General features: G+C 45.7%; 1 protein-coding gene across 2 annotated transcripts; it reads left to right on the top strand.

Moving 5' to 3' along the window:
* Positions 1–106,424: 106,424 nt before the first annotated feature.
* MKNK1 (MAPK interacting serine/threonine kinase 1) lies at positions 106,425–360,672 on the top strand. Of its 2 annotated transcripts, XM_069642263.1 has the most exons (13): positions 106,425–106,653; positions 200,395–200,483; positions 208,653–208,751; positions 213,917–214,014; positions 217,123–217,202; positions 234,521–234,594; positions 247,268–247,372; positions 253,561–253,616; positions 268,218–268,313; positions 302,246–302,440; positions 344,898–345,062; positions 359,103–359,146; positions 359,289–360,672. In XM_069642263.1, exons 2-13 carry the CDS (start codon positions 200,468–200,470, stop codon positions 359,509–359,511), a joined length of 1,251 nt encoding a protein of 416 aa, XP_069498364.1. In that variant the 5' UTR covers positions 106,425–106,653; positions 200,395–200,467; the 3' UTR covers positions 359,512–360,672. The 2 variants fall into 2 exon arrangements, with proteins under 2 accessions (XP_069498364.1, XP_069498365.1); XM_069642264.1 differs by lacking the exon at positions 200,395–200,483 and having other exon boundaries at positions 106,447–106,653.
* Positions 360,673–576,716: the final 216,044 nt, after the last annotated feature.

The raw sequence follows: 576,716 nt of genomic DNA, 5'->3' as shown, positions 1-576,716 counted from the left end.
GCCGCCTGGTACCTGCAGCGGTCTGCCACCACTAACTCTGTCTCATGGGCTGAGAAGTGGCATGGAAACGCCTCGAAGCTGTTGAGCACCAATACCTTCTTCAGCACCAGGTACGTTGAGATTCTGCCCCCCTGGTCCTTCTCCAAAGGTCACTAGAGACAGTTACAACCCTTTGCCCCTTTGTTGTTTAAACCAAATAACCTTGAACAGTAAGACAGATTGCTTTACCAACTACCTCATGTACCTCATGTACCCGAATGGACAAGGAGGGGGTAAATGTCGAGGGCGACCGCATAAGCAGTGTTTCTCTCCAATTATCCCACCGGGGAACAAGTGTGGTTTCTCAACACTCGAGAGAGTCAGTGAGGACTGGAGCTAGTGCGGCATCCCCCAGGTCCCAGGCCTCAGCACAGTCTCTAAGTGGCCCAGTAATTGTTCCGACTGTTAATGAGGTAGCGGCTGGAGAGCTCCTGCTCGAGGAGAGGAGGCTAGCGCTAGAGGAACAGAAACAGCAGGACAAGGTCACCATAGAGCTGTGCAAGCCGGTGCTTGAAGAGCAGAAAGTGGCTAATAGGTCTGCCTCCAGCGAGAACAGTAGTAGTGGCTCAAATCAGATTGCCCTGGAAAAGCCCCGATGACACATCGCCAAAGATTTAGTACAGGCTTATGAGGTGGGAAGGATATTTTTGACTGGTTTGATGTGCTTGTGCTGGCATTCAAGCTGCAGGAGGTAGATGACGTACTGTGGGGTGCAGCCCTGATGAGTCACTTACCGACAACAGGGACTGATGCAATTCTTCAGTTAACTCCTGAGGAAAGGCCTGTTTATGAGAGCATAAGGCAGCCATCCTCAGGAAGTTCTGTAAAGCCCCATAACAGTATCTAAAGAACTCCAGAGAGATTGGAAATGAAAGTGGGCAGACATTTGAAGCGTCCACACACTTGTCATTGAAATATCTGAGCGGGTAGGTACTGGTAACAAAGTTATCACATTTAAAGGGATGATTGCGTGTGAGCATGTGTTGAGATATTGTGAGGTTTACCTACACCAGAATCTAGTGGATAAGACTATCACAGACCCTAGGGAGCTTGCAAAGGCTGCCAACAGGTATGTGAGTACTCAAGTCCAGAAAAAGGCTTAGGTGAGCACACCCAAACCGGAAGAGAAATCAGCAGACAAAAAAGTAAACAAGGATGGGAAGGACAAAGGTCCAACCCAATCCTATTCAAAGTCAGATCCCCAAAAGAGCAAAGGGAAACCCCCAAACTCCAGTTCAGCCATGCACACCGCAAAGAAGAGTGCAGGCACCCCTAACACTGGGACACTTGCGCTCTCACCACCCAAAGGTTGTTTCGTGTGTAAGGAGCTGGGCCATATGAAAGGGGATCCTGCGTACAAGAGCTTACCCAAGCAAGCCATAGTGAATGTTGGACTCATGGAAGAGGCCATCATTAGTGTGGGCCTCTCAGAGGAGGATTTGCCACTAGGCCAGGGAGTGGCCGAATGTGGATTGGTTATACTGAGTGGGAACGGTACCAGATCTCCAGAAGAGGCCCCAGTTCCCAATAATACTGAACTCTATTTACAGCACGTATTCATCAATGGACACAAAACTTCTGCGGTCCAAGACACTGTGGCTAGTGTCGCCTCTGTCACCCGGCAGTGGGTACAGCCAGGCCACTATATTTAAGGGCCTGAATTGTGCGTAAGTGGATTTGATGGTAAGAGTATGTGCCCCTTGGCGATAGTAGAGCTCAGCTGGTGAGATGTAATGACCCAGCACCGAATAATGGTGAAAGCCTCCATCCCTGTTCCATGTCTGTTAGGTAATGATCTTCCTGATCCTGAAATAGTGGCACTGGCTACACGCTCAATGGCCAAAATGATCGCCAGAATGAATGCCAGATTGAACGATCTAAAATCCTTAAGGTCTGGAGTGCTTCCAGTGGGCTTGTTGGAAGGATCGGCGTGGAGATAAGCATACCATTCCATCCACGTTACCGAAATTGGACAAGGAGGTCTTATAATTTACTTGTATTGCAATCCGTTTGGATTCCTTTTGGTGTACTAGAGGTGTGGGGTTGATTTATGGTTTAGAAACCGACATTCATCCCTGGACCACTTGTGCCCTCGAAGTTGATTCATCACAGTTACACTGCCTTCCTTTTGTGTTTTCTGCATTGAGCAATCAGCCAGGCTCTGACCATAACCTGACTCCACATGAGCTGGTGATGAGACGCCAAATACACAAGCTCCTTGCTCCTCCCATTCAAGCTCAGACTGATGCAGAGAATGCTGCTATTGTGTTAGGGAAAGAAATGCACGATTATTTGACAGCTATGACGGAATCTCTTACATGTATGTCTTGACAGGTACAGATGAGGCAGGGTGGTTTGACAAAGACTGATGAAGCACATGAACAAACTGATCCAAAATTTAAGTTGAGACCATTAGGATTATTTCCTGGTGTGAGAAACATAAAGGTATCTCACCCGCTAGTCCCCAGAGATCTGTCATCCAGGTGGCCAGAACACAGCTATCGCTATTGGATCCAGTTCATGGGGGTCGACCAGTGGGGGAGGATCACCTGGATGGGGGGTCTTCGGGATGTGGAAGTGAGACACCGAAGGGTGAGACACAGTACCCCTTCCTTCGAACACCTTTTCCCAATCCCACCCCTTAGGATACTTAGAAGCTCTACCCCCTTTCAAACATGAACACTTTCTTACACCATGAAAGACAACAGACTAACACCAGAGCTGCTTACTTGACATGTCCTAACACAAGGGTTAGGCAGAGTGAGGCAATTAACCATAAGTATACACACCTGACAGCCCTTTCCCTTCCCCACAAGGATCAAAGGCAGAGCATGAGAGCACACTTTGCGCATGGACAAACGCACGAGGAAGCAGCTATTTCAGGACAGCAGTTCAAACAGAGAAGGAAGGCGATGAGACAGGGAAGGATCACAAGGAGAGAAGTTCCCTTGCTCTTTTCGACCAAAACCCGCAAAGCTTCTGTGAAAGGAATTATAAGACCGGGAACCATAGTTGACGTCTGGTGGAACAGATGTAAACGGTGCACACGACCCTCCCACACTGATAACTGAGGCATGGAGGCATGCTTGCTACCGTGGTACTGTCCTTGACTACAGAGATAAGAACCGACAAGGAGGTCAGCACAGCCGGTGAGTCGGAGGGAGAACCGAGAGTAAACCGGGCAGTGTTGGGAGAAGATTACAAATGGCAATTTGTTATGAACAAAGAACTTGTGTACTTCTAAACTTTTATATCTTAGGGAAAGACCAGTTGCAGAGTGGTCCGGCACCACATGGGCGTCCAGTCGAAAGATCGAAAGACTCGGGCTGGTCCCCTTTTCCGGCAAATAATATAGTAACAAGAGACCATAGGAAAGGCTGACATACATAGTTAAGGTGGTCATACAAGGGTTGAGCCAAAACCCCTTGTACAGTCGAAAGTCCTTAACCCATTACCAAAGTTGTGACAGTGTGAAACAAGCGTGTGCGACCGGCTGAAGGAAAACACTGTAGGAATGATAAATGTGGAAAGGCTGAGTGGGGGCTTAAGAGAAAGCCTGACTGTGGACTTGAAAAGCTACGGGAAGTGAATCCTGCAAGGTATTACAAATAAGTGAACTGTGTGAAACTGGCTAATGTGAACCCGACAGAGGGAAGCCAAGGTTACAAAAGAATAAGAGCCTGCATGAGGGGGTCCACGGGTGAAAGGAAATCACCCAATGCGAAGATTACTGAAAATAACTTTATGTGTGTTGTTAATAGTACATCAGATCCTCTGAGGCAAGATACTTGGCCACAGAAGGTCCTGATATTTTGGAACCGAACAGTAAACTCATGCTGAAGAAGCCCAGGAGTAGCCCAGGAGTGTACTGTGCTTGAGAGTCCTGCCTTGTCCCATGCTAAAAACGTGTGGAAGGGAGACCCCAATTATACCATCCTGACTTGTCATTTTGTGAACACTTCTGTTAAGGATTCCAATCAGCATCACATACTGGACCAAGACACTTGGTCTTGGCCTGGGATGTGGTGCTCAATAGGAATGCTTGTACTTTAATTTCATTTAATTCAAATTGAGCCGATAGCCAACCAGTCTCACACCCCCTTTTACAAATATCCCGGGTCACAATGGATCATGAACCAGGCCGGTTGGTGAAATACAATATTTATTTATTCTTAGAATTTACAAAAATCACACACATTTACATATTGAGCAGCAATGACCATTGGGGTGATATTTACAATGGAAATGGAGCAATGCACTTGGTTAACCTTCTAGTACAACATATCCAAAGCACAATTTAATAGGACCACTTTTTGAATTCGGATAGATAGCACTCAAGTTAAGGTTTCCCCCTGCAATGTTCCCTCAACCCACAAATAATCAAATCCTGAGTGGATAGAATGAAGCAGCAGGTAGTCAGAGATAAGAAACAGAATCAAAATCTGACCTTCCTTCACAAAATAAGAGGGAATTTAAACCCTTTCTAATAGCATGAAATGACACTCGGAAACTGACAAATAAATAATGAATGTGCGGTTAAATCTTTGAGACAAACATGAGACAAGTTTTTGCAAAGTCCTGTGGCAAAGGGAAAAGTCTTACAAGTTTTATTCATAAAATAGTCTTTGGAAACAAATGTTCAGTATTGTTTCCCATATACAGGCATAGCTTCCAAGCTACCCCCTCAATCTAGGGTTGTCACAGAGATTTCCTTTGAAGCTTCCTGTAGAAGTCACGAGTAGGTGTGATTTTTCACTTTGAACATCCGTGTCCTGGAAGTTCCACTGTGAGATGGCTCAGCCCAGACCCAAGTCTGATTAGTATGGGAAGTTTATTTGTCTTGGTCAGTCAAAGTTTTCCAACCTAGAAATTATCACTTTCATGTCCTGGAGGTTTATGGTGGTTCCCTTTTGGGGGAAGCATTAGCTCTGCCAACAGGAATAGCCTGTTTTGGGAACTTGCAAAATCCAGCCCATGCAGTTTAACAGTTTTATTTTTATTTTCTTTTGTCCTGAATCAAAACAAGCCTGTTGAATAAAACAGTCCATATATGTTTCCCCAGCAACAAACCCCTTTACATTGCTAGGCACGGACAAGCTTTCATTCAACATTGTACTTTTTAAAAGAGGCATTTATTTTCTCTGGTTTGTAAAAAGCCCATTTTGACACATCTGGTGCAAGCTGCTAGCATTTTCCTTTCAAATTTTTTTTTCCATCTGACTTCCCAATATTGTTTCGCAGCCATTGTTAGTTTCTTGTAGGCAGCAGTCTGTACAAGGCAAAGGTCTCCATGAAATTGATACATGCACAGCAAACTAAAAAAAAAATTGAAGCAGTGATTTTTGACATTTTTGTAGCAAAGGTTTAAGCGTTTTTCTGTGCAGCTGAGTAAAGCTTTTGTTGATTTTCAGGAATAAAGATCTTTTCTGATGGCGCACAATGTGAATATGATTTGGCATGACAGGGTCTTTTTGATAAAAGTAGTGTGATGAAGAACAGGGACAAATAGCATCAGAGTGGCATCATTTTAAAGGTGAAATATTCCCTTTTTCAATGGGAATGTTGGGCTTGCAGCAAAACAGCACTTTTTACTCCTTTTATTTAAGACAATCAAGAACACACCCTAGTAGCAGTTCTCGGGGTGCTCCCTTTTCCATCTTGCCCAATGGCACGTTTCAAAACAGTGCAGCCATCCTTGTGTCACTGCAAAATACAGTTTGGGTGCAATGGTGCTAACAGGATCCAGCACATGTGAGTGGGTAAATATATCCTACACTTCTTTCTTTTCTGATGAACATTATCCCACACTATTTTGTAACTTAGCGGTAATATTGGCCATAGTTTTTCCTTTTTACTATAGGCCCTTTTTAATTGTCAAGATGCTACTAGGACTGCCTAATTATTATTTGATGGTGTAGCTTCCTCCCATCTTAGATTTAGGTATAGATTAAGTGTTTTTTCTCACCCATGTATACAGTTTAATAAACACCCTTAAACTGAAATCACTTGTGTCTGTCTTTACTGTTGCCACCATGAGTTCCTTACACTGGGGACAAGATCCTGTGCCGGAACTATACAAGTAAGTAGCACAAACCATGCTTCGAGAGACCTTAATTAGTGCAGTAAAGATCCAAGGAAGGTGCGCCTGTATCAATCTCAGCGACAACAAACTCTACAGAGGAGAGACCCCCCCTGCCCATCACCATTGAGCCTGAAGGTGAAGAAGAAGTTAGAAAACCCCAAACAAGGTCGATGACGGGGGCCAATCAGACCAAATAAGAATAAAAGACACATAGTTTTGTATATAAACAGACAGTTGGTCCAAAGGTTTTTGACCGCGCTTGCCTAAGCTCCAGTGTAACCCATCCTAAGTAAAAGAGAAATAACAGCGTTTCCTATAGCAATACTATTCTTTCTGATCTTGTCCTTTTTATGAACACTAACCCTTTCTAGGAGCCTGGAACGTTTGTCTGGCCGCATTGTTGATTAATTTAAAAGTATACATTATTGTAGAAAGACATTTGCTTTCAATACTAACACATTTTTTTCTGTGAATTTTGCCTCCTTAAGGCAGAAAAAAGGGAAACTTTCCCCTGACTAAAAGAGGAGTTCCTTCAATAGAATACAATATAGATTTTTAGTGCCCAGAAGGGCAAATGCCCTCACCTATTTGCAAAAGAGAGATATTGTAGCCATGTTGATAGGAGCAGCCTTTTCCTCCCTTGTTTGTTTATATCTTCTTTACTGTTTTGTAGTAGAACACTATAGCACCTATCGTCTGATGAGACCATCGTTTACTATTCCCTATAAATGTGTCCCGGGAGGATAGCGCAGCGGCAGCGCGCGCGTCTTGGAAGCAAGACGACACGAAGCAACAACAGATTCGATCCCCGGGTCCGCGCTTAGAAACCTCTGGGTGTTTAAGCACGTTATAAATACGTAACTAAGACAAAAAAACACACAATTACGCAACTAAGAAAAACAAACAATTCCTGTAACAGCGCCTTGATGCCTGCGGGCTGTGTGAGCGCTTTATAAATGTAAAATAAAACACAGGCATCTGAGTGAATATATTGATAATTCTGCTCATGTTTTGAATAACGTGTGGTTCATGAGCAGAGTGGCAAGAGAAATGTCTGGTAGGATTTGTTTTGTGTGTTCCCTCATTCCCTACGCCATGAGTGCCTCCAAAATATTTATAGCCACAGAAGTACCCGCAAACACAGCACATTGCCTCACGCACTTTGCACTATGTATGACCTAAGGACAAATCCAGGGGCAGACAGCCTCCATAAAGTGGGTGACAAAAGCAAATTCACAACAGGGGGATCATTTTACATAAAGCAACATAACACCATGATAAATGCTAATAGACAACACAAAGTAATTGAATAGCTGGCATGGACATGAGTGGGGGAGGGATTAAAATGGAAGATCACAAAATGCTGCTGGGTAATGATTTGCAAAGAAAATAAATACCTGGGACAGTTACACATAAAGGGAAACATACTTATAACAGAAGGATGAGGGGCAGAGGTGAAGCCAGGATTGTTTAGCAAGTGAGGCCTGAAGCTAATGTAGTTGGGCCCACCACATGGACATTAACATCTGTAAATACCCGCACAGCGCTGTTGAGTGGGCATTTACAGATTTTGGGTGGTTCTTGCCCGCTAAGGCCCTATCCTGTCTCCGCACCTGATGAGAGGATGGATAAATAAGGTACAAAGCATTAGCACTCTTTGAGCAGACTGAAGAGCTTGTACAAAATGTGAAAAAAGTATGCCTTGAGGAAAGGCCCAAATATACCAAATTACTCACCTGGGTAGATGAAAGAGGAGCAGTACCCATAATACATTTGAAAGATGCTACCCTGTGCTTCAGAAATAATGGCACAGTGTGTGTTGGAACAAACCTAAAGTGCAGCAGTATTTTTGACATACCATGCATGAAAGTAGGCACAGCTGTATTGATAGACCACTACTGGGCTTGTGGTTCAAAAGCCTATATGCAACTCCCTCAAATTTGGGATGCCTGTACTGCCTGGTAATAATGCGTGCCTCAGTAGTGCCCCAAAGTGAGGTGGAGATTGGTGTTTTCCCCCAGGATGAATGCACGCATAAGACCTAAAACATCTCTTACTCTTAAGGATACAAATGTAGGACATTATGATTTGACAAAAATGGCAAAGGCATATGACGAAATACCAGATGAGTATAAATTGTTCAGGAGAACAGAGATGCTCTTCACATCCTTCTTTACTCCCGGGTTCCAAGCCAACATGAATGCTAAATAGCTGTAAATAACCCAGTGGGAACTGCTGCATGCAATCAATACAACTATGAAGGATTGTAATGCCATAAGGGAAGAGCTGAGTGCAATAAGGCTCATGTCACTTCAAAATAGATATGTCTTCGATCTGATAACTGTCATGGAGGGGGGCATGTGCGCGAAAAAGTGGACCTTCTTGCTGCATGTACATACACAGCCAGGATGGAACCCTCACAGAGACCATAGCCACCTTGAGAAATACACACAAAAATGGTGGAAAAGGTGGAAGATATTATTGATTATGACTGGTTTAACTACCTGATTTTATGGATACTCATCTGGTTGGCTAATGCATTCAAAATACTAGTGGCCATCCTGGTACTAGTACTAGCAGCCTTCTGTGTTCTGAGAATAGCAATAAGCCAATGTAAAAAGACTGCTAAGAAGGCAGTAGGGATGAAAACAGTAATACGCGTGGCTACTCACATGCATGAGTATACGCAATCAAAAGAATTTCCCTATACTCAAACAATGGACAGCCTTATCGCCCCGCCAGGATCACAAATATTTTCTCCTAAGGACCCTCACAACTACAATGAGCACTGGGTATGTTGTGATTCCAGTGGGGAATGTTGCTATATGGCATGGAGTGGGGATGAACATGTCAAACATGCAGGCAGCGTAAGGCTGGTGACTAAGTTGTGGACATCCAAAGAGACCTATATGGGGGAGAAAAGAAAGGAGAGTGTGGTGGAGGACTTGACCACAGGAGGGAAGGTTGGGAGGAAGATGAATACATCATCCATAGCTTCTGTCCCTCCCCCAGCCAAATACCACACAGATGAGAAACGTTACTCACTAAGGCAACCGTACTGCCCTTATCCTATGCAAATACGGCAGAATATGGACACAATCTAAGATGAAGATGGCATAATAATCATGGGAACGTTGTAACAATACATGGGTATGCACTAGACAGCAAGCAAATGTGCACACAGCATGACAAACACATACATTGGGTAATATGTGCACTTATACATGAATAACATGCCTGGTCACATCCCTTCTGCTCGAGACCACAGGTATCCCCAGACATGTTTTGGCCTTAGGCCTCATCTGTGAGGAGTAGCTTGGGTCTCTAGGCCCAGCAGGCACAGGACCCACATCTGGGCATAACCGTCACACGCAGGGTGAGTAAGCAAAACAAAAGAGCTGATGACTGGAAGGGAAGGTTTAGAATGGATCTTAACCTCTGGCATTGCTCTGGGCAACCCTCCAGACCATCGTTCTTCACCTGTAAAGCCATTACTAAAGGGGAATGACCATATGCAAATCAGGCTTGGTCCTACCCAAAAAAGGGCAGTTCAAACCGAACAGCTTGGTCACATCCCTTCTGCATGAGACCACAGGCATCCCCAAACATATTTCAGGCTCATTGGGCCTCATCAGTGAGGAGTACATTGGTTCTCTAGGCCTTCCAGCCGTCAACTCTTTGTTTTTGCTTTGTCATCATGAGGGTGGCGGGAATACCCAGACATGGGTCCCATGCCTGACATTCATAAAAACTCTTTTAAGTCATGTAATTCTGTGGCCTGCTGAAACCTGCCTTTAACAATGTTATCATTTTTACGAATTGACATTCATTTAAAAACTTTATTGTGTGATTTAAAAAAATGTACAGCCTAGAAAGGCCTCTTTTCATTTTCAGTATTACAATAAAAAAAGAAAACAACATAGTTGGTGACTGAATGCAATCGTTCGTGTATATGTCAATAAGCACAGAGCGTCATTGAATAGGAACATTCAGAGATAGAAGAAGAAGAATTTTTCATTTTGACCTCCCATTGAAATGGTGTCGCCATCATAGCTTATTAAGTGGAAATCAATTGATGTTGCTATCTTTCATTAAAGCTAGTGATGAAATTGAAGCATACCAGTTGAAATAAATGGCTGTTGCTTTCTCACATTAGCATCCTGGCGGGGGGAGCCAGCCAAGCAGGTGGTTAGGAACGTGCGCTTGAACTGCTGATGCAAGCCTGCATTCCATGCGGCCTAATGGCCGGAACCCCCCACGACCACCTTCCCCCCACCCTCTGTTCACTTATTTTTTTTATTTGTTATCCATGTCCCACCCCCACTTACCAGTTTGTTGTGGCGGCACAGGCCGCCGCTGCAGCTGCTGCCCCACTTCTCCGGACACCATGGAAAGGGAAGAGGGGCTTAATAGGAAAAGAGCCCCGCCGTCCATTTGCATGGGGCCATCTTGGAAAAGGATTTCATTCATTGAACGGGACGCCTCGTGAGTCCCATTCAATGAATGACATCCTTTTCTTTTTTTGCACCCCGGGTTCCCACTTTGGTAACCTGTGGTGCTCATGGTGTTGTAAACGTCCCGGGTTCCTCGTTAAAAGCCCTTGTTTCGCTCAGGCTTTTAACTTGCGACGCTGGGCCGTCAACACCGGTTCCAGCCACTGGAACAGGTGCTTAACGCCACATTCAACCAAATGTTCTCCTTAAAACCTAGTAAACAAAATCATTTCTGCAGCTGTCTTTCTTTGAAAGTAATGTTCCTATTAAAGCATAGTAGTATAAATAATGTGTGTTGCTATCTTTCATTGAAGGTAATGTTGCCATTATTAACTCTTAGCTGACGTTTATTTCTAGTATGTGGAAATTTGAGACAAAATTGAGAAAATAGGATAGGCTGGTAGGAGACACGTGATGTCATGAGAACTGTCTAAAGCCTTTAAAGTAGACAGATTGTTGGAAGGAGTTAGAAGATGGGGCCAAGCGATCAATATCCGTGTTAAAGCTGGAATGCATCGGTCAAGAACATCAGAGAACAAGCAACCAACTCGATGGCAAGATGATTGATAGAGAGAAGCAATCATCTCCAAGGTCATTTTGTGTTTTTATATTTTCTCATTTTTTTATTTTAATTCTTTCTTGTAGGATTTTGGAGTCGATGTTCTGCATTCACACTTGTATACCATATTGTTACTCACAGAAGCACCCGTTCTCTGAATGGGTTCTGTAGACAGACATGACAACACTGACCCTGTAGGTCGCTGCTCCGATTCGCTTCTCGCTTGATGTGCTTTGCACCCTGAAGTAAACTGCACTGAGCATGGATGTGTGTGACTGGCTGACATACCCCGGAGCAGACATTCGGGGCGGTGCATTGCAGTGCAAATATCTTGGAATCCGTTCATCCTAGGACCTGGAACTCAAGCTTTGTTTCTCATGTTGGGACTGGTAGAGAAACAACATTTTTTGTTTCCCTTCCCGGTGAACATGGTTTACGGCTTCATCAGCAGGCACCATCTTGCAAAAATCCTCAGTTATTTCACCTGATGCAGCAAACAATGTGGAAACCTCTGGAATGCTACCTGTCTTCACCTTCGCCTCTCAGGTCTATTCTCCTCTCATACATTTTTTGTTTCCCTTCCCAGTGAACATGATTTCCGACTTTGTTGGCAGGCCACAAACCCATAAACTAATTTTTACTTTTGTTGAAATATGGGGGAAAGGATAGGGTGTCCAGTTTTCATGTAGCCAGTAATGACCATAGGGTCTTAAAAGTTAAGCATGCAAAATGTGGTGCAGATTGGTGGAATGGTGTGGATTTGTATAAGGAACAATGCTTTGATAAGCCACAAACCCACACATTTGGACTTTTGGCGTAATCCGGGGAAAGGAGTGGGGTGCCCACATTTCATTTAGACCGTATCGTCCAGAGGGTCCTAACAGGTAATTATGCAAAATTTGGCGCTGATTGGTGAAACAGTGTGGAATTGTATAAGGAACAACTCTTAGCCAAGCCACAAACCCACATACCCACAAATCTTGCCCCAGACCCACAGACACATTTTTACTTTTATATATAGGTTTTCATATGGTCTGGGGTATTGTCTAGCTCAGTCTCTCTCTAGCTAAGACTGCTCCAGCAAGGCTCAAAGGGCAAAGGAGATGGGGGAGTTGCTGGTTTGGAAGTGGCGTATGATGCTCTGGCTAAGGCACCTAACAAGCACAACATCTTTCAACATTCTGTTGCCATCAATATTAATACATTGGAAAGCAAGGTGAGAGACTTAAAATATATACAATGCAGCAAGCCTCAAGCTCTTGCAGAGGCCATAGCCGATACACTATTTTCGTGAGCTTCACCATCACAGATGCCAGGGTAACAATTATACATAAAATGGTGAGTGCAATGCAATATAAGAGTGACACAATGTTTCATAAAGCAATTGAATATAAACAGGTCACAAACTCTCGTTAAAACACTCATAACACAGTGATAAGACAGGTGCTAAGATTAAACTCCCAGAAAAGTAACGTGTCTAAAGTTGAGGTCATGAAGACCTAGAAGTGGAAATATATTTATATGTCCAGTGCCGGTGAGGGTTTCATGAAAAGAAATAGGGCCTATTATTAATAAAAGAACCAACGCAACTATGTGCAGCCTCATGCTGAGAAAACAACCAAGTGTCAGAACAAATAGCAGTGGCCAAGCGGAATGGCAAAAAGCAGGCTGTGTGGCTGATAAAATGCCTCTGTAAGAGATTCTGCACTTGTGAAGAGCTGGCACATAAAGGAAATAATGTTCCAAGTCTTCTAGAAATGAAATTGCCATTTTTTATGACACAGCACATTACTGTCTCTGATTTCTTTCACATCCTAGCTAGGGCATGTGCAACAGCTATTTCTGCTTTCATTTGAAGTGGCACAAACCCCACACGTGCTATTTCTCCTAATCATAGGAGTGGGATGAGTGCAATTGCATGCCCTTTGACCCCCTGATGACATCCCAGAGAGATACTGAAAGGAAAGAAGATTCAGCCTAGGAATCCTCCCATCCCCTGCACACGTTCAAATTGTTTGGGGAAAACCCACTGCTATTTTCATTAGTATAAAGCAAAGTAAATATGTATTGATAACAAAAGCTAGATAGACAAAATGATTCAAGGAACAAAAGTACAATACAGCATCAAAACAGACTCCATCCTCTTTTAATTCTTTGATGTTTTTGTTGATGCTATATTGTATCTTCCTTTGTAAACAAAAATTCCTTTTTTTTATTAAACCGTATTTACAAAATACTTTTGTTCCTTGAATCATTTTGTCTATCTAGCTTTTGTTATCAATACATATTTACTTTGCTTTATACTCAATAAAATAGAAGTGGATTTTCCCCAAACAATTTGAACGTGTGCAGGGGACTGGAGGATCCTTTTTGATGCTATGTTGTATCTTCCTTTGTAAACAAAAATTCCTTCTTTTTTTTAATTACACCGTATTTACAAAATACTTTTGTTCCTTGAATCATTTTGTCTATCTAGCTTTTGTTATTAATACATATTTACTTTGCTTTATACTAAAAAAAAAATAGCAGTGGGTTTTCCCCAAACAATTTGAACGTGTGCAGGGGACGGGAGGATTCCTAGGCTGAATCTTCTTTCCTTTTGTTTAGTGTAGGGGTTTTGTGCCAAGACCCCAGTTCCTCCCACGCACCTGAAGACTTAATAACACTTACTGAAATATCAATCAATTCAATACAAAGTAGGTGTGCACCTTTGCCCAACCTTATCCCAGAGAGATACACCACACAGCTTGTGATTAATGGGCGTCAATTCACAGAGCTTTTTTCCAGGAGTAGATGTCTCTTATACCTGAAAAAAAGCATAACTTCTACCAACTTAAGGTACATGCGATGCACAAAAAGTGCACGCCTGATTCACAAAAGGATTTCCATTTTTGTGTGGGTTGGAACAAAGACCCAGTCCTTGTCTTGGAGACCACCAGAGGGTTCACTCAAGGGAGTGAGTGCGTCCCAGAGCTAGTGGATGACTGTTCTGAGGACCGTATGAGTAGGATCCCCTGGCCACCCTCCCTTGGTCTTCATCAGGAATCAGGGAACAGGCACATGCAGGACTCCTATGGCACTCCCAACCCAATTGATAGGATCTGAAAGCCTATGTATGCAAACAGATGACCCAAGAGGGAGACACCACACATGATCATTAATGCACAACCATAGTGTGGGGTTTAATCAAAGGCCCCAACAAACAGAACTGAAAGGTCCACAGGAAAAATTACCGGCCAGCTTTCATAAAAAGACCTTCACACAGAAAATGGCCCAATTAAGGCAGACTGTGGGGGGTTCTATGTAAAAATGCCCTATCCGTCATTACAAAAGGAAAAATCCACCTTTTAATTCCCAGTGGCAGAAGAAATTCAAAGGCCCCTTTCACATGAAAAGCAGCATTTGCAAACACTGACACGAAAATGAGTTTACATGTGTGTTTACAGTTTTAAAGCAAGACATGGGACAAATGTTCCCCTTGCTAACATAAAGATGTCAGGAAAAAGACTCAGGGCCTCATTACGAGTTAGCCGGTAATTTGCAAATGTGTCCGTGTTGCACTGCTGCCGGAATAAACAGTTGATTCCGAGACAGCGTGCACGCTCATTCCGTCATGTCGGAAACGGCTGCACCGGCATGCAGGTAATGCCCTCCAAACCCCTGATAGCGGCATCATCGATGCCACCGGCACCGGCATCCTAGATGCCGTAAGAAACGGTACCAGAAATACTGGTACCGGAAATACTGGTACCAAAAGCAATTTCACCGCACCCGAATGGGAAATGCTCTGGTGGCCATCTTAACAAACACAATCCATTGCAATCCTCTGCCTACAGCACCTGGACCAGAGAACTGTGCAGTGTGTCAGCAAGCTGAGGCCCATGGCTACAAGGAAAAGCACAGTGCGGCTGCGAAAGCCACGTTTCCGCGATGAGGAACTGAACATGCTCACGGACACAATGGTGGAGCACGCTGCCATAGTTATCTGTGCAGACCTGCTCCGGGCGGCTCAAGTCCGCAAGAAAAATATATGGGAGGAGGTGGCGCAAAAGGTCTTTGCGGCGGGGACAACACCACGCACCGTACGTGACTGCAGGAAATGCTGTGACAGCGGATGCGTGTCCGCAACATCCTCTCTGTGAATCGCAGCCAGGGCCTGGCCACAGGTAGAGGAGCACCACCCCCAATTAAGCTTGCACGATGGGAGGAGATGTGCAGCACAGTCATGGATATGGAATCCATCGAGGGTGTTGGCCATGCAGAGATGGGAGTCTCTTCATCGGCCCATGATGGTGTGTGACTGTTAGCATAAGGCAAAAGTCACAACACACACACCTAGTACCCCAAGTACAATGGCAGAGTCCAAATACAAGTAGATGAGAGCAAATACATGGCCCATCACCTCCCACCTAAAGTCAGCCCCTACAAAACTGCAAAGTCCCTGCCATGAAAACACCCAACAAACCCCACTGACACAAACCACATGAGTTCCCAATTACAAACACATGCACCATCTGCATGCGCACACACACATACACATAACCGTACAGATGCAGGCCTGACCACTGTGCCATCCCATTGCGCGCACATCACCACTGCCAATTGCACACTTGACCCACCCACCATGACCATGCACACAGTGTAAACACCAATGCAACTACGCACACAGTGCAAGCACACTGACCCACATCTAAACAACACATGGCACACAGCCCCTGAGGCATGGCTACAACACGCAAGCCACGATACACCTGTAGGCCACCCAGCAGACACCATGCACAACATGGCTGCACCAGAAGGATGGCCAAGCACTGCACCCCCCTAACTCCTATAAGCACCATGGCTGCCCCTCCAACATGTCCACGAGAATGCACAGGACTCTAAATGTACTACCCTCAATGTATGTAGGATGTGCGTTGACCCACGACTGATGCCCTGCCTCACTGTCCCCCACAGGCACAGGATCAGACAGCGAGGCGGAACACACCGCGACACCCAAGAAAGCACCTGCACGCCTGAGCCGAGGGGACGACGACGCCTCCAGGCCTTCAACATTGCGGGCTGGCCAGAAGCATCCCACAGCTCACTAGCCACAGCCCCCAGCCAACAGGGTGCACAGGCTGGAGAACAAGCGGAGCAGCAACCACCGACACCCAGAAAGGAGCACCAGCAAAGACACACTGCTGGCATCAAGGGACACCTGCCAAAAGGCACCCCTGCCACAAAAGTCCCAACCCAAAAAACAACATCTGGGCCACAGGAAACACCTCAGGTGGAAGAGGTGGGATCCCCAGTGGCCAGTGACATGGAGGGGCCACAATCAACGGCTACCAGTGATCTGGGTGAGGCGGCACAATCTGTGCAACACAGTGCGGAGGAGTAGGAGAAAGTGGGGGAAGTACCCATGCTGCCTACCCCACATTTCTCACCGGAACCTGGCTCAGGTGGACACAGCTCTGTGGATGACATGGTCATAGTTGCATGCAGCCATGGAAGCACACACATACCACCTCCCGTGAAACCACCAGCTGCACAATCCATCAGGGACCTGGAGGGGCAGCTGACCCGAATGGAGGAGCGCCAGCAGGCCATGCATGACAATGTCAGGTACTATGTGGCAGAAGGTGAAGCCACATGCTGGGCCATGCAAGAGAATTCCAGGACAGTCAGCCATGATGTGTAGCGTGTGGCCTGGCACATGCAGGAAGGAATTGCAGCCATGACACAGGCCGTCACCCAGTTGGTTACCACCATGGCCCAACAGCGGAATGCAGAGACCGACCCCCAACCCGCACCATCAACCAGCACAACCCCAGCAAGTTCAACACAGACAAACCCGGTGCGGAGGTCACTGTGTAGTATGCGCCTCACAGACCAACAACCCCCTCCACCTAAAAGGGGGCATCAGTAGCCTGACACACATGTACATGTAATGAGGGAGTCAAATTGAACTTTCAGTGGGGGCAGTGGGGGGGGTGTTGCGGTGTGGAGGGTGGGAGGTGTCAGGGGATGGGGCGTCGGTGTGTGGGGCTGTTGGTGTGTGGGGGGCTGTTGGGGTGTGGGGGGCGTGGGTGTGTGAGGGTTTTGGGGGTGGGGTTGGGGGTGTGGGTGTGTGGGGGTGTTGGGGGGTGGGGATAGTTTGTTGTATATTCAAGGATAGAGGTCCACGTTGCTTCATGTTCAATGTACATAGTTCTCATTTAATTAATACACTTAGTGTGCATAAGAAAAACACATGACTGGACATTGCTTTTTGAGTGTGTGTCAATTTATTTCTTTACAGTGCCCAGTGCCCAGTGTCCCCAATTCCCAGTGCCTTGTTTTTACCCAGTCCATCAAAAGTATTGTGCAATCAACGTTTGGCGTGCAGCACGTCCTTCATTCACATTGTGCCGTGGCCGCTGTGCAGCATCTTCACCATCATCCTCCTCATCCTCATCTTCAGGTGGAATCAGGTCCATGTCAGGGCAGGGGTACATTGCGCCGGGTGCATATATTGTGCAGCATGGCACATGCCATCACTATCTTGCCCCCCTTCTCAGGCCTGTATATGAGTGCCCTACCCGACCTGCTGAGGCAGCGGAAACAGTCCTTCAACAGGCCAAAAGTCTGCTCAATCGTGACACGAGTGCATGCATGTGCATGGTTGTAGTCCTCTTTGTGCCTGTTGAGTGGTTGATGATGGGGGACAGGACCCATGGCTTCAAGGGATACCCAGCATCACCTGCACAGGAGCAATGGAAAGTGTATTTGTGAACATTGTTGTCATTCATTGTGTGCACTGCCTGTACAGTGGTCATGGTGACATGCCACAGATTCTTCATGACTGCACTTGACATTTCCTTATAGTAAGGCCCAGGTAAGTGTACTGAGGGATGGCCCATGGTTGGGGAGTATGTGTGCCATTCACGTCTTAGGGACCTTTCCATCAGATACAGCACTCACACAAATGAGGTGAGAAGGTCCATGAAGTGTTGACATCTATTGGGTATGTTGCATTGGAAAAATGTACAGTACATGTGGAGTGTATCATGACACATTTGCTTGATGTGCTTCATGATACACAGTGGTTTGCTATTTGTGCTTTCGACTACTTGATGTCACCAAGTTACTTGTCCATCAACGCCTTCCCCCATATGACCAAGGCCCAATGGCATTGGTGGTATGGTCCTCCAGTGAAGACAAACGTTTCTGTGATGGTGCTGGGTGTGTACTGGGATGGTGGAGCGTAGGTACTGTGGATGGGTCCTGCACCACTCGGTCATATGTTAGTTGTGGTAACTGATTGATGATTACAATAGTTTCCTTGCTTGCACCATTGCATTTGGAAATTTCCCTTAAGGTGCCTGCGGTGTACCTGTGGGGTGGGTGCAGTGACAGAGATTTCCATGTGTGGGAGTTGTATTTGGCTTAGACATGGCTGCATGCCCTGTGATGTACTTTGCTGCGCTCATGTATTTCATGCATTGTGCCTGCAGGCTGGTGCATCGTGGTACCTGTGGTTCATGTCTGATGGTGTTCCAGTTGCATGTGCTGGGATGGGTGCTGTGTATGTTGATTACATTTACTCACAGCTGTGTAGACATGCCACATCTGCAACCATTGGTTGTGTCCAATATACTGTTGAGGTAATTGGGGTCACTGTTTTTGCCACCCACGTCGTTGTGTTCCCCCCCAAACAACACCATACCCCAGCCAGCAGACAGGTGGCCTATGCTTGTGGTCCCTGCCCAGACAACACCCCTCATTGCCCTGTCATTAGACTTACCCAGCATCCAGGTACATTTGGTATGCCTGCCAGTGCATGAAATGCTATTTTGGAAGCATTCTCCTCCTCCGTTTGTGGTAAATATATGTGGTCCCTTCCATGTTTCAGGATGGCATCTAGCACCTGATTGAGCACACGGGAGAAACATGGTTGTGAGATGCCATGCAGCTGCCCCACTGTGTGCTGGTAGGTGCATGTGGCAAGGAAGTGTAGCACAGACACTACCTTCAGCAAGGGGGGATGCGGTCGTCATGGATGAGGTCCACTATTGTGCATATGGTGTCCCTGTCCAGGCGGTACAGGGTATGGATGTGTGCAGGGGTTAGGTCAAATGGACTGGCCTTAGGTGAGGGATTGGTGGCTGCCTGGGGGGTACAACTGCCTGCACTGGTGGTATGTGCTGGCCCTGTCTCATCCTCCTTCTCCTCCACTGCATTCCCTGGTTCAATGCCTGCTGGAGTAGCAGCAGTGCAGTCATGTCCTCCAGCCCCAGTATTGCACCTGCTAATGGTAGCATTTTGGGTTTGGAAGGGGTGTGGTGTGTGCTCCTTTTGTGCTGTGCCAGACTCCATTACATCCACCTGTGCTGATTGTGTGCACCTGCGGCAGGTTTCAACACAGAAGATTGCTATTAACGGCTGGCCCGGGATGCCAGCGTTGACAGCATCAAGGTAACCGTTCTTACCGGCATCTGGATGCCGGTAAGTGCATGTCCATGAACCTCATAATGTGCACTTCCTTGTGGCATGCTGATGTTACTGGCACGGCTGCCGCATGCCCGTGCTCATTCCAGGAAGGTGGTACCCACTCACAATTGCTCCCTGCAGATGCCGGTAGCACCGGCATCGCGCGTCGTAATGCACCAGTGCGGTAGACGATGCTTGTATTGTAAGTGATTTCAATCCGGCACACAGCCAAGTCAAAGCCGAGCATGTACTGCACAACTGAAATCCTTATTTATTTGTGTCTAAAAGTTATTTTATTCTGAACGCTGTACTAATATCACACCCCTCTCCTGGAACGCCCCCAGTCACACTGAACCAGGAATCAGGCTGGTTTGCAAAGTTAAACTATATATTTATGTAGTTACAATTCAATCACACTGTTTTAATGGGTACACAATGATCACCAATGGGGTGATTTAACGCTTGTGGGATGCTTGAACCCACTAGTCCAGTCCCTGCAACATTACTGTGTATTGCTTGCAGCAGAAACATCAGAATGGACGCCAGAAAGCATGCTGCTCGCTAAAAACCACCAGAAAGTGCACAGTAAAAATCTGAAAAATAGGCCGCCATCCACTTTTTCCTATGTCAGTGGTAACACAGGAGACCACTGCCAAAACCCATCATTTGGCTGCCCACAGAGCAAAATCATTGCAAAAGAAACACAGAGCTGTTTTAAAAATAAGTTTTTCCCCGGCTGTCAAATTTGCAAAACTCATGGCTCACCAACCACCCAAAAAGATCCAACCTCCTTGCTGGGTGGTGAACATCATTCTACTTCAAGAATCCACATAAATATAATGTCAGCAGGATTATATGTCATCAGAACAAAGTCCACTTTTGAAGATGGTTGCTGGAATAAATCTGTCATAAATGGGTGTAATACCGTTACTCACCTCTGTCAGAAGCTGGCGATTTTAAATCTGTCATGTCTAAAGTTGTACATTGACTCAAACTATGCCAAAGAAAGACTTGCTATCAAAAGCCTAAGAGGTGGATACAATTCAAAACTATATTTTAAAAAGGCTTGAAGTAAGAAATTGGTTGATGTATTTGTTAAAAATGTAAGCTATATTTTAGGACAAGACAATTTCAGACATTGGGCCTCATTACACGTTGTCCGTTAAAAGTCAACATTTACCGGCATGGCGCTATTAACGTGTCCGCCTTGGCAAGAGGGCGCTAATAGCGTACCAATACGAGTACGCGGACACGAGCATAGCGCCATGCCGGTGAAGACCCTACTGCCATGCCGCTAAAGACCCCAAAAAGTCCCTTACCGGCTTCGACGAAAGTGCAGATAGCACCTCTGCCCTCACTCTACATGCAAATAGCGGTCACCTCTATTAGCGATCACCGCTATTAGCGGTCACCGTTAAATTGCGCAACCGGAAATAGCGTCATCGCACAGGAACGGGAAGGAGCACGGCGGCCATCTTTAAAAACACAATCCATTGCCATCCTCTGCATCCAGGACCTCTTTCCACGAGACTCCAACACAAAATCATCCAGGATAGCGTGAAGATGCCCAAGGCCGTCAAGAAAGGTGCTGATCACCAGCGAAAAGAAAAATTCAGCGATGAGGAGCTGATTATGCTTACTGAGACACTTGCGGCCAATGCCAATGTAGTATTTACAAATGACATGCAGCGGGAGACCCTCGTCAACAAAAAGGCCATCTGGGCAGAGGTTGCCCACAAAGTCAGTGCGTTGGGCACCACCACCCGCACTGTCAAGGACTGCCGAAAGCAGTGGAACGACCTACGGGTCCGTGTACGAAACATCCTGTCCGTGAACCGCAAGCTGGCATTGGCCACAGGAGGTGGTGCTGATTCCCCTATAAAACTCCGGGAGTGGGAGGAGACCTGCACCGCCACAATTGGTGTGGAATCGATCGAGGGTGTTGGAGACATGGAGCATGGTGCGCCCACTTCATCATATGGAGATGAGTGTATACATCAAACAATGCACAGTGAAGGGTGATGGGCCCCCCAAATATGAGTCCATAACCAGGCCATCGATCCAGCCACAAACCTACGTGCACGCATCACCACATGCACGTGCAACACAGACCCATTCATGCATGACCCACCCTACATCCCCATTACCGGAATCAAAAATAAAGAGGTTCCAATGCATAGAGCAGCATGACGTAAACATTCTGCATAAGGCACGTAGAACCATAAACAATGACATTCCCTATTTTTGTCCCCTACAGGGTCACAGACAGACACCGATGAACCGGGCACTGTGACACCTGCTCCACCAGCTAAGAAAAAGCCCAGGACACATGACAGAGGGGACACCGCCACCACCTCAAGGGGAACTGGGAGGAGTGATCAGCAGCAGAGGGGCAAAGGCAGCAAGAGCACCAGTTCTACACAGCCTGAGGCCACAGCTGCTGCAATTGTTCCACCCACGGCAGTGCAGCCCATGACATTGGAAACCAGCGTGGAGGGCCGGCACTCTGCTGCCACCAGTTCCACTGGTGAGGCAGCATCCACCGCCCGCTTTCGGACGTGGAGGAGGCAATTGACGTCCAGAATCAAAGCCAGACCCCCAGCCCACCACTGTCCATTGAGCCAAGCTCAAGGCCATTATCATGATCAGGTAGCCATGTAGAATCAGGCGACGAAACTGTGGAAGGGCGATGGAGCCCTCAGGTGTCCTCACCTGATGCCAGAGGCATGGAACAGGGCGCAGCAGCCACCCCAACAGCTGGACCCAGTCAACATGACCTTGCAACCATCAGCCAGATGCAGGTTGAAATCACTGCGCTGGTTGGCCAGCATGTGGCAGAGGCAGCCCGTCTGAGGGATGACCTTAGGTCGTATGCAAGCCAGACAAGGGAGGGCATGGAGGCCTGCACGAACAGGATTTGTGAGGAAATGGCCCAACTTAGGCAGGCCCTCACACATATTGCGGACGCCATGGAGCGACAATACCCCCCCCACCACAGGATCAACCGGGCACCTCCTCCTCTGCGAGTTCCCGACAAACAAGCCCCCGGCGCCGCTCTCTGCGCACCATGAGGCACACGCCCTCCCAACCACCCAATGGCGGAGGAGCCCATGAGAATTAGGGCCAGCAAGAACTTGCTGGCACATGTCGAGCAGGGCACCTACACACTATGAACCTCACATGGGGGTGTTGTGGGGGGAGGGGGGAAATGGTGTTTTTGGGAGTGTTGTGGGGGAGGTGGAAAAGGGTGTTTTTGGGAGTGTTGTGGGGGCAGGGGGGAAAGGGTGTTTTTGGGAGTGTTGTGGGGGGAGGGGGAATGGGTGTTTTTGGGAGTGTTGTGGGGGGAGGGGGGAAAGGGTGTTTTTGGGAGTGTTTTGGGGGGAGGGGGGAAAGGGTGTTTTTGGGAGTGTTGTGGGGGAGGGGTGAAAGGGTGTTTGCACAGTTGGGGCCATGCACTTTTTGTTCACATTTTGATCACAATACACTGTTGAAAATTTGGAACACAGGCTTGGTCTTCATCATTGTGTATGTGTACTTCATTGGGGACAGCGTCCTCACCACATACATCAGGGCAACAATACCCATCTCCATCCATAATAGTTCTCCCTTGTATCTCATAACATTTGATACATCAGATGCTGACGCTCATTGTCTCCCTCCTGGCCATCGCCTCTTGCATGTCCTGGCAGACCATTTCACCCATCCTCATCCCCATCAACGTCATCCTCATCTGGTGGTTGCATGTCAATGTCAGGTGGCATAGGCACATTCCGTCTGATGCACATTTTGTGCTGCATTACACATGCCATGGTTATCTCCGGCACTTTGTCATGGCCGTACAGGAGAGCCTCACCCGGCCCGCTTAGGCACCAGAGCTGTGTCTTCGAGAGGCCAAATGCCTGCTCTATCACGACGCGGGTACGGGTATGTGCACGATTGTAGTCCTCTTCCTGCCGGTTCTGTGGGTTCCATACAGGGGTTAGGAGCCACCTCTTCAGGGGATAGCCGGCGTCACCTGTATGGGCTGAAGCATGGGTACCTGTTACCGTTCACCTCAGGTGCGGCCTGTACATGTCACACGAATCGACTTTGCATTGTGATTCAAAATCACAACTACCAGCATGCATGCAGACGATCTGCGTGACTGCAATGTGCAAAGGTGAGCTTGACCCTGCAAGTTGACATGCCCGAATCATGCTTCCGACAGCAAATGACATGTCCTGGGTGAGGCCAGGTTTTAGGTGTCCCTGGGCCCAGGCAAATTTGGTACCACACTGCCAGTGTACTGCCATTCCGACATCAATGTTGCCATGCTGTGTGGCATCACTTCAGTGGTGCTATAGGTGTGTGGTTCAATGGTATGGCTAGGGGTGTTACCTTTGCATGCATTCAAGGGCACATCGCTGTCTTGATGTTGTGCAGTGCTGATTCTGTAGTACCATCTTGACGCCATGTTGCTGATTTGTGTGGTATGTGGTGTGGCATGATGTGCAATGTGGATGTGGATGGATGTGCAATATTCGGAAACCTGGATTGTACTCTATGTTGTGCAGCTCATAACTGCATGTGGGTTCTCCTCAAGGACATTGCAGCCTTCCCAGATGGACATTGGCCTACATCTTTATGTCCATTTGCCCTACAGACGACAGTCAACACTAAGTAGGAGTATGTATCTCTCCCCACCACATCACACTGTCATGTGCTTGCCCTGCTACTCACCAAGTAGCCAGGAATGTTGACCGGCTTGTCGCTCCATGTAGCGTGGCATGTTTGAGTTACGCAGGGCCATAGAATCATGGGTTGATCTGGGAAATCGGGCACAACAATGTGTGATTATCTTCTTAGCGTCAGATACCATTTGCACTTTGATGGAGTGGAATTTCTTTGTGTTTTGGTAGACTACTTCATTGTGATGTGGGACCACCAATTCCACATGGGTAGAGTCGCTGGTCCCTTTGCAACTTGGGATGCCTGCCAGTGAATAGAAGCCAACTTTGGTGTTTGCGATCTCCTGGGCAGTCTGTTGCAGGGATATGTGTTCCCGTGCATGCTTCAGGAGGGCATTGAGTACCTGGTTCAGCGTGCGTGAGGATACTGGTTGTGAGATGCCATGCATCTGCCCCACTGTATGCTGGTAGGTGCCTGTGGCCAGGAAATGGAGCACAGTCACCACCTTCAGTAGAGGAGGGAATGGCAGTTCTGATGTCTATGAGGCTGACAATGTCGTCATGTGTCATGTACATGATGCTGGTGATGGTATCCCGGTCCAGACAGTTCAGGGTGTGCCTCTGCTCAGGGGTTAGGTTTAATGGACTGGCTCGGATCCTGGGGATTGGTGGCTGTCTCTGTGGTATGGCTAGGTGCCCTGGTGGTGCTTGCTGTGCCTGTCTTGCCATCCTCCTCCTTCTCCTCCTGCGTCTCCTTTGTGCTGCCTGTTGTTGTTGCTGCTGCACTGCAATCATGTCCTCCAGCCCATATAATTCTGCTAGTATTGGAACCATCTTGGTGTGGGAATAGGTGTGTGAAGGGGTGTGGTGTGCTCCTTTTGTGCTGCCACAGTCTCCATTGCCTCCACCTGTGCTGATTTTGTCCACCTGTGGCAGGTGGGAACACTGCTAGGTTCTGATAACGGGTGGTTCGCGAAGCCGGTATTTGCGCCATGCTGGTAAGGGGTTTTGGGGGCTTTTCCATGCCGCTATTAGCATGTCCGCCTGGCTTTTGATGATGTGATATTAGCGGCATGGCGTTATTTACGAAATTGAAGGTCGCTCGCCCGCGGACTAGCCGCTATTAGTGGCACCGTACTTAGCGGTGCCGCAAATAGCGGTGAGCCGGGTCGTAATTGGCAGGGGGATTTAACGGTACCGGTATTCCCTTACCGGTAACGTTAAATCCCTACCGCACAATGTTTAATGAGGCCCACTGTGTTTTAAAGTTAAGGTTTCCCACACTGAGCTTCAAAGACATTCCACACCTTCTACCCAACACAGGAATCCTTCCCCCTGCTCTCTGCTAAGAAACTGGCAGGCTGGTGTGAAAGGAACTGGGTGGGGCACTCTGGCATGTTGCTCTGAGTGGAGACAATGGAGTCCTTGAGCTGAATGGAAATGCTAATTCGGGTGTGACTGACAACAACTGCTCTAGCAGGAAGACAAGCCATGTGACTCTCTGACTCAGCCAAGATCTTGGGGGCGGGCCAGACTGGAAATGTGGATTGAAACTGGAGCTATTTCTTGTTTTCAACTTCTGAATTTCGTTTTCCATCTGCTAACCATTCAACAATCATTGCTAGTGCTTCCCTGAACTTATCCAAAGCAACTCTCACTTGTTCTGAATCTCATTTAGTGAATTAAAATTATTTTAGCCTTTTTCCCATCCAATTCATATTATATTTAAAAGCAATTGACCTGTTTTAAAAACATTCCTGTTCTCTCTAAGCTTGCTGGGGGAATCGGGATTGAAATTGCAATTGTTGATTGTTCTACCTGATACCTGTGTGTCCTCATTCATCTCATCATATTGCATATTGGGGGGAGTGAGTAACAACAGGTGGAAGGAGTGATTATATTGTCTTTGGTTGAACTCATATCAAGTTTCTTCTGTGTTTCATTCCTTACTATCATTGCATTTCCTTGAACCACACAAATTATTCTCTGCTACATTATTATGCCTATTCCTACTCCTAATTGATTAAAGAGATTGTTGATATTGTCAGATTACCCATTGCTGATCATTGTTCATATTCATAAGTGTTATATTCAGATATTATCCATATTTATAAAAGTGTGATATATATATATTGTTCAATTCTTCAAATAAATCTTTTAATTTCCAAAACAAACCTATTTCTTGGTTCAGTGAGACCGGGAGAATTCAAAGAGAGGGGCGTTATATAAGGGTAAATCATCCAGAATTACAAGAACTTTTGACATAATAATATATAACTAAGGGTTCCCATTGGGCATCCCATACTAGGCATTGACTTAGTTGGAGTGCTGGATTTAAATCACTTACAGATTGGGGGCTCGTGGCCAGGATTTCTGGATTAGATCTACCACTTGTGCAGCTTAATACAGTGTGCTAACTGACAAGATACATACATCCTGTTGGGCTACTACACTGTGTTACACTGTAAAAGCACCCCTCAAAAGGGAACACTCTAAGGAAACGGTCTGTTTTGCAAAATAAAATAAAAAAAACTTCTGTAAATCAGGAAGGAAATCAATATTTCCGAAATGGCGACATTGGTAGACATCAAGATAACTAGAGAACACATTTTACATAAGTTATTTGTGAGAGGTGAGTGGACTGAGCAGGACCAGAATGTGTGGTTGCAGGCAATCACACAACAGATCACTGCAACAGGGTTAGATATTGCAGAGATCAGTGTCCCTTAAATGTGGCCCTGAGTGAACTATATGTGGCCCCTAAGGCCAAGGATTGGCAAAATAAGATTGCCAAGATGGCGGCATATCTATATTTATCTATTGGAGCCATACAGGATAAATATGCTGAAGGTCAAGATCTGGCATGTAGGCAACTGATGGCATTAGAAAGGGCCCAATCTGATCTGGACTCTTCTGTAAAGGATTACCGGCATCGCTTACCGATCCGCACGATTAGGACACGCCAACCCGCTATTAGCGGCACCGTAGTTAACGGTGCCGCTAATAGCGACATGAGCGTGGGCACACGACCCATCATGGCGGCAATACTGGCATGGCACAAACATGGGAACATCACAAGTCAGGCGGACTTGCAAATAACGCCCTAGTGAAGGCTGAAAAGTACCTTACCGCCATGGTGCAAATACCGGCATCGCGGACCACCCACAAACGGCCATGTGCAGTGTTCCCAACTGCCACAGGTGCACACAATCATCACAGGTGGAGGCAATACAGACTAGGCCAGCACAAAAGGAGCACACCAAAATGGATCTAATACTACTAGCAATGCTGGGACTGGAGGACATGATTGCACTGGAACTGCTGCAACAACAACTACAACAACAGGCAGCACAGAGGAGACGCAGGAGGAGATGGAGGGTGAGGCAGGCCCAGCATGCCCCACTTGTGCAGCCTGTGGCACCACGCAGGCAGCCCCCAATCCCTTGCATCAGAGCCAGTCCATTCAACCTAGCCCCTGAGCAGATCACACCCTGTACCGTCTGGACCGGGACACCATCACCACCATTGTCGACATGATACATGACGACATTGTCAGCCTGATTGAAACACGCACCGCCATCCCACCCCTATTAAAGGTAGTGTCTGTGCTCCACTTCCTGGCCACAGGCACCTACCAGCACGCAGTGTGGCACATGCATGGCATATCTCAACCATTATTCTCACGTACGCTGAACCAAGTGCTTGATGCCCTCCTGAAGCACACAGGCGACCACTTTTACTTACCAAGTACTGCCTAGGAGATTTCATACACCAAAGTTGGTTTCCATTTCACTGGCCGGCATCCCTGGTTGCATTGGCACCATCGACTGCACCCATGTGGAATTGGTGGTCCCACATGCCATGGAGGTAGCGTACCGCAACCGTAAACTATACCACTCAATCAACGTACAAATGGTATGTGACTCAAACAAGATCATCACACATTGTTGTGTCAGATACCCCAGATCAACCCATGATTCAATGGCCCTGCGAAACTCCACAATACCACGCTACATGGAGCAACATGCAGGGCACAGATCCTGGCTTCTTGGTGAGTTGCCGGTAAGGCTTATGGAAATGCGATGCGGGTAGGTGATTTGGGGAGAGATGCATACTTCACCTGGCTGAGTTTGGGGGGGTGGGAGGGATGCATACTTCACCTGGCTGAGTTGGGGGGGGGGTGCATACTATACTTCACCTGGCTGAGTTGGTGGGGGGGAGATGCATATTTCACATGGCTGAGTTGGGGGGAGAGATGCATACTTCACCTTGCTGAGTTGGAGGGGAAGAGATTCATACTTCAGCTGGCTGAGTTGGGGGGGGGATGCATACTTCACCTGGCTGCGAGTGCCGGAGAGAATGGACCATGCTCATACCCCAAAGCAGCCCAGACGGGACCTGACACCTGACCACATAATGCAAGATGTAAGCAGCCCTACCATGTGAATGATGCTGTGTCACAGCCATTCCATAGCCATCTACATGTGCACTGTACCTAATCAGACTGTATCCCCCTCAACATAATGCAGCTACAAGCAATTACTATGGCCAATACACAGCACCAAATACCATCAACTGAAAGGACAGTCCTCCATTACTGCGTACAAAGGAGTCACATGAGGGTCCAATACATTAATACACCACTACATTGACACAGAGGTCCAACAGAATTGCATGTCACCATTTGTTGTGCATAGTGAGATCATCATGAGGCTGACATCAACGGTGCCAGGATGAAAGCATACAAATTACCGGACATCAGCCAGATCATGGAATCAACCGCCGTGGACTAACACAGTGCATGAGCACTCACAAGGAACTGGACCCCCCTGCGCCCACTAGTTAATGGCACACACACCAGTCCATAAGAGGAATACACACATAGCAGTCACATCGTGTGTCTCCATTCATGCATGGGAATGTGGTTGCAATCAGGAAATAAATGCATGCTATGGTGTCATTGATCGAGGTCCCATATGATGGGATGACTTACACATATACATTGTTGCCCACATGCACGTGATGCAGGCTTACCCCAGTCCGGAACCCACACAACAGGCACAAGGAGGACTACAATTGTGCACATACACGCACCCGTGTGGTGATTGAGCAGACATTTGGCCTCTTGAAGGCACGGTTTCGCTGCCTCAGCAGGTCTGGTGGGGTACTCCTGTACCGCCATGAGAAGGTGGCCAGGATTGTCATGGCATGTGTCATGCTACACAATATGTGCATCAGACGGAATGTGCCCCTGCCCCCTGATGCTGAACTGCAACCACCTGAGGATGAGGATGAGGAGGTCTAGCACACATGGATGGAGAGTGTGACATGGAGGTGGCACTCGGGGCACTGGGTGTGTCAGGGACATGGACACTGTAGACCGTTCACCAATAAAGCACACGTACGCAATAAGCAATGTCCACACATGCGAATCATGAGTCACCAAAATGTGTATTAAAGAATTATGAAAAAGTGAACAAGCCCTCCACCCCACACACCCTCTCCCTCCTCCCCCCTCAACTCCCCCACACACCCTCTCCACCCTCCCCCCTCATCTCCCCCACACACCCTCTCCCCCCTCCCCCCTTGACTTCCCAACACATGGTGTGCAGTAGCGCGCACCAGTAGTCCACATGGCACTAGTGTGCATGTATGTGCCTACTGCCCTCCCCCTCTTCCAGCACCAGGTGCCCCCCTGTCTGATCTGCGCAGGTTCCTGCCAGAGCGACGCACAGGGCTGGTCCTAGTAGACCTGGCAGTTTATGATGGTCCTGATTGTCCGGGCAACTGTGGTGGATGCATGCCCCGCATTGCTGCCACCATTTCTGAGAGGACATGGCGCACTGCTGCAAGTTCCGCACAAATGTCCTTTGAGGTGGACTCGATGGCTGTTTTTATCGATGCAGCACTGTCCCTGATGTCATCCCGTGCACAGGTACATTCGGTAATATGCTGCGTCAGCAGCGCTGTGAGTTCCTCCTGGCGCCTCTGTATAGCCAGGATCCCCTCTTGGGTGGTTGTAACTAGGGCGGAAGTGTGAGGCGTTTCAACCATGATTTGGTCATCAGGCACAGTTGGTGTGGTGCTGAAACTTGCTGGCCATGAATCTGCAGGTGACAGCCCGTGCATGCTGCTGTCCACCACGCTGCATGGGGATAGGTGTGGTGAGTGGAGGGGGCCTGTGGCGGGTGTTGGGCCATGCAGATGTACGTCGCCCTCGTCATCATATATGGCTGCTGTGGCAGCCGTCTCACCGACTGTGCTGCTGCCAGCCGATGGTGTGCCCTCTGCCAATGCCTCCTGGGTGATGGTGGCTGCTGTGGGTGTTGTTGTGGGGGCCGTGGTACACATTGGTGCTGTGGCCTCTGTGTTTTTCATGTCCTTCCGAGGTGGTCTAAGTTGGCCTCTGCCCCTTGAGGTTGAGGGGCGGTGTTCACCCTCCTCTGCCCTGGCCTTCTTCTGTGGTGTGGCACCAGTGTCCTCATCACCACTGTCAGAATGTGTGCCTGTGGGAACCAAAGGAGGGAGAGGGTTAGTGATGGGTCTACGGGCATCGGGCATGCATTCGGGTGGCTGCATTGATATGGAATGGTATATGATTACCATTGCGGGAGTGACATACAGGTTGCCTCACCTTTGACCCAGGTCGGCATGGCCTTGTGTGAAAAATGTTAAATTAATTGCTGGAGTTGATGTGGAGTGGAAGGGAGTCCGGGTCCACGTGTACTGCTGCCCCCCGAAGGTAAAGGACAGCTTGTATTTGTCCTCCCTATTGACAGGTACAGTCCAGTACCCATTGGTCAGGTCAATGGCAGTGAATACCTTTGACCCCTGGATCTGGGCCAGCCCTTGGTCAATGTAGGGAATAGGCCATCAGGAAGTATGGACCCGTTTGTTAAGCTGTCTTAGGTCTTAGGTCCACTGGCCATTTGGTTTCAAAATTCCCTGCACCGGATTATTGAAGTTGCTGTGGACCGGACGAATTATCCCACGGGACTCAAAGTTCTTAATTATTTCAGTAAGGTACTCCATTGATGCGAGAGGCAAGCAATATTGCTTCACAAACACTGGAGTCATGCCAGGGTCTGTGGGAATAGTTGTTGTGTGGATGTCGGTGCGACCACAGTCATATGAGTTCACCGCAAAGAGATCTTGAAAATCTAAGAAAACTTGTTTCAATTTTTGCTTCTGCTCCAGAGTCTCACAGGCATCAGCTAGGTTGACTCTCTCTTCAATCATCTACCTGAAGCCTGGAAAGACTTCCAGTTTGGCTCTCTCAGCGGCCTCCTTCAGCTGGGTGGAGAAGTCCCTGGTCAAAGTGCTGATTTGGACTGATGGCTTCAGATGGGGAAGGCAGTCCTCGTGGACTTGAAAGATCACCTCATCCCTCCTGAAGTCACAGGTCACATCTTCCTTACCATAAGGGCAGGAAGAGTACACCAGGAAGTTCCCCCCCATGCCGGGTGAAGATCCTGTCTGGTGTTGCGTCATCGTCGCTATCACTGTCAAAACAGTCCTTGGGGATTGGTCCTAACAATTCATTACCTAAATCTATGGAAAAATGTCAGTTATCAAACTCCATTCCAATAATGGTGCCTGCGGCCAGAGTGATACTCTAGGTCGCTGTTATCCACATCTATTGGAATGGTGTTGTGTTCTATGTTGACTAGTAGTGTTGGGTTTACCTCCAAACCAAACCTTGCTGTTGGAATTGAGCATTGAGATGGACATAGGCGTCAGGGTTTTTCAGTTTCTGTCCTCTTTTCATTTTTACTTCCAGTGAGAATTGTCGGGTCTGTTCTGGGATGGTGACTTCTTCTCCAATCTGAATTTCAACTGCACATGGCAGCAGCTGTGCTGACCAAAATGCTTTCTCTGAGTCATCAAAGTCCATGGGATTACCCGCTAATCGGGACCAAGCTTTGAAGTTTATTAGGTCCAAACTAATGGCAAAGCGATTGAGAATGTCACTTCCTAAATAAAATGGAGCAGGGACATCTCGCACGACCCAACAATTATGGACTATGCTTTTGTTGCCTATGGACATTTTGAGCATACACCTGCTAGGCAGGAGATGTTTGGAATTGGGTGTTTCCATGTCCATTTCCCATTTGTCTAACAGTTTAAATGTGGGAATGGCTGGATCTTTTGGGAGTTTGTGGAACATGGCCTCACTGATGAAGCTCTTACCGTTGTTCACACACAATCGGGCGAGGACAGAGTCCTTCCCCTCATTTAACTGAATAGGTATGAACAGCTGCTCTCCAATTTTCTTAATAACAGCCAAGCTTTGAGCTGATTTCTCATCTTTTTGGACTATAGGAATGCGAATTTCTGATTGTGAATTGGTATAGAATTTAAGAGTGTTTCCTTCCAGTGTGGAATGCCACCTTAGACTGTAAGTAAGGTTGATTTTCAGAAATAGAGAGGACTCCCCATCACCAGTTTGTTGTCCTACTGCAATTACTGTCACGTCTGAGATTTGATTATTCTGGAAGTGAAATTCTATTTGGTCATGTTTTTGTTCAACCATGTGGCATGTGCCGTTTAAACTAACATGGTTGACACTATGTTTCAATTTTATTGGTTGGCTACTCTGGGTCCAGAGGACCTTGTTTACGCAAGCTATGAGGGGAGACAACCTACGCAAGATGTCATTGCCTAGTAAACAAGGTGTGCCCTCTGAAGTCACAAATATGACCGGGTGCTTCATCTTGTGTCACACAATTTTAATGTCCAAATCTGCAGTCCCCTCAACTGGAATTTCCTTCCCGTCGAAGTTCTGAAGTTGCCCAGGAAGAAGGGTGAGAGGAATTTGGTATTTCTCTCCCCTTCCCGAATTCAGTTGATCAAAGGCCCTTTTTGACAGAAGGGTAGCTTGGGATCCAGTATCCACCAGTTCCAAAATTGTACATTGCCTCTGTATTTGGACCGGGATATAAAATCTTCCCTCCTTTTACTCAAGGGGGCAAAGATAATGCACATTTTCGGCCAACTGGTGGGATAGTTTCTTGGCTTTGGATTCTGACAGAGAGGTGATATGGGCAGGATTCTGTTTGGGCTCTTGGGAATCTGCAAGAAAAAGGTGACAGCTAGATATGGGGGAAGTTTTGGGTTCCCCTGGCTCTGATTCTGGGCTGCCCCCCACCCTAACATTTGAAGATGGCCCTAGCATTTGGGAACCTATACATAGATGCCCGCCCATCCGTTTCTGGGAGGCGCTGACCTATTAGCCCCATATTCCCCATTGGGATGAAGTCCGCCATCCCCATGGCCCATGGCTCATGAAAGCCAGTGGACATGGGGGTGGCAGAGTCCATGGAATTGAAGAGAATGAGGTTTCTGGTGCCAGGGTTCCTGAGGTTATGCTCAGGGGTTTCCCGTCCCATCTGACCTCATCTCTCTCAGCCTCTACTCCCTGTTGGCCTGCACAAATATGACCCTTTTGTTCTTCTATTAAGGCCTTGCTGGTCTCTATTAATTGTTCCTGCATGGCTACCTATCTATGGAGCCTGTCATTTTTCTCACAGAGAGCCTCATTGTCTCTCTGTGCTTCCTGTCTAATTTTGGAGTATCGTGCCAATATTTGCTGCAGGAGGGTCACCTCCTGAGTCTGATCCTTCCTAGCCTGATAATTCTTTGCTAGAGCATCTTCCACCCTCCTGGTGTGCTCTAACTGTTTTTCATAGTCCATTTTGAGCTCACCCAGTCCCTGAAGTGCCAGGTGATTTTCTTCCATCTTGGTTTTTAAATAACTGACTTCCTGGCATAAGGTGTCCCTTTCCTGAATTAGAGTACCCCTCTGTGCAGCAAGGTCGTCCCTTTGTTTTTTGAATGCACCAGCTTTCTGGCGCTCTTCATCAAATTCTGTTTGGGATTCAAGGTCTTTAAGAATTAATTTATTATTTTCTTCTTTTATCTCATCAATCTGATTTTCCAGGGCGATTATCTGCCCTGAGCAGGCCCTATTATAAAATAATTGCTGTTCCAGCTTTTGTTGGCTCTGTAGTAGAGAGTCCAATCTTTCCAGACACTCTTTTTGCAGTGTCAGTAATTTGGTGTAATGCTCTACCCTCTCTTGCTGTAGGAGATCCAGATCTTCTTTTACTTTTGTCAGGTACTGTCTGGTTTCATTCTCTGATTCTTGGCTCTTTTGTAGCCTTTGCTCTGCAGAGGCCAGATCAGTTTGGGTCTTTACTAGGGATTGTACTTGCCTTTTTGCCAGATCTAGGTTTTCAGCATATTGGTCCTGTATTTCTCCAATGTGGAGGTACAGGTATGCCGCTATTTTGGCAATTTTACATTGCTCTTGTTTTACCCTTCGAGCCATATACAGTTCACTGAGTGCCTGGAGTAATAGACCCTGGTCCTGCCATATATCTAATCCTGTGGCAGTGGTTTGTTGTTTGATTTCCATCAGCCAAACATTCTGATCCTGCTCAACCCATTCACCCCTGACAAACAATTTGTGCAGTGGGTGTTCTTTTGCCATATTAATTTCCACTGGGGTTGCCATTCCGGAAATATTAATTTCCTTCTGACTTATCTCAGGGTTACTTTTACCTTTTCAAAACAGGCCAAACTTCTTTGAGTATTTCTATTGAAGGGTGTTTTTACAGTGTAGCACAGTGTGGTAGCCCAACAAGGTGTATGTACCCCATCAGTTAGCACGGTGTGTTAGACTGTCACAAGTGGTATGACTAATTCAGGATCTTGTGACGAGACCCCAATCTGTGCACACACCCAAGTCAAAGCCTACTGTGTAATGCACAACTGAAATCTTATTTATTTGTGTCTAAAAGTTATTTTATTCTGAACGATGTTCCACTAATATCACACCCCTCTCCTGGAACCCCCCGGTCACACTGAACCAGGAATCAGGCTGGTTTGCAAAGTTAAAATATTTATTTATGTGGTTACAATTCAATCACACTATGTTTTAATAGGTACACAATGATCACCAATGGGGTGATGTAACACCAAATAATCTCTTTAATACACAAGGAGTAATAGTGAGCAAAACAATTCAGCACAGAAATAATACTTTCGTGGGTATGTTCAGAACAGATAGCAGTGTGGTTACTATTTTCCCCTGCACACCACTCAACCCCCCAATAGGCAAAGTGAAGAGATAGGAGGAGATAGATAACAGGTTTCAGGAATGGCAGAATTCAAACACAATAACAATCCCACTTTCCCCCCAGCAGCACAAGAGAGAAACGGAATTGATTGGCAAGCGGTCAAACTGGTTTTAAAGTTATCTGAGAATGGAAGGTGCAAAAACACTAAATATGGTTTAAATTGCTGAAATTGTTTAAATTCTTATGGGAGCCGCTTTAGATAGTTGCAGACAAACTCTAGCAATGATTTAATACTAAGAAGTTATGTGAAATCTTAAAACTGAGGTCGGAAGCAATCAAAAACTGTTTTACACGTGTCAGAATTTCCCTAAAACAAAATTCTCTGCAAACTTTTCAGTGCGCGATACCTGCGATTACGTGAGAACCGTATGGATTTGGGATGTGGTTTAAAGCTGTGGATGTTAGCTACAAACAGACGTTTCTAGCACAAAAATTGAGGAAGTTATGAACGTTTTAGCGGAGGTTGTTTTTCTGAGACAGGCACAAGAATGGAAAACAGGAATGCACTTTTAAAATGACAAAAAGGATTTCTTACACTAGGTTAAAGACTACCAAAAAGTATAATGCCACACAGGAAGGTCATTCACGGCCGCTCATAACAGTTCAGGTGTGATACTCTACTTTCTGTTTGGGAATTACTTTCTTAATCAATCAATAGGAAGTTAGGGTTTAGGAATACAGATGAGAGAAAAGTCCATGCAAATATAGTTCTAACAAAACTGGCTTGGAAAGAAAGAGAGGATGGGTTTAAGATAGGGATTAACTAAGCAAGGTACGTAGGCTAGTGACACAGTTCTAGCTATAGATACTCACTGTATGTGTTTCAAACGGAACCTCAGGATTCTGGTCAGGGATTCTGGTCAGGGATTCTGGTCGGAGATTCTGGTCAGGGATTAGCAGCGTCAAGGCGCTATGGACACCGCACGGCACAACTGGACTGGATCTGATCTGCAATGTCTCTGGTCACAGCTCGGCACAGGACTAGATTGGGTCTCTTGGTTCTGATGATAATTCATTTAGCAGGCAACCAGTACAGCAAAGCCCGGCTGTCTATTTCCCCTTTGGTTTCTGGGGTTCTGGTTCTGGAATTTTAAGGCCTAGCTGAGAATGGTTCAGATATCTGATTGGCCTTTCTGCTTCCCAAGTTCTGGAGTATGGAGCAAGGAAGATGGATGGTTCTGCTCGGTTAGTGGGTGAAACTGTGTGTCTTTCTGAGTGTTTAGCTGTCTCTATTTATGCTTATGATAAAGGGGTGTGTGTGCTGGTTTATCTTAAGCACACCCCCTTTCCAGGGATTGGTCAGGGTCTCCTCTCCTCCTTGATAGGAGGAGAAGAACAGGGTGTCACCATGATGATGTGGGTTTATGAGGCCTAGAGTCCACCCCTAACACCAAATCTCCTTTTGGTACAATACATATTTCCATGTGTGAAATCTCTATAACAATCATATATACAGTTTACATATTTTGTGTATCAGGTACTCCTCCAAACCCCGTCGCTGTAAGATCTTGTGTCTGCTTTTTGCAGAATTTGCCCTTTTTGTCCAGAACACAATGTCCAATTTCATAGCAAATTTCTACAAATGTGTGCATTAAACATGGGCATAGGTTTATGAAGTTTCATGCTTCTATCAAAAATACATTTTGTGTAATGTCACATTTTCTGCCGTTTCTTCCTAGAACATGTCACAGAGTTCTGGTGCCTTTTAAAATGTGCAGTCAATATTTACATTAACAATGCTGTTATTTTTGTGTTTTTAACAATTTTACACAGTAAGTTATCTGTCTTTTTTAAAATGTGTCTTTGGTCCTTGTTAAGCAACAACTGGTTGTTTGTCTCCGCCTCCTTCTTCTCCCTGCAGCTCAGAAGCAGTCTCCTCCCAGTTCCTCATGGGCCCAGGCCATTTTACGACCCTTCACACTTAGCCTTCCTTTGACTGGAGGAAGTCCATTGTCTTCTTCCCCACTGAAGACCAAATTCTCCTCCCACCCTATAATCATCACTTAGGTGTGATTCCTTGGTGGAGGGAAGCAGAAGGGAGAGGCCCTGTCTCTGTGGGGGAAGCTGTTATACTGGTTTGGTTGCTTTTAGTCAGGCTTAAATTCAAGTGTTAATTCTGTTGCAATTTTTCTTTTCTTAAAAGAAACTTGTAATTTCAAAACTTGCAGCTAGAGCACTGATTCCAGATACTAAACCATAGGATTAAACAGTTACAACATAGGTTACTCACTGTGACAGGCCACTTAGATTTCAGACATTAGATTTCAGTTGTACAAGTTTCCAGTTTTAATGCAGGCTTCTGACAGCCTTCATTCAGGCGGCCGAGGGTACTGCACCCAGATTGTGACAGATTCCACAGGCAGACAACTTTTGCTGTGGATGTTTTTATGACAAATTCAGCTTTTCAGGACATTATAAGTTCAGAATGATTTCTTGAATTAAGTGAATTGTAGCACCCAGCTGGAATGTTGGATGTTTATGGATCTTTTGTACCAGCATTCTGCAGTTTCAGCAACCAAACAAAAAGGATTTAAAAGCATGATTTTGGATTTCTTTTAGCAAAGCACTGCTTTTCCCTTTGTGCTCAATTTTTACTTGTTGTGAAGCCCAGAGACATGTTTCAGGAGTGAGATCTCTGTTCCACCAATGACAACATGCATGGTAGATTTGGCAGCCATCGTTTTGTGTTGCAAAGCACGATTTCCCAAGGTTTTGGCTCGCACAAGGGTTTTGTGGCCATTACGGCACCATCAGAACACAGGGATGCCACATGGCAGAGCAAAAGTGGGTCAAGACATCCCACAGTATTCCAGTACCAGTATCATTATTACCAGACCGCTTGTAATGAGGCCCATAGTGTGTGTTTACAAAATGTAATGTATATTATGGTTCCCACGTGAAGTACTGACAACAATTGAATAGAAAAGGCCACATTGTTCCCATGGGTTACATGTAAATTTCACCTATGCACAAGGCAGACCCTTTTGCCTGTTGCTGGGCAGAATTTGCAAAAGGCTTCCCCCACTGCCAGGCACTTGCATCAGAGGTTTTTATGACAGCAATATAGTGTGGCCTGTGCTTAATGGTGTTCAAAGCAATCTTTCCCCGTCCCCAGATGGTTTGTCTCTGAAGGCTCATTTCTGTGAATGGCAAAATACAAGAAAATAGAAGCTTTTTCAGATCGGAATGGTGGTCCACTTTAGATAACAGGATAGGATGCCAGATGGCAGAAGGACCTCGTGACATCACAGGGCCAGTTTAGCTCATTGTCTGTCGTGGGAGACTTCTGTGTAGCTGATGTCTCCCAAGCATTTACGACCAGCAGCCTACCAACTGCAAACAACAAAGAGCCTAATAAAAACACAGTCCAGTGAACACTAGTCACATGCTGGGCAGGAATGGCAAATGGCCTCGGGTAAGTGGAACTCACATTTAAATAATATGAAGATTTTCTATTAGTTTAAAAGGACTATCATAACATATGCATTTTCCTCAGCAACCAAAAGTTGTACTGCATTCATTTATGTGTAATTTGTAGCATATATTCCAGGCAATTTTGTTGAAATAACATGCATCCACCTGCGATTTAGGGAATTGTAATGGCAAGCTAAAATGTGCTCCTGGCTGCTCTAAATATGTCCCGCACTACACTTGTGTACACTTGTGTACGAGCGCGATATAAATAAAATATAATTTCATTTCATTTCATTTCAAGTTGCACTACTAAAAAAACCTATGAAATTCAATGGAAAAATGTTGCTAAGGGGACCTTATGGTTACAGGTAAAACTGAAAACCCCCAGAAATTCACCAGTTATGGTAAGGTACGCAACCATAACTCACGCACTGCAAGGACTAACACCCATGACTGAAATATGACATCACAAATGTCATTGATGGGGATGATAGCAAGTGAGGAAAATGGAGGAGTCGTACGACTGCCGAACATGGCTGCCCTATGTGCAATCACAATGAAAGCATCCATAGGACGCCAGTACAGGCTGCATGACTGCATGCACAGAACCACCTGTAAACAGTTGCAGGACCTTACGTTTCTCGGTCGCACAACTGCGCACATGTGTATCTTGTCCTGTGACGCCTGGTAACACAGTCCCTGGTCATGATATGCGAAGAAACGTGTGATGTAGTTGTAGTAGGTGGAAGCGCGCACTCACGTCGGGTAAACATTCCATCTACTGTATCGTGCTCACACCAAGCTTATGTACAAATGTTCAGTGCACATGTGCCGTACAGTTAAGTAGTCCAGGGATGGCAAGAGTATCTGTAGGAGAGCTATGCACGTGTCCACAAAGTATTACAGCCAATATACGTCCCGCACACAGGCATCCAAATGGAGAACAATGGCGATGTCACCATGGTAATGGAACAACGCTGCAGCCATGGCATCGCCTCCATGCGGCAGCGCCTGAAAGCGAACCACCAGACAGCTGTTCGGAGGGTTGTCCCCTTCCAAGCAGGCAGTAGGTTATTTTCCTCTACAGCATCATGCTCATCTGCTCCTGCCAACACTGGGGACACTCCAGTGGGCCATCGAGTACTGCAAGAAGCCTTGGAGGACATACACCCTGCAACAGACCTGTACCTATCAAAGGTCACTGTACTGTGCATACACTGCGAAGCGGTACTGTGTAGGGGGCACCATTTTTGAAGTGCTTTTGAGGCTTCCGTCCAGGATCATGACAAAGAGTGCTCTCTACCCAAGTGAGGTGAACCCCACATCTTCTACGCTCCACGTACAATTTCTTACCCCTGTGATTGGTACCCTCTGCCAAATCTCCCTTCCATTGCTGGCTTTTGTGGCGTGTCTTATAACAACAAAAAAAATGCTACAGAACCAGAAGGGGGCAGGTGGAAACAAAAAGGCTCTTGAGCCACCTTGCACCGTTGAAAAATAGAAGTTGAAAGAAAGCATGCAGGCGGTGGCGCAGCCTATGAGCGTTGCGTACAGAGATGGTAACAATGGGCAGCGGGACTCTGGCAAAAGCATTGTACACATTCGCAAAACGATGTGGTGGCTCTGAAAAGAGCCTTTTTGTGCTGTTTGTGTTTGCAACGTTGGAAGTGGTGAACAATCACATGGAAAGTGCTTGCTAGACTTGCAGTAAGCACTGCACTGCATTTTGGATATTATGCAGAGTCAGCTAATTGCCAGCATCAGTCAGATGAACTCCATCGGAACGAGAAATGTTGGTACATCGAAACGTAATGTTTTCTTTGTGGAAGGAGAACATACCAAAGTTGTGCAAAAAAGCGCAAACAGCCTTGTTCACATTGCGCCGCGATTTCTCCATTTGTGGCCCACAGGAGGAAGAATGCAGCCACTTCTGTCTCTGGGCAATGTGAGAAAAAATGACATGTGAATTAGTCCCATTTCCATGACAAGCACATTAAGAAGGACAGCATGCAGCACGTGCGCTTTGCCCAACCACTATGAGGGCCATGCCCCAGGAAAGCAGGGCCAGTCCTTCTTGCCTTTCCTGTACTCTTTAACCAGCACTCCCTAATTGGCTACTGTTAAACGATTACTTACGCATCCACCAATTACATCCAAGAATTGTGCGTGTAATGGTAGCACATCTATTGAACAGTCCATACCAACCATTAAACACGCAGAGGTCAAATGTCCTGTAAATCAAAAGCACCTGCACGGGAAAGTACTGTAAAACGATCTACGAGTTCTGCACCTACATACATCGGCATTGCTACCCATCACCAGGCCGAGTAGGTATTACTATTTTTTGTACAGTAAAGTAGCAACTGTATTATAAGTTTACAGGAACAAGATACCTAGTAGTGAATCTCCATATAGAACTCAAAATTCGTAATGTTATTAATCTCATCACCTACTATTAACTGGCTCCTACAGTGGTAGGTGGTGGCAAAGCCATTTGGGCATAAAAGCCATTGGTATATGGAAATGGTTACTCTGTTCTTTTATTCCGTCAATTTCACAATGCTTTCTCCGATTAAAGCACCTCCTATGAAATTTGCAAAAATCACACACAAAATGATCATGCAGTCTTTCCCACCAAACTAAGCCAAGTGCATACATTGCAAGCATAGCACCTGCCGCACATCATAGATAACAACAGTAGTTAAGCAATAAAAAAATGTATGTGTGCATTTACAACAGTAACATTCATAAATATGTGTAAGGAAATTAAAGCCCAAAAGCAATGCCTGAATTCATGAAGCAAGCATACATATGCAGAGAAGTACATGCAAATGCACACACAGAAACATTCTGCTTTGCACTCTGTACATCTTTCTGCAACTTTTTATCATCCTTCCACAATGCGAAGTACTGCATTTTGAAAGTAAATAGGCTTCTAATACACACACGTTTCATAACAAGTCATACAATACACTTCCAAATAACCCACCTACCCCCTTAGCAAACATGTTATGCTCCCAAGTCCCCATTCATATCGTAAGCCTTCCATTTAAACACACACACTTGCTGTCAAAACATCCCCTATAGTTTTGAAGAATGTATTGCAGAAATGTAAGCATTATGCCATTAGCCAACATATTTTGTTACCATCTTCTGTACAGGTGCAGTACCCACCTCTCTCCGGAAAGTATCTGGAGTGTGCAGTTCAAAATACAGTCTGCAATAAACCTACTCTCAGCAAGCAACAAAGTAAGTACAATAACATCATACTGTTGTATGTCTTACTAGAGTGCACTATTGTTGAATTGTAGCACATAGATGTGCGGCCATCCTCCAGATTGTACTTCATTGTTACTCATGACATCTCTACAGGTGTTGTTATGTCACCACCATTAGACTAATCCCCACATAGAAAGATACTGTCCCCAACTGAAAGTTAAACACCACTGCACAGTGACACAATTTCAGTTAAATGCCTACCTTCCTATTGACCCACTCATGCACATTGCACACATATACATTTCAATTTTTGCACACCCACACTTCCCTTTCTTCGCCAACAGCTACTACATAATGCCTACCAAACTGCAACTCTGTAGAAAGCAACGCAGAAAGAGAGCCACACAACCTAAAAAGACAGAAAGTAGCCATGCACTGCAAGCTGAACGTGAACAGAAAGTTGAAGAAGAGGTAATTCAGTCATTAAGGAAAACGGATGTATCTACCAGTAAAGACAGTGTAGTTGATCTGTCCAAATGTGAGAATGAAAAGAAAACCCCTAAGTACTGTGCAATGCACACTACTGCTAAGAGAGCACATACAAATGGCAATGTAACCACAAGCAAGCATTCTAAAAAAGTAATTTTACAAGAAATGTTCCACCATAGAGTCCTTCAGTACCTTATAAATAGAGGGCAGAAATCATGCTCAACCCTTAAAACCTACCGCATAAAAGTCATCCAAGAAGCTTTTGCAGACAGTACAATGAGCGTGAAACGGAAATTGTATATAGTAATTTTGAACAGAATGAAACCACTAACAAGATTAATTGGTAAATTGCAAGCACTACTTCGAAACAAACGCAATGTCAGCACAGATACCTTTGGCCACATCTATACAGGTGAGTGGAGTCACACCAACAACACAGAGCCATACTTCAATGAAGAATCATACAAACAAGAACAAACAAACCAAATTGCCTTACATTGGAGTGGACGAGGCTATGAAAAGATACACAATACCATAATGGAAGAGGAAACATTGCTTTCAGAAATATCCCCATCAAACTTAGAAGTCACTCTCCATTCCACCAAAGCAACATGTCTCACCTACAAAGGGCCTTGCACATCAATGTGTAACGTTCGTCAATGCTTAATCAAATTATTGCACCAATTCCTCAATCAGTATGTCAAAGCCAACGACAAAATAAAAATAGAAATACTACCAACTATGGACTTCTGTCCAGTGCGCAACTACACTAGAATACGAGGGCATTCCTTAGCCGGTATTTCTGGACCTGCTTGCAAAAGCACCTTCCACTGTATCAAAATGTTAGCAACCCATCATTCAACAGTCAGAAATCTAGTTTACAAACTGTACTATGCAAAATGTCCAGCTTTAGCACTCCAACATTTACTAGATATTCTCCTACACGGTACAGCCAAACAAGTACTCGATGAAATTGAGCACATCCAAAGGAAATATTGTGGAACTGAAGAGCATTTACAAACTCCAGCATTTTCAGACAACAGTACTGACAACAGTGCAGCTATCAACTTTTTATATCAAACATAGAGAAAAGAAATACAAAAGTTCAAATGCATATCTGCTGAAATGCCAAACCAAGTATTTGTGTGTTGTCGTAGAACTTTATATAGAAAGAGTACCAAAACTATAGATATAATACAAAAAATAGAAGGCAATGAGGAATCCCAATGGTTTCAATTAGCTCTGTACCTTATAGCTAAATACAAATACGAAATTACAAACACCTCCATACTGTGCACATACTGCACTGCAACACTTGACAATAACCAAAGGCCTTCACGGGCAATTAGTAATAATTTAGAACTCTTTCTAATGCCAGATGCACTGCAGCAGCTTTATTTGTATAAGACCATTATAATCCAAACAGTGCACCCTTTTCAAGCAATAATACGACTTCAGCCGAAAACTGCCAAATTGCCTCCCACCGAATTACTGAGAGGTATTCGTGGTAAAGTAGTTTATTTACTATTAGATTTCAAAGAAAATGTAGACACTCTACGAGTATACAGGAGGTGTCATGACCCCGATCGTGCTCTTTTTCACCTCTTCCATTTTGTCAGGCCCCCCTGGACAGTCTGAGGTCCTTTATTGCTCTCTGGAACCCTCTCAGAAGCTTTCTGGGCCTCTCTTGCGTTCTCTGGAGCTCTCCGATCTGACCAGACAGCAGGCAAGGAGACAGAGTTAAGTTCATCAAGTTTTATTTCATGACAAGCTGACACAGAGCACAAAACAGCATCGTTGTAAAGTACACAAACTCCTTTCCCTAGCTAAAAACGGAGCTCCCTTTATATCTTGTCAGAGAAAAAGAGGATTCAGCCCCCACCCTTTCTAAACATGTCCAGGCAAACTCTTCGTTGAACATTCGTGCACCGGGCAATTACTTATCTATTTATACCTTCAAAAATGAAATACATTCTGGCACACATCCTGGCTTTTTCCCGGTGCTCTGCCCCAAATATGGTTATGCAGCTGCTTCCTTTGGCTAAGTTTCCAAACACAGCCCAATTAACTGTCTGGTTTTAGTGCATTTGTCTGTATTCTGAAGGCACGGTAGCCTCCCGCTAACACGCTGTGCAGCATTTCCTCATTTCACTCATTTTAGCAGCATTGTCAATTACAGGAAATTCCAGTAAAAGGCATTGTCAGAGTTCTTTTCTGTCTCTGTATAGGAAAAACTTAATATGCATTCTGTACCTTGCCTACTTATTAACCCATGATAAATGCATTTTCAATTTTATAAACATGACGCCCTTTAGAATACTAATATCCCTTACCAATATGAATACTATTTTCACATAATTACAATACTAAATCAGTCTATACGAATTCTCTGCTTAGCTTTAAGTGGGAGACCTGCCCCCTACTGCATTCAGTTGTTGGTACCTTATTGTCATCTCAGCACCTCCATTACACTTCCCCATCTTTAAAGTTCCTTGTTTGTTAAAACAATAACTTTCAACCACATCCATGTCCACCCTCCTCGATATTTATCAAAAACATCCTATCCCAATCCTACAATTTATCACATACTAATGTATTGTTATTCTCAAAACAAAACATGTGTGTGCCATCTTCTTCCATTTAAGCCCCACTCCCTGTAATCATTTGCTTTAAACTAACGGTATGCCTTAGATAATTTCACAGCCATTGTGAGACTCGAGAGGTTGGTCAAGCTTTGAGGTAACCCATTAGCCCATTGTCTCTTTGTATTTCATATCTTGTCTGCAACTCCCACCCCAACAAAATACAATCTCTCCTTGATCTTCTTCTTCTGCCCATGCATATATATATATATATATATATATATATATATATATATATATATATATATATATATATATATATATATCATTCTCACTGTGTCTTTCCCTCTTGTTCCACTCTTTCTTCTTCTGTATCTTCCACTTTACTCATCTTTAGTTTGGCATTTGTGGACCGTCTGTGTCCTGTCGCCTTTGTCCTTTCTTTGAGCTGTTTTCACAGTCAGTCTCCCAGGTTCCTTTGATGCTTAGACCAGGAGTCCATTGTCTCTTTTTCCTTTTTCACAAGGAGTTCATTTTTACTCAAGTGTCTCTCTTCCAATAAATTCATTGTTCAATGAGTCCAAAAGAGGGTATGTTTCAGCATGGGGAAACAGGGTTGGGGGAGTCTTTTGCAGACACAATTCAGCGTCAGGCTTTCACTGGGTTTCTCTATGACCTCCCTCTTTTCTCACGCAGTTCAACATTAATTTCCCAAGGCATACAGTCCCTCGAGGTATACCTGTAATATAAAATGGAATGAGTTTCTTTTGTAAAATAAACATGTCTCTTCTATTTAACACATTTCCTACCAAACCATTTCCTTAAACCCTCTTCTTTTCATTGGCTCTCATACCATAATTCCTAAAAAATCACAAGACATTCCCTCTTATTGGACACCTCTGCCTCCTAGACAAAGCTACACGATATTTTCACTTAACATTTCATTTTTATGGGTCATTCTTTCATTACAAACAAAATACCCCCCATCCCTAGCTTTGTGTCAGCTGGCTAGAGCCTGATTTTGTTTTCAATAATATGCAATACATATTGTCCTTCATGGGGCACACTTCTTTCCTTGCAGGTGACACATGCAACCCTAAGGAGACAACAAAATCAATTAAGGAAAGACGTCTTCTTCTTTTCTGGTCTTCTAAGTACGTCCGTAGCAGATGATGGAAACGTCCTTGGGGATCCCCGTCGTCTGTAGAAAGTCAAAATAGGGACAAAAGTCATTCGGGCACTGGCAAGGGGTCAGGTTTTCTTCCCAACTTCAACCCTTTCCTCCTTTTCTGCTAACAAAACGACTTTCTGGATCATTCTCCCCTATTTGTTGGTGCACATAAACAACTATTTTCCAACCACCCTGCAGGATACTTGGCTTACAGACAAAACAGAGGTGTTTCGCTGCACACCATCCCTGCCTAACTTAATCTAGTCTACCCCTCTTTATCGAGACTATGGCACCAATTCTTACTATGTGCCTCCATTTTTTATTGTACCCAACAATGTTTGCCTCTTCTAATAATTGCATACCCCTATCACATCTACCTTTTTTGACATTATGAACATGAAAATAATTACTCACCTTCAATTTAACTTCTGTTTTCCGTGATTGTCTGAAATGGCCATGTTGTCATCTATTTTCTGCTCTTTCTACGCCTAATTGACCTATCTTGGGAACAACAGCTAAACACTTTAAGACATTGTGTCTCTTACTACCTCTTTCCTGTTACTCACCTGGATCCTCTTACTTTTAGTGCTGACCAAGTGTGTGTCCACACCCCTTTAGCGTGAACTAGTACTTACCTTTTTCTTTTTCTCCCTAATTTAAGGCCATGCAGACGTTTCTCGTGCTTCCACGCAAAAGGTCCATAACTTTTATCTGTAAAATAAACCAAAATCGTTACAAGCACTCAAAAAAGTTGTTCTTTACTTACCTCACTATATTTTCTTATAATGGCTTGTATATTTTTCCTTTGTTTAACTGACCCAATTTTTTGTCAGCCATACTCCTTTTCTTGGTCTTCATGGTCACTGATGCTTTTTATTGCCCTACGCTCCTTTTTATTTTGCTGTTGGCCAGGAAACCTCATAAGTGCTATTTGTTTTCCAATATTTCGTTTTTTTGTCCATTTTATGCCTTTGTGTTTATTCCCTATCAGTTTGTTCATTATTTCAATTGTTCCCTTCCTTAATTTTTCTTTTATTCATTTTTTATTCAAGATAATCAATCATTTTCATCTTTTCTTGATTTATTTATTTATATATTTAGTTATTTATTTCCTGTTCCTGTGTAACAGAGACCTAAAGTCTCCATAATGTTTTTAATCATTTATTCTAATCATCTTTTATTTATGTTGGGCATTTAGTTCATTATTATTTTATTTTTCATACATACTAAAACACACTTCCTTCCTTTTTCTGTGTGTTTCTGTGAGGAAAGTACCACTTCATACTCCATTAAGCCCTATTTGGCTGCACTGTCATCTATGATGTTGTGTAACCTAAATCTTTTTATCTGAACCATTACCGTCCTTCATGATTCTTATTTCATTTTGTTTGTTCCTTAATCATTTGCCATGTTTCCCTACATTATGCCTGCCTCTAATTTCCTGGAGGTCATCTGTCTGTTCCTCTTGTTCGCAAATGTTTACAAATATTCGTGGCCTGCGCCTGAATTTATAAAATATTTTCACTATTTCTCCAGCAGGTCATACAGCTGGCTAAATTTTACCACGCTGCCACAAAAATAAAATCTTTTAATTTTCACCCAAACAATCTCATTGGCCATCTGCCGCTTTCATGCCTTCAAAATTGTGCTTGTGTCTAAATGGGGCATGTCCCAATAAACAAGCATGCTTTCCTTGGTAACCTAAACATCATCATCATGCTTTCATGTTTTGTCATTCACTCCTTTCTTCATCCATCTAAATCCTATAACACCAGAATCTCAACTGATCGTCCTAAATCAAAAAGGTTTTTCACTATTAAAAAAAAAAAAAAATGTACTCCACGCCCGCCTCCAAGGCCTTGAAAATTGTAAAATACCACCCCTGGTGTAGCACCATTCAAACTGTCATATCACTCACGGTGGAGCTCCTGATAAAAGGACCTTTAGGGTCACCCCAAAAACCCCCCTTCAATACATTTCTGCTATCCTCGAATTTCTTCAAAAGCAGGTCAGAGAGGACCCAGTAACCCCATTCAACTTCAGAGAGCATTCTAAGTCAAAAATAATAAAAAACATAAATGACATTGGACCATTCAGCCACAAGGTGATGCCTGCCCCTGCCTGTTTATGAGTTTAAAAACCCTGTGTAAATCCTCTTGCTCCACATCTCATGACTCTCACCAATACCTCCTTCAATCCCAACACTATTTCTGCAGCTGTGAAACAACCCTTAGGAGTGTTCCTCCACTCACCCGTGTCCATGTCATGCCAGGTCACATGCTACAGTCTGTTCTATTACACTTATAATTTGAATGCCATTGCTTCTGCTTCACTACCACATTCACTAATGCCACCGGTCCTTTCCTTTCCCCACAATACCTGCTCATTCATTTCCTGAGTCATTATCAGTGTTAAATTGGATTACTACACAGCCATCCTTGCAGGCATCTTTAAAAAAATCTTCACAGGCTCTAAAAGTACGCAGTGGTACTGCGTGCAACTCTCAGTATTCTTCAAAAGAATATACATTACTCACGCCATGGGGGCTGCTCACTGGCTACCCATGAAGGAACGGTTGATTTCAAAATCATAAAGGTATGTCTCACACAGCACCAGTATATCTAACTGATGCTGTTAGATGCTGTCAGTTCAGCCTGACCCAAAAGAAGTCACCATGTCACTCAACTACAAGTCCCATTAACCAAAAGAGCTAATGCCAGAGGGCTAAGCTTCTCCATCTTGTTCCCAAACCATGGAATGCTTCCTCTAGCGAACTTAGAGCAGAAACATCCCTCCTCAATAAATAAATAATGGGTTCTTTCATGCATTCAAACCTTTCCTTTCTACTAGGAATCGCTCATTCTTTGCCAAACTACAATAGGCACTACTATTGGATCAATACAATGCATGCCCTTCTCTGGGCACTCATGGACAACTCCTCAATAGAATATAAATATGTATCACACAGAATAATGCCTTTAAGCAATACTGAATATTCCCATACGGAAGCTTCTCATAAGCCAGGAGAAAAGTGCACTGGCTATCAATAAACAAATGCATTCCTTTATTAATCACATGGGCAACACACAAAAGATGCCTTTTTGTCCACTCCCTTTCATACTTATCAGAGTGAATCACTCTTGTTAGTCCATCAGACCCTCTTGGTCAATCCAATATATATATACATATATGCCTTTAAAAATCTACAACTGGGGCCCCAGCTCTGGGCATCCGGCTCCTGAAAACTGGAATGCCCACCCACCAGCACTAAAAAATGAAAGAATCTTGCATTGCTTTCCTCAACGTGCTGGAAGCTTTAATGTGCAATCAAGCCCCTTCCTAATCTCATCATGATAAATAGCTAGGCTGGCTACGATAATGCACATATAAGAACAGAGGCAAATACTAAACTAAATGCTGCTTTGGTTGCCCTAGACCAGTTTCAACAACAGGCCAAGTAAACAGCTTCATGTCTTCGGTTCAACACAGTCTGAAAGGAAAATCAACTAAGAACGCATAAAAAGGAGCGAAGCATCAAGGTGCATCAATGATTACAATGCAATTATTGCCCTCCTATGGAATGCCAATGTTGATGTACAGTACATTGCAGAACATTACACTGCAGTTGCAAGATATGTCAACACCGACTTAACCAAAGCAGAGAAAACAGAGCTCAAAGACCTCTGGGATGACATATCCTCTGACAAAACATTGGCACAGAAATTGCACAACTTTGTCATTAAAATGCTGTCCCATAGAGAATGTGGCAGCTACGAAGCCGCTGACCATTTAACTGGCACCGCCTTATATGGGAAATCTGCCAACATAGTGTGGCTAAGCCTTGGCCCTGCTGCATCCTGAAAAAGAGTACTTAAATTGTACGAAGACATACAAACAATAGCTAAAAGCGATCCCAACAGCCAGGTCATTTTGAAGAACAATTTATTGGACACATACTACCAGAACAGGAGTATTACTTTAGAAGCCTTGTGCCTGTACCACATAGCCCAAAACTTTGCATACAAAAACATCATTAAACCAAATGAGGAAAATGTAGATACAGAGTTGAAAGTTGTGAAGGCAGCCTGTTACCAAACGCAGCCTAATTAATCATATCAAGTTGTCATTAAAAACTCCTCAACACAAAGAACTGTACTACATGGCTCTACTGCAACTTTTCAAACCATGGAGAAAAGAAGAAGATTTATTAGCCACCTACAACTCCTATGAAGATGCTTTCAATGCCAGTGAAAGTACAAATACAGATGAAAACTTTACACGGTACAAAACCATATTGGACAATGAACGCCAACAAGAAGAAGCACCTCAAGCACAACTAGATGTAGACACTTCTGAGAGCAGTGAACCTACTCAAACAGGTAGCTAAGGACCACTTGGACAGCCACTCATAGCAAATAAGGCAGAATTAACCATGACAGAAGTAACCCCACTATGCCTCAGTATGAGCACTGTGCAGAAGAGTTGGCAGTACTGAAATCCAAAATAAACAATGAACAGCGTACCATTTTTGTCAAACATGGTATACAGCACGAAAGTAAAACATGCACCTGTGACAACTACAAACCTGTACTGCTGTATGTAAGTGGAGAAACTGGGTCAGGTAAAACATTCTTAATAAAAATGATCAGTAAATACCTCCAACAATTAACAAACAACAACCTTTCTGCTGTTGTAATTGCCCCTAAAGATTTGGCTGCCTACAACATAGGTGGAGTCAGAGTACATCAATCGCTACTTCTTCCAGTAGAACACCAAAAACAAATTAGAGTACTATAATATATTTCAGCAGAATCTACTATGGAGCTACGCAGAGTTCTGAAACAAATGAAAATGCTCCTAATAGATGAGGTGAGCATGGTCTCCAACCTAATGTTCGCTTTGATTCACCTCAGATTGCAAGAGGTCCTCAAAACAGACTACGAAGAACTCTTTGGAGGAAAACATGTGATTGTTTTCGGAGATCTCCTTCAATTAACACTAGTCAAAGGGGAACCTATCTTCAAAACCTTAGGACACAAAGAGTGCCGTAAAATTCTTGGAAGCATCGGGAATGTAAATCTCTGGCAACATTTCCAATACAGAGAACTAACTCAAAATATGCACCAGTCTGCAGACCTCACCTACGCCAACATTTTTAAAAACATACAGATTGGTGTACTATCAAAGGGGGCGCAGTCTACCCTCAATACTAGACACATCCATGAGCTGTACGGGCATAACACATGTGCTGCTGATGTCAGGGAACAATTAGCTCAGAAAACTATCAGCTGCATGTCCTTAAAGCCAACTGTAGCAAGTTGTGCAAAATGTTATGCAACAATGCTGCAAAAACAAAAACAACCACAAGTGGAAAAGCATGCCAAAGACAAACTGGGCGTACACAGTATGACAATACCTATGTGTCAACAAGGCATAGCGCGACTACAAACCTTAGAGAACTCTGGTTTTGAGAACATTTTAACATTATGTGTCAACTGTAGCGTTATGTTAAAGCATAACATAGACGTAGAGCAAGGTTTAGTTAATGGAGCACATGGTACAGTTGTTGGCTTCCAGACATACCCAGGGGACAACAGCATTCAGTTTGTAAACATAAAGTTTGACAACCTGTCAGAAGTCAAAAATATAGTACGCACAACAGCGCAATTCCTTCTTTTCAAAGACATGTATGTATGCAGAGAACAGTTTTCTCTGTCGCTAGCTTACGCAGTAACTATTCGTAAATCACAAGGTCTAACCTTAGATCAAGCATTGATTGATATTGGCAGCACAGTCTTTAAAGAAGGCATGAGTTACATAGCACTGTCACGGCTACGTACACTGGAAGGACTGTATCTAGTGAATTTTGATGCAACTGTAGTCAGTGCAGACATTCCTTTCATCATAGAGTACAATAGACTATGTGCACTGTACACACCCCATCTGAAAGTGTACCCTATTCCTCAGACACCAAAAGGTTTGAAAAGAAGGTTCATTCAATCAGAGGTTGCAAATGATTTGGCAACAATACCATCAAAGAAATTGAAAGCAACTCATACTACATCAACTACCAAAAGCACATACAAAAGGAGTCAAAAAGACAAACGATGCCCAAATCCACCCACAAATAAAAAATGCCTCTGCAAAGAAACCACATACCCTTCTATCAAAGTGCTCAGACATAGAAGTACCTGGCCCATTCAAATGTTCCAATATAACAGGTGTTAATTGCTATGCAAACGTAACAATGAATGTTCTATTTCAAAAGCCAGCAATTGTGGAAAACATGTATTTAAATGGCGTAGATAAGTTGTGTTTGCAAATGCTCGTCCTTCACAGAAATGCAATAAGTAATCCTGACACCATTTACAGTGTCTCAGGAATAAGGCAAGAATTGGACTACAGTGCTGGAATGGTGAAATTCACCTTATACTGACAAGAAGATCCACAGGAATTTATAATGTTCTTACTATAAATACTAGAAAGGAAAAACATACTCATGAATGAAATCTTTCACATTTCCTACATGTGGAAACATACATGCACTCTGTGCAACCATGTCATTCAGGAACAAGTCCCTGACTAATGCTTTGTGTATGTATCAATAACTAACTGTGAATCCATTCCATTTCAACAACAGGTGCAAAATGCAAACCATAGCATGTTGTGTACGTCGTGCAATACTGATATTCGTTTGATGCTACATATACACTCACATAGTCCATAAGTGATATTAATGCTCCTAAGATACAATGCTGACGGAACAAAAAAAACTGCAAACGTACTGCCTTCACAAACGGACAGGAATCACTTGGCAAGAAAACCTGTAAAGGAGGTCCCAGACATGACCTGCACCCCTGCTCCTCCTTTCGAGGTACCAGGAAGGTACTCGCCAAGGTACGTGACATATGAAGAGCAAATGAACCAACAGAGAGTTGCACTGGGACTCTGCCCAGTGTACATTAGAAGATCTGTACCTGTTGAAGCGCCCATAACCAGACAACCCTGGGTGGCACGGTACCCTATCAGACAGCCATACCAGCCGATGATACGAAATGAGGAGTACCTACATACAGTCCATGAAGAAACCCCAAGAGCCTTAATGGAGGGCCATTGGAAATGACAATGGCCCGAACCAGCATGCGAGTAAGCAAGTCAGCTATTGAAAATGACATGTTAGAACAAGCTGTTATGCAAATCAATGTAACGAACACAGGACAATGCTAAAAAATAAGGAAACGTGTTACTAGACATGATGAGAACAACCGGCCTGTCAAACGTGTGTAAATAAGCTTGGAACGCAAGAAGCTAAGAAAACGATACTGCTTGCAATGCTTAGTAGAATATTAGAAGCGGCATGTGCCAACTATTTAACTACCTCAAAAGCACGGCTAGACGAGTGCAACTCCATTTTGTAAAGCGGAAATGGGCCCAGGCTGCCAGAGGCCTGGCAGGCCAAGTTTCACAACTCAGCCAGAACAGAGAGGAAGAGCGGAATCGAAACTCAACAGAGAGCGGCTCATGCGGGGGAAATCGAGGTCACCCAGAAAATGGGAGGAGAGCAACTCGCAAGAATCAAACTTTGTAGCATACCAGCTTGTCCGTGAAGGTCAAGATAAGAGAGGCCCAGGCAGGTGGCTGGGCTAAAGCAGAATTAAATACAATAAAAGCTGGAAACTGAAGCAGATCCATGGTGAACAGACACGTGACCAGCCAGGCGCGAAGAGGTACCATCACCTGATGCCATCCAGAACCCGAGGATGCCATACCAAGCCAACTAATTGACACATAGCCCTAAGATACTGATTGATGCAAGGGAGGCAGGGTGAAACTTGGGACACTAGGCACATGGGTGTCCGTTCTGCATGCTGCTAATTAAAATGGGGATTTATGTCTAGGGGTGTAACCTGCCCAATCACAATGAACTAAGTTATCTGGAGTCCTATAGATACTAGAACCAATGAGATGTCGTACTTGAGATGACGTCAATCACGTGTGATGTAGTGAGATGGGCCTAGACGCCCACCCAATAAGAGTTATCCAATCCGCATGCCCTATTATCATATACAGATATAGCACCTATACTTAAGTTACCTTTCCTAACCAATTATATTGCATGTCGAGTTTTTGTAAAGTTAGACGTCAATGATGACGAATATTGCCTATAAGAGTTGCAGTTCAACTGAAGTTCGAGGAAGTCGGAGCGAGACAGGTGATCGCAATGATGATGATTCCCATTTGTTTCCCTGTTTGATGTAGTTGTCATTAAACTGACTTCCCTTTGCCAAACTACTGAGTCCTCGTTTTTGAGTCGTGTCGGAGTAAGTGAATCCTACACCCCCAGCCCTCACATGGTGCAGCTATCTTGTCTTACAAGTTCTAGAGGGTGAACGCTGACCTATGGGCCTGTCAGTGAATTCCTCTCCTCCAGAACACTTGGTAGCATGAGGATGGTTTCGGCCATCGATTATAGATTATCGATTGATATAGTTATAAGACACCTTTAGACCGAAGGCACGAAGTAACTCTAGGCATTGGGTAATATCACGAGTCCTTTCGCCATTCTGGCTGAGTAGACTGAGAAGCTCCCCGTGGACAATGATAGAGTAAAATTTCAAAATTCTGCAGTGGGTCTGAAGGAACCCGCCTTTCCAAGCATAACCCTTCTCATTCCCACGGGCAGCGGATTGGACGAACACCTTAAAAGCAGGAAGAGGAAGGGGCAGTGATCCCGAAGTTCCAGAGAGGAAACGATGCGATCGGTGAGTGAAGCAATAAAACTTGTTACTTTGGCAAATGTCGTGTAGGCATTAGAGCTAGTAAGGGAAAGGTAACGGTGGGCAGTGGAGAAAAAATAAAATAGTTAGAAGTAGAAAAGACTGTATATATATATAGGGGGTTAATGACTCAAGCATAAGAAATAAGAGTGGATACCGGGGGGCACCTGAGACAAAAATGTAAGGATTCGCCTTGTTCCTTGCGCTTTAAAGAGTGGTCAGAAGGAACGTGAACCCATATCCCACAGTGGGGGGCCAATTTAGGCTACGGTGACGATTAAAGACACCATCAAAGGGGTTAGTTCACATCCCATGACGGGGTATTGATTAGAAGGCAGGTATACATATGACAAGCTGGTGTCTGTCTAGTCTGTCAAATGTCTGTCATATGTGTCCTGTTTATGTGAAATAATTGTATTGTTAATTGTTTGAAATGCATTTTGGCTTCACGCAATTCTGTAACTAAGAGGGAATCGCCCTTGAATTGATGAGTTTTGAATAAAGTGTTGGTATAAAGTTTTGGCGGGAAAAGATTGGATTGGAGCTTGCGTACTTGGTGCTCGCTCATACTATTGAGAGTTCAAAGAATTATATAAAAACTGGTGGTGACGAAATTAAGAATGGAGGAAGTTACCCCGCTTGCGCATTTGTGCAAGCAGCTGCCCAAGCACGCACCAAAGCTGAAAAAATACAGCCAGGAGTGGGTTAAGGGTACCGCCAATAAAATGTTTATGCCGTGGCCCCAGAACGGGTCACTCTCTAAGGCTGTTTTACAGCATATGACTACCTTCCTACATGCAACATATAAAGGCAAGAAGCTAGAGAAACGTCTTGCTGTTCTGGAATTGTGGAAAATGTTTGAAGAAACGAAGGTGGAAGAACCACCCGCAGACTGGATATTAAATGTATGTGGGGGTGAGATGCCTACCGCGCCACCTGCCCCACCTGAGCCAGTGATCGAAGGGAGTAAGTCAGAGGGTATTTACCCACTAAGGGAACTTAAGGCAGCCACGGGGTACAGCAACCCGGCATATGAGTCACCTACATACAGTATTGACGAAATTAAAGAAAAAGAGCAGGAAAGTAATCTTGCCTCCGCAGTTCCGAGGGACAAGGAGAGACGCAGTGATGAAGGAAAGGAACAGGCACAGAGTAGTGCATCTCATGAGAAAGAGAGAGAGGGAAAGAAGCAGAAAGGAGGTGATGAGGTAGCATTCCCAAAAGATGAATGGATGGGAGGACAGATACTATTGAAATTAGATGGAAAAGGAAGTGATGATGTGAGGCCGAGGGAACTGGCTGATGAGATGCAGAGAAATGAAAAAGAGAAAGAAAAGGAAATGAGAGGCGAAAGGGTAAGAAAGATAGGTTAAGGCGAGAACAACTATATCACGAAGAGCAAGGAATGCCACTCAGTCGCACACAGTGCGCAGCCTATGAAAAGTACAGGCAGAACATGCTAAAGTTAGAGGAAGAAAGGAGAGTGCACGAAAGGAAAGTAAAGAAGCGAGAAGATGACAAAAATAGAAGGGCAAGGGAACGTAGAAATGAATGGATGAGGGAAGTATATAAGGCTAGAGAAGAATGTTGGGTGTCCTGACCCACGTTTGAGCTATCATGCTGCAACATTTGGTGCTGTGGGCTTAGAAAATCCAAGATGGCCAAAAAGCCCACATGTGCGCCAGAACCCAGGAGAACCACGCAGTTTGTGCGTACACCAAAATGGCTGCCTAACTTGCCACCCACCAATGCGAGCATGATGGGCCAGGGTGCCATGAGTGGAATGGTTGCCAAAGGTAAAACAGCAGCGCCTGTTAGCTCAAAAACGCTTTAAAATTACCTTTGGTTTCTCTGAATGCCAGCTCAAAATGCCTATTTTCAAACATTGCAACACATCCAAAAATCTCACTGAACACCAGCGGACATCTGGCAGAATGAAGGATGTGTGCATACAAAATCTGGGAAGATGAAGAGCCCAAAACAATGTTCATAACAAAACTGGCTGAGCTATGCATGTCAGCAGCCTAACTGAAACTGGATTAAAACCACCAAAATCGAAATGTTTAAATTAACTGCATGACCTACCTTTGAGTGTCACATAGTTTGTAACTGTTAAAATGTCATAGTTTTGAACTTAGAATCAGCATTCTAGCTGCATATGTAAAAATTGTATTGGCTTAAACTGGGGAACAAAAAGTGACATTTTAGCTGAAACCTGGCTTAATGAAATTGAATTATGCCTGACATCTACCCTCACAGGAGTTAAAACCTCATCAGCCACTCTTCCCCTTGCCAAAAGGAGTTGTCACCTCTCTGATTAGATTAGGGGTGGAGCAGCTGGGGACTACAGGGAGGTGAACAAAGGCCTGTCCTGGACTCAGGCAAATGTTATATTGGGGGTGTCGTAAAAGTGGCTTCCTCTTGGGAGAAGTGGGAGGAGAAGTGCCTCTGGGAGCCACCCGAGCTGGAGGCGGAGACAGGCAGAAGCTTTCCCCATGTGCTTTGGAACCTAAACCACACCAATCTGGGCCAGAGCATAATTTTAAAAAGATAGATAACTCATAGTGCGGACTTGTCAGAATTATATAAGTAATATCATTATTTTTGTGATTTTTCTGTGAATATTTTGAGATGCGTTAGGACCCTGTGGTGTATTCTGGGGGTTGCTAGCGGAAAATAGGGTCTCACTCCAAATGTCTGCATGTTAAAAATCTGACACTTCATCAATTCATGTCCATACTCCTTGCGCACATGTGTGTAAATTTGGGTAAATGTCCGATATTGCAAAACAAGTTAAAAAGCGCAAAATGTTGTTATTTTTGAATGCAAGCCCCCAGGAAGATCAGAGGCGGACAAGCATGGACCATAAGGAATATATAATGTGCACATGTAATTTCAACAAATTGTATATCTGGGAAGGATGTATTTGAATCAAATATAGATTTGTGGGCAAACTGACCAGGGGAGGATCCTCTGACCCACAAAACCTACAGCATCACTCTGACTCACATTTCCTTCCCCCAATCATGGGAGAGGGGAGAATTGGGCCAATGACAAGTAGAGAGGGGCAGGCTTAGCTAGGCCCAGGCACACACCCATTTTCAAAACACATAAAAAGAGACTGCTGGGACAGGTAGAGACATTCAAATCCAGTTGCTGCGGAGCGTTTTGCCGGACCACACAACATCCAGAAGATACCAGTTCCAGACTGACTCCAGCTACATACTCCAGAACCTAGAACTTATACTTTAGAACCTAAATCAGAGGCCTAAAACCACAAGCTGAGTTCTCTGCAGCAGGCCTCAAATCACTGCAAGCTACTCACAGCCGGGTGAGCTGCTTGAATCAATTGCCAAGAACTTTTGCCAGGACCAGTGCAGAGATCCAGGAGCCGTGCAGAGACCGCTGTATCCGGACAGATCAGACCAGTGCCAGACCCGACCAGCCCAGACCGTGCAGAACCGCAAACCCAGAGTCCAGATCGCTGTGAAGTGCCGCTAACCTGATTGATCAGATCCATGACGAGACCCCGTCCTTCCAAATATATTGTGAGTACAGCTAGGACGGGGCAAAACCAAATCTCTTAGTTTAAAGTAATATAATTCAATCTATTTAACCTAAGTAGAACTGCCTCCTAACTGTCACCTGTCATTTGGAAAGCTGCACCACTGTCATTTGTCAATTCTGCAGCTGCAAAGCTGTCACCTGTCATTTTGAGTTTACTTTAAATCCGAAAAACGACCTTTACAGAATCGTTCATATCTCTGGAACCGTTTGGGCTACGAACTTTGTTTAACTTTCCTCTGAAAGCTTAGAATCCTTATACTTTTTCTGAAATCACGATTCACGCACTCGCAAATTTTACTGCGCTTTGCGATTTGGTTAAAAATCCAGCCACATGTAACCATCAGCAGTCATTTCTTTCCTTGTTAAAAATTCGTTTGCCTATTAATCACCATCTCTGAACCATTGCTAAAGTGAGCCTGAACTCATCCCAAGTATCTCTCACTCACCCTGAACCTCCTAAAGGGAAATAAAAGCATTTTCAGCATATTTCTCACTTCATTGCCACCACATTCAAAGCACTTGGGCCTGTGTTTTAAAACTCATACCTGTTTTCTCTAAGCTTGCTGGGGGGGAACTGAATTTCGTATTGTATTTGATTGCATTCCTGAGAACTGTGTGCTCCTCTTTCCATCTACTTCCATGTCTTACATTGCATCGGGGAGGGGGGTGAATTGCCAGAGAAAAAGTGATTATATTATCTTATGCTAAAATCATCTCAAGTATTTCTGTACTGACTTTTATTCCGCATTGCTTTTCCCTTGAAATCATAAAAGTATTTTTGCTACTTGATCCATCCTATACTAACTCCTCATTGATTATAAAGAAGTGTGCTAGTGTCAGATTACCCATTGTTGATTAACATTATACTTATAAGGGCGATATCGATTATTAATTTATTATGAAAGCGTGGTATCTATATTTTGTCTTATTTCTCAAATAAACCTTTTAAACTTGCAAACCAGAACTACTTCTTGGCTCAGTGGTGTCAGGGGGATTCTAAGAGAGGGGTGTTATATAGGGGTAGTCATCCAGAACTCATGAACTGGACATAAAGATATATCAATAAGGGTTTCCATTCAGTATCCCAGACTAGGCATTGACTTAGCTGTAGTGTTGAATTGAATCTTCTTACAAGAAGCAAAGAAGCGAAAAGAAATAGATGAGGAAGCAGAACGTAAGCGCAGACAGAGGGCACGAGATCTAGAATATTTGCAACGGGAAGTTAAAAAACCCGATCCTGTTGTAGAATGGGAAGACATAGAAACATGATTTCCTGCAAGCGATGCTGTACCAGGTACAAGCGGGACAAATATTGAGGATGACTTCGACACCAGAAGCATCGGGGAAACGATTGATAAAATCTATGACGAGATGGGGTTGGAACTAATTTACCAAGGGGGAAGGGAAGAAGAGCGCTTAGAAAGCACTCAGCTATATGACACTGAGGATGTCACCCGAAGTAGTGGGAGTAGGGGACTGTCCCTAGACAGGCTGGAGATTGGGCAGAACGAAGAAGATGCAAGAAGTTGTGTAAACTGAGAGTATTCAGGATCTGACTCCGGTGGGGAAACAGAGGATGGGGCACATGAAGAAGGGAGACGATGCGAAAAACGGCTCCCACAGGACCGAGAGGTACGATGGTCAGACGCTAGCGAGTCCACAAGTAGGGCACCGAAGTCTGCCGGACAGTCCAGCCGACATAAAGAAACACCCCACGGTCAGAGGGGTGCATCAGCACATGCCTATGCAGACAAGGTTAGGGCATTGCCAGATAGACGGCAAGGCAGGAATTCCACCCCGGTGATAGACCAGAGAGCTATGAGGAAAGAGAAGGAGGACTGTGCATTCCAATTCCCGTTACTAGAAAAGGGGGGAGCAAGACCCCAATATATTCCATGGCCACGCATGGACCGAGAGAACCTTAAAAATAAGCTTCCAATGCTGGCATCGGGAGCCGGAAAGTGGATACATGAGTTAGAGAAAATGACTGGGGGTGCCACCTGAGCTACAGGGGACATTAAGGGCCTCCTAATTGCCATAGTTGGTGAAAGAGCGGATGACGTATGGAAGCGGGCAGGCTACCCTAGAGTAACCTTAGCTGATACCTCCCATGATGGAGCGCCATTTAATAACTGTAGAGCAGCAGTGTGGAAAGCGCTGCGTGCGCTATATCCAGACACTTCTGATGTGGGAGCTATAATGACTCGAAAAATGAAAGAGTCAGAAGATCTGTTGATTTATGTCCACAATTTTCAAGACGCATGGGTGCTCGAAACGCATGAGTCTTGGACGAAATCTATCCCAGTATTCTACCATATATTGTGCCAAGGGTTACCAGAGCCGGTGCAAAAACAGCTTAAGAAATTGGTAGGAATAGAAGCTAAACAACGGACCGAAATACAGTTGACAATTGCACACTATTGTAGATTGTTGCAAGAAAAGAATCAGAAAAAGGAGGCAACTCGTAAGGGAGAGGAGGCGAAGCTGGTGCAAAGAAAACTCTCAAAGTATGTTCTCGAGGGAGCCATGCTGACAAGCCCAGCTGAGCCAAGCACGCAGCAGGCGAATAACCCATCACAGAATAATCAAGGTAACATGGGATTTTACCCAAGGGGAAGGGTTTCTGGAGGAAGATAATGGCAGAGTAATCAGGGAGGGTTCCGAGGTAACCAAGGATGTGTTCAGAATGTTCAAGGGGGCTTCCAGAATGCACAGATGGGCAGTCCAGCTACTCCAGATGGGCAGATAGCCCGACCACCGCCAGTGTGTTGGCTGTGTGGAGTGACAGGACACGTGGCGCGCATGTGCAGAAGCCAAGGCATGTGGCAAAATATCCAAGGAATGGGGGCAGGCACGCAGCAAGGTGCACAGCAAGTGGTTCAACCACCGAACATGGGGAATTTGCCACATGGACAACCCCAGCAGGCACCGCCACAAATGGCTCAGGGCACTAATCCCTGAGGGGGAATTAACCCTGAAAATGGGCGAAACCCACAAGTGTACGGTGGACCGAACCTGTATATGAAATAGGACAGCTCACGGGGAACTCTGATGTGCTCTATCCTATCGGTGACACCAGACCCTAATAGGGAACCTAGGGTGAAGGTCACCATAGGGGGGAAAGAACATTCCTTCTTAGTTGACACAGGTGCAACAAGCTTGTGCATATGAGAGGGCACATTTTCCTTGTCCGGCGAGGCTATAGACATCCAGAGTTTCACTGGAGCTCCTATTAGAGTTCCCATTATAGATGCACGCCCAGTCTCAGTGGGAGAGCGCAAAATGAATGTACCTCTATTATATTCACGTTAGACCCCAGTAAATATTCTGGGTCGGGACCTGATGACTAAATTGAATATGACCATCTCATTTACCAAGAATGGTATAGTGTGCTCCACCCCAGGAATGCATTATTCAAACATGTGCAAAATGATCAGAGAATACTCAGGACGCATAGCCATGAGAGCTGTACTGTTGGAACCGGAAGTCTTTGCATATGGTGTGTGGGTGCTCATGGCGGGATTGCCAGGCCTCGCAAACAAACCTATGAGAACCCCTGATGAGTTTCTATTCAGACCAAGAATACCCATGCACGAAGAGGAGGAACAAATATTTCCCTTAATGATACAATCTGCTGCAGTGCGAGGGAAAGTGGTATTGGTTGAAGGATATGACGATGAAGGCAGACAATGGTGTGCGATTATCGCCATCGAAGAAGGGTATCGAGTGACTGACATCACCGATGACGATCTGTTTGAAGAACACCCTGACCTAGAAGAGACAAGGGTGGAAGTGAGTCTCATATTTTGGGTCAAAATGATCAAACGAGAGGTGCAACAGAGAATGATGTTGGCACTAATACGTCCAGAATACTTTGAGGACGACATGGCCCAAGTGCCTGCCGCAGTATGGACTACAGGGCCCTATGATGTAGGTCTCCTGAAAGGGGCAGGTGAAGTGAAAATCAAGCTGAAACCGGGAGCAATTTTACTGCGTGCTCGACAATATCCCATGTCCAGAGAGGCTGATGAAGGGATTGCGAAGTCAATTTCCGCCATGATGGAGCAGGGCATCCTAGTGACATCAGAATCACCTTGCAACACAGTGATTTACCCTGTCAAGAAATCAAAGGGTGGGTCTTGGCGTTTAATCCAAGATTTAAGAGCATTAAACGATATTGTTGAAGCCGAGTTCCCTCTAGTCCCGAACCCTTCTACAATTCTATTCAATATACCAACTGAGGCAAAATATTTCATAGTTATCGATTTGAAAAATGCGTTTTTCTCAATTTTGTTGCACCGTGACTCACAAGACCTGACGTCATTCAGTTTCAGACAAATGCGCCTGAAAAGCACGAGGTTGCCACAGGGGTACTGTGAGGCCCCGTCTATTTTCAACAGAGTCCTGCAAATGGACCTAAGCAATATTCCGGTGGACAGTGTTGTGTTGCAGTATGTGGATGACATTCTGATCTGTAGCACTACTAAAGAGCAATGCAGGCGCGATTCAGTCCAGCTATTGACTATACTGGCTGAGAAGGGATACAAAGTTGACAAGGATAAGTTGCAATACTGTCAACAGGAGGTGTTGTACATAGGGCAACTGATCTCACATGAGGGGAAAAAGGTAACCCCAGAGAGGGCTGAAGCTATCATGAACAAGGCCAAGCCGCGCACGATAAAACAAATGCAAAGCTTCTTAGGCCTGTGCAATTATGTCAGGGCATGGGTCTTTGACTACAGCTCGTATACCAAGCCCTTGCTTCAGGCCCTAAAAAAGGCCCAGGCGACAAGGGAAGATATCAAATGGACTGAGGCAATGGAAAAAGGGTTTGCAGAACTTAAAGGGCAATTTGTAAAGCCCCAGTTCTCGGGATTCCTAATTATGCAGAGGAATTCTACCTGTTCTCACACTCCGATGGCAATTTTATGACGGCAGTGCTCGCACAGCGAACCTCGCTGGGGTACAAGCCCCTAGCATATTACAGCGGGAGTCTGGACCCTGTCATGACGGGCCACTTCCCATGCGAACAAAACCTGGATACTGCCGCATTCGCTATCGTAAAGGCGTCATCCATTGTGATGGGGTGCTCCATGACATTGTATGTTGAGCACTCGCTGTTCGCCATACTAGAGAAGCCAAAGGTCACACTGATATCTCAGAGAGCATCCGCCTATGAGGTGATCATCTCTAATCCATCGATCAAAGTAGTGCGATGTAAAACCGTAAATCCTGCCACGTTCATAGCTGAGCCGGTCACAGAGGGAGAACCTATACACGACTGTGAGAACTATGAGGAATTCTATGATGAGATCCCCAGGGTAAAGGAAAATGCCCTGGCGAGTGGAGAGATCGTCTTCATTGACGGGTCTTCGAGAATAGACCAAGAACACGGACAAAGGTATACAGGCGTGTCCGTGGTAAAACACCTAGCGAATGGGGAGTTTCGGGTACTCGTTAGTGCTCTAATACCATCTCACTATTTGGCACAGGCTGCAGAACTATTGACATTGATACTCGCCATTGAGAATCATGCAGACCAGGAAGTAACGGTGTACAGTGACTCTGCCTATGTGACGTCCACAGTGCATGCAGGACTGGCGTGCTGGAAAAGGAGGGGCTACCTCCGAGAAGACGGCACGCCAGTGCGGCACGCAGCCTTATTGAACAGGCTGATAAAAGCACTACAGCTACCAGTGGGAATAGCGGTCATGAAATGCACCGCTCATACCAAGGGGACAGATTTCGTGTCTCGTGGAAATCATGAAGCAGACACGGAAGCCAAGCGCATGGCATCCAAAACTGAAACAATCATGGATGTGGAGGTGGCACGTACCCATGAAAGGATGATGGTAGGGCGAGCTACACCAGAAGCCTATAGCAATATGGTGCAGACTCAGCAAACAGAGCTCCAGTGGGAGGCACCTCAGGAGGAGAAAAACATATGGAAGCGTCGAGGGTGTTCTTTAAACCCCTCTGACGGATTATGGAGGCAAGACAGCACTGGTAAACCAGTAATGCCTGTCGCCCTCCTAAAAGTAGCATTAGAACAACTACACTACCCCATCCATATGACAAAAGAAAATCTTGCTGCAACCCTCGCAGAAGACTGGTTCACACCGAATTTAGCAGAGCATGTTGCATTTTTCATGGTGAACTGCATTATCTGCCAGCAATTTACTGCTGGGCACACATTAAGAGTAGTGAGAGGAATCATTCCCAGACCAAATGGACCATTCCAGCACTTGCATATCGACTATGTCGACATGATTCAAGTGTGCAACGGGTACAGGTATTTAATTGTAGTGGTGTGACCATTCTCTAGATGGATAGAAGCAGGCCCCTGTACACACCCCAACGCTACCTGTGATGCCAAGTTCCTGGTAAGGGAAGTGTTCCCTAGATGGGGGGGTGTGAGGTAATGAGATCAGATAATGGGGCTCACTTTGTAAATTCAGTCTTCGAACAGATTAGTTTGTTGCTTGGTATAAAGCACAGGTTCTCGTCGGCGTATCATCCTGAGGGGAATGGGATATGTGAATGGATCAACGGCTTGCTTAAGGAGAGGATAGCCAAGTTGAAGCTCACATTAAAGAAGGGATGGCTGCACTGTCTACCATTGGCATTGTATCCACTTCGGAACCCACAAGGCTCCGACCATCATCTCACACCACACAAGATAGTTACAGGCAGAAGGATGAGGACCCCTCTTACCCCCAGAGATAGAGCTAGTTGTGTTGCCCAGCTGACTAGAGAGGTTATGGGAACAGAGATGCAAAAGTACCTCAACTGTATGACATCCAGTGCTTCTATCATTACAGGCCAGCTACAGCGACGGCGAAAAGGGGACAGTGCAGCACGAAAAACACAGCAGGAAATGCTGAAGCAGACAACGAGCAAGGTGTATATGCGCCCCTCGTCTTCCCTGGGGACAGCGTGCTTGTGAAGAACTTTACCAGGAAAAGGTGGCACGAGCCAAGATTTAATGGCCCTTTCATCGTAGAGGACTGCACCCCCTCCGCTGTCAAGCTCCAGGGCAGAAGGGCATGGATCTTCATAAATGACATTAAACACTATATAGGAGAGAGCCCTCCTGCTGCATCCAACTGCAAAGAAACCACAGACAACGGGGAAGAACCCCAGCACATGCAGACAAGATCCATGGCGAGGAAGAAGGACGCATGAGCAACAAAACAATGGCAAAAAGAATCCAGTAAATCGAAAACAAGACATTTCCTCAAACCAAGTGAAGGGTGATAAAAGGACAATAATATGGACATTCTGTGCAGTCAAGGTTGCAGAGTAAAAAAGAGATTTGCACATCCAGAGCTGCAGTGATGCTACTCATATGAACATTTAAAGCCGCACAAATCATTGAAAAGGTCCTAAAGCTCTGTTAAGCAGAAAATAAGACATTCATGAGAACCAAAAAACGATATCCTTAAGCAACCAGTACCAAGACTTTGTTCATAGAACTTATGGTATCCCCCAGTAGAAACATCACAGAGGATGTGTTTTCCTGTTTCCAGCTAGTATTAGAGAGATATCCATCACTTGTAGGGAAAGTTACCAGTATCACAGACTTTATTCAAGATCTGGCAAACAAGAAAACAATCTGGCAACTGCTGACTGTCACCACGGAAGCCTTCATTGTACTGCCTTAGTACGGTGATAAGGGTACAGATGCTTCCACCACAAGTGATCATTGACAAACTGACATATACTCTGTTTTTCCACATCATAGAGAAATACCCAGGACTCGTCGGGAGAATCACAGATACCTTATCCTTTATCAGAGACCCAAGAAACAACGAATTCTTGAACCAAGTGTAGTACAAACTGAACTACGTGGTCGCAATCCATGCAGCAGGAAAGTGTAAAGACTGTTCACGTCACAAAAAAGGCCTATGATCTAGAGACCAGAAAATCAGAACGAATGTCGTTGTCACCAGAAGACAGCAGATATGCATACCATGTCTTCTTTCTCCTCATTGAGAACTTTCCAGAACTAGTGGGTGGACCAAATAATGTTGACGTACCCGCATTCCTCAGAGACCCAGTAAAGAACGTGCAATTAAACAAGCTCCTGAGAGCCATCATAGCGCAACTGAGAAGTAATCATGGTTATCCACTGCTGAGGAAAGCCTTAGAAGGAGGAGATCCACAATAAGGCTTTCCGCCGAGGATTATGACATCTTGTCCCCAGGTGATTTTTACTTTTCTTCCATTTTGTATCCTTTTTGTCATCTTTCCGCCGTGGAGCAGATCAAGGAGAAAGACACTGTTCTTCAACTTTCCGCCGAGAGACCGAGCGAAAAGAGCAGACACAAGAACTTCACCATCTTATATTCCTTTTTCTTCACTTTTCTCATTTTTCCCTATTTTTTCATATGTTCACTCTTATTTTTATTTTTGTTTTTATTTTTACATTTTATTTTTGTGTGATTTTTAATAGTTCCATCTTTTTTCTTTCGCATTGTGCAAGTTCCAGCATGTCATCAGGACTAAAGCAAATTCGAGGCTTGCATTGATACTTCGCCTATTATCGATATGCATAGATGAATGTGATGTACCAAAGTTGATAGTCTAACCTTTTTCCATAGTCTAGCACAGGAACTGTACTGTGTACCCTGAGACTACCTTCATCTCCCGCAAGAGGAGGGACACTTGAAAAGCACTCAACACTTTAGTAATAATAACTTTAGAAGCTACGAGATCAGAGCAAGAAAAGAATAAATAATTGACTATGGACTTGGTCACCATGGGGGCCCAGAACAGTAACTTAGTTTTACCCCCAACAGAAGGGCACCTCCATTTCCCTGGAAGAAAATTCTGCCAGATGTCCTACAAATCTATCATGTGTATATGCTTGGTAATTATCATTGTCTTTCTGTCATTGACTATCAGAACTGCTTTCTTCATTGGTGCACGAAGCGTCCCAATTTCAGTGCACCCACCAGATAAAGTACATACGAGTCCCGCGAAAGCACCTGGGCCATATATAGTTATCCCAGTTCCAAGAAAACCTGATGGTAAAGTTAACAAACCAAATTTGAATGTAATTAGCAGTGACACATACGCATATGAGGTGACAAATTAAGAGAAAATCTGGAGACAGGGTCAGCACGGAATGAATGATAATGTAGCACTGACCGCGGCACGCACCCATACACAGAATGCACACAAACAAGGGCAAGTGTCAATGGCTGCAAGGCCTCCAACGAAGGCAGCAGAGAAGAAGAGACTGCCTGCCGAACATTCAATTCCAGAGAATATTGGAAGTGACCAAGAAAGGCAAAGTGAAATACCAAAGACGGAGGGAATAGCACAATCCCTCAAAAGAACAGAAGTGGCCACGAAAGAATTCATAGAGAAGGCACAAATGCTAATAGATTATTTGTTCCCCTTCATAGTCAGAGCAAAGAAGTTGCATGCAGAACTGAAAGACAGGACTATAGAGACTATAAGAGCAAGCACACCGCTCAACCACAAGGAACAAGCACCAGACCTACGACACAACTACAACTCTATGACAAGATACAAAGGGTAAGGAAAGGAAACACAACCCCCTCTCCTACCACAGCGATGCAGTCGAGGCAGCAAGCTCCACCGAGATACCCAGAGAGGAAGAGCAGCACAGACGCATTTAGCGACATAGTCATAGCTAACTACAGAAGAATGCTGAGAATCAAGAGAAGCCCATATGAAGATAACAATGAACTTAATGACTACCTGGACAGCACAGCCCATCTCGGAAACAACATATGGTACCAACACATGAAGGAAGTAGGACGAAGAAAGTCAGAAGGAGAATGCTTTGTCTGTGTGCTCCTACCATACAGTATGGGAAAATCTAAGATCTTTGTGGCTGTAGAAATTGATGTCCAGACAGCACACTGTATGTCACACGTAGCAATGTGCAAGACCAGAGGCCAGTTCATGGGCAGTGATGCCTCCCTGAAATGGGCAACTGAAGCAACCGATCCTGATGAGGATGATTATGTTCAAGACATAAAGACAAGAAACAGAGCTCACACCAAGATCAGGTATGAGAACCCTGACATAAAAGGGGCAGGAATTAGATGGGATGCAAGCCATTATGGCCAAAACTTGCAAAATTACTCACATGGGTCAAAGACAGAGGAGGGCCCCTGCAGATAGTACCACTGGAGAACCCAAAACTATGCTTCAGAAACAATGGTACGAGGAAGATGGGAGAGAATCAGAACTGTGGACGAGTCTTCGATGCCCCAGGGATGGTACATGGAACCACAGTGATTATGGATCACTACTGGGTGTGTGGATCCAAGGCATACATAAGACTGCCGAGAAACTGGGGAGGCATATGCACAATAGTGAATGTCCATTTTCCTGCACTAGTGATCCCCAAGAATGACCTGAATTTGGACGGTTTCCCGAAAGCAGATGCTCATCTAAGGGGAAGGAGATCTGCGGAACTAGTATCCAGGATGAAAAGAGAAAATTACTTTTCTGCCAAATAAGAAGAGGCATTTCATGCAATCCCCTATGAACACAGACTATTCAGCCTCACCTCAACAGTATTCACAACATTGCTCCTGCCCCACATCCAAGTTGGAGTGAATGCTAAATGGTTACAGATAATCAGATGGGAATTATTGCAGACCATCAATACCACTATAAAAGGATTCAACGCGATCAAAGAAGAACTGAGAGCAATCAGACTGATGACCCGCCAAAACAGATATGTGCTTGACATGATCACAGCAATGGATGGAGGTGTTTGTGCAAAAATCAGAGAATCATGTTGCACATTTGTACCATCACATGATGAAGAAAACGGAACCCTAACAGAGGCCAAAAGCATGTTGGCAAGCCTGAAAAACCAGATGATTGATGAAAGTGATGAAGTGGACTATGACAGCTGGTTTGGAGACCTATTCTCGTGGGTCCCACAAAGGATGGCAGATATATTCAAGTTTCTGGAAGCTCTACTCGCAATGGTATTGCTAGGATTCTCTGTAATCAAGATAATCATTACACAGTGCCAGAAAACTGCGAAGAAAGCCATAGGGATGAAAATAATGGTCAATGTTGAACCCGGATGCAAGCCGAGAGACCTGACTGATGAAGAAATAAGAGACTTTGTGATGGCCAGCAAATTGGCGCCAGAAGGAACAAAGTTCACATACCCTATGAAACGAAGAAGGTATGAAGGAAAATGGATCTACTGCAGCCCAAATGGACAATGCCAGCTAATGACCTGGAACAAGGATGAACATGTGAAAACAGCAGGGAGTTTGAAAGGCGTGATAAAAATATGGACTCCAAGGATGCACATGTTCACACCAGCATGTGCCAACCCTGAAGACGATGAACAAAACACTGAAGAATCAAAAGAAATAGAGACGAAAAATGAAGCAGAAGTGGTCGATGAACTGACCAGAGGGGGGAGTGTAAAGGAGGTCCCATACATGACCTGCACCCCTGCCCCTCCTTTCGAGGTACCAGGAAGGTACTCGCCAAGGTACGTTGTGGGATGTTTTTATCCACGCATCCAAGCCCTACCTCAAAACTGTGCAGTACTGACATGGAAAACATCATGATGGCCAGAGCTTCCCAGAAAATGCACAGGGAAATGCATGAAGAATAGGCTGCCACTCATTTTTGCCGATGTTATGGGCACAGAAGGGCACTGCCTAAAAACCCCATTGGACTACCCACACAGTAGCCTGAAACCATTGGGAATGGCAATGCTGATTGCCAAAAGCAAACCCATAACTGTTGGGAATTCATTTTTCTTGAATGTCAAATATGGCAAAATCATGGGCACAGAATTACTTTACTTCAGAGACACACCAATGCCATGTCCTGAACATGGACAATATACTCCATGTAATATCACTTGCTGAAATGAATCAATCTAAAAAAAATCCCAAGGATGGATGCAGTAACCACAAAATCCTGAGGGTGGCGCTAGTGGTCTAAACTCTGACAGGAGAACTGTCTTGCAAAACTGTCTAGTGCAAAGAAAGGGGTCTTATTCAATTAAAGGTTCAAAGGGGTTGCCTGTCTTGAGAACTCTTGACACTTCAGAACTCAACACAAGAAGCCAGGAAATCACAGGGTTCTGTTAATTAAATGCAAAGTGGCTCCCTGGCCTCCTGATCTCAGCTTCCCAGAGACCACACAATGGCCCCTTTCCTCTGAAAGGAATATGTTGATTTTGACTGTTTACTGTCAACAAAGGCCTGCCTGCCAGAGGACACATGTGACTGACCCACCCAAGTCTTGGAGGCGGACTCCAACACTCTGAGAACTGAATTGAAAGAAAAATATATATTTTACAAAAACACTGATAACTCTTTGTAATCAAATGACAGAAATGTATAACTTTGAGAGCCTTAATTTAAAAAATGTACCTTCAATTCAAGCCCAAACTCCAGTTTGTGTGATGTTCTGGGGCAAAACCCTGCTAATTGTTAATATTACAGACACTCTGTTTAAGTTAGACAAATGAAAATTCATTGGTATAAGTATGGACAGTCTGTGTACATTTGTATGAAGTTGGAAGAAAAATCTGATGTTGCAAAACCACTAAAAAGGTGCAAATATTGCCATTTCTGAATGAAAGCCCCCAGGAAGAGCAGATTTGGACAGGGTATATCTCCTGTGATATGTGATGTGTGTATGTCATTTTAAACAAATGTGTACCTGTGCAAATATGTCTTTTTTTATCAAATATAGATTGTGTGCAATTTGACAGGGGAGTGTCCTCTCTGCAAGCCATAAAATGACATCACGCTGACACACACTTCAGTTTCCCAATCAAGTGAGGGATGGAAATTTGACCAATTAGAAGCTGAGAGAGAGGTAGGGTCTAGTGATGCTGCACACACACCCATTTTAAAAACAGATAAAAGCAGACAGACAGGACAGATAGGGACATTCATTTTCCACTTGCAGCTGGAAGCTCTGCCAAAATTCCATACCTTACCTCCATCAAACCTCCAGAGAGCCAAACTAGAGACTTCAATCTATCCAGAACTAGAGACCCAGACCAGACCAGCAGAGCAGAGCTGACCCAGATCACTGTGAAGTGCCGAGACCGAGACCGGAGTCCAGTCCAGAACCTGACCAGATCCGTGGCGAGGCATATTTTAAAAAATATATTGTGAGTACCTAGCAGACTGTGCAGAACCAATCTCTTAGTTAAAATAATATAATTCAATCCTATTTTAATCTAAGTAGAACTGTCTCCTAACTGTCACCTGTCATTTGTAAAGCTGTCACTTGTCATTTTCTAGTTGCAAGCTGCACTTGTCTTTTTGAACTTTAAAATTTCAAATCTGAAAAACGACCTTTATTTAATCGCTCATATCTCCGTGACCGTTTGTGCTAGAGACTTGCAGTAACTTTCCTCAGAAAGCTTAGAATCGTGGCTTTTCTGCGAACCTAGAACCGCATTCCTACCCCCTATAGTTTTGCCGCAATCGCGGAAAACGCACTCGCGAATTTACCGCGATTTGCAAATTTCTCAACGTGTGAAAACAGCAGTTTTCTTGCTTTCATTTGCCAAAAATTCGTTTAACCTACCAATTACTCCTAGATCCTTGCTAAAGTGAGCCTGGACTAATATTAACTTGATTTCACTCACCCTGAACCTCCTAGAGGGAATTAAAAGCATTTTAGTATATTTTTCACTTCATTGCCAGCACATATAAAAGCATTTTGGGTTTGTGTTTAAAACTACGATCTGTAACCTAAGCTTGCTGGGGTGAACTGAATTACATTTGATTGCATTTCTGAGAACTGTGTGCTTTCCTTCCATTTCCCTGGATTGCATAAAGGGGAAAGGGGATTGCCAGAGAAAAGTGATTACATTGTTTTGTTGAAATCATATTGAGTATTTTCTGTATTACATTTTTCAATCACCATTACATCCATCTGAACTTATATAAAGTATTCTCTACCACCTTATTCTTCTGTTCCTATTTACAAGTGTGCTAGTGCCAGACTATCCATTATTGATTACTGATCAGAAGAAGTGTGAAGAAGTGTGATATTCAATTATTAATTTATTATAATTAATTTAATTAAATTATAATTTATTATAAAGTGTGATATATATCTATATTGTTTAAATTCTCAAATATACCTTTTAACTTGCAAAACAGAACTACTTCTTGGCTCAGTGGGGTCAGGGGGATTCCAAGGGAGGGGTGTTATATAGGGGTAGTCATCCAGAATGCATGAACTGGACATAAAGATATATCAATAAGGGTTTCCATTCAGTATCCCAGACTAGGCATTGACTTAGCTGTAGTGTTGAATTGAATCCTCTTACAAATTGGGGGCTCGTGCCGGACGTTTGAGTTAGATCTATCACTTGTGCAGATTAATACAGTGTGACAGCTGACCAGGTACACATATCCGGTCGGATCACCACGCTGTGTTACGCTGTAAAGCACTCCTCAAAGGAACGCTCTAAGGAAAAGGTCTGTTTTGCAAGAATAAAATACTAACGCTTGCAAGTCAGGAAGGAGATCAATCTCCAGAATGACGACACTCGTAGATATGAAAATAGCCAGAGAGCACCTCTTACATAAACTATTTGTGAGAGGTGAATGGACTGAACAGGGCCAGGATGCCTGGTTGCAGGCCATCACGCGACAGGTCACTGAAACAGGGTCAGACCTATGGAGAGATCAGGGTCCATTACATGTGGCCCTGAGTGAACTATATATGGCTCCTAAAGCCAAAGATGAACACAATAAGATTGCCAGGATAGCAGCATACCTGTACCTATATATGGGAGACATGCAGGATAAATGCACTGAAAGCCAAGATCTGGCAAATAGGCAACAGATGGCAGTAGAGAAGGCCCGATCTGATCTGGCCTCTTCTGAGCAGAGGCTGCAGAGGAGCCAGGAGTCAGAAAATGATAGTAGGCAATATATCATTAAAATAAAAGAGGATATGGGCATCCTACAACAGGAAAAGACAGACCAGGATACCAGATTTCTGGCCCTGCAGAAGGAGCACCAAGACAGTTTGGACTCCTTACTGCAGAACCAGAAAAAGTTGGAGCAACAGATCAATTTCAACAGGGCATGCGCGTAGCAGGTAGTCACCCTGCAAAGCCAGCTAGATAGAGAGAAAGAGGAGAGCAATAAACTGATTCTGAAAGACCTGGATACCCAGGCAGAGTTTGATGAGGAGCGCCAAAAAGCTGGTGCCTTTCAACGACAGAGGGACGACCTGGCAGCACAGATGCAGGCTCTCAGTCAGGAAAGAGACACTGTAGGCCAGGAAGTCTGCCACTTAAAAAAGGAAATTGAAGAAAATCACCTGGCCCTCCAGGGGCTGGGTGACCTCCAAAAAGAAAACTAGAACTTGGTAGAGCACACCAGAAGGGTGGAAGATGCTCTGGCAAGAAAGGAGCAGGCCAGTAGGGATGGGACTCAGGAGGTAAACCTCCTGCAGCAAAGACTGGCCCAGTTCTCCAGGACCTACCAGGAAGCACAGAGGGAAAATGAGGCCCTCTGTCAACACAATGATAGGCTCCAACAACAGGTAGCGATGCAGGAGAGACTGATAGAGTCTAGTAAGGCCTTGACTGAGGAACTGAAAGCACAAATGCAGGCTCTTGCATTGCAACAGGGAGCAGGGGCGGATAGAGATGAGGTCCGCTGGGAAAGAGAGACTCCTGACCATAACCTCAGGAGCCCTAACACCAGGGGCCTTCATATCTCCCAGTCCCTGGACTCTACCACCCCCAAGTCCCCTGGCGCACATGAGCACAGGGCCACAGGGATGGCAGATTACTATCCAGCTAAAAGTATGGGGCTCATAGGCCAGTACCACTCAGGAATGGAGGGGTGGGCATCCGGGTATGGGCACCCAAGTACAGTACAGTTCAGGGGGGGACCCCAGGAGAGTAGGCCCCTTAAGGGCATCCTGAAAACCTCTGCCCAGTTAGGTCAGTGGGGGGGTACCCAGCAAATCCTGGCAGCAAGGAGGGATCTGAGGACTCCTCTGAGCACCACAGGAAACAGGAGACCAGGTCCCCACATTCTGCCAGCCATTCCCAGGCTCGCAGAATCCGGGAAAACCTGGAAGAACAGACAGGAACCTCTGGGAGCAGTGCCTCTGAGTCAGAGGATGAATGGACAAGGGTTACCCGAACCAAAAAGGCCAATAAGGCAAAAAGGGCCTTGCTTAAGGACCCCTTAAAGTAGATTAAGGCGATCAGGAGCGTCATCACGCCTTACCATAAGAACGCTAAGTATTCTGTTTGGGAGCACTTAGAGTTGTTTGAGCAAATGATGGAGATTTTCCATTTGAAGGACAGCCAAAGCTGTATTCAATATGTAAAGTGGACCTTCTCCCCGGAATACTCCAGTTTCTTTGCGGGGCTGGAGGACCAAAATCATTTAAGATGGTCCACCTATAAGGCGGCCCTCTTGAAACATTTTTCTACTCATAGAAATCCTCAAGAGGCTCGCAAGGCAGCCTACTATTTGCAGTGTGGGGAGGATCAGGCCCCACAAGAGTTTGTGCAAGAACTGAAACGTGCCTTTGCGCAGACCACCAGAAGGGTGCGCACAGACAGCAGAGAATTTGTTAAGACTTTTTTCCATGCCTTGCCCAAATATATAATGACCCAGCTCGTGAGGGATTTTCACGAGAAAAGATCTTTAGACTGGGTCATTGAACAGGCTACCCGGATCTATGAGGTGCAGAAACCGGTAGATAGCAAAAGTAATGACCAGAAAAACCCCAAAGCCAACAGCACCCCTGATACTGCCAAGGTGGCAGAGGTAAAGGTTACCCCCGTTTTGGATTTGGAGATGGGGGGGCCTAAAAACCTACCTGCACCTAATAATGCTAGGCCCAGAAGGTCCTCAGGCCAGTCACAGACAGGGAGGCAGGGAGGCAACCCCACAAAAGGGGTCCCTCGCTCTCCTGATTATGTAAGTCCCCGTTACAAGGGAAATCGACCCATCCTGGGTTATGTGTGGACTCCTCCAGCCCAAGGGGGGGATCCAGCCAAGCACCTAACCCAGGGAACTTCCCTCCTAACTTCCCACCGGAGGGCAGAAATTCTCCAAATCCTGGGCAGAACTTTTTCCCCAGGTATCCACCCAATTTCCAACCCCAAAATCATCCATCCTTCTTTCCCCAATTCCCTGAGCCCAGACAACCTAATCCGGGAGAGGGGAGGCCAAGGGTGGAGGGGTACCCAAATCTTCCCAACCAGGGGTACTACCAAAGAAGGGATAGCTACCCTTCCCGGGATCAGCCCAGGGGAGAAAACAGGGCCCCGTATCAGCCTGAGCGGGTTTCCCAGTTAGAGCGCCAGGTTCAAAACATGACGCGGGATCTGGGTCACATACTGAGGGCTCAGCAGAACCCTCAGATCGGCATGCCGGCGCAGAACGCACCCAACTCTGGACCTGGTGCTCCAGAACAATGACGGGGGCAGCACCCCGATAACTCACCGGTTCCCAGGGAGGAAGCACAAAGGGAAGGGGGGTGTAAAGCCTTGGAGGAAGCTTCCTTCCTCACTTGTAAACAGCCCCTGGAAACCCAGGAACCGGAAACAAAATCTCTTGCCCCTGAAAGTCTGCCTCCTAAGGAGCAGAGGGGGGGTAGGAGAAACAAAAGACCCAAACAGACACAGTTTGAGGAGGAGGTACAGATCTTCCAATTTGAGGGAGAGGGATCCTCAGAGGATCCTGGGAAAAGGATCTTCTCCTTCAGAGAGGGGGGAACTCCTCCCAAAGAAAAATGGGTCCCTAGGGATGCAAATCCAGACTGGGGAGATGAGGAGACTGAGCTACGGCCGCCCACCATCTCTTCCCAGAACCAACAGCAAGAAAATCCCTTGGTTCAAACCCATCCTGGTGACTGCCTCCAAAAAGGGGGGCGGCCCAGAACCGGAGCCAGGGGAACCCACAATGGCTCTGATCTCCAGTTGCCAACTTTTTATTTCAGATTCCCAAGACTCTCCACAGAATTCTGCCCAAATCTCTTCTCTCGCCATGTCCAAAACCAGAAAATTAGCCCACCAGTTGTCCAAAAATGTGCATTATCTGTGCCCCCTTGAGGAGAAGGAGGGAAGATATTATGCCCCGGTACAAGTACAGGGGCAGGGTACAATCTCAGCGCTGGTGGACACTGGATCTCAAGCTACCCTTCTGTCCAGAAGGGCCTTTGATGAACTGAATGCAGGAAGGGGAGAGAATTACCAAATTCCTCTCACCTCTCTTCCTGGACAACTGCAGAACTTTGACGGGAAGGAAATTCCCGTCGAGGGGACGGCAGATTTGGACATTAAAATTGGGTGACACAAGTTGAAACACCCGGTCATAATAGTGACCCCAGAGGGCACCCCTTGTTTACTAGGGAATGACCTCCTGAGAAGGTTGTCACCCCTAATAGATTGTGTAAACAAGGTCCTCTGGACCCAGACTAGCCGACCAATAAAATTAAAACAGAGTGTCAACCATGTTAGTTTAAACGGCACCTGCCACATGGTTGAACAAAAATCTGACCAAGTAGAATTTCACTTCCAGAATAGCCAAATTCCAGACGTGACAGTAATAGCAGTAGGACAACAGACTGGTGATGGGGGGTCCTCTCTATTTCTGAAAATCAACCTTCCTTCCAGTTTAAGGTGGTATTCCACACTGGAAGGAAACACCCTGAAATTCTTTACCAATCCACAATCAGAAACTCCCACTCCTATAGTCCAGAAGGATGTGAAATCAGCTCAGAGCCTGGCTGATATTCAGCAAATTGGAGAGCAGTTGTTCATCCCTGTTCAGTTAAATGAGGGGAAGGACTCTGTTCTCGCTCGAGTGTGTGTGAGCAACGGTAAGAGCTTCATCAGCGAAGCCATGTTCCGCCAACTCCCAAAAGATCCAGCCATTCCCACCTTCAAACTGATAGACAAAGGGGAAATGGACCTGGAAGCACCTAATTCCAAACATCTCCTGCCAAGCAGGTGTATGCTCAAAATCTCCATTGGCAACAAGAGCATAGTCCACAATTGTTGGGTCGTGCGAGACGTCCCTGCCGCCTTTTACTTAGGCAGTGACATTCTCAATCGCTTTGCCATTAGTTTGGACCTAATAAACTTCAAAGCTTGGTCCCAATTAGCGGATAATCCCATGGGCTTTGATGATCCAGAAAAAGCATTTAGGTCAGCTCAATTGCTACCTTATGCAGTTGAAATTCAGATCAAAGAGGAGGTCACCATCCCAGAAAGGACCCGACAATTCTCCCTGGAAGTGAAAGTTAAAAGGGGACAAGAGTTGAAAAACCCTGATGCTTACATACATCTAAATGCTTCTCTCCAACAGCAAGGGTTGGGGGTAAACCCAACACCATTAGTCAACATAGAACATGACACCATTCCAATAGAGGTGGATAACAGCGACTTAAAGAGTATTACTCTAGCCGCAGGCACCATTATTGGAATGGCGGTTGATGACCGACATTTTTCCATAGATTTAGGTAATGAACTGTTAGGGCCAATCCCCAAGGACTGCTTTGACAGTGACAGTGATGACAATACAACACCGGACAGGATTTTTACCCGGCATGGGGGGAACTTCCTGGTGTACACTTCTTGCCCTTATGGTAAGGGAGATGTGACTTGTGACTTCAGGAGGGATGAGGTGATTTTCCAGGTCCATGAGGGCTGCCTTTCCCACCTGAAGCCCCCAGTCCAAATCAGCACTCTGACCAGGGACTTCTCCACCCAGCTGGAGGAGGCCGCTGAAATAGCCAAACCAGAAGTCTTTCCAGGCTTCAGGCAGATGGTGGAAGAGAGAGTCAACCTAGCTGATGCCTGTGTGACTCTGGAACAAAAGCAAAAGTTGAAACAAGTTTTCTTGGATTCCCAAGATCTCTTTGCGGTAGACTCATATGACTGTGGCCGTACCGACATCCACACAACAACAATCCCCACGGACCCTGGCATGACTCCTGTGTTTGTGAAGCAATATCGCTTGCCTCTCGCATCAATGGAGTCCCTTACTGAAATAATTAAGAACCTTGAGTCCCGGGGAATAATCCTTCCAGTCCACAGCACCTTCAATAATCCGGTGGTGGGAATATTGAAGCCAAACGGCCAGTGGAGACTCTGTGCCGACCTTAGGGAGCTCAACAAACGGGTCCATACTTCCCGATGGCCTCTGCCCTACATTGACCAAGGGCTGGCCCAGATCCAGGGGTCACAGGTATTCACTGCAATAGACCTGACCAATGGATACTGGACCGTGCCTGTCAGTAGGGAGGACCAATACAAGCTGGCTTTTACCTTTGGGGGCCAGCAGTATACATGGAACAGGACTCCCTTTGGATACCTCAACTCCGGCAATGAATTCAACATTTTTCTACACAAGGCCATGCCCGACTTGGGTGCGAGGGGTAACCTGGCTTATGTAGATGATGTCCTCATCAAAATCTCAACTGTGGAGGAACACATAGCGGAGATCCGTTATGTTCTGACACAGTTGAGGGCCGCCGGAGCAAAACTTTCGTTTCAGAAAGCACAGTGTTGTAGAACCCGTGTTAATTTCTTGGGGCATGAGATTACTGCTCAGGGCCTCTGTCCCCAGGAAAAGAAAGTGGAAGCACTTCAGAAACTGAAAGACCCCACAACTCTGCGGGAACTAAGGAGCCTCCTTGGACTGACTAATTACAGCAGAAAGTTCATTGAGGGCTACGCAGAGATCACCAGACCCCTGATTCATCTCCGGAAGGGGGGGTCAAGTGGGAATGGGGTCCAGAACAAGCCGAGGCAGTAAGACAACTCAAAAGAAGCCTCTCACAAGCGCCTTGCCTAGCTTACCCTGTCAGAAACAAGGAGTTCTTCCTGGAGACGGGGTTCTCTAATACGTGCTTGACGGCAGTATTATACCAAAAGCATGACAAGGTCAATAAAGTAATCTCTTATGCGAGCAAAACTTTATCCTCTGTGGAGGAAAAATTCAACGATTGTGAGAAGGCACTCCTGGCAACGGTGTGGGCATTGAAGAATTACCGCCCGTTTATCCATGGGGAACACATCATAGTGGAGACTCCACACCAGCCTCTGCAATATCTCCAAAGTGACAGAATCCGGGCCGGAAATGTGAGTAATTCCCAAATTACTTCCTGGATTCTGTCAATGCAAGGCTTTCCTGTGGAGGTCAGATATGGCCAAAACAAGAAGAGTCCCCTCGCGCAAGGTCTGGCTGACTTGCATGATTGTGCCAGAGAAAACTGTCTCGAGGACAAAAGTCTAAAAATAAAGGACAACATGGAGGCATACCTTAATTCCCCACACAAAGTCTTTGAAGAAGACAAGTGTGAGGGAATGCCCACTGTGTATGTGGATGGATGCTCTTACCATGTTGACTACGACGGGGAGAAATAACTGGTGGCTGGCGTAGGGAATGCATGGGTGAAGGAGTTCCCAGAACCCTCCGCTGGATACAAAATTGGTCCCCGAAGTAGTCAGGTGGCAGAATTGATGGCTGTGCATCAGGCCATCCTCACTGCTGTCCAGCATCAACTCCACGAACTGGTCATAATCACAGACTCGGATTATGTACGGAACGGGTTCGTGGAGCACCTGGTTAATTGGAAAACCAGAGGCATGTTATGTGCTAACAACAAACCCTTGAAACATGGGAAGTTGATCCAAAACATTGATGATCTGGTCACATCGAATGGGATGACCATCTACTGGAAAAAGATCAAGGGTCATTCCAAAGTAGAGGGACCAGACAAAACTGGAAATGACTTAGCTGATCAGCTGGCCAAAACCGGGGCCATCCAAGGGGATCTAATTGAGATTGAGTCCCTGTTGGGGGAAATCCAGGTCACTGCCATCACCAAGTCCCAGACAAATGCTCACAACGACCTTTCAATTGCACAATGGAGTAAGGAGACCCCTGATGCTGATTTGATTACCGCTCAGAAGGGGGATCCAATAATTGGTAAATTTTACCAGCACATTGAGGACCCTGAGAACTTTCCCCTGACGGATACCGATTACATTGGGAAAGAGGACCTAAGAGTGTTGATGAAATGTCCAAAAATGTTCCGAATCCAAGACGGTTTGCTGGTAAGGAAATCCAAAGCTGGCCACGATCAGTGGATGGTTCCTACCTCATTCCGAAGCCTGATGTTAAGTCACGCCCATGATGTGGCCACCGCCGGTCATAGGGGGTTTCACACAACACTGGAAATCTTAAGAGAGGTTGCATACTGGCCACACATGGGGCAGGACCTCGACCAATACTTGAAGGGGTGTCTTGTGTGTGCACAATTTCAGCCATCATCCCTCACGCACCGTGCGCCTCTCCAAAAGAGGGGGATGACACTGCCATGGTCAGATTTACAAATCGACTTTGTAGGCCCCGTGATTCGCTCTGCTAGGGGGAATAAGTACATGTTGACTGTGACATGCTTGTTTACCAAGTGGGTGGAATGTCTCCCAGCCCCAAACTGCAAGGCAGAAACGGCAGCTGCCCTGATGATTAACCACATCTTTTCCCGTTTCGGTCTACCTCAAAGGATTGAGTCAGACAGGGGTAGCCACTTCACCAGTGAAGTAATGACAAAGATGTGGGAGATACTGGGGGTCAAAAGGAAGTTACATATTGCTTACAGGCCAGCTTCTTCTGGGGCAGTAGAGAGATATAACCGGACAATTGTGAGCATCTTAAAAAAGTTTGTGGCAGATTCTGGGCCAAGTTGGGATATCCGATTACCTCTGGTCCTAATGGCCATCAGATCTACCCCTTCATCTGCAACCAAAATGTCACCATTTGAGTTGATGACTGGGCGGAAGATGGTGCTTCCTCAGCATTTGCTCTACAGGACCCACGAGCAGACACTAATAAATACCTCCACAACTCATGAGTATGTGGAGAATTTAAGGAAACACCTTCAACATGCTTTTGCTTATGCTCAGCGGAATCTAGAAAGATCAGATGATAGCATGAAGACCCACTATGACCTGAAAACTTCCAGGAAGGAATATCAGGTGGGGGACCGGCTCTATCTATACAATTTCCAAAGGAACCAGGCCAAACAGCGCAAATTTTTGCCTACATGGAAGGGACCCTTTGAGATTATAGACAAAATCTCCCCTGTGGCCTACAAAATCCACATCCCCAAAGGTCCTTTGGCAGCGGGGGAAGACAAGTGGGTCCACATAAACCAGTTGAAATGTTGCCATCCCAGGCACACTCTGCAACAACTGGAGGAATCCTCTGGAATCCTAGCGGGTACTGTCTCAGACTAATTCAGTTCCAACCATAAAACATACCACATCTAGTCTCTAAAATATTGTGATTTGCATGAAACTGTCTCTTAGTTATACTGTTTTATTTCAAAATAAGTATGTAATGTTTCGTTATGATGAAATGCATATGCTTCCCCACTATCTCAACAGTGGTGGAAAAACGTCTATGAGTAGGTATTGCCGCTTTTGCTTTATCATCCTAGGAGAGATGAAACCATGGAGAATGACCAAGGAGGATGACCCAGGGACCGGGAACGAAGATCCAATGGGCCCGGGGTACCGCCCAATATTCCCATCAGGACCGGGGAGGATGACCGATCGATCCACCGGATGGAGAAAAAGATGCTGAACTGTGCCATCTATTGGAAGAAGATGAGGAAACATCCCAGGTCTTGCGAGTCCCATTAGTGAAATAGAATGGCCATCGCAAGAGGGGGGCTTGTGGGATGTTTTTATCCACGCATCCAAGCCCTACCTCAAAACTGTGCAGTACTGACATGGAAAACATCATGATGGCCAGAGCTTCCCAGAAAATGCACAGGGAAATGCATGAAGAATAGGCTGCCACTCATTTTTGCCGATGTTATGGGCACAGAAGGGCACTGCCTAAAAACCCCATTGGACTACCCACACAGTAGCCTGAAACCATTGGGAATGGCAATGCTGATTGCCAAAAGCAAACCCATAACTGTTGGGAATTCATTTTTCTTGAATGTCAAATATGGCAAAATCATGGGCACAGAATTACTTTACTTCAGAAACACACCAATGCCATGTCCTGAACATGGACAATATACTCCATGTAATATCACTTGCTGAAATGAATCAATCTAAAAAAAATCCCAAGGATGGATGCAGTAAGCACAAAATCCTGAGGGTGGCGCTAGTGGTCTAAACTCTGACAGGGGAGCTGTCTTGCAAAACTGTCTAGTTCAAAGAAAGGGGTCTTATTCAATTAAAAGTTCAAAGGGGTTGCCTGCCCTGAGAACTCTTGACACTTCAGAACTCAACACAAGAAGCCAGGAAATCACAGGGTTCTGTTAATTAAATGCAAAGTGGCTCCCTGGCCTCCTGATCTCAGCTTCCCAGAGACCACACAATGGCCCCTTTCCTCTGAAAGGAATATGTTGATTTTGACTGTTTACTGTCAACAAAGGCCTGCCTGCCAGAGGACACATGTGACTGACCCACCCAAGTCTTGGAGGCGGACTCCAACACTCTGAGAACTGAATTGAAAGAAAAATATATATTTTACAAAAACACTGATAACTCTTTGTAATCAAATGACAGAAATGTATAACTTTGAGAGCCTTAATTTAAAAAATGTACCTTCAATTAAAGCCCAAACTCCAGTTTGTGTGATGTTCTGGGGCAAAACCCTGCTAATTGTTAATATTACAGACACTGTGTTTAAGTTAGACAAATGAAAATTCATTGGTATGAGTATGGACAGGCTGTGTACATTTGTATGAAGTTGGAAGAAAAATCTGATGTTGCAAAACCACTAAAAAGGTGCAAATATTTCCATTTCTGAATGCAAGCCCCCAGGAAGAGCAGATTTGGACAGGGTATATCTCCTGTGATATGTGATGTGTGTATGTCATTTTAAACAAATGTGTACCTGTGTAAATATGTCTTTTTTTATCAAATATAGATTGTGTGCAATTTGACAGGGGAGTGTCCTCTCTGCAAGCCATAAAATGACATCACGCTGACACACACTTCAGTTTCCCAATCAAGTGAGGGATGGAAATTTGACCAATTAGAAGCTGAGAGAGAGGTAGGGTCTAGTGATGCTGCACACACACCCATTTTAAAAACAGATAAAAGCAGACAGACAGGACAGATAGAGACATTCATTTTCCACTTGCAGCTGGAAGCTCTGCCAAAATTCCATACCTTACCTCCATCAAACCTCCAGAGAGCCAAACTAGGGACTTCAATCTATCCAGAACTAGAGACCCAGACCAGACCAGCAGAGCAGAGCTGACCTAGATCACTGTGAAGTGCCGAGACCGAGACCGGAGTCCAGTCCAGAACCTGACCAGATCCGTGGCGAGGCATATTTTAAAAAATATATTGTGAGTACCTAGCAGACTGTGCAGAACCAATCTCTTAGTTAAAATAATATAATTCAATCCTATTTTAATCTAAGTAGAACTGTCTCCTAACTGTCACCTGTCATTTGTAAAGCTGTCACTTGTCATTTTCTAGTTGCAAGCTGCACTTGACTTTTTGAACTTTAAAATTTCAAATCTGAAAAACGACCTTTATTTAATCGCTCATATCTCCGTGACCGTTTGTGCTAGAGACTTGCAGTAACTTTCCTCAGAAAGCTTAGAATCGTGGCTTTTCTGCGACCTAGAACCGCATTCCTACCCCCTATAGTTTTGCCGCAATCGTGGAAAACGCACTCGCGAATTTACCGCGATTTGCAAATTTCTCAACGTGTGAAAACAGCAGTTTTCTTGCTTTCATTTGCCAAAAATTCGTTTAACCTACCAATTACTCCTAGATCCTTGCTAAAGTGAGCCTGGACTAATATTAACTTGATTTCACTCACCCTGAACCTCCTAGAGGGAATTAAAAGCATTTTAGTATATTTTTCACTTCATTGCCAGCACATATAAAAGCATTTTGGGCTTGTGTTTAAAACTCCGATCTGTAACCTAAGCTTGCTGGGGTGAACTGAATTACATTTGATTGCATTTCTGAGAACTGTGTGCTTTCCTTCCATTTCCCTGCATTGCATAAAGGGGGAAGGGGATTGCCAGAGAAAAGTGATTACATTGTTTTGTTGAAATCATATTGAGTATTTTCTGTATTACATTTTTCATTCAACATTACATCCATCTGAACTTATATAAAGTATTCTCTACCACCTTATTCTTCTGTTCCTATTTACAAGTGTGCTAGTGCCAGACTATCCATTATTGATTACTGATCAGATTAAGTGTGATATTCAATTATTAATTTATTATAAAGTGTGATATATATCTATATTGTTTAAATTCTCAAATATACCTTTTAACTTGCAAAACAGAACTACTTCTTGGCTCAGTGGGGTCAGGGGGATTCCAGGGGAGGGGTGTTATATAGGGGTAGTCATCCAGAACGCATGAACTGGACATAAAGATATATCAATAAGGGTTTCCCTTCAGTATCCCAGACTAGGCATTGACTTAGCTGTAGTGTTGAATTGAATCCTCTTACAACGTGACTTATGGAGAGCAAATGAACCAACAGAGTATTGCACTGGTACTCTGCCCAGTGTATATTAGAAGATCTGTACCTGTTGAAGCGCCCATAACCAGACAACCCTGGGCAGTTATCAGACAGCCATACCAGCCGATGGTACAAAATGAGGAGTAACTAGATACAGTCCACGAAGAACCCCAAGAGCCTTAATGGAGGGCAAATGTAAATCACAATGGCCCGAACCAGCACGCGAGTAAGCAAGTCAGCTATTGAAAATGACACGTTAGAACAAGCTGTTATGCAAATCAATGTAACAAACACAGGAAGGAGACGATGCTAGAAAATAAGGAAACGTGTTACTAGACATGATGAGAACAATCGACCTGTCAAACATGTGTAAATAAGCTTGGAACGCAAGAAGCTAAGAAAACGATACTGCTTGCAATGCTTAGTAGAATATTAGAAGTGGCATGCTCCAACTATATAACTACCTCAAAAGCACGCTATACGAGTGCGACTCCATTTTGTAAAGCAGAAATGGGCCCAGGCTGCCAGAGACCTGGCAGGCCAAGTTTCACAACTCAGCCAGAACAGAGTGGAAGAGCGGAATCGAAACTCAACAGAGAGCGGCTCATGCCGGGGAAATTGAGGTCACCCAGAAAATGGGAGGAGAGCGTCAGATTGCAAGAATCAAACTTCGTAGCATACCAGCTCGTCCGTGAAGGTCAAGATAAGAATGGCCCAGGCAGGTGGCTGGGCCAAAGCAGAATTAAATACAATAAAAGCTGGAAACTGAAGCAGATCCATGGTGAACCGACATGTGACCAGCCAGGCACGAAGAGGTACCATCGCCTGATGTCATCCAGAACCCGAGGATAACATAAGTTTTCCTGATAAGAGGCTACAGATCCAAGGCCATACCCAGCCAACTAATTGACACAAAGCCCTATGCAAGGGAGGCAGGGTGAAACTTGGGACACTAGGCACCTGGGTGTCCATTCTGCATGCTGCTAATTAAAATGGGGATTTATGTCTAGAGGTGTAACCTGCCCAATCACAATGGACCAAGTTATCTGGAGTCCTATAGATAGTAGAACCAATGAGACGTCGTACTTGAGATGACGTCAATCACGTGTGATGTAGTGGGATGGGCGTAGACGCCCACCTGATATGAGTTATCCAATCCACATGCCCTATTATCATATACAGATATAGCATCTATACTTAAGTTACCTTTCCGAACCAATTATATTGCATGTCGAGTTTTTGTAGAGTTAGACATCAATGATGATGAATATTGCCTACAAGAGTTGCTGTTCAACTGAAGTTCGAGGAAGTCGGAGCGAGACAGGTGATCGCAATGATGATGATTCCAATTTGTTTCCCTGTTTGATGTATTTGTCATTAAATTGACTTCCCTTTGCCAAACTACTGAGTCCTCGTTTTTGAGTCGTATCGGAGTAAGTGAATCCTGCACCCCAACCCTCACATGGTGCAGCTATCTTGTCTTACAAGTTCTAGAGGGTGAGCGCTGACCTATGGGCCTGAACAAACCTTCACAACCGTAGCCATGATCTACCACACAGGCGACTCAACCAGTGGAGGCCACTATACTGCATACATTAGAAAGCAATGGTCATGGTGGGAATGCAATGATACTTCCATCGTCCAAAGCAGAGATTACCTGAAAATCTTGCAAATGCCTTCTTTAATCTAAAATGTACTCACTGATGTACAAACCTACTATACCTTACTCTCCAGCACCAACCAGTACCTTTGTAAGTGGACAAAACATTTTTTTTCTTACACACTGATGACCTAAAGCAATTTAGCATACTGCACGCATTGACGAAATGCACTGAATTGTGTGTTGGACATTTCTATCCCCAATGAACCCAAAGAATACACTCACACAAACAATACATGTACACAATTCACAGTAGCAGTATTTTCCACCGGATACGTGGGAAGGAAAGTGCTAAGTATGAGGGTTCAAAACTATCCTCAGTAACCTCTGAAACCACCACGTAGGCAAATCAGTCACCAGCTCTCCAAAAACAGTCATACAACTCCAAGACATATGGACCTATCATCACGTTACTCCATAATGGTACACTAGCACTGCAGAATGTACACATATGTCAAAGTAGCAACAGGAATGCACAGCTTTCTAAATGTACCCTTTACGAATGGGACACTATAAACAGTTAGAATACGCCATTTGGTATCTAACTGCAACCAGAATACGACAATGTTACTTGCAGCATTCAAACGACCCAAATCAACCTTCAACAACTACTGTGCTACAAACATATTGTAAAACACTTCCAAACTATGAGCAGTTCAGTACGCCAACAGGTATGTAACTACCATCAGAATTCTGCCCTAGCATAGTATAATGCCACAATACTTACAAACCACCAAAAGCAACCAAACGCATAAAGAAACAGTGGTACAAAAAGGAAGCAGGTAAACATTTACAAAATACCACCTGCTATACAATGCCACCCATCCTACCAACATGTATAGGCCACAAATCGTAAACCCTTACATTTCCTCCTACTTCAAGTAACCACTCCAAAAGTGACTATCATTCATTGTGCACCATAGTAGCAAAGAAATTTGACGTTTTATTTTTTAATCCAGCATGCATTTTTTTACCCCACAGACCCAATGTTTATGCAAAGGAACACAGGAACGGTGCCCATTGCACAGTACACTGGTTCAAAGCATAGTACTTAGGTAGTACTAGTTATGAGGGTCCACAAAGTAAAAAATGTATCCTATGTAGTGGACTGCAAACTAACGAAATACCTGTTCTAGCATGTTCTGTTCTCTTTTCCCACAGATAATGCAGCAACCAGGACCACAACATTTCACACTCAATACACAAAACACAGTACAGGCCCTTCTCAATCCAAACAGTAAGGCTGCAACGATTGCTATTATTCTTCTCTACAGTGCAATGTGTGCACTTATTTCTGCTATACACATAGCAATGATATGATTTGCAATGCGCACCAATATTACACTACGTAGTTTGCGCCTATGCCTTACACGCTTCACTACACCCTGTACAGTGTATGGCCTCCAGCCATGCACTCAACATTCTACACCCTGCCCACAATTGTCGCTGCACTGTACAACTATGCATACACACATCTATCTACGTACCACTAACCCCATACATAACACACCCACCTACCTCTTAGCCACTGCAGTTGACATTGGCTGCCATTTCTTCCACATAATACATAACCTGGTTCCTATGTACACTGGTCACCTAAGCCTATAATTAGTGGACACACAGAATGCACAACACCACAGTAACCTACCTGACAATCTGCACAATCACAACCATACAACTTGATGAATGCATCCATACATCTTACAAAACTGTGGTAACTGATGCAATATTTGGCTCCTTGCTTTCCACTGGCACCGTGTAGGCCATTAGGTCATTTTCATTGTTATGTACGCCATTTAAAAAAAATGTATTCAACACATAATTCAGTGCAGCGCATGGGTCATAGCTTGGCAGCCATATTGCAACCACTGCATTACTGCTTACGTTTTCAAACTTCTGTTTCCCTTACTTACTATGTAAAGGAAACACCATTGAACACCATAACCCCCTTACACTGTTTGACGACCGTACACCCTAACTTCTTTTCTTTTTCTGAACATCAGCCCCAAACAAGTGCATGCTGCATGACACCAAACTGTGTACGATGGGCCACCCACCCACCTCTTCTAAGGGAGCGAACACACAGTCTTCCATCTTCCAACGTTGCCTCATAACACACTGGTGATATAACTGGTCCTTAGGAACTCTAAAGCACATTTAATGTATTTTGCCATCTGTGCACTCAATGCACCATGTGTACTGCACCATCATATCTACTTGTATGTCGTACTACCTTCACTGTAATGACACTGCCAACATTCGTACATGCATGCTACAATCAAAACCCGTTGCCGGCTGATTCCATTTTTTTCCCAGCATCATCTCCAGAAAAAAGCGAAACCCAACATACATCTCCTTGAACAGGACACAAACTCATTGTATAACAGCCTTGAGGGGGAAAGCATGTTTAGCTCCAAGGTCACACATTGTATGGAAGTATAGCAAGAAAGGATATATAACTTACACTGCAGTTGCCCTGCCCATGTGCCCCAAAGGTAGTCTGCAATTATCCCATACGGCGTACACTGCCATTTCTCACCCATCCAATACAAGCATGGAATTTTCTGAAGTTATGTAAGTACAACTTTACATCACATGTGTATTACGAATAAAAAGTATTAAGCTGCTCTTCTGTATGTATATTTTTAAATTTACTCTACCGCACTCTTTCTCTCTACACATTGTACAGAGCTTTCTGACAGCAGTAAGGATGCGCCGGTACAGTGCCATGTGTTCACCATTCCCCGTAAATTGCAACTGTGATATGACTTCCTTTTTCTACCATTCTTCCCCACCCCCTGTAAATACAGACATAAAGGGAAGCCGAAAAGGGAACGCAAGTCGTGCACTAAAACAACACACCTTCTGCTCACTCATGCAGTGCTACATTCCCTATTTTGCCCTTTCTATGCCCTTTTACACAATTACTAGGTAAACGCACCCTCAGTGTACTGAACCTTATAACGGCCACAGCTGCATGCAGCGGTCAACCGGCACACAAACATCGACAGCTCACATTTCATTGATGCACTTCTTAGCAAAGCAGCTCCTCCATTCTCCAGCAATCCGAGGTGACCCCCATGAGAGTTCTTGTATTCTTACTTTCTTTGCAGACAGACAGACACATTTTTCCGTGGGTCAAACAACACTCGCTACCACTGTCATGTTTTGTAAAAAAGGAAACACAGGAAAAGAGTGTCTGGTGGCAACGTTTCCAAGACATTTTGCTTGTGTGGAGCCGTACAATCACTGTATCACCTACAAAAAAGAGAAAAAAAGAGAGCAATACAGTGGGGTAACATATGACGCTACTCACTAAAACACAGTACATGGTCCATGAGGCAGACAGCTATCACGACATCCTTCCCAAAAAGTCTTGTCCTGTACGCTGCCACTAATACCAGCTACTTACATCTACTCTTACTCCTCTTTCTTCTCAGATATCTTGCACCTTACTGCACGTGCCACTCCTTCCACATTACAATTGAAGGGTGGTGGACCAAGCACTGGAAGATTACCATAAGCGATTTATTTTCCGTCATTATTATCTGGCCCAACCGATATGGGCCGGTATGTCCATTTGCGGTTCCGACAAAATGAACCAAACTGCAAACCTTTATGCTGTAAGGCATCCCAGAGGCATCAGCTGCTACCTTGTCTACCTTTCAAAGAAAATGTGTTGTTCCACACGGCCCACCACGCACCTCTAAGTACTCCTTTTCCCACTTTGCTAGATGAGAACAGAAGTACAGAAGTGCACAGACGGCATTGGTCACTGAATTTTGTTTGCGAAATAATAAAGGGGTGAATGCAGCCAACGTACACATTGTCATTAACATTCTGTAGAAAAATAAAGCACTTCCAACAATTCACTGTTGGGTTACTAATGCTTATTAACAAGTGTCATGTCGCAATATCTTCTTTCACTCTCAAAGCACAGGGAATTAGGAGAGGCACACCGTACGAAACATAAATGGTGGTATCTCTGTCCCTGAATGGCATCCTGGCCAATGCTGCACACCATATGCAAGTCCAGGCACTTCACGCTACCTCTACTAGTGTACCAAATGCAAAATGTTCTCCACAACCATTCTGTAACAGTGAGCACCCACCGCAGACATAACTATGGGAATGTTCAGGAACCGTATGCTCTGTGTGCGCATGACTGCTTTTGCTTTTGTTTATGTCGTTCCTTTCCAGAGCTAGGTGCTCACATGACAGAGTGTGCTACGCTTGGCATGCACATAAAGAAAACGCCTGGAGTACACGCTGTGAGGAACGACTGTCTACAAGTAAAGTCAGTGACGCCAGTGACTGCTGCAATGGTCTATGCCACACATACGTATAGATAATGGGAGCGATGCACACATTACAATCTCACACAGTAGAAGCGCCAACCGCGTTCTTTGGCCATCTCAACAAATACGCAAAACAAAGCTAACAGTCAGATGGCCCACCGTCCTGTATTTGGCTGCACATAACGGCGTTGATAATGTTATCGGCTGCAAATGTATGTGGGTTGGTCTGTACATTATCCATACTTTACATGTATAATGCTTATTAACAAGTGTCATGTCGCAATATCTTCTTTCACTCTTAAAACACAGGGTATTATGAGAGGCACACCGTAAGAAACATAAATGGTGGTATCTCAGTCCCTGAATGGCAACCTGGCCAATGACGCACACCATATGCAAGTGCAGGTACTTCACGCTACCTCTACTGGTGTACCAAATGCAAAATGTCCTCCACAACCATTCTGTAACAGTGAGCACCCACCGCAGACATACATATTTCCAAAAGTGTATGCTGGAGTTACATATCAGCATAAGGACGGACCCAAAGAAGTCAACATTCTGAAACCTACTTCCAACCACCGGCCAACCTGTTAGGTCCAAGGGCCCCAGCCATGCACACAAGCCAGTAGGGTTTTTGGAGGCACAACACAACATAGCGCACCGACTGGAAATATCCTCATCTTGTCTGCAATGCACTCCCCAAACCAAATGGAGTCTGCCTGCACTCACCAAAAAAAGATAGTCGCCTCTACAGCTACCCGCCAATGAAGTGTATGTGGGTAGCTGCGTAAAAGGTCCATATTGTAAAACTGTAATGGTAAAAAATCCTTCCATGTGACAATGTTTTACTGCCCTCCCTGAAGCAAGGCTGTGAGCCCTAGCCTCTTGGGTACATGCAGTGGCCTATGGCCTCCGCCTATGCCTCCAAGAGCCTAGACCTAGTAAACACCCACTGCAAGGCAATAGAGGCATGCATGGGAACATGTGGCCATGGACCTTTCCTGACTACAAGCACTTATGGGTACACTAACAGACCCAAACAAGACAACATTCTTACACCTACTTCCAACCAGTGCCCACACTGTTAGGGCCAAGGGCCATAGCCATGCACATTAGGCAGTAGGGGCTTTGCAGTCACAACACAACATAGTAAACCAACAGCAAATATCCTCATATTATCGTCCATGCACTCCCCATCCCCAATGCAGTCTCCCTGCACTGGACAAAATATGATAGTTCCCTGTGCACCTAACCACCAATGCAGTATATGTCAGTAGCTGCATGAATGGTCCATATGGCAAAAGTGTGCTGGTAAAAAATCCTTCCATGTCTCAATGTCATAATGGCCTTCCTTGAAGCAAGAGTGTGAGCAAGCCCTAGCCTCTTGGGTACATGCAGAGGCCGACGGCCTCTGCCGATGTACCCAAAACATAGTCCTTGCACATCCACTAGAAGGCAATCGGCCTCATTACGAGTCAGGCGTTAAGGGTTAACGCCGTCGTTAACCCTTAACGCCTGATTCCAATTTTAACGGCTGCTTTTAGCAGCCGTTAAAATCCATGGCGCTAAACCTCCTTGGTGCTAATCACGGCACTGTAATTTACGGTGCCGTAATTAGCGCCTTCCCCACTCCCATTATGCCCTATGGGGCAAAAATGGGAATGGGGAAGGGTAAATGGGAAATGGGGATTTACCGCCCCACTCACCTTGGAATGGGGTAGTAAATCCGCCATCCACCATGGTGTAAACGTAGTTTACACCATGATGGTAAAGTTGGTGTACTTACCGCCTGGGTCGTAATAACCCCCAATAGTACGTACACTAATGGGCCCACACATGGCAACTTCCTCACACCTACTTCCAACCACTGCCCACTGTTAGGTGCAAGGCCCCTAACCATGCACGCAAGCCAGTAGGGACTTTGCAGGCACAACATAGCACACCAACTGGAAGTATCCTCATAGTATATCCAATGCACTCCCCATCCCCACTGCAGCCTGCCTGCACTGACCAAAATATGATAGTTGCCTGTGTAGATACCCGCCAATAAAGTATATGCGAGTAGCTGCGTGCATGGAAGCATTGCATTGCGGTGGTGGAGCCCAAGCCCTAGGCTAATGGGTACAAGTGGAGCCCTGCTGCCTCTGCCCATGCACTGTAAAGCCTACACCTTACCCACAGCCACTACAAGACAAGGCAGCCAAGCATGGGAACATTTCGCCACAAACCCACCACCGTAAAACAATGCACATGCACAAAGTCAACGTAACCACCGGCAGCCCTAGGCTACAGCACAACACATGGGCAATTCCTTCGCTTCGCCCTCTTTCACCCACCCGAGCCTGCAAACCATGTTTTGCAACCCCATCCGCCGCAGCATTATCCTCCGATACGCCATGGCAGTGTTTCCCAAAACCTTTGACACACAGCACGCTTCCCTCCAACCAACCAACGGCCGTGTCCAATGTTCGCCGGCAGCACGGCATACCGCAGACCAATGAGACTTCGGTCCGCGGAGCGAACAGGGAAATGGGTCCACGCAGCGGACCCAGATATCACAAATGTTTTGGGACGTACATTTCAGATCTTTGCAACAAAAGTACTGGTCCGATTTCCACCAAACACACAAAAGCACACTTTCTGACCCAAGCCCCTGCTCTTGTTGCAAATTTGGTGCAAATCCGTCCAGCCGTTCGGGCTGTAGCCGTGCCCAAAATTTTGGCCCATTCAGTCTATGATAGAAATAAAATATGTTGGGACCCCCCCTATAAGTTTTCCCCCCCTGCACGAAACCTCACCCAACTTGGTGAAAACATTCAGAGCCGGCCATATAGTTTAAAAAAAAAAGTTTGGTGAGTTACTGGCTCACTAAAGTTATAAGCCGCCAAAAAAGTGCTCTTCATATGAGTTTACCAACTTAACCATAACTACACGACCGCTACCACGGGCCGTGTAATATATATATAATATATATATATATTATTGCAGTTACTAGTAAATTATGGGTTTTTGCCACATAACTACTTTTTGCCAAAAAGTTAACATGAAAAAAAAGGGGATTCCAAATCGGAGTTGGCGTATTTCTGCTCTAGACTCCTAAACCAATCCGTAGAAAGAGATTGGACATGGGGGGAGAGAGAGAGGAAACTGTCCAATCCTGGTTGCAAAAATTCTTGCAGGGCACCGCCCAATGTTCAAATGTTGATAGTGTCATCACTGGTATATAAAGTGGGTGCACTATGAGAGAGGGAGAGAGTTGCTAGATATTACCATCTGACAGGCGCAAAGAAACACCAAAAGAAGATTTGCAGAAATTGCATCTTTGTGGAGCTGCCTATTGCTGGGGGGGCCTAAAAGCTGACTCAGCTCTATGGTGAAGATCTGGGGACTATTCTTGTGATTGGAGTGACCAGAGCCCTGCAATGTCCACCAAGAGGGTCCTCAAATGCAGCTGGCTTTCCTGAACGTTAAACAGAGGTTCTCAATGTAAGTAGAATTGAGACATTGTAAACCAAAAAGTGACGGAATCTGCCTGCCTTAAATCCTTCCACTTTACAGTGGGGTGGAAGGGCAACACTGTGTAGATCCTTAGCCTATTTAACTAATAATATCAGGGGGTGACTTTTGCTCAAATTTGAGATGAACAAAAATCATTCTCAGTGTGCGCTGACAACTATAGACTGTAATGTAATTGGGGAAACTTATTTTTCCTGTGAAACCTGTTGGAGTGGCTGATAAGGGTCCCACTGGTACAGAGAAGTTTGAATTGCGCATGCCATATTTGTGGCTGGGGTGACGGTGATGTTGACATAATGTGGCAATTTAGTATGAATCTAGTGTAGCTAATGAGAATGAGATATGCATTATTTTTAGTGTTGTTTGTGTTTTAGTTAATACATCATTTTTTAATTGCATGTGCACAGCAAGATAAGTGTCAAAACTGCTGATATAATCTAAACACAATACAGGTGTGTCATGACACATAGTGCTTAACAATCAGGCAGTGTGGCGCTCTACCTGTGCATGCAAGGTAAGAGATTGGCAATGGGAAAATCAGTGTGAGGAGATGCAGTAGTCCTGAACCTTCATGTATGGGTACACATGCATGGGGGTCTCTAGAGATATAGATTTTGGGCAGTATCAATATACAGATTTGTTTTGCCGCAGAATTCTCTGACAAGTTAGGAATTGCATTGGCTAAAAACCTGGGTTGGGCAATTGAACTCTGTGTGAGTGAAAAACTAGTTTTACAATGTTGGAAAAAGACAGCAGCAGTTGCAATGAATATCAGATGATCAGTTTCGGGCAGGTCTTTTTTATGGTCTATTTGCATTGTGAAGGGGAGATGCAATCTCTGAAAGTATATAGGAATCTGTCATTGAATTATCCGGCCATCTGTTTGGGCCGGCAATTAAACCTTATGCGGGCTGCTTGTGGGGAAAGGAGCCCAATAGATCATGGATTTTCAATCGAATTGTCAAGATGTGGGTTGGGCCCATGTGGGCTGGAATGGTAAGTTGCATAGTTTAGAATGAAATGTGGATACCGACATGTTTGTGCAATGAAACCAGCAACAATAGATCAAAAGGAAATTTGTTCGCTCTCCTCTTCTTTTACATCAATGGAATTTGCATAGAATAGCCATGTGCATCACAAGTAGGGATAAAGGTTTCTAACCAGATGGAACCTGTGATTATTGAAATTATTCGTAAGTTGTTGCTCAGGAGATGGGACTATGAGCAAACATGGAAAGGCCCCTGAGAGGGGTGTAGTGTAAATATGAAACATTCAATTATGAGTTAAAGAGGATGGTGCTTAGAGTAATGAAGTGTGGGAACTAAAGGGAATATGGTTACATTGTATAGGTTTCACCAATCGTGTGGGGGATTGACTCTGTAACCAAACCTTTGGGAGTGTTTTAAGTGTTGCAAATTGTATACAATGCATGTTCTTTCTGTAGTTCAGGAAGACAGGTAAGTTTTTGGCTCTTTGATGTCATCTAAGCCCTCCCGGCCGTTTTTACAATAGACTTGCTTTACGGACAAACCGTTTATGTACACTTTAAGGGTGAGCCTGCTTTTGGTTACAGTGATCAAAGTCCCAATCCTGCAACCTTGATTAGGAAGAGGGGTGTTGTTGTCCCTAAACTAAAACTAAAAAAATAACTCCCCATTTTTCAGCCGTTTATCCAAAAAGCATAATAGTTATGAACATGCAATTTACTCTCCAAGTGCCTAATTGTACCCTCCACCAGTTCGCCAACTCTTCCATTTGGGACATGTTCAGAGCAGCCAGTAACACATTTTAGCTTCCCTTTACACTTCCCTAAGTTGCAGGTGGATGCATATGTTTTCAACAAAATCGCCTGGAATCTTTAAAATCTTTAAAATCTTTAAAATGACACATACATGAATGCAGTATGACTTTTGGTTGCTGGGTAAAATGCATAAGTTATGATAGTCCTTTCAAACTAATCGGAAATATTAATAGTATGCAAATGTCAGCTCCCCCTCCTCCAGGCCATTTGCCTTTTCTGGCCAGCATGTAACCAGAATTTCCTGAACTGTGTTTTTATTAGCCTCTTTGTAGTTTGAAGTTGGTAGCTGCCGGTTGTAAATGCTTGGGAAACATCAGCAACACAGAGAGCTCCCACTGCAGGTTATGAGCTAAGCCGGACCTATGATGTCATAAGGCTCCGCTGCAATCTGGCATCCTGTCCTGCTGTCTGAAGTGGACCACCATTTCGATCTCAAAAACTTTTTTTCTTGTATTTCTTCAGCTTCCCTTGATTGCAGCTCCTCCCACTTCCAGTCATGCACTGGCCTTGGCATTCATAGAAATGACCCTTCAGAAACAACCGGTCTGTGGACAGGGAAGGTTTGCTTTAAGAGCAGGCCACACTTTATTGCAGTCATAAACAGCTGGGATTTAAAAGCCAGACTTGTAGTGGGGGAAGCCTTTTGCAAATTCTGCCCAACAAAAGCAAATGGGTCGCCTCAGGCCTAAGTCAAATTTACATGTGACCCATGGAAACAAAGTGTCCTTTTCTTTTCAATTGTTGCCGGTATTTTGCATGTGAAGCATAATATACATCACATCTTGTCAACACAAACCAAGTCTTTTCCCTAACATCTTTATGTTAGCAGGGTAACATGTGTCTCATGTCTTGCTTTAAAACTGTAAATGCACATGTAAAGCCATGTTTGCAAATCCTGCTTTTCATGTGAAAGGGGACGTTAAATTTCTTCTGCCACTGTGAATTGAAAGGCTGATTTTCCTTTTGTAATAATAGATAGGCCTTTTTCAAATAGCACTTCCTTGTGTTAATTGCAGAAGCCCCCACAGTCTCCGTTATTAGGCCATTTTCCATGTGAAGGTATTTTAATGAAGGCTGGCCAGCCATTTTTCCAGTGGGCCTTTCAGTTCTGTTTGTTGCGGCCTTCAATTAAACCTGACATTCTCCCTCCCTGTTCTTCCATGATTCTTTCGTGGGGAAGAGCAAGGCAGAGTGGGGTTTTCATCCGAAGTCCCTTTTTCTTGTCTCTTATTTTTCTTTCTGTTGGAGCCCGTCCGGCTCAATTACCTTCATTAGGGAGTTTGTACTCCAGCCTCCCATTCTGTCTTTGGGTTGGGGGGTGTAGCACAGCACCCCCTTTCCTCTTTCATTAGCGAGGGGTTATTCAAGCCTCCCCTTCCGTCTTTGGGTTGGGCAGTGTAGCATGGCATCCCCTTTCTTCCATCTTTCCGTGGTCCCTGGGGTACTCCCCAGACTCCTCTCTTGCCTCCAAGCTGGAAGTGAATGAAGTTAATTATCTAGCAATAGAGAAAAGAGAGGTTCAGTAGTTTTTACACTACATATTTCCCTCTTCAATCAGTCGTAAAGCTTGTCTGGGATGACACCTTTTCAACTGATTGATGTGGACCCATTTTTCTTCTGTCTGTTCTAATTTTGGGATGTGGATCTTGTGGGCAACAGGTGATATTGTATCTACATTGTCAAAGGCACCATGCCAAAACCAAAGTAACTTCCATTCCTTGGTCTTATTCCTTTGAAAATTGTACAGGTAAACCTTTGCGCCTACCTCATACTCTTTCTTGGTGGTCGTTAAATCATAATAGGTCTTCATTCCTTCAGATGACTTTTTCGAATTGCGCTGAGCATAAGCAAAAGCATGCTGGAGGTGCTTCATTACGTTAATTTACTCATGAGTAGTGGACACATTTATCAGTGTCTGCTCCTGAGTTCTGTTGAGCATATGCTAAGATAACACCATTTTTGTGTCTGGTCATAAGCTCAAATGGAGACATCTTTGTTGCAGAAGATGGTGTTCACCTAATAGCCATCAGGACAAGCTGTAATCAGATGTCCCAACTGGGTTCAGAGTCCAACCCAAACTTCTTTAAGATACTCACAATTGTCTTGTTTTATTTGTCTACCCCACTGCTTGAGTCCAAGTGGTAGGCAATGTGGAGTTGTCTTTTTACCCCTAGAATCTCCCACATCTTTGCCATTACCTCACTGGTAAAATAGCTTCCTCGGTCTGACTCAAACCTTTGTGGGAGGCCAAAACGAGAGAAGATGTGGTTGATCATTAGTGCAGCAGTGGTCTTCGCCTTACAATTCGGGGCTGGAGGACACTCTACCCACTTTGTGAACAAGCATGTCATAGTCAACTTGTACTCATTTACTCTAGAGGAGCGAATCAATGGCCCAATAAAGTCCACTTGCAAATCTGACCAAGGCAGTGTCATTCCCCTTTTTTTTTTACCATGAATGGTCAGTAGACAACCTTGTGCACAATTTCTAATGTCGTGTTAAACCCCCTATGACCAGCAATGCCCATGTAATGGCCGTATTTGAACATCAGGCTCCAGAATGAGGTAGATACCACCCACTGGTCACAGCCAGATAGGACTCTCCTTACTAACAAACCGTTTTTCTATCCAGATCTTGGAGAACTTCGTCAATGCCCAGAGATCCTCTTTACCGGTATAATGTGACTCTGTTAGAGGAAAACTCAAAGGGTCTTCAATGTGTTGATAAAATGTTCCAATGATCGTGTCCACTTTGTGTGCAGAGATCAAATCTGCATAAGGGGTATCTTTACTCCACTTGGCAGTTGAGAGTTCACTATTCGCATAGGTTTGTAACATGGTGACAGGGGCAACTTGGATTTCCCCCAGCAGGGATTCCGTTTCTATGAAATCGCCCCGCAGGGCTCTGGTTTTAGCCAGCTGGTTAGCCAGGTAATCCCCAGTTTTATCTGGACCCACTGTTTTGGAATGACCTGTTATCTTCTTCCAATAGATGGTCGTCTCATTGGAGGTCACCAGATTGTGAAATGACGGGATCCGTTTGGCATGCTTTAAGGGTTTATTGTTGGCACAGATCATGCCTTGATTCTTCCAGATAATCAGGTGCTGCAAAAACCCATTCCTGACACAATCAGAGTCAGTGATTATGACCAGTTAATTGAGTTGGTGGTGCACTGCAGTGAGGATGGCTTGATGAACGGCCATCGACTCTGGATCCTGACTACTTTGGGGTCTTATTTTGTAACCAGCAGAGTGATCCACGGTATCATCCAGCCAGGCATTCCCAATGTCAGCCACTAGTTCCTTTTCCCTTTTGTTATCAACATGGTAGGAGCACCCATCCACATAATCTGTGGGTATAACCTGACACGTGTCTTCTTCATAGACTTTGTGTGGGGTAGTTAAGTATGCCTCCATGTTGTTGTTGGTCATTACACCATCATCCTTGAGACAGTTTTCTTAAGAACAATCATGCAAGTCCGCCAACCCTTTCACCAGGGGAATCTCCTTGTTTTGTATCTGACCTCCACCTTGCGTGGACAGAATCTAGGAAGTAATTGTTGAATAATTAACGTTCCCCACCCAGATTCTGTCACTTTGGAGATATTGCTAGGGCTGGTGAGGAGTCTCGACAATGATATGGTGATTTAGAGGGATTAACAAAATCAAAGATTCAATACCAGTCATGTTTGAACCCTGCAGTTGTACTTATGCGACCACTCTAATTTTCTAGTGGCAGCTTCCCTTGCCTTTTCTTGCAGAGTGCATTCATCCAAGTCTGCAGTACCTGGTTCCTCAACCTGCTGATTCCCTACAGCTGCGCCACATGATCACTTTGCTTTTTCAATGATAGTGCCATCAGAACTTCTCTTAATGCTGTACTTTTTTGTACATGAGCCTTCGGTGATTCTTTCAGTTGTGCTTGCAGTGTCCAACTCACTCGCCATCAACTGTGGCAATAAATATGTACTGGCCCTTAATACTTTTGCTGGATACATTTCACATATGTTCCCAGTCTCAGAATCTGTCATGCTCACCTGGGTCAGTATATCTGCCCTGGCTTTTCCGGTCTTCCCTTGGTATAGTCCTCGATAACTGCCTCCTGAGATCATTTCTCCTAACTGTGGGTTCTCTGAATCACTCATCATGACCTGGGGCAATATATCTGCAACACCAACAAGGTAAAACAAAATAAATACAATGTCAATGTATCAGCAGACCGATGTTGGCTATTGACGAAGAAAACACACTCAGTGAAACCTCTTGTAAAATAAAAACATTAGTAAAATCGTAAAATTGTAATTTAAAAACAAAAAGAGGATAGCGGGCAAGTTTGAATCACAATAGGCATGGCCGTTTGTTTCTGTCTGAAGAAAAGTTATTACTATTAGATAGGGCAAAGCATAACTGTGCTTAGAGGCGGGAACATCAAGATAATAGTGCAGCCTGGCATAGATTAAAATGAATCCTCTATATTAAAACAAATCGCACTAAATAGAGCAGGACTGACTTTACGAAAATTACAAGGAAAAAGTAAATCAAAATGAATAAAGTGAAAAAGGATACACTGAAACAAAACCAAATTTCAAAAACACTTATACCAAAATGTCAGAGAAAAAAACAAAGTTTCCTTGTTACTTGTTGATATTGCAGAGTTCCTAGGCATTTGTGTGACAAACTTATCCATGTAAAGCTCACTAAGAAAAAAGCAAAAGCAGACATATGAAGCACTGATTCTCTAGTGTGGGCTATTAAAAACCATGATTCCCCAAGTACGGCTCATTGGAGCACCTGAGCTTCTAATCAGTCAAAAGTGTTGAGTTTATATGGGACCACCAAATAGAGGTCCCACCTAAAGCACAATCTGGTCCACAGTCCTACCCAGAGCCCATCCCACAACTCAACCCAGCCCATAGCACTGCCTATGGCTTAGCTCAGCCCCGCCTAGATCCCAACACACCCAAAGGCCAGTCATGCATGAGCATGTAACAGCAATAGCTGGCTAATGTTGAATTCTTTATACAAATGGCTATGGAAATGCCGTGGCAATTGGCTTTGATCACTAATATTGAATTGTAAGCTTTAAAAGCACCTGCTAGTTAGGCAGATATTTCTATTTTTGGATGTGAGGTGTGCTATGAAATGTGCACAACCCGTAAACGGGTGATTCACAGAATCATTCATGAACAGTTGGTGCCCTGCCTCAGATGCCATTCAACAGGCTATGTGGTTGTCCTTTTTTGGAAGCTGAAGCAGCTCTGCGTCTAGTTGGTTATCATCTGTGGGGCACACTCCCTCTGCATTCTCACTAGCCTCGGCCCTGCTTCCTCCACTGGTTGGGGACTAGCATCTGGTCTGTATAGTGCTGTTCGCACCCCTCAAAAAGTGATATTCTTGTTAACGTATGGCACTTAAACACATATTTTGAGACTTGCTTTGTTGCTCACTAGTGTAGAATTTTGCTAGACTGACATTATTGGTCAGTTCAAAAGTATCTTCAGTTCTTAGGGTCACACACACACACACACACACACACATTTATGTGGTACACATATTGGCTATCTGGGACTTCAATATTACTATCTTACAGTGATTACTTGCAAAACACACACATCACATGGTAAAGCAACCTAGCAACATGTAAATCCTTAAAGAAACATGTCATTGTTTATTTGTAAAGCGCTTATACACAAGTGAAGTGCTTCAAAGCACTTCAAGGCAGGAAGGGACCAAGGGAATACAGTCGACATTTTTAGGCCTTGAAGATTCCATATGATCAAACAAAAATAGCAAGCATACTAGGCCAGAGGCAAATCTACTCGTGAAGTGCTTAATAAAGAGTGAGGGGAGAAAAGGGAGGAGAGGGAGAGGAACACACAAATCAATAATCTACAATCCTGGCCTGGTGACATTTCAGATTGCCTGGTGGTTGGTCATCCAATACGTCTATGCAGGAGTATTTCAAGCAATACCAAACTAGGGAGGGGAGACAGCGGGAGGACCGGACAGACAGACTTGCAAGGCCTAGAACATCCAGGTCAAGATTATGTATGTGCGCAGAACTGGAGGTGCGTGGGAGGAGGAGGGGGACAAGTGCGCCACAGCCAGCATGTGGAGCCAAAACAATATTATTGCTTTATTTCCACAACCCGAATGGAAAACTACAAGCTCGGAATGCAAAACAGTGCAAGTGTTTAACACACACTAAATTAAATTGTAGTAAGGTACCATAGTCATAGAGTTTATTTCTCATAACTTTGAAAGGTGCTTTATCAGTTCTCCAAAGAAGAAAATTCACTGTGTAAGAGGTTGCTGAAGACGTGGATATATGGCATTTTTCCTAATAATAGCAATTGTAATGTTATGGAAGCAACACTTGGGATCTATGGAATAATCAGGTTCTGTATGGCCAACAAGGAACAGGAGGCCTGTGGCAGGTGTTGCATAGTGCGTTGTCACCAGTGGCGTACCGAGCATTGGGCAGTTAGGACAAGCTGCCCCAACACAGGCTCTTTTGAGAGCCCGGCCGGGATTTTTGTCAGCGGGACACTTCTTGTGTTAAGCACCTCAATGAGGGTGCCCAACGGGAAAGGTGTCCCGTTGGGAGGACAATGTGTGCTGAGCAATTCTTGCTCAGCATGCTCATTGTCCTAGCAGCAGGACACCTTACCCTTTCTGAACGGGAGAGGTGTCCTGCTGCCAGGACAATGTCCCAAGGAGCTCCGGGCAGCAGAGGGGCTCTCACGTTGCTCTGTGTCAACAGAGCATTTCAATGTCAGCCATTAGGCACTAATGGGAGGGAGGACTATTAGTAGGGACGTTTGTCCCTTTAGAAATGTGCATGGGAGGGAATGAGCAGCAGTGAGAAGAAAAGGGTGCATAATGTTGCATGCTTTATTTATTTATTTGTGTTTTTTTTATAACGTGCTTAATACATGAGTAAAATAATGACTATGGCTTTGCCCAAGGGGGATTTGTTAAGCTCACATTAACCTGCATGAAGCTATTGTGACTTTGCATGCAGGATGCGGAGAATAACATTAAAGCCATACTCTTATTGCTCAACATATTTCTATGATGATATATATATATATATATAATATAAAGCCAATTATGAAAGGCATTGTTACAAATAAAGTATTATTTAAGCACATGAAATGCAAAGGGAAACCTTAATATAAATATCTATATCAACTAAACCTGTGACGATGTGGTCAGTTGCTTAAATTGTCAACATCCCAATTCCACCATTTAACCAAAGTTATCCTGGGAAGATCTGAAGCTCTGTTAGTGTTTTACTCTGTAAGTGTTTTACTTCAGAGCATATGTTATTTTAGCTTTTATTTTCCACTAGACTTACTTATGGCAACTTATTCAGAAGTCACTTCCATGGTGCCTCCAAGTATCAAAGATTGATGTGAAGTTCATTTCTGTGAAGTCACTTCTGTTGGTGCAATCCATATGTAAATTGGTAAGTTTGTATGTATTTTGCACAGAGCTCTAATAGAGTTCCCTGCATCTGTAATGATTTTCAGTTTTATTTGTTTTGTTTGTGTTAAAATGCCATCTGCCACTAAAGTTACCAAAGAGGTAGATTGGGGCCGGGGTAGGCGGTTTGTGGGCGCGAATGACACCATAGGGAACTGCATGCACTGCATTTGGGGGGGAAGTAGTAGGACTTTTTTCATGTTTCGCTTCCCCCCCATGCTGGATACTCCTCTGGTTGTCACATGGTAAGCTCTAAATATTAATATATAAATATATATCAGAATTTATTTTAAATTTGAAAAAGTGGCCAACCAGTCACTTTCTCTGGCCACTTTTTCAAATTTAAAATACATTTGCGAAATATATATATATTATGGATATGCGAAGTTTCAGGAGAGAAAAATAGACATTTACCAGCTGTTGAGTCCTTGTCAGTTAACGGAACGCATCCAGCTTTTAAAGCACGGTTGAAGAGAGTCACTGACTTGAGCAGTAGTCAGGGTACAACGAACCCAGAAGGAGAGCTCTTCAAAGGCAGCGCCAGCCAACAGGTGTTCTTGACTGGAAAGCAGCAGGCTGGGGAAGTGTCCCTGCAGCATGGCTGGGGCAGGGTACTTAAGCGTTTGGGCAGGCTGCAGTCACTTCAGCAGGGTCTATGGGCATGGGATGACAAGCGTAGAAGGAGAATTCAAATGCAGCAGCAGCTGTGATCTGATCTAGAAGGCTGGTGCAGAGTCCTCCAAGCGTTCGCTCGGGCAGTAGTACAGTGAAACTGAAGCAGCAGGTCGGATCTGAGGTACTCACAGCCAGCACAAAGCTGAAGCTTAGAGAGACAAAATGCTTGCAGGATGTAGCATGCTTGCCTGGAGTGGCTCCTTTAAGGTAGGAGACTATCACTTTCCCGCAGCGCTAGATCGTTTAGTACGTCTGCGCAATAGTGCACCAGGGCCAGCACCTGCGCAGTAATGCAAGTCTTGTGAGGTGGGAGAAGCGGGTGAAACAAAGGAACTGGCGGATAGGCGAGTGTGTGGATGCTTTTGGTGGGTGACACCTGCCAAAAGCAGGTGTGTTGAGAGCTATGCTGAAGCACACTGCTCTTTTTGAGGAATCATTCTATCCTTCTGTATAAGATCCCGAACTGGCTAAAGATGTGTTCGAGAATGGTGGGGAACACTGAGGCATAGCTCTCAACCATTTGTCTCGCAAAGGCGGGTGAAATCTCCCGATTTTGTTTCTGGCGGGTGAGACACACATTGGAATGAATGGGCGTGCAGGAGGCTTGGCGGGTGAGTCAGCCCTTTGCAAGGCGGGTGACACCCGCCAAAAGCGGGTGAGTTGAGAGATATGACTGAGGACCAAATTCTGAAAAAGTAGCGCAAATGAAAGAAGCACAGAGAATGCATAGCTCTCAATCATTTGTGTCGCAAAGGCGGGTGAAATCACCTGATTTTGTTATTTGGCCGGTGAGAGCCTATTGGAATGAATGGGCGTGTAGGAGGCTTGGCGGGTGAGTCAGCCCTTTACATAGCTCTCAACCGTTTGGGTTGCAAAGGCGGGTGAAAACACACGATTTTATTTTTGGCGGGTGAGAGGCCCATTGAAACGAATGGGCTTGCAGGAGGCTTGGCGGGTGAGTCCGCTGTTTACAAGGCGGGTGACACCCGCCAAAAGCGTGTGAGTTGAGAGGTATGCCTTTACAAAGCGGGTGACACCTGCCAAAAGCGTGTGAGTTGAGAACTATGAGAATGTATGCTTGATGGTAGCAGGTGTGTGTACCTGAGAATCTAACGGCAGTGTCTGGCAACATGTTGGCTTTGCCAATGCTTGTTTAACAGGAATTCAGTACAAGGAACAGATATAAATCAAGTGGCTGAAGGCCCTTTTGGTTGGGACATTTTTATTACAGCAGTAGTGCATTTACTGCTGTAATTAATTACTTAGCTATCAGCAGACAACTTAGCAGAGAAATAACACTTGCAGAAAAAGGCTTCATGTTACTGCATGACAGCGTGAGCGCAAAGACATCCATAGAGGATATGTTTTTGACTGGGAACGGACTAGGCGTAAGTGGCATAGAAATTAAAATGGTAATGGACAGTAAAAAACTGGGTAAATAACCAAACACCACAAGATGTGCGTCGGCAACACATTCAACTCCCTTCTTCTATGTTCATCTCCCTGAGTGCTGTAATCCCGTGCATTAGTTTATTAGTTGGATGCTTTAGCCAAGTTGCAGCCAAAACTAAAAAGGAGATAGTGTTTGAGGTGCTAATGGTCCCGGGCTAATTGACTCTGTTTATTCGATTATCAAATGAGAGGAAGCACAAAACACAGATATTGACAGGGATTCAGAAACAGAACAAAAAACAAATATAAAATCCCATAATCTGCGATGTATGTTTTATGAATAATTCTTAAAAAGGTCCCATTCTGTCATTCTAATCAGAACGAGGCTTGAAACGCAACTCGTCCGCGTTCTCGCGCTATTTGAACGCTCCCTTCAAGAATGGCTCGCTTTCTGCACTTCCGGATTTCCCTGGCACTGTGTACCGCGCTCTCTCGCTCCCGCAGCCGGGCACCCCATCGCAAAAATCGAAATTTTGGGAGAGCCATCGCAACCGGCAGCGGAGGGTAACCTCGACCTAGAGCGCGGACCCCGCAAGTGCCTGGCGTTTCGCCACTCGAATACGGGTCCCCATTGCTTCAGGACGCGAAGTTGACAGTGAGTTGGCCAGAGCCTGGTTTTCTACTACAGCCTGGCGCTGCAGTGTGTACAGTGACTCTGCATGTATTCGCAACACCTGCACCCGCATGGTGTGCTATTTAGACGCCCGTGGAGGATCTAAAACCCTGCCCAGAGGAAATGGTCATGCTATCCCCATGATGTGCAGCGAGGCTTAATGGACTGTGGTTGCCAACTGCGTTGGAAGTTGGGATTGATGTGGCCGTTGGGTGTAAATGGCAGTGTCAACGACCCTGAACTTGCAGTGCTGTGCCATATACACTTGTGCTGCTGTGTAAGCTGGGTCTATTGGTTGAGCTGGTCATTGTGTTAATACAAATTGCCATTAAACTTTTTAGAGGAGCCTTTGAGGTAACTTTCAGTGTGCTTTGAAAATGTTTACAAGGGGAAATATACACGGCGCAGCTCGAAAGTAATTCCTATTTTTGGTCTCAAGACACCCATGCGTGCTGGTTACGGAGTGCTCCTCTCCCCTACGATGCCTTGGCTCTTAAATGTATTGCCCGAATTAAGACCATTTTCTTACATTGTTCTCTGCCTACTTCACACACTGAAAACCAATTTTACAGTGCATATACCTACGGATGAAATACTACCTTTTTCACATAATTTGTATTTGTTTATAATTCGTTTTGGGGTCTATTTTGTAGAATTATGTACGATGTTCAGATGGCCAGAGTTTGGGGAAAATGTTGTTTACCATAGTACATTTTTAATAAAGTGCGTATATAAAGTAAAGAAGTCCTCACTAAATTCTGTAGTTTCATTAATATTGTGGACACTTTTTTTTTTCTATTTTGCGGTTTTTCCCTCAGTTTGTTTTGTTGGTTAATCCATCCCAATCACTTAAACCTACGTTAAAGTGTGGCATCAAGAAGATTGATTATTTGTGTGGAGGAATTAAATGTATGTGTCTTAACCAGGCCATCATAGCAGGCAAAAAAACTACAAAATGTGTCATTTAAGCAGCATACGTTTTTTAAATGTCAATCTTGTGTTGGGCATGGTGCATAGTTCGAAAAAAGGGGCAGTGGGACCATTTTTAAAATTCCAGATATCCACCTTAGTTTTATGTAACCCTCTGACCCAGAATCCTCTTTACCACATCGTCTTTTTGGATTTGAATGGATGGTCTAACCAGCCCCGGGTCCTTTGATGTTGGGGCTTTAAAGTATTCTGCATAGCAAAACGGACATGGGTGTCTACCCAGACACGTTACAGCATAGTAGTGTGGGCTATTTGCAAAAAAAAAAAAAAACATTTACTGAAGTCATGCAGAGACCAATTTAAGAAACTATCCCGAATACTAAGCAGATGGAATGGAGGGTAGGATTAATGCATATGCAGGTGAGGATTGAGTTGGGTGGGATATATGACCAAATGATGGGGATGGATTAATGCGTAAGGGTACAGTGCAGGTGGAATTAATAGATTAGGTTTTGGGGCCTATGGCGTGAGGATGTATGGATGGATACATATGCAAGTGTGGTGGATTATCAGTTATTTAGTATCAAGCGTGTGGAGGAATGAGGACAGTAATATGAAAACCGCAGCATTGCGTGACCCCACCCAATGCTCACTTTGTAGCAGTTATCAAGTTGGAACATGTGCGACTTAGCATGGTATATGACTGATGGTGTATTTGCCAATTTATAGATTGAATGTGCTATTTAACTACTCATTTTACTAGCAGCTATGTCTTAGTATGTATGTATTATTGACAATGAAGATTGCCAAAGCGCCCAGCGCAGGAAGTCTTGATTCTATTAAAGACACGGAGGTGAGCATTATGCTGCTTCTTTATTACTGCCAAACACAGCAATTCAAATGTAATCCTTTTTTTATAAACTTCATTCTTTTTTTAGTAAAACAAACATTTTTGAAAAGAACATTTGAGTGAAAAATCTGTAACATGAGCTCTACTACAACTCCCATGAGGCTCTCTATCAGTAGTCCCTGCCTCAGTCTGGCCCTCCAATGAGAGCCCTCCTGCTCGTATAAGTCCCTCTTGAATCCAGTTACCTTCCTCTTTTTTTTACCTAAATTTTCTTGGAACTTGATGTAGATCTAAGCTGGCGCTGAAACTTCGCTGCCTGCCCTTTCCTGCTCCTGATATTCAGCCTTGCCTTCTCAATCTCTAGAGTTTTTCTGCTTCCCCCCCCCCCCCCCCCCCCTTGAATAAAAGGGAGATGACACATTAGGGAGGGGGAATTCGCTGCACTCATCATTCCTGTGCTTGAAAGAAAAGGTTAGATTCTCACATTACCATAGCGAATTCCCTCTGGGAGGGATAATGCTCACCTCCGTGTCTTTAATAGAATCAAAACTTCTGCACTGGGCGCTTTGGCAATCTTCATTCTATGACAAGACCGGAGGCGAGCATTATGGTTGTTCAAAGCTCTGAAACGCAGCACTGACAATGTTTTCCAATGGCTTGAAATAGAAAGTTCTGAAAACTGAGTCACTAGACCAATCTGCTGCTCTCAGAATTTCCTGCAGCGGAGCTCCGGCTGCAAAAGCTCCTGAAGCCATAGATCCTCTTGTCGAGTGTGCTGTGAAAACAGAAATGTCTATGCCCGCTTGCGCCATGACTTTTCATGCATCTAGCTATAGTAGCCGGGGCTACTGCTTTGAATGGCTTTCTGCATGCTATGAGCAATTGTTTCACGCTGCTGGCCTTACCACTGCGGTCGCTGCTTCATAACATTTGATGCATGTGGCAACACAAAGCTTACTGTTAGGAAAATACAGGTAAGATATGATTTTCGAATTGGTCTTGGTTCTCTGCGCTATATTAAATGCTATACCTTCCGGGTAGAACTTTCTATCAATCTCCAGAGCCTTTAGTCTCGTGTAGACGGGTTTCGGATGTAAACAGAGAAAGGTGGCTAACTTTCCAGACAATTGCTTCCCTTACAAAAGGTAATTCCTTGGCCACTGCTCGAATAGATGTAACGCCTTGTTGACATTCCACAGCACCGAGTACCTGGACTACGGGGGTTTCGTCATCTTCACTTCCTTGATCAGCCGAACTACCGCTGGATGTTCCCCGACTGGTTGCCCATTCATTAACTCGTGCCTTGCTGAAATCGCCGATCTGTTTACCCCAATTGTCCAAGCTTTCCCGCTCGTCGCCAGGGACGCTAGGAAATTCAAAATATGCTCTATAGGAGCTGAAAAGGGAGAAACACTCCTCCCCCTGCACCATAACTCCCAGGCTTGCCAAGCAGAATTATAGCTCCGGATTGTGGATGGCGCCCGCTACTATGAGCTCTGTAGCCTCTGAAAGGCCTGACAAACACCATCTGCGCCTGAAATTCTGCACGCTATTAGACTGAGATTGTTGTCCCGAATCAGAGGATGAGGCAAGCCTTTCGGATCCCCTAGGAGATCTGCTCTGTAGGCAATCTTCTGCGGGAAATCCGTGGAAAGTTCCATCAGAACTGGAAACCAAGCTTGCAATCTCCATCTGCTGTCACTAAAACCAGCTCCGCCTTGTTTCTGCGGACCTTCGCTAGTGTCCTCGCCAGCATCGCGAATGGCGGGGGAAAAGCATAATGGATGTTGCCCTTCCAGCAATGCAGGAAGGCGTCCGTCCCGGTGGCTCCCGGATCCAGTCTCCAGCTGAAATACTTGGGGAGTTTAGCCTCGACGCAAACAGATCTGTATCGAACAGACCCCACTTCCGCTGTAACCTCTTGAAGACTGATGTGTGCAACATCCAGTCGCTAGAGTCTGTCACGTACCAGGAGTTCCAGTCTGCAACTGCGTTTTTCATCCCCGGAAGATATTCCGCCTTGACCGCTATCTCCCTCTCTAGACAAGTGCCAGAAATCGTTGGCTAATTCTGCCAAAATCTTTGACTTCGTCCCTCCAAGTTTGTTGATATACCGAACTGCCGATATATTGTCCATTCTGAGAAGGTTACAACATTTCGCCTTCTCCTTGGAGAAAGCTTGAATTGCGAAGGAACCAGCTAGAAGTTCCAGGCAATTGATATGTAACGCCAGCTCCTCTTGATACCATTTTCCCTCGGTCTCCACTAGAACCCATCTCGCTCCCCAGCCTTATCTGCTGGCGTCTGATTCTATAATCCTCTCCGGTATCTCCCCGAATATGGTGCGCCCGTTCCAGGCCTCCATATTGCTGAGCCACTATTGGATCTCTGATCTAAGCTGACTAACTGGTGGTATCGCCACCCTCTGCGAAGATGTTATCTTGAGTCTCTGCAGGGCTCGATAGTGAAGGGGACCTGGAAAAATTGCTTGTATTGATGCGGCCAGTAACCCAACTATCCTGGCTAGACTCCGAAGCGATATAACCGTCTTCCTCAGGGTTGCTTTCAGATCTTTCTTTATTGATCTGATCTTTGCCATAGGCAGCTCTAAGGTAGCCTTCCTTGTGTCTATCATAAAGCCTAGGAATTCTATTCTTCTGCAGGGAGACAGCTCTGACTTTTCATAATTTATTCTGCTATGAGACGCATCGCCATTGCACTTGTTGTTGCAGTCTGTCTTCGGCCATGAATAAAATATCGTCTTCAGCCCCTCGTCTCAGGGCTGCTGCGAGGGGTCTTATCAGCTTGAAGACCCAGGGGGCTGATGCGAGGCTAAACGGTAGCGTCTTGAACTGCCACCTCTGGTCCTTACATATAAATTGTGCCGAAATTGAGGTGCTATACGGACTGTCACATACGCATCTTTTAGATCGAACCGCACTAGCCAATCTTCCTTTCTGAGCAGATCAGCCAGTAGATGGGAGTCCTTCCATCTTGAAATGCCTGTAGACTAGCCAGCCGTTCAGCTCTTTCAGGTTGATTACAGGTCGCACCTTCCCTTTCCTGTGCACTAAAAACATGTTGCTCAAGAAACCTCTTGAATGGGGTTGCGTGCCCTCTATTGCCCGCTTGTCGGCTAGCACCTGAATCTGTCTAATAGCTGCATCTCCTCCTCTGAACAGACGATGTGCAGTGTTTTTTTTTTCCTGAATGGGTATGCTTATGAAATCTAGGTGATAACCCTGCGCTGTCTGGAGGACCCACGCATCTGACTAAAGCTCTTGCCAATTGCGCATAAATAGCCCTGTCCTCACTCCTACTGGCGGGTGTATCGCTTTGCGCTCTCACCTGAGTTATTTTGATGTCTGCCTCTTCCTCTGAAGCTTCTACCCCGGTTCAGAAAGAACGTGTTCTGTTGGTGTCTCCCAGTATTGGGTTCTTGGTCCTTGGGGTCTTCTGTTCGTGTTGAAGCGACCGGCCCTGGCAAAAACTCGCCCGGGGAAAACTTTTTTAATGGAGGCCTTTGCTTTCTCCAGAGCTGCGTAGGTCCCCACAAACCTACTCTCTGCAAAGGTGTCCCCGAAGAGGAGTCCTTGGGCACCCTCTCCTGCCTCGTACAAGGCTAGATCGCCTAGCTCTGCGTCTATCTTAAGTAGCATGGACCTTCTCTCCACTGATACGGCCGCATTAGCGTTTCCAAGAATACAAACTGCATGTTGAGCCCAGCACGCTAGGATATTGGGGTCCACAGGCTCTCCTGTATCTCTGGCTCTTTCAGCCAAGTCCATAATTTTTGTTAATGGGCCAGATAGGTCCAGCACTTTGTCTTGACACGACCTCCAGGCCCCGTCCATACCCTTCCTGAGGCCTTTGCTCGCCTTGGAGACGAAAGACAGCATTTTGGGATCAAGCTCGGGAGTCTCCGATGCTTTACCGTTCAGCTCCAGCCTGGGGCACTCCGATCTAAGACGAAACCTCGTCTCTTTCTCTAACAGCTTCCTGATTTTCTGTGCCATGTAGATACCCACTCTAGGCGACTGGGTCCATTCGGAGGACCTCGGGTGATGGATTGTGTCTGTTTCAAACATATCGGAGATCATCCTCCGGGGTTCTCTACACTATGCTGGCTTGTGAGGTACCTATTACTCTGACATGTTCTGGTACCTTATCAATTCTTTGTATTTCGTCATCCTCCTGCTCAAACTCTTCAGATTGCGACCTAGCATCCCCTATATTTTCTTCCCCTGGGGTGGAGAGGGAGGCTGGGCATAGCTGATCTGGCCAACAAAGCGTCTTTTAACCTATGGAATGCATAAGCTGCCTCCAGGGGCTTCTGTCTTGTCCCCGTGATAGAGCCCGGGGGGGGGTAGAAGAGTGCTTCCTCTTCTGGGCCACCTTACGCCCCCTATTCGAGTCTTCCAGAGGCTTAGTGGAGGTCCCCTCATCAGGATCTTCTTGCAAGCCAGCCTTATTGCCCAATATATTTTCAAGAGCTAACAATCTCTCCTGAATGGGTTCCACTCTCTGAGCTACTGCTCTGGCAAGGGAGTCCCCTAGTACTTTTCTAAAACTGAGAGATAGATATATCTCTTCCTGCTGCAGCTCCTCTCCCTGCTCCTCATATTCCTCCCAGTATTCTCGGCTCTTGTCAGAAGCCATTCTAAGGATCCCTATGAGTGGCTTTGCACTGAGGGATGGAAAGAAGTCTTTAGAACCTGCTTAAAGCACAGCCTGTGAGAGTCTGGAATGGCACTCCACTTGGGCTGCTTTCTTGTTTAGTTGACTTTTTATTTTATATAAAGCCTATGGTAGGAGCGTGGATACTACGTGGGAGATTCCCAAGAGATGAGCTGCGACCGTTACGCTGGTCGAACTGTGTAAATAGTGAAATGGGCTCAGAGCGCTCGATCGCACATGCGCGCAGATCCTGTAAACACGCAGCGCCAAACGTGTTCAATTGTCGGCTTACCTCAAGCAGTCCACATATAGCGCATATCATGGAATCTGAGGGGGAAACGCGCCCAAACGCTAGTGATAACGCTCGCGGGCTGTTTCCGCACCAGCATGCCCAACAAAACAATCAAGCTCTTCACACGCGCCGACCCACACACGAAATAACAGTATTGTTAAATACTGGAAAGCTGCACGCACGCCCTCCTATGGTAACGCTGCTTACTTCATGAAAGTAAGCAAAACTATGAAGGAATATACTCTTACAGCTAAGTAACTATCGCTTATGAGGAATAAGACATGGGCTAATTGTGTCCAGCAGCAAAAAAGAGGAGGGCACTTGGATTCAAGAGGGACTTATACGAGCAGGAGGGCTCTCATTGGAGGGCCAGAGTGAGGCAGGGACTACTGATAGCAGAGAGCCTCATGGGAGTTGTAGTAGAGCTCATGTTAAAGACTTTTCACTCAAATGTTCTTTTCAAAAATGTTTGTTTTATCAAAAAAAATGGTTACATTTGAATTACTCCGTTTGGCAGTTATAAAGATGATGCATAATGGTCGCATCCGGTCTTGTCATAGAATATAAAATGCTAGGTCACCCACAGTATCCAGTTTAATGCATGGTTTTATGATGCATATGCTCACAAGGCATCCCAGCATTCGCGAAATAACTTGAGCATATTAACTCAGTCAATCACACTGCATAATTCAAAATACTAAGCAAACATAGAAAAAACACTCTTTTGTACTGGTAAGGGACAGCTTCTCTAAAGTGAAAAGTAGCCCTACCCTAAATACTACAATTCATAAATGCTACAATTCACAGCCTTAAAGTGGGAAATACGCAGGCTGAGATTCCATGGTATAGATGCACACTTCATGCTGAGGGAGTGAACCAAGATGGTCGTGAGAATGAATTGATGGGAATATTAATCCAATCAGTATAAATGTTTGATTCTGTCAAAACTGATTAGATGAATGCTTTACAGAAAACAAAAGCAAATATTGCCTAATCATTGATACATAATGGTGGACTGTCGAGTAGGAATATTACTACTGTAAAAGTTATTTAGAATGTCTCTCTACAACTAGATTTGATTGTGAAGATGAATGGTAGAATGGTGTTAGTGATATACACATAGAAGTGTTTACACAAATGCGCTATTTGCACAACCTTTTGTTAACAAAAATATGTTTGGAAATTAAACTGTTTTAGAATTGGTCAAAAATGATGTATTTTATGAAATTATAACAGAATAAAATATATTTTTAATAAGAACACACTCTGGTCCTCAGCATGCGCTTTCTGAAACACATGTGAATTTTTCAGCACATAGGGCATCCTCTGTTTAGTACGCCTAATCATTGAACACATTCTAAAGCTGTCATGATCTCTGCTTCCAAAAGATCAGGACTTGCCCGACTCCCTTGGAAGCAGACCCATAACCCCGGTTCGAGTGCCAGCCAGTCCCAATTGGGACCTTTTGGACCCTGTCCTGGCGCCAGTGGCACCAGGCTCATAAAGATGCCCAGTCCCAGCGCTGGAAGCGCCGGGCTCATAATGCTTGGGTGGACTTACCTGCAGCAGACCATGCTGCTTACTTACCTGCCAGTTGAACCCCTGATCCTCTTCTGTTTGGGACTACTTTTCCTGTTGGGTGGGGCAGGAGCCACTCCCTAGGTTCAGAACACTGGAACTCTTCTGGAAAGCAGGAACTCTTTTCTTAGGCGTGGCTGTGGAAGGAGACACCTAAGCACTACAGGAGGCTATTTAAACCACACCCGATGGATGAATCTTGCTTTGCGTTATTCTGCATTCTCTGCAGCAGAACGCTCATCGTGTCTTCTGCTTCTGATCCTGGGCCTAAGGGAACAAAGGCTTACCATCCTGGAATCCAGTCTTCAGCAGCACCTGTAAAGACAAAGAAAGAACAGGTTAGCACTACGGTCTTCAGTGGCAGCGCATCTCTTACCTGGTCCATCGGCTGTCGCCAACGCCTCATGCTGCATTCCGGCATCTGAAAGACAAAGGCTTACCTACTCTTCGCATGCTCCGGAGGTCTTCGAACTGCATTCCGGCATCTGAAAGACAAAAGCTTACCAGCTCTTCGCACGCTCCGGAGGCCTTCGGCGCTGCATCCCGCATCTGAAAGACAAAAGAAGGTGCGTTTAAAGACATTGGGCAACTTTATTACTCACGTGCCATTACTCCTTCCCACGCCGAATCCAGTGGGTATTCCAGCACCCTTCAGCTTCTCTAAAGCTCCGAACTTGTACCTGCAAGATAAAAGGGACAGTTAGTGCGCATCGTGAAGCAGGCTACAAGCGCTTACTTACGTGCTTCCAGGCGCTTCTATTCCTCACGTGGGTTCGATCCTCAACTCTCATCAGCCCGCCATCGCCGGAACCCTGCAAAACAAGAGATATCATTACAAAAGACTTTTAAGACATTTGAAGTGCCCAGAACTTACCGTTCGTGCAGTTAACGACGGACAGCAGTCCTCTGAGGTCAAGAGGCCTGCACCCTTATCCAGTGAAGAAACTGGTTACGGCACCCTGCCCCGAGGCAGATGGAGAGCTCGGCGTTCACTTACCTAAGGTGAGGGCGTTAACCTTTGGGGTTCTACAGGAGAAGAGAAAGGGAAGAGGAGAGAGGCACCCAATAACCCCAGTTCATTAATCCCATATTTTCTATCTGCGGACATCTTACTCTTCGAGTCAGACATACAGTGCACAGAGGTCCAGCCCAAAGAGCCAACCGTGTGTTACACATCACCTTTGAAGATACGGCATTCACCCAGTCAAGACGGGCGCCTCTGCGGGAATCAGGTGAGCGTTACAAAAGCACACAATATTTGGGAATATTAAGTTGGTTTTAACTTTAAATGTAAAACTAAAAGGAGGCATGTATTCTAAGTTTTAGAAACTGTTTTTTGTGCCACTGTTATGTCCCTATTGTATGACTTTGTAAGTCCATTATCTTGTACTTGGATCCAATAAAAGTAATTCTCAGATGACCTTTAATCCGTGTAAAGGGACCAGCCTAAACAGTACTCCGCTGCCCTCTTAAGCGTAGGCGAAAAACCTTTTAGAGATTGTCAATGAGACTGCCATGGTGTATAATGCGTTTTGTGTATAAACTGAATTGGAATTACGTTGGGGTAGCGTTTTCCCTGCACGCATACCTGCATAGCCTTTATGCTGACTTATTTAGTGTTGATGATCGCGCTCAACAGTCGACTAAAAGCCATGTTGGCTAAAAAAATGTTAGTGCATCGCAAGTGCACACTTTTATTTTGGAATGTCTTTGGCCCCTGCTAGAAATTCACTATTAAAACACCCTTATTCCTATATATTGTAGACTAAAAATTAGATTACCACTGTGGTACTGTTCTCCAGCCTTTCAATTTTGTCAAATTGATTTTGTCTTTGGCGGAAAGATATGTGCGCCAGGAATTAGGACTGGAGGGGTTGACTGCAGAGGAAAAAGGAAGAAGTTCTGACGTTAATTTAAGATATTATCTGGTTTACTTCCACAATTCAGCAGGCTGTGAGACCATCAACAATCTATTCTAGCTGAAAATTGGTCATATTCCCTTGCTCCACAAAAATCGAAGGGTCCTAATCTGGTGTTTCTAGACCTGTCCCAGTAAAGTTTCTCAATAGTTCTAGCAATTGTTGATGGTTAAAAAATGTCTTGAGGGAATTCCCACGTGTTTTATTGCCGCTGCTTCTAGACAGCCTCAAAACATGTTCATGCCACTTTCATTTATGAAAGCACTGCTCTCTATTTCGAATTCAATGGAAATTGTAACATTGCAGTAATTTAGTGCTGTAAATTGCCATGTTCCGTGTCCTAAAGGAATGGTCCATCCCCTTCATGTTTTCTCGATGATTCAATGCATTATAACTGTTTTATTAAGAAATATTTTTTTATTAGTAATTTAGCTGATTATCAACCTTAAGACTTAGGGCAATTATCAAAAAATAAATGAATACATTCCCTTTTGTTAATGTACATAGACTTAGCAAGTACGAATAGTCGCATCTGTGACTTGTATAAAAACATGGTTACATAAAGATAGTGTTCCAGATATGCTGTATTACATCATACCTTAAACAGTGCTTCCAAAATCCTTGTTCTTTCATTAAGACAGTCCACTTGGACACATCTGATCTCTTTTGTGCAGCTTCGTCAAGACTGTAAATTAAGTCTCCCACCAAGATTGTGCTGGTCACTTGTGTATCAAGAGCGATTTCATCCAGCATATTTGTCAGATCTTGATAAAACTTGGATTCAGATATGCCAGAAGGATTTCTATAGATATTTAACAACGCTATCACTTGTTCATGCTGAAAAGCTTGACCAGCTGGATATAGTTATTGGCTGTCAACCATGGTTGCAAAATAATCCTGTACTGGTTTTAGTCGCCACCATTCGTCCCGATGTGGGTCGGCCTTTGCTGGCAGGAGTTGCAGGAAGTAGCAAAATGTTGTCATTCCACACTGGGTCATTTATTAACCATGTTTCTTGAGTGCGATTATGTCAAAGCCTTTCAATTTACTACCCAAGGATTTGGTGAAGTGGGAATGTCCACGGGTGTTCAGCTGGCTGAACTGGTCTGTTTCAATCTGATATCCTTGTCCTGATCACTTAGTTGAGATGCGAGTTCCCCCTCTCTAGCACTGATGTATTTTTCTGTTGACAGTCTCACCATGTTTAAAGGCTCATAGCCTTGGTTATCTTGCAAGATGATAAAGCCCAATTCAAACAATTCGGGATTCGCATTCCAAATTGCCTGAGCCACCATACCTGATGCAATCCACAACCTAACAGTCTCTGGTTTGTATGGGTTTGGGAATTCTACTTGCGCAATATCAACTGAAGCAATGGTAGAAGTGTCCTTAAAGATGTTTAAAATATTAGCACAACGCAGCGTGAATTATTTAGAGGGTGCTAGACGACACTTCATAAACAATGTGTGGGCCGGTTTGGTTTTAGTATTTGTATGGTTGATTTTCTGATTTCCAGCAAGACCACTAGTGAGTCTTTGCTTATACGAGTCGGTCACTGTTTTCGGAGGTATGTTTTGCCGTCCTTCATGCTGCAGTTGACTATATGCTTGACTCGGCTGGTTTGCCTGTTGGCAGCTACATTTCGAAGCTTGCTCGACGATGACACTTGGAGCATTGATAGTACTGCAACATTGAAGCTCGTTATTAGGTTTAGTTGTCAGCGGTATAACTGATGGATTGTTTTTATCCTTTGGCTATCACTGATTGCAGGGTTGATCCCCTTGCTGTTTGTCATTACAACCACATTCTGAATGCTGAGGGTTGTTGGCACGGACTGACATATTACTTTTGGGCTGAATCCTCTGTTGGATATGTTCATTTCTTTGGGAGCTTAGATATGCGTCAACCGCCTCTCTTCTTTCCTTCGGGATTCATTGCCAGCCTGTCAAGTTCTTTACTGTCAATTTGATCAGTTTGTTTTCCCTTTCGTACATTAGTTGGCTCAGATCTAGCTTCCTGTGCAGCGTCATGTTTAGATATTTCGTCAACCAGTTGGTTTAGCGGCTCGTGTGTAGAAACTCGAGTCAACACTGAGCCTTCCAGTTCTATTTCCCTATTTTTCCGTATATTTTTGTATTTGTTTATAACGGCCAAACTGGTATTCTGTTTTTGAGCTAAAACGATTTTCTTTATGAACTGCTTTGCTGCTGCTTGACTCAGTTTTGACGTTTTTTATATTCTTGGTTTTATTTCCACTTGTGAATTTTTTTTTTTATAGATCCTTTAGAGGCATGTATGGGCTGTTTCATTCACTCACAACTAGTGGGCTCTTTTTTTTCCCAATGGCAGTTCCAGTGGTCTGCTCTACAACTGGTCAATTATTGTATTGAAAATTGGTGAAACTGGAACCAAAGTTATGTCACTCTTCAACTCCTGCACTGGAGCACTGCCCATTCTTCCACACAGCTTTTATCTGATGTGAGTGGATGTACTTCAGTTTCCTTTGTATATTTTTCCCTTATTCAGTGATTTTATCTATTTGCATGGTTTGATGCATGATTTTTGCGTCCATGATTTTAAATAGTCGCCCCCAACTCACTAAGGCATTGTTAATCGCCGTGAGGGTGATTTCAAACAGCGGCTGTTGGGGATTCGTCTCCCTTTGTAGGGGCAATGTTGTAGGACTTCTCGGAGTGGGGGCGACGAATGGGAATCTCTTGTCTGATTCGAGATGAACTTAATGCATCCTGCTCCTGCAAGGGTTCCGAAAAGCTTGCATGTAATGACAAATCGGATAGTGTTGTCTGGGCTAAGTCAATCGTGGGAAACACGTGGATGTCCGTGATGAGCTAGCCTCTATGGTATCTTCCAATGAATGAGGTTCGCATAGAGAGGTTTCAGGTTTATCCAGGAAGGCTCTTTTTATTCCCTCTTGTTCTAGAATGGTTAGGTGGGGAGCTTTGTGGTCTTGGTACGAAATGTTCTCCTTTTTCTGTTTCGCTCCCACATGTCTTCTGCTCCAAGTCTATTGTGATTGGTATCTGTGCCATGTTTGCTTGTTCCGCTATGCGTTTGCAGTTTTGTGTTCGGTTTTGCTATTTTTTTTGTACACTTAAACCAACGCAGTGTTTTCGAATGTCACTCATAACAAGGGCTTTCTGGTTTACCGGTGTTAACGTGATAGCTTTTTTTTGGACACCTTTTTTAGTGTGTGGGGACTAGGTTTGGTTGCCAGAAATGACGCTGTAGCCATTGCAGGCATGTTCATTTTAAGGGTATAGGGTATATTGGCCATAGGTAACCGTTTCGACAGCGAGATGAACACAAGAGATGTGCCAAAATTAGTCACGCAGTTATCCATCAAACACTGAAAACTGTGTGGCTAAAAACTCACTTGTAACAAGCAAGCAATCGTTTTATAGTTCTCAATAGGCATGTGTAATTAACTCATACTCGTGGAGTCATTCTAAAAAATAAAACAAAGGCAGTAAAAATGAGCAGAGACCAAAGGACTTTGCAAAAAAGTTCCAAGTATTTTATCTTTCTCTTTCCAGTGATGTTGTAGCAGCTTTCTCAGCAGGTAGAAATCCACGACCAGCGTCCCCAGCTGTAGACGGCCCTTACTAAACAGCACTTCCTTTTAAAAGCGTGCACTAGGATATTCTACTCGGATGCCTTTTTTAACAAGAACTCAATTTCCACTTGCCAGTAGCCATCGATCAGTGATTGACTCTCGTAGATAAAGAAACGGTGTGCTGTGTGCAAATATATAGAACTGATGAGTGGGCAACTTTTATGCCTGGACAACTTAATTTGAAGTTTGCACCCGTGCTTAACACTTCGACATCACCTTTGTTCGCCACCACAGCAAGTTAATCTCGACTTCTCTTGTGGAACAAGCTGGATCATGCGCCCTTCCTGGTGGTGCCCACATCAGTTGGAGAAACAAGTACTGAACACATTACCAACACGTGTCGCGAAAACTCTGGTCTGCGATGCATATGAACACAGCCTATGAACACAGCCTTTTGCGTTTCTTAAATTCTTTTTTCCGTCCCGAAGATGACATTTCGCAAAGAAAGCAGTACAGTGTTTAAGGCATTTGTATTAAAATAGCCACATTTGGTTATCTAACACAGGACAGATATAAAAGCATGATGTAACTTCTTGATAGTTGACAAACCCGTTTAATAGCAGTCTAAAGGAAAGCCTGTGGTGTTCATGGGTCCCAAATTGTCCAACTTTTTATAAGTTGGCTATGTTGGTATTCGTCATGGCTTTTCGGTGTAAGACAAATGTGGTTAGCTGGAAAAGCATTTTCGTTTCTTACTCAGACAATGACTTATTTAATTTGTTTCCCGTTGGCGAATTCATTTCACAGTTGCTTTTGGATGGTGTTTAAAATCACTAGTAGACAAACCTGCGATTATCTGTCTGGACACTCAAGATGAGAAATTGACCATTTGGAAGTACCATTACTAATGGGTTTTTGACGTTTGTCAATTGGTCGTCGGTCCATGACACGCGTGTCTGCCCAGTACCCATCAATGACCCTTTTTTATTTGCAAATTTGAAATTTACTGTAAATAAAGCTTATCCATAAATATCACGAACTTCAAATGAAGCTTATCAAGGGACATGATCCCTTTAATGTCAGATATGACACCCATAAGTGCATGTAACTGTTTTGCAGTAGGTGCTGTATAAAATGAAGCATTGCAGCAGTTGGCCTTTAAGATCTGGAAACACTCCCTACCATTACACCCCTTGGAGAAAGAAAACCACTTGTCCCAGGTACATTTTAAAAAAAAAAAGTTTTCAGAACATTTTTCCACAAATCATTTGGAAAAAGTGCCGCCACACAACACATCGTTCTGTGAACGACTAGTTATCGGTTCCAATTTGTGTTTCTAAGTGCCACCTCAGTGTTCAAGGATGAAGCAGAAATGTTACTGTTGTAAAGGAAACCAACATGAACGTAAGCAAGAGATTCTTTGTGTGTAGGATCACAACTTTCTTGCATTTTTCACCTTGGACTTTCATTAGCTAGGTGGATGGACTGTAGACCTTACCTAGGTAAGGTACCGTTGGAGGTAATGTCCAGACATTAACTCTTCCGTCGAATATAACATCTTTGGAGAAAATGTAAAGATTCACTAGTGAACAGCGATTAATGGAAATAACACCTTGTATAGTGCAACTGTTTTTTAGCGCTCTTCATACTAAAAATAGTTTAGTTTGATCTTATGTTCTCTGTATTGTGGATGTACAAGGTACAGCTTTATCCCCTGTTAACCAGCACAGGTACATGCATCTCAATTCCTTTTTTGTTCTTTGATCTCGTACATCTTGCACTGTCACAAACAATAACACCTAGCGAGAGCGGGATCATCTGCCGAGTGTGTTCGCTCATGGCTCTGGTTCCCACTCCACTTCCAGTAGCATTATTGCCCTGCATGCCGCTGCCCTATAACGCATGCACGTCTTTGGTGGTATCAAAAGTTCATTTATATAGGAAGCAAAATGAGTCGGTTGATTCATGAGTTTTTTTCTGAAGCACTAAATCATTTTGCGGGCTACCAATTTTGAGATTTAGGAAATGGCAATTTCGCTAGGTTCGAAGTCGGGAGATTAAATTAGGTACCCAGGATCGGACTGTTAAACATTTGAAGCTGGGCTTTTGTCTTATGTTCTTAACCATATTGTCTCCCAGTTTAATTACAGTAAATTCCATGTATTTGTGAATTGATATTTTATTTGTATCACGCTCATACACATTTCAGAATGCAACGAGGCAAGGGGAACAAGGGAGAATAGACAACAATCTTACTAGGCCCAGTGACATTGAGAACTCGCAAGTGCGGAGGAGAGGGAAAGTGCAGGAGGGGAGTGGAGGGAGTGTAAAGTGCTGAGCATAGGAATGAAAAACAAATGGTAGTGTAGGCAGCAAGAAGCAAGTGCTGGGTTAAAGGTTCAGACCAGGGGTGTCTAAAGTGAAGGAAAAAAGGTTGGACTGTAGGGTTACAGATGCAGACCCCAAAGTGCAAGGGTTGCCAGGAGGCAGCTCAGGTGTGTGGCAGGGTGGGCAGGTACCTGGGCCTGAAATCGGAGGGTCACCAGGTGCACGATGCCTAAGCAGAACAGATCAACGGGGGAGAGGAGGAGAGCAGGCAGAAGCAAAAGGGAGGTCTTGAGGTGCTACCTGAACCGGACATGGTTCCAAGTTTGAGTGATGGGTAGACTATTCCAGAGGGAGGCCCAGCCGAAGACAGATCTACCCATAGCACATTTCTTTGAAAAACGACTGACCCTGAGGGAGTTGGAGGCGGAGGAGCGAAGCACTCAAGAGGGAAGGTATTTTGAACCCAGGCCCCAGAAAGCCTTGTGGACAATGCAGAGGGTCTTGAATTTAATCCTTGCGGCCACAGGGGGCTAATATAGAGATTTCAGGACTGGAGAGATCAATACCCGGGCTTGAGGCCCAGGACCAGTCTCGCAGACCTGTTCTGGATGAGTTGCAAAGGGTGGAGAGTAGAAGAAGGTAGATTTAGAAAGAGGCTGTTAAAGTAATCCAGCCTAGAGAGAACCAGGGCTCGAAGATGGTGAGCTTCTGGGGAAGGAGAGGCAAGGCTGAATACCTCTTAGGAGGTGCAATAGGATGTGACTTTTTAGAGACACCAGAGTCGAAGATGACCCTGGGGTTCTTAGCTTCACAAGTGGGGGGTGGTGGGGATGGGAGGAGGGCCAAGGGAGGCCGACCAGAGAGTGATAGTAGAAACAGACAGCGCCATGGGAGAGGTAGAGAGAAAGGGGGGGGCAGCATTTAAGAGAAGAACAGTCCAGTTCCAGTCACTGGGCCAGTAGATGACATAAAAAAATCATACAATACAAGCAAATGGCACAGCAAGTTTTCAAAACACAGCTAGATATTTAAATTAAGGTAAATGCGAAACACAGCAAGATTTGGAATGGCAACTGATCAGATGCTACAGTGGGTGCAAAACGCAATGCAATCAATGGTGGGAGATGAGCAGAGGAGGGTGAGAGTCGATGGAGGGTAGGAGTGTGACCTGAAGGAGGAAACTAACCCATAGTTAAGGAGATCTGCATGTCATGGTATTCCAGATTTCCCTGAGTGAGTTAGCAGCATCATGAAAGTTCAGGAGCAGGGTTGCAAGAATAACCCCATGCAGCGTCCTAGTAGCGGACAGGGGCCTCAAGTGACCAATGATCACAAAGGTAGAAGGGAGCGGCGGGCACTCAGGCAGCACTCACAATGAAGAAAAATCAGCAGCCATCTTAAAAAGCCGTGAGGTCGGGAAAAGGGACAAAAGTGCACATAGAATGCCTAGAAACACTGCAAGTGCAGCCACAGATGAGAACTATGCCGCAGCTCGGATGATGGACGGTGCGATGATGAAGCACACAATTTTCCCTTTCCACAAGAATAATTAAAGATTTTCTTTTTTACTTATTACATGAAATGGAGCAAGAACGGCAGGGAAACAAGGGGCTCCTACCTCAAGCTGAACGGAGATGAGGCACGGCGCCAGGCGTGCGATCCATCTGGCTAGGGGGTGGGGGGGTGTGAAGCTCTGGCGATGTTACGCAGATGGAAGGAATCTTGAATGTTTAACTTTGTTAACTAAACCTGTTTTGTGTACTTGGCGAGTACACGTCGCGGGACAATATTTTTCAAAACAAAAGCATAAAATTACAGAAACCTATTCGAGGAGTGGGGTGGAAGAGGGAGTGAGGAAATAAAGTTGCCAGTTTTCCGCACCTTCAATTCTCGGTGCGCACAGCAAGCCATTTCTTGGACTCCAGCAGTCCATTATTAGTCATTGGCGAGTGCATATTTTGGTCATGAACACGTTATGCAAAAATAGGAATGATCTTTGTTTTCTCAAAGTGCAGCACTAACGTACAAGACTACTTGAATTGAGCCTAAAATCAATCGGGATTTGAAATCTTTAGACTTGGTGATTATTATTCATGTGATAGATCAGAGTCTGCTCAGATGACTATTACAGCAGCGCAATTAACAATCCCGACACTAAAAAAAAAAAAAAATCTGAGTTAGCCAGCCATGTGGGGGACCCTTGCCACGTGTCCCTTCTGTGCTCACTGCCCCTTCCTCAGCCCAAATGTTTCCCAGCCCACCCTGTTAACTAATATAAAATCCACTGCTAGGCTTCACATGCATACAGATCAACCTGAATGTACCTAATTTATTTGATATTTTTGTTTAGTGTCGACCCTGCCCAGAGGGTCTTGGAATACACTACATAGCTTAAAGGTTAAAAAGGTGAGAGTTGAGAAAAGTCCAAATGTTTTCAGGATAGGATGATTAGGATAGACAGGTGATTGCAGTGGGGGACGGCAAAGTTGTGTGCAGGCTAACAGGTGAAAGATTAAAGATAGTGAGGCTTAATACCACATAATAAAAATATGCTAGTCGCAAGTCCACAGGTACAAGTACACTTTATTTAACAGAACAGCTGTCTGGCTCTCAACACCCGCAATGTGTACATGCAGACACCATGAGATGAGTGCTGGACATTTCTTTCCATAATCCTGGACACATCGTCCAGCCCCTCTTCGTGTCGTACATTTACCTAGGGTTCATAGTCTTTTCACATAACTAATACATGTTTAAACATTTCTTAATAGTTGGTGGTTTTCTGTGAGATTTCATATATTTTCCAAACATTGGACACAAAGGTAAGAGTCCTTGTTTCATTTACTTATATTTGTCTACCGCCGTTTGTTCTTGAATTTAAGTCGTCTTAGTTTCAAGGAGCGAAAACAAGGATTTCTGCAAAAGCACATGTTCAGCCATAAATCATTGTGTCTTGCTGTTTGAAGGGGGAAGACACTATTGGTACAGATGGCATCTAAATTACTGATTAGCATTTCCTTAGTGCAGGGAAAAACCATCCACCTTAGCAGCTTCAACATGCTTATCTACGTTGACACAGTACAAAGTTCATTTTGCTCTGCTTGAGCCGAAAACACAAATTCTAACATGGGACAGAAAGCAGGAATTGATCAAAATGGCGGCGTAGTCGGCCTGTTTCAGGGTCATTCAATGGGATTTAAAGTGTGATGCGAATGTGCTTAGGCCAATCTTTACTATGAGGTGGTATTTATGCAAAATAGACTTTACTTTTACACAGGTATGTTTTGTGGCCTCTTCTGAAACCTTTTTGAACTAGTCAGTAATATCCAATCAAACTTTATAGCGCGTGATCGATACTACACGATGTAAAAAATGCGACCCCAGTTGGGTTTAGTGAATGCCCACACTTTACAAGTGCATGCCTCAAACTTTGCTCTCTTCACTAGCTATTAGCTAGTGATATTGGCTCTTGCTGATTAAGAAGTGTCCTATGTTTTTGGTTTACTGACGGGGTGAGGAACTTTAGGCTTGGCTAGTATCTTGCAACCTGACTTGTACAGCGTACACAAGGCTTGACTAGTTGATTAGATAAAGCTTAAATTCATGCTTTTGAAAATGGCCAGATCAAAAGACCCCCACATGAGATGTTCCACTTAAATCACCTACTACGTTTGAAGACCATTTCCAACTTTACAGAACGTTATTCGTCTTAAACGATGTGGTGAAAGTTCACCTGGGTGTCTGTAGCTGGTTTAGTTACCATGACTAATAATACAAGGTATGTGAATTTTACGATTTTATGAAATTTAGTCAAATTTATATCAATTTTTTAGTTTTTGAGAGCCAATCCATATTGCAAACCGCCAACCCTGCTTTTTCCAGTGCCTCAGCTCTGTTCCGTTATAATTTCGGGAGATAATTTTTATCCAAGGAACCATGTCTTGGGTATCCTCTTGCAAATACAGTTGCTGTAGTCACACTTGCCCAGGGCTTAAGAGCATGTAATGGGCGCTTTATGGATTATCCTACGTAGCCTAAATCTAGATCCTGGCAAAGCCTTATTGATCCTTTTAATAAATGACCCAGAGCGTGATGAAGTGTAGAGCATTTGAAGAGTGACCATATTTATATAGCGCAACTGTCACCAGTCATGGCATCTTGGTGCTAAAACTGAGAGGAGAGCAGGTAAGCTACACACCACAGCCTGACTAAAATTCAGTTTTCAGCATCCAGATGAAAGGAGATTGTGCTCAACAGCCCACAGAGACATGGGTAATTGATTCCATAGCCTAGCTGAGGCCACAGAGAACGGTTTAGACCTAGTAAATCTAGGGACTTGGATCAGTAGTAGACGAACGAAGCGAGTGAACAGGTACTCTGGGCCAACCTGATGGAAGGCAGTGTACAAAACTGTGCCTTGCATACTACTAGTTTGACAACTGAAAGCCAGTATAGATGGCAAAGGAAGGTGAAATGCGGTTCAAGGTGGCAACTCTTGGAGCAGATGTTTAGAGTATGTGCATAAATGCAGTAAGTAGGCCGGTTGAGAGGGGGAGAAGCAGTTGCAACGATCCAGACTTCCAGACATGGAAGCAGAAAACACTGGTGCATGGAACTGACCAGGTATAGAGGGAAGAATTTTCTGCAGAAGTTTAGCCCCTTTGGCAGCTTACTTTTGCCATGATCTTTTGATTGAAAACTTTACTCTTGAAAGCCTTACTCTCGAAAGCAATATAGATGAGGGCACAGATTGGGCTCAGCCAACGGAACTGGAGGCCTCTTCCAATTGAATGCCTATTAAATTGCCCTCAATTAACAAACCATTGGTCCTTTCATCCATGTAAAGGTACTATCGCTTTTGGAAGACCATGCTTTAAATGGTGTCCAATTTTAATGACTTGCAGATGGTTGTGTCTTGTACAAGAGAAATATAATTTTAAAAAGTTGGTTTGACAGCAACTAATGGAAAGCCAAACAATTGCTATTCAATAATTAAAAAGCATAGACGCCAACTCTACAGTATGTAAAAGGGAACATTGCAAATACCTTGCCACTAGGGAGAAGGCAGAGCATTCCATGGCTCTTGAGGAATCAAACAATTCCAGAGACATCTGGTACTGAAATCAGTGAAGGTAGTAATCCGGGCAGGTGTTCAATGGCTTGAACATTTTCAGTTGTTATATTCCTCTAACTGGGAGATTGAATTGAGCATAGAAAAATCCTCACCTGTTTACGTTCCAACCCTTTAATATTTATAGCCTCGGGGCTTGCAAAATCTACTAGCCCACATTGGCGAATAGTTTTAATGCCGGCCGAGTACCGTTTGCTTGATACCTTGCTGGCAACTATGGGGTTGTTAGTAAATATTTTATCATTTAGTGTTTCACTTTACATGCTTGACAGCATTGCAGTAAATATGTAGTGTGCTTATGGTGAGATGCACCATTTTGCAGAAACACTGGTAAATGTCACCAGTCACCTTTGGGCAAGTGCATGTACTAAGGAACTCGCCCTGCAGGTCTAGTGGGATTTTTAAAGGATTTGCAACGCCTGAGCCTGTGGGGCCCAGAGTAGTATTGGCCCAGCATAGCAAGGCTGCTGGTCCGGCTAACCTTCCAGAAAACCTAGTCCAGAGCAACCTATCATTTGGACACCTTTTTTGGATAGTCTTTGCAGGCCTCCAGATAAGGTGCGTACTAGACCTTTTTACACACGGAAATCTTGTAAACACGACAGCTTTATTTTCCTGTGTACATTTAAGCACACTTTTAGAGCAAAGTGCAGTGCAAAGGTCAGCTTACTTCCAGAACACTTGATTATTATCTACATGGATGTAATTGCAAGCAATGGATAACCTCTAAAACATAATGGATTTCTCTGAAGCATTTAAAAATAGAAACTGCACACTTCTGCATGTTTATTTTCCTATCATTTTAGGATTGTATAATAAGATGGACAACTAAGTTGCAATTGAGATTCATCTTTTGTAAAGTATGCTTTTTTCCAGTGAAAGCAAACCAATATTGCACAATTGTATTTTTCAGAGTTCCCTGTGCTGTGTTCATATTCATGGTTGGAGGCAGATAAATTATTTATAATTTATATTAACACTCAAATTATAAATGCTGTGTAAAATTGAGAATGCACGGTCTAGTTTACCTTCACTATGTAATTGGCTAGGTTTTTGTGTATTCAACATTAAAATATATACAGGAGAGATCAAATGGCCAGACCTTGGTGAAATAATGAAAGGTGTATTTTGTTACAATGCAGAAAGCTGCAGCATAGTAATGATTCCATGCAGTTTTGGCACATGTAGGCTGGATGTCCCATACCTTGTACTATCTTGCAAAGGAGAAGTCATTTTTACTCTCTTGAAATCACATTTACACTCAGTTTAATGGGGATTAAAATACTGGCACCTCCCAAATCTTATCTGGGGCACCGAACAGAGGAAGACATGCTAGTTCAAAGCAGAGGGCCAGTATTTCCCCACCCTTCTGTGGTTGTTCAGCCATTGGTTTATCCTTCGCTTTAGGCAATACATTCCTCAAAGTGATTGCTTTTCTCAGGCACTGAAATGTTCAGTGATCTTGGATGAGGTGTGATACTCTAAGGTATACACGCACAGCTATCGTTGATAAGTCTCATGCTGGGGCCTGCATCAAAGTTTAGAATTTGTATTGCAGACCGCTTTGCCAGCTGACTGTTGGGTAGCCTTCCAGTATATCCTTGGAAAAGTAATTGAACAGTTGTTGGAGAAATTGTCAAGATCCCATGGCTTAGATGGAAGTTTCATGATTCAGAGAATCAAACGCCCATAAGCAGCACCTAGAATACTCTGAACCGGAACCAAGTATTGAAGAAGCTGACAGCATTAGTTTGGCACTACATTCCAGGGGGTTTCTTGATTGGTCTTTTAGTTTTGTTTCAGAGTTAACCAATGGAGGACCAACTGAAGCCCTTGTGCCTGCCTAGATTTCCCTGGCCATCCTAGTTGGTTTGGAATAGTTTCAACTTTATTCATAGTTGACTGGAGCTATCTGAATTGGGTATTTGAGGCCGTGGAACCCTGGTCGGCAACAGCTTGCAAGCAGGCTGCTGAGAACTGTCAAGGAGAAACTGTTGATGGATGAGACCTAGTTTGCTCACTGCCTCCCTTGGAAGTAGATCACCTGCTTTTGTCCCTCAACATGAATTCTTGTCGCGATGACCCGAGAATCCTACTGGATACAGTCTGTTATGTCCTTGGAGCATTCTTGCTTTTTTGGTCAAAGGCTAATTCAAAAGGTATGTAATTTTCTTGAAATATCTAATTACACTTTCCAAAACTGTGCTGCTTTATATTTCATTTCACTTGCTGATATATATAAATTTTGCTTGTCTAATTCCATTTCATGAGCTTGGCCTCCCGATCTCATTGATTTGGTCGTATTAATTGACTCGGAATCCTTCATTGTGGGTGAAGTAGGCGAACTACATCTCCCAGTAGTATTGTAGTCAACCCCCCCCCCCCCCCCCCCGTGCCCCCTTGACTGACGGACACGTCAGCGGTGATGAGTCTAAGCTGGTTTGTGGCAGTGCTAGACTACACTTGTAGCAGCATCAGCTCTGAGTCACTCAGTAAGTACAGATACTTGTGGTTTTATTAAAAAAAGGCCACCATGTATACTGATAATGGTATGTCTCGTGACTTCTGTATGAGAATACAGCACAATCATAAAGTTGGGAGCCCAAGAACGAGATGGCATATATGAAATCTCAACACTAACTCGCAATGTCATCTGTCCCAATGTGAACAATCGCATCACCATAAATGGTGACAAAGTACCATCTAATATTGAGGGACTACCTGACACAGAGCAGGCATACTGACCATGTCAACATACGCCTGCTGTCCTCAAGAAAATGCTGTTGCATTCGATCACTGGTATGTCATGCTGCTGTAGTGACTTTATTTCTTTGGTAAATTGGAGCTTGCTATACTGACAAACATGGCTACATTAAGCCAATTTGCAATTAACTACACCCCTGGTTATAAGGCCATGCATATAGACCGAATGGGACAGAGGGAAGGGGCCATAATTTCCAGGGAATGTCAACCTTCTCTAGCCCCAGTACTTCATGCCTGTGAGGCTATGTTGGTGAAACTCGCCCTGAATTCCACTTATACAATTGGTATTCTTTTGTACTGCCTTCCCATTTCTATCCTACTTTTTGATTAGCAACTAATCACTTTTTTTAGGATCCCACACTAAGATTCATGCTCTATTAGTGCTTAACAATTTGAACTTGCGGGCATCCAACCCTATGGATACATGTTAAAACATCTTCCCAGTATCGAATTAAAGCAACATGTAACTGTGCCAGCTCACCAAGGGGGTTATACATTAGACTGGATACTATCCAGAAACCGAACCCTTTTGATAAGTACTCGTAATATATCTCACGAGGCATTTGAAACAAATATACACCACTGACTAGCCGCTCTGGATGATCAAGGCTCTCTAGCATTATTTTGCACAGCTCTGTACCATTCTTGAATGACACCTTTTTGAGAAACTAGCTCCCTCAAGGTTAACTCTTAACCCAAACCAGTAATAAATAGGTTTTACCCCAGGAAGCTATTGCAGCCAGAAAACTCAAGCGTATGGCGGAGAGAAGTTGGAGGTATAATCCCTCACTCATCTCTTGCAATTAAGACCTCAAACAACTAGTCTTGAAGCTAAAAAAGATACATTAGAGGAACAGATCATGGGAGAAAAATCCAGATCCAGAGAGTTGTTCCCAATTGGAAACTAACTTAATGGCATCGTTCCCAACCCCTGTTACCATTGATGACTGGTGTCAATACACATAATGCATCAGAATCGGGATGCAAGTTAAAACCTTTTAACCAAGGTAGACCCTACTGTTGACACGTTCGCCTTGCACTTTGTAACATTTAACAAAGTCTCAGAAATCGTGGCCAAAATGAAACCCACGTCCTGCAAGGGAGATCTTCCCAGCCTTATATTTTTAAAGAATATTTCTCCACTATTGGCCCATTGGTCACAACATTCATTAATGGATCCTTCCAGGAAGGATCCATTCCAGACTGCATCAAAGATGCATGGATTTCCACTCTGTTGAATCCAAACGACCTTGCCAATTCTAGGCTGATCACAAATGTGCTTTAAAGGTCCTTGATAAATTTTCATGCACTCAGTATGACACTTTAGAACAGGGTTGGGGGGGGGGGGGCGTCCTGTTCAAAGGCTTCAGGAAAAAGCATGGAACTGAAACCGCATTGTTGGACGTTAAGTCGCATATAGCTCACATGGCCATAATATTACTAGACCCTTCTGCCGCCTTTGATTTGGTGAATCGCAACATAATGGCAGATGGGCTAGCTAACTTAAGCAACTGCTTGTTTAGCTGTGAATTGGTTTAAATCCTTCTCGAGACCAAGAAGGGCAAGCATTGCTAAGGAGAACTTCAAATCCCAGCAAGTTCAACTCTGTTGTGACATCCCTCCAGGGTCTCGTCTGTTGCTTTGCTATACAATATATACGCCAAACCACTGTTCTTCTGGATAGCCTAGGAGTGAAGTACGCAAACTATGTGGACGACATCCTTGAGTTCTGGATCTTGAGGATCTATCCATGGTAAGGGAGATCTTTGCTGCCATCAAAAAATTGATGACGGAGAATTTGCACTGAAGGACAGCAAGACTGGAATCTTGATTCTTGGCCCAGATGCAAACTAAAAGTTGGATGCACAATACAAAGCGTTCTCTATTGGAGGTGTTACAATACCGGTCACCAACCACGTGAAAACTGTTGGTCATTTTTTTTTTTTACCTAAACCTGATTTTTAAAAAACGCATCTTATCTAAACTCCCCCTGTGATTATATCGCCCACCTCCTCTGACATATGTCCATATTTGTCAGAGGGAAACGGAGCATTAAACGTAGCAGCCACTATGGATTCTAGGCTTGATTATTGCAACAGTTTTTGGTCGGAACTGCACAAAAAAAGTAACTACTCAACTATCCAGAAAGACTTGGTTGGAGCCGTATGTGGCTTGAAGTGTCGACCATATCACTCTTGAGCACAGGGAGCTGCATGGCTTCCTGTCCGCAAGATGATCAGTTTCAAGGCATTAAACCTGGTCTTTAAATGCTTGGCTTACCTTAGTTCACGGATCAGGAGTCTGCCCTTTTGACGTACACTGTGGTCCAATAAGACCACCTTACTGACCCAGCCATACTTCAGATTGCAAAGGTTTAGAGTCTCTAGTTTTAATTCATCGGCTCCAAGGGTTTGGAATGCCCCATCACAGCCACTCGGACAGCTTCCATCAGTCTCACAGTTTAAGAAAGCGCTGAAGACCTTTCTCTTCGATGGAGGAGTTGTCGAGGATTGAAGCAACCATATCACCTTGTTCTATCTTTGTGTTCTAAGTTTGTCTGTTACATGAATGCCCTGAGGCCTGTGGGCATGACATGTTGGCGCTATACAAAAACCCAATCGAATAGACATGCCAGTCTGGTGAACACATGTTCATTGATTTCATTGACCTTTTATTTGAATTATTTTTAAAACCCCTTTCTCCTTTCGTGCCTAAAGCCCATAATGTCCTACCAACATCTACTGTAAATTCATGAACTCTATTGCCTCACTTGTACATCAAAAAGGTGTCTGTTTGGGAGCACACTGGCCAAAAGAAAAAATCGAAGGGATACCATTGTGGTATTTTGTTTTGCCTCTCAGGATCCACCCCGCTGTTTGGTTGTGGTTGCTTTACCAGCACATCTATTGTAGTCACTAGACTGGATCAGATCCACAGTCTATGTGGAGCTCACAATAGGTCCGAGGCCCTTGGCAAAACGCACGTCGCTGACCTCCTGGCGATTCCAGGATTGAATTCCTTACAAACTATACAGTTCCCTATCTACTTGCCTGTTCCTGGAGGCTTGGTATAAACCATTGTTCCTGGAGCAATTTGTCGTCTAGGTGTGCAATGGGAAATGTAGTTGCTGTAGAGCGACAAGTAGCATTACTACCTTCCCCGTCTGCTCCTGTCTCCACAGCAAATTTGTGGGCAATAGCACATCCTTTGCCTGAAGCTCCTCTTTCAGTGATTTTCCTTGCATCTCGGATTTGAAGCACTGGTACTGCAGTATATGGGGCTGACGACTGTACCTGCTGGGACACTGGTTCTGTTTTATGGGAATCTGTAAAAGGCAAATATGCAGCCTCTCTTGCTGCCCTGTCGGTGGCTGCATTTCCAAGTGCTATGAAATTAGTACGATTAGTATGCGCAGCACACCTAACTAGGCCTACCTCTGTGGACAAGGTTAAAGCTTCGATTAGTCGTGATAGCTGCGCAGCATTGCTGGAAAGGGGTCGCGAAGAAAGGAGACAAGAGTGCAGTTTTCTCTGCAGTTTGCCGCGGGAGAAACTAACAAGCTGGTAAGCTGGTAAGCGTCTTGTATTCAACTACTGAAATCAGTAAATGGACACTGAGACCATGCATCCAGGACAAATGGCTTGAAACTACCCATTCTTAATCCGCCTGTCACTTCAAGTGTGCTTTTAATCAAGCGAAAATGGCAATGGTTATCAGCAAAATGCTTCTCTTGTGATGTCGCAATTAATCCAAATTCGAATGAGGACACATGAACAAACGCACTTTTCCATTCCTCCCATGCCATGTGGGAGCAGTGGAAGTATTTTGTTGTGTTCTCATTCGAACTTGGATTATCTGCGACATTGCGAGAGAAGCATTTTCTCAATACTCGTAAGTGCCAGCCAATTAACATCAAACTCCCGTCTGACCACCCCCCCGGCTAGGGCCGACTGACCTCGGTCTCCTCCACCTACCTTCAACTCCGACTTCAACCAAGTTCCAAAGTAAAGTGTAGGCACTGCAGCTGGCCCTGTGACTGCATGCAGTGCGATATTGTGCCAGCAATGGTGTTTAGGCCGCTTGGCCCACACGTGCGCAAAGTGAGGTCATGTGCAAAAATTCCAAAATGTCACTGCTCAATCAATGCGCTGGTGTGGGCCAAGGCTGTGCAATCCAGCAGCCTTGCTGCATGTGTTGCTCTGCATTCTTACTTTCATGACAAACGCCTTGTACCCATTAGTGCTGCTTATTGTTTGGTACAGCACAGTGACAAAGTACGGAAGCTCTTCCTTAAAGACATCAGTAAACCCCAAAAGTGTGCCTTTCCTCTGCGCCCAAAATCTGCTACGCTTATTCTCATTGTAAATGCATACGCATAGCCAACTGCAAATTTCAAAATAGACTGCACATTTCATATAGAATGCGAGACTCTTCAGCACCACAAGTCTCGGAGTCTTAGAAAAACATGAACTCTTCTAGGGCGCCCGGGATGTCGCAGTGTTCTGGCGATACTGTGCGTGTGGGTGAACTAAAATGTGGTGACAGTGTGCGTGTGGGGCGAAATAAAAACTAACTACGTGGCCGTGTGGTTGTAAAGCACAAAGAACATTGACAGGCCTGATTACACACACATTCAGACTTGTCCAGAGATGGAAGCACTGTAGAGCGTCATTCCACCTGGCACTGTTCAAGCTCCGCACCACAAGGTGCCTTGCCAATCAATCGAAAGACAAGTGATTAGCGAATCCCCTCAGCGATGGAAAGCGGGTCCTAAGCAAAAAAAGCACTGGCAATATGAACAGTTTGGGCTTTTGTGCAGGCATGGAAAAGCATTTGCCAGGCACTGCTGTAGAGGTATTAAATGGCTATTGGGTGCAAAATGGTACGAGTACATTGGTATCTATTAGCACACCTATATGCCTCCCTATACTAAGCTGGTGACCACTGTGCATGCGGCCTGCAGTGTATAGTTTTCATTTCATTCATAAACTAAACCAAAAAACTGTACACAAGCGACTCTTGGTCAGAGCAGAGGCCTCCTTTCTAGGGGGCCCAGAGTAGTTTCTTGGGGGAGTGGAGAGGGAGAGTTCCCCCCCCCCCCTTGCTGGAGCCAGGCCTGCCCTGTGGTGACAAGTCTCACTGACACCTGTGACACAGTTCACTTTGTCAGTAACAAAATGGCGGACCAACCCTGTGCCTGTGGCTGCCATTTTGACTACCTCTCTCAGCAACTTTCTCAACGGCTGGCACTGAGGGGCCTCTTTTTGAGGCTCGGCAGCCTTTTCCACATTATGTGGATAAGAAACTGTTCTGTGGGATGTATTGACCCACTCAGCTATCTTATGCGGCATCACTCTGATAGTTATGGTGCAAGAAACAGCAACAATGGCGGCAAAACTCTTGTGCGTGCCAAAAACCTCCAACTGCAACGCACAACAAGATGGATGCACAACCTTCCACCCATGGTGCTTATGTGGTGGGGTAGAGCACACACTGCAGAACATGTGCCAGTGGGCTCCATGACCAGCAAACAGAGTGCAGAGAGAAGCAGCGCTTTGCAAATGAAACTCCAAAATGTGCCTATAAATACATTTGCCTTGTTGCTAAAAACTTGCCTATACACACTTCTCAACATTCAAAATCTTGCTTGCTAAAGTGTAAAGAGCAAAACATTTCCTCAGACAAACTGGATTGTCTGTAAATTGGCAGCCCCTGTCAAAATCTGGTTGCAGTACCCTGGGCTAGCTGTGAAGGACAGCTGTAAGATTAGCTCCTGATGAAACTTCAAAGTATCTAAACTAAAAGTCTTGTCGGGTTAGCAAACATAAGAGGATTGTTGCTAAAAGGATTACAGATCTAAACTGTTTTTGATCCCACAGATGTAAACCTAAGAAAGTAATGTATTTGTTTGATGCAACAAATTTAGTTTCTGCTGGACCTTCAGAACCTAAGAATAAATTAGCCTGGCTGAGCTGCAAGGAGTGGAAAAACAGGTTTCTCCCAAGGGGAGGTAAACACTCTCAGCAGAAAAATAACTGATAAATAATTGTGGGTTAGGCCAGACTCTTGTCTACAGAAAGAGAATGAACAATGGCAGATCCTCCAGCCCAGGAAACGAAGGTGTGAAAGGGTCGTACTGCTCCTGGAAGGAATTCCCCAAAGTAGGGGGCTACTCCTGGACTCCAGGGGGAGACAAAGCGGTGGACCATTTGTTAAGAATGAACCATTTTTAGAGACTCCTAACTTGTGATTTAAAGTGGTGAAAAAATATACAAAGGACAGATCTGTTAGTCAATTATTTGCCTGTACTTTTCGAAGCAGTAGAACTGTACCATGTGCTACACAGGAATGGCAATATACGTGGTTTTAATTGAACTGTGTACAATGCTAGAATTGTACAACTTTACATACACATACCTATGGTAAGCACACATTTGTGGAAATTTGCAGACCATTTGGAAAATGTGTTCAAGGCGGAAAGGACACAATTCTGTAGAATGGTGAAACATGATCCCACAGCTGCGGGATTTTGATGAACAGATGCTACATAAAATATGGAATCTTTGTGTGTGATTTGTATAAAGGTGACCAATGTAGAAATATGTATTTAGGAAAAAATCTGATTTTGACACTAGTGGCTGAGGGGAGGTTTCTAAGGACTGTAAAGCTAAAACATAAATGTGACATGATCCGGCCTTCACCCAGTCTCTCAGATGCAAGGCGGAGATGAGGTCCTGATCCAATCCCAGTTCACAGGGGGAAGCTTAGTTAGCTGGCCATACACCCATTTGTGATGTCATTTGAAAGGATAAATAGACAGCTGACAACACATAGGGACTCACTGATTCACTCACTTTCCTGATTCCGGCGAAGCACTCTGATCCACCATTCTACATCTAGCTTTAACATCCTTCCAGATCCAGATGCCAAGGCTCTTGCCAAGCAGTAGAGAACTATTGACTTTCAGCAAGGTCTAAATCCTCAAACTTATTCTCACAACCCAGTGGAGAGCTGTGGTGCGAGAACGACTTCTGAACTAGTATCCTGAAACACTCTGGCTTGCTACCACAAGGCGTGCCTGAGGAACTCGCTATCCAGCTGATTTGAAATGCCCACAAACAAGAAGGGCAGGTCCTGTGCAAATCCAGTGACCGGCCGAGCGGATCCAGTCCTGCGCCTGATTTACTGTCCTTCCTTGACAGACCCAATGCATGACCAGAACTAACGGTCCAATTTAATAACTTAAGAACAGTGACCCATAATATATCTGCATTGTATGATCCCAATCTCAAACCCATCCATTGTTAATTCAGAACCATAGTATTGTTAGAACTATCTTTGCGATGACTTTTCTCTCACCTGTTACTAAACCCTAACTTATTGATTTGATTAAGAAAAGTAATTCCCAAACAAACTAGTATCACACATGAATGGTTATGAGCGGCCGTGAATGACTGATCCCTGTGTGGCATTCTTTTTTGTAGTCCTTTAACATAGTATAAGAAAACTCATCTTTAAACCCGAATTTGTTTTCCATTCTCGCGCCTATTTTGCAAAAACTACTTTTTACGAAAACCTTACTCCCTCAGTTTTTATGATAGAAGCGAAATTTACAACTTGTAAGTGTACCTAACATCCTTAGCTATCCATAGAACCCTAACAGTGTGATTGGCCCGTTACAGCGAAAATCGCATAAGGAAAAGTTTGCAGCGATTTGACTGTCCGAACGGTTTTACACATGTGAATTAGCTTTAAATTATTTTCCACTTGGACTTGAGATTTGAAATGAAATGTTTTCTTCTGACTGAATCATTGCTTGTGATTGTTTCTGTGCAAAGCGGCTCCCATAAAGTATTTTTGACCCATTTGGTGTTTTGCTCAGTTAATTCCAAAGACAATTTCAAAGCCATTCTGACAGTTAAAGTCCATTCCGTTTTTCTCTTGTGTTTGAAGGGGGAAGGTGGGAGTGATATTCTGTGTGATTTGTGTTATTCCCGACTGCTCTCCTCACATCTATTTAAATTGCCTATTGGAGGGGTGAGGTGTTGCAGGGGGAACCCCTAACCATAGTGCCAACTGTTCCAAACCAACACAAGTATATTTTTTGTGCTGCATTTCTTCTTGTGCTCATTACTTGATTCATAGTGCATTAAAGATATTACTCGGTGTTCTGTCACCCCATTGGTGATTGTTGTTGCCTATTGAAATATATTGTGATTTGAATTCTAAATACATAAATATTTACCTTTGCAAACTAGCCTGATTCCTGGTTGTGTGACTGGAGGGGGGGGTCGGGGGGGGGTGTGTGTCTCGAGAAGGGTGTGATGTATATCGGTCAAAATATTGAACTTGTAGATAAAAATCAATAAGGGTTTCATTTGCGCACCAAATGCTGGGCGTGATTAGGGTGTGTGCCAGATTGAAATCACTTGCACTCCGCCCTCCAATGGATTGATGTGCTGTTTCCGCTGCCACAGTCTTGATCCCTCCTCTGTCCGCTCCCTTGATAGATGTGGATCCAGTTGGAGGGCCATGCTGGCAACCATCCTCTTTGCAATCCTGGGGATATGCCCCTTCAGAGCAGCCTATACCCACTTCAGTGCCTAGGCCTTCTGAGGATGCATTTTTTTGCATTTTTCATACACTTATGCACTCTGAGCCTATGAAGTCCTACTTTAAGGATCTATTCAAGGAATTGTATCCTAAGCCACCTGAACCGCAACCTGCTCTGGCAATTAATTCCTCTGCAGGTCCTGGTAGTGCCACCTCATTCCCCACTTTCAGTTGGGCCTCTACATCCACTTTCACCTGTGCGAAAGAATCGCATTGCGCTGTCCAGTCTGCCCACGGGGCCTGAGGTGCCATGTGCTGCGGATCAGGACTCTGTTCCCGCCGCACTGGATGAAGATCAAGCGGACCAGGATGGCGACGACCTGGCAGAGTTATTCCAATACCCGAACCTACGGCTCCACAAGACTGTGTACTTGGTATAGCCTTTACTCTTGTCGTCACAGGAGCACACCAGCCTTTTCATTAAGTAGGATGTCCTGGCTGAAGCCTGCAAGATCTGGGGGGTAAAAACCTCATTCCGGGCAGCACAAACAAGAAAATTGATGCTCGCTACACATGTTTGAAGACACATCCTTGATTGCATGCCCACTTCCTTCATCAGTGGTGGCAGCAGCTACACTCCAGTCTAAGCCATCCTCCACGGCAGCATCCCAAGTCCTTTCCCAGGAGGACAAAGGACAAGCTTCTTGACACCATTGAGTGGGGGGGAGGGGGAGTAAGTGTTTTCCATCTCGGCCCTTCAGCTGCGACAGGTTAATAATGTCATCCTGGCGACTGCTAATCTCCAGCTGTGGAAGGAGCCTGCCAAGTCCTCCTGTCAGGCTCCAAGATCCTAAGGGCAGCTTGGCCAATGCCAAAGATCTCGCTCGCGGCCTACTGAAGGCCGCGTCTGATCATGTCAACAACGTTGCTTGGGGGCCTTATGGTTGGAATAAGCCTCTCCCTGCTGTGCGTGGATGCATGCTACGGAGTTCTCGAAGGAGGTTCAGGACAAAGCCTTCGCTTCAAAGCTAACTATTCCACTCCTCCACTAATGAGGAACTCGCCAAAACAAAGGCAAGCACATTAACAGCCATATCTCTGTCCTTGCCAAACCCCAACTAAAGCAGCTTATACTTGGAGGGGGGGTTGGAGTTCTCAAACAAGGTCCTTCATGATGTTTAGTCCTGTGAGACCAATGTCTCACGGGACTCTGGTGGGAGGATGTATATGGGAGGTGTGGTAGATCACAGAAGATCAAATGAGACCACAAAGACTGGCTCCCCATCTAGGGGCTAAGATTAAGCCCAACGCTTCTGGTCCTGCTTCAACCTGGGTGATTTCTGAGGTTTCTCAATCTGGGACTAAAAGTACCAAGCCTAGTCTTAAGGTTTCCCATCAAGTGACTGAAGATAAAACTCTGAGGATCCCAGATTCCTAATCGGTGCTTTATCATAGACCAGCGGGATCGAGGAGCTCCTTTTAGGAGCTCTTGCTACCGGGCGTGACCCCTAAGCTTTACCACAAACAATCTTGTGGTCATACTGGTCCTGCTGAGGGGCCAAAGAAAGAGGGGAAAAGGCCGAATCTTCAAGCACTGGGCTTGCCGAGGTTTCTACAATTCTTTTAGAAACCGAAAGGGCTGAAAAGCGCTCTGGGTCTGCCGAGGTGCCCTGTCGCCGAAAACTGATGCAAAAGCCCCTACAATCCCTGTAGTGACAATGAGCTCACTAAAATCTGTCGCCCCATACGGTCTAAAGCAGCCCTTTTGACTAGCTCTTCTACACAGCTTTCTCAATGGCTGGTACAGCAGGGGCCTATCTTTTGGGGTCCATGCCAGTCTTCCTAGCGGACAGAATTGCAGATTTATCAACCACATGCTTTTCCTGAATGCCTCCTCAGGTCAGCATGGTGCTTCCAGTCTCCTGGGCCTGACGGCTTAATGTGTCCTAGCCTTATCTCTTGCAGGACTGAAGATTAGGTGCTTGTGCTGCAGAGCTGCGGGTCCTAAGCTTTAGACCCAGACTCCAAAGGATACCGATACCATCCTTGATGACGGCAGATCTTCAGTGGTGGTCAACCTCCAGCAACTTTTCAGTGGGAACCTCCCTTCCTGGAGCCCTTCCCACAGGTTATAGTTATAATACGCTCCTCTAGGGTGGGGAGCGATGTTGGGTCACCTCAGTGTATGATCTGTGGACCCTCAGGACAGAAGGTTTCATGTCGATTAAATGGAACTCCTGGCATTGAAAGCTTTCCAGCCTTCTGTCGTCAACAGGTGCAAATGACCGTTCTAGAGCTTGTTCCATGTCAACCAGGGGGTGGGGGGACCAGAGCACCTGCTCTGGTTCATCTAGCTATCCGGATTTGGAATTGGGCAGTACAACACAATGTTTGGGGCTGCTTCAACCAGTGTTATTCCCCAGTTTTCCCAGTCTGGGCCTAAATGTACCGAGCTTAGTCTAGTTTTCCTGTGAAGTAACTAAAGGTAACTGGGCTAATCCTGAGAATCCCCAAACGGGGATCAAAACCAGCAGGACCATAAATCCCCATTTAGAGGCTCTGGCTTCTGGATGTGACCCTAGGCTTTCCCACAATCAATCTTAACCAGGTCCTGCTGAGTGGGGGGAAAAGCAGGGTAAGGGCCCTACTTTTTCAAGCAGCGGCTCCTGCCGAGGTGCCTTCGCTTAGGGCGATTTCTTCTGCAGAAACTAAAGGGGCTAAAAAGTTCCCCAAGTATGCTCGTACCGGCTCTGCCAAGGTTCCCTGTCATAGGGCTAAAATTCATTACAAAGCCCCTACAATCCCTCTGGTGATCATGGCCTCACTAAAACCTGTGATGCACATCACTTCAGGAGGTGACAAAATGGCGATTCAATCCATTCGGTCATAATGCAGCAGGTGCAAAAGCCCTCTACAGGAGCGCAGTACAAAAGTAAATGGCTTTCTGTTGACCGTATCTCGTCTATCTGAACATCTGTCAGAGAAAAAGAGCAATTCTCTGAAATGGCTGACACAGTAATCAAGATGCATTTTGCTGGCTGACCCAAAATGGGATCAAAACGTGGGCCCTACCGCTTTGGGTCACAAGCCATTTGTACCAATGGCCACTACAGAGCACAGGTTTCTCTCTTGGAATGTGGCCTTCTTCATTGCAGTAATATCTGCAAGAAGAAAAAGCCAACTTCAAGCTCTGTTGCACATCTGGTCTAATTTTCCACAAGGATAAGGTCGTGCAACGCACTCCTCCTCCTTCTTTCAGAAACAAGTTTGGGAAGGAATTCCATTTAAACCTGTCAATATCTTTACCGGTTTTCTTTACAAATCCGGGCTCCGGTGCCGAGAGGGTTTTACACAACCTTGACGTCTGACATGCTCTTAAGTTTTAACTCGACAATGTGCGAAATTAGAAATTCTTAAACCACTTACGTTTGGTGACCAAAAGGGAAACTAGCTTCAAGTGTCCATCTCTCATTGTATAGCGTCATGCATTTCCGAGGCCTACAAAACTTGGACATCTGGTCTGTGGAAAAGCAGCTATTGCCTTCCAAAAATACGGCTCTTGTAGTCCATAGCCAAGGCTGCTACATGGGGTTCCCCTTTGGCTCTTTGCAGACATTGTCTTGACATGTGCTCCCGTGCTGATGCTCAATTTGGCCATGCAGTTCTTCCAATAAGGGAAATTTCCATCCACCCAGGTTTACTTTGGTCAGTGCTTGGGGAATCTCCCACAAGTATGGAGGAAAGGGGACGGGATGTAAGAGTGACAGTCACCGTAGTGACTACCTTGCTCCTAGTGCATTGTCCCCTTTACTCCATACGTGTGCACGCTGTGGCCCTCTAGTTATTTTGCTAAAGGTCCTTCGAATTTTGCGATAGAAAAGGACTGAAGGGTAATGCGCGCGGCAAAGCTCAAAGGCTGGGCTACAGTCACATGTGCTGGTCCTGCGCACAAATAAAAGGACAAGGTTATTCTTGATGCTTCAAAGGTGCTCATGTCCCGATGGACAATGTCCCACAAGTATGGAGGAAGGGGGACTAAGGTAGTCTCTACAGTGTAACTGTCATTCCCTGTGCCAAGTAGTCAAACCCACTCCATCCACATTTGCAGCATTAGTCAATCTATGCAAACCCAAATCATCCAGACAGGTTAATCATTTACCACCATCAATCTATTTATCCATCCTGCCCTTTGCAAATGGTATTACAAATTGCGGGGGCCGCAGCTTCCAATTCCCAAATCACTTCCAACTTGCATAAGAGAAGAACAGTCTCCCACTATTATCACAACAATTGGAGTGTAGTCCCCACCAGCCTGGAAAAACCTACAAATCCCTGAGTGCCAATAAACATTGCAGAACATAGTTTTTCAGAGCTCCTCACTCGCAGGCTCGACTCCAAGCGCTCTCTAATATGCTTTTTAGTACTAGTTTTCAAGTTATTCCCCCCTCTGGGTTTTAGACCAGTTACTTGGTCTACCTATAAGCCAATATTCCTGCAAACAGACCAAGACATTTCTCAACCATCTCCCCACTTTAGGATTACAGAATAGAAAAGCCTCTTTAGGTCCATGAGGTTAACTTAAAGGAGGTTGATACTGGAGGCGCTTTACAAAAGGCTCCGTGGACCTAGGTCGATTTTCAGTAGCAACTCATCAACCACTCTTGATCCATAAACGGCACCTTATCTGTTTTTGTGGTCAATGAACAACTCTCTCAATATCTTGTGTGGGGATTACACTTACGGTTTGAACTTCAGAAAACATTAGAATCATTTAAACCAAAATGTGAAATAGGTTGAGTGTCACATTGGTATGTTTCCTTTCCTTCATCTCTTATATGGTACTTTAAATCTTGCCCCTTCAAATCCGAGAAGGTATTAGTTGATGTTTTAAAATGAAGACTGATCACTAGCCGTTGTTGCTCCTCTTGAACACAACTTCTCATACACATAGGTTGCCCAAGTCTATTTGGTGATGTTAATTCAAATCTTGATAGAGCATTAGGCACGAAGTGCCAATTCGGGGCAATGTGCGGCAGAGGTCTTTTTGCTAAAAATGAAATGCCCCTCCTCATTACCCATCGGTCACACTGAGGGCAGTTATATCCTTTGTCCTCCTGAAATTTCACTATGGAAGACTACTTTACGCAAGGAGATGTCTGAGCTACTTGAGGCCACTTGCCTTATCTCCAGTATTAATGATCCTGAATTTCCCACACTTTGCATGGGTTGAGCATAATGAGTTCCATGAGTCGTAATAAGCAGAGCACCCAATGTTAACAGACCAAACTAGATGAATAAAGTTTGCTTCATGTATTTATGCGTCACTCGCACGTGGTTCTATAGTGCCATTTAACAGGTCATATCTTTGCTTGAACCTTGCTGCTCCATAATATGGAGCTCATCCTCGGAAAAATGATCAATAATGACCATAGGCATGTTAACCTTACCCTTCTTTCACTATTTTCATGCTGTTTTTTTTCTTAATGACTAATTGTACGTTTTATTTCCGAGACTAAGTTTCCTCTTCACATTTTGAATTTTTCATGTTTTTTACCCTGCTGGCCAAAGTTTTTTTTGCACTTTTCTGGGGAAAATGATAGGTTTAAATTGGCCAGTAAATGGTGGATCCTTGGCTCCCTCAGTAGTTGAATTTTGTAGAACTCAAGACTGATTTGTTCTGTCTCAAGCTTTAGCTCATTTTTTTTCATTGTGGCTGTGTCATTTGTATTCGAGTTGGCGATGCTGAATTTTGGAGCATGAGGATTGCTTGTGTAAAGTCTGATCTTGCTTTGGCTGGACTAATTTGTAATTTTATGAACTCTGCTTTATTATTTCTAGTATTCAGCTTTTACATTTTTTTTTTACTAGAGGCCACAATAATGGCTTGCATCCTTGCCTCTGTCTTCATATAGGGAAGCAAAAGCCGGAATGAGCGCTTTTGGAGCAGACCGCGCATTTGCGTCTGGTCAGTGCGTAAGCTATTCGGTGCCAGTTGCGGAAAACATAGCTCTTGGAACCGGCATGGTGTGGGGTTTAGACATACAACATTAATAGCCCCTTCATAGTCATCTGTATAAAAGGAAAGGCAGAATTGCGCATCTTGAATCTTTTCTGCTTCAATTATTTCAACAGACTTTAGCATTTGTCAACCCCAAAGGATGCCGCACCTGGGTCAAATGCTGAGCAGTGGCATCGGAGATCACTTCAGTGTACGATACATAATTGGAGGGTTTGTTCTCTTGGCCGTCTTGATTTTTCTCACGAAGACTGCAGCCAGTTGCGCAAGTTGTAGGCAAGCTGGTAATGGTAACTCCCTAGCCATTTCCAACATTTGGTCCTGCAACATCAATTCAGGTTTTGTGAGGATTTGCAAGGCATACATTTCCAATGAGAACCAAACTTAGTCAGTCTCTTATCCACACTTTCCCAATGGGAACCTGGTAGCATCAATTGCTGGTAAACCTTAAATAAAGCGTCACCGCTGCAAGCTACTGGCAACCAGTACTCTGCGCACTGTGTGGGGTTATATGCAGTGCTGAAAATACCGGCAGTAAGGCTCCTCCTTCGAGCAACTGTTCTGTGAAGTAAAACCACAGTGAACCACTCTCTGCAATATTAGTTGTCCAGGTTCACATTGACCTCTTTGAACAATGTATCCATCCTTATAAGAACTTGCCCATGCCTCCAGCTTCCTTCCTCTACAGCAAAAATATACCAAAAACTTTCGCGTTTAGGGAAGTAACAATTCCTGAAGTCCTATTGATCATGAAGTAGGGGTGTCACGGTATTAGTTTTATGGCGGTACGATAAACTTGTTGCCAAATGACGGTATATTGTGGTTATCGCAGTATAGCAGGTGGAGTTAACAAATATTTTCTTAAAAGGTCATCAATTGTCAAATTTACCATCGCAAACACAACCAGTCACCCAGGGCCAGAATTTGCCTTTTCAACATACTTTCCACTGAATTGCCACTCCTTGCTTCCACCAAACACGTGTGGAGAAGAGGGGGCAAGGGGGGAGAGCCCTGCTGCGACTGGCAAAGCAAACCTAATGGCTAGTGGTCATTTAGGCGTTTAGCTCCCCCCTGGCTACTGGTGAAGATGAACATGTTGCCATCTTGATGATCTGCATGCCACAGATCAATGGAGGCTGATGGTAGTGTGCGCATACACACTCTTTACGTTAGTCTTTTGTTTAATTGCAGGCCGAAAGGTGTTCAGTAATCACGGACATGTTTACTTTTGGTATGGCAGCAGGGAATACCCGCAGAGATGAGTGAATTTTGCGGTGTGACTATATCTAAATTCAATGATAGAACCAGGGAAATCCCCCATTGTCATATGTTTAGAAAACATCCATTATAAATATATAAACCCCAAAGCCACCAACACAATGTAAATCCTTTTCCTTCTTGTCATTGTATTTATTCTTCCTATTGCTAACATATTGATTTAGTGTCGAGCACGTGTGGTTTATAGAATGGCATTAAAAACTGCTCCAACTGAAACTACTAGTACCATTTTTGCATTTGAAGTTCTTTAACTTACTATTAAGTCAATGCTTTTTAGTTAACTTACAAATATGCAGGCAGGATATTCCAGCTGGAGCAAGGTAGCGTTTTGAAACTTGCCTCTGCACATATTTAGCTGATCCTCCAGGAATCCAAGGAGGCTGCAGAAATGGTCTTTCATGGCGCTCACGCGATCATCTTGAATGAAAGAGTGACTAGTGGGAGTGATGATGCACATTTTGAGCAATGAGCTTGCTTCTCAGTCACAGGTCATCGCTTTGAAAATTGGCCCCGACTTGGAACCACTTGGCATGGGCATCATGACCCCTCGCTGAGACAGTTTGTTTTGACAACACTTTATTCCATTAAAGGGCGAAAAGTCACTCGTGTGTGGGCTGAACGCCCATGTCATTGTTTCTTTTTGTCAAAATGTCATAGTCAACAGACGCCGATGATGTCGGAGTCACCACTGACCATGTAATCCTAAAGGGACAGCGTCAGTATGGGTGCTGTTTCTTGATTCTTGCAATACATGTGCATTTACCTTCAGGATAGTGGCAAAAAAAAAAACTTTGAAAATGTCAAAGTTAAAAATACATATCGGCACAAATATGGCCTAGACCACCACCTCACCACAGCCCCATTATTACTGTTTCTCCCCAGGTCTGAGTGCATTACGACCCTTGTGATGGGCAGGGTGGTGTCACAAATTGAGACTAGACCTAAAAAATGTCACCCCCATTGCTCTGGATACTTCAAATTGAATATAGAATTTGTCCTGCCTGCTTGTGTCCAGTGCCATATGTAGAAGGCAGGTAGGTGAAGGATCAAGCGATGCAAAAACTGCAGTGCCAATCTACAGAGGACAGTGGGGCAGTTTATTTACTAGCAGAAAGCACTGATGGGCCCAGTGTTCACTCTACAGCAGGGTCGGACTGGGGCAAAACATTGTCTTGGGCACCAACATAAGTGGCCCACAGTTGCAAATGGGAATTCATTCCTTTTGGAACACTGTTTGAATGGTACCCAAGGGGGAGATTTTTGATAAAAGGTGATGCAAATTGTACATTTAAAAGAATATTTATTCAGCAACAGTGGTCAAAACTATTAGCCGCATAGTGAATTCACTCAAACTGGCACACTTTGGCCAAAACAGTGCCCCACTTGACCCAAAAAACGGGCCCACTGAAGCATTTCACGTTTTTGGTTCGGCCATGGGCCTATTGTCCTAAAGGCCAGTCCATGCTTGGTCTACAGAGCGAAGTTGTTTGTGGGCATGTATCAGAAGGGCATCAAGTTCATTCCCCCTTTGAATTCTGGGATGTGTAGTTCCCCATCTTTCAAATTGGTGGGAAAACTACAAATCCCAGAATTCTAAGCTAAAACAGAACTGGATGGCTATCTGATTCATGGCCATGAGAAAGTTCCTTGAATCTAAACCTTGGGGAGAGTAATTCCACATGCATGAATTCACGATTTTTTTTTTTTAATTTACTTTTTTTACATTTGTTCCAATGTGTGTTTGCTCAGTGCAGTAGGACCTTAACTTCTCCAGCATGGGGTCTGGCATGGATTCGCATGCTCATGAATATTCCCCGTCAGGCTGGGAATCCTCTGTAAAGAAAAAAATCAGTATCAGTTTCGTTTCTGATCTCTTTCTTAGTAGTAACCAATCACTGATCTCTGGGTCATACTGCCCCAGCCAATGACTGCCCTCTCCCTAAGCCCCGCCTCCGGCAGCCATCAGATTTTTACCGCACGCTCAAGTTTTGGGAGTCCTCGTGTTTAGCTCGAGTTTTTTGCTGCGTTTTCTCGCTTTTTCAGGAGATTTCTCATTTTTTCAATTTAAATCGAGCCTCAAGCTCCACCGCTTCTACTTCCGATAACGGGGACCCGTTTTGGAATTCTTCTACGCCGCTCAAGGGTGAAGTTTTGGTCGAGTTTACACTTCTTGGCAGATTCCGGAAGATCTGTGGCCTACCTCAACGGACATGGCCCAGGACAAGGGGAGCTCGACGCCCGGATCCAAACTGTTAAGGAACTGCCCTGGATGCGGATTATATAATGTTTTCAAGGAGGACGAGCATTCGCGATGCCTCTACTGCCTCATGGGGATTTGACGCACGTGGAGAAGAACTGTGCGTTCTGCAAGAACCTTTCGGAACGGACCAAACAAGATCGTCGTTCCCGCCTAGACACCTGGCTGGAGAAAGGCACTCAAAGTCACTCTAAGATGCCCCGCTCTCTGCACGCAGCCTTTCGACAGCCTATCTGGCCCAACACCAAAGCCATACCTTTGATGGCTGACCGCTTTACAACACATTGGACCGTTTCACCTGTAGTTATTAGGTGAAAGGAGTACCTAGAGACCAGCCCAGTGTGGCGTATGGATCTCTAATACAGTGCCTATCAATTGCTACATAGCTTAGACGTCCTGTGTACAGAACCTTGTCCTGATGATGGCCGCCGTCCCAAAGATGAGGCTCATTTAGCCCAATGCTAAACGGCCGAAACACCTGGTGTAGACATACTACTCCCCGAATTCACAGCACATTGATTGCTGTTCACACATGAAAAATCTTATCTGTTGCCTCTTAGTTGTTTTACGTTGTCTTTAGAATTCCGCTTTCAATTGTTTCACAATTGAACTGTCTGTTTTGACAAACCTCCAGAGGTTGGGTTTGTTGCACACACAATTTTCAACTTTGTCCCAAGCATTCGTGGTAAATGGTGTTTTAAAGCATTTACGTTTATGTTCTGTTATGGTCCAACAAACCATTGATGTCGATTCTCTCTCTGTAAATTGTGTTGTTTGTTTGACTCATGCAATTACAACATGAAAAGTCCTCTAGAGATCTTTCTCTATGATAACAATTTCGAAGAGTCATTTTTTCAAACCAATTGTGGGAGCCCTTCGTGTATGAGTACCCTTGAACCTATTCATTGGTGTATTTTGTTTCTGGAGAAAGGCACAGCAACTGAGAAGGCGAAGAAGAAGTCTGAGCGGGCTTTTAAGTCCTTTGAGGGCGCCCCAGTGACGGGGGCCCAACAGAAGGCCAAGCACCGCGAGTCCGGGAGCACCGAAAGGTCGGGCTCTTCGGTTGCCAAGCAGGGTGCTACTTCGCCGGCACGTTCGACCACGAGCCAGCGCTCTGGTTCGGGCAAGAAGTCCGAGAACCCGGGTAGGCTGCTGGAGCGGACCCGGTCTATCTCGAAGGGGGATCGAGGTGCTGATCCTCTTCTCCCCCCCCCCCCCGGCGAAGGCCCAGGACGCACCTAAGGTGGTGAGGGCTTTGATCCACCCGGATAAGGCCTCTACCGAAGTGGTCGCTGCGACCCTGGCGGAGCCGGCTGAGACTACGGCAATGGAAACTGCCTCTGGGCCCAGAGTATCCCTTCCGCCTCAGAGGGAATCCTCTTTCCAGCCCATCGCTAAGACCCCCGTGAAGCCCCCGGCCGAAAAAGGGGGGGGCGGTGGCCATTACAGACTCTGAATCAGCTTCTGAGGAGGAACTGGTAGAGACAAAGCAGGGCCTCAACGAAAGGTCCATAGGCCTCAACGATCCCAGGGGACGGTCCCTGCTGACGTGATCGAAGATGGCGACGACGAACAGGGCCCAATGGAGCGGCCATCCTGTCCGTTGCAGCCATTGCCCGAGCCCCAGGATAGCTTGGCGGCCATTTTGTTGGCAATCCGATCCTTATGTACCGAGATGGACGAGATTACCACGCACCCCAACGGAGGAGCCAGAACCAGGCATGTCGGGAAGCCCTCCGAACAAGCGTAGGAGAAGTCCACCCTTCGTGCCTGCGAGACCGGTGGACCCCTCATCCCCCTCGCCGGGAGAGGATATGGCGACGGGAAGGGACGATGACGGCGGAGATGACACAGCAGACATCCCGCCGTCACCCCCCCCCCGCGGGCGTCCCCAGCCGTGGAGGTTGGCTCGTTGGCTCTTTCCACGCCATGATAACCAGGGCATCCGAGCTCTTCCAGCTCTGCCCTGAAGAACAGAAAAAGGAGGGGTTTCTGTACCAACGACGAGAGGCTAAGAGGAAGACGGCCCTCGCAGTGCCTTTACTCGACGACATCTGGGATGAGGGGCTTGCGATCCTCAAGAACCCTGCCACGACACCCACCAAGAGGGACAGGTACAAAAAGAACTACCGAGTACCCGATGCCCCCCCCCTGTGCCTCAAAGCCCAGCCCACGCCGGACTCGGTCGTCTCGGCAGTGGCTAAGAGGGCAGCGGGCACAGCGGCTTCAACTTCCACTTCCCCGCCGGACAGCGAGGGCAAGAAGTTGGACTCTATGGGACGAGTCATCTCGACGACGATTAAGGCGGCCAATGCCTTAACAATCGTGGCCAGCTACGACGGGGAGCTCTGGTTCAAAATAGCTCCCCTGCTAGACTTCCTGCCTGATGACAAAAGGGCGGAGGCCCTAGAAATTCGGCAGGAGGGCGAGGTGGCGTCGAATCACGCCATAACTGTGGCGACTGACATCGTCGATACCGGATTTTCGCGCACTAGGCAACAGTTTGCCTCTGACGACGGGGATGGCTCAAGGCGACAGACTTTCGCTTCGGACGTCCAGACCAGGGTGTTGGACATGCAGTTTGACGGCAACAACCTCTTTGGTAAGGCGGTGGATGAGTCTCTACAGGCCATCAAGACCGATTCGGAGACGGCCCGGGCCCTTGGGGTGCTTCAGCAGCGTCGGCCCTTTCAGAGCCCCAGAGGCTGACAGGGTGCCTCCAAAGGATCCAGTGGTGGCTCCTCCGCTTACTGCCAGGCGGCCCGCTCCTCTTCCCAGGAGGCCTAAGAGGTCGCGGCAAGCAAGGGGGGGGTTCCTGCTGTTGGCGGCAAGGCCTCCTCCAAACAAGACTGACCCAGCCCTGTCGTTGTGCCCCCACCGAAGCACCCCGGTGGGAGGCCGGCTGACTAAGTTCGTCAGCGTGTCGGAGTCCATCTCCACCGACCGTTGGGTGCTGGACACCCTGGCCAACGGGCACTCGCTGGAATTCCAAAAGAAGTGCCCTCGCATTCCTCCCGTGGCCAGGAAGGAGAGTCGCGTCCCTCCACTGCTGTTGGAAGTAAAGGCGCTGCTCAAAAAAGGTGCCATCGAGCTCGTCCCCAGGAGGCTCCGGGGCTCCGCGAGTGTACTCGAGGTACTTTGTCGTCAGACAGAAGACCAGCAGTTGGCGCCCCATCCTGGACTTGCGTCGGTTAAACAAATAAATCAAGGCTCAGAAATGCTGGATGGTCACCCTCAGCACGTGCTGGGACAGCTGGAGGAAGGTGACTTCCTATCGTCGTTGGACCGGGAGGATGCTTGCGTCCACATCCCCATTCTAAAAAGGCACAGGAAGTTCCTCAGGTTCGTGGTTCAGGGACGCCACTACCAATTCAGAGCCCTACCGTTCGGATTAAAGTCAGCACCCAGGGTTTCACCAAGTGCCTGGCACCAGTGGCGGCGCGGCTGCGCCTGCAGCGGATTCACGTCTACCCCTACCTGGACGACTGGCTAATCCGGGCAAGGTCAACGGAACCTGCCATAGATCATACGGCGAGGACCGCCCGGTTGCTCATGGAGCTGGGTTTTGCCATCAACTACCCCAAATCCCACCTGGTTCCATTGCAAGTAGCTCTGTTTATGGGGGAAAAGCTCGATACTGTGGAGCAATTGTCCTCCCCTTCAGAGGAGAGGACCAAGACCATCCTGGGCAAGGTGTGGCGCCTGTTAGCCACGGACTTGGCCAGGGTGAGGTCTATCAAGTCCCTTCTCGGGATGTCCTCATGTATCTACCTTGAGCCCCTGTGCAGACTTCGGATGCATCCGTTACAGGAGTTCTCGGCGCCCGCTGGTTTCAGGCGAGGGGTTGCTTCGAGGACAAGATCCTCCTCGACGAGGGGCGATCCTATGGTGGGGCACCCGGGCTCATCTCACGACTGGCACGGACTTTCAAACCCCGGCGTTTCAAGAGACTGTGACTACAGACGCTTCTCTGGAGGGTTGGGGGGGGGGGGCCCACACCAGAGATCTCCACGCAAGAGGCTTTTGGCTCCCGGAGGAGAGGTCTCTTCACATCAACATCTTGGAGCTCCGAGCAGTGTTCTGGGTGCTCAAGTCGTTCCTCCCGTCCCTCAAGGACAAAGTGGTGAGGATCTTCACAGACCCCACCACCACGATGTTCTACATACGGAAGCAGGGGGCACCAGATCCCCAGCCCTATCCAGGGAGGCTCAGGATCTGTGGCACTGGGCCGTCGCCCAGGGGATGTTTCTGGTTCCCTTCCACCTGGCAAGAATAAAAAACACCATCGCCGACTTACTCAGCAGGGAGCTGTGCGCCAGGATCAAGTGGATCGACTCTTCCAACGATGGGGCAAACCCCAGATCGACATGTTCGCGGCGGCGACAAACTCAAAGTGCCAGAGGTTCGCCAGCAGGTGCCCACAGCCGAGGAGCATGGGCGATGCAGTCTCGTTCCCTTGGGATGGCCTGTTTCTGTACGTGTTCCCTCCGTTGCTGTTCCGCCTCATCAACCAGCTCAAGAAGTCCAGGTGCAGGATGATCCTCGTCGCACCGGCGTGGCCGATCTGGTTCCCGGACCTTCTGGACTTGTCAACGTCCCCGCCAGTCAGGCTGCCGGGGGACGCGGATCTTCTCTCCAGAGGAGGAGGCGCCATTCTCCATCACGACCCACAGTCTCAACTTGCAAGCCTGGCTCCTGCAGCACTAGAGTTTGGAGGGTACGATATCCCGGCTGATTGCAGAGAGGTTCTTGCAAAGGCCAGGGCGTCCTAAGTGTTACGGTCATAAATGGAAGAGGTTCTTTGTCTGGTGCCGTGCACAGATTAACCCTCTGCGGATTACGGCCCCTCAAGTGCTGACGTACTTACTGTCGCTGGCCAAAGCTGGTCTGGCTCACGCCTAAATAAAAATACATCTGGCTGCCATCTCCCGATATACCAGAACTACGGGATGGGCGTCCTTGTGGTCTCATCGCCTGGTAAAGGAATTTATGAAGGGACTATTCCGATCATTCCTGCCGGTGAAGGCTCCTGCCCTGGCGTGGGAGCTTAATGTGGTGCTGACCAGGCTCATGGGACCCCCATTCGAGCCTATGCATTCGGTGCCTTTGAAATTCCTGTCATGGAAGACAGTGTTCCTCGTGGCCATCACCTCTGCACGACGAGTGGGAGATATTCAGGCCCTATCTTGCAAGCCTCCATACTTGACTTTTCATGACACAAGGGTGGTGCTAAGGACGCACCCCTCCTTCATGCCCAAGGTGCCGTCGGACTTCCACCTCAACGAGCCCTTGGTGTTACCAGTTTTCTTCCCGTCGCCTTTGACGCCGGCCGAGAGGACTTTGCACTCGCTGGATGTAGCTAGAGCGCTGAAGTTCTACGTGGACCGCACGAAGAGTTTTCGGAAGACGTCACAACTGTTTGTGAACTTTGGGTCTGTGAATCAAGGGAAGGCTCTATCGAAGACTTCCATTTCTAGATGGCTCTCCGGCTGCATCATGCATTGTCACCGGTTGGCAAGCCAACCGCTGCCCGGCCGTCCGACAGCCCATTCAACCAGAGCGATCGCTGCTACCACGGCGTTCCTGTCTGGTGTGCCCCTGCTGGACATCTGCAGGGCTGCTACGTGGAGGTCGACTCACACCTTCACAATTCTACTGCGTCCATCGGGATCCCAGGGAGGAGTCCAGGGTCGGCCAAGCAGTGCTGCGCAACCTGAGCCTGGTGAGGAGTTAGAGATGCTTAATGTTGAGTTGTTGTATTGCTTAATGTTGAGCCTGTTGCCACCTCCCGTGGTTGTGCATGTCTATACTGCTATGTATTCTTTTATTCATGAGCATGTGAATCCATGCCAGACCCCATGCTGGAGAAGGAACAAGTTACTTACCTGTAACTGTTCTCCAGCATGGGTCTGGCATGGATTCTCATGCGAGCCCTCCCGCCTACCCCTCTGCGGCTCTTCACTTGGTCATACTGCCACTTGGCGTGCTACCAAATCCGAGGATGGCTGCTGGAGGCGGGGCTTGGGGAGAGGGCAGTCATTGGCTGGGGGCAGTATGACCCAGAGATCAGTGATTGGTTACTACTAAGGACAGATCAGATCAGATCAGAAACGAAACTGATACTGATTTTTTTTTTCTTTACCGAGGATGCCCAGCCTGACGGGGGAATATTCATGGACATGTGAATCCATGCCAGACCCATGCTGGAGAACAGTTACAGGCAAGTAACTTGTTCCTTAATGAACTAATGGCACATGATGCAGGGCCAGGCTGAATGGATACATTTCTGCTCCTGCTGGCTGAGTGGTTGCTAAGCGAAGTGCTCCTACCGCCACTGTTTTGCAAGTCACTGAACGTTTTGTTACATTTGTTTACATACGAACAAAAGGAAAAATAAAATGCTTACTTTCAGTTAAGGCCCTCAGCTCACCCTTGTGAAGTCCCTGTGGTCTTGCTAATTGAAAATTGGGACTATCACCATAAAAGATCTGACCTGTAGTGCGGAGCAGCAGGACTGTGTGAAAACGTTTAAAAGCTGTCTGCTGCCTTTCAAATGATGACTGAAACAAAATAACTTTGTTCTAGTTTGCCCATGAAATCCAGGTCTGGCGGAGTCGATGAACTGGAGTGTCTGGTATGCTTATAGAGCCAGTCAATCAGCTCATCGTTACCAGCTTTGCATGTGGAACACAAAGCTTCAGGCACTGGGCAGCTTTCAACGCAATTTGCGCAAAGTCGGCTGTTCTTTTACCCAACTTCACTGATGGAGAGAGAGCGGTCACAGCACCAAAGCTGCATTTACTAACGTGGCCTCACTTTCCCTATGCCCTTGTCTGCCAAACACGACCCCCTTGGCAGACAGCACATCCAACATTGCAAGACCAAGAATGCACAGCACTTGCTTACTGCAGCCTTTCCAAATCAGATTGAAAAGCACACTTAACCGTCACGTTTATACCGGTATACTGTTATTATTGTTCAATTAAGTTGTTCCCGGTATATTTAACGGTATACCATTGCATCCCTATCGTGAAGCGTACCAAACCATTGCTATGTAAAGGAGACATATGCACAGCCAACCTAATCAAAGACTGCAACAGCCCTGGCCCCATTTGTCACTACCTTCATCAATGCTTCCTTCGCCAGTAGCACCGTCCCACTCACCCTTAAGGAAGCTTGGGTTCGGCCTCTTTTAAAGAAACCCACCCTTGATCCTGACTCCCCAAACTACCGTCCTGTCCCATTACCACCATGCCATTCCTGCTGAAAATTCTGGACAAGACTGCAGATCTACAGATTCGGTCTTACCTGGAAACTCGTCATTCTTGGTAAAAGGCAGTCTGGCTTCCGCCCTCGTCACGGCAGTCAGCCCTACTTGACCTTAAGAACAAACTACTCAAAGCCATGGACAAAGGCAAGTCCTCACTCCTCCTCGCTTCGATCTCTAGGCGGCCTTTGAATTGGTTGACCACGATCCTATGTAAACATCTCACTGACACTGCTCACTTCTCAGAAGAAGCCACCGCATGGATCACCTTCCTGGATGGTCGAGCTAGGAGTCTTTTCGGACCAGGCATCGGCCTCTCCATCCCCCATTTGGATGTGGAGTCCTGCACCTCCCCACTCTAATCTATTCACTCTCCTCCTATTCAGTGACCTAGAAGAGTTTGGCATAGCCTTTACGAACTATGCTGACCTACAAATTCTCCTCCCCCTAACGGGTAGCTATGAGCAAGACCTCCACACCCTCCAAGAGACCTAGGCGTGCATCCAGGCTTGGATGGCCGCCAATGGCCTGTCTAATTGGAGGGGAAAAAACAGAAATCCTACTGGTGGGCCCCAAAGAAACCCTAAAAGAAAAAACTAGACAAACAGCTCCTTCAGCTTTGAGAACACGGTTATTACAACTTACTGCAGTGAAAACCTTGTCTACTTGGACTACTCCACCTTTATCAATGGATAAAAAAGTCAGCGCCATATCAGCAACACTTACCTCTAAAATTATAAATGCTGTGAAACCACACCTGTCTCCAAAGAACTGCCTCAACATCGCTCTAGCCACAATTAGCGCAAAGCAGGATTACTGTAACATCCTACTCCGTGGCACGTCCGCAAATAACATCTAGAATGCAAATTGCCCAAAACGCCCTTAGAGCCGCACTCAGTATCCCCAGGAGAGAACACCTCTCCCAGACAAGAAAAGATGCACACTGGCTCCTGATCAAAGAATGCATAACCTTCAAGGCCCTCACAATCACACACAAATGCCTTGCCCTGACTGCCCCAGCCTACCTAGCGGAAAGAATACACCAGGTTCCTGCCCAGATGAAAATGTGATTAATACTCACACCTAGTCTCAGTCCCAGCATTCAATGGAGCCAAAGCAGGCAGCACCAGCTCTGAAGTACTAGCCCCTAAAGCTTGGAACGCGCTTCCGCTCTTCATTTAAGAAATGAAGAAACCCTCCCAATTTTCAGAAAGGTACTAAAAGCAGTTATTGAACTAAACCGCTACCCTACTGGACTGTCCAACATTGTTCCTCTGTAACCTCGGAAACCTGTTCAACACTGTCAATGAATATCCATATCTTAACATCTGTAACAGTGCCACGATGCCCCTGGGCCGCTCGGCGCTTTATAAATCCTTTGCCGGTCTATTCACTTCCTCCTGCGCTTCATTTCTCTGCCACTGTAACAGCACTACCTTTGTTCGCTAGTCACAGTGCTTTCATTTTCTTTTCCTGCTCCTGTCTGTCATTTGCAACCTATCCTTCATCCTAGCAGTAAATGGCATCGCCTTTCTCTCAACCCTTCATCTGCTCTTCTTGCTGTCCGCCTCACTTTTGTTCCTCCACCCTTAATATCTCTGCTAACTTAAGTCTGAGTAATTTCCACTCTCAATTCTCAATCTTTCTTCAGCCCTAACCATTAAAGGAGTTACCTTTCCACTTATCCCACTTTCTAGGCATTGCCTGCATCCGTCTCGCAACCACTGGAGAAAAGGAGGTTCAATCTCTGCTTCTGTATGTCCCTCTGTGGGTGACAAAGGACAGTACCCAAATACTGGAATTCCTCACACTCCAACTCTTCATCTGAGACTCCTGGGCCTTCCTGATTTTATTCATATTTTCATACACCCTCTTATTAACTACTTCTCTAACTTTGAGCTCCTGTGCCTTGTAGTTTAAAAGTGTGCAAGTTTTCCAATATCCCCTTATAGCTTCCCCAGTAGGCCAAGAATTGAGCATTCTATCCTTAGGTTCTCGCAGCCATTCCAGACTGTGTTTTAGACATAAATTATTCAACTGAGTTGAGTCTCCATATTCCAACCAAAAAACATTTCACAGAAAAGAACACCAAATCTCAACTTGGGGCACACCGGTTTCCATCCAAAGAACCCACCACAATCGCCCTTACTCGCTTATACCACAATCGCCTCGCTTAGCTATACATATACTTCTCACTTTTGTACCACCCAAGCCGGACAATATCTCAGATCTCTTCACTTGAGCATAGGAGCACAATGGTATCCACTACAACACTGCTGCTTTCACTCCATCACTAGTACGGTCTTCTCTACTACAATACGTCTTTCTCTGACCACAGGAAGTTTTCCCTTCACTACTTTGAATAACCAAGTAAAGCGAGGCAAGGGCTTTGCCCGCTCGGTCAATACAAAATGGGTATACTTCAGGAAGGTAGCTACAGGTAGACTTACATAAGATGCCACCTCATCTCTAGGTAAATTCTCCAGACAATCAAACGGGTGCATCAGGATAAACTTTGCAACAGACGTGCTGGGTAGGACAATGGCTCACATCTCTAAGATAACAAACAAGGTAAATGTATTCAGAGCACTTGCAACATAAAACAGTTCACTAACTCCTTTAAATCATTCACCCTTTCAAGACCCGTAACCTTGACTAATGCCACACATGCACTCTACCCTTACTAAAATCCTTGAATAAAAGAATCCAGTTTTCCCCAATTTCCCCTCTTGCTTCACCCCCTTCGCAACCCTCCCCCCGCCAAGTGCAGGGTAAGCGTGACAAGGCACTTGTGAGACTTTCTTTGAGCTGTTTTACTGCCTCGGCCCACTCCCTCTTGACCCCCCCCCCCTCCCACTTCAACAGATGTACCAGGGGTCTTGTGACCTGTGCGTAATGCTCAATGAACTTCCTACTGTAATTAGTCAGCCCAAGAAGTCTTTTTGAATCGCGCAAGAGTTGTGGGGTCTTTCAGTTTTAGTAGTGCTTCCACTTTCTTCGCCTGGGGACAGAGACCCTCAGGGGTTTCATGTACCAAGAAGTTTGACACAGGTCTTACATCACTCTGCTTTCTGGAAGGACCGTTTTGCTCCAGCAACCCTCAACTGGATCAGAACATAGTGGATTTCTGTTATGTGTTCCTCCACAGTTGGGCTTTTAATCAAGATATCATCCACTACCTCTTTCACCCAAGTCTGGCATGGCCTTGTGGAGACGGATATTGAATTAATTGCTGGAATTTATGTATCCGAAGGGTGTCGGGGGGGGGGGGGGGGTGTCTGTGTGTACTGCTGCCACCCGCCCCCCAAGGTAAAGCCAGCTTGAACTGGTCCTCCCTACTGACAGTCACGGTCCAGTATCCATTTGTCAGGGCAATGGTGGTGTACACCTTTTGACCCCTGTACCTGGGCCAGCCCTTGGTCAATGTAGGGAAGAGGCCATCGGGCCATGTGGACCAGTTTGATCAGCTCCCTAAGGTCTGCGCAGAGTCCATTGGCAATTTGGTTTTAAAATCCCCAGCACTGGATAATTAAAGGTGCTGTGGAGTAGAATAATTATCCCACAGGACTCTAGGTTTTTGATTTCTGTCAGGGACTACATAGATGCGAGAGGTAAGCGATATTGCTTCACAAATACAGGAGTCATTCCAGGGTCTGTGGGAATTGAGGTAGCATGTATCTCGGTGTGACCAGTCATTCGAGTGGACAGCAAAGACATCGAGTCTAAGAACACCTGTTTCGACTTTTGCTTTTGTTACTCTGTCTCAAAGGCATCAGTGCGGTTGACCCGCTCTTCAACCATTTGCCTGAAGCCTGGAAAGACTGGGTTTCACATTCTCAGTGGCCTCTTCCAGCTGTGTGGAGTGGTCTCTGGTTAGGGTGTTGACCTGGACAGATGCTTTCAGGTAGTCAGTCATTGAGCACCTGGAAGATCACCTCCTTCCTGATGTCACAGGTAACCCCCACCGCCCCCCCAATCCACCTGTAAGGGCAAGAAGAGTACACCAGGAAATCCCCACCCCCCTCTTTGCCGGGTGAAGATCCTTTCTGGTAGTATGGCATTGTCGTAGCAGTCTTTGGGGATTGGTCCTGTTCATTTCCCAAGTCCATGGAAAAATGCTAGTCATCAACCACCATTCCAATAATGGTGCCTGCGCCCGAGTGATATTCCTGAGGCCACTGTTATCCACCACTATTGGAATTATGTTAAACCCCAACCCCTGTTGGAGATGGGCATTGAGATGTACATATGCGTCTGGATTTTGCAGTTTCTGTTCTGTCAAGTGGGAATTGTCGGGTCCGTCCTGGGATGGTGACTTCCTCGCCAATTTGAACTTCGACTGCATAGGGCAGCAATTGAACTCACCAAAAATGCCTTTTCAGAATCATCAGAGCCCATGGGATTGCCCCCGAGGCGGGACAAGGCCTTGTAATTTATAATTGCAAACAGATTGCTGCATTTTATTCAGGCAGTGACATTCTCAGACATCTCACACGACCCAACAATTATGCTCTATGATTTTTATCACCTATAGACATTTTGAGCATACACCTGCTAGGCAGGAGATGTTTGGAATTGTCAGTTTCCAGGCCCATTTCCCACATATCAATTTAAATGTGGGAATGGTTGGATCTTTTGGGAGTTTCCTGAACATGGCTTTGCTGATGACGCTCTTTCCGTTCAGGCACACTCTAGCGAACATGCTCCTTCCCCCTCATTTAACTGAATAGGGAGGAACAGCTGAATGTCGGATACTCTGAGCTGGTTTCATCACTTTTTACTACAGAATTTGTTCTTTTCACATTGTGGAATTGGTATTTCAAAGTATTTCCTTCCAGTGTGGAATGCCACTTGAAAACTAGAAGGAAGGTAGATTTTCAGGAATGGAGAGTTCCCATCACCAGTTTGTTGTCCTACAGCAATTACTGTAATGTCAGGTATTTGATTATTTTGGAAATGAAACTCAATTTGATCAGATGTTTGTTCAACCATGTGGTATGTGCCATTTAAACTAACATGGTTGACGTTTTGTTTTAATTTCATTGGCTGGTTAGTCAGAGGACCTTATTTTCGCAGTCTACCCTGGGAGACAACCTCTGGAGGTGGTCATTACCTAATGGACATGGGGTCCCCTCTGGAGTCACAACTATAACTGGGTGTTTCACCTTATGTTGTCCAATTTTAATTTCCAGATCCAGTCCCCTCGACTGGAATTTCATTCCTGTAGAAGTTATGGAGTTGTCCAGGAAGAGGGGTGATGAGAGGGATCCGTTGTCTCTTCCTCCCCCTAGACCCCCTCCCTGAATTTAGCTGCTCAAATGCCCTTTTGACAGAAGAGTGGCTTGGGCTCCAGTGTCCACCAGTGCTAAAAAGGCACTTGCCCTTGCACTCAGAGGCGTAGAATCTATCTTTCTCCTCCAATGGGCAAGCTGGCTGGTCAATTTCATTTTGGACTCTGACACTGTGGAGTTTTGGACAGTATGCAGTGCCAGAGTCTGGGAATCTGTAACCAAAATTTGGCATCCTGAAATGTGGGATTTCTAAATCACCTTTTTACCTTAACTCTGTGCTGCCCCCTTTACCAGGTGGCAGTCGCTAGAACCATTTTGTGGGGAGGATCCCTCAATCACTATTTTGTTCTTTGGATGACAATTCTGGGCTTCAGGGATGGGCGATTCTGAATCTGTCCCCACACCGACCCAGTCTAAGTTCTGGTCTCAGTACCCATTTTTCTTTGGGAGTAATTCCCCCGTCCCTGAAGGAGAAGATTTTCTTCCCAGAATATTCCAAGGATTCTTACCCTTCAAACTGGAGGACACTGCCGTCATCCACAAAATGGGTCTTTTTGCTTTGTTTCTCCTACCCACCCTCTGTTCCCTGGGTTTCATTTTTTAGGGGGCAAGAGATTTTAGTTCTGGTTCTGGGGTGTCCAGGGACTTTTCACGGGTGAGGAAGGAATCTTGCTCTAGGGCTTTGCATCCCCCTTCCTCCCGTGCCGCCTCTGGAACCAGTGGGTTGTTGGGGTTCTCTCACTGTCATGTTCCGGGGTACCAAACCCTTGGTTTGAGGGGTTCTGAGCTGCCATGTTCATCTTCTGCTGAGCCCTCAACATGTGACTCAGATCCTGAGCGAGGTTCTGAACCTGGTGCTCCAGTTGGGACAACCGCTACGGCTGGTATGAGGTCTTTGATCAAACCTAGGTTGTTCTCGGGAAGGGTAACTATCCCTTCTCCCAGAGTACCCTGGGTACTGAGGTTTCCCTTGGTAACCCTCCACCCTTGGCCTCCCCTCTCCCGGATTGGGTGGTCTGGACTCCTGAAAGCGAGGAGAGAAAGAAAGGTTGTCCCACAGATTGGGGTTTCGAAGGTACCGGGGGGAGAAACTTAACCCAGGATTGGGAGGATTACTGCCCTTCTGAGGGAAGTTGGGAGGGAAGTTTCCTAGGGCAGTACTTGCCTTGTTGGATCCCCCACTTGAGCTGGGGGGGGGGGGGAGTCCATGCATATTCCAAGATGGGTCTATTGCCCTTATACCGGGGACTGATATAATTAGCCGAGTTAGAGGTCACATTGGTGGGATTTCCTACCGGACTACCACCTGCTGCTGATTGATCAGAAGGCCTTCTTTGCCTCTGATTAGAGTGGTTTTGAGAAGGTGTATTTTTAGGCCCCCAATTTCTAGATCCAAAATGGGGGTAGCCTTCACCTCTACCAACTTAGCAGCAGCGGGGTGTTGGTTGGCTTGGGGGCGGGGGGGCTTGTTTCGTTTTTGCTTTCTGCAGGTTTTTGGACCACACAGATCCTGGTAGTCTGCTCTATTAACCAGTTCAGGGTCCTGTGTCTTGAAAATCCCTTACCAGCTGTGTCCATATATTTTAGGAGCGCATGAAAATGGGTGGTTATACATTTTTCTATTAGTGCGTACCCGCCTGGTAGTTTGTGCAAAGGTGCATTTTAGCTCATGCACAAATTCTTGGGGCCTGATCCCCCTCTGCACTGCAGATTGTAGGCCACTTTGTGAGCCTCCTGGGGGTTTCTGTGGGCAGAAAAGTGCTTCAAGATGGTCATTCTGGTATTCCAGCTGGAGTACTCCGGAGGGAACTTCATTTGGCATAGTCTATGCAATTCTGACTATTAGGTCGTCATATGTTCATATAGCTCCAGATGCTCCCAGACAGAATATTTTGGCATTTTTGTGATCAAAGGTTATGCAATTTCTAATTGCCTTATCTGCTTAATGGGGTCTTCCAACAGAGCTACCTTTGTTTATTGGCCTTCTGTTGCTTCTTCACCCGAGTCCATTCACCCTCAGACTCGGAGCTGCTACGGTTTGAGGTCCCCTCATTATCTTCTAGATGCTCCCTGATTCTTTGAGATTGTGAGTTGATCTCAGAATGGTGGGGCTTAGTTTATTCTCCCCTGTTCCTTGGGCTCTGGGTCACTCCCCTTGAACTCCCTCCGTCGCACAGGAGTGGTTTTATGACTCCTCCCTGCCTCCAGGGTTGGTGGAGGATTTCCCCCCCCCCCTGCCCTGATCAGGTGGAGGTATTTAGAATGCTCTTTTGGGGCCGCAATTCACACTTTTTGTTCTGCAAAGCGAACCAAATGGTCTTTTTTAAAAATTTTTTTTTTTTTTTTTTTTGTAGATGCTTCTGCAGGTCTAGCTCCCTGAGATATATCGGCCATAACATTTTGGAATATGTGCAGGGACGCCCATCCATCAATCTATGGTGGGCGGCAGCCTGCCTGTGCAATCTTGCTGGGCCTACTGAGCTGCCTCATGATACCCAGTTCTTGTGAACTGGTGGACATGAAGTTCAAATTACCTGGTACATAGAAGGCGGTAAATAAGTTGTAGGCCCTTGGTACAGAGGGCATCACACTGAGGTCCAAGTTGGATTCAGCATAGCATACCCTTTTCTAACGGCTAAAGTTTCTCCCTGTTGGCCCTTATCTCCTGACGGTAGGCTGAGGCCTGAGCCTTTTGCTCTATCGCAGCTTGACTGACCTCTATTACCTGCTCTTGAGCCTCTACCTGGCTCTGGAATACCCTGTTCTCGTCGCAGAGGGCCTCATTGTCTTTTTGTGCTGCCTGTATGGCCTGGGAACACTGACCACATTTTTAGCTTGGGTGTTCTCTGCTAGAGCACCTTCCACTCATTGTGCCCTATCATTTTTCATATTCTACTTTTTTAGTTTGTTCAGTTTCTGGAGGTCTACCTCTTTTCTGTAGGTCTGGTTTAAGTTGCACACTTCTGACATACAGGGCGTCCCTCTGTTTAGCCAGGTCATCCCGCTGTTTAATAGTACTTAATGTCTGGTGTTCTTGACAAGTTCTGTTTGGAAGTGGAATTCTTTAATGGATTTATTACTCCTCTTCCAATTTCTCAACCTGAAGTGGTCATCTGCTCTGAACAGGCTGTTCTATTATAGTTAATTCAATTTCTGTTGGTTCTCCCAGAGTTAACCTTTTCCTGACACTCCACTTTTAATGCATCTAATTGGGCCTCTTGCTCTGAATTTTGTCTAACCAGGTCCCCTTTTAACTGATGTTTCCAAATTCTTCCTCAGAATCTTGGCTCTTTTGCAATTTCTCTTCTAGTGTTAATTCAGTTTGGATTTGGTTTAAGCGCTCAAGCTGGTTTTGCGCAAAGGTTCTATTTGCTTCATGTTTTTCTCCATAACCCCCATGTGGAGATAAATGTAGGCTTGAGTTGGGCCATTTTAATCTGCTGCTCTTTAATACTGAGTCATATACAATTCGCTCAAGGTTTGATGTTACGGGCCACCGTCCCGCGCCACATCCATGTTCATGGAGGTGACATGTTGCATCATGGACAGCCAGGCTCCCTGCTCTGCCCATAATTTGTGTGGAAGGTGCTGCCTAGCCATGTTGATCTCCACCGTAGTCATTATGTAGTGTTCTTCCTTTATTAAATTATTTATATACAGACAAATCTGTACTCTGTTGCTTTTTGTCTAGTTCAGGGTTGATTTTACTTTATTTTTACACACAGGCCTGATACACTGTAAAAGCCCCATCCCAAAAGTAACAGCTTTCTAATCACAAAGTACCACTACCTTTTTCTAGGTTAGCCTGCTGTGTTTAGCTGTCACATGTGGAAACACTATCTCAATCCCGGCAATAAGCCCCCACTGTGTCACGGATTTAAAGACACGGCACACTCCAGACCAGGACTCTTTCTACTGGCCATGGATGCAGTGCACAATAAAAACACTTGTAGGTTTATTACGTTCAGATTCTATTTTTGAGAAGGCAAGAAATCCCCCCCCCCCCACCCCCTTGACGTGCAACCTGTGGTGCAATGGACAATAGACCATGAACCAGGCCGGTGTCTAATGAAATATTTTATAAATTCAAATGAAAATCAAACCGACACCATTGTGGTGATAATTACACAGCAAAATGATAGCATGCACTAACTTTTTGACATCAGACAGTAATGCAAATATGAATGAAAACCAGATCACCTGAGTCTTTTAAATGGCACCACTGTTATACATTCCCCCTGCAACACTCCCTCAAACCCCTGTTAACCAAGCTTTGTGTGGGTGGAGAGGAGTAGGAAGAAGTCAGGTATACTAGGCAAAAATCGGTTTGGAAATCCGACATGCCCCCCTGAATGGGAGGCCAAATTTGGATTGTGCCCTTGAAAAATGAGCAAAATGGCACTCGGAATTCACTGAAGTTATTTTACATGTGCAGTTGAATGAGTAAGACCAGAATTTGTGTGGCTGTACTAAAAAAGCAAGAAAGCCTACAAGGTATGGTCCTAAACATGCATACAAGTGAGAATCGAACTTCGTAGAGGAAAAACAGTGCAGCAAGAATCGCACATAGCAAAATTGCAATTTCTTTTTTTCACAGGTTTAAAACGAGCAAAGAGCTTCAGAAATTAGCTAAACAATCGCAAATCTGTTACTGATGAGGTAGCAAGGCACATAACGGGTATGATTCTAAAGTGAAAAGGTGACTCTTGATGGGTGACAGTATGGGATTTTTTTATAGGAAGCAAAAATCTGATTTTAAACAAACTTTCACGGGCAGCACGGTTTTGTTAGAGAAAGGATTTATTCTACTGCTACTATATTTTAGTGGCTAAATATGAGAAGACCTGGTACGCAAAGTTAATTTACAAGGTTAATTCACGCCGCATTCATCTCTATGGGAAATGTATTAATTTAACAAAAATAGTACTAAGGACTTATACCACGGACTGAAATGATTTGGAAAGACTTGCACTAACACCGATCTCTTTTGATGACGGGATAAATGGAGGATTCTGACAATTTAAGAATTTATTAGGGTATTTATAGGATTTCTATGGGGTTGAACAGGATGAGAGTAAACGAGCCTTTTTGGTTACTTGGAAAGGGTGATACTTAAAGCACTTGAATTTAGTAGGTTTTCCAACTAACCGGGTCTCTGGACAGCGGGACAAGGGTTTGGTCACTGCGCAGCGGCGAGGCTTTCCTTTAAGGGAACAGTTCGGCAACCAGGGTGTGGTCATTGGACAGTGGCGTGCATCAGCTGGGCAAAGACTGGTCTAGTCACTGGATTCTCCGAAAGGGGTCAGCACTTTTCCCCCTTTCTCCCTGAATTACATGGGATTTCGTAGGGTTTACTTCTGGATAAGTGGTTCTGCCTAGATCTGTTATCTCTGGAGTCTTGCAGGGTGAATGTGGAATGTCTGGATCTCTTGAAGGTTGGATTTTGAATGTCCTACATCTCCCCATGCCTCCTCCTTTATATAGGAGGATGACATCAGAGGATTTTTACTATGTGGGAGGAAATAACATGGACATGCCTCTAAGATGGGATAGGCCAGGCTGTGGATGTCGCTGCCTCCCTGTAAGCAGATTGGACCCAGGGAAGTGACATCAGTTTTAGGGCGTTTTGTTTTTAGGTGCTTTGTTACACCAGTTTACTTTTGTCAAATCAGTTATAAAACAAAACCCTTATATTTACAATTGTTATCCTCATGAAAATTAGACAGGCAAATTCCATATTTTACAAGGAATATGCCATTCCAAACCCCCAGTTTATTTCAGGTTCTATGATGCTGTTTTGTCCTTCTGGCAAGCTTTCGCAATTTCTATGGGAAATATTTCTCTTTTCGAAAAATGGATACACACAAGCCTATCAATGTCGGGCATATTTGCATTAACTTTTTACATCTGTCATGTACGCTTTCCTCAAATGCCTCTTTAATGCCGTTCACGTCCCCCAAATGCTAGGATCACCCACATCAAATTTTAATTGTGCAAAAATTACATTAAAAACAATCACAATTTCTCATTACTGTGTTTTCAGATTGTGGAAATAAATGTCTTAATATAAAGTCTTTTAAATCAAATGGGCTGGCTTTCGTCCCAAAAATGGGCTGCCTTTCCAACCCCCCCCTATCCAAATGTTTTTCCTTGGTCAACCTTGTACAGAGGTTGCCATGGCTTCTCCTTTGAAGTCCTTCAATTTGAATGCATAGGATTTCACACTTCTGAGGGAAACGCATGAAATCTCCTTTTGTCTTTGAGAGCATCTCTGCCAAGCAGTCTGAGGCACTCCGTAATTATCACACTTCTACAGCATGGGGTCTGGCATGGATTCACATGCTCATGAATATTCCCCGTCAGGCTGGGAATCCACGGTAAAGTGAAAAATCAGTTTCAGTTTCGTTTCTGAACTGTCTTTCTACTAGTAACCCATCACTGGTCTCTGGGTCAAACTGCCCCCAGCCAATGACTGCTCTCTACATAAGCCCCTCTAGCAGCCATCTTCAGATTTTTACCGCACGTTCAAGTGTTGGAAGTCCTCGTGCTTTAGCTCTAAAGATTTTTGGAAAAACACAGTAAGAGTTTACTCTTATATTTTCGGTCCATCGAGCCTCAAGCTCCAGATCAACGGGGACCCGTTTTCGGACCTTTCTACGTCCCTCTAGGGCATCGTTTTTGTCGCGTTTCCACTTCTGACTATTCCAGAAGACCTTTCGAGGCCTACCCCGCTTGGTCATGGCCCAGGACAAAGGAAGCATGTCGCCTGTTGGACCCAAGCTGTTCAGGAGCTGCCTGGTGTCCTTTTTAGGACTTGCAGTACATGTAAATATATCTGGTGTTGATATGCTGAGCTTGGTAACTTTCATTCCTTTGTGCTTCATTTGTAGCACAATTAGAAATTGTAATAACCACATTTGTAGTTTTTCCTAGAATATACTAAAATGGATGGTTGGTAGGGTGGAGTGCCATTGTGAAGCTGGAGTTGCTGCACAGTTGCTTGCTACTGGTTTCTTATTTTGCAGACTTGCTGCCTGATCGCTGGGTGTAGTCCTTTGCTCAGCACTTTTAGCTTCTGTCAAATCTTACATCCGGTCGTTACTTTTTGGTGTGACACCCGTCTGTTCTGCAAATTTCTCAGCAACAATTTTACTCCTAACTTTTTCCGACATTCCTCTGAGCATGGTTAGGAGGAGCTACGACTAGAATAGTAGTCACTAAGTTTCATTGTCTGGTATGAATCTGTCCACCGTCACTCGCCTTTTCAAATCTTAGTTTGGTATGTTTGCCTAGTATTTTAATTGGCGTCTAAGCATTTGATGGCGGCGGCCATACAGCCTGCCGTTCATGGGTAGCATGCCTGATGGGGTGGTCTGTGTATTTGCTCTAACTCTGCTCATTCTTTGGTTGTTTTCGAACCGCTTTAATGACATTGGTGCACCATTACTGTCTCAGCTCCAGAAAATTCATTTTGAATGTTACATTTTGTTCAAATCCTTCAAAGCTCAGGGAAGGTAACATCAGGTCAAAATGCAGAGGAGCAAAATTCTGGATGGGAAGAGAATGGAGAAGGAAGTAAGGGAACACATCGCACAGCAGGATCTGTGGAAGTAGGAATCGAATGGGAGTCGTGAGCAACGCAAGACGAGGCAGCATTACCAAATAAGCAGAGTCAAGTATTACCAGGTAGCAGCCAAGCTTGGAGTCTATGGTTGACTCTGTTCCAAGATCAGGTGGGATGTTTGTTGATTCCCCTCCTCCCCCCGACCCCCAAAAAAGCAAGCAAATGGCCACCATGGCATGCGTAGATGGTTCTGCCAGGGCTATTTTTTAGTGTGGGTGTAGGGTAGTTGGAGCTTTAGTTGGGCTCTTGTAGATTGTTGCATAACTGGGCCATCTAAGGTTTTCAAGGGAAGTAGTTGTGTCTGGGTTCATAAAAAGAAATGGTGGTCACCTTTTTGTATTTTTTCCGGTGGAGTATTGATTCCCTGTTCAGACATGTAGTTTGAGGTTCATAGACTGAGAAAGTGCTGGAGCATGAGTAACATTCTTGTGGCAATGCAAGGAATAAACATCTATTTTATGCAGTTGTTTATTGAGCAGTCTGAATGAGATGGAATCCCGATTTCTAGCACACGTTGCCTTCGAGGTGAGCATTTTGGGGGGAAAAATGTGCTAATTTTAATTTGTTTTAGCAGAGTTAAGACACTTGTAAATATGCAGGAAAGCATTTTGAACTTGGAATTCTGTCACCAGGATTTGATGATCACTGGTGTAAATTGGGGATGGAAGAAATTAATCAAATTGATCTGGGGCTGACCTATATCTCGACAAGCTACAGAGCCTTGGAACACTGCAAGGAAATTGTCTGATTCGGGAGGCAAACCTCTTTGACAAACACTAAAACTGGTTACTAATCCCTGACTTGCCTTCAGAAGTGGTGTGGAGCTATATAAGGCTTGTAAAATCAAGAGTAAGATTTCTCAAAAGGTGACATGCGGGTTCTATGCCACCTGCAAGCAATATAACCAGGAACACGCCTACTGTGGTGGGGGGGGAGGGGAGAGACAGGTTCTAACTCATTATACAACATACAGTGTTGAATGCATTCCCTTTTTGCAATTGGTCTCTCTACACCCTGCTCCCTTTGCCCCTGCTCCCCATCCACTTGTGTAGGGGGTTGAATGGGAATTTCAATTTTTCTGCTGGCACAATTGATCTCCTCAAAATGGTTTTTCAGGTCCTACTCGTTGCCCTTGAGAGAGCATTGACAAATGTTCTGCCCTTGGTAGCGCTCTTCATGGTGAGGGGATATTCGTAATCCTTTACGTAGGCCAATCTGTTGCTCGGGACAAACAAATGGGTTTGAGTCTACTGGTCATAACAGAGCTAGGTCATCAAATGTCCCCCCAAACCCGCCCCCCCTGACTCTAAAACTATTTGGGGGAATGTTGAACAGGTCCAGTGTTTCTCCAAACATTGAAATGTAATGGCTTTTCTTGAAGCCAACCTTCTTGATACATAGCCTTCAACATTAACTGGAAAACTGCAAATATTGGGCATCTACAATTGCAAACTGTAGCAACCCCCACCCCTTTGGTGTATCAGCAATTAGCTTCAGAGGCATGGGCCTGGATCATTAGCATCATGGATTCAAGCCCCCAAAGTGTGGATCAAAGCTATTTTCTCACCATCAAATGGTTGTGGTTTGGAGGCCCACATTCATATATTTGATGGGAAACGTCCAGCCTCATTTGCCTCTCATACATAGCCTTGTACTGGTTCAAATGAAGGACTGGGTCCAACAGTGTTATGAATGTGACTCCTCAATTGGGAACTAAGCTAGAAAGTGCTTGGTCAGAAGCATTTTGCTTAAGCAAAAGGGCAAATGTCTACAGAAAACTCCTACACTTTCTCCTTGTCCCAGTCCTCCTGTTTTCCGTTTCCCTTAAAGAGACCTTTGACACCATGTTTAGCTAAGCAGATGGAGCACGCAGTTATCTAGGAGAGGTACAGCTGGAGACTGTGCCTCAACTTCTAAAACTAGTTATGTACTTAACTCATATAACCAAGCTTCCTAGTACGTTCACTATCCAGCTCCAAAACCACCATTTTCTTAACCACAATCGTAAATGGTACAAGAAATGGGGTTCCTGTTAATTGAGTTAACACGCTTTAAGATATCGAAGCTTTTATAGTTGCATTGCATTTGTGATATTTGGTGTTTATCAGTTCAGCTTTTTCTCATCTTTGAAGGACTTAGTTTATTTACTGAGCTTTTATTCTCTCCATTTCATTATGTACATCCCAGTTTGTTCCCTGCCTATTATCAATCTTTTGCAGGCAGCAATCCTTATCCTAAAGAATGTAAACTGGGATTGGTCGCTGAAGGTCAAATTCCATATCTGCTTGTAGCTGTAGCTAAAATGTCAACATAATTTAATTTGACCTAGCTTATGGTCCTCGGTATCTCTGGATTTTTGCTCTTCAGATGCTCTGAATTGGGTACACTCTGCACCTTCAGGAAGACGGACAAGATTTTAACAGAGTACAATTAAACCCCACATTCACTAAAGTATGCCTGACACTTGTTTACTTACACAGCATCCAGCAGTGCGGTCACAATACATTTCACATGGAATCCCGGCCCACAGACCAGTATGTGAATTTAAAATGGTTACTTGGCCAGCCTACGTTCAAATCAAAATCCACCCAGAGCACAATCCCTTCAGCCCAACTTGTTGGCACCGTTGTGAATACTGGAAATGTTTAAAGGTAATTGAGCCAGTGACTTGCGCAACATGGTGAGAATGCAAGGGCAATTTGCAGGGTTGTTTTGTGAATTATTTTAGAACCTTCGAGCTAATGTAGGTAAATGTGCTAGAAGCACATAGAGCCACGAATATTTGTGAGCACTCGATTGTACCTGTAAAGAAGTCTTGAAATGCTATCTAGCACTATCTGAATGAATCCAACACTTTTGTGACTAACAATATTGTGGCCCCAAATGCTGCACTTTCTTTTCTTCCTACTTGCTTTTTCTTTTATGGGCAGGTCTTGCTGCCCGAGCCTCGCACTTTCACCCTGCCACTCTTCCCATCCCGACATATCCTGCAGACCAGTTTACTCCCCACCAATATTGTATTTTGTATTTGTATTTTGTATTTTATTTATTTCTATAGCGCACCAGGCCCAGGGGCAACCGGGCGCTTAACTTAGTTACAACAAGATGAAAGCATGACAAGGCAATGTGACAGAGTATTACAGGAGAATTTACAGAATATACATTCAAGCGAATATCGATAAGGCAGTGATTTACAGGATAGTTAATAAGGGATGCAGAGTAGGTCAAAGTGCAAGTAGGGCAGTAAACTGGTGTTAGCTGTCTTGGGCGGATAGCCAAGCTTTGGTAAGGTGTTTGAATTTCAGGAAGGAAGGTTCTGCTCTAAGGTCATTGGGGAGTGAGTTCCAAAGTTTGGCTGCCAGGATGGGGAAGCTGGTTCCACCTGATCTTTGGAGATTAAAACGCGGGATGACAAGGCAGTTGGCTTGGGCCGCTCTGCGAGGTCTGGTGGAATTGTGGAAAGAGAATCTGTTTGCCAGGTAGCGAGGGGCTTGGTTGTGGAGGCATTTGTGTGTGAGAGCCAGGGACTTCAAGGAGATGCGATGTGGGATAGAGAGCCAGTGCAGGTTGCGCCTGGTGTCAGATATATGCTGGCGCCTAGGAATGTTAAGGGCCGCTCTGATCGCATTGTTTTGGACAATTTGTAGCTTGTTTAGATTGCGGAGATTAGTACCTAGATAGAGGGCATTACAGTAGTCGACCTTGGATAGTACGAGGGTCCTGGCCAAGGTTACGCAGTTGGCTGTGGTTAGGAACGGGCGACAGGCGGTGATGAGCTTGCAAGTATACGCTGCTGCAGATGAGACTGCGTTGGACTGTCTAGTCAAGGATAGGGTTGAGTCAATGTAAATCCCTAGGGTTTTCGTGTCCTTAGCAATAGGGATGGTGTTCCCATCAATGGTGAAAGACTTGAAAGCAGGGTCAAGTTTAGTGAGTTTTTGTGGTGAACCAAGAATGAGGAGCTCTGTCTTTTCATCATTTAGGCAGAGGCCGTGTTGGGCCATCCACGCTTGGATGACCTGGTAGATGGCGTTGATGGCGAGGGAGTCAGTTGTGTAGTCTCCTGTGATGGGGATTAGTATCTGGGTGTCGTCAGCGTAATTAGTATACGTGACGCCCAAATGGTCCAGAATATCAAAAAGGGGTTTGGTAAACACGTTATATAACGTGGGCGAGACACAAGACCCTTGAGGCACACCACAAGAGACCGGAGCGGGTGGTGCGGCCGCAAGTGGGGAAAACACGCGCATTGATCTATTATCAAGGAAGGATCTGATCCAAGTAGAGGCATTTTCTGAGAAATGTGCGGCTGATGTGAGGTGATGGCAGAGAATTTTGTGATTGACAAGATCAAAAGCAGCAGAGAGGTCCAGGAGAAGTAATAACGCCAGTTTGCCTTTGTCTTTGAGATCTTCGATCTGCGTTTTTAAATCGATAAGGGCGGTCTCAGTGCCATGGCGAGGCCGGAACCCTGAATGCCTGAGTCCCAGAAGTTTATTTGATTCAAGGTATTCCTGAATTTGTAGGTAGGCCGTGCGGTCAAGGATTTTTAGTAAAAAAGGTACAGTGGTAATTGGTCTGTAGTTTGTGGGTATGCTGGGATCCAGGGTAGGTTTTCAGAAGCGGGATGACCCACGCATCCTTAAGATTGTCCGGTACAATCCCAGAGCTAAAGGAGGAGTTGATGAGCGTAGTGATGAATGGTGCTAGGTCGTGAGCTGCTTCCTTAATAATAGGTGCAGGACAAAGGTCACCCTGACAATTGGACGGTTTAAGGCTAGTGATGATCTTTTCCACTTCGAGAGTGGAGAGAAGCTAAAAGGAGTCAGAGAGTCTGTGATAGAGAGGTTTATGGTAGGTATAGGGATCTGTAGAGGGTTAGATTGAAGGCTAGATTGTTTGTTGTTGATTTTAATTTGGAGAGTGGCAATCAGAGCTTCTTGGATTTTGGAGCACCAGGTGCTATCTTTGGTACAGGTGTCAGGTGGAGTAACAGGAGTTTCAAGTTCTTTTAGGATTTTAAACAATTCTTTGGTGTTAGATTTGGCTTGTTCGATGCGTTTGTTGTATGTCTTTTTTTGCCTGGAATATAGCTTCCTTGTAGTTAAGGGTGGCCAGGAGTACGCATGATTTGTTAGCTAGAGAGTGATTGCTTCTCCAGTGGGATTCTGCAATTCGTTTTTCTTTGCGTAGAGCTCTGAGATGGGGTGTAAACCAAGAGTTTAGGTGGGCTCGAGGTTTAGATTTTCTCAGTTTCGAGGGTGCAATGGTGTCGAAGGCTATAAGCATGGCCCGGTTGAATGTGTCGACCAGGGCCGTAGGGTCAGAGCATGAGGGATCCCGGTCATTGAGAGCTGGAAGGAGGAGGGGGAGGAGTCTATCGCAGGTAATGTTGCGTTTGTTACGGGTGGCCATAGCCGGGGCAATGTTGTGAGGGAGGCTGATAGGTTTGGACTCAATATTGAATGTAATTAAGTTGTGGTCTGTCCAGGCGCACTGTTGGTTAGAGGTGATGTTGATGGGACAGTTGAGGGCGGCTAGCCAGTCAAGGGTTCTGCCCTTGTTGTGGGTGGGTTGGTTTAGGAACTGAGTGAATCCAGCATTAGTGAGGATGTTGTCAATAGACGAAGCAGCAGTGTCCTTGGGGTCGTGGAGACCTAAGTTGAAATCCCCCAGTATCATGACCTGGGAGTTAGCTTTGGTGTTGTGTCTGAAGATGTTAGAGAGGTCCTCCGCGAAGGTGGATAGTGGGCCGGGTGGCCGGTAGAGTAGATGGAAGGTGATAGAATGGTTAGGTGTGACAGCTAGTTTAGCTGTCAGTGCTTCCAGAGTGGAGGAGTGATATGTGGCTGAGAAGTGGAAGTTCAGAGCGTTTTTGTGGATGATGGCGATGCCACCTCCTTTAGATTGGATGGAATTACGGTCATGTCTGATAATGTTGTAGCCTGGAGGGATAGCGAGGGAGAGAAGAGGACCTGAAGCTGGGTGGAGCCAGGTTTCAGTGATTGCTATAAAGTCGAGGTCAAGGTTGAGGATCAAGTCAGCTACTTCTAGGGCGTGAGCCGGGAGTGATCTGGCGTTGATTAGCGCGCCTTTGATATTGTTTGAGTTAGGGGAGTTGGAAGATGGTGGTAGATTAGGTGTAAGTGTGGGTGGTGACAAAGGGTGAGGCAGTTTGATGCGGTGAGCTAAATTATGGGAAGCGTGGGTAAGACGCGAGCCAAGTCTAGCATTTCTCAAGGAGATAGAGCAGGGTAGGTTAGGTAAAGGTCTGGTGGCGAAGTGCTGGATCCAGAGGGCTGGGTTGTTAAGGTAAGGGTTGGTGTGGTGAGCGTGGGATGGTATAGTTGAGGTGTGATGCAAGTAAGAGTGGCAGATAGGGGTGGTGGTATGGTATAGTGCAGTCCAGCCAGAGTGCAGTATAAGGAGGAGAAGGGTGGGCAGCAGTCTGGTAAGTAGGGTACTGAAAGAGTACAGAGGAGAGTTTGCAGTAGTTAGACTGTTGGTGGGGGGCATGTTGACCTAGTAGAGTCTAAGAGCGCGTGGTCTGGTAAAGATCGCGAGGGCGACCATATGACACTTACACAATTACAGTAGTCTGTTAGTGACCAAAAGCACAACACAATTAGAGTGGTCCGTTAGCGACCATAAGGCACAACACAATTGCAGTGGTCCGTTAGCGACCATAAGGCACAACACAATTACCTTGGTCCGTTAGCGACCATAAGGCACAACACAATTACAGTGGTCCGTTAGCGACCATAAGGCACAACACAATTACAGTGGTCCGTTAGCGACCATAAGGCACAACACAATTACAGTGGTCCGTTAGCGACCATAAGGCACAACACAATTACAGTGGTCCGTTAGCGACCATAAGGCACAACACAATTACAGTGGTCCGTAAGCGACCAAAGGGCACAGCCAATAGCAGTCATGAGGCATAAAGCACTAGGGGCTGACAATGACTGTACTATTAAGAGGTGGCAGCAGTAACGCATAGAGGCGGTGGAATTGGAGGCATAAGCGTATGCAGCAAACAGTTATCGAAGGTGAAAATAACCGAGTTCAAATGTTTATGATTGCGGAGTAGCAGAAGACATACCAGAAAGCACAATAGTGTAGACTGAGGGTATCCCCTCTACTCACAATGGATTAAAGGTCCGAGTAGACACTGGCTCCAAGGCTCCGGAGGCGAACAGGGGGCAAACAGGGGCCTTAGTGCGGGCCTTTGTTGAGAGGCCGGCGTTCCCGCCTGCCGGCGGAAGGGGATAATTATGAATGGGGAGGTCAACAGCTGATTCGTGCGGCCAGAGCCTCGCTCTGGTGCCGCGATGCGCCCGCCATTGCTGGGCCAGGCGGAAGAATCTGCCGAAGTCAGTCGATTCTCACGAAGCGTTGCGCTTCAGAACTCGTCGTGCAGCTGGAAATCAATAAATATGCACGATGGGCATACCTGACTGTGATATGATGGCAGCCCTCGCCCTTGAGGGAATTCGGTGAGGCAGGGTGATCTGAAGCACGGCCGAACCGTGTGTAGCTGAAGATGCTCCTCGGCTCAGGAGGCTAGGGCTCCTGCCCTCCTCCGTGGTGTGCTGCTGCGGCTGCAGTGAAGAGGGAGTAATTGTCTTAATCTATTACATATTTACAGACGTCAAGGTATTCGTCAGTGCTCCTGATAAGATTTTACCCTATTTTTAAACGTTGTGATTAAATGTGATATTAAGAGTAAAAATTACTTCTCCTTTGCAAAAGTAAAATGTATGTGACATCCAGCAGACGTGCGCAAAAACCATATGACAATTGTTACCATGCAGCAGCTTTCTGTAGTGTCACAGAAAAAGCCATTTGATATCTCCTGTATATATTTAAATGTTAAAATCAAACACAAATACTATTCCTGAGCACCTAATTCTGGCCCCCTTTTTTTTTCCTTTTTTCTTCTGTTATATGATGCTAGTGGTACCACCTTCTCCCCTTTCTCGGAGGCTTGCTACCATTCCATTTTCCTTAATATTCTCATAAGCCACACCCACAATTTCCGTCTTCACACTATTTACCCTGTAATCACTAGCAAGGCTATACTCAAGCACGTTCACCCGAACTGATCCATCACCAGGTTCCAATACCAGCCTGCAGTCTCCTAGGAGTCACGGCCCGCTCCAGAGCAGGCAGGAATGCTGCTGCAAAGACTGCTCCTGCACAGCCACTTGGAAGTATGCGTTTTTGTGGATGGTCACTCCGGGGGCATGGCCCCTTCTGAGAAGCTGCCTGAACCTCCGCAGGTACGGGGTGCTGGTATCACATCTGGGTCACCAAATTAAGGCACGCCCTTGAACGCTCACACCAGGAAAAAAAATACAACCTGCTGGGGGGGGAGGGGGGGGCAAGAGATTCTTGCAAGCATAAGTTATTATACAAAATAAAAAGTGCCAGCAAAGAACTGTGCTGCAAGGTACATTCTGAGCAAATAGGGTGCAAACAAGAGCTTAATGGGGGCGCAACGTCATCAGTGTACAGTAAAATTAATATATGGGAGATCAGAGGCCATTGGCCCCAACCCCATCCATCCCGCTGGGCTCATCTCCAGGGAACCAAGTTCAGGTTTGTAATTAGTTAAATATGAGACAACTACTCTATCATTATGGTGTGCACAACTTCTGGTTACACTTGCTAATCAAATAGGTTTGTTTGCTAATCAAGACAATTTTAATTGGTGAACACTGCTAAATAATTTGTCTTGGGTCAGTATGTAGGGCCTGCATGCCAATAAAGGGAACTCCGCCATAAGAGGCTGCGGTAAGACTGGGAAATGTAACAAACGCCTCAGCGTGCATGCATTCAATAGAAGTAACAAAGGGTGGGGGATGACTGTTGGGAAGGAAATTAACTTATCCCACCCCCCATGTGCTTTACGGTAAGGCGAATTCCCATGAAGACACCTGTGAAGTGCCAAGGGGTGTGCTATGAGAGCCTGCACACAATATTACGCAAACTGTAGCTGTATGGTCTTGGTGATAAACAGGCGTCTTTTTGTAGTTATGGTAGAAATGTGGGCCTGCATGGCAGCCTGGTAGACCCAGACTATAAACCTGAATAGGCCCAACTGCTGATGAGACCAGCACTCTTGGTATTCCACAAACATCCCTTTGCACAGGTTTTTGCTGTTTACTGATGATGCAGTACCCCTTTTTTAAAGCTCCTGCTGCCGCCTTTTTTAATCTGAACGTTCTTGGCAGCAGGGTTCTTTGTTGGTACATCTCTTTTGTATAATTAAAACTTGTTATCCTTGCAAGAATCTTTGGGCCCCCCCCCCAGTGTTTTTTCTTGGTGAGTTTTCAGGGGCGTGCCTTCAACTACACTGGATATATTGTCTTGGCCACCTACACATTTTACATTTTCACAGCTTCCTAAGCTTTAACGGCTGCAGATCTGTTATCTCAATAGTGAATTACATGTAATCGTCACACCCATGGAGGGATATTCTGCCACCTGCTCCAAAGATGACCCATCCAAAAAAACGTCTAGACGAACTTTCTTGTGATGGCTAAACATCTTTTAGTTTAAGGTTTTGTTTAAAGATATTGGTCAGCAACAGCTACTTGAGCTTGAAGCACAATTAACATTTTAGCTAAAAGAACATAATCTACCTAGGATCGCAAGGGTACTTATTCCCCTTCTATTTGACGGACACCCCCCCCCCCCAGGCGCAATTGCACATTTCTGCCCATTATTCAAGCAGCCCTGCCACACCTTTCTTGAAGTGAGTTTAAAGACCATTTCTCAGAACGACTAAAGCGTACTTATTTTATTGGGTATTGATAAGGCACAGACCACGAACAAAGCTGTTTTGTTGGTCCATAGCATAGGAAAAGCGAGGGGGGGATCTGACCCTTCACAGGCTCAAGGAACATTCAAGACAGTCATGCAGGGTGACTGGTAGTGGGGAAGCGCTTACAAAATGTACATTTGACAGAAGTATATTGTGCTTAGTACATATGCAAAAGTGTGCTTTCAGTATAGCACAATATATAATGGTGAGTGACAAGAGAAAGGTAATGGGATGTTTTTTGTTTAGTAGAGGAAGGTCAGTGATGGTATACAGATGGAGTTAATCAGCAATGTAAGTCAGTTTTTATAGAATAGGAAAGTATTCTTTCTGTCCGAGGTGGAGATTCTCTCCTTTTGATGCCCAGTCAGTGGGTAGTATCTTGAAGATGGCAGTAACTGTGTTTTGGCGCCTAGTATTTGAGCCTATGGCTTTCTAGTACAGTAAGGCAGTGCTTTTACACATTTTATTTACGGCACAGTGGGCCTTTTTGCAGCAGGATCTATGGATGAGTGTTGGGTAGAATTCTCATTTGTGTTAATTCCCTTCAACCTTGGGAGACCCCCAGCTCTTTTGCTGGACTTTAGGGCTTTTTAAGTTTAACCTTTTTTTTTTTCTTTTTTTTTTCTTTTTTTACTCTTGTGTTTTGACCCGATATGGATTCTGTTTCCACTGTTTTTGGAGTCTGACAAACTCCATAGTCGTCTACATTTTGTATGGTGACGCACAGCACCTTCAGTGCAGTGTCATAAAGAATTCCTTTGGCTTTCTCATAAGGTTTAACCTCTTAAGTGCCATGGAATCTTGTCCTTTTAGGCACTGTGTTTTAAGCGATCCCTGCAAAACAGTAATCCAACCCCTGGGCTTTGAGGGGGAGGTCCCTCCTCGCTGCCCAGGGGCTGGATACCTTCAGTTTCACGCCGACATGAAACACTGCGGCAGCCATTTACGGCTGCCGCGGTGAAAATACAAGGCGAGTGTCCCCCTTGCTCTGCCCTGATCTCTGGCAGTATTCCAAGCTGGAGATCAAGGCAGGTGTCGTTGGAAAGGGTTGTGAAAGCAATGCTGGTCACGAATGGGCGCAGATCGCTCGATCCGTGGTCAGCAAGGCCCACTAGATCACCAGGGATCCCTTTTGGATCCCTTACTAGGTAAGCAGTCCCCTTACTCCCCCTCCCTCCAAGGCCCCAATGCATGTGACCACAGGTATGAAGAACCCTGGGGGCAGATGGGTGATATGTCCCAGGGTAGTGGATAAATGAACAAAAAAACTAACCAAACAGGGATGGAGGGGGTGGGGGTGGATGTGTGGTCCCACTAGCCACCAGGTCTTTTTTTTTTTTATATATATGAAAGGGTGGCGGCACTCTCCCTCCCCTCCCATCCAATTGGAGGGGCCACCAGAAGAGTTTCGGCAGGCTCCCAAAGGATGGGGCATGTAGTTTAGGGCCCCCTGGGGCAGATGGGTGACCATCTGCCCACATATTCATAGGTGGCCCTCTTCTCCCCCTACCACAAATGGAGGGGGTGTACCTCAAGCAGCCGTTCTTAGGAGGCCCACAGAGGCCTGCTTGAGGTGCCTCCCACCCATTTGGGGTGAGGTGGGAGAGGTTCACAACAATGTCGGCAGGCCCCCAATGGGTGGGGCAGTAGGTTTTTGGAACCCTGGGGGCAGAATGGCACACTATTGTGCCCATTGGCACCAAGGGAGTTGGGTAAACAAAAGGAAAAAAGTGAAAATGGTACAGCTTTTTAGGGGGGGCTGTGGGGTACCCCAAACCGCTGGGGAATTTTGTAATTGGAAGGGGTGGTGGCCCTCTGCCCCCACCCAAAATGGAGTGGGGGGCCATGTCATGCAGCCCTCTCTGGGGGCAGATATCTGCTCCTAGGCTGGGCCGCCTCCATCTTTCCAGTGTTGCTCCAGCAAAGAATTGTTTTTGTTTCAAGAGTTTTAGACATTCATTGTTTGTCCATCCATCCATTTCTGAGTGTCAATTTAGCATTGCCAGGTTTTAAATCCGTTTTTCTCTTGGTTGGGGAGGGAAAGTCGGATTTCTAGTTGTCATTCCTGATTACCTGCTGATTCTGTTTATCCACTTAAAATTATTTGTGGTTTGAGGGAATGTTGCAGGGGGAAAATTCTAACTCCAGTGCTATCTTTCCAAAAAATCTAAACTATCTCTATTCCCCAGTGTTTTGTAGTTGTGTTAATAGAAGGTTACACTAAGTGCATTGCTTACATTCATATCACCCCGTTGGTGATTGCTGACTCATATATTAAAGTGCGATTATAATAAATATTACCTTTACCTACCAGCCTGGTTCCTGGTCCATTGTGACCCGGGGTATTTGGAAAGTGGGTGTGATAGGAGTGGTGTAGCTCTTAAATATTGAACCTATACATAACGATAAGCGTTTCAGTTGTGCGCTTCGTACTAGGCTGAGACCAGGGTGTATTGCCTGATTGAAATACTTAACGGACATGGAGGACCCGGCACTGGAAAAAAAGTCCTTTTTGATAGGTCTGCAATAGTGAACCAACCACTCCTAATAACCTGCTTGACTGGGTGGCAACTTGCAACATAGATGTCAAAATGGAAGGGACGACATATGTATATGGTCTGACCATTAGGTGACCTTCTCAATAATATCACAGGAACCAGTACCCAAAATAGTATTTTGAACAGGAACTTTGATGTATGGGATGTTATGGCACAAACAGATGCAGACCTATGAAAATATAGTCTCGACAAACGCACACTTGTCAATCGGGTTCCCCCAGCCAGTTGGAAATCAGTGAGGGCAAATGCAAAGCATCAAAAATGGTGTTAAACCCAGCTAGCCATTTTAAAGAGAAGAGGAGATTGGAATCCAGATGGTTAAAACAGCTATCTATTGACAATAAGAATAAATGGCAGGAAGTCGAGGTATGCCACAAACAAAATCAGTCTAATACTTTTTTATTCTCCAGCATGGGATCTGGCATGGATTCACATGCTCATGAATATTCCCCGTCAGGCTGGGAATCCTCGATAAAGAAAAAAATTCAGTTTGTTTCTGAACTGTCGTTCTACTAGTAACCAATCACTGGTCTCTGGGTCATACTGCCCCCCTGCCAATGACTGCCCTCTAACTAAGCTCCTCCTCTAGCAGCCATCTTCAAACTTTTACTGCACGTTCAAGTGTTGGGAGTCCTTGTGCTTTAACTCTCGAGCTTTTACTGCGTTTGCATTTTTCAAAGAGTTTACTCTTGTATTCGGTCAGGTGAGCCTCAAGCTCCACCAATTCTACTTCCGATCAGCGGGGACCTATTTTCAGAACTTTCTACGCCCCTCAAGGGCATCTTTTCGTCGAGTTTCCACTTCTCGGAGGATTCCAGAAGATCTTTGAGGCCTACCCCGCGTGGTCATGGCCCAGGACAAAGGAAGCATGACGCCTGTCGGACCCAAGCTGTTCAGGAGCTGCCCTGGATGTGGGCTACAGAAAGTCTTTGAGGATGAGCACTCTCGGTGCCTCTACTGCCTTCAGAATGACAAATCACACGTGGAGGACACTGCGTTTTTGTAAGAACTTGTCCGAACTGACTGAGGGAATAGTCGTACGCCACTCGCCAACTGGTTGGAGGGGAAGAGCTCAGCAGCAGTTAAGAGGAAGAAGTCGGAGCGGTCTTTTGACCTTTGAGGGTGCTCTGGCGACGGGGGCCCAACAAAAGGCAAAGCACTGGGAGCGCTGATCGGTTGGGCTCCTCAGCTGCAGGCAGGGCGCATTATCACCAACGCCATCAACCACAAGCCAACGCTCTCCCTCTGGGAAGAGGAAACCGGAGAACCCGGGTAAGCTTCGGGAGAAGTCTGGTCGATCCTGATGGAGACGGAAGAGGGGCAGCGAGGCAGTGACCCTCTTCCCAAGGTGAAGTCCTCGGGCGCGCCCAAAGTCACGAAGGCCCTGATTCACTCGGGTAAGGCCTCGATTGAGGGAGTTGTGGTGGCCCTGGCCAAACCTGCGGAGGCTATCCCAGTGGAGGTGACCTCTGGGCCTAGTTTCCCTGCCACTGCAGAGGGAATCCTCTTTTTCAGCCTTTCGATAAGACCCTGTGAAACCCCGGGTGGAGAAAGAGGGGGGCTGCGGATGGGGGCCCAGTAGCCATTACGGACAGATACCACCTCTGAAGATGAGTTGGCCGCGTTGCACAGATCCTGGACAAGAAGTTCAAGGAGATCCGGCCCTACGGAAGGGATCCTGACGAAGCAGAGTAAGAAAGCAACAGCGGTGCCATCGAGGAACCGCAGGCCGTGGAGGGGACAGAGCATCCTAATCCCCAATGTCGCTCCCGGTGTCTATGCCACAAGACAACTTGGGAGCGATCTTGATAGCTATTCAGGCCTTGTGTATGGAGATGAGGACGAGGTTGTGCTTACCCCAGCGGACGATCCAGCAGAGCCTGGACCATCGGCAAGTCTAGCGAGCAAGCAGAGAACTCATCCCCCTCCTTTACAGCCTTCACCACCTCGAGGGATGAGATGGGACTGGAGATGACGGTATGGATCTTCAATCACCACCTGCTCGGGCCTCCCCTCCTGACGAAATTGTCTCCTTCCACGCCATGATAGCCAGAGCAGCTGAGCTCTTCCAGCTCTGCCCCGAAGAGCAGAAGGTAGGTTTCCTCTACCAACAGCGGGAAGCCAAGAGGAAGACTCTCCTCAGTCCTGTTACTGGATGACATCGGGGCGAGGGGCTGGTGCTCCTGAAGAACCCATCCACAGCTCCTGCTAAGACGGGTACGAGAAGTACGGTGTCCCGGACTCTGCCCCGTTGTGCCTCAGGGCACAGCCATCCCCAGATTCAGTCTGTGGCGTCCAAGAAGGAAGCGGCGGGGCCGACTGCTTCAATTCCCTGCCGGACGGCGAGAGATAGACTGGACGCCGGTCATCACGTCGGCGCCGAATTTAAAGTGGCCAACGCCCTCGCGATTGTGGCACGCTACGACGGAGCTGTGGTTTAAGATCGCTCCCCTGCTGGACTTCCAGGCGACAAGAGGGCTGATGCCCTGGAAATCCTACAGGAAGGCGCAGTGACTTCGTACCACGCTGTTACGGTGGCCACGGACATCGCTGACAATGGCTTTTGCCAGATCGGCAATGGCGTTTGCCTTCGGCAGAGCGGCTGGCTCAAGACCACCGACTTCCGGCAGGACGTGCAGACCAGGGTTCTGGACTTGCCCTTTGACGGGAACAACCTGTTTGGCAAGACAATGGACGAGTCACTGCAGGCCTTCAAGGTGGACACAGACGGCTCGGGCCTTGGGTGTGAATTGACGGCCGTCCTTTTGGAACTCCGGAGGCAAGCAAGGTGCCTCCAAAGGATTCGGCGGTGGTTCTTCGTTGTACTGCCAAGCTGCCCACTCTTCATCGCAGGATACTTAGAGGTTGCGGCAAGACAGGAGGATCTCATCGTCATCGTGATGCTGGAAATGCACGGGAGGGACAGGCCCTCCGTATCCTTGTCCTTTACTGCTTTTTATCGTGTTCTGTTGGGTTTTCCGTGCAAGAGTTCATGTGGGACTCCTGGCGGTGCAGCTCTCTTGGTTTGGTGAACAGACCCATGGGATACCCTTATGGCACCCATGGGTGGGGGTGCAACCCTGTGCCCCTAGTGTGTTTTTGGGCACCTGTGTGACCCACAGAGCAGGGTATGGGCTGGTGGCAGCTCCGTGCTGAATTGACTGGTACCCTGAGCGTCTTCCATTTTGGGATGCCCAGGCCCTGTCATTGGAATCGGTAGATTCCTGATGGAGACAAAATGGCCTCGTATCGCCTGTTACCTTGATCTTCCTGAAGTCCCGGGAAGCCCTGACTCTGGCCCTTCCCCCCCTGACTAGCTGTTGGGTGGAAGTTCCATATATGGTAGTGTGGGGGAAGTGCTGACCAGAATGGCTGGAGCCTTCCCAACGACCGTATGTTGTGGGTATGCCTGTGGGTGGGTCCTGGGTGAATGGAGTGCGTGACGAATACACATTCTGTGTTGTGGGTGTCTCGTATCTGGTGGTTGACACAATGACTGAGACGGCCCTGCCCGAAACCGGTATGAATGCAGTGTGGAGTGTTGAATGGCTTGGTACTTGTCCCAATACACAACTTGTTGGTGTCTGGAGAGTGAATGGCCTAAATTCACTGTGTGCCTGATTGGCTGCCTGCCTGAATGCTTTTAGTCGTGATTGGATGCTTGAGTATGACCCAATAGAATGAATGGGAGATCAACAGTATATCTGGGGACCTCTCACTGCTAGGAATCGTGTTCAGAAGCTGAAGTCCACTACTAGTAACTGGAATAACTGAAGCTTGACCTTGAAGACCTGCTGGACGAGAAGAATTTCTGTTGCTCTCCTTCACGATCTGAAAGCTGCTGTGCCTCGAAGGACTGACCCAGAGAGGACCTGCTAAGGCGCCCTCTTTCCGAGCTACGAGGGACCATCGTGCACCAGCAGATCTTTGCCAAAGCTCCCTGGTAGGCGGACTTGCGACAGGCTGCCGACCTGAGACGGGGACCGCCGCAGAACCACAGAGGCGCCCGGACAGTTGTCTGCCACTGCCGATAACCGCCGACGCCGAGTGGAGGTGCCATACTCCTGTTTGCCTAAGAACTTCATTGATCAAAGGACGCTCTCCTGCTGGAGAAGGCCTGACCGTTGACGCTCTGAGGAGCATCCGCCCGTGGGTTTCCCGCCACCCAAAGACCATACGTCGACGACTTGACGCCCTTGCTGGGCCACAGTTCTTCAAACTCTTTGCGGTCCAGAATATCGAATCCGAGGTGCCCCGCATGCCTCTTCCTTGCAGGACGTTTATGCTTCCCCCGTCAACGAGCACCGCTAGGAACGAACCTGCCACTTCACTGTCGTAGCTCAACCTGTTCTCCGTCGGACGTTCGACCTGTGACTCCTGATTTAAAGGGAGGGCAATCAAGAAGGGCTGTCGATTCCCCAACTAGGAACGCTACAGCGCCAGGTACTTTTGGGTTGCAGAACTATTGGGAAGTCTAGTGTGAACAATATATGGACTGGGCTTGTATCTTTATTCTACAGGTTGCCCAGGTGGGTGGGGGGGGGATCTCCAACAGAGCTGTGTTTAACGGTAGTGACCAGTATATTGTTCAATCAGCTTGCTTTTCTTCTTTCCTTCCTCTCTACTGCTGGTTTCCTCTTTATTGATCTGTGTGACAATTTTGACTGTATACTTGATGCACTTTAATGAGATCTAATAATCGTTGTGGTACCACTTTAGAACTGTATATTTACCATTGTCGATTTTTCGAGCACACAGTGCGTTATCGTGATTTGTATAACTTTTATATTTATATAGACTGTTTTAACCGATAGTGTGCGGACATTCCTTTGTGGGTGCTGGGGGACTACACTGTACTTAAGAACCAGCCTGCATCACCTCCTGAGAAGCTAGGCCTTGATTGCTCGTCCATTGCTACCACAATAGAGGCTCTTGGCTGGGGTCCTCTGTCCCTCTCCTCTACCATATAGAGAGCGGAAGTACAGACACCCTCCCTCTGGCGGCGTCGTCAAGGAGGCAAGACTGTGGCCAAGCAGGACTGAACCGGCCATGGCGTCGGGGCTCCCCCAAGCACCCCGGTGGGAGGCTGCCTGGCAAAATTCATCAGCGTGTGGGAGTCGATCTCCACGGACCGTTGGGCGCTAGATGCCCTGGCCCGCGGGCACACCCTAGAATTTCAAAGGTGCCCCCGTATACCACCCGTGGCAAGGAAGGAAAACTACGTCCCACAACTACTTCTGCTAAGGAAGGGAACCATAGAACTCGTCCCAAAAAGGCACCAGGGCTCCGGTGTACTCGCGGTACTTTCTCGTCCGGAAGACGACTGGCGGTTGGCGACCCCTCCTGGCCCTTCATCGTCTAAACAAGTACATAAAGTATCATAAATTCCAGATGATCACCTTCCAGCACGTGCTGGGACAGCTAGCAGGAGGCGATTTCCTATCGTCGCTGGACTTGGAGGATGCCTACTTCCACATCACCATTCTAAAGGGACATCGCAAATTCCTATGATTCGTGGTCCAGGGGCGGCACTACCAGTTTAAAGCCCTTCCCTTCAGATTGAAGTCGGCGCCCAGGGTATTCACAATGTGCCTGGCACCAGTGGCGGCACGACTGCAGCGGATTCATGTCTACCCCTATCTGGATGACTGGCTCATCTGAGGAAAATCAAGCGAACTCTCCATCGATCAGCCCGTCCAATTGCTCACGGATCTGGGATTCTCGATCAACTTTGCGAAAATCCCACTTGGTACCGTCGCAAGTCGCCCTGTTCCTGGGAGCCAGACTCCACACAGTGGTGCGATTGGCCTTCCCGTCGGCGGAAAGGACGAAGTCCATCCTGGGCAAGGTACAACGGCTTTTGACCATGGAGGTCCATCAAGTCCCTACTTGGCATGATGTCATTGTGCATCTACCTTGTGCGCCTATGCAGGCTGCAGATGGGACCACTGCAGGAGTTCCTTGACACCCGTTGGATGCAAGCGGCAGGCAGTTTCGAGGACAGGATCTCACTCAACGAGACTTTCCGCCAAGCGATCCAGTGGTGGGGCACACGTGCGCATCTAGCTGCGGGCATGAACTTCAGACCCCGGCACATCAGGAAACTGACGACGGACCCCGAAGAGGGATGGGGAGCGCACATCGGAGAGCTCCACGCAAGAGGCCTTTGGCTCCTGGAGGAGAGGTCTCTGCACATCAATGTCCTGGAGCTCTGAGCTGTCTTCTGGGCCCTCGGGTTGTTCGTTCCGTCCCTCAAGGGCAAGGTGATGAGGATCTTTACCAACACCACCAAGATGTTATACATCCGGAAGCAGGGGGGCACCAGATCCCCAGGCCTATCCAAGGAAGCGCAGGATCTGTGGCACTGGGCCATTGCCCAAGGGATGTTTCTGGTACCCTTCCATCTGGCAGGAATAAAGAACACCATCGCCGACTCACTCAGCAGGGAGCTGCGCTTGTGCCACGAGTGGGAGCTGCAGCAGGAACAAGTGGATCTCCTATTCCGACGATGGGGCAATCCCCAGATCGACCGATTTGCGACGGTGACGAACGCCAAGTGCCGGAGGTTCGCCAGCAGGTTTCCCCAGCCGGGGAGCATGGGCAATGCCTTCCCAGTCCCCTGGGATGGCCTATTCCTGTATGCCTTCCCACCGTTGTAACAGTCAACTCAGACGGTCCTGGTGCAGGATGATCCTCGTCGCACCGGCGTGGCTGAGGCAGATTTGGTTCCTGAACCTTCTGGACATGTTAGGATCTCCCCAGTCAAACTGCCGATGGATGCGGATCTTCTTGCCAGAGAAGGCGCCATCCTCCACCACGACCCAGTCGCTGAACCTGCAGGCCTGGCTCCTGCAGCACTAGAGTTCGGAGGGTAAAAGATCCCGGTGGACTGCAAGGAGGTGCTTGCAAAGGCCAGGGCGTCTTCGACTCTAGTGCTATGGACCCAAATGGAAGAGGTTCTGTCTGGTGCCGTGCACAGACTATTTACCCTCTGCGGATTACGGCCCCTCAAGTGCTGCCGTACTTGCTATCGCTGGCGCATGCCTCTATGAAGATCCATCTGGCGGCTATCTCCCGCTACACCAGAACTATGGGGCGCTCGTCGCTATGGTCCCATCGCCTGGTGAAGGAGTTCATGAAAGGACTGTTCCGATCGTTCCCGCCGGTGAAGGCCCCAGCACGGGAACTTGACGTGGTGCTGACCAGGCTCATGGGGCCGCCATTTGAGCCGCTGCATTCGGCACCATTGAAGTTCCTGTTGTGGAAGACAGCGTTTCTGGCCATCACCTCCGCATGACAAATGGGAGAGATCAGGCCCTCTCCTGTAAACCCCCATACCTGACATTCCACGAGACGGGGTGGTGCTGAGGACGCACCCCTCCATGCCCAAGGTGCTGTCGTACTTCCATCTCAACAAGCCCTTGCTGTTGCCGGTTTTCTTCCCGTCGCCGGCTGGGAGGATTTGCACTCGCTGGATGTGGCTAGAGTGCTGAAGTTCTACGTGGACCGCACAAAGAGCCTTCAGAAGACATCACAACTGTTTGAACTTTGGACCTGTGAACCAAGGGAAGGCCCTCTCGAAGGCTTCCATTTCCAGATGGCTCTTCGGCTGCATCATGCACTCACTGGTTGGCAAACCGACGGTTGTCCGGCCGTCCTAGAGCCCATTTGACAGAGCGATCGCTGCTACCACAGCGTTCTTGTCTGGTGTGCCCCTGCTGGACATCTGCAGGGCTGCTACGTGGAGGTCGACGCATACCTTCACAAGATTCTACTGCGTCGACCAGGGAGGAATCAAGGGTCGTGCAGGTAGTGCTGCGCAACCTGTTCTCCTGAAGGTGGGCCTGGCAAGAGTTGCTTAATGTTGAGCCTTGCCACCTCCCGTGGTTGTGCATGTGTACTGCTATGTATTGTATTCATGAGCATGTGAATCCATGCCAGACCCCATGCTGGAGGAGGAACATGTTACTTACCTGTAACTGTTGTTCTCCAGCATAGGTCTGGCATAGATTCACATGCGAACCCTCCCTCCTACCCCTCTGCAGCTCCTATCTTGGTCCTGTTGCCACTTCACGTGCTACCAAATCTGAAGATGGCGGCTGGAGGAGGGGCTTAGGTAGAGGGCAGTCATTGGCTGGGGGCAGTATGACCCAGAGACCAGTGATTGGTGTTACTAATAGAAAGACAGTTCAGAAACTAAACAGATTTTTTTTTTTCTTTACCGAGGATTCCCAGCCTGACGACCGGGAATATTCATGAGCATGTGAATCCATGCCAGACACATGCTGCAGAACAGTAGTTACAGGTAAGTAACTTGTTCGTTATGAGCAAATAACCACAGCATCAAATTCCACAAGTAAACGCTTTGAGATCCTGAAATACCTTGATAAACCCCAGACCTTGTCCCCCACCCATCCCAACATCACAGGACGAGTGCGTAAAAGTACAGGAGGCTTTCACTGCTAAAATCTCGAAGGGACGAGAAGTAATTGGGGACCATGCAGGGCACAGCCCTGTTCAGCAAAACTTGCTGATAGATCCACAGGCGCATAGTGGCAGAGTAATGTTACTTCCTACCCATTACAATAGAGGACCTGTCTCTTTTGGCATTTGAGACCCATGTCGTGTGCAGAAAATATACTACCCCTGAGGATTGGTTTAGAACAGACATATTTACACCCTTTCTCACACGACTTGTAAATGCATCCTCTCATACCAGAGGCCATCAAAACAGTCCGCTAATTAAAAAGAAACAGGCTTGGACCAGCGGGAACCAAGTAATCTACGTCCAATTGTAATTTCCTACTGAAGATGCTTGATAAAGCAGCCGCACTGCAGCTGCAAGCATCTGGAAGATAATATCCTACATATACAGTCCGGTTTCAGAATGGCTCTTAGCACAAACCGCTATGCTAGATCCCCAGACACGCATGCTTGGTATTATGGACAGAGGCAGGTTAGGCATACTGGTGCTGCTCGACCTGTCTTCGTCCTTTGATTGGTTAGATCATGAACAACTCCAGTGGCACTGGAACATATGGGGGGTGGTTCGGCAAAGGCAACTAGATGGGTACTCTCCTTTCTGTCCAATCGAAGATCAAAAATACATTGATGGAGGAGGGACACTTGTCACCTTTGACACCCATTAATTGCTGAGTCTTGCAGGGGGTTAGCCGGTCCTCCTGCTTTTCAATCTATATCTCAGATGTCTCTGTACAGTGCTTGATGACACCGGAGCATTCTTTATGAACTATGCTGATGATACTCGGCTGATGATGGAGCTGAGTGGCAACTACAACATGCATGCCCGTAAACCTGAGACCATTTACAACATCATAGAGGCCTGGATAAAACCCAACTGGATGTGTCTAATTGGGAGTAAGACAGTTGATATTTGGATCACGACAGGCACTTGACAAATTGGGCAAGGAATATGACCTCTTTCAGATCAGAAACTCTCCCATACAGGTTCTTGAAAAAGCAAATGCCCTGGGAATTTTTCTAGTCATTAAGTGCTGAATCCCATATTGGTAACATAGAAGCTGATATTACTGTCACATATTACTATATTACTTGCCACAATAGCAAGGGCCACAATTCTATCTAGGCTGGATTATGAAAATGCTCTGATGATGGGAGCAAACTATGGGTGCAATACTCTGTTGGATTATTCAGAACGCTGTTAGAATTGTTCGATGAAAACCAGAAGGGAACATATTACATCAGCCCGGAAAGCCCTGCACTGGCTGACACTCAAAAGATCAGATCACGTTCAAGGCCATGCCCATAGTCCATCGATGCCCCTACCCACCTGAGGGAAGAGATATCCCCACCTGGCCGTTCCTTGAGATCCAAATCGTTGGGGCAGATTGTCTGCCCATCTTTCAAGCGATCAAACTGGTTAGGTAGATCATGCCCAATTAAAGCTGCTCAAACATTGAATGCCAAAGGCAGTCAGACTAGGCAGCAACTATCTAGCCGTCAAAGTACTGAAGACGGGTCAGCCATCTTTAAATAGCTAGGGTAGATGCTTAAATAGCACCTAGTTGTCTCAAACAATATGTTGTATTTTGTCTAATTGTATGTGCCTTGATGCTTGTGGGCTTTGACGCAATATAAATAAAATAGGCTGTGCATGAATGGGAGAAACATGATTTTAAAGGCGAGAGTTTTGGGACTACCAGCAGAGTCGACCACTGGAAACCAGATTAAAACTGTGAAAGAAGCTTGCTGCATCCTCCTGGACCTTTGAATAGCCCATTGAAGCCCTGCTGTGTGCTGAAAATCTTTTTTCTGATCGACAGAGAAGCTCTGGCAGGGACAACTTCTTCCCTTGTTAGTGGGACCTACTACTAATCCCGAGACTAACTCCACCGGACCATCTTCCCTGACTGACTGTACTTCTTTGCTGCAGCAGGAACAGAGTGCCAGGGGTTGAGAAATCCATAGTGGAGTGCAACATCTGCAATCAGGCCAGAAGCTCCCGGAGTCTTCGAAGGATCCTCTAGAAGCAGGAAGACCAGAATTCGAGTCTCACGACTGCAGGACTCGAGGAGTGAAGGACGCCCAACCAGTATCCAAGATCTGCAGTGGTGCTGTTTACCGCATGCTGAAACTGCAAAGTAACGCTGATCGTAAAAGAACCCATAGTTCCGACAGCCTCAATTGCTGCTGCAGGAGTCCACCAGATGTCCCCACGACTGAAGCTCAGGGACCCAGGATCTGCATCTCTGCAGCAAGACAGAATCCAGCAGGACCACTCTTCAAACCAGAGGTAATGTTCAGACTTTGGCTTACCTCCATGTCTTTAGCGTTGGTCTTCTCAGCTACTTTTGTTAGGGTTGATTTCAACTCTGCTTTCCACAAGTGTAACGGATTCTGACCCTACAAGTGATTTTTGCAAAACTCTTACTTTGCAAGACTTAACTACGAAGTGCCGCGGCTCCATACTGTGCTCCAATTGTCTTTGGCTGTCCTGGCTCCCTGCAGACTCTCTAGTCCATTGACTTTAATATTTTTTATCCCTCAGAGGTGATCACTTGTGTTTAGACTGTTATTGCTGGGAAAGGTATTGTCTAGACTTTATTGGAAGATTTAAGTATACTCAAATGCCCGGAGAACCTGAACCTTTTTCCTTTCTGCAACCTCATAATATGCAAAGTGTACTAGTGATATATAAATGCCATATCGTGAGACACAAGCCATGTTTCAAAAAATGACATGCTTGGGATAATGAGATGGCTAAAAAGAAAATGTGGTCAGAAAATGCAAGAACCTTTGCTTGGATGAAAGTGAGTGCTAAAACAAGAAAAGCAAAGGTACAAAATTTGGCTATTTAGCCACCGATCCATAATGATGTGATGCTGAACTAATGATGGAAACACTTGCCAAGAGAAACACTATTGCCTTTGGAGATATCTGAATGAGGTAACAACCCCACAAGGCGCACTCAGTGTCCGCAAGAGCTTGGGTCAAACATTATACATCCATATTCACAACCATAGATCCAAATGATATCAGTCAGCCACCATTGGAGAGCGAATGGGCAATCACAATCGAGAAAGATGACATTGTAAGAAACATTGAGACTTGGCTCCTCCAGAGCCCCTGGGCAACTTACTATCTGCTGAAACAACCGGAAATGTGGGCAAACTTTTGCCATGTTTGAATCAATCTCACAATCAAGAGACCCCAACATCCTGGAAGAGTGCAATCGTGGTACCCATCTTCAAGAAAGGCATTCTTTCTAAGCCTGAGAATTATCGCCCGATTGCGCTACTCGACGTGGTGGGCAAGATATTTGCCACACAAGCAAGTACACCTAAAGTGGATCCAAGAAGCCAAAAGATTTGATCTTCGTTGGGCAGGCTTCGTAAAGGAGTAGGATGTAGCTTAAACTTGACCATCTGAAACCTCCTGAAGATGGAAGCAATATGACAAAACAAGAAAATCTACACAACGTTTGTCGACCTTGTCCAACGTGTTTGCTTCTGTGGATCGAGAAGTACTATGGGCAAAGCTGACCAAATGGAAGTGCCCGGAAATGCTATTACAACAACTACATACAGAGACGGAAATCAAGATTAGACGAGACAACACTGGAATATTAAGCAAGCTAATAATGACTAATTGTGGGGTCAAGCAGGGATGCCCTTTAGCGGCTACCTTGTTTTGCTTATTTCTATCCGACATTGGCGAGACACTAGGTGGCGTAAGTTGTTTTCCACCAAAGATTAATGGCACCTTAATAAATTGGCTACTTTACGCGGACGATATCGTCCTGCTAGATCTGATGCCTATTGGATTGAAACGAAAATAGTAACAAAAATGATGCTCTGTAGGTCGGTAATGCTAAACAAATATGCATACTGGCATGTTAAGGGGCAGACTATATGGTAAATTCTCATTGAAGCCGGTAATTGCACACTACAACCAGAAAGCAGTACCGACACTAATTTATGGAGCACTCTACACTGTCGTTACAACTAAAGTATTTGAGACTTATACTGAATCTGCGGAAAAGTTGGAAAAACGTACCCCAATATCTGGTCAAAGCCCCAAACTTAAACCATCAGAAGACTATGTTGAAATTCCGGCTCAACTTATTCGACAAAAAAATAAGCCCAAAGCTCAGATTTAGAAAGGTGTCGCGGACCTGACTTGTTGATTTTGTGGGAAACATCCGGAGACTTTGAAGCATCTAACCTTGTACTGCCCTGGCTAAAGATCTTTGAACGCTGCATTTAGGCCATATAGTGACACAATTCGTCTCTAAGCGGAGCAGAACTGTGGTCTAAGTTGACCAATGCAAAAGATGAGGCTGCCGTTGCCTATGCCTTAGCAAACTTTTTGTGCAAAATTAATTCGATGTTAACAGACTTAAATGAATCTGAAAGCGAGAAAAGAGCAAACTTGATCAGTGCACATAAATCAAAAGCATAAACTAAGCGAAATAATAATGGATTGCAGATGTCAATGTGATACGGGGGAATAGAGAGGATATAAGTGGGCTATCTTTCTGCTTTTTTTTTAAAAAAGTTTGTAATAAACTATGAAATAAAATGCCATTAGTGTCTCCTCTGGAGATGCTTTTTACACACTTCCTACAACCAAAGAGTATCCACTAAACTTGTGCTTATTCTGGAGAAGTATTTTAAAGTATATTTGATACATATCTTGGCCTTTTTTAAAAATTGATATTAAATATACTTGGCTACTTTATTTGCGAATTTCATTGCTACAGCTTTTCAGCTCACATTTACCCCTCGTGATATAGGCCTGGCTGCTCAGTCACACTACCAACTTGTGTAGAATAGCCCTATAGCAAAAGTTGGGTTACCCAATACCAAGTAGACCAGTGTTGTGTAGTCTTGCTGTTACTACATCGATTCTTGTATAACAATGAGGCAGTACTTTGAATTCAATCTGTTCTGACTGGGGGCCAATGCAGAGAAAGTAGGGCAAGTGTGATGTGATCGGTGGATGCGGATGAATGGCAACTGCAAAGTCTCTAGGACTGGTTGCCCAGCAACCTGCAAGTCCCCGAGCTATGTGGCATGGGTTTTTTCCCTTTGTGGAGGTGGAGATGCCCCCTCTGGTAATGGGTGCAGCATTGCCCCAACAGGGCTAGGGCTCAAGGGCACCAAAGGGGAGGTGCTTAAGTCTCCACTGTGATGGCTACTTGCACATCCCACTTTGGTGAGCCAATTCAGGTGCCGGGGCATTAGAGGTCATTCAACAGATGTGTATAGGCGCGTTATGCCATATCCAGTATTTCAAGGCACGACGAGGCAAGGGAGATGGAACAGAGGGAAGACGGACAACAATCCTACTAGGTGAACAAAAGGAAAGCCCTATACACTGGGGAGGTCAAAAAGGGCATCAGACTAGTAAGTGGAGAACTGATCTACACACATGGGTGGAGGTGTGTAAAGTTTGGCTCCAAGAGCAATATATGTTGAACCCAGAAGATGCTCTCAATATATCAATGAATCTAGATCCTCGGCTGAACCAGTTGGAGACAGAAGCACCAATTGAGAGCGAGTGAGCAATAACTGACTACTTTATTGACTTGGTAGCCATTGTTTAATTTGAAATGTACTTTTTTTATGTAATACAATTTCAATTTCAGGTATTCACCAACAAATGGTGTACGTACATTGAAGTTCAAGCATTGATGAAAACAAACCAAGTGTGTCAAACTATCCCGAACATAACAAAAGTATTTGTACACAGAATTTGTTTCAAATATACAAAAACCACAGATCTAGAACGGCACCCTTTTTGTTCTGTGAACATTAAAGACAGTCTAATTCTGCCATACTCATGTGTGGTGTATGGAGACAAGTGAATTGGCCACCCATAGGAGTCCAGCCTCTTGAATGCTGGTATATAAGAAGTTCTTAATCTTGTAGCCTAAAAGTAAGCTATTTCTAAAGCTGAACCAGTTCAGAAAGAATTAGTTTCCTGGTGGACTCAAAGGTCAATTAATGAATACTGTGGGTGTGTAGACGAGTCATAGGTCAACGTCAGAAGATGTATTCCTGGTTTTTTGAGGTGGACCGCAATTCAATTGTGTCCAAAGACGTTTCGGGGAGCAGTAAAGGCTACCTGCATATGGACCTACAGATGTTGCTCTACAAAGGAAGAGCGTATAGTAAAATAATGGGTGTAAGATGAGGGAAACAAACCTACACTTGACCCAAAAGGGGTCATGTACTAAACAAAAAAGGGTTCATCTATAAATAGTTAAACATATTATTGCAAGTTGATGCCAGAGCTGCCCGCACCCACCTTGAAAAGGAGTGCTTCTGTAGTCACTGGAGAAAGTGAGCCCTTCGTGTAGAGCAATTGCATTGCAGAAAGCTTATGCAAGGCTTGCCGATTCCCAAATGGAGTTAGAAAATGTGGACTGAGGTTTCCAAGTTGAGTATGACCTGAAGGGGAAACGGGGAGAAGACAGCATAGTGCCTGGTTGACTTGGCGGTTCAAAGATGCCAGAATCCTAGGGGTTGTGGACAATGTGGGGGCCGGGCGGGGGAAGAAACGTGCAACATAGCACTTCTGACAAGAGGTCGCATACAAAGTGATCATTCTGTGCGGAGCAAAGTCCCAGGGATAGTCAAAGCCTTCCAGGCGGGTGCCAATAGTGTACTTTAGCCTCTGTGAAAGAAAGCGAAAAAGGCACCATAAGTTGGGGGAGCAGCTAGTAATTAAAGATCCTTCTAGGCCAGGTGTCATTCAGATCACGCAAGGGCAGGGGGAGGAGAAAGGGAAATGCAGTACATGAGATAATAAGAGTGAGCGGCCAGCAGGTGGCAAGTACAGGGTGCTGGTGGGGGACTGTAGGGATGCAGAAAACTGTCCAAAGGTGCTGGGGTTGCCGGGGAGGCAGTGCAGGCGTGCAACTGGCAGAGCTGGGCCCGAGATCAGATGGGTGGCCAGGTAACCAGTATAGTATCAGACAGGGCTTCAGCAGGGGAGAGGGAGAGAAAGCAGAAGCCAAGAGGAAGGTTTTAAGGTGCTTCCGGAACCGAAGATGGTTCTCCAAGTTTCAGAGATGAGATCTTTCACTCATCGCTCTAGATAATCTGCCAGACGGCCAGTACTTGCCTCCAGAGCCTCTCCTATTGGAGGTGGTACTGTATGCCAATGAATTGAGGGTTTATATTCCACTTCTTTCTGTTGCCAAAGAAAGACTGAGGTCGAAGTCCCTTCCTAGATCTGATGCTTCTGAACTTTTGCACTAGAACAAGCAGGTGGGGTTCAAAGTGGAACATGGCCACTTCAAATTAAAGGTCCTGCCATTGGGCTTTTCTTTGAAACTCTGATTTTAGCAAAGATTGTGGCAGTGGCTCACCTAAAGGGAGAGCATCCATGTGTTGTCCTATCTGGGCGACTGGCTTGTGTGCTTACGCCCCCTACCAGGCATCGGCATGCTTGTACTGCACATAAGCATATTGCATAGCTTGGGCTTCTTGAGCTTCAGAAAATCTAATTTTGCCGGCCCACAGATTCATCAGGCAGTGTTACACTGCCTAGGCTGGGCCTTCCTACCAAGGACTGAGTGACGAACATTTCCAAGATGGTTTGTCTTCCAGTCTTTGCAAAAAAAATGGTTTGCCTCAGCTTTTATGCACTTCCTGGATCCCAAGGCCTTCCTGGATCCCAAGGCCTCCTGCATCCCTGTAGTGGCAGAAGCTAGGTTGTATATGGAAGTCGCTTCAGAGTTGCCAATGGTCTCCTTTTCAGGGACAGACATCGGAGATTCAGTTTGGAGTGTCAAAAGACCTGGACTGGTGCCCCAGAAAGAAAACCTACTGAAGTCGTTCAGCAACCTTGGCCCCAATTGACTGTCAAAGATGTGTCCCTGTAGGGCTGGGCTGCTATACGCCAAGAATTAAGTGAGCAACCTGTGGATCACCATCAAGAGCTGGAGCACATGCATACATTGGCTGGAGTTGGTGATCCTGTGGGAACAGGTCGCTTTCATCCCCTCTGTACAGGGCAACACTGTTGGTTGTGTGGACAACATGGTAGCCATGCATTACTTCAAACTGGACGGTATGGGCTCCTTACCTCTGTGCAGAGAAGTAATGCAGTTTGGTTCTGGGCTCTGCAGAACAGTGCTTGACAGTGGATCCATTATCCATCAAGGAGATCATGTTGCAGGATGTGCTGAGCAGGCTGTCTTTGGCCTACCAGGAATGGTATCTCGGCCAAGTAGTCTGGAGCTTTTCTCCCGTTGGTGTACTCGAGTGATCATCTTTGCTTCTACTGTGAGCAGGAAGTGCTGATGGTTGTGCTCCCTGGACTTTCCTTTGGAGCTTTGTGAGACACCCTAATGGTGAGACTTTGACCTGCTCTGTGTTCCCAAGTCATACTGCTGGCTCTTGGGAGGCTCATTATTGGTCCCAGAGAACTTGGTGCCCATAGTTTCTGGACATGGCCATCTGCCAGCCTTGGTGCTTGCTGCAGTGGACTGACCAAGTCTCGAGTGGGTCCTGCACTCGTACCTCCACAGCCTGAACCTTCATGCTTGGCTGCTGAAAGGTTGAGGTTTAAGGTTGTATTTGTCGGAGCATGTTCCACCATGCTACACTTTCTCAAAGGCCTGCCACCAAATACATCTAGGCTTGTAGGTGGTGTACATTGTTTTGCTTGGTGCCAGGAGACGCATTGTGACCCTTTTTTCTTTGCTCCACATTGGTTTTGGATTTTCTGTCTTTGATCCAGCCGGGTTTGCAGATTGGCACTGAGGGGGTATCTTGCTGCCATTTTGTTCATCGAACTCTCAAAGCAGGCTTTTATTTTTGCGATGCAATTTCTGAGTGGTGATTGTAGTCTGTTCGAATGATCACTCATTGGATTTTCTTTTGCTAGCCTGGTGAATGAGCTCACGGCTTTCAGTTTAAACCTCTCGTTGGGTATTCTCCAAGTGAAGCTGATGTTGAGTGAGGCCGCCTTTCCTTCCCAAGGTGGTCTGATTTTCATCTCTCTCGAAATATAAATCTTACTGGCATTATTTTCCTCTCCTTCCAATTGGCTGGACGATGTTGGTCACTCAGCTACTACATGTTGGAGCATCCCAGAAAGATAACTGCCAACTTTTCTTTGGTTATGCTGATGCCCGTGCTGGCAGGGCTGTGACTAACCAGACCTTGTCAAGGTGAATTAGTCTCTGTATCCTGTAATACTATGATCTGACTAGTAAAGAGTTACACACGCCACCAGAAGACTGGCCACCATCTCTGCAATGTTTGAGTCCTGTTTCTGGGTATTTTTAAGCGGCTATGTGGGCTTCCTAGCACATGTTCACTTAACGTTACTGATTGAATGACAGCCCTACCAAAACAAGCATCTTGATCAGACAATCCAGAGTTTTCCAATTTGGGTGGTATCCTTGCTATTCTCGCTGCTCCAGCTAGAAGCACTGATTTGGGAGTCTTTGAAAGATGAGGAATCCGTGGGAGGAAAGAATGCATTAGACGTTCTTTCTGATGGCTGTTGCTCCCACATATTCTCCTAATCCTCCATCCCCACCCACCCTGCTAGCCGGATAGCTAGTACACCTTGTTCTGCAGTCCCTCAGCGTCTGGGGATAATGGGTGGAACCAAGGTCTCGGCGGAGTGAATCTATATATACACTGGTCTGTCTGGCACGGAGTACATAGGCATCTGGTGAAGCTGCACTTTCTGTTGGCAGAATGTTGCTGAAGAGCAGCTGTGCTGAAAGATGGATATCAAAGATGAGGAATCTGTGGAGGAACATCCATCCGAAAAAAAATTGAGTGGTAGTTCGTCACATCATCGCTTGTTTTGACCACCTATCACGTGACAGGAGGGAACCTAAGTGATTAAAGTGGATTGGCCCGTTTGAAAACATTCCAGCCAGGAATAACGTATGGTAATGTCTCCAAGCCCTGTGTGGAAAGCCAAATTGATACATGAAAACTAGCTTGAGCATTGCTTACTTGGTAGGCTACCAGAATGTACTGCTCTTAAGCCTTTGCTAGTAAATATATAATATCTTTCATATTTTGTTTCTAATGTAAATGCAGCATTATTAGTCTTGGTGATATCACCATTTCTCATCCAAACTGTCCTAAATGGTATCTGTATGAGTACATCGAAAGTGATTTGTCAATGGGTTGCAAATTAGTTTTTTTTATATGGTGACATTTCTCATGTCAAAACGATTGCATTGTCCAAATAAACATGGATTGGATTGCTTGGTCAAGATGTGGATCATTCTACAAAGTGTTCAATTCTGGCTCCAACAGCCTTCTAGTGTTTACTTTTTGTCCCAATGTTGATCTCTTCCACTAGCAATCCTGCTCGGGAAAAATAATGCTCTAGACAATATTTTCCCTGATTATGCCATTTGTCAGAGATTGCTTTTATATTTCTACTTCAGAACAAGAAAGATGTTAGATTAATCCTGAGGCGGCAGTTGAAATTTAAAATTAATAAATGTAAAATAATCTATTTTTGCTTTTTTTCCAGTTGAGGTCTGCATTGTGTAAGAAGACCTGGTCATTTTTTTACTCTCACGGCTGTCCCAATTTGTAAGACCTCCATGCAACAGAAACTAGGTATCCTTAATCTACTTCTCTTTATCAAGCCTTATCCTTGTTACTGCACTGCATTCATGTGATTGATTTACGCACTCGTGGGACAAAGTGGTGAATGGATACGCTAAGCAGCGTGCAACCTTTTCTTTTTTCCTTTTTTTGTGGTGGTGAGACAAAATGGGAATTGGTCTAGCCCCTTCTCAATCGCAACTAGCAGTTATGTAGGAATGCATTGGGAGCAATAACAGTTGAGCAAAGAGTGCATTTTTAAAGGCCCCGACACCTGCTCAATTTCCCTTCCTCGTAGCTGCTTCACCTGCCAGCTCTGACCCAACTGCGCCTAAAAATTGGTCTATGTACTATTGGCTACGACCATGGTTAATACTGGGATTGAATTGGCTAGCCACTGTTCGGGATAATTCAACAGCCCATCCCAAAAAACAATCTCAATCTCTTGTTTCTGGTTAACAGATGAGCAGCACCAGTTTACATAGTTCCAAAACATGACCACCTCTTCCCACTCCAGACAAAGCAATGTTTTGTAATATTTGCTGCAATTAAAGCATGCATAGATAGTATAACATGGGGCTAATTCACTGATGCACTATTTTATTCATTTTACATTTTTCTATAGCATAAAGCATTGGAGCGCTGTACATGACAGACTTTGAAAATAATCAATAATAAAGATTTACATGATGAAATTCATGGCGCATACAAATATGGTCCTACTGAACTAAAAGGCCAGAACCAAACATTCCTGAATTTATTATAATGCAGTCTGTCGGATATCTTTTGGGCGTAAGATCCACAGTTTAACAGCTGCCCCTGAGACCAGTCTGTTCTTAATGAACAAGCGATTTAAAAACCTAGACCATGGAGTAATGCACACTCCTGGCTCTGAATCCCTCCTCCACAGATTTTTAATATTTGGGTGGATATTGCTTTGTGCAAAATAATTAAGCTTACATTTCATCGTAAAATCAATGGGAAGCCAGTGCATTTGAATTAAAATGGGATCAAATTTGCGAGCCCCACAGACTAACCGGGCAGCTGCATTGAAAATGGATTTTAGAAGCTGCAGAGAATTATTAGGAAATCCAATCGAAAGTTGCCAGTATCAATTTGAGAAATGACCAAAGACTGGACTACTGTATGAAAAATAGACTGGGAAGAAAGGCTTCATTGCTCTTAATCCGAATATCTGAATTAGCAGGGATTACCAAGGCATTGATGGGAGTATTAAGAGATGAGTATCCAAGTAAAAACATAGAGGCAAACTCAGCAGGGGCACCTAAAATGTTTGCTTCCTGGAGCTTGGGGTCTGGTATAGTGTGAAAATAAATTCAGTTTTTAAGGATTAAGCTGAAACAAATCATCCATCCCTCGATATCCAGAAGGCATTTGGCCAATCTCTATTAAATTGTTTCTGATAGAGCTGGGTATCATCTGCACATTGGTGCATGCCAGCGCAGACTATGAGGTCCTCTAAAGCCTCCATTTAAAGGTGAACAAGAGTTGGATGGACTCCAAAAGGGACAGTCTGAAAAAGGATGTTCTTGATTGATAAAAATGTATTGGCGTATGAATCTTAAAGACTCGCTCCAATTAAGGACTGTACCCTTGATGCCCATACTTTTATTCAGTATATGAAGTAGAATGTCATATCGAATGTTGCTCTCAGATCTAATAACCAGCACAACATGCCCCTCATCTAAAATCTTCAATGTTGCGGTTTCTGTTTTATGTCATGGCCGAAAGACTGTTTGGGAAGTGGGTGTTAAATCCTGTGCTCTAATCCGTTGATATATTATTCATCACATCCGAAGTTAAATGGAAATACTCAAAATTCAATACATGTTTAATGTAGCTATTTGCCACTTTAAAATACTTGGATGTGTAGCCTGAGCATGTTTCGTATATTTTGTTGTAACCAAGCACTATACCAAAATTGAGCTACTTCAATACCAACTACTGCAGGCAGGTGTGACTCTTCAAAATGTTTCAGCACCCTTCACTTTTAAAATCCTATAGGTGAAGATCTAAATTTTCATATAATGGAGGAATTCAACAATTCTGCACTACTTTGCATATTAGACTATAACCATTAGTTGACCTGGTTTCTTGACCATGGCTAAAGGTAGAATGCCTTAACTCCTCTCATAGAGACTGCATTAATACTGACTAGATCAAAGAGAACTGTCCTGGATTTAACTTGAAGGCTGTATAGACTCCTTTTGTCAGTAGCCCGTTTTTGGCTTAATAGTGTGTGGTTTATCCAAGAGATTGGGCAATCCAATTAGACAAGCTAGTTTCTCAAATGCTTTTCCCAAGAAGGGGATTTGCCTCCATAGTTTTTCAGCACTTCATACCTAGAGAAATAAAAGTTGCTTAAGATTGGATGGCTGAGACTAATCCAGTATTGCAGTGATTTGGAACCAATCCTTTGACCATTAGCTGGTTTTCAAGTGTTTGCCAATTTAAAGTACTCCTGCACCATGACCTCTGAATATGAAGCAAGCTCTCATTTGGGCCATTAACCTGGCTGAGGATCTTTAGCCAAGTATACAGCGTTGCAAAATCACTTTGCATCTGGGAGTTCTAAAGCATGCAGAGATTTGATGTAGATTTGCACGAGGTATCGGTGTAGACTCAATTGCACTCTGTAGTCCTATATGTTTTGAATGGGAACAGAGGTGCTATTTCACTCTATGGAGGCTGTAGTTGAAACAAATCTAAGTCATCGCACTGCGTTCCGAAAAGTTTGAATTACAAAATAGCAAGGGCCACTTTGTTGCATTTTGCAATTTGAGCTTTTTGGAATTTGTGCATTTGCCCCTTTGCTTTCCCTATCATGAATGTAGGGCACACCTCAAACCTGAAACATACTGAACTGGGAATACCCCCACAACTCATACTCCCCCAGTTCAACATTTTCACATTTGTCATTTTTTTTACCTATGCCGAATGCAACAATCGTGCATTTGCCTTTAAAAAATAAACAAAAAAAAATTCTACTTTTTGGGGCAATTGCATTGAAACAAACACAATAGGACTCGGTTTAGCCCCTTTTTCATGGTTTACTGCTGGCTTCTTTCTCCCTCCTGAATTAGATGGGTCTATGCATATCTTAGATCAGCTGGTTTATGCACGAAAACTCGTACTCCAGTAAAATCCAGCCCAGCTAAGACAAAACCATCCACCCAATGGTACACCCCTGAGCTAGCCTCCAACAAATGCTCAATCGGAGCCCTAGAGAAATGGTGGTGCAAAAACCACAACTCTGGAGACCTCACCAACCGCAAGTCACCGCACAACTAAGGATTCTGATTACCGAGGCCAAAGCTGCTTACTACTCATTGCGGCAGCCTCTAACAGGAGCAAAGCCCTCTTTGAAGTAGTAAAACACTGTACCACATCCTCACCAAGGTACTAACAACCCATGAAAAATAGGACCACTCTTTTTATTGTAAAAAGATGATCCAAGAGACCATTGAATCAGCGCTCCTTGACTCCATAGGGAAATTGTTTGTGCCGGTCCTGTTAAGAGATCTAAGAACATGGGCTAATCGGAGTGGTATCCTCGACCCAAGACAGATTGCGTTTGTAAAGGGGGTGGGCACCACCCTCAACCTCCATTAAGATCCTTAAAGAGGGGGCGTTAGAAGCAGGAACCTCCCTATATTTAGCCTTTATGGATCTCAAACAGGCGTTCGATGGAGTCCTAATGGGGAAGCTTTGCACCATTTTGAGTGCGTGGAATTTCCCAGAGGATTTGGTAGAGGCCAGGGAGGCGCTCTATATGAATACCTCAGTAGGAATTACTCTCGGCTGGGGGTGGGGGGAGGGAGGGGTAGGCCATCTCTTGTCTGTATATTGCTGACTTTGTGATCTCGCAAAGGGAGGCTAAAGCAAGTCCCCCCACCTACTCCCCCAAAATCGATGGTATGGAAGTGCCTTGGAGGATTGCAGAATATGGTCGTCTTGGATTTAACACCAATTGGCCTCCAGCGGAGGATTAACATCTTTAATGCATATATAAGAGAATAGTATGGAGATCAATGTTACAAAATCCAGGGTACTGACAATGAAATCTGCCCAGAAGAACAAAAGGGATTCGCATGGAGAGTTGAAATAAGCTGCTTGAAAGAGTGGAATCCATGGTCTATCTGGGGATCCGGATAAATTGCAAAAGGAATGACTGGGCACACAGTACATGCACTTAAGATCTAGGTTGATCTTCCTAACCAATCGGGGAAGAGCATTCCATCAAGGTTTGGGAGATTTACAATGATCCCCATCTTTTACTTCTAAAAGCAGAAGATCCCCCCAAGTTTTAATGTATGGAGCCGAGGCCATCCTCTCTATCATGGAGGATAGTTTTGGCGGACAGTATTGAGACTCCCAAATACAGTGCCAATTGGTACAATTGGGCATGTGCTGAAACTCCATCACTGGAATCTCTGGTATTGTGGAAGTTGACTGTCATCTATGCATTTCCTATATAGCAAAGAGATATAGCTCCCTTTGCAGTTCTCGATCCGACCAGAGAAGGATAAACATTTATTGCAGTGGAGGCTAAAAGTGGAGAAAACCTTAGAGCAGAAGGGCATAAGATTGAGTGACCCATCAATAAATTCATCCAAGGTTAAGAAGACATTGCAAGTCCTGAATTGATAAAGTGGAACAATGCGATCATGATAAATTAAGTCATAGGAATGCTGCAGAAAGAAAAGGTTTGAACTCGCTTTTCAGGTACCTGTAGAAATTTCCATCGCAGCACTATCGTGACATGCTCTTACGGTGTAGGCTGAATACTTTATCAACAAAGTCCATGTGAGCAGGGATACAGTGGAGACAGTCATTGGGTTATTGATTGTGATTCCTTAAAGGACGTCATAAACCTCTCCTTGGATTGTGGGCTGGATAAAACTGAGTCCAAATGAATGGTGGGCTTGGGTTCTCATAGGAGATCCAACCAGCTTAGCGATTGCGGTATTGAAGATAATTGAACTTGTTTTGAAGATGAAAAATGAATTGATGAAGAATGCTTTTAGCTATGATGTACAGTGGAAAAAATGTCCCCCCTTTTCTTTGAATGTGCATTGGATTGTGTAGTGTTTGTTGCTGTAGCCACTGTGATGCTTTTCTTAAACCAATATTACATTTTAATGTAAGAAAAATGGAATCTGCTTACCTTGGCATCCCTGTCACACCCACTGCCCCTCAGGACCAAATTCTCTCCTTGCCCCAGATCTCCAAAAAATGATTGCCTCCCTCAAACATACTTCTTACTCTGACAATATTCTGACCTCCATTACTAAACCATTAACTAGCCTGGCGCTCCTCAACCTCATCAATGCCTCCTTCAGAGAAAGATCATTCCTGGACACCTTCAAGAAGGGTCTCAGACAACCTCTTTGGAAAACATCCCTGTATCCAGGCGACCTGGCCAACTATAGGGCATTACGAACCTCCCGTTTATTAGCAAAATCGCAAGAAAGTCATTGCTACACAACTACTCGCCAGAATCTAACAACTATTTGGAATTTAATATTCAGGGTTCCACCCAAAGTGTACCATCGATGCCAGCATCAAGGTGGTGGTTGATGCTCTCCTAATCCTGGATAAGGGTGATTCATGCCGCCGCCGCCTCCTCCTCCTCGACATCTCAGCTGCATTTGACAGTCAACCACTGCATTCTTCTCTACGTCCTTGCTGATGGGGTGGGAATCTCTGGCACTGTCCTGGATTGGTTAACCTCCTACCTTTCAGGCAGACACCATGCTGTTCAGATGAATGTGTTGCGTTCTGACTGTTCTGCGGAATCCCCCAAGGCTGCATCCCCCCCCTGCCAATCCTTTTTAACCTTCACTTGGAGCCTCTGGGCATTCTCCACAGATCCCAATATAGCCATTCACCAACATGCAGAGAATACTCGGTTGTAGGAGTAAATAGCAAGCAGGACATCAAACTCTGAGATTACCTAGCCATCATCCAGTCCTGGATGGCCACTGTCTTCCTAAACCTATCTAAGACTGAATTCCTCATAAACCTATGCAAGACTGAATTTGTCCGCCTGCTAAAGTGTCCTAAAATGGCTCAAAGATATGCTCCTAGAAGAATTTGATCCACAACTCTCGAACTCAGCAAAATCCTGAGGCTTCAACATTAACCACAATTTGTCCATCCAAAAATAAGAAGGTCCAAATATCTTCGCAAAATCAAACTTCCTCCCACTGCAGGACTTCAGACCGTAGACAAACTTGTGGTCTCAAACATCGATTGGGGGAGTAATGCTCTCCTGACAGGGCTCCCAGAGCACTTGGCTCCCCTGAAAGGTCCACCACAGTGCAGTCCGTCTTGATACAGGAGCATGGAAATTTGATTTAATTACCCCGCCCTAGATTGGCTTCCACTCTAAGCCAGAATACTGTTCAAGACTGCATGCATCTCCAAAGCACTCATGAGTAGCGCACCAGCATGCCTGGTGGCTAAGCTCCACACATCTGGTGGCACACGCTCCGCGCACAGCAAATCGCCCAATCAGCATGAATCTCAATTCTTCCGTGAAGGGAGGACCTGCAAACTATTCTTCTCTGGCCTCTGGCACTCTTACCTGGTGTCTGCTCTGAATGCACCCACAATTCTCCAATTTTTGCAAATCTCTCAGACCTGGCTCTTTCAACACCGCCTGACAGAGGACTAATACCAATGGATGCACAAACAGTCCTCCCAGTACTGTGCTACTGTTGAGATGCCAGCCCAAATGCTGGCTACCCACTCTGTACAGCGCTCTGCTGCTCTCAAACTAGGTCACCGCTTTAAACAATAAAATGAAGAGAAGAAAATGAGGACGCTTGATGCAGGTAGTACAACAGGCTCCAGTGTAATTGGATAGGATAGCCTTGTGGGGATGCTACAAAAAACAAAATGGTTGTGGCCATTTCATCTATTCCTAGCCTCGGCTGCAAACAACCTGCGTTGGGGGAAGTCTCGCCTATATTGGTATGGAAATTTGGCTTGGCAAGTGGAATTTAAATCAAGGGATAAACCTGCCTTTTGCCCACATTACCTGCAATTGGTTTGCCTGATCTTTCATAGAGCCCTGTCCCAGATTACTCCCTTCGGACTTTCCCCTTGCGTGTCTTTGGGACCATGCTATTTCGTCTCTGAATTCTCCTATTCCTGAGACTAGACCCCTTCCAGACTCTGGTCCATGTGCAAATGAACACTGCCCTTAGCCTAAGGTCTTATTCCTGCACTTGTATCCTTTATTTCGCTGTCTTGTTGTGTATTCTCCCTGCTCTTGTGTTTTGTGTGACTAAAATGATGGCCTTCAGTTAAGTTTCTTTTTTTTTTTGCAAATGCATTCTTTATAGAGACATTAGGCACTCAAAAAACCAAGGGCACAGTATAGAAATGAGTACAACCTTGAAAATCTAAGTCTCGCGCTCAATGGAATAAATTGGCTTCTCATCAAGGCCAGTAATTTCAAAATCAACAGGCCCTCTGCCAGCCACGGCAACAATTGCTGGGCATGGCAGATGCCTTCTCTCTGGGGTTGTGTTCTCCTGTGCCAAATACCTCCTTTCGTTTAATCTTAAACAGAATTTATAGCCTACAGGTTCACCAGCCGAATGTGCTTCTTTCTAAAATCTAATGTATATACTACTTCAGAACAGGATACCCACAGCCTTGCTGAGTCGTTTTGCAATTCAACTCTGGTTCCTGGGAAACGCACAATAGGTGGTGGTGGCAGTTTTAAATGTTTTCTGAGCAGAATTCTTCCACCAGCATATCTGTTTGTGTACTGCTTGATATGTCCAACAGCACAAGTGCAGATAAACCACCATACACCTTGGTCTAGGATATATATATAAAACGTACACGTTTCTAAAAGGCCATATCCCCACGGTTTCCGGCATGGTATTCCCAACCTAGGTCTTTGAAACTGCCTGCCGTGAACATTTTATTTGCTCCTCAGAGTGGGTGTTGCAAGCTTTTCAGTAAAATAGGAATTGAAATCTTTTCATTCCAGGTCTGGTTGGGCAGTCAGTTGATGCAAACTCATTTTCTGAAACATTTGCTGATAGCTGACCTAAATGAGTGATAAAAATGACTAGTTTGAATTAAGCTGGATTCTAGTCAACTCGGCAGGATGCTAATCTTACTGTGGTCTATTTTCAGAAATGGTCAGCAGTCAACCTATGCCAATACCAGATGCTGGCCAACGCAAAAAGAAGAAAAAGACTCGACCTGCAGATGACTGCACAGTAACGTTTTCAGGTTTGTAACACTTAATGCTGAGTGCAAGCTCTTCCATTAGCTAATTCATCCTAGAATGACTGCCTGGAGCTCTGTCTCTTTAATTGCTGTAATCTAAATCGTGGCTATGCAGGAGCTAAAGATATCACCGGGGAAAAGGAACTACTTGAGAATGCAGTGCTGGTGTTCCACTCCATACTATGTAGAACATCACCATGCTATTCCAACAGTACCACTTTTCCATCCAGTATTTGTGTTGAGACACCTAGGGAAAAATCTAATCCGAGCCATTTTTTTGAAATTGTGCATAGTAAAATAACTTGAATGGCTAGGCTTGGTGTTAACCTATAATCCACACTGACAGTTACTGTATATTCCAAAAAGAGAAAGTACTATTGTATACATTTGTATGGTTTGCAATCTGTAAAAAATGGGATTTAGGAGCTCCTCTAAACCACAAACCGTAGCCATATAGCTCAGTTAAGTGGTGTCTACGCACATGGGAAGTTGGGGACTCCAAAGTGGTAATTTTACAGGTAGTTTCCATAATTTTTGATCAATTTAAACTGAGCCAGACTCATTCTTCCGTTGTGCTCTGGCACCTCCCAACCAAATCCAATCTACTATGTCTCCCACCCATATGACTCTTGCTTGGCGACATCCACCGGTTGTTTTTCATAGCGATTCAGATCCGTGTTGTCCCATATTTCCACCATCATAATGGATCTAATCCCATAATAAAAAGCACTGCCCCAACACAACCAGAACTACCACTAGGGACAGCAGGTTTTGCAAAATCTACTTCACCACTAGGATGGGAGTCATTTTTTTTTAATTTACCATTTAGATGGTACTCTACTTTGTTGGCTCATACAACTATCGGATGTTTGCGTTTTATTTTACATTTACTACAGTTTGTAATAAATGTCATAGGTTTCTTTGTGGTTGACTAGCCTGCAGTGAGCCAAACATGAAGTGGGTTTGTGGTGACCTGCACCATTTTACAGAAGTCTGTCAACCATTGTACTGGGTAAAGTGCATTTTAAGTAGCTGAATTAAGTTACCCTGTAGGATTTTAAAGAACTTGCAAAGCCTGCATAGACATACTGTCCATAAACCTGACTTGAGTCCCTGCACACCCCCTGACCTAACCACACACTAGACAAGCCTCCTTGCACAAACCTGAAGTATATACGGTCAATGTTTAATTGGCTTTAGCAACGTGCATGTCCACTTTAGGGTACATCGGTCCTGTCTCAAAGGATGTTCAACCTTCGCCACATTTATAACAGTTCTGTTGTCCATTGTTGTTGGTTCACCTTGAGGTTGAAGGGCATTCTGCCAAATCGAACCAGCTGGTCACTGGTTCTCCAGCTCAGCCGAAAATGTAGGATATGGATTACACAATTGCAGTAAATATGGTTTCTTTATTTTTAATGCTTTGACTAGAGGTTTGTGACTTCATGTCTCAATGAATAGGGTTCCTGTCTCGCATTGACTATCAATTCACGACAGCTTTACTGTTTTGCACCAGTTAATCGTTTTGGATACCTATAGCCCTCCTAGCCGAATTCAGAAATTAGGTCTGATTCACAGCCAATTCCAACTATCTGCTCTTTTACGCTCACCCATCAACCCTCTTGGACTGTACCCTTTCTTCATTGTCTTTAGTTGCCTAGTTCTTCTACAAGCCATCATGTACCTTGAATTTGATCAATTTCTTATTGTACTCTTCTCCTTCCCTGGTAGCCTTCAGCCTCCTCCATCTAATTCTTCAACGATGAAAAGGAGCAGAGAGCAGGGTATGGTTGGGGTTGGGGGTTGGGGGGGGGGGGGGGGGGGGGGCTGTTTCCTAAATTGGGCCGCGGAACATGGAATGGGCTTCCTAGATGCTAACTATGCATTAATCTTTGTTTTTACTACCTGTACATGAACCCACGTTTATAATCTGTAAACCAAATGGGTCTAGGTCAAATCAGCTTAGCTGTTTACAAAAGGAATTTGCTGATGGATAGTGAGTTTCAGTTGAATCTTCTCTAAAACATTTTGGTTTTAGTGGGCGTCCTGTGGACTGAACAATGCCTTCCATGCTGTTACCTATTTTAACTGTTACAAATCTGGATGCTTGTTATCAAGAGCTATTCTGGCACCTTCTGGGTAGTTTTTATTGATGTCCTTACCGGACCTCTGCGATGTGGTGTCATTAAGGAATCTGCTCAAACCTAAACCACTGTAGCATGTCCTGTTTCCAGTGAGCATTTTCTTTGTTTTATATTGTCTGCTAATCTGGTGGTCCTGATTTTTAACCTACCCGGGTTCAGGAATGCCCCTGTCTCGGACAAGTACCTTGTTACTCCTGTTCAAGATCGCTGTCCTACATGAACTCTTATCTGCCTGCTTTTTGTGGTTGCTGCTTGTATCTGGATCTAATTGTCCCCACTACCATCTTGTTGCCTTCCAGATGTCCTTTCTCCCTACTGCTTGGGGTGTACCTACTTTGTACTTCTGTAAATCTTGTTTAACCTTCTTGGGTTGAACAGGCTGCTTTCCTCTAATCAGTGGCCCTTGTGCAAGTGGGATAGCTTAATGTGATTATGGATTTGTCATTCCATGTGCCATTGGGTGGTTGTCTGCCTTGCGGATGCAGTTCTGCTTACTGGCGTTAACCTTCACAAAAATGTCTCGACCAATCAGAAAACCAAACCAAGGAGCTGCTAACTATATACAACAAACATGCCCACAATTTGTATTTGAGTGCACATTCACACCCACAGTGGCATCATAGTATGAAGATGGCCCATGTCTGCTCAACGGTTACTGCTACGTTGGAGACCGCACAAGACCTGACAAGATGACCTGCCCAGAGTGGTAGTGATAGATTTTCCATCTCTTCCCCATACTGCTTATCCTTCATGACCAGATACTTAAGCCCAAGCAGAACAAACTCTGGAGAGTGCCCCCTACCCCTGATTGCAGTGATCTTATCTTTAAAGACACCCATAATTCAAGCAGTCCCTTGCTCGGCTTGCTTCATCATATAGCTACCAACTACACTAGGTATGCCATTAGCAGAAGTTTGTAACGGATCTCTGATCATAAGCATCCTGCCCACCCAAATAACTCAATCACCCTGTTACTTAAAGGGTTGACCCCCCCCCCCCACTAGCCTTGCAAATTTCTGCAAGATTTCCTGCCCCTCACCTGAAGCAAAACTGATAAGGCCACTATCTTTACAATAGCGGGCTTATTAGTGAACCGCCCCACCTTGAATGGAATGTGTTTTTAGACTGGACAGATGCTCTGGATGTCAAAGACCTAGTATAGAACCTTGAATTGAACCATCCGGTCCCCATTCTCCTGTTGCTCATAACAGTCGGTTACTACACTTTTGACCACAATACCCCACTGGTGCGACATGAATCTGTCATGAGAATTGGGAACCAATGCCAATGCCTGGATATACTGATGCCTATTCAGTTGCAGTGAAATTGTATTTTCAATAGTCTCTAGTTGACCTGCTGTGTAGATTCCCTCTAGGTTCTTCCCTGTTGCCAGTCTTCTTTGGCTAAAATCGCCCACTGGAAGATGTCATTGACCAGTGGCTTGACTTTTAATGTCTATACCCGTGACATCCAGCTCCGGATCTGAACTGTGAGCCTTTCCTGGAGGCAACTTAACACCCCACTGTCTGCTCTGCAGTTTAGGCCTGGAGAAATTACAGCTTAATATGAGGAAGACAGAAATGGGTGCGGCCCCAGCAGCAAACATTGTCAAAGTTTGGCCCTTGCACCTCATTCAATTGCGAAAATAAAGAACTGGAGCGTCTTTGGATCAAACTTTAATATAGCATGTGTATAGCGCTACAAACCCTCGGATATCTGAGCGCTGCTTATTACCCAAGGTGTGTGGTGCTTTCGAACTTGCATCCGCAGGCTCTGCACAGATGTCAAAGCGAGCGCTCTAATCGCTGTGCTATCGGACCTGCATCTAACATGCATTATCACCATGATAATATGAAAGATTCTCCCAAGATGAACATCACGATTCAACTGGGACTGATTTTGAGACTCTTGGACTACTGCAGCAGCTGGGTATCCCCACAAGATGTTGGCCGAATGTGTGGAATCCAAAGGCTGGTTGTGCTGCTACAATCGCATCACAGGAGCCCACAAAAGCCTGCCTTGGCTTCCAATAAAGTACTGTAGTTGAATGTTAAGATGGGGGGGGGGGGGTCTGTAAATGGGGTAAGAACTGAAGAGCCCGACTAAGCACTTAACCGAAAAACGGATCTAACACTGCCCCATAAATGTTCCAATGCTCTACACACCCATCTCCGACTTGAACAGACCAGCCTCCAATTAGAAAGGTGTTTTTAAAAAGAAAAAATCAAACCTGAAGTACCTGGACCCACTAAGCATACACACCTGCGCAACTTTTTAACTTTGCTCTAATCAACTACAACCTGTAGATGCGTTGTCTGGCCCTGTGAAGAAGCTGCTCTTTTTCCTCCTGTTTCCTTCCCTTGGGATCTGTGCTGGGGTGGATGGGGACCTTTCACTTACAGAGATGTAATTCTCTGCAGCCTACTGAATTGTTGCAGAGGCTAGCACCATTCATTCTTGGTATACCCCTGGATCCGTGCTCAGCTTGAGGTACTATTCAAGTTTCAGACCATTCCTGATTTCTGTTGGTCTAGAACATCATATTGCACGGCATTAATGCTAGCCTTGCTTCTGTATGATAAACCTGGTCTTTTGGCCCACAAAACCCTTATGTAACGTGGGCACACTAAGCATTGCTGTAAACATTTAAGATTGTTAATTTACGGTTTTCAAACTGCAAACATCAAGAAGGTAAACTAGGAAATTGCTTCTGAAAGCTGAAAAATACAGCCTTTTAAGACGTTCAGAAGTAGGGCAGACTGAGCACTTTAAGTGCCTTTGTTACCGATTGCAATTCCTGTTTCTGATTACCTCCGCTTTGATTGGAAATGTAGCTCGAGAACCAATCTTCTTACATTTTGAGATGTGTTTTCCCGACCTAGAAAATGACCTACATTTAACTTGTGCAGCAATTTTGTCTACTGTTAGCCTTGACCTAATGAAAATGTGATGTTTGGCGTGGCGTTGCTATTTGGACTGCACGTGCCCAATGTGTGCATCACTATTCTGTATTTATTTTGACAGGCCTTTACAAGATGACAAATGAGCTCCTTGGCGAGGGCGCATATGCCAAGGTCCAAGGTTGCGTCAGTTTAAAGAGTGGCAAAGATTATGCAGTTAAGGTAAGAAAAGAGGCATTTAACAATCTTGGTCAACCGACTGCAATTTTGTATTCCTATGGTGTCTAATCCATGGGAAAAGAGGCCCGAGTAGTTTGTCTCCCATGGTTACTGGGCATTGGGTGACCTGATTTTCTTTATGGGGTTTGTCTTTCTGCCCTACCTTTTTAACGACGCAAATGGGAGTTTCCTGCATCGGAAGTTGCTCAAAGCATTTTTGACGATGGCTGCTTCAGACACTGGCTCGCCACTATTTTCAGCCTTCACCCATAGAACGTTATCACCTTTTTGTAGTTCTATTCCGAGGTACGCACTATGTGCCCTTGGCCTCCCCTATTTGTCGAGTCACTAAAGCAGAATTTGTTTTGTTTTTTTCTGTTTATTTGGCACTGCTTCAGATTAGACTATCTGCTTCCTCACTCAAGTGACTGGCATCCAGTAATATAATTGCCACATTGTTTTAATTTATTTCCCCTCCCGTCCCTCTGCCATTGCTTTCCCCTCCTTGTGAAGGACTGCCTGATTTCCCTCAACCATTTGCTTGCATGTAGAATTATGGTTTCCAAAATGCCTAACTTCCAAGTGGCATTCCATTCTCATTACTGTAACCCTACAACAAGAGCTTTGACTCCAGAAATGGCCCTAGAGGAAGTAGATTTGGGGGGGATGGGGAGGGGAGTGACGTACCCTGAAGGAACATTCCGACATCCTTGCATAGGAGGACACTGTTCATTGGGAGCAGAACCTACCAAATCTGGGATTGGTATAGTGGGACCATGTTCGCCCATACAATGTCTTCCTCAAGTGAATCTGTCCATCAAAATGCTTCAGTGATGCGCATAACGTGTGCAGAAAAAACGGACATATTAATGGCAGATATTGTGCAATGGGGCAATCTATCGAATTTTCACTCCCCTCATTCAACTTTAGTTTCCTGTGTTTTAGAATGGCCCGATTTAGCATGCTGGGTAGTGGTCCCCCTCTATTACCATTAACCACTCCCTTCACTGCACCTCCTACAGATGGTGAAGCAAACCTTGTTCCAGTTCACTTTGCTTCGTTGGTGAGCTTGTCTGGGACTTAATCTCTAGTTTCCCCCCAGTTTCTTACTCTGATGTACTACTTCTGTTAGCTAAAGATCATCCTACCGCTACTCCCACTGAATTAATACCATCTGCTCTCATTCCTATAATGTATCCCCTTCTCGTACATCTTGGTTATTTCTTCAATATCTGTGTCAATACTTCGTCTTTCCCACAGCCTTCAAACATGCAACAATTATTCCCATTCTTCAAGCCCACCCTCGTATTGTCTCCAATTACTTGCCTCTTTCCAAACTCCTTGAACGTCTTGTCTATTCTCAGATTTAATACTTTGTCACTGAGCTCTTTCAGTCTGGTTTTCATCCCTGTCACTCCACTGAGACTGCCATGATCTGTGTACTTGACTCTCTTCTCTCAGCTTGCTACTCTAAACACTCCTTTTCTCATCTTGCTCGACTTATTTGCTGCTTTTGACACTGTGGATCTCTCTGCTCTTGGAATTTCTCTTCTGGTTTTAGGTAGACAACCAGGAAAGAACAGCACCCCTATCTTTCGAATTAAACCTTTTCCTTTTCCGGGGCTGGTCAGACCTCTCTACCCTTTCCCCTTGATCAGTGTTCTCCAATGATCAGTCTTGGGTCCTTTTTTTCTTCTCTCTTTACACTTCTGAACCCCCTCAGCCATCCTTCTTCTTTTGGTCTTTCATCACTTTTATGCCGATTATACACGTTTTCTATCATTCTCGTCTTTCACTGAAGAAATTCACCACACCCTTACAGCCTGTCTTTCTGCTATCAAATGTTGGATGGATTTCCATTTTCTCACCTTAAATGCAGGGAAGACTGAGGGACTATTATTCCCTGCTAATACTATTCTGCCTCATTTCCGCCTCACTCACCACCTCCTTATATCGTTTCCAACTGCTAGTCTTAATATTTCTCCCACAGCTCGAATCTTGGCCCTTTTCTTACTTTTGGCCACCAAACTACTTCTCTTCCATCTTTTCACGACTCCTCTACTGCTCCAATATTCTCATCGGTCTCCCGAGTTCTCATCTTGCTTTCTTGAAACCGATCTTTAATTCCTCTGTTCGCCTACTTTGCCTTCTTTCCTATCATGACTCCCATTTCTTCACTTGTATCACTTGGCTGGCTACCATTTCATTCTATTACCATTTTATAAATTTTTCTACCACCTTGCACCTGACTATCTTGTTTCACTTCTATTCTTCTGTAGTTGATCTCGCCCCTTGCGTTCTTCCAGTTTCTTCAGATTGAATGTTCCATGGCCACCATATGTGTGCAGTCCTGCTTCCGGTCCTTTCAGCTCCTTGCCCCCTACATTGGAATGTCCCTCCTGTGGCTCTTCGGTCTATCACAGACTACTCTATTTGCCGCTCTTCTTTGAAATATCATCTTTTACATTGTTTTTCATTGTCTGCTACCAGCATTAAAGTCCTGGTGTTTATTTACCATTACAATTGTACCGTACTTTGTTTAAATTGTACAGCGCTTTGGGTTAAAGCACTATATAACACAATACACATACCTCTAGGTTTACTGGCTCTAAATCGAGAAAGGGCTTCACTTGGCCATGTTTCATGACTTCCAAGACAAGAGTGCATGAAAAGTACAGCAGTGAATAGTTGGCCACAGGTCTATTGAATATCTGTTCTAAATAGCTGCATCAGACTTGGCATAGAGTGTACAGTTATGGATTGACAATGGCCAGTGTTTTTGTAGTGCTTAAATGGCATTGCACAATTAACTCAATGGTACAAGAACAAGTGCAATCTTGAAGGTCTGTCTCTGACCAAAATAACCTGCTGATAACATCCAGGTGTTGCCCGAGTTGGAAAGCTTGCTGCTGAACTTTAATGTTGTCCTGTTGAACAAAATGAATTACGTCAATACCTGTTAATGGTTCTCTGAGCAGATTGCTGCCATCTACGCAGAATTTGCTTCTGCTGATGACTTTTATAGTCTAAAGAGTGTCTGCTTAAATTGTCTCTTCACTACAATCTCTCCAACACAAAGCATTTCTTAAACAATCTTGTTTTATTAAACAGATCATTGAGAAACAAGTTGGCCACAGCAGGAGCAGAGTTTTTCGTGAAGTAGAAACACTGTACCAGTGCCAAGGTAACAGGTAAGTGTTTTGTCTTGACTTGGGCTCCTGGTTTGCCATGGATTGGGCTGATCCAATGTAATTTCTTGAACATTCTGGAATTCTTCCCATTCGTACCCGGCGAGGGCCAATGAGCTTGATACAAGCCAGCTCATTGGCCCTCACCAGGCCATTACCCAGCCGACAAGGCTCCCTCACGGCTGGGGTTACTTCCACGACTGGCCGCTATGGAAAGGGAGGAGGGACTACATGTAGTTCCTTCCTGTTCCATGGTGGCCATCTTTTTGTATTGGTTTCAATGACTGCGATTGAAAAGAAGGGACTATTTGTAGTCCCGATACCAGTGGCCATGTTTTTGCTTTTGTTTCTCAAGGGGGGGGGGATCCCATTACCAGTCAGCTAAAGCCCTCTCTTCCCTCAGACTTCGGCCAACTCAGCCTTTCATCCATTTAAGTCCGATAAAGGAGTACCAACTTCATTCTATGTACAGAGCTTTGCCAAAAGCTATACATAATTAACCATGTCACCATGTGACCATGAGATTAGGTATAGAATTTATAATTGAGTACTTGCCTCTCTGCACTGTTGTATCATAACATTGGCATGCCATTAGGTAGTAATAGCTCCAGGAAATGAGGACTTAAACATCAAAACACAATTCTGCTATCGAACTTCAAAACAATGTTTGCTTTACTATGTAATCGACTAGGTTTGTGTGAAAATATAAATGTTACACACACACGGCCAGACCTTGGAGAAATAATGAAAGGTGTATTCTGTCAAAATGCAGAAAGCTGCTGCATGGTCATGATTTTCATGCAGTTTTTCCACATGTCAGCTGGAAGTCGCATACATTTTACTATTGCAAAGAAGTCATTTTTACTCTTGAAATCACATGTACTCTCAAAGTTTAAAAATAGGGAGTAAAGTACTCCCGCCTCAATCTCTGGAGCACTGGGTGGAGGACGAGGTAAGTTTCAGGTCTGAAGGGCCTGCCCAAGCTGGATGAATTTGCATCAGGTGGGGCCATTGCCCAACCATTAATGGCGCTCCGCCATGCATATTGCCCATTATAAGCCGATGTTGCCTAACTTGCATGTGCTAATGTTAAAGATGTTTGCATGTAAATTTGCCCTGTCAGTTTGGCCTGAATACATGTGAGGTGGGACTTTTTTTTTTTTTGTCATTTGTTTGTGGGCACTAAAGTTTCCATGCGACTGTGCACAACTAAATTGGAATGACCTCTGCTCGTTATCTGACTTTTATCTTTAAAATGCGCAGACCACCGGCAATGTCTTGGTCACTCCCAAGTGACCTGCTAAAGGAATTTGGTGAGCCAGATCCAAAAGGAATTTTCTGTGGCAATGTGGAATCGCCAACCTCCTGGTGCGCTCACCCTTTTGGCTCACTACATAAGTCCATCCTCTAAACAGTCCAGGGGCCTCGCCCTTAGCCTACTCCTCTGCCCAAGTAGTCTTTAAAATTTGAGACTATACCTGCGCTAGGAAAATATGCACAGTGCTCGTTTGCTCCAATATCACAGTATACCGTTTTTTTAAGGACTCAGAGAAATGCATTCTGTTTCAGAGGCTTTTCTCCATGGCTTGCAATTACATCCATCTAGAGAACCAAAAGAAGCCGTCTGGTTTCTGTCAAGTAACCTGACATTTGCACTGCCCTCTGCTCTAAACCTGTGCGTAAATGTACACAGGTAAAAAGAGCTGTCGTATTTACAAGATTTTCATGCGTAAAAAGGCTTGATATGCACCTTATCTGCAGGCCTGCCTCCACCTCTGGTTGCTGCACCAGGCAACTCGGACGCCTGTCGCCTGCTGCCAGTAGGGTTCTCAGTGGCTACTACCCCATCTGCACACAAGCGCTCTGGAAGTACTCCACGCCCTAAGGCTAAGTCTTCAATCTGGCAGCCTGTTTGGCCCTTGATCTGGTACTGCCACAACTAGATTGGGGTCAGGAATTCCTTTAACCAACAGACATGTGGCAGGGATTGTCTTTCACTGATGCACAGCGCTGGGTCATTTCACCTCGCCAACTGAACTCTATCGCCAAGGGCACTTACTCTTGCCATCAAAACCACTGACAGTACAATTGGGCCCAATAATTTACTGGCCCGGCTGCACCCACTGCAGTGTGACAGCAGCGAGGGGTTCACCTCTGTGTCTCTGGCCACACAATTGTGTCCCTTGATTTACACATGCTCTAAAAACAGTTGAGCATTATTGGGAACTGGGATCTCTTCTGGAGACCCGGTACCACTCCCACGCAGTGTAACCAATCCAACCAGCCACTTCTTGGTCTAGTGGGAAGTCCTCTAGAAGGCTTATACTAAAGATGGCCTCCATGAGTCCAACATTCACTATGGCCTGATTGGGTAAGCCCTTGCAAGCAGGATCCCCTTTTCCTTGGCCCAGCTCCTTGAACACAAAACAACCTTTGGGTGGTGAGACCATAGGTTTCGGGTTCAGATACCTGGCACTTCCTACCCAGGAAGTTTGCTGTAGGGCATGCATGTGCTGGTTGGGTATTGGTTCTGGAGCAGTTAGTGTGCCCTCTGGATTTGGTATATGTTCCCTGGGAGATTTTTAGGGAGGGATCTTGCTTCCGTCATTGGAGGTCCTGGCCTGCCTTCACGTGTGAAATGTGTAAGGCAGACTACCTTTAGTCAGGGTCCATTGAGGAGTGCTTGATATGTGGCATTTATAACGCGCCTATTCAAGGCGCGATGAGGCAAGGGAGGGGGAAACGGAGGGAAGACGGACAACGATCTTACTAGGCCAGGTGTCATTGAGATCACACGTGCAGGGGAAAGGGAAAAGTGCAGGGGTGAAGGAGGGAACAGTGCTGTACATGGGAACGACAATAAATGGAATAAATAACAGCAATAAATAAAGGTGCGGCCGAACAGGTGGCAGGACTAAGTGTAGACATCAGGTGTGAAGTGCTGGTAGGGGACTGTGGGGATACAGAAATGCAGTCCCCAAGTGCGGGGGTTGCCAGGAAGGCAGTGCAGGTATGCAACTGGTGGGGGAGGGCACCTAGGCCTGAGATCAGAGGGTGGGCAGGAACCAGTGTAGTTTCAGCAGAGCAGAGCAGAGAAGGCAGAAACAAAGGGAAGGTTTTGAGGTGCTTCCCGAAATCGGAGGTGGTTCTCAAGTATAAGGGAGGCTGTACCAGAGGGAGGCCCCAGTCGAAGAAAGATCTACCACCAGCTTGTTGCTTGGAGAAGCGACTAACCCTGGGGGAGTTGGAGGTGGATGAGCGAAGAGCTTGAGAAGGAAGTTATTTAGGAAGAGTTGAAGGTGTTGAGGCCCCAGAAGGCTTTGTGGACAATAACTTGATCCCCGCAGCCACTGGGAGCCAGTGCAGAGATCCTTTAAGTTTATTAATTTGTATTGCGCGCCAGACCCGAGAGTATGAGGGTGCATGAGCAGCAGATTATTCAAAGCTTGGTTACAGGTTGCTTATACATATCTTATACATATCTTATACATATCACTTACAGTGTTACAGTGAAGTAGCTTATACTTATCACTTACGCCTTTGCACTGGCGATGCGATCCTTGGGTTTTAAGCCATGGACCAGTCTCGCAGTCCTGTTCTGGATGAGTTGCAGAGGGCTGAGTAGAAGCAGGCAGATTTAGAAAGAGGCTGTTGCAGTAGTCCAGCCTAGAGAGAACCAGAGCTCTGGAGACAGTAAGTTTCTGGGGGAAGGAGAGGAAAGGAATACCTGAGGTGCAGCTGGTAGTATGACTTCTTAGGGATGTCAGAGATGTGAGGAGAGAAGAGTGTGGAGTCGAAGATGACCCAAAGGTGTTTAGCCTCACTGGTGGGAGCAGGAAGAGGGCCCAGAGAGCCTGGCCAGAGTGATGGGGAAAGGAGGGGGCGGGTGTGCCGGTGTGAATCTGTCTTGCTGGCATTAAGGCAGAGATCATTGCTGGCACACCACCCCTGGATAGCATTCAGAGATGAGAAGAGGTGGCTAAAGGTTGCCTGAAAATGAGATGTGGCATCCGCATAGCACTGGAAGTTGGGGCAGAGAGCAGCAATGAGGTGGGCAAGAAGTGCCAGGTATTGGTTGAACTGCCAGGGAGAGAGGTTAGACCCCTGGGGAACACCACAGGTAGAGCTAGAGGAGAGGAAGGACACAAGTTGGACCTTGGAGGGTCGATCAGAGAAGAAAGTCGGCCAAGCCGGGGCCTGATCAGTGATGGCCAGGTTATCACAGACCGTCGAGTAGGATGGCATGGTTGACCGTATCAAAGGCAGAAGAGTTCAAGTAAGATGAGGACACGGGGGGTGTTGGAATCGTGGTTGGAGAGCAGGTCTTCACAGATGTTCTGGAGAGCAGTTTCCGTGCTTCTGGCAGCTCTGAAGCCAGACTGATAGTCATGAAGACCACCAACAGATTCAGTGTGAAGATTAAGCTGGGAGATGGCCATCTTTTCTGGGTATTTGCCCAGGAAGGAGTGATGGAGATTGGGCGATAGTTAGCCGGGCAGGGTGGGTCTGCAGAGGGTTTCTTAAGAAGATGCACAAGGGAGTGCTTCAGAGGGGAAGGGAAGACTCCAGTGGCGAAGGAGTGGTTGCAGAAGTCAGCCAGGGAGTCCATGTGGTCCTTGATGGTTTTGGAGGAACCGGGATCAACCTGCGTTGACAACTTTCATAGATCGGACTTATCTAGAAATCTCGTCTGGGGAGAGCAGGGGAAAGGGAGAGGGGGAGGAGAGGTGGCTGAAGGGCAGACTAAGAGCAGGGAGTAGAAGGAGAGGGGGGGGAAGAGAGATGGGACCAGATGTCCTGAGTTTGAAATGAGAAGCCAGGGCCTGGGAGGGGTCAGAGGTAGACTGCAGCAGGATTGGCCAGCTCCTTGCAGATTTTAGAGTTTGACCGAGTTGTTAGATGCCGCAGAGACGCAGGCTTGGATGGGAGTTCTTTTCTTGGTGCGGCCAGTGAGCCGGTATTGCCTTTGGCGCAGGCAGCTGGCCAGTTTGTCAGAGGATGTACTAGAAGCATGCCATTTCCTCTCGGCCACCCTGCACTTGTGTTTGAGGGTGACAAGGTCTGAGTCTTATCAAGAGTTGCACTTTGCTACAAGCAGAGCCTCATGACCGGGGCAAGAACATAGAGAGTATCAGATATAGCAGAGTGGAGCATGGAAAGGGATGTGTCCAGGTGTGAATCGGACATAAGGGAGGGGGGGGGGGGTGGTGAGAAGGTGGCGGTGAAAGCGTCCACTGACACATGCTTCATGGGTCGGATAACAGAAGGTGGGTAGCAGTGTTGGAGTTGGCTTGGCCTGAGGGGTAGAGAGGGTGAGCTGGGAGGAAAGTGATCACTCCAGGAGAGTGGTCAGAGGATAGAAAGCAGGTCTGAAGAGATGAGAACATCCATAGTGTGCCCTACAGAGTGAGTCGGGCCAGAGGGTGGAATGGAGAGCCGCAGAGGTCGCGAAAGAGTCTTGAGGGACGGGAAGCATCCAGGTGGATGTTAGTCTCCGAGAAGGAGGAGTTGAGTGGTTGAGACCAGGAGGAAGGAGGAGAGGTCCACCTACTAAGAGGAAGATCTGACCAGGTGGCTGATAGATAGTAGCCACAGTAAGGAAATGGCTCGGATAGGGAGCCTGCAGACGAGGCATTCGAAAGTGTAGGCCTGCGTAGGAATGAGGTGGCAGGGATCCACTCCGGGTAGATGAGGGCTACACCCCCTCCGGATTGGTTGGAGATTGAGAAGATCTTGTAGCCATCAGAGAGGAGTGTCAAAGTTTGTGACCGATCTGGTCATGTGACCCAGGAAAGGTCAAGTTCTTGAGACGGCAGATGTCATGACAGCAGAGCGAGAGTTGAGTCGTAATATGGACAAGGTTGCCATCTTTGAAAGACTTCCAGGGAGGGGTACAAATCAGAGGTGCACCCTGCAGAGGTGTAGAAGAAGCCAGGGAGTGGGGGGGGGGGCAGAAGAGGAAGGAGAGGGCACAGCAGCCAAGGGTAGATAGTAGAGGGAGGCAGGGAAACTCTGCGGTGGGAGGGTGGATGGAGAAGAAATTGATTGGCATGGGAAGCTTATCAATCAAAGAAGGTTGGCCGGAGGGCCTTGGACCAAGACTGTTATACATTGATGATGACCTTAGAGGAGAGGAAGGGGGCCAGGAGTGCCTCCCACCGTGTGCTGCCATTAATGGGAGAACACCAGGGGGGGACACATGGAGTGCAAGCAGACGAGACAATGGGACAAGACACTGCACTACTTGCAAAGTCTTTTGGTCTGCCAAAAGAGGAGCACTGACTTCTTTTAAAGCCAAGTAGGCCACAGTAATTGGTGTAGGTTAAACCTACCTTCTTGTGGTCCCTACCAACAATCTCCTGTACACATGAAGTCCTAGCCAGAGTGCTTTGTAACAGTCAAGGCAAAGAGGTGAAAACATTTAAGTCCCACACAATCTCATAGTCTGTTGTGGTTCAAAGGGTCTCTCTGGTTAATTAATCTGATTGCTGATTAAAGAGGCAGGTCTCCCTTGAAGCTGCGGTGAGAACAGACTCTCTGGCAAACCACATTCTCTTACCGTCTAAATGGGGTACCCCTGTGGGGTGGACTACTTTAAACATGCAGTCCCAGACATGACAGTTCACTGTCAGCGATGGCAGGAGCTGGTTTCAGGTTGACAGTTGCATCCATGCCCCCTGTGGGCCTGCTTGAAGTACTCATAGTATGGTAATTGCTGCCAACAAGAGTGGGATGGACCCTCTTAGGCTGGTGATGGCAGGGGGACGTTTTGGTCCTCCCCCTTTCTGGTGACATGTACTCCTAGCTGTCATAGCCCAACTAAATATAACCGGGCTGACTGTACCTGTACTCTGGGTGGGCACAGCCTACATGGGTCTATGCATTTGTTGTGGCGTGAGCCTAGGAAAATGTGTAGATTAGCCCCAGCTTCCTGAGGTTGTGTTGGGGAGAATTCTCAATGTACCATTTCCTCCCACCTTAAAGCCCTCCAGCTCTTTTGCTAAACTTTGGGACTTAGAACTTTTTATTTCTGTTTTCTGTGTTTATTTCTTTTGGTTATGGAGTTTGACAACTCCATAGGCATCGTCTTTTTGTGTCACACAGCACCCTCAGTACAGTGACACATGGAAGCCTTTTGGACTGTCCCAAGGTTTAAATATCTTCTCTGGGATAAACTGTTTCCCCAGAGAAAGTAAAGTGAAATTGACTCTACTAGTTTTCAAATAAATTCCTAGACCCAGCACACACTATCTTACAATGGAGTGCTGGATGGGTTACTTAGTATCCCCTATGGCTAGAAACTCATGTAGCCGTCAAGTGCTACCCTTTTCGCGTGAAATGGCTGGTGGTAGTGGTTTTACAACAAACTACCATGATTTTTCCCAACACTGAACACCGGCAGCATTCAGTCGCAGGAGCCATTTTTTTCAAGATACCAATTTCATTAAACCGGTCACGGTCTTATTTCTTTTTGGAAAGTTCCTTCTAGAGTCTCTGCGCGCCAAACAAGGTTTGGTCCTACCCATTTCAGGACTGAAGCCCGCCAAAGTCTAATGGCTGTCTCCCGAAGTGCAAATCTCACTGTCTGGGAACAATTTGGGTGGTCTCTAACCTGAAGGCAGTTTTCAATCAGAATAGGTGCCTTTCAGACATTCAAGGTCTACATTCCACACTCCTTCCCCTGTGAATGGGTCCTTTTCCTCCTTTTTGTAACTTTTCCTCCCAATCTCAACTTCACCCCTAATCTCTCCCTCAGATGCTCCCCTCTCCTTGCTCTACCACCTACTTCCTCCCCAGCATCCTATCTTTATCCTACAGCTCACTCTCCTACTTCCCCTCTTACCACTACTTCTTCACTCTCCACTTTCCTACTCCTTCCACGCTCCATTATACCTTATTTCCCAGTCTCGTAGTCCTGCACCATCCTTCCTACAATCTAGTCTGTGTGCTGTCTCCTTCCTCGTCCTCCCCTGAACAGTCAACTTCCTGCTTCATGTTCCTCCTTATAGCCTTGCCTGCATTGACTACCTCCTTCACCTGGTTACCCAGGCCAACCGCTGGCTTTTCTTCACCCCTGGAGGTGTTACATGTAGGTAAAGGCATACATGGTGGCTTAAGCCTTGCCCCTTTCATTTCCTTTAGCCTGCCAGTTCACCTCTGGACAAATATGGTTCTGTCAACTGTCCCATGGAATCTCTGGTGTCTCATGCAGGCTAGTACTGCAAACTGTTTAGCAAAGGGGCCGATTTCCCCCATCCCCCTCACCCCGCATCCTTGCATGCCATGCTGCCAGAGATGACTGCCTCTGTCGGACCCTGTGGACACAGATGTAGAGGCAAGGTGGTTGTGGTGCCCAATGGCAGGGAGGAGAGAATGGCTGCCGGGGAGGATATGTGTCTGTGGGTCTAGTAAGATCGTTGTTTTGGTCCCCTCACTTTCCTTGTCGCTTTGTGAAAAACTTGTATATGAGCGCAATAGAATTTCAATTCTGGAGGCCTGGCTGGTGAGAGGTGCTGCTTTGAGATTGTTGGTGTAAAATGCAGTGCCCCTGCATATACTGCCTGTTTTTTTTTTTTTTTAAAACCCATGCACAAGGCCATCTGAAATGGGGCTCAATGGATGTCATCTTGGCTGATCTGTGATCTTGCTTAAGTGTTCAATGTACACTCTGCACATTCATGATCATCTAAGGTAACCATAGGAGCTTTCTGGCCCAAGCACCTTTCACTCACCTTACACCCAAATGTTGTTGACCCAAATGAAGCAAATTCCAACTTGAATCTTCATGTGTGCCCCATCAGGCTGTTGCCATATAGTAACAAAACTGCACCCTATATCTGCACCTGTTGCTAGCATGTATCTTGATCTGGCTGATGATACAATGCAGTGATTTGTAGCTTTATGTGCATGAACTTGTGTGTAGGGTCTTTGTGTGAAAAGTGGAGGATGCAGCAACATATAAAGCAGCATGTCTGTATCGGGCGGGTGCACTCCTGAGGAAAGTAAACTCCTGTACATATGCTGGGCCACCGAATGTATGATCTGGAATTATTACAGTAGGACTGCTGCAGAAGATGAACGCTTGCCTGATACCTGACTGAAATTGTGGTGCCCTTTTCTAAGATCTCAAACACTGGTATGGCTCATCCAATGGCCACGTTCAAGGCTAGCTACATCTTGTGTACCAGCCCCACTAAAGTGTGGTCTGTCCCACTCAAGAGTCTTCTAAAAGTCTTTCATGGTAGATATGGCCTATGGCCTTTTGAATTGCTCCATTGACTGGTTCCGCACTAAATAATGGGCCCATATTCAATCCCATATCTCTTGATCCACAAACACTGCAGAACTCTTCAAAATCTTCAAGGAACTTGCCGATCCTAATGCAGTCTCCGCTTCCTTCTCAGGCCCTCTGCACGGCACTGGCTGCTCATTTCACAACAAAGGCTCTGGATATCCTGTAACCCCCCGCCCCTCACCCCCACTCACCCCCCCCTTCCCTCTCCTACACATTCACTCCCCTTTACACTGCCACCACCTACTCTCCTCACCCATTGCACCAGATGAGATTACCAAGACAGTCCGCTCTGACAGGCTCTTCCAAATGGGTGCTTTTCCCTCTCTTGAGCTATCGAGGACAACATTGCCTTTCTTGCTCCCTCCTTGACCGAGTTCTGTAACTACTCCTTTGCCACTGGCTCCTTCCTTCACTCCTCAAGCACTCCCTTGTGCTGCCCTTCCTAAATAAATGTGCGAACCCTTCCTGCCCTTCTAACTACTGCCCTATCTTCGCTACCCCCTTCTGGGGAAAACTCCTGGAGAAGTTGTCATATCCCAACTAATTCATCACACTAAATCTGTTGGCTGCCTTCATGACCACCAGTCTGGCGTCGGAGCAGCCAGAGGCACGGAAACTGCACTCCTGAGCACCCGTGATGACCTGTTCTCAATTCCCAACTCCCCTTCCGCCCTCGTTCTCCTCGATCTGTTCTCTGCCTTTGACATGGTCAACATTCCATCCTCAAACAGGTTCTGTGAGATCCTTGGCATCACGGACCAGGCACTGGATTGGTTAACCTTTCCTCTCACATTGGCCCTAAAGTTCAACTGGGACCCTTTTTCTATTCTACCCCACTCTCTACTGCAGCGTCCCTCTGCACTCTTATCTTCTCGCTGTGGCTTTTCAACATATACCTTGCCCCACTTGATCTCCTCCTCTCCTCATTTCTAGTGTTATGCTCATGACACACAGCTTTCCTTTAAGCGTCCGTCCCTCCACTCTCATCCTGGACTGACTGCTATTCAGGCATGATGTGCTGCTAATGATCTCTGCCTTAATGCCAGTAAGACTGAAATCCTTCTCATTGGGACCCATACTCCCTCTTTCTGTCTTCTTCGACTCCTCTCTCCTGCTAACCTCATATCGCTGACTTTGCCAAGAAGGACCACTGTCAGCTTCACCTCGGAGGCTTTCTCCCTTTCCTCACCTTCCCCAGAAACTCAATGTCGCCAGAGCTTTGGTTCTCTCAAGGCTTCACTATTGCATCAGCCTCTTCCTTAATATGCCTCTCTCCGCCATCTTCAATTATTCCAGAATATGGCTGCAAGCCTTATCCTTGGCCTCAAGCCCAGGGACTGCATCACTCCAGCCCTAACATCTCTTCACTGGCTCCCGGTGGCTGCGAGTATCAAATTCAAGACCTGGGACAATTTCCCTAAATACCTCCCAGCTGGAGTCCTTCGGTCCTATAGCTCCAGCTCTCTGCAGAACAGATGTTTCCCCAAGAAGAGTGGGGCATAGATCGCTCTTCAGCAGGAGCATCTCTGGGGAGGGCCTCCCTAGCCCCTCCCTTATGAGTCACCAGGGTCAGATCAGCCTATGTTCAGGCTCCCCTGCCTACCAACACGTGCCCTTGGCACCCTTCCTTGATCAGTCTTCCAAGGCTAGTCTTCCCCCTACCACCATACCCCTAATTTTCTCTGACACTAACCATCCTGGGCACCCCTTAGCACTTGTCTACCCCCCCCCCCCCGGGCCACCTCTCTAGTGCATTCCCCTCCCACTGTCTATCCCTTACCTACCTGTCCCCTCCCCTTCTTGTTACTGCACTTGCACGATGACCGTTATTTTTCATATCCACCCCCACCCTTTTTGTCGTGTGGCGCCTGGAAACACTTTCTGCTGTATAGGCGCCATACGAATGTTCAATAAAATAAATTGCCTTGGCCACATATAAAGATTTTGGATATCCGAGGTCTAAAGACTGGATTAGACCAGTTTCATAATGTTGAGGCCATGGAATGTCTGAAGTTGTTACTTTACATAGTAGTGGTAGTTCTCGAAGACTGTTGCCCCCACTTTGGTCCGAGGTTCTCAATGTCTGTGTACATGGCCCAAAAATACTGCAAGGGAAAATAATGATTTTCTTCAGAAATGGCTATCCCCGTCTTGCAATGATTTGAGGCCACCCTCCACAGTTCCTTCCCTCCCCACACGAGGTCACGCAACAAACGGTTTAATGGATTCTTTTATTCAGCTCCAATTCTTCTAATTCCCGATGGATCTTTTTCCCTGAGCTACCAATGAGCCAAAAACCAAGCCGGTGTACAGGAAATTTATTTGGATCACGAGTTGGCTCTCATTGAAAACACCACTTTATCGGGGGTGCAACACGAACAACACAAGTGAGTTAAAAAAACAAATCAAAATTCTTTACCTTCTACAAATTTCACTTAAAGAAATTAGCGCTGTCAGTTAACTCCATTTACAAAAATAGTGCTGTGCAATTTGAATTTTCCTGTGCGCTTAAATGGCTAGCAGTTTTGGACAAATGCATATGGCAATTATGCCACCCATACGTTTGGTTTAAAATGAAGGCAGGGTGTTTTAGCGGTTTGTTTTTTAGAACCCCTTCCACCAGTTTTGGTCAGTGTTTGGGAAGTTGAACAGAAAAAATTGATTTTGGAATTTTGGATTTCAGACCCCTTCCGCTGAAAGGCCTCTGTTGGGGAACGTTGGACAAAAAGATTGGACTGATTTGAGAACAGACACCCCTCTTACAAAAGTCTTGGCCAACATGACAATGGATTACCCAATTCATATTATAGGCTGTTTTTCAGCACACACTGGGAAGGTGATCTTTCAACCGCCCTGTAGTGTTCAGCCAAAGCAATTTAATTGCATGCCTATATTTTTTAGTTAAATAGGTTAAGTATCTACAGTTTTGCCCCGCCAGCTACAAAGGGAAAGGATTTCAAGCCTGCAAATTACCCTGCCTTTTGGGCTTATTTACATGGAAAGCATCTGTTTAAATTTCAGGAAAACCAGCTGCATGTCGGGACCCTGTGGAAAGAAAGGTCATGGGTCTTGGTCACTCCACTCTAAAGGACAGTCCCCAGCCCGTCAGCTTTTAGGCCTTCCCACAGGTTCGACCAGATGCACTCTCAGCCATCTCCTTTGGTGTTTACTTGCAGCTGTTGGTAAGTTTCAGCAGCTCTCCTGATGGTAAATTTCTGAAGCTCGGTCCCTTCTTCATAGTGCATCCTACCTTTATGTAACAGTGATGGCACCATAATCTTTACAATCTTGTGAAGTACCCTGAAAGAGTTCTCTAATTTCAGACCATCTCTACAGATTGGTAAGAGTCTGGAGCAGACATATGGCAGCTTTCTTTTGCAATCCCTATTTGATCTCTTGTCAAATTTTGGCAGTAATCTAGTTGTGTGGCAATATTTCATAATTGTACGCGCAACTGCCATAACATATATTATCTGATTCGGCGTCTCATGGGGAATTAAATAAGACAGCCATGTGTGCACCATTTTGCATGGTCATGTGGCAATTTTCTGCCCTTTTCACTAAAAGCATAACTGTCATGGTCATGAAGTCAGGGGCACAGGCATGCGGCGGTCGCATGCACAGGAGAACTGGGTGGACACTGTGCTGGTGTCTTTAGCACCAGGCTCATAAACAAAAGTAACTAGAACATCCATTTAATACCAAAAAGCTTTTATTATGGACAGAGTACTTCAGATGCATTAACGTTGAACATTCCATCCATTAAGCAGTCCCAAGTGTATTCTTGGGTGTGGCTGCTAATGGACTGCCTTTGCACGGTCTCACTCTGAGTGGCAAGGTGTGGCTGTTAAGCCGGCCCTAATGGGCGTACCCATGGCCTCAGCTATATAAGCAGCCCAGATCCTCAAGACAGATGCTTTGCGTTATTCTGCACTTGCAAGCACAGTCGCCTGATATCCTGCTTCCTGCCAGCATACTTACCAACTGGGGGGGGAAGCTGTTCTTACCTGTACATCTCTTTGGTGAACCAAGTGTTCATGTTTACACTTTCCGGAACGCTGAAACCTTCATCTTGGCGCCGCCGCAGCAGAAGACAAGCTTAGACATCAGTTTAAGGTTGCGGTTCGCCATACTTCACGCTTTCCTTAAACCATCACCTGCTGTCAAACATTGCAGTAGCATCCATCTTCCATCCATCCGGCCCCGTCTCACAGCTTCATTGAGGCCGCATTTCTATCTAGGGGAAGAAAACAGAAGTCATTATTGCGGGCTTAAATAGGAGTAACATATGAAGACATTAAACATAACGAACAGCATCACAAGAGCTCAAAGATTTACCAATCATAAGGAGAAGCATAGTTGCAGCTGGACTAATCCTGATCAGGGATCGGTGAAGGTACTATATCCCATTCGACGCGCCCCTGCCAGAAGTAGCAGTACGGAGAGCTTATCTTCCATAATTCACAGGTGAGCTTTATGGGCCGGCGTATGCTCACAAACAGTACTTTGGGGTGAGGGGTTCGAGAGGTACAACAATCAGATTGATGCACTCACACTATCTCCACGCAGGAGCAGTATCACCACACACCACCGCTCACAGCTTTTCTGAGGGAAGTTCTGAAGGGGGTGATTCAAGTTCAGGGAGGACTGCAACCGTGCCCCAATGCCTCCGCAGAGACCAGGTGAGCGTAACAATAACTGTTAGGATCATGCAATGTATTATCTGTATTCCTAATTTCACCCTCCACCTGTTCACCAGCTCTTAATTAGGAAAATGTTCAGAGCAGCCAGAAACCAGTTTTAGATGGCCATTATAGTTACCGCGGTCGTAGGTGGATGAATTATAGATTTCCAAAATCGCCAGAAAAGTACCTAAAATAGACGCATGTAAAGAAAATGGGACTTATGGTTGCTGAGGAAAAATGGCTAAAAGAGAATTGTTTTTAAAAAAAATTAATAGTAAATGTTTGTTGGACAAATGGAAACTTCCCTGCCTCCAGCCATTTGTTCTCACGGGTCCAGCCAGATACGAGGGTTTTTGTATTGTTTGAAGCTTGCTCTTTGAAGTTGAGTTTCAGCCTCCCTTAATTGTAGCCCCGTTTTCACACCACCTGCTTGCATTTGGTTCATGCATCAGCCAAAGGAAATTGTCCTGCGGGGACAGCCCAGTCTCAGACCACACCTTTCAGGCAGGCCACATTTAATTGCAGTTGTAAAATGGCTTTGGGAGGGAGTGTGTAAACTTGTTCCATTGCAAGCAAAGGGTTTGCCTCGGGCCTACAGATACTTTTTCATGAAAAGTGGGCTTTTTTCTCCAATTTTGCATGCAAAACCTAATATACCTTACTTTGTGTCAACACGCACCATGTCTTTTCCCTGACCTTTTAATGAAAGCAGTAAATCTTTCACATTTAAACTAATTTAACTTGCAAACACACATCCAAAGCTGTAATAAGTGGCAGTGTTTAACAATGTTTCACGTGAAAGACCTTTTGAATTTCTTCCTTTGTAGATTAAAATGCTGCTTTTCCTTTGGTTATGACATTTGGGCCTTTCACATGGACCTTCAGTTTGGGGCCTTTGATTATACCCCACAGTCTGTTCGCTCTTGACACAGCGAGCCCATAGCTCAGGCAATGGAAATCCCTCAACCAATGGTTGCTTGTTCTGCTACGCGATGGGTTTTTGGCATCCTGAAAATGTAGTATCCTGTCCTTCTGAAGAGTATTACTTGCACACATTATGATCAAATGTGGCTTTCAGTAAATTGTTCAAGGTCCATCTATTTCATCAAAGGTTTGATCAATTGGACGATCCAGTCTTGCTAGTCAAACCATTTACTTTGCCTTGCCAAACACACAAATACAGATTTGAATTCACATCAATCCTTAATCTGCTGTGCCAACGCATGATTACATTTTTTTTTCTCCAAGCCTTAATTATAACATCTGCTTAATAAAGAATGAAACCAGCATTATTTCTGAGATCCAATATTCATGTTAAACGGTATAGGGAAAGACGGGTAATGGTTACGATTGCTCAGCTTTGTCAACACTGGTCATTGCCCCAGATGGTGCTATGCTGCCTTTCTCCAGATAGGACTGTGCACCACCACACCCACCATGTCTCCAATGTTGTAGTGTGTGTGGCAGGCTTTGTCGAACTGGTCCGGCACTTAGTATAATACATTTGCACATGGGACTTCAAAGACATACAGACTCTCTAGCTGTTTACTAACTGCTGCCGTATGCACATCAGTGTCTTTTATTGCATGCTACACCTGCCAATGCAAGAGCCGCAGCGCTGTCTTTCACAGGAAATCTGAAATCTGTCAAATGTGCTGACCATTGTGTTTTAGGCATTGAAGGCACATCCCTGAACGCTCACATCAGAGACTACAACACGCTAGGGATGAAAGGTCCAAGTCGATCAGTTTTAATCTCACACGCAAATGAGAGCAACAGCAAAAACTTTGCTGATAAGAACGTTCTGACAAAGTAGTACAAGCAGAATCTTACGAAGAAAAAAATGGCATACATGACACAATACAATAAATTCCTTTGTGGCTGGTTGGTGTGCGCCTATACAGGATCTGCCTGTCCCATAAGGGATGACAGGCCATTGGTTCCAGGCATATCCATATGTCATGTGGGTGCTGCAGTGATCTTCTCACGTCGAAGAATAATTTAATTCACCACTTATACTGTGCACTTGTCAGTGCTTCATACAGGTGCAAAGGTTCTGGGGCACTCTAACCGTCACACAGTGCACTTCCTTCTACTCCATCTGGCTCCAAGGTCTCCGCCCTCGTTTTGAACTATAATTTATCCCTTCCAGCACCTCGCAATACAATCATGATTGTCCCGTCAGCGATGTGCCTGGTTTGCCTTTGTTGAATGAGGACTTGGGTTGGTGGTCAAAGGGCTCCTGGTGCCATGGAATTCCTGGGTCTTACGTTTTAGTCAGTTATATGGGCTATCACTCGTGGTGGCATGGGGATGGGCTGGGGTCATGCTTAGGCCTGTGTGAGAACCTGCACACCTGACGCCAGTCTGTGATCACTGCCTTGTACGGCACATTTCTCTCGCACATCTCTCGCTGTGCCCCCTCACCCCTGGCCCATCATAGTGCTTCAAATGCATCTCGCCTCACTTTAAAGCACCCAGGGGGTGGGCCGGGGCTTCCCCCATCAGCACCGGTCTTGCACTTACATATATTGTCTCCCCTACTTGCTGGGACATTAGTAAAGATGAAGGGTCACTTGTGTATACGTGGATGCTGACTTTTTGTGTGCGTGCCCTGCTTTGAAAGCTGCTGCTTGTAAACCTACCACTGGAACCACTTGCTTAGCGGTGCCTGCAATCGCCTAAAACAGCAGTACCTTACTGTTGTGAAGATGACAATACAGCAATAATACATCAAGTTTTTTGAAGCTTCAGTTTTTTTATTTTGGATCCTTGGCGTGCTGCAAACGTTTCAGTGTATGGGCATTACCCAGGGTGCAAAATTTGTACTAGCCACTGTCTAGTGGTGATTTACTTTTGGCAAGTAAGAAATGGTGCGCTGTTTGTATGGAATTGAGGTGGTGAGTAACTTCTTTTTTTTTAATTCTTTTTTTAAGGCTTTCAGTTTGCATCTTTTCTCCCCCGCCTCCCCGGGCATTACCCTATATTTTCTTTCTAGCATTTGAGGACCGATGCAATTTTCTCTGCTTTATGTAGTCGCTTGTCTTAAGGTGATTATGGGTAGTCTATAAAGGTAAGTTAGTGTGCCATTTAATGCATTATAGGCAAACCAGCACAAAGCACTGAATCTAAGTATTTTTTTGTCTCTTGTGTTGCAAGACTAATCATGTTTTCTGTTTTTGTAGATAAGACTAAACATGGTGACATGTTCAGTTTGTTGTCCTTCATTGTTACGCTTTGTAGAATGCATCCTCCTATAGAAAAGCCTTAATAGTTAGTTCATTTGTAAATGTTTGGTTGCAGACACGCATACAAGTTATATTTATTTTTATCCATTTTAGGAATATTTTGGAGTTGATAGAATTTTTTGAAGATGAGAACTGCTTTTATCTCGTATTTGAGAAGTTGCGAGGAGGTACAGTATACATTAAAAATGCTATGCTATCATTTTTTGTTTTCTTCTGCTCAGAGCCCCTACCTTGATTGGGTGGCTAGGCAAAGGGCACAACTGCGTGGTCTTTTGTGTTAAAGTGCTTGTTTATGGAAAAATATTTCGTGATTTGAATACTTAAGATTAAATCAAATTCCTGCAGGACCATTCCCTACATTTTATTTCTATGCTCATTCTCCAGCATGAGGTCTGCCATGGATTCACATGCTCATGAATTTTCCCTGTCAGGCTGGGAATAAGTTTCACTGACTTATAAACTGTCTTTCTCTTATAACCCAATTGCTGAGCTTTAGGTCATACTGCTCCCAGCCAATGACTGCTCTCTACCTAAGCCCCTCCTCTGACAGCCATTTTCAGATTTTTACTGCACATCCAAGTGTTGGGAGTCCCTGTGTTTCGCTCTTGGAGCTTTTGTGTTCATGCTTTTTGCTAGGATTCTTTCATTTCTTCATCCACCCAACGGAGATCCGTTAGTCGACACCTTCTTTGCCCCTTGAGAGCAGAATCAACGTGTTTTTCTTCAGATTCTAGAAGGCCATAAGGACTATGGCCTTCTAGAATCTGAAGAAAAGGGAGGGTACCCCTGTCCTTTTCCTGGAAAAGGGAGGGTACCCCTGTCCTTTTCCTCTGCATGCTGAACCATGTTGGAGGTAAAGGACAGGGGTACCCTCTTCACGCTCTGCACCAGCTGCGGTTGTTCCAGGTAGACAAGCGTTCCCACAGCGTTTATCTTCACCCGTGTGTTTACCAAGCGCACCATCAAGGATCGGCACAGCAGATTGGCAGCGTGGCTGAATGCCATGGCCCCTTTCCCATGTGGCTGACAGGAGCATGCCTCATCCAGATCCGGCCAGTCAGAGCGGGCGTCTAAGTCCTATGAGGGCGCCCCATCCATGGGGGTAAGACTAGGCCAAGCTCTGCGCCAGTTTACATGAGGCTCGCCGCACAAGCGGGTCCTGCGACGAGCATGGTGCAATCATCTTCTCAATCGACCTCAGTCAGCCATCGATTCAGCTTTGTTGAAGAGGAAGTCAGTTACCTCAGGGAAGTTGCTGGAAAAACCAAAGAACCAAGCCACAGGGTAAGGTGTCTGACCTGCCCGTGAATGCCCAGGTGATCCAGGCTAAATCTTCCTTTCAAGTTGGTAGCGGCTGCCCTTAGAAGACGCTGATCCGGTCCAGGGTGCCCAGACAGCGGCAACAGAGTGGCTCTTCCTCCCAGATGGGACGCTTCAGGCGACACACTCCTTGGTCTCAGCCTAGGTCTTATATCTAGTGCACAACTGATATGCCTTTCTCCTTATTTTATGCAAATTCTATTTGAGATGGTACACCACTCGTATCACACCTTTTTCAAATTCCCCAGGTCACAATGGACCATGAACCAGGCCAGTTGTTGAAAATACAGTATCTTATTTTAAAAATTTAATGAAATCATACAATTTTAATATGGGCAGCAATCGCCAATGGGGTGATAATTACAATGAAAATGTAAGCAATGCACTTGACCTTCTCTTAGAACATGTACAAAGCACAAGTCTTTTAGAATTAGAATAGATGGCAACCAAGTTGGATTTCCCCCTGCAATGTTCCCTCAACCCACAATTAACAAAATTCTGAGTGGATAGAATCAGCAGGTAGTCTGGAATAAGAGGCGGTAAACAGAATCCCGATCCAACCTTCCCTCATTAAACCCTTTTGCAATAGCATGAAAGGACACTCGGAAATGGCAAATTAGCGGTTTAAAACTTTGAGGTAAATGATTTCTCACAAAGGCAGTAATATATAAACACTAGCAATCACAAGGCAATGGATCGATCACCAAGAGCATACAATTCGAAAACGAGTGGGAAGTTTAAAATCTGCTGCAGCCAAATGAAACGTTGAAAAACTTGCAATTTACCTTCCTGTTTTTTAAAATGCCATAAACTGTTTCTATGAAAAACGGATGAAATACTGATTGCAATGCCTTATCACCCCAGTGTCCAACCCTAAGCGGAAACTAGTCTGATCACTCAAAATGACTAGGGGCTAAGGATTTACACAAGACAAAATTAATAGAGCTGGCGCTAGCCCTTTAGAAAGTCAAGGATTGGTACACAGATAATTCTAACAGTTTCATCAAGTTACCAGGGTATAAATAGGATAGGTTGGTGTAATACAGACAAAAGGGACAAGATGGGGTAGACTATGGGTTATGGGATGCAGGATACTCGGTCCACTTTTGAATGGTCACCACACGGCGGGTGCCTCTTTACAGCAAACAGCTGGGGAGTTCTGGTCAACGGATGGAAAGACAGCTCAGCATGCAGGTAGTGGCCAGCAAGCCGGTCTGATTTCAGGATGAAAAAAATTTACCACCGCTTCTCGTTAATGGGATATTGGTGTTTTTTTTCTGGATCAATGGCCTTGCTGGAGTAGGAATCGGCTATGCTTGGGTTTTTCAGTGTGCTCTGGAGTAGGGTCAGCAATGCTTTGGCCTTGTAGGGAAAATCTGGAATCTGCAAGATGAATGGAGATAGGGAACGCAGCGCAGGAATTCAGGAGCGGGTGTCTGTCTAGAGTCCTTTCATGGACTCTTATTTATAATGCATAGTGACATCATGGAAGTATATGGCTGGGCAGGTTTAGCTAAACACACCTCTAAACCACTGTATTGGTCAGGGGTGCTAGTCCTCGCCTCGCTCTCAGCTAGTAGGATCTAAAGGGCTGGATGGCAGATTCATGTGAGTTTTACAATGTTCAAAAACCTCCCACAGTTCCTTTAGCTAAAATCTGATTTTTGTACAAATGGTTCATTTATACAGTTTAAGTCTCTTGGCAAATTACATTAACAGGTTACATATTTTATGCAGGCCATTGCAGTCCAACTCTTCAATCTGAGACATTGTTTTGTATGTTTAATAATCTTTGGTCATTTTCAGTGTGAAAAATTCTGTACGTTTACACGTGCATACATGCTATCATAGGGCCTATTTCTGTTAATTTTTAACGTTCCATCATATGACCTTTCCCCATGATTCACATTCTTCTGGCATTCGTGTCCCATACATGCTATTGACCACCAGGACCTCTTATTTGAAAGCCACAAAAATCACATTTAAACCGCTAAATTTTCTTTTTTTTTTGCAAAGTCTTGCTGCAAAGATAAGTCTTTAAAGAAACAGATTAGCGGTCCTTTGTCCTCCCCTGGACCATTTTCTCCTAGTTTGCTACCACCAACAGTTATTTTCTCCAGAGTAAGGTGGGCGTTTCGCAGCTTGATTGGTTTATTGCCCCTTCTCCACACTTGTGTCCTGGAAATTCCATTGTAGAGGGCTCAGCCCAGACCAGATTCTGTCCAACCTAGTAATTATCACTGGAGTGTTGGTATCTACTGAGATTGCCCCTTTTGTTTGTCATCCTCACAGCAGAAACTGGTTTTTGGTTGACGCCCCCTCCCCTGCAGCCACTGAAGTTTGATTTAATTGGGTTTTTTTTGTTCTGAATTGGAAGATAACCTGCTGAATAGAATCATTTCATACATTGTATTTTCACAGTACAATTCCCCTTTCACATTGCTAGGCATGGTTTTTGTTCAACATGGTACTCTCAAACTAGCATTTTTCTTCATTAGTTTGCAAAGCCCATTTTTACACGTGGTGCAAGCTGCAAGCACTCTGCTTTCAAATTTGGTTTTTGACTTTCCATCTGGATTCCCACACTGTTTTGCAGCCATAGTTATTTTCTTGTAGGCAGTAGTTTATTGGAACCACCTATGCACTGAAATTGACATATCCCAGAGCTGGAGTTTCTTTGAATTACTGATCATTGACTCTTTGTAACTTAAAGTGAAGCTTTTCCTGTGCAGCGGAAAATGAAGTTTCTTTGATTTTTCTCAGATTTGGTTTGATGGAGCCTGTCATTCAGGGGGTCATACTTGATTTTGCTGAAGCACAATGGGGACATACATGGGCAGGGCCTTATTAATAGTTTGAGGAAGAACAGATAAAAATGGTGTCAGAGCAGCATTATTATAATGTAAAATACCCCCTTTTCAATGGGGACTTTGGGGTTGGCAGCAGAGCAGCGCTGCTTTTTCACTTTCTTTGTATATGTAAGAACACACTGGCAAGCTCCCTCAGTGTGCCCCCTTGATCCATCCTAACCCATATGTGCTTGGCAAGATGATGCAGCCATAGTTTTGTCGCTGCAAAATGCAGTTTTGAGGCCATGGTGATCACAGGAGCCAGCGCAGCCATTTTGCTTGTGACTGCAGATGCGCGCAGCTTGGTGATGTGGGAGGGAGGGGGGGTGGGGGGGAAAGTGCTGCTGAGTGGGTGAATATGTCCCACAACACCAGAAAAGAGGATGCTGTCCCCAAGCCCGATACTGACCCTTTGGGACACAAAAAGGGGGAGACCAAGTGCTCCAGGGCATAGATATTTCTCCCGACGAAGAGGACATGGTTTCCGTCCATACGGTCCAGGAGGATGTTGGGCCGACAGGAACATCGACTACAACTAGGAAGGAGACAATGTAGGTGCTGGGCCGAGCAAGCCTGCTCCCCCAACACCACCAAGAGATTTCTCAGAACATTCTTTCGACTCTCCACATGCTTGTCGGAGATACAGAAGAGATGCCGATGGCAGCACCAGTGCCCGCCCAGTTGACACCGGGCCCACCACCGCCTAAGAAAAGGAAGCAGCACCCTATTCCTCACCAACCTCCCCGCGCGTGCTCCCTCACCCGACACATGGGATACAGATACAGGGACGGACACGGTGACGACAGCAACATTACTCCTCCACCAAGACCGCCCACATCCCTCGCAGATGAAGTGTGTTCATTCCACTCCATGGTTGCCTGCGTGTCTGAACCCTTCCAGCTCAAACCGGAGGAGAGAAAGGAGGGTTTTCTGTATCCACACCAGGAGGTGAAAAGGAAGACATTCTGGCGGTGCTGCACGTGGACGACGTCTGGGATGAGGGCCTGGCGCTACTGAAAAACCCCACCCAGGAAAAAGACCGGCTGGAGAAGAAATACCAGGTTCCAGTCTGCACCCAAGTCTCTGGTCTCGGCGGCTGCACAGCAGAAGTCATCCTTTGCCTCCATTCCCCCAGACAGCAAGGGGAAGAAGTTGGACGCCATGGGTAGAAAGGTAATCTACTCGGCGGCTGTCACGGTCAAGGCAGCTAACGCTTTAGCGATCCTGGCCCGGTACGACCAGGAGTTATGGTACAAGATGGAGATCCTTCAGGAGGGTGAGGTTGCGTCGGGTACGGCATCATCGTGGACTCGGACATTGCAGATACGGGATTTCACCAAATGAAGCTGGGACTGCCTCTGTCGTCATGGCTGGCTGAAGGCAACCAACCTTAGGCAGCAAGTTCAGACAAGCGTCCTGGACATGCTGTTCGACTGGGACAATCATTTTTCGGAACGGCCATCGATGAATTGCTGCAGGCCATAAAGACTAACAGACGGCCCGTGCCCTGGGCATGCTGCAACAGCACTGTCCTTTCCTCAGGAGGGAAGTCGGGCAGATCATCGTAAGGTTTTGGCAGAGGATCATCCTCATACTGCCAACCCTCCCGTTAACAACCCAGGAGGCTTAGTGTTGTTCCAAGGCCTTCGGAGGTGGCCGCCGTCAAGGCCCTGCACCCCAGTGGGAGGCCGGCTAGCAAACTGGATCAGTGCGCTGTAAAAACATATCCACTGAGTGCTGGTGCTAGATGCTCTGGGCAACAGGCACACTTTGGAGTTTCAAGTGTCCACCGATAACACCGGTGGCTTGGCAGGAACGCATCACTCAGCTGCGGCTGGAGGTGTAGGCCATGTTAAAGGAGCGATAGAGCAGGTTCCAAAGCGGCTCCGGAGTTTACTCCAGTTACTACTTGGTAAAAAGACTGGGGGCTGGAGGCCCATTCTCTATCTACTATGACTCTTCAAGTGCATAAAGTCCCAAAAATTCAGGATGGTCACGTTGCAGCACGTGCTCTGCCAACTGGAGGCGGGACTTCCTGTCGTTGCTGGATCTAGAGGACTCGTACTTCCATGTCCCCCATTCACGAAAAACATTGCAAGTTCCTGCGCTTCGTCGTACAGGGGAAGCACTACCAGTTCAAGGCCCTGCCCTTTGGACTGAGTCGGTCCCCAGAGTCCTTACGAAGTGCCTGGCACCAGTGGCGGCTCATCTGCACCTGCAAGGAATAAATGGGCACCCATACCTAGACGACTGGCTCATCTGTGCCAAGTAAAGGAGAGCAGTGTCTATCACATGCAGAATAGTCCGGCTGCTGACGGATCTGGGCTACTCGGTAAACTATGCAAAATCCTGCTTGATTCAATCGCAAGACGCTCTGTTCCTGGGATCCAGGCTCAACACTGTCTCCTGCCTGGCGGCTCCCTTGGAAGACCTCTGTTCTGGGCAAGTTGCGACGGCTGTTTGCACTGAAGATCGCCATGGTGAGGACCATCAAGTTGCTGCTCGGCATCATGTCGTGCATCTACCTGATCAGACTCTGCAGGTTGTGGATGCGACCCCTTTCAGGAGTTCCTGTGCTCTCGTTGCATACAGGTGTCCAGAAGCTTCACTGACCAGATTGTCGTCGTCGACAAGGAGTTCTTTCGAGTGATATGGTGGTGGGGCATGCACAGGATTTGTGGCACTAGGCCGTCGCCCAAGGGATGTTACTCATTCCTTTCCACCTGGTGGATTCGAGATTTGCCTACTCTCAGCAGGGAACTACGCTCTTGCCCGGAGTGGGAGCTTCAGCAGGATCAAGTGGACAGTCTCTTCCTCAAGTGGGGCAGGCTCCGAATTGACCTATTTGCAACGAACTCCAGTGCCAGAGGTTCATCAGCAGGTTGCACCAGCCGAAGAGCATGGGTATGCATTCTCCTTCCCGTGGGAAGGCCTGCTCTGTACGAGTTTCCTACGTAGCCCCTCCTGCTGCAAGTCAATCATTCGACTCAAACGGTGCAGGTGCAAGATGATCCTCGTCGCTCCGGCGTGGCAGAGGCAAACTTGGTAACTGGACCTTCTCAGCCTGTCTGTGACGCAACCAATAAAACTGCCAGTGGTCGTGGACCTGCTCACCAGAGAAGGAGGCGCAATCCTACATCAAGACCCAGGGTCGATGAACCTGAAGGCTTGGCTCTTGCTGCATTAGAGTTTGGTGGGTACGAGCTTCCGGCAGACTGCACAGGTCCTTGCTAGAGCATTGTTGACTCTTACGGGCACCAGTGGAAGCGCTTCACGATTCAGTGTCGGACACAGAAGATCAACCCTAAGATTGTCACGGCCCCACAGGTCCTTCCATACTTATTTTGGCCCGAACAGGACTGGCTCACGCCTCCAAGGTGCATCTGGTGGTTATCTCCCACTACACCAGGTTTCCGGGACAGTTGGTAAAGGAGTTCTTAAGACTGTTCCAATCGTTCCCGGCGGGGTAGGTGCCCACCCTAATGTGGGATCTCGCCGTGGTTCTGACAAGCGTCATCGGAACGGGGGGTTGGAGGGCCGGGTTCCTTCGAGCCTATGCATCAAGCCCCTCTCATACCTTTCATGGAAGACTGCGTTGCTCATGGCTATTCTGCCAGGAGGGTAGGTGAGATCCAGGCTGTATCCTGCAAACAGCCTTACTCGACTTTTCACGATAAGTGTTGTGCTGCAGACTCACCACCTTCATGCTGAAGGTACCGTCGGAATTCCATCTCAAACCTTTGTTGCCAGCTCAAGACTTTGCACTTGCTGGATGTGGCTCATGCTCTGAAGTTCTGGGCTCGCACAAAGAGTTTCTGGAAGACTTCTCAGCTTTTATTTGTGCACTTTGGATCCTGTGACCCATGGGAAGGCCTTGTCCAAGGCTTCCATGTCCAGGTGGCTCTCTGGCTGTATAACTCATTGTCACCGGTTGGCAAATCCACCGCTGCCTGGCCGTCCGAGAACCCATTCTACTGAGTGATCGCTGCAACAACTGTGTTCCTGTTTGGTGTGAAGGTCTGCTACGTGGAGGTATGCACTTGTACACATACACAACCAGTTTGCTTCAAAGGGAACCTGTTGAGCCTTGCCACCTCCTGTGGTTGTGTATGTACTGCTATGTATTCTTTATTCAGGAAAATGTGAATCTATGCCAGACCCCATACTGGAGAAGGAGCAAGTTACTTACCTGTAACTGTTCTCCAGCATGGGTCTGGCATGGATTCACCCATGAACTCTCCCTCCTGCGGCTCTTCTTGGTCATACTGCCACTTTACGTGCCACCACATCTGAAGATGGCTGCCAGAGGAGGGGCTTAGGGAAAGGGCAGTCATTGGCTGGGGTCAGTATGACCCAGAGTTCAGTGATTGGCTTATAGGAGAAAGACAGTTTGAAAGTGAACAATTTTCTTTTACTGAGGATTCCCGGCCTGACTACTGGGGAATCCATGCCAGACCCATACTGGAGAACATTTACAGATGAGTAATAGTCATTAATGCCAATTAAGGAACAGTCTCCCTATGACCCCCATCACACTGGCTATTTGTTTACAGACACTCTGATACAGTTGGCATGACATTGATGAAACTCCCAAGCGCTAGGGTAATGTGGGCCTCTTGTGGATGCATATGTACAACACTGGATAACAATGTTGCAGGGTTGCTTTTGTTTCAGAATTTTTTATTTTACTAACTGTTTAGCCACAAAATATGGCTTTGTTGGTCCACTAGATCAGTGATCTGCTGACTGTAGGGCTTGCTAAAGGATGGCTAAGGGCGTTGAGGCTCCGCAAAGAGTCAGTACTGCGACTGATTTTAATGGAAAATATGAGCAGATGAGATCTGGGGGGGTGGCAACACTACGTTTCTGCAAGGGAGGCTCAGCAAATAAAATTCACTCGGGTGGGGCTCAGCATAATGTTTTGAATACCACTGAGCTATGCATGTATATTTTACTTCTGTATGCAATTGCTTAGGCCTCCTTTTGAAGTGACTAGTGGCTTGAAATTGTTACCCAGTTATATTACTACTTTAATATCTAGATGAACTACTATTGGAACGTATCAAATACCTTACCTGTTGCACTGGATCCATATCCTGTTAAAGAAATGTTGAGGCAGTCTGATTCTTAAATCCCTCTATCGTAAATATTGAGAATTCCACTGCAAGGAAATAAACATTCTTTTCCATATCTAGCTATGGCCGATGAGTGTTTCGTTGGCAATATGCTACCTACCACTTGAGCCACCAAGGTATTCGACCGTGGTTCTTAACCCTTCATGAGTGTAGATTACAGTACTGAAGTCACGTCTGATACTAAGCTGTGATGTATTTTGGCCTATTGGGCACGACTGACAAATCATTCAGATGAATATAGAAATAACTTTATAATACGTGTGTACTAAACATATGTCTGAATCCCATTTCTGACATTGTGCACCTGTAAATTATGTAACCAAGCTGAAGGGCAGAGACCACCTAGCCGTAGCTAAATTAGTCTCAGGCTTTGTATTTCAAGTGATGGTTGCATAGAATTTGAATTAAACTGTGTTGCTCTTTTGCAAGTACAGGTATTTGGGTTTGCAGAGCTTGTCTTGATACTAGGCGCCCTGATTTATGATCTCCTTATGCATGTCCTACTGAAATGCTACCTCACATTTAAAGAGGTCTTCAGAACCGGTGTTCAGCAGCAAATGTCCTCATCACTGAAATGCAATGTGCATTAAAGAATGCAATAAAGTAGTGTTGGACAGTTTCATAGGCTTTTTGATAAAGTGAAGAGCAAAATATTGTTCCCAAAGATTGGCATCGAAATTGGAGATCAGTATTGATAGTGAGGTCATTTAAATGATTTTGAAGAGTGAAGTATCACTGATGAGTAAAGCTTTAGTCACATTATGAAATACCAGACCAGAATAAATTCTGTTTGAGAATTGAAGTTTATCCAATTTGACCCAAGTGGGTTACAATGATCAAAAAAATTGATAAGCAGGAGCTTAAAATATATCCTGTATGTAGGACCCCCAGAGAGTAAATGCTAGGTCTGCAGCAGAAGGCGCCGTAACATGTAGTGCAGCAAATCTAGCACCCTGACCTAAGTCTGTTTGTGAAGTTTAATAAAGCTGACGCCAAGTTCTACGGGACCGCGTCAGTTTATTTTGATTCCTAGATTCCTTTTGCATTTATGTAGGTTGGATTGTGCATGATATGATATAAGGCATTTGTAACGCGCCTATACACAAGTGTTTCAAGGCGCGACTAGGCAGGGAGGGGGGAACAAGGGGAAGACTGACAACGATCCTACTAGGCCAGGTGTCATTCAGATCGCGCAGGTGCAGGGGAAGGTGGAGGGGGGGGTGGTTTGGGAGTGCACTACAAGTAAGAATAAAATAAATAGGGCCAGCTGGTGGCAAGTGCAAGGTAAGTGCAGACAAGTGCTGGGAAGGGAGGGGGGCTGTAGGTATACAGAGACAGTCCCGCAGTGCAGGGGTTGCCAGGGAGGCAGTGCAAGTGGATAGTGGCTGGGCCCAGGACCGAGGTCGGTGAGTGGCCCAGTTGCAGATTCAGTGCAGTTTCAGTGAAGAATTTAGCAGGGGAGAGGGAGAGAGAAAGCAGAAGCAAAGAGGAAGGTTTTGAGGTGCTTCCGGAACCGGAGATGGTTCTCTTCAAGTTTAAGGGCTCGCAGGAAGGCTGTTCCAGAGGGAGGCCCCTGCCGTGGAGAGATCTACCCCCAGCTCGTTGCTTCGAGAAGCGGCTGACCCTGAAGGAGTTGGAGACGGATGAGCGAAGGGCTCGGGAAGGAAGATATTTAGGAAGAAAGAGTTGAAGGTATTTAGGCCCCAGGCCCCAGAAGGCCTTGTGGACAATGCAGAGGGTTTTGAACGTTATCCTCGCAGCCACTGGGAGCCAGTGTAGAGATTTCAGTCCTGGAGAGATACAGTCCCTGGGGTTGAGGCCAAGGACAAGTCTCACAGTTCTGTTCTGGATGAGTTGCAGAGGGCGGAGAGTGGAGGCAGGCAGATTAAGATGGAGGCTGTTACAGTAGTCCAGCTTCCAGTGAGCTTCTGGGGGAAGGGAAGAATACCAAGACGGTCCCATTAGCGTAGACATTAATGATGGCCTTAGAGGAGTGGAAGGAGGCCAAGAGGACATCCCAACGGGTGCCACCATTAATGGGAGAAGAGGAGAAAGGAAGCACAGAGACCATATGAAGGGTCCATAGGTCAGGCGAAGGCACGAAAAAGAGGATGTCGGTGAGTTTCCTTGGAGCAGGCACTAGTGTAGGTGTCAGCGATAGGGAGGTTTTGGTTGGAGACCAGGATGTCCTTTTTAAACTTTTTCCTACCAGATTTAGTGAGGAGAGCAGGATAGTCAATGGAGAAGCAGTTAGAGAAGATAGGCGAGATGGAGGGCACCATGGAGTGAGGGGGAGACAGACGATACGAGAGCACGCAGGCGGGAAGTGAGCGGCAAGCCCAAGTTTACCACATTTCAGAACAGTAAATGCATATTGGGTACAGAGGCCACCTAAGTGTGAGAATCCTGCGAGGGGAGAAACGACCCTAGTTTAACACAACTGTGGAACACAGTGAGGTGAAGACACCATGCGAATGAAGTGACCAGGTGGGGTGGGCCTGGAGAAGGTGGAGATAGCAAAGTGGGACTGGTGCCTGGTGTCCCCTGCGGACTCCTGCAGACAGAGGGAGCCGCAGCTGTAGGAGCCGCCCTTTGCCGGAGGGTCAGTAGATGAGGGGGGGTGGGCAGGCAGGCAGGCAGGCAGGCAGGCTGGAGGAGGGCACCAGGAAGAGGCTGCAAGGGGAGGGGGGGAGAGAAAACACAAACCACACGCTTGGAGCGCGAACAAAGTAAAAAACACAATTGCAACAAGATAATCTCACTTCTGGCCCAGATGGAACCAGCAGGATTTCAATCCTGAAACTGGGCTGCCCGGCGAGCTGCTCTCACCCCTGGAACTGTGCAAAGAGGTGAGCGGGGGAGAGCAGCCGTCAGGTAGTCCAGAGGGACACTCGAAGGAGGCGGGCTGGAGGAGGGCACCAGGAAGTTGCTGCAAGGAGAGGGAGAAAACGCACAAACCCCGCGCTCGGAGCGCGAACAAAGTAAAAAACAGATGCACAGGCTACAAATGGGCAGATGTTTTGCCGCAAGTGTGAAATTAGGTAAGAGCCTGGTACAGCATGCATGTAGAACCTATTCCAATCTAGAAGATTGGAGAAGTGAGTGAGACTGCTTTGCATCTGCTCTACTTTTTTAGAGGGTGCAGTATCTATGCAAGGGGCCTCTTTGTCTTAAATGTGTTGGAATTCTAACTTGAACGAAATTAGTAAAACACTGCAGGTCTTGTATGCATGAATATTTACCAATCCTACTTGGGCAGTAGGGTGATGTGACCTTTCTTTTTGAGAGCCATGAACCTACTTTAAAGCAATGCATATCTTCTACATTTTCAAGAAAGCAATGCAGTTAACCATTTTGTGCAACTGTTGTACTCGTCGGAGCTTGTTTGCAATAACTGAAGTACAACATTGCAGTGACAGCTGGAAGGAAATTGTGTGCAGATCCAAAGACCAGATTCAGAATATTGAGTCTTGCGACTAGGATCCTTTTTCATAGTTGTAAGTTGAGTGAATAATTGGATGTTTCTCTTTCCATAGGTTCCATCCTGAGCCACATTCAAAGGCGAAAGCACTTTAATGAAAAAGAGGCCAGCAAAGTGGTAAAAGACATTGCCACTGCCCTGAATTTCCTCCATACAAAGGGTGAGGTGACTCAACAGTCTTCAAGAAATAATTCTTGAGTTGTGGTGTAAAGCTTTTTTTCCATGTGTAAAATTGACTATGCATAAAGTCAGGGCATTTACATAAATGTTGCTCCTCTGCACTGGTTTTCTTGAGTTTGCTTGCTAAAGTTAAGTTACAAAATTAATATTTATTGTGAATGTCAATTAGCTTAAGTGTTGGTTGTAGAACCTGTAATTCAACCTTGAGAACTTTAATAATAATAACTTTGAATCTTTGCAAACAATGCCTATGTAAAGGTGTTAGAATCCTAGGTGGGATATGGATAGCCCAAGAGGCTGCCTCGAAAGCAGCCGAGCATATTTTTGAATCGCAGTACAGCAGATTCACTAGAGGTCTTAATGCTATGGAGTTGCATCAATTAGTTCTGTGAGTTCTGACTGTATATCCTATGGCTATTTCAAGGTATTTTGTTATGTTGTTTTGCATTTATATAGCGCCTTATGTACCATTGGTATGATCTCAAAGCTCTGGTAGGTTGAACGTCATCGGGAACCGTGGTTCAAGTCAGTAGAGAGACATAAGGTGTGTGTACAGCAGATATGTGCGCAGCAGGTGTGCCACTCGTATGATAGCTGCTTCTTAGCAGTAGGTGTGGTGGTTGGGATATCAGGAGTAGGTCTTCGTTCTGGCAGGGTGATACCAGACTGATTCTGGCTGCGTTAGGCCTGAGGAGAACGCCTAGGCTGACGGGTGTGCAACCAGCTGTGTTTAGTTTGGATGATGGGGAGAATGTGGCAGGTGTTGGTATGAGAACGGCTATACCGAATGTGTCATAGTATCGCTGTGTTCTAGTTGAGTGGTGGTGTATAGAAGAGAGTAGGTGTGGTGATGTGATATGGTGGTTTTCAGGAGGTGCTTCAGATTGAGCGTCTTCATGCTCCATGAATTCCATGCACTCTGATCATTCTATGCCCTCTATCTGTTCCGTTCCATCCGTCGCATTTGTACTCCTTTAGTTGTATGCACTCCATCTGTTCAATCGGTTCCATGCATTCCGTCCATGCCACCCACTCCATACGCTCCACACTCTAGTATTACATAATTATGGAATTCCTGTCAGGAGTGGTGTACATACGATTCATTACAGATGGCATGGGCAATATCCAGGTAGCATCCTTTTTAAAATGGACAGTGGTGGTCTGGATAAATGTATAGTAGGTGATGGTGTAGCATGAGAGCCGGAGGACAGTGACTATGGAACACACCCAAAAGAATGGAAGGGCCTAGTGTCAGATTTTCAGCAGGACATCAAGCCAAAGGCTCAGTCTTCCATTGGACCCCTTTTTGAACATATGCTCAATACTAAATGGGTCATAGTTTGTCAAATTGCGTTCTTAACGCTAATCCTTTGTGCTATGCTGTTTGGAAGGGACGTATATGCCTACCATTGTGCGGTGTTTTACTTGTCCAGGTTCATATTCTCCAGCTCAGAGCGGGCTGGCTCATCCCACATTGGTGTAGGTTTACTAGAGACATGGTTGCATTTTATTGTGAGCCTTGGCAGGCTGACGCCCAACGCTGTTCCCGTTAAAGCTTTTACTTTTCTGCTTGTGGATTAGTATCCGATATGACCGTAGCTATGGACCTGATACAAATGTGTACTGTTATTGAATTAAGTGGCATAAAGGTTGGCAATGTAACAGTTTCAGAGTAGGTTATTACTGAAGTATAGGCACAGAAATAATCCCTTTTGTCTAGAGCAGAACCAGAGACTGTGACTGGTATGGCAATCGAGGGGTTTACTGCTGCGTAGAGTAATTTTTCAATTCAGGTCTAGACCACGTGCTGCATAATAAACTATATTTTACGACTGCTTTGTACAGATTCTAGTGGGCAGATGCCTTCCATTGTAAATGATACATTGATCAAGTGAGCACTAGACATGTAGTTTGGTCATGCAGAAGGAAGATATTGCAGTCGAGGCCATGCATTAATTGATATGAAAGTTCCAGAATATTAAACGTAATTTCTAGTAACTGATTTAGTGACCCCATTTTCCATTTCGCAGTTCAAGAATACATGCAACACCTATGGCTTTAAATGTGTTGAGGTTGAACCTACGTTTGTAGGCAACGAAAGAGGTATAGAATTGTGAACGTCGCAAACTACCGTACGTAAATGACTTGAAACGTTAAATGGGCATTTGCAAGGATAGACAGACTGGCTAGCTGGGGCATTCGGTTTCGATATTTTACTGTAATTGTATTAATGAACTGATGCAATGTGACCGTGAAATGGGTTGGGGCTGTCCGACTTGGAGAAGTAGGTTTAGAGAACTCGGAACACTGAAGAATATTTCCATTGTCCAGAATTGTTTAAAATCTGTACTGGACAATTAATAACCAATAGTATACACACCACTGATGGCTCGAGCGTGCTGGATGCGTATTTTAAAAACTAGAAAATATATACATTTAAGCAATGTATACGCTTTTTTGCTTTACAGAAACCTGTTCACATTCAATGTTTTATTTGACCTGGTGCTCGGGATACAGCCTTGCATACTCTACCTGCTGTGCATCCACTGTGACAGTAGCTCCAGTCTGAGCTGTAACTTGACTTGGCTGCTTTTGATATAGGTCAAACTTGGTCATAACGATACATGGTCGTACCATGTGAAGCTGCGAATGTGATTGATATTCTGCAGCTGTGCTTGGCTTTCCTGTTTCAATCGCCAGGGACCGCACGTCCCAGATTCCGTTTTCATATAGCTGTGCTAAGCTTGTAAACCGATGTAGTCTGCTGGCCGCAAACAAGGCGTTGTGATCTGCTTCACCCCGATCATGCTTGATGCCTTGTCTGGATATACCGGGTATAAATACAGGGTTGGCTTATAAATCCACAGGATGGCGACTTCTGCAAAAACTGTGGGAAACAGGTTAGCCAAGTTATTGCCAACACAATTCAGTGCTCTGAATTACCTCATTTGTTTGGGAAATTGGTCCGAATAGAGGGACATCGCACGTGAGCAGATGCTGGCAATTTTGTATTGATTTCAGGCTTGGGGTTATCTGCTTGGGAGTGGCACGGTTTAGGGCGAGTGGTTGCAACACTTAGTTTATGGAAAGGGGTGTTTCAGCTTTCAACAAAGAATTTGTCTGAGAGCTGTGAAGTCGATCAATCTTATTTCCTAGTTTGTCAGTATTTGCTTTAGCTAATCGTACCTTATTTGTATTCTTGTCTGCTTCTGAGTAAGTGTGATAAGCTTGCAAAGTTTTTTTTTTTTTCCTTCCAAATCGGGTGGCTTTATCAAGAAAATCCATTTCGGCTTCCAGAAACCTGAACTGTAGTTTACACATTTTGGAGTTTTCCAGAGAATGGTTACCAACTCCAGATGGAAGTGACTGTCAGCATGGCATTTCTCTAGAATTGTAGTATTTATTTTTTCCTCCCTTTAATGTGGCCTCCTGTGTAAGGCATGGAGAGCAAAGCAGAGTGCTTGAACTCTTTGCCTCATGGTCAGCTAGTTAAGCATGGAGAGTGCTTAAGTGATTTGGTAGTCCAGTCGCAGTGTAGCCTCATCCTTGTATTCTTATATTCTGTAACTTGACACCACACCAAGTAGCTGATGGTGCATTAATTCAGCCTTGAAGGGATACAATATTGTATAGTTTCTTTAAGGGAAGGTGAGGAAAGGCAGAATAATTCGGCACTTGGTTGAAAAAGCACTTCTTTACTAGTGGTGGTTTGAGGCTCCAGGGTTGATCCGGTCTGTCCTGAAGTCCCTCCCCTTAGGTTTTTACAACTTTAGGATTTTATGAACACCTTATTTCAATTTTTTTGTTTAGCGCTTGCCCTACTAAGTTGGTCTCGGAGCGCATACATGGTTCAAATATTGATAAAATGGGAGTCGAAGAAAGCTGTTTTCACGAAAGGATAGGACAATTAGACTAGTGGATGAGGGCAGGGTTATGTGTGGAGAAACAGGCATGTTTTGAGGCTTTCTGAAAGTAGTGATGGTGGGTACAGTGCATATGTGTAGTTAATTGACTGACTCGGGTGCTTTGGCGGTTGACTTGGTGGGGGGGCAGGTCATGATTTCAGATTTGTTGATGTTTCTTGGTGTTTTACATTTTGTCCTTGACAAACTGTAAAACCAATTGAACTAGGGGGATTGGTTAGGCAAAAATATATACCTATAGCTTAAGTAGGTGTTTTCATTGCTGACCCTTATAAAGTAAGAACGCCTAAAACTTCCTCCAGCGTATAATACAAATAATGGCAGAATAACGGCAACCGATTGCAACAATGTATAATCCATTACATAGGCCCTCCTGATTGGCATTCTCTCCCAACCTTGGACATTCAGCTTGTAAGCAGCACGTAAGCAAAATGAAATCCAGGTGCGGGGAACGTCCGACAACTGCCCACTTGGCCAATAAGCCTACCATCGCTCCGTCAGGCCTTAAGCCAAAGCATCTTTGTAGTGGACATTGGAGGTACATTGCCATCTTCGTCTGAAGCGTTCTGAATAGGCCTAGTTTCCCACGTGGGAGTAGACAGCAATTTTGTCCATTCTGACCTTAGTTCTATTTAATTCAGTTATACTGGGTGCTATTAGAGTAGGTTGCACTGTCTTGCACATGATTTCTGCATATTTAATTGTGCAATACTTGGCATTTGACAGTGTTCATTCCTTTACTTAAATGAAATGTCCTATGTACATGATTTATCTTCTCTTGCCTTGCAATTGGTTCTTAAGTCATCCCTGATCCTAAGCCAAGCAAATATTTGTTCTTGTACAGGACTATTGAGATGCATGATCTCTCAATTATTGAATACTTAAATTAGAAGGCTCGAACTGGAGAAGAGTCGTCGGTCTCCCGAGTTTGCTGCCACACTTGCAATTAGTTATGAACTTGGCATAACTTCATTAAAAGCAAGAGCTTTCTGGAGATATTGATCACTGTATGGGAAGATGCTGGCTCCTCCAGAGAATTCCCTCGTGATTTTGGGAAGGCTTGGAGGCTTGTGAGCCTTGTCTGAATTAAGGGGACTTGCCTTGTTGTTGGCGGAGACTGGATGTACCCCACTTTACCTGATCCACACAAGGTAAAGAAGGCTCTTTGCAGCAGACTGGGGTAACGGTGACTGAATTTCATTCATACTCTTCCTTAAGTCACTTAAGTTCATAAAAGCAAGCACACTAGCCCCATACTTATCAATTTATCCAGGTAAATATGGTCGTTCTAGGTTTGTGATTCTGTTGAACCTGTTGCATACGAAGGCCTCTCAGTTAAGATATGGCCTAGTCAACGAGGACGCTGTATTTTGTAGGTTTTGTAAGGATGTGAAACGGCTGTACGCATACTATTAAAGTGTGAATCCTTGAAGTAGTTAAAGGAGCCTTTCACAAGTTCATAAATTATGCTAGCACTTTATCAACACTATGTGGAACGACTTCTATTGTGAATGCGGTCACCTTTTTTTGGCACATTAGATGTAGACTCTGAAAATATTCAACAAAATATATTCAAATAGTATTTACTTTGTTTGTGCTTCTAGTGCTACTATTCCTCCCTTTTCTGCTTTATCGTGACTAATTCTAATGTTTGGTGTAATTTGTTTATGTTAAATTCGCAATGGATAAACGTGTAACCAATGCACAATAACATAACCGTCTGTAAAATAAGTTTCACCAGAGTGTGTACAGGTCATTCCAGGTGGTGCTGTTTTATTAATTTTCTGCTCAAACACTTATTCCAATCAAGGACGTTTTTTTGGAGAAAAATGTATGCTGGGTGTTCCCAAGAGTTTTTGTTTGGTTGGATACAGTTGCATGTTTTGTTAGGTGTTCTACCTAGTATTTTCAAATGCAGTTTACTGCTCAAATGCATAGATCGCATTGTATTATCTGCTATTCTATGCTTTTAACTGGTGCCTGTAATGCAATTGGTGGTTTTTGATTTGTTAAACTAGATCTCTAGTGTTATACATTCTTGGCAATAGATAATGCCAATATCACATTTACCCTGTTGGACCCTTATTTTTGTGAATGATAGTTTTGATCAGTGCATAGCATTTTAAAGTATGCACGTGGTTTGGTGTCTCCAACCACGTTTTGACAATTCTTAATATTACAAAAATGTTGCATATCATTTCTGTTGGGGAGCAAGACATTTTCTAATGGACTTTTGTATTCCCAGGTATTGCTCACCGAGACCTGAAGCCTGAAAACATCCTATGCGAATTTGAGGATCAGGTGCTTTTCACATTTTAATATTTCTTCATAAAGAATTCCTTTTGTATGTTCTCACACATTGGCATGTGTAGGCAGGGCTCAGTCTAACAGCCCACTCCCATTGGGTAGGAGATTTTATGAAGTTAGGGGTAACATACCCATACTTGCCAGCAAGGAGTATCGGGTTATGTTTTGAGCTCATTTGCGAAGTACATGACAAATACTTTTCTGTGCATGTCTGGCCTTTTGGTGGCAGCATTGGATTCAATATTGAAGTGTACTTATGGTGGCATGCAGCATTTTACACAAGGAACTGGTAAATCTTACCCATCGACATGGGGCAAGTGCATGTATCTTACGTAGCGTATGTAAAGTAACTTGCCCTGCATGTCTGTAGGGGAGAGCCCCTAATCACAAACCCAAAGCGGGCCCACCACCTAAGAAGTGAGTGCACGTCTTGGGCGTAAAGCAAGTTTATTGTACACATTTCCGGGAGGGGCTATATGACCCTATGGACTAACCCAAGTCCCCCTGAACTAATGTTTTATATATGTGTATATATAAATGTACTCATATTTTACTAACCACCCCTACACTTGATTGGTTAAAACTTATACAAAGAATTATCATCTTTCTCATTCTTCCATTCTCATTGGTAGCCATTATCTTCACTAACCTCAGCTCATGTGTAGAACACACCTTTTTAGGATTCGTCAGTGGTAGGTCATGACATCCCTCATCAGTTTAACATTTGTGTACAAACATAATTAATTGTAAGTACCAGCTGGTCTGAGACCTCTTAATACTAAATGTAATTTGCACAGATATTTAAATCTGCATGAGAGGGCAGAGTAAACAATTATCTTTGAACTGTCGCTGGCCATCTTATCCACCCCTGCTTACTGGCGTCATTGGAAAATTCGAATCTAAATACCACCAATTCAGCGCACATCCTGAAAACAATTGAATAGCAGAGTATCGTTCATCCCTGGCCTCCGGTGTCCTTCATGCCATGTTTTAGTCAAAAGCAAATGCCTGGATCCCTCTGCAAGGCACCTTGCACTTAAAGACGACATCTGTCTTTGAGATACTACCAGGCCATGAAAACCCTGGCCGGTTAGTTAGCTGAGCCGACATCTGCTAGGGTAATAGGTACTCATTTACCCTTTCTCTGGCCTCAACCTCTGCAAAACCAGTTTAAGTCGCTTAAAATTCATCTTGTGAAACACTGATTGCTGAGTTTAATCAATTCATAAACAAAGCACTCTACATGTAGATTTATAATCACCGGTTTCTTTATATGCATGGATGTTTAACGGTCACGTTTTCTTTAGTGGGTTTTCTGACCAGTGCCCGCCTTTGCATGCTCATTTTACTCCTCGCTGCCCAGCCTCTAGGCACTTCATCGCACATATCTGGATCGTGTTTTATATTTCATTTGGTGGTTTTGGCATTTGTCTATCCGCATGTGCAAATCTAATATGTATCAAATTGAACACAAAGCAACAAAGTGATGTATTCCATTCACATTTGACTACACTGGATAGGTATACAAAATTGCAACATTGCGTTAACTTTGCTGCACCCCCAGTCATAATATGGCATCCGCAACATCCTTGGTACCTTTCCTGACTGCTGCAACAGTCCTCCGTTAATACTTTAACAAATCATATTCCTATTCTTCAGAACCACTTTCTCGGAGGGGGTGAGGGGACTACAATCTTACATTGGTCCCAACACAGGCATGCTCCTCTGCTGAACAAACCAAACTTACTCCCCTCCACCATTTCTGCAATTGTCACAACTTGGAACACATAAGACTACTTCAGTCTGAGGAACCATGTGAGATGTGGTTCTAGCTTTGGACAAGGTAGTCATGGTAGCTGCTCTTGGTACCTCGGCAGAGCAGCATAATAAGAGCAGTTGACGCAAGCGCAAAATAAGAGGGTATTAACATTTTTACATCAAGGCTCCTCTAAGACTGCATCCAAGAGTGTCTAGCCACGGGTCATTTGTGAGTCCTGTCGAATTTTCCATAATGTGAGCTTATGCAAGGCGGCAACAGTCTGATTCAGGGACCCGTTCTTTGAAACATTGGGAGGCACAAATATGCACGCTCCCTGTCTTCTGACAGACCACTCCCTCCATAGATGTTAGTCTGGAATATACCTATTCTGAAAAGTTATAAACCTGAGGGCCTGCAGTTCTTCTTTGATGGCCCTGAACGCCAATTCAGACAAATTAACCAACGGCAAGAGCTCATACTGGGTCACCTGGAGCCACTTGGAATTTTCTGCAGCTTGTACTCCAGACAACATGAGGGACATGAAGGTCTCGGTGCCACTTAACAGCCAGTTATTTTGAGTAATGTTCATTGGAGCTTTGGATGATGCAGCTGAAATGTAATTGGACCGATTGGTTGGTTGCAATAGTACTTTCTTTCGCCGGATAGTCATTGATATGTAATGATGGTGACAAAGGGGCCAGAGGGGACTAATGGGGCACATATGATGCTTTGGGCATTGGGTGGGTGAGGATCAAATGTTCTTCTTGAATGCTGAGAACTGGCACATGAGGTAAAACTGCACACACCTAGCCAGGCTGAAGGCAACTGCCTATAAGCATATGATCCGTAAGTCCCAAAAATTTACAAGACCACAGCTGTAACTCCAGCCAGGTCGCGATGCGAAGCGTGCGGCGACAGTTGCCCATTTGAGCCAGCGCCCTTGAAATGGAGAAAAATGGGTAAGTGTGTTTATATTAACAGGCTTTTCTGGCTCCTTGAGCCACGTCCGCTACTGCTGATAAAGTTTTCACACATTTTCACATTATTTATAGGTGCCACCCCTGTGAGAATCCCCTCATCACTGCAGCTCATCACACCTTGATCCCATTGTTTATTGGCAATTACAGCCCCTTTAGAATCAATTGGACTTTGTGTACACCGAACATTCTTCTGATCTTTACGGTCTGTAGCTGAACATTCGTCATTGATGGGCAAAATAGATGCTTTGACTGATTTCCCTTTGAACTGCCCTTGGACCCTGCATAAAGCTAGATGCCCTAGACAGTGTGATTACTCTACACTAGGGACACCAGAACCGTGGGGGGTTCGGAGCAAATGTCGCAAAATCCTACAGATCGCTCTCCCAACTTTGCTCATGTGGCTGTAGCAAACATCTGTTGCAAAACCTTGCACATCTACTATTGGGGTCTATTTCATTGCCCTAATTGTTCAAGAAATCGGGTCTTCTTGACCATAGCAAATGTTTTCAAGCTCTGTAAAAACCATCTATATCAGTACTCGTTGCCATCTTCAAACATGACGAAATCCCCTGAGCTATCCTCTGTTGGAGGATAGCCCTGGGGGAGGGGCAACATGCTCGCCTTGGAAGCAAGACACTGAGCAACACAGGTTCTATCCCTGGCTCCACACTTAGAATCCTCTGTGTATTAAGTGTGTTATAAATAAGCAATTACAAAAAAACACATGAACACACTTAATATGCTATAAATTCAAAAATGTTCTTCCCTTTTTAAAACAAATATTACATTCCTGGATTTCTGTCTGCACTCCCTTTTCTGCGGTCGCATGCGAGAGCAGTGTGTATTCCACACCAGTCACAATCCCGTGCGGGCTGAGATTCTTTTCCCTCGCTGATTCCTCAAAAAAAGGCAGGCCGTGCAACCAGGTTTTTCTCGGTTCGTTGCACAGCTTGACCAGCCGGGGTCCTAAGTACCCCATTTAACTTTTCCATGAGTCTGTTGGCATGCAGGTGGTATACTGAACACAACCTGTGCTTGATTCCCAAAAGCAAAGTAATTTCTGTGAACAAAGCATTAAGTGGCTTCCAATGGTGGATTTCAGGACCTCACAAACTCCCATGGAAATACCTCTCTTGAAATGTTGCTGCAGATTGAGCATCCCGGTGTATTCAGGGACCAAACTAAAGCCACCGGGAAATGGTCAATACACTAAAATAAGGTCCTAGTAGTTATTACATTTCATGAGCAGGTCTACAAAATCTATATGGAGCTCCGGAAATGCAAAACTTCCCTTACTGACCTCATGGTGTTTCCAGCATTATACATGGTTTCCTACGATTCTTCTTGTTGCTGGTGGTGTGGTATAAACCATTCCTCCTGGAGCGCTGCTGCAATTTGTTGTCTAACTGTGTGACAAGTAAAGTAGTTGATCTAGAGTCACAAGGAGCAGTTCTACAGGCATTACTACCTTCCCTGTCAGGTGAGGCTACATCGCCTTTGCCCAAAGTTCCTCTTTAGGTGCTTTTCTTTGCAAGTGCGCAGCTTCCTTCACCGGCTTGTCTATGGCATCATTTCCAAGTGCTATGGAGTTAGTACCTTTTGTGGACAGGGTTAATACTTCGATTAGTTTGGATAGCAGCGCAGCATGCTGGACAGGGGTTCCACCAGATCTCCTAAACCCTCTTCTCTGCCACTTTGATAACCCTGAATGTACCATGGAGGTTACATACGCAGAGTCAGAATAGTGACTGACGTCCCCTTACTAATTTCTTGTGCCACTAGTTCTGCCTCTTGCGCGGAGTAATGCGAAGGCAGATTTATTCAGTCTGACCTGGTATTCCCCATCCACAAGAATCGCAACAGCAGCACCTGTATGTCTTTCACCAGTGTCCTGATTAATGGTTGAGGTCCCATCAGCAAACGTTACTTCACCACCCTCTAAAGCATCCTTAACACTCCTCTTCTCCCCCATATGCTCCACCTACAATGTCACTGGGCAACTCATGCTAATGGTTGAAGACTTTCAAACTTGAGCTGCTAAAGCTTGTTCACAAGGGAACTGCCCCTGCATCACTGATTCTAGGTATCTGCTATAATATGCTAAAGGTTTATGGCCTAGTGAGGTTTCCTGGGTCAGGACAGCTGCCATTGCCATCCCATTTGAGTGACACAAGAAATAAGTGTTTCTTGTAATTCGGGGTTGCCAGGACCAGAGCATCAGATCGCAGCCTTGAGTTCCCAGAAGCATGTCACCATCTATTCAGACCATTCAATAAGACCCTTCACCTTCTGTGCTTCCTAGGTCGCTGCAGTAAGGGCCTCACATAACTATAGTCAAAGATTCAAGAACTACTGCATTTTGTTTCACTAACTGGCAGAGGCGTATTCTGAACTGCGTTTGCTCTTGCATTACCTTACTTCCTGCGTGTGATACAAACAGGTAGTATATTTGTGTTAAGTGGCAAGTACTGCAATTTTTCTTTCTCCACTTTGTACCCCTTCTCCTCAAGCAGGGTGAGGGGTGTTATTGAATCGCCTCGACACTGCTCTGCTGATGTGCTACAGACTAGAAAATCATCCACGTGCTTGATTACTGTACTGGACATATATTCTGAAAATCAATGTGAAAACGCTCGTCATGGTACCCATGGAGCAACCGCGTGTGCTTGAATCTCTGACCATGATAAACGTGGAGGTACTGAGAATCTGGCTAAAAAGGGACAGAATGGACCTTTTTAAAAAAAATAAAAAAATCACCCTGAAGTGGGTCGATCCAGTAGTTATTACAGAGGATGGTGGCAGGATTCGGTACCACTGGCAATTCTGCCTCAATATTGAAGAGGTTCAAATCCTGGACCATCCTCCAACTCATTCACCTTCTTCACAGGGTAGATGGCAGTGTTGCATGGGGAGACGCAAGGTTGTATAATGCCTTGCTTTAACAACGACATGGTCTCGTAAATGTCTGCCGCTCTAGACATGGGGTACTGCTGTGGTAATGTGGCGCCCGGTTTCAATTGTATTGCCGTTTAACACTCGCCCCACATGAGGACTGCTGATCCATAAATGGCCAGGCACCTTTCTCAAATCATCCTTCCAATGTGACAATGTATTTCTAACGATCATGGTCTGTGGTACTTCCCTTTGCTCTATCAGTATCTGGCAAGGCACCCCATCTCAAATCTCATCTTCGGTGTCTTCAAACAGTTGCTCGTCAGACACGTCCCTTAGTGAAAATGTCTGCTCGATGCTCACAACTGTTCACCACTTAGCCTGAATCCGTGCCTGAGATAGCACCCTGTTCTTCATCACTGCTACCTCTCAGAGAACCGTAACAATTATGCCTGGACTTACTACTTCGGCACATCAAGCCGGAACAGAAACCTCTTTGGTACCCACCACGTCTGATTTCTGATCCCTGGGGCCAAACTCAACCAAACAAATACCCATAAAGAAACAAAGTTGACTGTACAGGCACCCGTGATGCCCTATCACTACAGTATGCATGCAAATGCTCTGCTTCAGAGTCATGCATGCTATACCTTCCTCCGTGAAAGCAATCGACGTTCTATGCTGGCTCTACCCAAGATATTCTCTGGGGTATCTGTACAATACAACAAAGGACCAGATGCATTTTGTGGAGCTTCCTTGATACGTAGATCTTAAGTATAAAGAACCGACAGGACAGCCCCAGATATCCCTATGTCCATAGTGTTATCTGACCAGGGAAACTCTTCTTCCTTGATGCAAGATTTGGTAGCCCCTGTATAGACTATACCTGCACACCTATCCAGGGGTCCGCTTCCAGATTGGTGGTAATGGACTGGACAGAGATCCCCTGTGGGCTGTCCTACGCCTGGTACATATTGGCGCCCAGGAACAAAAGGAGTCCCTACAAAAACACTTGCTTCAGTGTAACGAGGTGCCTTTCCTTGGAGTACATAATTTTTTCTCTCATGTCTGTACATGGGCTTGCATAGTTGGCAGAATCCCCTAGGTGTGTGCAGCCCCAGTCGCTGGGTGCTGTTCGACCTGTACCTTCTGCTATTGCACTGGGAATGGTCTGGGATTGCATTTGCTGAGCTCCCATGTTAAAGTAATATGACCTGTCTCGACAAACGCGTCCCATCCTTTCGCATGACCAACACTCAATCCTATACAACCCTGCCATAGTTAAAACAGTGTCCCATTTCTCCAGCATTGGATCTTTCATGGATTCACATGCTGTGACTATTGCCCAGCCTGACGATGGGGACATATGCACAGCATGTGAATCCATGAAAGATACAAATGCTGGAGAAATGGATTTGCAGGTAAGAAACCACTCCCTTCTCCGAATCCGCCAAATGACCAACTTCCTTGTGAAAATCCTCCCCTACCCATTAAAACCCCTAATTTGCCTTGAACCGGAAGCATACCCATCCACCCAACCCTGTCTTCTGATTCGCCATGTCCCTGTTGTCCCGATTGCCCTTGCTGTCCTTCCATGAAGCTGTTATTCTCTGCCCCGTTCAAACCACTTTTTCGCTAGCTTTTTCTGAGCTTTTACACTACTTTGCCTTCTCTTGCCTCCTTTTACAAAAAATTACAATGTGCCTGAATGCCTGGCCAACTCTTGGCCTCTTTCCCTAGTACTTTATCTAGACCTTGCTGCACTTCTTGGAGGCCCTTTAGCATGTGGTTAAAAAATCACCACACTTCTCCCATCTCTGCCCTTCACATCTGCTGAATTAACTGGATGTGTGCGGCAGGACAATCCAACTTCATTGTTTAGGCTAGAATCTAACTCTGGATACATAATCCGCATGGCTCCCATACCTGCACCCTTCAATCCTTAAACTGCTCCATCGTGGGCATTTGTATCCAACTGAACTCCTGGTTACCCCGCTCTCCTCCAAAGCTTGTCTGATTGCTCCCCATCAAAGCATTCAAACAACTTTTCACATGCACTGTGGCCAACATGACACCAGCAGTGTTTCTGTAATGCATGAATTCACTTCCCTGCAGTGAGTGAAGGCAGTGTTTTAATCCTATTCCTCTCCATGTGACCACAGGATAGGTCTTTCCCAGACCCTTCTGGAGCAAAGTAAACTGAGTTGCACCTGTTTTACTGGGGCTTACTCATCTCTTCCCTGCTACTTAACAGTGAATGCGAGTACCCTGGTGCGTCCTAAGACTCCATGGTGTATTCTGTTACTCCTGGAGCAGGAGGCAAGGTACCTCGACCTGATCTCCATTCCCCTTTGTCTCCTACGCCGGTTAGCACTTCCCTGATACTTCTACAGGCACAGAAGCATACTCTGCATTACTGTGGGGTGCCAGCTCCCATCATCCCTACTCGAACCCTATACCCTTGGCAATATTTCTGTTCTCCAGGTCCACATTGACCTATTTGTTTTTTTTTTCCAACCTGCCCATGCCTACACCTTGTTGGGATTAAACTCCCAGGTAGATTTGAGGGCTACTAGGATTTTGCGGACTATTTGAAGGCCCAACACCTTCCTCATCCCCAAAGGAACGTAGACCCAGTCGGACAGCAAGTTCAAACTGCAGTTTGTTACAGCCAAAACCAATGGGGATAAGTAAAAGGATAGAAGGAATCCAAGGACTATTGGCTCACAGGCCAGTTTTGTCCTAAAGTTGCATCGTAGTGATATCACAACCTGGGCCCCTCTCCAGAAAACCAATCTAATAGATTGGGTACTGAGTAATAGTCCAACTATAGCAGACCCTATACATGTTAATCTACTGGCTCTTGCATGTCAAGTGGCTTGCCTGGTCCATCCCCAAATTGATATCTCTAACAATGTTGCAGTGTGAGGGTCTTACCATTGGTTCTTGCCTGTTGCTTCCCACCCCAAGGAGCCTGAACTGTGATTGGCTAGAGCTGACCTCCCCAGGCCTGGAATCTGCCAAGGTTCTCAGCTTTTGGTGTACCTTCTCTAGGTAATGAGAATGACAGTCTCTGGTGGTACGCATTACAACGCAGACAATGCTCGTTCTTCTCGTGCAACACTTCTCTCACGTTGTAACATCTTAGTTGCAAGCTGCTGTCTGGCGCAGTGAGATCGGCTTTCTTTCCCAGCTCTGATTTCTGTCCATTGTCTGAGTGGGCCGGGTCACATATTTGAGAGACCATGATTTGAAGCTACACCACTCTGAATTATAAAGAACTACTTGCATTTATTGCAGCTGGTGTTACGTTCATTCAGGGAATGGAATGTCACTTGTATCTGGTGGCCTTGGCAGCAAGTTCTTTCTCTCACGTTTGCTCTCTATTCAGCCTGAATTCAGCTCCGCTCTTGCAGAGTGTTCCTGTTGTAATTTTCTTAACCCATAAACTGGCTTCTACGTGTTCGCGCTATTGTATATTCTCCATACGTTGGTCACACGTGGCTGTCGGGTCCCATCGGTGGTCCTGCGGTTCCATGAGGTGAATTGCATATAGCATCTACAAGCCTTACTCTTGCTGCTTGCGGTTTCTGCGTTAAACAAATGGCGAAATAGAAGCAATGACAGTATATCTGTCCTCTAACTATAGAACTGTACGCTCATGTTCTTTGTATATTCAAGTGTTTGGTAATCAAGTGTTTGTGTACGTTAGGCACGTGTGCTTACTTTCTAATACTGAGCGTGGTCTCTAACGACATCAGTAACGGGTCTTCGTGGTGCTTTCATTGATACTGTCTATGGAGGTCCATTCTGGGTAAGGCTTGTGTACTGCACTGGGTCTGTAGGGCTGGCTGAGTGGGTACCTCTCGACATACTTATCGATCATTGGAGCACTGGGAATTGGTCCAAAATATGATTCACCCATACTGGTATCTTCTGGCTGCCTTCCGTTTCATGTATCTTGTAGGAGGGGGAGGAGGGTGTAAACTTCCCCATCACTCTGCAACCTTCCTTCTGCTAAATCTGTCTTCACTTTTTCCCGCTCTTAATTTCTCTGCCACCATAACTGCATTACCTCTTCCTCCACTAGCCGCAGTGCTTCCATTATTTTTACTGCAGCTGTCTCTATACTGCCCTTCACAACCTATCCTCTATCCTAGCCATAAGGTATAATCTCATTCTCAACCCTTCGTTCATCCACTCTTCTAGGTGCTCGTCTCGCTCGTCCATCCATAATCTCTACTTAACTAGCGGTCTGGGGTTATTCCGTTTCAGTACTCGACCTTTTTGCAGCCCTAACCATTGAAGGAGTTACCCTTCAGTTTTCCTCAATATCCCATTTTCTAGAAATTGTAGCACTAAACTGAAGTCTCCCAAACACCCCTTACCCCACCTCCCTGCTTCCTTGCCCCCCAGCCAAGCTAACCATATACAACCCCTTTTTAGAAGACGACCCCCCCCTGTTATTAATCGCAAAAAATCAAAGTCCATATCATGGACACCAACAGGTCCTGGCCCCCGGTCGTCATTCAAATGTGAGCTGCCACCCCACTTGACTCCCGCCTTGCCGTATGTCATTGTAGGGTTACGACTGTCGCAGGCGGGGGTACCTAATGTCTTGTATTTCCGGGAGCGCGGGATACATAGGCCCTCATTACGAGTTTGGCGGTAACCATGCCGCTATTGGCGGCATGGCTGCCACCGAATTCGCGTCGGGGTCCGCAGAATGAGTACTTACCAGGCCATTCCGAGGTCGGAAGGCCCGGTAATTCCTCCCTCCGAGGACCCGATTCTTCCCCCATTCCCATTTCAGCCCCCATAGGGCTGAATGGGAGAGGGAGCAAACAACGGGCCATTAAGAGTTGGCCCGTTTGCTCCCTCTTCCCCTCGCGGGACCCGCGCTGCACGTCTGGTGAGACCAGATGTGCAGATCAGGGTCCCGCGAGGGGAACTCTGAATCGGGCGGTACGGGGTTGACGGCACCGGCACCTTTACCGGTGCCGTTAACACTGTACCGCCCGACTCGTAATGAGGGCCATAGTCTTTGTGGACCTCTCACCTGCCAACAACTTTCCTCATTGTTTTCTCTCGAAGTACGCTGCTCCTCCGTGCCCATGAGCTCCTGGGTGATCCTGTGTATCTCTTCTGCAGTGGAGAACCGATATTTGTGACCCTCTATCTCAAAGGAAAGGGCAAATGGGAACCCCATTTGTGCTGTACCCCATTCTCATTGAGCCACTTGGAGGTGGGAGCAGAGGCGCCTCATCGACAGGGTAAGTGAGGAGAGATTTTGAAAAACTGACTCTGGCTGAGCCATATGTCACCACTCCCTTCGATCTCACCCAAGGATCTTGAGCCTGTTGCTATAATGATGGAGGCCGACGAGGACCAATCTAGGCCCCCCTGTCGTTCCACCTGCTCTGTGGATTCTCTTGGCTTTGACTGGGTCATTGTCGAAGATGAGCTTTGTGATCTCATAGAATCCTCTGCAGGTCTGCGTCTGTCCTCCTCACTCCAGAATCCCAAAAATGCAGAGGTTGTTGCGGCTCACGATTTTCCAGGTCATCCAATTTGAGTAGCATCTCCTCTCTACCTCAGAAAGGTGAATGTCCATGTGGGTCTCTAGGGTGTCAAGGAAGGGCTGGTTATGATCCACATCAAGGCGTTCTTCCATCTTGTCGAGCCTTTTAGTGATTGTTTCCACACGTCCCCCCGATGTCCGCTCTCATATTCCTAATCTCCTCCATAAGGGCTGCACATTTTTCTTTTTCATCGCAGCGGACTCCCCCTTTCCCTGTGCCATGTCTGTTTTTTTTTTTTCGGTCCTTCTGTGCCCTCTGTGTGTATCTGAAGTTCAGTAGTTTGGCCCTCGGGTCCATGTGCAGCCCCCAAGCCTGCCTTGTGTGCTCAGGGACAGTCAGCGGATTCTCCACCAAGTATTTGACCTCCGAATCCACCATGGCAGGGGGTGAAGTTGTACTCATCGTATCCGGGTCTATCCAACAGGGAACTGGGCTCTCCCTGGTGGTAACAGCGATTTGGGAGACCCACCTAATGTGCAGATAGCACAGGACCCGATTTCTAACAATATTGTTGGGGAGTGCCACTCCTCGGGGGTCCTCTGTAGTCCAGCACAGTAGTCCCTGTCAACCCCTCTAGTGGCTTCTCCCACACACTGGCAGTAAGGGGGCAGGCACATACCCCATTGAAGGGGGGGGGCCCACACCCCACTTCTCCACCATATCACTGACTGTGTCCCGGGGGCACCAGGGCAGTCCGCAATGTTCCGAATGTTATCCCCGACCCTCAAGGCACAGGGACCAGACCCAAGGGGGGGGGGGTGTGTGTGTGGGGGGTTAATACATCCTGGACCCATGCTGAGAACCCAGACCCGGCAGTGCACTTTTCCCCACTGCACCCCCCTCCAGGTTTGTAGGCAGACCTCCAGCAAGCAGGATGAGAAGACAAAATGGGGGGTGGGGGGAGGCGCAGTGGTTACCACCTCCATTTCCCACTGCCCCAACTTGTGGGGTTCTGTACCGCCCCTCCCATGGCCCTGCAGAAGTCAAGCGAGCCTGGTGGTGGGGGAAGGGCGGGTAATTTCAGTCCTAGGGCTTAACGTGCTACATACCGCTTGGTCCCTGCCAGGACGGACCGCCAGGACGGACCAGGTGTTCAGGGGCTGCAAAAGCAGTCCTCGCTGCTGCTGTGTGGCAACCCGCCTGGGGGGGGAGGGGTCTCGGTGGAAGGAGTGCATCTTCCCTTCCATTATGACCTCTGTGCTTCGGTGTGGCCGGGGCCGTCTTGTGGGGCCTCACAACCCCTGGGGGTTGTAATCTCTGCCTCGAGGGATCTCTCCGATGGTTTCTGATGACGCCATATCCCAGCAGTAACTGCATGCTCTGGATAATATGAACACCCACCTCATCCTTCTCTCCCGAGGTCTTCGACTGCACCCCTGGGCCTTCTCACCTCCCCGATGCGGGTTCCTCGAGTCAGCGTTCTGTCAATGTTGTTGGAGGGTGTAGGGCACACACCTGAGAGCCCCAATCTCCTGCTCAAGACCTGATGCCGTTACCCTTGCAGACTGGAGCACTGCGTCGCAGCCAGCTCAGAAGCAGCATGTGCTGGTGTGGGGGGGGGGTCTACACATCACTCGTAAGCGAAGTTGGGATGGGGGAGGGTGCGAAAAGCAGGGGCCATTTCAGTTTTCTTGGGCCTGGGTCAGGTACGGAAGCTACTGTTGACTTAATCAGCGCGCCTCCTGGTGGCCTCTAAAACCCTCGCCTTTAAGCAGGTTTTCCAATTCATGTACAGGCTAGGACAGGTTGGCTGTCCTTCCAGAACAGCCAGCCGGCCAATCGGTACTAGTTTCGTTCAGGCACTGCTAGTTAGGGAACCTCCCTCACTTAGGCCCACCAAAGGCAAAACACACAAAGGGTTAAATCTGTCAACACATAGATTAAAAGCCTAGAGACCTTACAAACAGAACATGGCAAAAAAAGGGGGTGGGGGCATTTGGGCAAAATGGACACCCATGTGTGCTGTACTGCTACTGAGGGTTCAGCCTGCAGTAAAAAAGCACAATGGTAGTAAAAAAATGTAAACCGCTCATCATCCATTTAAATTAGTGAGGGTAACGCAATGTTACATGAGAAAGTAGAAGGGTCTATGAAGTAACCACCACCCAGCACTCCGCATGAGATGGTGTGCTGGACCTATAAAGAGAAAAGGTAAGAGATTAATGTCCTTACTGTTCTTGGGAACTAGTTCACCCAAGAAAAGGTATTCAGAGAAATCCAAAGGATTTCTCAGTGACACTGCACTGAAGGTGTCACCATACACAACAGATGCCTATGGAGTTTATCAGACTCCAAAAACAGTGCAAACACCAAACTGAAATCTGGGAAAAAAAACGTACAAGTGTGAGGAAAAAGGTCCCACTCACTCAGGAGTTAAGTCCAGCAAAAGAGCTGGGGGTCTTTAAGGTGGCAGGAATTTAGCACTGAAATGAACATGCGGTTGTTTGCATGGGGTGGGTCACTGTCTTCATGCTCACTGCCTTGTGTTGAGACTTCCGTTTGTCCTAGCACACTCCTCTTCCCCTCCATCCTTTAGGTGCACCTTTGCTTTCCTACGTTTGCTTCAACTCGTCAATAAATGGTGGTGTGGAGTAAGCTAGTAGCTGCTATGATCGGACTACAGCATGCATGTAACCCCGCTTACTGCAAAAGTAGCACAATGGTAGTTTCTGCTGCATTTGAAGTCTTGCACCGGTCTTTTTTACTTTTAGGCATTCCTGTGCATGTATGGCCATGGGTAGGCGTAAACTGAGCATTGTGCTGATGTGTGCTCACCATACGCCCCGCTGTTTTAGACTGGTTTAAATACGGACTTCCCAATCCACATCTTGGCCTGGAACTGTGGTGCCGTTCTACTTTATCAGTTGGTTATTGGGACACCCTTCGTCCTGACACTACCTCAATTGTGACCATTATGACTGGCTACCCTCTCCTGGAGTGGTCCTTGAACCTTGTTCCTCTTCTCCCTTGCTCCGATCACCGTCTTCTGTTGATACTTTGCCCTCTTGGGTTTTCCTCAAAGGCATAAAAGCAACAGGGCACCTTAAACATGAGATGCATTGTAAATTAAGGTGGAATTGGTTTGCTTTATTGGGTGCGGGGAGGGTGATGTGCACTAAAGCACTGTACTTGTTGAAAACACTCCCACAAGTACCTGAAACTAACACGTCCTGCATTGTTCGTGTGTGGGGCTGGCTGTGTATTCCCCTGGAAAAATATTTAGTGCATTGTAAACTCCCAAATACGAACCCAGTGCCACTGGATCTCTCCATTGAACAATTTCGGCAACTTTATATAGGTAAGCGTGCAGTTTAATTTTAAAACTTTGATGCAAACTTTACCTGACGGCAGTATTTCATGGTGTCTTCGTTTAATCCCCCAGTTCTCGCCTGTGAAAATCTGCGACTTTGATCTTGGAAGTGGAGTGAAATTGAACAGTACGTGCACGCCAATCACGACTCCAGAGTTAACTACTCCAGTAAGTGGAAATGTCTTCAGTGGTATTGTTTCCACATGTAGGAGTGTTGGCTGAACATTCCTAACCTGCAATGTGATGTTTCCCTATGGTGAATCTAAAATGGCAAGTGTTTCCCCGATTCTGCTCGTGATGATTCTTTCCTTTCCCCTGTTAATGCAAGGATGGAACATTGGGAATGCCATCATTAGGACCTGAACAGCTACAGCCCATTCGCCACCTCAACCCTGTGCTCCCCTACTTTCTTACCATAGGCTGTCCTTTTTTAGTTTGGGCTATGCGTGGCGCTAGCGACACCCCTAAGCCCAAATATTGCATTAGAGTACAGATTTGGAGAAATGGCATGAGGTACATAAAGCTGTAATTTTTTTTCTGATTTTTTTTTTTTGCTTTGTTTGCCCACCCGTTGACTACCGTTGGCCGTGTTAATCCCTATGGCATTCCCACCCAGTTCTTCCCCTTTCCCTCTTGTCCTACATTTTACTGGTTGCTTTTTCTTTTTCAAACATAAATTCGAAAATCTTTTTGAAAAGATGTATGCACTGGCATTTTCACGCCCTGTAATCATCACTTTGGATTTAACAGCACTGACTAAGGAGTGCTCTGCACAAATCTCCACCTTGCTTAGAAAGGTGGGTCTGCGGCCCCTGGTAGGTGCGTTTTTGTTTTGTTGCTGCCACCCGATGCATCTGCCACTGTATGCTACAGCCATCACTGATCTATTGAAGTTATAAGTAAATGGCAATGGGGGGGGGGGGGGAATTGGCCCACAAACCTGGTGCTCCCCTTTTATTGGCTGAACATGCCTTCTAAATGAAGCGGCATGGCCAAAACCGGCACATGTGGAATTTGCGGCCTGCTGTAATTTGTCATGCACCTAAATCGAGCAATCGATGCATAGACTTTCTTTGATTGTCAAATGGAGTCTGAGACCTGAATAAACCTTTTTAAGAGCCAGATTGATACCTGAACGTGCATCAAAGCCGTAATGAAATCTGTTTAAGATGAGTTTCTTCCTCCAATTCCTGTAACATCAAGCACTGCCAAGAGTCTGTACTGATAAGCCAATCGAGCATTTCCTTATTAGGAGTAGGGTTGGTTAATTTATCTTTCATGCGATTTGGGCTGTATGCCTAAATACCAGTACTCGCCCCATGGTGAAGGCTCATTCTATAGCTTTGTGATCATGCATTTCCATAACGCAGGAGCGCCGGTCTCCTGAGGTCAGATCAGGCCTAAGGATTCCACTTTTTCTAGGCATTTGGTGTCCCATTCACCTCCGAGGACTGTGATTGACACAACATTAACCCCATAAATCAATTTCTGAAGTTGTACTGCTTCACCCCTGAATCCTCTGATGCTCAATGCTTTCACGTTGAGACATTTCTACTGGAAAGTCAGATCATTGGCCCCTAGGCATGAAAGCTAGTTCCCTACATGCATACGGGACATCGTGACTTGGTGTCTGCCAGTGGATAGTGGTGAGTGCAAAGTCTGTGGCCTGCGTTAATGATTCCCTTGACTAGAAAGGGCCCCTCTTTACGCTCCTTGTACTATTTGCCAGAAACCCTCGTCCTTCGATTGGCATTGGCTGAAACTGGCCACGGTAGTCTAAAATGATCTCTTCCTTTCTTTTTAACACCTAATTGGACTACATTTTATCTCATTACTCCCGTTGTTCCTAGCGCCAGAATCCTTTCATGGGTACCTGAGGGGGTACTATTAACTTATCTGCTTCAAGATGTTGCCACAATATTTCCCCTGTACAACAGCATTGAGGGTAGAGGCAATCAAATGAAAACTGGCAGATGTAGGAAAGGAATGCATCTCATCTGGCACTGTAGTTCCTACCATAGCGGATAGAATTCTAGTTTTAAAATGACACTTGGCTGATTTCAGCAATCCTTTCGACATTGATGCTACAGTCCACCAGCACACCGCCCCTCTAGTTCGAGATTCAGGGGGTAATTCATGCATTATTTGCGCCGAAAAACACGGGATTTCTGCGCCAGTCTGCCCGCAAATCCCCATTTGTTAAACCGGGATTTGCAGGCAGAATGGCGCACAAATCAATTTTTTTTTTTTTTTTTTTTTCTTTCGGCGCGAATAATCCTGAATTTACCCCTTAGTGTCCCGGGAGGACGGCAACGTGCGCGCCTTGGAAGCAAGATGACACGAAGCAACAGTTTCGATCCCTGGGTCCGAGCTTAAAAACCTCTGGGTGTTTAATACGCAACTAAGACAAAAAACAATTGCGCAACTAAAAAAATGAACAATTCCTGTAACAGCGCCTCGATGCCTGCGAGCTGTGTGAGCGCTTTAAAAAAAAAGCAAAACATAAATAGTGTTCCTGCCTCCTAACACGTCAACTCGTGTGTAACCAATGCACTCCTTTTTATGTAGCCCTATAACAGTTTTGGAGGCATATAAGGGCAACAGTGACAACCCTGACACCTTGTCCCATTCAGCACACGGCGCATCCCCCTCCCGCCCCCCCAGGAACGTCATAATCTTACAACAGCATTTTAGGACTGACTGGATTGGACATTTTACCCCATAGACTAGAACACTGGCCGCCAAAGGAGAATCTCTACCAATCATGCCTACACCTTGAGATGTTCTTGAAGTGCTTCTTGAAGGAGTGCACCACTCACTGCCCCCTCACTGCCCACCTAGATGACCCAAATCACCCGTGTGAGTCTATTTTCCTCAATCAAGTGATTCCAAATGATGCAAAAGACCGCAATGCACGGCTAGCCCCCGTACATGTGTTCTGCTTCAGGGTCCGAATACTTTGTAATCGAAAGGAGCTTTGACAACCCACCCTACTAGAGCGTGATCAATGATTTAGTTGCTTTCTGATAATTTTGAAATCGATAAATAACGACAGCTGACCTTTATTGACAGCGTGCGCTTCTGCATTTTAGTCTTCACGCTGACATGAATGCATACTGAAATGAAATAAAAAGCAGTGTGGAGTTTAGTAGATACTTTTGTTTGACACAACTTGTGCTTTAGTTGACACAAACGTGTTCGGATTACATTTAGATTTTTTCCTAGAAATATGCTGTTGCATGTAACTGAAACCGTACTTGGTTTCCGCTTGGGGTGACCACTTGGCGCCAGTGGAGAACCAAATGAGGGTATACTATCGCTGCCACTGTCGTGACCCAGCACACTTTTTCGAGCTGATCTTGCTGCCGTCAAAGATGTCTGTCTGATGCTTAGTATGGGCAATGTGCAGTCTTTCTAGAAAATGATTAAGGATTGTTCTCCATGCAAGCCGCCAATCGGACTACGCCTGCTAAGGTGTTGGTTTTACAGGCAGCAGATTTTAAGACACCAGGGCCTTTGCCAACAAATCTTCCTGCCGCATCATACTACCATGTTTGCAGCAGGAGAATGGGCTTCTGGGGAGGGCTAGAGGCAGAGTAGTGATGCACTGGGCTCACTTGGCCTCTGACGCCTCGCAATGCTGACCGTGAAGATTGGGCTTGGTGATGCGCTCTGCCTGCCCAACTCCCTGAAGGTGTTTCAGGCAGTGAGGTTTGGTGGCTCACTAGCAGAGCAGCCTTTTAAAGCTGGCAAAGTCCGAGGGACTGATGCACCAGTTTAGGCTGCATGGAAGATGAGTTGTTGCCCTCAGTCAGCTTGGGCCAAAGATGACAACCTGTCAAATGGATTGTTGGGAGAAGAGTTGACTGGAAGGTCAATATGCGATCACTGTTTCTCGTCTGGGCATTTCACAAGTAGTAGATGGGCATGCTGGCTACACTACCACTGTTTATTGCCTCTATTTCTATTTATTTGTATTTTCTGCTCCTCTGCTGCACACTTTCCACTCTCCCCTTTCCATGCACTTCCCCTTTTCCCTTTCCCATGCACTTGCACGTTCTCAATGTCACTGGGCCATTAAGATCGTTGTTGTGTTCTCCCCAGTTCGCCTCCCTATCCTAGTCGCGCTCTGAAACACTTGTGTATGAGCGCGATAAAAATAAAATATCATATGATGGCATGTAACCTGCATGTGACCACAGAACCTTGACGGGGTGGAAAGTCCAATCGATTGGCTTTGTCAGGCTTTCTCAGTGCTTTATCGCTTGGGTTTGTCTTTCTGCCCTGAACAAAGCCCAATGCCTGACTTAGTACTTTGCCAGTGTTCTACTTTTTGTTGCAAATCGGAACAGTTGTGTGGTGCATGAGATTAGAAGAAAAGTAATTACCCATGAAAATCCAATACAACCATTTTATATACTCTGCAGCCGGTGTGCAATAAGAGATACGTTCTCTTTAAAGCATCGAATCATCTGCCCAGCTTTTCTCGCTGAATTGAAGGTTTTCCTGTAGTAAGAATTTTTTTATTGCAAACCATTATGCGGAAGCGTTTAGTAATGCTGGTTGGAAGCCAAAGATTAATGAACTAGTACAATTCTTATGACCTCTGCACATCCTTACCGTTGCCTAGCAACTCGTATACCTGTAAACTGATACATTCTCTGTAGCTGCCTCCTTCCAGTTTAATTTGTAAATCGTGGATCCAGTTAATGTCAGGCAAGGACATAGCTGTTCTTTTTATTGGTGTTCTGGTGCAACCATTGTGAAATGGGACTTTCATGTGTGCAGGTCCTCATCTATTGCAAGCAAATTGCATGATCTGCCGTATCCTTAACTGCTTATTACAGCTAATCTTCAGTGTGTCCTACTCTTGATCAGCACCGTCTGGGCTCTGAGTGCGTCTGTGCAGGAGAAAGCACACACTGTGCTTGGTATAATTTTGTGTCATTAGTCCTTCATAAACTTTGTCCCTTGCCACTGTAATGGAAGTTTTCAGTTTCAGGTGCAAATGCAATACTCTGAGGCAGACCACCAGGGGTGTAGAGAATTTAGTTCAAAAAAGGTAGCAGGTGCTCCTCTCCAGAAAGAACATGGCATGGTCACCTGTTCTGAGATGAGTTTGCAGCACACGCTTTTTTGCTCCCTACCTTTCACAGATGTGAAATATCTATTTGCACATCAGTCTTTGTCCTGCCCACATGGGCAGTCAAGAACCAAAATGCTATGGCAATTCCCCTCTGAACAAGAGTACCAACAGCAACCCATACACGTGTTTCAGCCTTGTTAGGCCTCATCAGTGAGGTGAAGCTGTGCCTCTCTAAGCACAGTGAGCAGGGAGACCATGTCTGATGTAGAGAATTTAGAACTGCATTACCTGGTAATTATCTGCAAATTATTTCTGAGGGTCTTAACCGTGTTGGAGCACACCAAAACTATGCCAAATGAATGAGGCAACTTTGAGCATGCCCTTGAAAGTGGCCAGTTTGTTTTGGAAGGTTCACATTAGCAGTCGGCCAAGACTGGCATCCAAACTGCAAGTGTGTATAGCTGAAATGGACTAAGTTGGATAGCCACTTGAAAACCTGGAAGACATCCACAAAGAGCTCTCCATCGCCGACCATATTCTTACTAACTGCCAAACTGTAGTGTAGTTATAACTGAAAAAGGAACCAAAATGCATGTAGACTAAGTCATGGCTGCACAGTCCATGAAGCATTTGGACCACTCAGCAACCCAGCGCTAATACACATTGTATGAACCGCATCCAGTGTACAAAACTGAATGGGGTCCTGTGAAAGGGGAGGTACATATGCATCTGAAGGCAGACCATTTTGCCCCATTCATATTAAATAAGATGGCATCATTGGAATATAAACCAAACCAATGCAAAATTGGCTCCGACCGTGCTGCCATCCATGCTTGAAGGCATCCGTTACAACAAATGGGGAACATTCACACGGACGGTTCATTATGAACTGTGAATTTAGTGTTGCTAAAAACCTAAATGAAAAATGTCTAATAATGGCTGCTTCAGAATATATTTAATGTCTAGGCTAACTGTCTGAAGGAGCAAACCCTAAACACCACTAACTATACACTCCTGTAAGTTTACCATCTGCACATATGACCACTATGAAGCAGTAATGCCCTTGAGTCAAACCTCTCCTTTTGACTGCAATACGGGTGAAAGTTGGCACATCCACTAGTTCCCTCAAACTGGCAGTGCTTGGATGCCTGCGTCAGACTACTAGACTAGTAGCTGGTTTATCTAAAATAAAAGGTCAAGGGACAAATCGAAGGGATGTTCAGACATCTACCGTAGGGAATAGAGCGCAATCTCTTCTGTCCTAGAAGATTGTTTGAGGTATAGCAAGATTACCCATCAGCCAGAAGACAGCATCCACCTTTGGTTTCAGTTGATTGACAACTCCCAATATATCAAACACGAAAACGTAAGGATCCATTGTCAATACTATTGAGGTTCCTTTGAAGTAGTCTTGCTCTCCGTAGCCAGTGAGTGCACTGGCATTTATTCCTTAAGAGCCAAACTTCAAATATTTTGGGGGGGGTTTCAACAATTTACTCCTGCAGTTTGTAGGCCCATACAATTTATTTCAGACTAGACTGCTCTATATTGATGCAGATACGTGAAACTTATGGTGTCCTGTTGAAGCGTGTGGCCTCAATGACGTTTCTGTTGTGGTCACATCTGTGTCCACTACAGGCTTTGAGGTGGTACCTTTCATTTTCTGGGGGGCCAAATATTGCTCTGGCATCTTTGTCAGCTTCGCTGTTTGAACATTTCTTTGGTCCGCCCTGATCTGTAGCAGCCTCTGCATGTTTTATATGGGTGCGCCACTGCTCCTCTACTCTATGCATCCAGCACTGCCTTTACACTGAAACCGATTATGAAGCCCAGGTCCAGAACGGGCCTGCTGTGTGTAGTATTAGAAGTAGGTTGCCAGCGCAAAATAGGTTTTGTACATCAAATGAATCGAGCATGTGTAGTTTCTCCAACTATTTTCAATGACTTTGAATATTTCCCCCCTTCCTTCCCCAGATCAAGTAGTTTAAAAGGTGCATTAGTTTACCGGAGATAATGTCCATAAAGTTCATTTGTGTTAGTAGCTGTACATCTGTTTGCAAAGCAATAGCTCACGCATCTCTTCTGTACATGGTGTGGTTAATGATACAGCTAGCCCAACTCTACATTTTATTTTATCCTCGACAGAAGCGTGCCTTAGATCACCATAAACTAGTCCCCTTTAGAGTCAAATAACCAGCAGTTCCTGTATCTATTTTGTGCATTTACCATGATTGGCTCAGATTCCCAGTGTCTGCAGTCATCAGCACATACTTCACTTCCAGCACCAGTGTCCTGTTTGCACCAGTTGCATTGCTTGGATTCAATCTGCGTTGCACCCGCTCAAGTGGTTAACACAAGTGTAAAAAGAACATTGTGCTTGAGACATTTACCAAAAATATATTCTGACCATGCTGACACAAATCAAGAGTTTTGTTTACATTTGTTTAAGTGCTATCTGGGTTGCCTTAATTTGTTCTGCTGGGCCCCTTTTCAGATTTTCAACAATTTAACGTAGATGGCCCTGGCAGGTGGTAAAGGAGCTCCTAGCTGGGAGAACTTAAACCAGCCTCGCATTTATTTTTGTGGATTCGTCAATTGGCAGGGATTCCATTTTGATTTTTGGTGTATATAGTGCAAAACTAGTTGGGAAGCCATGGAGCACTGTCCAGGTAATTTGGGGTTGGGAGGCGGTAGAAAAGGAGGTTACAGGTTATTTGTAGCTTGAATATTCCATTCTACTGGGGTAGTTGTATAGCATGAAGTACCTTGAGCAATGTCTTCATCCTTCTTTTACAGCAAGAGTGTTGCAATATCGTTTGTAAATGGGGTGGAGCAAGTGAAGGTCTAATTCCTGTTTTTACCATTGGGTTCCAGTAGGAGCATGTCCCACCTGAGGATTGAGCTTTGTGACTATGTAGACTGAGAGGTAGTTTTTTTCATTTAGGCATTTATGAAGTTTCCGGGCTGGGATGGCTAGCCTGTGTAATTATTGGATGGGACGGATGTGTTTAAATGTCTGTTCTCATTTGACGAGTTAACTTTCAGGGAGTTTGCAGCGGTGGCAGGTCTCTGGCCTGGATACTGGTGAGGTTGGCATTGCCTTGATCAAGGTGAAATTACCAGCGCCATGACCATTGTCCTGTAGTAATCTGGTGGGAAGAATGGTTGTATCTTTTGGAGGCGTACTACTACAGGCTTGTGCTTCTTTGTTATAGCCCTAATTGGAGTGCTGTCAATGAATAGTTTGACCCAATGCTCCAACTGAGGTGTGAATCCATCAGAGTAGGGCAAATTCAGTTGGTATTTCAGTAGGTGCTTGTCATTCAAACTTGGATGGAGACGTGGCATTTCCAGAGGGTTGAAATGTCTAGAATACAACTGCCTTTGTAGTAGAATTGCATTGCTGGCCTATTGGGGAAGTGAGATGGCTCCAGAAGCGACCCACCCAAAGGGTGCCATGTAGATTGAAGATGACTGTGGAGACTGGGACTCACCAGGTGACCGGTCAAAGGACCAGGCCACATTAATTGTAAAAAACAAATTGCACAGCCAGTGGGCATACATTTAATCTCATGGCATCAGAGTACTCGCCCCCCCTTCATGTAATTTAGAAAGTAGTTCAATAAATCCTCCAAGGAGCACCCAGTGCTTTAGTCGCACACCATCCCTCTTGCCCTATCCCACCTGCCAAATCTCCCCTCCCCAACCCTACTGCTCTTGTTGCTTATATTGCTTTGCACAGCCCTGCTGTAACTGGTGTCCCCTCCCATGTATTCCTATTTGTATATAGCGCTTTGGTGTAAAGTGCTGATCATGAGAACAAGGCAGTACAATAACATGCAGATAAAAATAGAAAACAGTAAAGAGGGAGAGCATTTGTGTAGAGGGGCGAGTATGTGCAAAAACGAGACTGGGAACACAGAGGCCAAGGAATGACCAGAAGGGAATGGTAAGAGGAGTGGAGTGAACAAGAAGGAATATAATTAAAGAGATTTTATTTTTTACATTTGTAAAGCGCACTACAGCCAAAAACATTGAGGCCCTATTTACATGAAGTGTACGTAGGCAGAAGTACATTTAGGACATGCTGTTACTTGGTTACATCATATGTGCTAGGTTACAGAGTACAGCTGGGAATACAAGATGGTTTCAGTAGAGTACAAAGTGAGAGCAAGGACTGACATTTCATAAATAGGCTGGTTTTGATGGCTTTGCGGAACGCCAGATGGGAGTCGATTACCCTAATGTGTGAAGGTAGTGCATTCCAGTGGGTGGCAGCAATAGCTGGGAAGCTGGAGCCCCCTGCACGCACTCTGCATGTTTTGGGCTTGGTGATCATGTTGGTGTAGGCTAGCCTAGATGGCCTAGTGGGAGTGGGCAAGGCGATACGCTGGGCAAGGTAAGGGGGTGCCAGATCTTGGAGGCATTTATGAGTGGTGGAGAGGATTTTAATGATTCTGTTTAACAGGATGCCAGTGAACCTGTCTCTTTAGGTCCGATATGTGGTCCTTTAGGGAATCCAGTGGCAGCCCTAAGGGCGTTGTTCTGGACAAGTTTGGCAATGTTTTTGCTGGAAGTGCCTCCGAGGAGAGCATTACAGTAGTCAAGTCTTGAGCTGATAGTAGCTCTAGCGATCGTAAGGCAGTTTTGTGTGGTTAAGAAGGGTCTTACTGCGTTAAGCAGTTTTGAGTAGTATGCCGATGAGGAAGCAATGGCGTTGACCTGCCTATTCATGGTGAGATTAGGTAGTGTTTTAATTGTATGGGACACAGCGATGGGTATATTATTGATGGTGAAGGAGCGATGGTTCTTGTTGAGGTTGCCCAGAATGGTTGGTGACCCATGAGCAGAAGCTGTTTTGTCACTGTTTAGGCACAGCCAATTTTCAGCCATCCAGGCTTGGATGGGGCAGTAGATGGAGTTAAGGGTGATCCGATCTGCCTCAAGTCACCTGTGAGAGGGATGAGCACCTGGGTGCCATCAGCGTAGTTGGTGTATGAAATGCCCAGGGTGTCAAGAAGGTTGAAGAGGGGCCTAGTAAATGGGTTGTAGAGGGTGGGCGCAACGCAGGAGCCCTGAGGCACCCCACATTTGATGTGACTCGGAAGAGCATGCTGAGTCGAAGACTTTTATGGCCCTTTCCTGTAGAAACGAGGTGATCCATGCACATGCATTAGGGGAGAAGTTGGCTGCGATGGAGAGGTGATGGCAAAGAGTATTGTGGTCCACGAGGTCAAACGCACCCGATGGGTAAAGGAGCAGAAGGAGCGCTGGTTTGCCGGCGTCTGTCGTCCATTTGATTTTTTTTTTTTAATTGAATGGCCGTGTCGTGGCCTGAAGCCAGACTGCCGAAGTCCCAGAAGGTGGTGATCCTCGAGGAATTTCTGGACTTGCAGGTAGGCTGCTTTGTCCATAATTTTGAGCAGGAACGGGACGGTGGTAATGGGCCTGTAGTTCCCTGGTGCCACAGAGTCAAGGGAAGGCTTCTTGAGGCCCAGAAGGTGGTGATCCTCGAGGAATTTCTGGACTTGCAGGTAGGCTGCTTTGTCCATAATTTTGAGCAGGAACGGGACGGTGGTAATGGGCCTGTAGTTCCCTGGTGCCGCAGAGTCAAGGGAAGGCTTCTTGAGGAGCGGTCGTACCCAGGCCCCCTTGAGGTCAGAAGGGACATGGCCAGACTGGAAGGAGACCAGTGTTGCGCCACAGTCCTTAATGAGCTGAGCAGGGCAGGTGTCACCCTTACAGTTAGATGGTTTGGTTTTTAGGAGGGAGATGACTTTGGATTCAGTCATGTCCTTTAAGTTGAATACCGGGGAGGATTTGATTTTGGTCTCCATTCGATTTACTATTCTGAGTGGCAATTTGGAGAGTTATGGCCTTTTGGTGAGCTAGGAATTTTGTTTATAGGGTATTTAGTTTGTTGGCAGATTGGATGTCCATGCACCATTTTTCAACCTTTAGGAGGGTGGGTGGCGGGGTGGGTGGGGTTTCCACCTCCCTAAAAATGGCGAAGATTTCCTTGGTGCCAGATTTGGCATTGGCTATCCTGGTGTTAAAGGAGTTAGCTTTGGCATGGATTATGCCTAGTTTAGTCTTTGGAGATTGTCTTGAAGGCTAGTTTGGTTGTGTCATTGGGGTTGGCTTTCCAAGCTGCGAGGGCAGCTTGTTTTTTTTGCACGCATTTGGAGCAGATCCTGGGAGAACCAGGCATTGGTGTGCTTGGTTTTCTTGGCTCTCCTAAGAGTGAGGGGGGGGGGGGTCAATAGGGTCAACTGCTTGGGTGATTGCTAGCTTGATGGATCTGGCAAGGGTTTCTGGGTCCTGCGAGAAGGGAGCTTGGAGTGCGGGCACTTTAAACGGTGTGGAGGGCCAGAGTCATGTTAGGGGAGAGATTGATTTTAAGTGGGAGGTAGTCACAGTTGTGGCCAAGGTTACCTTCTGTTCTCCTAATGGCAAGACTTTCTTTGGCAATGAGAGCTACTCCGCCGCCCCTAGTGAGGGGTCTATCTTGCCTGTGGATAGTGTAACCATCTGGGATTGCAAGGGCGAGGGCTGGGCCCGAAGTTTCATTCAGCCAAGTTTCAGTGGTAATGAGGTCGTCCGTCTTATTTTTGAGTATGAGGTCATGGATATCTAAGGCTGGGATAGATCGGGCATTGACCAGACCACATTTCAGAGAGGTGGTAGGTACAGTTCTGTGTACAGACGTGGCGACTAGGGGAGGCACGGGGGCGCCATTAGTTGTTGGCATAGGGGTAAAGAAGTCCAAGGGGGCCTCGGGCACTGTAATAGTGTGGGCATCAGGCAATGTAACGGGTGCAATAATGCTAACTAGCACTTGCTCTGTAAATATGGTAGAGACAAGGGGCTGTATGTGAACAGCCTGGATTGGGTTGAGGCCATCAGTGGAAACTGCGTCTGCCAGTTGCGTTGCTACTGAGGGGCTTGGTGGTGCTTCTGGAGCCGCAGGTGGCATGGGACAAAGGGCAGGCGGGTGATGCTTGGTGTCCTGGATCACACCTCCCTTGTGATGTTGGGCAAAGCAAAATGTTCTCCATTGCCCCCCACCCCGGCGTTTGTTCCGCGGAACGAGGAGGTGGGAGGGGCCAAGACAGTGTGCAATCTTAGTCGCGAGTTCTTAGCACCCAGATATATGGAGCTACGAGGCCATGGAGAGATTTGGGAACTAAGCACAAATTACATTTAAGACCATGATGGAAAGAAAGCCATCCTAGTTCAGAGATGAACAAATAGTCACAAGGAATAAGGAGAAATAGGACACAAATTGAGGCATTGAATACAGGTTTCAGGTTCTAGGTGAGCTGTCCAAAGAGGGTACAAAAGCCAAGGAAAGATTAAGGCAGACACCTGAAGTTGAGTTACCTTACAAGTCATAAGGACAAGCCTTTCGAATGTTGTGCAGTAAAAATAAAAGGAACATGTGGATAGAGATGTGATGACTAAAGGATTAATCAGGATCTAGATAAAGGCCCAGATTACGGGCCATTGAGGAGGTAGGTAACTGAGCTGGGGGAAATATGAAAGGCGGGGCGGGGGAGAGGTGCAATAGTGGTGGAGAGAAAATGACCTCAGTCTTGGCAGCATTGAATACCAAGAAATAGCCTGTCATCAAGTTTTAATAGGCAGTAGACCGGCTCTGAGCTTGTGAACTGCGAAAGGGAACAGTTGTCGGCATAGAAATTGAGGAAATGATGCTGGCAAATGAGGAAGTCTAGAGAAGAGGGGTTCAAGGACCGAGCCTTGTGAAACACCATAATTGAGCGTGGATGTGTTAGAAGAAGCCCAAGAGACTGGGTCCTTTGGGACAGGTATGACTAGAAACAGAAAAACCAAAAGAATGCAGACAATAGAAGTGGGTGGTAAACGGTGTCGAAAGCTGTGGAACGATCCAGAAGAATAAGTGTTTTAGAATGATGTGCAGAGTCAAGAACCGAGAAGCAAGCAGTCTCTGTGGAATAGGCAGGTTGAAAGCCAGTTTGGAAACCAGGAAGAATAGTTACGAGAGCCCAGTGGTAACTTGAGTAAACAATACATTCACACATTTTTTGAAGGATGAGGCAAACCAGAAATAGGGTGGAATTTGGAAGCACAGGATACGTCGGCAGAAGTTCTGTTTAGAATCGGAATGATGGTAGCGTGCTTAAATGAGGATGGAAAGATTGAAGTGGATGGATGGGAGATGAACAGAATTGAAAGGTAGGAGACAAGTGAGGGATAGAATTTAGGCAGAAGTATGGATGGAATTAGTCCCTTGGAGAGGAAGTAGGGTGGGCCCGAGCAAGCAAGAGGTCTCCTCATTAGTAATTGGAGTGAACCTAGTGAGCCTCCTTAGGAGGGATCAAAGAAGTAGGAGTTGATTGCATGATAAAAGATTCAATAGCTGAACTTGGAGATGAAATAGAGGGCAAAGGCAGAAGTCGAAAGAGTGGAGTTTATCAAATGATGTGGGGTAGTGCGAGAAAGACTGGAGAGTTTGAAAAAGCCATCTAGGATAAGACTGTAGAAGGTCGGAAAAATGTTTTTTTAGCAGAATGGAGTCCGTTGTCGTACAAAGCATTGTGGGAGGCTTCGGAGCTGTAGTTTCCTGTAGTGTTTAGCTTCAACCAGCATCTTTCTAGATGCCGGAGAACATGTTGCATAGCACGAAGGTGGAGAAAAAGCTGTGCTTGAGGGGGTTTTGGCATAGGATAAAAAGTAGGAGAGATAGTGAGCCAAGAGATGAAGAGTGAAGAAAGAACAGCAACACATTCAAATATCCAAAATAAACCTGTCCTTTAAAGGAGGAAGTTTTGTGACGCGAGTTACTTTGTGGTTGAGGGGGTCATGTAAAATTGGTAAAGGTTGTTGTGCAAGGTGCAATTGGGCCGTCATGCCTTTTTGGATATAATGCACTTAACTTCATTATAGAGAAAATTGGATCACGTTTTGATGCATTTTCCTTTGGACTCCTGTTACCAGGCACTGCAGCAGGTTGTTTCATTGGCTGACTGCCACAAAGGAGCTTTCTCCTGTTAGTGGCGGCTGCTGCTGTAGTTGGGGAAGTAATGCAGATTTGCACACTTGGTCTTTAGGTGAGACGCCCCTTCTGCTGTGTGCCAGCCTTTTTATTCGATTTGGTTACTGATTGTATTGTCACTGTTCCTGGGGATACTCGGGAAATGTTAACCCTGGTTTAACTTTTGAGTAGGTGCGCTTTGTCAGTTTATTAGGCGGTCACACTCAACTCGCCCCCTCCCCCAAGCAAAGTGGTGCCAATAAAGCACAATGTTTTTCACTTGGTGAGGCCTTCAGCCCACACCGACCACCAACAAATACCCTGTGTATCCAATGGACTAGGAACCAGACCAGTGTCTAGTAAGAATATATATTTAAGGTTTAACAAGAGAAACTAGCGGCCAATATCCGCCACTAATACTGTGGCAACACCCAATATAACTACAATACCTGTTAAAGCAGCACACGTATACATTTCAAACATGCGGTCACAACTTATGACAAAGTTAATTTCAATTTAACCAATAGAAAACATTCACAATACAATAATAGTTTTGCAACACACATTGAAAGGACAGGCAGTGCTTTGGGATTCTGGTTTGGGAGACAAGGGAATCGATGGGGAATTTTAGTTTTGAAGCTTACATTTGAAAGGCAGTTGAGTAAATGGACTTGTGGAAATCGTTTTTCAACACGCATGAAAACGAAAGCAATGCCTGAAAATTCTGTTAAGAGAATGATGGGTGAAATTTTGGTTTGCAACACATACAGATGAAATGCAATGAATTTTAATTCTAAAGTGAATGCTCATGAATGGGAAATCTCGCTTTGCACCCACCACACTGACTTGAAAGCTAGTGTGCGATTTACTTTTATGGGATTGGGTCCCCCCTTTTTGTAAAAGAGTCGCGTTTCAGAAAACAGTTAACCAAGTCTTCATACCGGCTCTAACAACACCAGGCATGAACTTTGTTAGTTTCAAATTCTAACAACTCTATGGGAATTTTACTTTATAGTTTTAAGGGACTACACAGCGTCATCCCCCTTGCCCCAATTTAATGAAAGGATGAAGGTCGGCCGTTACCAACACAAGTCACTTTTAATAGGGTGGTTTTCTATGGGGAAATTATTTGAATCTGATTTAATAAATTGTGAGAAAGGCCTACAGAGTTTCACCCCTGCCCTTTTTTTACCCACTAATGAAAAGGGACAGAGGCAGGTAACTTCCCCACACAATTTATGGCTTTGGGATATCTACTTATATGGGAGCTCTCTGCTCTTAGCTCAGGAAGCCAGCCAGATTTTTAGGACCCTTTTTTGGTAGGCAGCTCACACAGGCCTCTCCAGATATGGCTCTCCGATAGGGCTCCTAGGTTTCCAGGCAAGGTTTACCCTGATGGTCTTGGTAGCTCTCCTTGCCACTCTGCTAGTCGTTACTCGCTATAGTCCAGCAGCAGGCTGTCTCCCGGAATAGTCAAATCCGTGCTCTGAGGCAAACCTGCCCTCTTAAAGCCTGGATGATCATAATTCCCATGGACCGGATTGGTTAGCTCGCTCCTTTGACCTCCCCACCACACCCCCTGCCTGCTGATAGGACCAGGACTTGAGAGGAGTGTATGATGTCGGCTGAGGGAGAAGAAAAGATGCATCTTTTCAAAATTACTGGAAATTTCACATTTTGTTCTGAACAAATCTCATAATGTGACCACTCACTTGATCTTTCAGATAATCACCCGAATATACATATTTCTGACCTCTACATTGTATGGTGAGTCATACAATACAAATTTTATTTCTGCACCCCCCCTCCCTGGGCGGAGCAGTTTTAATGGTTTGCTGCGGCGCCGATGTAGCAAAAAATTGAACAGTTTCTAATTTAAACCTTACTTTCACGATCTATCCCTTTGTCAACGTTCCCATTTCTCAGGTTTATGCATATGGCAGAATCCGACTTTTCCCCATAACGGAGTTTGTGTGCATCACACACATTTCGTTTTTACATGGTCTCAATGGGCTTTTCATTCTGTCATAAGCCTGGATTGAGCTTGGTGGGACACATGCACTTTTTATTTAAGAAAACGTGTGTTCAATGTTTGAGCAGTGGCAGGGTTTACGATGGCCCTCAGGTTCACATTCAGAACAGACCAAAGTGTTTACATGTCCCTTAAACATGTGACTAGCCATCTGGTTTAGCCATGTTTATCTTCACTTTTTCTCCTTGGCTTTAAAAAAGTCTTTGTTCAGAGCTAATGCAATTTCTATGTGAAGATTTAACCTTAATGCCGCTTCTGGATCTAAATCGCCCACAATTTAGATTTCTGCCTTTGCATTTCTTTATATTTTGTACTGAATTTAAAGGCTGGTAACCTGGGTGAAACCAGCTCCCAAAGGTCAGGGGGAGGGAGGGTCACAATTCCAGATATCTAGCAGCTCAGTGGAGAAATACAGCAGTCAGGGTTGGCACTATGTTTAACATGTTGCATTTAGGCCTGTTCATAAATAGGCTTTCTTTACATACTGTATAAACAGAAATAAGTTCCCTCTATCATCACAGGCCATAGTTGCATAAGGAAGCAGTATTCAAATCTACTAAATGGGCCCTTATTTGGCCATGCTGTCATTTTATATTATGAAATTAAGTCAGTCTTCCTGATGAATGCAATCTGTCCTTCAACTTTATTTGTTAAATCAAAGGAATCATCCCTCCTTTTTTAGCTACCAAATGCACAACTATCTTTTCATTCCATGTCCACTGCTGCAGTTTTAAATATTTCTATGTATAATGTATTTCTTTAATATTACAGTTGAGACACGTTTCCCTTGAAGTCATCTTAACACTCCAAGTCGGCCTTTGCGTTTAAATGTCAGTTCATTTGTGAAGTCTTTCTCCACTTGTGCGCTTGTCCATTTTAGTAGTCTTTAACAAGTCCCAGTTCATAAGTGTTTTGGCTTGGCCTGTATTTTCCTCTGGATAAGGCCAGCCAGCTTCACTTTAAAAAAAAAAACTGTCATGGCCTCTTTCTTTCCGACATTCTGGGGCTATATTTTACCCCACAAGGCATGTTTTGGTTGGATGACCGGTTGGATGACCAGTCTGATTGTGCCAGCTGGTATTGCCAGACTGTTTGAGTTCTAAGTAGGCCTTGCAGGAGTGGCATAAAGATTTGTTCTTACCCATATCTATTTGGAATAGTGGATACAAATGCCAACCTGTTCTGAGGGAAGTCTGAGGCATTTTACCAGGGGAGATGAGGAAAAGACTAGGTTGATTACCCAGATGTCGGTCGGGGTATAGTAAATGTTTTATGCTTCTGAATTCTGAGTAGTGCATCCGTTTTGCTTTTGCTAGCTTGGTTTTCTGGTAAATTAGGATCACCAGTGTGATGCTGATATTATATTTCGAAGGGATTGTGTCCTCCGACGTATTCCTCATCTTAGATATATCCTTCCAGCTCTGCTGGCCTTGGAAAAATTTTTCTCTAGAGAGCGCTGCGCGTCGATGTCCCTCGACAGCCGCCGTATCGACGCTCGACGTCATCCTGCCTATAAAGTCCGCGCGCAGTGTCCGTTGCTCAGTTCCGTTTTTCCGCGCTTACTCGGTGCCTCGGAATACCGTTGCTCAGTTCTTAGTCAGATTAATCCTATTTACCTCGAGTTATTCGATCCGTACTCGATGGCTTCCTCGTCGGAACCGACAACTCCTCGATCCGGCTTCAAAAAATGTCGATTGTGGGAAAAAGATGTCGTTGACCGATCCTCACAGAAATTGTCTGTGGTGCTTGGGAGCTGAACACCATTGTTCGGAATGCGAGGACTGTATGTCCATGACAGCTAAGGCCCTGAAGGAGCGTAGGGGGAAGCTGGAGAAAGGTAAGACTTTTAAAGCTTCTTCTTCGTCGACGAAGTCGAGACATTCGTCTCCTCGTCACCATTCGCGCTCCAGGTCTCGGAGTGGGTCTCATCACTCCTCGAGATCGAAGCACTCGAAGAGGAGACGTCGAAGATCCCCTTCTCCGTCTTCCTCTTCCTCTGTTTCGCCAAAAAGAATCCCTTGCCCCACGAAACATAGTTCCCGGGCTGAATTGGAGGAATTCCGAAAAAATATGATGAGCGTCTTCGAGAAAGCGGCCTCGACCCCCTCGAAGACTGCCGAGAGCAATGCTCTGGTCGAAAGACCCGAAGGTCAAAAACGCTGCGAGTGGCAGTACCCGGCGAAAGAAACCTCTCGAGCGCGTCTCGAACCCTCGAGCAGGACTGACCTCCAAACCTTCCTCGAAGGTTCCGTCGTCGACGAAGGTTCCGTCGACGTCGAGGTCGATGTCTTCGACGCCGTTGTCGAAGGGACCTTCGACACACGGGTCTGTCGACTCGACACCGGCGTCGACGCCAAGAAAAGTCACGGTGACCACACATCCAGTGACTATCCCCAGGCCCTCGACGTCGATGTTGTCGAGTAGAATTCCAATTCTGTCGAGGTCCTCGAGGCCTCCACCTCTGTTTTCGACGCCACGCTCGAAGCCTTCGGCGTCAACGACATCGATGTTTTCGAGGCCAATAATGACAAGTTCGGCACCCTCTGCCTTGGAAATGGGATTTACTCCCTTTATGAGTTCAGAACAATTGAGAACTATATCCTCAATTTTAGAAGAGGGTTTTGTCTGAACAAGACACATTTGAGTTACAGGGACCTGTAACCCCAGTTAGAGAGGAATTTTCCTCTGAAGAGCGCAGATTAAAGGATCTTCATGATTCTTTACATGAGGCAAGTGGGTTAGACACTTCCCCTGAGTTGGATTTTGCTAAGCCAGACCCGGGGGAGCATGCTGAAACCCCCTACAGAGCCTTAATGGCCAGGATTACAGAGTTCATGGGGTGGTCTGCACCTTCACAATCTTTCCAGCAAGATGACCTCACGGATATTCTCGACAAAGGCCCACAAGAGGATCCTGTGGTGCCCTTTCATAAAGCTCTTCAGAGAAAGATCATGACAAACTGGGAAACCCCAGATGTAATACCAGCAGTAAATAAAAAACTGTCTGCAAAGTACAGGGTATCTTCCACAGACCCAGAGTTTTTGTCTAAACATCCATCCCCAGAAAGTCTGGTGGTACAAGCAGCATCCTCTACCGATGTCAAGACGGCTTATCCTACAGTCCCACAGGACAGGGACGATAAAAAATATGATGCTATGGCAAAGAAAGTCTTTTCAGCATGTAGCATGGCATTAAAGTCTGTTAATGCTACTTGCACCCTTGCTAGGTTCAGCCATACACTTTGGGAGTGTGCTTCTACAGCGGCTGACTGCATCCCGGAGGGAGAAGAAAGGGATGCGTTCCTGAATATTATACAGGACGGTAAAGACGCTATGTGCGAATCCCTCCAGACGGGCATTGATTCGGCTGACGGTATCAGCAGAGCAATGGCGGCAAGTACATCAACCAGGAGATTCGCTTGGTTGAGAAAGTCGGGTTTTGCCGCAGATGTGCAAGCCAGGCTCTTGAACATGCCATTCAATGGCTCTTCTTTGTTCGGGAAAAAGGCGGATGACAGTTTAGAGAAACTGCAAACTTCAAAAGCTGCAGCAAAATCCCTAGGAGCTGCAATCCGTCAGACTCCTTTTCGTCCCACAGGAACCTCTGCGAGGGGCAAGTCCTTTCGCTTCTACTCCGCATTCGGAAGAGGTAGAGGACGACCGGCTCAAAGGGGTCAAAGAAGAACTACCCGAGGTGGACGGGGTAGATATTCTAAAGCCGCAGCAACAGCAGGTGCCTCTTTACCATCAGCATCTGCATCAGCCGCCCCAAAACCACTCTGAGGACTCCCCTCACAGGACACCTGTAGGAGGCAGGTTGACTCAACATCTGACGGTATGGCAGGCTATCCCGTCAGATGCTTGGGCATTGGAAACAGTCGCCCAAGGTTACTGCCTGCCTTTCCTACGTATACCTCAGTCATCCACCGGGGATCAGCTCTCAGAAAGCTCCAGATCCGCTCCTCTTGCAGGAAATTTTGGACCTGCTAGAGAAAGGTGCCATAGAACCGGTACCTGTAGCGGAGAGGGACAAGGGCTGGTACTCCCCTTACTTTCTCATTCCGAAGAAAGACTGAGGACTGAGACCCATCTTGGACTTGCGAGAATTGAACAAATTCCTCAGAAAAGACAAATTCAAGATGGTCACTCTTTCTCAGATCCTCCAGGCCCTTCAGTTTCAGGACTGGTTGGTATCTCTGGACCTTCAGGACGCTTATTTCCATGTGCCTATCCATCTCAAACGCAGGAAGTACCTGAGGTTCGCAATTGGCAACTCTCACTATCAATTTCGAGTACTGCCATTTGGGCTGACCTCCGCCCGAGGGTCTTCACCAAGTTAATGTCGGTAGTGGCTGCAAGTCTAAGGAGGGAAGGGATTCACGTCTACCCCTACCTGGACGACGGGCTGATCAGGGCTGTTTCTCCGGAGCAAGCTCAGATCCAGCTAAATCACGTGTGCCATTTCCTTCACAGACTGGGCTTCTCCCTCAATTTAAAGAAGTCATAAATGATACCATCGCAGAGACTCCAGTTCATAGGAGCGATCCTGGATACTTCCCTGGGAAAAGCCTCGCCACCAGAGGTGAGGGCTCAAGATATTCTACAGATGGTTACCAAGTTCCAGCATGCCCAAGGTCTCCCAGCCTTCGACTTTTTGAGGTTGCTAGACCTCATGGCATCCTGCATTTTCCTTGTGCCAGAGGCTCGCCTGAGAATGAGATCCCTCCAGTGGGCACTGAGGACTCAGTGGTCACAATTCTCAGGGAGAATGACAGATCTTCTTCAGGTTCCCGGCAGGGTGGCTCGAGACCTTCAGTGGTGGGCCTGTCAGGAGAACATTCTGAAAGGAGAACAGTTTTGGCAACCCTGGCCGGAGATAACAGTAGTCGCGGATGCCTCACTCACGGGGTGGGGAGCCCACGCCAACGACTTGACCATCAGCGGTCGTTGGTTTCCATCGGAGTCCAGACTACACATCAACCTGTTAGAGCTGAGAGCCATCAGACTTGCGTTGAAGGCTTTCCTGCCAGCTGTACAAGGGAAGAACGTCCTGATAATGACGGACAACACGGTGGCCATGCATTACCTCAACAAAAGAGGAGGCGTAGGATCACTACCCCTGTGCAGAGAGGCGATGCAGCTCTGGTTTTGGGCAATCCAAGAAGGAATCTCTCTATCGGCAGTTCACCTAGCCGAAGAGAAGAACTTGACAGCGGACGCTCTGAGCAGGCAGAACAGTCTCCCACGAATGGGAGCTAGCTCAGGAAGTCCTTCAAGAGATCTTCGCCCTTTGGGGAACCCCTCAGGTAGATCTGTTCGCCACCAGCCTAAACAGGAAATGCGACCTGTTCTGCTCAAGGTAATTTCCTCCAAGAGGAGCTCTGGGAGACGCGTTCATAGTGGACTGGGAGTTTCCGCTTCTGTACGCGTTCCCACCGGTCCCTGTCATTCCGGCGAACCATGATCCTAATTGCCCCGGATTGGGCCAGGAGAACGTGGTACCCGGACCTTCTAGACTTGTCCATCTGCCCTCCAATTCGACTTCCTCTCAGAGAACCTACTCTCACAGAAGGGAGGTCAGGTTCTCCATCCAGACATCAAAACCCTCAACCTTCACGCTTGGCTTCTGAACGGCTGAGGTACAAGGATTGGGACCTCCCTGATGATGTTATGGAGGTGTTGCTTTCGGCAAGGAGGCCAGCAACAAAGTCTTTATACCGCTGCCGGAACAGATTTTGCAGCTGGCGTAGAGAACAGAATATCGACCCATTTTCATGTGGTACACCAATGGTTTTGTCCTTCCTACTATATTTGGCAAATTCAGGCCTTCAAGTTGGCACCATTAAGGGCTATCTCGCAGCGCTATCTATCTTTAAGCGTACTGCGGAAGAACTATCCTATTTCAAATTACCCTTGGTAATACAGTTTCTAAAGGGGTTAACCAATGTTTATCCCCCAAGACCATGCCAAGGTCCCCTATGGGATTTAAACTTAGTACTAACTTTCCTGATGGGTACACCTTTCGAACCTCTCCATTCTTGTTCGTTAAGATTCCTTACCCTTAAAACTGTTTTATTAATAGCACTTACATCTGCTAGAAGGGTGAGCGAATTACAAGTTCTTTCTTGTAAACCCCCTCATACAATCTTTCACAAAGACAAAGTTGTCCTGCAAGTGAAGCCTAATTTCCTCCAAAAGGTGGTTTCTGAATTCCATATCACTCAGAAGATTACCCTACCATCTTTCTATCCTCCTCCTCATCTGGGGAAAGAGGAAGAGAGGTTACACAGACTAGACCCTAGAGGGGTTTTAAGTTTTTACATTAGTAGACTAGCCAGGATAAGACAGGCAGACCAGCTGTTTGTAGGTTACGCAGGTCACAAGCTGGGGTTACCAATAACTAAGCATACCATTTCCAGATGGATCATTCTAGCCATTCTGGAATGTTATAAACTGGCAGGGAAAGAGCCCCCCCAAAACCTTAGGGCTCATTCGACAAGAGGTATTGCAGCTTCATCGGCCCTCAAAAGAGGCGTGCCGGTTAAAGACATATGTGCGGCCGCTACATGGTCGTCTGTCCATACCTTTACACGTTTTTACAATCTGGATTCCTCCTCCAGTCAAGAGACTAGGTTTGGAAGGGCTGTACTGCATTCTATTCATCAATAGAAGACAGCGTGAAGTCAGTACTCCCTCCTCCGAATATAGAATACTGCTATGGGAGCCTATCTAAGATGAGGAATACGTCGGAGGACACAATCCCTTCGAAGAACAAGTTACTTCTTACCTTGTAACGTTCTTTCGACGGGATGTTCCTCCGATGTATTCCTCATCGACCCTCCCATCCATCCCCGCAGTTCTACTTCCCTTGTTGTTGCAGCTTACGCTCCTTCAGGGTGATTAGTCTAGTCCAGACAGTAATACTGTGGGCTACAAAACGGAACTGAGCAACGGACGCTGCGCGCGGCCTTTATAGGCAGGATGACGTCGAGCGTCCATACAGCGGCTGTCGAGGGACATTGACTCGAGGGACGTCGATGCGCAGTGCCCTCTAGAGAAACATTTTTCCGAGGCCAGCAGAGCTGGAAGGATATATCTAAGATGAGGAATACGTCGGAGGAACATCCCGTCGAAAGAACGTTACAGGGTAAGAAGTAACTTGTTCTTCTATCGCGCTCGTACACAAGTGTTTCAGAGCACGGCAAGGGAGGGGAACAGGGGAAAACAAAAACAATGATCTTACTAGGCCCAGTGACATTGAGAACGCGCAAGTGCATGGGAGAGGGGGAGGGGAAAAATGCATGGAAGGGGGGGGGGGTAAAAGTGCTTGGAAGGGGGAGAGGTGGAAAGTGCGAAGCAGAGAAAAAGATGAATAACAAATAATAAAGGCAACAAACAGTGGTAATGCAGCCAGCAATTTGCAAGTGCTAGGATTAAGGCAGCAGACTGGGTAGGTCTGATAAGTGCAGGAAGAAAAAGGGGGGGGCTGTATGGGTACAGATACAGACCCCAGTGCAAGGGGTGGCCCAGAGGCAGTGCAGGAGGGTGGCAGGATGAGCAGGTACCTGGGCCCAAAAGACAGAGGGTGGCCAGGTGCACGGTGCCAAGAGAGAACAGATCAGCAGGGGAGAGGGGGAGCGAAGGCAGAAGAGGAAGGGCTTGAGGTGCTTCCGGAACCCGAGATGGTTCTCCTCGTTTTAGAGTCTCAGGGAGGCTGTTCCAGAGGGAGGCCCCAGCCGGAGACATATCTACTCCCAGCTCGTTTCTTAGAAAAACGACTGACCCTGAGTGAGTTGGAGGTAGAGGAGCGAAGAGCTCGAGAGGAGGTATTTGCGGAGGGATAGCTGAAGGTATTTTTGACACAGGCCCCAGAAAGCCTTGTGGACAATGCAGAGGGTTTTGAATTTAATCCTTGCATCCACAGGGAGCCAGTGGAGAGATTTCAGAGCTGGAGAGATACGATCCCAGGGCTTGAGGCTAAGGACAAGTCTCAGTCCTTTTCTGGATTAGTTGCAGAGGGTGGAGTGCAGAGGCAAGTAGATGAGGCTGTTACAATAGTCCAAGCTAGAGAGAACCAGAGCTTGAGATACCATGAGCTTCTGGGGGAAGGAGAGGAAAGGCAGACTACCTCTGCGGAGGTGCAGTCGGAAATTTGACTTTTTAGAGACCTCAGATGTGGGCGGAGAAGGAAACAAAATAATCTCAAGCAGCCCTACAGAAGGGGTTGTAGCAGTTACTTTTACTCCATAAAAATAGGCAAATACTCCCCAAAAATAGAAATGGGGAGTGAAAAAGCAACAAATAGTAAACCGACACATGGGAGCCTATCCCCCCCTGCCTTCAGGGATATATTTGGAACACTAGAACACCTAGTTACACAGGAAGACTCCATTCCTGCTTAATCTGAGGAGGTAAAAAGGTATCTCTTAATGTGAATTAATACATTGTTGAAAAACATTTCAGTTTTGCAGTTAAAACATTTACCATTGGGAATGAACCTTTTTACTCCTGAAAGTTTTACTCAACTCAATCTTATTTGAGCACTGCTCTCTAGACATGATCAGGATTTAAACTTGAGGACAAATCTAGTAAATCCAGAGAAAGATATTCAAGAGGAAAATGTGATAATTCCAGATTAGTACTAGGTAAATACAATTGTATTAGTGTTGCTACACATCTAAATTGAGCTCATCCCATCTGTAACTTTTAATATTACTCCAGTTTGTCTATTTCTTAGTCCAAAATAAAACTTGCAAACCTTTTCTCAAAGACTTGCAGGATATAAATGAAGGAATGGGAAGAAAATGGAGCTAAGCATGTTGACATTATACAGAAAATTGGCTCTGAAGTAATTTGAAAAAAATCAGGACTACAAGATACTAGCAGTTGATGAGGCCCTCCAGACCCTACTAGCAAGCCTTCTTTAAGGCTATCCTAGGATGATGTTCAGCAAAGGTACAAAAGGCTTTTAAAATGGCACCCCCACAAATGATCCTTACAATTATTTTGTTATCTTGCTTTGTTCTCCAGCATGGGGTCTGGCTTGGATTCACATGGTCATGAATATTCCCTGTCGGGCTGGGAATCCTCGGTAAAGAAAAAATAAGTTTGTTTCATTTCTGAACTGTCATTCTACTAATAACCAATCACTGGTCTCTGGGTCATACTGTACCCATCCAATGACTGCCCTCTACCTAAGCCCCTCCCCTGTCAGCCATCTTCAGATTTTTACTGCACGTTCAAGTGTTGGGAGTCCTCGTGCTTAGCTCTCGAGCTTTTACTGCATGTTGTGTTGTTTTCTAAGTTTACTCATTTTTCCATCAATTCGAGCCTCAAGCTCCTCCGATTCATCTTCCGATTAAGGGTGACCCGTTTCGGAAATTTCTACACCCTTCAAGGTCATTTTTTAATTATTTTTTTTCATTGAATTTCACTTCTTGGAGGATTCCGGAAGATCTTTGAGGCCTACCCTGCGTGGTCATGGCTCAAGACAAAGACTCAACGCCCATTGGGTCCAAGCTGTTTAGGATCTGCCCAGGATGTGGACCACAGAACGTCTTCAATGAAGATGAGCACTCCCGGTGTCTGAACTGCCTGCACTCCGACAAGTCGCACGTGGAGGATTGTGCGTTCTGCAAGAACATGTCCGTCCTGACCATGAAAGTCCGTCAAACGATTCGCTGACTTGCTGGAGGTGAAGAAGTCGAAGCGGTCTTCTAAAACGTTTGAGGGCGCTCCGCAATTGGAGGGGAGGGGTCCCAACAGAAGGCAAAGCACCGTAAGTCTGCAGGCCCCAGGAGCACCATTGGTTCGGGCCCCTCGGCTGCCAGGCTGGGCGCAATGTCACTGACTCATTCAACCACGAGCCAACGCTCTGGTGAAAAGGAAGTTGGAGAACCTGGGTAAGCTTCGGGAGAAGCCACGGCCGATCCCGATGGAGAAAGCCAAAGGCCTCCGATGCACCGAAGGTCGTAAAGGCACAAATTCACCCGCTAAGGCCTCGATTGAGGGTGTTGTGGCGTCCCTGGCAAAGCCCGCAGAGGTGTCCCCAGTGGAGACTGCCTCCAGGCCTAAAGTTTCCCTGCCATCCCGGAGGGAATAGTCTTTCCAACCGATCGAAAAGACCCCCCATGAAGCCCCAGTCCAAGAAAGAGAGGGGCGTGGTAGTCCTAGCGGACTCAGAATCCTCCTCTGAGGACAAGCTGTCGGTCAAGGCAGTCCTGGACAAGAGGTTTCAGGTCAGGGCCTGCGGGAAGAATCGCGATTAGGCGGACGTGGCGAGGGAGGTTGGAGCCGATGAGGAACAGCAGGTTGACTAGGAACCGGAGGAGCCTCTGCCATCGCAACTGAGGCCAACACCGTCAGACAGGTCGGAAGACATCTTGCTGGCACTGCACACCCTGTGCACAGAGATGGACAAGGTTGCCCTTGCCGCCGGCGGACGATCCAGCGTTGCCTTGACCATCGGAGCCCTCCATCCAAGTGGAGGCGAGTCCATCCACCCCACCTTTCCATCCTTCACCTTCATCCCCCTCCGCCGAAGGTATGAGATGGCGACGACGGCAGACACGACGGTACAGATCTCTCATCGCATCTTCCCCTGGCTTCCCCTCACGACAAAATTGGCTTGTTTCACGCCATGATCACCAGGGCCTCAGAGCTTTTCCAGCTATGCCCCAAAGAGCATAAGGAGGGATTCCTTTATCAGCAACGAGAGGCCAAGAGGCAGACTGTACTTTCAGTCCTGCTGTTGGACGACATCTGGGACGAGTGACTGTCACTTATGAAGAACCCGTCCACGACTCCTGCGAAGAAAGACCAGTACGAGAAGTACCAGGTCCGAGATTCTGCTCCTTTGTGCCTCAGGGCGCAGCCGTCCCCCGGACTCGGTCTGTGGCGGCCAAGAAATCAGCTGGGGCGATGGCATCTACTTCTACTTCCACTTCCCTGCCAGACGGCGAGCGGAAGAGCTGGATGCCATGGGACGTCTGGTCATCTCGTCGACAGCGACGACCATTAAGGCGACCAACGCTCTCGCTATCGTGGCCCGCTACAATTAGGAGCTGTGGTTTATAATCGCCTCCTCCTGGACTTCCTTCCACACGAGCGGTGGCCCTCGATCCTGCAGGAGGGCGAGGTGGCTTCTGACCACGCCATCACGTTAGCCACGGACATCGCAAACACCGATTTTCGCCAGATGGGCAATAGTGTTTGCATTTGCCAGTGCAATTGGATCAGGGCCACAGATTTCTGTCAGGACGTACAGACCAGGGTACTGGACCTGCCCTTTAACGGGAACAACCTGTTTGGCAAGGCAGTGGACGAATCACTGCAGGCCATCAAGGCGGACACCGAGATGGCCCGTGCCTTGGGCACGCTCCATGAGTGACAGCTGTCTTTTTGGACCTCCGGAGGCAAGTCTCAAGGTGCCACCGAAGGATTCGGCACCAGCTCCTTCGTCGTACCGTCAGGCGGCCCGGTCTTTGTCGCAGGAAGCCTAATGGGGCCGCAGCAAGGCTGGTGGACGTTGTCGTTGCCAAGGGGCCCAAGGTGGCAAGACATCGGCGAAGGACTGAACTGGCTGGGACATCTGCCCCCCACCCGAGCACCCCGGTGGGAGGCTGGCTGACTAACTTCGTCAGCGTGTGGAAATCCATCTCCACCGACCGTTGGGTGATGGATGCCCTGGCCCACTGACACTCTGGCGTTCCAAAGGAAGTGTCCCCACTTTCCACCGGTGGCCAGGAAAAAGAACCACATTCCACAGGAGGTATGAGCAATGCTGGAAAAGGGTGCGATGGAGCTCGTCCCGAAGAGACTCCAGGGCTCTGGAGTGTACTCGTGTTACTTTCTCGTCCGAAAGAAGACTGGCGTCTGGTGGCCTATCCTGGACCTCTGCTGCCTCAACAAATAAGATCACAAAAATTCCAGATGGTCACCCTTCAGCACGTGCTGGGACAGCTGGAAGAAGGGGATTTCCTGTCGTCGCTGGACCTGGAGGATGCATACTGCCACATCCCCATTCACAAAGGACAGTTCAAGGCACTGCCCATTCAGTTTGAAGTCTGCACCAAGGGTCTTCACCAAGTGCCTGGCTTCGATGGCGGCGCGGCTGCGCTTGCAGGGGATCCACGTCTACGATTGGCTCATTCGAGCGAAGACAAGGGATCTCCATCGACCACAGTCTGGACCGTCTGCCTGCTCACGGAACTGGGTTTCTCGATAAACTAGACGAAGTCCTGCTTGGTGCCATCGCAGGAAGCCCTGTTCCTGGAAGCCAGGCTCAACAGTGACGCAGTTGGCTTCACCATCGGAGAGGATAAAGGCCATCCTGGGCATGGTACAACGGCTGTCGACAGAAGTTGCCAGGGTGAGGTCCATCAAGTCATTGCTTGGCATGTCATGCATCTACCTCGTGCAACTGCAGTTTGTGGATGCAGCCGCTGCAGGAGTTCCTCTACGCCCGGTGGATACAAGTGGCGGTAAGCTTCATAGACATCTCCCTCAACGGGTCTGTCCGTTAAGCGATCCAGTGCTGGGGCATCTGCGTGCACCGCGCCGGGCTTGGACTTCCAGGCCGCAGCGCATCAGACTGTGACGACTGACCCCTCCCTGGAGAGATGGGGCACACACCGGAGATCTCCACACAAGAGGCCTTTCGCTCCCGGAGGAGAGGTCACTACACATCGTCTTGGAGCTTTGGGCTGTGTTCTGGGCCCTCGGGTCCTTCCGTCCCTCAAGGGCAAAGTGGTAAGGGTCTTCACCAACACCACCACAATGTTCTACATCCGGAAGCGGGAGGGAGTAAATAACAGGAGTAAATAACACCATTGCCGACTCACTCAGCAGGGAGCTGCGCTCCTGCCACGAATGGGAGCTTCGGTAAGATCAAATAGATCTCCTATTCCGACGATGGGGGCAATCCCCCAGATCGATCTGTTGGCAACGAACACCAAGTGCCGGAGGTTCGCCAGCAGGTTTTCCCCAGCCGGGGAGCATGGGGGTGCATACATGGCCTGTTTGCATTCCCACCGTTACCGTTGCTCCTGCGACTCATCAGTCAACTCAGACGGTCCCGTTGCAGGATGATCCTGGCACCAGCGTGGCCGAGGCAGATATGGTTCCTGGACCTTCTGGACATGTCAGTGTCCCCTCCAGTCAAGCTGTCGACGGACGTGGATCTTCTCACCAGGGAAGGAGGCGCGATACTGCATCACGACCCAGGATCTCTGAACCGACAGGCCTGGCTCCTGCAGCACTAGAGTTTGCAGGCTACAACATCCCAGCGGACTTATGAGGTGCTTGCCAAGGTAGGGTAGGGCTTCCTCGACTCAAGTGCTATGGATCTAAATGGAAGCGGTTCTCTGGTGCCGTACCCTCTACTGATTACAGCCCCCCAAGTGCTGCCGTACTTGCTGTCTCTGGCCAAGGTGGGGCTGGCGCATGCCTCCATCAAAATTCATCTGGCAGCTATCTCCCACTACACCAGAACTCTGCGGTGGTCGTCTGGTCTCACCGCCTGGTAGAGCTCATGAAAAGACTGTTCTGCATGTTCCCACCGGTGAAGGCTCCGGCTCCAGCGTGGGAGCTCAGTGAGGTGCTGACCAGGCTCATGGGTCCGCCATTCGAGCCTTTGCATTCAGCGCCGCTGAAATTCCTATCGTGGAAGATGGCGTTTCTTGTGGCCATCACCTCTGCACGACAAGTGGGAGAGATCCAGGCCCACTCCTGTAAGCCGCCGTCCCTGACATTCCACCAGACGAGTTTAGTGCTGAGGACGCACCCGTCCTTCATGCTCAAGTTGCCGTCAGACTCCATTTCAAAGAGCCCTTGGTGTTGCCCGTTTTCTTCCCGTTGCTGGGTGAGAGGACTTTGCACTTGCTGGATGTGGCTAGAGCACTGAAGTTCTACGCGGACCACACAAAGGGTTTTCAGTAGAATCACAGCTGTTTGTGAACTTTGGCCCTGTGAACCAAGGGAAGGCCCCCCCCCCCCTCCAAGGCTTCCATTTCCAGATGGCTCTCCGGCTGCATCATGCACTGTCACTGGTTGGCAAACTGACCGTTGCATGGCTATTGGAGCCCATTCGACCAGAGCGACCGCTGCTACTACGGCGTTCTTGTCTGGTGTGCCCCTGCTGGACATCTGCAGGGCAGCTACGTGGAGGTCGACGCACACCTTCATGAAGTTCTATTGCGTCGACCAGGATTCCAGGGAGGAGTCAAGAGTCGGCCAAGCAGTGCTGCGCAACCTGTTCGCTTGAAGGTGAGCCTGTTGTGGAGGTAATCTGCTTATATTGAGCCTTGCCACCTCCCATCGTTGTGCATGTGTGTACTGATATGTATTTATTCATGAGCATGTGAATCCATGTCCGTCCCCATGCTGGAGAAGGACCAAGTTACTTATCTGTAACTGTTATCCAGCATGGATTCACATGTGAACCCTCCTGCCTACCCCTCTGGCTCTTTTGGTCCTACTGTCACTTTGTGCTACCAAATCTGAAGATGGCTGCCAGAGGGGGGGCTTGGGTGAGGGCAGTCATTGGCTGGGGGGCAGTATGAGCCAGAGCCCAGTGATTAGGAGAAAGATGGTTTGGAATTGAAACTTTTTTTTTCTCTTTACCGAGGATTCCCAGCCTGACGGGGAATATTCATGAGCATGTGAATCCATGCCAGACCCATGCTGGAGAACAGTTACGTAACTTGTGCCTTCCTCCCCTCCATTACACTTGACTCTGCATAGGCATTGACAGACCTCTGAAATACAGAGGATATGCACTTTGCACACTTAATGAATAGAAATAATTAATTCAGCATGCATTTAACCGTGCATATATCCAATCTATACTATTTCCTCCACTGGTGGCATTAACTGCATATCCTCATCCCTGGAAGTAGTGCTAGCTTTGCTCTATTTCTCACTTTGGCTCTGCCCCAGTTTAAACTACTACCCATCTTCTCCACTAAAAATGGCAGACAAAGGGTTTTTAGTTTTGAATTTAAATTTTCATTAAAGTGCAATTGGCCTAAAAGAAACCAAATACCACTTTGTTTGCCCGAGTTTCCTAATTTATTTAATCAATGTATTTATCAACTATGGTGGTCCCTTTTTTAAAGGTCCCCCCTTTTTTGCAGTCCTTGTCCTTTTCAATTCCCAGACCTTTACCCTATCATAGGTGGAACATTTTGGGGAATGGATAGGGTTTTCCTTTAAGCTTTTTAAGATGAAACGTCTGATTTTGGGATATCCCAGTCAAGCGGGTGTCCTGTCAGCAAATCCTCAATTCAGGGGCCAGTTAATTGCCAACTGAACATCCCTCTCAGCTGCTCTGGCTTCCCTCCCTCAATGAACACACCATCTTGCTAAATCAGTCCTTCTGTTATCTAGCTTGTTTCCTTTGTCTTTCTCACCCAATATTCCATCCTCCAGACCTCCGTCTGGCCCTGTCCTCCATTTGCCTTCCTCCAAGGGCTTTACCTGACCCCTACTCTTAGGATAGAGGTGGTTTCCCAGCCACCTGGCCAAAAATAGGGCTGCTGCTATTTCTGAAGGGAAGCTAATTTTGTTTGAATAATTCGGATTCATCGTTGCTACATTGAAGCAACTTGTATTTTTGTTTCTAAATTCGCCCCTTTTTTTACATTTTCACCATAAAGGCATTTCCAAAATGACAACCTATAATTCGATTTGAAGATTCTGATAGAGCATTATCTACAACATATCAGTATCTTAGATACATCAAACCTTTCTGATGTAATATCGTTTTTGCCCATTTAATGATTTTGGTCAGGTGAAAGCATTGAGTTTTCTTTGGGCAATTGGAGCAGTCCAAAAACAGGGCAGAGGATGCACTGCCCAAGTCATGCCTTTCTATGTCTCCACACATTCAAAAGTAAAATGCCTTGGCTAATGACGAATACATTGAATGCCTTGCTGTGGTCTATCTAAATGCCACTGACCTCTGCTGACTAATGAACTTGGCCCATGAGTTTGAAGTAAAGCCTGCAACTTCACTTTGAAAGAAGGGTTCATACACTGAAAGCCTGCATTAAATGCAATTGGGGAGCTTCTTGGATAATCTTAGAATCCCTCAGGGCTAACTATAACATGCAATTATTTTCTACCATGTTCTAACTAAAGTGGAGGCCTCTGTACACTTTGTGTGCCTGAACATGAGAATAGAAACTTAGAATGCAATTAGATTATTTTCTTTCACTCCAGCACTTTTGGATTTCATATTTATAAATGGCGACCTAGAGTTTCAATGGTCATCACACAGCCAAACAACTAAATGCATTATTTTCCTTGTTTTTAAACAATCTAGTTTAACTGAATTAGTAACATAGCAGAATAATGGAACACATCTCACATTAACTGTTATACTACATTTGCTGTAAAGATCTCATCTTTACTTGTGTTATACACATTGGAAAGACCTATTAAGAAATCCAATTGATACATTTTGATTTAATGGGTGTATTCACAGCAACATTTCTTTAATTCTGGGCCTGCCTTCGCATGGTTTATTCTTGGAACACTTTAAACCTTGGTTTTCTCTGCTCAAAGTAGCACCCCAAAATAAATAACATTACGTGGATTTTTATTTTGGGGTGGTGGTGCTCAGGATTTTACACATGGTGAGGCTTTGGCCGGAAAACCTGTGCATTGCACAAGACCTACTCAAGATGTGATTGATGGAAATTCACTGGATACGTTTTCTTTGAGTTGCACAGTGACAAAAGAAAGCTCAGTATACATTGGTTCTATAAAATCTGGCTTTTAAATTACGTCCACATTTCCCAACCTTTTGGCGATCTGTGCAATCTGAGGTCACTTTTTAACGTGACATTAAGCACAAGGCAGAAATCCAGTAAGTGCCAAAGTTGGTACTAATTTCCCATGCCCTTGTCGGGTAGGCCTTCCTCATTTCAATCATTTTAGGCGGCTTTATTTTTAAAATATAAGTTTGTTAATAAAGCAAACGCCATCTGAAGGTCTTCTGTCCTGTGCAGATGGGTTTACTACCACAAATCAGTTTTGGTGGTCATACTTTTTAACTATGCTGCCTCCAGATTAAGATTTGAAACCTCCTCCAATAGGACAATGCAAAGACCAGCGTTTGGGTTGGTTTATCCATGTGGGTAGAGTAAGCATTGCTTAAAGCAAATATGCTGAAGTCGTTGCACAGGAAGCCTTCTTTTGCAATGATTTAGTGTGACCTGTGGACATACCAGATTCATCTTTTTAGCCTGCTTCCTGGTTATCGGGTTCTCCAACGATGGCACTTTTTCTTTTTTTTTACCAGCAATTTGCCTGTAGCCATCTTGGAATTGAAGGCATGAGCGGGTGCACGTCTGGCATGGGTGTTTTTCATTTTAACAAGTCTCCAGTTAACGGCGCTGGCCAAATATAGTCATTGTATGCCAAAAATCTGTATCGTCGTCCTTTGTGTTTTTGTCCAAACTGGAAGGATGGCGCAGGGGCAACGTGTTTTGTCTTGGGCGCAAGACAATTCATAGCAACGCAGGTTTGAATCCCGGTCTCCCGCTTAGAAACTGGTTTGCTGGATTACACGTGTTTATAAAAGAATATAAAGAAGCAAACTAATTCGAGCCAATTAATTATTTGGGATTGCTGTCTTGATGTTCATTCACGTGCTGAATCTGGGTAACTACCAAGTCCTCTAAAGAAATGATTAATGCAAGTTGGAGCATCAGCCCAACCCACTCTTCATTCATTTTAACATTTGAGTCATTTCGTGGGCTTTGAAAACTGTAAAAACCTAAATGTATGGGATGCATTTTTTTCCTTCTTAATTTGGCTATTTTGTAGAGCAAATGAACATTTAGTGAAGTCAAATTGTGCAGAGTATGCAGGTACCAACCTACTACTAAAAGTACTCAGTTTGTACTGCATTAGAAGCCTGATCTCATTGGCCTATTCTTACGCAGCACTCCTTCCTTTCAGTGTGGCTCTGCGGAGTACATGGCCCCAGAGGTTGTCGAGGTGTTCACAGATGAAGCCACCTTCTATGACAAGCGTTGTGACCTATGGAGCCTTGGTGTCATTCTGTACATTATGCTTAGTGGATACCCTCCATTTGTGGGGAACTGCGGCACAGACTGCGGCTGGGACCGAGGGGAAGTCTGCAGAGTTTGCCAGGTAAACGGAGCACTTCATGGGTCTTTTTCCATTTTGTTTTGTGATGCTTTCAATGTTTTCTGAGTTTTAAATGTTAACTGACCTTAGTCCCCTGAATCTACTTTTTCATTAGAAAAACCGTAATAACTAATGGAAAAACTGTCAGTTTAATATAAAATAAATCCTCAACATCAGTAAAATAGTAAAGTAATCCCTGTTGTCACTCGATTCTGCAGATGCTTAAATTACCGGACTTTGGCAATAGATGCTGCCTTAACTCGATTTCTATCCTTGCTGGAATTTTGTGTCCTCCCTGCATGTTCAGTACCTCTTACAATGCAATTGCATGCTCTCGCTTACCCCCATTTCCCCCTCCAAAAATGTCCCCTCCTCCCTATCAATCGACTGCAAGGAATCTGATCGAAGAATTTGGGTGGGTGATTCCTTACGAAGTCTAGGCTGAAAGAAATGATATTGCTATAATCACTGCTATAATCACTGGTAGAAAGCAGGAAGGTGGTAGTGGCTTTCTCTGTGGCTGTCAATCGCCTTTGAAGAATTATAGGCCCCAATTCCGTCTGGAAGTAATTTCCACACTTCGTCTGAATGTGTTGGTGTGCTTCCAATGCAGCATGCCAGCATTTTAGTCTGTTTTTTCGCCGATTGAGTTTTCAAAATGTTTATCTGCTGGACATTTATTTAATAGTTTACCAAATGCCTCAAATGTAGCTCCCCCCAACCCACATTTCCATGCCCCTGGGAGGAGGGCCTGTTTGTTTGATGGAAGGACATGGGATACGCGGCTGATCAGTGTAGGGTGCTGCAGAGACATTCCCATCACTGTACTAGTAGCAATACTAGATTTTGTGTTGGCAGTCACGGCCATAAAGGTACTGCCTAACGAGAAGTGCCATCTAATGGGGAAAACAATGACCCCCCTCAGGAAAAAAAACGCTTTGTCGTTCCAACATGAAGAACATTCTTTAACACTTTGCCTGCCGAATTTTTTTGTTGTGATTTCATAGTTTTAAAATGCACTCTTGCTCTGCAGGGATGGACATGGATAAGAGCAGGAGCATTATCTAGCAAGCATGAGCTACATCTGAATAGCTACTACATAGTTTACTACAAATCTAATTCATGTGAAAAGGAAACGAGAACATTTTGTCCGTTATGAACTCTTATGTGTTACATTTCTTTCAGATGGGCCCGAATGATCCCTTACACATGAAACAAGTATGCCACCAAGATATGTTTATATGGCACCATTTGTGTCGAGGTGAGCTAGTAGCAAGCCGACCTGGCTTTTACTATACTAAAGGCAGTATCTAAATGGCATCCCGCAAATTCGAACCTGTGCATGTATGCAGGCAGCCTTTTTTTTTGTCATTGTTCTGTGAGGAAGGTGCATAAGCTCCGGAGGCAGCGCTGCCAACATTCAAGCATGTGCAACGGTTTTAGAACACGGCACACTCAATCCAGAGACTCTTTCCACTGACCATGAATGTGGCGCACAATAAACGCCTTTTATCTTTGATACTCGGGTTCTACTTTGAGAAGGCACCCAACCCATCTCACACCCACTTAACAAATACCCTGTGTCGCAATGGACAATGAACCAGGCCGGTGTGTAACAATTAAATATTTTTTAGAATCCAATGGAACTCAAATCAAAATTAGTGCAGCATCCGCCACTATGTGGCACTACAAATGCAAAAATCCCACTATAGTTACTTCACACTCCTGACATAATCTACATATTCCTTTAATGGAAACGGAAACAAAATCACACTTCAAAATAACAGCACACAGGTTAAGCACTCCCCTTCAACACTTCCACCCAACACCGGTTAACTAAATTATCTGTGGATGGAAAGCAGAGTCAAGGAGTCAGAAAGAAGAGGGAGAAATTAGATTTAAAATTCAGCCCACCAACCCAAGATGGGAGGCCAGAAACGAAATTGAAAACCTTCAAAAGGAGCTAAATTGCATACTCTGTTTACTGGATACTTGTATCTCAGTTTACAATTGCGGTAGGATAGCTAGGACAAATTAGTGTGGCTGCACTTAAGAGACCGGGAAGCTTAGACTACTGAGCAGGGCACTGAACACGGGTGAGAATCAATTTTGGGAGGAAACCAATGCACAAGAAAACACGCGGCAGAATTGCAATTCTTAATTACACAGGCTTTAAAAATGTTTGGGATGAGAAACAAAGGCACATAACAGACAGGATTCTGAGGGAAAGGGATTACTCTTAATGGGATGAATGGGGGTTTTCTTGCGAAAAATGCAAATCAGAATTTAACGGGCAAATCTTTTTTTTGTTGCACAGTGACTAGTTTTACTGAGGCTATGTTGTAATGGCTATATCGAAGGACACTCCGTGCAAGGGGGTTATTTTTAACCAGCTTGCATTGCGTACCTCCTTAGGGAAATCAAAATGGTACTAAGGACTTAGATAACTGGAGAAATTCAAAAAATACGCTAACAAATGGACTAACACAGATTCTTCTAAGGAAAGGTGAACAGATACTGACAATTTGATTGTTGGATGGGATTTTAATAGGGTGCAATGGTAAAATAGCGGGATGTGCAGTTTTTTGGTACTGGGTGATATGATACTTACAAGGTGACCTTGAGTTTGGGAATTTGGACAGCCAGCAAATATCTGGTCACTGGGACAGTGGGGGGGGTCAAGAGATCTGGTCATTGGGAAAGCTGGGCTCTCCTGGATGGGTTAATCTTGGCAAGGTCTGGTTACTGGACAGCAGGATGGGTCCGCTGAGCAAGGTCTGGTCACTGGGCTCTCCTAAAAGGGGATCGGCTGCCTTTCCTTGGATGCTTGTATATGGCTGGATCTGGATAGGTTGTTCTGATTGGATGGAATCGGCTGCCTCTAGATCTGGTTTTGAATATCCCTTGTGTTTCCCGGTCTCCCCCTTAAATAGCCAGAATGGCATCACAGAATTTTACAATCTGGAGGGGGTGGGGGAGGAGAGAATAAGTACTCTGGAGTTACTCCTATCCCAGTATAGCCCAGGCTACTGATGTTCCCTCCTCCCCCCCTCCCCCCCCCCCTTGTTGGTTGGTTCAGGGGAACTGACATTTTATGCGTGCCTTTACGACCTTTCTTTGTTTCACAAAGCCTTTTTTGACCAAAATGAATTACGGAGCACAAGTTTCTACTAGTCACCATCACAAAAACCAGATCTGCAGATTCCATATTTCAGTGAATTTGACAGTCCGATCGCCAACTATGTTGCAGTCGCACAATTTTGTCATTTTCTGAAAAGCATAATGTTTAAAATTCTGCAAATAGCTACACGTCCATGAATCTCGCATCTTTTCACCAATTTTCATGTCCGTGCCATTTATGATTCACCCTGAAATGCATTTTTCCTGCCATTCCTTCTCCCCCGGGTGCTAGAAACATGTACTGGTTCTCAATTTGCTGGTTAGTCACATGAAATACTGGCATAATATCAAATTATTGCTTATTTAGGGTGCTGAAACAAATGTCTTCATGTACCACAGTTCGTATAAATTAAATGGGCTGCATTAGCCACTTTGTGGGTGGTCCTGCCCCCCCACAAACAGTCTTCCCCCTGGGTCAACGTGAACAAAGGGTTTCCATGACGCCCTTTGAAGCCATGCAGTTGGGGCTGGGAATGGGTGTAGAATGAAATCGCACCTCTTGGTAAAATACTAGTTCCCCTTAGATCCTTTGTTCATTTATGTAGGGATGCCGGCCAGTCTGACTAAACCGTGAACTTCCACACCTTTCATGTGCCCATCAGGGCTGGTTCACTTGTGCATGTAATTCTTTTCCATGGGGAGGCAGGGCATCCTTGAAGTAACTGCCTGGGCCAAAACCTGTTCTGCTAGTTTCACAAAGTTTTTTTCCTTCCTTTCTTTCAACAGAAAGTCTTTTTGGGAATAAATATAATGTGCATTTTAGAGCAAAACCCCCATCCCCCACATATTCAATCCCATTTCTGTGTGAGCACAGGCTGTAAATGTATTTCACTTTCAGGCGACATTCTCCTGATTTATAAAAGCACTGTTTTACACGTGGGTTCATTTTTTCTTAAGTTCACAAATGCGGTTTCTGCCGCAGTGTTTCATTTTGATTAACCTTCTGGAGGGCTTTTACATTAGACTGTAGATTCATGGACACGAAGAGATACTGCAGTTTCTTTGTAATTGACATGAGACAAGAGATCCATGCTATTGCTTTCCTTTGCAGTAATTTGAGTGTGCTGGTCTATTTCAAAAGGCATTCCAAGTCGTGTTGACTGAAAACAGAATTATTACTCTGGGTGTGCTTTATCGGAGATGACCATGCTGTTCTGGAAGGTCTTGCGTCACTTCATGGCAATCAGATGAACTACACAGGAAGGCTGTGATTAATGGAGCAAAACCTTATGGTGTTTAAAATGAAAGGAGGAATAAATGGCAATGGCGTCTTGAATGAGGGTTATTTTCTTGTACTGGCTTTGCTGCAAAAACAAATGCAGCCATTCTCTGGGGCGGCAGTGTTCAAAGCTCGCCACACATGTGCCAAGCAGAACACAACACCACCATTTTTAGGTGAAATGTTGAAATGCGGTTTTTGGTTGTGGGGAGTTTTGTTTTGGGCTTTAAATGTACCCCACACATACACCGAGTATCTGGTCACTTTAGGGAGTGCATCAATACATGGATTATTTTCATTTATGTGGAAGTTGGATGCGTTAGAGTACATTGTTCTTAATTGTAGATTTGATCATTAGAAGAAAAAAAAACTTACTGCCCTACTCAAACATATGTTTTAGTCCTGTCTGCAAGTAGGGTTATGGAATAATGTGCACTTCTCTTGCAGGGCTATTTCTTTTTCTCCCATTGAAATCGACCGAAGGAAAGTGCATCCTTGCATTGCTTGTGCTAGGACAGTCAACTAAAAACAGGAGTCGAGGGCCCCATGTATATGTGACCATGTCTTGCTGATGCACCCAATTTTACAAAAGCTTGGTGGCATTCAGCCAACGTAAAATGTAAAGTGTCCAACACATACACTGGTTCATCAATCTATTTTCCCCATTATACTAAGTAGCCAGTTCTCAACTTAACTAGTGCCTCACCTTGTAGTTCTTAATTGCACGCTGTGCTCGGGGTAAAAACTGCACTTTAATTAGAGCATAGGATGGCATGCCATTCGCGCCACCTGCTGTGGTTTAACACTTTATCTCCCACCACATCCTGCTTTCGATGTTGCAACCATATCTTATAAAATTCTGCAACTGTGTCAAGACCATCATGGTCTTGGCGCTATTGACAGTAACTCCCCCTGGATGCTAGCTGAGCTCCACCCTCGCTCTTCCCTATACCAATGGCTCGATTTTGCTGATCCCAGTGCAACACATGACCAACTTCTTTCAACTCGAAGTCAAAATGCAAGATCTGAGACAATCATTGGCTCTTCGCTTTACTTCTTGCCCAGAACCCCACTACTGATTCAGTCTACCTTTGTCCACCTAGCATTAAATGTAAACCACTTTGTGAAATCTGATCACTGGATGGGTAGCAAGAAGGCAATTGTGTTCTCAGCTTAATGTGATGCAAGGCAATAGTTTCCGGACCATGGCATACTGCATCAGTGTTCATTCTAGTGTTTGTAGAGTATCAATCCAAGCTGACCAACTCCAGCCAGCATAGTGTCTAGAGCATAAGGGCCTATCAAACATTGCTCAGAACTCAACCACAGACTTTAACCAACTAGTAAAGCAATCTTCCAAAAAGTGTGTATTCCAGTCCCAGACGTCATGCCCCTCCCCTTAAACAGTTTACCAATTGCACATAGCATCCAAGGGACCAATTAAGGAAACCTTTCCAGGAAGATGTAATCATTGGACCAAGATGAGTCATTGGCATCAATCTGTTTACCATAGACGTCTGTCATGATTTCACTCCAACCCTGTATACAGGAGTTTAACATCCACCCAAAAGGTTGTCTTAATGGCCACATGGGGTTGTAGCAGGGTTTGCGGTGGAGTAGCCCGAACCAACACATTGCTCTGGAGAGTTGACACTGCATTTATTGCAATAGGCTCTAGTACCCATGAGCACCTGACAAGTTTACTATTGGACAGGAATATTCATGTGGTACAACCGCCGCAGTATATAAGAACCAATTCTTTATTTTTATTCTCATTTAATTGTTTTTTTATAACGTGCTTAATAGAAGCAAAACTCTGGTATGGCAAGCGCGGATCCGGATGTCAAACCTGTTGCTCTGTGCGGTCTTGCTTCCAAGACCAGCTCGTTGCCTCTGCTATCCTCCATGACGTGTGTGTGTGTGTGTGTGTGTGTGTGTTATATACCTACCCCTGAAGGACCCATTGTATTAAAAGGGTTAAAAACAGTCCAACATCCTTGGTGTTTATGGGCAGTTAATGAACAATCTGAAAGCAATTGCAAGTTGATCACGGATGTCTCTCACCCTCTGTGCTTTGATGTATCCACTTATCCTGGCCACAGAAGGAAGAGCAGCAAGGATGTCTCCGGGTGCTATGCAGAACTCTGTACCACACTAAACTTGATCAGTACAGGGAAACTTGGAAGGTTTGCCTAGCTAAATGCCATGGTGGCTCTTAATGGCAGGGTGGCTCTTAATGGCAGGGTGGCTCTTAATGGCATGGTGGCTCTTAATGGCATGGTGGCTCTTAATGGCAGAACTAGCCCTACAGATAAAGGTATTTCAACCACTGTTACTCTTTAAAACCAGGCAATACACGACCTAACGAGCTGAAATACTCTACAGAACAATGCGAAACTGATACCTGAAAGCCTGTGCACCCCTCCCCACTCTCCCTCACCCACACTGCTCCATGCATAGGTGTATCAGCAGTATGTTGGGCCACTATTATTGCATGATCTGAAGAGGTGCAAATTCATCTTTTAATGTTCATAAATACTGCCTAAATGTGAATAAATGTTGGCTACAAAAAACAAACCTGCTTTACACTTCAAAAGTATTTTACTCCAAACTTTAAAAAAATAAGGCGCAAAATACTCCCACTTCAAAATCTTTTTTGGCACACTGGGTGAAACCATAAGAAAAATATTAATTTCTTCAGCCCCAAATCATTGTGAAATCTTAACGAATTAGAATGTTGCCTCATCTCTTGTCTGTGTAAATATAGGGAGTATGGCAGGTGTGCTATCTTTTGGTTTCTAATGACTAGGCACTCTTCGAATTATTGGTCACGTGAATTAACTGATTTATGGGCATCTAATATTGCCATGGATGCAGTTTTTTAAAAAAAAAATTCTCCAGCATTGGATCTTTCACAGATTCACATGCTGTGAATATTCCCCGTCAGGCTGGGGAACCTCAGTCACTTTAACCTAGCGTTTTCATATGGAATTGTTTGACACTTTAGTGTCCTATCAATGTCCTTTTTGTGTGATTTAGTCCCTACCAATAGGATGTAGGGTATAAATAGCCCTGCCCCCGCGGCTTCCCTTCAGATTTCAACAGTCTTGAAACTGTTGGGATCACTTCGTGTTTTCACGTGTGTTTTGGTACTCAATACCTCAATGCCTTCAGGGGCTCAAAAGAAATCTTTTTCAGCCCTGTGCTACTTGTGGTCTGAAGGTGTATGAAGGAGACGGCCATGTGGCTTGCCAAGTGATGGGGGGGGGGGGGGGGGGTGGCGGCCAGGGGGTGTAAAGGCAGTAGAGGCAGATGCCTGCGAGATTTGTCATCGGTTCTCGCAGAAGACTCTTAAGGACCGCAATCGGCAGATTATTTGTTGGCTCAATGAGGGCACGTACCCGGCTTCGGAGGTGGGGTTGGTCCGGAGTCTGTCCATGGAGCAGGCGGTGAAGTCTGCAGAACATCGCCCTGTGGTGTCGGCCGAGCCTCCAGCAAAAAAAAATCGACCGGCTTTGCCAGCGTTGGAGGTGGGGAAGAGCAGTAAATCTTCAAGTAAGTAGCTGTCGAAGTGTACTTCTTTATCCAAGCATGGTCAGTCGGACCATTCCCTGGGGTCTGGTAGTAGGCCTGAGAAGTCACCGGTGCAGGAGAAGGGCTTGTCCAAGCCGAAGGAATAGTCATCGAATCGCTCGCCTTCCGGGGACCATCATAGGTCGTTGTCCAGCCTGTGCTCGAGGTTCCTGGTGTACCTCTGAGAAGTCTCCTCCAGCACGGTTGCTAGTGCCATTGCCAGTGAGGGAGGGCCTCCATCCTATCCAGAAGAAGGCGATGTGGGATATATTGACACACTCGATAGCATTGCCTCACATCACTAAGCTGCAGATTTGCTGGCTCCTGTGCGCACCAGGACTTCAAAACTGCATTTTGGCAGCAACAGAAGATGGCTGCACCATCCTGCCTAGTACACTTCAGGCAAGGTGGAACAAGGACACACTGAAAGCATGTCAGTGTTCTGAGACAAATGTATGGAATGAAGTGAACCGGCAGCACTGCATTGCTGCAAAAGCCAAACATTCCCCTTGAAAAGGAAACCTTTTTTTTTTTTCCCACCCTTTCAAAATGTTGTTCTGCTATTCCCATCTGTGCATTCTGAAACAACTGTGATGGGACCGGCCTGCAAGGCCCAGGATAATTCATGGTGCCTCAGGAGCCGTGCATAATTCCTGAATGACGGGTCCGGTCAAAGTAGATTTGAAAGAAATAGACAAGCAACTTTCTTTTCACTCGCAGGGTAACACGCGTTTATTTCTTGCCAAAATGTATCCAGGCGCAGCAGTTCAAAGAATTTTTACTCTGAGCCAGGTCAAGGATGTAAGTATCTATACTTATGAGTCCTGCTGCAAGGAAAATGACTACAGCTGCAAAGACCGTGGCAATCTGAGGAGCTGCAAACCGAATTAAAGAAAAAAGCTAGCAGTTTTTAACACATGTGGAAAAACGGGCTGTGATGACTGAAGAGAAAAAAATTGCCTGTTTAAAACTAAATTATTAATGAAAGCCTGTTTACTTAGCAATGTAATGAATTACATTAGTGGTGATAATACACACAGGATATCTTCTGTAATAGGTTTGTTTAATGCAAGACCCAAAGTAAAATTAAAAGGTGTAAAAATATGCTGAAGTTGCAAGCTCTCAGAAAAACCTGTTCTTCCAGTTGGCCACCATGAAACTCCTCCAAGGAAGAGAGATGCACCATAAATCCAGGACCCGTAGGTGCGAAGTACCAGCTTGAAAAACTTTGTATGGGACAAGACAATGAAAGTTCACAAGCTCGTCAGACATTCGTCTAAGTTCCAGGCTGGGACAATGGCAGTCCTGGGACACTCACCTGTCCAGTGTGAAGGGGCAATAAAACCTTCAATTAAGACTGGAAACCTATCTTGCCTGGAAGGAAATGGCAGCTGCTTGCAGTTGGGTGAAGAAAAAAACAGGATCTAATAACAAAGGGACTGCCTTTTGGAGCCAGAGACTGTTATAAAGAAACTGATTTTATTTCTGTATCAAGAATTTGCAGAAATTTTAAAATTTGCAGTTTGAAATCTAATTTTGGGGGCTCTTTTAAAACTTCATTGGCGAATGGGGAACAGAAGTTACGAAATATGACAGGATTCCAAGGCAAGTATTAATGTGGCAAACATAAAATTTGGTACATGCATCCCTGGGGACAATTTGCAATTGTGTATAAAATTGTAGAATTTTAGGCCAAATCTTTAATGTGTAAAATTACCAAAATATATCAAAGGCGAAACAAGGTCGCACAGACCTAGGATGGGACTGAAATGTGATGCACATAATATGTAACCTGTGTATAATTTGCCGAGAGTAAAGAAATGTGTGTTTTTGGCAAAATCGGATTTCAAGTAAAGTAAATGTGGGATTGTTTGGACATTGTAAACCTCACATCATAAATCTAACATCATTCCCTTAGAAGTTGTTAGGGAGAATTCTCATTCTATGGCTAATTTCCCTCACCTAGTGAGTCCCCCAGCAGCTTTGCTGGATTTCTGGAGTTTATTTTTTCCACTTGGTAAGCGTGTGAGTCTTTTTCCCACTTTTGCATGTGTTTTGCCATGCGTTTGTACTGTTTGTGTGATCTTGGGCTCTGGAGCACACCACTTCATGAGCCCCACTTTTGGTGTTACACTGCACCTTCAGTGCAGTGACACAGGGTTGTCTTTGAGACTTCCCACTGACTCCATTTTTCTGGGGCTGACTACTGTCCCCCAGAAACAGGTAAAGTTGCCATTTACTTTATGTAGTCATTTAAAACTACAGACCCAGTACACCGCATCTTACATGGAGTACTGGAAAGGGTTAATTCCTATCCCTTTTTGTCTGTGCCTCTCTGAGCTTTGTTTTGCTCTTAACATTTAGACTTGGCTGGTGGCAGTGGTATCTACCCTAACTTTTCTACTGCGATAATACTGTATAAACGTTGCTCCAGGCTATCATATTAGCCTCGAACATAAACCTGCTTGATCAAATACTTTTGGCTCCGGTCTGGTTTATTCGCCATTTCTTTTTGTTAAAGTCCTTCTTGTTTTACTTTGCGCAGCAAACCAGTTCTGCCTTCATTGTTCACCGTCTTTTGGCGGGCTTCTGCAAAGAAGCCCTCCTCTTGGCACCTGGGTGTCTAGGTGGGCTGTATGTGAGGGAGGGGTGTAGTAACCCCTGCACAGGGTATCCTAGGAAACCCAAGTCGCACTTTTCCATAATTGGCTGAGGTGGTTGTCCGGGCCGGACAACCCCACCCCCCCCTTATGCGTGATTGACAGCCAGGCTGTGTGAATGGGGGATTTTCGCATAAAAGGCAGGACTCTTGGGCTGGAAGTCAGTCGCCACTGTAACTACAAGGAAACGAAGAGAGGCGGAGAAGATGGCTGCTGCAACTAGAGTGTCCTGTTGAAGCCCTGCTGCAGTCCTGAGCTATCTATCCTTCAACGACCATAGAAGATCCAGTCCGGAGTCTTCCCTTGAGCCTGGTGGGGTCAACATCTCATCTTCCACAGCCAGAAGATCCTCTTTGTGGTCGAAATCGCTGCACCCTGCTGTAGTGGTCCAGATAGCCATCTGAAGAGCCTCTTGTTTTAAAGGAGTACACCTTTTATTCACTGCTGCTGGCCTCATCCCTGGGTAATGCAGCTCACTCCAGATGCGCTTGTCCCCACGACTGAAGCTCCAGGAACTGTGAGTCTGCGGGAAACTACCAGGAACTGCCGTGGCACCAGCTTCTTCAAAGAATAAGGTACTGTGTCCAGCTTCGAAGAACTAGGGTGAACACTTGTCTCCTCATCCAAGGCTTGCCCTTGTCTTCCTTCCCTCCTAGAACTTTTGCTTCCTCTGTTGACAATATCCAAGTACTCCTGGCAACGTTGAATCTTGAACTGTCTGTGTGATCCTCGACAACAGGAACCCGGTTCCACTTGACACTGGCGCAGGCCTATTGACTTTTATTTTCCGATCAGCATGTGTTCTCTGATTCTGTCTGCCTTGACAAAAGTATTGCCTATGATTATTGCCCCCAACTCTCTTTTGTTTACTCGGGTGCTAAGTGTGTTTTTACCCCAGTAAAATTTCTGTCTGCTGTCAAAGTGGTCGCATATGTATTCCCGGTAACGTCTTTTGTTTCACAACACTGGTCCGTCAAATCATAAGCTACTTACCTTGAGTTGTTCTGCACAAAGAGAATTGGTTATGTAGTGTGTTTTTATGTGTGGTCTTTAATTTAGAAGTGGTGTTTTGCAAACAGATGGTTTGGAAATAAATGTAATTTTATTTTTCAACCAAAAACCTTGAGTCAGTGTTTGCTCGAGTCACAGTAATTGTGGTCCTTTGTGTAATTTCTACTACTGCTCATTTGCTCTTGAGGTCTGGCTGCTCCGCTACTGCTACCACTTTAACAGTGTACATGCTTGTACCAAAGGTGAATTTGTATTACCACTTGTAGTCTTATGTGTAGTGGTCCCTACGGGCACTGCACAGGATTCTGCCTAACGGAAGTCCAACCAACTGAGAGCGAGGCGCAGACTAGCTCCCCTGCCCAATCCAAGTAGTTTAGGGGCTGATCCTGCTCCAGCAAGGCCTACCCTACAATATTAAAACCCACTAATCTCCCAGTAACTAGGAGAAACTGGTACTTTTGGCATCCTAATCCAGCTTGGTTTGCCGCCACTCACTGCATGCTACTGCTATCCTGATGCCCTGATGACCTATAGTATCCAGAATTGCCAGTCCAGTACAACTATTCTTTGGTATCCAGTACCTGCCCAGCTGATCCTATCCTGCTGATTTCGTCTGGTTGTCCTGTTAGACCAGATCCGTGTGGTGACCAGAACCGTTGACTGTCCAAAATCGACACTAAAAACTGATTTCTTGTGCTAGCGCCAATATCTTTAATAATTTTGTCTTCTGAAATCCTAAGCCCTTATTACTCTTTCAAGCGATTGGACGGGCTCCGCCAGGGCAGGCGCAGAGGTGCTAGGGTTGAATTCGCAAGTCAACCCTGGAGCTTGCTGTGTCTCAATCTGGTAGCCTAGCCTGAATGCTCCAGTGTAGAGAAACTAACATTTATTTCTATTCCCTTTTTCAAAACGCACTGTGCTAGATCTTGCATAACTCACTCAATTTACCCGCTCGAGACCTCATTTCACTTCCAAAATAAAAACTGTTTTGGTAGATTCAGGCGGGAATTGTTTTAAATCTTCCATTCAATTTCGAATTGTATGCTTTTGCTCTATCCATTGCTGGTGATTGCTAGTATCTTTCCAGTGTTGCTCCAGTAAAGAATTTTTTTGTTGGAAGAATTTTAGACGCATTCATTGTTTTATTCATCCATTTTCAAGTCATTTTTAGTATTCCCAGGGTTTAAAATCCATGCTTCTCTTGTTTGGGGAGAGAAGGTCGAATTTTAATTGTTTTCGATTTGTCATTCCTGATTACCTGCTGCTTCTGTCATTCGCCACCCGCCCGAAGCAGATTGCAGCCATGTTTACAACCCTTTTTGTAGATCTGGATGATCAGACTTTCTCCAGGATGCCAGGACCACCCCGCTGGCAAGAATTGCGTTGAATAACCTGGTGAGAACAGGGGCCCAGATAACCTAGTGTTTCAATAGATCAAATCTGGACAAGGTCTGGGCCTGCCGCTTTCCCACAGTTTAGGGAGTTCAGGGCTACTGCCACCTCTTCGATGGTCGCCATCACAACCACCCGCTGAGATCTATTTGGGGGGCCCGAAGCTGGGTTTTGGTAAAGGCTTGCAAAATGTGACCACCCTCTTCTGATTGTGGTAGAGTAATGGCTGTGCACCCTTCAAATCACTTTCACCAGTTTCCAAAATAGCAAGTAGTCTTACCAAAAAGGCTGAATGCAGGACTGCCCACTTGCCCCGAATAGGCTCCCTTTTGATTTGAATACCAGGTTTTTATTTCGCAGAGCTTTCATTAATCCAGAGCGGAGCTTAATTTTAGGCAGGCTAAAATGTCAGCCTTTGCTTTACAGCATTGAGGTTGGTTTCTTTGGGACCGATATGCAAGTGGTTAGTTTAATGATCAGTCTCATACTCTGCCAGGATTTCTAGATCAGCAGGTTCCCCAAGGCAAATTGCTCCTAGGTTCACCAGTATAGATGGAGAGTCCTGGCTTAAAGTGCAGATTTTTGTTTGACACCAACTCTGCCCATCTGATGAATTTCAAGGGATAGCCGCTGACTGCAACAGGAAAGTGGGCTGGTTTGCCGGTACAGCTCAGTGTTGCCACTTAGAATAGATTTGTGGGTTAAGGGAACATTGCAGGGGGAAATTCGAACTCAAACTAAAATCAAAAGTGCTCCTATTCCCTGGTGTTTTGTAGTTGTCACTAGAAGGTTAAACTAAGTGCATTGCTTAGATTCCGATTGTACTTATCACCCCATTGGTGATTGCTGCTCTATATAAAAAAAATGGTATGATTTCTTTTGAATTTTAAAATAAGTAAATGATTTTATCAACCAGCCTGGTTCATGGTCCATTGTGACCTAGGGTATTTGAAAAGGGGGTGTGATATGAGTGGTGTACCATCTCAATAATGAATCTAACATAAAACCTAAGCATTTCAATCGCACGTTGCATACTGGGCCGAGACCAAGGTGTGCGTCGCCTGATTGGAATCCTTAACAGCGAGCTGCCAGAGTGCGGGACACTTACTGTTTCGTCTTTTCCGACGAGGAGGATGTGTGGTATACGGACAGGGAGGTTGAACAGCTTGAGTCTGGCGCAGCCATCCCCACCAGATATTGGGGCGTTCCACGCCCTGATCTCTAAGGCGTGTGGAGTTTGGATTGTCACCAGAAGAGCGGAAGGATTGCTTCCTGTTCGATCCTATGGGCAAGAAAAGGAAGGCTGCCCTTTCAATGCCTATTCTTGGCCCATGTGTGGCAGGAGGGCCTGCGCACGATGCGCCATCCATTTTCAGAGCCGGGTTTCAAATGTCGGCTTGAGAAGTTTAAGGCCCCAGAGTCTACCCCCCAACATGCTTGGTGTCACGGCCCACGCCTGTCAGTGGTGTCGTCGGTGGCCAGGAGTCTGCACAAGTGTTAATCCTCCGGACAGTGAGGCCAGGAGCAGGATGCCTTCAGGAAGGTTTTGACTGTTGGGGCAACGACAGTTAAGGCTGCAAATTCTTTGGCGATCATGGCCCAGTATGATCGTGAAATGTGGCATATGCTGGCTCCTATTCTGGAAATCTGCCGGAGCAGCACTGCAAGGACTTCATGCTGTTGGTGCGTGAGGGTGAAGAGGCCTCCAACCACAGCATAAATATCGCAATGGACCCGGCGGAGTCTGGGTTTAAGCAGATTAACAATGGGGTGGTGCTTTAACGACCGGCCTGGCTAAAATGCACTGACTTTAGGCCGGAAGTACATTACAAAGTCATCGACATGCCCTGTGAAGGGGAGCACTTGTTTGGTGAAGCCCTGAAAGCGATGGAGGACACGGAAACAGTAGGTTCCTTACAGTTTTTGTTTTTTGCTCCTTTTGCCCATTACGGGGTGCTTCAGATAATGCCCGGTTTGCTTCCACCAGGGACCGAGGGGTTACAGTCGATCAAGTTATTCCTTGCAGGGGTATCTACGGTCGGCCCAGGCAGCGCACAAGAGTCGTGACTTCCAGGCTCAACGGAAAAGGGGTTTTCAGCCTCTAAAGGGAGGCAAGCTAAACTGCAACAATGACGGCCTTTAGGACAATCTACTGGGGGGCAGGATGGCTCTGCACGTGGACGAGTGGAGGAAAATAACATTGGTTCGTTAGGGGTTGGACATGGTGCGTCTAGACCATTCATTGGAGTGTCCCCAGTTCCATTCCACCGGGTATGTTTTACCGCCGCATCTCCAAATCCTGCGGCAGGATGTGGTTCTTATGCTGGAGAAGGCTATAGAACCAGTGCCAGCGGCAGAGCGGGGCCAGGGGGTTTAGTCCAGCTACTTTGTGGTGACTAAGCCCAACAGCAAGTGGCGGCCCATTCTCAATCTTAGGACATTGAACAAAACTCTGCAACACCTGAAGTTCAAGGTGCTCACTCTTCAGGTGGTCATCCGGTAAGTAAAGCCGGACTAATTTCTGGCGTCGTTGGATCTACAGGATGCATATTTTCTCATTCCCATGCGCACCGCAAGGTTCTGCAGTTTGTAGTCTGCGACAACCACTACTTCAAGCCAAACGGGAGGACCCAAAACTGGTAGTCTCCCAGGACGTTCACTTAAGTGTTTGGCACCAGAGGCTGCGTTCCTCCAACGGAAAGGTCACCATGTATACCCCTACCTGGATGACTGGTTGATGATGGGCTCGGGGAGGGCGCAAGACTGTCTCCGAGATATCATGCAGCTTTTGCAACGACTGGTATTCTCCATCAACTTTGAAAAATCCTTGACGCCGTCCAAGGAGTTGGTGTTTCTGGGGGTGGATTTTCTGACCCAGCACAATTTGGTGAATCCCTCCAGCGAGTGTCGAGGTTGCTGCACAGGGCAGGCAAGTAGAAGGTTGGCACAAGGGTGCCGGTCAGAGGCTACATGTCACTGCTGGGAGCCATGGTTTAGTGTATTCCGCTGCTGCCAAATTGTTTCTTCATGAGGCCGGTGCAAGAGTTCTTTGCGGACTGGTGGGCACAGTCGCAGGACCTATTCAGACAAGTTGGTGGTCCACAGCAGTCTGGTGGATGCTCTTCATTGGTGGACATGCACAGCCAATCTGGTACGGGGCATGCCGTTGCTGAAGCCGGAGTTCAAATTTGCGATTGAGCCGGGTGCTTCTTGGACATGGGGGGGGGGGGGGGGGGAGACGGTCATCTTGGCGATTCGCAGGTGCAGGGCCTGTGGTCTCAGGAGGAATCTTTCTTCCACATCAATGTGCTCGAGTTGAGAGCAGTACACTGTGCCCTCAAGTCGTTTCTGCCACGCTTCGGTGGTGAGGGTGCTGACAGACAATACCACCACGAAGTTTTATCTATGGAAACAGGAGCACACATTCCAGGGTCCTGTTGAAGGAGGTGCAGGACGTTTGGCATTGGGCACTGGCTCACCTGAATGTGCAGGCAGAAGCGCTCAACAGGGATGCCAGCCAGCTGCATGAGTGAAAGCTGAAGGAGCAACAGGTGTCTATGGTCTTCTGGAAATGGGGGGGTATCCCCGTTGGATCTTTTTGCAACCGTGGAAAACCAAGCAGTGCCGGGAGTTCGCCAGCAGAAGGTCGCTTCCAGAGTCTCTGGGGATGTTCTCGTTCCCATGGACGGGCCGGTTTGCATATGCATTTCCTCTGTTTCCACTCATTCGGCAGACCCTCCAGTGGATTCGGGGATACCCATGCTGTGATTCTGGTTCTCAGACCTCTTGCCTTTGTCAATGGCAGAGCTGATTCGGTTGGGGCCAGTTCCGGATCTCCTGTCTCAGGACGAGGGCAGAGTGTGGCATCACAAATCTGGATCTCAGCCTGACGGCTTGGCTCCTGACTACTCAGAGTTCAGCCAGTTAGGTATTTCCCGGTCACTGTCCATGAATCATGGAGGCAGCAATATCCACAAATATCTCATACGGATGTAAATGGAAAAGGTTTTGCATGTGGTGTAAGGGCCAGCCTGGGGGTGACCCCATTTCCCTGGAGCAGGTTCTCCCGTACTTGTTGCATTTGGCGGAAGGGGGCTGGCATTGTCCTCCACTTAAGCAAATTTGGCTGCGATATCCAGGTTTTCTCGAGACGTCATGCAGCTCCTCTGTTAGTGACCACTTAGTGAACCACTTTTTGAATGGGTTGTTTTGAACTTTTCCTCCTAATGAAGTTTGCGCCCGTATGGAGCCTTAATGTGGTACTTTCGGTGCTGATGAAACTCCCTTTTAAGCCGATGTCGACGGCTCCTTTGAAGTTTGTCATGGAAGGTGGCTTTTTTTCTGGTGGCAATTACTTCAGCCAGGCGGATATCGTAGTTGCAGGCATTGGTCGTCGACCCTTCATACTTGAGATTCCTGAAGGACCAGGTTGTTCTGGCTACTAACCCGCACTTTATCCCCAAAGTGCCAATGGCATTTCACAAACTGTCCTATTTGCTTTCGTTTTTTTGCTTCAGCTTCCACGCCAGCAGAACGGGCTCTGCATTCTCCGGACGTTAAGAGGGCATTATTTGAATCGATCTCAAGACTTCAGGAAGTCTAACAGCTGTTTGTGGCTTATGGTCCATCCAACAAGGGACAGGCTATCTCCAAATAAGGGCTATCACGTTGGGTGTCCTATTTCGTTGTGCCACTCTAAAGCTGGGAAGCCTTTGAGGAGGGAATCCCAAGGCTCACTCTAGGAGGTCCACGGCTTCGTCAGCGGCGCTATGGTCAGGGATTCCGCTGGTGGGCATTCGCCAGGGATCTGCGTGATCCTTCCGTCACGGAAAAGTCGGTGACTGAGAAGTTTGTATGCGTACATTTCCCATGCGTACAAACATTGCAAATCACTACATTACCCACACTCCCACACACCCACGACACAACCCTCATCCACACCCATACCCAACTTACCTTTTCTTCAGGCTGTCTCCCTGCGGCACCAGTCCCCTTTCACTTCCGTGATCGGGAACCAGTGCCGCAGGGTCGTTCATTTAAAAAAATATATATTTTGTTTTTATGGGGGCTGCCGGGGTGTCTCTCGCTCACTATACTTTTAAAGTATAGTCAGCGGGGTGTTGTGGGGGACTCCACTGCAGCCCCTATTTTGTTGGGTGTGCAGCAGGGTTGTCTCCTCCAACCCCCACTCACTATACTATACTGTATAGTATAGTGAGCGGGGTGTTGCGGGGGATGCCCCTGAAGTCGTTTTTTTTTTTGTTTTTTTTTATTTTTTTTACTTCAATGCATGCTACCACCAAGGGTTCGAACCTTTGATAGCATTTTTCTGACTTTATGTACGGTCAGAACTTTTTTTGTTCCGATTGTACAATTCCTTTGCCAGGCGGTCTCTTGGGCAGTGCTGCATAACTTCACCCGGCATTACTGTCTGGGGCAGCAGCATGGTGATGTACAGGTGGGACGTGTGGTCCTGCAACGCCTGTTCCAATAAGGTAAGCCCTGCAGCTTTGGGGTGTTTATTTTTGCACTTTGTCTATGTAATCTATTCACAGCATGTGAATCCATGAAACATCCAATGCTGGAGAAGGGAGTAGTTTCTTACCTGTAACTCCATTTCTCCAGCGTTGGTATCTTTCATGGATTCACATGTGCCCGCCGACTGCCCCTGTAGGCAAACCTGGTTCGAGTTTCCTCTACTTTGGAGGTTAAAATCTGAAGAAGCCGCGTGGACGGGGCTATTTATACCCTATGTCCTAACTCGGGAGTGCCGCCAACTGCACTCTCCACCTCATAGCTCCTTAGTGGCCAGCCAGGTTCTGGTTTTCAGAACAGCAGCACCTGTTGTTGGGCTCCCGATCAGGTTGCTGTAGATTCCCATCCTTCACCAGAGTGATCACCAGTTGTGACACCCCGTCCCACAGTCCTTCAGCTTAGTGCACTGGCGCCCAAGTTCCAATCACTAGTTCAACCTCTTGGAGGATAACGTGTATAATTCAAGCGGCACGTAAGCACTATACGAGAGCTCAATACAGGAGCAAGTGGCTCCGATTTTTGTCATTGGTGTATAGCTAAACTGCTTGATCCCAGACAGGCTTCTATTGACTTGTCTTTTGTATGTGACCTTGCAGCCTCTGACAGCCATGTCTTATCATGCAGGACATATTTATCTGCCATCGTGGCTTATCTGCCCAGGGACAGTTGCTATTTTTCACTGGCTAACCCAGGCATCAAGAGACATTTTGCAGGCCTTTCATCTTTTTCCGCTGGTTCGGGCCCCTCATCCCAAATGGGATCTGGATGTGGTCCTCACCACCTTGTCATAAACCTTTTGAACCTCTTGCCAATACAAGCTCAAGTACCTTTCTTGGAAGGTGGCCTTTTCAAGTGCAGTAACATCTGAGAGACGAATAAGTGGGCTTCAAGCTCTATCTATAATCCCTTTGTAACTTTCCACAAGGATAAGGTTGTGCTTCGCACTCACCCTTTCCTTCCTAAGGTGGGTTCTGAATTCCTTTTACACCAGTCCATATCTACCGGTTTTCTTCCAGAACCCGGTCTCTGATGTGGATTGTTATATACAACCAATACGTTGGATGTCCTTTGACATTTTACCTCAACAATCGAGAGAACTTACAATTGCAGGGTGCAGGCAGCAGACCGGAAGAACGCAAACACATAGGTACGCATATACCCAACAACCAGTCTTTACAGCTCCTAGAAACATGGAATTTCAGGATTGCATTGATCTTATGCTCATGTCTCAGACAGCAATGCAATACCACAGGTTCCAAACATTTAATGGCCACACCTCAAAGAGCAGTCAAGCCAGGTAGAAAGAGCAGTCAAGCCAGGTAGTAGTACATCATTTGATACCAATCTGGTTTAGGTGAGTACTGCACATTTTTCAAATGTATACATCATTGGATTAAAGTATTCCCAAAGGATGTTGCGCACAACACATGCCTGGTAAAGAGGTTTTCATTTTAATTATGCAAATACTATAGTCCTCTACAGGCCTACATATTTTCTCGGTACACTGGAGCCTACATAGGAAATGTGCGCTTTTCTGAGCATTAACAATTCTAGTGATGATCAGCTTTTAGTTAGTTTCCCTCAAGTTGAGTTCATTATGTAGGGGAAGCTCTGCAGCTACCGGGGCCGGTAAATGTACGATTGTGATACAAAAGTCACCCTTGCTAGCCATGCAACAATATTAGTGATCGTATGCCACCCTTAACTGCACGCCATTGCTGTGCTTTTATGGCTGCTAGCTACAGAGAGTGAATCGGCAGTGCTATCTCTGGTGGGATAAAATACTATATAGCGGCAAACCCAATATCACCACAAGTGTTAGCTCTACCTTTTATTGGGTAGTTAAACTTATTTATACAGAGAAGGTAGTTAGCCCATATCAACATTTACAGCTTCAGTTCATTAAATTTAGAAACTCTTCAGTGGTATGTAAACAATTCATTTTAATCATAATATACACAAAGATGAAGACAGAACAATAAAATTGTTTCCTATCACAATTCATATGAAAAATGTCTAAAAACAGACATGGCTTGCGACATCAAACCCTTGTTCTATTAAAGGGGTATATACCGTATTGAAGGTTTTTCCTCTGGTGGGATTACAGGCCTTGGTTGACTCAGAGTAAGGGTCTGCCATAAAAGGGATTAGGGGGGGCAGCAGCACTATACATGCATTTCAATCAGTCAGATTTTAGAGGGAGTTGGAAGCTACACCTTCTGTAAATCCACGGCAGGCATTCCATAATCATTCTAGAAAATTAGGTACCGTCAGGTGGCCCTACCACTTTGATCAACCTATAAAAAAACATGTGATAAACGTGTGGCAAAGTTACAGTTGAAACTGGAGTGAAGCATGCTTGCTTTATGTGCAAATAGGTGCCAATTTTATTTCTGCAGTCTGGTTGAATTATCATGATTTTACAAGCCATATTTGTTTCCTATTCCAATACCAAATCAAACAAACTCGATTTGAAATAATCATTGAGCCGCTTTAATCTAGCAAGTTTTTGAAAAGGGCATCATGAGCATATTTCTCCGCCCCGCCATCCCCTATCTGGAAGAATATGCATATTCTGGCATAGGTTGTTTAGCAGTAATACCGCTTCTGTTAAGATGAGATTTGGCATGCTTTGACTAAAGGCCTTTGCTCATATAGTGAAGCATGAACAGATTTTACCAGCTGATTCAGAATTGGGGTGTATAAACAATTGTAGATGGCTGTGCCATGTGTCAAGGCAAAGTTATTCCCTGCCATGGATTGGGGAGGTGGCGGCTGCAGTGGGACACTTTAAATTGCAGCTGCCTAGACAAATTAAACACTCCGCGTATTGGTAGTTCTCACCAAAGAGTTTTCAGTGTGGCCAGTTTCCATTTTTATCAATTTGCTAGATTGAGAGCAGGTTTAATACCGGAGTCCTCGGACTGGACGCTAGGCAGATAATGCTAAACCTCAAGAATAACGGCTTACAGGCTGTCTGCCCACATTGGGGGCTGCAGATAATGGTCTCGGGCAGTAGAGGGGATGGGGGTGCCTGTCTGGCTTAAGGTGGGGCTGCTCACAGGCTCAGCGTGAGTGGCAGTTTTGGGAGCGCTGGTATGCTCATTAGGAGGTACTTCAAGAGCTTGTAAACTGAGGGGTATTGTCCGAATTGTGCTTTTCAGTAATATAACTAGCTTCTAGGTCATACTGCAAGCTGAGTCAAATTCATCGATCATGAAGATTTAAATCTTCCATATGGATATTTCAAATTGGTCCCTCTCTCAATTTCTAGTTCAGAGTCACAGTCCAGACAGGACCCGTATGAGGGCAAGGATCCATGAAATAGGACTTGCTGTGGGTCAGGAACACTTATAGTGCAGAGGGGGAGCTCAAGACCTAGCCTGATCTCCCTAAAGAAAATTGCCCAGCCCCTACTACACTGTGACCAAGGCCAACCCCCTTGCTGAATAGATGTCCTAATCTATAGGACAGTGTGTATATATACATAATTGACAGTCTGCACAGAAGGGCAGCAGAGACATGCTAGGTGATGTGTTTAAAAAAAAAAAAAGCATTTTAATAACGGACAATGTCATACAGAAAGTGCAGCCAGCACTTCACTCTGAAAACGACCCCAATGAAAGATGAATAAATACAATGTGACCCCCACTCTATGGTTCACAGACAATACAAAGTTCATGGTAAGCAGATCAGCCATTTTGGAAAGGAGTTGGAAGCACGGTTTCAATACCAGAATTAACAAGTGCAATGAAAACAATATTGCTGGACATCCCATAGATACTCATGGTGCATACAAAAATGACTAACTTATGATGGAATCATGAAACATCACATTAAATGCATTAAAACCATGGAGCCAATCGCAAATGTCCAGGGCTAATGTGATGTCCTGGCCAAGAAGCATGATGTATAGTGCATAGACCAATAAGCCTGATAATGGGACGCAGATTGCCAAAATCGTATTGTTGCCCCTGTAGGCAATTGCTGCATACATGTTACAGCAAGCAATATGCACACAATGAGGATAAAGTGCTAGCTGCCCCTGGTGCCAATCATGAATTGAAATGTCAAGTGCTAAAAAAAGGGTAAACAAAACAGCTCAATGAGAATGTATTAGGCACAGCCACTAACACTGAACTAGTTGGCACATTTAGAATGGCCTAGGACTAGAATTATTGATAAAAACTACACAGCATAAATGTGAACAGTCTAAGGAGTAAATAATAAAGCCAGGCTGAATGCAGAAACAATTGACTGCTGATTAATAAACCAATACACCAGAACACCAAATAGAGTAAAGATTAACAAAGACTGAACAAAATATAGAAGACATTTGAATCTTAAATGTAGAATTGGAGAAATATAACATATTATAAAAAAATTGTGAAGGTGTGTAGTGTGGATAAGAATACAAACCTCAACACCACCAGGTTCATATATGAACCACATAATTGGAAGGAATTATATATCAAAATAAAGATTGGATATTCAAACGGACATTTCTAAGCATGAAGCATAAATAGGGGACATAATAGATAATGGAATCACCGATGAATGTGCATAGTTCTTCGATGTTGTGGCCCGACAGGACTCTTGTTTTAAAATCAACGCTAAATCTTGTTTCTAGTGGTCTTCATGTCCTGCTGGTAACTTGGGCCACTGCAGAAAATTGAAAACACTGTAACTGACCATTGTTAGATTAATGAAGATGTTTCCCATAGTATATGCAAAATCCTTGTTTTTGATATCCTGCATATGCTGCAAAATCCTCATTTAAGTTTGTAATATTGCCAACATACCATTTTGAACAGGGACAGCTCAAAACAAAACCTACAAAATCGGTATTACAGTTGATGTTACCATGAATGGTAAAATTGTGCTCTGTAATGGGATGTTGAAATGATGACTGAGGCAGCGCATAATCATCAACTTTGTATTTTGTACATTTTGCAAAGCCCACTGAATTTTTCACCAGCCAGTTGGCACACTTAGTGGGGGCAAGAACACTGGATACCAGTTGGTCCTTTAGTGATGGAGCTCTGCGGAAAGTGAGCCCTGGGCGTGCTAGAAGAACTGCTCCCAACTCATTGACCCATGCAACATGCCAGTACTTCCTAATAGTGTGCATTTTTATTTTTATACACAGGGCCATAAACCCGAATATGGTGAGTTTGATGATCACTATGGGAGGCTGGTCTGGAAGGTGTCCAGAGTGAATCACAATCCAAGCCACAAGCTTTAAGGAAGGCATTTTCAATTAACTTTTTCTAATTACCCATAGCAGCAAAACATTTGGCAACGTTAGCCGACTGTTAACCAAAGTCAGCCTTCCTTGAAAAGTTGCAGCAAAATCTAACTAACTCGCAATAGGGTATACTATTGACCCATGATTACTAATGGCCAACAGAAGATTGTAGCTGGTGGGTTTGCAGAACACCATGGTGCTCTGGACATCAATAGACTTGGTGACCTTTACATCAAGAAAAATCATTTCAGTATCGCTGTGGTTTTCGGTTAGCGCAAATTGAGAATTCAAGCCAATCTGGCACACTGCCCTTCGATAGAATGGTCATCAGTATAACAAATCCAACAATAGGTCTTATCCATGTGACCAGAATTGGCTGGACTCAAGATAACATTGTGTTCCCAACAGCCCATTGTCGAATTGGCATAAAGAGGGGCAAAAATGCCCACTATAGTAGTACCTCTAGCTTAATGGTAAAGCATGTGATTAGTCAGACAAAAATTCAGAAGTTAAAATCACTCTTGTGTGCTGAAGAGAGTTTAAAGATCTTGTATGAAGGAAAAATGTACAATCTAGTACCAGTCATTAGCAGTATAAAGTGCAATTACATCAAGAGTGGCAAGTAGCATATAATCTTCCCAGGAAATTCCATTAGAGTCAAAGTCTTTAGGAAGATATGATGGTAGTGTGGACATGAGGTTTGAGTGTTTCATTGATCAACTTTGCCACATTCTGTAGCAGAGATCCACAAAAAATGACAATGGGCCCTCAAAAGTGACTTGTGCAATTTGGGGACAAAATAGATGGCTGGGATGGCTGGGGATACCAAGGCTGGTCCATTTTTTAACAATGAGCAGATAATTCCATCCTAATCTCAGGAATGGATTGGAGTCAAGTTTCCTATAACTGCTTCGATCATTGAGCTGTCGATTTAGCCTCCTTAATATAGTCATTACGGTCTTGAAGTACAATGTTGGAGCCCTTGTCAGAAGGCTCAATGACGACTTCTGCAAGGTTCAGCAGTTCAGGCAAAGTTCCCCTCGAGTGTTAAATTGTGAGATGAATTATGGTAATTACTTTTTTTTTCCAAGTCTGTAATTACAAGGTCTTGAAGTCTCCAAACAACCTGTTGGCATGGGTGGAATTTGCATTTTGGACTAATCTTAGTACTGGACCAATCCGACGCAATTTCATAATCCGACAAACCGAGGGCATCTTCATTGATGGTATATTGGCCAAAACTATCAAGTCAGCAAGAACAGATGACCCACATGTGAGATCTTGAACGTTTTTTACTTTTTAGAATTTTGTTAGGATTAATGGTAAAAAATTACGTTCATTTTAACTTGCGAATAAACTGGTCAAAATAGGTTTGAGTATAATGTAAGTCAGAGGTTGGACAGAAATTAAGACCCAGTGCAAACTGTTTCTGTTCTAGAGTAAGAACATGTTTGGACAGATTAACCCCTGTATTGTCACTTTGTGCCCGGGTTCCCAGAGCGTGTTAATCTTTCCATTGTATTCATGCGAGACCCCTAGCAAGCTATCCTAGATGGATTTTCCACTTTGACATCTGGGTTCATCACTTGCCTCTCCCTCTGCCACAGCACCTTGCTCCTTTTTGGGTATTGACATTGTTGCAAAGGAGCTGTATTTCCTCCCATAATTCAGTTTAATGGTTTGAGCATCACCGTCACTGGAAGATTCATCTGATTCAGAGATGGATGCCTTCTGTTGTAATTATGGGACTTGAATTATTGTATTGCACCGTTCGTCTTAAAAGATTCAAATCTCTTCGTGAAAGTGTAAACCTATCTGGTGTCAGTAAATTTGCATCTTTTTCTTTGACTCTCCATGGCCTACAAGTGTAGTCTCAATATTGGCCCATCTTTTTCCTGGTAATCCTAGTTTGTATACCGTTAATTTCGATTTGGTTTCCTCACTCAATGGTCCAGTTTCTCAAATTTGAATAGGTAGGTGAGAAATTTAGCTGACCATTCATTGGTCGCTTGACCTCATTCCTCCAACATTCCGGGACCTGGTCCTCAACAGATGTAACCAGAATCCAGAGACCACGCAGAATGCATTTGAGTGTTCCTCCCACCTTTTAGATCTTTATTTTTTTCTCCAATTGTTTTAATAACGGTCTCTTATCATTAACAGCATTTCTTTTTGTCCTCCCGCACAGGAGTCCATGCAGTTTGACCTGCATGCTCAGTAGGAGCTCAACGCGGATAAGAGGAATGTTGCAACAGAGACCATAAACCATATGCATGTTATGTTTGTGGTGTTTCAAAACTTGGCACGTGATTCAAATTCCTCAGTAATGCTGCAGCCAAGGACTGAAGTTTTTTAAAAAAACAGACTGCGTAATGTTCGCCTGGTCGCGGTGTAATCTCCAAGTAGCTCAGGAAAAACGAAAATCCAAGGAATTGGTGCTGAGCGGGATGCCACCCGCAACAATACTGAAACAAATTGGACAGTGTCATGGTCTCACAGAAGGGCAGCAAAGACACACAAGGTGATCTGTTTATTTTAATAACGATGCCCGTACAGGAAGTGCAGCCAGCTACGTGTTTTGTGCTCTACCAGCAACTTGTTCACAAAGAGACCAACACTCAATGGTTTACAGAATACAAAGGTCATGGCAAGCAGATCAGTCATTGTGGTAAAGCATTGTTCAATACTAATACAAGATTGTTGGACTTCCCATAGATAATCATGGTGCCTTCAAAATGACCATTCACTTTAGGATAGAATCACTGTACCTCACAGTAAATGCAGACATAAAAACCATTGAGCCAATCACAGATGGCCAAAAGTCGAGGACAAATGCATGTAATGGCCTGCCCAGGAGGCATGATGTACAGTACGTAGAGCAGTAAGCCGGATAATGGGAGGCAGATTGCCAAAATAAATCACAATGTTGCCCCTGTGGGCAATCCCTGCATAGGTTTTATAGCAAGCAATATGCACACAATAATATGAGGATAAAGTGGTAGGCGCCTAAGATCTCATGCCAATCATGAATTCAAATGTCAAGTAAAGGGCTAAAGAAGGGGAAGGGCCTTGCATGTACAAGTGCTGTATGCATAAACTCAATAGGAACCAGGCATGATGCAACAATGAAGATTGCCCATGCTGAGAGCACTGGACAGTCTTCTATTAAAAACAAGGTATGCTTTTGTTTATTACTGCTCAGAGCAATTTCAAATTCAAACATTTTAACACTTTTCAAAACTTAACAAGTTTTTGTTTACACCTGCGCCTCCTTGCAGGCTTGGAACTAAAAAGGAGTGTTGATCTCTCTTCCCTTTAAAATGTTTCTTAGGAACTACCACCGCCCACAACTCTCTGCTTTCTTGTAGTCCCACTTAGTCCACTCAGACTCTGTCCATGCCTATATGTAGCTTCTCTGACAGTACACCTCCCCTTTCTTTGTTGCTGCCATACAGGGTAAGTCCTTTACTTATTGTCAGACGTGTGTAGCACAGTCAAATAATAGATTGATATAGACTGTGTGAATGATATGTAGCTGATTGTTGTGACGTGAGTCGAAGAAGGAACGTTTGAAATTATTGCATATATCAGTTTCTGCAGAATTCGCCACAGTGCGCGGTAGCTTTTCGTTTTCGTCAATCCTTTTCACCAAATTAGTGCATCGCAGGTCGGAGCCGCAGGCAAACATGCCCGCGTGAGGAAGCTGGCCCGCCTCCTCCATAGATTAATACCATTAGCTCGCGGAGGCCTTTAGGACCCCGCGGAAGCCGGCGAGCAGTTTGTTGTCTTGCATTGTGCGTTACGAATATCCTCAGATTTCGTACGCGCATTGCAAACAGCTTGGCATACGCTTCCCATCCAGTATAATGCTGAGATCATACAAAAATAAACTGTTACGAACGCTCTGTTTTCTTAACAGCCGAATTCCCTCCAGCAGCTCATAGAAGCTCACTGAATGGCACATAAGGAGCGCAGTGTCTCCCAGAGCGCATCTCCAGAATTAAGCTCTGAGGAACTGGGAGAACAGCCTGCACCAGAGGAAGAGGATCTCTCCCTCAGCTTCAAGGAGGTTCTAGGAGATTGTCACCTGCAGTTACGGAGGGTATGATGCCCCTAGCCCAAAGACTAGATCACCTTGAAGCCATGCTAAGCAAGCAGAAGGCAGAGAATGAGAAGTGCAGGAGAAGGGGCGCTGAGCCTGGCGTAGGGAACATCACTTTGACCCCACAAATCAGGGGTTGACCAGGGCTGTAAAAAAACTCAGAGGACTACCTCTCACGCCCCCGCGCACCATGGGAGGGATGGATCTAACGGCCCAAGCGCCAGCCGACCTGGTAAGTAGGCTGAAGAAAGCCTTTTCGATGTGGGCGGCAGTGCCATGCTCTCAACCTTCTGCCCCAGGATTGAATGAGGGGGAGCAAGAGGATGTCTGCTACTCACCAGCTCCATGGGGAGCCCGAGAGCACCAAATGGGAAAGCAGATTCAGGCAGAAACAACGCAGCATTGCGGAAAACAACCGCGTAGTTTCTGACTAAATCTGCTTTCCCATTTGGGGCTCTGAACCCCAAATGGGAAAGCAGATTTAGGCAGAAACAACACAGCATTTAGCATTTCCCATTTGGGGCTCTCGGGCTCCCCACGGAGAGACCGAGAGCCCCAAATGGGAAATCAGCTGTAGGCAGAAACACTACGTGGCATGTAAACACAACCGTGTTTCTGCCCGCTGTGGCTTTCACTTTGGGTCTCCGGTGCTCCCCTGGGAGCACCGGAGACCCAAAGTGATAGCCACAGCAGGCAGAAACAACACGGTTGTGTTGGAAAACGCTGCGGTTTTTCTTTCCGAGTTTCTCAGGCTCCTCCGAGAGCTCTTTTAAAAAAAGAGAATGCTAGTATTTTTTTTATGTTGCCTATCTATTTTTTAAATAACATTTTTTACTAGACCATGCCTTTAACTTTGTTTCTTTGTAGAATTGGCAGCTGTTTGAGGCGTGGGTGTGATGGGCCTTCAGAGTCATGTTTTCAGACATGAGGCTGCCTAGAAAGATTCCATTGTGTTTTACTAGGTGAGATGTTCATGCTGATGTGTTGTGGTGATCTGAGAAAAGAAACCATTTTTGACCTCCGAGTTGGTTGCCACGTCAAGTGGGCTCCGATGAAACCCCAAGTTATGAACTCTTTGTACTGAGTTTAAGAATGATTGCACTGGTTAAAGCCTTATTTTTGTTATCTAGTATAGTAGACCACAATTTGAGGGTCTGTTTTGGCAGGCTTGAATGGAAGTATTTGTCTATTTTTTAACTGATCATGCAATTATTTGCTTGTTGCTGAATTTTTGGATCTATGCACTAACTAGCAATTTGGTGTCTGTGTAAAGTGGAGGTTGTACCAACAGATTAGGTCTGATAATGAAATGGAGCCCTGGGGTACTCGATGGGGTAGTGCTACTTGTGTGGTAGATGGGAAGAGTTTGATGGACATTAGGTCACCTCCAGTGTAGGAATCAAAAGCTAGTAGGAGTATTGCATGGTTGACTGTGGCACAGGGGCTGAGGGGGGAGGGGGGGGGGTCAAGTAATAAAGTAATACTTGGTTGCAGACATTGTCTGACTGCAAGGGCATTGTTAATATGTCAAAATTATTGGTGGTGAAGGTTGTCTTGCATGAATGGTTGAGATTGCTGCTCTTCAGTAGCAAGCCTTATACTGGTAGTGGAGCAGGCAAAAGGGTTCTCTGTACGATACTTAAAAAAAAAAAAAAAAAAATACAAATCTTCCCTCAATCTGTCAAACTACTGCATGTTTGGAATCTTTTCTTTTGGATCATTACTTGTGTAGAGGCAAGTAAGTGTTGACCAATGTCTTCCTGTATGAGTGGTCTGACGTTTGGTTTTAGGTGGCCAAGATCTTTACCTTAAGACTATCCTCAACTTTTTACTTGTCTACACTAAAAGCACTGAGTCCCATATTAATAGCAGACCCCGAACAATGCTCAACAGGAGTGGAATCCTTGTTGCAGGAGACCTTAATCTTCAAGCTGAACCACTGAAGGAGCTGGCGGACCTGTGGGATGTCCTGGACAAGCCTGGGATATCCCGCAGTTGGTAGCTGCCAGCTGAAAGACGCCACAAACATGCACTGCCTCCTGCTCCCTGTTCGCTAACCTCAATTTGTGGGCGTGGCCGGTTTAGCAAAAACCAAGCAGCCAAACTAACCTTTAGGGAGCCCAATGGGAATTCACTCATCGACTATATATCTTCCTTACCGAAAAACACTGGTCAAAGATCAGAGTTTGAAGTGAGCGAGGGGTCTGACTGCGACCACCTCCCAAACCGCAGCAACACTGAGCTGTACCGGCAAACCAGCCCACTTTCCTGTTGCAGTCAGCGGCTATCCCTTGAAATTCATCAGATGGGCAGAGTTGGTGTCAAACAAAAATCTGCACTTTAAGCCAGGACTCTCCCTATACTGGTGAACCTAGGAGCAATTTGCCTTGGGGAACCTGCTGATCTAGAAATCCTGGCAGAGTATGAGACTGATCATTAAACTAACCACTCGCATATCGGTCCCAAAGAAACCAACCTCAATGCTGTAAAGCAAAGGCTGACATTTTAGCCTGCCTAAAATTAAGCTCCGCTCTGGATTAATGAAAGCTCTGCGAAATAAAAACCTGGTATTCAAATCAAAAGGGAGCCTATTCGGGGCAAGTGGGCAGTCCTGCATTCAGCCTTTTTGGTAAGACTACTTGCTATTTTGGAAACTGGTGAAAGTGATTTGAAGGGTGCACAGCCATTACTCTACCACAATCAGAAGAGGGTGGTCACATTTTGCAAGCCTTTACCAAAACCCAGCTTCGGGCCCCCCAAATAGATCTCAGCGGGTGGTTGTGATGGCGACCATCGAAGAGGTGGCAGTAGCCCTGAACTCCCTAAACTGTGGGAAAGCGGCAGGCCCAGACCTTGTCCAGATTTGATCTATTGAAACACTAGGTTATCTGGGCCCCTGTTCTCACCAGGTTATTCAACGCAATTCTTGCCAGCGGGGTGGTCCTGGCATCCTGGAGAAAGTCTGATCATCCAGATCTACAAAAAGGGTTGTAAACATGGCTGCAATCTGCTTCGGGGCGGGTGGCGAATGACCAGACCCTTCGCTAGAGGGGTCAGACAAGGCGCCGCACTAGCACCCTTCCTAGTCAATCTGTGTATGTGTGTGTGTGTGTGTGTGTGTATGTATGTGTATGTATATATATGTATATATATATATATATATATATATATATATATATATATAGTGATTGACAGACTATTGAGTGAGTGCATGGATTGCCCTAAAATCGGCTGTTCTATGCTGATGTAGTACTCGAAGCAACTTCTCCCGAAGGGCTGAAAAAAACCATGGCTGTTTTTGTGCCGATATGTAGCGATCTAGACCTCACGCTGAACACTGATAAATCCAAAGTGATGGTCTTCTGCCCCAAAAGGTATAATATAAGACTGTGCCCATTAAAAGTTGAAGTGGATGGCTGTACTTGAACAGGTGGAATTTTATGATGAACTGGGATTAAGATTCGAGGAAAAGGGTGGTTGGACAGGCCAGGTTACGAAATCATCCATCACCCGGAAAGGATGGCTGGAGCAATAGTGCAATTCCACGCAAAGCACGACAGGGGTGCAATCTCTCCAGTGCATGACTTTTTTTCTCTAAACAGGCGATCCCCTTAGCTCTATATGGCTCCAAACTGTGGGGGTTCTGTAATGTCTCAAAGATATGCTCCTCTGAACAAAATATCTTGAAGAAACTATTTTAAGTCAGTGCACCATCATTAGCACCTCTGTCGAAACCGTGATCTGCACCAGTCCTGCCCTTTTCTGGACTAGACTATGGAGGCAATGCAGTGTTGAGACATATTGGAGCATAGTGCTTCACCTTATGGCCATGGATAGGTGTAAAACCCTACAGTGTTACCCATATAAAGAAGTCCCTCCAGGATCGATGTACTATAGACATGGCACCACCCCACCGATTCAAGACCATCTACAGGTAAGATGATAAAAGAACAGTGTAAACTGAGGGGATATGAATCTCTGCTGACGGATGCTGCATGCCTCAAAGTGGGTTCCGACTACCTTCAATTAAGGCAATCAACCGGTTATAAACAGTATTTTGACCTGATCTACCCAGCATTTGGAAAGGAATTTCTGCGCTTCTGATTGGGATCCCTTCCGCTGGCTGTTGTATCGCAAAAGTGGCTACCCGGCATCACAAGCACCTGCCCAATGCATAAGGGCAAGGATACTCTCATGCATTTCCTGCTATTCTGCAGTGGCTCCATCGTCGTTAGCAACATGTACTTGACTCCACTATGGAGAGCTGCTAATATCCGGCAGGCCACAAGTGCAGTGAGATTTTTGGGCCAGTGTCTGGACGTCCATGTCAGATTGACCGCTCATTACATACATAGGGTGTGGCTTTTAAGAACTAAGTCCCTAGCATGTCAGCAAGACGCAAATATGGCAGTAAGTGTGGCTCTGAGCAGTTTGCTCTCCTCAGACTTTGTTTTGCTACTTTTTAAGGAAAAAATGGATTACCAAACTTTTAGAATTGTGCCATTAAAACCTTTTTATTGTATTTTATTGACAATTTATTTTTGACTACATGGACACATGGATGTTTTGTATTGCATTTGTTTTATTCTTAGTCCTACATCCCGTCCCCTTTCCTCCATACTTATGGGACATCTCTCCGTCCTGTGGGACGGGACCGGAGCACTTTGTAAAAAGCATCCAAAAAATGTTTTAAAAAATGTGTCCTTCCTCTTTCTTGCGCAGGGCCCGGCACGTGGCTGTAACCCCGCCCACCTTGGCTACGCCCCACGCATCGCCCATCAGTCCATTTCTTAGCTTGTTCAGGACTGGACGCACTTGCATCCTCGAAGATTTTATTCCCTTTTTTCCTCTCTGGCTCACGCTAGCGATCGTGTACTAGTCTGTAGTTCAAACTAGACTTTCGTGATTTGTTCATCGTGTCACCGGCGCTTCGCGAGGGCGGATCCCCATCCTCTTGTTTAGAGTGTTTGGGTCCGGATCACTGTTGGGACTCGCTCCCTTTTGGTCCGGGCACTGGCGGTGGGAGGAGGTGTTCCGACAAACTCCTTCACATTTTCAGGCATTCACCGACTAGAAGAAAAACCACCCAGTAAGTTCTTTACTTTTCAGAACACCCCGGCCGGGGTATACCTTTCCAGGGTCCTCTCGGGCCGGGAGGAGCGTTGATCGCTCTGTCACCGGGGATCGCCCTGAGGTGCCCTTTGGGCCTAATTATTGTACCAGTTTTCTCTGAGGGTCTCGGTAAGGGGCCTGTGGATACCGGAGCACGCTCCGAGGCCCCTCCTGTGGGGGCTGTTTGTAGACCCAGTTCTGAGGTCTGTCGGCTTCCCTCAAAACTAAGACCGGGGTGCGCCTCGAGGCCTTGGTGGGGCTTGCTGTCACCGAATGGATGTTCGAGGCCCACGCGGATGAGGCTGTTACCGGACGTGGGTCTGAGGTTCCTCTTTCAGAGGCTAAAGTTACCAACATTCCTGAGAGGCCTGACCAGGCCTTACCGGTGAAGGCGGTTTCTCACCGTTCCCGCTCTTGCGGCGACACCAGATCTGTTGAGGGGGCAAAGAAGTAAAGTTCTTCTTTTACCGGCAGTGCCGAGGTCCTTCATGGGAAGGCTAATTTGGCGGTTGGTATGTCACAAACATTCCAGGCCTCATAGTACCGGCTCTGCCGAGGTTCCTTATGTTAAGGCTAAAGTTAAGACCCCTGATCCATCTACGGGGACCCCTGCCTCACTTCCTCACGTGCCGCAGTTCCCCCTCAATTGATGACAAAATGGCACCCGTTCCCGCCACAACCGCGGCAGCCGTTTTGGGTGCTAACCCCTACAACTACACCATCGGCCTCAGGTGTAGGTGTCATGATCTCTGCTTCCAAAAGGTCAGGGTTTTCCCAACTCCCTTGGAAGCAGATTCATAACCCAGGTTCCGAGTGCCAACCAGTCCCAATTGGGACCTTTTGGACCCAGTCCTGGTGCCAGTGGCACCAGGCTCATAAATATGCCCAGTCCCAGCGCTGGAAGCGCCGGGCTCATAATGCTTGGGTGGACTTACCTGCAGCAGACCATGCTGCTTACTTGCCTGCCAGTTGAGCCACTGATCCTCTTCTGTTTGGAACTACTTTTCCTGTTGGGTGGGGCAGGAGCCACTCCCTAGGTTCAGAACACGAACTCTTCTGGAAAGCAGGAACTCTTTTCTTACCTAGGTGTGGCTGTGGAAGGAGACACCTAAGCACTACAGGAGGCTATTTAAACCACACCCGATGGATGAATCTTGCTTTGCGTTATTCTGCATCCTCTGCAGCAGAACGCTCATCGTGTCTTCTGCATCTGATCCTGGGCCTAAGGAAAAAGGCTTACCATCCTGAATCCAGTCTTCAGCAACACCTATAAAGACAAGAAAGAACAGGTTAGCATTACGGTCTTCAGTGACAGCCCTTCACTTACCTGGGCCATCGGCTGTCACCAACGCCTCGCGCTGCATTCTGAAAGACAAAGGCTTACCTACTCTTCGTGCGCTCCGGAGGTCTTCACACTGCATTCCGGCATCTGAAAGACAAAAGCTTACCAACTCTTTGCACGCTCCGGAGGCCTTCGGCGCTGCATCCCGCATCTGAAAGACAAAAGAAGGTGCGTTTAAAGACATTGGGGAACTTTAATACTCACGTGCCATTACTCCTTTCCACATCTAACCCAGTGGGTATTCCGGCACCCTGCAGCCGCTCCGAACTTGTACCTGCAAAATAAAAAGACAGTTAGAGCGCATCGTGAAGCAGGCAACAAGCGCTTACCTACGTGCTTCCAGGCGCTTCTATTCATCACACGGGCTCCATCTTCAACTCACTTCAGCCCGTCATCCACCATCGCCGGAACCCTGCAAAACAAGAGACATCATTACTAAAGACTTTAAAGACATTAGAATTACTCGAAACTTACCGTTCGTGCAGTAAACGACGGACAGCAGTCCTCTGAAGTCAAGAGGCCTGCTCCCCTTATCCAGTGAAGAAACTGGTTACAGCACCCTGCCTCGAGGCAGATGGAGAGCACGGCGTTCACTTACCTAAGGTGAGAGCGTTAACCTTCGGGGTTCTACAGGAGAAGAGAAAGGGAAGAAGAGAGACATTCAATAACCCAGTTCATTAATCCCATATTTTCTATCTGCAGACATCTTACCCTTCGAGTCAAACATACAGTGCACAGAGGTCCAGCCCAAAGAGCCAGCCGTGTGTTACACATCACCTTTGAAGATACGGTATACGCCCAGTCAAGACCGGCGCCTCTACGGGAATCAGGTGAGCGTTACAGTAGGGCTTGGTTCCTTGGGTGAACATGGAGTCCCTTGTGCGCATCCTTATCAGCCAGCTTACGATTGGAACGCTCGGATGCCTCTTCCGCACAATAGTTTGTTGCCTGCGGGGTCGGCTTCTTCGATTTATGTGGATACGTCGGTGGAGGGGCCAGTGTGGCACCCGTCCCCGCTACGTCCCTGGATTTCTCCACCTCATGAGAGGCCTCCTCAGGTTCTGAAACAGTCCCAGGAGGAGGCCTTTTTCGGTAAACTTCAAACAATCATGTGTACTGACCCCATGAGGGAGTATTTCAAAGGGCTTTTTAGGGAGATATGTCCGCCCGCGCCTGGTTCCGCCGGCACCTCCCTTGCCTACATTGCCTTCCCCGACTCTTCCGCCTTTGCCTCCATTGTCCCCTGTGGACAAGGCAGCACCTGACATGGCTCAGCAGGATCCTGACCTGTCGGATGATGCGCAAGGCGATCAGGACAACAAGGACCTCCCCCGCTTTTCATGACCGGGTACTGGACATGATGAGCTTCTTAGATGTTCCAGTGCCCAAGGCACCCACTCCGCTGGAGGGTGTGCTTTCTGGGGCGTTCACCCTGTCTCCCTTGGAGCGTTACCAGCCTCTTCTTGCAGAAGGACGCTCTGACCGAGGTCCGCAGAGTCTGGGAAAAGCCACACACTGGACTTTTTGTCAATACGAAAATTGACGCTAGATACAGGCTGCAATCTTCGGAAGAGGTGGCCCTGTCATCTTGTCCGCCCCCTCCACAGTGGTGGTGGTGGTGGTGGTGGTGGTGGCGGCGGCCACTTTGCAGTCCAGGCCTGCAGCATCCTCTTCCATGACGGCTACTCAGGTTCTGGGAAAGGAGGACAAGCTCCTCGACTCCCTCAGTAGGAAAATCTTCGCCAACTCGGCCTTGCAGCTCAGCAGGCCAATGCCAAACTGGTGTTAGCGGGGGGGCTAATATGTAGATGTGGAAAGGTCTGTCGGAGTTTGAGGAGTTCATCCCGGTCGAGTAGTTGGAGGATTTTAAGGTGGGTTTATCTGACGCCAGGGTCTTTGCCCAGGATCTCCTGGAGGCTGAGGCTCATCACGTAGACACCTCAGCTCGGGGCCTTATCCTGGGGGTTGATACCTCACGGCAGGCGTGGCTGCATGCTGCAAGTTCTCAAAAGAAGTGCAGGACAAGGTGTTGGACCTTCCGTTAGATGGCAAGGAGTTTTCATTCTACAACAGATGTAAGCTCACCAAGACGAAGGATAGCACTCGAACAGCGAAGTCCTTGTCTGGCCTTGTTAAGACCCCTTCCAAGACCCAGAGACCTTTGTCCCAAAGCAGACTCTCCTCTGGCTTTAGGGGCTTCCTCGACCGGAAATCTCGCAGAGTGGATACCCCTTTGGGGAATAACCGCCGTAGGCAACAACTGACTCGGTTTTTCTCCCGCTCCTCAGCCTCCTCCTCGGGTTCAGGTGGCAAGACCACTGAAAAACCTACTAAATGAGGGTTCTCCGTGCTCGCACGAGACCCCGGTGAGAGGACACATTGCGTCTCATTGGGAGGCATGGCAGACCAACACCGAAGACAGATGAGTCTTGTCAGTCACTCGGGCGGGCTTCCGCTTACCCATACCACACCCTTCAACCCTCCTTGTCAGCTGTCGGGCTCGCCCTCCCTCAAAGCGGAGGTTCAGAAACTTCTGGACCTCAGTAGTGGAACCCGTTCCCCTTGGGGAACAAGGGTAGGGCTTCTAATCCCGGCTGTTTATGGTGCCCAAACCCAACCAGGCTGGCCTGCGCACCATCCTAGACCTTTCCCAGTTCAATCTTTTCCTACCCCAAGAGAAATTGATCAAAGATACGGTCCTCCTTGCTGATGGGCGATTGGCTCAGCGTGGTGGATCTTCAGGATGCGTACATGCATATTCTGATTTGGAATCCACAATGGAGATATCTCCGTTTCTCTTTGGGAGAGGAGCACTTCCAATTTCGAGTGCTTCCTTTTGGCCTCAGCTCGACGCCGCGGGTCTTCACGAAGATGTCGGTGATTTCGGCCTATCTTCGTCTGCAGGGTATCCATGTGTATCCGTATTTGGTCTGGCTCTTACGCAGCCCTTGTCCGTTGAAAGCAGTGGGCAATCTTCAGTCTCTCCTTCAGCTCCTGTTCCTTCTTGATTTTCCTGGGTTTTCGCTGGAACACGATCGACTGCAGAGTGTACCTGACCGGGGACAGGATGGCGGATCTGTTAGTCACGTGTGAGATGTTTACGCAGTCGGAGAGCATGGCGGCCTGGTCTTTCCAGAGGCTTCTGGGCCTCATGCGTGTTAGCTCTTCCTCTTACTCGTCTCAAGATGGGACGGACCCAGATGGCTCTTCGGAGTTCTTGACGTCAGGCTGTGGACCCGGATTCAAAGCTGATAATAAATTGGCTTCCATGAGAGTGGACCTTGAATGGGGGTCATCTCTCAGCAACCTGTCGGTGGGTGTGGGGGGGGTTCAGGACCCAGCCCCTGCGGTGACTATCACGATGGACTCCTTCCTCCCTGGGATTTGGTGCAACGTTAGATCTTCAGGTCTCGGGTCTCTGGTCGCCTCAGGACAAGCTCCTCCACATAAATCACTTAGAGCTTCTGGCGTTCTTCCTAGCGCTCCGGGCGTTCAGACCGATCATTGCCAACAAGGTGGTCCGCGTGCGCACGAACAATGTGGTGTCGATATATTACATCAACAAGCAAGTAGGAACGAAGTACCTCCCCCACCCCTTTCCCCAACTCCCGCCCCGCCCCGCGGGACATGTCCACCTAGATTTGGGAGTGGGCCGTGCTTCATGGTGTTTGGCTGCTTGCAGTGCACATCCCGGGCCAGCTGAATGTCACAGCGGATGCCCTCAGACGGCGGACAGTGTTCAGCTACGAGTGGGAGTTGAAGGCGGAGGTCCTCTCATGGATTTTCTTGCGTTGGGGCACGCCGGAGGTGGACCTCTTTGCTACGGCGGTAAACAAGAAGCTTCCTCAGTATGCCTCCAGAGGGGGGCTGGGAGCCTCCTCTCTGGGGATGCTCTTGAGATTCCATGGCACAACATGAGAGCTTACTCCTTTCTGCCTCTTGTCCATTGAGCAATTTGGAAGCTGAAGAACTCTAACTGTTCCCTTCTACTCATAGCCCCGTGGTGGCCGGCCAGGTTTTGGTTCTCAGAACTTCAACACCTGTCGCTGTATCCGCCCATCAGGTTACCAGTGACTCCCGATCTTCATCAGGGGGGAACAGCAGATGTGGCAGCCCTCCCCACAATCGCTCAGCTTGGCGGCATGGTGCCTGAGTTCAAGTCTTTAGAACATCTTAACTTGTCTGCGGATAACGTGCGTATTATCCAGGCAGCCAGGAAACCCTCAACTAGAGCCCAATACAGAAGTAAATTGCTCAGGTTCTGTCATTGGTGTTGGGAAAGCAGTTGGACCTAAGGGAGGCTACGATTGACTCAGTGCTATCCTTCGCATCCTTCCTAGCAGAGTTGGGTGTTCACGTTCTGTCATGCAGAAGTTACCTTTCAGCGGTCTCCGCTTATCTTTCTACGGACCAATGGTCTTATTGTGTAATCCAGTGGTTAAGAGGCATTTTGCAGGCTTGACACGCCTCTATCCTCCAAGTTTGTAGTCCGCACCCGCCGTGGTATCTAAATGTAGTCCTGACGGCGTTATGCCATAAGCCTTTTGAACCCATGGCCACAGTGGACCTCAAGTACCTATCCTGGAAAGTGTCCTTTCTTGTCACCGTTACGTCAGCAAGGCGGGTGAGTGAGCTCCTTGTTGGTGGAGCAGCCCTTCTTGGTCTTTCACAAAGATAAGATTGTCCTACGGACGAATCCTGCTTTCCTGCCGAAGGTGGCAACTGAATTCCATCTGAATCAGTCGATCTCCCTGCTAGTCTTTTTTCCGAACCCTACCTCAGAGGCAGAAAGGGTTCTGCATTGTCTGTATGTCAGAAGGGCTCTTAAGTTCTAGCTTGATTGGACCTCCGAGCTTAGGAGTTCTTAACTATTTGACTTTTGGTAACCCTCAGGGTAAGCAGGCGTCTAAGTGTGCTTTTATTGTGTAACCGTAATAAAGCTGAAATGATGATGATGATTGTGCCTGTTGGTTTAAAACTATTCTGTTTGAGTACAATATCACATGGTTGGGAGATGTCATCTGTCTGAGATGAACGGGTTACCTAAAAATGTTGATCTTTGTAGAGCAAGATGCTAGATTAATGCATAGCTGTAGAGATGGTTCAGATATTGGAAAAGGTTTCTCTCGATCATAGATCTTAAAGTTCTTTAGCCATGCTCTGTTGGGCAGTGTGCACATTTAAATGTTTTGGTTGGTCTGAGCATGTAGTACGACGGTGTGGATGTTTGGGCAATTTGTTTGTAGCTGATTGAGGATTGGAGCAGTTGGTCTTGTGGGTTGTTTATGTAGGGCAAATACATCGAAAGCCAGAACATGTCTGTAATATTTGATTGCTTTGGGTATTGGGAGAGCTAGTATTGCCAATTTACTAGTGTTTCTGGGAGGTTTCATCTCTTATAACTCGCTTAGCACCAGTCTAGGCACGGGCCGGCATTCAAACCTGTTACTCTGCGTTGTCTTGCTTCCTAGACAAACATGTTGTCCCTGCCTTATCCTTCTGTACAAAGGGTGTCCAGTTAAAGTACCGAATACAAAATGATTGAATGCCAAAGGATCGACTCAATTTGACCTAAAACAAAAGGGTCTGTTTTTCTTAATATATTTCTTTTGGGTTTCCGTTTTGGAAAAAAGTGGTTTTTACCACAAAAAAGGGTTTTGGGCGGACCCCCAAATATATATATTTTTTTAAATTCGACCCTTTGGTTTTCTGTCCTTTTGATTCGACCCTTTGGTCATTCCATCCTATGCGTTCGAAACTTTGACATATAACCTGTAGAAAGTGCTTCCTTATCCGTCCATGCCATTGGTAAGTAGTGTAGCCAGCATCTGGTAAAATGAGTAGAATCTTACACTATCTTCTATTCCATGTAGAAGAGGCAAGTTGGTAAAGATTTTGTAGTTTGTCATTAGGAACGGAAACAAGCTAGGTTTATTAGGTAGGCACGGACAAGCATAGAGTGGGGGGGGCTTAAAGAAAGCTTGGGTTGTGTGATGGGGCTATGTAAATAAGTATTTTAGCCAAATAAATGAGTTGGAAGAGCTTATAGAGCTTAGGTTGTACAGACCTTTAAAGATGACAACTCCACCGCTGATTTCAACTCTTCAAAAATATTGAATAATGTAAGACCGAAGGGAAGAGGTTGAGGTTCGTATTGGATGGAAGCCATTTTATTGGCAAGTTTGTGATGAAGCAGTAAATCGTGAACGTTTCTACAAACCTATTTTTTGTCAATAGGTTGGAAAAAAGGAATTTGCAACTATTGAATGTGGATTTCGCTTGGGGAGGTGGGGGGTGTGGATTTGGGAGTGGTATGGTTGGTTGCATTATTTGATGTAATGCAAAAGGAGATGGAAGATCCTTCTTGGAATGTGCAGCAGTGTAATGTTTGGAAATGTAGAAAGTCAGAAGGTAAATCTGTGATGCAGTGGGCGGCTGGACTTGGAAGTCAATGGTTTGATTAGGGGTGATTATGTGGAGTTGGTGAGCATTTTACACACCAGACATGGCTTCAGTGGGCAAAGTGGTGGCACGTTCAGTTTTGAAATGTTTCACCACATAATAAGATTGTTCTAATGAAGGTGGCACCACTACTGTGGCTTTGGATAGCCTGAAACTGGCTGTGATGCATTTCCTTCTTGATGTGCACGGGGCTAGGTAGCAAGTTTAATTGTTTAGTAGTGCCAGTGCAGTATCTGATCTAATCAATAGTCTTAGATGTGATGACAGCACAAATCATTTCAGAATGATGTCGCCAAAGTAGTGTAGTTTATACCATGGAATGGTTATGTAATAACATGGGGGGGAGGGTAAGATCTGTTTGGGCTTGCATGTGGTGAACAGAGTGATCTACTGATTGGTTTACTGCACGGCTGTGAATTATTTAAAAGATGACCTGTATGCAAGTTAATCTTGAAAATACCCTTGCTACATTTTCACTTTCAGGGTTGTCCAACTCCTGATCACGTGGGTTGGAACCTTGACTGGTTTCCAGAATATCCCTCATTAACATTCATGAGAACACTTGCATACTTTTAGATTAATTGTATGCACATGGCTCATGAATATTAATGAGGATATCCTGAAAACCATCCCGATTCTGGCCCTCAGGCCTGGAGTTGGACATATAGTAGCTACAGTATCCAACCATGTTTTCTTAAATTGACCTCTTTATTAAGTCTCTGATGGCCTGCATGCATAGTGAGATTGGCATAGATGGAGGTATGAGAGAAAAACTATTTCTACAGCAAGAAACCTCGTATATATCGATACAGACATGATACTGAAATGGCTTTGTTGGATCCTATAGGGCATAGGGAGCAACTCTATTATAGTTCTGATTGGCTGTGGACACGTGTGTTGTCGGGCAGAAATGTTGAGTAGGGTCTGCTGTGCAGGTACGACACCATGGGTAAGTCAATTTGATATTTTAATCCCAGATATATACTTGCTGCCAAAGCTCGACCAATCCCTTGAGGGGATTGCTCGGGAGGGTGTTAAATACCCTATGGCTGCAGACTGAAGGAGATGATGTAACTTACACTGGGAAGCTCTTTTTAAGACATGATTCAGCAAGCCATAATTCCTTACCCTGCAATTTAGTAGATGCCTTGAATCTATTTTCACCTCCTAAAAGTAGGTTTAAAGTATAGTCGGCCGTGTTCCTTTAAAATGTGTTTGGATATTGGAGGCACTTAATGGCAGTGCATTCTAAAAATCGTTAACCCTTTTCATGGTGACTCAACTCATGGTATGAAATTACTGTGAATTGGTTTTCAGCATACTCGTTTCATGGGAGTCGTACTTGTTGATACATAGTTGCGAAGTCCAGAGAAAGCTATTCAATTTCTCAAGCTTTTACCTTAAAGTTTTGGTTTACTTAATTCTGCCACACTAGATCGCATGTAGTCTTGTACTTGGGCTTCCAAGTTGCTTTGACCTGCTCTTGGCATAGTCTTTAACGGCTTTTTGGACCTTTTTAAATATATATTTTTAAATCTGTAGCTGTGCACTATATCTCTTTGCAAATGCTTCACCTGGTGTTTTTAGTATAAAAGTTGCATGTAACATGTCATGTCTTTAACAGAACAAGCTCTTTGAAAGCATCCAGGAAGGCAAATACGAGTTCCCTGAGAAGGACTGGTCTGGCATTTCCAGCGGTGCTAAAGACTTAATCTCCAAGCTCTTGGTCCGCGAAGCCAACGAACGACTAAGTGCAGCCCAAGTTCTCCTGCATCCCTGGACAAGAGGAGTGAGTTATTCTGTAGTTTCTGCTTTAAGCACCTTATAGTACCTGGGATTCAATAGAAATTATTGGTGTTTACTCACTTACTGGGCAGCTGCTGTTTAATGACTTGAAGCTAGACATTCGGTGTCATGACTGGAACAGATGTTAATACGCTTCTTATTTAATGATCATTGTCACTGTAGAATTGTTTTTAATCTATACTCTGTGCAGTATGTATTTCATAGCAGAGTATGCAACACCTTAACTTCTGTATCTGTAATTGTTAGAGTAGATTTCCTTTTTGAGTGAAATCGCCACGTGTGAGTCCACCACTTTTTGCTGGTCTCTTGGTATTTATCCAATACTCCCGAGTGCCCTTTTCCACCCATTCTTTTACTTTAAACTGGGCAACTCATTTTCTACTCATGATACTTTTTAATGGAGTTATGCTTTCCTCCATGTTTTCTGGCATCTATTTTATTGCGGCACTCGCTTTCTGTGCAGTGTTGCTGGAAGCTCCTTGAGCGTTCCTGTTAATCTTACATGTGTTGGCAGGATAGAAGCGCATAGTTTGTCCCGCCTGTGTTTTAATTTCAGAGCGGCACATCTCACCTTGTGTGTAGTGCTAAGGGGAAACATGATATCCCTTTTCTCACTGGTCCAGTAACGTTTAGTTACTGTTATGTTATTCTGACAGGCTGGTGGCAGTGTACCTTTTTTAATTACTTTTTGTGGACTTCTGAAGCAGGCTGCAATCACAGCTGCAACAAGGGACACTAGGGTCCCTGTTCACCTAAAATGGTGGCTGTAGTTTTCATGACTTGTGGACTTGTTCTTACTTGAGAATTTTTCTACCTATCTGTGGGTGAGGTCTTCATGGGTCTTTTGGTAAGCCCTCTGAGTACCTGAAAGACAAGGAAGTGGGGGAGGTGACCGAAACGCCACTTGTCTGTCCTACCTTATGCCTGCATAGAGCCAGTTTCAACTTGTATGCTGGCTGTCCCCTTTGACATCCACCCCCAGAATTTCATGAAAGGCTTGTCTGGCGATGTAGCTGAGCCTCAGTCGACCACTGGACTGAAGATTCGTAGAGGAATTAGGACGTCCCAGCAACGTCCAAGCGACTGCCAGAGCCAGTAAGTGACCCCTGTAGACCAGACGCTGAATTCGGAGTGACCAGGAATAGCTCTTAAAGACGACTTCCTCCCCTGGACTTGTGCGCCTAACCAGTCTCAAGACACCTGCATTTGGACTATCCCACAAAGAGCTGCGACCCTCCCTGGGTGCAGGCTCCCAATACCCTGTGACCTGTACCATTTTGCAGTGCAATGTCTTGTGAAGCACAGTTCTGGCTGCAACCCTGTGGGCATCCTAGGCCTGCAGTGACCTTTCTTCTCCTAGACCTCGCTTGCTGAGTTATGGACCATTAACTGAAGATCTTCAGGACAACTGTTGCTGACCTGAAGCCTGTGAAGAGCTCCAATGCATCAGTGCCATGAAGATTACTGCTGTGTCTCACTACTCCAGTGCATCAGTCTGTTCCTTCCCAATTCCTTCAGCCACCAAGTCCAGGACACTCTAACCAGAGACCACTGTCTCCTCACCTTGGGGACCGTCCTGCTGCACCAATTACATTGAAAAGGTACTATCCCGACCTTAGGTACTGACCTTGGTTTCACTGTGTTCTCATGTTCTTGGACAGCTGCAGTTAAACTGTTACTTGCAGAATCCCATTGGGTTGAACTACCCATTGGGCCTCCAAGTCAGTATGTTACCTGCAAACCTGAAGAAACAATCGTAGACTCTGCTGCTTACCTACCTCTTTCCTCCTCGGCCATTGGTCTCCGGACCCCCACTGCCTGCCTTGACCCTGTGAGACTCCTCGTAAAGGGTTGGACTTTTAAAGGTTGGATAAGCAGGGGTTAATTGAAATTGCAAGAGTTGATATAAAGCTTGCTTATTAGTGTCAGTAGTGTCTCACTTTGTTGCTTTACATTGATTTAAAGTGCTACCTTTAATTCTACTGTGATATTACTGTGTGAATAGTAATTACCTGATTTACTTCGAAAGCCTTAGTGTATGTAAAGTTAAAACACTAGTTATATAACTTCTAGTGTCTGTTTCCTTGAACTAATTGTAAGTACTGTGCCGTACAAAGTCTGGTTGCTCAGCCATTGTTACTAAACCTTTGGGTAGTTCAGAGTAAACCTCACTGAAGATGGACTTTTCCGAGTTCTCACAGGCAGCAACTTGTGTGAAACTGGGTGTTGCAGACTGAATATTGCTTGCATTTGCCAGTATAATAGGATATTCATGCCGTGTACCTGCCCACTTGCCATGCTATGGGCACACATTGCCACTGCCTTATGCAAGTTAATGTACAAGAAAAAGTCCTGGTATAATAATCTGGCCTATAGAAAATCCATGTGTTTGCACGTTCCTGTTAAGCTAGAATGTACATTTTTACAATGCAGGTACCATACCCACGAAAGGACTTTCCTGACCTATGCCCGCCTAATTTACCATAAACCATACTGATGCAAGACGGGAGTTCTGTTTTACAATTTTTATTAAATAAAGTTAGGATACTCTCGGGAGGATAGCTCAGCGGCAAAGTGCTCGCCTTGGAAGAAAGACACAACACAGGTTCGATCCCCGGGTCCGCGCTTTAATACCTCGGGGTATTAAGCGCGTTATTTATTTTTAACTTGATTATTTTCAGTAAGTTACTTTAGTTAATTTTGTATTCAATTTTTGGACTATGCATTTTGCCATGGAAGAAAATCATTTGTACCCTACCTTGAGATTGGAGTGTGGCCCAGAGTGCCTCATCTGCACAATGCTCCACTCTGAGCATGTGGTGGAAATATGCATCAATAAGGCAGTATTGAGTGACACAGCTTATGTGCTGTGTAGTGCATGGTGGTCCTACACAATGAGGGTCTTTAAGTCTTTGTCAAAGGAGGCTCACAGCATGGCATCTGCCAGGAATTGTATGTAGCTTACGGCATTGCCAGTAAGTCTAGTTGTTGGAGGCAGAACCCTCTTCCAGACACAAGATGTGTGCTTTAGCAAAGCTGAATTTGAAAAGGAACATCTGCAATCCATTTTGCGTAGCTTTTTAGGATTTGTATTTTATTGTGGTTAATTTATAGTGGAATTGTGGGAGTACCTTTTGGATCTAATTTTCATTTGTATAAGCGCACAAAGCCTGGGGCCGTCTAAGCACTGGATACAGGCATTGGGTACATTTGCATAGTTAATTGAAGAGAGGGGTCTTTAGGCATTTGCAGAAAAGATGTGCGGGCTCAGAGCTTATATACAGGGGTACATTTTTCCAGAGTTTGGCTGCCACAGTAGCGTAGCTGGAGCCACCAGATCTCTTTGCATCTGAATCTAGATTTGATCAGTGACTCTGGGTGGATCGTGGAGGTCTGGATGATGTATGTGGTGCAATTCTCTGGGTTAGGTAAGGTGGTGCATTGTTGGATGGACATTTGTGTGTAATAGAGGCTTTCGTCGATTTTTTTGTTTTCGCTCCTGGTTCTAAATGCACAAAAGGGATGATCTGGTTAGCGTCGGCATAGTTGGTGATACCAAGAGCTTCAAGGTAGTCAAATAGTGGTTTGGTGTAAATGTTATATAAGGTGGGCGAGACACATGAACCTTGGGGCACACCACAAGTGGGTGTGGCTGATGCTTCGTCGAAGACTGTGTAAGATCTGTTGGCCAGGTAGGAAGCAACCCAGTTGGCTGCTTTGAGGGAGAAGCCTGCAACCTTAGTGAGGAGGCTACAGACAGTTTGGTGGTTGTCTAAATCGAAAGCCTCTGATGGGTCCAGGAAAGAACGTTTTCCTTAATCATTGGCCTTGTCAAGGAGTGCTGTTCCAGTCCACTGGCGGGAGCGGAAGATATGGTGCGTTTCCAAGAAGGCTTGGATTTTCCTGTAAGCTACTTTATCGATTTTCAAAAAGAAAGTTACTGTGGTGATGGGTCTATAATTGGTGAGGTGGATCTTGCTAGCTCTTGGCATCTCCGACGACTGTTACACCAGTGTGTTGGCCAGCAAGACTCTGTTCAAAATAAGAACTTAGAAAACCATTTCAAGTATTAATGGTTTTGAGGGGATTGGGTCCTCCGACGTATTCCATGTCATAGATATGGAACACGTTGTCGGACCATCCCATCAAAAGAACGTTACCAGGTGTTTTATTTTATATTTTTGTAGGCTGCCACACCCATGCCTACACACAACTTTTCTACTTTCTTTTTTCAGCAGGTCTAAAGTAACTGGTCATGCGAGACACTAACACACCCTTCTTTCAAAATCCTGCAATATCCATGGATTTTATAGTTGGACTGCAAAGGCCTGGCATGCACATGACATGTTTAATCCTCAGTGTCTAGCTCAGAGCTAGTTGGTGAGGGAGGGGCAGTGGAGGGGACTAGTGCCAGCCCTGTCGGCCTTCCCTGTTCAAAAAGGCAGGCAACACCCAGAAGCTGTTTGAAATGTACAGGAATGGGGACAAACCAGTGGTTCTATCCCAGTCTCACTCCAGAGACTGAACGTTCAAAAAGTCTTCCAGGACACAGTTCTGCTGGCACAGAACAAGATTCAAATCTGGTGAAATAAGTTAGCTTATCCACCTGACCAGGACCTTGAGCCGAGCGATGGGAAATAGTTGGGCACGATTTGTTTTTCAGAACATTTCTATTAAAGCAATGGAAGATCCAGGAAGACCTGCTGCCATCTAAAGTTCTAGCTAATCATAAGCTTTAGCCCCTTTTCTGACCAACGCCTCCTTGTTACACAAAATGTACCAACAACCATTAAGACCCATCTCCAGTTTTCGACAAAGATGCAACTATACAACTACAGCCCCACTTTAAGATGTTGGCGATCTTCCACCCTAAAGCATATGGTTTTAGGAGCTATCATGAGGACTGAGGTGCCTTGATAAATTTACAATCACAGATGCTGGAAAGGCTGGAGGACAGTAAAAGCTGGGTTTTCCTTTTTTACGGATCTACTGCTTTTAATTTGTTGGACCACTCACTTGCTCAAAACATTAGCATCCACAGGGAACTGCTCTAGTGATGCCATTAATTGGATGGAATCCTTACTGAGTGAGATTCTGAAATGATCTGGGGTGATGCATGTTCCAAGGCAGTCCTCATGAAATTCGGAGTATTTCTCCTACCCTCTTCACCATATACATAAAACCACTGTGCGATCAACTGTAATCAAGGGGTCTGCACTTTACCAACTATGCATATGATTTCCAATTGATAATGGACTTCAGTGGAGACAATGCAATTGATCTGGCCAACCTTACTTCCATTTAATCTGAGATTTGGCTGGTCAAGAACTGGATGTGCCTCAATGGTTTAAAAACAGAACTTATGATCTCTGACACAACAGGCAAGAGACGAACCAAGCCAAGCATACTCAGATTATCAGGTAGATAACCAGTTCCATTCCTCGGATGAGGCTGTTAATACCTGGGCACAGTACTAGAGACATAGCTGAGCTCTGATGCACATGTCCATGCTGTTAGAAATGCTCCATACCACCTCTGGGCTCATGTAAAACAAACTTTGGTGCGAGCAATTATCATGCCCCAGCTGGACTATTGCAACGCTCTTCTTGGTGAGGCTAGCGAGGAGAGCGTGCCTATGTTAGGCAAGAATTTATGTAGTAACACGGACAACACAACACTTGTCTACTTGGGTTGGTATTGGGTAACCCACCCTTGGTATAGTGCTGTTCTACACAAGTTGGTAGTGACTGAGTAGCCAGGTCTATCTCAAGAGGGTTAAATGTGAGCCGTAGCAATGAAATTCGCAAATACAAGTAGCCAAGTAACACTCAACGTTTCAGTTGTAAAGTTATTTAATGTAACATTTTTAAGTGAGCATTCTTTAAAATGGGCAAGATAGGTAACCATACAATATACTTAATACTTTTTAAGTTTAGTGGCTACTCTTTGGAGATGCTTTTTACACACTTCCTATACCCAGAGACGACTTCATTCACAAGGACAGTAACAGCATTTATATATCACTAGGATCACCTCATTGCTTCTCTCTGTACTAGATTTGATGCACTTTATGGAATTCCTGTATTGTCTTAATTGTTTGCAAATGTATAACTTATGTAACTGTAAGAAATGAACCCAGATACCAGGGTTTGGTGTGCTCTACAAAGTAACAAATGAGTACACTTTGCAGATCTGAGGTTGCAGAAAGGAAGAGTTGCAGGAAGGAAAAAGGTTTAACGGGTAATCTGGGCACGTGAGTATACTTAAATCTTCCAATGAAGTCTAGACACCTTTCATAGCAATGAGTCTAAAATCAAGTTATCACCTCTGAGAGACAGAGTATCAGTCAATGGACTAGAGTCTGCAGGGAGCTAGGACAGCCAAAGTCAATTGGAGCACAGTCTATGGAGCTGAGGCACTTTGTAGTTAAGTCTTGCACAAAGTTTTGTACCAGTCACTTGTAGGGTCACTAGCTGTTACACTTGTGAAAAGCAGAGTTGAAATCGACTCTAACAAAAGTAACCACTGCTAGTCTCAACTGAAAAGAGCAAAGCTAAAGACACTGAGGTATGTACAATATAGTCTGAACAGTACCTCTGGTTTGAGTGGTCCAGCTAGATTCAGTCCTGTTGCAGCGATGCAGATCCTGGGTTACTGAGCCTCAGTCGTGGGGACAAGAGGGAGGACTTCTGGAGGATTCCTGCAGCAGCAATTTGGAGGTACTCGGCAGCTACGGGCTCTTTTCAGACCAGCAGAACTTTGCGGTTTCGGTGCAATGGTTATTGGCACCACTGCTGATCTTGGATCCGGTTGCACTTCCTTCACTCGTTGAGTCCTGCACTCTGTAGAGGGGACTTGAGCTCTGGTCGTCATACTTCTGGAGGGTTCTTGGGAGACTCCTGAAGCTTCTGGCCAGATTAGACATACTAGACTACAGATTTCTCGACCCCTGGCATTCTGTTCCTGCAGCAGCAAAGTAGTACAGCCAGTCGGGGGGAAGTTCGTCTCAGGGTTAGTTGGTCCCACTAACGTAAGGGAAGAAGTTGTCCCTTCCAGAGCTTCTGTTGTCAATCAGAAAAAGGAGTTTCAGCACAGCAGCAGAGCCTCACCAGGCAAATCAAAGGTCCAGACGGATGCAGCAAGCTACGTTCATGGTTACTTTGCGTTGTTCTTACCAGTGATCGACTGTCTCCAGTCCCAAAACCCTTGCCTTTTAGCAGGTGTCTCCCATTCATGCACAGCCTAGGCTGTCGCTCGCACAGCAGGGTGCTAGTCGGGACTGGTTGTATTCAGGCACTCCTAGCGATGGACAGGTGAGTTTCAGGAACCTTCCTCACTTCCTGCCCTTACAGAAACACTGTAGCCAGAAGTGACTTTCAGGACAGAAGCCTGCCAAAGGCAAAACCAACAAAGGGCTCAAACAAAAACCCAAGAAAGACAGCACAAACAGAAAATAGCGAAAAAAGACTGGGGCCTTTTTGACAAAATGGTCACCCATGGGTGTTATACTGCAGCTGAGTGTTCAGCCTGCGGTAGAAAAGGACATTGGTGTGAAAATTAAACCACTGCCACCAGCCACTTAAAGTCGAGAGGGTAACTTACAAAATGTTACATGAGTAAGTAGGATAAAGGGCTATTGGGTAACCCTACAGCACTCCGCATACAATGGTGTGCTGGACCTACAAAGAAAGCCAAGTAAAGTCAATTTCACTTTACTATTCTTGGTAACAGTAGTTCACACAAGTTGATATTTAAAGCTTCTCAGAAATATAAAGGATTTCTGTGACGCTGCTCTGAAGGTGCTGGGTGTCGCCATACAAAATGTAGATGCCTATGGAGTTTGTCCGACTCCAAAGTAAACGCATAATCCAAGGGTCAAAATACATGAGTGAAAAAGGTCCTACTCGCTCCAGGGTTAAAATTAAAGTACTAAAGTCCAGCAAAAGAGCTGGGGTCTCGAAGGTTGCAGGGAATTGGCACAGAAATGAGAATTCTCCCTACCAGCCCATAAACCAGATAAAAAAAGAATGCAGTCGGAATAATGCACAACATACCCAGGAAAGAACATGTCGCCAGCTATCGAAGGGACCTTAAATGGCTACCAGTGGATGAGGGGATGGGGGGGGGGGGTAAAATCGAATTCAAAATCCTCTCCTTACCCCCAAGTGCCTGTTCGGCAAGGCCCCGGTATAACTGGCACAATCACTAACTAGGCCTACACAAAGCAGAACATTACGCTCCAGCACAGCAAATCTACTCCCTGTCCCTCGGGTGAGAACAAGGAGAAGGGCAAATCTTTCCCGGTTAAAGCTGCTATGGCATGGAATGCCCTTCTGGAAAGTCTTCACAAGGAAGAAATGAGATCACATTTAGGAGGACGTTGAAAACCTTGTTCAGTTTCTTTATTCCTTGCCTTTTCTGTACTGATGCCTATGTCTTTGTGTAAATGTTGCACCCTGATACCTGCGGGCTATGGTGAATTAAAAATATATAAATACGAAGTTCCTTTTTGTTGGTGCAAGCCCAGCCCCCTGACTATCATGCTTGACTCTCCTACAATGCTATATGCCCACCTTGGAGCATTCAGGAGCACAGATCCTGTTCCCAGTTAATTACTTTATGAATGGTTCCTGCACACTCCATGAGAAGTAGGTTTTCATTGACTTCGTTTGACTTGCTGTCATTAAAGGAATGTCGCTAAAATACTGAATTGCGTTTATCTGACTCTTCACAGGTTTAGATGAATAGTACAAACTGATTATCCAATATCCACCTTTGCCCAGCCCTCTGATCTCGCCTGCTACATGCTCCTCTTCCTAGCAGGGCCCACATTTTCGCCCAGGCCGACTTGCATGCCCTCATTTTCAATGTTCTCCACGCCTTACTCCATGGAGGTTTTATTACAATCGATTGGGAGTTTCAGAGACAGTAATTTCTATTCTCATGAATCCCCTCTGCAAGCCTTGGCCATTACGGAGACTTGATAAACACATACCCGCCAGTTTTACGAATTAAAAATAGGCAAATAATCCCAACAAAGAAACGGGGTATAAATACGCCCAATAAAAATGTAGGAAACCCATAGGAGCCTGGCCATCTTTCTCCTACAGGGCTCCAAAGACCAGCTGGGTCAGTAGAACATAGTGCTACAGAAAATTCTAAAAACGTTTTTGACCTACAATTGTATTTCATAAGAAAATATAAAATGTTTTTTAAATTCACTAATCTCACTGCGTTTTGATCTTAAACCTGCACGCAGATCCTCCTCACTGCATGCAGTCTTCCTTAACTGTGAATGACTACCCATTACTCAATTCCCTTGCCAACGTCCTATTCAGTTCTCCACGCATTTATTTGCTCATTTCCCAACCTTACTTTTATCGCAATCTGTTAAGGTATGCCAATCCCTCCTGCGCCCCCAGTGACACGGTTGCATCACATGCTGTCAAGGAGCTGGCTCCTATCACCTATTCCCTCCTACATTGTGGGATGTATTTACCCATGCATCCGAGCCCTACCTCAAAACTGTGCAGTACTGACATGAAAACATCATGATGGCCAGAGCTTCCCAGAAAATGCACAGGGAAATGCAGGAAGAATAGGCTGCCACCCATTTTTGCCGATGTTATGGGCACAGAAGGACACTGCCTAAAACCACCATTGGACTACCCGCACAGTAGTCTGAAACCATTGGGAATGGCAATGCTGATTGCCAAATGCAACCTAGAATTGTGGGGAATTCATTCTTAAATCCCAAAAATGGGTGCAGTACCAGTACTCACCACTATCCAAAAGCCGGCAGTTTAAAACCACCCTGTGTTTCTCTGAAGGCAGGCTCAAACTGTCTATTTTAAACATTGCAACACATCTAAAAACTCACTGGACACCAGCAGACATTTGGTAGAATGGAGTGTTGTGTGCCTACAAAATCTGGGAAATGAAGAGCCCAGAAAAATGCTTATAACAAGACTGGCTGCGCTGTGGATTTCAGCAGTTTAAGTAAATTTGGACTGAAAGACACTAAAAAAAATCTAAATGTTTAAATTGACTGAGTGACCTACTTTTGAGTGTCACATAGGTTGCAATTGTTTAATTGTCATAGTTTTAAACTTAGAATCAGCCTTCTAGCTGCATATGTGAAAATGGTTAGTTTGATTTGAAGGCAGAAACTGGGGAACAAAAAGTGACATTTTATCTGAAACCTGGCTTAAGGAACTGAATTCTGCTTGACAGCTACCCCCATCAGGAGTGAAACTTGAGTCACCACTGTGTTCCCAGGCCAACCTTCCTTTTGCTGCCCACACTAAGGATATGCCATCTATCTGATAATTGAATTACCTGTGCTCTGCAGGAGAGTGAACAAAGCCCTCTTCACTCAGGCAAAGGTTTTTATTACCGCAGTCGTAAAATGTAGCTTCCTCTTGGCAGGAGCTGGGAGGGGCACTGCCTGTGAGAGCAAGCTGGCTTGGCAGAACTGGATTAACCAGTATTTCTACCTTGTGCTGAGAGAAAACCACACCCCTTTGTAGCCAGAATATTGTTTAGAAAAAGATTAATAACTCATGGTGCGGACATGTGAAAATTTTATAAATGATACCATAATTCTTGTGATTTTTCTGCCCACAGTTTAAGACGTGGTAGGAACCGGTGGTATGTTCGGGGGGGTGTCAGCGGAAAAGTGGATATTACTCTAACTGTATGCATGTTAAAAATCTGAAACTTCTTCAGTTAATGTCCATACTCCCTGCACACATGTATGTAAAGTTGGGTCATTGTCAGAAATTGAAAAATCAGTTAAAAAGTGAAATATGTGCCATTTCTGAATGCAAGCTCTTAGAAACAGCAGATTTGGACAGAGACATGGCTAAATTCAGCCACACCATGTATATGTAATTTCAAACAACTGTGTAACTCTGAAATATGTCTTTTATTATCAAATATAGAATGTGTGCAATCTGACAGAGGAGTGTCCTATCTGCAAGCCATAAAATGACATCCCTCTGACTCACAGTTCATTCCCCAATCAAATGATAAATGGAAGTTTGACCAATTAGAAGCTGAGAGAGAGGTAGGGTCAGTGATGCTAGAACACACCCACATTTTAAACACATAAAAGCAGACAGACAGGACAGATAGGGACCTTCAATTCCATTTGCTGCAACGCGCTCTGCCGGACCATACAACATCCAGAGATCCAGACTTTACCTCCATCAAACCTCCAGAGAGCCAAACTAGAGACTTCAATCTATCCAGAACTAGAGACCAGACCAGAGGGAGAAAGCAGTGCTGTGCCCAGAGAGAGACCCGAGCCCAGTCCAAAACCCTGACCAGATCCATGGCGAGGCCCATTTCACTTAAGAATATAGTGTGAGTACCTAGAAAACTGTGCAGTACCAATCTCTTAGTTAAAATAATATAATTCAATCTATTTAATCTAAGTAGAACTGCCTCCTAACTGTCACTTGTCATTTTCTAGTCGCAAGCTGCACTTGTCTTTTTGAACTTTAAAATTTCAAATCTGAAAAACGACCTTCACAAAATCGCTCATATCTCCGCAACCGTTTGTGCTAGAGACTTGCAATAACTTTTATTTGAAAGCTTAGAATCTTAGCTTTGAATCGCACCTAGAACCGCATTCCTACCCCTTATAGTTTTACCGCAATCGCGGAACACGCATCCGCGAATTTTGCCGCGATTTGCAAATTTCTTCACATGTAAAAACTGCTGCTGCTTGCCTTCCATTTGCCAGAAATTCGTTTAACCTGTTAACTATCCCGGCCTCATTGCTAGTGTGAGCCTGGACTAATATTAACTAGATACCACTCACCCTGAACCTCTGAAAGGGAATTAAAAAGCATTTCCAGCATATTTCTCATCCATTGCTAGCACATATCAAAGCATTTGGGCCTGTGTTTTCAAAACTCCTATCTGTGTTTTAAACTTCTGTTGTCTAAGCTTGGGGGGGATTGAACTGATTACATTGATTGCATTTCTGAGAACTGTGTGCTTTCCTCCCATTCCCTTGCATTGCATAAAGAGGGGGGGAGTGAATAGCCAGAGAAAAGTGATTACATTGTTTTGTTGAAATCATATTGAGTATTTTCTATACTGCATTTCATTCATTCAACCTTGCATTTCCTTGAACCCTATAAAGCATTTTCTACCACATTATACTTCGGTACCTATTTACCAGTGTGCTACCTTATCCATTTCATGTCAACTCCTTATTGATTATAGAGAAGCGTGTTAGTGCCAGATTCTCCGTTATTAATCTTTATCATATCAGATTAAGTGTGCTATTCAATTATTAATTTATTATAAAGTGTGATCTATATATCTCGTTTAAATTATCAAATAAACCTTTTAACTTGTAAAACAGAACTACTTCTTGGCTCAGTGGGGTCAGGGGGATTCCAAGAGAGGGGTGTTATATAGGGGTAGTCATCCAGAACGCATGAACTGGACATAAAAATATATCAATAAGGGTTTTCATTCAGTATTATAGACTAGGCGTTGACTTAGCTGTAGTGTTGAATTGAATCCTCTTACAACATAAACTTCTTCCCCTCCTTCAACTTCTCCTTTCTCCCCCTCCACCCAACTATCTTGCCTTAGTAAAGCCCTCCACTAACCGCAACAGCTTGGTCACCCTGTGCCTCTGCTCACTGTCTACTCTTGTTTTTAATAGGATATCCTCATGTCTGAATACTAATTGCTCGCTGGACCCTGTCCAATCTGAATTTCATAGCCATCAAGCATTCTCCTGATTCGGCCGTCGGCCAATTCTCCAACTATGCTTGGGCCTCTTTCTCTTCAGTCGCACTGCTTCCCGCAGCCTCCTGATCACTTCCTTTTGGCTTTTCGTCCGCCTCTTTGTGCATGACTTGCAGCTATTCTCCACCACTTAACGTTTTATCTCTCGGCTTAAGCAGGCAAATAAGCTTTCATCCAGTGACAGTTGCTGTAGTAAAGGATGCAATCTAATCTACATTCCTGCCACCACTGGCCCGCGTCCCTTCCTTCACACCTCCCTTCCCACAGTCATGCACATTTGAGGTCCTTTTTGATAGCAACCTCCAGCACTTCCTAACTTGCACTTCAATTGCAGCCCGGATTAACATGCTCAGTGTCTAAACTCCTCTCCCAGTTATACATCTATCAAAGCCCTGCTTCTTGAACTACTATGCTAGCCTTCTACTTGCTCTCATCCCTTCCTACTGGATTAATCCACTTTGCTGCATGGCACTTCTACAGTCTTTGCTGCTTCTCTCCCACTTCCAAACGCCCACTCCATGATTTATGACTTTTGCATGAAAAACATGTCCTCCTTTTTTAAATTCATAATTTTAAAATCCCTGCTTTCCCTTCTCCCCTACTCCCTCAATTAGCTAACACTACATTTTGCATTGTTCCTCCCTCTGCTCTAGTACTCTTCAATCTGTTTGTGCCCTGACCAGCCAATGTCCATCTCTTCCGTTCATCTCCTCTTCGCCACTCACCAATGGAACTTTCTTCCTCTTCATGTAGTATTCTCCACTGCTTCAAATCTGCACTTAAGCTCCACCCACTTAACCTAGAGTGAGCATACTCCACTTTCCTGTCCCTTTTCCATGTTTTCCCATGCAATGGCTAGTGAATCGTATTCCCACTTACGAACAGCAATTACATCAGGGTTGCCACAGTGACCTTTGGAAGAGTTTCTAGTCAAGCACCCTCGAATACAATGCTTTTCAACCTCATTGTCTAGTGCTAGTTTAATTTGCTGATGCAGGTTGTGCATTGATGGTAGAACAGCCATAGTTGATTTGTCTTCCGTTTGCAGATAAAGTAGTACATTGGATGTGCCATGTCTGCTTCTATGATTTCACTTTGAATGGTTACAAATTATGATTTTTTTTTTTTGCTACTGCTCCAATCAGCATGTTTAATTTGATTTTTGGCCGGCAAGTTTCAAAATCGATTTTCAGTTTGTATACGTGATGGAAATGTTGTTGATCGTCAATGCTTGTCTCTTAATGTATAGGACGCTCCTGAAAGGGGATTACCAACACCACAGATTCTCCTGAGGTAATTTTCATCTTCTACCAAATTACCTCATGTAATTATCCAATTTAACATTCTTTGAAATTTGACAGTGCCCAAGTATCTTAATTTTATATCCTTAAAATGTTCAGCTAAATTTGAGTTTACCTTTTTCCCCCCAATATAGGAACAGCAGTACAAAAGGCCTAACCATGTTTGCTGCAGAAGCGATCGCCTTTAAGCGCCAGATTTCCCAGCATGACTGCGATTTAAATGAACCAGAGATTGTCCAGGCCGTGTGTTCTATGAAGCTCTCGCCACCTTCAAAATCCCGCCTTGCGAAACGTAGAGCGCAGGCTCTAGCCAGCAAATCCAGTGACTTCCAGTCCTGCAATCCAGCGCCGGTGTGATGGGGAGTCGTCATGCACAAGCCATACCTTCCTTTTTGAGACTGCACAACAAACCAGCTAGCCTTTCTTTGCACATGGGAAGGATGATTTTGAAATTATGTATTTATTACTTTTAAAATGCCCAGAATCCCAACAGATGTGATTTTAAACGGTACAGGATTTAGGGGGTGTAATGCTATTAAAATCCAGGTACTAATGTTGTGAAAGAGCAGCCAGTGTCTAAGCACCAGAGTTTTGAAATCCTACATTTTTATTTAGGTGTTGTGTGGATGAAGTTGCTTGAGCTCGAACTTGTGGAGCCTCAGTTGTATGTTATAGGTCCAGTTTCCCACTAGTGCATTAAGAGTCACCTCCCTAATTGAGCATTGCGGGTTGTCTTCTAAAGAATGTGGAGTCAAAATTTCAATTTTGGTCGAGCAATGAATGTTGGACTTTATGATGTTTTGTACTGAAACAGATTTTTAGATGCTGCACCATGTAACTTTTATTTTTCTTAACTCTCGATTTGCTGCCACTTCACTGATCGTTTTGAAAAGACTGGCTTGATCTGCTAGTGCTCACATTAGTTTACAGAAAAACATGAGAAGCAAAGTGCCAAAAATGTCAGTACTTGGCTATTGTGTGACTTGATGCAGAGCCTCTTGTTTACAGCATCACAACGTTGTATAAGACTTTTTGATGCGCTATTCAATGGATTTTATTTTATTTAGCAGTGCAGGGTCAAACACTTTCCAAAGTGGCTAATGCCAGCAAATGATTCGATGTGACCTGGGATTTAATGATCAATTGCGTGTGCCTAATCGAGAGAATTTTTGAAAGCAATACAGTGGTTATTGAGGTGCAGCCAGTTTCCTTGCATAGTAGATGGTCACGATTTTATTTGTAGCACTTAACATAGTTATTTTTGTATCCATCGAACTAAACTAACCAATTTAAGGGACTGGTTACATATTTAAGGGATTTTATACATATCTATGGCAAAGTGTATCTTTTTATTTGACTGTATTTTATAATAAGTTATTGAACAATTCATATTGAAAATGCTGCTTTTATTGTTTAATTTAAGAAAACGTGGAAAACTCAGGTATAGCATTAATTTGCTTGATCTATCCTCAACGTATTAACATGACCTATGAAATAAATTGACCTCATTTTCATGTAGCAAGTGTTATTCTTTTATAATTAACAAGGAGGATGTATGTAATCTGTAAACCAAATGGGTCTTTATAATTTGGTAGCTGTGTGCGCTCTGGCTGAGGTTTACTGGAACTTCTAGTTGATGTCCCCAACAAAAACACAATTACCCATTTCCACTGTAATGCTCAAAACCATGGTTTGTTCACAGCACATTTTGCTGTAGCCTTGATCTTGTCGTCCTGGGCTTTTGAAATGTTGCTACACTCTAAAATGTGTGAATTGACCTTGTTCAGAATTGGTTATTCATCCATTATTTCTTAAAGCAAAGTGGTAAGTTCAAAATATAGTTACAATAGTGGTTTGCACAGTTCACATTATATTTTACACCACAGGAAAAGGGGTGGAGAGAAGGGTTTCTTCCATTTATCGAAGGTTTGAATTGGTAGACTGCTCAGCTTCTTTTAAGTAAAGACTGTATCCTGGCTGTGGGGACTTGGTCCAGATGATGCTGCAGAGATCCCTTCACTCTCATGCAATTTCTTTTTCATATAAAGTTTCACAGTGAGGGGTCTTTTTTGTTGCTCTGTTTCAACTGTCAACATCCTCATCCATGATGAGGGACCCATCATTATGCTCTTGTGCAACATCATTCCATTATGGTGAGGGTGGCAAGTAATACAATGATGTGGGTAGTTTTTCCTTATAGGGTGGTCATCTATTCAGATCACCCTTTCACAATGCTTCAGGCAGAAATCCTCGTGCTTTTGCTGAGACATTCCCTTACCTCCCCTGGGCCTTCTCTGCAATGGCAGCAGGGCATGTTCAGATGTTGTATGCATTCCCGACCACTTCTGGAATACAAGGTAGAGGTTTAGGCCAAGAGATCCACCATCTTGGATTGTACTACGGAAATTCCTGCCACTTCCAGAAGACCCACTACTCTGGTTATGACATTAAACGGTAAAGGGCACTTGTTACTGCAGCCTAAATTTGATCCCTGTCAACCCTGTATTGGATTTAGTTTGGCTTCAAGACTGGAGTGGTCTATAACCAAAGGTCTAGGAAAATCTTCGTCTGCTTCCTTGTAGCCGTCTGTCTTTACCTCCATGACGGAGGCAAGATCTTCCCCCACTCACCTCCTAATGACTTAAAGGTCACATTTGGTCTGGTGGTGCTGTGGACAAGGCCTCGTCAACCGAGACACTGGTACCAAGGAACTTGCTTACTGGAGGTGGCAGAACCCTGCAAGTGGGCGCTACAACCCATACTGTGAGAACTAAAGAATAGGATTTAGCTTGCCCCTGAACTGGGTCTCCCAGCAACCACAGAACAAAGGATGTGACCCCTGCCCCTCCCTTGCCACTGTTTTGAGCACACAGTGAAAGTCCAAGCTGTTTTACAGGAACTGCTGGAGTGTTGCCTGGCCTTCACTTTTGATTGCTTCTGCCTCCCAATTGTGTTTGTCAAAGCTCCACCCTCTAAATCTGTAACTTGCTGACACTTCTATCATGCAACTCAACACTGCTGCACCATCCAAATCAAAACTGCTGCCTGGTCACCAGGTTTTTCTAATTCCAGGTTGTTGCAGTACCCTGATGCGTGTTGTGTCAATAGTCAGTTTGTTGCTGTCCCCACCTTTGCCCCCTTTTCACCTGGGGCTGCAGTGTTTTCCAGGGCCACTGACCCAGTGTCTTTGACCCACAAGCAGGCATGCAGTACAGCGATGCAGTGCTGCCGAACAGCACTGCATTGCTGTACTAAGTCGCTGCTCCTCAACTTTACCCTGACCCAGCACCAGAAGTGCCCAGAATCTTGGCTTGCCGCAAAAAGCTTGGCTGAAAGTTGTTCAACTTCAAGGACTGCAACATGAGCTATTGTAAAATAGGGTTCTTTAAGGCAGACCACGAGACAAGCTAGTCAATTGTAAGCCCTGCCTTCAACTTTTAAAAGGCGTATCGTTGGGCATTGGCATTTGCTGCTTAAATCAGTTGCCTGCATTTGTCTTTAAAGTGTCAGCATACTCCAAATCTGTTTTGGTTTCCGCTTTATAGCATTGGCTCACTAAAGTTCTATTTTTCTGTAACCTTGATTAGGCCTTCTTTTATTTAGGTACTGTTAATGTTGTAAATAGCAGCGCAAACTGCCCCTGAAAAGAATATACTGCCTTCTGCTCATGTTACCAAAGGAGGTTTTCCAGTGAGACTACGTCCATTACATCTTTGATTGGTCTCACTGCTCATTTAGTAGCAGTATGGGTCAGAGTAGGCGGTTTAGCCACGTCCCCTCCCTGTACTTTCTGTAGAGCAAGTCATTTCATCCCACTTAGCCGTACGGTAGGTTGAGATTGTAAGTTTGTGTTCTGTTGGAGCTTGTTAGCTAAAGGAATTGCACATTTCTGATGCTTGTTATTCTGCTTAGAATCACATGCTGTGCATATGGTCTGACATCCAGTGGTAACCGCAGAGTATTGCATCTTGTCTTTTGAGGATCGAAAGGGAACGTCGGCATAGGCGTGTCTAACACTATCTCTAACGTGTAGTGTACCCAAAATACCTCACACGCTGAAGTCCCTCAGATTCTTTTTTCTGCCCACATTACTGGTCGCCCAAATTCAGAGCACTTGCATAGATAGTTATTGTCCTTCTTATCGACTTTGTCATTATTCGCGTTGTCACTTCGACTGTTGAATCCTGTGGAAACGCTGAAGACTGCTGCAGACTTTTGACGCCTGTTAATCCCGGCGGCACTACCGTCCACTTGGCCGTGCCTTCTGGCCAGCCTACAAAGTAGGGAGAGTGGGGTCAGGTGGACATATCCTTTACAAGTATGCCTCTCCTCTTTCACCCTCTGCTCCCTGGGTTTTGTCATCGCTCTAATTGTCTTTCGCTATGGAGAAGACGCCATTTAGATTTTGTCCCTCATGCAGGGCCAAATATCCTTGGAAGGAGGAGCACGTTCGGTGCAACAATTGACTGCCCCTCGATCACAACGAAGAGAGTTGCGTGGCCTGTAGACTCCTGCTCCCTAAGACGCTTAAGGAGCACCGCTTACAACGGTGTGCAGCCTACGGCATGTTATAGGCCGAATGTTCTTCCCCTGCTGTTGCAACCGCCGAAAGTGATCGGTAACTACCGATGACAGGCCTCTGTGTTGGAAGCTGTTGACTTAACTGTTGACTACTCTCGGTCCACGACGCCCATCCCCAACCCCACCAGGCCTGATGTGAGTTACGCTATTGGAAAACACCCAGCGACAAGGGCCCACATGATCATAACACCAAACACACCCCAAAGTTCTGCTTCCGCGGCACTGTCGAAGCATACCAAAGTGCCATTAGAACTGTCAATCTTCGACAGGATCCTCTGATCGGCAGCCTTCCCTGCAACTGCAGTCGCGGCCTGAGACTGGAATCCAAAGTAAAGGGTGCTAACAATAAAAGACAGGCTGACGTCGAGGTGCTCCAGGAGGACGCGCAGATGTCGCTTAAGGTCTGGGTGGTGTCGCAATCCACCTCTCAGCCTCCGGTTCAGCCGGTACACTGCCTGGCTTCTCCGACCATTGCCGATGGCATCGCAAGAATTACTTCAGCAGTTACACTGAAGGAGCGGTTGAAGGAGGCGGCGAAGTACAAAGAACGGCCGAGACACATGTCGAGGGACACGCCACAGCGCTCCAAACCCCGCCAGGACTAGGAGTGTTGTGCCGTTGTCAGGCACATTAGGGGAAAAATCTTGATGTCACAGGGGAGATGAACCCTTTCCTCCCCTGGACCCATCTGGGTCATCCTCATGGACCAGAGAAATTTGAGGTATGTATGGACAGATTAGAAAAATGTCTTATTCTGAGGCCCTTGCTCCCAAGAGGCCTCACGTTCTTTCTACTCCTGTATCCAAAGGACCTTGAAAGATCCACATGAGTTTACTTGTTTCCTCACAGATGAGGATGTTATGGACACTTATGATCAGGAAGAAGATGGGACATCCAGCAGGCTGATGCTCAACCCTGGACGCCCCCTAATTCCACCCAGGTCCCTGATGTCCTGTGCATAGATTTCCCCCCTCCGCTCCAGCAAGCCTCCCCAAGTGGACGACCAGATGGGGTTCAACACCATCTTGAAGAAGGCGGCTGACCATTTTCAGATCGCCACGCAAGAGGCTTTACCAGATTCTGATTTTGTCGAGGATATACTCGAAGAAAAACCTCCAGCCAGGCCATCCCTTTGTTGACCTCAATCAAGAGGTGATTGACACCTTCCTTGTTGACGCCAGACCAGGGCGGTGAACCCTAGGGTGGAGAAGCTTCGGGCTTCTCCATCCGACCCTGCCTACATCAAGGGTCATGCCGCTCCAGATTCTTTAGTGGTTACCACTACTAGAAAACAGGATGGTGTTACCGTGTCTACAGCAGAGGCACCACCTGATAGAAGTCCAAAAGACTTTATGCACAGGGGAAAAGGGTAACCACTGTTGCTGCGTTTTCTACCCATATAGCCAATAACACCATGCTATTGGCTAATTATGCAGACATCCAGTGGAACATTCTGCAAGAAGGCCTTCAAGAAGTGCCAGAACCTATACGGACCAAGTTGCTCGCCATGGTTTCCAAAGGCAAGCAAGTGAACCAGAATGTGCTCATAAACACTCTGGACACTGCCGAACAGCGGGGAGAACTCTGGCACAAGGCACCTTGCTCAAGAGACCTGCATGGCTGAGGAACTCAAGTTTCAAGCCAGAGAACCAAGCAGCACTGATTAACAAATCCGTTGAGTCCAACCTGTCTGGCAAGGTAGTGGACGATGCTCTTGAAACAGCCAAGAAAGAACATGAAACACTAAAGTCCCTTCAACAAATTACCCAGAAACCCTGTCCTCGGAGGAAGCGGCTCCCGCCGGTCCTTTCGTGGGCAATCTTGTTTTTCCCAGAACCAGTATAATGCAGGAAACAACTGGAATTTGGGACAAGGGGCTAATACCTCCACCACTTATCCACCCAGAGGACAGCAGCGTGGGAAAGGTAGAGGACTAGGTTCCATCCCTGGAGGCGCTCCGGCCTCTGGTCAGAAATGACCTGTGGATCTAGGTCCCCTCACATGCCACCTCGGTCAGGGGCATATAACATCTTTCCTTATTGCATGGGAGGGGATAACAGACCAGTGGGATCTCAAAACGGTCGCCCACGGGTACTGTATAGAATTTGCCTGACCACCCCAACTCAGCCCACCAAGCAGCCTGACCACCTGCAAATCCTACTGCAAGAGGTGCAGACCCTTCTAGGATAGGACGCCATAGAAGTTGTCCGTATTCTACAAGTAAACAAGGGTATTTAGTGTACTTCCTTGTATCCAAAAAGGATCTCACCATGCACCCTGTGGTAGACTTCGCTCAGCGAACAAGTTTGTCAAACCTCAAAAGTTTTGTATGGTCACTTTAAAGGAAGTAATCCCGCTGTTGAAACAGGATTACATGGCAACACTGGACATAAAAGATGCATACTTTCATATGTCTATGTTGCCAGCGCACAAAAAATACCTATGGTTCATGGTAATCCCTCTCGGCATTTACCCATACCGCTACGACTTGCTCGTAACAGGAGAGTCCTACGAAACATGCCTATTGAACACTCCGACAATAGACATTATTCAGTCTGGGATTCTCCATCGAGAAGAAAGCCAGCCTAGACCCCAGTCAAGTCAGTTACTAGGGGCTCTTATTCGGACAAAAGATGGCCTCATCTTCCCCTCCAATGAGAGGGTTGAAAACATGCTGTTTCAGATCCCTCCAATAGGTAGCCAGTCGGGTAGTGACGGTACGCAAGGCCATGCGACTGTTGGGGATGATGGCGTCATGCATTTACTTAGTGACTCATGCGCGCGCCTGCATCCCATGCAAGAGTGGCTCAACAGCCAGTGGTGTCAGGCCAGCGGACAATGGGAAGATCTGGTAGTTGTCTCGTTCTCTCTGCAGTGGTGGTCGAGGGAAAACCTCTTGAAGGGGAAAACCTTCACCCCCCGCAGTAGAAGCCACGCTCACGACCGACTCATCTCACAGGGTGGGGGGGCCCTCGCCTGCTTCAGACAGCGCAAGGACCCCACAAGTAGCGTCCAACCACATAATTCTTTTGCAGCCATTAGCGATATTAAAAGCATTGAAAGCCTTTCAGACAGTTACAGGGGGAAGACAGTCCTAATCTTGACAGACTGCACCACAGCCATGTACTACCTGGACAAACAAGGGTGCACACTCTCCAGGGCTATCCAAGCTGTCCCAAAACTTCTGGATATGGGCTCTCAAACACAGGATATTCCTGTTGTCCCAACACGTTCCAGGGGAACTCAATCTGCTGGCAGACGTGCTCAGCAGAGATTTCCCACTGCCCGTAAAGTACGAATGGCGACTACATGAAGACCTTCAATGTTTTCGCAGAATGGGATTTCCCAGAGATCAACTTGTTCGCAACTCTGGAGAACAATCAATGCCAATATTACGCCTCCATGTACCCACAGAACCGATTCAAGGGGAACGTGCTCTGGAGTGCATGGTCAGGGAAATTTGTCCCCCAATCCCTGCCTCCCTTACTCAAGATCGTGCACAAAATGTACCAGGAACCAGTCACCATTATATTGGTGGCCCGGCCAACACTGGTGTGCTCATCTGAAGGAGCTGTCCCTATCCTATGAAACTGCCCTGCCCGTACAACATGTTATCTCAGAACAGGGGAGAAACACTGCACCCATGCCAACAAACTGAGGTCCTATATTTCAGACACCAACTCCCTCAGATGTATGGACATGCTCAGGGAAGCGAGAGAACCCAACACCTGATACTGCTATTCCAGTAAATGAAAACGTTTTATCTGGTGTAATGACAAGGGCGTCAATACCATTGACTGCTCTCCTACTCGCATTGTATTGTACCTGACCCACTTACTGGATTCAGGCCTTGCGTTTAATACCCTAAAGGTTCACATAGCTGCTCTCTCAGCCTACACTACTTCCCAGTCAAAGGTGTCATGGTGGAAAATGCCAGTTATCAAGGCTTTCATGGAAGGGGTTAAAAGGATTCACCCTCCCAATTTCTAACCCAGCTCCCGGGATAAATGACTAGACTCTTCGGTTCCCTCTTTGAGCCTATGCACAAGGCAAGTCTAAAAGACCTTACCTATAAGACGGCCTTCCTAGTGGCCATCACTTCTATTAGACTGGTTAGTGAACTACAGGCCCTTTCAGTAGTAGACCCTTTCGTTACTGTGCAGAGAAGGTGGTTCTGTCCACTCGATTTGCACCTACATTTCCAAGTTCCACGTGAACCAGTCAACAGAACTGCCCACTTTCTTCCAGAACCCCACTAACCTGGCCGAAAGAAGCCTACACACGTTAGATGTGCGCAGGGCAGTCATGTTTTACCTGGAAAGAAAACCACTGAGGAATACAAACCAATTGTCGGGGGCAGCTGGCAGAGAAGGGGATCCTGTCTCTAAGTCAGCTATCTCAAGGTGCATAGTCAAATGCATCACACTTTGTTACACTCTTGCCAAGGGAGAACTGGCCTTGAAGCCTAGAGCACATTCTACTTGAGGCACTGGGGCTTCCATAGCATTCATTGCAAATATTCCCCTACAGTCCATTTGCAAAGCGGCAACCTGAAGTTCTGTACACAGCTTTACAGAACACTATTGCCTAGACACTCATTCTAGGTCTGTTTCTCAGATGGGACAAGCAGTACTAAGACCTTTTTTCTCTACTGTTCCTGCTGACTACCCACCTCAAACTCCGGGTACTGCTTGCTAGTCTATGCACAGCGTGTGATTCGAAGCAGATTAACAAGCATCAGAAAACATACATTACTCACCGTAATAGCATTTCTGATGATTGTATCTGCTTAGATTCACATGCGCCCACCCTTCCTCCCCGCTCGGGTGGATGGAACATGGATGTCTTACTTTCTCTTTTGTACTCGCTTGCCTTGGGCTCCCTCATGTCAGAAAAAATACAATCGGAGGGACCTTGGCGCGTGAGGGATTTTGGGTACACTACACGTCACGTTGGGGATAATGGACACGCCTATGCCGACGTCCCCCTTTAAATCCTCGCAAGACAAGATGCAATACTCTGCAGTTACCACTGGATGTCAGACCATATGCGCACAGCATGTGAATCTAAGCAGATACAATCATCGGAAATGCTATTGCGGTGAGTAATGTATATCTTAGTGTGACTGGTTTATTTTGGGTTTAGTTTATTCAAACTTTAACACATCCATTAAGAATCACTTCATTCTCCCATCTGATCAACACCTCAAACAATTAGTCATACCAGGTTTAAGAATAATAAGAAATTGATAAGACACTATTCTCCGGCATAGGGTCTGGCATGGATTCACGGGCTCATGAATATTCCCTGTCAGGCTTGGAATCCTCTGTAAAAGAAAAGTTTAATTTCCACTTAAACTGTTTCTCCTCTAAACTAATCGTTGTCTTCTGGGTCATAATGCCCCATCCATTGACAGTCCTCTCCCCTAGTCCCCCCTCTGGCAGCCAACTTCCGATTTTTACTGCATGCTTCAGTGTTGGAAATCGTGTTTTCAATGGAAAGTTACTTTTGTTGAAAAGCATGCTGTTTGCTTTTTTTATTCATCTGCCAACAGCCGGGACCCATTGTCGGTGAAGCTTTGCGCCCCTCAAGAGCAAACATTCTACAAGGCCTCTTGAGCCTGCTTTGCGCCCTCCGACCATGATGGAGAAGGAGGAAAGGTCCCTCTTCAAGCCCTGCACCAACTGTGTCCTAAGGAATGTGTTTGTGGAGGACAAGCACCTTCAATGCCTCTACTGCCTTCACCCGGACCACAAGGAAGTAAGAGTGCGTGATATGCCTCGGACTGGTGTAGTAGGCTGGCGACATGGCATGGCGCCAAGGCCTCTGACCTTGCTCAGAGCACGATGCTGCATCGCCCAGGACCAGCCAGTCAGAGCAGTCTTTCAGTCCTTTGAGGACGCCTCATCCTGGGGGGCACCAAGATGAGGCCAAGAGCCACAAGACAGAGTTCACTGGGTTCGCCTCATTAGCGGGTCCCAAAGTGGATAGGACGCAATCGGCATCAGCCTGCCTCCATTGCCAGCCTTCCATCAAGCGTCTCTTCAAAGAGGAAGTCCTCTACCCTGGCTAAACTACTTGAGAAATCAGAAGCCTCAGACTGAGGAGAAGAAAGCTGAGCCACCCAAGCAGGCTGAACTGGCACAGGCTGAGAACTCGGCAACTCTGACTACTAACACAATAGCTACTGCCGCTGATCCTACAAGGGTAGCTCCCACGGCTCTGTCTCTGCCCCCAAGGTGCAACACCGCCGTAGTGACTTCGGCAAATTCTGCAGGCACGCCAGAAGGGGTGAAACCATCGGAGGACCCAGTTATTGTCGCCCAAACCATGGAGGTTTCATCCACGGATGACGGAGATGGAGTACTTGCACCATACACAAGGACCTCAAAGAGGAAAACTGCGATGATGGCAGGGCCTAGTTCTCCTTTTTGGAAATTCTGGCTCTATACACCTTGGTGTAAAAGATCCAGATGAGGGTGCCTCTGCTTCTGGCACCTGTGGTTTCCCCAGGCCCCCGATTAGCCTACAGTGAAGAGGAAGCCTCATCGGATGACCCATATCACCCTCCTCAACCACGTCTGTTCCTTTCTTCCCCAGTAGACCTAGAACTGCCACGTCAATGGATGACTTAAGACATTGACGCAGCAGACACCTGAATCGCCCCATCCCATTTGGGTGCTGTCTATGGGGTATCCCCACCGGATGAGGTGGGATTGTTTCATGGTCGCCAGGGCCTCAAAGCTTTTCCAGCTGGTGCCTGTGGAAACACAGGAGGGCTTCTTGTATCAAAGGCGCAAGGCCAAGAGGAAGACTATCATGGTAGTGCCTTTTCTGGTAGATGCTTGGGAGGCGGGCCTGGCCCTCATGAACCCTTGCACAGCTCCAGCTAAACTGGATGGGCTGGAGAAGAAATATAGGGTGCTGGACCCCACAGCTGAGGTCACAGCCATTGCCTGATTTAGTGGTGCCGGTGACAATGAGGAAATGGTGGGCTAGCCTGTTCCTGCAAGGGGGAAAAGGATTGAAGCCATGGGAGAGAAGGTGATTTACATTGCAGTGTCCACTATCAAGACGGCCAATGCACTGGGGATCCTGGCTTGGTATGATGGAATTGTGGTACAAGCAGGAACTGATCCTCTTCCACGCCATCTGTGGCTTTGGAGGTCGCCAACACAGGGTTCTGGCAAATGGAGCGGGGAGCAGTGTCTACCTTTGACAAGGTTGGATGAAAGCCACCAACTTCTGTCAGTAGGTCCAAGCAAAGGTGCTGGACATGCCCTTCAGAGAGAATCTGTTTGGGAAGGCTGTTGGCGAGTTCCTCCAGGCGATCAAGACAGACATCCAGAGTTTCTCCACGTTGTACAGACAGCCGTCCAGATGCTCTAGAAGCCTACATAGGCTGTTCAGGCCTACAGTAGCAGAGGCCGCCCAGGATGCCGGCGCAGAACCAAGCCTGAACTGACTGATATGTCTGGCCCCACTTGTGCTCCCGGTGGGAGGCTGGCTGACTAGGTTTGTTAGCGAGTGTAGAAAGATCACCACCGACAGATGGTGCTGGACGTGCTTGCCCCCAAGGACACACCCTGGAGTTCCAAGTCCCCCGGCAGGGAGCAGCACATCACTCAGCAGCACATCACTCAGCAGCACATTACTCACTTCTTGAAGAGGTACAAGCCATGCTGGGGTAAAAGGGGATGGAGCTGGTTCCCCAGCTGATCCAGGGCTCCGCAATCTATTCCAGATACTGTCTAGTCAGAAAGACCACCTGGGGCTGGAGACCCATCCTAGACTTAGGACGTCTGAACAAATGGCTAAACTCCCAAAAGTTCAGGATGGTCACATTGCAACATGTTCTCGGCTAACTGGAAAAATACTTCTTGACGCCATTGGACCTGGAGGTTGCCTATTTCCATGTCCCCATTCACAAACTTTGGCAGTTTCGAAGTTTCACGGTGCAAGGACAGCACTACCAGTTCAAGGCCCTACCTTTTGGCCTGAAATCGGCCCCCACCAGTGTTCATGTAATGCCCGACACCAGTGGTAGCCCATCTGTGTCTACAGGGCATACACATATACCCGTACCTGGCCAACGGGGACACTGTGATGACTGTCCGGCTACTGACTGATCTAGTATTGTCCGTCAACTATCCAAAGTCTTTGACTCCATCACAAACCGCGGTTCCTATGGTGTCTTGCCTGGCCTCGCCCTGGGAGAGGCTAGCAGCCATTCAAGAAAATGTGCAATGGCTGCTGTCGACGAAGACGGCCACAGTGCAGGCCCTCAAGTCGTTACTGGGCATGTCATCCTACATCTACCTCGTCCGTCTCTGAAGGTTGCAGATGTGACCCCGACATGAATTCGGGACACCCGCTGGATACACATGTCTGGAGTCTTCACGGACAAGATCTTTCTCAACGAAGAGTTCCGGCGGGTGATGGGATGTTAAGGCTAATTTCCCAAACCTAGTGAGTCCCCCAGCAGCTTTGCTGGATTTTTGGGGTTTGTTTTTTTTTCTCCTGCTAAGAGACTTTTTCCTCCCACTCTTGGGCATGATTTGAGGTATGTCTTTGACTTATTGTGTGCTTATGGGCTACGGGGTCTTTTACTCCATAGGGTATCATCTGTTTTAGTGTATGTTATACAGCACCCTCAGTGCAGTAACACAGGGGTGTCATAGTGACCCCTAAACATAGACTCCATACCCGAGACCGACTACTGTCTCCCAGGGCATGTAAAGTAACATTGGCTTTACTAGTCCAAAATTGTGAACAGAACCAGTACAAACCATCATATTGTGGAAGTACTGGAAGGGGTTAATTTGTTTGCCCTTGGGTCTGTTTCCAAGGGGGCACTGTCCAGTCCCCTCTTGTCGACTTTCTGGCTGGTGGCAGTGGTTACCCCGCAAAATATTCCACGGGAATATTTCCTATGGGATTTTCCCATTGATTTTAAATGCACCACTTTTTGGTGCAATGTTAAAGATACTGCTGGGTTATTTATTTAATAGAAAATCATCGGTTGGGTCTTTTTGTCAAATTTTCTAAAATGGCGTTTGTGTCCGTCTCTAACTCCAACCAAGGTCTGGCCCTTTGTTCCACTTTTTGGCAGGCTTCTCCACAGAAGCCCTCCAACTGGTGCCACTCTGTCTGGGTTCCACAGGATGTGTGGCTGGGGGAATTGGCACCCTGGACTGCGTTGCCTTTACAACTCAAGTTGCACAAGGTTCTGATTGGCCCAGTGGTGAGCCGCCCGGCTCACCACTTAGCATGTATGAGTGACAGCTAGGCTGATGAATGGGGGTTTTTCTGCATAAAAGCGGGGCTTTTGGGACTGGAACTTCAGAAGTCGCCACAGGACCCAAGAAATCCGAAGAGGGGAGAAGCTGAGCCATCTGCAAAGACGACACCACCGGTGGAGCCCTGCTGCAACGACCTCACCACTTTCCCGACAAGAGAATATCTTCTGCTGAAAGACTTCTTCCTCTGAGCTGGTGGGATCAACCAGTTTGCCATTCTCCTTCCAGGACGTCTCTTGGTCGAATCTCCAGTGCCAAGCACCCCGGCGGACAGATACCCAAGCTTCACCACTGTGACGTGAATAAAAGGAACGCGCCTTTTAACCGAGCCAACTCCGTGGCTGGTCTCTTCCCTGGGCAAGTTTCCTCCTCGACGAGATCTTCTCTTCCCCTGTTCGAAACCACGAACTGCACCCGCTGCCAGGAACTTCCGCCACTGGAGCTTCCTCAACTTTAAAGGTACTATGTTCCACCTGGCCTTCCTTTCTACGGTTTGCTAAAGGTGACCCTTAAATCCTTGGCTTTCCAACTGAGCTGGTCTCCAGACTTAACTTTATCTTCTGAATCAACCCAACCTCTTTTGAACATTTTTACAAAGACTTGAATGCACTTCTAAACTGTGTGATCTTGGGCACATTTCACCGTGCTCCTTTTAAAGTGGGCCTGGCCTATGAACTTTGGCTCTACAGTAGACTGCCTTCACTAACTTGTTTTGGTCTTAGAAAAGTGTTGGGAACTGTTTTATTTTCATGACCTGCCTTTTTCTCTCCCTTTAACTTAATTATTGGAGTGCCATCCAAATTACGCGCTCGCATCTGTTTTTACAAATAGTGGTGTTTTGACATAGACTTGTCTAATAATTCTTAAGGGAGGTGTGTACTTTTCTGATTGTGTTTGAACTTGCTTTGATTTATAGTGCTAGTGTCTTTCCTTAAGTTTGTTAAATAAATGTATACTTTTGATGCCAAGCTCTGGTCAGTGTTTGCTTGCTCTGTGTTTTTAGCCCTATTGTGTATCCTCTGTATACTGCCCTACTCTTGAGCGAAGTCTGACTGCTCAGCCACAGCTGCCAGGTAAATATGGGTGGTGCAGACTGCTACCAATTGGGTTTACTGCTTAATCCTGTAGTCTTAATCTTCTTGCAGTATTCCCCAAGGGAACTGCACAGGATTCTGCCTAACACCTTGCCACCTTCCATGGTTGTGTAATGTTGTACTGCTATGTATTATTCATGAGCATGTTAACTCCATGCCAGACCCCATGCTGGAGAAGGTTTAAGTTACTTGCATGTAACTATTGTTCTCCAGTATGGGTCTGGCATGAATTCACATGTGAACACTCCCTCAACCCCTCTTTGGCTCTTCTTGGTCATACTGCCACTTTACGTGCTTACCACATCTAAAGATGGCTGCCAGATGTGGGGCTTAGTGGGAGGACGGGGGTAGTATGACCCAATGGACAGTGATTGCTTTAGAGGAGAAATAGTTTTTAAGTGAAACAAACATTTTTTTCTTTTACCCAGCCTGACGACGGGGAATATTCATGAGCATGTGAGACGATGCCAGACCCATGCTGGAGAACAGTAACCACTTAGTAACATAAATAGTATAATACGTCCATAGATCAATTAAGAATTGTAATTTTATTTTGCCAAAGCATGAATAATTATTAAGCAATGAACTAACACAATTAAGTCTTATGACCACCAGTCAGTCAATTCCAAACTTACTCTCAAGCTAAAACCTCAGCAGAATTTACAAATGTTACAAGCGGCTTAAATTGCAAATTTGGTAGCTAATCACATGTTTTCAAGTTTGTTGACTTGGCATCAATACAACATCTACAATGTCTTGTAGCAAATGGATACTCTAATAGGGCCCCATCTCTGAAGAGTCCTGAGTAAAAATTGAAATCGCATGAAGATGAAAACTGGGGTCGGGAAGATAACATACTTTTATAAAACTCATTATTCTATGCAGTTTCCCATACTCTATATTTAGAAATGCAGTCTTGATGCACCATTCTAGAAGCTTACTTTTTCCCTTGGCAACATCCGGACCTTCATATCATTTTCTATGCATATTCCTTTTTACATTAACTGGTCACATTCATTGACAAAGGTTTTTAATGATGCAGATTGCAGTGACCTTGGAATATTTAGCTCTATCAATAGGTGGCAGGTGCAACCTCGAAGATTGGAGGCAGAGCGCATGTCTGATTAATACGAAAGACAATGGGGAAACCCAGCGCTCTTTTCAAAAGTTTCATTTCAATAGTCTTCACTTCTTCCAGTCGAACGAATACAGTTCCAGGCCATGTAAGTTTGTTGGTAAGGTTTTGCCAATGCAACATTTTCTCAGTTAATCTTATGCATTTTTTGTGTAAAGGGGGCTCAACTTCAACTAAAGTTGACTGACCCAGGGTTATCAAATTGGATATCATTTTGTATAGATCTGTTCCATCAAACTCTTTGCATATATTACATTCAAGAGAATATGAATGTCTTCATATACAATAGAATTCATATTTGCACTTCAATTCTATCAAATATAAAAATAGTTTAATAAAACCAATTTTAAACCTAAACAATTTCCAAAAACATTACGTACTATTGATTAAAATCTCTGAACCAGGCTTGCAGAACCAGTCATGTAAGAGGTTCCACTTCATCACAAATCTTTTCCTACATGCAGCCTAATTTTGTAAAGTGTGATGTGCAAAGAGACATTTCCTGAGTTCAGGCAGTAATACCAGAATCCACAAATTCTAATCGAATCATTGTGTACAAATGTCCCCAAATGACGCATGTAAACTTTACCCAATTACTTAGACTCAGTCATTACATGGTTTATTGCTCGGGGATATGGGCCAATTTACGCATTGTAAGGTTATTTGCTCACAGGTTATTTGCAATTGACGACCACACATGAAAGTGGGCAGTTGGTTAATCATCATGCAGCACAAATTGCCTAAGTCCTTGGGACGGACCAATGATCCACTGTGTCTGCGGTATAAGTTGTCATTTACTTTTCCAGTCTAATATCTTTTTAATGAGGCCAGGTGTTTAAAATATTTACTCCAATCCCAGAGATTGAGTTTAAGAACAAACTGTGATTTTAGCCAATAGAAGTCCTACTCCCACTCAGGATTCCAGCTAGTGGTTAAAACAACTTGGTAAATGGTTTATGAAAGTCACCTAATTTATTATTGGTTTCATTCATTATAACCTGCCCAATCAAGTTTAATAGGGGATATTTAGGATCTTCAATTGCTTGAATATACAAAGTCCCCTGACTTTTGGGCCAGTCCGACCGATGCCAGCGCCAATATGAGGACCTCCATCGGAACACATTGGGGGAGACTCAACAGACTCCTAAACTTTCCTTCTGCTAGTCAGTTAAATTTTGTTTGGCATACAAAACCTTCAGGTACAAAATACATATAAGAGAACACTCATTTCATTATTAAGCACAGGGATAAAAAATTTCAGACAAAGTTATTACGTTAAGTTGATAAACATTGTAGTGGTATTGCAGAGTTTCTAAAGCAAATTTCCCAATGTGACCTTAAAAATCATTTTATTTAAACATCCACTTCCTGGCTTCCGAGATGTGGTAGTGCTTGCCAATATCTAGGGCAGCTCGGTGGGCATTGTTCTGTATTTGCGGCTTTTTCCAGAAGTGCTGCAGAGTAGTGAGTTATAGTAGTCTAGTTTTGAGCCGATAACGGCATGGGCTACTTCAGAGCGGTTCTTTGTGGATAGGACAGGTTTACTAGCGTTGATGAGGCAATGTGGTTGATCTGTTGAGTCATGCTTGGAGGAATCTAGGTACATGGCCAAAGTTTTTATGGAGGTGGTGACAGCGTTGGTGACGAACACCTTATAAGCCTGGTTTAGTTTGGCCGGAGGTGGAGGGGTCATAAGGATGAGCTTTTTTTTTCATCGTTGATGGGCTGTGTGGTCTTCCAAGATTGGATAGCTTCATAGATTGTGTTCACTCTCATGGGTTCCGAGTGTGGTCGGATAGGGATGAGGATTTGCGCGTCGTTGGCTTATTTGGTATATGGGATGACTAGCGAGTCAAAGTGGTTTAGTGTACACATTGTACAGTGTGGGGGAGACACAGGAGCCTTGGGGGTACTCCCAAGATGTAAGTGTGGGATTGGCGACCGCAAAGATTTTTTTTTCTCCTTTTTCAGCCAGGAATGAGGCATCTCATTTGGCACTGATTTGTGAAATTGGCTGAGGAAGTAAGGTGGTGGCAGAGCGTCTTGTTGACTAGGTCAGCCGCATAGAGATCGAGCTGTAGGAGGGAGGAGAGGTTGCAGAGGTGTTTTGCATCATTTAACTGATTCTTGAGGTCTAGAGGGGGGGTCTCTAGCTCGCAGAGGATGAACAGTTTGCATGCGCTAGAGGATGCCTTGGTGATTCTGTCGTAGGCGGCAGCTTTGGTGGTATTGTTAGGGTGGATCGCCAGGCAGGCCGAGCCTTTGCTAGGTGTCCACAGATGCTGAACTCATGGAAGGCCCAACTCTTTCCTTCCCCAAAGTAACGCAAGGTCCACACAAGTAGCAAGGTACAACTGGCTTTTATTACAGCCATCAAACCACAGGGATTATATGTACTGAGGGACGTAGATTTAGCCACCAGATCTTGGCTCCTCATCAGCTTGGCCGGATCAAGTGCTTGGAGATCATGTTTGTTAGCACAGGAGCTCCACATTTTTCTTTACTTGTCGGGGAAATGGGCCTCTCCTGCAGCTTGTTACTTCGGGTCAGAGTGAGCAATGTCACTTGCAACATTGCAACCTTGGCTGTCGCTTTGTTCCCACCACAGTGGTTCTGCTTGCACAGCGTTTTGTGTGGTTTAAGGTGGCTTAAGGTTTCTCTAAGACGATCATGGCCTACTAGATTTTCTAAGCCATGGTCTGGTTTCTACTGTATCTTCCATGGTATCCATAGGTTAGTTAGTCATAGCAATTTGGTCCCTTGAGTGCTTCTGCCATACCATGGGGTTATTTGCATGTAAGCATTTACACACAAGCCCTTCTTGCCTTCCTGCGTTGCTGTGGTAAGCCTAATGGCAAAATAATAAAAGTGCAGACAGTATTTCACTGTCCTCTAACTCATACAGCTGTATGTATGTTCTTCATGTAATTGGGGGTGAGTGTCCTGAATGTGCTGATGGCATGTCTGCTTCGTGTCTAATGCTGCCAGGTAGTCATCTTGTCTCTAACCACTTGAGGCATGGCATGCTTTAGTCGATTCTGTCCATGTAGTCTCCAGCTCCCTCCTGTGTCTTCGTCCACTCTGGGTAGTGTTCGTACTGTTCCTGGGTTGTAGGCTCTGGTGAGAAGGTAACACTCGTGGTAATTGTCGATTGGGGGAAGCAGTGGGAATTGGTGCGAGTTCATACGATCTGCGGCCATATTGTGTTTGGTGCTGCCGATTGGAGGGTCTTCTGGGACAGGTATATTCTGACCTTCCCTCTTCAGTATGAATAGTTTGTAGTGGAGGGACATTTTGGAAAAGTGCTCTATTTGCTAAAGTCGGGTCTTTATGCCAGGTAGCTTTGGCTACTTTAAAAAAAAAACACATTTTTAATTTAAACTCTGGTGTCTAAGGTCATGGATGAATCGTGAATTAACGTGTATAGCGATTTTGGTTTTCTGGACTTTGAGGGGCGCCAGGATGTCTAGGATTGTGCATAGCATGGTGTCTACCAGGGTGGCAGTGTCCTTGGAGGAGGGCCTGGGGTGGTCGAGAAAAGGCATGATCCCTGCACAGGTAAGGTTGCGATTGTTACAGACCAGAATGGTGGCCGGGATGGTAGTTGGCTTGGTGCATGGTAGCCTTCCTTTGCTTGGGATGGTAAAGGTGATGAGTGGTGATCTGACCAAGGGCAAGGCAGGTTGGTTAAGACGCTATGTTCCATTTGTGATACAAGAGTCGGTCTAAGATGTGACAGTAGGGTCTGTTATGCGTTGGCTAGAACATATGGCTGATATGGTGTTGGACAGGGCAGTGGCCTCTGTCAGGGTGTAATTGAACCCAAGGTTGAAGTCGCCCATGACTAGAAGTTGGGTGATGGGCTTGAGCTTTGTTGGGAGTTGGGCGAGGTCATCCTTGAATACACGCTACACTGCCACCTTTTCTTGGAGTCCTGTCACAACGGTTTATGGCGTAGCCAGTAAGGACAGTGCATAAAATATGCAATCACTTTCTGGCTTCCAGGACAAACACATTTTTAATATATAAAAACAGAAATCAAGATTAAAACAGGTTTACAGTAATACTGAAAGCAAACTCATTGCGATGATCGTATGCTTGAAGCCTCGCAAAATGTATCTGTTTCGGGTATAAACATCTTAGTTTAGTGGCATTACACACAGCAAAAGGGAATGGGTTGCTGGTGCACTCAGCCCAGCATAGCGGGCACTCAGCTTTTCTAGAATCGCGCCATGTTCTTATAAAAGAGGCTACGGGAAATACCCTTGGTTTAAGGCGGACAATGACCTTTCAAATGGTGGCGTAATTGAGTCTAGTTGGTGTACCCATGTTCCATTTTATGGAGGCGATAAGATGGCCCCAATTTTAATCTGGTGTCTTCCTCCGCCGGGCATTCTTTTCTGGCGATGGTGACTTTTTTCAGCTTCATGAGTACCGAGCCATCTAATCCTTGGGCCACGCAACTCCAAGGCATATAAGGTATTACCCACATGAGACACATCTGGTGCTCTTGTTGCCCCGAAGATTAATTGGGGCCTGCTGATATTTTTCCAGGCCCCTAGCCATAATTTATCCAAATACATAGCTGGCTTCAAAGTAACCTGCTCGCCTACTGGAGGTACGCCAAGCTCCAAATAAGTATGGGGCAGATGGAACTCTGAGAGCATCAACAATTGTCTCAGGAACTTAAATCCAAAGTCCCAATGTTTCCCTCAACCCTACATTTCTAGTCATAGGTAGACGCAGGCAATACCTGTATGTACAAATCGAGTGCTGGTGAAAGGGCACCACTGTCATTTTTAAAAAATGACTTTGTGGCCCCACTATATTTCCCCAAGGTAACACTTGTTCTTGCTATCTGGTCAGACTACCCCAGACTATATTGAAATTGGATGCCCAAGTAATCAAAATGTTTCACATTTTCCCAATCGGTCTCATTTACTTTAATTTGCAAAGGGAAGTGTTTGGTGAATTACGGCCTGAAGATGATCACCTTTTGTCTTCTCAGTATTCAATTTCAACTGCAGTTCTTTACAAAGACATTCAGTGTGGCACTCGGGCCTTGGTAGATAAGTGGCCAGGATAACTGCATTGCTGGCATGAAATAGGACCAGATAAAGCTCAGCAGATGGCCTTGACACCCCCCCTCAAAAGTGCCTCCTGCACAAGCATGCTAAAGTGCAGGGGGGCCAACATGCGCCACTGTCTCATGCCTATATTCACGTCAAATGGGGACGCTACCACACCACCAAAGCGTACCAGGGCCCAATTCTCAGAATAGTGACTGTATAATTGAGACCAGCTTTGCGGGGGTGGCATTATGAGCATATGCCATATGTCCCTTGAAACCAGGCACCGCCCTGAGTTCCATAAACACTCCATACAGCTTCATCATATGCAAAACAGTGTATTGCTTGACCAACTGGAAAAGCATTAAACGATAGTCTACTGTTCCTCCAGAATCCTTGCCTGAAGGTTGCTGATGATCTTGCTATCGGTCCATTCTTGCTGACCATTTAAGATGACTTTCCCAAAGATCTTCACAATACTGTCCCATAATGAAATTGAGCGATAATTCGCTGGTGAGGGCCGCTTTTTTCAAAATTGGGATTACAGCTTTTTTCCATGATGCAGGTACTCTCCCCAAGCTAACTATGGCATGTTGCGCAATGTGGGGGCCCACATCCCCTCTTCCTTGAGAAAAGCAATGGGGATTAGGTCAGGTCCTGGCGCCTTTCCACTTTGTGGCTTCAGCGCATTTGCCACCTCCGGCATAGTTATTGAAAAATGGGTCATGTCTGGGGCTACGGTAAGCTCACTATTACTCCCAAAGGGTCTATCTTGTGCAAAGCTATTGTATACATTTGAGAAATGAGACCACCATGCATCTGCAGTGATGCAACAATGTTGTCTGGTCCCTGGGTCAGCTCGGTGGAAGAGGTAATCTTCCAAAATAAGGTGGTGTCCCCTTCCTCAAAAGCTTTTACTAAAATACCCCACTGATTGGAAGCTTAACTCTTGTGCTGCTTACCTTTTGATAGTCTAATCTGATCAGGCTAAGATTATCTTTATCCACTTTATCTCCAGATCTAACATAGACCACTCTTTACTTTTGTGCCTCCCTACAAGCTTCATCATAGCAGCTGCCCTTATGCAGGGCTTTCTTATTTACTTGTCCCGGCCGGAGGCTTCACAGACCAGAATCGCTACATGTGTAGCAGACTTTACTACATGTTCGATGATTCTAGACCACTTAAGACTTTTGGGCATGTACTGAAATGGCAATAGCATGTGCCTGTATCTCCGCAAGATCTTTACCCACATATACCATCATCCTTAGGATCATGATGGAGGGTTCTGGTCACTTCCCGACCTTTCTTTACCTCAATATTAGCCACTCTAGACCAATCTTTGTAATCAAATATATAATCCACATTGAAGGCGCCATTGCAACCATTGAATATATAATCCACCCTGGGAAACTTTCGGAATCGGCTATTACATGCCTTCAAGTTCAAGCTATTAAATGTGCAGGCTGCATTAATGACTAGGCTAACTTTTGGTGGGCGGGGCGATCGGAATTGGTATATCCCAGGCCAGGTCTTGGTCTTCCCCATAGACCATCAAGCTTGCTAATCATCTCGAAACTAAGTTCATATCGCCCGCTAACACTATGCACTGTTTATGGGCATTTTGGTCAACCTACACGTTTACAAGATACTGCAATTTTTCACGGTGGTTAACCTCCAGGCTCCAGAGGGCCAATTATAGATTTTACACAGGAAAATGTCTTCTCCCTCTTTTGTACAATTGGACAGGAGTTGGTCTGATGAGCCTGCCTGGCCTTCTGCCACTTTTCATCCCAGCTTAATGTCAATCCATATTAAGAGGCTGCTATTTCACCTCCCTTTCGGGTTTAAAGTACATTTGCTAGCCTTGTAACAAAACTTCTAGGGCCCATGTTGCTTGAAATAGGATTATTTGATGGCTTATAATGTTGGCGATACAATCGGGACCATCGACCAGTCTTGCCAACTCGGCTATGTTCCAGGACAAGAGCTTGTAACCTGATTGCTCGGGAGAACTATTGTTGCCTAGACACAGTCTATTCTTTTGAGATCACTTGACTCTTGCCTTCTGCCCCACCCCTTTAAAACTATTTAGCCCTCCCCACGCCTGAGCAGTTGAATGCAGGGCCTAATATAGGTTTAACTAGGATATGACGGGTTCTGAAAACCGTCCATGATTGAAGTGTGATTTTAGAAGTCTCTGGGGGGTAAGCCCTGATGTCCTAGCCCATGAGTCCATCGGCCAGGTCCCAATTCCTCAAACACAATCTACTGAAATTGTCCAGAGGTGGTTTTATTTTTAAAGGTATCAAAAATGTATTTAGATAGATTATTTTCAAAAATGAATTAATCATTAATTCACACACATTAAATTACATTAACATTGCAAAGGAGCTCAAAACACCAGGTGATAACCTAACACAACCATCATTCGCCAACAGTCAATCCATCATTTACAATTCAAAACAATCAACCTCATTCACTCACAGTAAACTTTTATTTGACTAAACTTTTTAGTACAATCCATATGTGGTAGCACATAAATTAGCCCCACATGGTCTTGGATAATTCATCTTGTCCACATCAAATGTGTGTCAGCACAACCATTGACAAAAAATGTGCTCTATTCCACGGAGTGGGTACATTTAACAAAAAATGATAAGTCCCATCCCCGGATCTTCTCTTTTTTTTGAGAAGATGATCCGGGTATGGGACTTATCATCATTTTTGGCGAATGATGGTTGTTAGGTTTTTATCACCTGGTGTTTTGTGCTCCTTTGCAATGTTAATGTAATTTAATGTGTGTATTAATTATTAATTCATTTTTGAAAATGTATCTTAATAAATACATTTTTGATACCTTTAAAAATAAAACCACCTCTGGACAATTTTTCAGTAGATTGCGTTACACTAATACCCTAGTCCAGGGTGTGGGGTTTTCCTGCGCCTTTCAGTGTGCCCAATTCCTCAAACACCTGTATATGGTCTGTCATGTTTGGATGGGCATTTGAATACATATGACAATGTCGTCTCTAATGATTGAGAGGAATCCTTTGGATTATCTAAACCAATGTGTACATTTATGGTAATGGTCCTCATATGCATTCGGTGATATACGTTGTCCATAGTTATTGAAGGGCAACCTAGTCTGCTGTTTATGCTTGGCTTATTACTTATGTCTGTGTTCAGTTATAACATTTGCGGCCTCTCACTGAAGTTCATGCATAAGGGCGTGCTACTTCTGCTTAAGTGCCTTCTATCCAATAGTCTGGAGCCCATAGGGGGCCTAATGACGGGATTTCCTATAGCCCAGGTTCCCAGTGTCTGTTGCAGCAACCTACTGTCCAGTAATCTATGCCCCATAAGGGGCCTAGTGACAGGATTTCCTAGAGCCCAGGTTCCTGGTCTGTTGCGGGGGGGACAGTATTTGTTAATCTTTCCCCTACTCGTATTGATACCTTTCTTTTTCAGGCCCAACTGATCACCACCTAGGTCTACACCTTTAACAATAGAGCTTCCTTTTACATTGTTCCGAAAGCCAAGTAGTCCACTTATCTTTGATCTGCTTAATTTCACCAACCAGCTCCCATAGCCAACTGTTTTATTTACTATTGGGTCTTTAATTTCAGAGAATTTCTTCAACCTTTTACATTTAACCTACACTGCTCAGGGTTGGGCTGGGGGGTGGGTGGGATGTCTGGCAGCTAACATTGCAGGTATCGTTAGTCCTGTTAGGTGCCAACTTTGATCCATCCTATTTTCCCTAACTAGTGGACTCTTCCTTTTCTTCCCCTTTCCCTTTCATGGCGTCATAATTAGAGGGGCACCAAGGGATTGACCAATAATTTACCACTTACCACCTCTGGTCCAAGTTTGCAGTACTGGGCACAATTCTGAGGAACCGCCTCCACCCACCACTATAATCCTCAATTACTTCACTTAAATTTGGCACCTACTTTTGTGAGTATACTTCAATTATATTAGAAGCTATACTCCCCTCCCCCTGACCCTAGCGCTTTTCATGTAGTGCAATTCACCCCTCTGCCTCTTGCCTTGGATTCTAGCCAGCTACAAAAGGTGCTAAATGTTTCTCAGCAGGGCAGTGGCCACAAGGTGGCCCCATACATTTAGCGTTTTGTGGCAATAAATCAAAGGGGGGGTGGGGGTATTAAATATTCGCTCTCTGCCAGAAGTGCACAATTTAAGCTACTGCTACCAATGCCCCTCTTCTCTCCCCTTCAATCAGAGGGCATTTGTGTTCCTTTCACTACAATCTGTCAAAGCAATCCCTTTATATGGTGATCACCTCCTTTATGGCTTTACACGTGTAATATTTTCTTTTGTCTTGTTTCAGGTGAAATTAAATGTTCTGCTTTCTTTCTGGACATATTTGTATTGTAGGGATCCAGAAAACAGTCACCAAGTGCGGGGTATTCCAGGAAGGCAGTGCAGGTGTGCGACTGGCGGGCAAGGGGACCTGGGCCAGATCTGGGTTCAGAGGGTGGCCCGGTAACCAGTGCCGATTCAGCCAGGAAGTCAGCAGGGGAGAGGAGGAGAAAAAGCAGAAGCAAAGAGAACGGTGCTGAGGTGCTTGCGGAACCGGAGATGATTCTCCTCGTTTCAGGGAGGCTGTTCCAGATAGAGGCCCCAGCTGAGGAAAGAGATCTCCCCCCAACTTGTTGCTTAGAGAAGCAACTGACCCTGAGGGAGTTGGAGACGGATGAGTAAAGCGCTCTAGAAGGGAGATATTTAGATATGATATGGCATTTGTAACGCGCCTATACACAAGTGTTTCAAGGGAGAGAGGGTTTAAGGTATTGAGGCCCCAAACGCCAGAAGGCCATGTGGACAATGCAGAGGGTTTTTACTTGATCCTCACAGCCACTGGGAGCCAGTGCAGAGATTTCAGTCCTGGAGAGATACGATCCCTGGGCTTGAGGCCAAGGACAAGTCTTGCAGTCCTGTTCTGGATGAGTTGCAGAGGGCAGAGAGTAGAAGCAGGCAGATTTAGAAAGGCTGTTGCAATAGTCCAGCCTAGAAAGAACCAGAGCTCGGAAGACAGTGAGCTTCTGCATGAAGGAGAGGAAAGGAAGAATACCTCGGAGGAGGTACAGTTGGTAGTGTGACTTCTTAGAGACGTCAGATGTGAGAAAAGGAGGAGTGTGGAGTGGAGGAGAGTGTGGAGTCAAAGATGACCCAGAGATTATTTTGCCTCACAGGTGGGAGCAGGAGGAGCTGGCACCCAGCCTGTCTCACACCCCCTTTTACAAATACCCCGGGTCACAATGGACCATGAACCAGGCTAGTTGGTGGGAATGCAATATTTACTTTAAATTCAATGAAAATCAGTTTTAATATTGGGCAGCAATCACCAATGGGGTGATGATTACAATGTAAACTGATGAAATACACTTGGTTGACCTTCACTAGAACCTATCCAAAGCACAGTTGAATAGGAGCAATTTTACCGTTTGGGTAGATAGCACCTGAGTTAAGTTTTTCCCCTGCAATGCTCCCTCAAACCCCAGTTAATCGACTATAATTAATTTAAATGGGTGGTTGAATAAATGAGGTAAATATGATTTCTAACAGTATCAGCGATGTAATAACACTAGCAACTAAAAGGTAAGGTATCAACAAAGGGCATACAGTTAATAAATCCACTTTGAAGTGACAACACAGTGCAGCCAGAATCTCACACAGAATTTGCATTTGCTAAATTACACTGGTTTAAATGTCAAAAATGGGTGAAATAGACAGAATCGGAATGCAGTTTTTAGGCTGGGTGATAGGTACCCATCCAGGGATAATAGGAAAGTGAAAGAGGGACTCTAGCTGGATAACTGGATGATATTTGCAGGGTGAAAGTAAATTTGGTTTTGGGAAAATGAAGCAGTTAAGAGAAAATCGGTTTAAAAAGGAAACGACAAATTTCACTTAAACTAGATTTAATGACTAGATTGTTATAGAAAGACACGGTACGCTCCAAGGTTAATTTGCAAGGTTAACCTTTTCACCCCGTGTTCAACTCTGTGAGAATTAATTTAAATTATTCAAAATATGACTAAGGACTTATGCAAGACAGAAATGAATGGAAGAATTAAACAAGTTATGAGGGTATTGATGGGATTACTTCGAGTGGAACAAAGACAAGGTATCAAGGTGGGGTATAGTATGTGTTGCTATGGGATGGGGAAATACAATCCGCGCTTGAGTTTGGGATTTTGGGACAGCCAACCGGGTTCTGGACTCAAAGGATCTGATCACCATGGCGGACTCTCCTGACAGAAGATAGCTGGTCAAAGGTCTGGTCACGGCACCTCAGCTGGATGGAGCGGGTAGCGGGGCAAGCAGGCGGCACTGGAGAATCTCCAAGTGGGCTCAGCCACCTTTCCCCTTTTTCCCAGAATTTAGTGGGATTTTGTTATGGGGTTTATTTTTGAAGGGTGGTTCTACCTGGATAGGAAGGCCTGAACCAACTATCTTTCCTGGCAGTGGAGTCTGGAATCTGCAGGGTGGATCTGGAATCGGCAGGATGAATATGAAGTCTGGATACGCAGCAGCTGAAAAATTCAGAAGTGTCTTGTCTCTGTGAGCCGTGGTGGGTGACATCACAGGAGAGTCGGATAGGTCAGCCTATGTTATGTTATGCCGCCTCCTTATGGGCAGATTGAACTGAAGGAGGGGATTGAGTTTTATGGGATGTTGTTGAGGTACAAAACCACCCCCCCAGTCATTGTTGCCAAAAATCAGTTCTGATATACATTGCACCTTTTTAGAGTGGTGGTGCTTTCACAAATCATACAGGCATAGTCCACATTCCACACAGTGCATAATACTCCCACTCCCAAGTTTGTAGGACTTTTTTTTGTCCTAATAATTTTTCGTCATTTCCAGTGAGAAATATTTTACCTAAAATTCTATAACTTTACTTCTCCAGGATGGGGTCTGGCATGGATTCACATGCTCATGAATATTCCCCGTCGTCATGCTGAGAATCCTTGGTAAAGAAAAAATTGGTATCAGTTTTGTTTCTGATCTGTCTTTCTCAGTAGTAACCAATCACTGGTCTCTTGGTCATACTGCCCCCAGCCAATGACTTCCCTCTCCCTAAACCCCGCCTCTGGCAGCCATCCTCATATTTTTACCGCACGCTCAAGTGTTGGGAGCCCTCGTGTTTAGCTTTTAAGCTTTTGCTGTGTTTTTGCGCTTTTTCAAAGAGAATTTCTAATGTTTCGGTCAAATAGAACCTCAAGCTCCACTGTGTCTACATCCGAGTAACTGGGATCCGTGTCAGATTTTTCTACGCCCCTCAAGGGTGAAGATTTCGTCGAGTTGCGCTTCTTGGAGGAGTCCAGAAGTTTCTGCGGCCTACCCGAACATGGTCCAGGAGAAAGGAAGCTCGACGCCCGGAAAGCTGTTCAGGGTTTGCCCTGGATGCCAGCTGCAGAATGTGGTCAAGGAGGACGAGCACTCAATGTCTCTACTGCCTTCATGAGGACAAAACGCACATGGAGAAGGACTGCGTTTTGCAGGAACATGTCGGACGGACCATCAGGGACTGACACCTTCGTCTCTCCAACTGTCTGGATGTAAAGAGCCTGTCAGGTGAGAAGAAGTAGTCCTAGCTGTCTTCTAAGTCCTGTGAGAGTGCCCCGGCGACGGGGGCCCAACAAAAGGCAAAGCACCGTGAGTGCGGGCACCGGGAGCGCTGAATGGTCGTGCTCCTCGGCTGCAAGCAGGGTGCCTCCAAGGGATTCGGCGGTGGCTCTTCTACGTACCACCAAGCGGACCGCTCCTTGTCACAGGAAAGGCTATAGAGGACGAGGCAAGTCGGGTGGACCCCGCCGTCGTCGCCAGGGAGGGCAAGGCATCCTCCAAGCAAGATTGAACCGACAGCGGTGTCGGGACCCCACCGGAGCACCCCAGTGGGAGGCTGGCTGGCGAAGTTCATCAGCGTGTGGAAATCCATCTCCACCAACCGTTGGATGCTGGACGCCCTGGCCCAGGGGCACGCCCTTGAATTTCTAAAAGTGCCCCTGCATTCCACCCGTGGCCAGGAAGGAAATTCACGTCCCTCAACTGCTATTGGAGGTAAGGGCGATGCTCAAAAAAGGTGCCATCGAGCTCGTCCCGAAGAGGCTCCGGGGCTCCAGAGAATACTCAAGGTACTTCCTTGTGAAAAAGAAGCCAGGAGGATGGCGCCCCATCCTAGACCTGCGACGACTGAACAAGTACATAAAGGCACAGATCTTCCGGATGGTCACCCTCCAGATCGTGCTGGGACAGCTGGAGGAGGACGATTTCCTGTCGTCGTTGGATTTGGAGGATGCGTACTTCCACATCCCCATTCTAAAAGGACACCGAAAGTTCCTCAGGTTCGTGGTCCAAGGACGGCACTGCCAGTTCAAGGCCCTCCCGTTCGGATTTAAGTCGGCACCCAGGGTGTTTACCAAGTGCCTCGCACTGGTGGCGGCCGCGGCCGCGCCTGTAGGGAATCCATGTCTACCCCTACCTGGACGACTGGCTCATCCGAGCAAGGACAAGGGAGCTCGCCGTAGATCACACACCGAAGACCGTCCAGCTGCTCACAGACCTGGGATTCTCCAACATTCCCAAATCCCACCTGGTCCCGTCACAAGTCGCACTGTTTCTGGGAGCCAAGCTCGACACAGTGGTGCGTCTGGCCTCGCCGTCGGAGGAAAGGATGAACGCCATCCTGGGCAAGGTGCAGCGTCTGCTGGCCACGGACGTGGCCAGGGTGAGGTCCATCAAGTCCCTCCTCGGGATGATGTCCTCCTGCAAATATCTGTGCAGGCTTCGGATGCGCCCTCTGCAAGAGTTCCTCAAAGCCTGCTGGATCCAAGCGACGGGCAACTTCGAGGACAGGATCCCGCTCAACGAGACCTTCCAATGAGTGATCCGGTGGTGGGGCACCCACGCTCATCTAACGGTGGGCACAGACTCAGACCCCATCTCACCAGGTAACGGTGATGACAGATGCCTCCCTGGAAGGGTGGGGAGCGCACACCGGAGAACTTCACGCGAGAGGCCTTTGGCTCCCGGAGGAGAAGCCGCTCCATTAACATACTGGAGCTCCATGCAGTGTTCTGGGCCCTCGGCTCCTTTCTCCCGTCCCTCAAGGGCAAGGTGGTGAGAATCTTCACCGACAACACCACCACCACGATGTTCTACATCCGGAAGCAGGGAGGAACCAGATCCCCAGCCCTCCAAGGAAGCCCAGGATCTGTGGCATTGGGCCGTCGCCCAAGGGATGTTTCTGGTGCCCTTTCATCTGGCAGGGATAAAGAACACCATTGCCGACTTACTCAGCAGGGAGCTGCGCTCGTGCCACGAGTGGGAACTATGTCAGGATCAAGTGGATCGACTCTTCCGACGATGGGGAAAACCGCAGATCGACCTGTTCGCGATGGCGACGAACTCCAAGTGCCAGAGGGTCGTCAGTAGGTTTCCCCAGCAGAGGAGCATGGGCAATGCTTTCTCGTTCCCCTGGGACGGCCTGTTCCTGTATGCGTTCCCGGCCTTGCTGCTCCGACTCGTCAAACAGCTCAAGAGGTCCCGGTGCAGGATGATCCTTGTCGCACCGGCGTGGCCGAGGCAGATCTGGCTTCTGGACTTGTCAGCGACCCCACCAGTCAAGCTGCCGACGGACGTGGATCTTCTCTCCAGAGAAGGAGGCGCCATACTTCATCACGACCCAGAGTCGCTGAACTTGCAGGCCTGGCTCCTGCAGCACTGGAGTTTGAAGGGTACGATATCCCGGCTGACTGCAGAGAGGTTCTTGCAAAGGCCAGGGCATCCTCAACTCTCGTGCTACGGACATAAGTGGAAGAGGTTCCCTGTCTGGTGCCGTGCACAGAAGATTAACCCTCTACGGATTACCGCCCCTCAAGTGCTGCCGTACCTACTGTCGCTGGCCAAGGCTGGACTGGCTTACGCCTCCATCAAGATGCATCTGGCTGCGATTTCCCGATACACCAGAACCACAGGACGGACGTCCTTGTGGTCCCATCGCCTGGTGAACGAATTTATGAAGGGACTGTTCCGATCGTGGGAGCTCAACGTGGTGCTGACCAGGCTCATGGGGGCGCCATTCGAGCCACTGCATTTGGCACCGTTGAAGTTCCTGTCGTGGAAGACTGCGTTTCTTGTGGCCATCACCTCCGCACGACGAGTGGGAGAGATCCAAGCCCTATCCTGCAAGCCTCCATACTTGACTTTTCATGACACGAGGGTGGTGCTGAGGAAGCACCCCTCCTTTATGCCCAAGGTGCCATCGCACTTCCACCTCAACGAGCCCTTGGTGTTACCTGTTTTCTTCCCGTCGCCAGCCGAGAGGACTTTGCACTCGCTGGACGTGGCTAGAGCGCTGAAGTTCTATGTGGACCACAGAGTTTTCGGAAGACATCGCAGCTTTTTGTGAACTTTGGACCTGTGAACCAAGGGAAGGCTCTCTCGAAGGCTTCCATTTCTCGATGGCTCTCCGGCTGCATCATGCACTCATCGGTTGGCAAACCGGCCGTTGCCTGGCCGTCCGAGAGCCCATTCGACCAGAGCTATCGCTGCTACCACGGCGTTCTTGTCTGGTGTGCCCCTGCTGGACATCTGCAGGACTGCTACGTGGAGGTTGACGCACACCTTCTCGAGATTCTACTGCGTCGACCGGGATTCCAGGGAGTAGTCCAGGATCGGCCAAGCAGTGCTGCGCAACCTGTTCGCCTAAGGTGAGCCTGGTGAGGAGGTAAGAATTGCTTAATGTAGAGTTTTTGATGTAATGCTTAATGTTGAGCCTTTGCCACCTCCCGTTGGTTGTGCATGTGTGTACTGCTATGTATTCTTATATTCATGAGCATGTGAATCCATGCCAGACCGCATGCTGGAGAAGGAACAAGTTACTTACGTGTAACTGTTGTTCTCCAGCATGGGTCTGGCATGGATTCACATGCAAACCCTCCCTCCTACCCCTCTGCGGCTCTTCACTTGGTCATACCGCCACTTTGCGTGCTACGAAATCTGAGGATGGATGCCAGAGGCGGGGCTTAGGGAGAGGGCAGTCATTGGCTGGGGGCAGTATGACCCAGAGACCAGTGATTGGTTACGACTGAGAAAGACAGATCAGAAATGAAACTGATACTGATTTTTTCTTTACCGAGGATTCCCGGCCTGACGGAATATTCATAAGCATGTGAATCCATGCTAGACCCATGCTGGAGAACAACAGTTACAGGTAAGTAACTTGTTCCACATGTATACCTATTATCATAAGGCATGTTAGTACTGAGTTTCAAAGTGGCACCATATACACTTTCTTCAGAATATACAATTTCCCATCATTTCAGTCCCCAACTTGCTAGTGAAGTCTACCACGTCTTAATTTTGAAGCCACCAAAATTGCATTTAAATGGTAAACCTATTTTTTTTTATTTTGGTTGTCTGAAAGAAATGAACCTTAGAAAATTATTCACAAAGATTATTCACATTACAATGATCATTCGTTTTAACAATTAAAATTTAGCAGACAATTAAAATGTAAATGTTAAAGAAAGTTCATCAATACATATTTCGACGCACACTACCAAAATCAATGTCTTCATGGAAACTAAACCCCCAAAAGTATATACAGCAAGAAACATTATGAATGGCAATTTATAACTCACAATATGCAAGGAGGAATAACTGCATTGACAAATTGGACTAGTGCAATTTGAATAGAGATTTTAGCATTAGACAGATAAGCCCAGATTTCCTCACTGGGTCGAGGCAGAGCAAGAGGACTATACATCTTAAACAGTTATTTCCGAATTTCCCTCAAAGCTTGACAATCAACAACCAAATGCTGCAATGTTTCTATCTGTCCGACATCCTTACAATACCGACAATATATTTAATCTTTGGAAATAATCCGTCTTCTTCCCAAAATCTGTCTGGTCTCACTCAGATTCAAACTAATGCGCAACAATTGGGATCTAATGTAATTGGGACGGACATTTCACGAAGTACGGTTGCATAGTGCGTAATTTTTTGTGAGGCTGCACTAGGGAATCACTGTCCACATAATCCAGGCATTGACTGCGGATGTGAATCCAATCTGCCTGGTAAAGTTTTTGTCTAGCTTTGGTTGGATTCATTAATAGAAGATTAAGCGAGATGTCAGCGCTAGATAATGCATCCAACACATAGTTCAAATTTTTCCCAAAAACAATGTAAGGGATGAGTAAGTGATTTGCAAGAATACCCAACACATTTGGAACATTGGCACTTATGATACATTTTTCTGTACAACAAGCAAAACTTCCAAACAACTTGATTATACAAGACACAGTTCCCAATTCATACCTAATCATCAGTAAAGGAGTACATTTAGGGAGCTTTAAGACGGCTTTCCAAAAACGGGATTCAAAATGATCCCAAAAGGCTCTCTCCTTAGGTGTTCTTGTTTCAGCTCCTTAACTAATAATGGGGACTGTTTTTTGTTGATAAAACCTTAAGACATGGTTTAACGTAAATTTCCCATATCTATACAGTAGTATGTTTGCTTGAGATGTTAATGAGCGAACCTTCGCATCTAAAAGTGCCAAATAAATTTGCTCATTTTGCCACCTAATGAAAGGGAGACCCAGATATTTATATTGAGGGACTTTGACTACCTCCTGATCTTGTAATGTCCACTTATAACTAAACGACTTCTTTTTAGCGTTAGGTACACAAGTTACTGATTAATAGTGAGATGATTTTCACTCATAGATTTGAAGGTTCTCTAACAAATTTTGCAACCTACCAGGAGAGCATGACAGTAAGACGAGATCATGCGCATCTAAAAGCCAGAAGATTTTCTGTGTACCCAATTTAGGTGCATCAGAAATGGCATCTGCGAAATTCGCGCCCATATCAAGCAAGAACAAATTGAATATTGTTGAGGCCAGGATACACCCCTGTTTAAGTCCTCGATAAGTTGGAATCGATGCAGACAGTGTTCCATCCAAGGACAATCTGACTTGGAGAGACGTGTCTGTATGCAACAATTTAATAGCAAGTATGGATCTGGGACAACCATAATGCTCTAGCTTCTTAAACAGCAACTGACGGTCAACAGAGTCGAAAGCATTGCTGAAATCAGCGAACGCTATATAAAGGTTTTGTCCACGTTCAGCATACTTGCTCTTAATCAGATTAAGAAGAAGCATATTAGGGGAAGTACCCAAACCCGAGACAAAACCCGCCTGAAAAGGATCTTGTTTACCTGCAAGCTTTGTCCATTCATTCAATTGTTGTAACACAATAAGACTATAAAATATCTGCTGATCCTATGTCCTCAAGTTGATGAACATCAGAGAATATTTCCAATATACTATGCCTATTCAGCAGATATTGAGAATGGGGGATCAGGTCTACACCCAAAAATTAATGTTTATGCATGTGTGTTTTGTTTGAAGTTCGGCATTGGTTTATTGAAAGGCTGCTTGCGAGGTTGTAGTTTTGGTTCCTCAGGCATTGAAGCTTTGAGTGTTGGTTTGGGAAGAAGGGCATGAAGTAATTGGGCTATTTCGTTGCCCATCCCCTCAAAGGAAGCAGATATAGGCTTCACCCGCACCGAAGAACCTTCTTGATTTTGGGTGCGGCAATGCTAATTTTGTACAGCTGAATGGAGGCTGTGCCTCAACGCCACTTTTGGCTGAATCTCATTCACGTTTGAACATGATGCTTTTGGTTTAAGACCTGTAGCACTTGATCCCAAGGCACCAAAAGTCAAATTTTAAGCGAGGTTTTTAGGGCACCTATATTGGGCAATTACACAAACCTGGTCATGTAGGTGTCCACTTCCCTTCTGATTTCTTCCCGCCTGTCACCTGGGCCTGTAAGCGTATTGGAGTGCTTAGAGGCTGGAAAGACAGTCTGGGACCCTTCTGCCAAACTTGGAGTCAGGGAAGGATTAGGTTCAATCTGTAACGCCTCTACAAGATTATCCAAAGGAGCATATGGCTCTTGGATAACTTTTTGGTTATCCACCCCGCTTTAATCCTTTTTAGATGATTTAGTTCCATATATATTTTTTTTCACAACTTCTGCTGTAACTACAGAAGCGCTTTTAGATGGAATATTCAAAGCATTGATAAACTGTTTAGTGGAACCAGATTTTAAATTATTCTTAGATTTAACATTCTTAGATTTTTGCATAGGGTCGGCACCAATTTCATTGCCAGAATTCTTCAAACAAATTTTTTTTCAGGGGACATCCAGAAGCTCCTTCAAAGGGTTTTGCAAAGATGGAATAAATTTGTCTTTCAGGCCGAGTTGGCGACTGAGTAGAGGGATTAACCTCATTATCAGACAGTGATAACTTCTGTAAATAAAGGGACAGCAGAATTCTCTGCCGAAGTCAAACAAGGCCATTGAGAATGGGTGGAAAAGGTTTTCCTTATAGGAGAAGTGGCGCGATCAGTAACCGGGGCCCTGATTGGAGAAAGAGCTACTGTTTTTTGCTCACCACAATCATTTCCCCTCAGAGCTCTGGGCATGGCCTACCAAGCCACAATAGAAGCCATCTGCGCACTCTGCGCTGAAATCTTGTCGTTTAAAGATTCAAATAATTTATCTAAGGTGTTCATGGTAGTGTTCATAGCTTCAAAGGCTAAATTCACCACTCTGCTTCCTGTAGGAGAAAGTGACCCATCTTCTCCTTGCCTAGTTTACCTGGGAGTAGCAACTAAGAAGGAAGCAGAGAGGCTACACCTGGTCGGACTAACCACAGGACACATATTTGGTGAAAACGATAGTTTTTCGGACAAAGTTTGGGAAGAGTAATCTGTATACATGGAGTCCAAATTAATTACAGAAACATCGTTGTAAGCCATGACAAAACTCACCAATTGAAGTGGCAACTGATGTCACGGACACCCCTCTCCCCCCACCGTAACACCGTACAATCTGCTAGTGCTCCAGGCATGGGTTTCACCTCATTAGTACAATCCACCCCCACTGGCAGTTCGCACTTGATTTAAGCAAACTGTGCGGGGGGCGTGTCAGGCACCTTTACCACATTCACTTGGAAAAAACCACGAAAGGCTGAAACACCTGACCACTTTGATGGATTCGCAGCAGCTTTAGAGGCTACCGCCAAAGAGCGTTTCGGGGTAGAGCAATTATTTGCATCATAAAAACCTTTGTGTGAGGTAGTATGTTTTTTTTTTTATGTCAAGCCTTGAATTCTCACTCACGTTGTGTGGCGGTATTGGCATGCCCGTCCGCAGAGTATAAATGGGCAGATTCATGGTAAACAAGAACAGAAACCAGAGAAAACGCACTCGAAAGCACTAGCTAGCTCAGCTTCCACCCCCACAGAGCGGGCGCTTCGATAAATGTAAACAAAGAAAGACACTTACTCGGGAGCACTGGTTAGTTCAGCATCCAACCGCACAGAGCAGGCGTATCGAGAAATGGAGACAGGAAGGACAGCAATGATAGTCAAGCACCGGTGCCGCACCGCTCGATGCCACGGCGAAGCGGCAAATCGGTGCTTCACCGGTGCTTCTTCCTGGTGCGCGCACGGCTTCCTCAATTTGTAGCGACGCCTCAGAGGGGGCGGGGCTTCCCAGTTAAAGAGATTAAAAAAATGTATAAAAATATGTGTGATAAATAATATATGGACAGTCACAGGGGCAATGAGGTTATATTACCAGCAGGATTAGAGCACTAAGTCCACAAAGTCCAGTGAGCAGCTTTCAGGGTCCGGTGCAAATCGGTGCTTCACCGGTGCTGCTTCCTGTTGCGCGTTCTGGTGTGGTCTGGTTGCAGAGAGAAGTCTTGAAGTTTATTAATAAAATAGTCTTTTGAGCCAGATGGCTAGCATTGTCTACATTTCTAGGCAAGGACAGGGACTTATTCAACATTATACTTGTAAAACAGACATTTTTCTTGTTTTGCAAAAGCAACCCTTTTTACACATGGGGAATTCTGCTGGGCTGTCACTTTCAAATGCGGCCTTCTTACATTCATTTTCATAATCTTGTCAAAGCCCCAGTCATGTTTCTAATACACAGGCATCTGGCTAAATAAAGATCCCTTGAAACTGACATATGCACAGCGATATAGGGTTCCTTTTGAAGAGTTTATCTGGGATATTTTGTAACAAAAAGTCAAGCGTTTTTCCGTACGGCTGGGAATAAAGTTGTTTGTGATTTCAGAGATTTTTTCCTGACACAGCCTGTCATTCAGTGAAAAATTCTTTCTTTTGCTGGAGCACAACCTGAATATAGCTGGGTCTCGCTGGATCAGGATTGTGTATTGTTGATCAGATGAAAAAGGGCATCCGGTGCCACCATTTTAATGCAAAATATTTCCTTTTTCATGGTAAAGTGCTGCTTTTCAACTCTCTTCTTTGGGGCACATCAGGAAACACACTGACAGCTTTTCTTGGTGTGTTCCTGGTTCCATCTTGCCCCGTATGTGCTTGGCAATGACAGCACAGCCATTATTTTGGTGACTGCAAAATGCAGTTTTTAAGGTATGGCGGTAGTGCTCAACAGCACCAGCGCATCCATTTTGCTGGTAAATGCTGAAGTACAGATTGGTGATGGAAGGGAATTCTGTTGGGAGGGTAAATGTACCCTACAACAGGCAAGTATTTCAAAGCGCTCAAGGAAGGAACACGGTGGGAGGGGGGGCGGAGTACAGAGCCCTTGAATTTCTGAGATAATGGTCTGCACAGGCAGATTAAGTGAATATTATACATTTAACAGTTTAGATACAGCAAATAGGCCTACCAGCTATTCTGTGTTTTTTTCAAGAGCACAATAAGGGGTGAAGACCAGGGAGAACGGACAGAATGATCTTCAGGCAGAGGTGTATATAGATCATGCAAGTGCCGGAGGGCCAGGGGACCAAGTGTGCCCGGTCAGTAGAGAATGGTGAAGTGCAGCGAGAGAGAGAAGCTCTCAAGGTTTTATTACAAGAGCAGTGGGGTGTAGGTGCGTCCAGTACAGGACTGGCAAGAGTGCCTGGGGCCTGTGAGACTGGTACACCAGGTAGCCAGTCAATAAGCTGTATTGAAGGAGCGAGAGAAAGAAGCGCAGAGAGCTGTGTTAGCAGGGTAGGGTGAGAAAGAAGGAAGAGAAGAGAAAGGTCTTGAGTTTCCGGAACTTGAGAATTTCAGGCTCAAGACACGGTGACAGGGGGACTGTTCCAGAGGGAGGCACCTGCTGAGGAAAGGGATCCCTCAATAAATCTCTGCTTGGATAACCGGCTCACTTGCAGAAGGTTGGAGCTAGAAGTGAGGGCTTGAGGGACAGTATTTAGGAAGGCCGTGTTGAAGGGAAGTAGGTCCCAGGAAGCCTTGTGGACAATGAAGAGGGTCTTGAATTTGATCCTTGCAGCCACAGGGAGCCAGTGGAGGGATTTCAGTGCCGTAGAGATGCGGTCCCTGGTTTTGAGGCAAAGGATAAGTCTTGTGGTTCTGGATGAGTTGAAGAGGGCGCAGGGCAGAAGCAGGGAGGTTGAGGAAGTGGCTGTTGCAGTAGTCCAGCCTGGAGAGAACTAGGGCTCTGGAGACAGTGAGCTGCAGAGGGAAAGTGAGAAAAGGTGGAGTGCCTCTTTGGAGGTTTAGTTCATGGTTAGATTTTTTTTAAAATTTGAGAGGAGGAGGAGAGTAGAGTCGAAGATGACCCCAAGGTTTTTTGGCCTCACAGTTGGGGATGGGTGCAGGGCCAAAGGAGGCCGGACAGAGTGAGGGGGGAAGGGGGGAAGCAGGAGCAGGTGTCCCAATGCAAATATCAGTTTTACTGGCATTGAGACAAAGGTTGTTTGCAGAACACCATCACTGAATAGCAGACTGTCATGTATGAGTGGAGGAGGTGGCTGAAGGTAGCTTGAGGATAGCTGTGTGTCCTCTGAATAACACTGGAAATTAGTGGTGAAAGTGGCAATTGCATGTGCCAGGGCAGCCATGTAGACGTTTAAGAACCAGGTGGATAGATTAGAGTCCTGCCGAACGTTGCAGGTTGAGAGGGTGACAGCTGAGAGAGACTGAGTTCGACCTGAGATTGGCCATCTGAGAGAAAAGAGGTTAACCAAGCCAGAGCCTGACCTGTGATTCCCAAGGTGTCGGGAAGCCATGCAATCGGGATGTTGTGGTTAACCGTGTCAAACGCAGAAGAGAGATCAAGGAAAATGAGGACATAGAGAGTGTTGGTGTCAGGATTTGAGAGCAGTTCTTCACAGGTGTTCAGGAGAGCAGTTTCTGTGCCTCTGGATGCTATAAAGCCAGACTGATGGTCATGGAAACAACTGATTGATTCCGTGTGGAGGTTTAGCTGAGATAGCCAGCTTCTCCAGGAGTTTGTCTATGAGAGGAGTGATACAGAGTGGCGGTAGTTACACCACAATGGAAGGGTCAGCGGGTTTCTTGACGAGATGGTGCACACGGGAGTGCTTGGGAGCAGTTGGGGAAACTAGAGTGAAAAAGGAGAGGTTGCAAAGGTCAGCCAAGGCAGGTGCGTGGGAGTCAATGTCCTTGATGTTTTTAGAGGGGCAGGGGTCAACTTGCTTGGATGAGGTCTTCATAGAACGGACTTGTCTGGTGACCTCATCAGGTGTGATGGGAGAGAGAGGAGAGTGGAAGTGGAGGTGGGGCCAAGGGAGGCACAGGTGCTGGTGTGTGCTTTGGTGTGGGGGGGGGGGGAAGAGGAGAGGATGTCTTGGGTTTTTGTGGCGAGTGTTCTGCCAGGGCCGAGCAGAGGTCCTTGGTGGGAGTGACAGAGGAGGAGGCTGCTGCAGGATTGGCCAGTTCATTGCAGCCTTTGAAATCTTTGGCCGTGTTTGATGCCGCGGAGATGCAGGCTTGAATAAAGACGTTTATTTATTTTGTTGGGAGCGGTTGCAGAGTCGATATTGCCTTTTGAAGGAGGCTGCAGGCCAGTTTGTCAGATGGTCCACCAGACTAATTCCATTTCTGCTCAGCAGCCCTGCACTTGCGTTTAAAGGCAGCCAGGTTGGTGTTGTACCAAGAGTTGCACTTTTTTGGAAGTCTTCATTCCAACCCTCATGACTGGGGCAAGAATATCAAGAGTTTTGGAGATAGCGAGATTAAGGGCACCAAGGGCTGTGTCAGAGTGGGAGTCCGCTGCAGGACAGGGAGCAGGCGAGTAGGTGGTGGCAAAGAGAATGTGGCAATCTGCCTCAAAGTATTCTATGTACTGCTTTTTTCTGAGCCACACCAGCTTCTCTCAAACTACAACCAGACCCAATGCAGAAAAAAAGTGCAACGTGGAGATGAGTGCAAATGTCCAGTTATTTAAAATGGACAAATTTGCAAATGACTGCAAAAGATTTAAGAACCTAGGCAATAACAATAAATACCAATAAACTCCACCAATTCTAAAACACACCGCTTTAAAAAGTTTCATTGACCAAAATCTGTCCTTCACTGTCTGCTGGCAGGGTCTTTAATTTGGCTCCCTGCGTAAAGAAGCAGTTCTCATAACTTGGGTGGGGCATGCTGGTTATCTTGGGGGGCATCTGTAGTCCGACTCCCCAACTCCTCCAAGTTATTGTAAAGCGATACTGGTCGTAAAAGCAATCGCTGAGAAGGTAATGAGGATTTTGCTTGCTTGCGGTCAGTTTATCAATTTATGTTCAAAGGTCTTCAATGAGTTATCCCTTGCCTATTAATCCCCGTTACTCCTGTTCGCCTACTGCCTCGAAGCAGTTACTACATCCGTTTACCGCAGCTGCCACAGGACAATTAAGCTATCTGATCAAAAGTTCCTCTGTCCGGGTATGCGACTTCAGTGCGGTCCTGCGAAGACCACAGGGAGCTTAATCACAACAGCCGGCCACCTGCAGGCTGCCAAAACCCTGCAGAGGGTGTCCTTGGTTTTTAAAATGAAGGCATGGCCACTCCACAACAGAGGCTCCAGTGACGAGCTAGTCACAGCAATAGGATCCTGCAAACACGGTTTCCTTTCCCGCAGGCTTCCTTCCAATACTTTCAACCAATGATCATTCTCGATGGCTAAAGCATCTAAACCATACTGGACGGGTGAGCAGAAAGTTTTGCTTATATAACAAAATGATACCTGCCTACTAAACCCAGCTGTAAGGAGGCTTTTCGACTTTTTTTCGGCAATCAATTATTTTTGTTGTTGCAACCTTTACCAGCTTGACACATATATTTGGGTTTGTGCTTGACACATATATTTGGGTTTGTCTATCTTTAATACCAGATTCTTTTTCCTTTGCATAACTCTTTGGCAGTTCTTACCATGACTATATAGGTATGATCTAGTAGAATGGTGTGTCTGCATACAACAGCCATTACACATGCACTTGTATCTTAGGGGGGGCAGGCAGTTGCGTACCTTGCGTAACCTAGGTGGAAGATCAGCCATGTAAAGGTTGAAGAGGGGCTAGCACACAGCCCTGTTTTACTCTATTTGTAGGACTCTGCTCAATGCCTGCCCACCGCTGCTCAGCCTCCCCGGAACACTGGTGTTTTTGTGCAATTGGACCAGCAGCTGTGTAAGCCACCCAGGTATCTTACATTTGGATCAGCTTCTGCGACAGTTTAGAGCCACTTTTGATTGTCAATTGAGTTAAAGTCCACATGCAAGACATGCAGAGGACTGCCATTATGCAAGGCGTTCCTTGCTAGAATATCTAATAGCATAATATTTTTTGAGGTAGTGGATCCAGCTCTGGAACCAGTCTGGAAAGTGCCAACAATAGGGCAGAGTCGGCCCAGGTCTGAAGCGCTCAACACAAAGGACGCACAACTCTTGCTCTGCACGTCCAACATAGAAAGCAATCGATAATTAGTTGGTGACATCCTGGAACCGTTTTTATATACAGTAATTATCAATTGCTTCAAAGAATCTGGTATAACCCCTCTGCGCAAACCTTGTTAAATCTAGTACTCTATCTTTCCTTAACCCTATATTGGCTAAGCCTCCAGGCTTGGGTGCTCTGGACCCTTTCTAATTGCTAATTAAATATGGTCCTTGTCAAAGGTCTGTTATTCCTTATAAAGGCGGAATGATGTCCACTCCCAGAGATCATTTTCCACTGTATGCTTTCTCCAATTCTCTTCACTAATTGCATTTGCCATTGTCTTGGCTTCATTTACTTTATAAGAGCCCAAAACCTGCCAAATCAGTGTGTCCACATTAACTAAAACCTTCAACACTTTTTGCCACTGGGCATTATCAAAAGTGTCCTTGTGTTGTTTAATACAGTTCTACCTATTCTTTATTTTCCTGATTGCCACTTAGCGTTTCTAATCTGTCATGATGCCTTCCCCCAGGGACCCAGACCAAGTCCAGCAACCCCGGAAACCGGCATCAAGTTATTCCAAGCAAGCCCAACCACCCCTGCTAGGGGCTATGTGGGTGCAGTCCTGGGTTCTATGGCGCCAGGCTCATATGGAGAGTCTATGAGCCTGGCGCCATAGGCTCATAGATTAATACTTACCTGGTGCAGACCATGCTGCAAACTTACCTGATACAGACCATGCTGCAAGAGCTCCAAGCCAAAAGAGGCTTGGAAGGGACTACTTTACCTAGGGACTATTTTTTTACTCGGGTGGGGCTGGGGAGGAATACTTACCTGGGACTACTTTGGAGGCTATTTAAACCACGCCCGGAGAGCAGCACACGCTTCGCGTTATTCTGCATCCAGCAGCGTAACGCTCACCGTGTCTGCATCCAGTCTTCTGCCACGCCCCCCTCGAGTCTGGAGCTCCTAGAAAAAGGGAGCAGGAAGGAGAAAAGGTTAGAACAAGAGCAATACCTTTGATCCTTACCTGAATTCCCGATCCATCGCGCCTTCGAGCTGGAAGAAAAGTTTTTATGTGCATCGCCTCGCCTGCTGCAGCGCCGCGCTGAACTCACCGGCCTTCGCAGCATCTTCATATTCCACTGCATCCTTCTGCATGTTCCCGCCGCACTCCGGCACTTAAGGGGAAGACGAGAACAGCAAGGTGAGCCAAGGGAATACACAGAGCCAATATTAGTTACCCCCCCATAGACTTACCAGATTTTACCACCGGGGGTACTATTCCTCTTCATGGGTCGGCGCAGCTTCCACTGCATCCTCGCCGAACCCCAGCCCCTTAGGGTAAACAAAAGGACATTAAGGTGAAACAAAGGAACAAATAAGGGCAAACCTCCTCACCACAATAGACTTACCTGATTTTACCGCCGGAGGCATTATTCCCCGAGACTTCATACTTTCTCTCAGCGCCTGAATAAGGGAGAGAGCAACAGGTTACATATTGACATTATTTTATCGAACTGTGTTGGATAATACAAATCCTTACCTGAATATTACTGGTTGCCACGAGGAACTCTTCGCTAGGGTCAAGCTGCAACCTGCAAGGAATCGGACCAAGTGCAAGTCAGACATTTGAACTCTTATGAACTACATACTTACGGCGTCTTGCCGGGAATCTGAGTCCATATTGTTCTGGAACTCACCAATTCCTTCGAGCCAGTGAAGCAACTGGTTATCTACGCGCCCCTGCGCTCAATGCAGGATGGAGAGCTCATCTTTCCAAACCATCAGGTGAGAACTATAAGAGGGGACATCAAAGGTGATCAGTGGAGGGAACAGTGGGAGTGGGGGGGGGGTTGTTAACGCTCAACCACACGGGTGGTTAATTCCCTTTCTCCATTTGCAGAAGAATATTCCTACGGGCCAAGCAAACGAACCTAGGTGGGCCAGTCCAGTCATCTCGGCACTACGCGTCACATTGGTGGAGACCGCAGCTGTCCAGTTCAGATCGACGCCCCTGTGGGAGCCAGGTGAGCGTAACATAATCTCTCTTCTGACCTCACATTTTGCTTTTAGTATTAAATGATTAAAAAAGTTACCCTTCACTCTTTTTTGTTACAAACGAGCCGCCACATACTGCGAAATCTGCAGTAAGCAGTCTTATCCAGACCTCAACTTCATTGAACTTCCTATTGCCTACTAGTGGCAACCACTTCTATTCCACTCCTTCCAAAAACATGCTAACCTTTTCCAAATTTGAAAAAATTATTTCCTCTTTTGTTAACATCTACAATGATAACTATTTACCCAATTCGCCATCACATAGAACCAGCTCTGCATCCACTGACCCACCTCATGTCCCCCCTTGTGAAATTTCAACACCCTGGGCAAGATTCAGGACACTAGAGGGAGGACCTGGCAGAAACCCTGGCTGCTCTCAAAGCCACATGATATACCGAAGACATCCTCCCAGCATTCATCCTCGAGATCCTCCAAGCAGAAGCTCGCCTTCCTTGGAGATCATCAAGCACCCCCTAACTGGGTGTCTAGTTTCTGGTATGTAATACAATGAATGGGGCAGCCCTGCGTGAAACCGGTATGAATGCAGTGTGCAATGTTGAATGGCTGGGTACATGTCCCATTGCACTTTCCTTGTGAGTATCTGAGAGGGAGGAGGATGGCCTGAATACCCTGGCAGCCTGATTGGCTGCCTGACTGCTGAATCTCCTAAGTGATTTGTTGCCGGAGTGTGACCCAGCAGAATGAGTGAGAGAACAGTATATCTGGGGGCCTCTCACTGCTAGAATTCGTTGAGAAGCTGAAGTTGAAACTGATGCTTAACTTTGAAGTCCACTGGAAGAACTGCTGCCTCTGTCCTTCGCTAATCTGAAAGCTGCTGTGCCTTCAAGGAACTGATCCAAGAGGACCTGGCTAGGAGACCTCTTCCCGAGCTACGAGGGACCATCGTGCACCAGCTGATCTTTGCCAATGCTCCATGGTAGACAGGCCTACGAAAAGGATGCCGACCGGAGAAGGGGCCCAGTGAGGAGAACGAAGAAAAGCACCAGACAGCCGTCCACCAGAGCCGCAGGGCTCCCTTTGCCTAAGAACATTTTGATCCAAGGACTCCCTTGTTCATCACCGTCAACTACTTTCGCCCTGCCGGAGAAAGTCAAGGCTGCTGACGACTGAGGAGAATATGCCGGTGGGTTTCACGCCACCCTGGGACTCCAACGAAGCTGTTAAATCCAGCCGTGGTCCCGTTCGATGCCAGACGCTGACGACCCGACGCCCTTGCTGGGCCAAAGTTCTTCATTGCCTCTTGGCAGCAACGAACACTCGTCTAGGTCCACCGCACGCCTCAGCTTGTAGGATGTTTTCGACCGATCGTCAACAAGCACTGCAAGAACTGAAGCGGCTGCCACGACAGTGTTCACCCTTTTTCCTCGTGGGATCTCGACGATCCGTGGCTCCTGCCTTTAAAGGGAGCCGCTCAAGAAGGATCTGTTGACGACCCGACATCGAACTCTGCTATTCCAGTTACATTGGGGATGTAGAACTGTTTAGAAGGAAATAAGACTTGTGAACAATATATGAACTGGGTTTGTATGATCTATCTTTATTTACAGGTTTCCAAGGTGGGGGATCCCGACACAACTGTCTAGGTAACGGGGCCAGTAATCTGCCTATTGTTCTAACCAACTGCTTTCCTCCTATATCTGTTGTTGGTTCTTCTTATTACTTGATTTGTGTGACATTTAAACGAAGTCCAGTTGATGCACTCAAATTAAATCTGATAGTAATTGTGGTGCCACGTAAAACTGTGTATATATTTGCCATTGTAGATTAACTGAGCACAAAGTGAGTTATTGTGATTGTGTATATAACCTTGAACCTTAATTATGTAAAGACTGTTTTCACTAACAGTGTGTGGACATTCCTTTGTGGGTGCTTGGGGACTACACTGTACTTAAGAACCACCCTGCATCACCTCCTGAGAGCTAGACCTGATTTCCTGCCCACATTTTACCAATTACCTCTGTGCCTCTCCTCTGCCATATAGAGAGCAGGAGTATGGACGCCCCCCTCCAGTCTTTACAGGGTCCCACTCCAGTGCAACGCTTAGAGGTGGGAGGTGAAAGGGTAATGCCCACAGAAGTATGTAGGCCTAGCTCACAAGCCGTCATCGGATAAAGAGAAGTCCAGGTCTGATACTTCCTTCTTGTCAACTAAGAGGTCTTCATCCAAAGAGGAGCGTCACTCCTTGTCTGGCTGTGTCGTCGAAACACAGGTCCAAGTCAACATCCAAGAAAGCCTCCATCTCCATTGGTGGGTGTCCCAATTTCGAAGACTACATCTAATCTTCCGATGGCGACTACTTTGTCAACGAGACTCCGGTCGATGACCATACCATCAGTGGCTCAGTCTACGGATACTACTGTGATAGCTCAGTCAATGACCGCTCTGTCAATGGTGGAAAGGGTTACAGGGAAGGTACCACAGTTGCCTGCTGCAAGGCTAGTTCAGCTCCAGTCGGTGACCAGAGTCCAGTCCCCCAGGGAAACCTTGTGGCTTTCAGGGGTGTCTACAGAGCATCCTCTTCTGGAAAGGTTTACGTCCTTGCTCCCCGATGACCTTCTCCAACAGGAGGTTCATGCCTATGATGAGCAGGTGAGTTTGGATTCGTATCCTGAAGACGGGGAGTTGAGTCCACCGTTCCTGGATCAGTCTGTTCTGGGCCTACAAACTGTGCATCCCTCCACGTCCGCATGCCTAGGGCCTGTACCGCCTCAATATCCTCTTGTCAACCCTCACTCCGTGCTCTCGATGCAGGTGCTCTCTACGTTGCAAACGCTCTTGGGGCAATTAGATGCCAGACCTCCGGTGCCCACAAGCTCCAGCCGTTCCATTGCCACAAGGGATCAGGAGGAAGGGAAGCTGGTGCATTCTGAGCAGGAAGGGGCTCCGCAGGACACTTTATCTACGGTCTTGTCTTCTCCAAGAAGAGCAGATACCTGGGATATATGATATGATATGGCATTTGTAACACCCCTATGGGCCCAGATCTCGATGCTCCGAGTAGTCCGGTGCAACGATCTCCACTGGATGATACTGGAGCCTTCCATGCCATGATGGCTAAGGCCGGTCAAGAATTTGGTCTGATCCCAGAGGAGGAAAAGGACTGCTTCTTGTTGGACCATATGGGGAAGAGGAAGGCAGTGTTCTCAAACCTTATATTGGACCACGTGTGGCAAGAGGGCCTCCATACGATGAGGCACCCTTTTACGGAGCCAGCAGTCAAGGGCTGCTTGGAGAAGAAATCAAAGGTGCCGGAGTCAACTGCGAAGTGCCAGTCGTCGCAGCCTACCCCCCGAGTCAATCGTGTCTGCAGTGGCTAGTAGAAAGGCTCGTACCCAACACAAGTCTGCTACTCCTACTGATGATGAAAGCCGCAAGATGGACGCTTTCGGTAAAAAGGTCCTTGCTGTCTGGGGCCACTACGGTTAAGGCTGCCAACTCATTGGCTATCATGACTAGGTATAACCATGAGATGTGGCACCGCCTGGCGCCTCTGTTAGACCACCTGCCTGAGCAGCAGAGGAAGGAAGCAATGCTTTTGCGTCACAAGGGCAAAGAGGCGGTGAACCATAGTATTAACATTGCAGTCGACTTGGCAGAGCAGATTAATAGGGTGGTTCTCCGGAGTAAAGTCTGGCTTCACTGCACTGACAAGTTCAGCATAATGTTGTGGGCATGCCTTGTGAGGGGGAAAGTCTTTTTAGGAAAATATTGACGATGCAGACTGATATGGTGAGGTCCCTCATGGCCCTGCCTGGCAAGTTATTTTCGCCCCTTTCGCTCCTTCCATGGTTTCTTGGGAAAACCACGTTTTTGGGATCTCGAGAAAAGGGTTACGGAAGGTCCACCTACTCCAAGGGCTTCAGGCGTTCCTTCTAGGCCGCTCAACGGAACAAGGAGTGCCGAGAGCAGAGGAAATGGGGATTGTCCTCGTTGCAAAGAGGCAGGCAAAGAAGCCTCAGCAATGACTGCCACAAGGGCAGTCGCCTAGGGGGGCGCACCACCTCGACGAGTGGCGTTCGGTCATGACAGTCAGATGGGTGCTGGAAGCAGTCCAATACGGCCACTCTGCGTTCTGGTATCCTCAAATCCCCATTCCTCAGGTAAATACATCTCAGGCTCACATGCAGGTCTTGTGTCAGGAGGTTCGGCTAATGCTCCAAAAAGGGGCAATCGAGAGTGTTCCCTCGTCCGATAGAGGACAGGAGACCTATTACATGTTTTTTGTGATAAAAAAGCCAATCTGAAAGTGGCACTCCATTCTGAACCTGAGGCCGTTCAACAAAAATATAAAAAAGCAAAAGTTGCAAACGTTGGATGCAAACGTTGCAATACATCATACAGGTGGTGCAATCCAGTGAGTTTTTGGTGTCTCTATCCCGTAGACGCTTACTTTCACATCCCTCTGCACCACAGGCATCTCAAATATTTGAGGTTTGTGGTGGGAAACGGACATTACCAGTTTTTGGCTTGAAGTCTGCTGCCAGTGGCTTACCGCCGCAAGAATGAACACCACGTTTATCCCTACTTGGATGACTGGTTGGAGAGGGGGTCGACTTGACAAGGCCCGATGGAATCTCTCAACGCCGCTATGCTCCTGTAACATCTGGGCTTCGCAATCAACTTCAGCAAATCCTGACGCCCTCCAAGGATTTGGTCTTTCTAGGGGCTCATTTTTGGAAGGTCTCTCAATTGGGTCAAGCCATTGAAGGAGAAGGGTGGAAAGGCTTGTCTCTGGCAGACTAGTTTTTGCCAGGGAAGTTGGTCAGGGTCCACTCGTACATCTCTGCTCGGCACCATGACGTCCTGCATACCGCTCATTCCAAATGTTCGTCTGTTTATGCACCCAGCACAGGAATTTCTCGCTTCCCGGTGGTCCCAGATCCAGGGTTTCTGGTTGGACATTGTGCTCATTTCACAGACTCTGACAGACGCCCTTCAGTGGTGGACTCTTCTTGTCAACGTCAAGCAGGGCATGCCCTGGTGGAACTGGATTATCGATACATTATCATGACCGACTCCTCACAGGCCGGATGGGCTCACCTGAACCAGTTCCAAGTCAAAGGCCTGTGGTCTCCCACACAGGTGACGCTACATATCAACGTTCTGGAGTTGAGAGCGCTGCACTGGGCCCTTGAGTCTTTTCTTCCCCCTCATCCAGGGCTTGTTGATAAGGATTCTCATGCACAACACCACGTCTGTTCTATCTGCGCAAACAGGGAGGGACACTCACAGCTACTGTCCCAGGAAGCCAGACCATATGGCATTGGGCCATACAGCACATGATACAGATCCTGGCTTTCTACATGCCAGGGCTTCAAAACATTTAGGCGGATTCCCTCAGCAGGGATTCATCTCAGATGCACGAATGGCAACTGCACGAGGACCAGGTGGTGAAGATATTCCAGAAATGGGGCACTGCAACCCCCCCCCCCCCCCCCCCGACTTGTTTGCCAGCCCAGAGAACAAGCAATGCCTTCAATTTGCCAGCAGGGTTCCCCATCCAGAATCCAGGGGGGCACCTTCTTTTTTCCATGGACAGGGATGTTCGCTTGCGCATTCCCTCCGATGAGGAAAACAGTTCACATGATTCTCAAGGTTCCCTGTAAAGTCACCCTGGTTGCCTCGTTCTGGCCCGGGCAAACCTGGTTCTCAGACCCTCTTCACCTGGCAAGGGACGACCCTCTTCACCTGGGTTCGCAACCGGATCGCCTCTCAGTATAAGGAGATGGTGTGGCATAACCCAGGCTCCCTCAACCTGGCTGCATGGCTCCTGACCAATCCGAGTTCGGAAATCTAAGTATTCCTCGGGAGTGTGCCACATTTTGTCAGCAGCGAGGGCTCAGTCGACCAATGCATCATACGCCCATAAATGGAAAAGGTTCTGTGTCTGTTCTCAACAGCCTGGCTTGCAAGCGTTGCTGGTTTCAGTTCTACACCTCTCTTCAGTGATAGGTTGATAAAATATTCTCAAGGACCTTTTCAGGACTTTTCCACCACAGAAGAAGTTTGTTCCAGTGCGGAGTCTCAACCTGGTGCTGCCGGCCCTCATGGAGCCACTGTTTGACGGCAGCCATAAAGTTTCTTTCATGCAAGGTGTTTCCTAGTGGCCATTCTGTCCTCCAGGCATGTCGGAACTACAGGCCCTAGTAGTTGATTCTCCATACCTGCGTTTCATGAAAGACGAGATTCTTTTCTCTACAAACCCACACTCCATTCCGAAGTTTGTCGAACTTTCACAAGGACGTGTCAATAGCCCTACCAACTTGTTTCCTGAAGGCTTCTACTCCGGTGGGAAAAGCCTTGAATTCCCTGGATGTCAAGAGGGCTTTGAAGTACGATCTGGACCGCATCTAAAATCATACCGGGCGTCCTAAGCAACTGTTTTCGGCCCCTCCAGTAAGGGAAGGCCGATCTCTAAACAAGCCATCTGCCGCTGGGTGGTGGCGACTATCTTTTTGACATGCCAACAAGCCTTTACAGTCAACTCCCAGATCGCAATCTACAAGGTCCACAGCGGCCTCAGTGATATTTGCCAGGTATCAACATGGGCGGTGCCCCACACGGTCAACAGGCACTACTGTCTGAATCAACAGCATGCAGAGGATGTGCAGGTGGCGTGAGCGGTGCTCCAACGCCTATTCCAGTAAGGTAAGCCCTGCAGCTTCATGGGGTTTTTTTTTATGGCTCTACTCCTGTTTGTGTTTGGGTATTGCATGACAGTGATGATTTTCTGTTTTTGATTATGTTGCCTGCATCCCGTTTGACTGTTGTGCACCTCCAGGTTGGCTTACTGCTACGTAGTCTATTCACAGCATTTGAATCCATGAAACATCTAATGCTGGAGAAGGAAGTAGTTTCTTACCTGAAACTCCATTTCTCCAGTGTTGGTTTAGTTCATGGATTCACATGCGCCTTCCAGCCTTCACCTCCAGGAAAATAGTCTCTTAAGCGAAGCTCATTTTGGGTCGAGGTTAAAATCTGAAGGGAAGCTGCGGAGGTGGAGCTATATACTGGATGGCCTTTTGGTGCTGCCTAAAGCACTATAAAAACGTTGATGGGACACTCAAGGTGTCAACGTTTTTGCCATAGGAAAACTACTATACTGAAGTTACCGAGGTTTCCCAGCCTGACCTGGAAATATTCAGACTGTGAATCCATGAAAGATACCAACGCTGGAGAAATGGCATCCCAAATTCTGTCTTTTGGGATTGTCTTTTCTTCTTTGATCTTTTTGGGTATTACCCCCTCAACCTTCACTGGCTCCCACTGCACTTGCGAATCAGCTTAAAGTCTTACTGCATCATCTATAGGGCAGTCCCCCCCCCCCCCCCCAGTCACTCGGCTACCTTGCAGAAAAACTCAGCATCTCTGGCAGAGACACGTCCACCAGAAACCAGGGCACGTGCAGACTTGAAATCCACTGCTGCTAAAAGGAAAGGACCAGAAAACAAGCCTTCTCTTCCTATGACCCAAGACTATATAACCTTCTCCCCGTCCGCATCAGACTGGCCCCCATGCCACCTACAATTTCGAAAAGAACTTAAGACCCACCTCTTCAAGGAATCTCTCTGCCTCAACACCTAAGCCATCACATCGCCCCTCACACCACCAGATTTGCTTGACACCACCCGCCCCTTCCAGCTACAGCTGTACCCTTCCTCTGAGCCCCTCTGTATCCTACCCACTTCTGTACATCTGTTCCCCCTATGCAAAGTGCTCAATTTTGCATGTGTACTGTTGTATACCTCCTGTAAAGCGCTCAGTTGCTTCTCGAAGCTAGGTCCACGCTCCATAAATACCATAATAAAAAAATAACCATTGCTACCAGCTAATTATCTGACATGTAGCAACTCATAAAAAGGCGACTTTTTCCAGTTTCATAATAGATTGCCTCATAGACCAAGCTATGTATAAAAAAAAAAGTTGCTGCAGCATATACCATCAATTCATTGTGTAGCCATAATAGAGGCTCATAGCTTAGGATGTTCCTCTAATTCCATGTTCTAAAAAATCATGGTTTTAAATATTCCTTTCTTAAATTCAGGAATTGTGGGCATAATAAGTGCATACCCTTTTCCTCCTGTGTCTTAAAATAAAATTGTGTATCTGTATTGGAGGGATTCCATTTATTCACCAACTCAGCAAGTGGCAGTGTGCCTGTTAATTTAATATGCAGTGCACACAGGAATGTTGGCTTTAGGAAGTCCAGGTATCACTGATGAGCATTTCCTTTCCCAATATATTCTGGTGGTTAGGGAATTATTCATTCTGGCTAGTCTGATATCCGTCTTTGCATGGCAGTCCGTCTTTACAATCTCTTTTGATGGGTCATTCATTAGATCTGGTCTACGCCAAAATTGTTGCCCTCTTACAGTAATTTACGAGCATCATCCTCTCAGCAAATCCCTGATGGCTTCTCTAAATTTCTCCAGTGTAGAGGATGCCCACATTTTTACGCAAAAGGCCAGGGGTTAGTATCTAACCAATCGACTTCCATTTGGAGTGGGATGTTGGATCTACTGGGCAGGGCTAGGACATTCTTCAGATTGTTTTCGATAACTGAGGGGATTACAATTTGTACAGCCCCTTAGCTCTGGAACAAAGGGCCACCTACTGAGCTTGTAGCTTAAAAGCCTAAATGGACACCCGTATTGCCGCATTGCCATATTATATGAACCTTGCTATTTTCTATCTTGCTGTAAAGGAATACTCCTTTTGCAGATATGACCTAATAAAAAAATACTTTATGGAAAACCCGTCTCAGCTGGGAGAAGTATTTCAGACAGCTCTGCAAGATTGAAATGACCGAAAAGGTTCTCAGCGCTGCCCACTAATTAAACACTTTTTATACAACAAAATGTGAATTACTTTTTGGGCAGGTCAAACAAGCCATTTGGTGCAAATCCCATAGTCCCCGTACATCGGTGTGATTTCATTGGCTGAAGTTTCCTGGCACTAAAACCCACACCACCCATTTCTGAAATCTTTTGTGCTGAGCAAGCCCTTCTAATTTGCATGTGTTTTTGTGACTTCGCTAATTCTGAGCTTTTCTGTGGCGTCCATTTTAAAGACGGTGCCTAATCATTAATGTTTATTTATGTCAAATGAGTGCTATGCTCTTGTATAAATGGATGCATTAATCATGTATAAATACATAATTGACCTAGTGTTCTTCATGGTGAGTGGATGTATATGTAGGGTTACAACGTTAGTGTTGGTGAATCTGTCCTGCTTTTATTATACCTTACCCCTGTGACAACAGTGAGGGATAAGGGCAGAATGATTGTCTTCAGTAGGTACTAGTGACTGATTCATCGGGGTCATTGGCTACACTGTCGTTTATTAGGTATTCCTTTTTTATTTTGGGCCTATCGAATCATGGCCGCCCAATTGTTCACATATATAACCGAATGCTACTCCATTACATGGCTCTTGCAGCATCACTTTTCTGTGATCCTACATCCAAGGTAGTCTTACATCTATACTTGATAAATAGTTTTCTCTCCCAGATGTATAGACCCTTTGGGCTGCTTCTTGCTTTTTATAGTGAGGACCTTGCTTTTGGTTTTCTTAGCATTTAATTGTTAATCAATTTACACAAAACTACTTAAATGTTAACCTGGGTTGCAAGTCCATTGGGTGTTAATGATAGGAGTGCTGTATCATCCGCAAACATGAGAATAGAAAATGATTCTCTGCCTATGCATGGTGCTTCTGATTGTAAAACTCATTAGATTACCTGGTTTATGTATATGCAAAACAATGTGGACTTTAGCACTCTCTCTTGGCAGACACTTTTCTGTATTTTGAATGGTCTCATTAACACTCCGTTTAGGCCCACCCCTTTCGCTGATCACTGCCTGGTCCCGCCTCCCTCCTCCCTTCCTTACCCAGACTTTGATAGGACAGCGCAGCCCTCTTAGAGTGACCATCTAGGACAGCCCCACTATCACCCCTACGGCCAATGACCCAAGGCAAAGGGCAGCGCGTCAGAAGCAGTTCCAGATGGTGTCTGCTGGGGAAGGATGAAGTCTGCAGCTGGCAACCTGCTTCGACTAATAAAGTGCAGGGCGTGCAGCAATCGCAGCACCCCAATAAACTGACCCACCTCTCTAATCTTATGTCCCGTCCCTTTTTCTCCATACTTGTGAAACATTCCTTTCTTCGTGATGGGACCAGAGCACTTTTTGAAGCATCAAAAATGTTTTGTCCTTTTATTTTTACATAGTGCCATTGCATGTGGCTGTAGCCCCCGTGCCCCTCCTCCCAGCGCATCGCCCTTCTGTCCCTTTTCCCTGCGTGGTCTGGGTCAGAATCACTGGCATTGCGGAGTTTTGTTTTTTCCCCTCTTTTCCTTCAGTCTTCCTGCTCCGGCTCCGCAGTCTTCTTCATCTTAGTCTATGCCGGAGCAACAGGGTTCCATGTCCTGTTCATCTTCCGAACATCACTTCACAAGGGAGGATCCTAATTCTATTTGGAGTCCTTGCGCCAAGATGATTGGTGGGATTTCTGTCTTTACTGCAACTCTCTATCCATCCGTCACTCCCGCGTAGGATAGTCAGGTGGGAGGACGTTTTTCATCAATTGCCTCCGGCTCACCTTGAATTAATCAATGAGAGGAATCGGCCAGTATGTTCTTTACTTTTTAGGACACCCCAGTAGCCTGGGGTGTCCTTACCGGGGGTCATCCAGTGCTGAGGGCCCTCAACAGCTCTAGCCTTATTAGGGTGCACTCTCGGATATCCCAAAAGGGATCTAATCTAGATGCAGGTGTCACCTCGGAGGATCCCCTTCAAGGGGCTAAACGTACCAGGGTTCATGCCTGAGGATACCCGGCCAGGGTCTAAAAATACTGGGATAATTTCTGAGGTTCCCCACTCGGGGACTAAATGTATTTGGGTTTCCCCGGAGAGGGGCAAAAAGTACCAGGCTCATTCTGAGGATCCCTAAATAGGGGTGTTAAGAGAAAACAGCATTGCCGAGTTCCCACACTGGGGCTTTTGGCACCAGGCACCTGAGGTTCCCCTCAAAGAGGCTAGAGACTATACCGGTCCTGCTGAGGGAGAGAAGTTGGACACGTTCCCAAGGTCTTCGAATACCAGCTCAGTCGAAGATGCCTCCCGGAGAGCTAAAGTAAATTCTAAGGCTCCTAAAAATCCTGTCAGAACAATGGCCTCAGATAAGCCTATGACGCAGGTTTCTTCATAGTCACAAGATGGCGTCTCAGCTTGCATTGTCGGAGGCATCCATTTGTCTGCTCGTTCCAAATCTGCCATTTTAACAAGTTCATCAGGAGGACTCTGTATAGTGGCTCGTCCCCATTTTCACCACCCAAGCTTGAGAACAGAAATCCTTTAAGGCCGGCATCTGACTGGAGTACTAGAATCTCTCGCCCACCAACTATGGCGCTCCCACCAACTTCGGCTACCCTACACTGTAGATTAAGTAAGGGGTTGCCCGGCTTGGCAGCCAATTTCAATGGAGTCATGCAGGTATTTCCTGTTCAATCGGCCACTGCCAAAGCCTTTGCCTAGGGCATTCCTAGAAGATGCTTTCATTTGCAAATTTAAAGCCCTCGTGCACTCGGACCCAATGAAGGTTTTTTTTTTTTTAAAGACCTTTTCAAGGATTTGTCCCCAATGCCTCTCGAACCTCAACCCACTCCTCTGCCACTACCTTGGAGTGCATTGGAATCGCCTCATCAGCTTCTGGCATTGCCGCATCCACCTCTTGCACTGCCGACTTGGATGTGCAGCTTCCAGAATCGAAGGTGTTTGACCCGCAACGTGTTTCAGAACTGCCTTCAGTTCTCGCCAAAAAGGACAAGGAGGAAATGAGTGAGCTTTTCTATTGGGGCGTTCTGTGCTGAATTTAATGGCGTTGTTGAATATTCCAGTTCTGGATCCTGCGACTTCGCAGGAGGGGGTCCTTATTGGGGGCCCCAATGTTGAAATCCCAGGAGCGCTTAGGAAAAACCCCATACAGGACGTCACATCAACCAAAAAAATGTATGCTGGTTTTCCAGATGATACCATTAGTGTTGCCAGTTAGGGTAAATGAAGATTCCTTTTTGATATGTATATAAGATATTTTTATTATCCTTTATGATGACACGTGTTTGCCCGGATTTGAAAAAAAGCATAGTCTAATGCTGAAACACGTGTTATCATAAAGGGCAATACAAATATCTTGTATACATATCGAATCGGAATAGTCATTGACCCTAACTGGAAACGCAAATGTTAACAGGAAAAAATCTTTGGCGCAGACAAAGGTGTAAGTACACACACAAGCTCCTTCACTGGGTTGGAGAAAAAAGTATTTGCCAACGCGGGGCTTCAGGTTATACCCGCGGCTGCTAACCTCGTTATGGAGGGAGTTATCTGAATTTCAAGACTGTTTTCCTCGGGACAGGCTGGAAGACTTCAACAGTGTGCTCTGATGCCAGGTTATTGCTCAGGACCTATTGGAGGCAGAGGCCCATCATGTGGATACTTCAACTTCCGGCCTCATGAATAGAATTGATGTCTCCAACCAAGCGTGGCTCCATGCTACCAAGTTTTCAAGAGAGGTCTAAGAAAAGGTTCTTTATTGGACTTTCGAGGGCAAGTAACTTTTCCATTCTTCAACAGACGAAGAACGGAATAAACAAAGGCCATTACACGACCAGTCAAGTCATTGTCTGTTCTAGCAAAGCCTGCTCCTTCCAAATTGTCCTACCCTCAGAAAATTCCTGATTAAGATCTTTTTCGGGTTTTAAAGTCTCAGGACCATAAATCACGCAAACCTGTTTGTTACTCTAGTGGCCCTCGATGCAAGCAACAGACAAGACTGCTTTTTTTTCTCCTGCTCCTCGGCCTCTTCTACAGCAGGCGTCCTTGCCACCGATAAGACTTCCAAATGAGGTCTTACTTCAGTACCACAAATCTCCAGTGGGAGGGAGGATTTCTTCTCATGTGGTGGACCTTTACCAACCGGTGAATTTTGTCTGTTGCCCGTACAAGGTTTTTGGCATCCCCTTCTGGATACCCTAACTTTTCATCCTCCTTTACGACCAACCGGGTCACCCTCTCACCAGTCCGAGGTGCAAAACCTCTGGGACCGAAGGGCTGTGGAGCGTGTTCTCTCGTCGAAAACTGGGAGGGATTTTATTCCAGTCTGTTCAGTGCACAAAACCAGGCTGGCCTGCACACTATTCTAGATCTGTCCAATTTCAACCAGTACCTTTCCCAGGAAAAATTCAAGATGATCACTCCCAGGCAAATCGGATACTTCCTCTTGAAGGATGATTGGCTCTGCGTGATAGATCGCCAAGATGTGTATATGCATAGTCCAATATGGCCCCAACACTGCAAATTCCTTACTTTATCGGTAGGCAAAGAACATTTTCAGTATAGGGTCTTCCCCTTTGGCTTCATTTCAGCCCCAGTGGTTTTTACGAAAATGATGGCGGTTATTGTAGTGTTCATCAGACTCCGGGGAGTCCTCACTTGTGCATATTTGGACTGGCTCCTTTGAACTCACTGTATGCAAACTGCAGCGAACCATCTTCAGTTCCTTCTCCAACTGCTGTTCCTGCTTGGACTGTCTGTACTGGCAAAAATCATTGACGGTTTTCGCTGGGATATGACCAAGGCCAAGGTTTTTCATGTGTTCTAGCCCTCACTCTGGTAGGGTTGAAAATGAGATGTATGCAATTGGTGCTCAGGGGGATCTGGTCTCAAGCATTGGACCAAGACTCCCAGTTGATTCCAATCCCCTCAATTATGACTACAGATCTCCAGTTCTGGTGGGAGCCTCCCTTTGGGAGCTCTCACCCAAAGTTGCATTAACAAACCTCCTCCCTTCTGGGCCGGGTGCAACATTGGAACACCTAGAGGTTTTCCATCTAGGGTCGCCCCCAGACAGTAAGTGCTATATCAATTACCCCAAGCTCTTGGCAATTTTTCTGGCGTTGAAAGCCTTTCGACCTTCCATCTTCAGCAAGGTAGTTCAAATGTGCACAGACCATTTGCTGGCAATGTTCTATGTGAACAAACAGGGAGCTACCAGGGCTCTGCTGCTAGTAGAGCTAGTCATTCAAATTTAGGAATGGACTGTGCAGAATAATATCTGGCTTCAGGCAGTACATATTCCAGGGCAGTACGATATTGCAGCGGGTTCTCTCAGCCGGCAGTCTATGGCAAACCATTTGTGGGAGATGAACAAAAGGATTCTTCTCCTTCATTCACAGTGGGGCATTCGACAGTGAACTTGTTCGGGACATTAGCCAACAAAAAGCTTCCACGTTCTGCTCCAGGGAAGTGAATCGGTCCACATTCCTTGGGGGATTCTCTCGAGATGCCATGATACATGGGTGGGGGAGGTGGATAACAATTGCACTCTGCTCTTCATAGCTCTGTGGTGGCCAGCCAGGTTTTGGTTCTCGGAGCTTCAGCATCTGTCAATACACACACCAATCAGGTTGCCGCAGATTCCCAATCTTCTGCACCAGAACAAACCGGTGTGGCATCCCTGCCCACAATCCTTCAATTTAGCAGCATGGTTTCGGAGTTCAACTCACTGGAGCAGTTCAGTCTTTCGGAAGACAATATGCGTATTATTCAGGCGGCACTCAAACCTTCGACATGAGCGCATTACAAAAGAAAGTGGCTTTGTTTCCGTCACTGGTGCCTTGCCAAGCAGCTTCATCCTCGTCAAGCTTCAATTGACTCTGTCCTGTCATTCATCTCAGACCTGGCAGCCACTGGCATCCACAATTTGTCATGCAGAACTTAATTGTCTGCCATTAATGCTTAACTTAGCCCAGATGCTAGCTCTTTTATGCTAACCAATCCAATCATAAGACTGCTTTTTTTCTGGGCTTTTTTTCCTTTGGTCAAGTCACCTCACCCTCAATGGGATCACAATGTAGTCCTCACCGCTCTGTCAAAAACCCTTTGAGCCCCTGGCAATGACAGAGCTCAAGTTCCTCACCTGGAAAATGACTTTCCTTGATAGCCTTTACATCAGCCAGAAGAATAAGTGAGTTACAGGCACTTTCCATCGAGCATCCATTTTTGACCTTTCGTAATAAGGTGGTGCTCCGTACACATCAATCTCTTCTTTCAAAGATTGTTTCTGATTTTCACATGAACCAGTTGATTTCCTTGCCCGTTTTCTTTCTGGACCCTGTGTCAGACGCATAAAGAGTTCTCCACAATCTAGATGTCAGAAGGGCGCTAAGGTTTTATTTACAAAGAACAAGCGACTTCAGAAGCTCTGTGCAGCTTTTTTTTACCTTTGTAAATCCTAAAGGAACCCCAGCCTCCAAAGCTTCTGTTTCATATTGGATTGCTTTGTGCATTTTGGAAGCTTATTCAGTACAAGGCTTTCATGCCCCAAAGGGCATCCACGCACATTTGGTGTGGTTGAAAGCTGTGGCTTTCCAAAAATGTTCCATAGCAAAGAAACTGTTGCCAAAGCGGCCACATGGGCCTCACCCTCAGCTTTTGGTAAGCACTATTGTCTTTATCTGTTCCCGGGCAGATGCCCAGTTTGGCCTGGCCGTGCTTAAACCTTTTCCACCCGTTTAATAAATCAGTGCTTGTGAATCTCCCAAAAGTGTGGAGAAAGGGGATGTAAAAGTATAACAAAGTTACTCACCGTAGTCACTATCGTACTCCTAGTGAATGGTACCCTTTCCCCCATATGCCCGCCTTCCCCTCTGAAAAGGTTAATCTTTGCTAAATTGTCCTTCGACTTTGGCGATAGAAAAGGACTGAAGGGCGGGGCTCAGGAAGGTGGGGATACAACCATGCGCAATGGCCCTGCGTTAAAATAAAAGGACTAACATTTTTCATGCTTCAAAAAGTGCTCTGGTCCTGTCACTAAGCTTTTTCCTCCCTCACTTTCCCTTCTTGCACCCTCTCTGGTGCTCTCAATCTCTCCCATCTTCTCAAACTGCTACTCCATCTCCTATCCTATGCCTCTCAATAAGTCTGGAGGAAAAAAAGATCCAGAGGGATATGCTGGTCTCCAACACATGCTTCCCTATTGCCGATACCCAAATTAGTGCTTCCTCCAGGCACACTCGCTGACCTCCTGTCATTCCCTTTCCAGATCTATGGACCCCTCATATGTGCTCTGTTCTCTCCTTTCTCCTCCTTTCCCATTAATGTTGGCACACGGTGGGAGGTCCTCATGGCTCCCTTCCATCCCTCCAAGACAATCATCAGTGTCTAAATGGGTACTTACAGGTCTCTCCGCTCAATCTCTTCTTGATAGACGTCTCATCAATTTCCTATCTTCTCCTGCCACTCTGATCGCCACCTCTTTCCTCCTCCACCACCTCTTGGACCCATCTCCTCCTCTGGCCCCTATGCTACCTCCATCTACTGCCTCTACCCACTCTCGGGCCCTTCTACCGCCTCTGCTGGGTGTATCTCACTCCTGTACCCCACCCCGGAAAATCTTTCAAATCTGAACTTGCTCCACATAGGATCTCTCAACTCTCTCTGCTGTCAAACATTCCTCTGCCATCTGCCACCTCCTCGAAGACCTTGATCTGGATATCCTTGCTCTCACCGAGACATGGTTAATGGCCAGCTCTGTCATGAGTTTTGACACACTCCTCCCTGAGTGCGACAAGATTCTCTCTGAGAACAGTATCAACCGGCCCTGAGGTGGACGGACCATGATCTTTACAGAATGGGTCCCTGCTTCTGTCATTCTTACGCAGGCCTATTCCTCCTTTGACTGCCTTGTCTGCAAGGTCTTGCACACTCATGGCCTCCGACTGTGGCCACCATCTACAGGCCTCCTGGCCAGGTCACCCACTTCCTCTTGGAATGGGATGACCTCTCTTCTTTCCCTCCTTGCCTCTACCACTCAACTTCTCAGAGACCTCAACATGTTTCGAATCGCTCCTCCTGGCTCTAATGCAGCCTATGAGACACTCTCCCTTTCCATCCTAGTCTCTTGTCTTAACTACTTTGCTGGACACACCTTGGATGTTATCTCCTTGGACATTCCCTCCTCTAACCCTCTCACCACTCTTCTCTCTTGGACTGACCACTTTCTGCTATCCTCTCACCTGAAACTTCTTGCACCTCACACAAAACCTACCACATCACTGCCACTTTCGTTCTTGACCATTCGACCCATGAAGCGAGTGTCAGTGGATGCCTTTGCATCTACTTTCTCTGCGCCTTCTCCTGTGGCTGACTCGCACTCTAACCTGCATCTTTCTATTGCCAATACTCTGGGCATCCTTGCCCCTGTCATGAGAATCTGTCTGCAGCCTACCTCCACGTGCTACTCTTATGACGACTCCGACCTTGCTACCCTGAGACGCAAGTTCAGGGTGGTTGAGCAGAAGTGGAGGGCTTCAGGCGCATCCTCTGACAAACTGTTCTGCCGCCTTCTCCAATGGCAATACAGACGCTCCTCTCCAAGAAGAGGGTCCATACCCAAGGCTGCATCTCTGTGGCCTCTAACAGCATGGCCAAACTCTTTAAAATCTGCAAGGAGCTGGCCAATCCTACTGCAGTCTCCACCTCTCCTGTTCCCTCCAAGGCCCTCTCTACGGCTCTGGTGTCTCATGTCACCACTAAAACTCCGGACAGCCTGTCCTCACTCTCCTCTACCTCTCTCAGGCCTCCTTTGGCCGCCTCTCCTTATCTTCGTTTTTCCCCCTTCACCCTGACTATGTCTCTGGACAAGTCTGATCTATGAACGTATCATCCAAGCAGGTGCTCCCCTGCTCCTCCAGAACCATCAAGGAGCACGTTGCCAACCTCGCTCCAGCCGTGGCTGATTTCTTCAATCACTCGTTTCCCACTGGATCTTCCCATCTCTTCAAACTCTCCCTTGTGCATCCTACCACTCCTTTCCTGGGCAAACTCCCACCCTCCACACTGAATCTGTTGGCTGCCTCTATGACCATCAGTATCCAGAGGCATGGCAACTGCTTTCCTAAACACCTGTGAAGATCTTCTCTCTTACCACGACTCCAGCTCTGTGTCCTCATCCTCCTTGACCTTTCCTCTGATTTCAACATGGTTAAGCATGCCACCCTGACCAACAGACTGTGTGAACCTGGGCATGACGGATCAGGCCCTGGCGTGGCTGGCCTACTTACTCCTGGACTGTCCCTCCTAGGTCCAACTTGGGTCCTTTGTCTCCACCACCTCTCTCCACATGTGGTGTCCCTCAGGGCTCTATCCTCTCACCCTTCTTTAATGTCTGTCTAGCCCCTTTGGCCCACCTGATCACCTTCTCTTCTAACTTTGTGTTATGCAGGTGCACTGTTCTTTCAGGATTCCCCTCATCCTCCTACCTGACTGTATATCTGCGATTCAGGATTGGTGTGCCTCCAACTCTTTCCCTTAATGCCAATAAGACAGAGATCCTTCTCATTGGGGACCCCTGCTCCTGTTTCCTCTCTGGCTGCCCTCCTTGAGCCCTCTATCATTGCTCTCCTGTGAGGCAACCTTGGTGTCATTTTAGACTCCACTCCTTCTCTCCTCACATCAGACCTTGCCATAAAGGCTCACTTCCAGCTGCACGTCCTAAAATGTATTCTACCTTTTCTCACTTTCCCCCCAGAAGCTCACGGTCTCCAGATCCCTGGTTCTTTCCAGGCTGGACTACTGCAACGTCCTCTTTCTCAATGTACCTAACTCTACTCCCCTTGCAACTAATTCAGAACAGGACTACAATCAAGTTTAAGGCCCTCTGCATTGTCCACAAGGCTTTCTGGGGCAGGGGCCTGCACTACATCAACTCTCTTCCAAAATATCTTCCATCTAGAGCCCTTTGCTCAGCTACCTTCAACTCTGAGGGTCAGACGCTTCTCCAGACAGAGAATGGGGAGTAGAGCTCTACTCTACTCTGCCGGTGCCTCCCTCTGGAATGGCCTCCCTGCCTTTCTCAGACTTGTGCCAGACTGCCTGAAGTACCGGAAACAGCTCAAGACCCTCCTTTTCTCGTAGGTCTTCACTGTCTCACTGCTTTGCTAAATTACCCGTCTGCTCCATCGACTGATTGCTTGGTTCCCTCAGTCTCTCACTGGGTACCAGGCTCCACCATGACCTGACTACTTTTGCACTGTGTCCTGGCCTACCATGCTCCTTGGAGTCTAACTGTAACACCTAGAGCCCCCCTGCCTCCTTGCACTTACCTAGTACCACACTGCCCTAATTACCACACACTTATTCATGATTAGATCAATAGTGCTTAAGTCCACTTGGAAATCTTCCTGTAGAAGTTAATAAGGCCTATATTTTCTATCAATTGTTTCCAGGTGGGAGGATTGCTCTAGCACATATTTTCCCACCAGCATCTAATACCATCGAACGGTAATGGCTGTGGTCATCTCTCCCCTCTTTGTTATACAGTGGGATTCTCTTCCCTCGTCCAAGATCTGGGATCCGTGTTTGTTGCCAGTATCGCATTGAACCTTCTTCATGTATGTAACATTTAGGTTTCTGTGTGGTAATGGCCATGCTGACTTCTTTTACCATGAATACAAAATCTCAAGTGGAAGATTTGGCATGTTGCTGAAAGGTGGCTACCTTCTTTTTAAAGTCTCTGGTCTCAAAATAAAGTTTACTAAAATGTTTGAACCAGCTGGCCTCTGGGATATCAGCCTGTGGGCTATTGGAAGATCTTCCCCTTGACGTGTCCCCACCAGGCTCCAAAATGTTGTAGTATCTTTAGTGTTTGACCATCAGCATGGTGCCCAAGTTGTAGAAGTAAACTTATTTTTAATTTTCACCATGTCATGTCTGTAAGGCCGGAGCAGCCTAGGAAATAACGGACCGCACACCAGCTTGGACATACACGTCTTCTTTTATTGTATAACAGAACGTAACTTACTTTAGTGCCTTCTCCTCCCCCTTTTCTCCCCTTTAGTCATGAGTCACGTGACCTCGTCTCGCGGGCCTAGTCTCCGTCTTAAAGAGACGGGGCACCGTGACAACACCCCCAGACAAATGTCCTTACACACTCTTAACATTATTCGAGTAGTCTGGGAGGTCTCCTGACGTTCCTCTGCGGTCGCCGTGCAGGCTCCGGCATTGTGCACCCATCAAGTGTGTCACTCATTTCTACTTGCTGTCGGTGTGGTGGCTCTGAGGGAATTCACAGTTCATCTCTGGATTCATGGTTTTCTGGATCTGGCTCAAGAGTCGGCGGTCCTCCTCCTCTTCTGCTGGCATACTTAAACTGTGAGCTATTTCTAGTTACTACTTTCCCAGCATTGGTGGCAGTGATCATTGTCCCTTTTACCGCCGTGACCTGTAGGGGTGCTGGTGCAAACTGGGGATCAGTTTTCCTCTGCATGGGTTGTTGGACCCATACTTCATCCCCTATCTGGAACTCCTTCGGGCGAGCTCCTCTGCATTCATCCGTCGCTAGTCTTGTCTTCTCCTTTCTCTCGGCGTCTCTCCTTAGGACTTTTGCATCTGCTGCAGGCTGGTTTCCCGAGTTGCTGACTATCCTTGTGCGGGCTTGGTATCTCATCATCAGCTCTGCTGGTGTTCTGTTTGTGGCTTCGTGGGGTCTATTGTGATAGTCTCTTAGCATTCGGCATAGTACCTGGTGTGGTTCGGTGCCTTCCACACGTGCTCTTTGCAGTACCTTTTTGATGGATGCCATAAACCTTTCTGCCATTCCATTGGCCTGGGACCATTGTGGTGTAATTTTTTGATGGTTGAATCCCATGTGTTTTACGAATATTCAGAATTCATGGCCACTGAAGGGTGGACCATTGTCTGATTTGATGACTTCGGGAATCCCCCATTCACTGATGACTTCATCAAATATGGCGGCCACCTGGGCGAACGCTGCGGATTTCGCTTTCTTGACGATCGGGAATCTGGAGTGTTTGTCTATGAAGAGGAGTAGGTAGTCACTTGATTCGAGCAGTCCGTAGAAATCGACAGTGACTCTTTCCCATGGATGGTCTGGGATTTGGGTCGGTCGGAGCGGTACTGGGGGTTCATCTCTGGCTGTGCATTGACGAGGACCAGTTTTTCACTCACCGGTCCACCATAGCGTCCAGGAACAGGAACCACACGTGACACCTCAGTTGTCTCTTGGTGTTGTCTGCCCCCTGATGGACCTTCATGGGCCGTCTTGATGACTTCTGAGCGCTGGGATGACTAGTCAGCATCCTCTCAGGAGGATGGATTTGTCTTGTACAGCCAATTCTGTGTGGACCTTGGCTAACCTTTCAAGTTCGCCCCTGCATACCCCGGGATGAAGGAGCATGGCATGACGAAAGTCCTTCCACTTGTTTTTGGTGAGGCTGATGGCCAGAGCCATCGACGGGTCTGCTGCCGAGGCTAGCGCTACTGTTTCTAAGGAGATTGCTGGTGGTAGGGCGTTGGATGTAACGTAGCTAATGTATTCTGTCTCCTTGTTGGAAATGGGCTTGCTAACTGGGTGTCTTGACAGGTAATTTGCTGGATTGTTTTCACCCCCTGGGGGATGAATGATTTGGAAGTCATATTTTTGGAGCCTGATGCCCATCGCTCAATCCTCGGGGGCATTTTTGTCCTGGGGTTTCCGAAGAGCGACAGTAAGGCCTGGTGATCTGTGATGAGGGTGAACCTCTTTCAAATGACGAAATTGTGGAAGTGTTCACACACCCACACTGCTGCGAGGCTTTCTTTTTCAACGTGAGTACGTGGATTCTGGAGGGGGCCTGTGCCCTGCTGGCGTAGGCTACAATGTGTCTCAGACGCACGTCTGAGCCGCTGGTTTGGGCTAAAATGGCTCCCAGTCCCACTGGGCTGGCATCCACTACAATTTCTGTATGCCATTCAGGGTCAAAGTAAGCAAGCCTTCTAGTTTTTGATAGGGCCAACTTGGAGTACAATGCTGCTTGGCATTCGTCAGACCATGTAAACGGGACTTCTTTCTGCAGTAGTCGTCGCAGTGGGTCAGTGATGGTAGAAAAATGGGGAATGTATCTGGCGCAATAGCCTGCCATGCCCAGGAATGATCTGGTGTCTGCCGCTTAGCAGGGTTCTTGCAAGTTGAAGATGGTGGAGACTTTGTTGGGGTCTGGGGTCATGCCATCCGCTGAGAAGATATGTCCAAAAAACTTGAGTTTAGATTGGCTAAATCTGCATTATTCTATGTTAAGCGTTAGACCTGCCTCTTGGATGGCATTGCATGTCGCCCTTAGAGCAATGTCATGTTCGTCCTTAGATCTTCAGAATACGAGAATATCATCGCTGTAGTTAAATGTTCCTTTTATTGGTCGGATGATTTGCTGTATTGCCTCATGAAAGATCTCAGCGGCAGATATGCCAAAGTTTAGGCATTTGTAACAGAAAAATCCATAGTCTGTGGCAAAGGAGGTAATGACCCTGGATTCGGGGTGAAGCTCCATTTGATGGTAGCCCTGATTTAGGTAAAGCTTGGAAAAGAGGACAGCCTTGTTGAGCTGCACGATCAGGTCCTCTATTCTTGGGCGAGAATCAGTGTTTGCCATTCTCATATCGATGCAGAGTCGTAGGCGACCACCCTCTTTTGGGACAATGAAGAGAGGTGAGACCCATGGCAGGTTCAATGATCTCATTCTTTAGTAGTTCATTGAGTTCATCTGACACAGCTGACTGGAGATGAAAGCTAACTCTGTGGGTGTTGAGGAACAGGGCGAAAAGACAAGTCAATGTGTAGTTTGACTGGTGGGCCTTTCATTTTGCCCAGTCCGGTGCAGATGAGTGGGAATTCCGCCAGGATTGTTTCCTTCGTGATGGCGGATGGAGGTGATGCATTGACTTGCAGGGTGCAGATGCGATCCTTTGGCTCAGGTAGGGGAGCCATGGAGACGATGGTGTCGTCTTCCTGTACATGAATGTCGATCAGTCCCAGATCTGAGGCTGTTTTGTAGCTTAGGAGGCACCTCCCTTTTGTTGGACTTCTGATCACGTGGATGGTCGATGTCGTGGCACAGCCCCGATGGATGAGGTGACGTCTAAAGGACCCTACGGAGTGTAGTGGGGTGTCAGCGCCCCATTGGCAGCTCTTGGATGTCGCCTGTGTTAGCTTTGGTTTAGCTTGGATCTGTAGGATTGTTTATGGTTGCCCCCGAGTCCATGAGGAAACAAAGCAGCTTCCCGCAAATGTCCACTGTTATCCGTGGTGCTTCACCAGCTTTCGTGTCGTCCATAATGAGGTTGACAAACTCTTCCGAAGCGTATGGGTCATACTGTGCATTCATGTTGTCATTGCCATATGGTACTGTGGTGTAATATCCTTGGCGTGGAGGCGGACCATTGTATTCATTGCGAATTTGTGAGATTAGGTCTTGCTCCTCGGGTTCTTGTGCTTCATCCTCTGGGTGAAGTTCTTCAACCACTCTCGCGTATCTTCGACGTCCTTGTTGATATGGCCGCATTTGTTAGGGCTGGTTTTGCAGTGGCCTTTGGTATGACCTATACTTGGGCATTGTGGGTGCTTGTGGTGTGAGGAAAGGCCTGCCTTCCCGGCAGACTGATTGGAAATGTCCTTCCCTTTCACAGTTGCCAAATTTTTGGGTGAGGGCCAGGCATGGACCTGCGTGTGGGAAAGCCATCCCACAGCGATAGCAGTGACGTTGCATCCACAGTGTCATTTGTTGGCCAGGGGTGGTGTTTGTCACCCCTGCGCGGGGCATTGGTGTGGATTGCTACTATGACTTCGGTCTTTTCCAGTTTGGTCGAAGCAGAGCCAGACATGTGTTGCCTGTATGAACTATTTTGAGGATTCTGGCCATTTCACTGACCTCCTCGATGGCCAAGGTTTTAAGCAGTTGTTTTGAGTGGCGGAGAGATGCATCCCTCAATCACATGCATGCGGATTGCTTCCTCTAGCAAGTATGCGTGGAATTGGCAGTGTGCCCCTTTGATCCATAGCCGAGTGATGAATTCTTCCACCGTCTCATCGACCCTTTGGGTGCATTGATTGAAAATATACCCTTCATAGACTCTATTTGGCTCTGACCAACCGTTTGTTGAGGGCAGTGATTAGCATGGCGAAATTGGGGTGTTCAGCTGGTGGAATTGTTTTAATGAGTGTTTTAACTTCGTTCCCAACCGTGTTGAGAAACATGCTGCGCAACCTCTGCAAGGTTTCTTCACCTGCCGTGGCAATGAAATTATAAAAATCTTTGAGCCATTCCATCCATCGTGGCCCTTTGTCAGCTTGTGGTGTGAGGGAGAAGGATGGTGGCATTCGCCATGCTGTGGTGCTCGATCTTGCCACAGGTGCTGGAGGTGCCTGGGCTTGTCCTTCCTGGTCAGGAGAGCTCATTGTGATCATGAGTTGGGTGGGCCACTTATTCCAAGAGTGAGAGGGCGCCTGCCGCTTGCCGTGTCAGTGGCTGTAGTGAGGTGTCCCCTGTTGGTGATAGATGCAGCTGGGTGTGATGGCACGTTAAGGTAGGGGAGGCGCCACCCACCTGTGAACAGGAACTGCTGACACCAACTGCTGGTGGGCTGCCACGCGGCTCCAGAAACGCGTGTCTCGGTTTGCGCTCCTTTCTGGGGACGCGTCATTACGTCCGTCGGGTTAAGCTTCGGACGGGGCCCGGATCAGGGCTGCAGCAGCTGTGCTGTTTGGTTGTTGCAGGAAGGAGGAGGCTGGGCCCAGGATCGGGTCTGCATGGAAAGTGCGTCTGCCGGAGGAGGAGTAGACCACAACCCGGGATTGGGTCTGGTAGCGGAGGGAACAAGGCCCGGGATTGGGTGCCTGTCTCGTGAGGTGAGGCGGATTGCCTGTCTCGTGCAGCTGCTGGAGGAGGAATTCAGCGCGACCTGGGATCTGGTCCGCTAGCAGGGTAAACGGGTCCCAGGATCGGGTGCCTATGGATGGGCGCAGAGACCCCGCGCTGTGGAGGACAACTCTGGTGCGTGAGGAATACGACCTCGTCGCCATTTGTTAGGCCGGAGCGGACTGCACACCAGCTTGGACATGCACGTCTTCCTTTATTGTATAACAGAACGTAACTAACTTTAGCGCCTTCTCCTCCCCCTTTTCTCCCCTTTCATCACAAGTCACGTGACCTGTTCTCGTGGGCCCAGTCTCCGTCTTAGAGACAGGGCACTGTGACAATGTCTTTGTATGTCACTTGTGCATTACCAAGAACCATAGTACCAAAATGAACTACATTCTTATCACAATCTAATAGGTGTAGCTTAGCAGCTCGTCACTTATACCACAGTGTCTTAAATGCCCTCTTTTATTTACAATCTTCCTGGTAAAGTGAGGCAAATTGTTTTCATTGTGTTTGTGAGACCAGATAACTGCCTCATTTCTAGCAGGGTAGATAGCAAGTCGTCATATGTACTCAGTAAAAGTACATATGGCAGCCCTATTAGATGGCAGCTGCGCCATACCATTTGCTAAGGTTAATGATGGGAGACAGTCCTTTGTGTACTTTGTTTTCACCTGTAATCCTTTCACCGATTCCCCACAACTCTAGGCTACTATATAATCAATATGGCTTGTGTGGGCACCATTAATAAACTACATTTGGCCAGGCTCTCCAACAGGCCTTCGATTACAGACCATAAGACAGAGTATGTCAAATAAACTAGCAACTTCTGTTATTGCGCCTTTTGGGTGGTTCCGCCAGGAGTTTGGGTATATCCCATAGGCTGTCCTCATCTATCCCATCATTGCATCAAGGGGGCTCAAATTTCGAATTTAGATCACCTACGATTATATTGCATTTTGCCCAATGGATAGTTCTACATGCTTCAACCCCTTCTTTTGAGGTTGAGCATAGACATCCCATTCCCTGTTGCTGCCTATCGTATAAATTGAATAGTTGTAGGTTGTGGTCGTTTGTGAACTTTGTCACTCCTGCAGATCCCTACCCATCTTAGAAGGTGCCCACTGTCGTCCTGATCCTTGATGGCCAGGTATTACATATAACGCATAGCCATGTACACGTAATACTGAAGTAGCCCAGGTCTTTTGCAGACATTCTATATGATGTCATCTTAGGAAATTAATCAACTCATCAGCGCACATGTTTAGCTCTGCAATATTCCAGGAAAATACATGCACCCCCAGTGCAGAAAGATTGACTATCAAACTATCAGTTTGGACCCCATGATTGCTGAACTCGAGCTGCCGAGTTTCGAAACAGAAAATAGTCAAATAAAATGGCCGCTGGGAAAGGGAAAACGTAGTCCATTTTTCCTTTCCATGGCGGCCATCGGGATCGGACATGCTGGGAACAGAAGTGATCCCAGCGCATTTGCTACTGTGAAAAGAAGATAAGTGGGGTTGGGAGGGCGTGGAGGGGATAGTTTGCAGGAGAGGGGGAGGGGGTGGAGGAAAAAAAAAACATACCTGAGTCCCCGGCGAGGGACGAAGACAGCCTCCAGCCATGGGGAGGCTCAGAGTGGGGATTGCCCTGTTTTTGAGCCTCCTCATTGGCTAAGGGGCTGCCATGCCCCCCCGCCGGGAACAAAAGGCATGTAAGTGCGTGCAAGGGATTCCCAGCCTGGTAATTCCCTGGCAAGGGCCAATCAGAATGCTTGTTGCATTCTGGTTGACCCTCACCGGGTACTAATGCCTGATATGATTTCCATTCCAGTTTGGATTATTTTCTGATTTTTGGTTCACCTAGTCGAAAGCTGAAGGTAGAGCAGAGTTCCAGGAAATGCTTATTTTGGATAATTCACATGTAGTTCTAGCAATGTGCCACAGGGGGACAAGGAGGGTCGTGGAAGATGGACTATGAAACCTGAGATGTTACACTAGAGAAAATGATTGAGTAAAATCATTGAATGCTAATTTAAGGAGAATGTTTGCACAATGGAGGAACATCTGCTGTGAGTTCCTTTTAAGACCATCTAGAGGGGCCACCCTACCATTTATCTCAAGACAAGTGGGTTACGGCAGGCTAAATGCAAGTCAATAGCTGCCCTGGACGTAAACTGCCACTGTGACTTCGAACGAGAGGATTTGTGAGTTTTTTCCAGTCATCGTTTAGAGCATTGCAGATGGAGGGGACTATACTAGTTGTCTTGCAGTGCGACTAGAGGTACCAATTGGATTGGAGCAAGTTGCAGCTTACTTGGGGAAGGTGAGTACTGGTAAATCCCCAGGTCTGAATGAGATATCAGTTGAGAGTTGATAAGCTTTTTTTGGGGGATATCTTGTACCCATCTTGTGCAGTTTTGTGGATGTGTATTTGGGGGTCCTTCATCCATGGTTAGGACGCATGGCATGATCTTGATCACCTCCTTGCATAACAGGACACTGGACTGGGATGCTCTCCTTCCCTGCTACTATTTAATATAGCACCTGAGCACCTTGTGTCGAACATTAGACCTAAAGTGAAGGGTATCCCATTTCGAGATGTGGACTCTTAAGACTGGCTTGTGCAGAAGATCTTTTTGTGCTACTGTCTGTACCTCAGGGATGTTTCAACCCTACAAGGGGATTCTTGAAATTGGGAAATTGTCTGGATATAATGTGAACAGGTACACATATCACAAAAGCTGTTAAAGATGTTTTTCCATGTGGGAATGCAAGTGTGCGGAATAGGGACACTGCTGCCCTGAGCAGCAGGAGGTATTCACACTGCAGTTAAGCTTACACAAAGTACGATTGTTTCATGATTAAGGGACAATAAACAGGTGATCTGGTTAAATGGAGCATAATATGGCATAATCCTACTCCATAGCTTGACAATGAGATGTTTTACTGAAAGAGCTGGATTTAGAAAAATGAGGATTGGTCACTGGGTAAATGAAACACTGATAATTTACTATTGGGTAGAAAGGACTGGTCAATCTTTATATCTTTAATGATCTTTTGACCAGCAGGAAGCGAATGATGAACCTTGCTTTGGATAGCCAGTCAGTTATTGAAATGTTGATGTCACCCCACCCCCTTCCTGCATGGTGTCAAACCTCTTGGGGGTTCATGCCTGTCAAGGAGGGGCCATTGAGAGCTTTTGCTTGCACATGTGGAATTGGCTACAACCGACAGTGGTTCTCACCTGTGTAGCAGCCCTCCTGGAAGAATTGGATTGATGGGGCTTCAACCGGTTCTATAGCAAGTGAAGCATGCCCAGTAAAACTTGTCTTTAATGGACTGCAACTACGGTGCAGAGGTGAGGTCTTCTGGACTGATTCAGGAGAAGTGTGATATTAAGGATGTTTTTTGGTACTTCGACAGAGTCAGAGGTTTTAGTATGGATGTGCTAGAGCGGATATGGTTTGTGGCAACCCTTTGGTGATGGATTCTGCACTCTATAGACCAGTCAATGAAGAATTGCTCCTCTCTCGGGCAGGGGGCATATAACAACTTGTACGCCCAAGTGCCGAACACCATAAGGTGAAAAAGGACTGATGAAAAGGCATGCTAACTTCAAGATATGGCTTGTCCTGTATCTCGTCTCTTGCTTTGTGGGTGTTGGAGTGTTTCATGATGTTGTTCTCACAAGGCTGTAACCCTTGTTTGATTTGGGGGGGGGGGGGGGGGGAGAGGAGGGCATGTTGTGCGTGCACATACTATTGTGGAGTAAGGGCAAGCAGACCCATCAAGGCCTTGGTTCTATGGACAGATCTAGCCTTCGTGCCAATCTACCGTTTTTAATGCCATTGGTATCATAGATAGTACCAAGGCTGCACTGCTCAGTTTTGTGAGGCTCCTTGTATTCACTACTGCAATATGCCTGGATGTTTTTATTGCCCCTATGTACCAAATGAAAATGCTCAAGTTGATTATTCTTTTTTAAAGGACTTTACATTCCTTCACATGACTGTCACATGGCCTTGAAATGTCGAACATGTGCAATATAAAGACATTGGATTTTGACTCAACTTGCCCTGCCTTACCTGTTCTGCATTCATGGACTCTGCCGCCTGGATACTATATTTTCGCTAGGTGGTGACGGGGCTCGTTTAGTTTGCTGCAGTGTAAAACCTTCCTTTGCAATGCAAGGTCTGAAAGTCTGGTTGTGGTCAGTGTTGCCCAGTTGGGGAAAATGGCTATTCCAATGCTTTTGCAATGTTGGTGTATGATGTGAGCTGTAGTGCACTCCCTGCACTGAAAGAAATGGGTCCTCCCGTTTTGGAGCTGGCAGCAGGTTTTGCTAAGGTAATGCCAATGGAGTTTTTCCACCAAGCCTCTGCTATTCTGAGAAGACTGGGTGTGTTTTGTTCATTAGAATCTCTGCATAGATCCTCTTGATCTTGAACCAATTTGTCATTGACGGAATGAAGTCTAACTGTGAGACAGTTCAGTACGACCACTCATACAATGTTTCAAAAGGGTACACAAAATCCACCATAATCATAGGAGTGCATGGAGTCTATCCCAATCTTACCGCACGGTGCAGAGTGGAATCCGAGCCGGCCGCCTATTGACGCACAGCTCGGATTCAACAATATTTGTAAGGTCGCCATGGCACCCCGTACATATCTATGTTCTTGTATTGCGCCACTAACCCAAGGGCCTCAGGGCGCACACAAGAGGAAAAAAGACAGAAAACAAAAAGCATAGAATTCAAGGAGGACATGATGATGGGGGACAGAACTCACCCTACAAAGAAGGAGAGTATCATGAGATGTTATACAAAGCTGACAATGTAGGGATGAGTATCAGTAGCAAGTGGAGAAGAAGCGTTACCCATGGCCTATATCAAACAAGAGTTTTTAGTTGTTTCTTAAGCAGTTATTGAACTGATAGCCTGATAGCCGCCAGATGTTTTGGCATGGAATTCCATTGGGCAGGAGCCCAGGAATTGAAACTGGCTCCTCCGAATCCCTTCAGAATAGACAGGGGTTGGATCAAAGAGATATTGCCATTTGATCACAATAGATGACCAACGGGTTTCTTTTTTAACCTAGTATGAACCTACCTAAATATGATGGGGCCTTCCCATACAGGCATTTATGCACAATAGACAGCCCTTATGCTGCAGCCGTTGTTGAACGGGCAGCATGTGCAGGCTCCGCCTAGCTTCAGAGACATGAATATTGCACCTGAGTCCAAGCACCACTCGCACTGCGCTGTTCTGAATCACCTGTAATGTTCTAAGATTGGCCTGGGATTTGCCCGTCAGGAGGCTGTTACAGTAATCCAGCTTACAGTTCACGATTGCAGCCGCTATCAATGCAAGATTTTCTCTGGACAGATAACGCCGAATCTGCCAGAGGATCTGAATATAAAAATAGCATGAAGACTTAAGGTAGTTAGTCTGCCGAGTGAAAGACTGCTGAAGGTAAAAAAAGACCCCAAGAGTTTTTACATTTTCTGATACGTAAATAACATGCTGACCAATCAGGAAGTTGTATTTCATAGCCAGCTTCTTTAACTGCTGATGAGTGCCCAAAATTATCAACTCAGTTTTGGCATTAAATGCCAAAGAGTTCAAGGCCATCCAATTCTGGATTTCCGCAAAGATGTAATTGATACGCTCTAGATCTTTTTGATACTCACCAGTGAGTTTGATAATCTGCATATCGTTGGCATAATTGGCAAAATATATGCCCATGGCCGACAGGAGAGCACATAGAAGACGTGAATAGATATTAAAGAGCACGGGTGAAAGACATGACCCCTGAGGAACACCACATAATAGAGTATAGGCAATGGAAAAGGCGTTGTCCTTGGTTACACTCATATTTCGCCGGCAATATGAGATTTCAGATCCAGCAATGCCATCTCGGTCCCATGATTGAGTCGGAATCCGGACTGTTGTGTAGTTAGTATGTCTTGTTCTTCAACAAACTTCTGATATTGATTATAGGCAATTTTGTCCAAATTCTTCAGGATAAAAGGAACATTTGTAATCGGCCGATAGTTACCAGCCTCTGCTGGATCTAGGTTTTCCTTCTTAAGCAGGGGTGCAACCCATGCTTCCTTTATAATTTCAGGTATGAATGAGTCATGGAAAGACAGATGAATGAAGGTGGTCACCCATGGGGCGAGGGCTGTGATGTATTCTTTAAATAGTGTAGCAGGAAATACATCCCCTTTGCACAAAGTAGGTTGAAGCTCACAAAATATCTCAATAACTTCTTCTGCAGAACCTGAGCTCAAGGAGAAGACAGAAGAATCCTTGACAGATTCTATGTTATCTAGTATAGGGATTGTATGGTTGGAGATTAGTTTGACCTGGGCATTGATATTATTTTGGTGAGTAGACGTTTTATTAATAAAACTGTTATGGATATCTTGACACCACAGGCTATCAGCATGAGGTACAGTAGTTATAGAACATCCCTTCAGTTCCTGAAGGATGGAGAAAAGCTCCTTTTGAGCTTGATTTACCTTTAGAGATCCGAGAATTCAGGTGTAGTTCTTTGGTGAGAAGGATAGGCGTTGTCTGACGGCAAGCCTATATACAGTAAGGCTTGTCTCAGTCCGATGCTTTCGCCATGATCATTCTAGTTGACGTTTTTTTGCACAAGCTTCTATTATCTCAGATGAAAAAGGGACATAAGGTGGATGATTTCCTTTTTTTTACAGAGGATTTAAGAGGGGCAAATGCATCAAATGCTACATGAACTGCAGATCTTATATTGGTTACGAAGGCTTCAAGAGGCATTGGTTCTTCAAGTGGTGGCTGCAAAGGGAGAACTGCAGCACGAAAAAAATCTTGCATGATTTTCCGTACATTCCTAGTCATACAAGGTATAGATGACCGTCAGTACAGACAATTTTGTGGTGATCTATCTCAAAGCGTATTAAATGATCTGACCAGAACACTTATCCACTACAATATTAGTAATGGGACATTTTTTGGATAAGACCTAGTCTAATATGTTACCGCCTATATGAGTAGTAATAATATATAATTCAGTGGGAACCTTAATATGCTGAGAAAAAATATAAGGGCTCAGCAAGGGAAATGGAAGAGTCGTTGGCCCATAGATTGATATCTCCTATAAAAATGGAAGGAGAGTGTGGTTTGCAGGAGTTACCAATAAAGGGCAATATTTATTCTTCAAAGAGGTGTTAATAGGTTGTCTATAAAGCAACACTATATTAAGAGAAGATGTTGGGTCAAGACCAAGTTTAAGGAAAAGCACCTCACATTGATCCAGCACGGGCTTACCTGATTCATGTAATTTAAGGGTAGATTTATATATTAGTCACTCCTCCACCCTGTTTTTTCTGCCTGTTTGAATAAAAAAACAAATAACCAGGTGTTGTAGCCATTTGAAGGGAATGAAAGGGCGCATCATGTACCCAGGTTTCTGTTAAGGCACAGATATCCACTTGGGTTTGTACTATGAAGTCAGCCACCTCATGACGGTGCTTGACCAATGAACATGTGTTCAGTAGCAAATACTTTACTATTGTGTCCGTAGATGTGATTTTACTCGAAGTGTTTAAAACCACACATGGATTGGAGTCTAACGAAACCTGCTTAGGTTGACAATAAATAAGATTTTTAGATGTGAGGGATACAGTCATAGGTTTAGGGACAATTAAAGGGGTAGCAATAGCATTCTTGTGTGATAACAAGTGTAACCTGTTTCTCCCACTCTGTGAGATGGTTGTTACGAGATCACACAGAGATGTCATATTTATTAAGAATAAAGTTTAAGAAGAGTAAAAATTATGAAAAAGGTAATGACAGGTACAGGTACTCACCGCCACAAACTGTCCCAGATGTGCCGGCACTGACGCGCCTGACGTGTCAAGAAGTACGGTGATAAAAATACAATCCCAAAGGGAGTTATAGTCCTAACACACTGCGGTTCAGCAGGTAGTGCACAGTGATGTCCCCTGATTCAAGAAATTACTGAAATGGTCAAATTTTACTTTTTGATGAAAGATTTTAAAAGTATAATTAGCCAAATATTTCACTATAAAGCACTAAAGTAATGCTAGCCTAACGAGCAATATTCTAATTACCTTAGGCTTCAAAAGCTCTAAGCACAGAATTAAAAATACACAATTCTAAAAGCAGGCATGCTAAAATGGTAATGTATTACCAGATGGACGTGTGGCCGGTGTTTAAATACACCGCTACAAACCCTGCCAGACGCGCTGACACGCCTGATGTGTCGAGCTACGGTGAGAAAACTACAATCCCAAGTGGAGTTGTAGTCCTAACACACTTCGGTTCAACAGGTAGTGCACATTGAGGTCCCCTGATTCAAGAAATTACTGAAATTGTAAAATATTACTTTTTTATGATACGCGTTGGTGTCACGGCGATGGTCCGCCATCTTGGTGTAGGCAAGGGATGCTTGTAGTTAATAGGGAAACCGTTACTAGTGATGCTATGCGCCGGCACCCCAGTGTTCGTGTCGGGTGCCCTCGTCTCAGTATATAATGCAAGTGGATGGGAGGGTGGAACCATAGTCAATCACGGCTCTTCAGTCATAATGAATTGGGATAGAAAGTGAGGGCTTGAGCCACCTATCCCAGGAAGATATTACATGTTCATCTAGTGTTGAATAAAGGAAACAATAGGGTAAAAGGTAAACAGCTATCCTGAATGAGATCATAAAGAGTTAGGTATAAATTAGATATGTCTCTTGGAATCCACCGTAACCCACTGAGTCCCAGCCAGATACAAAATGGTGATGGTGTAAGTGCAGGCACGGGGGCATGTCCACAGTACAAGTTCCACGGTGTACCCCCCTGCCTGCTCGTCTTTCAACGGTGTGGAGTGGGGCTACCACCCGGAAACAGCCGAGCTGAGCCCCCTCCCACCAGACACATGGGATGGTATGTAAATAGCTAAACTAAACCCCGGGACCAAATCCCACATAGCTGTTTTCGCTGTCCAATGTCTAGTACTCGTCTGCGTTGCTACAACTTAGAATACTGGCATAATACATGCAAATTGTATGTTTCAACGACAGTGTGCCATTTGTCAGATCAGAGGCAGCCCAGCACAATGAAGTGTAATTGGTGTCCGGTGACAATTACACATCTACTGTTCATCAACCCATCCCTGTGAAGAACTCAAAACACCATGTATAGACCTGCATAAGTGTCAATTCTCTCGGTCAGTACCCGTTCACAATCTAGGTTGAAAAGATCTCCTCTGATTCGCTGGAGATTTGAGACACACATATTATGGCATGAATCTACATAAAGAGGCGCTTATTGACATTTGTTAAACATCCAAGTTTGTGTGGACAGAGGGTTGATCTAAGTACAGGCAGTTGGTATCCCCCTCGGACCATCCTCATACAAAGCACAACAGGTCAGTCATTATTCATGCCTCTCGGGCTGACTGAATCTAATAAATCAATCCATTAGAATTCTCCTTGCAGTAGCTTTCTTTGAATATCGCCACCTCTGCTTCCCAATTTCACCAGTTCAAGAATTACACATTTATGTTGTGCGACTGTGTGTCGAGCCTCTATAAAATGCATGGCTACAGGGGATTTTTGGTTTTTGGTAATATTGGACTTGTGTTTCGCCCATCTTATTTTCACTTTTGTGGTCATCCCTACATAGTAGTAGCCACATGGGCATTTGATTGCATAATTACATTGTTCAAGTCACAGGTACAAGAGTGTTTCAACCAGACTGGTTTCCCTGAGTGTGGATGAGTGATGTGGTTTCCTCGTTATTATATGGCTGCAGTGTTGACAATTATGACACGGTTACCTGCCCTTACATGTACTTCCTGTCAAGGGTGACAGGATCTCCACTTTCACCAAGCTGTTCCGCAGAGCTTTGTTTCTGTATGCGAACGTAGGTGGTTGATGAAACGAATGCTAGAGCTAGGGGTCCATTCGCAGCATGGACCCATTTTTTTTGTATGAACCTTTTAATCCTTACACTCTGGGTGAATGTGAAGTAACATACACCAGAGATTCACTTGGCTTGGGAGCTTTAGGTGTTAACAGTGTTTCTCGATTGATTGTTTTCACTTTCTCTGCCACCTTCGAGATGAGTGTGGGTTTATAGCCCCTTGCCTCAAATTTTGTCAGTGGGAGTGAGGACTACCATTCATATTCAGAATTCTGAGATGTTTCTTCGGTAACGAAGGAACTGAATCAGTGGGACGCTATCAATAGTTCTTTGCGGATGGAAGCTGGTCGCTAGTAGCAAGCTGTTTCTGTCAGTAGTTTTGGCATAGATTCTGGTTTCCAGGGACTGTCCCTTTACGTAGATTTCAACATCAAGGAAGTGGATTCTGACTTCACTGGTAAACTTGATCCTTGGATGCATCACATTCATCATATCAAAGTTCTGTAGCTCATCAGGTGGACCGGTCCATATACCAAAAATGTCATCCATGTATCGGACATATATAGACAAGTGTCACATCCATCTTGGGGAGGAGAGCACATGCTCATGTTCCTAAAAGTACATGTATGTATTGGCACAGCATGGTGCCATGGCAGCACCCATACTAGTGCTGGAGATTTGAAGGAAGAAACGTTCCTGAAATTTGATGAAGTTGTTAATAAGGACCAGTTTGAGGAGGGTCAAGACGAACAGTATCACCTTGACAGTTCTCAGATCTCAATAGCAGCCACTAAACGGCTTTGGCCTACCTTGTGGAGTATGTTTGTTTACGTTTGTATAGAGGGAGCTCAGATCCATTGTGAAGAGTGTGTCCCTTACAAATTGTGTACTCTTGAGTTTTTGTAGGAGGTGCATGGTATCCTTAACATAGGTCGCTGTTTCCTTGATAAGGGGTTGTAGGATCTCATGTTCTGCACTTCAAATATCGCCTTAGACACACAAGTTCCTGCTTGAGACCACTCCCCAGACAGAAGAGCAAGACTGTTGCACACAAACCTTGTCGAATGTTACTGAAAAGCCTGGCTCAACAGTCTCTCTCCACTAAGAACATCATGGCTATTTTTGGCTACCTTGGTCCACCTTTGGGCTGTAGAAACTGGTTGGGCCACTGTTTGCATGCAAGAACATATCCTTTTAAAGAACATTGTAGTATTACTTGCCTTCCACCCCGATTAATTGAATAGTACTGCATCATGCTAGCTTTGGTTATTCTGTGTTCCTCCGGAGTGTGTTTTGAGTAGTGTCTTGCCATTTTCCGTTATTTTCTATGATGGTGTGTGGAATTAAAGTATATATATTTTTATAGAACCTTGATTGGACATTCCCTTTTATTTTTGGACTGTTGTACTAATTCTGTTTGGTTTTCTGCTGACTCACATTCACACACATCTTGAGAGTATAGCAACACCTTGGTCATGTTACCGCAAAGTCAAAGGAGGTATATCTCTGTTGTCTGTTTTACCTTTTGATTGGGGTCACTCTTGTTTTGTAGCAGTTTGAGGGCTGAGTAGACCCTATACCCACTACTGCCCTGCAAGAATAGAAGGGTAAGAAGTCATTTCATCACAGACACACATTGAAATTTGAGCACCGTTACTAACCGATACTTTCATGGCCATGCTAACACAATATAATTTACTGGAAAGCTGGAATGGTGACATTATATGCCCAAGATTTTAAAGGATAGATTGAAGTTGAACAGCTATCAACCACTATTTTTGCTAGACAACTTTCAAAGAACTTTGGTGGTGTGGGCAAATTATAGGCACAGTGCGAATGAACATGATAAACTTTCACCCATACAGCTTTTGTTCCTCCTGTGGGAACTTAGCTGAAAGTCCTAAACCAGGGATATCAATTCACCAAAATGCCGGTGGTAGCAGAAGTGTCATCACACACCTGATGACACAAGAAATGAGGTCATACAGCATTTTCACATGACCTGTTACCCCAGTTAAATCCCCTCAAGGGACTGACTTGTATTATGAAATCTAAGCTTATGTACTTTTTTTTTTTTAATAGCCACATTTTAATTAGGGTGCTGCATTGGTATGCCATTTAGGGGGTCATGTTATGACGGGGCTAGCCTCCTTCGAACCAATATAGGCCTGGGGCACTGCGATGCTTATGCCATTATAGCCTTATATGAACCTTTAATGCCGTCTTATACCAATTATAGCTGCGTATATCAAGTCTAGTAATCCTGTACCATGTATAGCCCCACATTCACAGGTGCTGGCACAAAGTATGCCAAATGGGGACTATTTGAGGTCACTGCTATCTTATGTCTGTTAAAGCCTTACAGTCTAGGTGCAGTCAAAGTATTAGTTACAACTTTATATATCCAGTAGTATCATTTGTCCAGTAATGCAACCCAATGACTGTTAATTCCTCATACACCTGGTATGGTCACCATGAGAAGGAAGAACCTTGCATGTCTAATTTCTGCCATTCTATGTGAAGTGTAGCCTCAAATGCCATTTATGCATGATATGAGTTACTACATGTGCAGCCTCATGTGTAGTTGTTTCCATCATGTATCAAGCTCAGCCTTTAATGATCTGTAACCACCACATAATTTGTTACGGTCCCATTGCTATGAAATGCTCAGGGGAGAGGGTAGTGCGGACAACAAAGCTTTTCCATCCTCGTTTGGGGGATGGAAAATACAAGTGACTGAAGCAGTTTTAACTGCAGCTTTCACCTTAAACATTCAGAAATGACTGACATGATTTGCGCCTCCCCCTGTTCCCAACTGGCGTAGGGCTGTGAACCCCATATCTGCATCTTTAGAAGTGCATCAATGTGTGAATACAGTAAGCACTTTTAAAGATGCTAAAGCTCCCCCATGATTGGATTGAAAAGGACATCTGAAAGAATGCATCTAAGATGCCCACTCATTCAGATTCCCTTTGTGGATTGTGCTACTTTATTTGGGCCGAGGGGTCGTCAAGTGATATGCACTATGGACCCCCCATATGGTCTGTCTCTCCCCTTTTTCCTCTTCTCCCTTTAATGCTTACACCCGGTGGGAAGCCCTACTGGCCCCCTTCCACTCTAATACCATCATGCATGTCTACCTAAATGGAACTGTCCTGGTCCAGGGCCCTCAGGCCGCTCTCCCTGTCTTTGATAGACTCTTCCAGCGCCTTAACTTCCTTTCCTCTCCTGCTATCCCTTAGTACCACTCTCTGGATCCTTTGCTGCTTCCCTGGCCACCCTGTTGCCTCCCTCCTCTGTCACCCTTCTGGCACTCTTCTCCCTAACTACCCGGCCTCCTCTTCCTTCCTCCTCTCCCCATCCTTGGGCACCCCCAACAATCTGTATGATGTATTACAGACTGCAAAACACAAGAAGTACAACTGTTGGTGAGCTGGCCTTAATATCAATTGCTCAATAATATAATAAGTGCTGCAGTAGAGATGGCTAGTGACATTTGGACTGCTGAATGTATCAAAAATTGAACAAAATAGAGAATTCTAGTCACTTGATTCTAGCTCACCTTTGTTTTGTGATCAAAAGAAATAAATGTTCTTCATGAAACTTGATTTGAATGTGAAAAAATGTGTTTATTAGATTATTCCCTTGACACGTGTTTCCCCAGAATTATTGGTTCTTCAGGAGGGTGTCACAATAACAAATTCATTCCATTAAAGTTCTTCAATATGATAAGTTAATGATACATTCTTTGTTTCAGAAGTCAGGAGGGCTTCTTCTTTTAGTATAGGTCCATCTAGTTTTTGAATTGGCTTCTATAATGCCCCGTAATTGGTTAGTGCAGGCATGATTATTATCCATCTATATTTTGGTGTGGTATTTTCTCTTTCCGAGTTGTCAGCAAAACATAATTATCTTGACCATCTTCCGAGTGAGACTGACATTTTCATTTCCTTTCGACTTTCCTGGGTTGAACGGAGCACTCTGTATGGTGTACCTCTGGCCTGTACCCCTCCCTGGAAATCCCTCAAATGTGGCAACCTGCGTCACATGATATGATATATGATATGGCATTTTTAACGCGCCTATACACAAGTTTCAAGGTGCAATGAGGCAGGGGAGGGGGGGGAACAAGGGGAGACAGACAACGATCCTACTAGGCCAGGTGTCATTCAGATCGCGCAAGTGCAAGGGTAGAGGGGACTGGGAAAAGTGCAAGGGGAGAGGGGGGAAAAATGCTGTACATGGTTTGTAGAATACAAGATAAATAATAGGGCCAGCTGGTGGCAAGTGCAAGGTAAGTGCCGGGAGAAGGGGCTGTAGGATACAGAGACAGTGCCGTAGTGCAGGCAGTGCAGGGAAGAGTGGCTGGGCCAAGGACTGAGATCGGTGAGTGGCCCAGTAGCAGATTCAGTGCAGGTTCAGTGTTTTTAGCAGGGGAGAGAAAGCAGAGGCAAAGTGGAAGGTTTTGAGGTGCTTCTGGAACCGGAGATGGTTCTCCTCAAGTTTCAGGGAGGCAGGAAGGCTGTTCCAGAGGGAGGCCCCTGCTGCTTAGAGAGATCTACCCCCAGCTCGTTGCTTGGAGAAGCGGCTGACCCCGAGGTAGTTGGAGGTGGATGAGCAAAGAGTTTGAGAAGGAAGATATTTCGGCAGAGAGAGTTGAAGGGATTTTGGCCCAAGGCCCCAGAAGGCCTTGTGGGCAATGCAGAGGGTTTTGAACTTAATCCTTGCAGCCACTGGGAGCCAGTGTAGTGATTTCAGTCCTGGAGAGATACGGTCCCTGGGCTTGAGGCCAAGGACAAGTCTCGCAGTCCTGTTCTGGATGAGTTGCAAAGGGCGGAGAGTAGAGGCAGGAAGATTTAGATAGAGGCTGTTACAGTAGTCCAGCTTCGAGAGAACCAGGGCTCTGGAGACAGTGAGCTTCTGGGGGAAGGAAAGGAAGGATACCTCTGAGGAGGTGTAGCTGGTAGTGTGACTTCTTGGAGACGTCAGATTTGTAAGGAGAGAAAGAGTGTGTGCAGTCGAAGATGACCCCAAGGTTTTTTGCCTTGCAGGTAGGCGCAGGAAGAGGGCCAAGGGAGGCCGGCCAGAGAGCTGCAGCGCTCAACACTTGCTCAGCTGTCAAATACGCCACTGACATCTGCTGTCTCCTGGAAGAGCTTGATTTGGATGTACTCGGTCTCACCAAGACATGGTTCACAGCCAGCTCCGTCGCAGGTTTCGACACTCTACTGATTCCCGATTGCTATGAGATCCTCTCTGAACCCAGGACCAACCGTCCCGGTGGGGGTGTAGCCTTGATTTTTTTCCAGAGTAGATTCCTGCTTCTATTATTCCAATGCAGTACTACTCCTCCTTTGAATGCCTGGTTTGCAGGCTCTCTTTCCTGGTGCCTCTCTCACTTTGGCCACGATCTACAGGCTGCCTGGCCAGGTCACCCTCTTCCTCTCTAAGTGGGCTGACCTCTCCTCTTTGCATCTACCTCTCAACTTCTCAGAGACTTGAACATCCACATGGATGCTACCAGCCCTTCTTCAGGACTCTTTTGCAACCTCTTTGATTCTCTCTAGTCTTCCCGCTGGCCTGACTCACACTGCAGGGCCAACCCTGGATTTTCTGATCTCCTCATACCTCCCCTTCCTGAACCCTCTCACCCCTCCTCTCGGAGTGATCACTTTCTCCTCTCTTGTCTGCAGGTCAAGCCAGCTCCAGCACTGCCACCTACCTTCTCAGTCATCCGACCCATGAAACGTGTTTCAGTTGAGGCTTTCACTACTACTTTCTCTCGTCCTCCTGCACCTTTTGGCTGACTCGCACCCTAACACCGCCCTCTCTAACCTTCATCTCTTGATCTCTAACACTCTGGATATCCTTGCCCCTGTTATGGGTATCCACTTGAAGCCCAAATCCAAGTGCAATTCTTGGTACCATTCTAACCTCGCCACCCTTAATCGCAAGTGTTGGGCTGCAGAAAGGAAGTGGAGGGCATTGGGCGCACCCCCTAACAAACTGGCCTGCTACAAAGGCAGTACAATCTGTCCTCTCTAGGAAGAGAGCCTACATCCAAGCCTGTTTCTCTGCATCACCCAACAACTCGGCCGATCTTTTCAAAATCTGCAAGGTGCTGGCCAATCCTGTTGCAGGCTACCTTTTCTGTTCGCTCCCAGGCCCTCTGCACGGCCATGGCCTTGCATTGCACTCCTAAAACTCAGGTCATCCTGTTCATGCTCTCCTCCTCTTACTTCCTCTTCCTCCTCCTCTCCACTCCTGGCTCGTCTGAGCCAGTCTCTCCTCCTCCTTTCTCCTGTTCACCCCTGACGATGTTTCTAGACAAGTCCAATCTATGAAAGTCATCAAAGCAGGTTCTTCCCTGCTCATACAGAACAATCGAGGACCACATCGACACCCTTGCTCCAGCCTTGGCCGATTCTGCAATCACTCCTTTGCCACTGGAACTTCCTCTAAGCCCCTTAAGCACTCTTGTGCACCCCCTTCTAAAGAAGCCCTCGGCTGATCTTTCCCCTCTGGCTATCGCCCGATCTCCATCACTCCTTTCTTGGGCAAACTCTTGGAAATGCTGGCCATCTCCCAGCTTAATCTACATTCTGATTATATGTTGGTTGCCTCCATGACCACCAGTCTGGCTTCAGAGTTGCTAGAAGCACAGAAACTGCTCTTCTGAACACCTGTGAAGATTTGCTCTCCAATCTTGACTCTAATTTCCCTTCTGTTCTCATTCTCCTCGATCTATCCTCTGCTTTTGACGCGGTCAACCATCTTATCCAGCTCACCGACCTCCTTTCTCACCGACTGACCCTCTTGGGTCTTTCCTCTCTTCTATCTCTCTACTTGTGGTGTTCTCCAGGGGTCTAACCTCTCTGCCTGTCTCTTCAACCACTGCCTGGCACCTCTTTGCCACTGCATTGCCCCTTTCTGCTACAATTTTCAATGTTATGCGGATGACACTCCGCTCTCTTTCAGGCTCGCCTCTGCCACGTCTACTTCTTCTCTCATAACCACTGTCTGGCCGCAATTCAGGATGGTGTGCCGCCAATGACCTCTGCCTTAATGCCAGTAAGACTGAGACCCTCTGCATCATCCACAAGGCTTTCAGGGGCCTGTAACTACTGTACATACAACTTTATCTTCCGAAAACATCTTCCTTCTTGAGCTCTCTGCTCATCCACCTCCAACTCTGAGGCTCAAACGCTTCTCCAAGCATAGAGTTGGGGCAGATATATCTTCTCGGCTGGGGCCTCCCTGCCTCTTTCCAACATCAGCAGAACCACCACCGGTTCTGGAAGCAACTCGAGACCTTCATTTTCACTTCCTCTTTCTCTCTTCTCACCCCTGCTGATGCACCTGACTGCTCCATGCACTGGTCACTCTCTGAACTCTGGCCCAGGCTCCTGCATGTCCAGTTGCCCTTACACTGCCTCTGGGTTCCCAGGCACTTAAGGATCTGTATCTGCAACCCTAGGGTCCCTTCTCTCTCCACATATGAGCCACCTGTACTGCACTGGTGTGTTAACTGCACTTGCCCCTTCCCTTTTCCCTGCACTTGCATGATCTCAATGACGCAAGCCCTAATAAAATGGGGGGTTTTTTCTCACTTCTTTTCCCCCTCCGTGTCTTGTCGTGCCTAGAAACACTTGTGTACAAGTGTCTTATAAATGCCGCATCCTATCACTGAACATTTTTGAGAGTCTGCCTCTGACATTTTTCTAAGCCTATGCTTGGATTTATTGTTGCTAACACTTGGGCATTTATAATCCATTACTTGTATAAAATTATTTTAACCAACTCCTGAAATTAATGCTCATTTGTCCACCTTAAAAGGATGTGTCAACCTGCTGATTCAAACACCTAGATCGTAGTAGTGAGCACTTAACCTGCTGAGCTATTTTACCTGCTTTTCTCCTTATATGTGAATCTTTGTTTTGAGCCGTAGCCCGCAGGCATCTGGGTGCACAAAAACACAGTACACAAAAAAAATTAACACAAGATGGGCAACAGCAGCCAAAGCAAATCAGTGATGATTCAAATAAACAGGTTTTCAGGAGTTTCCGTAATGGAAGCTGGTTCCTTGCCTGATGTAATGGGGCAAATGGATACGCAGGTGTTGCTTACTGCCCCTACTCGGATGACTATGCAAGCACCTAGTACTGCCACTATCCCTCACCAGTACCATAAAACTGAACGATATTCGTTTAGACAGTCCTATCATCCCACGAATTTACGGGTAAAAGACTAGACCCGTTAAGTTAGGTTCCAACAAACAATTTCATTAATCGGTGTATACACTTTTGCCATAAAGACATTAGTTGGGTTATACGACACAAGTAGGGATTACAATTAGATAGCAGTTACAAATAATGTGCTGCTTACAACAGAAACGTGAGGAGGATTCCAGGATACCAAGAGAGGAACTTGCTACACCAATAGGATAGATGGAAATATAGGTAGCGATAGATGAGGAATACACCCTCAAGGAACCCAACATATGGCAAATGCACAAGGTGAATATAAAATTAATAAAGATGAATGTAGATCCCCAACATAGATGCGTAAAGCGCCAAAGTACAGCCATTCTCCTAGCACAGAGGCCGCAGCATGCCTAGGAATCGCAAGGCCTCAAAGTTTTAAAATTCACAAAAACACATTTATTTCAGAAGCTGACAAGACAGTAGTTTAGTAGCAAGCGCCAAGGTCTAATGTACAAAAGGGACTAAAGGGAGTTGCAGAATACGATGAGAAAAGTTCCCAGAAAAGTAGTAGACTCCCAAGTTACTTTACATTAAATGAAAACACAAACTGCTATTTATGTCCAGGTGCATAATAATAGTATGCCAAAAGACTCCATAGAGAATAGGTGAAGGGTGTCCAAAAAGACCTCAAGGAAACAACATGCACGTTAGAATTAGCTGAAACCCCAGTGAATAAGAAAATATTCACTTTCCAACATGGTCCATGAACACGTGATCAAGACATGATGAACACATGCTATTCATTATGAGCCAAAAACAGATAAATCACCATCGCACATGTAGACACACGACAATATGCAAAGCCAAGTACAAAGGAATAGACGGGCCACAGGTCCTGGGTATCATTGGGAGTACGTTTAATTGGAATTATTGCAGACCAGACTTCTTTCCTCCACCATGTCTCCATTATATATTGACATCTTGTGAAAGTGTCCGAGGGTGGTGGGTTAATGGCTAACCAATAAGATTCCCTCTTGCCACGCTGCTTATAATGAACATAGCTAGCAAATCAGGAATAGCTGTAATGATGTAATGGAAGCAGTATCTGTAAAGAGCTGGGACCAGATGGAGACATTGTTTATGGTTAATCCAATCATAGAACTAACACCTATGTATTCTTTATGTAGCCTAGGGTACTAACTAATTATATTTACTCATAGGTTTTGTAATCCTATTGGTGTGATGTCATTGTGTTTTTAATATAAAAGCTACTCACACCTATTGTAATGCGAGAGCTACTTGTTTTTTGTCCTGGCTGCTGTTCAGTTTTTTTTTTTTTATAAAACTGGTTTTGCTGTGCACTTGGAGTACTCTTATTGAGTATTGTTTATTATGCTAGTGTGGCCCTCTTCAACACTGACATAGGTCCGTAGGCAGAGATTGGGCCTCAGGAGCATAAAACATGAAAGATGAATCTAAATAAGGTCTGGGACATCCAAAATTCTAATCTGCAACGTTGTGTCTATAGCACATTAGAGAAAACCAAATTTCACAGGGTGATTTCTGAAATTCGAGGGCTCTCAGAGCCTGTTTTTTCTTTTTCAAACTGTCTGCAATCCTTGACCCAAATGGCATCCATGCCTAAACCTATATTTGATTGCGGCCATATATATACACTTTTGACTCAGTGAATTGCTTGATGCTATGGTGTAGACTAAAAGAGGCGTACCCATATTGTCAAATCAGTGCACAAACACAATGTAGCAGTGATAGGATATAGCCGAGGAGGAAACGTCACCTAAACGATCCAGATAGGAAGTGGTGTCGGACAGCGATCAGTATCGAAGCCCCTCCTTTTTAATGTATACACCAAATCCTAGCACCAAGCCTTGTGTGATTCTAATGCTGATGTCACCTATATTATTGGCTGCAAAATTCCACTTTTATCTTACGCTGATTGCCCGCACACAGCGCCCTTCAAAAATTGATTGGTCCTTACGAACAACACATGCACACCTAGGGTCATTTGATAAATGCAAGTAAATCATTTTAACATAACAAAACATTAATTTTAATGTTAATTTGTTGCTGGTCAATTTTCTAAAATCTGACCGTGTATCCAGGTTTTTATAGCTGCTGCAGTGTGTAGTCGAAAAATGCACATGCATCCTGGGTCTAACAATAGACCCCCTTTCGGCTGACTTGAGGAAAGCAAAGTAAACCACACTCCTTCCTAACTTAATTTCACAAATGCAGCCAGACCGGGAAGAAGCTGTTTTAAACTGGCGACTAATCTGAGCCACAATGGTAATATCTCAGCCTAAGGGGTCTACAACCTTATTTAATTCAGAGACATTTCTTGTGTGATTGGTTTTTAATCACAATACTTTTGACTGATTGCCGATAAACTCCAGAGACATGAATTGGGCCGTAGAAGTGTCCGAGTAGTGGATTCTTTTCTGTTCTGTCATAGCATCAATGAAACTGCATTCCATGTTCATTTTTATTCAAAAATATGAGAAACATATTGTGTTTCAAAAAAGAAAAGATGTTAAGCCTACATCAACTGAGGCAGTGTCGATCAGTCTTTATTTTTCATCATTCTACTCAGTAGTCTTCTTGCCACTGATGTTTCTATTAGTAGTCTCCTTATTTTTCTTCTTTCCACTGATGTCTTGGTAGTCTCCTTGGGTCTTATACATTTTTTTAAAGATGAGCCATGAAGTTGGAAAGGGAAATGTTTCAATTGTGGCAGCATACAGAGGGAAAGGACTATTACCCGCTGCTTGCTCTGTAGGAGCATTTGTCCATCTTATATTTTAACTGATCTCATACTGTGAACATTGTGTTACATCACTTTTTATTGGCAATGTTTTGATTAATTTATGATTTTAATGTGTTTGGCCTCTAGGTGTGTTTGGTGGCAATTCGGCAGTAAACCTGTTGAGTTGCACAAAACTTGATTACTGTGACCACTGCTTAGTTTCGTGGGTTTACCACAGGAATACAAGTGGTGGTAGGGTAGTGCAAGTGCCAGTTTTTGGAGTGTGTAGGACTCCATGGAATTTGGGGGTGGGATTTACCACACTGTAAATCTGCTGCTTTGTTTATTTATTTTTAGAGCTAAAGTGGTGGATTAACATATTGTTGCTGGAAGTAAATCCTGCACTTTACTACCTCCAAATGTATAATTTGGTGGTGCAGGGGCAAAATGGTTGCAATTATGTTACTGTCCAAAAAAGTGGTGGTAACAGGGTAATCACAACTTTTTCCCAAACTGCCTAAATTGTAATGAGGCAGTTTTTGTATTTTAATGTATTTCATTGCGTTAATTGCCTATCTCGCATTAAACTAATCAGTCAAGTATGTATTCCCTAAGAAACAGCAAAAGCAGCATCTTTAAAACAATCTATCAGACTGTCAAGTAAATCAAAATGGCGGAAGTGTGAAAACGAAATGGCTTTCTAACCAGTGGACTGTCCTAAAGGGAACTCTGTCGAGTTCCCAGTGGGCCTCTACACCATGGGCCTCTTTTGTGTGGGGCTTTGCATTTTTAGTTTGGCTCTTGGAGTAGAGGTAGACGGAAGATGACATGTGAGGAGGGACACAGCCTTATGGGTGGTGATTGGTTATTTGCCAACACATTGACTGTCCATTGTAGTAACTAGTCCCATTTCCATCCAATACGTGTCCCGAAACGCATCCTCCTGGGATCTCTGAGCTACCTCTCTCAAGCAGTAACCTCAAACTTTGGCCTGACACTGCTTTTTCAAAGCCGTCTGCTGAGTTAATGGCAGCTGTGAATGGCGACTGGTGCAATAATGATGTATTCACCCACTTGATTAATGTCTCTTCCATGTACTGAAGTCCTTTTTTTAAACTCTTGATTTACATTTACCAATACAGAACAATATACAATTAATCAATCTTGGGACCATATCAAGCAAACCAAATAAATAGTACAACTATATACAATTATTGATGTACCCCTGCCCAAAATTAAAATGTATCTTCTCTCCCATCTCACCCATCCCCTACCCCACCCCCCAAATCCCCAATGTTCACATTCACATATAATAAATCTTACCACATAGAAATACATTTTCCCCAGATCTTTTCAAATAACACATTCTTCCCTTCTTTTCTGTATATTACTCGTTCTATATCAGCTAGGACATGCATATCTGAGATCCACACCTCCATCTCCAAGATGGTATCAGACTTCCAATTACTCAAGATGATTTTCTTCCCTATCATAGCCCCTCTGAACAGCCACTTTTTCTGACATTGAGTAAGGTTCTTTAAGATGTCATCGCTTCCTAAAACCAATGTTTTGAAGTCAAATATAACCACATTCGCAAGCACTTTTTCACAAATTGTACCTATTTCCATGTATAAGACTCTCACCTTCCTACAATCCCACATGTGCTGAAATGTACGTTTTTCATGGATATGAAGTCGTGTAAAAACCAAGGCAAAGCCAACGGTTTTGGCTTGGGGTATTCGAAAGACACTTGTCTGGTATTGTGAGAATATGCCCAGGTCATCAATGTTCCAGCTTTTGGTCTTATGGCCACGTAGTACCATTATATCAATGGCTAGCAAATACAGATACCATATCGATAGCTATGGGGCAACTTGATTGTCTTGGTAGCAAGACACTGGTGTTGAGCGTTTTATAAAAGATTAATTGGACAAAAGCCTGAACTGATTGCTTTGCCAATGATTGTTTACATTGTTACATTTTTTTATATAGTGCTTCTACACAGGGGAAGTGCTTCAAAGCGGGAAGCTAATAAGGGAATACAGTAATCATTCTTAGGCCTTGAAGACATGCATAATGATGGCCATTTGGAGAGAAAAAACCAACGGTACTCTACAGTGGCTTGGAGTTGTATTTTTTTTCTTCCAAAAATGGTACTAACATTTGTCCTTTATTTACACTTGCCCTCCGTCACCTGCCCACATCCTTCCTCATTCACCACAGTTCTTTGAAGTAAAGGATTTGTTATAAAGCTCCCTGTCTGTGATTCCCAACTATTAACACATGGAAGTGTGATTTTTGTTTTGTTTAACAACTTTTTCAATACTGTATAGGGACAGGTGTGCTTATACATTTACCATTTGGACACATTTTATCCTGAACTTTATTGTGGGGAGAATAACCCTAAATAAACCCTGCTTGGCGAGAGAAGACACACGCTTTGCTACATTCGTTTGCACAGTGTAATTTGGGGCCCCTTTTGGTTCCTGTTTCTAAGGTTGACAGCTTGGTTCTATCAATTAGTCTCCCCTGAGCGCATTCAATACACACGGCACTGCTTTTGCTTTTGATCTATTTCTCACACATTGCGTTTTCAGCTTTTGTTATCGGCGCCGATGTAGTCCTTGCTATTGTGAAGTGCCGGCGCTCTCTGCCTTTGGTGCTGGCTGACCTCGATTCCGACTTTAATCTGTGCAGATAATGAAGCCTGAGGGAGCCACGAGCAGTCCTGTGGCTGCAACCTCTTTTTTTTGTTGTTGTTTTGCCTTCATTCGCTCTTTGGAATGAGCTGGGTTTGAGGTCGGGTCTACATCTCCTCCTGTCTGGGGCCAGCCTATCAATTAAGCAATGTGTTTCAAAGGTAGACAGACATTTCAGCTGTGACAGAGTTGACTGTCTGTATCTGTCCTGAGGAGGAAGCTTGTTCCAGAGGCTTCCATGCTTAATGTTGGGGTGTCGGTAAATCCGTTCTTCTCCATATGTGCTAATGAATACATCTACAGGGCTGTTAACATCAGTGGTACAAAGGAAGGACACGAAAAGCAGCTCCTTCAGAGATGCTGTGAAGCGAAGACACTTATCCTCTGCTAAGGTGACAGGGCTACAGTGGCAAGAGACAATTCAGTTTATTGTGTCGGTCAACACTATTACAAGAAAATAAACAAGCATTGGCAAAACCCAGCACATTTGGCTTCCGTAATGGATGCAACGTTTTACACCACCGTGTCCCTTTAGAATTCACTGCATTGACAATAGTAAACCAAACACCTGAACTCCCTCTACCTAAAGAGGTAGCCCAGGCTGGGGAGGGTGCTGGTGTTTGATCATTGCCACCAGGGCATTAAATCAAATAAGCATACATACATAATACAAAACAGATGTCTGCAAGATTTTAAAACGTCTTATAAAGTTTCTTATTCCGATTTTAAAACATGACTTGCAACATGTTTTTTTTTGTTAGGATGTAGTGACAGTCTCACAAATAGTCATCCCTGATCCGAAAATGCCAGTCTCGACAAGTAATATAGCATAATACGTATACATACGTGCTTCATAGCTCAGCGGTCAGCATAACATACCATGTCATTGTAAGAATCATGGCTAGACTAGATGCACCAAAATTCCAGTGTTGCCATGTAATATTTCATGCTTGCCTTCTTGATGTCCCTAAACAGATGGTGCACCTACCAAGCACCTCTCGTATGTGCGCACACTCTATAGGCCCTTCAACACTTTCACTTGAAGAGGCCTTGAGCCTCAGAGGTGCCCCTCACCCCTTCTGGCCCCCCACCCGCTTCCCGAGCACCTGCCCCATGTTGCCGGTCCGCACTCAGCAGTCTTTTAACACAGCAATATCTCTAATTTCGTTCAGGAGCTTAAAATCTGCACTTTGCAGCACATGCATTACAAGCAGCGTTTTCTCTTCGCAAGGGATATTCAGAAATCCTTTGGGGCATAATAACGGCCACAGAATGTCGTAAATGAAAGGCCAAGTTGGGCATCTAATGTGAAATACATTGTTCCTATGGAAAAGGCACATTAAATTGTTGGTGGAGAGACAAAAAGCAGCACTTTTTCATTGAAACTGTGACACATCAAAATACTGTCCACCCTGAAAATTAAGAGTACACACTGGTGTCGGATGTTTTTACCCATACATCCAAGCCCTACAATAAAACTGTGCATTACTGGCATTGAAAACATCATGCTGGCCAGAACTCCCCAGAGAGTGCACAGGGAAAACATGAAGAATAGGCTGCCACCCATTTTGCCTGTTGTGAGCACAGGAGGACACTGCCTAAAACCACCATTGGGCTATGCACACAGTAGCCTGAAACCATTGGGAATGGCAATGCTGATTGCCAAAAGCAACCCAGAACTGTGGTGAATTCATTTTGTTAATGTCAAAAATGGATGCAATACTGGTGCTCACCACTATCAGAAAGCCGGTGTTTTAAAACCACCAGACCTTTGTGTAAAACTGAACAAATGAACCCAAACCAGGCCAAGGAAAGACTTGCTAAGAGGTGGATACAATGTAAAACTATATTTTGAAATGACTTGAAGGAAGTAATTATTTAATGTATATATAAAAAATAGCTGGGGATGTCAGCAGCTTAAGTGAATTTGGGTTTAAAGCCACTAAAATCGAAATGTTTAGAATAAATGAGTGACCTACTTCTGAGTGTCACATAGGTTGCAATTGTTTAAATGTCATAGTTTTGAACTTAGAATCAGCATTCTAGCTGCATATGCAAAAATTGTAAGTTGGATTTGAATATAGAAAACTGGGAACTAAAGTGACATTTAGCTGAATTCTGCCTGACAACTACCCCCGACAGGAGTTGAACTGGCTCAACAACTTCCCAGGCCTGGCTGCATTCTGCTGCCCCTGCCAAAAGGAGATGACATCTCTCTGATTGGATTAGGGGAGGAGCAGCTGGGGACTACAGGAAACTAAACAAAGCACTGTCCCTGGCTCAGGCAAATGTTATATTGAGGGGGGTGCCTGTGAGAGCAAGCTGAGCTTGGGGGAAGTGGATAAACCAGAAATTCCACCATGTGCTTTGGAAAACCACACCCCTTTGGGGCCAGAGCATGATTTTAAAAAGATGGATAATTGACAGTGCGGACTTGTCAAAATTATATAAATAACATCATCATTCCTGTGATTTTTCTGTGCACATTTTAAGAGGTGTTAGGACCCTGTGGGATGTTCTTGGGGATAGTAGCGGAAAAAAGGTTGTTACTCCAAATGTATGCATGTTAAAAATCTGACACTTTATCATCTGAAACCCATATTCCTGGTGCACACTTGTGTAAAATCTGGAAAAGGTTTAGAGGTCGTTATCTGGATGAAAAGGGGAGAATTCTGTCATAAGGGGTCACGACATCGTACAAAGACAGGGATCAGACGGTTTGGTGCTACAGAAAATATGTTAACTGGACCTATAATATTAGAAAAATGGTACATAGATAAATATGTATTTGGATCAGAAATAGATGTGTGTGCAATTTGACAAGGGGAGGATCCTCTGACCATAAAACTACCTCATCACTCTGACTCACAACCCAGTTCCCCCAATCAAGGAAGAGAGGAGGAACTGGCCAATGATAAGTGAGAGGGGCAGGCTTAGCTAGGCCCAGGCACACACCCATTTTAAAAACGCATAAAAGGAACGTTGAAACCCAGGTAGACATTCACTTTCCACTTTCTTGCGGGATGCTTTGCCGGGAGACTTCAGACTTCACATCCAGAGATCCAGACTTCAAATCCATCAATCTCCAGAGACCAGAAATTAACTCCAAAATTTGTAGCAGAGAGGCCTGAATCCACAAGCTGAATCCTCTTCAGCAGGCCTCAAAACCAAACCAAACTATTCAACAGCCGGGCGAGCTGTTTGAATTCTTTGCCAAGAACCTGTAGCAGTATCCAGAAAGCAGTGCTGTATCCGGAAGCAGAGACCAGATCGCTGTGAAGAACTGCTAGCAGAAGTCCAGCCAATCCTGACCCGATCGGTGACGAAGTCGCATTCCTGTCCAAAATCTAGTGTGAGTACCCAGCTAGCACTGTGCCAAAACCAATCTTAGTTTAAAATAATCTAATCCAAACTATTTTAGCCTATTAGAACGGCCTCCTAGAATCGTGTCATTCTGTCATCTTTAAAACTGAAAACTCATCTGTCATTCTGAGCTTTAAAATTTCAAATCCGAAAAACTACCTTTACTAAATCGGCCGTATCTCCGGAACCGTTTGTGCTAGGAGCGAGTTTTAACTGTCATCTTAAAGCTAAGCTTTCCAATGAGCCTAGAACCGACTTTCTACTCCTTATAGTGCCTCCAAAATTGCGCTCGACGCATGCGACTAAATTGCCGCGATTTGACATTTTGCTTCATTTTAGCCACGGGTAAAAATATTTGTTTTTGCTTCTATCCCTGAAATCTGTTTTCAACCTAATAACCATCCCTGAATCAATGATGGGGCTGGCCTGAACTGATTCAAACTATCTATCAACTACCCTGAACCCCCTATAGGGAATTAAAAGCCTTTTTAGCATATTTTTCACTTAATTGCAACCACATAAAAGGATTTTGCCTGTGTTTAAAACTCCTACCTGTTCTCCTCTAAGCTTGCTAGGGGGGAACTGAATTATATTTGAGTGCATTCCTGAGAACTGTGTGCTTTCCTCCCATCTCCTTACCTTGCATAGAGGGGGTGAATTGTCAAAGAAAAGTGATTACATTGTCTTTTGTTGAAGTCATATCAAGTTTATTTTCTGTACTGCATTTTCATTCATCATTGCACTGTCCTTGAAGCCATAAAAGCATTCTCAGCTACTTTATCCTCTCTACATCACTTCTAAGCCATCAAAAAGAGTGTACCACTGTAACATTATCCATTGTTGATCACTATCATCTTCACAAGTGTGCTATCAAACATTAATTTATTATAAAAGTGTGATATATTGTTTAATTTTCAAATAAACCTTTTAATTTGCAAAACAAACCTACTTCTTGGCTCAGTGGGGTCAGGGGGATTCTAAGAGAGGGGTGTTATACAAGGGTTGTCATACAGAGTAAACGAACTGGACATAAAAATATATCAATAAGGGTTTCCCTCAGCATCCCCGACTAGGCCTTGACTTAGCTGTAGTGTTGAATTGAATCTGCTTACAAAGTGGGGGCTCGTAGCCGGGGATTCTGGGTTAGGTTTACCACTTGTGCAGCTTAATACAGTGTGCCAACTGACCGGATACACATATCCGGTTAGATCACCACTCTGTTTTACACTGTGAAAGCACTCCCCAAAGGAACGCTCTAAGGAAACGGTCTGTTTTTCAAAATAAAATACAAACTTCTGTAAGTCAGGAAGGAACTCAAATTCCAGAATGACGACACTGGTAGACATCAAAATAGCCAGAGAGCACTTCTTATATAAGCTATTTGTGAGAGGTGAATGGACTGAGCAGGGCCAGGATGCGTGGTTGCAGGCAATCACACAACAGGTCACGGCAACTGGGTTAGATATCTGGAGAGATCAGGGTCCCTTACATGTGGCCCTGAGCGAACTATACATGGCTCCTAAAGCTAAAGATGAACACGACAAGATGGTTATGATAGCGGCATATTTGTATCTATATATGGGAGCCATGCAGGACAAACATGCTGAAGGCCAAGATCTGGCAAGTAGGCAACTGTTGGCATTAGAGAAGGCCCAATCTGACCTGGTCTCTTCTGAGCAGAGGCTGCAGAGGAGCCAGGCGTCGGAAAATGATAGTAGGCAGTGTAACATTAAAATAAAAGAGGACATGGATATACTGCAACAGGAAAAGACAGACCAGGATACCAGAATTCTGGGTTTGCAGAAGGAGCACCAAGACAGTTTGGACTTCTTACTGCAGAGCCAGAAAAAGCTGGAGCAACAGATCAATTTCAACAGGGCATGCACAGAGCAGGTAGCCACCCTGCAAATCCAACTAGACAGAAAGAGGAAAGCAATACATTGATTTTGCAAGACCTGGATACCCAGGCAGAGTTTGATGAAGAATGCCAGAAAGCTGGTGCCTTTCAAAGGCAGAGGGACGACCTGGCGTCACAAATGCAGGCTCTTGGTCAGGAAAGGGATACCTTAGGCCGGGAAGTCTGCCATTTAAAAAGAAAAAATGAAGAAAATCACTTGGCCCTCCAGGGGCTGGGAGACCTCCAAAAAGAGCATCCGGGCTTGCTAGGTCACACCAGGAGGATGGAGGAGGTTCTGGCAAGAAAGGAGCAGGCCAGTATGGATGGGACTCAGGAGGTAACCCTCCTGCAGCACAGACTGGCCCAGTACTCCAGGACCATCAGGAGGCACAGAGAGAAAATGAGGCTCTCTGTCAGCACAATGATAGGCTCCAGCAACAGGTAGCCATGCAGGAGAGACTGATAAAGTCTAGTAAGGCCTTAACTGAGGAACTGAAAGCGCAGGCTCTTGCATTGCAACAGGGAACAGGGGCTGACAGAGATGAAGTTCGCTGGGAAAGGGAAACACCTGAGCATAACCTCAGAAGCCCTAGTACCAGAGGCCTTCATCTCTCTGTCCCTGGACTCTGCCACCCCCATGTCCCCTGGCGCGCATGAGCACAGGGCCACAGAAATGGCAGATTACTATCCAGCCAAAAGTATGGGGCTCATAGGCCAGTACCACCCAGGAATGGATGGGCGGGCACCGGGGTATGGGCACTTAAGTACAGTGCAATTTAGTGGGGAACCCCAGGACATTACGCCCCCTAAGGGCATCCTAAAAACCTCTGCCCAGTTAGGTCACTGGGGGGGGTACCCATCAAATCCTGGTAGCAAGGAGGGATCTGAAGACTCCTCTGAGCGTCACAGGAGACCAGGTCCCCACATTTTGCCAGCTATTCCCAGGCTCGCAGAATCCGGGAAAACCTGGAAGATCAGACGGGCACCTCTGGGAGCAGTGCTTCTGAATCAGAGGATGAATGGACCAGGGTTACCCGAACCAAAAAGGCCAATAAGGTGAAAAGGGCCTTGCTTAAGGACCCCTTAAAACCGATTAAGGCAATCCGGAGTGTCATCACGCCTTATCATAAGAATGCCAAGTATTCTGTTTGGGAACACTTGGAGCTCTATGAGCAAATGATGGAGACTTTCCATTTCAAGAACAGCAGTAGCTGCATCCAGTACGTCAAATGGACATTCTCCCCTGAATACTCCAGTTTCTTTGCGAGGTTGGAGGACCAAAACCATTCAAGATGGTCCACATATAGGGCGGCCATCTTGAAACATTTTTCTGTACATAGAAATCCCCAAGAGGCTCACAAGGCAGCCTACAATTTGCAATGTGGGGAGGATCAGGCCCCACAAGAATTTGTGCAAGAATTGAAGCGTGCCTTTGCGCAGACCACCAGAAGGGTGCGCACGGACAGCAGAGAATTCATCAACACATTTTTCCATGCTCTTCCCAAGTACATAATGACCCAGCTCGTGAGAGATTTTCATGAGAAAAGATCTTTAGACTTGGTTATTGGGCAAGCCACCTGGATCTATGAGGTGCAGAAGCCCATAGAAAATAAAAGTAATGCGCAGAAAAAACCCAAAACCAACAGCACCCCTGCTGCTGCCAAGGTGGCAGAGGTAAAGGTTGCCCCGTTTTAGATTTGGAGATGGGGGGGGGGGCCTAAAAACCTGCCTTCGCCAAATAATTCACAGCCCAGAAGGCCCTCGGGCCAGTCACAGACAGGGAGTCGAGGAGCTCCCCTGATTATGTAAGTCCCCGCTACAAGGGAAACCGACCCATCCTGGGTTATGTGTGGACTCCTCCAGCCCAAGGGGGGGAATCCAGCCAAGCACCTAACCCGGGGAACTTCCCTCCCAACTTCCCCCAGGAGGGCAGAAATTCACCAAATCCTGGGCAGAACTTTTTCCCCAGGTATCCACCCAATTTCCAACCCCAAAACCATCCATCCTTCTTTCCCCAATTCCCTGAGCCCAGACAACCTAATCCGGGAGAGGGGAGGCCAAGGGTGGAGGGGTACCCAAATCTTCCCAATCCGGGGTATTACCAGAGAAAGGATAGCTACCCTTCCCGGGATCAGCCCAGGGGAGAAAATAGAGCCCCGTATCAGCCTGAGCGGGTTTCACAACTTGAGCGCCAGGTCCAAAATATGGCACGGGATCTGGGTCACATACTGAGGGCTCAACAGAACCCTCAGATGAGCATGCCACCGCAGAATGCCCCAAACTCTGGGCCTGGTGCTCCAGTACAATGACAGGGGCAGCATCCCCGATAACCCACCGGTTCCCAGGGAGGAGGCACAAGGGGAAGGGGGGTGTAAAGCCTTGGAGGAAGCTTCCTTCCTAACTTGTAAACAGCCCCTGGAAAACCAGGAACCAGAAACAAAATCTCCTACCCCTGAAAGTCTGCCACCCAAGGAGCAGCGAGGATTTAGGAGAGACAAAGGACCCAAACAGACCCACTTTGTGGAGGAGGTACAGGTCTTCCAATTTGAGGGAGAAGGATCCTCAGAGGATCCTGGGAAAAGGATCTTCTCCTTCAGAGATGGGGGAACTCCTCCCAAGGAAAAATGGGTCCCAAGAGATTCCAATCAAGACTGGGTAGATGTGGGGATTAAGCTGTTGCCGCCCATCATCCTATCCCAGAACCAACAAAACCAAAAACCCCTGGTTCAAACCCATCCTGGTGACTGCCTCCCAAAAGGCAGGGGCGGCCCAGAACCGGAACCAGGGGAACCTAAAACCGAATCAACAGACTGGGTATATGTGGGGATTGAGCTGTCGCCGCCCATCATTCTATCCCAGAACCAACAACACCAAAATCCCATGGGTCAAACCCATCCTGTTGACTGCCTCCAAAAAGGGGGGGCGGCGGCCCAGAACCCGAAACCATTTCCAGTTGCCAACTTTTTCTTTCAGATTCCCCAGGCTCTTCACAGAATTCTGCCCAAATCTCTTCTCTCGCCATGTCCAAAACCAGAAAGTTAGCCCACCAGTTGTCCAAAAATGTGCATTATCGGTGCCCCCTTGAGGAGAAGGAGGGAAGATACTATGCCCCGGTACAGGGGCAGGGTACAATTTGGGCACTGGTGGACACTGGATCCAAGCTACTCTTCTGTCCAAAAGGGCCTTTGATGAACTAAATGCAGGAAGGGGGGAGAATTACTGTATTCCTCTCCCCTCTCTTCCTGGACAACTGCAGAACTTTGATGGGAAGGAAAAACCTGTCAAGGGGACTGCAGATTTGGACATCAAAATTGGGTGACCCAAGGTGAAACACCCGGTCATAATAGTGACTCCAGAGGGCACCCCTTGTTTACTAGGGAATGACCTCCTGAGAAGGTTGTCACCCCTAATAGATTGCATAAACAAGGTCCTCTGGACCCAGACTAGCCGACCAATAAAATTAGAACTGACTGTCAACCATGTTAGTTTAAATGGCACCTGCCACATGGTTGAACAAAAATCTGACCAAGTAGAATTTCACTTCCGGAAAAACCAAATTCCAGACGTGACAGTAATAGCAGTAGGACAACAGGCTGGTGATTGGGGGGGGCATCCTCTCTATTTCTGAAAATCAACCTTCCTTCCAGTTTAAGGTGGTATTCCACACTGGAAGGAAACACTCTGAAATTCTTTATCAATCCACAATCAGACACTCCCGCTCCTATAGTCCAGAAAGATGTGAAATCAGCTCAGAGCCTGGCTGATATTCAGCAAATTGGAGATCAGTTGTTCATCCCTGTTCAGTTAAATGATGGGAAGGACTCTGGTCTCGCTCGAGTGTGTGTGAACAACGGTAAGAGCTTCATCGGCGCAGCCATGTTCTGCCAACTCCCAAAAGATCCAGCCATTCCCATATTCAAACTGATAGACAAAAATGGGAAATGGATCTGGAAACACCCAATTCCAAACATCTCCTGCCAAGCAGGTGTATGCTTAAAATCTCCATTGGCAACAAGAGCATAGTCCATAATTGTTGGGTCGTGCGAGACGTCACTGCCGAGTTTTATTTAGGCAGTGACATTCTCAATCGCTTCGCCATTAGTTTGGACCTAATAAACTTCAAAGCTTGGTCCCGATTAGCGGATAATCCCATGGGCTTTGATGATCAAGAAAAAGCATTTAGGTCAGCTCAATTGCTACCTTATGCAGTTGAAATTCAGCTTAAAGAGGAAGTCACCATCCCAGAAAGGACCCGACAATTCTCCCTGGAAGTGAAAATTAAAAGAGGACAAAAATTGAAAAACCCTGATGCTTATATTCATCTAAATGCTTCTATCCAACAGCAAGGGTTAGGGGCAAACCCAACACCATTAGTCAACATAGAACATGACACCATTCCAATAGAGGTGGATAACAGCGACTTACAGAGTATTACTCTAGCCGCAGGCACCATTATTGGAATGGCGGTTGATGACCGACATTTCTCCATTGATTTAGGAAATGAATTGTTAGGACCAATCCCCAAGGACTGTTTTGACATGGACAGTGATGACAATACAACACCATACAGGATCTTTATCCGGCATGGGGGGAACTTCCTGGCGTAAACTTCTTGCCCTTATGGTAAGGAAGATGTGACTTGTGACTTCACAGGGGATGAGGTGATTTTCCAGGTCCATGAGGACTGCCTTTCCCACCTGAAGCCTCCGGTCCAAATCAGCACTCAGGGACTTCTCCACCCAGCTAGAGGAGGCCGCTGAGATAGCAAAACCAGAAGTCTTTCCAGACTTTCAGGCAGATGGTGGAAGAGAGAGTCAACCTAGCTGATGCCTGTGTGACTCTGGAACAGAAGCAAAAGTTGAAACAAGTTTTCTTGGATTTCTAAGATCTCTTTGCGGTAGACTCATACGACTGTGGTTGCACCGACATCCACACAATTCCCACGGACCCTGGAATGACTCCAGTGTTTGTGAAGCAATATCGTTTGCCTCTCGCATCCATGGAGTCCCTTACTGAAATAATTAAGAACCTCGAGTCCCGCGGAATAATCCGTCCAGTACACAGCACCTACATTAATCCAGTGCTGGGAATATTGAAGCCAAACGGCCAGTGGAGACCCTAGGGAGCTCAACAAACGGGTCCATACTTCCCGATGGCCTCTGCCCTACATTGACCAGGGGCTGGCCCAGATTCAGGGGTCACAGGTATTCACAGCAATAGACCTGACCAATGGATACTGGACCGTGCCTGTCAGTAGGGAGGACCAATACAAACTGGCTTTTACCTTTGGGGGCCAGCAGTACACATGGACCCGAACTCCTTTCGGATACCTCAACTCCGGCAATGAATTCAACATTTTCCTACACAAGGCCATGTCCGACCTGGATGCGAGGGGTAACCTGGCTTATGTAGATGTCCTCATCAAAAGTTCATCTGTGGAGGAACACATAGCGGAGATCCGTTATGTTCTGACACAGTTGAGGGCCGCCGGAGAAAAAATTTCCTTTCAGAAAGCACAGTGGTGTAGAACCCATGTTAATTTCTTGGGGCATGAGATTACTCCTCAGGGTCTCTGTCCCCAAGAAAAGAAAGTGGAAGCACTCCAGAAACGGAAGGATCCCACAACTCTGCGGGAACTAAGGAGCCTCCTTGGACTGACTAATTACAGCAGAAAGTTCATTCAGGGCTATGCAGAGATCACTAGACCCCTGGTTCATCTCCTGAAGGGGGGGTCAAGTGGGAATGGGGTCCAGAACAAGCCGAGGCAGTAGGACCACTCAAAAGAAGCATCTCATAAGCGCCTTGCCTAGTTTACCCTGTCAGTAACAAGGAGTTCTTCCTGGAGACAGGGTTCTCTAAAACGTGCTTGACGGCAGTATTATACCAAAAGCATGACAAGGTCAATAAAGTAATCTCCTATGCAAGCAAAACTTTATCCTCTGTGGAGGAAAAATTCAACGATTGTGAGAAGGCACTCCTGGCAATGGTGTGGGCATTGAAGAATTACCGCCCGTTTTTCCAGGGGGAACACATCATGGTGGAGACGCCACACCAGCCTCTGCAATATCTCCAAAGTGACAGAATCCGGGCCGGAAATGTGAGTAATTCCCGAATTACTTCCTGGATTCTGTCAATGCAAGGCTTTCCTGTAGAGGTCAGATGTGGCCAAAACAAGAAGAGTCCCCTCGTGCAAGGTCTGGCTGACTTGCATGATTGTGCCAGAGAAAACTGTCTCGAGGACGAAAGTCTAAAAATCAAGGACAACATGGAGGCATACCTTAATTCCCCACACAAAATCTTTGAAGAAGACAAGTGTGAGGGAATGCCCACTATCTATGTGGATGGATGCTCTTACCATGTTGACAACAACGGGGAGAAAGAACTGGTCCCCGAAGTAGTCAGGTGGCATAGTTGATGGCTGTGCATCAAGCCATCCTCGCTGCTTTCCAACATCAACTCCACGAACTGGTCATAATCACAGATTCGGATTATGTACGGAACGGGTTCGTGGAGCACCTGGTTAATTGGAAAACCAGAGGCATGTTATGTGCTAATAACAAACCCTTGAAACATGGGAAGTTAATCCAAAACATTGATGATCTGGTCACATCGAATGGGATGACCATCTACTGGAAAAAGATCAAGGGTCATTCCAAAGTAGAGGGACCAGACAAAACTGGAAATGACTTAGCTGATCAGCTGGCCAAAACCAGAGCCATCCAAGGGGATCTAATATAAGTAGAGTCCCTGTTGGGGGAAATCCAGGTCACTGCCATCACTAGGTCCAAGACAAATGCTCACAATGATCTTTCAACTGCATAATGGAGCAAGGAGACCCCTGATGCTGATTTGATTACCGCTCAGAAGGGGGATCCAATTATTGGTAAGTTTTACCAACACATTGAGGACCCTGAGAACTTTCCCCTGACGGATACCGATTACATTGGGAAAGAGGACCTAAGAGTGTTGATGAAATGTCCAAAAAGGTTCTGAATCCAAGACGGTTTGTTGGTAAGGAAATGCCAAGCTGGCCATGATCGGTGGGTGGTTCCTACCTCATTCCGAAGTCTGATGTTAAATCACGCCCATGATGCGGCCACCGCCGGTCATAGGGGGTTTCACACAACACTTGAAAGGTTGCATACTGGCCACACATGGGGCAAGACCTCGACCAATACTTGAAGGGGTGTCTTGTGTGTACACAATTTCAGCCATCATCCCTCACACACCGTGCGCCTCTCCAAAAGAGGGGGATGACACTGCATGGTCAGATTTGCAAATCGACTTTGTAGGCCCTGTGATTCGCTCGTCTATTGGAAACGAGTACATGTTGACTGTCACCTGCTTGTTTACCAAGTGGGTGGAATGTCTCCCGGCCCCAAACTGCAAAGCAGAAACAGCAGCTGCCCTGATGATTAACCACATCTTTTCCCGTTTTGGTCTACCTCAAAGGATTGAGTCAGACAGAGGTAGCCATTTCACCAGCGAGGTAATGACAAAGATGGGGGAGATACTGGGGGTTAAAAGGAAGCTACATATTGCTTACCGGCCAGCTTCTTCTGGAGCAGTAGAGAGATACAACTGAACCATTGTGAGCATGTTAAAAAAGTTTGTGGCAGATTCTGGGCCAAGTTGGGATATCCGATTACCTCTGGTCCTAATGGCTATCAGATCTACCCCTTCATCTGCAATTAAAATGTCAACATTTGAGTTGATGACCGGACGCAAGATGGTGCTTCCCCAGCATTTGCTCTATAGGACCCAAGAGCAGACACTGATAAATGCCTCCACAACTCATGAGTATGTGGAGAATTTAAGGAAACACCTTCAGCATGCTTTTGCCTATGCTCAGCGGAATCTAGAAAGATCAGCTGAGAGCATGAAGACCCACTATGACCTGAAAACCTCCAGGAAAGTATTGTAACGCTCACCTGATTCCCGCAGAGGCGCCGGTCTTGACCTGGGTGAATGCCGTATCTTCAAAGGTGATGTGTAACACACGGTGGAGAATTTAAGGAAACACCTTCAGCATGCTTTTGCCTATGCTCAGCGGAATCTAGAAAGATCAGCTGAGAGCATGAAGACCCACTATGACCTGAAAACCTCCAGGAAAGTATTGTAACGCTCACCTGATTCCCGCAGAGGCGCCGGTCTTGACCTGGGTGAATGCCGTATCTTCAAAGGTGATGTGTAACACACGGTTGGCTCTTTGGGCTGGACCTCTGTGCACTGTATGTCTGAATCGAAGAGTAAGATGTCTGCAGATAGAAAATATGGGATTAATGAACTGGGGTTATTGGGTGCCTCTCTCCTCTTTCTCTTCTCCTGTAGAACCCCAAAGGTTAACGCCCTCACCTTAGGTAAGTGAACGCCGAGCTCTCCATCTGCCTCGGGGCAGGGTGCCGTAACCAGTTTCTTCACTGGATAAGGGTGCAGGCCTCTTGACCTCAGAGGACTGCTGTCCGTCGTTAACTGCACGAACGGTAAGTTCTGGGCACTTCAAATGTCTTAAAAGTCTTTTGTAATGATATCTCTTGTTTTGCAGGGTTCCGGCGATGGAGGATGGCGGGCTGATGAGAGTTGAGGATCGAACCCGCGTGAGGAATAGAAGCGCCTGGAAGCACGTAAGTAAGCGCTTGTAGCCTGCTTCACGATGCGCGCTAACTGTCCCTTTTATCTTGCAGGTACAAGTTCGGAGCTTTAGAGAAGCTGAAGGGTGCTGGAATACCCACTGGATTCGGCGTGGGAAGGAGTAATGGCACGTGAGTAATAAAGTTGCCCAATGTCTTTAAACGCACCTTCTTTTGTCTTTCAGATGCGGGATGCAGCGCCGAAGGCCTCCGGAGCGTGCAAAGAGCTGGTAAGCTTTTGTCTTTCAGATGCCGGAATGCAGTGCGAAGGCCTCCGGAGCATGTGAAGAGTAGGTAAGCCTTTGTCTTTCAGATGCCGGAATGCAGCGCGAGGCGTTGGTGACAGCCGATGGACCAGGTAAGAGATGCGCTGCCACTGAAGACCGTAGTGCTAACCTGTTCTTTCTTTGTCTTTACAGGTGCTGCTGAAGACTGGATTCCAAGATGGTAAGCCTTTGTTCCCTTAGGCCCAGGATCAGAAGCAGAAGACACGATGAGCGTTCTGCTGCAGAGAATGCAGAATAACGCAAAGCAAGATTCATCCATCGGGTGTGGTTTAAATAGCCTCCTGTAGTGCTTAGGTGTCTCCTTCCACAGCCTTGCCTAGGTGAGAAAAGAGTTCCTGCTTTCCAGAAGAGTTCCAGTGTTCTGAACCTAGGGAGTGGTTCCTGCCCCACCCAACAGGAAAAGTAGTCCCAAACAGAAGAGGATCAGGGGCTCAACTGGCAGGTAAGTAAGCAGCATGGTCTGCTGCAGGTAAGTCCACCCAAGCATTATGAGCCCGGCGCTTCCAGCGCTGGGACTGGGCATCTTTATGAGCCTGGTGTCACTGGTGCCAGGACAGGGTCCAAAAGGTCCCAATTGGGACTGGCTGGCACTCGGAACCGGGGTTATGGGTCTGCTTCCAAGGGAGTCGGGGGAAGTCCTGATCTTTTGGAAGCAGAGATCATGACAAGTATATGATGTGGGAGACTGGGTCTATCTATACAATTTCCAAAGGAACCAGGCCAAACAGCGAAAATGTTTGCTTACATGGAAAGGACCGTTTAAAATTATAGACAAAATCTCCCCTGTAGCGTATAAGATCCGCATCCCCAAAGGTAGTCTGGCGGAAGGGGAAGACAAGTGGGTCCATATTAATCGGCTAAAGTGTTGCCATCCCAGGCACACTCTGCAGCAACTGGAGGAGTCATCTGCAATACCAGAGGGGACCGCTCCAGATTAATTCAGTTCCAACCCTAAAATATCCCACATAAAGTCGCTAAAATATGATGATTCTGGAAAGAAAATATTTCCTGTTATATCTTGGTGGAAAAAGGTCAAGGAATGTGTATTGCCGCTTTGCTTTGTCGTCCTAGGAGAAAGAAAACCCAGAGACTGACCACAGAAGGCGACCTGGGGACCGGGAGCGAAGATCCATCTACGGAATTGGAAGAAGATGAGGTGAACATCCCAGATCTTGCGAGTTCCATCAGTGAAAGAACAGAATGGCCATCGCAAGAGGGATGTTTTTAACCATGCATCCAAGCCCTACCATAAAACTGTGCTTTACTGGCATTGAAAACATCATGATGGCCAGAACTCCCCAGAGAGTGCACAGGGAAAACATGAAGAATAGGCGGCCACCCGTTTTTGCCTATGTTGTGAGCACAGGAGGGCACTGCCTAAAACCACCATTGGGCTACACACAGTAGCCTGAAACCATTGGGAATGGCAATGCTGATTGCCAAAAGCAACCCAGAACTGTGGGGAATTCATTTTGTTAATGTCAAAAATGGATGCAATACTGGTGCTCACCACTATCAGAAAGCCGGCGTTTTAAAACCACCAGACTTTTTGTGTAAAACTGAACAAATGAACCCAAACCAGGCCAAGGAAAGACTTGCTAAGAGGTGGATACAATGTAAAACTATATTCTGAAATGACTTGAAGGAAGTAATTATTTAATGTATATATAAAAAATAGCTGGGGATTTCAGCAACTTAAGTGAATTTGGGTTTAAAGCCACTAAAATTGAAATGTTTAGAATAAATGAGTGACCTACTTGTGAGTGTCACATAGGTTGCAATTGTTTAAATGTCATAGTTTTGAGCTTAGAATCAGCATTCTAGCTGCATGTGCAAAAATTGTAAGTTGGATTTGAATGTAGAAAACTGGGAACTAAAGTGACATTTAGCTGAATTCTGCCTGACAACTACCCCCGACAGGAGTTGAACTGGCTCAACAACTCTTCACAGGCCTGGCTGCATTCTGCTGCCCCTGCCAAAAGGAGATGACACCTCTCTGATTGGATTAGGGGAGGAGCACCTGGGGACTACAGGAAACTAAACAAAGCGCTGTCTCTGGCTCAGGCAAATGTTATATTGGGGGGGGGGGGTCGTAAAATGGCTTCCTCTTGGGAGAAACTGGGAGGGACAGTGCCTGTGAGAGCAAGCTGAGCTTGGGGGAAGTGGATAAACCAGAAATTCCACCATGTGCTTTGGAAAACCACACCCCTTTGGGGCCAGAGCATGATTTTAAAAAGATGGATAATTCACAGTGCGGACTTGTCAAAATTATATAAATATCATTCTTGTGGTTTTTCTGTGCACATTTTAAGAGGTGTTAGGACCCTGTGGGATGTTCTTGGGGATAGTAGCGGAAAAAAAGGTTGTTACTCCAAATGTATGCATGTTAAAAATCTGACACTTTATCATCTGAAACCCATTTCCCTGGTGCACACTTGTGTAAAATCTGGAAAGGTTTAGGGGTCGTTATCTGGATGAAAAGGGGAGAATTCTTTCATACGGGGACACGACATTGTACAAAGACAGGGATCGGATGGTTTGGTGCTACAGAAAATATGTTAACTGGACCTATAATATTCAAAAAATGGTACATAGATAAATATGTATTTGGATCAGAAATAGATTTGTGTGCAATTTGACAAGGGGAGGATCCTCTGACCATAAAACTACCTCATCACTCTGACTCACAACCCAGTTCCCCCAATCAAGGAAGAGAGGAGGAACTGGTCAATAAGTGAGAGGGGCAGGCTTAGCTAGGCCCAGGCACACACCCATTTTCAAAACGCATAAAAGGAACGTTGAAACCCAGGTAGAGACATTCACTTTCCACTTTCTTGCGGGACGCTTTGCCGGGAGACTTCAGACTTCACATCCAGAGATCCAGACTTCAAATCCATCAATCTCCAGAGACCAGAAATTAACTCCAGAATTTGTAGCAGAGAGGCCTGAATCCACAAGCTGAATCCTCTTCAGCAGGCCTCAAAACCAACCAAACGATTCAACAGCCGGGCGAGCTGTTTGAATTCTTTGCCAAGCACTTTTGCAAGAACCTGTAGCAGTATCCAGAAAGCAGTGCTGTATCCGGAAACCAGAGAGAACCAGAGACCAGATCGCTGTGAAGAACTGCTAGCAGAAGTCCAGCCAATCCTGACCCGATCGGTGACGAAGTCGCATTCCTGTCCAAAATCTAGTGTGAGTACCCAGCTAGCACTGTGCCAAAACCAATCTCTTAGTTTAAAATAATCTAATCCAAACTATTTTAGCCTATTAGAGCTGCTTCCTAGAATCGTGTCATTCTGTCATCTTTAAAACTGAAAACTCATCTGTCATTCTGAGCTTTAAAATTTCAAATCCGAAAAACTACCTTTACTAAATCGGCCGTATCTCCGGAACCGTTTGTGCTAGGAGCGAGTTTTAACTGTCATCTTAAAGCTAAGCTTTCCAATGAGCCTAGAACCGACTTCCTACTCCTTATAGTGCCTCCGTAATTGCGCTCGACACACGGGACTAAATTGCTGCGATTTGACATTTTGCTTCATTTTAGCCACGGGTAAAAATATTTGTTTTTGCTTCCATCCCTGAAATCTGTTTTCAACCTAATATCCATCCCTGAATCATTGACAGGGCTGGCCTGAACTTATTCAAAGTATCTATCAACTACCCTGAACCCCCTATAGGGAATTAAAAGCCTTTTTAGCATATTTTTCACTTAATTGCAACCACATAAAAGGATTTTGCCTGTGTTTAAAACTCCTACCTGTTTTCCTCTAGGGGGGAACTGAATTCTATTTGAGTGCATTCCTGAGAACTGTGTGCTTTCCTCCCATCTCCTTACCTTGCATAGAGGGGGGGGTGAATTGTCAAAGAAAAGTGATTACATTGTCTTTTGTTGAAGTCATATCAAGTTTATTTTCTGTACTGCATTTTCATTCTTCATTGCATTGTCCTTGAAGCCATGAAAGCATTCTCAGCTACTTTATCCTCAATACATCACTTCTAAGCCATCAAAAAGAGTGTACCATTGTTGATCACTATCATCTTCACAAGTGTGCTATCAAACATTAATTTATTATAAAAGTGATATATATATATATATATATATATATATATGTTTAATTTTCAAATAAACCTTTTAATTTGCAAAACAAACCTATTTCTTGGCTCAGTGGGGTCATGGGGATTTTAAGAGAGGGGTGTTATATAAGGGTTGTCATCCAGAGTAAACAAACTGGACATAAAAATATATCAATAAGGGTTTCCCTCAGCATCCCAGACTAGGCATTGACTTAGCTGTAGTGTTGAATTGAATCCGCTTACACTGGGCCTCGCAGGTTAAATTCAGAGCCATGTTAGGCTTTTTCATGTAGAGTGACTAAGACCCACTTTTCAACACAAACTGAATTGTTAAATGGAAAGGTGTGTGCATTTTGCAGCATGTAATGAATATCTGAGATGAAAGAGCATGACAAAATGAACGGCAGGGCTTCACTTTCAGTTGCCAAATTGAATAAAACAATGCTGGGTGAAAGAGGAAGACACAGATTAAAAGGGGCTTTGCATGTAAGTGATAAGGTCAAGGATAAATAAAGAAATTGATTTTAGATCAAAAGCAGGGGGTTTTTTTTAAAGTTCAGAGGCGTGTGCATTTCGAAAATAGGTGGAGGAAATATTCTTGTGCATTTCGAAAATAGGGTTAAAATATTGCTATGAATGAGCTCATCAGAATCATAAAATGAACAGTGATGTGCAAGCATTTAAAAAATATGAAGATCTTGGGTCTAAAGCAAACCTATTTTGACATGGGAAGTATTGTATTTTGGTCAGTGGGGCTACTTCAACACTGAGATTCAAAGCCACCTTCCCCCTTTACATGCTCTGCTGTCTATCTGAAAAACCATTCCTATGAAGGCAGGAAGAAGGAAGAGCTGCATTCACGCATGACGGCAGAGCCATTTATTGGGGGTAGCTGAGTCAACAGACATCCAGCCCTTAAATGGTGTGAACTTTAAACTTTTAAAAAGATAAGGTTCTAAATTCTAATTGGGGTCTGATTAGAGATAACTATCCCAGGCTTGTTCCCAGAGGAATTTTCCCTGAGCATGGTGGTAGGACATCCGCTTTTTCAGATCAGCACAACTATGGCCTGATCATTGACCTTACAAGAATGATAATGGAATTAAAGCTTGAAGAGATTTAATGTGAACATTGAAATATGCATGGGATTAGGTTGCCATAGAGCTGCATTGTGTAACCACATTTTATTCATTTTCTCAAGTATCAGTTGCAATGTAATGATTCAGGTAATGCGAAAAAGCTGGCAAACAGTCCCACGTATTAATGTAATTCTTATTCAAATGCAATTTGGGGAATTTCAGTTGCAACCTAAAATGTTTCTAGCTTCCCCAAAACTTAACGATATCAATTTTGGGAGCTGATGGTATATATTAGTTATCTGGGTAGAAAATGGCACATTTTTATGATGATCTTTGCATAAAGGATGAAAAAACATAGCTTGCACATGCAATACCCAGCCAAATTGAAAATATGTTCCACCTATCCATCATGATTAGGGGATAATTCATGGGTATGTAGTGTGGCATGTATTGGTAAATTGCTAATTTTGACCAATTAGGAATGTTTTGAGTGCAAAATCTAAAATGTAAATGACAGGTGTGTGCCGCTTTACATCACCTCCATCATAAAACTAAAAGGGTCTATCGACAGAGGGGGGTTGGAACTTGGGGGGAGAAATAGGTGATAAACCTCCAATGAAAAGTTAGAACCAATAAACTTGCACCTTCTAGTTTTAATATTTGGAGGTGTGGCATATAGGGTAAAGCACCCTTGCTCTGAGGGAGTTGACAGAACGTGCCTAAGAAAATTGTCTAAGGGAGAGCTGTCAAAACCTCTTACAGACTCTCCATTATCCATCTGGGTGAATCCTGACACAGCTGCCTTATACAACCTGGGTGGAAAGGTCTCAAAATGATGTTGATTTATCTTTGCATGGGAGATGGAATCTAGGAAAAAATTAATTTGATGGGACCCTATTAAGGAGAGCCAAATGAGGGATGGATGATGGTAACTACCTTTGATTGAAGTGGTAGGCCAGATGCATGTGCTGTCCAGAAGAGGAGCCTTACTGACTTTGCCAAAAACGGAGGCTTCCAATGCAAGTAGATTATCCAACTGAAATCAAGTGAGTGGGTTAAATTGTGTAGACCCTTAGCATATTTGACAGAACATTAATTTTATTTACTCCCATATAGATTGATGCAGGGGGAGCTTGGAGAGTTCGAAGCTTCTTCCCTCGTTCCTAGTAGGAAGTTGTTATACTCACTTAAAATAATTGGGGTGCATCTATTTCTCCTGTCCCCACACCCTGCCTTTAAACTAACTGGTGTACCTGTCCAAAAACGAAAATCCCAACTGTTCCCATTTCCCAAACCTTGCCTTTAAACAGAGGGGTACTACTGTGAGAAACCTGAAGGTGTCTCACCCACTAGTACCAGGGGATCTGTCATCCAGGTGGCCATGACATGGCCATCACTTTTGGATCCAGTTCCTAGGGGTGGACCAGTGCAGGAGCATCACCTGGATGAGGGGTCTTGTGGAAGTGGGGCAACGGACAGTGATGCACGGTATCCCTTTCCCTGTCACACCTTTTCCCCATCCTACCAGGTAGGATACCTAGGAACTCAACCCCCCCACCCCTTTACCGACACAAACATTTTCTCACGGAATGTTCACCATGAGCGGCAACTGACTAACACCATGGTCAGGCAATTACTGATCATCTCACACACACACCCCCCCCCTGACTTCCATCACACTTCCCCACATGGATAAAAGATGGAGCACAGAAGCACACGAGGAAACAGCAGTTCCAAGATGGCAGTTTAATACAAGGAGATAGATGGCGAGACCAGTGGCGGTTGCAAGGAGGGAAATGCCCTTACCTTTAAAGACTGTTACTTTCATAAACCTTGAAAAGTAAGAAACCTTGGACCGGGAACTAAAGCTGAACAGACCTGCACTGAGCACCAATGGTTTCTGGGGCTCTCCCACATCAATAGCCAAGGCAGTGAGGAGCGTTTGCCACTGTGGTATTGTCCTTGGCTCCTACAACATAGCAGCGCTAGTAAAGACAGCACAGACAATGAGTCGGAGAGAATGATACCCAACCAGTTTGTGTTTAAACCAAGGTTGGAAGCAGCAACATTGTATAAGGAAATCCAAAGAGTACGGTGTGTGAAAAGCAGATATAATTGGATACCAAAGGAGTGAATAAACTTTGGGAGGCCAAGTGAGATACTGTATACAGAGTGGTCCGGCGCCATGTGGGTGCTCATTCGAAGGTCTCTGTTAGGCATCCAACTGAATGGCAACTGTATTGCAAAAGGGAAGTTTGTATTGAAGTGGTCCTGCAACGGGTCAAGCTAAATCCGGTGCACATTCGAGAGTCTTCGAGACACCAAGGTGAACTACGATTGGTTCAGGCCTGGCTTAGGGAGACTAATTGGAAAAATTGATAGGATCTGAGCCTGGCTGAGGGGATCCGGGGTGAACCGTGATTCACCTGAGAAAACAAATATTCGCAGAACTTTGTAATAGCAGGGATCTGGGCCCGGAAGAGGGGGACCTGAAGTAACAATCATAAAATAACATTGATCTGAGCCCAGCTGAGGGGGATCCAGGGTGGAGAACATGAGTTAAATACTTGTAAGAAGAAAAGAATTGTGTATCTTATTGATAAAAAAACTGATAGGATCTGAGCCTGGCTGAGGGGGATCCGGGGTGAACCGTGATTCACCTGAGAAAACAAATATTCTCAGAACTTTGTAATAGCAGGGATCTGGGCCCGGAAGAGGGGGACCTGAAGTAACAATCATAAAATAACATTGATCTGAGCCCAGCTGAGGGGGATCCAGGGTGGAGAACATGAGTTAAATACTTGTAAGAAGAAAAGAATTGTGTATCTTATTGATAAAAAAACTGATAGGATCTGAGCCTGGCTGAGGGGGATCCGGGGTGAACCGTGATTCACCTGAGAAAACAAATATTCTCAGAACTTTGTAATAGCAGGGATCTGGGCCCGGAAGAGGGGGACCTGAAGTAACAATCGTAAAATAACATTGATCTGAGCCCAGCTGAGGGGGATCCAGGGTGGAGAACATGAGTTAAATACTTGTAAGAAGAAAAGAATTGTGTATCTTATTTTTTTTGTACATCAGGCCCTCTTAATCAAGAGACTTTGATGAGAAGAGACTTGGGCACAGAAGGCACTGTTGCTGGAAATCGAATTGTATAATTGTGTCAAAGAAGTCAGAGTGTGTGCTTTGCTCAAGTGAACCGCCTTGTCCCATGCAGAAAATGTGGGGAAGGGAGGCAATGGCCTAAACATCCTGACATATCATTTTGTGAACACTTCTTTCTTTATCATGAACATTACTCTACACTATTTGTAAAAACATGTTTTTAGTATAGGCCTTTTCATTTTGACAAGACTCCACTACAACTGCATTATTAGTATTTGATGGTCATAGATTACCCCATGTGTAGATTTAGGTTTAGATAGGCGTTTATCACCCTCTTGTGGAAGGTCAATAAACACCTTTGAACTGTGGTCACTTGCGTCTGTCTTACTGATGTCACCATGCCTTCCTTACACTACATGTAACTGATGCCTGGTGCTGGGGAGAGATGTGCTTTGCAAAGTGAACCAAGTGTAATTCTCCATTGGAAAATATATACTTCTTGCTGAGAGTGAGCAAGTGACCCTGGTAGCAGAACGATTTTGTGTTGCTTTTAGGTGAAAGGGAAAGGTGGTTTCTATTTATTAGAAGTACCCTGTAAAGTCTGGGTGATTTTGAAACTGCTAGCATTTTTAAGTGTGCATGGAAATTAAACATCACCCGTACTGCATGTGAAATTGTTGGAAAACCGAAACAGTATTTGTTTTAAATGTAACCTTTATCGAGCAAAATTGGTGCTAAAGTGATGTGACAAGGTATCATTTAAATTCAACATAAAAAGGGGTTTGTGGGATAAGAGTTTTGATCTTTGTCTGTGTTCCCTGCATCTGAAACGCATGTTTTGAAGCTTGTTTTGTGCCACAGAGAAGGTGGTGTGTGTAACCATTTAGTGCAAGATTCATTTAACCTATATTTTAAATATATATTCGCTCTATACCCCGTCTGTTTCTTGGCTCATTGTAGGCAATGGGGGAGGGATCTACGTGGCTCTTTGAGTCATAGATTTGGGCTAGCTGAACCAAAATAAATGATTTATTGTGGGCCATCTTCGTAGGGGGGCAAATGATATTCCTATTTTAAGTGTGGTGTCTCAATATATTGTTACAAAGTGGGGGCTCGTGCCAGGATTTAGCTTACTATCTTTGACTCACGACAAGTACATTGCGACAGACTATTCATTCTGGTGTAACCAACTTGAGGTGGATAGAAGGTTGTTCATGCTTTAGTACCACAGTGATTTGACCCCTGTGTATCAGTGAGGTAGATGGAGAAAAGAAGATTGAGCTGAGTACCAATGAGAGAGTACAGTGATTTGAATTGATTTTTGATTCAGTATTGACTGTGGAAATCAAGCAGGAATGGGGTGATTTTTGCCACTGTACAGAAAAATTGTAGCAGGATGCAAAACACCATTTTTAAAATGACTACCGCAGAAGTTGATGATGCCAGGAAGCATTTCCTAGCTAAATTGTTCATTTGAGGAGAATGACTTGAGGACAAAGCTGGGAGATGGCAAAACAGAATGGTGCAGGAGGTGAGCACTGACATTTGGCTTGACGGTGGGATATTACACAAAGCTTTAGAGGTGTTTTACATGATCCAAAACTACTCATGAAGAGCTTATTCAAATGGCACAGCTCATTTCCACTTAGTTAGCGGAAGAGCGAATGCAAAATAGTGAGGCCTCTGTGTAGAATCAGACTGAGGTCCTGCAAAAGGCCCATAAAGCAATTGCACAGTGAGAGGATAAACGTGTGGCTCTGTTGTGCTTTTTGTTAAAACAAAAACCTCATTGTGGAACTACACAATGAATTGAAAACCAACCTACAGGCAAGTGCAGAGCAAGAAATAGTTTGCTTTGCTGCAAGACACATGCAAAGTGTGCAGAAACTGTAAACCACCTCCAATGCCAATTAAGGGACCATACTGATCATAATAGTGGGTTGTTATATTACATAATGGCCCTCAAGCAACAAATAAAGATCTTTTAAAGGGAAAACAGTTCATCAAAGAGATGGACTCACAACAAGAGTTTGATAAAATGCGTAGGGATGTAAATATTCTGAAGCAACAAATTCTAGCCGATTAAAGACCAACATTCATTAAAGTCCAAATGGATGCAGAAAAGGGTCCGTCAGGTTCTCTGGAACTGACCAGAATTAGGAAAGAGAACATGGAGCTTGTGGAACGTGTGAAGCAAGCATACACTGACCTATCACTGGCAGTGCATTGTAGGGACATGCAAAAGAAAGAGATTGGTCTATTAAAAGAAATGCTCCTTGAATATGCGCGCATAATACAAGACTTGCAGAGAGAAAATGAATTATGGGACATGAAAGATCAATTGGTGGCTCAGATCAGGGTGCTCGATACTAGTCATGCTTGGTGTCAAAACATCCTCCTATTCTCTGAATACCAACAGGAAATAAGGACAGGGAGAAGCAGGTGTCAGTTTACTGAAATTGAAAAATACAAACAGGCCTTGAGACCACCTGGTCAATCAGGTTATGGGATAGGGCTCTCTAATCAAGGAGAGCTGCCCCTCCCATTAGGGACCTCATGCCACATATCCACAACCTCCCATGTACAAATGGGAACTGACCTCATGCATGCTACCTATTAAGAACAGGGTAACATGAGACAGTTGGACTTAGCCAGGCCCAGCCAAACTGATCCAGAAGGACATTCCTGGTCTGATATTGTAGAGTCTTCATCTCTGCCATGCAGAAGGGAAGGGGGTCGGACCAGTGTATCTTGGGAGACTAAAAAGAATCCTGTGAGTACATGTGGCCTTCCCTGAAAGCTCCTATGATGAGAAAATCAGAGTTAGATTTGCAGAAGAGGAGATTACAAAGAGATCACTTGGTCTGCTTCACTGGAGGAAAAAGCCAGAGCTTCAGACTAAGGGCAGACATACATTCAGGAAACATTGAGGATTTGCAGACTACTCAGAGGGAGGGATGAAGAAACAGTTTTATAATGGACCTAAAAGTGACAACCATGAAAGTGACAGTGTTCACGGCGCCCCCAGACGAGTGGTGTCCAGATCCTATGAGTCTGGGAGGTATTCCCAAACATACGGAGATGGGAAGTGCCTGAAGGACAAGGAATGAAGTCCAAATAGCAGTTCTGAGTCAGAAAGTGGATGTACATTGTGGAAGACGCTTGGAACTGTGAGGAAATTATGTTGTCAGTTGAAATTAGAAATTATGTAAATTGCATAGCATTTGCCAAATGGACATTCTCCCATGAGTACTCCAGTTTATTTGCAGGACTGGAGGATCAGGATCATTATAAATGGTCCACCTATAAGGTAGCCATTTTGAAACATTGTTCACCACAGGAACCCACAAGAGGGCTGTAAGGCTGCATATAATTTGCAATGTTGGGGAAGATCAGGAACCTAGCGAGTTAGTGCAGGAGTTAAAGCATGCATTTGCACTGACTTCCAGGTGGGTGAACAAAAATAGTAGGGAGTTTATGACCACCTATTTCCATGTGCTCTAGTGCAGGACCCTGGTTTGGGTGATTGTGCATGCCACCAGGATCTATGCTGCACAGAAGCCCAGTGCTGTGAAAGTGGCAGAGGTGAGAACTTACCCCTCCCTTGGACCTAGAGAAGGGGGGTGGGGCCTAAAAATACCTCTCCTGCCAACAAGGAGAATGAAAGGCAGAAGGGACCCTCTGCCCTGACCCAATTGAATGGTAGTCGGGCAGGAGTTCAGAACAATTATCCCTCCGACCCTGCCACCTACGTAGGCCCTAGGTATAACGGTACAAAACCAATCCTGGGGTATGTGTACACTTCCCCTGCCACAGGGTGGGGGTAACCACATAAGTGCTTCCCTCCAAACGTCCTGCTGGATAGAAGTATCACTCCACCTCCCAAACTGAATTTCTTGCCCTTCGAATCGGAACTTCCTGAATAATCCTCCTTTCTCTCCCCCCGGTTCCAGGACAATAGACACCTGAACCAGGGTGAAGGGAGATTCAGGATTTAAAATTATGGCAGAAATTTCCATACCCAAGCTACTCCTGGAGAAGGGACAGATAACCTTTTTGGGAGCAGCAGAGGTATGAATCGAGACCTCCCTACAACCCAGAAAGTCTTACAGCTGGAGTGACCAGTCCAGCAACTGAACACCCTGGGGTGCATGCTGGGGCTTCATCCAACACCTCCACCTAACCCTGCTGTTCCCCAGTACCAAAGGTCTGATGCCCTGGATGGAACAGGACAGAACCCCTGGACACCTCTCTGCCTAAAGGTGACTGTCCTACCCTGTGGGAAGATAGATCCCAAAGAGCAAAGGGTAAGTAGGGGAGGCCAAAGAAGAACCCACTTGGTGGAGGATCTCAAGATAATCCCCTTTGAAAGAGAGGAGTCCCGGGAGGATTCAGGTAAGCAAACTCTCTTGTTCAGGAACGTGGGGGTGTTACACTCACCTGGTATCCACAGGGACGCCACCCAGCCGGGTTACTCGCTGGTATGCTTCTCAGCTTTGCCCTGATGTGGTGTGCGGGGAAGGTTCTGCCTTGTGGTAGAATTAGGCGTGCTCTCCGTCCTGCCTTCTTTGCAGGGGCGCATTGTCTTTCATGGGCGAGTGCGGTCCAGTTACTTCACTGACGCAGGCCCGTTTGATATTGTTCAGGTAGGTCTTATTGCTGTTTTTTTTAGTTTTGTTGCTATCCTGCATGCCTTTCTTTGTTTAAAATGTCTTTTTTCTCCCTTGGGTATGCAGAGCTTCAGCACGGAGAACTGGCTTGGTTGAGCCCCGCTGGTAAATGTTGGCGCATTAAGAGCGCTATGATGCGGTAAGTAAGTGCTATGCGCAGCGCTGCAAAGTCTTGCCTTTGCTAACCTGTGTTTTCCTTCCTTGTAGGTCGCAGTGTTCTTCAGCGTGAGTGGAATGTCCGGAGTGATGCCAGCCGAGAGGCGACCAGCCAGGTAAGCCTTTTGAGCAGTTCATAATTTGTAAATGTCTCCACTGCTTTCTTTAATGTTGCCTCTATCTTCCTCTTTCAGGTTGTTCTGTCCGGGAGGCATGCAGATTCAAGGAGGCTGTTCTCAGTAGCTGCGAGTGTTTAAAGATGAAGACTGCAGGTAAGATGCTGCTGCTAATGATGTTCCTTTTGTCTCCTTGCAGGTTCTGCTTCTCCGAGGTTCGAGGGAATAGCTGGACACGGTGAGCGTCACGTTGCAAGCTGCAAAGTAACGCAAAGCATGTTGTCTTGCTCGTGTGTGGTTTAAATAGCCCCAACAAAATAGTCCAGGTAAAGTAGTCCCTAGGCTACAACACCCAAAACACTAGACCGCATAGCTTGGTTCTTAGGAACCAAGCTATGTGGATGCCTCCATGTTGGCTGACAATACAATAAAGTAGTTACGAAGCACATTGTTTTTCATGGTGTATGAGCCTGTCACCATAGGCACCAGGACTGGCCCCATGAAGGCTTTTGAAGAGGATGCCCGGCTCCAGAGGCCCGAGTCCTGACTCCACCTGGCCAATGGGTTTTCCAGAGGGGGTTTTGGGCGAGGGTTGTGACAGGGGGAATCCTCCCAAAGAAAAATGGGTCCCAAAAGATCTTGCGTTTGGACAGAGTATGTATGGAGACCGGCCCAGATCAAGACATTCTTAGACTGCGACCGTATGAGCCAGGTAATACCTACAATGAAGCGTTATCATCCCCCAAACAGGTTCTTAGAAGTGTCTCTAGGTAAAGGGGGACAGCAAAGAATTTTTGAAGAGGATCCCCGAAATCCGCCCATTGTTATTTGTAAAATGTTCCTTACAGATTCCTGATCTCTGACACAGAAATTCACCCAAGATCATACAGTGTCTGAGTTCAATATCAAGAAAGTGACTGTCGAGCTGGCCAATAACTTGCACTTTCTTTGTACCCTTGAGATTTTATGTCCCGGTCAAGGTGCAGGGTCGGTGTGAATTATCAGCTCTGGCGGATACTGGATCCCAAGCCACCCTCCTGTCCAAAAAGGCCTTTCTCCATCTAAACTCAGAAAGGTGGAGGGACACCAAATTCCACTCCTACCTCTTCAGACAACTCAGAAATTTCAATGGGAATGGCGTTCCCATCAAAGGGACTGCAGATCTGAAAATAAAAATCGGGCGACATTGGTTAAAACAAAAGGTGATAGTTGGGCCTTCATAGAGCACACCTTGTTTACTGGGGAATGATCTCTTTCGGAGGTTATCGCCTCTGATCGACTAAAAACAAGGCCCTCTGGACCGAGACTAACCAGCCTATAAAACTAAAAATAAGTGACAATTATATAAGTTTTAATATTACCTGCCATTTCATTGACCTATGGTCTGAAAAAGTGGAATTCCATTTCCAGAATAATCAGGTGACAGATCACTGTCATCTATGTAGGAGAACAAACTGGTGATGGGAACCCTTCTCCATTCTTTAAAATCAAACTTCCTCTTAGTTTTAAGTGGCATTTCACACTGGAATGGAACACCCTGAAATGTCACACTAGTCCAAAGTAACAAGAAACATTGAGCCCCATGAAAAAAGATAGAGAACTTGCTCAAAGCAGGATAGACATTCAGAAAAACAGCAAATTGCTGATGATAAACTAAGTATTATTCAGGAAACTCTCAAACGAATAGACCATTCCCTCCTTTAAATGGGTTGATAAATGAGAAGTAGGTCTGGAAACCCCAAATTTCAAACATTTCCTGCCTAACGGGTGTAAGCTAAGCATTTCAACTGGCAACAAACGCATATAACATAATTGTTGGGTCGTGAGCGATGTCCCTTCCGCCTTTTATTTATGTAGTGACATTCTCAACTGATTGACTATCAATTTGGATCTAATTAATGATAGCCTGGTCATGACTGGGGATAACCCCATGGGCTTTGACGACACTGAAAAAGCATTCCGGTCAGCTCAATTGCTGCCTTAAGCCGTTGAAGTAAAAGTGCAAGAAGAAGTTACCATCCCAGGACAGGTGCGACAATTCACAATTCCCCTCATAATTAACTGTGGAGAGAACCTCAAACATCAGGACACCTATATCCATTTGAATCATCACCAACAAACATGGTTTGTATTTTAATCCGACACCTCCAGGGGATCTAGAACACAACATTCGAATTTTGGTGGATAACAGCCACCCTCAATCTATCACTTTGGGTGCCGACTCCTTTATTGGAATGGCGGTTGATGCCCAACATTATTCTATGTATTTAGGCAATGAAATCATTCGACCAATTCCTAACAACTGTTTCAAAACCAGAAACGGTATTCCTTCAGAATGTATTTTTACCAGGCATGGGGGGAGATTAATGGTGCACTCTTCCTGCCCTCATGGGGTGGAAGAAGGGACCTGTGACGACAGGAGGGATGAGGTAGTATTCAGAGTCAATCACAACAACCTCACATCCATGTAGTCTCCTATCCAGGTCAACACCGTAAAGAGATATCTCCACCCAAAGGGAGGATACGGCTTACATTTCCAAGCCAATGTCTTTCCAGGTTTCAAGCAGATGGTCGAGCTGATCAATCTTGCTGATTCCTGTGAGACCGAGGAGCAAAGACAAAAACTAAAACATGTATTCCTGCAATTCCAAGATATCTTTTCAGTGGACTCATATGACAGTTGATGCACATCTATTCATTCCACCACCATACACACGGACCCTGGATGGCTCCAGTATTTGTGAAACAATACTTATTGCCTCTCGCGTCCATGGAGTCACTCACAGAGATTAAGAATGTATAAAGCTGTGGGATAATTTGTCTGATCCACAGTACCTTTTAATAACCTGGTACTGAGCTTCCTCAAACCAAACAGCCAACAGAGACTATGTGCAGACCTGAGAGGGTTCATCTAATGGGTCCACATGTCAAGATGGCCACTTCCCTACATCGATCAAGGGCTGGCACAGATTCAAGCGTCAATGGTGTACACCACCATTGATTTGTCTACTGGCTAATGGACAGTATCCATGAGTAGGGAAGACCCCCTACAAGCTTGCCTTTACCTTCAGGGGCAGCAATACACGTGGATTTAAACCCCCTTTGGATACATAAACTCCGGCAATGAGTTCAACATCTTTCTACATAAGGTCATGCCCAATTTTGGCGGAAGGGGAAACCTGCCATATGTAGATCTGATCAAGAGCTCAACTGTGGAGGAAAATATAGCAGTTGTAGAAAGCTGGAGCAAAACTGTCCTTTCAGAAGGCAGTGGTGACCTGAGTGAACTTCTTAGGGCAGGGAGTCACCCCTGAGGGTCCCAATCCCCAGCAAAACTTTGTCCTCTTTGGAGGAAAAATTGAATGACTGCGAAAAAGGCACTCCTGGCTATGGTGTGGCTGTTGAAAAACTACCGCCTATTCATCCAGGGGGAGCACTTCATCATAGAGACTCCTCACCAATCCTTGCAATACTTACAAAGTGCCAAAATCTGGGCTGGGGAACGTCCGTAGTCACAGAATTACTTCCTAGATTCTGTCCATGCAAGGCTTTCCTGTGGAGGTCCGAGTTGGCCAAAACAAGAAGTCCTTTAGCGCAAAGATTGTCAAACTTGCATGATTGTGCTCAAGAAAACTGTCTCGAGGATGGGTCTGATGACCAAAAACAATATTGAGGTGTATTTAACTTCCCTGCAGAAGGACTATGTAGAAGAAAGATGTCGGATCTATGTGATTTTTAACAAATTCAAAAACGGAGAATTCACTTTTTTTTAAATGGGAAAAATACTGCCCAAGCCCCCTGTTTCCATATGCTTTCAAACCCACCCTGACATGTTTTAACCCCTTAGCCCACATAGCCCACCTCCATATATATATATATATATATATATATATATATATATATATATATATATATATTTAATAAAAATTTGTATTTTTCTGTTATTATTTCTTTCTCTGTTTCATATTTGTGATAAGTACTGGATACCGGTGTCTGGAGATACCCCAAGTTTGTAGATGGGTGCTTCTACAATGTTGGGAATAATGGGCAAGAACTACTGGTGGTGGGCATTGGGAATGCTTGAGTTAATGATACCCTGGAGCCCTCTGCTGGTTATAAAATAGGACCCTGAAGCAGTCAACAAACTGGTCATAATCATGGATTATGTCGGGAATGGGTTTGTGGAGCACCTGATTAACTGGAAGAATCAAGGTGTGCTGCGTGCCAACAACAAACCCTTAAAGCATGGCAAACTGAACAAGTCAATTGATGATCTACTGACCTCTAATAAAATGACTGTAAAGACTGGAGGGGGGTATCTGTACTCTTACCCTCTATATGGCAGAGTAGAAGCACAGAGCACCCCAGCCAAGATTCTCTATTCGGTAGCGAAGGATGAGCAATCGAGGCTTAAGTTCTCAGGAGGTGATGTAGGCTCATTCTTGAGTACAGTATAGTCCCCAAGCCCCCACAAAGGAATGTCCACACACTGTTAGTGAAAACACAGTTCTTTATATAAATAAGGCTTTGATTATCTAAATATACATTAACACACTTTGTGCTCAGGCAGTTCTATAATGGTAAATATATACAGTCTCAATGTGGTACCACTATTACTTATTAGATATTATTAAAATGCATCAACTGTAGATAGTTTAAAATGACATACAAATCAATTAATAATATAAACCAACAATAGACTTGAGGAGGAAACCAAGTTGGTAAAACAATTGGCAGAAAACTGGCCCTGTTTACCTAGACAGAGTTCTGTGTGAGGATTTCCCCCACCTGGGCAACCTGTAAAGAAAGTATATTGACAAGCCCAGTTCATCTATTGTTTGAGAGTCTTATTTCCTTAAACAAATGTTCTACTACCCCAATGTACTTGGTTTAGCAGAGTTCGACGACTGCGTCGGCAACGGATCCTTCTTGAGTGAACTCCCTTTAAGGCAGGAGCCACAGATCGTCGAGATCATCAAAGAAAAGGGTGAACAAAGGTGTTGAGACAGCAGCTTTGGTCCTGGTGATGCTGGTCGACGTCGTGGACATCCTGTGAAGATGGGGTGTGTGGTGCATCTCGATGACGACAGTTTGTTGCTGCAAAGAGTCAATAAAGAACTTTGGCCCAGCCAGGGCGTCGTGTCATTGGCGATCAGGACTCGACCACGGTTGTCTTTCACTTTGTCTGGTGGAACAAGGCGGTCGACAGTGATGAGCAATGGAGTCCTTGATTCAAATGTTTTAGGCAATGGAGCTTTGCGGCTCCGTTCGACGATGATAGTCATCTACAGCGGTGGACTTTAATTTCTGGGCGCTTCGCTTCAGATTCCTCAGTGGTCTCCGTCTCCGGTCGGCAGCCTTTCGAGGACTGGCGTGCAGGGAGCCCTGGTAAAGGGGAGCTGGTGTACGATGTTCCCTTGTAGCTCGGGGAGAGGTTGCCTAACTAGGTCCTCTCTTGGATCAGTTCTTGGAGAAACAACAGCTTTCGGATTGAGGCAAAGGAAAGTAGCAGCAAAGCCTTCCTCTAGTTGGGCTTCAAGGTAAGCGTCAAAATTCGACTTCAGCTTCTGGACAATTTCCATCAGTAAGAGGTCCCCAGATATACTGTTTATTCTCTCATTCACTCTGCTGGCTCACACTTGGGCAACCAATCATTCAGAAGGGCATTCATGCAGGCAGGCAGCCAATTAGGCTCACAGTGCATTCAGGCCATTCTTCTCCCTCCAGACACTCACAACAAGGAATGTGGATTGGGACACGCACTCCACACTGAATTCATACCAGTTTCCTGCAGGGCTATCTCAATCTTTGTGTCACATACCAGAAATGAGACACCCATAACATGAAATGCATATTGGCCACACACTCCATTCACCCAGGTCCCACCCCAAGGGTGTACCCACAAAATATGGTCATTCCGGCCTGGGCCTCCCCACAATACCAGATATGGAATGTCCACCCATGAGCCAGTCAGGGGAAGGGACAGAGTCAGGGCTTCCCAGAACTTTGGGAAAACATGTTAACAGGTAATAGAAAGCTAGAGGCCACAGGGGTCATCTTGTCTCCTAACAGGAATCAACTGATTCCAATGGCAGGGCCTTGGTATCCCAAAATGGAGGATACTATGTGCACCTGTCAAATTCAGCATGGAGCTGCCACTAGCCCATACCCTTCTCTGTGGGCCACGCACAGGTGCCCAAAAACATAAACTAGGGGTACAGGGTTGCTCCCCCACCCGTGGGTGCCGTTAGTGTATCCCAACGGCCTGTACACCAAACCGAAAAGACAAAGAGCTGCACTGCCAGGAGTCCCACATGTACTCCTGTGCGGAAAATAACACAGAACACACAGACTACAGGACAAGGATATGGAGGTCCTGTCCCTCCAATGCATTTCCAACATCACAATGACCATCTATTGGAAGACGATAAGAGGTCATTCAAAAATAGAGGGGCCGGATACGACTGGGAATTACCTTGCTGACAAGCTTGCTGAAACCGGAGCTATGTAGGGGGATTTCATAGATCTGAAATCCCTGTTGGGTGAAATCCAAGTCACTGCTGTCACCAGGCCATGAACTGGAGTGGAGTAAAGATACCCCAGATGCAGATTTGATCACTGCACAGAAAGAGGACCCGGTTATTGGAAGGTTCTATCAGCACATTGAAGACCCCGTGAGCTTTCCTCTAAAAGAATCTTATTATGCCAGTAGAGAGGATCTCGGGGAGTTGACATTTTCCAAGATGTTCCAGATCCCAGACTGTCTGTTGGTGCCGAGATCCATGTCTGGATACGACAAGTAGGTGGTACCAGAAAAGGGATGGGTGTAAGGTTTCAAATTAATCTAAACCACTAGCAGTGCTCTGGGCAAACTTTCACACTGCTGTTTTTTAACCCGTTGGTGGCATTGCAAAAAGGGGTACAGCCATCAGTCGGGTACTGCTACCAATGGGAGTAGCCCTGCCCAAACTGCTAGGTCAAGTCCCCTCTGCATCGAAATGCAAGAAACCCCAGACATGATTTGGCCTTGTTGGGCCTCCTCAGCGACGTGCAGCTTGGTTCCCTATGGCACAGCAAGCGAGGGACCCACGTCTGGGCATACCCTCTCACATAAGGAGACCAACTAAACCCTTTTGGGGTTGGACCAAGCCTGATTTGCATATGGTCTTTCCCCTTTTGTAATGGCTTGGCAGGTGAGGAACGATGGTCTGGAGAGTTGCCCTCAGCAATGACAGAGGTTAGGATTAATTCCAAAGCTCCAGCCATCACCTTTTGTTTTGTGTGAGTGGGTGGTACCTACTTCATTCTGGAGCCTGATGTTGAACCACGCCCGCCCATGACGCGCCCCTTCCAGTCATTGGGGAATTCATATGAAATTGGAAATCTTGCGCAAGGTTGCATACTGGCCACACATGTGCCAAGAGCTCGACATTTATTCAAAGTGGTGTCTTGTGTGTGCTCAATTTCAGCCCAGTTCACACACAGAGCTGCCCTATAGAAAAGGGGGAATGAAACTGCCTTGGACAGATTTGTAAGTCGATTTCATCGGTCCAGTGATTCGCTCCTCAAGAGGAAACCAGTACATGTTCACTGTAACATGCTTGTTTACAAAGCGGGTAGAATGTCTTCCTGCCCTGAATTGTAGGGTGGAGACAGCTGCTGCACTATTGATCAATCACATCTTCTCTCATTTCAGCCTGCCTCAAAGGATTGAGTCAGGACGAGGAAGTAATTTTACCATTGAGATGATGGCGAAGATTTGAGAGATTCTATGGGTAAAAAGACACCTCCACATTTCCTACCACCCAGCCTCGAGCGGGGGGTTGCGAGATGCAACAAGACAAATGTGAGCATCTTAAAGAAGTTTGTGGCATACTCTAGACCGAGTTGGGGCAATAGATTACCACTTGTCCTGATGGCTGTTGGATCTACACCATCTTCTGCAACTAAAATGTCTCAAATTGAGCAGATGACCAGATGAAAAATTGTTTCCTCAGCATCGGTTCTGTAGAACTTGGGAGCAGACCCTGATAAATGTGTCCACCCTGCATGAGTACATTGAAAATCTAAAGACACACCCCAGCACGCTTTTGCTTCTGCTGAAGGAATGAAAAAATATGATCTAAAGCCCACAAAGGAGTACGAGGTAGGTGACCAGGTTTACCTGCACAATTTTTAGAGGAATCAGATTAAGGAATGGACATTTCTTCCGTCTTGGCGTGGTAGAATTGGTCCATATCAATCAGTTGAAAAGCTGTCATCAGACGAGCTTTATGACTGAATGAGGAGCCCAAGGAAGATCGAGCTGAGGAATGAGAGGTAAGAATGAAAACCCTAGATGGAGACTAATATATATATATATATATATATATCAGGAAGTAATTTAATTAACATCAATGAAACACTTTAAAGAAAAATATGGTCTTTAAAATGTCTATTTAAAATGGATTGTAATTCTATTCAATGTTCCATTGTTTTCTTAAAAGTTGGTTGATATGTTAGTTATGATGTAGCTATACACAAGTGTTTCCCAGTGCAGCCAGGCAAGGGAAGGCTAACAAGGGAGGACAAGACAGAGGGCCTGATCACGACTTCGGCGGTAACCCTTAAATCCAGCGGTAGCGCTAATAGCGCCAGATTTAAGGGTCCGCCGAATCAGGGCTTTGGCGGATTTCGCCCCAGCTCTGAGCTGGGGGGAAATCCACCGAAAATTTGCGCTATTACCGCCGGCGGGAAATCCGCCGGCGGTAAGAGCACAAAAATTCCCCATTGAGCCCAATGGGGAATAGGGCTTTCCCGAATGGGCTCAATGGGGAATTACTTTACCCCCGAACTGTTGATCCGGCGCTATTAGCACCGGGGAGTTCAGCGGTAGGGCTATTACCGCCGGCGGTAATACCGCCGGCGGTAACGGCCAAGTCATGATCAGGCCCAGACGGTCTTACTAGGCCTAGTATCATTTTGTCATTAATCAGCGATATCGGCCTTCTGGTGTGCCTGGTCCCTCTGTTCACCTTCAACATGGCTGAGGCCGTGTCTCTGATGCGGTCTAGTCCTCTGTCTGGATCGCATGCTCCCTTGAAAACAGACACGCCCCCATGCGTCTCAACGCTTTGCTTTCCTGAGTCTCGCCCGGCAAGTTGTGTTCTATTAACTAGCCCCTTTCTCCACGAATCCTGGTAACCTCCCATCCTTCCTTCCTGGTTTCCCCTTCCAAAATCCTACTTGTACCCTGTTGGGGACCTAGTTTCCCTGTCTTCCTTATCCTGGTTACGTCTTGGACCCATCATGGTTATGTCCTGGACCCTTCCTGGAACATTGAATGCATCCCGAGTCCCAGTGCTGCCGCGATCGGGAGACTCTGATCGGCGCGTACCGAAGCCCAGCAGACTGGATTCAGAAGACTCTAGAGCTTTCCTTTTATAAGGCGCGCTCATCCAGGAAAAAGAAACCCGCATACTCCAAGAAAAAGTCCACGAGAAGCAAACAGGTGAGTCACGAATCCGAGGACTCGGATTCTGACACATTTAGATTGCAAGTGCACAGACCAGAAGTGCAGGGGAGAGGGTACGGAAAAAGTGCGCCCAGAGCAGCAGGGCCCTGTGCTAAGTGAAAGGAAGGCTGGGACTCCAAGGGGAATCACACACTGGTAGTGCACAGAAAGACAGGCGGCAGTGCAGGAAGGCCAGCAGGCAAGTTGAGGGGACTGGACGGGGGTAGAGGGGTGCCTGGTGTCCTGTAAGACTCAGGGGAACACCAAACAGCCAGTCAGCTGAACGGTGCTGGAGGAAGGGAAGGTTAGAAGGGAAGAGGAAGAGAAGGAAGAGGAGAAAAGGAAGGTCTTGAGGAGCTTCCAAAACTTAGAGATCTGTCTCAAGTGGGAGGGAGGCGTTCCAGAGGGAGGCACTCGCAGATGAGAGATCTACCCCACAATCTCTACTTGGAGAAGCGGCTCACCCACAGAGAATTAGAAGTAGGCGAGTGGAGGACTCTAGAAGGAGGGTACTTAAGAAGAGAGATGGACATAGCGAGGGCCCTGGCCCCAGAAAGCCAACTGTACGATGCAGAGTCTTGAACTTGGTCCTTGCAGCCACCGGGAGCCAGTGGAGGGATTTCAGGGTCGGAGAGATGTGGTCCCTGGGCTTGAGGCCAAGGAGAAGTCTTGCGGTCCTCTTCTGGATGAGTTGTAGAGGGCAAAAAGTTAGGCAGATTGAGAAAGAGGCTGTTGCCTCCAGCCTACAGAACCAGGTCTCTGGGAGAAAGTGAGCTTCTGGTGGTAGCTGAGAAAAGGGAAACTACCTCTAAGGGGGTGCACATGGAAATGGCCTTTTCCGGCAAGGTCTGTGATGTGTGGAGAGATGGTGAAAGTGGAGTCGAAAATTACCCCAAGGTTTTTTGCCCAGGAAAGGAGTGATAGAGATCGGTGGTAATTTGCTGGAATGGAGGGGTCGGCAGAAGGCTTTTTTTTTTTTAGAAGGGGGTGCACAATGGAGTCCTTCAGGGAATATAGGAAAACTCCAGTGGCAAAAGAGTGATTGTAGAAATCGGCCAAGGTTAGAGAGGGAGAACCAATTTTGTCCTTAAAGATTCTGGAGGGTCAGGGGGGTCACCTGTTTGGATGAGACTTTCCTAGACAAGACTTGTCTAGAAACATCAGTTGTGATGATAAAGGGAGGACAGAAGGAGAGGAGGGGGCGGTCAAGGAGGGCCTGAGAGGTAGAGGGCCAGAGGTGAGAAGAGGCAGAAAGTGCAGACAAGGCGTCCTGGGTCTTAGTTGTGAAATGAGAGGCCAGCACTGTGCAGAGTGCCTGGGTGGGTATCGAAGAGGAAGATGCTGCAATAGGATTTGCCAGCTCCTTGCAGATTTTGAATAGTGGGCCATGTTTGAGGCCGCAGAGATGCGGGCTTGAGTATGGACCCTCTTTTTAGAGAAGATGGAGTCTGTATTGCCTTTGGAGTAGGCGGAAGACTTGTTTGTCAGAGGGTGCACCTGAAGCTCCCCATTTCCGTTCAGCTGCTCTGCACTTGCGTTTCAGAGCGGCCAGATCAGAGTCGTACCAAGAGTTGCACTTTTTGGAAGGCTTCATGCGGATCCTCATGACAGGGGCAAGGATGTCCTGAGTTTTAGAGATAGAAAGGTGAAGGTTGGCAAGGGCTGTCTCCGTATGGGAGTCAGCCGCAAGAGTAGGTGGCGGAGATAAAGTGAAGGCAAACGCGGCCACTGACGCTCGCTTCACAGGTCGAATGACCACAAAGGAAGGTGCCAGTGCTGGGTGGGCCTTTTCCAAGGGGACAGGAATCTTCAAGTGAGAAGAAAGTAGTAGTGATGCGTTAGAGAGTGGTGTGTCTGAAGAGATGAGAGCATCCGAGGTGCACCGGTAGAGTGAGTCAGACCAGAGGTTAGAATGGAAAAGAACAAAGAGTTGCAAAGGTTGCAGAAAAGCCCAGAGGAGTCTGGACAGTACATGTGAAGGTTGAGATCACCAAGGAGGAGAAGCTGGGAGGTAGAGGAAAGGAGAGAAGAAGTGATGTCAGCCCATTCAGAGAGGAAGAGGGTAACCTGGCCAGGTAGCCTGTAGAAGTTGACCACGGTCAGAGAGAAGCCAGGAGAGAAAGAGAGAGCCTGCAAACCAGGCATTCAAAGGAGGAGTACGTTTGAGTGGAGATGATGGAGGCAGTAATCCACTCATCAAAGATCAGGGCCACTCTGCCTCTGGGCCTGTTGGAACTGGGTTAAGAGAGGATCTTTTAGCCCTGAGGGAGGAGAGTGTTGAAACCCGTGACAGAGCTGGCCTTAAACTATGTCTCGGTAAGAGTAAATCTAGTGTGCAAGAGGGCGGAGCGACCTCTGAACGGGCCCATGAAATTCAAAGCTTGCCCTCCAGTACCTTAAGTCGAGATAGCTGCACCTTGAGGAGGATGGTGCAGGATTCTCTTACTCCAAAACCAATCAATAAGGACAAGTCAATGGTTTGGCAAAGGGAAGTCTGTTTAATGACAAGTACAAAAACGGGGAAACAGTGATGCGATCGCCTGTCTCGCTTCAAAAGGTAACTTAAGTACAAGTACTATATCTGTATATGGTAACAGAGCGTCAGGATTGGATAACTCTTATCGGGTGGGCGTCTACGCCCATCCCTCTACATCATTCGTGATAGACGTCACTACAAGTATGATGTCTCATTGCTTCTACTAGCTCTAGGACCTTAGATTATTTGGTCCATTGTGATTGGGTGGGTTACACCCCTAGGCATAAATCTCCACTTTAATTAGCAGCATGCAGAACGGACACCCAGATGCGAGTGCCCCAAGATTCACCCTGCCTCCCTTCCATCAATCAGCACTTTAGGACTATGTGTCAATTAGTTGGCAGAGCATGGCCTCGAAACTGTAGCTTCTTATCAGAAGTTATGGCATCCTCTGGGTTTGGATGACATCAGAAGTGAGTACCTCTCTGTGCTTGGCTGGTCACGTGTCAGTTCAGGGTGAATCGGCTTCATTTTCCCTCGATTTGTGTATTTGATTCTTTGTTCGGACTCGCCTCCTTCTCTCAACCTTCATGGGACAGGCTTCTATGCTCTTAAGTTTCGATTCTTCAGAGTTGCTCTTTTCCTCCCTTCCTTGGGTTGACCTTGAATTCCTAGCCATGAGCTGCTTCTTACTGAGTTTTGATTCCACTCTTTCGTCTGACTTTGAGCTAGTTTATGAATCCTGGCCTGTTTGTCCTCTATCATCCTAGGCTTAATTCTGCTTTTGTAAAATGGAGTCGCACTTGTATAATGTGCTTCTTGAGGTAGATATATATAGTTGCGCTTGCTGCTCTATCCTCCTAAAAAGCACTGCAAGCTGTACCGTTTCCTTAACTTCTTGCGTTCCAAGCCTTTTTACAGGCATTTAGCCAGTTTCATATTTCCATCCTGCTTTCACTGATTATGTTTCAAGTTCAGCATTGTTTCTTCTTCTGTATATTACATCATTATGCGCAACACTTTGTCTTTGTTTATCACCTTTTTGGTTGTCATTTCTTCCATCATTTGAACGTCTGTTCGGGCCATTGTGTCGTCACTATTCGCCTCCAATTAAAGCCCTTTGGGTCTCTTCAGGGACAGTTCGGAAGTATTCTTCATTTCGCGTCAGCTGCTGGTATGGTTGTCTCAATGGGTACCGTGCAGCCCATGGTTGTCTGGTTATTGGCGCTTAAATAGGTATACAAGTCCTTCTGATGGGTACTGGACAGCCCCACTGTGGCTCTCTGTTGGTTTATTTGCTCCTTATACATCACACATCTTGGCGAGTATCCTTCTGGTATCTCAAAATGGGTGGCTGGAGTGCAGGCCATTTTGGGACCTCCTCTACACTCCCCCCATCTGGTCGGTTCATCAACCACTTCTGCTTCCTCATTTGTATTAGTCTTACTTGGTTCTTCTGTATCCACTTCTTCGTCTTCTGGGTTTGTACATGATGGTGTGACGTGTGTTTCTTTGGAGTCGATATTTTTATCACTCCTTTCAGGCTTCCTGCTGTTTTCACATGTTCGTTTTAGTTCCAGGTCATAAGCTGACACTGTCCATTTGTGCTGCAATAGATCCATTTCCCTTCATATCTTTTCAGGTTCCTGGGGTACACAAACTTTGTTCCTTCTGGCGCAAATTTGCTGGCCTTCACAAAGTCTCTTATTTCTTCATCTGTCGGGTCTCTCTGCTTCCATCCTGGCTTGAGGTTGATCATGATCTTCATCCCAATGGCTTTCTTCGCTGTTTTCTGGCATTGTGTGATGACTATCTTGATAACACAAAACCCTAGTAGTATCATCAATAGTAGGGCTCTCAGAAACTTAAATATATCTGCCATCCATTGTGGGACCCATGTGAATACAGTTCCAAACCAGCTGTCATCATCTACTTCGTCAGTTTCATCAATCATCTGGTTCTGTAAGTTTGTCAGCATACTTATGGCTTCTGTGAAGTTTACATTTTATTCATCAGGGTTTAAATGTGCAACATGATTCTCCGATTTTTGCGCAAACACCTCCATCCATCGCAGTGATTGTGTCAAGTACATATCTGTTCTGGAGAGTCATCAATCGAATTGCTCTTAGTTCTTCTTTGATTGCATTGAATCCTTCTATTGTTGAGTTGATGGTTTGCAGCAGCTCCCATCTGGTTATCTGCAGCCATTTAGTATTTGCTCCAACTTGGAATCTTGGCATGAGGATTGTTGCGAATACTGATGAGGTGAGGCTGAACAGTCTGTGTTCATAAGGAATTGCATGAAAAGCTTCTTCTGATTTGGCAAAGAAGTAATTCTCTCTCTTCATACGGGATACTAACTCCACAGATCTCTTCTTCCTCAGATGGGCATCTGCCTTCGGGAAGCTGTCAATGTTCAGGTCGCTTTTCGGGATCACTAGTGCTGGAACGTGGACGTTCACTATTGTGCATATGCCGCCCCAGTTTCTTGGCAGTCTTATGTATGCCTTGGATCCACACGCCCAGTAATGATTCATGATTACTGCAGTCCCGTGAGTCATTCCTGGAGCTTTGAAGATTCGCCCGCAGTTTTGATTCTCTCCCAACATCCTCGTGCCATTGTTTCTGAAGCATAATTTTGGGCTGTCCAGTGGTACTCTCTGCAAGGGTCCTCCTCTGTCCTCGACCCATGTTAGTAACTTTTCCAACTTTGGCCATAGAGGTTTGCACAGGTTTTGTGAGTTTTCTATTGCCTCCTTGCAGGCTCCAAGGACCATCCAGGCTCGGCACATCACTACTCCTGCTTCCCATCCGTCTGGTGATAGCACTGTTCCCCAGATCTGCATTTGGCCTCTGTTTTTCCAAATTTGAGTGTCTTCTGGAGTTTTCCCTTGGACATTCAATCTTGGGTTGATTTTGCATCTTGTTCCTGTTCCTTTAACTTCTGGCTTTTCATACCTGATCACGTGATTCCTAGTATGAGCTCTGTTTCTTGTCTTAATGTCCTGGATACAATCATCTTCATTGGGATATGCTGTTTCAGTTGCCCATGTCAGTGAGGCATCTTTTCCCAAAAACTGTCCTCTGGTTTGCACATTGCTACGTGTGACAAACAGTGTGCTGTCGGGACATCGATTTCTACAGCCACGTAAATCTTGGATTTTCCCATGTTGTACGGTAGAAGTGCACACACAAAGCAATCTTCTGATTTCCTTCTACCAACGTATTTCATGTGCTGGTACCAAATGTTCCCCAGATGCGCTGTGCTGTCTGGGTAATCGTTCAGTCCATTGTTATATTCATGTGGGCTTCTCTTGATTCTTAGTGTCGTCTTGTAGTTAGCTATAACTATCTCTCTAAACGCGTCTGTGTGACTCTTTCGTGCCGGAGGACTCTCGGGCATTTCAGTCCATGGTGCAGGCTTTTCCATATGTGCCATTCGAGTGGACATGATTCTGTCTGCTCTTTCCTGGTCCTCATGCATCTTTTCTTTTCTGCGTGCAAGTGCCTATGTTATCCAGCCTGACACTGGTCCTGCATATGGCTGTATGGTTGGTCTGATGCTTGTCCCTTGGGTTGGAACTTGTGCGCTTGTCAATCCAGTCTCTGCGGGTTTATTTTTCAGTTCCTCATGTAGTTTCTTCGCTCTAGCTATGAACGGGAATAAATGATCTATCAACATTTGTGTCCTTGCAGTGAATCCTCTTGTAGCCGCTTCTGTCTTCTCGAAGGCTTTTGCTATGTCTGCTCTTGTCGGCCTTTTGCTTAATTCCTTTCGATCCTTCTCATTACTTACTGGGGCTGATTGACCGGTAGGCAGTCTTGTGCTCTCTGCTGCCTTTGCTTGAGGTTCTGCTGCCATTGACACTTGCCCTAGTTCGTGTGCATAGGTTAGTACTATGTTTTTATTTGTTCCGTGCTGACCCTGTCTCCAGCTTTTCTCTTCGTTAGTTAACTTAAGTGTGTGTGTGTATCACTGCCAATTATATTCATTTGTAGTTTGTTTACCTTACCATCAGATTTTCTCGGGACTGGAATAACTATATAGGGTCTGGGTGCTTTTGTGGGACCTATGTGTACATAATCCTGTGGGTGCACTGAGATTGGAACGCTTCGTGCACCAATAAAGAATGCAGTTCTGATTGTTAATGACAAAGACAATGATAATCACTATGCATATACACATAATCGTGCGGTACGACAGATGGCAGCATTTCCTTCCAGGGAAGCAGGGACACCCCTGTGCTGGTGGGAGGACCAGATTACTGGTCTAGGCCCCCATTTCAATCATAACAAAAATGTCAAGGTTTTCTTCTTTTCACTAACTCCATTATTTTCTCTTGAAAAGTTTGTATCATAAAGTGTCTGGCGCTTTAAACCTTTCCCCCTCTTGTGGGTGACGATTGTCTCTGGATACGGGATACAGTTCCCTTGCTAGACTATGGCAAATGGATTAGACTAAAATCTTCGATGAGTCACATTCATTGTGCATATTCAAAATAGGTGAGTTCCCAGTCCACCCCCCCGAATCTGCTTCAGTCCTGCTGGAGTCTTGTTCAATGTGAAAAATAAAAACAAAAAAAATGGAAAAAGGCACTTAATCAAAATCAAAAGTGATGTTCTTGTCTCTGTCCTCTCGATCTGTCCCTCAGCGGAAAGATGGCTTGGCTGGTTTTGCTCCTTCTGTCTGTCCCTCAGCGGAAGGTTCACTGGAATCTCCTCAGATGCTCTCTTTGAAATTTGGACAGCTCCACTTGGTGCATGCCGCCATGGAGGAGCGTTCCCATATGCGCAACATTAGCTGGATCTCTGATGAAGGTGATGTCAACCTCAGCAGGTCTCCCCACCATTTCTGGAAAGTCAGTGACTAGGCGAAACAGGACATTTTGCACCAGTTGGCTGTCCTCGGGTGTCCTCTGCTTTGCTGGTGTTAAGCAGGGGTGTCAATCTGAACTGGACAGCTGCGGTCTCCACCAATGTGACACGTAGTGCTGAGATGACAGACTGGACTGGCCCACCTAGCTTTGTTTGCTTGGCCCGTAGGAGTATTCTTCTGCAAATGGAGAAAGGGTATTAACCACCTGTGGTGTTGAGCGTTAACCCCCCCTACTCCCGCTGTTCTCCCCACTGATCACTTTTAGTGTCCCCTCTTATAGTCTCACCTGATGGTTTGGAAAGATGAGCTCTCCATCCTGCATTGAGCGCAGGGGCGCGTAGATAACCAGTTGCTTCACTGGTTCGAAGGAATTGGTGAGTTCCAGAACAATATTGACTCTGAGATTTCCGGCGAGACGCCGTAAGTATATAGATCGTAAGAGTTAAAATGTCTGACTTTCACTTGTGTCCGATTCCTTGCAGGTAGCGAAGAGTTCCTCGTGGCAACTGGTAACATTCAGGTAAGGATTTGTATTATCCAACACAGTTCGATAAAATAATGTCAGTATGTAACCTGTTGCTTTCTCCCTTATTCAGGTGCTGAGAGAAATTATGAAGTCTCGGGGAATAATACATCCGGGGGTAAAATTAGTAAGTCTATTGTGGTGAGAAGGATTCCCCTTGTTTGTCCCTTTGTTTCAACTTGCTGTCCCTTTGTTCCCCTTAGGGGCCGGGGTGCGGTGAAGATGCGGTGGAGGCTGCGCCGACCCGTAAAGAGGAATAGTACCCCCAGGGGTAAAATCAGGTAAGTCTATGGGGGGTAACTAATATTTCCTCTGTTTATTCTCTTGGCTCACCTTGCTGTTCTTGTGTTCCCCTAGGTGTCGGAGTGCGGCGGGAACATGCGGAAGGATGCGGTGGATAGTGAAGATGCTGCGAAGGCCGGTGAGTTCAGCGCGGCGCTGCAGCAGGCGAGGCGACGCGCATAAAATAACTTCTTTCTTCCAGCTCGAAGGTGCGGTGGATCGGGAATTCAGGTAAGGATTAAAGGTATTGCTCTTGTTCTAACCTTTTCTCCTTCTTTCTCCCTCTTTCTAGGAACTCCAGACTCGAGGCGGGCGTGGCAGACGACTGGATGCAGACTTGCAGGCACGGTGAGCATTATGCTGCTGGATGCAGAATAACGTGAAGAGTGTGCTGCTCTTCGGGCATGGTTTACATAGCCTCCAAAGTAGTCCCAGGTAAGTATTCCTCCTCGACCCCACCCGAGTAAAAAATAGTCCCTAGGTAAAGTAGTCCCTTCCAAGCCTCTTTTGGCTTTGAGCTCTTGCAGCATGGTCTGCATCAGGTAAGTTTGCATCTATGAGCCTGGCACCTATGGCGCCAGGACTGACTCTCCATATGAGCCTGGCGCCATAGACGCCAGGACTGCACCCGAATAGCCCCTAGCAGGGGTTGTTTGGCTTGCTTGGAATAACTTCATTCCTGCTTCCGGGGTTGCTGGACTTGATCTGGATCCCCGGGGGTAGGCATCATGACAGCACTCCCCCCCGGGCCCCTCCTAAAGTCGTTCTTCCCCGTGGTTTTGGTTTGTCTGGGAAATTTCGGTGGAATGTTTTCACCAATTGGGGTGCATGAACGTGGTCACTCGGTTCCCATGACCTTTTCTGTGGTCCGTAACCTTTCCAGTCGATTAAATAAAAAAGCTTCGACTTCACCAGCTTGGAGTCCAGGATGTTCTTAACCTCAAATTCGGGTTCCCCTTCTATAAGGATGGGGTCTGGTGGCTTGGTTAGTCTTGTCCCTGGTTGCACTGGCTTCAAAAGTGACACATGAAAGACGGGGTGAATTTGCATATTAGCAGGTAAGTCCAACTTGACGGCCACTGGGGTTGATAATGGTCTTAATACAGTAAGGTCCCAAATATCTGGGGTTAAAGGTCTGTGTTCCCTTTAGAGGTATGTGTTTTGTGGCCAACCATACTTGGTCCCCTATCTGGTGTTGTGGAGTATCACTTCTATGCCGATCAGCATTTTTCTTGTATTTTTCTTTCGCTTGTTTTAAATTTGCAGTTGCTTCCTTAAAGGCTTGTGTAATTGTAGCGTGCAGATGGTCCACTGCGGGCATTTCTAAGTGTTGGGGTGAGTCAAGGTCTGAGGTTTGAGGATGGTGCCCATATAAGGTATAAAAGGGGCTTTGTCCAGTTCCAGAATGTACTGAATTATTGTATGCATATTCGGCGATCCAAAGAATGTCTTTCCAATTACTCTGTCTGATGTAACATACAACGCAGGTATTGTTCAAGAGTCTGGTTGGTCCTCTCCATTTGACAATCGGTTTGGGGGTGGTGACTGGTCAATAACCTCACATCGATTTGCGCCAATTGACAACATTTCTTCCAAAAATGTGAAAAGAATTGACTGCCCCAGTCAGAGACCAATATGGACGGAAATCCGTGTATGCGAACAATGTTTTCGAGGAACTCCTTGGCCAGGATTGAAGCTGAAGGTAATCCCTTTAAAGGAATAAAAAGTGGGCCATCTTGGAAAAAAGATCCACAATAACTAGAATGGTGTAAAATCCATTGCATGGAGATAGATCAGTAATAAAGTCTAACGATAAGGTGTGCCGTGGAGTAGGCGGAATGTCTAAAGGTTGTAAGAGTCCAGCTGGTTTTCTCTTCTGACTTTTGTTTTGGGCGAAAATGCCACAAGACATTACAAATGATTTAATATCCTTTCGCCAGGTGGGCCACCAGAATTCTCTTAATTTTAGCTTCAGTCTTTGCGATACCTGGGTGCCCCTCCGTTAGGGTGTCATGATGATGGGAAATGACTAGCTCTTGTAGTTCCTTGTGTGGCAGAAATAGCCGCCCTTGGTAATAAGGCAGGTCATTGGTGACAGAGTAGTCCGGGCCTTTCTTTACCCAGTCCTGCAGGGCTGTAGGATCAAAGAGTTGCTGGATCATTACCTGAATGCCTCTAGTGTCTGTAGAGTAGTCATGCCAAGAATCCTTTGTTCGGAAATTATAGGTACTGGTTCTGGGTTCACTTCTCCCTCTCCCATCCCTATTCGGGATGAGGCGTCTGCTTTACCATTCTTGTAACCTGGTCGATAGGTTATCACAAAATCGAACTCGGCAAAGAACAATGCCCATCGGAGTTGGCGTGACGATTTGGCTTTGGCTGTCTTTAAATACTGCAAGTTCCGGTGATCGGTTATCACAGTAATGGTATGCCTGGCACCGAGAAGATAGTGCTGCCAAGCCTTGAAGGTGGATTTAATGGCTAATAACTCCTTGTCGGTAACCGCATAGTTTAACTCGGGTGCCGAGAACTTTCTGGACCAAAATGCTGCTGGGTGAAGCTGGCCAGTTTCAGGGTCCTTTTGGGACAGGACAGCTCCCATGGCTAAAGTGGATGCATCAGTTTCCACTATGTATGGAAGTTCAGGGCATGGGTGCTTTAGTATGGGTGCATTAGTACAGGTGCAGATGTGAATTTCGCTTTCAGCTCTTGGAAGGCATTTACAGCTTCTTCAGTCCACATAGTGTTTGTTTTTTCGCAAGAGTGCTGTGATGGGATGTACAACATGTGAGAAATCCGGAATGAATCTGCGGTAGAAATTGGCATAGCCGAGCATGCTTTGTACTCCTTTAACTGAACTTGGTGATGGCCACTTAAGAATTGCGTCCACCTTTCGTGAGTCCATTCGGACTCCTTTTGGACTCGGGATAAACCCAAGGAATTCAACTTCCGTGGCGTGAAAAACGCATTTTTCCAGTTTTGCCTATAGTTTGTGCTGGTGCAATTTCTCAAGGACTGCTCGGATGTGCTTCACATGGTCAGATTCTGAAGAGGAGTACACTAGAATATCATCGATATATATGACAACACAAACGTCGATGAGTTCACGAAGGACATCGTTCAGAAAGTATTGGAAGGCTGCTGGTGCATTACACAACCCAAAGGGCATCACCTGGTATTCGAATAACCCATACTTGGTGCGAAAAGCAGTCTTCCATTCATCGACATCTTTCACACGTGCCAGATGGTATGCCCCCGAAGATCCAACTTAGTGTATATGCAAGCATCCTTAACTTGGTCTAGTAGTTTGGGGGTCAGAGGCAATGGGTATCGGTTCTTAACAGTGATCTGGTTCAATGCGCGGTAGTCTATGGACGTTCTGAGGTCACCTTCCTTTTTGGGCACGAAGAACAAAGCTGAAGATGCAGGGGACTTGGATGTGCGAATTAAGCCATTAGCAAGGTACTGGTCTAGGTATTGCCGTAGGTGAAGGTTCTCAGGTTCCGTAAGGGCGTAGATCCTACTACAAGGGGGTTGTGCACCGGGTATGAGATTGATTTGACAATCGTACGATCTGTGAGGTGGCAAGGTGTTTGCCTGTTCTTTTTGGAAGACATCCTGGATTCTTGATATTCTGGAGGTAATTGCACGACTAATGTGGTGACTGTGGCCAGGCCTGCGTTCAAGTTTTTCTTTGGGTAACAGGTTTGTGCACAATCCAGGAAAGTTATTCTGTTCTCTCGCCAATCAATACAAGGATTGTGTTTCCAACCAAGGTATCCCCAGTATTATTTGGAACTGTGGGGCTTTCATTAGATCAAACACAATAGTCTCTCGATGCCCATCCTGACCCAATAGTGTCATCTCTGCGGTGGAATGAGTTACAGGCCCAGAGGCGATTTCAGTTCCATCGACTGTGGTGATGACATCTGAGGTGGTCTTTCGGCAGAGAGCTAGATTCATCCTGGAAGCCAATTCGTAGTCCACATAGTTTCCTATGGCCCGCTATCAATGTATGCCCTTACTGCGTGCATACGTGATGGCTGCCTTGGATCTACAAGGACCATTGGTATGATGAAATGCGAGGTCGGAGTATCCTTCAAGCTCGGCAAGTGGACCTCTGTGCTTGTCGGGCGTGGTTGTTTCCTGAGTTTGACTCCATATGGCTTTTATCAGCAGCTCCTAACACCTTCTTGGGTGGTTTTACAGGGCAATCCCGTAGAAAATGCCCAGAGGTTCCGCAATATAGACACAGTTGCATTTGCCAACTCCTTTCTGTTTACTTCTGGGTTAAGGGTTCTTTAACCCCTCCGATTTGCATAGGTTCTGAAGCATCTGCTCCTTTGGGGTTAGCGTGGGTTTTGACCAACACCCGATTCTCAAACTTGGCTCGATCAGCTTTTCTGTTCTGAAGTCTGTGATCTAACTGAACCACTAAGTCTATATATTCAGCGCTTTCTTGAGGTGGGTTCACAACTTGAGCCAAGACATCCTTGAGTTCTCCTCGAAGCCCTCGATGAAATAACGTGATTCGTTTTACCTCGGGCCATCCAGTTTCCACTATCAACCTATTAAAGGTCACGATGTAGGATAGAAGGTCCTGGTTACCCTGTTGTAGGGACAAAAGTTCTTTATCCAGGGCTTGCCCTTGGGAGTGCCGGGCAAATAGTATTTCCATGCTCATGTGAAAGCCCTTTGCAAATCCCGACGAATTGGGTCATCCTGATTAACTAGTGGAATTAACCAATCAGCTGCACTGCTGCTGAGATATGACAATACAAAGGCTACCTTGGCTTGATCGTTTGGGAAGGCTCCAGGTCTGCATAAAAAGTGCAAGAGGCATTGGTTCATAAACACGGCAAACCTTTTGGGGTCCCCGGCAAAGCGTTCTGGCGGAGCTAATGGAATAGTTCCTGGTAGGTTTATTTGCACAGGGTTACTCGATGACACAGGAGCTGGATTCCCCCCCCCCCCCCCCCCGAGTCCTGGTAGGGGTGTTTGTCCAGCCTGCCTTTGCAGTAGTTGCCTAGCAAGGTCATCAGTTCGCTCCTTTGACAAAATCAGTTCTCTCATAAGAGCATTGGTTTCTTGACTGCACTTCAGCCTTCAGTTCCCCCTAGTAATTAGGCCAATTGGTCAGTTTCTGAGGTATCCATAACGGCCGGGTGGGAATTTGTGGGTAGGCTTCGTGTTCTGTTACGCTCACCTGGCTCCCACAGGGGCGTCGATCTGAACTGGACAGCTGCGGTCTCCACCAATGTGACTCGTAGTGCCGAGATGACAGACTGGACTGGCCCACCTAGCTTTGTTTGCTTGGCCCGTAGGAGTATTCTTCTGCAAATGGAGAAAGGGAATTAACCACCCGTGGAGTTGAGCGTTAACCCCCACCCCCGCCTTTCTCCCCACTGATCACCTTTAATGTCCCCTCTTGTAGTCTCACCTGATGGTTTGGGAAGATGAGCTCTCCATCCTGCATTGAGCGCAGGGGCGCGTAGATAACCAGTTGCTTCACTGGTTCGAAGGAATTGGTGAGTTCCAGAACAATATTGACTCTGAGATTTCCGACGAGACGCCGTAAGTATATAGTTTGTAAGAGTTCAAATGTCTGACTTTCACTCTTGTACGATTCCTTGCAGGTTGCATCTTGACCCTAGCAAAGAGTTTCTCGTGGCAACCGGTAACATTCAGGTAAGGATTTGTATTATCCAACACAGTTCGATAAAATAATGTCAGTATGTAACCTGTTGCTTTCTCCCTTATTCAGGTGCTGAGAGAAATTATGAAGTCTTGGGGAATAATGCTTCCGGCGGTAAAATTAGGTAAGTCTATTGTGGTGAGAAGGATTCCCCTTGTTTGTCCCTTTGTTTCACCTTGCTGTCCTTTTGTTCCCCTTAGGGGCCGGGGTGCGGCGAAGATGCAGTGGAGGCTGCACCGACCTGTGAAGAGGAATAGTACCCCCGGCGGTAAAATCAGGTAAGTCTATGGGGGGTAACTAATATTGCCTCGGTTTATTGTCTTGGCTCACCTTGATGTTCTTGTGTTCCCCTTAGGTGTCGGAGTGCGGCGGGAACATGCAGAAGGATGCGGGGGATAGTGAAGATGCTGCGAAGGCCGGTGAGTTCAGCGCGGCCCTGCAGCAGGTGAGGCGATGCGCATAAAATAACTTCTTTCTTCCAGCTCGAAGGCGCAGTGGATCGGGAATTCAGGTAAGGATTAAAGTTACTGCTCTTGTTCTAACCTTTTCTCCTTCTTTCTCCCTCTTTCTAGGACCTCCAGACTCATGGCGGGCGTGGCTGAAGACTGGATGCAGAATTGCAGGCACGGTGAGCGTTACGCTGCTGGATGCAGAATAACGCAAAGCGTGCGCTGCTCTTCAGGCGTGGTTTAAATAGCCTCCAAAGTAGTCCCAGGTAAGTATTCCTCCTCGACCCCACCCGAGTAAAAAAATAGTCCCTAGGTAAAGTAGTCCCTTCCAAGCCTCTTTTGGTCTGCATCAGGTAAGTTTGCATCTATGAGCCTGGTGCCTGTGGCACCAGGACTGACTCTCCATATCAGCCTGGTGCCATAGACGCCAGGATTGCACCCAAATAGCCCCTAGCAGGGGTTGTTGGGCTTGCTTGGAATAACTTGATGGCTGCTTCCGGGGTTGCTGGACTTGCTCTGGATCCCCGGGGGTAGGCATCATGACAGCTGGGCTCTGGATCACATGCCCTTCTTTTGACGTGAACAGTCCTTGCACTTTCCTGCTGTGTGGATTGCGACTACGTAGTTCAGTTTGACCCATAGCTGGTTCAAATGTTCAGTGTTTGTTGGATCTTACGTTTGTAAGGGTGTCTGTGGTTCTCCCGATAAGCGCTGGGCACTCTTCGATTATGCGAAAGAAAAGTGTATAAGTGAGTTCATCTATAATTGCCTGCAGTGGAAGCATTTGGGTCCTTATCACTGTCTTCTGGTAACACAATGAAGGCTTCCGTGATGACAGTAAGCAGTTGCCAGATTACTTTCTTGTTGGCAAGATCTTGGATAGAGTCTGCGACACTGGTGACTCTCCCTACAAGTTACGGATATGTCTCTAGTACTAATTGAAAACAGGACAGCACATCCCTTGTGATATTTCTGCTGGGTGACACCATAAATGCTGCAAAGTGACGTCTTGCTTTTTGATGATTCAGGATGCTGCGTTTAGCTCTTTAGGCAAAAGTTTTTGTTCACACACTATTCGAGTCCTGTTTCTCACCAATGCTTCAGTGTGATTGATTTACAAGTTCGTGTGAACAACGTGTTGTGGCTTACATGCGCAATTGTCTTTTTCACCCTACAACTGAGTTGCATAGAGTGTCCATTATGTCCTTATCCCCATTTTGCTAAGAGGAACTGTCCAGTTTAAGCCACAACTTGCATCCGTGTTCTTAGTCTTGGCTTTTCTGCTCATGCGTCTTTCTTCCTCATCATGGATCTCGTCTGCATGTGCTGAGGTTCTTCCCAGTTGTCTGTGGTCTCTTCGCGGTGGGGTGAAGCTAGAGGGATTTCTCCGATATAGGGCTTAATGTCATTGAGAAAAATCCATGCTCTCTTGCCCTGCAATTTTACCGCTGATGGAGTGCAGTCCTCTACGATGAATGGGCCATTGAATCTTGGCTCGTCCCACCTTTTCCTCTTGTGGTTTTTTACCAACACAGAGTCTCCAGGGAAGATGAGTGGTGTGCGTAGACCTTGAACTGTTTCTGCTTCAGCATCTCCTGCTGTGTTTTGGGCTGTGCTGCACTCTTTTCGTCATCGCTGTAGTTGGTCTGAAATTACAGTAAAGCTGAATGTCATGCAGTTCACATATTGCAACTCGGTTCACAGGACTTCTCGGGTTGACTGGGCATCATATCTAGCTCTATTTTGGGGGGTAAGAGGGGTACTCATTCTTCTTTCTGTAACTATCTTGTGCGGCGTAAGATGATGGTCAGAGCCTGGTTGGTTCCGAAGAGCATACAATGCCAGTAGAAGGCAGTGCAATCATCCCCTCTTTAGAGTAAGCTTCAATGCGGCTATCCTTTCCTTTAACAAGCCGTTGAGCCTCTCGCATATGCCAGTACCTTCCGGATGATACGCCGATGAGAATTTGTGCTTTATACCAAGCAACAAGCTGATCTGCTCAAAGACTGCGTTAACAAAATGAGCTCCATTGTCTGATCTCGTCACCTCACACCCCCCCCCCCCATCTAGGTAACACTGCCCTCACCCGGAATTTGGCAGCACAGGTTGAGTCTGGGTGTGTACAGGGACCTGCTTCTATCCATCTAGAGAATGGACACACCACTACAATTAAGTACCTGTAACCGTTACACATTTGAATCATGTCGACATAGTCGATGTGTGAGTGCTGAAAAGGCCCATTTGGCCGGGGATGACTCCTTACTACTTTTAATGTGTGCCCAGCAGTGAATTGCTGGCAGATTATGCAGTTCACCATAAAGAATGCAACATGCTCAGCTAAATTCAGTATAAACCAGTCTTCTGTGAACGTTGCTGCTAGATTCTCTTTTGACATGTGAAATGGGTAATGCAATTGCTCCAATGCTATTTTTAGTAGGGCTACAGGCATTACTGGTTTACCAGTGGCGTCTTGCTGCCACAATCCGTCAGAGGGGTTTAAAGAACACCCTCGATGTTTCTACAGGTTCTTTTCGTCCTGAGGTGCCTCCCCTTGAAGCTCCATCAATTTTCTGCCCCATATTGCTGTAGGCTTCTGGTGTGGTTCGTGCTATCATCATCCGTTCATGGGTGCACGCCACTTCTACTTCCATAATAGTCTCACTTTTGAATACCATACACTTGGCTTCCGTGTCTGCTGCATGGTTTCCGCATTACACGAAATCTGTCCCTTTGTTGTGGGCGGCGCACTTCACGACCGCTATGTCCACTGGGAGCTGTAGTGCCTTTATCAGCCTGTCTAATAAGGCTGCGTGCTGCACCGGCGTGCCATCCGCTCGGAGGTAGCCCCTCCAGTGTGCTAGGCCTGCGTGTACCGTGGACATCACATAGGCAGAGTCACTATACACCGTCACTTCCTGGTCTGCGCCAATAATTCTGCAGCCTGCACTGAATAATGAGATGGTATTTGTGCACTGACGAGTACTTGATATTCTCCGCTTGCTATGCGTTTCATTATGGCAACGCCTGTATATCTTTGTCCGTCTTCTTGGTCGATTCTCGAAGAACCGTCAATGAAAACGATCTCTCTTCCCGCCAGGGCATTTTCTTTCACCCTTGGGATTTCATCATAGAATTCTTCATAATTTGCACAGTCATGTATCTGGTCCCCTTCAGTGACTGGCTCAGCTATGAATGTCGCTGGGTTTACTGTTTTACATCAAACTATTTTGATCGATGGGTTAGATATGATCACTTCATAGGCAGAAGCTCTGTGTGATGTCAACGTACCCTTTGGTTTCTCTACGATGGCAAATGAGTGCTCGATGTATAACGTCATGGAACATCCCATTACAATGGATGTCGCCTTTTCTATGGCGAAACGCTTAAGCTTTGTTCGCATGGGAAGTGGCCCCTCATGACTGGGTCGAGGCTCCCACTGTAATATGCTAGGGGCTTGTACCCCAACGAGGATCTTTGAGCGAGTACTGGCGTCATAACGCTGCCATCTGTGTGTGAGAATAGGTTAGTTAGGAATCCGGAGGGCTGACGTCACTAGAATGCCCTGGTCCATCATAGCGGAAATTGTCTTCGCGATTCCTTAATCTGCCTCTCTGGACATGGAATATTGTCGCGCTCTTGGTCAAATTGCTCATGGTTTCAGTTTTATTTTCACTTCCCCCCGACCCCTTCAGGAAGCTTACGTCATATGGTCCTGTAGTCAATACTGAGACAGGCACTTGGGCCATGTCCTCATCAAAGTATTCCGGACATATCAGTGCCAACATCATTCTCTGAGTCACTTCTCTTTTGATCATTTTCACCCAAAATATGATACTCACTTCCACCCTTGTCTCTTCTGAGTCAGGTTGTTCTTCAAACAGATCATCATTGGTGACGTCAGTCACTCGATACCCTTCTTCAATGGCTTTAATCGCACACCATTGTCTGCCTTCATCATCGTATCCTTCGACCAATGCTGCCTTCCCTCGTACTGTTGCAGTATATATCATCAAGGGAAATACTTGTCCCTTCTCTTCATGCATAGGTATTCTTGGTCTGAATAGAAACTCATCAGGGGTTCTCATTGTTCTATCTGTGAGGCCTGTCAATCCTGCCATAAGCACACGCATGCCATATGCGAAGACCTCTGCCTCTAATGGTATAGCTCTCATGGCTATGTGTCCTGAGTATGCCCTGATTATTTCACACACGTTTGAATAATGCATTCCCGGAGTAGAGCATGCTATGCCCTTCTCTGTAAACAAGATGGTCATATTCAATTTTGTCATTAAATCTCGACCCAAAATGTTTACTGGGGTCCGACGCGAATACAAAAAAGGTACATTCATTTCGCATTCCCCTATGGAGACTGGGAGTGCGTCCGTAAAGGGAACTTGACTGTGAGCTCCTGTAAAACTGAGTATCTATAGCTTCGCTGGACAAGGAAAATTTGCCTTCTCGTAGGCACGAGCGTGTTGCCCCTGTGTCAACTAAGAAGGAATATTCTTTACGCCCTATGGCGACCTTCACTCTAGGTTCCCTATTAGGGTCTGGTGTCACTGATAGGATAGAGCACATCAGGGTTCCCAGTATATATATACACACACACACAGTCTTCTCTACTTCTGACTATTTTGTTTTTCTCCACCTCCCTCCGTTACCTTTTCGCTTACTTGTTCTAATGCCTAAGGACATTTGCTAAAGCATACATTTTTTGTTTCACTCACCACTCGCATCGTTCCTCTCTGAATCCTCGGGATCACTGCCTCCGTTAACGCCTTTTTTGGTCTTTCGTCTGATTCACTGCCCGTAGGAATGGAAGGGTTTATGTTTTTAAAACGGGTGCCTTCAACCCACTGCAGTTTTTTTGGACAGGTTTAAGCTGTTATTGTCCACGGGAAGTTTCACAGTCTACTCGGCCAAATGGCGACGGACTCGTGATATTGCTGAAGACCTTACTTCATGTCGACGGTCAATAGGTGTCTTATCAATAATCAAAATTCAATAGTTGATGGTCAAAACCATCCTCACCGCTACCAAGTGTGCAAGAGGGTGGAGTGACCTCTGAATGGGCCCATGAGATTCAGAGCTAGCCCTCCAGTACCTTAAGTCGAGATAGCTGCACCTTGAGGAGGATGGGGTGCTGGATTCTCTTACTCCAACACCAATCAATAAGGACAAGTCCATGGTTTGGCAAAGGGAAGTCTGTTTAATGAAAAGTACAAAAAACGGGGAAAAAAATGGAAATCAACAGTGATGCGATCACCTGTCTCGCTTCAACTCCCAACTTCTTCATTCAAACAGCAATTCTTCTAGGCAAAATTTGTCATCATTTGACGTGTAACACTTTGTCATGTAATTCTGTTGGTCGGAAAAGGTAACTTAAGTATAGGTACTATATCTGTATATGGTAACAGAGCGTGGGGATTGGATAACTCTTATCAGGTGGGTGTCTACGCCCATCCCTCATGATAGACGTCGATACAAGTATATCTCATGGTTCTACTAGCTATAGGACCTTAGATTATTTGGTCCATTGTGATTGGGTGGGCTACACCCCTAGGCATAAATCTCCACTTTAATTAGCAGCATGCAGAAAGGACACCCAGATGCGGAGTGCCCCAAGATTCACCCTGCCTCCCTTCCATCAATCAGCACTTTGGGGCTATGTATCAATTAGTTGGCAGAGGATGGCCTCGAAACTGTAGCTTCTTATAAGGAGAAGTTATGGCATCCTCTGGGTTTGAATGACATCAGACGTGGGTACCTCTCTGTGCTTGGCTGGTCACGTGTCAGTTCACCGTGAATCGGCTTCATTTTCCCTCTATTTGTGTATTTGATTCTTTATTCGGACTCGCCACCTGCCGGGCCTCCTTATCTTGACCTTCACAGGGCAGGCTTCAATGCTCTTAAATTTCGATTCTTCAGAGTTGCTGTTCTCCTCCCTTCCTTGGGTTGAACTGGAATTCCTAGCCTGCTTCTTACTGAGTTTCAATTCCACTCTTTCATCTGACTTTGAGCTAGTTTATGAATCCTGGCCTGTTTGCCCTCTATCATCCTAGGCTTAATTCTGCTTTTGTAAAATGGAGTCGCACTTGTATAATGTGCTTCTTGAGGTAGATATATATAGTTGGTGCTTGCCGCTCTTTCCTCCTATTAAGCATTGCAAGCTGTACCGTTTCCTTAGCTTCTTGCGTTCCAAACCTATTTACAGGCTTTTAGCCAGTTACCTATTTCCATCCTGCTTTTACTGGTTATGTTTCATTAAAGTTCAGCATCATTTCTTCTTCTGTCTATTACATCATTATGCGCAACACTTCGTCTTTGTTTATCACCTTTTTGGTTGTCATTTCTTTCATCTGAATGTCAGTTCGGGCCATTGTGTCGTCACCATTCGCCTCCAGTTAAGGCCCTTCGGGTCTCTTCAGGGACAGTTTGTGAGTATTCTTCATTTCACGTCAGCTGCTGGTATGGTTGTCTCAATTGGTACTGTGCAGCCCATGGTTGTCTGGTTATTGGTGCTTCAATAGGTATACAAGTCCTTCTGATGGGTACTGGACAGAGCCCCACTGTGGCTCTCTGTTGATTTATTTGCTCCTTATTCGTCACATACCTTGGCAAGTATGCTTCTGGTATCTCAAAATGGGTGGCTGGAGTGCAGGCCATATTTGGGACCTCCTCTACACTAGGTTCAGGTGTTCAAGGAGGTGGAAGAGGTCAAAGGAGTGTTTGACAGCAGAGCAAGAGTAGCAGTGTTGAGCAGGTTGCCACATTAGAAGACTTCTGCGGAGGGCTATAGGGAAGAGAGGTACCCATCTGAAGTGTCAGAGGAGCCTGAGAAGTAAAGGGAGGAGGAGTCAGGGGAGCCAAAGTGGTAGTGGATGGCAAGGAAGCCAGAGAGGTGGAGGTCAGGGGTGGGAAGGGAGCCAGGAGAGAGGCAGCTGGCAAGGGGGCCAGAGAGGTGGTATATGGCAGAGGAGCCAGAATGGTAGAGGACGGCGGTGGAGGAGCCAGTGAAGTGGTAGCAGGAATAGCAGGAGAAGGAAGGAAGGAAGTTGACGAGGCGAGGGAGGCAACTGTCAAACAGTAGGAAGTTTCACTTGGGCCCCTGGACCATGATGGCACCATTTAGATAGAAATTAGTGATGACTCTGGAGGACTGGAAAGAGGCCAAGGGGACCTCCCATCGGGTGCCACCATTAATGGATGAAGAGGAAGAAGGAGAGAGAAGAGTGACCATATGAAGGGGCCATAGGTCGGGTGAAGGAACGACAAAGAGTATGTCGGTGAGAGTCTTTCTGGTGGAAGCACTGACATAGTTGTCAGCGATGGGAAGGCTTGGGTTGGAGACCAGGGTGTCATCCTTCCTACCAGTATTAGTGAGAGGAGTAGGATGGGAGACAGAAAAACAGTTCGAGAAGATGGGGAGAAGCACTATAGTGGGTGTGATAGAGGGAGGAGAGAGGAGACGCGAAAGGATCACTCCACAGAGCTATTGCTTCAAAGGGTGCACAGGAAAGGGGATAGGGAGGGAGGCGGGGGAGTTGAGACCAGGAAAAAATAGGCTACAACAGAGCGTAAGAGAACATTTAAACAAGGCAAGAGCAGGCAGTGAGAAACCACATTGGGAACTGGCTCAGAACATCCTACGGAGGAGGAAAGGCCTGGAGGGCAACATTAGTGAAACACAGAGAAGAGGGGGACCTATTGAAGAGAAGGGCCTAGTGGACAAAGCAGACCAAGTGAAGCACATCCAAGAACACTTGCTAGAGGAGAATAAAATGCAGGAGTATGCAGAAAACAAACGTAGGGCAATGCAATCACCCAGAGGGGATAAATGCAGTGATTGCAGGGGGAAATGTAAGACAGTCAAGAAGGCCCGAACATCACTTAGAGGGAAAGAATGCAGAGAAATGCAAGAGAAATGCAAAGGAAACAGTTCAGAGATGCAGAAAACAGAGTACGGCTACCCGGGACAGGGGCAGCCTAATGGATGTGTGTTTTGCTCTGTCTATTTGTGTGTTTCCCTGCATCTGAAACAAAAGGAAAACGTGTTTGTTGTTTTTAAGCTTTGTTTTTGTGCAACAGAGAATGTAGTGTGTGTAACCATTTAGTGCAGATTGATTGAACCTGTACTTTAAATATATATTCACTCTATACCCCGGCCTGTTTCTTGCCTCATTGTTGGCACAGAGGGAGGCATCTATGTGGCTCTATATGAGTCATAGATCAGACTAGTTAAACCAAAATAAATGATTTATTGTGGGCCGTCTTCATTGGGGGAGGGAGGATGTGGAACTCCCTATGTTAAGCATGGTCTCCAATATGTAGTTGGTGTTATCACCTCATTGCCTTCTTACTCTGGTTTCTCTACATCAGCCACTTGCAAAGAACACTTTAGAGTTTTTAGTGGGTGTTGTATTGGTGTCATGATCTCTGCTTCCAAAAGGTCAGGGTTTTCCCAACTCCCTTGGAAGCAGATCCATAACCCAGGTTCCGAGTGCCAACCAGTCCCAATTGGGACCTTTTGGACCCAGTCCTGGCGCCAGTGGCACCAGGCTCATAAATATGCCCAGTCCCAGCGCTGGAAGCGCCGGGCTCATAATGCTTGGGTGGACTTACCTGCAGCAGACCATGCTGCTTACTTGCCTGCCAGTTGAGCCTCTGATCCTCTTCTGTTTGGAACTACTTTTCCTGTTGGGTGGGGCAGGAGCCACTCCCTAGATTCAGAACACTGGAACTCTTCTGGAAAGCAGGAACTCTTTTCTTACCTAGGCGTGGCTGTGGAAGGAGACACCTAAGCACTACAGGAGGCTATTTAAACCACACCCGATGGATGAATCTTGCTTTGCATTATTCTGCATCCTCTGCAGCAGAACGCTCATCGTGTCTTCTGCATCTGATCCTGGGCCTAAGGAAAAAGGCTTACCATCCTGAATCCAGTCTTCAGCAACACCTATAAAGACAAGAAAGAACAGGTTAGCATTACGGTCTTCAGTGACAGCTCTTCACTTACCTGGTCCATCGGCTGTCACCAACGCCTCGCGCTGCATTCCGGCATCTGAAAGACAAAGGCTTACCTACTCTTCGTGCGCTCCGGAGGTCTTCACACTGCATTCCGGCATCTGAAAGACAAAAGCTTACCAACTCTTCGCACGCTCTGGAGGCCTTCGGCGCTGCATCCCGCATCTGAAAGACAAAACAAGGTGCGTTTAAAGACATTGGGGAACTTTAATACTCACGTGCCATTACTCCTTTCCACATCTAACCCAGTGGGTATTCCGGCACCCTGCAGCCGCTCCGAACTTGTACCTGCAAAATAAAAAGACAGTTAGAGCGCATCGTGAAGCAGGCAACAAGCGCTTACTTGCTTCCAGGCGCTTCTATTCATCTCACGGGCTCCATCTTCAACTCACTTCAGCCCGTCATCCGCCATCGCCGGAACCCTGCAAAACAAGAAACATCATTACTAAAGACTTTAAAGACATTAGAATTACTCGAAACTTACCGTTCGTGCAGTAAACGACGGACAGCAGTCCTCTGAAGTCAAGAGGCCTGCTCCCCTTATCCAGTGAAGAAACTGGTTACAGCACCCTGCCCCGAGGCAGATGGAGAGCACAGCGTTCACTTACCTAAGGTGAGAGCGTTAACCTTTGGGGTTCTACAGGAGAAGAGAAAGGGAAGAAGAGAGAGACATTCAATAACCCAGTTCCTTAATCCCATATTTTCTATCTGCAGACATTTTACCCTTCGAGTCAGACATACAGTGCACAGAGGTCCAGCCCAAAGAGCCAGCCGTGTGTTACACATCACCTTTGAAGATACGGTATACGCCCAGTCAAGACCGGCGCCTCTACGGGAATCAGGTGAGCGTAACAATTGGTATGTCTTCTGGAATCCTGGGTGGCGTCTATTGTTTACCTTCACCCAGGATTCCAGGTTCAGTAGCCGTTGCGATGCTTAAGCAGCTGGCTGGGTCCGGGGATTTCTGTTTCCCAATAAACTACTCTTAAACCGTGTACCGCCTCATGTTCCTTTGTAACACTGGTGACGATGATGATTTTGGCAGCAGAGCAGACTCTGTTATGACCATGCGTGCATGTCCCTGGATGAAGAAGAACCGACACAGCAACCCGGCAGTTCTTGCACAGGCTACTGGCAGGACAGCCGCATCAGAGGGCCAGCCCTGTCCGGAGAGGCAGCCGCCATTGTGTATCTGTGATGGCCGCATGCGCACCGATTGAGTGTCGGCTCTGGTGGGAGGGCCACTGAAGGCTGCAGGCGTAGCGGTCGGGTGCTGCCCAATTACGAGTGAAGGAGGGGCGCACCGCCGTATGCCTCATCGCCCGCCTGCCCTCTCTGAAGATCACAGTATTCCAGCAGTTGTAGGGGCCGGACGGACCCCACAGGTAAGAGGCTTTGAGCTCCTGCTCTTACCTCCTCACCTGCATCCTGGTTTCGGTGCATCACAGCCCCTGCTGCCCCCACGCAAGGAACAGGTATTTCCAAGTACTTCACCCTATTGGGAGTGCAGAGATTATACAAAACAAAGGACTGCGATTTAAGGATCAAGCTCACCCGCAGTTTCCACGAGGCGAGGATCTGTGCATTTTACAGGATTGCAGTGAATACACATAGGAACAATCTGTTAAATCAAAGTTTCATTCGTGCTTGCCATTGAAGTGACATTCATGGGTTATGTGGGGCAAGAAACCTGTGGTTCGAGTGGTGTGCGAGCGCAAGAAGGAATGTTGTGCCTAGGTGCGCCCCAGCATGGAAAAGGGGGCTCTGGACCACGTAAGATGTGAATGGAGAAAGGTTACAGATGATGGACACTTGGTCCCCGTATACCATGATTTCCCCAGAGTTGTATCGTGATAGTTACCGCAAGTATGTGTCTTCCCTATTACCGCCAGACATCAACCCGTGCGCTTGTGGATGCAGTCCCATCAAGGTTCTGGGTTATGAATGGGCTACGATTGAGTTTGAAGGGTGTGTCACCCGAGGAAAGTTGTATGTTTCTCACTAGGGAGATTCTGTGTTGGGATGGGATGAACAAGTTGCTCTTGAAATGGAAATACGTCCACGAAAGGCTGTTTCTATTCAGTGTGTAAGTGCAGTGGAGGAGACGTGTAAGGAGGGGGAGGTAACAGCTGAGTATCTCAAGAAAAGATTTCCAGATGTTCTCATCTGTGTTGGGGAAGTTGAAGGGGTTTTCCCACAAGATAGTACTTAAGAGGGGTGCCGTGCCATGCGTGATGAAGGTTCTCAGAGTGGCCTCATGGTGAAATTGGCTAAGTGTCAGGTTGGTGTTATGAGTGTGACTTATCTGGGCCATACGTTAGATGAGAATGGAGTGCACCCCAGGGAAGGCCTTGTAAAGGTGATGGAGGCTCCAGCACCTGTCAACAAGGAGCAGCTTAGATCATTTATGGGTCTGACGGAGTACTATAGCAGGTTCATTGCCTCGTATGCGGAAAAGACTTTGAATATGAGGGCTTTATTCAAAAAGGGTACACATTTTGTGTGGTCGGAGGAGTGTCAAAGGGAATTTGACGAGTTGAAGGGGGAAGTAGACCATGTGCCTTCCTTAGGTTTCTTTGCACCTAAAAATAGGACCGTTTTGAAAGTCGATGCCCGTGAAGTAGGTGTTGGTGCTATCCTTGAGCAATGGGTCGATGGAGGGTATCACCCTATCGCTTTTGCTTTGAGGGAGGCCGAGCAAAGATATGCTATGATTGAGAGAGAGGCATTAGCTGTGGGGTGTCCCGTATGTGTTGCGTACTGATCACAAACCCCTTGTGCATGTTTTGACTACCAAGGGTTTGTCGTAGGCTTCTCCCAGGATATCAAAGCGGATGGTTGACATGGAAGTATACAATTTCAAGGTGGAGTACATTCCAGGGAACAAGAATGCCGTGGCTGATTGTTTGTCGCGGTTGCCCAGCACAGGGAGTGAGGTGGAGGGTATTCATAAGAGTGAAGAGGAGTGCGTTGTGGTTGCTGGTGTCTTCCCAGCTATTGGTAAGGAGGAATGGGACAGGGAGTGTGGTAGTTTGAGCAAGGAGTTGTTGAAGGATTATGGTCACGGTTGGTGTGAATTGTCTGAAGGTCCGTGGGGTGTCACTAGGGGCCTGAGGTTGATACCTCCCGTGAGCTTGCAGGGCAGACTAGGTGATCTGGCTCATGAAGGACACCTGGGTAGGTTGTTTATAAAAAGGAGGTTAAGGGAGTGTCATTGGTTGCCGGCATGGACAGTGAAGTTGAAGGGGTGGTAAAGGAGTGTGGTCCATGCGCCATTAGCGACAAGAGTAAGGTGCCCCGAGCACAACCTGTTTGTCCTGTGGAGGTTCCCGGTGCAGTGCAGTCAAAAGTGGTGGTTGATATCCTGGGTCCCTTGGACATTTTGGGAGGAGCTTTTGAAGTTTTTGGTGGTCCTGGTTGATTATACTTCAAGGTGGGTGGAAGTGACTGCATGTATTGCTCTCCCCCAAAAAGTGCACGGAACAACCATAAATCACCAATGCAATTATAGAACAAATATTTTGAACCATAAACAGACGGACACAATAACTCACAACCACGCACTCTTTAGAAGATAATCGGCTCTTTACGGCTATTTATTCAAAGCTTGCACGTACATAGAAATAACTCATAAAAATAACAAGGACATAGTTCACAGAAGAAGTAAAGAAGTCAAAAAGAAATACATCACTGTGAGCATAACAGGATTCCTCATCTCGTCCAGAAGCGGTTGGAAGACCCCGGGAACAGCCAGGCCGAGTGCACCACGGCTCACAGGAAGGCCGGACGTAAGCGTCCTTTCTCCGGCTGAAGTCTCACCTGACCACCTCCGGGCTTCCGCATATATACACACTCCACAAAGGGGAGTTCATTCTCAAACATTCTGGAAATTGCACTTGCGCAGTTGAGGAACAGCCGTCGGTTGCCAGCTGGGTCAATCGAGAGCTTCCCCCCCAAGAAGCGAAGTGCCTCCCTTCTCTAAAAACACGCTCCACAGAGAAAAGCAGTAAGCCATAAAAAAGTTAGCTTTCCCAGCAGAAATGGCCTTGACCGGATACCAGGTTTGAAAAAGCTTGTTTGTCTCAGCACTGTGAATCTAACACTCAGCAAAATTTATGCAGTGTTTCACTGCGGTATGAAGTAAATATCCATCATGGCTCCGAGCGCTCCCAGAATGCATGGCGCACAAACGCCATTTTAGATCAAGCATAAATCAAGCATAACACTGCACTACAAAAGTGTGACCACGGAGAAGGTTGTGGCGTTCCTCAACATGGTGTTCAATAGAGAGGGTATTCCCGCTGGTATTGTAACTGACAATGGGGTACAGTTTGTGTCCGGGCACATGGAGGAGTTCATGAGGAGACTGGGTATATGTTATTAAAAAAATTGCATTGTATAATTCTTCTGCCAACGGTTTGGTAGAAAGGATGAACCGTTTCGTGAAGGGTGCAGTGCAATTGGCTGTGTCCAATGGTTTGAGTTGGGGGGAGGTTTTAGCTGAGGCCCTCACAGCTTAGATATACTCCTTCTGTCACCGGATGTTCACCGTTCGAGTTGATGAGGGGTAGAAAACTGAGTTCTAAGTTGAGGGTGTCTGCCCTGGGTGGAGGTGCGCATTTGGATGTGGACATGTCGGAAGTGTTAGCAAGGGTACTCCTGAGACAGGAGAAAATGGTGTTTGGTGGTGCGGGCAGAAAGGTTCTTCCTGTGTTAGTGGGAGATCTTGTGCAGGTGAAGAAACCCAGACATGTGCTCAAAGGGGTCAGCGAGAACATAGACCCCGCCGAGTGGTCAAAGTGGGCTGGGGGGTATGTTGTGCTGTAGGACGGCTCCAGATGGAACAAGAGGTGTGTAGTTGTTGTGGGTGGTGAGTTGGAAAATAAGCTACCCGTTGTGGGAGACCATATGCTATCAGTGGTGCCGGTAGTGTTCTGGATAATTTCAATTGTGTTGGAGTGGAGGGGCGTAATTGTAGGGCCAGTGTTGCGCAAGGATTGTGTAGCACCGGGGCATGCGTTGTACAAGAGACGTCCTTTGAGAATGGTAGGAATATTGGTGAGGCGATGACAGTGGATGAGGCACAAGAACAGGGGGTAGTTGAAGTGGAGCCAGTGGCAGGAAGCGCATATCCTGTCCATGAAAGGAGGGTGCCTGTCGGGTTTAAGGATTACGTTTTGAGTCGGCCGTAACTGTCCGGGTCCATCCCTTGTGTATGTGTGAGAGATGGGGGCGTAGTGTATGTATCTGGCATGTCAGTGCATTTCTGTGTTTCTTACTTTGGTCTTTCTTGTGTTTTGTATCTATTAAAATGGGAAGAAGTGTTGTATTGGTATGTTATCTGGAATCCCGGGTGGCGTCTGTTGTTTACTTTCACCCAGGATTCCCGGTTCAGAAGCCGTTGAGATGCTTAAGCAGCTGGCTGGGTCCGGGGTTTTCTGTTGCCCAATACACTACTCTTAAACTACATACCGCCTCACATACCTTTGTAACTGTGGCCATTTAGTGCTTAAGCTCCCTGCTGGCTGGCCACCTCTTTGGCGGCTATTAACCTTATATTTGTTGCCATTGTAATGTATGTAACCCATGGGTGCCTCAGACAGTTTTCTCGCTAAGTTTGTGGCACCCAACAATCATGTTGAAATGGGCCCCCACAACACATCTTCATTCAGGCCTGCCATTCACCCAGTCACAACATAACATTCACAAACGTAGGCGGAGAACAAAAAACACTCCTGTATAAATTGGCTGCGATAGCAAGCATGACTGGGGCAGTGGAAGGACGGTGGAGAGTGACATCGTTATCCACCTAGCCTGTCTTTCACAGTAGGCCTTGCTGGCTGGGGCATGGAATTGCAGAGGCAGCAGTAGACCTGCATGATGTCCCTCTTACCTTCCTTCCCTGTCCATCAACCCGGTCCTGCAGACAATCCAAGAATACTCTAGCAGAGACAGGACAGAGACACCTGCTAGTATGGAAACGTCCCAACTAGATGACCCTCAGAGGAGCGAGATACAAGGAGAAGCAGCCCTCTGCTTCACTCTCGTATAGGCTCAATTTCTGGGAGGCCTTTCTTTTTCCTGCTGATGCTATCCTTTTATGACGGTGGCAGTAGGAGAAATCACCAGATAACCTGGGGATCATGCAAATGGCAGCATGTGCTGTATAAATCCCAGTAACAGAAAATAACTACACACCAACTGGCAAACAGTGCACATTCTTAGAAGTGTACGCTGCGTGTTACATTAAAAAAACATGTATAGCTGTTAAGTAGCCTTGGCTCCTAAAGGGGATGGTAAATAACCACACAGAGGTCAAGACTAAACACTTACTTTATTTTTATTCAGAGCTGGGTCTCTGATCACCTTACAGGCTTCAAAAATTCCAAAAGTGGGAGGTGAAACAGAAGAAATACAAAGCTTATTCCAAGGGGATGGGAAGCTTATAATAGGCAAGCAGTGGCATAGCCAAGGAGGGGTTGGAAAAATGGGATATTTTGAGGCACTTCATGAGTGGTCATGGAGGATGCAGTGCATATGTGTAGAAGTGGTAGGGTGTCCCATGCTTTGGGTGACCACTGCATAAGTGCTTGCTCCTGTGTATGTGTTTTGGATGTAGAGTGTAATGTGTAGGAGGTACTGGCTGGCTTGTCTGGTGTTTGTGTGGGTGATGGGTTTCAGTTTGTCGTGAGGGTAAGATGGGGTTTTGAGGCAGATGGCTTTGAATACAACACAGTTCTTTGAAGGCAATTCTCTGGGGAGGCAGTGGAACTGAATCAGAGCAGGGGTTATATGTGAATGTTTGCACAGGTGGAGGAATCTGGCTGCTGCGTTTTGTATGGTTTGCAAGGGAAAACGTTCTGTTGGGGAGTCATGTGAGGAAAGCATTGACATAGTCCAGCTTGGACCGAACCAGTGTGCACTGTGGGGCAGAAGAAATCTGTGGGGGATGTGTCTGATCTTTTGTAGGTGAGGTAGTTGCAGATTACATGTTTTGGTGACATCTGCTATATTGTGCATGAAGAAAAGGTAGCGGTCGATGATGATGGATGTGTGGGTTGTCTGTGGTGAGTTCTATGATCCAAGGGGTGGGGTTGGGCATGTGCCTGGTGGCAGATTAGGAGGTAGGCTGTTTTGGACGGGTTTAGTTTGGGGCTGTCGGTGACCATCTAGTCGGTGATGGTGGGGAGACTGCTTTTAGGGGTCTGACGGTTTGAAAGGGATGAAATTATATGCGTCTCTCTGTGTCTCATGGATGTTGTGTGATGCTATGGGACTGCCCGAGGGATTCTATATATAGTTAGAGGAGAGGAGATATGGAGGAAGCTTGTCATTGAGGCAGAAGGTGAAGTAGTCTGGGATGGAGTTTCAACCTGTGATAGAATGTTGTGGAGAATGGTGTGGTCCATGGCATTGAAGGTTGCAGGGAGGTCGAAGAGTAAGAGTAGGTTTGTGTGCCCTTTGTCAGTGATAATGTAGAGGTCATTGTGGATGAAGTCCAGCAATTTTGGTGCTGTGTCCAGGTTGAAAGCCAGATTGGATGAGGTTGAGGAGGTTGTTTATGGTGATTTAATGTTTCAGTTGGGTTGTGACGAAGCATCCATGATTCTGGTGTGGTGGTAGTTTTCTTGGAGTGTGAGGTTGAGGGGTGGTTATTTGAGGGTGGCGATATTTGTCTACTTTTGAGTGAATCTGTTATAATACCATTTGAACTAAGATTTTAAGTACAAATAGACTGGTGTGAAGGGCTGTTCAAATACAAAAATCCTACTGTTAATCAAAACTTTGATTTAGTTTCACCATTAGGACCAAGGTGTAGGGCATGAATTAGTGAAACGGCCACAGGATCAAGAGGTACACCACCGTTAACATAGGATGGAGAACTATAGTGACCTGTAGCAGGATGGGGGTATGACGAGTGAGGGTATGTAATGTAGATAGCCTAATGTGTTTAGTTAAATGTCCAATTCTCCGTTCCAAACAGTAAGATCTTAGTGTTCTCACCATGTCTCCAGAACATGAGCTGCTGTCTGAGGCAGGTCAGTGGTGCAGGACCACTGCAAATAGACTTAGGTTCTTGGGGCGCAAAAGAATTGGGTCCAGCTTCTTGTAGATTTCTGATGTGGTGATTCAGCATCAAGTTGGTGAGCTTGTGAATTGGGTCCATCGCAGTCTAAGTGAAAATGCTTAGTGCTGAGAAAAAGCATGGGGCAGTCGGGTGATGCCCAGGTTGATGTCGCTCACAAGCAGTTCGAGGCAGGCACCAGAGATGTTCCTTGATGTTTGAGTTGTTGGCAAGACCTGGCCAAGATCTCCAGGGGCAAGGGTAGTTCTTGATCTGCACATCCATGCCAGGAAGGTGACCAGTGAGTGCCTACAGGAACTGCTACTTCCAGCAAGACGATCCTGGTTGCAGTGTACAGGCAGCTGGCAAGGCCTTGGTCTGCACAGCGGTTCCATGCTTTTCAATGAAATAAATAATTTCAAATGTTTACTTTGAATTTATTTATGTTATGGGGATCTCCCAAATCCCTCTTTTACTACTAAAAACCCCTCCCTGTCCACTTTTACCTTTTAACCCACAAATACTTCTATATATTCAAAGTAATTTCCATGAAGTAAATTACCATGAAGTAATGTAAATCTTGAAAGCAGAGTCACCCTAAATATGTTCTTGGGATGGTTGGGGACAAGAGCTTGCTTCTTGCCTCGATGTCTCTTGTCTTCACCTCATAGGAAGAGAACTTTAGAGCAGACTGTTCTCCCAACCAGGTTTCAGATGAATCCTCCTTCAGTAGTACAACGATGAATTCAAAAAGAGGAGTCACCCCCTTATGTAGGCTTCGATGGATTGGTTCATTTCTAGCCTTCGGTAAACTGCTTTTAAATCATTTGCTGAGTGACTCTCTGCAGGAAGGTGGCAGGAACTCTGGGGACCCTGGGAGAATATAGTTTGGTGGGACCCGTCTGTGGACCGATACCGCTCTTCTGCCTACTCTGATTTCACTCCTCCCCTATCTGACTACTTCAAAGAGGCTCTATTAATTAACACCCTGATGTGTTCCTTTGGACTAGCAAGGCCTGACCTTTCCATTCCCTCTGGTGGCTGTTCCTGCCTTACTAGTAGGTGACAACCTTTTTTCCAGGGAAGACAAAGGGAATTTTCTGGTACTCTGCCCAAACGGTATCTCTGGGCAAAACTAAATCCTGGACAGTGAATACGCAGGAGGACCTTGACCAGGAAGTTCACTAGGAACCAAGTTGATAATAAAATGCCATCAAATGATTTTGACTAATAGAACTGTCTCCAAAAGGCCTCCAGATCGAACCAGATGTTGCTTTATTGATGTTTTACCCAATTGCCACCGTGCCTAGGGTGCATGCTGTTGTTATTTTAAAACTGGAATTTTTTTTTATTTTATTGCAAAACTGCAAATGTGAAAAATTGAGTAACTTAAGTTTTAAATACATGTACACAAGAACACCTTTGGAGGGTCACTTACTGAGGTAGTCCTGAATGTTCCTTGCAAATTGCAGTCTTCTACCACTTTGTGCGACACATTTGGCCATCAAAATTACATTTACACTTTTATTTTTAAACCAACTCGATGGCTAGAACGGCTATCTGGGTACAAACCCACCAACACCATTTTGTAAAATGCAAAGCTCAGTGTTCGGCTGCTACACTAGTCGAGGCTTGTTAATCAATCTGTAGAGGAACTGGGCTGGCTCATTGCAGGCCTGCAGACCCACACTCTGTGTGCACAGGGCCTGCAGGCCAGGTTGCTGTGGGGCCGTCTTGGCAGCAATGTGGCCAGGGTCTTCACAGGCCTGCCAGAGTCCGCCCTTCCTCTCAATAAGACTGGGTGATCCCCGGCAACCATCAGATGTGCTGTGCCTCCAACCCAGGTGCTGCTGTCCGCAGCACCAATGGGGTCGGCTTGAGTGGCCTCCCCATCCCGCACAACAACAGCGACTTAGAATATGACCTCTGCGCTCTCGTGCAGTCGCCCGATTGCCTGTTGTTCCCTGTTTTAAAGCAAACATAAATGAAGGAAAGAGGAAGCGGTGCGGCCGACGTCCTGAACCCTGGAAAAAAGGAAATTTAGCTTCTGTCTGGAGTAGAGATCCCCTGTGGTCCAGTAGCATCCACGGGAGCCTGCCCTGGTTGATCCCGGGCTGCGTGTGCTGAGAGGCTGCAGCAGCTCCTGTCGCACTGTAAGGGTGAGCGCAGTGCTGAGGAGGAAGCGGCATCGACTGCTGCAAGAAAAAGGAGGAGCGAATGCCCAACACCCTGTCAGTGGCTTGACCGCGGCCCTCAGCCAATATGGTGCTTGTGCGGCCTGGAGAAGGTGAGACAGCAGCCCCTGCGACATCCGTCGCTAACCTGTTTTCTGTGCTCACCACAGGAGAAAGTGTCTGGCTCTGTAATCAGAGGCGGACCCGACCCGCAGGGGGCGCTAGAGGGACAGCTTACATAGCGGGTTGTCCCCTCTGTCCACCCCCTTCCGGGCTACGCACGTAAGGCGGGAGCTGAGGGCAATCAGTCTCGTTGTCCAGCAGCTCCTGCCCCGTTTTGATCCTGTGTTGTTCCAGTCCATCTTCAGATGTCGACTAGCGGGAAGTATAAGGCGCATTGCAGTGCCTGGTTACCGGGTGGTTTCGGGGGTGGCCGCCGCGCCAGCTTGAGCGGCCCAAAATTGCTACCATCTCCTGGGTATTAGGTAACCTACTCCTGCATCTTTTTGGTCGTCGCCGCGGTGCATTCCGGTCAGGATTAGTATGTTTCTTACTGTAGATAATTTTTCACTGTTCTCGTGACCGCCGTGCCAAATTTAATGAACTGCCGTGTTGTAGTGTGCATATGTTAGTCGTTCCTGGCTGCAGCACCAATTTTAATGGACTGCCGCGGTACAACTTGCACATGTTATGGGCATTGCCTGGTCACTGCACCACGTGTAACGATCACAGTAAACTTGTCAGAGGTGTTTACATGTTTTTCCAATTTAAATAGTGTGCATGTGTTATGAACATAGTGTGGCCCCCGTGCCACTTGTAATGAACTGCCTCGGTGCAACTTGCATATGTTAGGATCGTTGCCTGGCCTCCGCGCCACGTGTAACAATCACTGTAAACTTGTCAAAGGTTTTACATGTATTTCCAATTTAAATAGGGTGCATGTGTTCCGAACGTTGCCTGGCTGCCTTGCCACTTGTTATGATTGCCGTCAACGGGCAAAAGTGTATTGGCCGCGGCACCAATTATATTGCATGGGGCTGTGGTATTTATGATTTATGGGATGATGTTAAGCTGGCCACCGAAGACCTGGTTCTGTTTGTTTATAGTTTTTTGTGCATCATCCGCATCGGCCTCCTCTCTGGTGTCCTCAGCGTGCAAAACAGGGCCTGCACGCGTTGGTTGCGCCAGCAGGCGGGTTTGTTTTGGTTTCTTTAATCGGGCTCAAGCAGCCACACAAGGCTTTCAAGGTAGGCACAAAGTTATCGTTATGAAGAGGTTTACATTGCATATAGTTTTTATGGTCGCTGCGACACGTGTAAGGAGCATTGCCATTAAAGTAGAATTTAGGTAATACTGCATCACTCACAAGGAACGGGCTGGGTTCTTGGTGGTGTTTATTCGGGTGTTAAGCTAGCCACTACGGCTTGGTTCAGGGGATGTTGACTGCATGTGCCTCATCTGCAACACAGGGGTTATGGCTGGAAGTTTAATTATATCTGTGCAACACATGACCCGGTGCGGGATGGCTACGCCTGAAGCTGGAGCATTTTGCTGTGTTTGTCTGGGGTAAGCAGTAGGCGCTGCCTCATAAAATCTAATTGGGGCTGTTTTTGCTTTTGTATTGGTGTGGCAAAGCACAGCTACGGGGAATGTGTGTTGGGGAAAATATTTGTCTCACACGAATGGAGCAAGGCAGGCGCTCCACGGGTTTATTCAATTCTTTCTGTTTGGTTAAACTTGTATTTCTCAGGCACCAGGTGCCTTCTGCTACGTGCAGGTAAAGCCATTCCTAATTTTACTATGTGCAGGGAAAGCAGGGTATTTCTTCTGGAGGTATGTAGCGATTTCCGGTTGTGGTATTTCTACATGTGTTATGGAAGTAATAATGATCTGTTTGACAAGGCAGCACAGCTTAATTGATTTAACACCTACTTCCCCCAGAAAGTGGGTACAGGGGTAACGGAATACGAAGAGAAGCACAAGTTGCCTAATTGACACAGGGGTACCATGCAAACAGCGCTCGTGGTGAAATCAATTGCTCACCCTAATGTCACATCTTAAATACTAATTGATTTAACAAATAAAATGTTCTGTACTAAATACAGGTCTCGCAGTGAGCAAAGCCATAAGCATGGAGGTTAATCTTTCCTGCAAAACAAAGAAAGTTCGTAAGACGTACAGGCCAATGTTTGTCCAGTAAATGTTCCTAGTTCACATGAACTGGGTAGGGTTAGGTGGAATAACGGCCCCATTAATGCACTAGAAAACCTGATGGTATTAATTTTCAGTTTATTGCCTCATCTTTAGGACTATGTCTGTGGAGGGATCACAGGACCTGTTCCACACCATTGACGAGGTTCCCAACACCCCAGGTTCAAGTGAGGACGAGGACGAATGAGCACTTTGGGCCTTGTCGCAGGAGAAAATCCGCAGTGAGGGGAAAGGCTGGGATAAGAAGCTTTTCAAGGGCGAACAGCGATCGCCCACCCAGCCCTTGGTAGTAAATGCGCAGATTTGCTCACCCTGTTTGGTGGACACTCCACCACAGAGTGAGATTCCCCTGAAGCCGTTACCCTCAAAAACGAAGCGTCAGCAGAAGGTTAAGAAAGCACTAGAGGAAGGTCGGGTGCTGGCACCGCCACCAGTGGGTGGTGAGCTGTCCCAAGCTGGGGTGGTGGCAATAGCTGCACAGATCAATGCAATGACGGGTTCGCTAGTAGGTAATGGCTTGCCAACCTTTCCCATTGCTAGCCAAACTGTGGTGCCTCCAGTAGGGGGCATTTTGGGCAATGAAAGATTTGGTTCGATTTTGGAGGAAGTGTTGTTAATGGTCAGGGGTGGTGGGGGCTTACCCATAAGGGCAGACAACCAGACTGTGGCAAAGAGCGTATGGGAGGGTCCGACACAAAGCAGTGTAATCAATACTCCCCCCTCCCCCTCCTGCATCCACCCCCACTGCGGCCACGGTTGTTCAGAGCAGCAGTGCCTTGGGAGCTGCTCCCACCCTGCCCCCGCCCGCTTCAGGAACAAATCAGCCTGCAGTAACAGTAGCCCCCCTGCTGTCTGGCAGGTTCTCATTAGCTTGGCACATCCCCCGGGACATGAAAGAGCGGGTATGGTCAAGAGAGTATTTTGACATATTTAGCCTGTTGGCTGTAGAGGATGACAGCCCTAACTTAACACTAAGCGCAGAGGAAAACAATAAGAGGCAGAAAAAATATCACCCAGAAGAGAACATTGCTAATTGGGAAAAAGCGTTCGCTATAATCACTGTGATAGTGATGGAGAAGAACCCTGAACACAGGCCAGGGTTGGTAAAATATAGGGAGACAATTGTAGGAGAGGCCAAACAATATGGGACGACAGGTTGGCTTGATTATGAAAGGAATTTCAGGAAAATGATCGCAGGTTACCCGGAAATGACCTGGGACCAAAAAGAGATAGAGGGGTGTGTCACTTATATGGGTGGAAAGCAGAGGACCAGTGTGGTTTGGGCCGATTTGTACAAGGGAGGCAAGAAAAATTGGTACGGTAAAAAAGACCAGGTAGGTGAGGGTTGCCCCTTTCGTAATGGCCCCCAGGGTGAGGGGGGGGGGGTCATGATTTCGGAGTTGCCAGCTCCAACACGACCGGAGCACATGAGGGCCAGAAGACATGCGGCAACACATGCCGGTACTTCAACAAAGGTAACTCCAGTTGGGGCGCCAAGTGCAAGTACAGCCATGAATGCGAAAAATTTGGGGGAGGGCATCCACTGCTTAGTGCATTAAGCAAGAAGGTGCCTCTGGGGGCAGGGGCCAGCGGAAAGGACAGTAATTGGCCACATGCTGAATTACCTCCACTGGTCACCAATCCAAGGAGGCACAGCAATGATTTACAGACTAAGGGACCCTCTGCGGTTAATCTGCCTAGTTTAGTGGAGCATCTGAATAATTATCCCAAGCGACATGAAAGAGATTTGCTTTTCCAGGGTTTTACAGAAGGGTTTTGCATTCCTTATGAGGGCCCACTGACCTGCCGGTTAGCAAAGAATCTACCCTCAGCAATGGATCAACCAGCGGAGGTTGGGAAAAAGATAAATAAGGAACTGGAATTAGAATCTCCGGCCCCATTCCAACCCCTCCCCCCACTTTATCGTGTCACCACTAGGCATAGTTCCAAAGAAAGAGCCCGGTAAGTTCAGGCTCATTCACCATTTATCCTACCCAAAGGGGGGTGAATGATTGGTTGAACCCTGATCAATGTTCTGTACATTATGCCTCTTTTGATCAGGCCAGGGTGTTAGTAGCGGGCATGGGAAGTAGGGCTTTGCTGGCAAAGTTAGATATTGAGGCTGTATTCCACTTATTGCAGGTGAACCCGGTCAGCTTCCACCTAGTCTGTTTTCAATGGGGAGGTAGCTTTTATGTTGATAAATGTATGCCCATGGGTTGCTCAATGTCGTGTTCCCTTTTTGAGACATTTAGCACCTTCTTGGAGTGGGCAGCACGCAGGTTAGAGCAACGATGTGCCATTGTGCATTACTTAAATGACTTTCTGTTCTCAGGCAGGGATGGCTCCAGTGACTGCGCGCATGCTATGTCTTCCTTCCAGTTTTTAATGAAGGAGATGGGGGTTCCTTTGGCTCCAGAGAAGACAGAGGGGCCGTGTAGGGTCTTGACCTTCCTAGGCATTGAGATCAATACTATGGAAGGGACTTGCAGGTTGCCAGACGATAAAGCCAAAGGGTTGGTGGCAGAGATTGTCAATAATCTGGCAAAAGACAGAACTACCTTGGAAAAAATGCAACAACTCCTAGGCAAACTTAATTTTGCGGCCAAAGTGATCCCAGCAGGCAGGGTTTTTGCGTGCAGGCTAGCCAGGGCATCTGCAGGTGTAGTCCAAAAACAACATCATATCAGATTAAGTGCGGCCCTAAAAGCACATTTAAGGATGTGGCTCAAATTTCTGCAAAGTTTCAATGGGGTGCAGATTTGGCGGACCCCTTGGGAGACAAGCGAGGAATTACAGCTGTATTCTGATGCAGCAGGTAGCGGGGGCTTTGGTGCGATTTTAGGACCTGAGTGGTGCGCCCAGCGATGGCCTCAACAGTGGCACAAAAAAGCAGGACACAAAACATCAGGGTCTTGGAAATGTTTCCCATTGTGGTTGCACTGTTGTTGTGGCCCAAAGCGTTTTCCAACAAAAGAGTGCGCTTTTTGTCCGACATCAAGGCTGTGGTCCACGCAATTACTTTACAGTCAGCATCTTGCCCGGCGATACTGAGCCTGGTCCGAAAAGTGGTAGAGATTTTCCTTTACAGTAATGTTGAATTTAGGGCTCGGCATGTGCCGGGTGCTGTAAATATTGCTGCTGATGCTCTCTCTCGATTTCAATGGACCAAGTTTTGGAAGGCCCACCCAGTGGCCAGGCTGGAGGGAGCGCATTTCTGGAAGGAGTGGTGGCAGCTGGTAGCGTGGACAGGGCGCTCTGTGAGTTAAGTGAGCGTTCGCTCACACCGGGCGTACGGTGTAGATAACAGCAGAATTATGGTAAATTCAGGAGTGTAACTGTGGCTTTAGATTGCAAGGAGCGCGATGCTGAGGAACAGGTACGCGCGTTTGTTTTTTGGGCACACAAGGAAGGGAAATCAAAAAACTGGGCGCCATCTCACCTGGCGGCAGTGGCGTTTCATTTTAAACTGGAAGGTAAGAGTGATCCCACAAAACTGTTCCTGGTGCGCTCCGCACTGAAGGGCTGGGCCCGATCAGAGTCTATTAAAAAGGATGTGCGCAAGCCCATCGATTTTGTCTTACCCCTAAAGTTACTTTCTGCCTTGTCAGGCGTATGTTTTAATGAGTATGAAATAATCCTATTCAGGCTGGCATTCACATGGGATTTTTTCAGGGCTTTCAGGATCAGTGAGTTGGTTTCAACATCCAAGAATGACATATCAGGGAGGGCCATTGCAGTGGGTGATGTCTTTCTGTTCAGTGAGGGTATGGGTGAAGGGGTCAGGATCCAGTTGAGGAAAAGCAAAACAGACCAGCAAGCTAGGGGTTTTAGTATAGAATTCTACGAGTCTCCTCTCAAGGATAGCTGCCCCGTTCGCCTCCTCAAGCTCTTCCGGGGGATCAGATCCTCGGTGGCGGGCCCTCTGTTAATTCAAGCTGACGGTTCCCCCCCCCTTTCTGTGTTTCAATTCAGGAAGGTGCTGGCAATGTCCCTCGGGGTGCTGGGCATTCAAGGTGAGGGGTGGTCCACCCACAGTTTTAGGATAGTTGCGGCTACCACGGCTTTCCAGCAAGGCATTTCTCCCCGGGCTATTATGAAGTTGGGCAGATGGGAATCTGGCCTCTATCGGCTTTACGTACGCCCTCAGTTGGGCACATCCACAGAAAAATGTTAGTGAGCCCCCCCCCACTCCCACATGGCTAGGTTGTAAGGTTTTTGGTCAAAGAGGATCGGAGGGATAGTAGTACTGACGTTTACATTCAATTTTTCCTTACAGATTGTTTGTTTATTTTATTTATATCGTGCACCTGACCCGGACGTAATTGGGCGCTGTCGGGTAGTACAGATTACAAGGCATAGTATAGGCAGTTATGTACATGAATACAGTTTGAACATTCAAGGTAAGGTTACAGTGGTACATATATACATATTAAACATTATACATATTATACATTTGGTCATAGCAGTAGAATGTGCCGATCACCTAACGGTTAGTGGTATCAGGATCAGTTGTTTTCTATTTTATTTAGCATCCAAGTGATAGCCTGACTTGTGAAATTGTTAAAGGTTTGAATGGTTTGAATATTCTGATGGAGGGTGTTCCAAAGCTGGGCGGCTAATACTGGGAAGCTAGAACCTCCGGCTCTTTTTAGATTGTATCTGGGCACCACCAGACGTGGTATGTTGGAGGATCTGGTGAATCTATTGGATACCTTCCAGGTGAACTTATCTGTAAGGTAGGGGGGGCTTGGTGGTTACGCGCTTTGTGAGTGAGGCAGATAGTTTTTAAGGCAATTTTGTCCTGTATAGAGAGCCACCTGCGGTGCTTTCTAGTTTCTGATATATGCTCTCTTTTGGGAATATTCAGCGCAGCTCTGAGCGCGTTATTTTGCATAATATGTAGTTTACTTAAGATGGTTTTGTTGGCTCCTAGATCAAGACTGTTGCAATAATCCAATTTGGATTGTATGAGCGCTCGCGCCAGAGTAATGCAGCTAGTGGGGGATAGTAAAGGTCTACAGGCTCTGATGAACTTGCCGGTGTAGGCTGTGGCCGATGAGGTCATGTTAATCTGCTTAGTTAGGTTAGACTGGGCATCGAGGTAGAAACCTAAAGTTTTTACATGTTTGGCAATGGGAATACTGTTCCCATCGATGACGATATTTGTATAGTGAGGACTTACTTTGAGAAGGTTGTTAGACGATCCGACTAGTAGTAATTCGGTTTTATCATCATTCAGGCAGAGGCCATGTGCGGCCATCCATGCCTGAATGATGATGTAGACTTTGTTGATCCACGCAATGTCTATATCATAGGTTCCTGAGAGGGGTAGGAGTATCTGGGTGTTGTCCGCATAGTTTGTGTCGGTGACACCCAGACGGTCCAGTTTGTCAAATAGTGGCTTTGTAAAAATGTTGTACAAAGTGGGTGAGACGCAGGATCCTTGAGGGACTCCGCAGGTGATGGGTATGGGGTCAGCAGCTGCTGACGGTCAGAACACGCACATAGTTCTGTTGGCGAGGAAGGATTGGATCCAGGCAACTGCAGAACTGGAGAAATGGGCCGCTGAGGATAGGTGGTTACAAAGTACGGAGTGATCCACCAGATCAAAAGCCGCAGAGAGGTTGAGCAGAAATGGGATGGCCATCTTTTCTTTGTCTTTCAATTCATCGATCTGGATTTTGAGGTCGACAAGTGCGGTTTCTGTTCCGTGCTGGGGTCTGAAGCCAGATTGACGGGTGCCGAGTAGTTTGTGAGCTTCAAGATAATCTTGTATTTGCAAGTAGGCTATTCTGTCCAAAATTTTCAATAGAAAGGGGACAGTCATGATTGGTCTATAGTTAGTGGGTATAGCCGGGTCAAGGGTCTGTTTTTTTAATAGTGGTAGAACCCAGGACTGTTTGAGGTTACTTGGGATGGAGTTATTGGAGAAGGAGGAATTTACAAGTTTAGTAATGAATGGGGCAGGGTCTCTAGCTGCATTTTTTATAATCTGGGCTGGGCAGCTATCGCCCTTGCAGTTAGATGGTTTAAGAGACGCAATGATTTTATGGACTTCAGGAATGGTGACTTTTTTTAATGTGAAACCTGAGTTAATGTGAGGAGTAGGTGTAGGAGTCGGTGTAGTTACTGTTAGTTGGGATCTTTTGTCAGCTATTTTGGTCTGCAGTCCCTTGATTTTATTGGAGAGGGCATTTTGAATGCTAGTGCACAAGGCTTTATCCTTGGTGCATGTATCTGGCGGTGGGTTGGGGTTCTCTAGTTCTCTTAGAATGTTGAATAATTCTTTAGTACTGGAGCTGGCTTGGGCAATTCTGTCATTATAGGTTTCTTTTTTAGCCTGGATTATCTTCTTTTTGTAAGTGGCAGTGATAGTGGCCAGGTTAGTTTTGTTTTCAGGTGTAGGGGATGATTTCCAACGTGATTCCCATTTTCTTTTTTCAGTGCGGAGTGTTTTCAGCTCTGGAGTGAACCACGAGTTAAGATGGGCTATCGGTTTGCTTTTACGTAGTTTTAGCGGGGCAATATCATCGATGGCTTTAGTCATGGTCTCATTGTAGATGTTGATTGTTAGGATCATTGGTGTCCGGTAGGGCATTGAGTAGGGGGACTACCAAAGGAACTAGAGCATCTGCTGTGATGTTACGTTTATTCCTTGTGAGGCAGGGGGGAGCAATAATGGGCTTTTTCTTTTCAAAGTTGTTGATGTGCAGTTCAAAGGTGATAAGGTGGTGGTCTGACCATACTAGTGGAGTTGGATCTAGTGGGGTGATGGCGCAATTTAGAACCGCGACCCAATCAAGTATTGTACCTTTTCCGTGTGTAGGTTTGGTGCTAATTTGAGTGTAGCCTTGTTCTAGTAGTGCAGAGGCTAGAGAGATGGTGTGTGGGTCGCTAATGTCCTTGTAACCGAGGTTGAAATCTCCTAAAATGATATTTTGCGCCGTTGGTTTGGTGTCGGCTGCTAGGGCTGTGATATCTTCTTCATAGGACCCCAGAGGTCCTGGAGGCCTGTAAATGATATGTAGTGTGGTAGTGCTGTTGGGTGAGGTTTGGACCTTGACTGAGAGGAGTTCACATGATGCCAATGGCGTAGGGGTGGCTAGTCTAATGTTGAGAGTGTCTTTAAAGATAATGGCTATTCCTCCTCCGCGAGCCGTGGGTCTATCTGCCTGGAGAATGGAGTAATTAGCTGGGACGGCTAGGGCAATAGAGGGGCTGCTGCCTCATGCAGCCAGGTTTCTGTTATTACAAGGAGGTCAAGGTTATTGTTCACAATCAAGTCGGCAATCTCAGTTGCATGTGCTACCAATGACCTGACGTTCAGTAATGCTCCCTTAGTGGGCTATGATTGTGAGTCCTTTGTTGGTAGACTGGGGCTAATGTCCCTTAAGTTGTTCAGAGGGGCTTTACACCTTTTCTTTTGGCGCCTGCGATTATTGTCAGTGGAACCTGGGTGAACTGTGCTTATGATCTTATGGGAATATTCTAATGCTGAGTGCCTACTGGATGGTAGTCTACTGGTTAGTCTCTCGTTGCACTTGGAGATGTCAGGAGGGGTGGCGGTTGAGGCTATATGCACGGGGGGCAACTTGTCATGTGTGGTGCACATAGTGGAGGCTGGATGTAGTTTGGTTGTGGTTAGGGTGGGAAACGGGGGTAGTGTGGGAAGGAAAGGTGTAGGGCAAGGGATAGGGTGGTGACGGGGACATCTCAGTCTGCTTAACCCTTCATCAAACTTAATGTAGTGACCTCTAGTGCACGGGATGTCAGATGGTATAATGCAGAATGGGAACATAGTTAAAGTTAGCAGTGCCTGCATTCTGTTATGATAATGGGCAACTTGGCGTGAGGTTGCTGATACTGGGTAGTTTACAAGGCACAAATATACTGCAACCTAGAATCGAAATTTAGCACGTAGGGCTAAATAGATAATCAACATACAGTCAGCTGTTGACATTGATAGCAGTTGGGCGCTAATCACAAATATAGTGCTTAGACTAGGCTCAAATGCGTGGAGTGGGTGCGAAATCGGCTGAGGCTTAGTGAACATTAGTTTGGGCTAATTTAAAAGCATAATAGAGCACACCTAGATGCAACTTTAGTAATTCAAATGAGCACACCTAGATGCAACTTTATCATTGGGTGCCAGAGTGGCGCTAATTCAAGTGAGCACAAATAGATGCAGTATGGGTGATCGGCCACTCATTCATAACATGGGCGGAAAAGAGGGCCTTTCAATGGACGGTTGGCCCCAACCTAGGATTTAAGGGGACCAAGTTGGTATGGTTGAGCACACCTGGAATGAGGTGGCACTCTTTGCTGCCCGCTATTCACTGGCAACTTTGGTGGAGGCGGGCACCAAGGATGATGGTAATTCATTTGGGTGGCAACGATCTGGCCGGTATTACCTAAATTGTTTGTTTACAATTGTTCAAATTTAAAGGGTCACAATTGACCTTTTTATTGTGTGTATGTATATATATGTATATATATATATATATATATATATATATATATAGGGGTTGTATATATATATAGGGGTTTTGGGGGGTTTGGCCTTGGGTGGGGGGTTGTAGGGGGTTTCCCCCCACATATATGTTACAATTGACCTTCACAATTCGGTCAATTGTGAAAAGTTCAATTGTAATTCGAACAGTTGTAAAACAAACAATTCGTATACAACCGATCTGGCCAAGTTGGGTTGGGGGCGCTTGCTGGCCCAGGTTCAGGTGGCCCTGTGCATAGTAGCCCAGGAGTTACCGGGCACTGAAATATTTTGATCTGAGGTGGTGCAAAGACAGGTCTGGAGGGATGCCATTTCCTTGACAGGCATGGAAAAGTCCAAGAAGCGTCTCAATAGAAGCGTGGAGAAATTCACGAGGTTAGAAAGCTTGGGTTATGTTGGGCATTGAAGCTTGAACTTCCCTACCTTCCCATTTCCATGCTGACGGTGTGCACCTATCAGACGAGTGCAACGATGTGTTCTTGACGGCAATACAGGTTGCACTGAGAAGGGCTGGCTGCAGATAATTGCTATGGTGAGTATGGTCCTAGGGTATGGGGGCATTGGTGGCAGCGTGAGCCACCCCCAAAGCGTGGCAGAGTATCGGGGCGGTCCTAGCCAATGAGGGATTTTCACGCTGCAGCTTCGGCGGCAGTGGCTCAGGATTGGCCGGGCTGGAGCCAAATCCATTGACGGAGACTGACTCCCCTTTTAGGGCTTAATGCCAACAACCTCCATGTCAGTGCTCCAAAGTGTACCACTGGTGGTAACCAGTGTTTGCCTAGTAGTAACCACAAGCGTGGTCAGCTTTTGAGTGTAATGTAATGTGTGGCTGGGACCGTCCCAATTTATTGTTGCTCCAAATAAACTGTGACCTTGTATATTCCAAATAACCTTACAAAAAGTTGTCTGTTATTTCATGAGGTGTGTGTAATATACTGGCCACAGGAGGTGGGGGCGACCAATGGGGATCTCCCCTCTAAGAGAATGTCCACAAAAAAAATAATGAAGCTGAAGGTGAGAGCCCACCCGCCCCGCAGACTGCAACAGGACCCTCCAGCTTGCCGTCCTCGCCCTTGTAAAGATCGCGGGTGAGGCATGCAGCGGAAAAGGAAATTGGTCCGTGTCGGAGCAGAGAAGAACTGGGCAAGCGAATGCACACATGTGTTAGCATAGAGTGACTCCATTTTATAAATATATATGCTTGTTGTCTGAATGAGGAATTGACACTTGGGGCCCCATTACAATCCTGGCGTTGGCATTTTTGGCCCATGGGGCTCAATGGGAATGGGGAAGGTGCTAATTACGGCACCGTAATTAGCACCAAGATCTCTTAGCGGGTTGGACTTTAACGCCTGCATCGGGCGTTAAGGGTTTAACGGCGCCGCAGCCTTTTACGGCGCCGTTAACCTCTTAACGCCAGGGTTATAATGAGGCCCTTGGTTATTGATGCATTATTTTACTTGCATTCTAGCTAACTGCAGCCTCCGCACATGTTTTGTAACCTTGCCAAGAGAAAGTTTTTATATTAAGCAAAACTACTGTAAACGACTAGTTATAAGAGACTGTATGCCTTAATTGAATAATGCATTGCTGTCTCTAGAAGGCAGCAGGTGGTCTAGGGGCGGTTGGATTTTTCACGAGCGGAACTAAAAATTCACATTATTTCCTCTTCCATTGGTATTCTAGAAAGCTACAATTTCTGCCTATTATTTTGCCGGTGGGGATCCATGATCTTTGTGTGCCTTTTCTTGGTATTGTCACCAAATTTACCACCCAAATCTGTTACTGTTGACTTTCACGCATTAGGTTAGCCAATATACATGAACTCATTGTCTAGTGCAATCGAATGTACGTCATTTGTTCTTTGCGTGGGAGTTTGCGAGTATACGCTTTACTAGTTAATCAACACTATTGCCAGTGTCTTGCCAATCAGAGGACCCTGGTTCTGTGACTTGAAACTAGTAACTGTGGAGTTGCATGTAATGGAAAAGCAAAACAAAAGTGGTAATGGCTGGAATGTTTAGAATTAATCTTAACCTCTGGCATCGCTCTGACCATCGTTATTCACCTGCCAGGCCATTACAGAAAGGGCAAAGACCATATGCAAATCGTGCTTGGTCACACCCTAAAAGGTTCAGGCCAGACCATGTAATGGGCCACCTCACAGTAAATGACTTTGGCAATAGAGTTGTCACCTTTTGAGTGCAGTGCTAACCTAGGATGACTTCCACCAGTTGCCGTATATGTGCCACTGTTGCTCTTGCAAACATCCTCATCCCAGGTGCCACAGCTATGGAAACAGGCAAGTGCAGCATGAGAGTGCCAGAGTCCTGCAGTCTAAGCGCACCAGCAAAGCGGATGAGGTGCTTGCGGCCACCAGCATCAGTCATTCAGCGACACCTGTAGGAGGCAAGGCAGCCCTTCAGTTATGGCAACAGTGCCTCTTCAGACAATTCAAGGAGTGAGGAACCAATGGAAGGCTTTGAGCGGGAAGGCTGTGGGCAGTGTTCCTTGTATACGGTACAGTTAACCACTCTTCAACCTGCCTGACCGAGACCAAAGGCTGTCTATAGCCTCTTCACCAGAAATGTTCCACAAACACAGGTCTCCTCTACTGCTCAATTTGAGTTGTTATAGATAGCCGTCAGTAATCACCCATCTGTGAAGTCGCCTGTCTTGGCTTACTTTTCCATCCATGAGACCAAGGCCAACATTGTGGTTTGTATCATTTTCAAGAAAGTTAGCAGAGGCAAGGTGGGCTCCCATTTGGGTTCATTAGGGCAGATTACCCATGTGCAGAGCCACTACAATTCCGAGTGGGACTTGGTCACTTGCAATAATACAACTCCAGAGGAAGACGAGAATGAACAATCGCAAGGTGCCACGTGCCAGGTGACTGATGAGGGCAACTGAGACTAACAACTCACGGTTGTGACAGTCCAAATGCTGGCACTGGAGATGATGCTCTAGTCATTTGTGGGGAATCCTGGGTTTTGTGCATTCACGGCATGTGTTTCTTTAAGAAGGAAGTTCCCAATTTGGCAATACCTCACCAGACCGCTGTCCCAATGCTGTACTATTGAGAACATATCCCATTGTGTCCTATAGCCACTATCAATTTACTTCATGTCTGGGAGCAAAGTGGGAAATGTTGGCTACAAGAAGAAGTGGGGAGGAACATTTGATTAGATGAAGATGTTTTTTTGTTCCTTTAATACTTTTGACAGACTGGACAGTGTTGGGCTTTGGCCTCTCAGCCATGGCAGGGTCTAAAACTGAGATTAAATGGGTGGAGGTTCACCTTAGGGGACAATACAACATGTCATGCTGTACTTTGAAGACCAAGTGTGCTGAGATATCCCAGAACTTCTTACATTTGCAATGCTCTTTTTTAAGGGAACATTAATCCTAGCACTGGGAGTAGTCTCCATGTTGTGTCACCAGGCTCCCGAATCTCAGAACCAAATCCAGCCAAATCCTGATTCTGTTCATAAAGGTAATCTGGGAATCCTCCCATTGGACTCCAGCTCAAAAGAACAGAACCATCTGCCTCATCATCTATCTGGCCAAATTTAGACTGAAAATTGGAACTTGAGGCAGTGACAAACGTTAGGCTCTATTGCACTCCCTAAGCATGCTGCTAGATTGGTGCCGTCTCCATACCAGAGATCCAGGGATGCAGTGATGGGATGAAATTGTGGTTTTACTAATCTGGGACGGAGCAGTCAGTACCTGCTCTAGCACTGGTTTGGAGGCCATCACCTTCATAAAATGTTCAACCTCTTCTTCTGGAAACCTCACAATGCTCAATAGTGGAGGAGATGCTGGTGGGAGACAGTAGTTTAACCAATGTAGATGCTGATGTCTGAGTCCAAGGTTGACACCTAGAGTCGAATGGCCATCTTTTTTCATAGAGGAGGATGAAAAGGATGGAGGAGGATGGCTCTAGGAAATACAGTAACTAGTAAACAGGATCTTCTGTGCCACTTCATCTTCTTATCTTTCTTCTCAAGGACAAGATTTGAGTGGCTTTTTGGCTTTCTCAGCAAAAGACTGTAATGGGGCCAGGAATTTGATCTGTGTTTTCTTTCTAATGTGGAGAGTGGTGCAGAGCGCACGAATGACGTTAGGTTACATGGATTGACAGGATCTGCATGCTTCAGCCGTTTGTGTGCAATCTAGATACCAAGCACAGTCCTTGTGTGCATTCAACACCAACATGGTCTTCCCGTAGTCTTTGCTGGGTTTTAAATTGTTGGGATGCACATACAAAGTCCCAAGAAGGCAAAAAGGTTCAAGTTGAGGAAAACCTATTCGAGAAAAACATTATGGAAGCAGAGTGCCGTGGACGAAATAAACATTGTATTAGTTAGGTTTGACACAGATACCCGTATATAGCAACAGATGTATTAATGTTGCAGTTGCAGAGGTTACAGACAGGGCAGCATTATCGGCCTGGTGTTTAGTTGATGTATTGTAGTGATGTAGTGTAGTGTGATGTGCAGGAAGGAGGAAAATGAGCACAAGATGGAGTCAGCAAGATAGTATGGTAATAGCAAGGTTGATGTGTCGATTAGAAAGAATTAACGCCAGGCCTAAACCACGATGAACACACCAAGCCTTGGCCTGGAGCTGCAGCTTCGTTCAGCTCCGAACACACATTCCCTCTCCCGTTCCCCAGGAGAGAAGCCAAGGTCAGAAGGACCCATGGTGCACAGATGATCACTAATTGTATCAAGCTGCGGGACGTGAATGTGATGGGAAGGGAATGTTAGTTGGTAAACAAGCAGGAAGGGATGTGCCCTTTGAAGGACCCATTTATAGGAATAGGGCATGATGCTCAGCAGTTGCCTGGCCAAGGAGCCAGGCTATGATTTAGAAAACTACTGCCCTCACCCTGGGACGGGCACCTCAAACAAATTGAAACTTGACACAACACTTGAGCAAATGAATCCTTGAAATTCAAATTTAAGAGAGGTGCCCTGGTCTCGTCATCCCTGGGCACCTGGGGTAGGGAGGAGATAGAAGAACCATGTCTGGAACGTCTTTTGATTTGGAACAGGAGGAGCAGAGGTGATGCCAATAAATTTAGTACAAGGTTTGAGGGGAAGCTCATGTGTGCAATGGCATCTGGGTTAATGAGGAAGTGGTTAATGAGGAAGTCTACTGTCTAATAAAAAGCAGGGTTGGCCTCGCTAAGGTTCTTTGATCGCGTCTGGAACCGGATGGTGCACATCACATGATGGTCCCAAATTTACTGGCGTATTGATAAAAACCCAACAATGAACAATTGGGATCAGCAGTGACGATGTAGGGGACCAGGTGTCTAGGGGAATGGGAGTAGATGTGGCCAATTGGTGAAGGAACAATTGGGGGCGATTAGCATGGTCTATAGGTGGTAGCCGAAGAGTATGGTGGGATTAAGTTGTACTCCATATATAAACAATTTGCGTTGTTTTCACTATGAAAAGTGTAACGTCGTGAGATAAGATGAGATCTGTGTCAGTTTGCTTGTGCAGAATCGTCCGAGACCTTTTCTTTGCATGCAATACACCTTGTTTTCCTTGCAAAGAGGTGCATTTATTATTGTGGTCGTTGGACTATTTTTGACTGCAGGTTTTGGGCTGCCATTCTTATCAATTTGGTGATCCTGACGTGATCACAGACTCTCAGTGAGGGCAGGGTGTCCCAGCTGTGCATCTGGGGTACGTCACCCATCTACAGCGACCAGTTTCAGGTGCACAACTTGAAGAGAGATTTACAGGCACCTATTGGGGGAGTTTTCCTAAAGTCCCCCACCAGGTGAGACTCTACCAAATGATCCCTTGGTATACAGGGTCCCACTCTTAGTATAGGTCTGTACTACCCAAATGTTTGGTAGAATGGCAGAGCAGCCAGCCAGCATAATCTTATGAGGAGGGTATGAGCTGTAGGCCAGTACAATGAATCTAGTAAATACATTAGCCCAGAGAAACACTCACACACCTGTAGTTATAGTAAAATATACATTTATTTTATAGGCACAAGGCAATCATACGTAAATATTATTTAGACTCACCAACACAAATGGAAAAAATCAGCAACACTTTTTCAGGTGTGTGCTTCAATAGTAGTGGCTTGCACCAGACATGAACACATTTCAACGATAAATCAAGTCACTTGGTAAAATCACTCGGGTTCTGTTGTAAGGAAAACTGGGTTATTCAGCACTAGCAACAACAATATACTACTGTGTAATATATTCCATTGATTCTAATACTTTAGCATTCCATTCCCTAACTAGTTAAGAGTTCTTCAAAGTCAGTTGAGGAGGGATCCAAAGTCATGTACTGCAGCAGAAAAGGCAAAGTTTCACAGGACACTTTAATTACTTTCAAGTAGCATCCTTTAGTGGAATAAAAGTTATCAGGTGCCTTGTAAAGGACTCCCTATGGATGCAGAGGTTTTAGGCCTGGGCAATGGGCATGGGTGAACACCCAAACTCCTGATACCGCACTCCAATAACACAGGAGCGACAATTCAACTTTAGTTAAGTACTACCTTGAGACCCACAGTACCTTCGGCATATTTAAGAATATGCAGCTGGATTCTTTCCTGTGCAGCAACGGTGGAACTGATATCCTGTTCCTTGGTCGTGGTGACAAAAGGAGGGACTCTGGAAGGGATGTCGCAGCAGCAGTCATGAGAAAGGACCCTCAGCCAGGGATTCTTTCGATTTGCACATCGGTCTGCAGTTTTGGCGCCGGTTTACCAGCTCCAACATTGAACAGTTACTGCCTGGAATATTCGCCTTGATTCTGCAGTCCTGCTCTACGGGGAAGGGACTTTGAGGAGGGGTATCTTGCATCTGGATGTCCAACTGTAGATCACCAACGTTTTGGGAGGATTTGTTCACTGGAAGACAATGCACTGAAATTGGGTCAGAGGTACCCTCGTTTTGGCGGTTTGCAGCCCTGGAAGGTCACAGCATGTCAGGGGTGTGGTTTGTTCGGCAGGTCATCTTATGACTCGTTGGTCCCACCAGCCAAAGGGAAGGAGGCGTTCTCTTCGGAGCTTCTCTGTTTAGAAAACGGGTTCAGGACACCAGTGGTCTCCTTGCGGTTACTGGAAGTGTCTCCCAGCATCTCGGGTAATCTTCTGATTCAGATCTTCTGTTCCGGTGGTTGACTTGCCTTTTGCCTCGGGAACCTCACCTTTTATCAGGATTTCCCATTCATTCCTCTGCAAACTCTACCTGCAGTTTACAGTAATGGGCGGGTGGCTGTCCAATCAGGACAGCCAGCTCCCACAGTGAGAACTGGTTACATTCAGGCGCATCAGCAGACAAAGGATAGCAGAGTTTTGGGATCCTCTCATGTTTCCTGCCATCACAGAAACACACGAGAGTCTTGACGGGTACACAAATGGTTCCCCCAAAAGAGAAAACTCACATCATGACCCATCCCTCATTGGATGCTAGAAAGGCTAACAAAGAATAGCCATGCAAGAAATGGTGAAAAAAGAAAGAAGATGCCATGTTGGAAGATAGATGATCCTCCTGCGCATCACTGCAGCTGTGAGTACAGATTGCAGTGCAAAATACCTCAAAAGTCAGTAGATCACATCCACTGCCACAAGCCTGAACTATTTGGTTGTTACTGAAACTAAATAGATTATTTTATTTTAATGTTATTGTTTGCTTGTTAGGTGCTGATACAGCAAATAAATTATGATTCAAATCGCCCACAGGGCAATAGGGAGGGAACATGGGATTGAAGTACAATTCAAAACACACAATATAATACATTGGGGGAGGAACAGACAAACCTACTATGCCTTGTGAGTATTCAGAACGTGCAAGTTCAGCAAGGAAGAGGGCAGTGTGGTAGGTGCTGGGGGGTCCGTGATTGAGGGTGAGCCTCAGATTAAGTGCAAGGTGTGGTAAGTGCTATGCGGCCAGGAGCCGTGTTGGGTGGAAAAGTGCAAGTCTCCAGGGCGAAGGGAGTGCCGAAGCAACTGCTGAGGTAGACAGAAGCTAGAGATTGGGTGTGAGTGGTCAGGGGCACAGGGTGCAAAATGGTCCAAGATACCAATCGGAGCAACTGTGAGATTAGCAGAGGAGGGAAGAAAGGAAGGAGGAGGAAAAAAGGAAAGCCTTGAGATGCTGTCGGAATTGAAGAAGGTCCTGCACAAGACGCAACAGAAAGGAGAGGCTCATCTATTGGAGGGATCCAGCTGAGGAAAGCCAACAACCTCCTGCTCTGTTCAGCAAAATGCTTTACACATAGGGAGTTTGTGCCAGAGGAACGTAGAGGTCTAGAAGAAAAGTATTTTGTAAGAGAGAGTTGCAGATAGTGTGGTTCCCGGCCCCAGACAGCCTTGTTGATGATGCAGAGGGATTTGAATTTGGTCAATGCAGCAACCGTGAGCCAGTGAAGATGTTTTAGTCTGGGAGAGATGCAGTCCCTGGGCTTAAGGCCAAGCATAAGTCTTGCTACTCTTTTCTGGATTAGCTGAAGTGGTCGCAGATTGGAAGAAGGTAGATTGATGAGGAGGCTATTGCAATAGTCATACTTAGAGAGAATCAGGGCACGGAAAAAAATTGAGCTTCTGGGGGAAAGTGAGGAAAAGGAGAATTCCTTTGAGAAGGAAGAGGTGAAAGTGGGACTTCTTAGCAATGTCCTGGATATGAGGGAGGAAGGAGAGAGAGGAATCAAAGATGACGCCAAGGTTTCTGGCTTCAGAAGAAGGAGCAGGGATAGAGCCCAAGGAGGGAGGCCAGAGAGAAGTGAAGGAGGGAGCAGGGGCCACACTCAGAAATATCTCCGTTTTGCTGGCATTGAGACAGAAGTTACAGGAGCAGAGAGAAGTGGGATACTAGGTATCCCCTCAGCACTCCACATAAGTTGCTGTGAGCTGATCTCTCGAAAGTAAATGTTTAAGGATAAAAGTTATCCCCCTATCCTTAAGAACAGCAGTTTTTAAGGACAATAAAGGAATATATAAAGGAGAACCGTAAGGGCTCCCAGCAACACTGCACATAGGGTGCTGTTTGATGCAGAAGTGAAACACGGATGCCTTTAAAAGGTATGAAGGAAAGCAAGACTCCATAAATAAAACATCTAGAACAGGGTACCCATGATTAGAGCTGAAAAGAATGAATAAGGGGGGAGTGAGGTGGAGTTTCTCCTCATTCAGGAGAACAAGAAAAGGTCCAGAATCCAACAAAAATTGCTGGAGGTCTCACTACAAGAGGGATTAATTATAAAACTGATACATCGCCATAGCACCAACGTGTTGCAGAAGCCCTGTCTGATCCTCGGAGCGGAATGTTGCTCCCAGAGTGTGCCGGTCGTTGACTTGATCCTCGACTTGACTTGAGGAACTCGGGAGAACGCATAGATGTACGTGCACCTTTTCAGGAGAAAATAATGAGGGGAGCATGGACATATTGTGGAGTAATTGAATGGATGGAGTGTTTAAAGCCACGTAGTAATACATAGTGTTTTTAAAAAAAAAAAGAAATAAGATTACATTACGGCATATATCATGAAGTTAAAAGGATGATCAGAGTAAATGTGAACTACTCAGATTTTGGATGAAAGGCAGCACTGCAGAATATAATAAGTGAAATCCAATATATGGAGGACTAGGGATTCCTCCACTCGGCATTAAGAGCGTGTGAGGAGGTACATTGCATTTTCCTGAGGCTTGGGGAAAGAGGAAGGGTCTACACCATTTGTACATAACTTGGGCTTGTTGTGTAGGTCCATTATATTGCGTACCTGGGATCCCGTCGCCTGCCAAAAGGGGGCATATAGAGGTAAATACCCATGTCTCGAAGTGGAGAATGAGGAAGGCACTAGAGAATTGTGTATATACTTGTGGTTTATAGTGTTATAGAATTATTGTGGTTTGAAGTAGTGAGTGTTAAATTGTGTAGCGAGTTATGTGGGGGTATGGAAGTGTGGTGTGAGGATTTGACAAGAGAGGGGGTAACGAAATGGGAAGGGTTGATAACAGTGGAGGGAGGTGGATTGATACTGCTGGATAGGGTCAGACTAGGCCATAAAATTGTCTCGGGCACCAATGAGAAAGTAGCCCACAGTTGTAAATGGCTGATCGTTCCTTTTGTGACTCTGTTTGAATAGTAACCAAGGGGAAGTCTTTTGATGTACTGCAATTTGTGAATTTTAAAGAATATGCATTCAGCAACACAGGTCAAAACTACTGGGCAGAGTGAATTAACTCATGAAACTAGCCGGAATTGGCCAAGAAAGTGCCCCTCTTTGACCTAAAAAACTGGCCCACACTAGCATTTTGTGCTTTTGATTCAGCCATGTGCCCTTTTGCCCTATAGTCCAGACTGAACCTGCCACTGGATCAGTATTTACGAGGTAAAATAGCAATGCGAGATTAAGCAAGGATATAAAATGAGTTCATTGATGTCAATTGAGTATATATGTACAGGGCTCCCGCTGTACCGGGAAAAAAAATCATTAAGTATCACAATGAGTGGGTGGAGGAAACGAGAGGGGGAATGTACAAGCTCTGGCCCAAAGAAGGAATGAACGATTGAGAGGTTCTGGACCATACGTATACCTTTTTGCTGAAATATAAGGGGAAGAAATTGAGGAAGGGCATTCTCGAGTTTTGGAGAATGGCAGAGGATTTGGAAGATGTTGCTGAGGATCCAAAGTAGGGGGGATAGTAATACAAACATCATGTGTCACTCATGTACCTAGTCTTCCACCTGTGCTCAGTGAAAAACCCACAGAACCTGCAACACCCTTCTGCAAGCAGCTTCAGGATACACTAACCGCGAGTATGTGCCCCATGCAGCCCCCCAACCTACGAGAATGTTTCACAGCTTCCAGCAGCGAGTGTCGTGCTCAACCCATTAGTGATTGAAACAGAAAATCAGAAAATAGGGCATGAAGGAATTTAGAAACAGCACTCTGAAGGACTGAAGCAGAGCTCCTGTGAGTGATGCAGGAGAGGGGCGAGGGGGAAAGGGCACTGATGAGTACCGATGAGAGGGGAGCAGGTGATATTCTATTTAGAACTGACAGTACTGCGATTAGAGATGCACATGTTGAAACTAGGTTTGAGGGCCGCAACAATGATGTGTATAGGGGTGGGCAACTGCAAGCAGTCAGTTTAGATTATGAATCTATTCGATCAGATGTTGATGCTGAAGTATTTGTATTTTTATTTTATTTATTTATTTATTTTAGAAACAATTTAAGGCTCTGCCCTTGCTTGCCGCAATGGTAGGAAAGTGGATATATGCTTTTGAGAAGCAAGCGCCAAGCATTATGTTGGCAGTAAGATCTGAAAAGTTTGTTTGCTGCAGTATTAGGGGACCAAGCAGATGTTTGGAGGAAGGAATGATATACTGGGATATGGATGGGTGATGTCAATCATGATGGAGCACACTTTAATGTTTGTCGGGCGAGAGTGTGGGCGACTTACCGGACACACGTTTGATTAAGGCACACTATGAAGAATGTTGAGCATCCAGCACAATACATACTACAGATTCAGGAAATGTGGACTGCAGAGATAATGGAACCAGGGGCTATGTCAATAGCAATATTTTATCACATGTGTAAGAACGGACTTCTGAAAAAGATGTGAAAAGGCTTTTTTCTAAAGTAGTAGGGATTGAGGCGAATCAGACACAGCTCAGAAGGCAGAAATGAAGTTAGTACAAAAGAAGTTGACAAAACTGAGTATATAAGGAGCAGGGATTACAGGTTCACTCTCACAGCAGGGAGAACAGAGGATGGCTCCGGTCGAGAATGGCACTGCAGTGGACTGAAGGAGGATACCAAGGATATCAGGGTGGCTACCAAGGAGGCTATCTGGGAAGACATTTAAGGGGCAGAAGGGGGTTTTAAGGGGTCAGGTGAGGTAGAGAAGGAGGATTTGGCAGGATGGACTGAGGTTTAGTGGAGCAGGTCTGTGTCGGTAGTGTGGGAAGATGGGTCCCTTTGTGTGAGTTTAGGAGAAGACTAGCTTATGCATACATTCCCAGCACATAACCTAGTGGCCTGCAGCTCCAGGTGCTTATCAGCAGTGATATGGGGTGATTTCCCCAAGCACTACATATGGCGAGATGCATTCCTAAATACTGCGGCATGTGCAACATCCCCAGCATCAAGATCAAGCCCCTGTACCAAGCACTGAATGTACAAGTGTATGCGCAGCAGCAGACGTAACAGCCAGCTTCACAAGTTCGGGCCACAAATGCTGTTCCCCCATGACACAGTGACAACATATACAGGGGAAAGTGTGGTGGGCGATAATTCTTTTGTATTTCCTAGGTCATACACATATCCCAATTAGGACAGATAGGGAAAAAAAAGCATTCATTTTTATGGTTGAAACAAGTGCAACAACATCATGTATAAAGGAGGGATGCATCCCCTTATGAGGTACAGTAATGGACATGCAGGGATTCTCTGGGGCAATACAATCAGTTCCATTCACAGAAGATTTACCCAACAAGGGAGGTTACCAAGAGGTATTAGGACCATTATTGTTCTCAAAAGCGATTCAAGTAAATTCGCTGAGAAGGGATTTGTTAAGCAAAACTGAATTACCATTTCATTCTCAAAAGAAGGGGCAGTGTGTTCAACACCAGGAATGTGTTATGCCAGAGGTTTGGCAATAACGAGAGCATTGGTCAGTGACGGTGCCATAGGGGAGCACACATTCACCCAGATGTCGTTATGTATGGAGTAACAGTATTGTTGAGTTGGGTGCCAAGTGTTCAAAGCAAGCCATGGTGAGTACCATCTCAATTTTTGTTCAGACCAGCTGTGCCCCAAGACCATGTCCCAGGTACTATTGTTATGCTAGATCTCGAGGGGGTGCTCATTGCAGATTACACAATAGTGCTCATAGGGACAGAAGAAGAGGGGGGTGAGTGGCAAACTGATTTTGTATTGACCCTGTCCAGCAATTGAGTGGGGTAGCAGATGGCCAGTTGTTTGAAGATGCCGATAATGACAGCGAGGTGATTTTGGAGGTGTGTGTTCCCTCTCAGATAATGATTCATCATAGGATTGCCCCATGCACTATACTTTTTGTTAAGAACATGCCTACACATTTACAAAATGACCTGTTACAGGTCCCAGGCACTTAGACGGACAACCCTATTCATGTAGGCCTCTTGAAAAGTATTGCGGAAGTACGTATTAAGCTAAAGCCAGGGGCAGTGATACCCAGAGTACAACCATACCCATTATCAAGGGAAGCAGATAAAGGGATACTTGAGACAATTGTTGCATTGTGGTGGCACCTCATTATAGTACCCTCAGAGTCCCTGTATACTACAGTGACATACCCTGTGAAAAAGGCAAAGTGGTCAAGTTGTACACCCATTAAATAACAAAGTGGAAGCAGAATTCCCACTCGTACCAGTCCCAGCTACAATTTTGCGCAACATACCCAAGGAACCAACACATTTCACTGTTATTGATATGAAAAATTCAATTTCTTTTTGATTGCACCCTGATTCTCAATACCTTACTGCGAACAGTGATTCCAACACATCAGACTCCCACAGAGGTACTATGATTCTCTGAGTAGGTTTACACATTGATTTGCGCAACATACATGTGCCAAGCACAATCATTCAGTATGTCGGTGAACTTTTAGTATGTAGCACAACAGAAGAGATGTGTGTAGCAGGCTCCATCACACATTTGACATTGCTTTCAGACAAAGTGTACAACATAGACAATTATATAATGCAATATTGCCAGAATTAAGTTGTGTTTGGGACAAAAAAATATCAGCAGGTAAAAAATGTACTTCTGAACGAGCTGTTGCAGTGCAGAATACACCATAGCCTACTACAGTTGCCATTCCTGAGTTTGCCTAAGTTCTGAGGAGCTTTGATTTTTGACTATTCTAGTTAAACAAAAGATCTCTTGCAAGGACTCAAAGAATTACAGAAAAGGAAGGGGTCACTGACCTGGATAGGAGAATGGTGATATGTTTTGCATAATCGAAAAATGCTATAAGTAATGCCCTGGTTTTGGCAACCCATGATTACAAAACAGAATTGTATCTATTTTTATATTCAAACAGCAAATGATGACTGCTGTATTGGCTCAGCAATAATTCATGAGGCACAAGTCCCTACTATATTACAGTGGTAATTTAGATTTGTTGATGCACGGTCCAATTACCTTGCAAACAGGCATTGGCCACAATGGCATTTGCTGTTGACAAAAGTTTGACCATCACTATGTGCTGCTCAGTAACATTATATGTAGAGCATGCTGTTTTCACCATACTGGAAGGCTCTAAATCAGCACAGAGGGCCTCTGCCTATGAAGTAATTCTATTGATACCATCCATTCATATTGTAAGATGCTGCACAGCGAATTCTGTCACATGTATTGCTATACCCGTTGCATGATTGTGACACATGCAGACCCTGAAGATGATCTACTGTAAGCACTGGAGGATGCATTAGAAGGAGGGGGAAGTCCTTTTTGTTGATGGCTCAGAAACGATTGATCAGGAAACTGGGCAAGCAAAGCAAAACAAAAGGTATGATGGCTGGAAGATTTAGAATTACTTTTAACCTCTGGCATCGCTCTGGGCAACTCTCCAGACAATTGTTGTTCACCTGCCAAGCCATTTCAAAAGGGGAAATACCATATGGAAGTCAGGCTTGGTTCCACACCAAATGTGGCAGTCTAGCCCGAACTGCATTGTTACATAGTAGCCCAGCAAAGATCATCACTAAATAGTGACCAGGAGAAGGATGTACACACCTCTTACTCGCACAACATCAGATGCTCTCAGGGCATCAGGAGTTTTAGGGGAGGTGTTTCATGGGTATTTCCTTGAGTTAACAAAGTGCATTAAAGTGCTCACTCAACAGATTGCTCCCAGAAGGGAAGAGGTAGCAGTAACATTGGTGACTGGGGAACATAATTTGCCACTGCTGAACCAACTAACCCTCCAATTCTTAAGCCAGTTTCTTTGTTGCTCACTAAAAGGTTGCGGTCGGAAGAGATCAAATAACCCATCCAAAGACTCCTCTAAGAAGCTGATAGAAATGCTGGATCAATACCGGTTGGTCACCAAGACGGACATTCTTTTGCCTCCCTTTTGTATTACCTGGTATCTTGACTGCAGCAAATGCAAAATGGCTGCAGATATCCAGATAGGGGGTGTTCCAGATGGCGAACAAGACTAAGCAGGGCCTCAACTCAATAAAGAGTGAGTTGAGATTTATTAGACTTATGACCACCCAGAACAGATATATTCTGGAACTGCTCACAGCTATGGAGTGGGGAGTGTGCAAGAAAATTGGACTGTCCTGTATACATACCCCCAAATGATGCTGACAGTGCAGCATTGTCCCATGCGATAGGGGCCTGTCACAATTTAAGGTTTGCCATGAACAATGAAGCTGGAGTGAATACAGATGATTGGTTTGATACCATGTTTTCATGGGCCCCATCATGGTTAAAATAGTATTTCCAATGTTGGTTCCCATCATAGTATTTTTGTTAGTCATTTTTTGTTCCTGTCAAACGATCCTGAGGTGCTGCACAAAGACACTGCCAAAGAGTTCCACAATGATGATTTCAATTAGGTTGGGTAAAGCTCCTCCTCTCACAAAACACAGGTTCACCCATATTGATGGGTTGGGCATGTAAGGCCAAGAAAGGTAAAAATAGACAGCCTTTGGACCCCCTGGAGACAGTGAACACACCCCCACCAGAGCCAGAAAATTATATTGAATGCTGGGTCGATTTAGCTGAAGATGGAGGGTGTTGTTTCATCAGTAAACACATAAATGGTCAAAGCTATTTTGTCACACCCCCCTCTCTTTTTATATATATATTCTTTTACATTGGGTATACAAGTAGCAATTTTTACTTCACATCTGTTTTTTATTATTTTATACCCACAGGTCTTGTATGAATCTGTACTTAAAAACAACACAAATACAAATGATCCATATATACACATTCATTGGCCAAACATCGGGCCATCACACAATATTTTGCACATTAATATCGACATAGTACATTACTTAGACACATAGATGAGACACTGATAATCTGCAGTATCTTATTTTCAATGTAGTTGCTTTGTTGTATGTGGCCTGCCCTGGTTTAAGCAGTGCTGACAGTTGTTATATGATCATGTCAACACAGTGTGTTTCGGCCGTCTTCTCAGCAAACTGCGGTGTTAGAGGTAAGTGGCCTACATCAGGACAGAGATAATTTAGAAGGTACACAAGCATATGTGCGATATGTCTTAACAGTGTTTTACAAATAAGAGGAGGTGATGTATTACTTTGTACACGAGCGTGGCACTGCGTTTTTGAAATTATATGAGCCAACCAATGGTCAGGCGTGCTACCATTTGGTACTGGCCCAGTTCATTCCTACTAGGGGTGGAGGGGGACCCTACATTTGAGATCTACTCAATGGAGGAAATCAGCACCACCCATCTAAATGATAAAGCAGCGCTTAGTGACCCAGTACAATTGGGGTAAATTACAACATTATATTATCTATAAATAATTGTTTTTCCCATCCTACCCATCAAAGTGGAGGTATGCCAGGACAAGGTGGAATTAATTCCTGCAAGTTACAGGTCTGTCATTGAATGGTGAATGGGACCTAGAAGTAGAAAGGAAAGAACTGTAACAAAGCAGTCTGTAGGGATTTATGTTTGACATACCCTTCAGCACTTCTATCGATTCCCGGCCACCAATAGTTCTACCTCAATTTCCTTTTCATGGCAGCTTCTCCAGGATGTCCCTGATGTGCCAGCTTCACCAAAACGGACCTCAGTGACTGTGGGGGAACAATGCACCTACCCCTCCTTAGCCTGCCTTCACACAAATTCAACTCATCCGTTATCTCCCACCAGGTATTGAATTTACTGTCTAGGTCTCTTTTGGCTGGCCACCCTCTCACTGGCCAACACTTTATTAGCTTAAGATCCTCATCTACTTCTTCCTGTGTCCACTCTTCCTTCCTAACCGCATTCTGTACTTCTGCCACTACTGACTCCTCCTCTTCCTCCCTTTCTTCCACAATATTACTGTTTACTGGCAGTCTTGACAGGCAGTCTGCCACCACATTTTTCTTTCCTGGCAAATAGCTTACATCAAAGTTAAAATTCTGAAGTTCCAAACCCCACCTGCTAATCCTTGGGGAACCCAAAGCCCATCTTCCACTCTCAAAAAGCTGAACCATGGGCTTGTGGTCCGACCTGACCACAAATTTTCTTCCCCACAAGAAATACTTAAAATGGCTCACAGCCCAGAACATGGCCAAGGTTTCCCTTTCGATAACAGAATATTTGCACTCCGCACCTCTCAGCGTCCTAGACGCAAACACAATTAACTCTCTCTGTATTGTCCCTGTCATACTGCACCAATGTTGCTGCCAGCCCAAGCATACTTGCATCAACCACCAAAACAATCTTATCCTTAGGATCGAATCTACCTATGGATGGCGCTCCACTCACCGCTTGCTTGATACACTCAAAAGCCACATCGCATTCTGCTGACCATTCAAATTTCACACCCTTTTTGAGCAACATTCTAAGAGGAATGGACACCTTGGCAAAATCCTTCACGAACTTATGGTAATATTCGGCCAATCCTAAAAATGATTTCACTTGTTCCTTACTCTCAGGCACAGGTGCACCTTTCACTGCCTCCACCAAATTTCTCTTAGGCCTCACCCCTTGTTCATCTATCTCATGTCCAAGATACTCTACCCTGTGCACCGCAATCTTACACTTGCTCCTTTTCACTGTCAACCCTGCCTCACCCAATCTGTTCAACACCTGTCTCAACACTTCATCATGCTCTTCAGTGGAACTAGCATATATCAGAACATCATCCTGGAACACAATAATGTTCTTTACTCCGCTCAACACTGTCTCCATCACTCTTTATATATAGTTGAAATGGCCACACGCAAAATATGGTGTCTAGTGCGCCCCCGCGACGTGGGGGATCCCCTGTGTGGGTTAGAAGTGTGCCCAGTGTAAAGACTAATGGAGGGCCACCCAACATCCCTCTAACGCCGCGTGGGTAGTCATACAGTATCCCTAGACCACATTGCGCACTCGCTCTGCGATTAGCCAGGTCCCAGATTGATAGAGCCAGAGAGTGCCCATCACCACAGTTTCCTATGCGATCCTCCATGTGTTCTATCAATCGAGTGTCCATCCTACTATTTTGTTTTGCGGTGGCCAATTACGTAAATAAATGCACAAATTCTAGTAATGAATTGCCCGGTCCTTGACAACTCTCGTAAATAGGGTGGCGATGTCTAGAACTGGAGCTGTGCCCATTACAGTAAAAGTGCCCGTACCATCTGAGAGACTAGTAACAGAGCCCTTTTTAATAATATTTACCAGCAGAGCCATGTGTAATGCTGTGCTCACGGTTCCTGCGGGAAAGTGCGCTCCGAGTTCCTGGTTTCTAAGAAACTGAACTAAACAACCATGCAGTTATTTAAGGGCCTGCAAATCTGGTGGCCATTTTGTACAGACTCGAGGTTAACACAAAATCACAATAAGCCAGACTCCTAGTTCTTTGGAAGTGTGTACATGTATGTGCGTTTGTACCAAAACAACATGCATTTGGATCCCAGTCACTTGCAAACTATTGTTGACATACAATCACCAATATTTAAATTATTATGCAATTGAATAAATAAATACAGCATGTACCAAAACCTTTTTGATCATTTGTCATTTCTCATATTGCTGCGTTTGTCTTGCTCTTAAGGGCCTTGCAATATTACATATAGATGATTTGGGATCTGTACAACAGTTCATAAAGAAACAATATTTCTGCTCTATTGATTAGTCTAATGAGCGCACACATAACATGTATTTCTGACTATACACTTTTAAATAATTTCTTGAATTGCTGCGCATGTCTCGCTCTTAACAGCAGTGCAATATTACTTGTACACGATTAAGGATCTATGCAACAGTTCATAGAGAAACAATATTTGTGCACTAAGCATTAGTCTAAGGGGCACACACATTAAGAGAATCAACCAACAGCATCATCGCTATCCCATGTGTCACCTCTTCCTGCCCAACCAGTGTCTTTCATTGCGAGACACAATCAAGACACATAGGGCGTGATTCACAGAAGCTTTTTATAATGGTGCAATCCCATAGGAAAACGTTCTGTGAATCAGGCCCATAGTGTCACACAATTTTCATGGCATTAGTACATCATTGTGCATACATGTTTATTTTAACAATGTTTTATATATGCAACAGAATAATGTAGCCAAGTGATGGTATACCCCGGCATCAGTAAATCCAGGGGGAGTATAGCACATGCCTGAGTTATTCGTCCCACCTACGAGTCCGAGTCCTAAAGGACCCTGAGTATGACAAGGGTCATACGGCTGAAATTAATTTAGGCGAGGATCAGATTGTTCCATTCCATTGAGATGTTCAATCTGTTCCTAACAGTGTTTAAATTATAAATCCAACGTTGCTCTAGTTTGTAGAGCTGTGCTGCCATATCCCTGCCTCTAGGATGGGGACCTATTGTCTGTATGACAAACCAGATGAGGTCTCTGTCAGAATGTCCCAGTCCTTTGTAATGTTCAACAAGTGGTTTGTCAGGCATTTGATTTCTAATACACGAGCGATGCTCTGATATCCTCTGCCTCACTTCGCAAATGGTTTTTCCCACATACAGAATTTGCATGGACATTCAATTATGTAGATCACAAATTTGCTCTTGCAATTTGTATGTTCTCTCAGTTCTTTCAGAGTACCATGTTCAAACAATCTTTTTTTAACTGTAAAATTGCAGGCTACACATCTGGCACTCTTGTGGTGACCCTTCACAGCTGGTAGGCCTCAGAGCGTCAGCATTCCTTCTTTTTTCTTTGTCGTTTTGTATGTTTGTACCAGTGTTTGACGTAGATTGGCATTTTTAAAAAAAAGCAAATAGAGGTTTTCTATTTAAAGTCCCTGGATGTTTTACCAAATGCCATTTTTTTATTATTCTTTTTATCTGGTCGCTTGCTTGTCCAAAAGTCGTGAAACATACAAGTCTTTCTAGTTTTTCTCTGTTATGTTTGGCAAGTGCCACTTCCCAGTCGGTATTAGCTGCCTTCTTGAAATTGTCTTACCATTTTTCTGGGGTAGCCCCTATCAGTAAATCTCTTTTTGAAATGCTCTGCATGATGTATAAAATCTGCCTGTGTGCTGCAGTTAATCCGAATTCTACGAAACTGGCTATATGGCAGATTGAGTTTTAGCCCTGCCGGATGAATGCTGGTGTAATGCAGTAACCCGTTATGGGCTGAGAGTTTTCTGTTGAGGGTACTGGCGTATCCCTCATCCCTTTTGTAGATAGTGAGGTCCAGGAAACTCACTCTTTGATGATCTAGTTCCATGGTAAAATTAAGATGATCATTGCAGCTGCTGAGCCAATAGAAGAAGATGAATAAATCAGTCTCTGTGCCAGACCAAATGCAAAACACATCATCTATATAACGTTTTAATACCCTGATGTGGTTAGCCAAAGGGTTGTAGATAGAAAACATGTATAAAGAGTCAAAGTGGGCCATATATAGATTTGCCGCATCAGGGGCATATGTGGCCCCCATACTGACTCCTTTTCTTTGTAGGTATATTTGCTTCTCAAAAAAAAACTTTTTCACACATTACAAACCTCGGACATTCCACAATAAATCCACTGGGTGGTTTTGATGGATTCCCACATCTCTCTAGTATACTGTACAAAATATCAAGGCATTCGCGTTGTGGGATTGAGGTGTACAAAGATTCCACATCTAATGTTACTAGGAGTTCCTCTTCCCCTCTTCAGATTGTGGTAAGTAGATTTATCATATGGGTCGAATCCTTAACATATGATTCTATAGTATTCACAAAGGGTTTTAAAAAATATTCAGTATATACGGATAAGGGTTTCAAGATAGTCAATGGCTGCCACAATGGGTCTCCCTGGTGGATCTATCCTATTCTAGTGCACCTTGGGAAAGATGTAAAAAGCCGGTGTCTTCAGGTGTTATTTTGTAAGGAACGTTTTTTCATCATCACATACCCACTCTTGGTTGTGTGCATGTCTAACAAGACTCCATCTCTTGCTGTATATATTGTGTGGGGTTCCCGGGGAGTTTCTTGCAAGAAGCTACATCTGCCAGCAGTCGTTCACATTCTGCTTCGTATTTCACAGTGTTTAGCCGGACAATCCCTCCGTCCTTATCTGCTGGTTTAATGGTGATTTGGGTATTCTTACGTAGGGATGACAGGCACAGTCGTTCATCTCTGCTGAGATTGTCAGGCTGATGATTGTTTTGTCGAGTACTTCCAGAGTTTGTTTAATAACTAAATTCTCAAATGCTGTTATTTCTGCAGGTAAATTATAGCTTGGGGGAATAAACCTGGATTTCACTTTTAGGCCTGTTTGGTTTTCTATTTCGATCCTGGGCATGTTATCTCTTTGTGTAGGCAAATGGATTCCAAAGAAATTTTTAATTTGATGTTACTAAAGAACTTCCATAGTTGTATTTCACTATGAAACGGATCAATCTTGGCTACAGGCACAACGTATACACTAGTTCAAAAAGGGTTAAGTTCAGTCTGGCTCAGATTGTACGATGAGAGATTGATGATGGCCAGATTGTCTTTTATTGGTTCTGGTACCATTGGCGGGTTTTCATTCTGTCGTATTGTGGTTGGTTTCTTCTGTTTCGGGCTCTTTACCCCCTTCCTGTGAAAACCCTGTTGTCTCGGTGGGCCCTAGCCTCTACTTCCAGGGCCTCTTCCACCTGTTGATGTGCTGGACTCTTGGTAGTTATCGCTCAAGGAGGCTGATGTATTAGAGAATGTCACGTAACTCTGTTGTCTCCTATTCCCAGGGTTTTGGTTTTGTTCAGTGTAGAATGTTTCTCTCAGAAAAGAATAAGTACGTTCTTCTCTATAATTGTCCTTCTATAATTTCTGTATTTTTCTGTCTTCACTTAGTTGTCTAAATTTGTTAATTTCTTCTTCCAACTTTTTCAATTTCATTTTTGCCTTTGAAATAGTTTGGCTGTCCAAAAAATCCTTTTCTAGTTCAGCCAGCTGTTCTCCCTGGATTTTACATTCTTCCTCTGCTGTTTCGATTATCAGTATGATCCAGTCTCTGGAGCATTTGGTTGCCGCTCCACTGAAATTTTCATTGAATCAGGGTTGTCGATAAAAATCCTCAGAATATTGTGGACTTGTAGTCCGTCGGGGATAATTCCAGCCTTCAGTACACTAACATAAATGTCTCGTGTTGTTCAGTCCTTATCAGTTTTTTATTTTTCTGGTTTATTATTTCCAGCTTATCCTGATTTATTATAGATGTTCAGGCCTCCGTGTTCCGCTGAAACAGAGGAGGGTCCTTTATCAGCTTTTGATAGCGCTCTTCTGAAAATGAAAATATATTCATATTTTCCATTCCAGAGGTCTAGTATAGTGTCTCTTGTAACACTATTCCAATATCCACTTCTCCAGCCAATGGGCTGCACTCAATGGTATCTTCCCTAAGGGTTCCTGGGGCACTAAGCGCTGCTTTATGATTTAGATGAGTGGCACTGATTTCCTCCATTGAGTGGATCTCAAGCGTAGGCCCCCCCACGCCCTACAAGGATTGAACTGGGCCACTACCAAAACAGGCAGGACGCCTGCCTATTGTTTGGCTCATATAATTTCAAAAACGTAGTGACACGTTCGTGTACAAAGTAATATGTCACCACCTCTTGTTTGTCCCCCTGTTTAGTCACATCGCACATATGCTTGTGAACCTTCTAAATTATCTCCGTCCTGATGAAGGCCGCTTATCTCTGACACCGCAGTTTGGTGAAAAGACAGCCGAAACACAGTGTGTCGACCTGATCATATAACAACTGTCAGCACTGCTTAAACCAGGGCAGGCCCCATATAACAAAGCAAAGAAATGTAAAAAAAAATACTACAGATTATCAGTGTCTCATATATGGGTCTGAGAAATGTACTATGTTGATATTAATGTGTAAAATTTTATGTAAAGGCCCAATGTTTGGCCAAGGAATGTGTATATATGGATCATTAGCATTTGTGTGGTTTTTAAGTTCAGATTCATACAAGATCTGTGGGTATAAAATAATAAAAAAACGATGATTTTTTGAGTGAAGCAAACATTGCTTTGTGTGTACCCCATGTGAAAGAATATATATAAAAATAAAGGGGATTGTGACAAAATAGCATTGACCATTTACGTGTTTACTGATTTACTGATCTGGAAGTTCAAGGTGTACCAGGAGCCCTTAGGGAAGATACTGTTGGGTGCTGCTTCATGACTAGCATCCCAGAAGAGTAAGCCTGAGGTGGGGGAAATGAGTCACATGTGTAGAACATGGGCACCCAAGGATGATTACAGAAGGAAGGAAGACAGGTTGGTTAATGGAGTATTAACTAAAGGGGGATTGGTGCTATGCAAATACAGCGTCTCAGTCAGATAAAGAGGTTCAGGTGGAGGAAAACCTATTGGAGAACAAAATTATGCAATCAGAGTGCCACAGACAGAATATACATTTTATTAGTTAGGTCTGACACATTTTAGATACCCACATATAGCAGCACAGAAAGGGCAACAGATGTATTAATGTTGCGGTTGCAGAGGTTATGCACAAGGCAGCATTATAGGCCCTATGTTTAGTTGATGTAGTGTAGTGACGTAGGGCAGCGTGATGTGCAGGAAGGAGGGAAGAAAAAATCACAATAAGGAGCCAGCAAGGTAGTATGGTAATAGCAAGGTCAGTGTGTCAATTAGACATACGCAATGGCATTTTAGATCTAAGGCCTAATCCACGATGAACAGATGAAAACACAGGCCTTGATGTGGAGCTGCATTTCTGTTAGTTGAGCTCCGAAAACAAATTCCCTTTCTATTTCCCCAGGAGAGAAGCCTGGGTCAGAAGCACTCATGATACACAGATAGGCACTAATTGTATCCTGCTGCGGGACCTGAATGTGATGGGTGACAAAGTTAGTTGGCAAAAGAGCAGGAAGGGATGTGCCCATTGAAGGGCACATTTATGGGAATAGGGCACAAAGCTCAACAGTGCCAATAAGCCATGCAAAGATGTAGAACACTACTGCCCTCACCCGGATGGCCACTCCACACGAATTGCACCTAGACACGCAACTTAAGCAAACAAATCCTCGAAATTCAGATTTAAGAGTGGTGTCCTGGTCATGTTATCCCTGAGCACCTGGGGTAGGGAGGACATAAGAGAACTGTGTCGGGAAAGTGTAGTGATTCATGATGACAGGAGGTCGGGTGCAGCTTATGTGCTCCATTGTCTAATCAAAAGCAGGGTTGTCCTTGTCAAGGTTCTTTGATCATGTCTGAACTGGGGGTGCACATCACATGGTGGCCCCAAATTAATGAGCTTATTGATAATAACCCACCAATCACCTATTGGGTTCAGCAGTGACAAAGTAGGAGACTACATGTCTAGGAGAATGGGGGTAGAGTGTATGTGGCCAATCGGTCAAGGGACCATGGGGGGGATTAGCATGTTCTATAGTTGGTAGCCAATGAGGGTGGTGGGATTAAGTTGTGTTCATTATTATGCATAGTAATGTTAATTTGTGGTCTTCCTGCTATAAAAAGTGTAATGTCTTGAGATAAGACGAGCTCCATGTCAGTTTGGTTCGATGGAGACATCTGCTGGTTTTGAGCTGCCCTTCTTTTCAAACACGACGCCTTCAGTGGATGCATAATGAGATCAAATATATTAACAGTGGCATGTTACAAAAGTATTCTGAGCTTGCGGATAAAACAAACTGAGGTCATGGGGTGCAGCCAGTGGCTCCATATATGCCACTCATGACACATCTGGATTCATGGGTGCCGTCAATGCTGAGCAGAGTCCACGCAGAGCTGCAATGCAATGTGGCTGTAAAAGACAGGTTTGCGATTGTAGATAATTATAAGTTGAGTACTCTGGGAGAAAGGAATCCATTAGAAATATGTTTTGTAGTGGCAATGCTGCTATTTAGTATTGAGAAGGGGGGTAACATGAAAATATATTTTTAGACTGGCAGTTCTGACAGATGTTGAGTCAGGCTTCATAATTTCCTTTGAGCACAAGCAGCATGAAAATGTACTTTACAGAAGCAAGTCAAATCTTAGGATTTTCTGTATATCTACTGTTGGTGACTTGGCTTCTATCGGCATATTTACTCGGCTCCTCTACAGAAAGAAGCGTGAATTATATTGCTTTTTAGTGACATTTTCTTCAACTTGTACTGTAAAACGCACTATTTCAATCTATTTTTTAAAACATTTCCTCCAGAACCTCCCCCAAACACTTTTGAGTTCTGGTTTTTGTGCATATTTGTGCCAAACAAATTTAAAAATTCACCAGACTTTGCTGATAATTTTTCTGTGTTTAAATTGGTTATGCTCTGGGGTCAACAAGTGGCACTCTACCTTAGGTTGTGGCAATTGGTGCTTTGCTGTGGGTTTGTGGTCTTGCGTGGCATGAATGTTGATGTACACAGGGGCAGGGCATAAACATGCAAAATGTGCTTTTTGTCGCTTCATGAAATGACTGGAAGTACTGCGACATAACTAGTACCCAAGTATTACTTCGATGGTCACCTTGTTATGCAATATGCCAAGTGTTTGCAACCCATGATTGCACAGATGTTGTGGACTAAGACTACCATGATCCCTAACCAGAACTGATGGGAGTTGTAGTCCAAAACATCTATTGAGCCAACCGTTGCCAACCTCTCCTAACTGTGCCAACAGTAGTTTATTTATAAGCATGATAAGCTTTGAATCCAAAACTACAGCAGCATCTTTCTGGAGTAACAAAGTTTGACAGCCAACAACAACAAGGCTTTACTGATTAAAGCCACCGCACATCCAGCTCTTACAAACACGTGGCTGCATGCAAATCAGACAAATTAGTTGCTTGGAGAAAGGATCAGTTTATCCCCCTAGCCCAAATGTGTTTCATTCAAATGCGTTCTTCTTTCAGCCGAATCCTTCAACCATTCCCAGTAGTGTTCGCGGATCTCCAATTAAGGGGGGGATCAAAGCCAGCAGAGAGTATCAGAATTCTGCATCGACTCTAATTGCACGATACAGGTAGCACTTTCATGGCCATCAGCCTAAACATTCAATTCATTTCCTGCCTGGATGTAGCCGACCAACGCATGATATTTCGGTATGACCTTCAAAATGAATCTCTCTGGCGCCTTGCATTTACAGGTGCCACTTGGGAAATACCTTGTGCTCGCGGAAGCTCAGGCTAACCTATTCCTTCATTTGAAATGGGCCCCTTCCCTTGTTTTGTTCCTTCCTCTTGAATGGTGGCATGTAAACATTGCTTTGACGATTTGCTGTTTTAGTTTCGGTAATGCGTTCCATTTTTTATTAATGAGACAATGTACCTGATTCATGGAATTATTTGCGCGTAAAATGCACATTTGCGCGCCTTTCTGCCCGAAAATCCCTGTTTAAGGTATGGGGATTTTCAGGGATTTTCAGGAAGAATGGCGCACAAATGTGCGTTTTATGCGCAAATAATTCCATGAATCAGGGTGAATATATCTTAACCAGAGACTTGCGTTTGTTCTCCCCCCATGAATTTATTTTAAATAATGGGTGAAACTGATGCATTTTACAGCACACGTTTTAGAAAAATTGGCTAAAAAGCCAAACAGTTTGCAATTGTGTTTTGTAGGGTATATCCATTTTTGTTCTGTAAATATATGGCAGTGTCCCAATGTGAGCACTTAACTCTAGTTGGCTTTACCATTAAAAATGCAGGCCAAATTATAAAAACATGTCCAAACTGGCTGTACTAAAATGTCAGTCGAGCTACATAACACTTCTTGCTTTATCAAAGATGCCCAATACAAAATGTCATACCGCAATAAGAAATGGCTAGACTAAGTGCATACAAGTGATGGTCTTGCTTTATAATACTTTTCATGCTTGCTTTACCAACGATGCCCAATACAAATTGCCATACCACAATACAAAATGACTGCACTGGCTGCATTGAAATCACAGTCTAGCTACATAATAACACTTATGCTCGTTTTAACAAAGATGCCTAATACACAATGTCATGCCATAGTAAGAATAAACCACTGATCCTGCTTGCTTTATCAAAGATGCCCAATACAACATTTCTAGCCTCAGTAATAAATGGCTAGACTGGTTGCATAAAAAAATGCCAGTCTTGCTTCATAATAACACTTATGATGCTTGCTTTACCAAAGAGGGCCAATACAAAATGTCGTACCACAATAAGAAATGGCAAGACTGGCTGCATTAAAATGCAAGTCTAGCAACATAACCATGCTCAGTAAAACATGCCATGCCTGCTCCATGGTGTGCCAATGCCTTGCAGCCAGACATAATCACTATAATTATGAATGTGATTGCGAGACACTGGGGGGGCACTGGGAGCATCTATCATGGATGCCCAGTAAAAGAAAAATGACACGCCTGTCCCCTGGGTCCCGAGCTCCTCACACATGCACACAGTCAATGTGGTTATGTGTGTATGCCAGGGGACCAGGTGGCAGGGATGGTATTATTTATTGGACATCCATCATAGATGTCCATCAAAATATACCATGCCTGTCCCCAGGCCTCACAGCGACACACGAACGCAGACTATTTTTTAATAGACATCTATCATAGATGTACAGTACAAATATACCATGCCTGGGCCGCACAGCGCCAAACACACACACAAGTGTTTATGCAAGTTACTGGGAGGGTCAAGGGGGCAGGTAGGGTATATTTTTACTAGACATCGATCATAGATGTCCAGCACATAAATAGCATCCCTGTCCCCTAGGCCACACGGAACCTCAGACAGAGAGCTAATATTGGCCGGTGGGGAGGAGGTTTGTGCAATACAGGTATCTTTAACCTCCTACCCCCACTCGCCAAAATCATCTCGGACCAGCAGAAAAACACACACGCACACGCGCAGACACGCACCCACTCGCTGTCTCATTCACAAGCATCCATCATGCACTCAATCATAACACAAGCATACTCGCATTTATACACATATTTAAATAATAAACATACAAACGCACACATTTACACAACATACACACAGCAAGCACTCTTTCATTCACACGAGCACCTATCATCACTCACTCATAACACAGGCATACACACATCCATGCACATATTTAAATAATAAACATACAAATACGCACATTTACACAACATACACACAGTAACCACTCTTTCGTTCACACAAGCACCCATTATGCACTCTCTCATAACAAGCATATACAGATCTATACACACATTCAAATAATAAACAAACACATATTTGCACAAGATAGACACACAGCATACACACAGCAAGCACTCATTTCATTTGCACAAACATCCCTCATGCACTCACTCAAAACACAAGAATACACGCATCCATACACATTTAAATAAACATACAAACACACACATTTACACAACTTACACACACCAAGCACTCTTTCATTTGCAGGAGCACCCATCATGCATTCACTCATAACACAAGCATGCACGCATCCATACACATAATTTTAATTTTCAAAAAATGTACATATACAAACTTACCTTCTGCCGTGGGTCCGGAGGTTTGAATGCTCCAGCCCCCTGCAAGCATGAAAATGAATCTGGAAGTTTCCTGGTTCCTGTTCATGTGTGCAAAGGGCCTGAGCCTGGGTCCATAGCCCCCCCACCCACCTCTGTGCCTCCTTGCTCATACAAACGTGCAGTTCCCCAGCCTGCATTTCCCATGAGCCATGCAAGGCTGGGAAGCAAACGCCCCCAGCCTTGCATGGCTCATTGAGTTTTCGCGGCTGGGGAAATGTAACTCTGAAAGGGAAGTTTCCCTTTCACCATTAAGAGCACTCCCTCAGCTGAAAAAAAAACAGCTGAGGGAGTGCTCCTATTTTCTGGACTGGCTCCTGCATATGGGTTAAAGGGGGCCAAGACCCGGTGGGTTGACGCCCCCTCGCCCATTATGGATGAGCCGCCCATGGACAGTAGCCACTACAGACTCCATAGTAGCCATGTATAATTCAAGGCGTTTACCTAAAGATGCCCCTGGCTCATTGTGTAAAAGTTCCCCTTGTATTGTTTCCACTGACCTCGCTAACTTGGAACGTTATACACATCTTAACCCCTATTCGGTGTAGACAGGAAGATGTTCAAACGCAGGTATTTTTTATTTTGCATTGTAGTTGCCCCAAGATGCTCTTATCTATCACTCTGGCAGTTGGGGCCTCCTTTTCAGTTTGGCGGAGCGATAAAAAAGTGGAGTTGCAGCAATTATCGCCCCGCCAAATCCCGAGTTTGGGGTTGAAGTGAAGGATTTACCTTTAGCATCCTGCTGGAGGTAAATACTCTAACACCAAACATCTGTGCCATTATTGCAGCGGTTTTACTGCTCGTGATCATTCCGCCAAATTTCCCATGGAAAAAAAATGGGGACTTACACAGACTTACCACCACTTGTAATCCTGGGGTAAACACACAAGATCAAGTGGCGGTAACAGTAACCAATTTTGGCAGTAATTACCATCAACCTTGGAATGAGGCTTTTGTACCCAGAAGGATATTTATGTTTCTGCTGAAATGACATATCACTTCTAATTTCTCAGACGTGCAATGAAAGATGTAGGTCCCGAATTACCGAAATTTAGAGGTTAGTTTAAATCCCACACAACACGATAAACATAGCACAGTTCCACTGACCACATTAGTCAACTAAGTTTGGTCTTGGAAAATAAGGTACGGTCGATATGTTGGAGTTACTCCAGTTTATCAACAAGGAGGCACCTTCTTCACCAAAATGCATAGGAAAATCTGCCGACCCAGGGTCAGGTACTCATAAAGGAAAGGAGCACAGAGAATGCACTTGTTTCATTCATGTTCATTACTGAAGTTCTCAGATCACCTTATTCTCCAAGATGACCTGATCATTTCAGGAGGGGCTGGACAATAGTGCAAAGAGTTGTGTCCAGCCCCCTTGCATACACTAGGGTGAGGATATACTCCATGCACTAATGTATGACAGGCTCCCAGCAACTCCATGGTTGCTGGGAGCACATTTCACCAAGACTGGCTGTTAAAGGGCCATCTCAGTGAAATGCTTGCAATAATCAAAATGCATTTCCATTACCGTTTGAGGGCTGAAAATGCTAGTGTGACAGCTGTTGTTTCGTCCTTCAAAAACTAATGAAGTCATGATTTGCACCTCTCCCTGTGTCTGTTCCCAACAGGTGCAGGGGAATGTCACTCGATTCTGAAAATGTTAAAGCTCATCCCATTTGATAATTTGGGATGTGCTTTAAAATGTCTAGAAACACCCCCATATTTGCACAAAGGGGGAAGAAATGGCATCTGAGGGAGCTCATCTCAGATGCCCTTTGAGAATTGGGTTGCTGCTTTTTTGGGGCACAAGTGAGGTGATGCATCTTTTCACTTGCGGCAACAACAAAAAAAGATCACAATTTTGCCCTTTACATCTTAACTAACACCATGAAAATGCCTGAAATCCTCATTAAAACAAAGAAACGTTCCCCAAATGGTTGAAATGCTCTAATCTGTAAACCTCCCATAAAGACCTATATGAAACCTAAGTGTCAGTGACGTGGTAGAACCAGTTTCCCTCGAAACACATTGCCACAGGAAGCTCACCGCCCCACTGAACATCTGCACACCGCTGCAATTGAGCGATAGGCCTTATGATTCTGTAAACATTATTATGATGAAGCCATTGGAGACTTCTCTGTTGCTCTGCTCATGTATACACCCATGTCTGTGTGCGTCTGACCATCAGGCTGAAATAGAAGCTCCTCAGTTTGAAAATGACAATATGAAGACGCGGCGCACTACTGGCCGAGTGGAGATAATAGTGAATCATAAACATAGCCTTGAGTTCGAGACTTTCCTGATGGGTCATGTGATGAGCAATGAAAAAGTTCTTGCAGCATCCGCTCACATCCGGCAAAACATGGCGATTCAAGCATGGTGCCGTTTGTCAGTTTACCAAAAATGTGTAATCAATTCATGCGTAACCACAACCATCAGGGAATCTGGTTGTGGGTAATATAATTTCCTAAAGTAACTGTAATAGTTATAACACATATGAACACCTTCTAGGAGCACACTCAAAATGCATTTAAAAAGAAACTGGTTTAAATATTCTCATTCAATGTGTTAGCTGCAAACTTCCCTAGGCAGAAGAACACCCTATCCCTATATGGTGTTGCTGTCCCTAGGTGGGAGGTGATGCACCGCCTATCTAAAAGGACAGAAAGGAGTGCTACCCCTGTTTCTACAATGTTATCAGTTTCCATACAGCCGTGATTGAGTAAACCCAATCCACTATGCCTCCATGTACATTCCCTGGAGGGCTATTTCTTAATCTGTATGGGGTTCACACATCCTTGATTTTTTTCTTTATTCACCACTGGGGTGAGTGCACGAGGTGTGGACCTGATGGTTAAATAAGGTTCAACACAAAGGACAACACACTGAACAACTAGACATCCTAAGTTGTGCAGAACAAATATTGGTGAAAACTAAAAACCTGTTAATGCTTTCAGGTAGAGAGCAACCCTGTGCGTGGGGTACTCTGTATCGCATAAATTGTCATGTGTTGATGTATCGCCAAGGAAAAAGTGGAGATGCTATCTCTCCATTAAGAACTTCTATGTATTTCTTCTGTTGTATCCCGTTGTCCTTCGGGGTTGTCAGATGTCGTGGTGGTCTACCGGTTTCAATGAGAAAATTATTCTTGTCATCTTCTTCAGGACCTTAATTTCATCAACGTCATCTCTAGATCATCTGCTCCATCTAGGTGGGGTGGGGGGGTTGCCTCAGCATTCCTGACCTAGTGAGAGGAATTTTACAAAAGACTGTTTGGCCTGGGAAGTTATGCATTACTTATTGTAGGCATGCACAATGTTGTCCAAAAACTTAATGGTAGACCATGTGGTCTGTTATTACTGTCCATTGTATCCCCAAAGGATCCAGGTCCCACTATATTCCACTATTCAGTACATATGTGGGTCATTATCAAATCCACATGGCTGCTCAGTGTAGATCATTGCAAGACTGAGGCAAGGATTCTCATAACCCACAGTAGTCGGTCATCTGTTATTTGCCTTGTGTCCATGCGCGTGATCACTCGGGCTGGACTACTTGAGGTATGCTTGTTGTCAGTCAGCATGGGCTGTGAGTATAATTCACCTGCATGCCGACATGGGGGTAAAAAGGTAGATGTGAGCTACCTGTTCGCAATAATGGTATTGCTCACTCGTATAGCGCAGGTCTGTCATTTCAGACAATTCGGCTCGTATTGTGAAAAACATATCTGCCGTGTATGCTAAGTTCAGGCTGAATTCGAAGAAAACCACAGGGTGGTAGAATGGTCATTGAGGGGCCTCGTGGTCATTCTGTGAGACAGTCCACTCACAAAACATTTGAGGGATAATGTGTCCCCGGTCTAATCAATTCATGACCATTTGTTTGCGGGTGTTGTGCACATGTCCAGGACACCATTCTAAGTAATCCACAAAAGTGACATTTTGGAAAATCAATGTGCCTGATTAGCCATTAGGCCATGTAGGCACCAGCCTATGGGCTTCACTCCTTTTAGGGGCACGCAATAATGAATCAAAATAAAGCTGTGCAGGAAATTAAAAACTTATCAGGAGATCATTTGCAAGGGGGGGGGCTCACATTTTGACTGCCTAGGGGCCTCCACAAGGTTTAATCTGGTGCTGCATTCAAGAGAGGCCATCATACAGCTCCATTTCCAAAGCTATCAAGATTCCATTTAACATGTGTCCTCATGTCCATCACCCTATGGAATCTGGGACCTATTGTGTTGTTACCTTTGTCTCAGCTTTTGTAAGCTACAATTTCCAGAGTTCCCGGGGGAAAAAACCCAGGAACAGCAAAAGTCAAACTGAATACCAATGCCATGCCTGCCCATTCATGAAATCATCATGTCCAAAAGCACTCTAGAAGAGCACCTTGTGAAGTCATACCATCGAGCAACAAATCATGGCAAAAGAAGTCAACATTATTGCATTGTGTCCTTGTCTACTTTATAACCTTTGTCTCCAAGCAGTGTCAGCAGTGTAATTGAATCTGCTCTAAATAATTCCTCTGTTGTGCTGCACACTAAGAGGTCATCTACATACTAAATGACCATACTCAGTACATGTATATGCCCAAATCCATGTGTAACACTCTTAAAAATACTGGGTGACTCGCAGTACTTCTGAGGAAGTCTGGTGTGTTGGAACCTTTGACCACGATAGGTAAACGAGGTAAAACATTGGGAATAGTGGTGCAATTACATGGAAAAGAATGCATTTTCAAATCAATGACAGTAAAATGTGTGGCCTCAGTTGATATATTGCAGATGATTGTGGCAGGGTTTGGGTTTCATTGCTCGTCTTCAACAATGTTATTCAATGGACGTACATCCTGTATCATCCTCCAACTTGACCCTTTTGCTTTTTTGACAGGGTATATTGCCATGTTATAATGCCCTGCTGCCACAACACCACATTTGACTCATGTATTGCCTCATCTGCATGCCTTGACAATGGATACTGTCGCAATCTAGGTAACACTGTGTCTTGCTTCAGATTGATGCGCACTGCTCCTATGCTCTTCAAGAGCCATACATCATGGGGGTTGTTGGTTCATAAAGTGTTTTAGGACCTGTAAGTAGTTCACCTGTAGGTGTGCAGGCATGCATTTGGCAATAAGTATAGGACCAGGGATATTCCTATGCTGGATCATTATTTGACATGGGATACACACCTCTAGTATAATTTCACCATTATCAGCATCCTCAAACAACTGCCCATCACAAAACTGCATGCCACTCATACAACATCTTCCACTTCATTAGTCCCTATCAACATGATCTTATGGTATGACGTCCTTTCATCGTTGGATGTTTTTTCGTGTGTTTTTTTACCGCAATTTTTTGTGGGAAAAACTCATCAAATTCTTTTAGGGAGTTAGAAAAATATATAAAGTGGGTGTGGGTGTGGGTGTGGGTGTTCGGGAATTTATAAAAAAAATTAAAGGGGATGGGTGGTTTGGGGGGAAATTCGATGAGTCTTAAAAAAAAGAAAATCTGCGGTAAAAAACCCAGCCAAAATAATCCTGCGATGAAATGACATGGAACTGATTTTATAGTCTGCAATCAGCACCTCCTCTGATACCTGGCACCCATCTCAATAACATGGTTGCTACATACAGAAATCCGGGTGCAAAGGTATTCTTCTAGTGGCACCATCACTGTTCAATGCTCAAGGACCCTAGCATAACAAATACCTGGTGTAGAGCACACACCCCTTATTCCAAGAATGAGATTGTCATATTCAGCATGCTTAACAGATCCCCTCTTAACAGATCCCTGCTTAACAGATCCTTGTAGTTGAAAACAGTAACAGAGCTAACACCTCTCGGTTACTTACCTTGATGGGTAAGGCTTCTGTACATGGAACCAAATGTGTTGCCCAAGAACCTTTGTGTGTACATTACCTTTCCTGATAAGGGGAAGTACCCTTCCTTTATGCATGATTTTTGGAAGTGGGAATATTTCTGTTATTAGTGATAGCACATGATGACATTTGGTTATTGTCAGGCTTTGTGTTACAGTACGTGCAAACTATTGAGGGCTCAGTTATTTTGTATTTATGTTCTGATGTTCGATATAAAGCTAATTGGAACCATTGGGATTCCTTATTGCCTTCAATTTTGTTGGCCATACCTACTATTTTTGTGCTCTTTTTATAAAAAGCTCCTAACAGCAGACCCAAACTTTGTCTGGTACTTAGCGATTTATTTATTTGTATGTGTTCGTAAGGAGGATGGTGCTTGTGAGGTTATGGAATTTTCAAAGTCAACTTCAGTTCCAAAATATTTACTTTGAATGTGCTCTATTTCTCAAATGAGTTCTTTGGCTGTTCCATGTAGGAGAATGTTATTTACATTTTGCAGTTCGAGAGCCAGGGTTTTTGCATGGTACAGTCTGTGCACAAGATTTCAAATAGCAGAATGGTGTGTTGATAACATTTTGATGTGATGAAAAGTGCTTTTGCAAGCAGTTCCTGAAATTTATGCTAATGAATGTCCTCGCAGTCCAGTGTGGATGTGCACTGGGCAGGAGTCCATAGCTTGTAAAGTTTTTATTTTACTTTTGTCTTTTAGTTTCACATAGTGATTGAGGAACTGTTGTAAAGTTGTTAAGGATTGTTGGTGTACGTTACATATTGAGCTGCATGCCCATTTGTACACTAGACGGTTTGTTTGGGCAAAAGTAACATTTGGTTGAAAGTTTGTTGGGGATGTTTTTTCTATAAGGGCTTCTTTTGCCATAATGGGGCATCCTATGAATTTCATACTGTCGGCCATTATTGTCTATGGCAGTTGGGTTTTTGGTTCTTGTTTATAAGCATCTTCATTGAAATATGGTTCTGTGCTGCTTGTATGAATCCATTCACCTTCACAAAAGTTTGAATAGGTCTCTTTTTTTGTTTGTCTATTCGTTAAAATAAAGTCTCCCTTAAAAAAGTAAAACTTTAAGAAGAAAAAATAATTAATGAAAATTGACATAAAATACAAATCCTGTACTCACAACATGAGAGATTAATAAAAGTAAATTCAGCAATCTTTCAAATAAAATAATCGCTCATTCCTAAGCAAAAAGAGGCAAAATTACACTTCACTATCACAGCACCTGTCACTATTCAATTTTGGGACAAAAGGAAGGTAATCATTCAAATTCATACTATGTAAGAAATTCACTAAAGAAACCACAAAATGTGTCTGCTGACCTGAGATGCATTTTCCCCAGAATGATTCCTGATCAGTATCCTTGCATATGCCAAAAAATCTCTGGAAGTGTGAGTTTCTCCCAGATCTCAACTTGCGACATTCCACTGCTGAATGCTCTATAGGTTCAACCAATCCATCCCTGTGACGAAATCTACATTTGGCCTCATCAGAATAAACTATCTACAATCTAATCATAACTTTTTATCACCGGGGTACCTCAGAAGATAGGGATCCAAAGTCTCTCTACTTCTATGATCATTAGGAAGCTGCCCAAGAGACACATAAGCGTGCAATATTTTGGGGTTAGAACACCAAATATCGTCAAACAATTTTTGCTTGGTCCTGACAGGATTATTTACCAGATCTTCTTTGGTGATGAGTATTTGCATCAAAATTGTCTCCCAACGCTCAGTGAATACACTAACAGTGGGTGCTAGCCCAGACTCATCACCTCAGCAGTTGCATGATAAATTTTGCACAGGGCTGAAGGAATTTCCCATATAAAGCTAAGATTCGCCATTGGCCTCTTGCTTTCAAAGAAACGAGGCAAAATGAATGTCTAATGGCAGCTGTTGGCACAGAGTTTGACACACTGAGTATCTTGCGCCAGATAACACGTTCAATCTGGTCTAGGGGTTTCAATGACCATTCATCAAGAAGCTCAATACCGTAAAGCAGTTTAGAGCTAATCTTTTCTACAAAAAATTGAATTATAGGAGCCAATGAGAATTTACAGTATCTGCTCTTCACCTCATCTGTGGAAAATAAAAATCTGCCTTTGCTCTCAGAAACCTCTTGAGGTAAAGTCTATCTGGAGAGCAAGTGAAAAGGAAACAAAGGTAAATAATGCTAGTTACCCGGTTCAGGGCAGTGCCATTGACTATGCAATGAGGTATTTCGTTTCATCTTTACCAGAGACATAATCTGTGATTTTATTTTTAGGATGTATTACTGTTATTTTCTCTAGCAAAAGGTCATCACAATCCAGTTTGTGTGTGATCTATAAGCATGAAATCATCAGCATAAGCCATCCATCAATTTGCCAAGTTGCCATTTCTGGGTGGTGCGAGGGATGCGGCTTCCAACTTCTTGTCCATGTTTGCCATGTATAAGTTAAAGAGACGGGGGTCAAAATAAACCTCTGTCACAAACATTGGACGTGGGAATCTTTTCTCACATGGAGCCCTTCTGGTTCAATCAAACTCACATTGGAATCTTCATGTAGTTTCATTAACAGATTTAACAGTCCTCCAGGCATGCACCACTGAAATAGTTATTCCCATAGTCTAGATCTTATGACCGTGTCAATTGTGTTGGACAGGTCCAGCACCACCCCATGAATGACAGGATAGTTTCCCCGATTGTCTAAATCCTGAAGACTTCTTAACAAAGAACCATTTAAGTTTGTATTATGATATTTTTGGAAGCCAATTTGAGGTGGACGAATCGGGGAATTATTACTCACCAGGTTTCCACGTGTTTTAATAATTAGGCTCACAAACATTTTGCTCTGAGTACAAAATATAAATCTGACTGTAATTTTTTGGGACCGCTCTGCTGCCCTTTTTATGAATTGGGATAATATAGGCGGTCCTCCAAGTTAATGGGTAATGACAAGTCTTCAGGACATCGTCAAATAAGAGCTTTAAAATTCCTGTCCATTTTGATAGTGCTCCCTTGAATAGCTTATTTGATGTCTTATTAGGTCCCGGAACTCTCAAGTCACTAGATTTCTTAATGACTCCCAACACATTGTCCATTTCATAGATAATAGCCTCCGACAGTCCTACCACTTCGGATCTTTTTTGCCCATTTAGATTTTTGTAACATTATCTCACCATATAGTTGGCTAAAGTTGGCCACCCAATACTCTTCAGTTTCAGCATTGATAGCACTTTCTCCAGCGCCTTTTTTTTTAATCATTCATCAGCGCCCATGAGGAATATGCGTCCATCATTTGAAGATGCCTCAACATTACTTCTGAGTCTGACTGGACCAATAGGGCATGCTGGTTTCTGATACAGTTTTTATATTTTAGTATGATATTATTTATTCTCATTGACCCATATGAGTCAGTGACCCCTTCCCTCTTGATTTTTAGTATTCCATATCTCTACGCCTTTTTATTTTTATTGGTAGCTGCATCATCATAGATCTGTGACTTCTTGTAAGTTGGTCTTTTAAACTTGCTCTTTAAAGTTTAAAGTTTCAATCTCCAATGAGGTGTTAATAATTTCACACAGGAAATCAGAAATGTTATCATAGGTGAAAGTCTGTAATTTCCAATTATAGTTGGAGGTTTTAACAATCCCTTCAAATGCCCTATTCACCATGTCAATCTATATTGACATTGCACGTGTTTAGAAGTACTTTTTGTAATGTATTGATTCATTTCGTTAGTGCTTTCATTCTGTTTAAAATTAATGTAAACAATGTTCTCTTTATTAGAAATGCGCTGTCAATTAGAGCTTTGAGGATTATTTTTCTGCAGCAGTTTTTAAGGGTCAATTGTGACTTTTTAGCTGTCTTTATAAGATGGTGGAAAATTGTTTGCAAAAATATTTTTTGTGATTGCTTTACTGCGGCTATGTTAAGATTGGTAGATATAGTGTTAGGTTCATTAGGTCTGCTTTTCTTTGTACATCTTGTTTTACTTTCAGTTTTTGCAAGAGGGGGCTTACATTTTTAGTGGTGGCTGGTTTCGTTTTGTTGAACGAGGTTACTAGATATTTTGTTTTGATGTTTTCTATACATTGGTTTTCTATACAGAGGTGGATGACTATCTGGCTTTGTTTTATTTGTACCTGCTCTATTTTTTCCTTGTTTTCTATGGAGTTGGTTTTGAGTAGGTATTCTGTTTGGTATGACGTCCTTTCATCACAGGATGTTTTTTCGCTGGGTTTTTTGCCGCAAATTTTTTTTTGAAAAAACCCATCACATTTTTTAGGGGGGGTTAGTACATTATATATATCGGGTGTGGGTGTTTGGGAATAAATACAAATTAAAGAAAATAGGGGGATTCAGGTGGGAACACCCCAATTCTTTTTTAAATCAATGTTTTTTTTTGTAAAAAAAAACTGTAAAAAACCTGGCAAAAAAACATCCTGCGATGAAATGACATGGAACCTTCTGTTCTGTCTGTTGGGTAAAAAAATAAAGTTTGTATTTGAAAGTTGTGGAATGTTTATGCATTGGAGTGTGGGTGTGGTTGTACAGCTGAATAGAGCGTGCAGTGGGATGATAGGTGTGGTTGGGAAGGTTGTAAGAGTAAGAGGATGTACAGGTCGGATGGAGATGGGTTAGTGAGTAAGGGAGTGGTGGTGTGATCATCTTGCTTATCTGCTTCACCCCACTGCCAATCTTTATTTATAAAAAATCCTTTGAAAACCAGCGTTAGAAACTGTACATTATTACTATTTAAACTGCTAAATCACTACATACTGGCTTCTGCCCAATGCGCTCACTTTTATGCACTTTACACTCTATTTTCTGTTTGTTCAACACTTCTAAATCTTCATGAGGCATTGAGGCCTGTAGCCAAATGTAATGCCATGGCTGCCTTTTGCTGAACTATGTTCTATATCAGAAATTAATATCCTGTGTTAATTATGTTGTGCTCAATCTAAGCAGTCCATTGTTTGTTGTCTTAAATAAATGTGTGTAGTGCCACCTATTTTCTAATGTACCTACCTATAACTAGGGCACCTTTGCTGCCTCAATGAGCAAAACCTCTGACCTCTATAATGTTGGACAGGAGGGCGGGGACACCTGCCCTTGAATGATGTGTTCATCTGTCTATTACCAGAGACGGTGAGGGCCTACTCCTCGTCACAACCACAAGAATTTTGTTTTTATCCCATTACGTTTCAGCCAGTTTACAGATAGAAAACAGGCTCGCAAGCAGGCAACTCTGCCTTCTCAATCGAGATCAAGCCTGAACACTATCTGGGTATCATCAGCATAGGTCAAAAAGAGCAAACTATGGGCATGGATGACCCAAGCTGAAGGTTGGATATAAATATTAAAAAGTAATGGCGAAAGAGCAGATCCCTGAGGATCCCCACAGGTCACCAGGCAGGAGCAGATTTAAATGGAAACAAAGAAACAGGCTGAAATCGGACAGCAGAAAAGACTGGAACGAATGGCAAGCCCGTTATTTGCGCCCTGGTCCCTTAACGGGACCCGTAGGTACGTTTGGTCCGACCAAACATACCTTACGGGTCCCGTTAGGGGAACTCGGAATCGGGCAGTAGGGGATTAGCGGCACTGGTCTTTTTAACGGTGCGCGGTATCTTCTACTGCCAGACTTGGAATGACCCCCATTGTCACATAAAAACAGAATTGTGCATTCCCTACAGATTATCACTCAATCCACTTCACAAAGGGAAATGTGTGTTTATTTTCTGTATTTTATTTATATTTTTTAAGCACTATACACCAAAGCGCTGTACAAAACATCACATCTCAGTACATAAAAATTAAGATAATGCTTATAAATCAAAGCAGCTGAAAGAAATGAGCGAGCATAATGGAAAAGAGAATAGGAAGAAACAGAACCAAGTGAAAGAGGAAGAGCATTCCAATGTAAGGTAGCAAGTAAGGAAAAAGAACACAATCGAGACTAAACATATGAGGGACGAGGAACAGTTAAAAGGAAGAGACTGGGAGCGGAGAGGATGGTTAAGGATACAAAAGGATACTAGGGAGGAGAAAGATTATAAAATGATTTAAAGACATCAAAGAAAATTAAATTTCAGACGAGAAAGAAAAGAAAGCATAATCAAGAGAGGCTAGCGACTGTGAAATGGAATCACGGGGCGAAAGAGAACATGAAAGACGAACAGAAGAGTTAAAGATGGAGTTAAGAGAGGCCAGGTGTGAGACAAGAAGACCAAAAAGAACACAAGAGCAATAGAATAAACGAGAAAAGATGAGAGAAAAGTATAGTAGTAGCTGGGAAGAAAAGTACTTCTGTCTTAGATGAATTTAGAACAAGATAATGGTCAGACATCCATGATTCAATAGCCAAAAGACAGGATGTCAAACTATCAGGAATAGCGGGAGTGAAAGAAGCAAAGGAAGAAAGTTGGGTGTCATCGGCATTGAAATGCTGAGACAGCCCAAATGAAGAGATAATGGAAACAAGAGAGGAAGTATGAAGAGAAAAGAGAGAGGGTCCCAGGACTGAGCCTTGGGGAACCCCATATTGAAGAGGGACAGTTGCAGCAGATTTACTAGCCTAAGAAACAGAGTAAGTGATTTGACAAATAAGAATAGAATCAAGAAAGGACAGAACTAGAAACACAAAATATGAGAGCAAAGAAAGAAGCAAAAGGTGATGGACAGTATCAAAAGCAGCAGGTAAGTCGAGTAGGATTAAGGGAGAAGAGTGTTTAGGATAACAAGTTGAAAGAAACGAGTCACAAACTGAAAGAAGTGCAGTTTCTGTCGAATGAAGTGAACAAAAACCAGATTGAAAACAGGGAAGTATAGAGTGAGCAGAAACAAAGGCGGGGACTTGAGAATAGACCAAGCATTTCAAGAGCATCGCAAGATAAGCAAGAAGAGATATAGGCCTGGAATTAGAAGAGAGAGAAGGGTCAATAGAGGGCCTTTTCAAAATAGGAAGAACAGAAGCATGCTTAAATGAAGATGGAAAAGATGAACGAAGAAGAGACATATAGTTGAGAGAATAGTAAGATAGACCCCAAAGAAGGGTAGACCTTAGGTATGAGAGAGGAAGGAATTGGATCAAAAGGATCAGCAGTAGGATGTGCGCGGGCTAACAAAAGCATGGCATCAGAGGATGACATTGGGAGAAAAGAAGACAGGACAGAAGAGTGAGCGGGAACAGAGGAGGTAGAAGGAGAAGAAGAAACAATAGCAGCACGAAGGACAGTGAATTTAGTGGAGAAGTTAGAGGCACAATCAGTAGCTGAAAAGAAGAAATAGGAGCGAAGTCAGGAGGAGAAGACAGTAAGCAGGACAAAGCCTGGGAAAGACAACGCGGATGGGAAAGCTGAGAATTAAGGAGATCCGAATAAAAGAGAAGACTTGGCTAAAAATAAAATGTCATAGAGAATTAAACGGATGCACTTCATGCACATGCACTTTAAACTATGGCACTTTCAGCACATTTGCACCTTATTTCTTTTTGCAATTAAATTGTTTTATGCTTGATACAGGTTGTTTCTTTTTTAGCCATCTCATGCATTTCTCCATGCAGTTCTCTGTTTTTATCGTCATGAATTGTCGCTTTGGATTGTATACATTAAAAAAGAATTCAGTCATTTTGTTTGTGCTTAATAGTGTACTTTATTTAATGATGAGGGACTCGTCCCAGTGAAAGAATGTTTCTCTAAACTATGTATTTACAGGAATTTGGTTTGTGTTTTCCTATGAAGACAGTGCTATTTGCATAGGTTTGTCCTGATCTTCCTAGGTTCTCTGGACTCCTGGAGTATATTTGTATTTTATTGAATTTATATAGCCCTTTAATCCAAAGTGCTTTACATGAGAACAAGAAAAAATACAACAAGCACAGAATGGCAATTGAATCACAACTTGAAACAGTACAAGGAACAATTTACATTTTTGCTGAGGTGATGAGGGTGTGGAGAGGGACAGAGGTATGAGAGGGAATGGGAGGTATGACTGGAAGTAGAAGCAGAAGTAAGAGGAGAGGCGATAAGGTGTGAGGAAGAGAGGAAAGAATAAGACTAGAGAAGAGTAGGAGGTAGGGTAGAAGGGAGTAGAGAGGATGGAGAGGTTAAAGAAGTACAGGAGTAAGAGGTGAGGCATGAGGCGGTGGGAGAAGTAGGAGAGGAAGCGAAGGGTATTAGGGAGGGGAATGGAAAAGATAAGATTTTAGGGAAGAACGAAAGGAAGGGTAGGAGGAAGAAGAGTGGATGGGGAGGGGGAGGCGGTTCCAGTGGAAGGGAGCGAGGAGTTGGAAAGAGCGGAAGCGGGAGGGGGCACAGGGTGGTGGAGGAGGAGAGAGTAGGAAAAGATTAGCAGAGCGGAGAGGACAAGAAGGGGTATAGAAAGTAAGAAGGGAGGAAAGGTGGGGGGGGCAAGACCACAGAGGGATTTGAAGACACGACAGAGGAACATGAATTTTAGCTGAGAGTGAAAAGAGAGCCAGCCTAGAGTGGAGAGAGAAGAGGAGATGGAGTCAAGAGGTGAGATGACCCCTCTCCAAAGAAAAGGGAGGAACAGTAGAAAAGTCTGGAGAAGATGAGGGAGGTAATTAAGAGTTTAGTAGCGTGAAAGGTTAGGAGGGGCGGAATTTTACAAATGTTGTAAAGGTGAAAGCGACAAGACTTGGCAGTAAGTAGATAGGTGAAAGCTAGAAGTCCCTAGGGAGTCATTGTGAATGCGCCTACCTCTATACAACTCAACTCAAGTTGTCCTTTTCCCACCTAGGTGATTCTACTGCTTCATCCCACATGGCTTGAACTCTTTCTGGCACACCTCTACCATTACCCAGCACAGATACACCACAGCCCACGCACTTCCTAAAGTACCAAATCACATTATCTGATAACTGGGTCATGGAGTGAACTCCTGGACAGGCCTGCTTTCGTGTGCAAGACCGGTGAGACCTGATGTGTATTGTACAACATCGTGGTGCACATTGTCTTGACCTCATCCCTAGACTTGGGCCACAGCCACCATTAACCAGAGTACAACCACGCCCCCATGGGAATAATGCAGTGAGAGCGAGTGAACAGCTATTTTAGCAGAGCTTGCCATGTTTGTTGTGCCTGACATACCATATGAAAATATCTGTCAATGATGTCAGGGTCAAGGGTGGGTGATGCCAGTGGCTAATGTTGCACATCATCAGGTACCTATGCATGATAGTCCTGGCACTAACCAAAACATGTAATGGTCATGCATAAACCATGCATCTTGCTCTCATTGCAAAAGTCTGCTCTACCATGCTTCCCACATTCCAGTTCACACCCACATGTACAGCACCGGCATGACAGTGGGCGGAGAAATCTCCACATGCAGCCACTTGAGTACCTAGGATCCATGCATGGCTTCTCGCATCTGCCCACCACTCTTGTCCATGATCACTTGCCCATGTTCCACTGGTGGCAA

This window comes from Ambystoma mexicanum, chromosome 1q (genome assembly GCF_040938575.1).
Source record: "Ambystoma mexicanum isolate Mex_15411 chromosome 1q, UKY_AmexF1_1, whole genome shotgun sequence".
In the NCBI taxonomy this organism is placed as follows: Eukaryota; Metazoa; Chordata; class Amphibia; order Caudata; family Ambystomatidae; genus Ambystoma; species Ambystoma mexicanum.
Note: the sequence above shows the minus strand (reverse complement) of the source record. Positions and strands in the feature narration are given on the sequence as shown.

Coding starts and splice junctions, on each gene's coding strand:
- MKNK1 (XM_069642263.1), top strand. Junction 208,752..213,916: donor CTGCACAGTAACGTTTTCAG/GTTTGTAACACT, acceptor TTATTTTGACAG/GCCTTTACAAGATGACAAAT. Junction 268,314..302,245: donor CTCCAGAGTTAACTACTCCA/GTAAGTGGAAAT, acceptor CCTTCCTTTCAG/TGTGGCTCTGCGGAGTACAT.